This window comes from Tachypleus tridentatus, chromosome 13, assembly GCF_004210375.1.
Source record: "Tachypleus tridentatus isolate NWPU-2018 chromosome 13, ASM421037v1, whole genome shotgun sequence".
Classification (NCBI taxonomy): domain Eukaryota; kingdom Metazoa; phylum Arthropoda; class Merostomata; order Xiphosura; family Limulidae; genus Tachypleus; species Tachypleus tridentatus.
The window spans coordinates 68,512,442-69,023,459 of NC_134837.1; the positions used below are offsets into that span (position 1 = coordinate 68,512,442).

The 511,018-nt window shown below is 33.8% G+C and overlaps 5 protein-coding genes, 1 non-coding gene and 1 pseudogene across 25 annotated transcripts; 2 read left to right on the top strand and 5 right to left on the bottom strand.

Annotated features, from left to right (window-relative positions):
* Positions 1-223: 223 nt before the first annotated feature.
* Positions 224-60,843, bottom strand: Polr3E (RNA polymerase III subunit E). Of its 4 annotated transcripts, none has more exons than XM_076477835.1 (17): positions 60,724-60,843; positions 44,588-44,716; positions 39,440-39,551; positions 39,056-39,138; positions 36,674-36,781; positions 35,639-35,802; positions 34,686-34,810; positions 32,062-32,138; positions 22,852-22,972; positions 20,914-20,995; positions 20,269-20,328; positions 12,625-12,728; positions 10,304-10,398; positions 8,175-8,707; positions 6,838-6,903; positions 6,279-6,404; positions 224-1,674 (listed from the first exon to the last, which is right to left on the bottom strand). In XM_076477835.1, exons 4-17 carry the CDS (start codon positions 39,129-39,131, stop codon positions 1,612-1,614), a joined length of 1,800 nt encoding a protein of 599 aa, XP_076333950.1. In that variant the 5' UTR covers positions 39,132-39,138; positions 39,440-39,551; positions 44,588-44,716; positions 60,724-60,843; the 3' UTR covers positions 224-1,611. The 4 variants fall into 4 exon arrangements, with proteins under 4 accessions (XP_076333950.1, XP_076333948.1, XP_076333947.1 ...); XM_076477833.1 differs by having other exon boundaries at positions 39,440-39,555; XM_076477832.1 differs by lacking the exon at positions 60,724-60,843 and adding an exon at positions 60,461-60,496 and having other exon boundaries at positions 39,440-39,555.
* An 18,675-nt stretch (positions 60,844-79,518) lies between these two features.
* On the top strand, positions 79,519-175,075 carry LOC143240239 (unconventional myosin-XV-like; annotated as a pseudogene). Its single transcript, XR_013021649.1, has 58 exons — positions 79,519-79,540; positions 98,316-98,470; positions 104,316-104,426; positions 104,818-104,906; positions 105,052-105,115; positions 112,437-112,546; positions 117,409-117,483; positions 118,052-118,252; positions 119,065-119,128; positions 119,423-119,536; positions 119,947-120,108; positions 123,017-123,133; positions 124,059-124,117; positions 124,407-124,530; positions 125,226-125,453; positions 126,021-126,224; positions 130,604-130,761; positions 131,885-132,055; positions 132,338-132,455; positions 133,358-133,533; positions 134,408-134,492; positions 135,418-135,583; positions 135,706-135,941; positions 136,198-136,433; positions 136,778-136,947; positions 137,918-137,990; positions 138,146-138,349; positions 139,326-139,744; positions 139,928-141,924; positions 142,661-142,823; positions 144,020-144,097; positions 144,426-144,496; positions 147,618-147,725; positions 148,085-149,792; positions 150,357-150,526; positions 150,654-150,789; positions 151,144-151,265; positions 154,279-154,394; positions 155,017-155,110; positions 156,501-156,551; positions 156,798-156,918; positions 160,933-161,036; positions 161,504-161,620; positions 164,312-164,409; positions 165,072-165,216; positions 166,312-166,384; positions 167,047-167,123; positions 167,435-167,517; positions 167,799-167,929; positions 168,961-169,055; positions 169,474-169,648; positions 170,266-170,494; positions 171,025-171,089; positions 171,474-171,613; positions 171,925-171,974; positions 172,715-172,798; positions 173,281-173,415; positions 174,252-175,075. The product of XR_013021649.1 is annotated as an unconventional myosin-XV-like (transcript).
* Positions 175,076-185,365: 10,290 nt separating this feature from the next.
* TRNAY-GUA (transfer RNA tyrosine (anticodon GUA)) lies at positions 185,366-185,451 on the bottom strand. The gene is given in 2 exon segments: positions 185,366-185,401; positions 185,415-185,451. It is a non-coding gene; the product is annotated as a tRNA-Tyr (tRNA).
* Positions 185,452-192,073: 6,622 nt separating this feature from the next.
* Positions 192,074-215,713, bottom strand: Pdi (protein disulfide isomerase). 2 transcript variants are annotated; one of them, XM_076477837.1, is made up of 10 exons: positions 215,491-215,713; positions 212,667-212,864; positions 207,930-208,201; positions 202,375-202,479; positions 201,622-201,747; positions 200,094-200,294; positions 198,524-198,644; positions 197,430-197,608; positions 195,425-195,514; positions 192,074-192,600 (listed from the first exon to the last, which is right to left on the bottom strand). In XM_076477837.1, the coding sequence occupies exons 1-10, from the start codon at positions 215,639-215,641 to the stop codon at positions 192,541-192,543; spliced, it is 1,503 nt and encodes a 500-aa protein (XP_076333952.1). In that variant the 5' UTR covers positions 215,642-215,713; the 3' UTR covers positions 192,074-192,540. The 2 variants fall into 2 exon arrangements, with proteins under 2 accessions (XP_076333952.1, XP_076333951.1); XM_076477836.1 differs by lacking the exon at positions 195,425-195,514 and adding an exon at positions 195,280-195,369 and having other exon boundaries at positions 215,491-215,708.
* Positions 215,714-232,705: 16,992 nt separating this feature from the next.
* On the bottom strand, positions 232,706-293,141 carry LOC143241043 (UNC93-like protein MFSD11). The gene is given in 14 exon segments (XM_076484504.1): positions 232,706-232,996; positions 236,420-236,491; positions 239,313-239,376; positions 241,000-241,168; positions 247,500-247,625; positions 249,324-249,389; positions 261,468-261,499; positions 262,660-262,745; positions 262,747-262,837; positions 265,213-265,309; positions 275,140-275,219; positions 282,153-282,260; positions 285,557-285,618; positions 292,832-293,141. Coding segments are annotated over 14 exon segments (1,335 nt in total). The 5' UTR covers positions 292,934-293,141; the 3' UTR covers positions 232,706-232,816.
* A 6,412-nt stretch (positions 293,142-299,553) lies between these two features.
* Positions 299,554-367,104, top strand: LOC143239601 (FERRY endosomal RAB5 effector complex subunit 3-like). Of its 6 annotated transcripts, XM_076480840.1 has the most exons (16): positions 299,554-299,601; positions 301,332-301,373; positions 302,571-302,634; positions 304,140-304,186; positions 328,664-328,832; positions 329,552-329,697; positions 332,029-332,210; positions 332,610-332,709; positions 333,319-333,443; positions 339,142-339,245; positions 342,920-343,004; positions 345,637-345,758; positions 348,004-348,182; positions 350,783-351,007; positions 352,763-352,888; positions 354,230-354,744. In XM_076480840.1, exons 4-16 carry the CDS (start codon positions 304,184-304,186, stop codon positions 354,320-354,322), a joined length of 1,659 nt encoding a protein of 552 aa, XP_076336955.1. In that variant the 5' UTR covers positions 299,554-299,601; positions 301,332-301,373; positions 302,571-302,634; positions 304,140-304,183; the 3' UTR covers positions 354,323-354,744. The 6 variants fall into 6 exon arrangements, 4 of the variants coding, with proteins under 4 accessions (XP_076336955.1, XP_076336957.1, XP_076336954.1 ...); XR_013021258.1 differs by lacking the exons at positions 299,554-299,601; positions 301,332-301,373; positions 302,571-302,634; positions 304,140-304,186 and adding exons at positions 325,941-326,459; positions 328,451-328,485; positions 366,785-367,104 and having other exon boundaries at positions 354,230-354,433; XR_013021259.1 differs by lacking the exons at positions 299,554-299,601; positions 301,332-301,373; positions 302,571-302,634; positions 304,140-304,186 and adding exons at positions 325,941-326,459; positions 328,451-328,485; positions 356,226-356,382 and having other exon boundaries at positions 354,230-354,433.
* On the bottom strand, positions 359,738-483,293 carry LOC143239599 (uncharacterized). 10 transcript variants are annotated; one of them, XM_076480829.1, is made up of 11 exons: positions 483,238-483,293; positions 481,798-481,848; positions 447,012-447,174; positions 443,298-443,501; positions 403,972-404,070; positions 373,622-373,674; positions 367,607-370,384; positions 366,783-366,986; positions 364,213-364,306; positions 362,999-363,048; positions 359,738-362,740 (listed from the first exon to the last, which is right to left on the bottom strand). In XM_076480829.1, the coding sequence occupies exons 4-11, from the start codon at positions 443,314-443,316 to the stop codon at positions 362,711-362,713; spliced, it is 3,327 nt and encodes a 1,108-aa protein (XP_076336944.1). In that variant the 5' UTR covers positions 443,317-443,501; positions 447,012-447,174; positions 481,798-481,848; positions 483,238-483,293; the 3' UTR covers positions 359,738-362,710. The 10 variants fall into 10 exon arrangements, with proteins under 10 accessions (XP_076336944.1, XP_076336943.1, XP_076336951.1 ...); XM_076480828.1 differs by lacking the exon at positions 447,012-447,174; XM_076480836.1 differs by lacking the exons at positions 403,972-404,070; positions 447,012-447,174.
* Between the last annotated feature and the right edge of the window lie 27,725 nt (positions 483,294-511,018).

Genomic DNA, 511,018 nt, shown 5'->3' on the forward strand with positions numbered 1-511,018 from the left:
ATTTATTTCACTTTAGTTCAAATTTAAATATTGTGAAATTTATGTTGTTGGACTCCCATTTTTAGAATTAATCATCAGAATGGATGAGGCCTTTTTATGAAACAGTGTCTCCCTCAATAAATTTACTACACTTTGTTAGGTGTGACTGAAGAAAATTTTCAATTAAACACACACCAACAGAACAAATACTTTTATAACCCACAGTGTTACTAGAAATTCTTGATTTATAAACAGAAATATCTTTATTAATTTCAAGATTCACATGATTTTACAAACTTCCTATACATAAAATTTTATTCCATCTGCCAATGGAAATGAGCAATTTTTTAAATATGTATGTGATATTACACAATATTTTGTAATATAATTAATATAACTAATTAGCTCTTAAAAATCAACAAGAACAAATTAAATGGGAATGAAAGATTAAATTTGTCTGAAAAGAAAATCATTTTCCAGCCAGTATATTCAATGTTTGTGACAATCACCAACACTTTGAGAACTTTCCTGCATATTATTACTGATAGTTAAAAAGCATTTTGGTCCTTATTAAAAGAAAGATTCAGTTATATGTGATTACCTAGTTGTATTTCTTGTTGATAATTCTAATATAATTTTAAATTATTTTACACCTGTAAAAAGCATTCCTTTTTATGTGACTAAATTATCATATAAGCATCTCAACTATACTCAAAATCTCAAATTTTTATTTTCAAGCATTTCTGAACTGTTAAACTATAAGTTTAAGTTTGATAGTTTAACCCAAAAATAATAACAAAAAATACATGGTTTTATTTTGTGTTTCATGATATTCCTGATACCAAAGTGGCTTTTTGGTTTTAATAATGATTTATACAAAAGAATTAAGTAAAAAAAGAAAAAAGAAAGAAAATGATTTGTTATTGTTTTTCACTGATTTTTGTACACAGCAGAAAATAATTATTGGTAAGGTTCCAAGTTATTCACAAAGTTGTGATACATGTTCTTTTAATAATAACTGATCCAAGTTTGGGATGTTAAGTTACTCAGCCAAGAAACGGTGTAGATAATCAATGACAATTTTGAAATAAAAGGTTTATAATCAATGAATTCTGTTGGTCTACAGTTTCACTGAATTAACCTTGTATGGACTGCTAGATTATACAACTTCGTATCTCAATATGACACCCAGCAACGTTAAAGCAGTCAGATATACTGTAGCGAAAGGTTGGCAAAGAATGCTAATTTTTCTTTTTCTTGATAATAACAACTGTTTACAACTTCTAATCACACTCGTTACTTTGTTTTTGTCTCACTGGTAATTTTATGAGTAATCATAATTTCCTTGGAAGTAATTTTCAACACTTACACACACAGTTTAAACCATCTTGTCAGAGGATAAATATGCAGAATCTCAACAGCATTTCTTCATAAACCACACCTTGAATGAAGAACATTCCTTTCTGCTGCGACCGTGTAAATAGCTGGATTTCAAACCACATCTGTATGACAGTATACCTATAAATCATTAGGTGTGACATGTTCTAACTGCTTGTTCCCAAAATTCAAATTTATCTACTGCCTCCACCCAAGTAAATACTTCAGTCAGATATACAAAGAATGTGTGCAATGCTAGGAGTCAGGGTTTACTGTACCCTTCAAGTAATAGAATCCAGACTTGAATATACAGTAGTTCTGAAACAAAAGAAAACATTAGTCATTAAAACGTTGGCTCTAAAGCTAAATTACCTTTATTTTTGATGGACTTACACTGGCACAATGAAGTCCACACGTTTTATTTTTCTTAATTAAATACTTCTACCAAAAATAAGCTACCAATAAAAATAGTTGAAAATGTGCTATATATATTAATAAAGTGAATTAATTCTTGATGAGTAGAAGTAAATACTGTCACAAATAACAATAAACTAAAACTTTACAATATTGAACATGCATAATTATAAATCACAATGAACTAAAATTTTATAATGACTGAAAACATATGTTATAAACCACAATAAACTAAAAATTTATAATGACTGGAAATACATAGTTATAAATCACAACAACCTAAAAATTTATAATGACTGAAGATACATAAGGTCATAAATCAATACAAAATCAAATCAAAATCAATTATGACGAGAATGCATTGAATCTTTAAGATGTGTACATTTTATCAATATATTCAACCATTAATACCATTTCCAAAGTAGCATTGTTTCATGCAAGTAAGAAAATATTATTCAATAATAAAAGTGTTTACAAACTCTGATAAACTCATATATACAAGTTACATAATTTACACCAGGACAGCATGGCCTAGAGGTTAAAAGGTTGTTACAAGTTATTGTATTCTTGACAGGACACTTCACACTAGCTGGTTTGGTCTGTGATCAATAACCACAGGTAACTTAAGGTTAACCTGCAATGCAATGACAAACCACATACGAAACTATGCTATCATTCTTACCCACCTGTGACAGAAGAAACCAGAGTTAAGCACCAGCCTTGTGTAAATTTTAAACACAAACTACTGTTTATCCTCAGCTCAGATGACCACAATACTCTTGAACCATGAACTACTATTTATCCTCAGCTCTAAGAATTTAATTATTTTATATTGAACCATGAACTAACTACTGTTCATACTTAACCCACCTTATGCTGTTAAAGTTGTCACTTATTCTTATGATATTTCACTAGTTAGTAAGTGTAGGGAAGCACATCCAGGTCTTATTCTTCTTATAATATTTCACTAGTTAATAATTGTAGGGAAGCATGTCCAGGTCTTATTCTTCTTGTAGTATTTCACTCATTAGTTAGGGTAGGGAAGTACATCCAGGTCTTACTCTTCTTATAATATTTCATTAGTTTGTAAATGTAGGGTACCATGTCTGAGTCTTATTCTTCTTATAATATTTCACTAGTTAGTATGTGTAGGGAAGCATGTCCAGGTCTTATTCTTTTTATAATATTTCACTAGTTAGTAAGTGTAGGGAAGCACGTCTAGGTCTTATTCTTCTTTTAGTATTTTACTAGTTAGTAAGTGTAGGGAAGCACGTCCAGGTCTTATTCTTCTTATAATATTTCACTAGTTAATAATTGTAGGGAAGCATGTCCAGGTCTTATTCTTCTTGTAGTATTTCACTCGTTAGTTAGGGTAGGGAAGTACATCCAGGTCTTACTCTTCTTATAATATTTCATTAGTTTGTAAGTGTAGGGTAGCATGTCCAGGTATTATTCTTCTTATAATATTTCACTAGTTAGTAAGTGTAGGGAAGCACGTCCAGGTCTTACTCTTCTTACAATATTTCATTAGTTTGTAAGTGTAGGGTAGCATGTCCAGGTCTTATTCTTCTTATAATATTTCACTAGTTAGTATGTGTAGGGAAGCATGTCCAGGTCTTATTCTTCTTATAATATTTCACTAGTTAGTAAGTGTAGGGAAACACTTACAGGTCTTATTCTCCTTTTAGTATTTCACTAGTTAGTAAGTGTAGGGAAGCACGTCTAGGTCTTATTCTTCGTCGTATTTCACTAGTTAGTAAGCACGTTTAGGTCTTATTCTTCTTTTAGTATTTTACAAGTTAGTAAGTGTAAGGAAGTATATCGAGATCTTACTGTTCTTACGTCCTTTCAAGAGTGCTGTCTTTGCAAGTAAGTCCTTAAAATGAAATATACTTTTAATACTAAAAACTAGTTTTAGGACACACTGAATATAAATTTTCTAAGTAATTTATTTACCATATTTTTTTAACACAAGATTTATTTTTTAATTTTTAAAATGACAAATAATAATTAATCCAACACATATCAGATAATGCTAATTTTACAAACTGTTTCTTTACATTAAATTTGTTAAAATGTATCTAATTTTAAAAATTTAAATTCCAAATAGAAAATTATAAGTAGTTGTTACTTATATGAAATGTTATTACTAATGTTCAAGCAACAGCTAAATATTATCTTAACTGAGATGGCCAGAAGCAAGTTAAAGTCTTGTATCTACATTAGGGTGCGTCAAAAAACAAAAAGTTGTGACACTCAGTCGCTCGCTTATAATTTGATTCCATTCAATGAAAAAAAAAAGGTTGCATAAAAATCAATCCAATACATTAATATTTAGGGGTTGCACAATGCGCACAAAATAACAACGTGCTTCCAGAACCAAACGAAAAGTTGGCATTAGTGAAAGGCTAGCTTTGGCTTTAGACAGAACCCAGATCAGTGACCGAAAAGCCGTGAAAATTTTGCTTCCTTTTGCAGCTCATATTGGACATAATATCGAAGATCTTGCCATTAGCTCAAGTTCCATAAGGAGGAAACGAATTACTAACCGTACTCTTCTAGCAGCTGAATTGAAGGAAAGTTTTTCTCCAAACGTTCCTTTGACATTACATTGGGATGGTAAGCTGATGCCTGACTTGGTTGGCAGAGAGAAGATCGAAACTTTAACCTTTGGCAATTTTAGTTTCAGGTGAAGGTGTAGAGAAGATTCTTTCAGTGCCCAAGATTGATAGTAGGGATGCAAATTCAGTAGCTTCTGAGATCGGATCAGTTTTAGTAGAATGGAATGTAAAAGACAGAATTAAATTGCTTTGCTTTGACACCATGGCGACCAATACAGGATCCAAATCTGGTGTCTGTCTGAGGATTGAAATGTTACTTGAGCGTGAGCTCTTGCACCTTGCCTGTAGACATCACATTTTGGAGATTCTTCTGAGCTGTATTCTCTACTCGTGATAGAGACATCATAAAGTCCAGATATTACTTTGTTTTTAAACTTTAGAGATTGTTGGCCTAAAATTAATAAAACTAAGTACATAACAGCAGTAGAAGCAATGCCACTCCAAATACAGCCTTGGAAGGATGATATTATTCAATTTTGTCAGAATCTCCTTCAATCTCATCAACCACGGGACGATTATAAAGAGCTCTTGGAATTAGCTGTCATTTTCTTGGATCTCTTCCACACGGACGTTCTTCAGTTTCTTTCCGTACTTCTGGTGCTGTACATCGTACATGATGGAAGGCTCGAGCAGTATATTCTCTAAAAATTTGGATGTTCCAAGAGGAGTTTGGTAGACTGCAACCACGGCCTGCTTCATCTCGTGTTTCATTTGACGCACATTTCTGCAGCAAACTTGGCGATTTGTGTGTCTTTATAACTAAACATTACTTGCTCTCATGGTTTAGAGCTAAGGATGCTTCTGTGGCAGCTCGAAGGGACCTTACATTACTCAAGGAACTTGCACTGCATGAAAATCATATGATTAAGGAAGATGGTACAAAGGCAATGAATCGGCATTTATGGTATTTATCTGAGGTTGCAGTTGGGCTTGCGCTCTTTGATGACGGTGTAACGAATAGTGACAAACTCAAGATGGTCTCAAATATGAATACCATGAAAGGATTTCCTAGGCCAACTCCCCATTTAACAGTTGATGCTGCAAGCAATGCTGTTTCTAGAAAACGTCCAGATTTGTTTACCTCAGCAACAAAGAAAATTTTCTACCATCTGGATATTAGTAGCACATTTTTTATCATTACCACCGAAAGAGTGGAGCGCCTCCGAAGAGTACAAACAAGGAAAGGACAGAGTAAAGAAACTTTTTGTGACAAATGACGCAGCTGAAAGAGGAGTAGCTTTAATTCAACAGTTTACATCAAAGGGCCGCACCAAGAATGAAGATCAATTTCAGTATATGATTCAGGTGGCAGAAGAACATCGGCGAACATAATGCGAAGGGGGCAGGCAAGATAAAACTTCAATGAAATAAATTTTTCTTTCAAGTTCTTATGTTTTTGCTAATTGTATAATCAATAAATATTAAATAATTTCTTTAAATAATTTAATTACCATTAACAATGTAATGTAGGGTAAATTTAAGGAAAATAGTGAACTTTGCGAGGGATGCGCGACCCCTAAATACTTCGCGATTGAAATGAAACTTTGTCTATGCTCTCTTCTCATGCAGTGGCACAACTGAGCAAAAAAATTGGGACATTTTAATTTTTATCCTTTATCTGCTGACGCACCCTAAACTACATGTCTGATGTTGGCAGTAAATGTACAAAATTTAACCCTTAAACTGTACACTAGTTATTAAACAACATATTAGTGGACTTAAAATAGTTTTGTATGGAAGCTTTATTAGACTAAAAACAAGAAAATGGAAGTAAGATAACGGGTTTGATTTAGTTGTGTATATAAAACAGATTTTTAGAAAAATTCCAATTCAGTTATTATAGTCTAGTCATAAAGTATCAGATACATCTTAGAAACAGTTGAATACCTTGAGTAAGGTTTTACATTCTCCTTCAGACAACGACTCTCCAAGCTGATCTTCTATCTCCTTCTGTAACATACCTGGTCGGAGTCGAGCAGTTGTGGCAAATGCCTCTACTAAAACTTCTCGAATCTGCACAAGATTTTATAAATTTAAAGAGTATCATTTATTGCACTGCACAACATTAATCAATATGCAACAGATGTCATTAACCTGTGTTTCTCATTAATGCAAGCAATCTAATAAGCAGTTTTATATGTTTCAGAACAGTCTATAGTGAATATTCATGACCTTTAAAATCATTTTTCTATTTTTCTTTGCCAGGCTCACGAAAATATCCTTTGTCCCTATTTAACACAGTGACTCATGTAATGCTCAATATAATCTATGGCAAGTGCTGATAAAAAACTGTAGCTCAACATTGTTGTATTTTCATCTTAAAGACTAGAAGTAACAACAATAAAACAAGTAACTTTAACACTTTTTTATTTACAATGCACATGCTCATACCAAACAGTAAATATGTTAAAAAGCATCTACAAAAACATATAAAGTATCACCTTACCCGGTCTAAGTGGTCTCCAAAATGGGTAAATACAAATAAAGGCTCAGGAGTCATGTTCTGTGGCCACTTGCAAATACAAGATTACATCTCATCATTAAGGAAGAAAGCATATATATCTTGAGTCATAAAATAACTCCAGGTAAAAAAATACAACTAACTAGAGATATACACAAACATAAATGTTCCATACTAGCACAGATAAACTTAGATGTTCAGATACAAACATAGAATATATAATGTGTTCTTCTATTAGTTTAGTCACTCATAATAATGTGACAGTCTTAAACATACCAGTGCCAGAAAATAATTACTAATAATAATGTAGGAAATATAAAAATTCAAGTGCAAGAAAACAATCACCTACATGAAAATCCAATTCATATATTAGTTTAAATTTGTCTTCATAGTAAAAGACGAGTCTAAGTGACCTTGTACTGGTGTATAACAACTCATACTGACCTGAATACAAGTACTAGTGGATAACAACCCATACTGACCTGAATACCTGTATTTGTGTGATAACAACCCATATTGACCTGAATGCCTGTATTTGTGTGTAACTCATATTGACCTGAATACTTATACTAGTGTAATAACAACCAATACTGACCTGAATACTTATACTGGTGTAATAACAACCAATACTGACCTGAATACTTATACTAGTGTAATAACAACCCATACTGACTTGAATACTTGTACTAGTGTATAACAACCCATGTTGATCTGAATACTTGTACTAGTGTATAACAACCCATACTGATCTGAATACTTGTACTAGTGTATAACAACCCATACTGATCTGAATACTTGTACTAGTGTATTACAACCCATATTGATTTGAATACTTGTACTAGTGTATAACAACCCATATTGATTTGAATACTTGTACTAGTGTATAACAACCCATATTGATTTGAATATTTGTACAAGTGTATAACAACCCATATTGATCTGAATACTTTTGTACCTATTTATAATCACATATATCAAATTTTCTCTTTTGTTTATAAATAACAATACATTTTCTGTAACTCTATATACACATGACTCATTGCTATTAACCCCTTTGTGATGGGTTCTTGGTCAAAGGCTATGTCATCATGTCTGTTCACTTGCATTCAAAATTTTATTGAACTACTATCTGATAAAGTACTAGTGTACAAAACTTACATAATGTCTGCTTACTTTCTCATCTTTAACAATTTCTATCACTTCAACTTGTTAATACGCACAGACATGTGTTACGTACTTAAACCAGACATTTTACACAACATATCTTTCAAACAAAGCATTCAGATATTTATTTTATATTTAACTGATAAATTTTTACCTACTTTATTCTGTAACCTACGGCCACCAACAGCTACGACAGCTTCCTCAAGAAGCTCAAGTGAAACACTGCTACTGGAAACGTGGCTCCCTGAGGTCTTCAGGTCTAAAAATTGATGAAGGTCACTTAGAGACACACAAAGTTGATCCTGAAGTTTTTCTCTGGTCAACCTGAAAAGTTCTTCCTTCAGTTCTGGAGACAGCATGAAACTGGATGTGGTAGGAGATATTTCAAAAGTAGCCATGCGAGGATGTGGTGGGCCATTAATAATTTTACTTGTTGTTGCTCTATTCACATTTAAATTGACAGGAGATTGTATGGGCCCATTGGTGACTTTCTGTGGTGACCAGGGGGGTTTCTTTGGTTTAGGTGACCCCATGATTCCTAAACCCTTTATGGGGGACTTTGGTTCTTTTTTGGTCTCCATAGGTCCATCAGGCCCACTTCCTTCGTTGTCATCACTAGTTGATGATCGATGGGATTTTGTACGTCTCCGTTGTTTTGGTCGAGGTAACTTGGGCGAAGCTGGCACCTCTTCTAAAGGACAATGAAGATGATAAAAATGCCAAATTAGTTTTAATTTCTCCAACTTATTTCATCAGATATTTTACTCTAGTGTTATACAATTATTTTAAATTCTCATTTTTCCTTTCATTACCGAGGAAAATGAAATAAAACATTTTCAAACTTACATTCCAGCATTTACTCTGTTGTTTCACTTTTTCTCAACACAGTTTTTGTAATTAAATAAGTAAATGAAATTTTGCACAACATGAACAGACATTCACACAAGCAAACTTTGTACAAAAACAAAGCAGTAATCCCAAGATTTTTGAGCTTCAGTAAACAAATCTCATTGTTTTAACATTAAGCTGAGTAAGAATTAACTATGTTAATAACAAAAATTAGAGGGTTCAACATGGCCAGGTGGGTTATAGTGTTCGACTCGTAATCTGAGGGTCGCAGGTTCAAATCCCCGTCGCACCAAACATGCTTGCCCCTTCAGCTGTGGGGGCATTATAACGTGATAGTCAATTCCACTATTTGTTGGTAAAAGAATAGCCCAAGAGTTGGCAGTTAGTGGTGATGACTAGCTGCATTCCCTCTAGTTTTACATTGTTAAATTAGGGATGGCTAGTGCAGATAGCCCTTGTGTAGTTTTGTGTGAAATTAAAAAAACAAACAAAAATTAGAAAACATTTCAAACACCATTTTGAAAATTAAATTCCACCACTTTTTCATGAGAGTGGCTGTAAGTTTAATGACATATTTTGGTCATTGGAATACAATTATACATCTTCAGATAGATGAAGAAAATGGCAGATTACAGTTTAACAAAATTTATTTCAAACTTTTAATCATTTTAAATTGAATCAAATGACATACAATAAACTATATCGTTTCCTCAGTCACATATGAATTGTTAACCAATACATATATACCAATATCAAACATTACTACCAATGTTTTAAAATTCTGCTTGCTTACTGTTAATAGCAGTACTATATGGCACCTTTTACTGGCTACACAAAAATTCCATGACGTTTATGACCAAAACTCAATTTTAAACGATTTCCAGGTCTGGAAAAAGTATTTTAAGTTTCTGTGACTTTTCCAAGATTTTGAATGATCTTACAAACCTTATTATGAAAACCAAGCATTGAAAAAACAAAAAAGGAATGTGTAACGTCAAGTGCTTGTGAAGAAGACACAGAATTTGAAAATAACAAGATTTAAGCTCAAATATGAAGTTCACATTATACAAGGGAACATTATTATTCCAGTATATTTAAGGTTAAATTTTCAGTTCAATAGTTGCCTCACACAAGCTGTGTTATTCTGATGTAATTTGTTTGACATTTTTCTTTAAGACACACTTGTATACAGTGTTCATTTTGTTAATAAAACATAATTGAACAAAACTTTTTTTGGATCATTTTGTACCGAGTTGTAAGAAGATTTTGTTATTCTACGGTACAATATATTTTATAGTAACACTCAATCGTGGTCACTATCCTGTGGCTTATGTATGGTGTATCATTTAAAACCAAATATACTGCTGAAAAATCAAAATGTGAAATGTACTACTTTAATTACAAGGGTATAGGCAATACTAGAATCTTTTATCATTACCTTTACTTTCCTGACAAGTCAAACTGAGAACTCGAGACAACTGAAGCCAGCGAGCTTCCCAGAGCATCTGTTGTCTTTGGAATACATCAGGAAAACTGAAAATTAAGTCAACAATGAAAACAAGCTTTATGTCTGTAAAATACACATTACGTGTTGGTTTACCTTTCAGATGAGAGCAGGCTTTATATATAATATACACATTATATTAAATGATATTTTACCTTTCTGATGAAAACATGCTTTATCTATAATATACACATTACACAAAGTGGTATTTTACCTTTCTGATGAAAACACGCTTTATCCATAATATACACATTACACTAAATGGTGGTTTACCTTTCTGATGAAAACATGCTTTATCTATAATATACACATTACACTAAATGGTGGTTTACCTTTCTGATGAAAAAAGGCTTTATCTATCATATACACATTACACTATATGGTGGTTTACCTTTCTGATGAAAACAAGCTTTATATATAATATACACATTACACTAAAGTTGGTTTACCGTGCTATCAGTTAACATGTAAATTTTATGTAAACAAAAATTCTATGCTTTTTGTGTGCATAATAAAACATATTACTGTTTATTTTACTAACATAAATCAATTATAATTTGTTTCAATATTTTACAATAAATCAGTTCTGCAAATAAAATAAACATACTGTGGGCTGATACAGATTACCTGTAAACTAGTAATTACTATGATGTCATAATTAAATTATACAAATTAGTGCTAAAGAGGTTCAAACCTTTGTTTGGTAACATGTTCCAAACCTCTGGGGTTCAAAACTACTCTTCATATAACTTCTGTTTACTTTGCTACCAAAAGTATCCATGCACTGCTTAAGCCCACCAAACAAGTACAAAAATACATAGTGCAAAGATATGCTAGACAAACATTATTAACAGTGAAATTAAATATTATCAAGTGATGAAAGTGTAGAAAATAAGTATATATAAAACAGCACTGTTTGGTTTCACATCGCTGAATGCGTAAAATATCATACATAATTGCACCAGGAACTTGGGAGCACAGTATTTAAATATCTTGTGGTTTCTTTAACATGCCACTGATGTGTAACAAATCTTCATCTATTATGATTACAAAAAGACTCTGATATGCATTTTTAACAAATATCTGGTGATATTCCTACATCTGTCATCCAATGCGGTTAGAAGTGACTGAACATTACCTGTGAGGTATGTGTCCTATGTTTTACCAGTCTTGAAGTGATAATTTAATACAGAACTGAAAGCATACAGGTGGAAAGTTCAGGTATAGCTGGTAGTGCCACATGTATTCTGTATCTTGAGTATTAGGATAACCACCCTAAGTTTTACCTTGCCTAATGGACTCAGTTTTGAAGGATTGTGGTAATTATTTTAGCTGTAACTGTACTTCAAATGTTTCCAAATCTAATGCTCCAGGGTACTAAGAAGGCATAAAATATATTTCAAGGACCATGATAAAATAGGTTGGTGAGTCAGTGAGTTGTTCCAGCAACACAGACCTCTGTCATATAGTGCACAATCATTAATTGGTTTCAAAACAAAGATAGGAACATTCTAAATGTTCCCCTCCTATAATTGTGACCTATAAAATTTCCCTTGGATTATTGATAAGTTTAAGTTTGAAACATTGCAGCACAAATATATTGTCATCATTAAATAACCAAACTTTTCAAACAACATCAGAGACAAAGTGTAAAAGATACTGAATAGAACGTAATCAAGAGCAGAAACAAAAGCAGTTATTGAGACTAACTATAGAGCTGTATATAATGATATATACATAATAATTAACATTATATAATTATTAATTACATAATGATAAAACAAGACCTTCTAAAACTGTAAAAAAAATTTTTGGTGAGGCAGTGTACGTGTCTGTACAACAACTAATAGCTGTAATCAGTATTGTATGTATCCAATTACGATGAAATGATAACTCTAAATATTAATATTTTATTGTGTTAAAAATTGTACCTGCATTCTAACACAATACTGTTTCAATTAATAGCCCATTAATAGCTGTAGGAACATGAAACAAGTTTTACAAAAATTCAGAGATTTTAACAACTCTAGCAGCTATATGTAGATAAAAAAAAGTTTCAAAATAAAAAATTGTCAACCAGAACAAAACAAACAATGAGTTAGCTAATAGTTGGAAAATACAATAACAGACACAATATACCAAAAGTTATACGAAAATATTAAGAATTAAATATAAGAAATCATTTTTAAGGTATCTGTTCAATAAGAGTGTACAATAAACAATACTTCAGATGTGTTACATCAGATTTCACTTACTTTTCGATGAAATGTTGGTCAAAAGGAAGTAGGAACTTCCAGCCTCGAGTACAGGTGCGTTTACCCAGCTGCTCCATGATGTGCAACAAGTCATCATCGGGTAGCTATCACAGGCAATAAAAAGATAAATAAGAAATACAAGTCATCAATACATATGTAAAAACGTTTTTACATATATATTTCTCTACAAGTCCGTTTTCTCGACATCACTGAAGTCATCAATACAGATTAGCAACTTGTTTGTATACTGTTCAAAACCAGTGAAGTCCACGTATTGCTGAATTCTATGTACTATTATGTTTCTTGCTAGTTACAACAATTAGTGTAAAAAACTGACCAAATAGGAATGATGGAATTCCTTATTTTCTAAGTAAAATAGAAAATATACTTCAGCAGTGTTTAATGGGACTAACTGGATTACTGATGGATCATACTCCAGCAGTGATTAATAGGATTAACCTGACAACTGATGAATCATAGTTCAACAGTGATTAATGGGATTAGCTAGATTACTGATGGATCATACTCCAACAGTGATTAATGGGATTAACTGGAATACCAATGGGTCATACCCCAGAAGTGATTAATGGGATTAACTGGATTACCAATGGATCATACTCCAGAAGTGACTGATGGGATTAACCAAATCATTGATAGTATTTTTGTATGTTATTAGGTAGTCTGCAATAAATAGTCTTTGATCTATGACAAGCTGGATTCACAAGTAGTTCAGGAAAATGAATTTCTATAGTAAACAGTAATTTTAGGGACAGAGAGGTTAAAAGCTTGCCTGAAGCAAATGAACTTGCTTACGGTCATCACAAATAGTCCACCAGTTATTACCCTTGTCTGAGTGTTCCATGACATAACAATGTTAGCAGACAGAAGCCATGCATTTTGTAGTGAAAGTCACGTACAATTGTCCTGACTCACCTGACACCACTAATATTCCCTCACCAGTCACAACCAAGTCCATCATTATGATTTACATGTACCAGGTCATTTAATGTGTTGCAAATAACAATTATCTACCAACCTGTCAAACTGGCCCTTCTCTATAAAACACCATACAAAAATGTACTCAACTGTCCTCCAAGTTAAACCCTGAACTAATTTATTTAAAGCTTGTAAATTTTGCTATAAATTACAAAATTTGCATCTGTCATGCTTTTTAGAGGAAATTTCAACTTTGATTATGAAGCTTTTATTTCTGAATGAACAAACACTGTTTTCTATGTATCATACAATTCTAATTTATAACTACCTTAATATCTACACATTCAATCAGTCCCTTTAATCCTATCGCTACTTTTCCTATAGTAAGGGGTCAAATGACGTCATCACATTTGTAGACTTACATTAAAACTTGTATTCAACTATTATTTTATGCATATGTCAATACATTTGGTATCAAATTGTAGATTATAAATCAGATTTTAGTATTATACATTAGATAAATTCTTAATATAAAATATTAAAACCAAATACTTAAATATCAATTTTTGTGTGTCATGTGGTATGTTGAAAGCAGCATTAGTTCAGATTAAATGTTTGTGATGTCCAATTACAAAGTCTATAGTTTCTCATGAATTAGACACTCAAATTACTGGTATATACAACCCAGAATATAAAATACCCTCCTACCTTTTCTATTTCCTGAGATTCTATTATATTTAGTTAATCAACCAGGGTGATCCTGCCCATCTTTTCCATTTTTGAAAATACTTGCTTCACTCCATAGTGTGTTTATAACCAATCAAAAACTCAGAATGTCTCATAAATGATTTTTTCAGCCTTTGTGAAATCTTAACAAGGGAAAACCTTCTTTTTCATGGTAGAATTGAAGCAAAGAAGAAATAATGGAGCTTGAATTATATTTTTTTAGACCCAAACAGAGATTAGTTCCTTAGCTTGATCAATTACAGTGGAATTTTATTGTATTGATAACACAATTTATTGTTCTTTATTTTAAATTCATACACAAAAGACTAAAAAAAAATAATATTCTTTTACATCCACCAGGGGTAAAATTTCACAAGACTTAAGAAATTATGCCAATCAACTACAAAGTTGGAAAACAGTAGAGATCCTTATTTTCTATTTCTTTATTTACTGTTCTATATTCTAAGAAATATAACTGAGAGTTATAATTTTCTTACACTGAAAATGTATTTCCAATAGGTACTTACCTCCTCAAACATAAATAGCTATTCCCATTCAGTGCTGCTCTCTATATACAAAAAGCATTTTATCCATGCAAAAAGCCTTTTATCTCATCTCCACTGGAACTGACTGATTTCAATTCATCTCTTGTTCCAATTATTGTGTGTCAACCTTCCATCAATAAAAGTATGACATTCTCATGACACATGTTACTCCACCTATTCAATTCTAAGGCATTATCACTTTGAGTTTTGACATAGGATAGAAATACTGATTTTCTGTGGGGATTAAAGGTGGAAGGAAATAAGTACTTAATGGAAATACATTTTCAACATAAGAAAATTATAACTTCCAATATGATACATTACCTCTAGCCACATAATTAGCTAGAATCCCACATTGAACAGGTTGTGGGGCTAGAGCAAAGCATCTTTCAAAACTCTCTGAAGAACACTCCCTGAGATGAAACAGTCAGATTCTTAGATCTGATGTGGAGAACTGTACCACTTTAAAAGATGTTGCACATATGGGTAAAAACACAGAAGCACATCCAACTGGAAGAGAAATATGGCCAAAAAGTGATCTAAAACAACTATTTATGAAATGCAATCCCAGAAATGATAAATGTGGGCAAAATGAAAAAAGATGTGTCTCTAGGTATAGAGTGGCTAGGGTGTGATGGATCATACACAGCAAGGGAACTATACCCAAAACCCATGCTGCTGGGAACCAACATCTAAACAGGCATAGGATGAGGTTACCATACGATTCATAAATCAACTACAATCCAAAATACAGTCGCCAAGTACTGACATCCATGTGGGGGTAAGATAAGGGATCCCAATCAACGGGTGAACTGCAATTTTGATGTCTCACTCACATCTGTTTTTATGTTCCATGTTGTAGGATGTTAGCTATATCAGCAAAACACCACCACCCTATTTTCAACTAAATACTATTATAATCACTTGTGATTATTTGTATTTCATTAACCCATTCAGGAAGATGCCTTCATGAAGCACCATCTAAGTAGTTTTTAATTGAAAAGTGATAAGAACTTTCAAACACCACAGCATCTCCTCTTTTCTTCTAGCGATAAAACCAGATTTTCAAAAGCAGACCATGATGATTCATTCAGTATAATGCATGGCAGGAATGGGCAATTATCTCTTTCTACTTTACCCATGTAGTCCATGGGTGGGCCCAGTCCAGAAGCAGCTCTATCATGAGGAGAAAACTACAAGTTATCTTGTGGAACACCCCATCTCTGCAGTGTGTGTTACATGACAATGGAATAATAACATGCAAGTCCAAATGGCTAGACAGTGTGGATTTGAACAGTTAAAGAAAACATGGTCAGGCACCACTTTCCACAGTGCAAATACCAAACAATAAGTGTTAATAAAGGGGAAAGGAAACCCTGAAGAGGAAGGAAAAAACAAAAACAGTTACCCAGTCAAAGACTCACTGTTGTAGAATGGCTAAAAGTGGAAAAAGATAACCTAAAGAGAAAAAAAACAAAAAAACATGATATGAAGCAAATAGTGAAAGATAAACATATTATGGGTAATCCATGTGCTGACTGATAAAGTATCCTCAAAGGATGATGAAGATTGAACACTAATGAAAAATTAAGGTGTTGAATTGAGCAAGAAGACACTTGGAACAGATATGAGAGGTAGACGATAAAAAGGAAGATGTGAACAAAGGATGTTGCCATGGAAAAATGAAGTGGGAAGCCATGCAAGCAATATAACAAAGAAAAACATGTATAGGACACAGAAGTCTATCCAGATTAGGATGAGGATAATTGTGTAAAATGGAAGGAAGAGAATATAGCTGAATGGAGGAGTTATCCTCACAAGCCACAGAAGACTAAAAACTGGACAAACCTAGTACAGACCACAGGTCTCCAACTTGGCACAAGGACAACAAACAACCTGGAGAAAAGTGATAAATAGGTGCAATGGGCCTGTAGAGACAAAAAATCTTGAGCCACCTCAGATGGATTCAAGCTGATTGCAGAATCCCAAGTCACTGAGAAGGAAAAGGGTACCAGGGACAAAGAACCCATGGAACTGTAGTGAAAGATCATCAAAGAGTAACAATATGAAATAAACAAGCACCCACTGGAAATGAACTCTCTGGCAAGTCTCCCATACTGTTGGTAACATATCCATTCATATGGAATAAAACAAGATGAGAAACCCCTAGAAGGGGGACAAGTAGATAAGAGCAAGGACAGAAAAGGAATAGAGGCATGTAGTGTTTTCAACTGTGACAAACATCCAACCAAAGAGGAAAGGGTCAAGTGTTGATGCACAGACAAAACATGAGATTCCAAAGTCTCAGATACATAGATACATGATTAAAAACAGGTAGCAAATGTACACAGCACAAAGTTGCATTGTGACCCAGTAAATCTTAACTACAGTGAAACTACATGTGTAAAGGAAGAAACAAAGACTACAAATGGGCCAGCATGTAGGTAATAAAATGAAAAATTGGATAAAACATAAGATACCTGAGGAAACATGTCAAAAAATGCAGTATGTAGCCCAGCTGATTCAGTGAGAGAGGTAGGGAAAACCCAGCAAAATACAGTGGTGAAAAAAATGTATCACATTTTTATTAGCGTGAACAGGTTTGGCTTGTTGAGGAGGATTAGTTGGGTAAATTCAAGAGAAACGTTTGATCCATATAATGATCAATCTCGTGACAGATAATAGCAGAGAAATTCATTGCCAGGTTTCTCCCACCTGCAGCCTGTGATAACAGTGCCAGAAGTATAACAACTGAGATGGGAACATGAACCTTAGAACTTATTAACAGCCCTAAGGAACTCAAAGTTCTTGTGGAAAAGATCAGGAACTAGCATGGACTTGGAATCACCTGTCCAATAAAAAATTCAGAATAAAAATATGTAAATGGCCATGCAGCACATGAGTGGAGGTCTCACAAAATACCATACCTACATGCAGGACATAAGTTTTCTCAAGGTCAAAGAATATGGAAATAAGATATTCTCTCTTAAGAATGACTTCCATGATTAAAGTTTCAAGTCGAATCAGGTGGTCCACGATGGAGTACTGTAAATGGAATCCACACTGGGTAGGTGAGAGGAGGTTGTTTGATTCAAGAAACCAAACAAAATTAGCATTAACCATCCTCTCTAGGACCTTGCAGAGAAAGCTAGTCAAAGCTGTTGGACAACAGTTAGAAGGAAATTCGGGATCCTTTCCAGGCTTAGAGAAAAGGAGGACAATAGCCTGCCACTAAGCATCAGGAAAAACATTCTCCTGTCAGATCCAGTTAAAAACAACCAGAAGAAAAGCAAGAAAGGCAAAAGAGAGGGAATGCAGCATATCATAGTGAACATCATCAGGTCTGACTGATATACTGCCAGACCGATAAAGAGCAAGTTTGAAACCCATCAGTGTAAATGGATGTTTACAGTTGTAGAGGTGATTGGCCTAAAATAGATTTGCTGGATACAGGGAAAAAGCTCTCACTGACAGTATTGGCAATACTCTGTACATCAAGGTTGGGAATACATAGCTGTACCTTACAGTTCAGATAACCAGCCTATGTAGACTTGGCAATGAAACATCAAAATAAAAACATTGGTAGACAGCATAATTCCTTCAATATGAGTGGTTGAAACAACTTGTGAGAATCTCTGACTTGGGGATGTTCTTCAAGTCTCTCTCAACCATAACTCGTTGTGAGGAATTCAAAGTAGCAGAGGGAGTAACTTCAATGGGTATATCTTCCAATGGTCTTTCAATTGAAGAGGAGTTCACTGTGTCTTGGGGACATATATATTTCCACCAAAGTGTTCCCAAAACATACTTTCTTAACTGACTTTGAAGAGCCAGAAAGCCTCTCTATTCCCTTCTGAATAAAAAAGGGAAACATTTGCTCTAAAGGTTTGTCTGACAAAGAATGTAGTATGATGAAATAAGGTACAAATGCAGAATTGGATGAAGATTGCTGTTCAGTCTTCAAGATGTGTTTGTTTACTAATTAGCTGTTTTTCTGGAGGATTTGGGGATTCATAAAAAAGAAGAAATATTCAGTGCTCATTGACCCTACCTACTATGGAGTTCTACAATGGGACACACTATAATGACAAACAAGTACACTAAACAACACCAAGATTTTATGAGCACTATACCAAGACATCAGCATCAAACACAATGTCCACAACACCGAGAATGCCCAACACTAGTACTTAGTTGACCCTAGCCCAACAGGACCAGCTGGTTGATCCTGAGGAGGAGCATCTGAATGCCACCTGTCTACAAGAATTGAAAGCTAATGTGGTATGTTGGGGTTAGACCCCTCAATAACCAGAATACACTCCTCCATTTCATGGGTCTCCAAGTTCAGCAAACTCATGGGTGGCCATTCAGATCCCATAAAAAGTAAACTGAAAAGACAGAACCTTCTCTGGGAGGTTTCCTCATCTTGTACAGGCATCCATACCAAAGGGAAAATTAAAACACTTTTATTCTTAGTTTCAAAATTACTTTTTAGTCAGACTCAGAGAAGTCTTTGTAAATTTGGAAAGAAATCTCTTCAGTTTAAATACTTTATTGAAAAATCCTAATTTTTTCATCAGGAAATGTTTAATATTTACTGAGTGCTTGTAAAATATCATAAAAACATACTATATTCACTTCCAGCACATAAAGTTTCATAGTTACATGACAGATACAAGGTTGGTCAAATCAACCGAGCTTCCAGGCATATATTTTTACAAAAAGAATGGATCAAACCACAATAAGGAGGATGGTTATATGTTTGTCAATGTTTATTTTTCTCATCAAAATGTATAATTTTAGTGCAGAAAAGTAAATACTCAAGAAAAATATACACACCTAACCTATACTTTGATTCACTACTCACCCTACAGTGGAGTTTCTCACTATACTGCAGCTCCTTGGCACCATTAAAGTATATTAGGTTATCAGTGCAGAGTAAAGCATTTTGCATCAAATCTTATAAAGCATGCAATAACTGTACATCATAAAAAAATTAAAACTCGTGTAAAATTAATACTGTACATAAATCACTTTTAATGTGTGCAAGAAATATAAGAAAGTAGTTTTGAAATGAGTTTTTTTTTTTCATTTTAAAAAATTAAAGAAAAAATCAATATTCAAACTGTTTTATGAAAGAAAAAACTTCCAGGAGTTAAAGCATTTCAGACAGTATGTTTTCATACTTCTCCACTTTCAAACATTTAGTTACCTATTATGTTCTGTTGTGTCACAAACAGGTGTATGAGGCTAAAATGAATCATACAGGTCAGCTGTCATTCAAATATTACAAAAAAAATTGCTTATAAATAAATAATTATTTAATTTCATATATTAAATACTGAAAAACATGTACAATAACAGATTTATGTAATTTCTTTAACGTAATTATAAAACTTTATAAACTACTTAAGATGCAATGAAAGGGCATACAAACCTTTATAACAGACAAAATCTCCTTTCTTACTACGTATCTTTTCTGTGTGTATTTCCACATCTGTAACAGAAAATAGAAACACTACTTAGCTTACAAGTGATGATATTCTGCCACATTTGTCATGTTTGGTTAGCTAATAAATAAGTGTTTTGTGATGTTACTTAGCACGAGTAGGTTTATTTTTGTAATGGAGATGACCTCTGCCTCTCTTCTCAACAACAAATTATTTCAAATTAGTTTTCAGATTGCTTTTTGTTTCTTATATCACTGTACATGCTTACAGTACTTCCAGATTTTCTAGCTGGATTTTGGCAAGAAATGAAAAACAATGTATTTTTTATCTCCAGTTACTTTTTTTTGGATAAAAAATAACATTAAGCACTATAAAACAAAAGTTCAATAAGTCATTATTCAAAAATACTACTTTCGTGACATTTGATGTAAACAAAATAACCCAAGTAGTAGAAGTATTCCTGGTCAACAGTATCAATTTTCAGTAGTATTAAAGTTAACTGTGTATTTTGAAACAAATAACCTTATGAAACTGAAATTCTGACAAATAAATCACACAGATAACCTGAAAACCTCAATTATAATGTAGTCAAGAACCCAAGTCGATATTCTGAAACCTGAAGAATTACTTACAATGTAGTCACGAGCACGACTCAAGATTTCAGCACTAACTCCTGTGAGTGGGCTGCAGGTGTCTTTAGGGTATAGAAGATCACTAGGAAGACAGAAGTATCTACATTAGAAGTAAATGTTTCTCCAAAATAATCTTGAGGATTACTAAAATCACTATAATTCCTTTCTGTATCTGCTAAAACATGCCTTGTAAAAGATCTACTTACTACAGATTTTTTAGTTCAAACCTAACATAATTTTATTAACATGTGATTTTCTTTTTTACATTTCAAGAAAAATTGGTCTTCAATAACTAAAAGTTAGAAATTTATGAATATTGCAAATGATTGTTCTAAAAGGGGAATAAAGTTTGTTTGTTTTCAACACAATTTATTAATAACATCCGTGTAAATACCACACGATTCGTTAATAACATTTGTGTATACACAACACAATTTGTTAATAACATATACGTGTACACAACACAATTTGTTAATAACATCTGTGCATACACTACACAAAACATTCACAATTTTGTCTACTATTCTGAACTAAAATCATCAGTAACTTTCCTAATTACGAACTTGAAAATTTAAGCCTCCACAAAAAGAAGTTTTGATTCATCTTTTAAAAATGATTCTACTTTGTACAAGAGAAATCTTAGTACAATACACCCAAATGGGCAGAAAACATGAGGAAGAGTTCACTTTTGTGATTGATTAATAATGCTGTTTTAGTCACTAAACTTTCTCTCATAGAAAAGTTGCATGTGGTAACATAGTACAGCATATACAGCTAAGTCAGTTACACTACATTTTTTTAAATATAAGTTAAGGCTTTAAGAGTAAAAAAGATTTATTTTGAAAATAGTCACATCATTTTTGATGACTGCTGGGATCACTTTCAAGTACACAAGTTTTAACAGTAGAAAACATTGACTATTTAAATCAATATTCAACCAATGTAATAGAAAAACAGGAAATGTTAAAACACGCTTGTGCACACCTAATACCACATATCTAATCAGTAAATAAACTAAAAAAAAACTACTGCCACAAATTGTACTGCACAATGTATGTATTATATATTGTCAGGTGGAAATTTGCAAAGAAAATAAAGGCCAATGATGCATATATTTAGTGAGATTAATTTCTAGTACAGAACTCTAACAATGAATTTACAAAATCAAACTTTGAATTTTCATTGCTAATTATTTCAGTTGAAACACTGATCTGCTACTTTCAGTTACACACACATAGGTCTAAAACTTACATTGGACATACATGACCAATCGAGTCTATGAAATATGGAAGGCCTAGCTACCATGAAAAGCTGGAAAATCCACAAATTAAACAAAACATAATAACGATGATTTCAAACAAAATTTTATGGAGGGTTTCAAAGTACAAAACAGAATAGAAAAAAAAAGAGACTAGCTCTGCCTCTCTCCATGTCAGTATAAACTATGAGTATGAAAGACAATAAATATTAGTGCACACCTACACACCATTATGGATGTATTATGGTACATCAGTATGCATGAGAGTTACGATGCAAAACTAATTTTACTTTATGGGCAGATCAAGCTAGTTAGAATGGAAACATTGATCATGACTAGCCAAGATTATGATATTAGATGGGTTGAGCTTATTTCATCTAAAGTAATGGAACTTTCCAAGAAATAAGACATAAAAAATTAGGTGAATGAAGATACAAATCTGCAAACTAAGCACTAATTCTATATCTTGAAAATAAATAAGATATAAAAAAATCAAAATTACTTTAAGTGGATCGTTTTTGGGAGGTTTCTGTATATCAATATTGTCATAATTGGATCATTTTAACAGTCTATGTATTACCTTTTGAACAACCAATACAGCCTCCTGGACAACCTGGAAATTTCTTTAGAATTGAGCCCTAACATTAATATAAAACCTCTGTACGAAAACATATCTTTACCTTTTAACCACCCAGCATCCCTGAACTAGTACTGCCACCTGTTGAAGAGACCTGAGTACTACAAGAGGATCCACATTGAGGGGAAGAAGTTCAAGTAGGCTAGAAAACTGGATAACTTTAGCTAAAAAGAAAAAAAAACAAAGTTTTGTGAGTTGGTCATATGGAGTTGAGTTGTTTGTTACTATCATGAAGTCAGTTGTCAGTTGTAATGAGACATGAAAGGAGTTGAATTGTTTGTTACTTCCACGAAGCCAGTTGTATGAGGTAAAAGAAGGAATCAAAAATCTCTTTTCATACTTTATTTTTTAAAAACTATATAAACATTAAAATTTGTTTGTCAAATGTTAATAACTTGTTTATAGTTACAGTTTGAATTTCATCCTCATATTGTCTTCAGTTACATCTATATTCACACATAACTCAAGTATGTCTAACCTTACTGAAGCTTTATAAAAATACTACAAGATAATAAACTAACACAATAGTAATAAAAAATTATAACTGGTGTCAAAACAAATAAAGAATATTGTGTTGTTAATCCTAAACTATAAACTTGATTTATAAATGATGTAAACAACATTGATAATAATTAACAATTCACTTAAACTAGTTCGCACCCAAACAGTTTTTCATTAAAACAATGGTATAAACAGCACCTTGACCACTACTACATCTATTGTATCCTGAATGGCCTGTGGAGACCTAGTATGAAGAAAAAAGTCTTCTTGAGTTGACATATGCAGAGTAGCTGACATTTCTTCTTTAGTTTCACTTCTAAGTTCTTAAAATTGTTTTCTGATAAGCACATTTTCAAGTCTGCATGTCCTAACTCCATATAACATATTCCTGCAAGGTTGTCTCTACAATTATTGTCATGAATCAAGCAGTGGTTGTCTATGCTTCATTCACTATGAAAATATTATCTAACCTGTGTAAAAGCAGTCATGTTATTTTACCAGAAGGACGATTGAAACAGTTTTATATGTGAAAACATAAAATATTTCATTGATTGATTGATTGACTTAGTGTTTTATGGCACAAAGCAGCTAGGCTATCTGCGCCAAACGTCCAGTAAAAAGGTAAAAATAAAGTAAATGTAGTAAAATACATAAAAGTAAATGAAGGTAAAACAAAACATCATTGAAAAACAGAAAAAGTATAAAACCAATGTTGAAACCTAGTCTACTATGTTAAGAGAGAAAGCAGAGTAAGAGAAGTTGTAAAGTACTTACTCTAGCAAAATGGTCATGATCATAACCCGCCAGGAAGACTAACAGGTAAGTTCAAGAACCACCGTCAGTCACCTGAAGTTGGCCTTTCCAGTCCTGGTTCTGGGTTATGTGTCACAGCACCCATTAATAAAATGTAAAATAATAGAAGTTTTAAAAGACACATAGCAAAATCGTAATAATGAGTAGCCAAATGTCCAGTAAAAAGGTAAAAGTCAAGTAAATGGAGTAAAATTTGTAAAAGTAAATGAAGGTAAAAACAAAACAGCAATTAAAACAGAAAATGGACTAACAGGTAAGTACAAGAACCACCGTCAGTAAAACCAATGTTGACATCCAGTCTACAAAGTTATAAAGGACTTCCTGTAGCAGAATGGTAATGATCATAACCTGCCAGGAAGACTAACATGTAAGTATAAGAATCACCGTCAGTCACCTGAAGTTGGTCTTTCCAGTCCTTGTTCCGGGTTATGAGTCAATATGGCCAGTACTAAAAGGTAAAGTAGTAAAAGTGTTAAATGACATGCAGCAAAAGTGTAATAACAACTCGCCAGGACGACTAACAAATAGTTCAAACAGCAGCGTTAGTCACCTGAAGTTGGCCTTTCCAGTCCTGGTGTCGAGTTATTTTATGTTCTGGCCATTTTCCAATGTCAAATTGAACTATAGAGAATGAAACTGTGAATAGGGAACCACAATAAAAAAGGTGTAATGAATAAATATGCAACACTTAAATGAGATTAAAAAGATTAATGGCCATCAAAAAACTAAAAACTTTATCAAGGTGGACAGTGTCACTATCACCAATAACACTGTACAATGTTACAGATAAACCTTGGGGAAAAACATGTTTAAAACAGTGCCGCCATTGAGAGTTGTAACGATGGCAAGAAAGTAAAATGTGGCTGATAGTGATTTGAGTGTTACACAAACGACACATTGGTGCATCAGTTCCAGATAAAAGAAAACGATGAGTTAAAAACTTGTACCCAATGCGTAGTATAGTTAAAACAACTTCCTCCTTCCGAACTTTATGGAAGCTAAAGCCCAATATAGGGTTTTATTTGAAAAAGCTTGTTGTCGCGTTGCTCACTCCAAGTGGACTGCCAGCTGGCACGGAGCCGAGCCTTGAATACAAGACCATAGTCCATGTACAGAATAGGCACAGTGGTGATAGTGCCAGAGCAGATAGATTTAGCTGCCGTGTCTGCAAGCTCGTTCCTGCGAATACCAAAATGGCCTGGTATCCAGAAAAACTGGATAGAAGTAGCAGTTAATGAGAAATGGGCCAGTCAGTTTTGAATATCAGTGAGAACAGGGTGTGAGCCAACGTGTGTGTAGCGATTCCAGGGCCAGTATAGAACTAAGCAAGTCAGTATAAATAGTGCAGTTGGAGCACTGCTCAGCTGCAATATGATCCAGGGCAAGAGATATGGCATACAGTTCAGCAGTGAACACAGCAGCTGTAGAGGGGATTCTGCACGCAACTACCAAACAGCAGCAAACCATAGCAGAGCCCACTGAATAACCTGATTTGGAACCATCTGTATAAATGGGAACGGAATGATTGTTTGAAAGATGTTTATTAAATAAAAGATGGTACTTCCAATCTGGAGTATCTGCCTTTTTCAGATGACTGAAAGAAAGGTCACACTTGGGGGCAGTAATAAGCCATGGTGGGATGGGCTGACCTGTGGAATCTGCAATGTTATCCAAGGACAGACCCAATTCATCCAATTGTGCCCGGATGCGAAGGCCAAACAGAGCAATGGCAGATCATCTGTTCTGAAAAAGTACGGCCCACCGAGGAAGGAAAACACATCCCCAGGTGGGATGCTTTGTTAAGGAACAAAGTTTCAAAGAATATTGTAAAGATAGTTGCAAACGGCGAAGGTGCAGAGAAGGTTCATGAGATTCAACGTATAAGCTTTGAACTGGAGAGGTACAGAAAGCCCCAGTGCAGAGTCGAAGTCCTTGGTAATGAATGGGGTCCAGCATCTTTAAGGCCAAGGGTCTGGCAGAGCCATAGACCATTGATCCACAGTCAAGTTTTGATTGAATAAGAGCACAATATACCTTTAACATGGAACATCGATCTGCTACCCAACTGGTAGAAGAGAGGACATGGAGGATGTTCAGTGCTCTTGTGCATTTGACCCGAAGCTGCTTTAAGTGTGGTATAAAGGTCAGCTTATGGTCAAAGATAAGCCCAAAGAACTTGGTCTCAGGGACCACTGGCAGCGAAACTTCACCGATATGAAGTTCAGGATCAGGGTGAATACCCCGTTGGTGACAAAAGTGCATGCATACGGTTTTAGAGAGAGAGAAATTAAAGCCGTTCGTCATAGTCTACTTCAGTACACGATTGAGGGCAGTTTGTAGTTGCCGCTCAAAATATCTCATGTTTGACGACTGACATGAGATGTGAAAGCCGTCGACATACAGCCCATTCGCAATAGTGAGAGGGAGTTGTTCAGTGATGGTATTTATCTTCATATTGAAGAGTGTGACACTCAAAACACAGCCTTGAGGGACTCCAAGTTCCTGTACAAAAGAACGGGAAAGTGTCGAACCCACACAAACTTGGAATCTCCTGTCCATCAAAAAATTTTTAATAAACATAGGTAAATGGCCACGTAACCCATATGTATGGAGGTCTTGCAAAACACCATACTTCCATGTTGTGTCATAAGCCTTCTCAATGTCAAAGAATATTGATACAAGATGTTGGCATTTGAGAAAGGCTTCTCTGATTGATGTTTCAAAACAAATTAGGTGGTCTGTAGTGGAGTGCTGTTGTCAGAACCCAGACTGGGTGGGCGAGAGGAGGTTGTTTGATTCGAGGAACCAAAGAAGACGAGCATTAACCATCCTTTCTAAGGTCTTACAGAGACAATTGGACGGTAGTTTGAAGGAATCTTGGGATCTTTCCCTAGCTTAGAGAAAGGTAAAATAATAGCCTGGCACCAGGCATCAGGAAAAACATTCTCCTGCCAGATCCAGTTATAGACAATCAGAAGGACATCAAGAGAAGCAGGAGATAGATGGTGCAGCATGTCATAATGAACATCATCAGGTCCAACAGATGTACTGGCAGACCGATGAAGGGCCATTTTCAGTTCCACCAGTGTAAAGGGACAATTATAGTCAAAGAAACAGTCAGTTCGAAAGGAAAGAGGTGAACGCTCTGCCCGAGTCTTGATGGCCAAGAAGGTGGAGGAACAAGCAGAAGTGCTAGATACCCGCCAAAAGCTTTCACCTAGAGTATCAGCAATGCTCCGAACATCAGCCACCTCCTGACCATCAGAGAGTAAGATCAAGAGGGGGACAGAATTGTAGTACCCATTAACCTTTCGAATCCTGTCCCATATGATCTTGGAACTGGTGGTAGAAGATATGCTAGTTGTGAACTTAATCCAACATTCCTTCTGGCTTTGATGTCTTACCCACCTAGCATGTGCACGGGCCCGTTGGAAAGCGACGCAGTTTGAAAGTGTGGGATATCTACAAAAAGTATCCCAGGCCCAATTTTGAGCCTTCTGTGCTAAGTGGCAAGCAGAATTCCACCATGGATGAGGATATCGTGGAAAACGTGTCGAGGTTTTAGGAATACACTGAGCAGCTGCTTGTATAATACAGCCAGTTACCGCTGCCACGCAGTCGTCTATTGATGGCTGATTTATGATGGCAGGATCAAGTTCTGCGAGAGCAGTGAAAGTAGACCAGTCTGCCTGATCCAGCTTCCACTGGGGCACGCGGGTAGGGTGGCATCGACCACGGCCAGTCTCTCTTAAAAGGATAGGAAAATAGTCACTGCCTAGTGGATTACTGTCAACCCTCCATGAAAAATGGGAGAATAATGAAGGGGAGCAAACCGAGAGATCAATAGCGGTAAAGGACTGACTAGGTGCATGAAAATAAGTGGAAGAACCAGTACTGAAAAGAGAAAGATTGTGATCAGAGAGCATACACTCTACGGAGCGACCCCTCCCATCAATAACAGCACTTCCCCAGAGGGGATGATGTCCATTAAAGTCCCCCAGGATTAGAAAAGGAGATGGCAACTGTTCAACGAGAGCATCAAGGTCTGATTGATCATATGTCTCTCCAGGGGACAGCTAGAGAGAACAAACAGTGATGGTATGACCCAAGGAAACACGGATGGCTACTGCCTCCAAGGGTGTGTTGAGTGACAAAAACAGGGTGGGCACATGTTGATCAACCAATAGTGCCACCCCTCCATGTACTCGTCCATCACACAGCCTGTGATTTCTGTACAGAGAAAACTGCCGAATGGTGACTGTATCAGCAGGTTTGAGAAATGTTTATTGTAAGGAAAGACAAACAGGATGGTAGGAAGCAATCAGTGTTTTGATATCATCCAGATTAGAACATAAACCTCGACAGTTCCATTGTATCAAGGTGGCCATTTTTAATGACGGGTAGGTGAAGTGGCTGGAGAACCCTTCTGTTTACAACCACGTCTTTTTTCCTTACTGTCCTTAGTCGGAAGAGGTCTATCAACCTCCATGGATCCTGCCCTGAGTCGAGTGGGCAGGTCTTTGTTATTGGAAGGGGATTCCAGTGACTGAGAACGTGAATGTATGATTGTTTTGCCTCTTGGGGTGGGAGAAAAAGATGTATGAGAAGAAATGCCTGTATTTGAAACTGAAGGGCGTGGATCTTGAGGTTTGTTGGAAGGTATGGGAGGAACAGAGATGGGTGTGGAAGTCGATTCATCAACCTTTTTAACCATGGAGGTCAAAAGGCTTTTCATTTGTTTTGAAAATGATTCTCTTGGAGGCACAGAGAGATCTGTCTGCACTCCCACTGTAGTTGTGGAATGAAGTGCAGCAGCATATGTCCGAGATGGAGTGGTGGGCAGCAATTTCAGAGCCTCAGGATAACTAATGTTATGTATCGTTTTCAAATGTTGCACCTCTTTTTCCTCCAACCATTTTGGGCAAGAATGAAAGTAGGAGGGTAAAACCATTGCAGTTGATGCAATGTGGGTCCATGTCACATTCATAAGCAACGTGGTCCTTGCACCACAACGAGCACATGTCAGAAAACCACAACATGATGTCTTTGAGTGGCCGAATCTCTGACATTGGAAACCTCAGAGAGGGTTTGGGATGTATGGCTGTACCCTGCAAATGAGATAACCTGCCTTGATGGTGGCAGGTGCACGTGATGAAGTAAATGTCAAAACGAGGGTATTTGTTGGCAGTGTAACTCCATTTTACGGAGTGGAGATGCGTCTCACTGCAGAAACTCCTTGAGTGGAGAGACCAGCGAGAATCTCTGACTCATTATGAATTCAAAGTAGCATGAGGTGTAACCTCAATAGGTATATCCCCGATTGCCTTTGAATTCAAGAGAAGTTCACTGTGTTGGGATGTGGATGTTTCAACCAATATGTCTCCAGATCAAAGGTTCTTTACTGACTTTGGAGAACCAGCAAGTCCCTCTAGTCCCTTCTGAATAAAAAAGGGGGACAATTGCCCTAAAGGTTTTTCTGAAAGAGAATGTAATATAAGAAAATGAGGTATGTGTGTTACAGATGTTGAAGATTGCTGTTCAGAGTCTTCAAGATGTGGTCGCTTACCCATTGACTGTTTTTTCATTAATTTATTTAAATTTTCTGAAGGAGGATCCATAGGAAAAAAGAAAAATTTTGGTACCCACTGACCCCACCCACCATGAAGCCCTACGAGGGGACGCACTACAAAGTCATGCAAGGACAATGCAGCAACGCCAGGGTTTCGTGAGCACTATACCCAAACACCAGCATCAAGCACAATGTCCACAACACCCATTGAGAACTTCCAACACTGGTACTTGGTTGACTCTAGCCCAAGTGGACCAGCCGATTGACCCAAGGGGGGCCACTCAAAAGGCCACCCATCTACAGGAATTCAAGGCCAAAGTGGTGTGTTAGGGTTGGACCCCTCAACCACCAGGATCCTCTCCTCCCCTTCACGGGTCGCCACGCACGGCAAACACTTGGGTGGATGTTTAGATCCCAGAGAAGGTAACCAGACAGAACAGAACCTTCCCTGGGAGGTCCCCTCACCACGTACAGGAATCCACACAGAGGGGTAAAATATTTCACATTAAGATTTTATACCTAAATATAAATTATAATCATTGTCAGTGAATTATAATCCCAGAAAAGGTTAGCAAACTAAATAAATATTCATATATCAAATAGCTTGGTTTGGACCAGCATGTATCCAGAAATTACTGTCAAATAACAATTTAAAGATTTTGGACAAATGTACTTTAAAATCAGTATAAAAGGGTTGTTTATGATAATATACTAGAGTACATTACAAAATGTAAAATGGTCAGTAATTCAGACTGAGGTAATAAAAGAATGGCCATGTCAACAGAGAATGCATTAGTGAAGTAAGTCTATGATGAGAAATAACTTAAGATAGTAATTACTGAGATTAGGAATGGTCAATCAGTTAAATGCACTATGATGGTAGATAATATAAACAATATATTATATACATTATGATGGTAGATAACTAAAACAATATATAATATACACTATGTTGTGGGACATGAATTTGAAACCACCATACAATCATAATGGTATACATACTATGACTTTAAAAGTGTTTAATTCATTTTTATGAAATTTATTACGTTTTTTTTTAGTAAACATGAAAACTCTTTTGTAGAAATTTTTATTTAAGTATTTTTAATAAAGAGGGAATAATGTGTGTCGCGTGAGTTTGTCATGTTTCTATTGGTGGTGAAGTGATACATAATGGTTTACATGAGACATATATTCGAATTTTTCTATTCAAATGGGGGTTAAGGTGGAAAGAAAAAGCATTTTGGATGCATACTGAAAAGTTTGTATATAGAGAACAGCACCAGACAAGAATAGTTAATATAGTAAGCAGGTGGAAGTACTGTATTGGAAACAGACAATTCTCTGTATGGACAACAATATACTATAATACACCATGTGACAGGTTAAAATTTTGGCTTTCTATTGATTATAAATAGTATAGTATTAAAATGTCAGAAAGAACTACTGGCAATTTGTGAATGTGAGGATGTGACAGGTAGTTGTGGGAAGAGGGGTCACATTTTCTAGTTTTTAGCTGAGTAACCAAATAAAATTGAAAGCTGTAAAAATTATGCTTTGCCTGAATAATAACTATATCATAAAGCATAATTTACATTAAATTCCATACTTCTTGCAGGAGTGGTAAAGGAAGTAGAGAAGGGAGGAGTCCTAGAGGGCAAATGTCATGATTCTCATAGTAGGGTGAGGTTAAGGATTTTTAAAAATAATTCATTATAAAATTACTGAAAACATATCAAAAGTTGATAAAGTATTTACTTAGTAATGTGAAGTATATTTGTGTACACTAGTAATAAAGCAGCTTAATTAAATTGTGAATGTAACTCTATAAAACGATTGTGGCATGCATACTCAGACCTATCCATAGCAAGAGGGTTAAATATAGCATGATGGAAGAAATCTTGTATAACATATTACAAATACTATAACCAAAGGATGGCTAATACATCAATCTGTTAAATATACTATGACTGTCAGTATCTTGGTTTGTTTTGAATTTCGCAGAAAGCTACACAAGGGCTCTCTGCACTAGCCGTCCCTAATTTAGCAGTGTAATACCAGAGGGAAGGCAACTAGTCATCAACACCCACCTCTAATTCTTGGGCTACTTTTTTACCAACGAATAGTGGGATTGACTGTAACATTATAATGCTCCCATGGCTGAAAAAGCAAGCATGTTTGGTGTGATGGAGATTCGAACCCGTGATCCTCAAATTATGAGTCAAATGCCTTAACCACCGGGCCAAGCCAGGCCTTTGTCACTATCTAATACAATTTATTACAAGTAACAATAATGATAAATCACACGAATGATTATTCACAATTTAACAGAATTTCAAAATTCTTCCTTAATTTTCAATAATATTGCCTCACCGGATACTGCAAGGTGTTTAACCTGGTCAGGAAGTGGCGACTTCCTCAACATGGCACGAGAGCCCTGAGATATGGTGCTGTTGAAAGGAAATGTTTACAAAAATTAACAAATCTCAGAACTGATTTTTAATCTGCTTTACAACCAAAATGATTTAATTACACTATATAAAATATATGAAACTGATCACTGTTTACTACCTTAGGCCTTCCGTTCCAGTAGTCTCAATAAATGATTTACTATTTTAGTTACTTAAGGGTTCTCAATTCAGAAATGTCTAATAAACTGTATCATTCAGACAACCTGTAACCTTCTATTGCAAATTGCAAGTTATTTTTATTTAAAATCTAGACTTTTTTATAAACATTATTGAGAAAACAAAATACTAAAACAAATTTCTGTCAACAAAATTCAAAGTAAAATATACCTATTATGTTTCATTTTTGAGTACATGTTACCAGATGTACTTCCCAACATAGGATGATGATGATCCAATTTTATCCCTGACCAAGTTAAATGCAGTCATAAAATGATTATGTTAGTAAAGATGTGATAAAAATACAACATAAAGATCAATGTATTATACAGCACAGCAGTCTGGTTGGCAAAGAAATACTAAATACACAAACACCAACATTAACTTATAAAGTTTTGATTTAAGTAAAGCTAGAATTATCTAGAACAGTATTAAAATGGAATATATCAATTTTTATAGTTTTATATTTTCTCAATTGATCAAAGCAAATAAAGACAAGACTTACTCCTGAACAACAAAGAATATATTATTAAAACTGACACTGAGTCAGAATCCATGAACAACTTTACATGAGAAAAGGAAAGAAACATCTCTGTGTTTGTTGTAATAACACAACCATGCTTAAGAACAATATCAAGCTTTAAATTATATTAATTACTCAAACTCTTTCACAGCCATAGCTCTGAAACGTATGCTATTTAGAAGACGTAAGGAGGCATAGATATACAACATTAATTATTTTACTTAATATGTGAGAAAGTAATCACACAGTTACTTATAAAATAATGTCATGTTGATATTATAAATAACCATCTTAGGTAACTAGTTACACAACACAAATTTATTTCAACATGCATATAGAAATAAACCTAGGACTAAAAATTGTTGTTTGTCAATAAATCTAGTAGTGAAATAATTAATTAATTAGGCTTCTGTGTGTACAGAAAATATTAAAACCAGAATATTGAAATCTTTGCAAAAGCTTGATAAGACTGTTTGGTTGTGTTTCCATCTACAATTTATTATTACTTATGTAGTCTACACCTTTTCCTAAGGGTATTCAAGTTGCCTTGTTTTGAATACATCTTTAAAGTAAACAACTGCAAGTATCTCAGGCTATCAATAACTTTGGTTGGGGAGCTGGAATTTTTGAAACACATATTAATATAAAAATTAATTTCATATTTTAAACTTCTCATTCTTCTGCACTTTAATTCTTCTCTCTCTGTTTCCTTTATGACAAGTTTTCAATTTTCTCCCAACTATTTCTTTAGGATTTCAACAGTTTTTAATTCTACCTTTACTATTTCTTATAATTCACCACTTTCAGTTTACTGTTAAGTACAAAGCCATACCATAGAGTAACTGTTCTATGATCCCCTCCCTCAGGTATCGAAACTCCATGTTTTGGTGTTGTAGTTCTTGGGATTGTTACTCACAAGTTTTTAATTGTCCCCCTAACATTTGTTCAACTCAAAGAAGTACCTCCTACTTTATCACATCTTAACCTTTTGTATTTATAATGTAATATATTTTTAAGTATTGCACTATCAAGCTAGTTCAATTTTGAAAAGTGACTTATTCATATCTCTTCCACTTTCTACCCTCAGTAATGATCATGCTATGTGTATAATAGATCACTGGTTCTTTAAGCTTATTTCTAAACAAATAATGAAGGCAACAGTTATATTACTTCAGTGCTTTAGTCTGTCACTTTACAATTCACTCATGACAAACACTTAAATGTAGAGCTTTTATAAAAGGGTTTAGTAACACCATAAACTGAAATATGATTTTAATAAGTCAATTATCTGCATAATGTTTATATTCCTGTAGCATTGTCTTCAGGCTGCTTCAACGTACCAAAACTATATATGTAAAAGTAAAACACAGTGACAGGAATTTAACTAAAATCTTTCAACTTGTCCCATTTCTCAAACCTAGACTCATTAAGACATTTGTGAGGTTGGTTTGACCTGAGGAGAATATGAGATGCAAAAATGGCTAGGGCTCACAGAAAATGAATTGTTGTTCTAATACATAGTTAAGTTGTATGCACACAAAAACTTAAGAATACTAGAATGTCTGAAACATCTTAAACATTATAATAGATTTGAAAATAGAAAATTTTCTGAACATCAAAAGCATCCAGGTTGTTAAAATCTATCATCATATTACATCACAGCTTGTAATATATTATTTGCAGGAGTTATATTTCTCATTCAATCTCACAATACAACACTTAAACCTAAAACAGTATGTGGAAATAACGTCAACTCAATAATCACAGTAAAAATTAATAATTTTTCCTAAGGGATTATAAAAGAAGTTGGAATGTTAGTGATTAAAACCATTTTGTTTAGCACTAACCTTTTCTCCTTCGCAAAAGGAAGGAGAATCTTAAGATATTCATCAGGAGTTCCTGGCAGACTTGATATGTCTTGGTCCATCTGAGGACACTGCAGCATCATGGCTTCAATATCTGACAGGTTACTCTGTAAAGTGTATACACTATCAGTGAAAAGGCTGGTTTATAGAAACAATACACTTTACTTTCAATGTTGTACAATGTTATTTAAACTTAACACACTGTAATGTTGACCACCTTCTTAATCAAAAACAAGACATAAAGAAGACCCTTCAGGAAAAGTAAGCCAACTCTATACAATATCATAATTAAATTAAATCCCATTTAATACTCAAACTAAAATAGCATACCAAAATAAAGTAAAAAATAAATAATGAAACTGATGAATATAAAACACATTAAAAGTAGTTACATAAAACATAACTCTTTAGAACAACAAAAAACTGTTCATACGCACACATTCCTGCATTATTTCATGTTACTGGAATAAAATCAAGTTTTATTTTTAAAAAGGATTGTACAACTTTGTTTTCAAATTTTAGGCCAATAACATAAAATGAAAAATCTGAGATAAAAGGAGATTATTTTATTGTTATTTTTTATATAAAAATTGTTTCACAATGAACTTTGATATGACTTTCAAGCTAAAGTCATACAAATACTAAATAAAGCATTTTAATCCATAAATATAGTTTCATGCAACATGGATCTTAGAATGACTTGGTAACCTAATAGACTGGGGTCTCTTGAATCAATGGACTCAACCCTCAGATGCTAAAATTTCAGGCTAAAACTTACTTAAAACCAGAGCATCAGAACAATTAAACCCTTACCTAATAATGACTCTGCTTCATTGTCAGTCATTCAAAGCAAATTTGTTTTTTACTTGTAATATTTAAGTGTGAATTAAATCATAGAATCTTTATTTCAATTCCAATTTTAAAATATTACCTACCCCCAAGTTATGGAAATTAACATTGGTCCAGGGTTCACTGGCCATCTGTTGTTGATGATAACTGTATGATCTTTCTCTTGCTTGTTTGATCTTCTCTGTTTCAATCCCAGCGAACCGAACTGTTACTGCTTTTGCTTCTTCTTCTTCATCTTGAGACCCTTCATCTGAAGTGATCAATAAAACATTTTACAGAAAACAATACATCTTCCTTGTGACTTTAGAAGGGTTTCAATTAAACCACTTCTTGAAGAAAAGGGCCATGCAAGATAAAACCTCATTACCTAACAGAGACAACACAATCACATTACAATGGGTCTGATAACTCAACTTTTGACATACTTATTACTTTCATAGTAACTGCTTTTTGTTCTTTATTTACAATTTATTCAAGCAGTAAGTTGTAATCAGGAACTGAAGGTACTAGTTTTCTAGCACTGCCAAACTCTCATTCAATAGTACTGGTTATTTCCCAATCTCATCAAATTTCAAGCTTGTTTTCTGACATTGTTAGCTCTCATTATATGCTATTGGCCTTTTTCAAATCTCATGATTACTTCCTTTTGAACATACTGTAGGGGAACAAGATCTACCAAACTAGACAATACGAGTGGAAGATAACTAAAACTTCAACACATCTGCTTATAGATTCAAGTTAAAAACTGTTGAATATGCACTCTTTAAACATACTGATGTAATATTATGAATAGAATTTTGTTATATGTTAAAATATCATATTTCATTATTTGAAACAGAATTTCTTGATACATTAAAGTACTGAATTTTCTGAATTTAAAACAACTTTTCATATGTTAAAGTTCACTTTCACACTATATAAAACAGAACTCAATATATATATGCCAAATTCTTACTATTTTGAACAGAACTTTTAATACATTAAAGTATCACATTGCCACCATGTGTCTATGTAGGTAACAATATAACTGGACAATCATTTAACACAAACAGCAGCTACAATCAACTTTAATGTTTCAGAGAAAATAACATGTAACAAACAACCATACTTGTCCTTCTTACCTCCTGGATGATTGCTATCAACTCTGGCTTTAGCATCAGAATGGTCAAGGTAGGGAAATGCAGGTCGTAGCTGGACTATAGCATGCAGGGGAGTTAAGTGCAGTTCTCCTACATGTATGTACATATATACATCTGTTATTATAAAATAACTAAATAAAAAAATAAAGGATAACTACATGAAAAAATTAAATTGAATGTTTATTTGTATGATTATTAATTGTACCCCAGAAATTTACTTCAAATAGAACAACTGTTTTAACAAAGGTGGGGGAATAAGCTGCTTAGGAAAATAACGTACATGAATTCCAAGTTAGAAAAATAAAACTTGAACCATTCCTGAGAAAATCCTCTTGTTTGCCAATCCACTTTGATTTTGTAAAACATAAAGATATTTCCAAACAAACAAAAGGAAACAGATCTTAATTTTAAAACATGAAGACTGAACTAGCCTTCTTCATTAAAAGAACGTATATCAGTCAGCCCATGAGTGCTAGCTCACATGAAAACTCAATGCTTCATACAAGTGCTAAACTACAACACTTACAATATCTTCCCTGTGATGAAATTTTTTTATGATTGTTAAGTAACTTTAAAAATCCAGGATACTGATTAAAGGTTCCTTAAGAATATTTGTAATGAGATAATATACAGAATAATAAGCTTAAATGTTTGGAAAAATTTATGTAATTTGCACATTTTTCCACAGTCCTCCAAATATGTCTATCTTGGACTCAAAATTGGAAATGTGCAAAAACAGCAATTCAGGTCTATCTTTTGTCTTGAATAAGCCACTGTCCAAGAGTCCTTTAACTTAATACCAGAACTCATCAGTTGGACTGGATGGTGAAACAGAAAGGATTTTCTCAAACACTGTTTATAAATTCAGTATAATACATTACAAAAGTCACAATTTTAATTCCATAAGCTAGTTGAATATTAAAAATAAATAGGCCTAAAAATCATGTACATTATTTTTTCCACATTGCTTCCAATTTGTACATTTTGAAGTCAGAAACCACAGGTATGTAAAATATAGTACTTCTGATCTATTTTTCATCTCACACAAGTTAAATAAAAAAAAAAGTAATGGAGTGAACAAACAGGAGAAATGGGCATCAATGCCTTGTTTAGTGTAATATTTGGTAGCTACAATGTGAATGAAAAACGTGTCAAAAGACAAGCAAAATTCATGACAGAATTTAGGTTTAACATCTTTTAGACCTTAACAGGACTTTTAGGGCCTGAAACACAACCCAGGATGTTCAGAAACTTTTGTTTCTCTTAACTCCATATGAGGGAAATTGTGAAGGCCATACAAATTTGAATGAGAAATAGTTTCTCAGCTTAATAAGTTGAGTAAAACATATTGTTTGAGTTGTGTGAAGAGGTAGCAGATGCTGTCTTAAGCTCAGAAGCTGTGCTAGGAATAAGCTGTACATGTCTCTTGCAGTGTTGTCCTTTTGCATCTGAGTTACTATTGTAGACTGGTCTTTCAAGACACCTCACACCGTTCTAGGCAGCCCAGTTCATTTCTATTTATTATGAAGACTCCCCCTACATTATCTATATAAGTGATAAATAGATAACTTTGCCAGGGAATGTCAATACTACACTGTGGTGGAGTCTGAACCATATGAATTTCACAAGTTTTTAGGGTGTAATTATAGATACACTGATTGCAAGTCAAAACATGTAACTACTTTTCTACACAGTTAGGCTTCACTTGGAACACTGCATACAGTTTTGGTCTCCTTATCTAAGAAAGAATACTGACTTGTTGGAAAGGATTCAGAGAAGGACGACTAAAATGAACCCAGGAATAGGAGAAAAAAAATCTAACTTAATTTTTTCTGAAGAAAAGAAGGGTAAGAACTGTACTTATTGAAGTTTATATAAAGATTTGGATGGGATCAATACAATCACTGATTTCTTTGTGCTATATTATGAAAATAATAGGACAAAAGCTGAGGATTTGGAAAACATAAACAAGGTCCCAGTTAAGGCAATTTCATTTTCCTAAAAGGTGACTGACTTAGAGAATGAGATACTATTGGAAATTATGGGCAAATAATAACATGGAGGGATTTTTAATCCAGTTTTCAACTGCTGAGAGGATCAAAACACTAAGACAGGTAATTGTGCCCATATTAAAGGGTGGTTAAGTATTATAAAAGTAACCTTGACATATCAAATGGTCCTTTGTTGTCTTTACATTATGTAATTTTTTGACTTCATAAATTAGAAAAGTTGCCAAAAACACAAGCATTTGAATAGGTTGCTTAAATTCTTTCAGTAGCTATAAGCATTGAGTAAGAATTATATGAATTATTTGCTAGAACTTAGTGTGTAAGAATGAAAAACAGGAATTCAACATTTTCTAACCTTGTCGAAGCAGGCCTACAGCATATGGTGATGTTGAGGTTACAACTTTGCTGGAACTCAGGATCTGTTTGTCCATGAGAGAACTATTGCATAAAAAATTATTTAATATCATTGTGTAATCAACTGCTGAATGCCTACTATTTTTACACAATCATGTCTGTGGTAGAACTGTTACCGAAACATTACCTAGTATCTCATTACACAGTCCATTACTGATTGAAAGAATGCCTAATATTTTTAAACAATCACAGGTATAGTAGAACTGTTATAAAGACATTAACTAATATCAACCATTACACAGTCAATTTTTCATACAAGTGTTACTATATGTGAAAGAAACTTGATACAATCAATTCTGATCAAGGTAAAAAATGTGAATGTTACCTTTGAAAAAATGCACTTTCTCCTGGTATTTTTCCATCCACATTCAAGGCTATTTGTTCTCCTTTACTGAAATCATAGTTAGGACTGTGTGTGTTTACCTTTAACTCAAGTTCTACCTAAAGAATATGTAATATGTATCACACAGAGAATATATATAATATATTACACAGAGAGAAATTCAAAACTATCACAATTCTCTACATTAACAGAAATGCTAATCTTGTGCAAAAGTAACATATAATTTAAGAGAAACTGGGGTTATGAAGATGCCCTAGAGTCTCACTTGGGTCTAGGTGTCTGGAGTTCCATACTAAAATTTGTATTTAGTATTTAAAGTTTATAACCGAATCTCCCAACTTCTGTTTTACGTTTCTTCTGTGTACATTTTGGCATTATTACAATTTAAATGACATTTACTTACAAACATATTAAATAAACTCTGGTGGAGTACTTTTTTGCTCACCATTTTTGATTAAAGCCTGAACACACTATGCTGGAGTATGAACTTAAGTATTCAATGAACATCTGCATTCACCACTTGTGGTTAAGAAAGATTAAGATACTGGTAGAGTATGAACATAAGAATTTAACAAAAATATATGTTACTCCATTTTTTGTCAAAAATTAAAAACATTTTGGTACAATATGAACTACGAGTACTTAACAAATGTATACATTTGCCATTTTTGGTGTAGTATGAAATATAAATACTTAATAAATACATATAATCACCATTTTTTTTCACCATTTTACCATAGTCCACACTTCCATCCCTACTGCCAAGCATCTGTCTATGTGATATGTGTATGATAAAGTTTGAAAATACTGTATGTTCCATTTGTCAGGAATTTAGTACATCAAACTGAATATTACAGCCCTTTCACTGTGTTATTAGACATCCTGAAAACAACATACATGGAACAATTCACATCTTATGCAAACCAAAAACAGGAACGTGATTTAGAATTGGGTTGTTTACATTTACAAATTGTGATGTGAACCCTAAAAGTAACCTAGTTTTCAATAATATTCCATTATTTCAAACTCTTATTCTGCATGCTTTTGCTTCTCCAAAGTATAACATGTACAATCAGACACAGGTAATATACACAGGTCATTATTTTACAACAGGTGAATATGTTGAATGTTGGTTGGTTAGTATGCTCATAAAGTTTTGATATTTAAATTATCTCACTGCACATGGACAGTTTTAATGTTGATGTATTGTTGATAAACCCTTTATAATATTTCAAGATGTCATTATTTCTTCTAAAATATGTAATACTTGTTTTTTTTTGTTAAAAACTAATTTTGTCAAGTAAGTCATTCTAATTCCTCTGTGGGGTCGCTATCACCATCATCCTGTGAGACTTTTATCCACTCATCCACAATGATAACAACAAAACCAATTTTTTGACATATATTTTCATCAAAATTAGTCCTAGATTAAACTTAAGATTAAAACATTAAACAACAAAACACTAAAATTCTAAAAGCAGATAAAAGAAACGCTATAGTCATAATGAACACGAATGAATACATCCCAAAAATGACAACTATTCTATCAGACACAAACAAATTTAAACCAATACACACAAATCCAACAAAGACACACAAAATGCAACTAAACAAAATACTACTAAAAATGAAAAAAAGCCAACACAATTTCAAAAACACTTTATTTCTACCTATGCATGACCGACTCACGCACACAACAAATATAAGGCATCCCCAAACCTCATAAACCAGATTGTCCTCATATGAATCATTTAATTACAATCTTGGTAAATACATAACAAACATGGGAATTCTCCAAATATGTAACATCAGCCAGCTCATTCATCAAAGACTCCTTCAATTTCAAATCTAACCTTAATCAACTTAATCATAAAGCTTTAATGGCCAGTTTCGATGCCATATCCCTCTTTACAGAAGTTTCAACCACTGAAGCCTGCAAGAAAGCCTTAGAACTCTGTATCTGAGACCCTAACCCATCAATAGACATTCCCAGCAACCAATTGGCAATCCTCATAGAATTCACCACGATGAAGACAAACTTCATGTTCAACAACCACAACTATATACAAACAAATGGCCTAAGCATGAGCAATCAAGTATCACCAGTTCCAGCCAATATTTTTATGACACAAATTGAAACACAAGCAATTAACACAGCATTACATCCACCACTATATTGGTACAGATACGTAGATGACACGATTGCAGGATTCACGTTTACAGAACACACATTTAATTTTATCTATCATATTAACTCTATACATCCCAACATTAACTTCAAATGTGAACAGGAAGAAAGCAATCAAATATAATTTCTTAACCTCAAAATTACAAGAACCGATACACAATTTAAAACAGGAATCCACCAAAAAATCACCCATACTGGACTATACATTTCCTGGGACTCAGCACATGAAACAAAACAAAAACTCAACATACTAAGAAATCAAATAAACACAGCCACAAAACTATGCTCATCAGATAAAATTAATGATGAATCAGACAAAATAAAACAATACTTTATCAACATCAATAAGTTTGCTCCACAAACCGTAGAAAACATTATATGCAAATACCTAGACACAAAGCAAAATCAACCAACAAAAGTAAATATACCCCACAATTTAAAAAAATCATGAAACCATATACTGCTGCATACCATATATTGCTGACATCAGCAGAAAAATAACCAACATTTAGCAAAAACTAGCAACAAAACATGACATTCCAGTTAATACCAAATTTATTTAAAAACCAGGTACACAACTAAAGTCCATACTATGTAAAAACTACACTGACAAACACCACACTAACATTATTTATAAAATACAATGTGATAACTGCCACGACTTCTATATTGGAGAAACAGACAGAAAAATGGAAACCAGATTCAAAGAACTGAAAAAGTCACCTTCACATGTTTTCAAACACTGCAAATAAAATAAACACAACATAACCATAAAAACACCCAAATACTAAATAAAGAAGCCTTACTTATACAACAACTCAAGCCCAAAATAAACCAATACAAAGGAACATCTTTATACCTATATTAATAAATATATCCAACATCTAAACATGCCCTATATATTCCTACACTCAATTACATAACTGCCTTCAAACATGTTGTCAGCTACCGATCAGTAACTCTTTCTTTCTTTGTGAACGTGACGATAACTGAAGGAGGTTGAAACATTGTTCACTCCTCTATTAGTGCCTTCTCTACCCACACCAGCCGTTTTTAAATATATAATGTTCTGATCTACGACAAGTCCTCCTTAATACTGTTCTATTTAATATTAAGTTCTATTGGTATTGATGCTTCTTCATAGTTGTTCTATTATATGTTCTGCTCTATGACAAGTCCTCTTTGATACTGTTTTATTTAATGTTCAGTCTATTGGTACTGATGCTTTTTCATAGTTGTTCTATGATATATGCTGATCTATGACAAGTCCTCTTTGGTGCCATTTTGCAACAATTCTGCTTGTTCCTGTTTAATAACAAGTCATTCTTGGTAGTGGTCTAGTAAAGTAATAAGTATTATGTATTTCAAAATGAAAGTATAGAAGCTAAGACTACTTTCCATTGAAGCATTCCAAGTAACTTGTGATGACAAATGCAGGCATTTCTTATATATCAACACCACCACCAGTAAACAGATGTATATACAAAAACACCAGGGTACTGATATATCTACAACACCACCAGCACATAGATATATCTGTTTTCAGAAATTATGGTCTTTATCATGTTGCTAGATTACTTCCGAGGGCATATTAGTTCTTTAATTCCGCTGCAACTCACCCAGAAAAAAATAACTTTTCCTATTTCATGTCACAGATTTTCTTAAAGAAAAATCAACCAAAGCTTCATTTTGATTTATCAGCCATGCACAATCCTAAAGCTGTACTACATGGCTGAATAAATCAAAATGAAGTTTTTGCTTACATTTTTTCGAGGAAATCTAAGACATGACCAGTGAGGCCCATGTTAATGATAATGCTGGGTCTTACGTGTTGTCTCTCTAAGTAGACAGTTACCCAAATGCTCTATAACAAAGCAAGAAAAATGTAGAGCCATAATTTATTTATTTGAAAAATGAGTACTTAGCCCAGTTAAAAGTTTAGTACTTTTGGTATTCTTCAAGTCGGCTAAATTTAGAGTCAAACATTATTACATCAATTTACTTTGAAGAGCAAAGCTTTTGATAATTATAATACTATCTAACAAAGTCTGAAATATAATAAGGATAAAACTGACAAATAAGGATAAAACTACACAACATATTTACTTAATATATTATTATTGTGTTAGCAACACTGATTTACTTGTGCATGCTAGCTGAAATAGTTTATTTATTACAGTCATGGTACAATACACATCAGCTTTATAAAAGCCTGCATAAGGATGTAACCAAATTTTTAGTATCTTTTACACAAATGAAGTAATACTTCCATTATACTAATAGAGTATCTTAGATAAATCAATGTCAACCACATGTTCCTCAAACAACCTAGACAAGGAAGTTAAAATAATGATAATAAATTCTGATATGTTCTACTTATTATTATCCCATTTAATAAAATTTGAAGTCCAATAGAGAATAATCAACAAGATGGCCAAGAGTCTTATCAGATAATATTACTTTTACTGTGGTGACAGCTTTAAATTGGAAGTGGGGAGACAAATGAAAAGATAACTTGCTCCCTGTTATTGAAATCATATGGCCTTTTGATATATATACATCTGGACATTTTTTCTGATCTGTTTTTCAAAAAATATTTGGAGGAGTGGAACATTCAGGATGTTATATTAAAAAAAAACACCTTGTAATTTGAACCAGTGGGTGATGATACACCTGTATTTTAAACTTTTCACACCACATTAAATAAAAAAAACATTTTTTAATTTGAACCAGTGGGTGATGTTACATGCATGTTTTAAAATTTTCTCATCACATTATATAAAAAAACACTTTGTAATTTGCACTTGTGGGTAATATTACATCTGTAATTTACAAATGTAATGCTGTTGTTGTTCTTGCATTTTATTAAAATTTCTTGTTTATGCAATACAGAATTCTGCATTAATATATATATATATTACAAAAAAAATTAAACTACACACCTTTTGTTGCTTTGGCTTGATCCTAGCTTTTAGATGGTCAATGTTGTCATAGGTCGTGGTTGAAGGTCTGACGGGGTATTGAAACAAGTAAAGATTTTCTGATAAGGCTTTGGAAAGGTAGACATCAACCTATATAGTACATATCACTGAAAATTATTTGTAGTAGTTTGTATACTCATGCCTTAACTACCTTAGTTTGTGAAGTAAGTAATGTATATTTCACAAATTACCATACAGTAAATTATTAAAAAATATATGTATTGTCTATGAAGTATATACAAATTAAAACTTTTGTTACAGTACTTCCCTCTTCTCACAAGAGTAGCTAGAATCCCATACTGATTAGGAGCAGGGACCAGTGCAAGGGAAGAACAGGTGTACCTTCTGAGGGTGTTCGAAGGATACTTCCATACACGAGAGAATCACATCTCAATAGGAGAGAATGTTGTAGGAAAGTAATTTTAGCCAGAAAAAGATATAGTAACTACATCCCACTATCAGAAAAGTTGGTCAATGAGTATGCTTCCTGCAATATTGAATGGCTAGAGCATGGCAGTCTGTACTCAGTAATTCAACTATATAAAAAAACCTCCTTGTGGGGTACAGATATCTGTGTGAAGGTAGACAGAGGATCATATCATCTTCATCTCAAATCCAAAAACTGGGGAATTGAAAATTACACCAATTCATGGGTATGGCACAGGATTAGTTCTGAGCTATCAATCAGGGAATATAACATCCAGCAGGTGTCTATCACATGCAATCATTCCTCCAAAGCATGAAAGAGGCTGGAACCTTCCAAATGGCAATAACATCCCCACAAGAGAGAACAAGGGATAACTAAGGAGAGAGCTGGAACAATCCTACAAACCACAGCTTTGACCTTCAACACAGACAGAGGAAATTGAGGGAGGAATATAGACAACTTTTGTGGTAATCTATGTTGATCAATTCATTCTATATGCAAAATCAGGTCATGGGGTACTGAAATTCCAAGTGGTGATAGAATAAGAACTCCAAATCAAAGGAATGAACTGCATTTTCAATGGATAAACTCTAGTAGGTGTGTAAGTGGTATCAAAAGGCCATGTCATCCAGCAAAATGACAGTTAAACTCCCCTGTAGACCACATTTCATCCACATCAGAACACCACTGCCCTTCTGTCAACTGAATGGTTGTAACCATCTTTTTGTGGAGCCCATTCAGGAGGGTTCCACCATAGTGGCTTAGAACTAGTTAATGGTAAGGACTCCCATATTCCACTTGAAGGGAAGGAACATAATCACCTGAGACAGTGCAATGGGTGATCAGGAAACCCTATTTTTAAAAGCAGACCATATCAATTTATTCAATCAAGGTATAGCAGGAATGGGTAGCTATCCTCTTCTGCTTTCCACATGAAGTCTATAGGTTTATGTTCTGGAACAGGCATACTTAGTCATCTGCAAACAATTTTGTGAAACACTCTGTCTGAAAGGTAAGAATGAAAAGCCATGGAAAGGGAAGTGTTAATCAACATGACACACAGTGCAGATTTAGTGTTAAAGAATACCTGGTCAAGTACCACTTGCCATATAGTTGGATCCATGTAATGATACTATGAAGCAAAGGCCCCAGAAAAAAAACAAAAAAACTTACCCAGTGTCAGAGATGCATTAAAGTCTAAAGTACAATGCAGATGGAAGGCAAAAACCTGACAAAGCTGAAACTGAGATATGATGTAAGTAACAAAAGATGATATGTGTAAGAACTGGTCCACATGCCTGATTGCAAAATTTCCTCAAAAAGATTGATAAAGACCATACACTATGAAAAAAGTTAGGTGCGAGATAACACAGAACCAAGTATGGTTGGAAGGGGACAAAAAGGAATAAGACAACTGAAAAAAATGATGAACCCAAGTGGTGATTGTGAAAAGGAAGAGATCTCTGGATGAAAAGGGTTGTCATGGGATACAGATGTGGTGGCAAAAACCAAGGAAGAAATTCATGGGAGCCATTTAAAAACAAAGGGCACATACAAGATATAGAATTGTATCATGATCTAGATGGGAGTAGAGACAAGACACAGAAGGAAGGAAAATAGGTAAAAAGGAGATTTCTCCACAAACAGCCAAAGTTTTGGAAAGAAAGGAAATATATAGATAAAGGAGAACATGGGTATGGTGGCAAAGTGTGTATGTAACATCAATAGTGAAAAAATCAGATCACCAACATCCACAGGTCAAAAAGGAGAAGGGACAAGTGAAAGAAAGAACATGAAGAAATAGATTTGAGCAGACATAAAGTAAGGTAATGAAAGACTACATAAATATCCCAATTTGGAAGATCTGGTCATTGAAAAAATCAATGAATTCAAGAAGGAAAGGATAAATATTGTAAGGACAGATAAGAGTGAAACCTTGTGGTTATGAGAAACATGAAAGGTATGGGATGAAGCTGCTAATAATCTAAAATTGAGGAGACCAAAAAGCCACATGAAAAACTAGAAGACACCAATAATGATAGAATGAGCAGCAGAAACACCCTGAGCCAGGATCCATATGTAAAAGGCTTTCTATTTTTACTGATATACTTCTATGAAGAAAGGGTGGATGAATTGAGATGAATGAAAACTACAAAATAAAAGAAAACAAAGGTCCTTGACAAGGACCAGACAAATGCTTGGCATTCAGTACTAAGTACAGAGCTAATGATTAGAGTTGAGAAAGGAGGTCAGGTAACAAGGGAAGTGATACAGTAAAAATTACTGCAGTTGGAGTAAACAAGGAAACCATGACTGAACTGGCCAGTAGGGAGTGATCAAAATTATTCTGCATGGATAAGGGAAACTACCTGATGAAGCAATCAAATAGAAGGATATATGTATAGGATATTTGTGAGACCAATCCTGGCTGAAGGCATCTACAGCTAAAGACTGAGGATGAGATGCCAGGGATCAGTAGGGGAATATCTGGTGATTATGAACAGTTGAGAATGTATCTATGTGAGAAAACCCCCACAGATTGCAAAGCCATCTGAAAACAAGAAAAAGAAGAGACTACTCTATCAGGTAAAGCTTGTCAGGGCAAAACAGATGGTCTGTCACAAGGTTGAAAATACCCAGGATGTGACACACAATTAAATGAATGCATTGTGCATAGGCCCAAGATAGGATATCCAATGAATGAAAAGAGTGCTGCCTTGGTGATCTATATTAGCCACCACTGCCAAATTGTTGAAATGGATATTCCCAAAACAATGTTTAGCAATGGGAAGAAAGTGATCCAAAGCTTGATAACCAGCCAGGAGCTCTAGGACATTGATATGTAAAGATCATTCATCAACAGACCAATGGCCTGAAACTTTCTGGTAGTTGGCCCATGCATCCCAGCCCTGAAGAGAGGAATCTGTTAACAGATACAAGTCTAGACAAGATGGAGCAAGTAGGACACCTGCTGATGTGCGAGTCTTGTCCAACAGCCAAAAGAAATCATCTACAAAGGAAGGAGGAATAGGAATAGAAGCTTCTAAGGAATCCCAAGCAAGATTTCATTAATCATGCAGTATAATGAAGGGAATGAATGTGTGTATGGCAGAAAGGGATGAGTTGTACCATTCAAGCCCACATCTCCAATAGTGACAGAACCTTGCATACAGAAAGTGAGGGAGCAGACAAGGTGTGACAAACTAACAATTCCACAGAATGAAGTTGGAGAGGAAAGGACTGGGCCTGACTAAGGCAAGTGTTGAAAAAGACACCCAAGTAATGAGTAGCTTTGAAAAGAAACTGATGAGTAGGACTGGCTGACTCTTGTTTGGAATGTGCCAAAAGTAGCAGTCATCCATTTAAAAATGGAGATGCAGCCTTGGAGCATGAAGATGAAGAGTAAAAGCTCTCACCACTCACCAAAAACATAGAGTATATGGCAACCCAAACAGCAGAGTGCAAAATTGGTACACCTATTCTTGATGGACAAAATAGTACTATAAACATTGGAAACATCCATCCCAGAGAAAATGCCCACAAAGCAACGAGATAGGATTCCATAAGGAAACATGGGAGATGAACAAAACAATTGAGGCAGGACAGATTGATGGTGTCCCTTTAGTCTCCAGACTTTTGGGGAACCCCAAACAGATGAGAGTTGAAACCCCAGAAAGGATATGGAACAAGTTTGATAGTCTGTTCAATGAGAAAGTATTGTACCACCTCTGACAAATGTTGGCAAATTATGGGATCCCAAAGAGAAAGTAAAAAAGCAGGTACATGGAGCAATTAAAGTGAGGAAAAAAATGGAATTTTGAATCCATTTGATATAACTTGAAGAACCTAAACATTGGGGATGAAAGAATGCCACCTATGAATGAAGGATGCAAACTGAACTCCCACCGGGCCCAAATCAGCCAGGCAGTCACCAGAACTGTTGGCAGCGTATCATGTAAGAGAAATGACAAACTATGGCACCAAGATAAAAAGAGACATGTAAGGGCTGGGAAGGGGAAGAACAAGAAACTGAAATTTGCATCACATTTAGCTGTGAGTGAGATAAATATGCAACCAGATGTGAAAGGGTAGATTGTTGCTTGACCATTGCCACCTGAGACTCCAAAGACTTTGGACCATATCAAAGACAAAACATCCTAAAAGCTAAGTCAGATACAAATTCCAGAGATAAGGATCAAGTAAACGGGTTTGAGATAAGATAGTATTACAACATGAAAGGCCCCAACAACAGGTAAGCATTTGCAAAACCAGAGCCAAAAACAACAAATAAGCTTACATGGAAGTAAGAAGGAAGAGGATGTTCCTAAGAAATTCCTCAGGATTTCTGGGAAGAGTCTTAGACAGGAGATGGATAGTGATGAGGCACCACAAAGAGAGTTATGAGGGTAAGATAGAGATGGAACATTTGGCATAGATGATACTAACAGGCAATTTCATACTCACCCCCTTATATGGGTAATATTGAGCTCAACAGTTATTGATCAAGATATGGACAATTGCCTCTATGATATGAGAGGGCACAATAAACTAAAGCCCATGAAGGAAGAGGCATACTAATACTATCACCACATTGAGAGACAATTGGTTAGCATAAACCCAAATGTCAATGGACAGGGAAAAAAGAAACAGCATCCTGCAATAGTTAAGGATGCAGGTCATAAGATATATAGACAAAACATCACATAACTGATAAATAAAATCCCCAAAAAACATGGATGACTGAACAGAATCTTCAAGAAGGTTATGGGAAGGTACGACAAATTCAGGAGGTGGAAACAGGTGATCACACTCCTTGTCAACCAACCCAGGTTCCACATATTCAGGAGATAAAAGTTGACCCACAAAACATTCAATCTCCCTGCTAACAAATCTTCTGATGGGTCATCAACACCTGAAGCCTGTGATAAAGCACCTGTTGAAACTGAGACACCTGAAGCAAAGACATTAACTTTGGAATTGGTAGCAGCTACAAAAATCATATGAACTGAAATAAATGGAATCAGAATAAGGATAAGTGCAACTTACAGCCTTCAAAGTTTCTGAATATTTTAAACTGAAACCACTTTGAGAACTAATTCAATCTAAAGAACTAATCAAGACAAAAAAGAAAGACATCAGGTTGCAGCACTGCTAAACAAGAAGTGATAGTTTGGTATAGGTACAGAGAGGGAGTCACCTGTGTCATGAGTGTACTATGTTTTTATCAGCAGAGAAGAGATGCCTAATGATTTATGAGACACACAATAAATTCATTTTATTCCAATGGGAGAGAGGAAGGTTTGTGGTATGCATAATAAAAAAACGTTTGCATATAGAAGGCAGCAACAAATGGGAATAGCTAATCTGTGAACATCGGGGAAGTACTGTATTAGATGTACAATTATCAAACTCAGCTTATGAAGATTCTAATGTAATGTTTTGATCATGTGGTTCTGCTTTTAACACTTACACATCTACCTGAAACCTTATGGTCCAGAAAATTTCTTAAAACAAACCACTAAACACTTTTACTGATTGACACCACCAGTCTGATATACACAATAAATCAGTGCATGTGAGATATTTGAATAAAACACAAGAAATTTCAAATAATATTGCCAAAGTAAATAGTTCAAACCAAAGTGTGATATCTTGGCTGTGTAAGGAGTGAAAATGAACATTTTTTAATTAAGGATCTAAATGATATTAAAATATGCATTTTATGTTATAATACACAATTGATATAAGGGATGTCATACATCATTTTACTGAAGAGTGCCATCTTTAATAGTATGCTTCGTGAAGTTACTACATCAGAGGTCTGTGAAAATACCTAAATATATTAGGTATGACATTGTGGTCTATTTGTTAAAAATAGAATTATTGTATTTGAGGTTTGATTCAAGTGTACTACAACTTTTTATGTTTTATCTCTAATCTCTACTAAAATCCAGGAGATTGTTAAATGTTTGTTATTTCTTTGTGCTATAATCTTAACATAGCATGGTAAGAGAAAGCAGGTTTAAGATTTCGAAAAGACAGGTTAGGTTTGAGTTAAGAGTTTTGTTATTTTAATGGAGTGATCGACTTATGAAATAGGTTGCCATCAGCAGTAGTGGTAACAACACTTTAAAGAAGTTTGAAAGAACTGACAATTTCCAAAATAGAAAAAAGGCATGATGTTTTTGTGTGATTAAGCAGTTGGCCTAGAATATAACTAGACCTAAGTTGATAGGCTAGATTAAAGACAGCTATATCTTGAGACCTAAGTTGATAGGCTAGAGTAAAGCTAGCTATATCTTGTGACTTAAACTGATAGGGTAGGTATTGATATCTTGTGATTCTTCATTCTCAAAGGCTTCAGGTTTTGTTCACAAAAAGAGTTCAATTATCACCAACAAGGTAAGTAAGAGTATTCTAAGCTTTTAGAATATACCGTATCAACAGTTTGTGCTTCATGAACAGAATTAGCAAATCTTTATCCTGTGAAAGATCCATAATTACTTGTGACCAATGTAAACTACACTTATCAGCTGTAAATAATTCAATAACTACTACATAAACATCAATAACTGGAGGGTACAAAATTCATACAAGTACAAAATCTTGGACATGTTAGAATCACTTGGCATGAAACAGATCATAAACCACAGTTTAGCCAAGTACACAAGACATGTTCTGCTACTACTGCTGGGCATACTATGCGAGTACTGGTATGATCTAAATGTGTGTGTGTGCATCCAAGTGAATGTGCAAGTTGTTGAGTTTATGTGGTTTCTTGTTGTCTGTTTTGTTGTCCAACTGCTAATTTTGTCTGTGTTAGTTCGCCACTTTTGCCATTCAAAAGACATCTAATATTGTTCATTAATATGTAGATAAGTCTTACAAATATGTGGATATTATTTTGCTATTATTTCCAATGAAACATATCTGGAGGTTTGGTTATTTTTACCTTAGTTTCTAATCACAATTATAGTTGGCTAGGTAGAAAAATATTTAATCCCAAACCCATCTGACCATTAACCTGCCTCTAGCCACTTCTATTTTAGTAGTAGAAAAATTTCTAGACAGTGACGTAACAATAGCTTTACAAAATTATTTAGTAAAATGTATTAAAAAGAAAGTCAATACATTTTTACCAATAGGAAATCATGTCTTTCTAATTTGTTTATTTTTTTCACTGATGTTAGATGGATGATGGAAAAAGTGTAGAAATGGTGTACTTTGCTTTTCCAAAAAAACTTTTCATAAAGCTTTTACAAAGAAGATAAGCTAAAATCATATTATTAAGGGTTAAGAAACAAAAAAAAATTAAACTGTAGGATGGTTGAGTGAGAGAAAACACAAGATTGCTATCAATAGAGTTCAGTCATATTAATTAGTTTGTTATGAACAAATAGGCATGTTTGAAGAATAAGTAAGGATTCTGGGTTAAATACTGTCTGCTGTATAATACTGACTAATGAATCTGATGAAATGATGTAACATTATTCACATACATAAATCAACTTAGATTATTATATATGGTGAAACAAAACAGACTTAAATCTCCATAGATAAAAGATTTATGTGAATAACATTGTTGTAACAGTCACCTGTTATATCAATACTGTTTAAACTTTTCAAGACATTTTGGCATTGCTTTGCATTTATAAGAAACTATCTAAGAATCTTGCAACCTCATGTACATCTTTAACTACACACTTACACATGTTTTGTAATCCACCATAGGAAATTAATAACTAACTTGTCTTCTTACACATACGAGTGTTCAGCAAAAGTATAAACACATTACTTTTGGATATTCTTCAGTTAGCCTTAATTTAAGGGAAAACAATATAAAAATTAGAATATCCACAAATTTTTTAAAATAAAACTTTTGATAATTACAACATTATCTTACAAAGTTTGAAACCATTAAGAAACGAATAAGAATAAAACTAAAAAGTCCATTCAGATAATACTGTATTGTATTAATGTTTTAATTTCACAGTACTAGATGCAGTAATGTTTCATTGTTAGAATGATGGTATTATACTAGTTAACTTTTAAAATGTTAGCTGAGTAACTGTAACCAAATTCTGAGTATTATTCAGACGAAAGTAGAAACTTCCATTATAACAACCAAGTATCTAAAATTAACTAATGTTGAATATATATATACAGTCCTAAAGTAACCTAAAAGAAATCTATTGAAGTATTAATATATTCTGTAAATTATTAGCCCAGATTATAAACCAACAGTTTTAAAGCTTACAACTTTAATTCTAGTAATTTGATTCACATGAAAATAAAAACAGTTAAAGCAAACATTTCAAATAATTTAATTATAAATTGTTATAACTATTTATAATCACAAAAACATACAAATGGAAGACTATTTTCAAAAAAATTTTCATTATTTACAGTGGGACCTCATGCAATACAAGGGATATGTTCCTTGAGCAAACCGTGTTGGGTAAATCCATGTTGGAGAACTGAATACCTTATACGAATAATATGGATATGGAAACACAGCAGTGTTAAACATTTGATAAATGCTTTTATATGTTAAAGACTATTCAAAACAAATACTCAACATATTTATGGATACATTTTTTTAGTTTTTCAAAAATACTTCATTAAAAATACTTTTTGTGTGTGAAAGACTTGTAATATTAACTGAAATATTGCAAATTTTGTGAAGATATACACACTATATTGAGAATCAGAAGTATAAAATTGATTAAATGTCTGAGAGAACCACAAGAGGGACATTATAAGCTATCAATTGATTATTCACATTTAATACATTGAAGTGTATATAAGGGACTGCTTCCAAAAATGGAAAGAGGTGAATGGTGTCACTTTGTTTGATTCATACATTTTAATGTGTGAAACCTTTTGAACCAAGATTCTTAGAAGGTAGATTGTGTCTTTAGTCTGGTTGAAGTTTCATATTTTTTAAACCTAAACACATCTTAGTTACAAACTTTAATAAATTAGTATAATTATATGGTATCAGTGTAATTATTTATAATTTTTTGGTTATTCAACCGTATATATATAAAACCTAGAAAATAATTTATTTTCCATGTGTGAAATTTTAAAAGGCTTAACAACCAAGTTCAAAGGTTGTAGCAAGAAGAGGAAATTGCTTGCTTTACTTCTTTATTTATTGTTCTATATTTTCATAAAAATAAGTTTAATGATTTATTTCTAAATAGTAATAATCTATATACAAATATATATAATGTATAATAATTGAAATGTGACTGTATATTACAAAATACTAGTCCACTAAAATACAGTCAAGTCAGGGAAGACCACAGGTCAGTTTTATATTAGGTTGTCCAGAAATAAATGTTGTTTTTGAACTGTAAAATATCGAAAAGTATATACCAGCGTTGTAAAACATACTATGGTCAAAGTAAGCAGTATTTGCTCTAACACACTTTTGCAAACATGTAATGATGGTGTTTATGCCCCTGCTGTAGAAATCAGTTTCTATGGTCAATGAACTCCCTGAAAGCTTCTTCTGCAACTGCCTGGCTATAAAAGTATTTATTGTTCAAAATGTTGTCAAAGTGCTTGAAAAAATGAAAATCTGTTGGGGAAAGGTCTGTGGAATAAGGTGGATAAAGAAGAACCTTGATTCCAAATTCATTCCATTTTTGGAGTGTCATCCTTGACAGGTCTCATAACATCAATTTTGTTGATCTTCAGTCAGCTCATGTGGAACCACTAATACAACATTTTTCTCTTGCCAATTGCACTCAGGAGGCTGGCAATGCTTGATTTGCTTGTGCCTAGCTGTTCTGCAAGCTCACATAATGTTGTACAAGGGTCTGTTTCAACTGCTTCCCTTAATGTGTTTTCATCTAAGGATGGCTTCCTTCCATGACTTTTGTGGTCTTCCAGATTTTCATCTCCATGTCAAAACCCTTGAAACCAATGCTGAACTGTACGTTCAATAACAGATCCATGGCCTAATGCCATGCTGATGTTCTGTGTAGCTTTGGTAACTTTTTGTTCAAGCTTGAAGTCATAGAAGGGAATCAGATAAAAGTCCTTCTTTCCATGCTGCCTTGGGGGTTGCAAAACTTACTTTGAGTAGAGTTGAAACACCAAACAATTAAGACACCTTGTAAGTGACAAACATTGAATTAAACCAACCAACCAAATATAAGTTACTCAAAATTCAGCTTCTAAATGTCATTGTGAGAATTCCAACATTTATTTCTGGATAACCTAGTATTATATGATATGTAACATAAGTGCATGTGCACCACATCAGTGCAACTTATGTAATGTTAGATAGGTATGACTAGAAGGTCAATACAAAGAATAATAAAAATATATGTTCATATATCGTATTATGAGACTTAAGCTACTTAGACTAATCATGCATTTTCATGTTATAACATATAGTCATTATGGCATAAAAGAAAGCTCAACTCAATGTTTCCAAATCACTTTGCATTCATACTAGTAATGAAACAGATTCAATATTTTATCAAACAAATCTTTGAAAATATTTCATTAAAATATCTGAATTTTTGTATACAAAATACTTGTAAACTTTACTAAAAGTCTACCAAATTTTGTGAAGAAATATGTGCTGTATTAAAAATTAAAGCACAAATACTTAGCATGTGCAAAAGTGTATGTGAACTCCTGTATATTATACTGAGCCAGTTGTGAAAGTGTTAAAGTACAAAAATCTGATGAGGTTAGTTGATCAGTGGGCCCTGTGTTGAGAGACTTATAATGACCTGGAGCATTCCTATGTTTGCATGTTGAAAAACTGCACATAATTAAAGTTTCTATGTTTGCAAGATAATTGATCACTTATTTTTGAGTGTATAAGTGAACCCATGTTGTAGGAGGGTTTACTGTATAATGTTACAAAACTTGTATTTTGTATATTTTGGATGTCAACTATATGTTGAAATAATATCTATTTCTCACAAGAATTCTAACTTCTATAAAATGAAAACAATTTTGTAAATGTTATAAGTTATAAGAACTACAGGTGTTCTAAACAATACTAATTTTGGTGAAAACAAACAAAACAAACCTCAACTAGAAACATTTCTATGGAGTTTGCAGAAAGCCAACAAATGAAAATTCACAAAGGCAACATTTAATTTGATTTCATATTGCTGAATTAGCTAAGAAATAATCAGTTACTGGCTGATTAGTAAGTGGAATGCTGTAGATGGAGGAGACTGGTTTGGGCCTCCATAGAGCTATTCTTGATTATGAAACATTATTCCAATTATTAACTCCTGAAATAGTGGATGGGATCCATAACCCTCACACATCCACTCCTCTAGAACTGCACTTGTTTATACAATAGTTAAATAATAAAATTATTAAGTTTGGATAAGGAAGTACAAATGCTTATACAGTAATAAAGAATATACATAGCTACACAATCATAACTCAAGACACACAGTAGTATGTTGTACATCCAAAACAACCTGCTTTAGGTCACAGTGTGTGTTATTAACAGGAGAGATACCTCAGCAATTTTCTGCCTTTTATATTTTGAACTGTTGTAATCAAAACTATTACATATTTTCAATGTATCTGTTCTGCTCAACTTGTACTTCATATATCAAATTTCAAGGCAGTCCATTAAGAAATACCTCAGATATAAAATCTTCAATTTTGATTTTTTTCTCTGCACCAAAAGCTTGGAAATTTTATTTGATAAAAAACAGTCAACTTTTGTGCCTTTTTTAAACTTTTAAATGCAGATAGATCTTTTCAACCTACAATTAGGAGTTTGTCATTTCACATAAATATATGAACTACATGTGCAAAATTGTTCAACAAAGCCACTCAAATTTGACAAAAAGCTTTACACAGCTCTAAGCGAAAAGTCACGTGAGCTATCAGTTGGTCTAACATTTTTACTACAGCTTCATCTAAAAGTAAAATTGAAGCATATTTAGCTTTTTATCATTTAAATTAAAGATATCTGATTTAGAATAAAAGAATGTGCAGAGACACAAGTATTGGTTATGCTAAGAAAACTAGATTAGCAGTTTCTAGCCCATTTTCAAAAGAATCGTATGGGTAGACAGCTATTAATTCAATGCTAATTTTTAAGTATAAATTTGCTCATTCGTACAAAATTATTCTAATTAAATAGAATTTAGTATCACATGATGTTACCTTATACAACTAGCTTAAAGAATGATACTTGATATGGCTGACCAATTATGTGGGAGCAATTACAAAAAACTGTTGATCTAAATTCCATGGTGTTACTACAAAGGTAGCTATTGACAATGTTTTATATAGAAAAACTACCACCATATATTTTAAATAATTTTGATTGATTCTATAAGGTAATGGTCTGTTCCAAGTAATTTGGTTGTTTGTGTTTTCTTATAGCAAAGTCACATTGGACTATCTGCAGAGTCCACTGAGGGGAATTGAACCCCTAATTTTAGTGTTGTAAATCCATAGACTACTGCTGTTCCAGCAGGAGACTAATATGGTTATTATTCTTAATCGTAACAGAGTTACCATTTAGTGATTTGTTGCTATGGCTTTTGATCCATGACCCATTATAAAACAGTTAAATTAATCTAGCAGTGGATAAGTTACTTAAGCCATCAAAGCAGTGCTCTGTTTCTAGCAATAAAGCTAGTAGGATTTTCAGATGTAAATTTATGTATACATACACACACAAATGCATAGAAAGTGGCTGCAAGTCAAAAGATGTAATTATCTCTTTCTCTCTCTATTTATACATATCACTAGCTAGACCTCACTTAGAATACTGAGCATAAATGGGTTCTCCTCATCCAAAAAATGATACTGATGGGTAAGGATAGTCTTCAAGGACCTATTGGTCTCATACATTATGTTCAACTATAATGTCATAGAAAGATGAAACAAAAACTGATATTTTTTGCACACATATTAACATAAAACAAAAAATAATAAATAAAATAAATATGGTACAATGTTACTATCTGAGCTAAGACTGATAACATAATTTTTGGGACAATGAGACCTACTGATCCGTCTCAGCTGTCCCATCTTCTCAACTATATTAAAATACTTTTTAAATAAATCTTAGTCAGCCCTTATCATTCATATATTTATCAAGCTTTCTCTTAAACTCACATTACTTGCTTCTATACCACCCAAGAGTAAGCCATTCCAAAGACAACCACACTGTTAATAAAATAAAACTGTCTTAGCCAAAGATGTCTCCTACTCTGCCAATATTTTTATATATGTCCCCTACAACTACTATTCTCACTATTAAGTATTAAAAAAGTTGATACATCAACACTATCACTTATCTTACACACCTCAATCTCATCCCCACTAACTCTTCTTTTCAAGAGAAAATAACTTGAGAGATTCCATCCTCTCTTTGTATGACAATCTCCACATCCAAGGTACTATTCAAGTTGCTCTTCTTTAAACCCTTTCCAATAAATTCAATCTATTTCCTAATGTAAGAAGCCTAAGATGGAACACAATATTCTAAATGTGGCCTACCCAGTGACCTATACAGTAAAACTATAGCTTCTTCAGATGTATATTCAATATTTCTGCATGTACAACCTTAAACACTATTTGCCTTACCATTAGCAACAGCACACTACTTGGATGGCTTCAGTTACTGATCAATTATAACACCAAGATATCTTTCTTTTATAACAGTTATTATTATTCCCATTCAACTTATAATTCAAACCCATCTATCATTTATTTGATCAACTCACTAAATGATCCTCTTCACAATTAGCAACACCCAAGACATTAATATTGTCTGAAAATGTAAGTAATTTATTGACTGTTCCTTCATCTATGTCACTGATGTAAATCAGAAAAAACAAAGGTCCTAAGACTGAGCCCCAAGGTTCTCCTCTTGTGACATTAATCCAATTTAACTGAACTCCATTTATACCAACCATCTGCCTTCTTCCATCCATCCACTCTTTTATCCAATTAGCTAACCTGTCTCCCCACACAAATATAAAGATAAGTTTCTTCACAAACCTTTTGGTGTGGCACTTTGTCAAATGCTTTCTGAAAATTCAGATACACCAAATTTACACTTTTACTCTCATATAAATAAGCTGTAACATTTTCAAAGCATGTCAGATGATTTGTAATGCAATACTTTTCTTTAGTGAAAGCATGATGACTATCTAATAAATTTCTAAACTTTGTTAAATGAATTTGCAGAGTATCTTTAAACATACTTTCCAAAACTTTTAAACTGTAAAGAATGTTCATTTTAATTCATTAAGACTTGTGCACTCTTAGTACATGAGCAAAATCTTAGAAAATGTTTTCAGATATTGAAAAGTGCAGAAAAGAAATAATTACTTGTGGCACATTAAGTGAAAAAAGTAAGTACTTATAGCAAATGAAAAAAAAATGTATATTTGAAAAATGCTGGCATTTGAAGGTATAAAATCCAGACACGACTAGTATTGATATAAGACATAAACCTTTTATCTTTTTAGTTGATTGAAACGTAGCCAACATGGAACATGTTTACCAAAATTTTGAATTTTAAAAATTGTTTTATATTAGACTTTATCAAACCTTTCTTTCAGAACAGTTTTAGTCTACTCATTATGTTAAGGATATAACATGTTGGAAATGATGCACAAAGATACTATTAGAATATTAATCAGTTAAAAAAAAACAACAACAGTGCTATAAAGAAAAAAAAGGCAAGCACTTGAGTGTTAAACTTTTTACAGCTTACACAAAATACTCATGAGAAATATGTGAGGAATGACACAGATTAGCAGTTGTAATAAGAAAATGAAAACAAAATAGATACAAGTTCAGAATTGAAGAAATCAAAGCTAACTGTAAATCTAACAAAACATTTAAGATTACTATGGTTTTGCTATTAAGGGTATCAATACCCTTGCTGATGAAATCATATCAGCAATAAATATTTATGAAATATATGGTTGCCTTTGTTTTTCATAAGTAGAGGGAAACAAAGCCAACCATATTTTATTAAATAGGCCTACGTGTGTCAAAGGTGTGAAGACTACATTTATCTTACTAAGCGTATCAAGAGAGAAGGGGCCAACTTAAGACAAAGACTATTATAATTCTGCAATTACAATGATGTCTTGAAATATCCAAATAGCATAAGACACTTTTCTACCATGTTACCAAAACTTCTAACAAATATTGGGACAACCTAAACATATTTTTCAAATTGTTCTTATATATTACTGTTATTAATTCATACTACTCATTATTCTTTTTTGTGCACATATTAATTTTTTATGTAACTATCTAAGTTTGTTTATCTGTTTTTGTGTTGCAAGTTTTTATAAGTACGAAACTTATTATTATAAATGCTACAGCAGCCACACTGAACAATATTTGAGATATGTAAAATAAGTTTGAAGTACCACGTGCTGTATGACCCACATGATTATAGCACGAATATCCGTACTCATCAAACACAATAAACGTACGTCACCACGTTGAGCCGGGCAAGGTAACACTAAGTGTATAACTCATACTAACATAGCATACCATGTACGACAAATTCTATACTGACAGTAATTCTGCAACAGAAATGCAATATAGATATAACGTTCAGAATCAACACATAAACAATATCTAAGAAGTTTTCTCTTCAAAAAAAACAGAAACAACACAAAATTATAACCTCCTCGACAACTTCATCCTCTTCTTCTGTGTCCATTTTCATATTTACAATTAAAAGGTGGCGCTTCAAAAAATTGCATCACCACCAAATCATTGCGATAAATAAATAAGTGAAGCAAACCTACAGTAATACATTTAATATCATGGATTTTCTTCACATTTGACACTTTTTAATATTCTTAACATTTTTAATACGTAAAATATTACAATCTTAAAATGTAATGCAAAAATACTCCTTTGACTTTTACTAATACAAATATGGTTTCCGAAATGTCTTATTTGTTTATTTTGTTCAGAATTTTGCCAAAATCTGTACAAAGGCTATTCGCACATAACCTCTCCTATTTTTAAATTGATAAACTCGAGATAAAGCAGCTAGTCAAATTGTTAAATTATTAAAATAAGAAAAATTGGACGACTTCTGCACCAAACTTAACGAAAAACAGACCCAAAACAATTTTAAACACATCTAAAAAAACTAACAAATGCAGATACAACCAGAAAATACCTGCCTTTAGAGCACAATAATACCACAGCATATACATATAAAGGAAAAGCCGAAACTTTCAAACAACAACTTGAAAATATGTTCAAAACAAATAACGACCCAGACATGAACACATACTACTATAAAAAAGTAAATAACTTTATAATGAACAACAGTGAATTATTCAAACCACTCTTCCCGGTAGACTTAAATAATTATCAAACCAACAACGCAAACGACTACACAAACACAATGCTTACAAACACAATTACAGCACAAGAACTGATAGAAGTAATAACAAACACCAAAAATAAATCACCAGGAGAAGATGGTATACAAGCTATTCTTCTTAAGAAAGGCACTCCGAAATTATTTGAACATCTTACAGCAATTTTTAATCTATCAATATATTCTGGTTATATCCCGGTTTCTTGGAAGCATGCAAATGTATTAATGTTCCATAAAGAAGGAAAGCCAGCCAATAATCCAAATAGCTACCGACCAATCAGCCTGACCAGCTGTGTAGGAAAAATTATAGAGAGAATAATCAGTAACAGACTCTCCACATTCCTGGAGACAACACAAAATTACCAGAAGAACAAAATTGTTTCAAGAAATACAGACAAACGACAGACCACTTAGTAAGATTAACAGAAACAATTGTAAATAGTTTTAATAAAAGAATATACTGTCGCTTGCTTTCTCGACATTGAGAAAGCATTCGACACTGTATGGCACAACGGTCTCCGGTTCGAAATGCAAGAAATGGGACTACCGCGGGGAACTTATTCGCTGGCTGTCAAATTTTCTGGAAAACAGAACTTGCAGAATAAATGTTGAAGGGACATTCTCTGAGAGTTTCACTCCAGAAGCTGGTGTCCCTCAAGGAGGGGTAGTTAGCCTTATCCTATTCATCATGTACGTGAATAATATGCCTCTGAAAGATCCAAATAATGGATGCTCATCACAGTTCGCAGACGATATAGCAATCTGGAAAAATGCACCAACACCAGCAATAGCAGCCACAAACATACAACTACAGTTAAACAGAATAAGTGAATATTGCCAAAAATACATAATCAAAATAAACACAACTAGTATTACTCACAAAATTAACTAAACATAAAAAAAGCACAATCACAGATCTACATGAATGGTGAACAACTCCAGATTGCTACATCAGCAAAATTCTTAGGACTTACGTTTGATTCAAAACTTACGTGGGTAAACCACATAAATAATATTAGAACAAAAATTTGGGGAAAAACAAATTATGCAAGGAGTCTAACTGTCAAAAACAGTGGAGCTAGGGCATACAACATTATGAAAATATATAAAACATTCATTAGACCCGTCATTGACTATGCAGCTCCTGCATGGATAAATATAGGCAAAAAACTACTTCAAACAAAACTACAAACAATACAAAATATACTACTCACAACAGCTTATAAAGTACCTAAAGCAACATCTTCCGAATTTATGCATAAATACGCCACTATCAAAACAATAGCAGATATACTCCTACATAGTACAATAAATTATTTTAATAAAAATTGGAGACAAAATAAACTAGTGAGTGAACTTGACAGGTATTGTTTACATGATGATGATAGACCTAAGCACCTCTTCCCAGTGAATATATATTTTCTAAACAAAAATAAATAAATAATAATAAAAGGCCACCTATTAACTAGACTCCACATTAGTTTAGGGATTAATAACAAGACATTGAAAGGGTTTTTATGTAAACGTTTTCTAGTTAATATCTAACTGATAAAAGTGCAAATAATCCATGGAACTATTAGAGAAATGTTTTCTTTGCACCAAGTGTATGTATAGATCGTGCATAGACATTGCCCTGAAAGGGGACTGAGTAAGTGCGGGTTACTCTGGCCCTCGTATACCATATATAAATACGCTTGACAGTTGAAAAAACCAAAATCTGAAGGAAGGAGGAAGAGCTTAAATAACCCTGACACTCCTGTGTAGACAAACATCAATACCAAAACAGAGAGAGAGAGCAGCTAGTCAATAGCACCCACCGCCAGCCCGTAGGCTACTCTAATCGAATAGTTGAATTTCAGTGTCATTTTTACAGTGTATCTGCATCCCGAAAGTAGTTTGTTTTTGTTGTAATAGTTCGAAAACTGAATCATTGGATTCAGTCTGTGTACACTAAGGATCAGTTCACTAACTATATACTTAAAGAGTTTCTCTAGGAATAACGGTCACTAGTCAAACAAAGTGACAAAAACGCACCACTACTTTCAACCAAACTAACTATTTCTAGAAAAGCATTTTTCATTATTTAAAAGTCAAATCAAATTTATGTCTTACTCAAAGTTCACAAAGAGTATTAGCCGTTACGATCTATTGCGTTAATTGTAATTGATAACATTTTTTTACCTTTAATAATTCATAAAATTCTGTTGGATGTGTTGGTCGTCCTAAAATAATTTTTTAAAACACAAAATTACTAGTTATGATGAAGCATTAGTATACACTAAGATAACAGCTATAGGAACTATTGACATATTTGTAAGTAATGCCCAACTGACAATTTTCAGAGGTACGACTTTTTATTTTTACTATTTATTGGAAGTTCCAATTCAAGGGATTAATCTTTTGTAAAAAACGTGAGTTATGTATAGATAATTCTGTATTTGCTGTTTTATGAGTATGATTAGTTGCTATCACTATTACTTTCCCCATCCCTAGTTATTGGTTAAGATACTTCGATGACTTTTTAACGATTATTCTTCATAAACAATTGCTAACTCTTTTTTCTAGCATATTAATAATATCGTTCTAAGTTATATTTTCAGTGTTTTATATTAGATATTAGTTAGAGGTTGCACCATATTAAGATCAAATAATTCCTGTAATATTCGGGAATATTAGTGATTGAGAGACTTTTGTGATGTGTTTAGAAACAAGGTTCTCTATATAAATATAAATACACAATTATCACAAGTTTTTTTTTTATTTGTAGTGCATATTGAAGTGATTTAGACATTTTGGCAATAAATGTAGTAAAAATTACCCATGTATACTTTTCATTTTAGTCAATGATTTGATTCGCCATTGCAACTTCATCCATTGGCTCCATAAAATGAAGATGAACCTCGGCACTAAAGACAACACTGGAATCTCTGAAGTATTACTAAAAGAATTCGCTACTAGTTCCTTCTTTCTTTGGAAATTCAAGTAGACATCTTTAATAAAGGCTGTTAAAAAACGTCATTGGCTAATTCAAGAAAATGAAAAAAAGCTAGATGGGATAAGGTTTTATCTTAAATAGGTAAAGGCACTCTTGAAAGTATGAGGTTAAACAAAGTGCGATTTGACAAAAACTTGATCGAGAGTGTGAGTTAAAACATACTTTATCCTGGAAATATTCATCAGGATAAAGATAGAAAGATAAACCTGTGATCATGTTCTGTTTCTGCAGACTATGTGTGCTTATATGAATCCAGCCCATAGAACACAATCCCTACTACATGGGACTGTGGTCAATGCAAAAATTATTGGATCATGAGCTCGAACAAAAAATTAGCCATTTTCTCTGTAGTCATCATGGTCGTGACGATGGCTTACAGCTACCCTGTACCCCTGCATTCCTTCCATCACTATTTGGTTGTTTACTAACAGAACTGGTAAAAGAGAAAATGAAGTAAGTGAAACTATCTATACTAGTGACAGATGAAATTTAACAATATGTAAGTGTCAACCTGAGTTTTTGAACCATGAGAATTTATTATTATCTATTCCTCTTCTCTCTGACTTTGGTTAGCAACAAACTAAACACAAAAAACAATTACACTTTTCATGGAGATGCTATATTTTAACTCCAACATCATAGCTCACATTCTGATGCAGAACTGGGCATATACTGATTCATGTTTAAAACATGGTAAAAACTAGGTCCTTAAAATATTTCAATCTGAATGATAAAAATATATGTGCATAACAAATAAAACATTGGGCTATACATAGTTTACATTTGTCATTCTAGATACTATTGGTCATGAATCACACTTTTTACAGATAATTTCACACTACTAGCTTCCTTTTCCGACATGGCCTGGCGGGCTAAGGCGTTCGACTCGTAATCTGAGGATAGTGGGTTCGAATCCCTGCCGCACCAAACATGCTCGCCCATTCAGCCGTAGGGGCGTTATATTGTGACGATCAATCCCACTATTCGTTGGTAAAAGAGTAGACCAAGAGCTGGCGGTGTGTGGCGATGACTAGCTGCTTTCCCTCTCGTCTTACACTGATAAATTAGAAACAGCTACCGCAGATAGCCCTTGTGTAGCTTTGTACGAAATTCAAACAAACAAATAAACCTTTTCCAACTGAAATACTACCACCAGAATTAAGAAACACAGTGCAAGACATTTTCTTATGAAAGATTGGTTTTATTACTTTCATCTTGTTCAGTAAAATTCACTGTGTAAGGAACATGTCATTGTGAAAACTAAAACATCTTCATTCCAAGGTTAGTAAAAACTGATGGTCTTACTACTTTTTTCGATTAATGACTATTATGTCATTATTCTCAGTTAGTTTTATTATTCTTTATCTTGACACCCTAATTAAACTTACATTTTCTGACAAAAGTTGCCTTCTAGTAATGTTTTAGTATTTTGATTTGTTTTTTGTTGGATGTCAGATAAAATGGCTATGAGTAAAGTTTCGTACGTTTGCTACACCCTACACGCATATGGTGACAAAAGTATAGTATTATACATGCAAGCATCTAGTTTAGTTACATAACTATATCTACTAGTAGTTTTGGACAAATCACCTTAGGCACGTGAGCTATTACCATAGTAGCCAACTCGGACTACTTCGGTAAATTGTTTGTTGACAGTGATATTTGGAAACGTGCTGCCATCTATTAATGGTGATATTCAGCAGGCTTTTCTGTCTTTACAGCAATGACAAAACAATTCCTAATGGAATTTACTTAAAGTACCATTCAACTGAATTTCTGTATTTTAAAATCAAAACTCTGCTCTTCTGCTACCTTTTATATCATCAATATACTTTCAATATGACTCAATATTAAACTGAATTGTTAAAAGTTTATGTTTGGATAAGCTGCCAACATATGGTACACTTTATCTGGTCCAGTTGGTCCAGTCATACTGGTTGGTATCAGAGCAAAGCAGACAGAGATAATTTCATCAATACAAAATCTATTCCATTAAAATTTTGCCAACTGTACCGTCTAAACTTATAAAAACAGTCTCTTTGCCTTACATAAAAACGTAATACACAGCAAAGATTTTGTTCTCTGAAGAAAACAACGTTATATTCAGATTAACTGCTTCTACTCTTACAAAGGTGGAGATCATAGCTTGGAAAGTCACTTGAGTGTTGGAAAGAGATGGAATAGCACAGCATCCCTTTTAGTCATTGGTATTACAACTGAAAACTGTTCTATAAGTACCGAGTGTACAGTATAGTACATACATTCCATCTTACGTTACCACTTTAGAACTTAAAAAGAAAGGAATATAGCATAGCATTCTTTAAGAGATTAACTGTTCGACTAAATATCGTTCTATTATATAGGTGAAAATTACTGAAGGTAAATACCATCTGATAACTTGAAAACAAAGGATCACAACATCCTTTCAGTCTCGATTGTGCCATTCAGCAACTATCTTATCTTTTACATGAGTGTTGGTTACACAATGAAATGAAATATGTGGTTTTGTACATAACTAGTTGGAGCTCAGAAGAAAAGAATTGCTACGTTTACGCATTTTGTCTCATGTCGCCATTTGGAGACTTGGAAAGCCGAGGATTGTTTGTTTGTTTTTGAATTTCTCACAAAGCTACTCGAGGGCTGTCTGTGCTAGCCGTCCCTAATTTAGCAGTGTAAGACTAGAGGGAAGGCAGCTAGTCATCACCACCCACCGCCAACTCTTGGGCTACTCTTTTACCAACTAATAGTGTGATTGACCGTCACATTATATCGCCCCCACGGCTGAAAGGGCCAGTATGTTTGGCGCGACGGGGATGTGAACCCGCGACCCTCAGATTACGAGTCGCACACCTTAACACGTTTGGCCATGCCGGGCCGAAAGCCGAGGATACAATTACTATTCTGTAGGTAATATTTCAACCACATGGCCATCCTAGCTGATTGTTGATTTTATTTCTAGTCATAATAGCGAGAAAGTTGTCTTTGACTTCATCAACTACTGAAGTTCTTTAATATATCTTCAAGTACTTTCTCATCTAACTCAACAAAGTAGATCATGTTTCCACCTCATCATCAGTTTAAGTGACATGTTCAGTGTCAATTCCTTTTTCTGAGACTCATTAGATTTGACTTCTAACACCTTGGCTGGCCAGGAAAATGGATGTTTATCTGTAATGTATGGTTGTAGCTTATCTACGTGCTGAATTTGCATGTACACATCAAGTGAATATTGGATCTCATAAGAGAGAGGGTTTGGCTCTGGCTGACATGATCACTATCTTGTACTTAGATCAGTTCAGTCAAACAGGTTACATGCTACGGAGAGCATTGTTTCGTGTCCAATTATGAAGAGGTAAGCGAATAATACATCAATCTCAATTCAGTAGCATAATATACCATCACAACATATGACAGATGCTCATCCCAATTTACTGTGTGGAGGTTTACCCACTTGCAATCATCCAGATTATCGCCTGTATCACACATCTAGCTAAATCATCAAATTAAAGGAAGTATGGTGAAGTACATATCTTCATCGTGATAATCATTCTACACGACTCAGCAAACAACAATCTGTTGAAATTTATTTCATGGTCTATACGATTCTCTCTTAGTGCTGTAAAATGTGTTATCCAGTGTTCCACTACCCCAGCAGGAAAGAATTGTAACGTGTCGACCAGTGAATAATTGAAACAACAAGGTTATAAAATTCCTCTCTCAGTTCCTGGAAGGAGACTACTAATTTCCTGGATAATTCTCTTAAAAGAAAACCAATAATTCGTTGGTGGGATATGTTCTGGTAAAACTGGGCTTTCCTTTGTTTTGCACATGTGGTTCATTGCACAGGTTGACTCTCATGTCTTGGTGAGCAACTGTAGCAGTACAACCTACCTTTATTGACCTGTATCTACTCGTGCATTTGTTACAGAACGTGTAGTTCTACTCAGTTACTTAGCATGCATTGAGTGTATATTTCCCTTGTTACCTGGCAAAAGGAGCCCATGCTTGCTGGTTATCTTTTATTAACTGTTTTTAAAGCTTACTAGATGTGAGTGTTGACAAACAGTTACCTGTGAAATCATTGGTCAGATAAGTGGCTTTACATTGAGCTTCAGTGCGATGCTGTATAACAATATTATTATGATCCAGAGTAATCCAATCATTTCTTCTAGAGTTGTAAGGTTTATAAGCCATTTCAGTGACACATGAACCGTTCAGAGAATAAATTTACTTCCATATACGTATTGATGGTAGTGCTTCATAAACACTACAAATGCAAACAGTTCTTTCTTCATGGTAAAACATCAGCATTCGGAAACAGTATGCATACCTTTTACATTCTATATCTCCTGCACTTGCAGAGGTATTGTTGTAATCCCACTATCACTGACTTTAGTATCAAACACGAATTAATAATTCTGTTTTTGATATACCAGGATGAGAAATGCATACGTTCAATTTTCAACCCATTGAAATTAGCATTACCTTTAATGAAACTATACGGGAGAAATTGGTCATGAAACATCGATAGTATAATGTAAACTCAATAAGAGTTTGATCTTTTATATTATTTTGATAGGAACTTTTGAGATGTCCTATTTACCCACGATATGGTTAATAAATGCTTTGGATGAATGCATAAGGATATACTTCTTGGTTTTTAGCTTTAATTTTGCCATCTAATCTGCTGCAAGACCAGGGGCAGGTTTATAACAGCAGACACAAACACTTGGCCAAACTCCAAGATATCATCCACTTATAACACACATACTGCCCATTGCAGACCTTTATGCACGAGTTCCATCTATTTTTCTAATGTATCCAGAACATTACACATTCAGAAGCTTGGAATTAAACAACCCATTTAGAGTTCTGAAAGTAGTTTTAGCTCCGCTTTCATCATCCAGCTCGACTTGATAGTTTCCAGACGTCAGATTTAAATTGCTAAAACACTATGCACGTTCCAGTGTATCCAAGCATTCATCTGCCCATGAAAGTGAGAATCCATCAATGCACATCATGGTGTTCACTCAGCAAAAATCAACACATAAACCTGTGACTGCCATTTTTATTCGAGACAATTACCATTGTAGATTACTAACCACTTTTAGAAGGTTGTATGATTCTGTACTAAAACATCCATGTGATCTTATTGCTTGCTAATTCCTTACTGTTACAGTGAAACTTATGTGACCCCTATATGGTTGCTCTATTTTATTGGTCATCAGACCTAACAAATACGGCAACCAAGACTTTAGTACTGAGTTGAATCCAGGTTGCTTCTGCAATAATCATCTAATGAGTTAGGGAAGGCTGAAAGCAAACTATTGGCTTTCAAACACAGGGCAAAGGAGGTACCATAAAACCACAACTAGTTTCAAATACCTAGACTTCACTTACCATGCCAGTTACCATTATATAGGAATGATAGATTTCTAATAGACTTCAGTTGTAATGCAACATAAGGATATCATTCCATTGTGTCGTGTTACCATCTGTATGCAAGACAGAAGACAACGAGTATTGTACATTAGTTTGACAGCCACTGGTATCAATATACTCAATTAGGTCTGTATTAAACATTAATTCACCATCTGTGTCCAGAAATTCTAAGATTCTCTTCGATAGTTACATATAAGTGATCCACTGTCTATCGTTAAATTCATATAGACATAAGACAAACTTCACGCCAGAATTAAGTTCACCTGTTTCATGGGCATAATGATTAGCGAGCTGCTTCAGTATATAAAATTTCTTATTTGTCAATATCAGATTTTGAGTCTGCAATCATAATATTTGTCACATGCTCACAAATTCATAATGCAGTTAGATATGTGCCTCTCTTTCTATGCGTAGTTTGTCACTGTTTGCCAGAATGAAGTTTGCACCTTATGACAGGATGTTAACTTTCTAGAAGCATCTAATACATGACTATTTTCATCAGAGTTTTTTAATCTTCTTTGTCCACCTGAAACTTCATTGCCCGACTGTATATACTTGCAGACGTGTGATGAGCACAACCAAGACCGTACAGATTTAAAATGACCATCATTTGGCTCAGCACAAATGACTGTTGTGTTTTCCTGAGTGAATGGCCAGTTGTGACTCAAGTTCTGTGTTTTCTGGAGTTTCATTTATGACAGTAACAATTTTCTAGCCAGTTCTCCATCATTTACTGTGTAGTTGATTTTGATGGACAGTCAACTAAGATATGAACAAATTTTATGGATATGCCCCTGCAGATGACTGGGTCTCAATTGGGTGAGGCACTGGCTGCCATTGCTGTAGTGATGATGCAAACGTTATGAATGGGAATCCCAAGCGTTTTGCATTATGACACTTTACCTTTGTAGTTCCATTCTCTATAGACCTTGATGTCAATTATGAGTACCACTTTGAGCTGGGTCAGTCAACAGGGATGTTTTCACAATATACAACCACAATTGTATGGTACACCTACCTATCCATGCAGCCCAAATCATCATCCAAAGCATTCAATTTCTCTGTAAGACCTCAAGTGCAAGCCATAAATTTGGTTTTATAGATGGCTTAGTTTACACTTGGTTAAGTTCTATTTAGGTAGATGTTCCTCCAGTATATATGCAACTGTATCAAGGATTTGATCATCCAGACATAGAAACAGACAATGCACCATATGCTCTTGTGACCAGCAATTCCCTTGCAGGTGGGAAGAGGAATCTGCTTGTCAACTTTGTGATCATGTAGTCTTGATGTGGATCTTTCTCAGGTTGTTCCAGGAGATGCCGTCTCAAGTTTGGAGTCTTGGAGCCTTAAACTCAGATGAGGATCAATTTGGTATTTTAAAGTCATCAAGTGATGATACAAGTACTACACAATGTCAGTAAGTTTTGTTGAGTCCCTAAATGCACTACCACTATCAATTCCCTTGGAAACTTCCTCTCTGTTTTCACTCTTCATCCTCATAGAGAGGAAGCACTCACTGCATTGCCAAACAGTGTCAAAAATTACTGATCTAGACTTAGTCCATCTGTAATATCTCTTCATTTTAGTGTGCAGTGATCAAAAGTCTTCACCCATTTCATAATGAGGGAACACTTTTATGTTACTGGATGATAATGAGCATTACTGAAGTGACTTTATTCACCCATAGTATCTCTATTATTATTCCCAAAGCAACTGACTACCTCTCCTCCTGTAGTAGTTCTTAATTGATTAATTGGAGTTTTTTTGGCTTGTGTGCTTATTTATTTTCTAGAATGTTTTGTGGCTTTTGCCAAGCTACAATTTCCCCCTACAATTTGGGGTTTGGTGGCCTCAAAGAGGATCTATGCCTTTTTCTCAGTTGTACTTGACTTCACCAAGGTCGCACCATCTCACTAACTGATGAGACCACTTGTGCTGGTGATAATTACCTACTAACAATACTTTGTGGCAGGGCTGGATTATAAAAGAAACTCCCGTGTGTTCTACTAATTGTCAATTTCTTCTACAAGAGTGCATAGTTACACCGATTGGTAAAACAATTTCTAATGGTGAATATTATTCACCATATGTATCCTGTGACTCACCTATGGCTTAGCTAGTGATCTTTCCTCTTGAAGTGACATTCTAGCCCACGAGTACCAATGTTATTGTTGATGAGCACTTGCTCTCAACTGTCAATAAAAACTTCTAATAGTAGAACTCGTCCACCACTAATGTATTTCATCTCTCTCCTAAAGGGAGCTCGTCCACCATTAATGTATTTCATCTCTCTCCTAAGGGAGAAACGGCCAAGTGTGAGACTCAGATTTCTATGGATGGCATTTGAAAAAAAGTTCTATAGAGATTATCTCTCTCTTTCTTAGATTACTTGGCTTATCCGTTGATTTCCCCAAACCATCTATTATACATTCTCTATTTACGAAGCTTAGCTTAAGGGGAAGACCTTCATAAAGACTTCTAATTGCTCCAGATAGTTTTTGTTTGTAAATGCCACAAGCTCTTTGTTGAAAGGAGAGGACACCGAAAAACCGGTGAAGCATCAGCAAAAGATTCAGATCCACCCACACTACCTGAGGATAAAGTTGACTTAACTAGCAGCTCATCATCCTTCAAATAATGCAACCCCTGTGATGCTATTTCTATAGTAAGCTTGTGTTTGTCTGTGTTTTTTAATCCTCCTGAGGGTACTGTACACCCTAGAAACCCGAATTTTGGGTCACCTAACTAAGAATAGGAGGTTCTTGTATCTTGAATCTTGGGATATATTTTCTTTCGATGTGCAAGAAAAAGGGCCCGGCATGGCCAGGTAAGTTAAGGCGTGCGACTCGTAATCTGAGAGTCGCGGGTTCGAATCCCCGTCGCACTAAACATGCTCGCTCTTTCAGCCGTGGGGCGTTATAATGTTATGGTCAATCCCACTATTAAAAAAGTAGCTCAAGAGTTGGCGATGAGTGGAGATGACTAGCTGCCTTCCCTCTAGTCTTACACTGCTAAATTAGGGACAGCTAGCGCAGATAGCCCTTGAGTAGCTTTGCGTGAAATTAAAAAATCAACAACAAAACAAAACAAGAAAAAGAAAAAAGAAGAGGCCACGAAGAAAGAGATAAGGCACATATTTATGCAAGTAATGAATGTTTAAAGATGATATCGCGATTTACAAAATAATAAACAATACAATGCAATACCAGACAAACAATACAACACAGAAAACTGTGTGATTTTGACTGCTTTAAAAGAAAGGTATGGGACTAGTAAGAGCCACAATATAGATGATAATCAAATAATCTACTCTTGCTAGTTTGTGTTGGCCCTCTGTAAATTTAACCGGAACAAGATGAAAACTGACGAAAATGACATCAAAGTAAGCATAAAACATAAAGTATTTATTATTGCCCGTGGTGGTAAATACTGAATGATTTTTATTCTCACAATTAAAACAAAATAAATGTTTTATGAACATTATTCCTGAGGACTAATTATATCATAATAACAATATATGTTTGGAGAATGTTTGTATTTTTCTACGCTTTCTCTAACAAAAAAAATGTATATTTGACCGTCTCCTGTGAGTTGCTTTTGAGTAGAATTTTGATTTATGTATATTTATATGCAATGTTAAAACGTTCTTCCTGATAAAGTCTCGTAGGCCTAACCATACAAAGAAAGGTTTTCGAAGAAATATCCCAACATCCTGTAATTTATTAGCTGTGATGACAAAGTCAATGACAAATGCTCGAATGTATAACTTTTCTTTTTAAAAAAAAAGTTTATGATTTTTAAATAAATGTTAAAAAAATCTCTAAACTAAGGTGAAAAATATAAATAACTATGTACTGTAATGTTATCTGGCGCTTATTATGTATTATAATATTATTCCATACTTAATTTATAATTATATTCCTATTTTTCTAATATTCGAATTGCATGTTGTAAATATATTAATAACACAAAACCGCTATTGGACTGTGATTTGAACTGAAAATTCCACATTATTGTCGAGCACTATAACATCCCTGTGTGTAATTTAACGTTAAGAAATAATTCCAATTCCTAATTTAAACTATATATATCACATTATTGTGATATCGTTTTCTAAACACGGTGAATCAATATTAAAAAATTATTTAAAAAGTTACTTGACTTGGATTTGAACTCGAGGCTTCTATTTGACACCAAACCACTGATCCAGTTCAAACGTTACGAATATAGATTATATACAAAAAATGACTTTTATTACATAGTTGAGAGAATGCCTGAAATATTTTTATTAAAATATAAGATCCTACTTTAATTTCATAATAAACATTCACTTCCTTAAATGCTCTCTACTCACACACTTTCAGAAATTAGAGCATCAAATTAACTCTGTTTTTGACTAACCAGATTAGGTGGGTTAAGGCTTTCGACTCGTAATCTTAGGGTCGCGGGTTCGAATCTCCGTTGCACCAAACATGTTCGCCCTTTCAGCCGTGAGGGCGTTATAATGTCACGGTCAATCTCACTAGTCGTTGGTAAAGGAGTAGCCCAAGAGTTGGCGGTGGGTAGTGATGACTAGCTGCCTTCCGTCTAGTCTTACACTACTAAATTAGGGACGGCTAGCACAGATAGCCCTCGAGTAGATTTGCGCGAAATTCAAATACAAACAAACCAGATAAACAAAAACTTAGTCTTGGTTTAACAAAAGAAAAATGTTAAGGTTAGCCACTGTATTCACGGAAGGCGAATGTCTAACAATGCATGGAAACTTTAATAGTTGTAATATGGGGATGTACTATATGTTCACATCTTTACTGAAAAAATACAATTGTTAAAATTATGTTTGATTTCACGATCCCAAATTCAGATACAGTGAGTCACTAAAGTGAATTACTAACTTTAGCTTTCTCAAAGTTACCAACAGAGCTCGGAGTGTCAATTGTAACTTATTTGCTTCTTTTACAGCAAAAGTTATTTTAATTAATGAGCTGGTCATATGATAGCCCTTAGCCTGCATTGGCCACTAGACAGTTGAGCTATCAAGAGCCAGTTGTGGTATTTTGTATTCTGTATTCTAATCAGTCGAGACTAAATTCCATGTTTAAATTCATGTTTGTGGCTTGAGAGTTAAATTTTCGTGTGTTTTAGAGAATTTGATTAAGTTAACTTTAGTGTTTACTTCTTCTATGATTTTGTGAAAGTTTTGCTTTCAAGACCGAGATGAAATATTTTGTATTCCTTTCTCAGTGAGAGTTACAAAATCTCTCTGATAGTTTTATTTCCTCCTTGATTTTGAGCAAAACCGTAAAGATCTCAGTGGTACTTAAATGTAAATAAATGACTAGGATTTGCTTCACGTTAAGTGTAAAGTATTGATATCAATGTTTTGAAGATGGTAATTGGTGAATGTAACTTCTATTTCACAGAGCTGCAGGAAAGGTTTAGTTCATTTTTTAAATGTGACATGGTGACATTTTTATTTAATATTTTGCCTTTTTATTCCAGATTAATTTACAGAAGAACATGTACTAGAAGAAGTAGATTCTTTTATTAAAGTATTAATTGCTGGTCTTGCTAGTCCTTCACTTTTTATTTTTAACCACAGAAGATCATTTGTCAATTGTATTGTATTATGATGTATTGCTTCTTAATTGTAAACATATTGTTATTCGTGTGAAACTTGTGTTTTCTCTCTTTTTTTTTTTATAACCTATCTGTTTCAGTTCGTAAGTTTGGTTTGGCGTGACGGGGATTCGAACCTACGACCCTCAGATTTCGAGCCGAGTGCCTTAACCACTCAGCTTGTAAGGAAGTACATTTTAAAGTCGTAGATACAACAGCTTCGTGTTAATAACGGACATGACTTTATATTCTACTGGCTAATCCAAGAAGCCGTATGGAATGCTCACGGAAATGTAAACATAAAATACAAGAGTTGGTTTGTTTGGAATTAAATACAAAGCTATACAATGTGTTATCTGCGCTCTTCCCACAACGGGCATGGAAACCCGGTTTTAACGGTGTGGCCGTAAATATACCGCTGTGCCTGTAAAAAAAAAATAAATAAATTGGCAAAACCAACAGGTCTTTGCTAAAAATTCATGAAGTGAAAAACACAAAGGATCAGTATATGAGTGTGAAATAGGTCTAAAACACACACAGATAAAATTTCTCCAGCAGAAGCGTGAGCTTAAATATACAAATTAGGCCAAGTCTTTTAGCATATAAATTGTTACATCTTATGCTAGTTTACCTCAAACGGCTAACGGAAGGTGTCACACCAAGGGTATGACAACACCCAGGTATTACCTGATCAAGCCTCCAATTGTTATTTAAATATTTTTATTAATCTTGTAAGAAAACCAGACAAAGAGATCTTAACATTCACCCATACTCTTCTTGACACTTAGAGGAAGTTTATCTAACACCTCACTGCATATGAAAAGGAAAGCATAAAAAAACAGTAAAATTTTAAAATATTTTCCTTTTAAATTGAGGGGTTATATATATAATTAGTAAACTGATAGTAAAATGATTTAATTAGTAAACTGCATTATTTTTTATATCTGTACAAGGAAATCCTATTTATACTATATACTTTAATTATTACAAATATATATTTTTTTTTACACTAGAAATAAAGGTATATTATATCTGGTAGCAGGGGTTAAATATATTTTCGAAAGTATTGCCCTCTAGTGGGAAACTGTGGAAGCGGTGTTATTATAAACTAAGATAATTTACTTCGTAATTATGATCTGTAGACCGCAATAAGATAAATTTATATTTAGCTGTTTCTTTATGATTAAATTAGGTTATAACAATATTTTTTGTGTATTAATGGGTATTTTGAGGTCTTCTGTTTAAAAAATAAAGGAAAGGTGCGACATACTGGTTGCCTTGGTTGTTATAGAAAAATCCTTGGTTTACTTGAGTGACCTCGAGAGTGAAGGAATGTCAGACTTTATTCGTGATGTTGACCTCGGATTTTTAAAACAGAATAACTCTGTTTGTAGTTTATTTGTGTAATAAGTATAATAAGGGTTTGAATGTCAGCTACCGTTGATATTACACAGAACCTATAATTGTCTGCTTAAAACAAATATTTTCGCATTTTTTCATTCCGTTGTAAATTAATAAAATATTTACTCTTCCAAAAAGAAAAATTCTGAATCGATCTTTTAATAATACTACTTATAAAATTAGTTACAATCATACCAAATATGAAAATTAGGTATTCGTTGTACGCATGGTAAAGACTTAGGATCTGACTCATTTATCACTCCTCGTGAGCGCTAAGGGCAGATGTTATATTTGGTAACAATTGGTTCAGAGATTCACCAGTTATAAAAGAACACACACAGATTTAGATTAGGTAATGGTTTACATGGCAATGCTTTACAATGTAGATGTTCTTTGTAATAACGTTAGTTTTCACTTTCGAAAAATATACGACATTTTTGTGTAATGTGCAGAAAGTACACTACATGTTCAAGTTTCGTTTCTCTGTAACTGGAGTTAATAGGTTGGTTCTGTTCGTTCGGTGTAGGTTCATTGTAGTGAATGTTTTTGGTAAAAAACGTCGAATCCTGATGCTTGCCCTAAACAATAAAATTAATATATGAATAAGCAGAACATGTGATATAGCATCAGATTAAGGGGATTGAACATGTGATATAGCACCGGCTCAGGATGATTGAAGCTTTCACTACAACAGATGAAGACTTTACTTGCATATTTGTTTTAAAGCAGAGCTACACTAGGCTACATGTTGCGTCCATCGCGCGTAATCGAATACCAGATTTCAGAGTTGTAAGTACGTAAATCTACTGCCGTCGCTTCAGAGCATATATATGATGAAATAAAAAGGGGACATTTTTATGTATCAGATAATTTGTTTTTTAATCTAATTTTGAAATACCTAAACATAGGTGTAATTATTGTTGCATTACGTATTCAGAAACCCTAGAATAATTATGTGGGAAATAAATCTATACACAAAAACTTAGTATCTTTGTTGGATTTATTTTGGAACAAGGGTGTAACCGGGTTGTGTCGGATAAAAATATCGAGCACTGGATGGTAGCCTCGAGGCTTCCAGCTGAGCCCTCAGATGATAACCAAAGAATTAGATGTGCTGAATTTCGTCCCATATTGCATCCCATATGGCCTTTTAAAAACAAAACAAACTCATATGGGTGAACAAACCAAAGAAATACCATTAAACCTCTTATAATAGTGAAGTGTATATGGTACGTATGGGCTCCTATGTAACAGATTCTCTTTTCAATTTCACCTTTGGTAGAAAAAAAAAGAAGTCTTCAATATATTTATACAATCATTAAATGATTGATCTGCTTTATAACATCGATAATGAACTGGGCAAAATTTTATATCATTATTCATATACCTAAATTAATTTAGGCTACTGTACGGTGAATAAACAGGCCTAAAAAACTATTTTACTTTGAAATAAAACAAAATCATGACTGGTGAGTTGTTAATATCTTCAGGTGGCTTAGTCTGAAAACCATATAGCTTTGTTTGCTTTTTATTGGAGATAAATAGTAAAGAAACAGTAAAAACCCATATCTAGTATGTTGGATCCTACTTACCCTCACCTCTGAGTCTGAATTAAAATACTGATTTATTATACCACGTTTATTAAAGCAGTATAAATAAGAACAGGTCGAAAGTCATGTAAGAGACGTGAACGCAAGCAGTAAACTGAATTACTCGTATTAAAATGCGACTTCATGGTTGTATATAAACAACAAAGACTGACTTCAACTGGACGATTAGTAACCACATTTCCCACTAGGACACATAATTTTATACACAAGTTTTGAATGTGAGATGTAGCGATAACTATTAATCTTTGTGAAATAAATGAAATATTTCCGTGTAGGGGACCCAGTTTTTTTAAACCACATGGAAGGTCTACGTAAAAGGGGACACAGCCCCAACATGTAGCTGCTCAAGGTTAGCGGTAAAAATTAAGAGGTGAAAATATGCATTAAAGAAAGTTTAATGTTTTTGGACTCTGACGTTCAAATGCTAATTCCGTCTTCTCTGGCTAAATGATAGCATATGGATATATATAATATACATGTATTGCCTTTCTAGATTGACGCCAGATTTCTCCCTTGTTCTCCATGTCATCGGCCTAGCCCGTGTCTATGGGCCTGCATACCAGTGAGCTTACGTAGCTACCAATCAACTCTTGTCTTAGTACACCTGTCGGACAACTCAGGCAACCAATCAAAGTTTGTGTTTCACCTGGTTCGTCTGTGCCGTTTTAGTTTCTCTAGTAGTCGTCAAACTGTTGTCGTGGTAGGAAACCTTGTGTCTTGATTTTGTGACGTCTACAGTTTGCCGTCGAGAAACGAAGGATTATAAAGTTCCAAGAGAAAGGTAAATGGAAGTATTTATAACGTCTTATATGGTAAATTTAATGGATATGACTTGACGGGATTGCAACAACTTCGGCTACAAAACGGGTTAAATCGCAAGTTCCACATTCTTCTCGAAGGTTTCACCTGAAACTAGAATACATTGTTATGTTAACGAGTTAACGAAAAGTTTAAGCTTTGGAACAAGCATGGATTTGAGAACGTGGCTTGTTATTTTAAGGTCGGACTGTGGAAGTCATATCGTCAACCACAGGTAGGAAGGCTTCGCAGTACTCGCTTGTTTCAAGGTCGGTCTGGAATGCGATCATCCTTGGGTGTATATTGCACAAACTATTCGAGAACTTTAGCACACAACTATATATATATATATAAATGGAAAGTGGTTTAGTTGTATTGCCGATACAAGTTACTAGTAACTTGATGTTTAAGTTTTTCTTCCCAAAACTTAAGTTCTACAAACAAATTTTAAGTTCGTGTTCATTGTCGTCTGCCGTTAATAAGCGTCTCTAGTAATAGGTGGACGCATACTTATACGTTGCCTCCAGCTAAGTATTTGAAATATCCTTCAGCTTCCTCGTGCTGCCTTCATGTGCTTCCTGCACGTAGTTCTTTATTGACAACAGTTTAAGGTACAGAAGTATCATGTGGGATTTGAGCGAAAAGCTAATAGTTTCACGTATCCTTCAAAGGGGTAATTGGTTTTGATATTAATAACAACAAAAACGTCACATCCAAACTTACTACTAGATAACGAATGTATTTTTATTTTTAATTTATTCATTTTTAATTTAAAGTTCTGGAAAGTGAATATTGAAGAATAGCATTTGGTTCTTGGAATAGGTTCCCAAATAGTCTTGCTGGAGCTAAAAAAAATTTTGTCTGTGTTCAATGCGAAACAAAATTCCCTTGAATATAAATACGTAAGCCCTAATGCTTCAGTGTGGGCGCCATCTTGATGTGCAAGAATTTCATCTTGAATGACGTTTGAACTATTGAACTAAATTGCTAAAAGTTTTTACTTTCAATCAGGATAGTCGTTCATCTTTAGCAGTGATGGAACTATTAGTTATAGGGAAATTGCCACGCAAAGCTGAAAACTTGTAAAAGTCGGGTGGAGGTGAGTTGTCAGTGATAACTGATTCTGACTTACGTAAAACTTAGCGTGAACTTTAGCTATACGTAAACTGTGAACTGTCCGAATTACTAATTTCTCAGGGTACTTTTGACAGTATTGATTTATTGAAAATGAATCAAAAGTCAAACTTTGTTAGAGGCAGTTAATTACAAAAACTTCTTCTGATTAAATCTTTATAGAAGTGCAGTAATAATAATTAGTCTACAGAAAATTTTCTCGCAAAGACTTTAAACACGTGTTGTACTTTGTGAACGAAGACTTTGAGTATTTTTAATTCAGATAAATTTCGTGCAGATAGAGTTCAAGTGTTATTTTTTCGGTTTTGTTTTGATTTCGCACAAAGCTACACTACGGCTGTCTGCGCTAGTCGTCCTTAATTCAGCAGTGTAAGATTAGAGGGAAGGCAGCTAGTCATCACCGCCAACTAATGGGCTACTCTTTTACCAACGAATAGTGGGATTGACCACGCATTATAACGCCCCCACAGCTGAAAGAGCGAGCATGTTTGGTGTGACGGGGATTCGAACCCACGACTCTCGGATTACGAGTTAAGTGTCTTAACCACCTGGCCATGTCGGTTAAGTTTTAAAGAAAAAAGTGTTTAGAATTAATGTTTTACAGTCAGATAAATTTTCTACGAGTATTTTTACACTCAGATTTATGGTTCTGTTTGTTTCTTTCATCATGTTTTAGAAAATGTGTACCGTATAACTATTTTTTTATAATAATGCGTATATGAAGTTCACACAAAAACACATACAAAATGCAAACTACCTTTGTGTTTACTAACCAAAAATAATTTACGCTAAAGGTATTTATACAGAAATGTAAGTTGTGTCTATTTAAAGCATAAAATACATCTTCGTGGAAAGATTCGTAGTTCTGTATAAAATACACAAATACGTGTTCTTGGTCACTCATCCGAATAATCTAACTACTGTTCCAAAATTGCACTTTCCGCCTTTTGGTTTTAAGACGTGAAAATTTATTTAACTGCTTCAGTTAATAGCTAAGCGGAATAAGTTCTATCCATCTACGTGACTATGGCAACGACCTTCATGGGTTCGATTTTAAGAGCTTACAGTAACTATGGTTAAAATGCTACTTTATTTCAAATTTAAAGTCGAGATTGAAGAGGTAGATAGAGTGCGTTCCAAGAAAATGCATAGTGTTGTTGGAATTTTCCTTTTTAGAATCAACATTCTTAAAATAGAATTCTAAGGTATAAGAAAGAAGCCACACAATATCTAATGAAAACGTAACTGTCAGTGTAATCAATATCTGAAATAATATTTCGCTAGTTAAAGCAGGAAGTAAAGCTAGCAGTTTTTTACTGGTGGACTATTTGTGGTACTAAAACTGCGGATAGTAACTCCTGAGGTGTTTGGTAATACAAGTCATTCTTGCGCCACTGTCAATTGGACATGTTGGATTCGAAGAGTAGGTTTATCTAGTAAAAGTGCAGACAAATGTAAGTGAAATAAATGCATTGAGAGGCTTGCGAAGTCATAAATATAATTTATAGCTAATTTTTAACAGATCGGGCGAGTCTATTTTGTGTTTTTTACCACTTACACAATTGTGATTTAGATAATGTACGGGATTTTAATATTATGTAGTGAAAGGTTTTTTATAATATTATTCTTACTGTTTAACCTCGATATTCCTTTATTCCAGGTTAATGTTCGTTTCATAATACGAGCCTTAAGTTATTTTAGGAAAGCTCCTGAAGCGCATACTTTTTCTGGCGCGATACGTACAGCGCCATCTATCGATATTTATCCATTATTACTAAAATCCTTCTTAGCCATGCTTCATCACATCCGAGGATTAATTAAGTTACGAGGCTGTAACCTTCATGTCAGAAATATGCACTGTAAACAGGCGAAACCTGCAGTAAGAACTGCTCCAGAGTAGCTGTAAGACAGGTACATTTTAAGACTTGTGGCATATGATGTAAAGGTACGAATATAGTGTTTGGACTTTTTTTAAGTAAAGAAAAAGTTATGAAAGTCTAATCCATCCTTTGAAATATGATTCGGGTAACGTCTTTTAACATTTTATTTGCTTATTAAGTTCACAATTTAGTTTTAATCAATAAACTGCTGCTAATCGTTAGTCTCAATTCCCAAATTGTTTAGAAAAGGTTTTTCTGTCATATGCGCTACAACATATTAACGATGCTTTGTTCAGTTTTCGACTTGGTGTTTGCCTTACGTTGTAATATTTTACTTAAACACAGTTCATTTGAAAATCGACTCCTTACAGCTGCTTGAACATTACTTTGTGAAAGGGTGGAATGGTGAAGACCTTGAAGAAACCAGAAAATGGGATGTTTATAACAGGTGAAATATGGCTTTGAATGTTCTTTATCTATGCATTAATCCCCATAAATTATCTTTGCTCAATATATCCAGCAAAACACTTTATTGTGTTAATGATGGCTTAGGTTAAAGTATTATTCAATGAACTTGTACTTCGGAGTTACAGGGACGTTGTTAGGAATTTATAATTTAACTCAAATTTTGGAGAAAAAAGAAAAGTAGTGAAGCCTTACTAGATAGGTAGGGGATATGACTCTCGCGGAAAACGTAGTTTTCGTGGAAAATGGCGGATTTTCGTGGTTTCTGAAGGCGTTTTAACACTTGAATTTATTTTGTACATGTATGAGTGCAATTAATGACATGGAAACCAAAGTTTGTGGAAATAAAATAATTGTGCACGTGATTGTAATAAGAGCAGTTTACAACAAGTACTTATGTTTACAATAAGTACTTATCTTTTTTAATAAACGTCATATGTAAACATTTATTAACTACAATCAAAATGTAATGGCTTATTCAAATATTTATGAAATAGATACATTGAGGTTGTTTTATAATCTGAGCAACTCACCTTTTCATAAGGACCAGCTGGTACTTTCTTACACGAATGTGATACGAATATGGGATTAGAAGAAGTGTCGATAATATACACCTTAAACAAATATAACTATAACACGATAAAGCTGGCCATAAAACACAAGTGACTAAATAAAATTGGTTCCGTTTGGATAATCGATCAACCGACAAATAACGAATGTTTCACGTAAACAGTTTGACTGGTTGAAGCTGACTTGAGTGAGAATATTCGTATGACACATCGATTATTTTGCTTAATATTGAAAATATTTGTCGTTTAACGGTTTATACTGTTTTTTAATTATTATTTATTACAAAATAAAACCACGTTTATTCGACTAAACGATAGCAAAATGTTTTATTTCAGTTAGCGCAATTAATACACACTAATATCGTGACAGGTGTAAGATCACTATAGCTGTTAACACCAGTTTATCAAACTTTTTTTTTTCGTTGTACGAAACGTAACGTATTTACTGCTACTACATCAAAACAAACTGATATCCAAAACTATACTAACAGGCTAACAAACGCGATATTTCGCTAAACATTTGGTTCTATTTACTTGAGAAAAAGAAATCATTTGTTAATTTAGCCAAATTTGATCTTGATACCTGGCTCAAATTATTCTAAAACTTTAGAAGTGTCAGAATGTAAAGCCACACGGGTTTCAGGTGACATTAATCTTTTATTATCAAACAACATGAAGATCTTTGTTGGCTCAATTTTCCGTTGTTATAGGTTCCACTAATTAGTGAACTTGTAAGATATTGATAGCTCCTGATATAGTCACTCAGGATTTTATTTACGCCCACTGAAATGTTTAATAACAAACTTCTTAGGTATATCAAAAGGCGAATTGTATTAAGTTTATAAATTTTCCTCTGAAACATCTCGTCTTTAGAAATTCATAAGTTTGAATTTCCGAAGATTGTTAGCTTTATAAACATTTCATATGGTTGTAAAGAAGAAAAAAGGCCTTAAGCAGTTTTAGTTAATCTCTGTTCGGCAATTATAACTCTTTAGTAAATAGAATCTCATTTCACTCAGCACCCTGATAGCTCAGATTCAAGTCCAAGGGTTAATAACAAAATCATAACGAAACCAGCCATCCCATGAATACCAAACCTGAGTCCGGTTACTGAATTAATTTTGTGATATATCAGCATAGTTTAATACGTCACAAGAGTTGCTACCAAAAAAAAAAGCATATTTAGCTGACAAACTGAAATGTTTAAGCGATGTTTTGGTACGTTATCTAATTATTACGAAGTGGTTCCTCTGTATAATTTTTCATATATAAACCATAAGTGGTGTATATTTGTCTTAAGATGGTCAGTTCCATTGTAAATTTTCAAAACACAACATTTTCTGCTAATGACGTGTATATTGATATCTGTACCTCCAGCGGTTTTTAATTTCTGATTTTCTAAGGCCTTCATAAAATGTTTAAAAAACATAAATACCTCTGCTTATTTTGAGATGTCGACCTAATGAGAATGTGATTTGAACTTGCCGAAAATAACTGTTTCAAGGGTGTGGAATGAGAAAGATATCAATTAGGTAAGATTAATGTATTTAATTATGAAATAACGGGAAAAAAACCCGCCAAGTGTAGGGTTAATACACTGCTAAGATCTACATATTCTGACGTGGCATCACCATGTTACGATATTCGTCTCTCGGAAGGAAATAATTTTAATTGTTATATTAAAGTTGTTGTAAAAGCTTTAATACACCACATGAAGAAGGTGGTGTTCAATCCAAATGTGGTTTAATACAAATTCTTTAGGACAAGTATAATGAGAATTAGTCTTAGCCGTTTTGTAAAATTATACACACCTTGATACAATTATATCACTTGTCTTACATGTACATTGTTCGACCACTATCGCGATTGTTATATTGCAGCTGGATTGAAGAGCTCAGGGTTCCCGGTGGGACAGTGATAAACCTTCTGATTTACAATGTTAAAATCAGGCGGTCGATTCCCCTCGGTGGACACAGTAGACAGTTCGATGTAGATTTAACACACACATACTGCTGTTCTCAAGGCCAATGAACATAAAGAAAAATATACATTTTGCGTTGTTAGACTTAACCACTTATTTGAGTAAAGCTTCGAAAGATGAAAATAAAAATAAACGTTTTTAGCATTTAATAGGGAAAATAAGAACACTATGAAATCAGCCTAAATACTAGCTGGTAAAAAGTTTAAGACCATACTGAAACGAAGCGTTAATCGGTAAACACGTAACGAAATTAAGTCATTTGTGTTAAAGCATTAGCGTTGTCAACATCTACTGTGTTACATTGAGTAAAACATGGCAAAGGCTAAAACGTTTACAGTTTGAACGAGGCAGAATTGTCGAGCTGCAAATGCAAGGTCTCTCTCAACATGCCATCGATGGTGAGATTGGGCGTAGTTAAAACTGCTGTTGCAAATTTCTTAAAAGACCCTGAGGGATACGGAACGAGAATTTCGAATGGTCGGCCCAAGAAAATTTCGCCGGCATTGAGCAGGAGGATTCGACGGGTTGTCCGGCAAGACACCAGCCGATCGTCGAACCAGATTTAGGCCCTTACGGACGCAGAATGCAGCTCAAGAACAATAAGACGGCATCTACAAGAGAGAGGTTTTAAAAACCGTAAGCGTCTTTAAAGGCCACGCCTCCTTCCACATCCCAAAACAGCTCGGTTAAACTTTGCTGAGAAGCACCAAACATGGAAGAAGGTTTTGTTCTCTGAGTAAAAAGTTAAACTGGATGGTCCAGATGGCTTCCAACGTTACTAGTACGATAAGGATATCCCACCGGAGACCATTTTCTACACGACACAGTGGAGGAGTTTCCATCATGACCTGAGGTGCTTTCTCCTTCCATGGAACAATGGAGCTTCAGATTATACAGGGGCGTCAAACAGCAGCTGGCCACATTGGCATGTTGGAGAGAGCATCCTTATTGACTGAAGGCCCTCGCTTGTGTGGAAATAATTGGATCTTTCAGCGGGACGACGCTGCAATCCACAACGCTCGCAGAACAAAGGACTTTTTCATGGCGAATAACGTGATTCTTTTGCACCATCCAGCGTGTTCGCCCAAACTGAACCCCATTGAAAATGTTTGGGTGTGGATGGCAAGGGAAGTATATAGAAATGGACGTCAATTCCAAATAGTGCATGATCTTCGTGAAGCCATCTTCACCAGCCAGCCTTCTGTAAACGCTTATATCGACCATGCCCAAGCGAATTTTTGAAGTTATTCACAATGACGGCCATGCAACTCATTACTGAGACCTCTTGTTAGGCATTTCCTTCCCTGTTTAGGATTTCTTTTTGGTATGGTGTTCACATTTTCCCTATTAAATGCTAAAAAGGTTTTTATTTTTCCTTTTATTATTTTCATCTTTCGAAGCTCTACTCAAATAAGTGGTTGAGTCTAACAACGCAAAATGCATATTTTTTCTTTATGTTCATTGGTCTTACGATTTTGGCCAACGGTGTACTTGAAGAGCATTGGCCTTAACGAAACTCGTCTACCGCAGTTGATATGACGCATATTATGTGGTTGGAATATTATGATATATCTCTTCTTAAATCCTTAAGCTACGAGATAAAGAAGTTGGTATTTTAAAAATGTAATAGGTCTAATAATAATGTCTCTTGACAAGTATAACTTTTGTCATTCTTTGCCGGTTGGTAAAAAGCTTACACACCGCAACAGTTAAATACAATTCTACAAAATACGCTGCTAATGTTGTCCACAGTTAGAATCGATCCTAGATTTTTGGGGTTATAAAATCTCCAGCTGAGCCACATACAACGTATGCTTTAATAATCTTGTTTGTTATTAAGTATTTTATTTAAATAATTTTGTTGCTGTTATACGAGTTTCAATCTCAATGTTGAAATGAACGTTTGCCCTAATTTTCCGTAACGTGTTTGGAAATCTCTTCAGTGTACTTAAACTGTAAAAATTTGTATACACTTCTAACGGAAAAACCTATGATGTTAGAAATGGAACAATAGGACAAGAATGGTGTTTATAAAACTAAATGCTCATTTGTTTTTATGTTTTGATAATGTTAATTATGATAGTTTAAACAAGGACTGTACAAACTTTTCCAATAGCTATTTCCCGTGGTTCATTTCTATTTATACTCCTAACCAAGATCACTTTATTCAGGACTTTCCTAATCGTTTAACTCCACCTTTCTATAAAAACTTAAAATCGTGTATTCTACCTTTATTACAAAAGCATACGTTGTATATTAATTACTTAATTAATTAATTAAATAAATGATTAAGATTTATCAATTGTTTACTGTTTGAAAAGCCATTAACGAACTTTAATAATCGCACCAGTGTCGTGGTGTCTCAACTGGTTGCTCAGGGTGGATCTACTTGTTCTACACTAACGCCCTCTTCAGGCGTAACCGCAGCGCTAGAAAAAGGACAAAGTAAAAGGAAACACCTACATTATATAGGTTACTGTACTTACAATACGTCAGTTCACACAGTGGATTTCTTGTGAGAGTAGTTAAATATTCTAACTCCATGATGTTTAGGCTTCTGTTATCTTTTTATTTTAGAACAACTTCGGCCTTGGTCTGTTTATTCTATCAACATTTCATCTCTATTCATATTAATAACTTTAATCTTTAACCGTTACCGGAAAGCTCTTTTTTTAGAAAAGGTTTCTTTAAATCCCAAAATATTTTATTGACATTGGAAAGACACTACGAAAGATAATTAATTAAACTTTGACAATTACATGTTAGTAAATGATAGTATATCTTTGTCAGTCGTAGAATTATGACGTACTGACAGCTTGCTTCCAGTTATAAATTGTATTGTGCATTAAGACCTTTCTTGTTCACAGATATTCAGATATTTTACTATTATAAATAGTTGACACAAAATTGTATGGATGATTATGTATCGCTTTCGTAGGCTGTAGCATAAAAAAACATTACATGTTTTGTTGACTTAACGTTTCGCACAGCTCTTCTATCCGACATGTAAAAAAGTCATATAAAATGCATCACGAAAAATTATGATGCTTACAAGTTACTGGTGACTAGTCAATCATGTAGCTTGTTTTATTTACATTTCTCACTCTTCAGATTCAGATGGTGGTTGCAGATTTTATCCTCGATTTCTAATTCTTGATAGTTCTCAGAGTTCATCTTTAACTGTTGGTGTTTTCGAACTCTTAGCTCTTCAGTTGTTTGGTCCCACCTGTTATCACCTACTCCTAAGTTGTTGGTTGTTTCCAATGATCTTATCCCTCCTATGTTAATTTTGTACCAACCTCAACGGTAACCTAGTTGTAAGGTTTAACAGCATTATACTAGTCTTGATTGTTAAGGTTTCAAACTGTAGAATTATATAATATCATTATGGCATGAGATTAATTACGTGCTAGCACAACCATACAAGTAACGTAGTATATAAAATGTCGTATGGGTTTTATAACACTCAGTTTTCTATTCTTAATTCAAACTTGTTTTCATCATCATTAGGATTTCTGTTTCCATACCTAGCATGACCAGGTGGTTAAGGCACTCGACTTGTAATCTGAGGGTCGCGGTTCGAATCCCCGTCACACAAAACATGTTCGCCCTTTCAGACGTGGGGCGTTATAAAGTCACGGTCAAACCCACTATTCTTTGGTAAAAGAATACCCCAAAGTTGGCGGTGGATGGTGATGACTAGCTGCCTTCCCTCTAGTCTTGCCCTGCTAAATTAGGAACGACTAGCGCAGATAGCCCTCGTGTAGCTTTGCGCGAAATTCAAAACAAACAAAACCGTTTATATACCCCCACATCAACGTATAGGTGTAAAAGTCAATGTAACGTCATACCTCGTGCAGTATTAGTAAAGCGTGACCGTTGGATTGTTTATCCTGGTGGCGAATCCGTGACAGCTGTAACATTGATTAGCTTTATGGTATTCGTTTGTCAAAAGTTTTACTGTAATATACATGGCTTTGCAACGTATCTTTTATAAATTAGGACGCATGGTAAAAAATTATTTAAAACCTATAGAACGAAGATAGGTTTGCAAATAACTGTATTTAATTCCGACCCATAAGAAATATAACACAGAAACAGAGGGAAAAGTTGGCCCTTCAAAGCTGTCCTTTCCCACCACATTAAGAGTATTTAAACTTACTTATTGATTTCTACAGCAAACTCGTGATTTCCGCTGCTGCAGACAGCAACTCATTCCGTAATTCAATCACTTACTTACTGTTAGAAACAGAACTGTCAGTTGGAACCTAGTCTGTCTTACAAATCTCAATGTTGTGTCCTCTTGTCCTGTGATATTTGGAACACGGTTTAACAAAATCGGAGGCTTTTATCGTTTAGATCTGGATAATTCTGTGAAAATAAACATCGTCTCCTCCTATTTTCATTAAGAAAATTAGTTAATGAAGCTTAACCTTTCCTAATGATCATCTTAGTAACTGTCCTGTGAATCCTTTCCAATAAATCAATATTATCTTTTAAATGAAGAAACCAGAACTGTACATTATTTCAAGTTAAGACTAATCACTGCTTTATATGGAGATAATTACCACTTTTAATTTCTAATCAAAATCCTGTTTGCTTTATTAGTAGCATCAGAGCATTACCTCAAAAGCTTGAGTGGATTATTGATCACTCTGGCAAGATCCTTTTATTTTCTTTCAGTTAGTGTTAAGTGTGGTCCATTTGTATTAAGTGTGATCCAATTTATGATAATCCAGGTTCTTTTATCTCAAACTTAATATAGTTAAAAGTTACTTGTCAAATATTTAACCAACTTACATTTCATCAAAGTAATTTTAAAATGCTCCAATATCTTTAGTACAATTAAGCAGCTAATACAAACTATGGTTCTACCAATATCATGAAAAAACGGGAAAGACCCAAGAGGCCTTTTACTGGTAGTAAGAATTCAGTTTGACAGGACTTGTTTATAAGCAACTTTTTCTTCCATCATACATTTCATTTAACTTGTCTTTTCACAATGAGATTTTTATTAGCTAATGCTTTGTGCAGCAGTTCATTTAAAGCTTTTTGAAAACTGTTCAGATAAAAACTAACATTCTACAAAAACCTTTCGTAAATCCATTTTGTCTTTTAGAAGACATTTCACTAAATGAACTTGTTAGACTTCTATAAGACTAGAATTTTTCCTGTTACAGAAGTAAGCCTAACTGGTGTGTAATTTTCATAGTAACTTTTGTCGCTTCTTTTATAAACAGGACAAACATTAGTAACTATCCAGTCCTTAGGCACATGCTAAATAGTGTCTATTGATTTGTTAAAATTAGAGACCAAACACTTGGATTGTAGATTTTTACTTTAAAATTCTGGGAAGAGTAGTTTGGTCCTGGTAGTTTATCTAATTTGAATCTCAATATTTCTGTTTACAACCACGAGATTCAAAACTACATGAATGTGGTCATTTTTACAAGTCATAAAGGTCAGGAATATTGCTAATATCTTGTAAAAGTAGAAAATAAAATAAATATAAAGAAAACTAAAAACAAACAGGTCATCATTAATAAATTGAGATAATGTGTAAAAACTGGCATGAGAACAGATTTGGAAAAGATTTATTTAAAGATAAATATTGTTTTAGTTTCAAGATTGGCTTTCTGAAAATTAGGAACCAAAATTTTATTTTTACCTCATCATGTGGCAAAACATCATAATTACACACCACCAGTCTTCCCTCACGTCAATTCTTGCAATAACATACTTATTAGTATTTAACAATGAATTTAAAATTAGCATCTCTAACAGGCCGTCCTCTTACCATTTAATGTAGAAAACCAAATTCGAAACACTTCAATAAATCTATTTCCGTCGTCACTTGATTCCATACAATCTGATTTACTGGACCTAAAACTTAAATTTCTAGTTATTATATTAATATCTCTGTTAACAATAATCCTGATATTATTAACATCAGGCAGTCTATAACTACCACTGAAATATCTGATTGTAATCCATTGTACCCGAACTTCTTCACTATTGTTTCATCTTCCATCCCAACAAGCTACAGTTCACCTGTTTTTACTAAAAACCACCCACTTTTTTTTATATATATATTCCGTCATTACTGAATAACTTGTAACTAGAATTTCAAAATAATCCCTGTAATCAGCGTTCTTCATATTTGTGTTCACTAATACTCGTTATGTCGGTTTTTCTTTCAACTATAGCCCCTGAACTAATTTAATTTGTTTATAACAGTCATCTGCCCTTATTCTGAATCTACTGTGTTCATCTTTAAATGTTACTTATCTTTGAGCCTGTTACTAAACTGGTAGCACTCAAGGTAGCACGCCTGTTTCTATCCCTACCTAACGCAATGTTGCGCATCCGTTTCTATCCCACAATGAAGCCGATTTATCACTTACGTTCAAATTAGCTTTGAATGGACATATAGAGCGGACAACGCCCACATCCTTGAATAATGTTTAAACTTTAACGTTACTGGATTAGATCAAGCAGATATCTGCTAAAGCGCTGTAAGATTCAGTTCAAGAACTGGATTGATAGCCAATGGTGTTAATCACAGCTGTTTTCCGTCGGTACTGGGAGTGGATATAAACTATGTTAATATCGGGGGTGAGTAACGGTCACAACACTTCAGTTTCGAAGTAGTGAATTATGAGTGATATCTGTAGGTAAATAAAGTCACGTTTGACTGTTATGTCAAAACATCTTGTGATCTCTGACTGGTTTTGATCCTCGTGTATCATTGAAATCGTTTCTTGTGACGGAAATACAAACTAATGTAAATCTGAAAAATAAGTAAAATATTACAGCTGTTTCTAAGGGATGATTATTTCTCATTGTTTGTTTGTACTTACTAACGTTAACACTATAATATTCATAACACTTGAGTTAAACTGGACAAACCGACTTTCAATAGAAACGTTATGACGGTGAATGTAACGAATTGACCACCAGCTATCAGCTGGAACATTTTGACTAAGTTAAAGCTGGTATCCAACTTTTATAAGGTTCAGGCTAAAGCAGGTCAGAGGTCATTTTTCGTTTTATTTGTTTAAAAACTTGACAAGTAACTGGAGCATTGTTACTCTGGTATTGTTGGCGAAATAAAAAATGGACTCTGTATCTGTGGGTGTTGGTTTGTGGCTGTGTCGTCACTACCACATCTTGACATAGATTATATCATTCGCTGTCATATCTGTGAACTTCCTGCTAAGAGAGAAATTAATGTGAACATTAAATCTGTTCTAGGACTCGAGGAAAGTATTAACCACTCAAACTGTTTGACGTAGTTAATGATTCAGTTTTTGAGGCATATTTTAATGCACCGATTCTGAAGCAAAATTACTTAAACTTTCTTTAATTTTAGTGAAAGGGCCAGAATTTTATCTGCAACAGAGCTCTGGATTTTTGAGCTGGCGATGCCATAAAATATTTTTTCCACTTTCAGCTGCGGATGCGTTATAAGAGTAACAGTTAATCCTTTAGCTGATGTTAAGTGATAGGACATTGTAGACTGATCGCCACTGGTCAGTAACTCATAATTTGGAGGTGGAAGCAGATAGTTTCAGTATTTTCACCATAAACAGAAACCAAATACATATTGACGTTTCTGGAGGTTCTGTGCTTGATTTCCATTTGTATAGTTGTATTTGGTTTAATAACTCTTCTTTCCTACCTTTCTTTGAATGGTGACAATGTGGCTGTGGGAGCTTCCATACTGTTAGCTTCTTGAAGCAGTCTGTCACATTCCGGGAAGGTGATCAACGCAGAGCGTGTCGGGAAAGTGAAACTCTGTTCTTGACCTATTTCCATGTCACGTGATATTTAAAAAAAAGGAAACTTGGTGTAAAGGAAAGTAATTAATATCTATTAACTCGTACGTAATTTGTTCACGATTCAAGGACTTTCTCTGCAGAATGTTTGATTTGTTTATTGAGAGACATCCAACTATTTTTGTATGTTTAGATTAAAGTGAAAAAGTGGCTGTACTTTCCCTCGTTTTTTTTCTGAGAATTCAGTGAAGTTCGAATGTTAGAAACTCTCGAGCACATTTGTCAAATGTTTGATTTTTTTAATCAGTTTCTTAAACAAGTTCTTTTTATTTATGAAAACTAGTACAGAGACTACTAAATTATTTTTGTTCGAAAGGTGAATAAATAAATTAATATATATATTTTGTATTTTGCTGCCTCGGCACAGCGGCTCATGCAATGGATATGTTTTGTTTTTTTATCCTCAGGGTAAAAACGTTTAGCTTACAGCTCTGTCATATCTTGAGCGATTTGAGATATAATTACAATTTCGTACTCGGGAGGTAACTCTTTATATTGATGTATTTGGCCACACCAGTTGTCTCTGGTTAATTTACTCTAATCTTGCTTAAAATAATTTCACTTTTAGGGTGGGCTGATAGAGGCACTGATGAGTAATAAAATCTAATCGAGTAAACGCCTTTCCCCCACGCTTAATATTGCTGGCACACAAAAATATCAAATACGTAAAGCTAGTTTGTGTCTGTTTCCACCTCTCAGCCCCTATAATAGCAGCCATATAAAATATCGAATAAAAGTACTCAGTTTAATGTCTGCAACGTCACCTTTTTTACTGTCAATGAAAAATTTAATTTTTTTCTACAGAAAGTGGAGTGGACCACACCTGTGGAGTGTTCTCTCGCACTTTACAGCATAAGTTTACACAGGAAGGTTTGGTTTGTTTTGAATTTCGCGCAAAGCTACACAAGGGCTATCTGCGCTAGCCATCCCAAATTTAGCAGTGTAAGACTAAAGGGAAAGCAGCTAATCACCACCCACCGCCAACTCTTGGTCTACTCTTTTACCAACGAATAGTGGGATTGACCGTCACATTATAACGCTCCCCCGGCTGAAACGGTGGGCATGTTTGGTGCGACGGGGATTTGAACCTGCGACCCTCAGGTTACTAGTTTTTTGCCTTAACCCACCTGGCCATGCCGGACCTCGCAGAAGGCCTTGATAGGGGGAGAAAAATAAAAGGTCTCGCAGATTAATCTTGCTTAACAGAATTTCAAGTTCCGTGGCTATTGAGGATTCCCCTCCTGTTTTAGTATAATAATAAAGCACATTCTTTGGTATGTGACTTTTTACTGATTACTGAACAAATGACATACGTAGTTCTACTTAAGCGATAACCTTTGTTATATAGACTAAAGTAACTTCTAATTAGGATATACTTGATTGTTTTATTATCTTGGAGGTTCGTTTACCATGGTCTAGTGCTTAGGTCACTTGAGTTGCAATCTTATGGTCGAGGGTTCAAATCCCGTTTCCGAACAAGCTCGCCCTTCAGCCGTGGAAACATTATAATGTGACGAACATTACCACAGTTCGTTGAGAAAAAGTAGCCCTAAAGCTGACTAACTGCATTTTCTCTACTGTGTCACTTCAAAATTTGGGACGGTTATAGCAGGCATTCCTCGAGTAGTTATGTATAAAATAGAAAACAAACTGTTCGTTATTAATAAACCAAGTGTTTTTAAGTGGAGGAAGAGGATATTATTGAATCTTAACATGATTTGAATGGATCAGTGTTTATCAGTGCATCTGTACTCGTTGTAAGCAACGCTGTGTTGGTTCTACTTCAAGAAGAAACAGGTAAAGTTAAGGTGTGTATTCGTTTACTCAAGTTTCATTTAAAATCTTAACAAGTAACAACGAAGAACAAGACATCCTTACTCCTGTAGGAGATAACTTGATAGCACATCAACTGAGGTTAAAGCGCACCAACTGAGCTCTGGTTACTAGTAACTTTTAGCTGTAGCATTAGAACACTGTCCCTTCGTGTTTACATTACACATGAATTAATACTTTCATTAAATACTTTGTTCACATTGGTTTTACTGATAGTTAACTTTCCAAGTCCATCATGAATTTCTTTCCAAGTTTCTTCTACGAATCTCTGTTCCTTCCCAAGTCTGTTATAGAATGTGAATTGCCAGCCCCTCACTTCTCCTAAGTCTGTGAAATAAGTGATTCTATATTAACAAGTCAATGGAAGTGTGCGATTTCACATATCATTCATCACACAGCGTGTTTAGAACATAATTCCAAACTCAGGTTTCCTCTCTCTTTGTGTAGTTACATATGATCGTCAATTACTTCATAGAAGAAAATCGAAGAAATCGAAACCACCAAGTTCAGAAGTGTGTTGGTGAACGTAATGCAGCGTAACTTCGACTTCCGTCTGTTGCCAGTGTTTTTGATTGAATAATAACCATAATTTCCCGATAGCTATAAGACCTAAATAAAAACTAGACATTCAGCTTTCTTAATAATTTATTTCTAAAATTTTTCTTGGATTATTTACTGTGTTCGGTGTTTGTAAGATTTGACGAGACAGTGTTTAGTCATTTGACTTTGTTCTTTAGAGAGAATCCACTGCACCGCCCTCTGCAGATCTTGATCTTGGAGCTGACAAGCCGGATACTGATGTAGGCTACACCACTAAAAATTTCACGCAATTTAAACTGTAGAATTGGCAGTCGATTCTGTAGTGTGGGTTGTAAATGGGAGGGTGCTGTTGCTTAGCTGTCTTCAATATAGCCAGTAGACTAAAATACGACAAACATAATCGTGTTAGTTTTGTCATAAATACGATAACCTCAGCCATCTTACATGTCTACAGTAACGACAAAAGAAGATAAAACATTTCAAACAGTAGCGTATCTACAACAAAACATCTCAATCACCTTATGTCTTATAAACACGGACACTTGGTTCACCACGCCCACAAGAAATATATATTCACACAGGATTTGTTCTGAAATAATGTCCCTTAACAATGGTAAACCAGTGGGAAGCTTGAGGGTTTATAACGGTATCATTTGAGGTTCTAACCCTGTGGTGAGTGTGGCACAGATAGTCCATGTGCCACTTTGTATTTCAGGAAGCAAACTGTCCTATTTAGTATTGTGAGTAACAAGAACACCAAAAAAGACTTCCTTCCCCAACTCGCACACACAATATTTTGGATGAAATAAAATACTTTATGCATTTCTTGGTGACGAGAAACCCAATTAAAATAAACATGTAACTCAGAACTGCTGGTATAGATATTATCACTTTTATTTAAAGCAGAGAACAATGTTTTGACCATCCTAGGCTATCTTCAGGTTAAAAAAGAGTTTACAACTTACCGTTGTCGGGCATGTGTCCTAGGAACGAGAATATAAATGGGTATAGGATTGTAGGGGGCGTTGCGGTTAGATGTTAGGAAAAAACTAACCAAATGGCATTTTTAACCTCAAAATTGCAAGAACCGATACACAATTAAAAACGGAAATCCACAGAAAAATCACCCATACTCGATTATACATTCCCTGGGACTCAGCACATAAAACAAAACAAAAAGTCAACATATTAAGAAACCAAATAAATACAGCCACAAAACTATGTTCACCCGATAAAACTAACAATTAAATCAACAAAATAAAACATTTCATCAACAACTTTCCTCCAAAAACCGTGTAAAAATTTATACGCGCAAACCTAGACCAAGAACAAACAAACTACAAAATTTTACTCTGCTACATACCATATTTTCCCGACATCAGCGAAAAAAATAACCAACATTTAGAAAACTTGTAACAAAACGCAACATCTTAATAAACACCAAATTTATTCAAAAACCAGGAACAAAACTAAAGTCCATACTATGTAAAAACTACAATGACAAACACAACACCAATTGTATTTTACAAATAAGCAGAAAAATGGAAACTGGATTCGAAGAACAAAAAAAAAAAAACTTTACACGTTTTTGAATATTGCAAGTGAAATAAACAACATAACCATAGAAAACATCCAGATACTAAGTAGGGAAACAAATGTAAACATATGCAACATCAGTGATGTCGAAAAAACCCACTTGTAGAGAAAAATATATGTAAAGACAGCTCGTTTGGGTTGAGAAAATTTTTGCGTAGAAGAGCGAACAACGTTTCGACCTTCTTCCTGGCGATGACCGAAGAAGGTCGAAACGTTGTTCGCTCCTCTACGCAAATATTTTCTCAACCCAAACGAGCTGTTTTTACATATATAACAGCAACATCAAAGAAGCCTTACTTATACAACTAGAACCAAAATTAAACCAATTCAAAGGAACACCTTTATGCATCTACTAATTAATAACTTAACATCTAACTGTAACGCCCCCTACAATCCCGTATCAGTTTATACTCTCGTTCCTAGGACGTGCCGGGTAACAGTCAGTTGCGAATTCCCTCTTTTTTAACCTTAAGATGACCTTTATTAACAAGTGTTAATATTCATACCAGCCATTCTGAGATACATTTTTATCATATGCATTCGTTATACCATTTCTGTCCGCTATGTATCACTATTGTAACTCATTGCTCAGTGTAAACGTTACTTCTGTAAAGTTTATCTAATTTCAGTAACGGAATATTTTCGACTCTGTTGCAGTACCAAATAGTATCAAATATTTTCATTGGTAACACAACTAAGTTTTAAGACATACTGTTGTCGTAAAAAATAACGTATGAAACACGAAAACTAGAATTCGGTGAAATGGAGTCAAACCTGTTTCTAAACTTTATGTATTTCTTTAACTAAGCCACTTGTGGAACCGGCAAGATATCAACTACGGAGTTCGCTTAGTTTCCACCTGAATATGTTTGTCTTTACTGGAGTTTCCCTCTGTTTAGTGTTCATGTCAAGTAATTATGTTGTGAAATATTGCAACTCGTTCTGTTGTGAATGTTCGAGTCAGGACGAAGATAAAAAACGAAAAGTGTACGATCGACATAGTTTTTCGCGAGAAAGTAAAAAAACACACACTGGCTCATGGTCAAATGCTCTTTCATATTACAGAACTTAGTTTATTGTTATATATTCGCCCTTGACTTAAAAAGATAGAATTAAGAAAAGTTCGTGAATAATTATTTGACTGCGTGTAATTTCTACTGACTTTGTTTTTCAGATATCGGTTATGAGGACAGTTAAGTAAGTGACAGCCGTTATGTAGAAGTAATAGTTTTTCGTCACCTGTGATTTCACGTGTTTCACTTATCGACTGTGTACTTCTCGATTAGAAGAACCTGTGGGACATCCAGGAATATGGAGGGGTTTATGGAGGTAAGTTACTTTGATGTTAAGTAACTAAATTTTTTTTAGGGTTAAGCGCCATCCTCTTAGCACAACAGATAAAGTATATTTGATAATAGTTCGAGCAGGACATTGGCAACCTACCTGTTTAACTACTGAGTAGATGGCCCTTCTTTCTACACGAAGCTTCTTCCAGTAACAATTACCATGCGGTAGTTTAACGGTGAACTTGAGGGCTTATACCGCTAAACTGAGGTGTTTGATGCCTGCGATGGGAAGAGCGCACTTGTTTTAAATAATACAATCAGTATGTATAACAAGCTGAGACATTGCAACAACCATATAGAAGACAAGTACACTGTGATACTTATAAAGAGCCTTAACTGAGTCTATTAATATTTTAATCGACAATCTAGAAACGAATGTCTGCCACGTACGAATTCTGTTTAACTTAACAGTTTATTATTAAGATATTTTCAGTGTTCGTCTAGATATGAAAAGAAAATCTAAATCCTTATATTTAACCGTATAATTTTATAATGAAATGATATTATACCAAGTTCACTTCTAAAATTTCGTTTAGCTGAGATCGATAATGCTTGATGGAAGTGCTGCTCACGGGTGTATCCAGCATGGGGTGTGCTGAGAACGTGTTCGTGAAAATAAAGAAAAAATTGCAGAATAATGGATCAACCACTACATATTATTTATCTAGTATCGCTCAATACCATCGTTCTACAGGCCAGTAGGAATAAACCGGATATATAGGTTGAGATGCTATTTGTATTAGCAAAGTGCTTAATGACATTCGTGACGGTCAGCTACCGGTGCTGCACACTCACACTGCTTTTTTTTCCGTAAATATACCCTAAATATAAACATTCTAGGTTTTTTGTTTTGATTTTTTACTAGATTGTTCTGATAAACTTGTCAACTTGTTTCTGTGTTGTGATAAAATCTCTTGTTGCTATCCTACAAATTAGTGTCACCCGTAGTTTCCTGTGCGAATTAGACTAGTCAATCTACATGAGTACAATATATTCAGCGGGTTTTATTATCACCATTTTTAGTAACTTCCTCTCGTGTTTATTTACACACACGTTGTTTTGAACAGTAGAGGCGTGCTCACGTATAGTTGCTTGGAATGTGACCTTTCCCGGAATGTACGTTTCGAATGTGTTCGTTCAAGAGATTGTTTTGTTATCCATGTCTCTAAACAGTGAGGGCACAACCAACTTTGGCATATAATAGCCGATACACACACACACACACACACACACACACACACATAATTGACTTTGAATAGGATAATTCTAATTGTCATCTAAAGGTTACGTTTGATCGTTTGGTGGGTCTGAATTATTCAACCTGTCAATCGAAGCTTCCAAAACACTTCGAGTAGATGGGGCAGGATTAGTTCATTTTGTGACACTGAGCCGAAGGTGCAGTCAAAAGTAAACTTCTCGCGGCCTGGTAGACATAGCACTAGACTGCCAATATACGTGCCGCGGGATCGAAATCCATTACCAAACATGATCGCGTTTTCAGCTGTAGGTACGTTATGGTGTGAGAGTTAATCACACTGTTCGTTAGTAAACAGTAGCTTAAATAATACGCGGTAGAAGGTATTGACTAGCTATCTTTTCTTCTAGTCTATCACTTAAATTAAGGACAGCTAATACTGATAGCCTTCGAATAACTGCGCAAAATGTAATGAACAAACAATCTTCAGTGTTTATGGCGCAGCTGAACAGTCTGGACTGTGATGTTACTTCTGTATTACATTACAGCATCACAGAGATACTTAGTGACTTGGAAATAATATTTCGTATAGCTAGCAACAGTGGAACTTATTACAGATAATTTTAGACTAACTTCAAACCCATTGTTTGTACATATTTTGTAATTAGTGTTGGTAAGTGTAAAGCCAATGAAAAATTTGTAATTTGTTTTGGTATCTTGTTTAAAGTTAAGGAGCAGGAGAATTCCATATTACTTTACGGTAGCTACAGTAAAGTTGAAAAAACAACACACAAAACCTTACAGTCGGTGCTGAGAAAAAAGCGATCTCATTCGTTTTGAGGAACAAAAAGATAATACAACTATTAGCGAACGGGTGTCTTGTAAATTGTATCAGATGAAGTGCAGGCTCTGCTTTGTGATAGCTGTGTTGTGGGTCTTGCTTAGCCGAAATTCAATATTGCGTGCTAACGTTTGGCTGTCTAGCCCCAAGACCAACAACAGTGACTTGGTTTTCTTTTACATGTGTTCGAGTACATTGCGTTCCTCTATCAAGTTTTAAGGGCGTTTTAAACTCGTGATGCATACCTAAACAGGCTACTCGCAAAATCAGAACTTTACAAGAGTTCCTGAAAGTTTATTACGATTTTCTAAACTACGGTCATCCGTGAGGAATAGCTGAAAGTTCGTTTGGATTGTGTAAGCCTACCTTTGTCCTTGTGGAGTAGACGAAAGTTCATTTGGATTGTACGAAACTAGGTGTCGTTCTTGTGCTAATAGCAAAATTTCTACCAGAAACAGATTCAACCTATTTAATTCATGTTATGTATGTGTTTTATTATATTAGAAACGCCTGTGAGTTAATTTATATTTTTTTTCACCATACAAATCACAATATACGAAGTCGAAACTAATTTATTGTGTACGTTTTGTAAGGTGCTACTGGAAGATGACCGTGCAACAATCTGGTCAATGAAAAACATTTATACTAATAGCGTAAGGTCAAGTGAAATATTTAGTAAACGGAATATTCTCTGTAGTTGTTGAACGAGCACGAAAATTACGTGTAACAAAATAAAAAAATTAGTACAATCCCCATCTTTAGTAATAGATTGTAACAGTTTGCCGTTTCAGATGACTGACTCAGTAGGTCTCTATTGAAATGTTACCTGATTTGCCGCGAGAAAATAAAAACAAACTCGTATTATTGGCCTGCGGAAACTCTGAAATACTTTTTTAAAGAAATACTCAGTTTGACAACAAGTGTTAGTTAAATGTGAGTGCTTGGTGTATTGTTCCGAACTTTCATGGTAGGATGCTCACTGTTTTGAAAAACAAAAGGTACCTTATTACGAAATCATTTTCAGACCTCATAATGACGTCATCCTCTACTTTCTTCAGAGCACATGTTTATGATGATCACACATCATGGATAATTATCATGCTTTAATTGTTGTAAACATTACATTGATAAATTATAGATATCTATTATGGTGTGAGTTAAATGTTGTTTCAGAACAATTTTCAATTTGGCTGATAAATAACATTACAAGCAGCAAAAAAACAACAAAAATCATAGGGACCATGGGTTTCAGTCCAGATTTAGGAGACTGTATCAAGAGAAATGCTCTTGTTATCGAGAGCCTGATGTTTTGACTAAATTTAGAAGATGATAAAAATTGACCAAGCTGGATTCACAAGAGTTTCAGTTTTGAGAAGAAAATGAGAAACCATTGAGTAAGAAGCGGCATTATACTAATATCCGACGGCAATCGTGTCTCCTGACCTTTGACCCCGTGCAGCTAGACCAACATTTTCTCTTACTGTAGGGCTCTCTAACCATTAAATGGCGATCACCATCACTTGATGCTTCTACCTACAACAATTCCGCTGTTTAAGGGTTAAACTTTAATTTCCACTTAAAGTTGTTTCTAGGTAATTCGTTACATTTATAGTGGGGCGTATAAATCGGTATAACAATGCATAATAAATTACACATGTAACCTAAAGTGTTGGCCAGGAGTTGGCAGAGATGAAGAGTGGATGACCCTCTGTCTCGTCATTAAAAGTAAGATGAAGAAAATGCATAGGCAAGCCTTTCGCCGCTTGTGGAAAGTGAAGAGGAAAGGTGAAAGGAAAGTGACGAAGGAAGTGTGTATGGAAGACGTCAAAGGAGTCGCTCTGGGTTTAGCAAAAATTTATAGAGTGAAACACAAGTGCTTGAGAACTGAGACATTGAAAACATGTCTGCCGAATGCATGACGAATGCTCGAAAGAACGGGCATCTTATCAGCTGGAAGTAGTGGTGACCTGATGGTCGCTACCTGGCTCATCTTTAACCTGGACGGTCGTCTTAAGGATAACATTTAAATGAGGGTACCTAGATCGTGAATCCGTTACTGGTTATCTGTGCGAACTTCATCAGATGCCCTACAACTATTAGCATATTGAACATTTTTATTCAGTTTTAAAACCCCACAGAAACACATACCAATATTTTCAGTGTAGTGTTTTTCTTACTTCCTGATGGTCAGGAAGTATTGTATCGCTGATTATCGGTTTGGAAGTTAACATTATGATAAGCAAAACATCATGTTATATTTGCATCTTTATTACGTACATTTATTGCATTTCTCAAAATCAATATTCATTTTCGCAGAAAGAAGAATTTTAATATGATAAACGCCTCCCGCTAATACAGCGGTATGTCTATGGATTTACAACGCTAAAATCAGGGGCTCGATTCCCCTCGTTGGCCTCAACTGATAGCCCAATGTGGCTTTGCTATAAGAAAACATATAACATTATGATAAACTGGGTACGAAACGTGAAGTAAGAGAAACAAAATTCAGTACAGTGTTTTGAAAAAGTTAAAAAATATGGAAAATAGACAACTACTCTACTTAGATTTAGTTTTTTTAAAAAAATATAAACATAATCAATGCCTAAAGTAAATGAAGCGGTGATAATACTATAGGCTGAAGAAATTTGAATTATCACGTTGTTCTGTAGGTTTGTTTTTCATCGTCTTTCTTTGTATTTTTAATATGCGATAGCTTTAATCTGTTATAATATCCAGTTCTATTTATCCGTGTGCTTCAAAGGCAGATGTAAAGCAGTATGCATTTTGCTCAATAACATATGAAAGCTCATTAAAGTTTTATAAAAAGCTTAATTCTAGATAGTAGAATAACACTAACTTTATTTGCTGAGAGCATTAACTACGGCCAAGTTTAACCCTAACTAATCTAAAGCAGAAAACTTACACAAGTTAGTGTTCATTTAACTCTATTGAATGTAAACCGTGCTCAATAAACGCTTAACTAATGTTAGGCCTAAGTCAGATGGACTTGCAGACTTCGGCGTTTGCAATTAGAATTATTTTGTGTTATTCTATAAATCCTCTATTTAAAGAAATACTATTGCAATAAAGATATTAATTTGCAGGTCTTTGTTAGTAACATAAGAATGCCCAGTTTTGTAGCGCGTGCACTGCAGATAACTATTAGGTTAGCAGGTGGACAGCCAAACTGCGTAATGATAATGAATGAACAGAAACCGTGATCTGTGTTTATAATCTGCAGTGATAAACTTTAAAGATTGCAGTTAAGATTCGCAAGCTACCTTGATGATTCTGGCATGTGAAAACTTTAATCCAATTTTAGTTTGCGATTTTAATGTTTCATTGATTGTGGTTAGCAGTTGGACTGCGAATCCAGCTGTTTCCTTCTTTGCATCCCTTAATAACAAAAATGCGTCCCGCACTTTGGGGTTTTGGGCATTCCTTAAAAGGAATTGTCAAATCTCACTATTTGGTCAGATAAGAATATTTCAAGAGTGGGGGTGGGTTCTGATGGATAGCTGCCCTCCTTTCGTCTTGATAGACCTTGCACTGCTAAAATTCTAATCAAACAAAAGTAGTTTAAGCCCAAACATTTAATTTCTTATACGCATTTCAGATGGACTTTTCATATCCATGGTGGTATGGTATCAGTTGAAAACCTTGTGGCAGAGAATACATAAACTAACATGTAAGTTTTGTAAATATTTAGTTAAAAATCTGTACCAGTGACTGATTGATGTGAAAGAAAGCGTGTTTGACCACAGTCAGTATTTGTAAACTTTTTTTCTTCAGGGTGATTTGGTGTGGTTTGACCCCGGCGTTGGCTACCTGATCCCTGGTGAAGTTCTAGAGTACTCTCGCCCTGCCCAGGTAGTTACTGTCCAGGCGGTCATCAGTGGACAGGTATTCCATTCTCTAGTTTTATAATTACCGCTGTACTTGTTTAACTTTAGAGAAATTAAACCTTAATCTAAACATGAGAATGTAGTGCACTTTAGCTTTATTTGATTTAATTTTTCTTTGTCTGTGAAATGATAAACATGGTGCATATTTTAACCTTTAAACATTTTAGTAGTCGTGAACTTTCACCTAAAGGCTATCTTAGGATACCACTATGAAAGTAAGCTTGCTTATGAATAGTTAATAAACCATTACTATTGTACCAAAGACAGCTAAATACGAACTTCGAAAAACTGAAAGAAACAACAATATTGATTTGTTTAATGTTTCTAACATCAGAATTTAAACCAAATATCCACACGTATAATTATCATTGATATACAATATGTTTCAGCCCCAAAGTTTTACACTGACCAATCTGACGTCAGTAAAGAAAAGACAGGATCTTGGACAGAATGGTATTGAAGACATGGTCAATATTGTGTAAGTATGCGTGTGTGTTTGTGTCTGGACTAAGTGTAGAATTTCAGTGTATTTTCAAGAATACGATATGATGGTGATATTTCGAATATAATCGTCAAAGAATTCATTATATCATTATCACATAAATTCAAACCTTCCCTTGTAGCGATCTGAACGAAACTTCGCTGTTATGGAATTTGAAGATCCGATACGAGAAGGAGTTTATTTATGTGAGTATTATAAAGTTTAATTGTTTAGAAGTGTTGGCTTGTTTAGTTGACATCACGTTTTTTGTCAGAATTTAGATCTAATATTTACTTTACGTGCAATTTTTACACATTTCTATACATTGATAAGTTTCCGTTGGTTTTTGGACATCAGTATCGATATTCGTGTCTTGCTGCGGTAACGCTTGTGTGGAAGGAACCTTCTTACTCAACCGTGTTTTAAGCTTCTAAGCCTAACGTAGACCTTGCATGCTTGCAATTCTTGTTTTCTCTTAATTCGTAAGATATTTTTTTTCTGTTTATTTTGATAACGATTCACAAGACAGCAAAGAAAATTCTTTCACCAACAGTATCTAGGACTTGGATCTCAACGCTTTGCAACTTTAACTTGCTGCCAGTAACTATCGGTATCTCAACTTTTAACTATTCTAAGGTTTCTGTTGATACTATTCTGAATTATCACTAACGATTAAAGAATGCGCGTACATTTTAAAAAGTTTGTGTAATAGTTTGAAGAACCAGTTCCTTTTGTTAGTTTGTATTTTGTCTCTCAAGTGGCACATTGTTTATAATGTTCTCTTCGTCACGCTGTCTTCATAACTTGAACACTAAACCTTGTCGTAACAAAATACTACGCTTCAAATACGCCATACATGATGTATACATTATGATATACTTGTTTATCGAGCCGATGAAGTGTGAGGCTTATCGTGGCATGATGCCAGTTTCTTTATAGATGTATCTCGTATCCAAGTGGGACAGTGTCTGAAAGTGTTTGGGATTTCAATGGAACTATGCACAGTAATAAAAACAACTCGTACGGCAATTCAACCGAATAGTGAACCAAAGCTGACTGAACTACATTCTCTCTTTCCCACGTTCGAATAAGGACAACATATAAAGACTGGTTCCTTGCATGAGGACCAACTTTGGTCGTCACTTGAGGGATAGACACGTGCATCTGTCCTTGTGAATATACCAATGTTTATATAATTATTTTCCGCTGTGACTAGTTAACTACTCGTTAAAGATTGGAATGTGTGTAGTATTTACAACAAAATCATACCGTTCGTTAGAAAAACGTTTCTTTGTATATAACTTTCAATTTTCCAGGTAAGCTCTTGCAGTGTTACGAGTACTTTCTTTGTTAACGCCATCTCTGATACAAAATACAGAATACTTCATTGTAAAACGATGATCTCGACTGTTTTATGATTAAACATCATTACAAACAGTGAAAGTCAAGTATATTATAGTAGAACAAAGATTTTTCAAATTAAGGTAGAACAGTGTGTTCGGATCGTGTCGTTCCAGGAAAGACTGCTCGGCGAGTTAAAATGGAACTTTTTTTTTTTGTCTTATTAACTTATAAATGCACATGTTTTTTGTTTGTTTTTTTTCGAATCATATAGTGAACCACAATTAAACTTTGGAAATCTCTTCATATTTTTATTACAAGCCAATAAAAGTCTGTTAGACTAGTTTATTTAAATCTTCTCTATACCAGTGCACTGTAATATTTAATAGAACATTATCTATTGACTTTTTTTTTTTTTTTTGAAATTCCATTCAGATATCGTATAAACTTTAAAAATGCTGTCCTTCACTCACCCAGTATAGTATGCTACCAATTATCAACATTTCGTTACGACTGGCCATTGTAAAAATGCAAGATAATTTTTAAGTAACGTGATCAGTAGTTGGCTCACGATGAACCTAAAATTAGCATGAAATCAATTAGCTCGCGTGCGAATATAAAGTCGTGACAGAATGAAACGCATCAGAACTTACGTTTTAACATTGACAATAAGTAAGTTGTGTAATGTCATCGAAAACTGATTACTTTTAGGGAATGTTAATAACAACCTTTTCGAACTCGAACTAATCATGCACTCATTATAAACCTGTGTTCAGATTGGAAATTTAGAAATTCCAAGACTGGTATATCCCTTGTACTTTAATGATATCAGAAAACAAAGGAATGCGATATCTACAAAAAACCGTATCTTGGCTGTGGTAAACAAAGTGTAACTCGAACACAAGTTAGTAACAAAAGCCATCTACATATCCTAGACAACATAATTGTGAAGGATCTTTGTTTGGAAACGAGGCCAACAGGGTATGAATTTGCCAATATAAGGCTTCCAGTCATAACACCAGTTCAACTGTCGCATACTTTAAGCAGTTTAAGAAAGGAATGGGTGTCCATGCTATTACACATGAAGATATAATTGTCAAGTCTCTGAATGCTACATCTGTAGTTTTCTGTCAGATTCAACTCTTGAAAACTAGCGTTGGGAAAACTATCCACTATCGTACTAGATGGATTAGGGAAATTAGTATAATTAAGTGGTGTGCTTTGAACATGACAGCCATAAGAAGGAGCCTTCTGCAATGGATGCTACATTACAGAACTATTCTCAAGATGCACAGTCGTCAGGCAAATCATGAATGGACGTGTAAACATGAACTATCACAGTGTGAAGTGGCTCCAAAAAATATTTGGATATAATGCACACAAGTTTTGTTCATAAGGAAGATGCTTATATCAATTCTTACAAATAGAACTTTGTACTTAGATCCGCCTTACTTAACTGCTTCTGGTATTTCACACTATTACACAATTTTAGCATATTCATAAGAAATTATCTGGAATAGTGTTGCTCAACTGACATTAGTTTATTGGTGGACTAGCTGTTGCAGTATCTCAACTGACACTAGTTTATTGGTGGACTAGCTGTTGCAGTATCTCAACTGACACTAGTTTATTGGTGGACTAGCTGTTGCAGTATCTCAACTGACACTAGTTTATTGGTGGACTAGCTGTTGCAGTATCTCAACTGGCATTAGTTTATTGGTGGACTAGCTGTTGCAGTATCTCAACTGGCATTAGTTTATTGGTGGACTAGCTGTTGCAGTATCTCAACTGGCATTAGTTTATTGGTGGGACTAGCTGTTCCAGTACTTCGAGTGACATTAGTTTATTGGTGGGACTAGCTGTTCCAGTACTTCGAGTGACATTCGTTAATCTGATTAGATACAAACAGTATTGTTATTGTCGCTGTTGTTTCAAGATTCGTTATTGTCTAAAGTTCACACTTAACATATTCACTGCTTCTTTTGTGTCTAAGGAAGCAATACTTAATTTATTCTTGTAAGGAATAACAACTTCACGGTAATTTTGGTTATTAAACCTTTAAAAGATAAACCAGTTAAGGCAGACAAAATATACTTTTAAGTCTCGTTTGATGCCACTGGAACGAATTTTCCATTGTCGTGAACTTGTGTATATATATTTTTTATCGCTACGTATTTTTCATCGTTTTTTGACCTTTCCAGAAACGCAGCTTTTGCACAGTTTCTATCTGTTAGACAACACGTTCCATTAAAAGTAACTACATGCTGAATCCGTTTCACTGATAGCCGAACAATACTGTAGTTTATTTCTGTTTATATCATATGTGCAAGTTTTTTGTTTTCCAAGTCGATTGGCTGAGCATTGTATGTTTAATTTTTAAAGCTTCTCCAGTAAGCCCTAAATCACCATGTAAGACCTCAGTATTTAATAATTAACTGAATAGTCTTTACATACTCCTTGGCTGAGAAAATTCCTTAGCATTGAAAGAACGTGGTATTTATTTCCAGTCATGTATGCTAAATGAAGAAAGTTGTTATTTTCGGTCTTCTACGTTAAGTGCCTCTGTTCCTGTAATTGTATTCACTGTAAAATGGTAGATTAAAAGTGAACCAAAGTTCTTAGAATGAGGTCGTCACACATTGAATTTATTTTAGAATAAAACCATATCATAGAAGTTCTCCACCAAACAAGGGTGTTCGACGTTTGACGCCTGTATTTTTAGAAATATTAGAAAAATAAAATAACATTGTAGATAAAATCAAAGTGATTGAGGAGATGACGAGTAACTATAATTTTTAAAGTAACCACGAACTCGATTCATCACAGCTATTCCTATGATATGCTAGACAGAACCAGGAAATAGCTCCACTTCGGAAAGTTTAGCCCTTTTTAGAGAACTAACACATAACGCCCTCTAGTAGTATTTGTAATCCAAGTATCACAATCTACATTAACACAGTGATCTCTCCAATATTCGCTCCAACTAGTCACTCTAGGAATGTTGACATACTGTTAAACTGTCAATATCACCAGTAAACTTCATTAGAAAGTTTCAATGTTACAGCTACCACTAAAGGGAAAATGTGTAATTGTGGGATAACTTTTCTAAAATTTAATTTTTCAGTAAACAAGATTTAATTAAGGTCATTCTTGTTAGTAAATAATCGTTAAGCTTAATGTAATACGAAAGCGGTGTGTCGTCATGACAGCCAGTGGAGCTTCCAAGGAAATTTGATTTCTGAGTTAAACGGAATAATTGTATGATGATTGGATTATATAAATCATTGATTTTAGTACTATAAATCACATTAATTATAAATTAGCAATCAAATAATCACTATATAACAATAACAACATTAATGCAAGTTAAAGCTAAAACATTCACAATGACACTTGAAAAAATCAACCTAAATTTGTCAATTACCAGCCGTTGTTACCATTAAATAATAAAGGAAAATGTCTGTGGCCATATCTCCCAAAGCATTGGGGATATATATTCCTTCTGTCAAACATGCTCGAAACACACTGTCGGACTGGTTTTCGGGTCCTTTCTTTATGTCTAAAGATCGGGGGTGACTCCCCACAACTGGATGCAGACAGCAAAAGGCATTGGGAGTTGAAGTGTTGGGTTTAAGCACTTAATCCGTAACCCTTAGGCCAGGCATGGCCAGGTGGTTAAGGCACTTGACTCGTAATCTGAGGGTCGCGGGTTCGAATCTGTCACACCAAACATGTTCGCTCTTTCAGTCGTGGGGGCGTTATAACGGTACGGTCAATCCCACTACTTGTTGGTAAAAGAGTGGCTCAATAGTTGGCGGTGGGTGGTGATAACTAACTACCTTCTCTCTAGTCTTACACTGCTAAATTAGGGACGGCTAGCGCAGATAACCCTGGTGTAACTTTACGCGAAATTCGAAACAAATCAAATCTTAACCCTTAACTGATTTTTTCCATGGCTATTAGTTAGCTCGACATCAGCGTTTTTATCATGTCTGATAAATGTAATGTCTACAACATGTCGGGAGCTATGACCACAGGCATTTCCCATTATGATTTAATGGTAATGATAACAAGGATGGGTAACTGACACTTAATTATTATTGTGAACGTTTTGACAGTGATTTGTATATCTATCTAAATTAATTCTCTGGTGAAGCTTGAGTTTACGTTTATATAACAGTTGCAGTAAACATGGAGTTTGTGGCTCCCCTGAGGACAAAGGTTGTACGTGTCTCGTTCTCCCACATTCCGATTTACAGCTACGTATTGGCCGATTGACCCAGGCTGTAGTAACCTTACTTCCGCTAAAAAAAGAGTATTTGATCACGCTCAAGCACTAGAAGCACGGTATTTATTTTGCTCGTGAAGCACCTGTTATCGTGCCGTGCCAAGAGATTTCATTAGATATTAAAATATATGGTTCTTAAATACGGATTTCAAGTGTACAACAGGTTTTTGAGACAAGGTACTATCCACTGAGAACAAGTCGAATAAAACCATGATCGCCTTTCCTGAACACTAAACAAAATAAGCTACTTAATATATACAGAAACCGATGTAGATTACCTGAATATTAGTATGTACATGGATAAATTAATATTTTATTTTCTGTGAAACGGCACGTAGTTGTACGTAGCGTTTGTCGTTGTCCGTTGAACTACTATAGCAACTATTTTACGCCATCTTGTGGCAAAAAAAACATTTTGTCAATCACAAGTTTGTGACTCCCATGAGGACCAAGGTTGTACGTGGTACTAGGTGGTTTACTTTTGTCGTATATTTTGCAATGAATCCTGAGAAGTCCTGTATTTCATCTCTGTTTTAAGGAGATGTAGAATAAATCAGTATATTTATCTATATCACTGTTAATATTATGACGTATTACAGTTTAACAATGTGTAGTTATTTCTACTTTACAGAAGTAAATCTTATCGAATAAAAAAAACCTTTGTTCTTGAAATAATTCTTGGTGTTTGAAATAACCGCAGGAGGAAAACTGTTTCCCCGTAGCTATAAAGCCTTCTTGGTGAGTTTCTACAGAAGTTATAATTTGGAATACAGGCCTAAATGTAATTGTTTTAACGATACAGGTTGAAAAAGGTCAAATTATGTTACTGGATGTTTATCTCTGAATCCTAAGTAATAGTAGTGTGATGTATCTTGTCTGCCTCTGTGTTAGATGTTATCAGCATAATGTATCTAGCCTGTGTCAAGTAATAGCGCTGTGATATATATCTGTTCAGTGTTAATGTTATAATGTGCCCAGTATGTTTCTCTTTCTCTGGTTTAAGTATGAGCGATGTGATGTACTTTTGTTATTTCTTTGTTCAGTGATATTGGTATATATCTTACTACTAGCATGAAGTGTCCTATAATACTGTGAAGTGTTAGTGGTATGTGTCCTATAAGCCTGTCTGTCACTCTTGTGAAGTGTTAGTGGTATTGTGTGCCCTATAAGCCTGTCTGTCACTCTTGTGAAGTGTTAGTGGTATTGTGTGCCCTATAAGCCTGTCTGTCACTCTTGTGAAGTGTTAGTGGTATTATGTATGTTTGCCAATTATCAATAAATTCATGACTTCGAATTAGATGGATACACCATTTTTTTTTGTGAAGTCTTCACTTACAGGTTGTGTATAATCCATAAGGAGAGATACGATATTTTTCAGGAAATGACGTCAGCTATAATTTGAGTCCGTCGAACTTAAGAACGCTGTGTCACGTTTTTCCTTTAGGCCTGGCTTGTTCTTCATGTCGTGATTAATGCTGTTACCTTGGACCGCGTAGATTTAATGAAACATGGTTTATGGAATTTTAGGACAGATATAGATATCCAAGAACTGTCTGAAACGCGAACATTCAACCCGAGCGTCATCAATTCTATACCGTATGAGTAAGTGGACTGACGCAAAGTATTCAGATAATGTAAATGAATATTTAAGTAAAAGCAATTTAGAACACACTCGCTCATCATCATTTCACACAATGTAGTCAAACATTCAAACAAAAACAAAGTGGAACATAGCTATTCTATTAAACCATAATAATAATACTTTGTACATTGAGGAAGTGTTGATAGTGTAATAATACTGATTGTAAATCATACATTAGGGTAACGATAACTGGTGCTAACGATTGCGAATCATACGTTAGGGTAATGGTAATTATAAGTGGTTGTTGCTTTATTAGACTTACACGGGCAGTATCCTGGTAGCCGTGAATCCTTACAAAATGTTTGACATTTACGGTTTGGAAATGGTGAAGAAATACGAAGGTCAGATTCTGGGAACATTGCCACCGTAAGTACTTTTGTAATATTGTGTGAGAATAAATAGATAATTGATAGTATTTGTCTTCTGAGATTCGAAACATACATTTTTTTGTTAAGTAACTGGCGTTTAGTTCATATTTATACCACCAGAAAATAAACATTCCTATAGTTTGTGAAATAATTTGAATGTCTATAATTACTCTTTTGGATAGTTTAAATTTTCTTTTAAATAATACAAATATTTGTAAATTCTTTAGTCTTTGTATTATAAAGAAAGCACAAAACTATTAATTAATGTTACGATAAAGGTGATTCATTCTGTGTCTAACATCTTTCTTCCAGAGTTGGTTGGCTAGATTACCGTAATTATTGGTTTAATAATTAGAAATTGTACGGTGTTGTCGTGGAATATTTTGTTTAAGGATTTCTACCTACAAATAGCACACATTTCAGAATTTTTTATATTTTTATTTAAACTTCAAGATGACAAGTTTTCAATCAGTGAATGTTTCACTATCCATAAAACAGGGCATTACAATTAGCATCTAACGAGGGTCGTTATAAATAAGTAAAGTGAAGAACATTGTACGTTATAGAATTTCTATTTCCATAAAACACATCCTGGTTAATAACTACGAACAAAACATAAACTTTAAGTGTAATATTTCCTTTACAGTATTTGGTACCCTTACTAACCTATTGCCACAGTGTTTTGGCTCGTTTTAGTGTTAACACTGAACGAATGTGTTCTTTTACACTCCCATGCGAAAATATGATTTATCTGAAAGTTTAAAGTTCAACCATCACATACCGTTAGGCCGAAAGTAGACCTCAGTACTGAAATAGTGTGGTCATCATATAAATTTGTTGAAGGAATATTATACCACATTGTGTTGTAGAGCTGTGCAAAGTATTGCTACTTTTACATTGTTATAAACAATTGTTATTGGGATAAGTTAGTTACCTTGATGTTAGTTATACAAATAATTTAATAAATGTTAATGTGCTGGGTGTTAGAGAATAACAGTACTGTTTTAAAACCCGTAATATTTGTTAGTCTGTATTCTAACCTGTTGTATGAAGTACAATTTTTTTTGTGAACTACAAAAAAGACTGAAAGACATTGGATAACATTATTTAATTTTCAACTTGCTAACTTGTTTTTACCACTTACTACTTGTGGTTTCATACACATTGTATTACACTGAGAAATTGTGTTTTTGCCTGTTACAATGATTTGTGAAACAAGAAACGATTTGAAGGTTTGATAAAATTATACATCTTCAGTACACGACAGTTAGAATCTCCTACCGTAACTATACATCTTCAGTACACGACAGTTAGAATCTCCTACCGTAATTATACATCTTCAGTACACGACAGTTAGAATCTCCTACCGTAATTATACATCTTCAGTATACGACAGTTAGAATCTCCTACCGTAATTATACATCTTCAGTACACGACAGTTAGAATCTCCTACCGTAATTATACATCTTCAGTACACGACAGTTAGAATCTCCTACCGTAATTATACATCTTCAGTACACGACAGTTAGAATCTCCTACCGTAATTATACATCTTTAGTACACGACAGTAAGAATCTCCTACCGTAATTATACATCTTCAGTGCACGACAGTAAGAATCTCCTACCGTAATTATACATCTTCAGTGCACAACAGTAAGAATCTCCTACCGTAATTATACATCTTCAGTGCACGACAGTAAGAATCTCCTACCGTAATTAGAGGAATTAGTTCCGATACTGATATATGTATGTAAGTATCATTAATGACTAACAACGTAACTGACACAAGTAATTAGAATACATAGTTTACAAAAAGTCTTTCAAAATCCCATGGATAATTCTAGGTTTGATAATGTGAAGAGAAGTTACGCTTGTAATACCGCTGACTTTGATGCTTCATCAGTAAAACTATAAACTTGCGTAACCTAGAGGAAAGTTGTTGGCCTCTTGAGTGAATCCACAAAAGTGTGAGAAACAAATAAACAAGTTATATTTTGCTCAATGGCGTTGATTTTGAGATGGAACTCAAGGGAAAACCAACTCACCCTTTCATTTTGTGGGGGAGATGTAAAACATCTGAGTTAAAGGGCTACGTTTATAAGAAAGTAATAAAATTGATATATATAAAGTGTAAAATAGAAATTTCCGCATTTATTTTGTTTCTTCTAAATTTCTGGATCTTACGTAGTTACCAGAGTTCTTGTATGAATCGTGGAAAGTGCCACGTCACCAGCTGTTTTTTTTTTTTTTTTGTAGAAACTACGGTTATACTTGTCTCCCCAGGCCCGACATGGCCAGGTGGGTTAAGGCGTTCGACTTGTAATCTGAGGGTCGCGTGTTCGAATCCCCGTCGCGCCGAACATGTTCGCCTTTTCAGCCGCGATGACGTTATAATGTGACGGTCAATCCCACTATTCGTTGGTAAAAAGTATCCCAAGAGTTGGCGGTAGGTGGTGCTGACTTGCTGCCTTCCCTGTAGTCTTGCACTGCTAACTTACGGACGGCTAGCGCAGATAGCCACCTTATAGCTTTACGCGAAATTAAAAAAGAAACAGTTACCAGTGTTGTTTTTTCTTTGATTTTTGGGTGGTTAACAGATACCAGTAGTTTTGTGTACACACACACACACACACACACACACACACACACACACACAAATTGGGTTTAGGTTCTTGGGCCACTTGTTCTTGCGACTACTGACTACAGAACATAACTAAGAACTCAACGTTAGTAGATCTAATATGTTGTTGTGCATGCAGTAATCAAGTATGAAATTGTTAAGCAGAGCGAATCCGGAGAGGATAATACAATTTAAATTACATTCCAGTGAAAGTGTTAGTTAGAAACAAATCACCGAGTTGGTAGAACGACAATCCAAATCCGTTTTTTCGTGTATCTGGGTCAGTTCAACCTCGTCATGTATACCAACCACTAGAACTCCGCAGGGACAATGAACTTTGATAAACATTCGTTCGAATTTGATGATATTATAGTCCTAAGAGAATTAAAACATATGTTAACACAACTCATAATAATCAACAGCTAACTACAACACAATCTTAATGAGTCAATGCGTTACAAACGAATCTAACATTAGATGGAAGCTTCTTCCTGGGTCAACGCTAAGTGTGAGGACTTGTAACGGTAAAAATTGGATTTAAATATCTGCGGTGGCCAGAGAATGATTCCTCATTGAATAGCTCTTTACTTAACGAAGTTCGATAAAGCAAAATTGTCTGGGATTTGAAAAGGTGAATGGAACTTCACTTGATAAGAATATCTTTAAGAATTATCAGTTGTTTCATTATGTGCATTTGTGTTTTAAAACATCTTCAACGAAAGTCTGGACGTATCTAGAATTAAATTAATTTGAAGTACAGTATGTGATTGATTGTTGGGTATCGCCTGGTGTACTTCTTGTACTTTAACCGAAACGTATTACAATAAAACCCGTTTTTAGCACTGTTACATACGTATAGAATCTTCATTGATGAAATCGAAAACTGTATTTAGATTCTGCTGCATCCAGGCAGCATTTGAGAAAGATTGGGTACTCATCGTTGTATAAAGTTTCTCAAAATTCGATACTTTATAAGGTCTTTATCGTTGTATAAAGCTCCTCAAAATTCGATACTTTATAAGGTCTTTATCGTTGTATAAAGCTCCTCAAAATTCGATACTTTATAAGGTCTTTATCGTTGTATAAAGCTCCTCAAAATTCGATACTTTATAAGGTCTTTATCGTTGTATAAAGCTCCTCAAAATTCGATAAAAGGTCTTTATCGTTGTATAAATCAAAATTCGATACTTTATAAGGTCTTTATCGTTGTATAAAGCTCCTCAAAATTCGATACTTTATAAGGTCTTTATCGTTGTATAAAGCTCCTCAAAATTCGATACTTTATAAGGTCTTTATCGTTGTATAAAGCTCCTCAAAATTCGATACTTTATAAGGTCTTTATCGTTGTATAAAGCTCCTCAAAATTCGATACTTTATAAGGTCTTTATCGTTGTATAAAGCTCCTCAAAATTCGATACTTTATAAGGTCTTTATCGTTGTATAAAGCTCCTCAAAATTCGATACTTTATAAGGTCTTTATCGAAACAATTGACAAAGAACGATATTTATTATTCAGTAATGTTTAAATTATGAAGGAGAATGACACATAAGAATGATTAAATAATTTAAATAATGTAATTGAGTTTTACCGCTTACTAGCAGAACATGGTTATCATAAGGAGTACTATGACATGTCTCAAGCAGAAATGTCTGGTATTAGCTTTGATCGTTTTTATAAACCGAACCTGGAAAAAGTTAGTGGAAGATTTTACCGCAAGAAGTGTTTATATTTGGCTATCAGTTATAAATACAACTTTGATCTAACAATAAATATAAACCAACATCTTTTATCGAAACATTTTCAATGTATTATAATAGTTTATTTTAACATTAGGGTTACGGCGAATACTTTATTTTTCACTCTACTATATTATACCTTTTATACTCGAACGTAACTTTCACCCATAATTTCCTATATAAATACGTTTATCGTGTATGCTTTTTTTACGGTTATACTCGTTATTTTTATTCTAACTCTCCAGTTAAGTAGTTGCCTCTCGTGCAACTAGGACATTATAACAACTCCAAGATAATTTTGAATTTGATTTAAAAGAAAAGAAAACACAGGTTCAATTAGTCAGTGGTTGTGACTTCACAGACAGAGTAGTGTCTACATAAATACAGCTTTAATAGTGTTACCCCCTTCAGATTAATAAGGGATATGTTTTTATGTAGTAGATTTGTTTCTGCCAGTAATCTCTCGTGTGACTGGATTGAGGTAATGTTTGTATCTTTTACAGACATCTGTTTGCTATCGGAAGTTCGGCCTACAGCAAGATGAGCAAAGATAATGAATGCCAAGTTGTTGTTATAAGGTAAGAACAGTCGTGTTGTTCAGTGACGTCAACTTGCTACTGGGTAAGAACAGTCGTGTTGTTCAGTGACGTCAACTTGCTACTGGGTAAGAACAGTCGTGTTGTTCAGTGACGTCAACTTGCTACTGGGTAAGAACAGTCGTGTTGTTCAGTGACGTCAACTTGCTACTGGGTAAGAACAGTCGTGTTGTTCAGTGACGCCAACTTGTTACTGGGTAAGAACAGTCTTGTTATTACAAGGTACAGAGGAGGCTTAGTTGAATGCAAGAGTGAGGTAACACAGACTAATATGTAACATTGATATTTTAAATAACACGTTGTATAGTAGACTTGTTGAAACGTATCAAACGTTTAATGATATCGGTTTTAGATGTTGATCTATCAGGTGAATAAGGAAGGTGTGACGGTTAAAATGAATATTTTATCTCTAATTTTGTTTGCCTATGTATTTCTTTATTTATGGTATTAAATTAAAAGTAAGTGACAGGATAGTAAAAAAATTAAAATGAATTCGTGTTTTATGATGCAAAATTCATATTTGTAACACTTTTGTATTCCTGCCCTCTAGTGGAGAGAGTGGAGCAGGTAAAACAGAAAGCACAAAACTGATAATGCAGTATCTAGCCGCTGTTAACAAATCACCTAGCAATCTCATAACAGAACAAATCCTGGAGGCCAGCCCTCTACTGGAGTCTTTTGGTAATGCAAAAACAGTTCGAAACAACAACTCCAGCAGGTTTGGGAAATATTTGGAGATTCATTTCAAAGAGTAAGTTTTATCTGAAATAAAATTTTCAAACATGTTATGTTATAGTGTTCTCATGTTCTCTTGGAGCTTTTCCTTCTGTCTGTGCTATTAATTTGTTTCTTTAGGATGGTGAAGGTGACCCCTTTCAGGGTGAATGTACCCGTTCTTTGCTTAATAACAGTTGTCATAGGAATAAAACTCTAAGTGTTGAATTATCAACCATTAAACTAGTGTAGGTTTTATAGTCTAGTAATAAGTGGCCTTAGGACATTCTTATTCTTTAAATAGTTATTAACTGGAGAGAAGTATTTAAAATGGGTCTTTCATGTATGTAGTAACGATCAAGCAATACATATAGATCCTTGGTTTTAAAAGTTTTCGCCCGATGGTTTAGATAGCAGTATTACCCACCGACCATGTATTGCGTCAACTATATGCACTACCTGTGCATCAGGTTTCTTCAGTTTGTCAGAAAGTCCTGTACAACATCTCGCTTCCGAAGCAGAGAAACATCCAGATTATTTCACGGATTTATTAGCCATCTTTGGCTCAGTGAACAGAAAAAGAACATTGAGACCATATTTGTACCAGCAGCAGTGGATGAGTTGATAGGTTTAAAACTGTATTAAATGTTAGCTCACACAGAGAAGGTTCAGAACGTAGAACTATGAAACAACAACGTGGGAAGTTTTATAACGATGTTTTTTACTTGAGCTACAGTTTATTCTTGGAAGTGGGAAATCGATATTTGTGTATTTGTCTGTATTTATTTTAAATCAATACGATAAATAAAAAAATGTATACAAAATAAGTTGTTGTTTTTTATTTTTCAGTGGTGTCATCACTGGAGCTAAAACCACAGATTATCTTCTGGAGAAATCTAGGATTGTGACCCAGGTAAATTTGTGGAATGTATACAAGTTTAGGTAAGGTTTAAGTTTAACCAGGCTTAACGTCCAATATCATTATACTATGGTGTTAGCTCTGTTTTTAGTACTAATTTTGCATAAAACCACCAGATAATAAAAAAGAAGATTCTTGTTGGAGACTTTCAGTACGTAGACAATATCTGTGACGTGCTCGGATGGGCGTGTGGACTTCTGCTTGCTATCCATATTGAAGTAATGTTAGTCTGTGCTTCTGCTTGCTATCCATATTGAAGTAATGATAGTCCGTGTAATTCTTCTTCAGGCTAGTGACGAGAGGAACTACCACGTGTTCTACGAACTGTTGGTTGGCCTTTCAGAAACGGAGAAAGAGAAATATGGGTTGCAGTCCGCAGATAAATACTTTTATCTAAATCAGGTATTTTATTGTTGGGAAATTTGTCTGTCATTATAACTAGATATCTTAATGTGGTAAATTTCGTTTGTTTCTACTGTTTCATGCAACATAAACCATAGTTATCTAGAGATGCTACCAGAGGGCGTTAGATTGCTTTCTTGTAGAGCCATCAAGAATAGGGTAGCTGTATTATAAAAGAACTAATAATATATAGAAATATCGCATCTATCAAAAAATTTGGACCAAGAAGAACAAAGAAATCAAGTTATATTGAAGATATTTCAGAAGTAATGAAATATGGCGATAGGTTTTGAATATTTTTTAACTTAGTGAGAAAGTATTAACAAAATGGAGTCACTCTTGTGGTTTATAAAAAGTTACCTTTGTGGACGTGTTGCTACTTCATTATGGAAAGTGTTTTTCACCTGTAGGGAGGCTCGTATTTAATTGAAGCCAAAGATGACTCGGAAGATTTCCGGTCGCTTTTGTCAGCTATGCAAGTTCTTGGCTTCACTTCTGAAGAGCAGGATACAATTTTCCGGATATTGGCAGCAGTATTACATATTGGAAATGTGTACTTCCACAGAAAGCAGGTAGATTGTCTTCAATGATGTATTTCCTTTGTATATTTATAAGCTAAATGCCTGTCATATTACAGGAAATAACGAGTAAATATTTCAAAATTATATTTAAATATTTTATGAACATGTCCACTAATACTTAATTATAATATAGTAACAATGTATGTACACAGAATGACTGTCATATTTCTACTATTTAATAATATATACTCTTCAAAAAAAGAAACGCAAAAGGGATATTTTTGTTATTTTAAAGAGAAATATATGTAATAACGTTACAAGCTCAGAGTATGTGATGTAACACGTGTTAAGGCACTGATTGCCAGACCAAAATGACAATAAAAGTTGTGCACTTTGAAAACGGAGGAAAACATCGGATTTTTCGCCAAAACGCATTCGTGTCCAATAAATTTGTTTGAGAGATCTGCAAGTGCAACATGTGCAAAATCCCTATAAAAGTGACGGGTTCTCGGTTTCCATAGCTCAGTGTTAAGCAACCGACACGCAATACAGTTACGCCAAGACTGACTGAAGCACAACGCCATTGGTCGCTTGGAAGCAGGCGAATCTCGATCAGATGTTGCCAGAGCTGTGAATGTCCACCCAAGCACCATCACAAGGCTATGGAATCGTCACCAACAACATGGATCAACTCGTGACCGTCCACGATCTGGCAGACCTTGTGTGACCACGCCCGCACAAGATCGCTACATCCGGTTACGTCACTTTCGGGATAGGACCACCACTGCGACGGCTACTGCCTCAACCATACCAGGGCTGCGTAGGATTTCCGATCAGACCGTACGCAACCGTCGACGAGATTCTTAGGCCCCATGTACAACCCATCATGTTGAAGGTCAATGACGTTTTTCAACATGACAACGCCCGTCCTCACACAGCCCGACTCACCACTGTCTTCTTGAGACACCACAACATCAACGTTCTTCCCTGGACCTCCAGATCACCAGATTTAAACCCCATCGAACATCTTTGAGACGAGTTGGACCGACGTCTGCGACGGCGACAACCTCAACCGCAGACTCTACCTCAACTTGCAGCAGCTTTGCAGGCTGAGTGGACAGCCATTCCACAGGATGTGATTCGTCATCTCATCGCTTCCATGGGCAGGAGATGCCAAGCAGTTATTGATGCTCACGGGGGGCATACTCGTTATTGACGTTGAGTGACGTTAAACTTGAACTAGTGAGCGTGGACTTCGCCTTTGCAGACTTTGGATGTTCAGCAGTGAATGTGTAAAGTTTCACACACGTCATACAGAACTACCCGGAATAAACTTGTTAACAATTTGCCTTTTGCGTTTCCTTTTTTGAAGAGTATATATATATATATATATATTACCATCTGCTTTAAGTATTGTGTAATTAACATTTTGTCTTTCGTATATTTGTAACTTGTGTTCAAATGTTCTTCTTGATAAGTCTTTATACATTGAACCATGCAAAAAATCGATTCTTTGACATGTTCATACTTGATCAACTGTATGATTCTCCAAATTAGTAACTGTGATCGTAAAGGTAGTGAATTTTGGGGTCTTTGCTTTTTTTTTTTCGTTATTGTTCCTTTTGGCTTTCTTAGTCTGAGTTGAACTGTTCTTTAATTTGGCATTTTCAAAATTGTAATTTGCTGTGGGTAAAACATGCAAGTTATCATAGATTGTAATCGAGGGTTTCGATTGGAAAAATTTGATGTTGCACCATTGTGTCCCTTTGTGAATCAAGCAATGTAATGGGGAATTTTGACAAATGGTGTTGAATTTTGTACGTCAGTAATATATTCCTGATTTGATTTCTATGGTTAGTCTGTTTTGAAATTTGCGCAAAGCTACACAAGGGCTAACTGCACTAGCCATCCCTAATTTTGCAGTGTAAGACTAAAGGGAAGGCAGCTAGTCATCACAACCCACCGCCAACTATTGGGCTACTCTTTCACCAACGAATAGTGGGATTGACCACCACATTATAACGACCTCACGGCTGAAAGAGTGAGCATGTTTGGTGTGACGGGGATTCGAACCCGTGACCCTCAGGTTATGAGTCGAGTGCCTTATCCACCTGGCCACACCGGGCCCCAATTTCTGTGGAATAATTTTAAAAGAAGACAAATTTGCTTGTTGCAGCAGAAAGCTGTTATTTTGTGCAGGTTGAGCTCAGCATGGCAAGGTGGTTAGAGTGTGTGACTCGTAATCTGAGGGTCACGGAGTTGTATTCCTGTCTCACCAAACATGCTTGCTCTTTCAGCCATGTTTTGGCATCATAACGTGATGGTCAATCCAATTATTAGTTGGTAAAAAAGTAGCCCAAGAGTTGGTGTTGGGCAGTGATGCCTAAGTGCCTTGCCTCTTGTCTTTACTGATAAATTAGGAACAGCTAGGGCAGACAGCCCTCGGGTAGTTTCACACAAAATTCAGAAGAAATATGCGAACGAGTTGTGCAGGTTGTGTGTCGATTGACGAGATATTGGTGTTACAGATGGGAGGCTTTTGTATATAGTAATTATGCTTTTAAATTTTTAAATAAGTAATCTGTTGCAATTTTTTGTTTTCTGTTAGTCGTATTTTATTTGAAGTGAAACTTAATATTTCAATTGTTTTCTTTACGTCGGCTACCTTTATATATAGCTACCTTAAGTAAAGTTGAAAAATACCATTACAGTTACACGTGGGCACACTCTTCCCATCTCTTCACACAATTACACGTGGGCACACTCTTCCCATCTCTTCACACAATTACACGTGGGCACACTCTTTCCCATCTCTTCACACAATTACACGTGGGCACACTCTTTCCCATCTCTTCTCTTGGCTGTTTCTTCTTTTCTTTCTACTTTCTGAGTACTGTGTTATTGCTCATTCCAATAGTATTGTTGTGTATTGTAAAGAGTCAACTGTGTTATTTTACAGATGAAACATGGTCAAGAAGGAGTAGAGATTGGTAGTGATGCAGAGATCCGGTGGGCTTCTCACCTGCTGCAGTTGTCTGTGGAAGGAATTCTTCGAGCTCTGACAACAAAAACCACAGTATGATCAAATTACCTTTTTATTTTACTTAGTGTAGCTTCTAACAAACCTTCTATGTTGAGAGTTAACTAGAACTATGAAATATTGTTTTTAATGGTCATTAATGTAAGCTGAGTTAATTTTAACTTCTTTTCATTGAAAAAACAAACTGATGCTCCAAGATTTATCATTCAACCAAAAATATGATTGCAACAGAAGGCCACAAGTCTATGTATTCACACTCCCAAACACTTGTTAAGTGTTCCTGTTTCCACAGTTTAAACTCTATTGTGACTATGTACACTTTTCTGGACTATATAGTGAAACATGTGATATTTATGAGTGTAAGATAACTGTATAGAACATTAGTGTTGTTGAAGTTTGTATTGTTATCACTAGTGTCATGTTTAGGACTGTGTGATAGCTGTATTGAAGGTGTTAAAGGTATACATTATTGTGATATAAAATATATGTAATCTTGAGGTAATTGAGTGATTTATATTGTAATTGAAGTTTGTTTTTTACTTCAGTACTTGTTACATTAATATTTTATTTGTTAATATATTGGAATATAAATATTTATGTTGAGTTACTTTTATAAATTAATACAAATAGTTACTAGATGCAATTGTTTTTGTTAATCTGATGGTGTATTAACTGCAGAAAGACTGGATGAATTGCTATGTAATTTTAAAAGTATGGTCAAGCAAAGACAGTCATCTCATAAGTTGGTAGTTTTGATGTCCAAAATGTGAACAATGTAATTTATATAATTTACGTGGTAATATGATCATTCTTCTGTTAAGTTGGTAACCACATACTTTTATAAAGAGAGTACTATTACAAACATATTTACCATGGTACTTGTATTTTTTTATGTGCAAAATATTTACTCTCAGTAATATTGGTTTATAGTTATCATTCTCATTGTAATATATTTTTACAGGATACTACCAAGGATAGTGTCATCACACCACTGAATATTGACCAAGCCCTAGATGCCAGGTAATTTAGATTTAATGTGGTATTTGTGATAGATTTACTGCCAAGTAAGTTAGCATTAGTTTATTATAGATGATCATTTTATAGTCAAGTGAGCTAGGATTAACATAGTATTGGAGATGGAGCTACTGCCAGAAAAGTTGGTTAATTTTGTTGATAGATCTTTTAACTGATTAAAATTTAATGTGTTCTATTTGGGATATTTTGATGTTGCTATTTATCTTATTTAGCACATAGAAATGAAGGCATTGTAGGAGTAATTCAGTCTTCATATTCTTGAACTTATTTCCAGGGATGCTGTGGCTAAAGCTTTGTACTCAACCTTGTTTTCATGGCTTGTACAGAGGGTCAACCAGATTGTCTACAAAGAGAAGAAACAAACGTCTATTGCCATACTGGATATTTTTGGGTTTGAAGTAAGTGTAGTTGTTGGAATTATTTTTGCTTCTGCTAGCTTAGAAACTACACTAGGTATTGCTGTTATGGTCTGTTTTCAGCTTGTAAATTAAATTATATTTGATCATACAAATTAAAAAAAAATATTGTTGAATTTAGCAGTGGATTGGTTTTTTTCAGCATTAAGCATGGTTTTAGAATGTGATATATAAATTAGTTAAATGTACATAATAAATAATCTATAAAAGGAAACATTCAGGACAAAACAATATTCTTCATTTTTACAGATTACTAAAAAGGAATACTTGAAAAAGGTGCAAAGTATTTAAAAGTAGCATTGCTTGGTAGTGCCATTTAGAAAAATGTTGAAGTTTTGATCTGTTAAAATACTAAGTATGATATACAATATTATTAGGCTTCAGTGGACTAGTATGCAGTATCATTAGGCTTAAGTAAGATATAGTGTATGGTATCATTAGGCTTAATAGACTATAGTGTACAGTGTCATAAGGCCTAAGTAGCTTTACCTTTGAAACTGTAACATTTTTATTTGATGAATTAAACAGGAAACTAGTGTTTTTAAAAGCAAAATAAGCACGGAGGCAGTAGAACCAAGCAGGTAATTAGATTTGGAGGATGATATTTGATTTGTGAAAGTGTTGATGTGGCATGTGTTAATAGTGATAATTCTCTATAATTGCTAATTCTTTTCTAGAACTTTCGAGAGAACAGCTTCGAGCAACTATGCATCAACTATGCCAATGAGACATTTCAGATGTTCTTCAACAAGCATGTTTTCAAACTTGAACAACAAGAATATGCCAAGGAGAAGATAGAGTGGCAAGCCATCAGCTACCCTGACAATCAGCCGGTCATCAACCTTATTTCCAAAAAGCCAGTGGGAATCTTCCCTCTCCTGGATGATGAAAGTAACTTTCCAAAGGTAACTGAACAGGACTGAATCATAACTCCATAACATGTGCACACACGCACACACATTTTAATCATTCAAATTTGAAGAACTCATGGTATGAAATGCTATTTTCAGAACTAAACAAATGATAGGATATGAAGCTATTTAACACTGTGTCTGAATAATGACTTGGAAAGAAATAAAAGCTCCTTCTAACTCATTATTTACACTGAACATCAATGTTGTCATGAGAAACAAGTTCATGAACATGTTTTGAGAGAGACAAGTGCAACAACAGTTGTTACTCTACTCTTAATTATAATTAAAGCAATCCATACTTACAAACTAAGTAGTAATGAGATGGTAACTAAATATAGGAGTAAATTTGATAATAAATATATCGAATATTAATCCTTCTACATAATAATAGATTTGTTTAACATTCATCTTCTCCCTTGTATAAATAAGAGTATTTGCAAGTTGTAAATGTATTTTGTGTTTTAAAACTTCTATTAAATAATCTTAATTGTTTTTTGAAGTGTTCATATTAACTGTACTGTTTATTATAAAATGCAAGGGATCCCAACAATTTTACAGGCCACTGATGTCTCATTCCTGGAGAAATGTCACTATAATCATGCCCTCAGTGAACTGTATAGCAGACCCAGGATGTCATCGATGGAGTTTGGTGTCCAGCACTATGCTGGTCAAGTCTGGTATTCTGTGGATGGCTTTCTTGACAAAAACCGGGACACTTTCCGTACAGATGTCATGAACCTGTTAATCAGCAGTAAAATTTCGGTAGGTTGGGCTGCTTCTGTCATAGATGGTGAGTTTTAAGTACTCTTGTAGTAAATAAGTTGTCCCTATAGTGTACTACAAGAGCATCTGAAAATCTGCTGGATAGTGGATAATGTTTATTGTCATAATCTAGGCAAAATAAGTCAATTCAAAGAGACAAACGTGAAATATATTAAAGAGTTTTATTCCAAGAACTGCAAAAATATTGAAATAGTGTCATTCTGACACACACTGGTCTTCCATATTTTTTTACTGTGTTGATGAATTCCATATTTTTTTGTAGTTTGTCAAACTTGAGGTTTACTGAGCAGAAGTTTCAAACTTTCACCAGTTGCCCGTTTTTTTCTTTTATTTCTCTAAAATCGTTTATATGCACTTTTGCTACTAATGGGGTTTACATCCTGATTCTGAGCTATATCTTGGTGTTGGTGTCCCTTGGTCCCTGAGACAAAGCTTTTGAGTCTTATCTTTTGACCATAAGCTTATTTTAATTTCTCACATGTCAAGTGTACAGAGGCACTGAATATCCTGTGACCTCTCTTCTACCTCTTGAGGAGTAGATCGATGTTCTATTCAAGATCTATTTTGCCCTCATTTGATCCAAATAGGATTATTGGGCTGTAGTCTATGGTTCTGCCAGGATTTCTACTTATTTGTTGGACCTTCTTCATCTGGGGACATTGGGTTTGCATGGAGGCTTTTTGCACTTTTCTAGTCCAGAGTTTGTACACAGAATCTCACCTGGGGTAGTGTTTTTCCACTGCAGTGGGTTATGCTCTGTTATTCTTCCTTTTGTCCATTTTATCCAAATACAAGTGATTGAATTGTCTGCCATTGGATGATATTGCTGTCTTCAACGTCCACCATGGCTTATTACTATTACCATTCCCACCTGTGGCCTTTCTTTGAACCATTTGAGGAAGGCAGCTACTACAGATTGTAAGTACTGTCTTCATTTGTAGAATATTTTTTAAACCATTCTTCTGTTTTCATTTTTGTGGATGGTTTGAAGTCAGATTATCTTTGGGCTCTGATATGGTTTGTTATGGTTGGTAGTTGCTCATAGAATCCTCTATACAGTTTTCGTGTTCACTGTCGAGTTTTATGTGATTTCTCTTGATCTGGATAATGTAGAAGTTATGCAGTATGCTGACTGTACAATTTATGTTGACACTCTTAGCTCTCTACTAGTTCTGGAATCACTTCATGTTCATTTTCACTCTTCTTAATATTCAGAAACAGCTGGCCCATTTCTATTTATCTTCTGTTTTCATCCAATTTTTCTGGATACCTCTCTAGGTTGGTATTCATTGAATGAGCTCATTGATATCACACTGTCTGCTATGGTGCTATTGACTGTGCTATCCCACATATGGACTGGACTTGTATTCAAGGCTCAGCTTTGCACATGGTGGAATTTGACTCAGAGTAATCAATGTCATATCAAGCTTTTCTAAATCAAACCTTCTGTTCTTTGGCAATCTTACTTCCAGAAGGATCAGAAGGATGAAGCTGTTTTTTCTAGGCTGCATATTGGTCAAAGTTTAACTCATCTTATTTTACCTAGGACTAATCTACTATTGTAGCCTTTGTGAGACTTAAGTCATGATAACCCATATTTTACTGTTGTGTCTTTGTTAGGTCTGTGAGCAGCAGCACCATCTTGGACATGTATTTTTGTGGGGGTTTATCTTTGAGGTAGGACAGTGTCTTTGGTAGTGATGAAACTGTCAAACTTCATTGTTTTTAAATTTTTATCAGACATTGACTTTTTAATTATTTGAATCTTTTAACTACATTTTGGATACTGTATAATGTAAACAATTTATTTTTATACTTTTTACTGGTTGTTTGGTGAGGTAGCCTAGTTGCTTTGTGCCAAACAACCAAACCAGTATTGTAGTTGTAATACTTGCCTACAATGCCAAGTTATATTCAGTAGTTAACACTGAAATGATAAATTTCCTTCAATGCGAAGACATTAAAGGTAGAATGTAACTCATAACATCATTACAATATTACTATTATGTTAAATTCTACAGAAAAACGTCTGCTGGTCTTTAATACTTAGTGAATTACAGCTTTTCTTTTTCTATTTTCAGTAAGTTAGAGAGACAAACCTTAAAAGTCCACAATATGAAGAATAAAATGTTTAATTTTGTTTTTTGTGAACACAACAATAACGTGTTATAATTTGTAGTTTTTATAGAAACTTATTTGGTGTTTGAAAATAAATATTGTAATATTCAACGACTCTAAGTAGTAAATTTTCAGGATATTAAGTAATATTTATTTGGACAATCAGAAGGTTACTTTTTAATTCATTAGCTTTCAGTTTAATTACCTAAGTCTTCTCTACAGTGCAAAACATTTAGAAAACAACAGAACAATTCAAATTGCCAGTTGCCAAGCACCAACAAAAAACATGAAGGTACCCTTTGTTTCTTTACAACAATAAACCTATAGCTTAAGCTAAAATAAAATGATAATACACAGTCAAGAAGCATAGCAATTCATGTTAGTATTATTAACATAATGTTTGAAAGATAGTCAATGCTAGAAATAAAGTAAGATAAAGAAAAGAAAAATTAGGTTAGTTTCATAACAGTATTTCAGTCAATGCATAGTTTGATTTCTTTAATGAAAGCTAACCAGCAAGTATGAAGAAAGAATCCATGATTTTAGTTTGTCTGTTGGAAGACCACAATCATAGGCTGCTAATACAATAACTTCTTTAATTTTTCTCTTGGTGTTACAATCCTTGGCAATAATTTTTATATTTAAGTCAACGTTGTGGTTTGTCTCTAGTGTGTAATGCAGCCAGTGGCTGAAGTGTATTCAAAATCATGTGCTATGTTTCTATTATGTTGTTTCATCCTAATATTAACATCAACCTGGATATTTTGTCTCCAATATATTCTTTTTTACATTCAAATGATACATTGTAGACAACGTTTTTGGTTTTGCAACTTAACCTCAGTTAAGATTTGTATTTTAGTTGAGCTCTTGCATACAGTTGAAATGTTAAAGGTACTCATTACTATTCTATTTATTTTTCTCCAAGACATGGAAAGTAATGTATTCCTATCTTATGTGTATTTTTCCGATTGCTTTTTTTCTTCATTGAAGAGTTGTTTTTATGGTGCTTTTTATCAATTTTGGGATAGTTATTGTTAATAAGTCTGTTGTAAAAGCTCAGTTTATATGTATTCATTGCTGCATATTCTACTTATTCTTCATGTTAAGATTTTAATGATACTGTTTTTAATAACAGGGTGGTGGGATTCAAAGTGAAGATATTTGTTTATATGGATTTCTTTTCAATAAACAGTAGTTTCAGTCTATTCTTTATAAAAGGTAAAGGCATTACTTGTCTACTTCTAAAGTTTATAAAACCATATTGATTATTTAGATTAATAAAAACTCATCCAAACTTAGTGTGTCACGTTCCCATAGTGCAAATACCATTGTGTCAAAGTTGAAGTTGAGGAAAGTGTAGTGAAGATGAAATGGCTGAATTTCAAAATTGAAATAAAAACAGGGAAAGTACAATTGGAGCACCATCCTTTATATTAAGTATTGATAGATTTTAAGCATAATTACAGAAGTTTGATATTATTAACTGAGATTAGTGTTCTATCAGGAAGTGAAATATGCAAAAACAAAACTGTCTACAATGAATGTAAGAAAAACAAACAAACCTGAGACCAAAAACATGTTGATATTAAGATGAGAAAACACCAAAAAGACATTGCAAAATTCTTCTGTAGATACTTCAGCCATTACATTATACTCTAGAGAGAAACTTCAACATTTTACTTCAATAATATAAAAGGACTAACACTGAAAAGATAAAAATTAAAAAAGAAAATCGCTGAAATAGTAGCCCAAGATTATGGTTTTCTCAAAGGCATTATCCAAAATCATGGATTTTTTCTTCATACATGCTGGTTCATCAAATAAACCAAACCTACACATTGACTCAAATGCTGTTATGAAACTAACGTAAATGTTTTTTTATTTTACGTTGTTTAATTTTAACATTGATTTTATCTTTATAACATTATGCTAACAAAGCACAATACTAAAATGAATTGCTATGTTTCTTGACCTTCTGTTATCATTTTATTTTAGCTTGTTAGGCTTCAGGATTATTGTTGTAAAGAAACAAAGGATACCTTGTTTTTTGTTTCTGCTTAGTTACTTGTAATTCAAATTGTTCCATTAGAGTTCATTATTTACTAAACATATTGCACCTAAAGAGAAGGCTTAAGTAACTGAGCTAAAATTTTGTGCAGTAAAAAAGAACACACTAAAATAAAATAACAGTGATAGTTCAAATAAATTACTTAATGGTAATTATACAATTCTGTTTTCAGATGATAGCATCAATGTTTTTAGACTTGCGCAAGACCAAGGAAGCCGCTAAAACCATCAATAAAAGTAATGGTAGGTTTGTCACTATGAAGCCAAGAACACCCACAGTGGCTGCCCGGTTCCATGACTCTCTCCATTCTCTGCTGGAGACAATGATGAAGTAAGCATTTTCTGTAACTTATTCAGCACAACGGAATGATGCCTTTATGTGAACTACAATAATTGGTATATTGACGATGTGTTTGAAAGTAATTATTTCACAAGATGTTAAAAATATAATTAAACTTGTGTGATGCTACTTGAGGTAATGTCCATTTTTAAAATTTTTTGTATCTTTTCAGATTCTTTTTAAGAAGTTAGTTTGTGACTAGTAAGTCATCAAACAATTTCTACCTTATTTTACACTAAATCACTGGTGAACAGAAGGCTTTGTCTACTTAAGATGGTACAGGACAAGAAGAAAAACTGACCTGAATGCAAATTGTATAAATTTTTTTGGAGCATAATTGTTTCATTGAAGAATTTAACAAATTTTTGAGAGTAGACAAAAGGATTCAAGCAAGAGGCTGATCTGCTAGAATGAAGTGAATAACAGGGGAATTCAAATGAGAGACTGATCTATGAGACTGAATTAAAGTGAGAAACAAGGGGATTAAAATGAGAGACTGATCTATGAGACTGAATTAAAGTGAGAAACAAGGGGATTAAAATGGGAGACTGATCTACCAGTTTGATATGAAGAATAGGAGGATTAAAATGGGAATGGCAGAATGAATTGAGAAATAATGGGATTCAGATGAGACTGATGTACCAGAATGAACTGAAAGACAATGAGATTAAAATAGGAGACTCTATCAGATTGGCACGATGATTTTGAGGGACTTTAAGAGATGATTTACCATATTGAATTCATGAATATGGGGATTCAAGTGAGTGACTGATGTACTAGAATAAATTGAGATATAAGGGTATTCTCTAACAGATAAAATTGAGAAATAAGGGGATTCAAATAAGACTGATCTACTAGAAGAATTGAGGAACAAGGGGATTTAGTGAATTATGTCCAACAACATTCACTTAGATTGCTGACATGTGAGAGAATTCTGTGAAGATGAATGATTAACTAAGTTGACTATGAGTGTTAATTACAGCAGTTGTTCTTTATCTAATGGAATGTGATAAAGCTATCCCTGGTTGATTGAAACTTGTTGCCACCATAGATTAAACTAGATTTATACAGTTTCTGAGCATTAGGTAACCATTTAAAATGTTTTATTTTTCAGGTGTAATCCATGGTTTGTAAGATGTATTAAGCCTAACAATGAGAAAGCAGCCATGAAGCTGGATATGCCAACAGTCTTAGAACAACTCAGGTACACAGGAATGTTAGAAACAATAAAAATCCGAAAATTGGGATTCCCTATCCGGATGAAGTTTTCACAGTTTGCTGACAGGTAGATCATAATAGCCTGCATGCCAAATAACTTCATATTTTGTTTTATTGTTGATAAATTTTACATGAAAATGTTTCTAATGAAGGAAACGTTGATGTAAACTTTAAACTAATATGAAATAAAATATTTTTAAATAAGTAAATATTTATTAATTACAGTAGTTTATCACCAACTGCTGTTTAATTATTGTTTTTAAAAATGGGAAATATCTTAAAATACGTTGTAACGATTGCAATAAATTTGTACTTTAATTAAAACACTTTACAATTTTGTTCTCTTTAGATATCGTTGTTTAGTCCCAGGTAGAATTCCTAAAGGGGCTCCAGCTCGTGAAATTTGTCGCGTCATCCTGAACAGAGTCCCCAGTTGGCACGAGCAATATCAACTTGGAACCACCAAGGTAAGCACGTGGTGCATTGCCATTAAACAAATTAGCTGGGAAGCAAAACAATGTAAAACTTAGACCTTAAAACTGGATTGAAGATAGAAAACTTGTATGTTACACTACTAAACTTTAAATTATTAGTAATGAAACTGCCCTATGATAAATATTAGAGCTTGGTCAGGTGATGAAACTCCTCTATAAATGTTTGATGGGACCTATTAAAGTGCTAGAACATTCCTATGGTAATTGAAGTTATATAACTAAGTGATTGACAGAATAATGTTGATAGATGTACTAATGTAGCATTAGCAAAAGTGATCTGTTTCAAGAGTAAATAAAATAAAAATTAATAATAATTCAAAACTAAAAAATAAGATTTTGTTTCATGTGTTGTGTTGTACAATTCTTGTAATTTGTGACATGCACATGTTTTACAAGTGTAATTGCAATTCTAAGTCATATAAAGTCATTTTTAGTGTGTATTGACTGACTGACAGTCATACAATGGTATGAGCTGTTAAAACAAGAGACTCCTCTGGCCCCTTTTCAGGAAAAACCCTTCCATGGAATTCTTATTTGTTATCATTCCATTGAAGTAATGAAATACAAACACTGCTACCAAGTAAAAGTTGTTAGGCCCGCTTAAGCAATGATATATAACTTTTCATGGTAACAGTGTTTAGATCTACTGACAAAATAAAACAGTTTCTTTATGATGTGTGTCAGGATTCACAAACACAAAAGTAATAAATGCAACTGAAATAATGAGTAGCCTGAACTTCAGTCACATAAGAGTTTGGTGAAAGATAATTAAATTTACCTCAGAGAAATCAAGTATTATTTTTAAAGTTTACTGACTTTAACCAAGAAAGGAAACGAGTTTGAAAATATCAACATTATCACTCATATCTGTTCAGGTATTTCTGAGAGAAGCTCTAGAACAAAAACTGGAAAAGGAGCGAGTAAATACATTGAAAGGGTCTGTAGTACTTATTCAACGGCATGTCAGAAGGTACTTAGCTCGGAAGAAGTACCAAGCATTAAAGATTGCAGCAGTGAGAATCCAGACTAGCTTCAGAGGATACAGGTGCAGGTATGTATTAAGCTCACATTCCTGCAGTTTTTAGTACACAGTTTAAAACCGTCCAAACCATGGTTTGTTGTAATCACTTTTTCCGTTAGCCTACGAATATTTGCAGCTTGTGATTTTTTTATTCTTCAAGTCTTTGGTTAAGTTTGAAGACGACTTTGAATGGATAGTGAAGAAAACTATTACAAACTACCTGGAGAACATATCTGCTGGAGAGAAGTTATGTAAATTCATGATTAATGAAAGTTTATCTTAGGTTATGAAAGTTGCTCCCTTTAGAAGTAACTAAAAATTGTACAAAACATCCAATAAAACTGCAAAAAGCCAAACTGTAAATTTGTATTTCACCCCTCCTACCAGATGGACCTAAGGAACCTCCATACCAGTTTTGGTGAAGATTTGTCCATACCTTAAGTAGTTATATGGACATACAACAGATGGTGCTATTGTATTTATATAGATTTCACATTGTGACAAATGTAACTTTTTGAGAAAGTATTTCAATCATTAGGTTCCCATCCAAGTCGCATTCAAACCTTATTTTCTTGAAGTGTTTTTTTTTATCATCAAATCTTTGGTTGATTAGAGTTGGGGTGGGGGTAGTGTCAGCTGGTGTTTTATCAATACCTACTGGAGGCTAACAAGCAAAAAAATAATTTTGTTTGGTAAACGGGCAAAACTAAATGAACATGAAACATGAGGTTGGAAAACATTAAATTTGGAATTAGAAAGTTAAAATTATTTCTTGTTATATGGTTCTTGTCTGGGAAGTTTGAATTAACTCTTACTATGATAATAAAATGCACTAGCAACAAACAAGTTTCTGAAGGTGTTTATGTATTAGCTGACTGATTTAACTAAAATTCTGTTTGTCCAGACGGCAATACCAGAAGGTAAGACGTGGAGTTATCCGTGCTCAGGCCAACTGGAGAATGCTTAGACAAAAACGGGAATATGACAAGGTGAGATATTACGAGTATTTATTGAAATAGAGAATAATAAACCAATTCAACTTTATATTTTCAAGTCAAGTGAGAATACAAAAATGTTTTTCAAATACAAATACGTTTTTGTTCCTATTTATATGGTGTCTTGTGTGTTTATCATCTTTTTGTTTGTATTATTATTTTGGCAAAAATGGAATTTACGTTACGAGCATGGCTAAGTGGATACTTTACCAAATGAATTCCATACATCCCATTTATACTAAATCTAGCACTGTACTTTGTGTCATAAGAGTAACCATGAAGTCCCACTATTCGATTAAAGTAGCCCAAAAATTGGCTGTAGTTGCTTTTGACCAGTTGCCTTTCCTCTGGTCATCAATGTAAAATTAAAGTTGACAAGTGCAGATAGCCCTTACGAAGCTGTGCATTTGTATCCGAAACAAATTTCAGTAGTATCAAACCAGTTTTATTTGTATAAAAATTTGTAATTTCTAGGAAGGTTCTAAAGATTATAATTTCTGTGTGAATCCCTTTTTTTCATGTATGATATATCCATAATTGTTTATTAGTATTGTGGTGTGATGTTTCAACACTGGTAAAGTGAGGGTATGTATTTCAGCTTTTGGTTGTAAATCATGTAGTAAATATCTTGTTGTATACTAACCCTAATCTTAGGTAGTAGTATTGCTATGTAAAGACGTGTAATAACCTATAGATTCTTGCGGTTCCCACCTTCATTTTATTTATATGTATTTTTTTATGATTAAGAGCTATTTTTACATTTCAGGCGAGTAATAAAATACTAATTTGGCAGGAACATTCTTTTTGTCAGAGTTTAGATTAACTAAGTAAGAAAAACATAATCTGTCAGTAGTGGCTTTCAATGAGCTGATACACTGAAACTATTTTCTGAGTAACTTTTGTTTTAATATTTTTGTAGATTAAAGCAATCTTGGAGAGGAAGAAGGAAGCAGACCGGCTTGCAATGGAGAGGGCTAAAGAGCGTGCTGCCCGTGAGGAGAAGGAACGTGCATCTCGTGCTGTAGCTGGTGTCAACCATCTTGAAATACCTGCTGAATTAGCTTTCATATTCAGTAAACTTGATGGTAGGTTTGAGCGTCATACGGTTTGTGCAACCATCCTATGTGTATTTGTTTACATGATTATCAGGAATTAATCAACAATGTGTAATGTGATGTATTCATTCTTTTAAATTTCTTCTTATTAGAGTGGCACTGTACTCACAGTGATCGTAACGTCATCAAGGCTGTTGGTCAGATTCCACTACTTACGATGCCACAGTTGCAACTGCCCCGTGATATTGACCAATATGCCTTCACTAAATTCACCAATATCTACTTCAAGGCTCACATCTGGGGGATGAAGAGAGAACCAATCAAAACATCGTTCCTGGCGAAAACGAAAGACAGTGATTACCAGGACTCTCTTGCCATCTTCAAACTGGTAGGATAACTTCAATAAGAATTGGATCATGTAAAGCTGTTAAACAGTAAACAAAGATTAGATGGAACTAGCTAATATAAAGCTGTGATGTGGCTTACCAAGACGACACTTTAGAAAACATACGTGCAATCTGTTAATATTTGAGTATCACTTAGTGTAATCGTAATTAAATCTGTTATATAGGAGCTTCCTAGGTTTGTACAATATTGCTATTAAAATTTTCTTGTTTATAACAAGTGTAACACTTTATTTCCAGATTCTGAGATTCATGAACGACAACAACTTGAGTGGAAAGAAAGAACGAGTTCTTGCAGACTACGTAGTTCAGAAGGGATTGTTAAATGAGAGTATGCGAGACGAGATTCTGTGTCAATTGTGTAATCAAACCTGGAAGAATGAAAATGAGGCAAACAACGAGCGTGGCTGGCTTCTCATGTCCAACTGCTTGAGCTGTTTCCCGCCAAGTAAAACTTTGTACAAGTACCTACTGAAGTAAGTAAGATTTCGGCGTCAGCACGATTAGTTTGTGATTCTCAAATGTATCTATTAATCTGCCATTCTCTACTGACCTCTGCTTTAATATTTGTACTTTTAAAATTCGTCTTAATGAAATGTTTTTTTCTGGTAATCTAACGTGTACAGCTCGTTAGTGGTGGGTTTTGCTTGTTGAATAAAAATTACAAGTTGGTCAATTGGTGTTTTAGAATTGTCAATTAAATTTTGAGTATTAAATTTAACTTGAATTTGAAAATATAAGGAATGTATTTAGTATAAAAATTCATATTTTTAAACCAGAAGAGAATCAATACAAAACTTTTAATTTCCTTGTTCCTCAGGTATGTGTCTGATCATGCTTATGATGGCTACAAATGCCATTGTCAACAGAAACTGTTACAAAGCCAAGACGTAGAACCCCAGAATGCCCGCACTTACCCACCAACATTGTTGGAATGGAAAGCGAACACTAGGAAAGCCAACATGGCTCTTGAGGCGAAGTTTGCAGATGGTAATTGAATAGTGTAAAATGTAATACCAAATTCAGCAGTTCTTAGAGGATGAAACTGCAACAAGGAGTTGTACTCATGTGGCACGCCAAGCCTTGTTGCATATTGTCTGTAGTGTATTTGAAAAACAAATTGTTAGATAAGTTATAGGATTGCAGTATAACAAGTTTTAAGTAACTTCGATTGTGTAATTAACACCACGTAATTCTATCTCGTATCCCTGTGGTGAATAAAAGACGGTGTGTAAGATTTACAGGAAACGAAATTTCAGATATAAAGTAATTTTTGTGGAAAGTCTATGGATGAGCCAATAACACAAGTTCTACAGACGACATTGATGAAATATATGTATGTTGTAAACAGTCACTACAATAGTTAGTTATGTTATCAAATTTGAAGTGGTGTCGTTCTTATTCAGACATCCAAATTTTATCAAAATAAGTATTACATAAATCAACAAACACATTTGCTTCTATATCTGTTTGGGCACTGTGGAATTGATTAAAGGACCAAATTTTAAAAACTACAGTGTGTAAACATACAGTTCACAAACAGATTTATTTCAACACTAGTTCTTGAGATCTCAGTTTTTGTAAGAAAAAGTTAACCAACAAGTCTTTGAATGTCCAACATTATATGTTTGTTTGTCTGGAAGAGTTTTATTTTCAGGCTAGACTCTTAACTATAAATTTTGCTTTTGGTTAAACAGTAATTGCTTTGATGAGGTATTACAGTTGTCCAACTAGTGTGTGATCTGATTCTTCATCAACAGCTCAGCTAAATCTTTTTCCTGCTTAAAAAACCAAGAAAAAGCCTAAGTGCTACACTGATTAAGTTGCCCTCATAGATAACCTTTTAGATGATTTAGTCGATCAGGGTGTTACTGTTAGTTTTCATACTGTCGAATTTATTGTTAGAATTCCATCTTATTGATTACTGTTACCTTATTTCATGTGATTATTTATTCGTCAGGTGGCATTGCGTATGGTCCCGTGGAATCTTGGACAGTTGGCGAAGATTTTGCTTCATCTCTTCTGAAAGCTAGGTAAGTAAATTGAGAGAATAATAAATTATCGTTGTTTAAATAAGTATAGGAAAAGAAGCACTTGACACAATGATAACAAAATAACCAAACCTCAAAGAACTCTCAATATCAGGTAACTTTATTTCGTGATACAAGATATATTTGTTTTCTTGCAGGGGCATCGACGAAGGATTTGGTTGGTCTGTAGAGTTGCTGGATGACGGAGATGTGTATGATTTGAATGGTAATGATTACGTACTTGATTTAATATCGGAGATGGAGATACCACCAGCCTTCCCAGTGTGCAAGTCCTACTTCATGGTGTCTCCGGATCGACAGAAATCTGAGGTAGTGCAGCGTAAACCAGCTTGGGCAAATTCGTAAGTAAACATCTGAAAATATGTAACTTAACTTTGTTTATAGTTGGAAAATTGTTTGAATGTGTGAAAATACGTTGCAGTTAAATATAGCTGTCCACATAATATAGACCCATTACCACTAGTCTGATGAAACTGTAGTGACAAATTGTTGGATGAATTTTTTTCTTTTAAGTGTTATGACAAAATTTCAATTCTTCCAGTACTGACTAGCAACTTTCTAGGAAGATGTTTGTTTTTAAAAGTCATCTTTGTGATAGAGATTTGTTATGAGGGGATTCACATACTTGGAAATTATATAAATGTTACTGAAAATTATTTTCTGACTATTATAATTTTACCTTGTTCCTTTCATGATAGAGCAAGGCAGTTGAGACTCTTCAATATGCACACATAACCCATGTTGTTTTTTAGGCTCATAACGTATTTATTGTTAATTATAAAAAGATATTACACATTCTCTGTGTAAATTGTTTTTTATTGCAAGCTTTCGACTTCTGAACCAAAGTCATCTGTGCCTGAGGGAAGATTTTAGTTAACTAGCCACAAGCTTGCAACAAACATTTACATCATGAAAGTGTAACATCTTTTATTTATTAAACTCGTATTTTCAACTTTCTACATTAATGACTACCTACTGATGTCCAGGTAAGCCTTTTTCAAAAACGATTTTCAAGTTTTATCAACAATTTTAAACCAAGATAAATATAAAAGGGACACATTACAGAAACCATATAATAATGATAATAACAAGTGAAGCCAGTATAAGTACGTTAAAGAGTATGATAAACAAGTTTAGGTTTTGCCTTTATTGTATTTTTGATTTTGAGGTCTACACTAATTGGTTTTCTTCATTTGGAATTTTAACAGTTTGCACGATTATAATAAATGTGTTCCAAAGGAGCTATCGTGTTGAATGTTAAATATTTGTGTTTCAAGGAGGGTATTATGTTGAATGTTAAATTATATTTTTCTATAGACCTCATAATCCGGAAAAAATAAACACTTTTGAGATAGACATCCAAGAGGCGCCACCAGCACCAGTCCGTCACCATCCGACTAAAACACGACATCTGGTGAACAATGGGGTGGTAAGATCAGAGCATGTGGAACGTGCTCGTCAGGAACTAGAAAAGCAAGCGAGGAAACACGAGAGACATTTCCATCCAGATAGACACCAAGAAAACGTAGAACCTAAGATTGTTCGTCAAAGATCAGAAGAACAATATAGAAAAGCTGTTTATCAGCAGAGAGACCTACAGTCAGAACACGACAGTTTTGACTCGTCTGTTCAACACCAACAGCGTGTATCCAGGAAAGATAAATTGGCTCTTTTGGATAAAGCTCATCAGGTGGAACAAGAATCTCCTGTACAAGTAGTAGCTGGACGGGGCTCAGGTCTGTTACATGATTTTATTATGCAGCAATATGAAGAATTAACTTTGACTTCTTTTACCTTGCATTAGACAATATCGCATTCGTAATTATGATGTACTTTTCTTCTGAGTGTATTACAAGAACATTAATGTATAAAGACGTTATTGTTTATAGTTGCATACTGAACATAGATATCCATTTCAGGATCCCGGGAAACAAGAGAGAACACCCAGTCCCAGATGGAACGAATAGAAGTCATGGATACACCTCGTTCACGGTCTTTGTCTCTTGAGAAATTAATAGAAGACAGAGGAGAAGGAACCGCTGATGGAGGAAAAGGAACAGATTTTTCCAAAACAAGCATTTTGAATGAAATATATTATTCTTCACGCAAAGAAGAAGAAATTAAAAGTGCTTCTCATGTTATGCGTCAAGAAATTAAAGCATCTTTATCTCCTCAAGATCTTGGCTTGTCCAAAACTAGTAAACTCAACCAGCGGTATGAGAAACAAGTTGAGACTGAAGACCCTAGAGAGGGTTTCTCCAAAACTAGCAAGCTAAATCAGCGATACGAACAAAGAGAACCCGAAAACCCTAGAGATGGACTTTCTAAAACAAGCAAACTAAATCAGAGATATGATCAAAGGGAACCTGAAGACCCTAGAGATGGACTATCAAAAACTAGCAAACTAAATCAGAGGTACGAACAAAAAGAACCTGAAGACCCTAGAGAGGGTCTTTCAAAAACTAGCAAATTAAATCAGAGATACGAACAAAGGGATCTTGAAGATCCTAGAGATGGACTTTCAAAAACTAGCAAATTAAATCAGCGATATGAAGTACAAGCAGAGGTAGAAGAACGTAGAGATGCCCCATTAAAATCTAGGAATCTAAACCAGTCCTACGATAAACAAACCACAGTTGAAGAAACTAGAGAGATTTTGTCTAAAACGAGCAAACTAAACCAGAGGTATGAAAAACAAGGAGAAGCTGAAGATTCCAGAGATGGCCTTTCTAAAACAAGCAAACTAAATGCTCGTTACGATAATCAGGTGGACCCACTATCAGAAACCAGTAAATTAAACAAACGGTATTTGCAGACGAAAATGGGTACTGGACGTGGAAGTTTGGAAAGACCAAGAGCTCCACCTCCTCCACCTCCAGAACCTCGTGAATCAACACCTCCTCCAAGTTCAAGTAATGAACCATGGGTTGGTCAGCTTGGTCTGGCCTCTTCAGCTCTGAACGATCGTTATTTTAGCCAATTAGACTTGACACGGTCTCAACCACCAAGAGAGGGAAGTGAAATTAGTAGCAGAAAGCTGGGTCCTGATAGTAAGAGGAGCTCTAGCCTTCATGACATTAGTTTGTTAAGTGGACAAGGACGAAAATCAAACAGCTCCAGCTATCCTCCATCAGGAGTCCTATCAGGTCGAGAAAGAGCTTCCAGTCCCCAACCTTCCTCCAATGGTGGAGTTGACTTCCCAGAGCTGGATTTCACACAGATGAGTACAAGGGATTCAGACCAAGAAGGAGACCACGACACTTCACCCTACAGCAGGACAACAGAATCCACTCGCTATGTGAAATACAACTCGAAGAAACCTCAACCCAGCCAATATTCTCACTCCACTAAGGCTCATATAGGTCGAACCAAGGAAGCAGAATACAGTGGGGTGCGGAGTTCGGCCCTGTCAGATACTTCAGAGGCCCCTTCCCTTGCTTCTCACGTCAGAAATGTTCATGTGCCCTCACACGCTTCTGATCTTGACCAGTATCTCGATGAACTTTTCAATCCCGTTTTAGACGGGAACTTGGATGAGATGAGTGACGCAAGATCTTTAGCTGCATCCATCAAAGGACGAACTTCAACCCTTCGAAACTACTCTGGGAAACCAAATACAGAGACCTCTGATCATATATTAACAGGAAGACCTATTGAAGACATTTCTGAAGAGATTCTGGATGAAGATTTAGCAGGATTAACAAATCCTTATATTTTAGCTAAGGCATTAAAGGGAGGTGGAGACCGTAAGGCGCCATCTAGCAGCATCAGTCAGGCTTCTGATGATGTGGATGAGTACTTGGATGATCTGTTCAGACCAGTTTTAAACTCGGAATGTGAAGATTTGACAGATGCAACAGCTGTAGCCCTGTCACTTAAAGGTGGTGGTCAGACTGGTGGGGGTGTAGAGACGCAGGTAAAAAATATTCATTGTATTTAATATTTGAGTACACAGAGGACAATTAAATATCTTGTTTCTGTGTTTAATACAAAAACCATCATCAGCAGAGAGGGGCAGCTTTTGAAAGCTTCCTTTTACAAGTTGTGACTGCTAAACAGATAAGAATAAAATACCTTAAGTTTATGAAACACGGGTAACTATTAAGAAACTAACAGTCGGTACGCGATGTATCCCAGGACGGCTGGTATGGGTATTAACACTTTTACCAAAATAAAGCAGAGAGCAGCGTTTCGACCTTCTTAGGTCATCTTCAGGTTAAGAAAGAGTTTGCAGCTGACTGTTGCCAGGCGCGTCTTAGGAACATCTAAGACATTCCTGGCAGTTAGTCAGTTGCAAATTCTTTGTTAATCTGGATATGACCTAAAAAGGTCGAAACGCTGCTATCTGCTTTATTTTGGTAAAAGTGTTAATACCCATACCAGCCGTCCTGAGACCCATTTTTACTTAAATGGGTTTCTCATAATCATGAGTCTGTACACAAATAAACTAGTAAGTTTGTTTCAATGAAAAGTAATGATATAAGGTTGCAGTCACAAGTAACGAATTTGATTTTTGTGTTCTGTCCAAATTTGACATAAGTATATGTACAGACTTTCTAAAACCAGTATTAATTCTTTTTTTAATTTATACTTAAAACTTTTGCCATTCTAACTAAACTGAAAAATCTAAAAACTCTACACGTCTCTTGTAGGTCACACCAATTCCTCACTTAGGTCGAAACTACAGTGCCCCAATGGGACCAAATGCAATGTTAGGTATGCAGTCTCCAATATTTAACAGTTCTTTTGCTGGTCTGGGTGTAACAGTGGGTGCCCCAACAGTGAATACAAGTATGCAAACTTTCAATATGGCCGGTAGGTGGAGTCATTTTACTATAGGAGTTGAAACAAAAGCATAATTGGAGGAAATGATCCGAACTATAAGCAGTGATAACATTATTTTATTTAATTTTTAAGTATAGTTAATTGAGCGACTTAAAAGTTGTAAGGCGATTTGTTACACGATCGGGCATGTAACGTCGTCCGTATTCTTTGTGTGAAACTGAAAGAATATTTTATTTGCTCACGTGCAGTGTGAAAGTGTTAAGCTCATGTATCTTAATACGTTGACTTACTATTTTTGAGTGTTATTCGACAGTTCTGATTAACTTCGGATCAGAGCAACCTGTGTACTTAAAGCAAAATTTAAATCCAGCTAGTAATAAATATTCTAATATATATATATACACACACACACACACACACACACACACACACACACACACACACTCTCACTAAGATAAAAAATGTATCGTACGTTATCAGTTGAGCACTCTAGTTGATAAGTGTGCGTTTTAATGAAATAAGTTGCTTTGTAGTGTAGCATGTTAAAGATTTTGCCACATCACAACAGAATACAGAAAAAATAACTTAAAAATGTGACAAAGTTATTGTAGTTGAATGGATGAAATACCAGGTCGTCTACGGTATTTTGCTACCTTTATCAATCCTTCTGTATATATCTTAACAGCATTGTGTTATTGTAGAACCAGACATGGCCAACAGTTAGCATGATCGACTGTAAATCCCAAGGTTTATAGTGTTAACAATCGACCGTGGTGTACTTGCTACTGGTACCTAGTGTTAGCATACTAAAACCATGAAAATGAATATCGCAGAATAACATTTGTAAATAACAATTTAAAAGAGAAGTTTGTGTTTGTTGTCGTATTACAACACTTGATTTAAGTCCATAACAATCGTAATGTGTACTTATACAAAGTTTGTGTATTATCGTGTTTTACCTCCAGTTTCAGTTAAAAGTGTTTAGATTGACAGGAGTGACACAGCCAAATAAAACATCCTCTCATCACTAACATTAGGCATATATTAAATTCTGTATCTGGTATACTTTCCTAATGTGATCTGTTACACTAACTTAAATTTATGTAGAACTTCAGTTTGCATGATAGTAATTGTCTTTTATTGCACATGGTAAATATCCTTCAGTTTTTTAAATAACATATCTGCATGCTTATTTTTTTATTCTGTCTATTGGCACATGTCTTTAGGGAGCCCTCTGCCACCACATGCTGTCTCACCATTACCTGCTCTTCAGCTGTCAGTACCCCAAGTCTACAACATGTCGGGTAGGTTTAACACTGTAGCTTATCAAGAAAACTTAGAAAGGAACATAGAAGCCTTTATTTATAAACGTCCCATGTATTTTAGAAATAATTAATATACATCTTATCTAGGTATGACACTCCAATAACTTTTTTCTTTTTGTCCATTACACTAGTTGTTTTCCTTCTGTCCTTTACTTTGTTTTGATATGACAGTCCAATAGTTGTTTTCCTTCTGTCCTTTACTTTGTTTTGATATGACAGACCAATAGTTTTCCTTTTGTCCAGTACTTTTTGTCTAGGTACGACGGTCCAATAATTGCCTTCCTTTTGCCCATTTCATTTTGTCTAGGTATGACGGTCCCAATGATGGACACATCACAGCTTATCCAGAAGCAAATTGTTCAGCAGCAAATGATGCAGGTATGGAAACAGTCAGTAATTAACTATTCACTGAATACTCCGTGTAAACAGAACGTTACAATTATTGCTCAGTGTTGATTAATAGGGTTACCCGGCGTTAACCTGGTTTTCAAAAACGAACACAATAAACTTTCTCTGTTTCATATTTCGATATGTTAAAAAATAGCTTGTGAAGCAAAAACAGAAAGCCTTAAGTTTAAATTTTGAAAATAATCTAATTACTGATTTCAATCGAGACTTTCTTATGAACGATCCTTGTTTTTCTTCCATTGACAAGAGTAAATTGGCCCTTAAGAATATTTGGAATATTTTATACATGTATGAATACGCGTTCTCGAGAATTGGCTAGACCAAGCTCTTCTCCTATCCCCTGCCATACCTCCTCAGATACTAAAATTTTAAACTTAAGTATGTATGTAATATGTTTAATTTCATTTAATGTAAATTTCATATATATTTTATGAATGTGGTACCATATTCACAGTATGCTATTGATGAATGAATTATACAAAATGCGATATTGTACTTTATAATGTATAAAAAGAAAAAAGTATTTCCAGGCATTGAATCACCCAGCGTAAAAAGTACAATAAAATACACTCGATGTCTTGGCTTTAATCTTATTTTACAAAATAAGTATTATAATGTAAGCCTTTTTTCTTTTTATTTAATTTATTTTATGGCAGGTGGCATTATTTTTTATATGCTAGGCTTACTGTTTTCCTTTTCAAACATAACATTCGAATTCTGCGTACATTTATTTTGTGCGTGATATTAAATGTGTGATATATTATTAGATGTATAGTTAATGAGCTGTAACTAAGTGCTATATTCTAAATTAAATGTTCACTGAAACTTACGAAAACTGTAAAGTCTGCGTAGAATTATAACCATGTAAAAATGTTGACTATAAAGTTACTAGTTCGACTAGCAGAAATAGACCAGTGGTTCTTAACCTGAGGGTCATGACCACCTTGGGGGGTCGTTTGAAGTTTCTCGGGGTCACGGAAGGTTTGAGAATTATTGGGGAAATCACAGAGCAGTTTGTAGTTTTTGTAGCAAGTGCCTGTAACTGCCCACCAATGAAGTGCGGCAGTTGAACCGCGTCGAGATGTTTGTTGCTCAACCACCTGTCTAAGTAAAAATTCGAGTAAACATTTTCATATATTACAACGTTTTGAATTGCCTAAATTTTTAACGATGAAATATTAATACATCGAACTTAAAATTTAAATATCAAAGTTTCCATCGTATACAGTATATTTTCTCATATCAACCCTCACACTGAGTGAATAAGCAGGTTTTGTATGATGTTCAGTAATTCCATGGATTTTACATTTGTTTAGCACTTGTAGCATTTCTCAAGGTCATTTATTTGTAACATTTTCAATAAATTTGGATATTTATATAGTTTTGTTTTATTCTACCTTTACGCAAAGGTCACCATTACAAAAATTATTATAGGGGGTCACCGTAATACCCTGGAGAGTTTCAGGGGGTGAGACGATGAAAAAGGTTAAGAACCACTGCAATAGACTCGTATATAAGATAAACGAAAAACTGTCTTGTGCAGCTTCACCTGCGGATTTAACGCGGCGGACAAACAAGCAAACAGATTTTGAGTTTTAGGTACAGATGTGTTGCACAATACACGAAGTTGAAGATTAGTCGAAGATGCTGTAGTACAAAACAATTTCATATATTAAAGTTTGTAATTATTATTCTTTAACATTAACTTTAAGATCTTAAATATTTTCCAAAGTTCACCTCAAGACAATGGTTCTTACCACATTAGTTTTATGGTTCGTGACCGATGTCCGACGATAAGATATTTGTTCTTGCTTACTACCCACATTAAGATTTTTTAAATGACACTTCATTCTTTGACACATACGAGGGCTGTTCAAAAAATACGCGGACTGTTTGAATTGCGCGGTTCCAGTTGGTTCCAGGGGAATCCGCTTGGTGTCGCTAGGTTCGCACAGATCAGCTGATTACGACGCCATTTCCCGATTGCAGATATCTTCATTTGTGTATTAGCTACGCGGTTTTAAGTGAAGTGCGATTTTTTCGTTTGGCGGATTTCAGAATGAATGACCTTAAGGAGCAACGACTTGCTATGAAATTTTGTGTTAAACTTGGAAAATCTTCGACTGAAACTTTTGCTATGCTTAACACGGCTTACGGTGATGTTGCTATGAAGCGTACGGCATGTTTCAAGTAACATGAACGTTTTAAGGATGGTCGACAGTCCATTGAAGATGATGAGCGTCCTGGACGTCCTTCCACGTCAACTGACGACCCACACGTCGACAAAATCAACACCCTGGTGCGGGCAAATCGACGTCTGACTGTTAGGGAGCTTGCTGAAGAGTGTGGGATATCAGTTGGATCTTGTTACGAGATTTTGACCGAAAAATTGAAGATGCACCGCGTTGCTCCGAAATTCAGCCCTCAGAACTCGTGAGTTTTTGGCCAAACACTCGATCACTGTTCTTCCCCCCCCCTACTCACCTGACCTTGCTCCTTACGATTTTTTCTTGTTCCCCAAACTCAAAAGACCCTTGAAAGGAAGAATATTTGAGATGATTCCCTAAATTAAGGCAAATGCGACGAAGGAGCTGGAGGACATTACAAAAGAAGCGTACCAGGACTGTTTCAACAAGTGGAAACACCGTTGGGATAAGTGTGTGCGTTGGGGAGGAGAGTACTTTGAAGGGGTCCCAGACCTGTAACTTCTAAATAAAGTACATTTTGTTTTATGACGTCAGTCCGCGTATTTTTTGAACAGCCCTCGTAACTATATTCTCAAGACGGCTCTGATGAGCATTAAAACTTCATTTTAATTTAAGTACAGAACAACGTTTCGGCCTTAAGTTATCCTTAATTTAGCAATAACAACACTAACCAAACGTTTGAATAATGCAATGAACACTGTTATATCTAAGCTTATAAAGATATTTGTTTATTTATGAAGGCTTTCCTATAACTATACAAATTTGTTGAGAAATTAGTGTTTTGTATCACGATCGTGTGTGGAAGAGGTGTAACAGATTATTTATCGGTAAGAAACTACGATATTAAATATTTTAGTGTTTAATATCCATAAATTATCTTACAGCTCCAGCAGAGGGCGTTTTTGGCATCAGCCGTTCAGCAAAATCTTCAGATCCAACAACAACTGATGCACCAAAACCAAGCTCTTCAGCAGATGTTACACACGAACGTGGTATGGTTTTGTTTATTATAGACCTTAATATAAACTTTCAGATGGAATCTTTAATGTTACAAAAGTATCGATAAAATAAAGCTAAACGTTTTGTAGAAAAAAAAATTTAGTTTTATTAAAAACGCATCAATTTGAACATGATTAATATTATACGTGTTATAAATTATAAGTTAAGTAAGAAAGAAAACGTATGAATTGTTTCATGGTTGTGCAATAAACTCCTTTTAAACACTGAGACAATGCAAAACATATTTAACTGGTTAGCTTAAAAACATATTTCGTCTATACAAACCACAGGTATTATTAAATGTTAATCAGTGTTGAATAATACTTGATGAATTAATACTTCATGTTTTCAGGTTTCGCCGACTTCCCCCCCTCAGATAAGCAGCCCACTTCCTAATCAAACCTCTTTGCCTACAGATAATTTTGCTACGAACTCTATCAATCAAATGCCCTTGTTCTTACCAACAGCTACTGGCTTTCCATCCGCGCTTTCTCCACAACAGACTCTGGGCACAGACGTGATGACCTCTGTTCTTCAGACTGCACCTGTAGCTCCACCTCCACTTCCACCTAAATCAACTCGCATGCCCGTGCCACCCGCACCTCCCTTGCCAGAGAAGACACTAGGGAAACGACCAAATACTCCTCGAGATGTTTTCAGTGATGTGTTGTCAGAACTCAAAAGCCGGGCTGGAGGGGATGAGCCTCCCCCAGTTTTGCGGCCTCCTCCTTCAAGAATGCCTGGGGTCCCACCTCCACCCCCGCCTCCTCCTCCACCACCTCCACCACCACCGCCTCTGCCTCAAGATGGACAAGAAAAGTACACAGATATTTATAGCAGGGCTAAGACAGTTCGGATAGGACGTTGGCGCTGGCCACCACCTCGAGGAGAAAATGATGGAGAGACCAGCTATTTCCAGTTTAAAATGAAGAAACAGCAAGAAAAAATGGACCGGCAAGACCAAGACGAACAAACTCGTGACGAAGCAGAGGAGTTTGTGGAGTTTCCGGAAATTCCAGACATGACCCAGGTTGAACCAGTAAACCAGATTCATAAGGCAGAATCTGTAGAAAGCTTTGACGAGAAGATTATTGAGACAAAAAAACCGACCCCTAAGAGACAAAACAAGTCTTCAGGAGATAAAAGTGACAAGATCTTTGAAAGTGATGAAAAGTCTATGCCAGGTAGCATAGGAAAACTCCGTATTAGTTCCGAAATGAAAGCCAAATTAGAACAGTTAACAATGGACCAGAGCGTGCGGTCATCACATAAGGATTCCAGAAGTAGGGCATCATCTGTGTCCAGAAGTAGAGAGAACTTAGCCGACACAGGAATCAAGAAGTTGACAGAGAGTAGGAGAACTCTTCTGGAGCGGCAGTTGATTGGTGATTTTGGACGAGATGAAACTGACACTGCCCCCAGAAGTCGTTCGGATCGCAGAGTTGGATCAGAAGACGGTTTTATTTCTGTGGAGACTGCAGTCACAGAAGGATTTGATGACTTTGAGGATGATATGACAGAGACTCACGAAAGTAGCCAGTTCTTGGTAGAAACTCTAGTAAAAGATCGAGTGGAGAGGATGGAGAAAAGTAGACGAGATATTCGTGAACAGCAAGAAGAACTTGGCTATCCAATGGCCCACCCCATGCTTGGATATCCTCCTGGAGACTATCGACAACGTGAGAGCCAGGTATACCCACCAAGTTCGATGACAGAGAAAGCCTTTGATCAGTCCAGTCAGGCTTCTCGCAGTTACATTTATGAGGAGAGTCTGGCTTCATCTAGAAGCATGCAAAACAATCACACTGTCCCACAAACTGTGTACCAACATGGAGTAGAAACAAGAACACTCTTTCCTTCTATTCCCAAAGATCAGCAACGTTTACCACCACCAATTGTGCCCACACCAGGACCTGTTCCGCCCACTCCGCCCTCTATCGATGCTTCCAGCAGCTACTATACACCAAGCACACCTGTAGTCCCGAGGCATCGAGTTCCTCCTGCGCCGATATCGCCACCAGTCTTTTTACAGGACAAGGCTTCATCTGAGAGGATAGAGTGTAAGTTACATACTAAAAGTAGAATTACATGAAGGTTTTTTATAACAGCAAATTGAATATATTTAATTCTAAACTATTTGAAAAGTATGTACAACTTTTATGAAGGTGTATACTTTTTAATAATGATTTTAATACTTCATTGGTAAATGTTAGGTAAACTTTCAAGTACACGCACCAAAAAACAGAAAAAGAACCATAGAGGCTAATGTTTTGGTTTTTCATTTGAAAATATTTTCGTATTTAATTTGGATGTATTTTTGAACAAATGAACTTCTTTGTTATTGTAAATTTGTTCCTTTATGCAATGGGGGAAGATTCTCTGTGGTCTACTCTATTTTCTTACTGTTCTTGTTGGATTCAATATGGCCTACTCTATTTTATTACTACTCTTGTTGATTCACTATGGACTACTTTATTACTACTGTTGTTGTTGGATTTACTATGGCCTACTCAGTTTAATGGAACTGAGAGTAATGACATCTAATTGGTTTACCTATTAACTTTTAGTTTTACGTTCATTGAATGTTAAACTTCCAAGATACATACTGAAATCTTTCTTGACAGTTGAAGAAAGTTCGGAATTTCTGAAGCCGATAGACGTCGCACCACCTCCCACAATGGATACACCAGAACAAAGAACGTTAGAAAGTATCAAAACCAAACTGCATCCCAAAACTAATGCACCTTATTTTTGTTACACCAAAACACCATGGCAGCTTCGAGTGAGAAAGGAGGTAATGTAGAAGATGCGTTATTCACAAACTTCGTCTTGTGTTTATATTGGATTTTATATTTTAGTTCTTAAAACTATTACACAGTTAATTATGTATGCAGTCATTTATTATTTTATTTTTATCATAGATATTCACTCCTTCTGAAAAGATGGACAATCCTCTTGTGCTACACCTAATTTTCTGCCAAGTTGTCTATGATGCACTTAGCACCTACTGCGTTAGGCTTAACCGAGAAGAACGATCAAAGCTACAGCAAATTATCGGTACGTAGCTTAAAATCAACCAGCTTTTTACCTTTATTTACCCTTAATTACCCTTTTTTTACCTTTTTTTATTTAAGCTTCAAAACAGCTAATTATAATTAGTGACTCACCAGCTTCATATCCTCATACATTTATGTGTGTGTAAAACAAAACAAAAACAACACTTGGTTGAAAATGATTTTTTTTTTTTTATCAGTAGTACTCGGTTGAATCCATTAGTGGTAACTGAGTAATGGTAGAACTAGCTTTTAATGTTTAACAGCAACTTTCTTGGTTAGTGCCTTGGTGGGAAGTTTCTACAGCACGAATCAAAGATCTGTTATAACATGTAATAAATTCACTTTGTCTCCTTAGAAAGCTATGGAATCACTCCTTCTAATCTGCAATCAGCCAGCTTAAAGTTGAGTATGAAGAAAAACTTGGTCACCATGGCCCGTGACTTTCCCCTGTACTTCTCCAGGATATATCCAGTTTCGGTATAGTATCCCAACTTGTCATTGAAACCTAAAAACAGCTGTGTGTAAAATGTATATAGTCTTGATTAAAGAAGATTTGTAAAAATTACTATAGGGAAGTAATAATAATAATAATGTTTCATTTAGTATTTCGTCAAGTTCATCTATATTACGTGTGAATAGAATCGTCTGGCATGTTGTAAATTTAGTTATGATAAATTGTTTTGTAAGGCTCATCAGTTACGTCCTTAAACGTCTGTTAATATTGTACAGTAATAGTGAACTGTTTATAAGGCCTTCTAGTTATATATGATATGTAAACAGTGTTATGTTTGAAATAATTTGTTATCAGTATGTTTGTAAACTGTAAAATTAAAGGACAATAACTGTTTTCTAGAGATTACATATACAGTTGTACACGCTAGTTTCTTACCAGCGTTCATTTCTCTGTATTCATTCCACTTTCCGTAAACAGTCTTCATTTCTCTGTATTCATTCCACTTTCCGTAAACAGTCTTCATTTCTCTGTATTCATTCCACTTTCCGTAAACAGTCTTTATTAACAAGAATTACGTGCACCACTGGACTAACCATTGTTTAGTATACAGTTGCCTATGGGACTAACACGGCTGGCTTACAAGTCAGCATATATTTAATAATGGATTTTTTTATAATCGTAGTTACATTGTAACCATGGACTTCCCTTTGAATCGCTAGTGGTTTCGCCGTCATTTTATAAATTTTACTGTATGCAGCTGGTGTTAGTCATTGTATAGTATTATAAATACGCTAAAATTACCATATGTTATCTCTACAAAAATTATTCGAGTTTTTAATCATGATTTTCAATCTTATTACTCATTGTTTTATAATGATGTACTTAAAGACAGAGAATCCTCAGTAGCCGCGGCACTTGAAACTCTTTGAAGCAGGATCGAAATAAACTGATCCACGAGAATTTTTTTTCTGTTTATTAACTATATTTCTGTACGCCAGGAATACCAAGTATGGGTCACGTGTATACTGAGTTCGATTTTTCTCTGCCAGTCTATCCTCAAATTGAAATTATTTTACTCAGGATTAGCGTAAATTAATCAATAAAACTTTGGGTGTGATCAAATACCTGAGTCTAAAACTGTAATTAGACATCAAATCGGTCACGAGATGATGAAGCTATAAACTAAAAGTTTGTACTTGAAAAACAAACTGGGAGCCACCCATTCTATGAACCACTTAAAACCACGAAATTGTAAGACTGTTTACCCATTTCTGGTGAGTTTGTATGCAACCAGAAGTGTAGATAAGGTCAATGGAACATCGTTAGGAAGTGTTACCAAATAACACCTTGATAATTGAATTTGTTGTTACCAGATAGCGTTTAGATGTTGAATTTGTACCACAGTCACTAAAAAGTGTGATTACAGGTGAGGTCTATTTCATAGTATAGAAGAAGGTAATTACCCATTTTTTATATTAAAAGTTGAGGTAGGTGAAATTGGTTAGAGTAGAAAAACGCGTACGATTTGTCTTCCATTTCACATGTTTGTAGAATTTCTTGAAATCAAACAAGTCGACACATTTCAGTTTTCTTATGGTAAATATGAAAGATTTGTTATTTTATCCATATGCTATGTGTTGTTGCACACAATCAAGAAGTACCTTTATTTTTGTCTGGAAGCACTGTTGGAGGATCGAATAAACCAGGATGAATCCGAAATACGATGTACAGGTAACTTAAGCTATGCTTTCTGTACAGTTATGTTGTGTATTCACCTGTAGAGATAGTCTAGGAGAGATGCCCTCTGTACAGTTACGTTGTGTATCCACCTGTAGAGATAGTCTAGGAGAGATGCCCTCTGTACAGTTACGTTGTGTATCCACCTGTAGAGATAGTCTAGGAGAGATGCCCTCTGTACAGTTATGTTGTGTATCCACCTGTAGAGATAGTCTAGGAGAGATGCCCTCTGTACAGTTATGTTGTGTATCCACCTGTAGAGATAGTCTAGGAGAGATGCCCTCTGTACAGTTACGTTGTGTATCCACCTGTAGAGATAGTCTAGGAGAGATGCCCTCTGTATAGTTACGTTGTGTATCCACCTGTAGAGATAGTCTAGGAGAGATGCCCTCTGTACAGTTACGTTGTGTATCCACCTGTAGAGATAGTCTAGGAGAGATGCCCTCTGTACAGTTACGTTGTGTATCCACCTGTAGAGATAGTCTAGGAGAGACGTTGTGTATCCACCTGTAGAGATAGTCTAGGAGAGATGCCCTCTGTACAGTTACGTTGTGTATCCACCTGTAGAGATAGTCTAGGAGAGATGCCCTCTGTACAGTTATGTTGTGTATCCACCTGTAGAGATAGTCTAGGAGAGATGCCCTCTGTACAGTTATGTTGTGTATCCACCTGTAGAGATAGTCTAGGAGAGATGCCCTCTGTACAGTTATGTTGTGTATCCACCTGTAGAGATAGTCTAGGAGAGATGCCCTCTGTACAGTTACGTTGTGTATCCACCTGTAGAGATAGTTTAGGAGAGATGCCCTCTGTACAGTTACGTTGTGTATCCACCTGTAGAGATAGTTTAGGAGAGATGCCCTATGTACAGTTACGTTGTGTATCCACCTGTAGAGATAGTCTAGGAGAGATGCCCTCTGTATAGTTACGTTGTGTATCCACCTGTAGATATAGTATAGGAGAGATGCCCTCTGTACAGTTACGTTGTGTATCCGTCTGTACAAGTAACAAAAGTTCAGCAAGATAACCATGCAGAAGGTATTGCCTAGGTTAAACAGAAACAGATGTCATTTCGCATCACATTTAACACCTAACGTCTAAAGTATCGATTAGTGATTCAGACACTACCAAAATGGACGTTGGTTCGTAAAATGGTTTATTTGGAAGACTCCAGGTGCAACAGGTAAAAAATGTTGTTAAACACGACGAAAAAGACAGAATTAAAAATATATGTATATTTCTGAACTATACTCAGTTTTATCATTAAGGAAAGTTTAATATTAGCTTTTTTTTTTTTTGTAGGGAGGTCAGAATTTACCCAATGTCCAGTTGTTAGCTGTTTCACACTCAGGTGTTAGGCTTGCACGACGAGAGCGAGATGCCAGATGTGATTACCTGCACATGCTGGACACCATAGGGTGAGTAAACAAAACAACTCAAGTTTCTAGTGCAATAAATTAAAGTTCGAAGGAGACAGCGATAAATATTTCTATAACAGACATGTCTCCATTATCATAATATATTTATAAGTAAGGTTAGACTTATTAGTGTTGACTGTGTCATATATGTTGGTCTATAAACAATGATTTGTCCTTACTTGATGTTTTGTCTTCACTCACTTTGTTCATGGATATGACCATGTTTTTCATTTATTTGGTAGTCTTGGGTCTTGTTGGATTTAACCCTTTTCATTCGTTTATTCTGTATTTACTTTTCTGAGACTTTTCTTTACCGGAACTTTTAGTTTTTGATACGAAATCAACAGTCAAGAACCAGAGATCTGTTGAATGACATCTTTTCTAAGCTGTCGTTTTCACCTTCGTTTGGAGACTAACCAATTTTGCATTAGATTTAAATCTGGCTGACCTTTCCAAATGTTGTCCAGTTTCCAATGTGATGTTTCAAAAACGTAGGTTTTACGTTCTTTGCTGTTGATTTATAATGAATTACAATAGTAGTATAAATAAATCAAGTATGTGTGTTCAGCAACATCTACTGAATAATATTAAATGCAATTTGTTTTCTCTCTTGTTTTTATAGTTTCGAAGACATTGCTGAGATTGCTGTTCCAAGGACAAGTACGTTACAGATATTACTGAAGAATGGAGGATGGATGACACTCTATTCCCATAAGGTGTGTCATCTAGACATTTGATGCTATGGTTATCTTCTGATTTCTTTCACAGCCTTGCATACTTTTAATCTAGTTGATTTGCTCTACGATCAAGCCTACGCAACGATAGTGTTCAAGTTTATATCACTGTCATGTTTATCAGGTCCGAGAATAATTAGGGAAGACAATAACTTGTGTGAATCTGATAGATAATACTGACAATTTAAATATAAAAACCCATTTAGCTTAAAATCCGCAATCAACAGTAAGGTGTTTAAATCACCGTTCTTTTAAAACACGTTACTAAAATAACACAGATCATAACAAGAGATTGAAAAAAATAACCATACGTGATTTACTTATATTGCAGAGATACCAACCATTACGATTTGAGCGTAAATTATTACGATTTTGGTGTATACATTACGACCATACGCTCACACAGACAAATATTACGGCTTGTTGCAACTCCCAAATTATTATATATTATATAGGCCTATACAATAAAGTGATAAATTATTCCCCCAGGGCTTGAAATGGGTGAAAAGAAAATTTCTAGTGAGATACAAATAAATTTTGATAATAAATAAGACATAGTTCTAATGGCTACTTGCGATAATCATGCTTGTGCTTGAAATAATAAAATATATTTGTATCTCCGACGTCTACCAATAGTTTGATGCGGTGCTTCTCCATACTGGGTACATGGGGGAATCCATAGTTCTGTCATCAGTGCTTGTCAGCCAATCAGCGCTCGCGTAGATGGGTATTTCTCGTTTTCTAAGCGGCATAGAAAAACCAATGCGATCGTTCACAAGATGGAAAAAAAGAGGCCTTGTTCACCAGATTGTCTTGTTTCTGGCAAATCTAAAAGGACTAAAACTGTGAAAGGGCTTTGTGTACAATCATTACGCTCAGTCATTTGAAATAGTTGGCATCTTTGATATTGTCATCTAGAAGAAAAGCCGATTCGTTAAAAATGAGTTAATGATTTTATGTTAAGAAAAGTCGAGTCGATAGTATTACCTAACCATATGTTGAATATAGTGTCTGATGTTTACATTATGGGAAAAATCGAGTCGGTGGCGGTACCTAACCATTTATGTTGAAGTTAGTGTATAATATTTACTAACGCTTAGCTTTAATTATAAGATCACATACAACATAAGGTTAGGAGATTTGAAACTTGTAATGAAGTAACACAATTTTCTGTTTTTCCAACAGCGTTTTCGGTCATAATCCTTATGAAAAAAAAGGGATTTGGACAGTTTTGGAAACATGGGTTCTGCTGGGTCCACACATTAAGCTTCCAGCAGCAATTACTACTTTAGAGAACTTTTTCCGATTTTTCCTAAAAGTTTAATTTTAGAGTTGGTGTTTCATAATAATTTTGAATATTTCTTGTTTGTAGGCCAAACACATTCGAGACTTGATTGATCGATTTTGTACAGAAAGTTCTCAGGTAGGTTTCACAGTTGGAAAAAGTATTTTCTTATGTACATAATGTGCAAATATTGTAAACTGATTGGAAGTCATGTTAAAATTATTCTTTCGAACATTTAATAGTTTTCTTTAAAAAACTAACTAACAGAAGAAACGTTACCTTGTTTAATGACGATTTAACTTGTACCTCGTAAAATGTTAACTTGGCAAACAAAAAGTTTGTGTAATTGTGAAACAGTTGAATGTGTTATACTTTCTTCCGTAGGGAGCGTATGAATACGTTCAAGCGGTAGCTGACTACATCACTCAGGAATCGACGCTACTTAGTTTCCAGAAAGGTGACATTATCAGGATAGTGAAACACAAGAATGTGAACCTAGATAAAGGTGATTCACTTTAGGAAAATGTCATTCACTGTATCTGTTCAATTAGAATTACTTCTTTTTCGTGATAGTTCTCGCTAAGATTAAAAAACTGATAAATTATCTTACAGAAAATGTTTCTAAGTACTGCCTGTTTAATCTGTCAGATATTTGGCTCTAAGTATAAACGAACTTCATCTGTTACGTAAGATCAGAAATTGTATAATTACTGAATGTTTTTTAATAGCGTTGTTCTACTAACAGATGTTTATAACGTACGACGTAACGTTGGAGTAAATAGTGAGATCGATAGGTAAATTGTAATTTTGGAAAAACATTTAGTGTATTTTGGTTCACCCTGTCCTAGTTTTTATATATGGTTACTGTGTAGGTAATGTTTCCGGTTGAACTTGTAACTTCCCGAAACGCCCAAACCTTGTTTAAAAGGCGACCAACCATCAGATGCTTTTTGTTATCCAAGTGTTGTACATTGTTACTATTACAATACACGTACAGTATTAGTGTTACACTTGTTATACACATCCTAATACTGGAATGTTACGCTTGTTACACGGCTGAAAATTGTTTACAGCGAGAGTTCCCAACTGATGAAACAATGCATTATAACTGTTATGAGTTAGTACTTTTCGTTAGCTATATTTATTATTGTACTAGGCTTTAGTTTTGTTTTCATTAGACAGCTTGCTGTGTTTACAGTTAGTATTAATGTATTTCCTAGTATTACAATATAGCCGTAATGGACGTGTATTAAGTACGTAGTATTTCTATGAATAAGTGGAATGTAGACAGACGGAAATTTTAACACATTAGCGTTAGAACAAGAGTTGTTTGTAAATAGTGTTTCTATTTGTTTCGTACATTCTTTGTATAGACAGTGAATTAAGTCGTTTCTTCACAGTGTTCATGTCTCCTCCTCTCCCACTTGTACAACAAGCGAACGTTATAAAGTGTATGTGATTTGTATCCTAATATCTTGGACACAGATATGTTTCCTTCGGGCTAGTTAATGAAAACAATTAAACTACAATGATTTGCTATTTTTAGATGTTTTCAAGTCTGATAGCAGTTTAACTTGGACTTGCTAGTTAGACCAAACGGGGAAGCATCTAAAGAAGTTAAAAATAAAAGTAGATCCATTTAAAAAAAAAAAAAAAAAAGTCAAAACATGTAGTAACGAAAAACACACATACCAAACACAAATACCAAAAGGGTCCATAAAATGAATTCTTGCTCTAACTCCCATTTACCAAAGTTCGGCTCTGCTTTCAGTAGAGGAGATACTATGAATGTGGGAACGTGAGTTGCTACGAACGTGGCATATCGTGTGTATGTTTGCATTCTCTTATTTTTCTACTTTTGAGGGGCATAAACTGAGGGAAATGTTTAGCCGTGAAGTTAGTGTGCTAAAGTACAGGAGGACTGAAAGCATTCATTATGAGTCATGAAATGGAAGACTTCACTGGTCCTGTGTTAAGTTCAGCTGACCCTGGAACCTTTTGTCACATGTAATGTAGAAACTCATTTATGGCAACCTTGGCATAACTCATCATTTGGAACCTCCAAGCTGTATGTCTTAGTTATCAGACCTCTAACCATATTTTGATATAACCGTGTTCTTTGTTGAAATAGTGGAGTTAACAATTATAATGTTATTTAACAATACCAGTTTGTATTGCGTACAGTGGATATTTAATTTAGGTGTCGTATGGTATTAGGTTGAGGAATAATTCGTGAGCGTTTTTAAATAATTTCATTCAAGCATTACATGCAAGACTATACAATACTTCAATGCGTGAACACATTACACCCAAAACATTTATTATGATACTTTATTTCATGTAATACCTAGGTATATAGTATGCATTTTTTAAACGAAATTGCAAGAAATTAAATGCGAAAAGCAGATGGTATCGAAAATGCTCGATTTTGATTTAATGAGCTGAAAATGAAAGCAAAAATTAAAGACATATGAAAATCAAACACACCATCTATTAGAGCAAAAAATTATCTACCAAATGACATGAAATATTTTGCGAAAGCGTTTCATTTATGAATATATTTTTTTAACTTGAAAAAACGCTCACAAATTATTCCTCTGTATTTAGCAAGTATAATTGGGCTTAGTTGAGTTGGCCATTGAATAATGAAATATAGTGGTCCAGTACTGTGTATATAATGAGCTTTAATAGAGTCGGTTCTCTAATGTGATAATAGCTGCTATTGTACTATAGGTGGTAATGAAAAGTGTCCGATAATAAATTCTGGAAGTACAGTTGTGTTGTATCTGAAATGTGACGTAAATTTTGAGGCACGAACACACGCGCGCGCTCAAATACACACACACACACACACACACACCTTTTTCATTTTTGTCTTCTCTTTATTCTATGTGGGAGTGTAGGAAACACCCATACTCCGTCACCCATGACAACTTCTAAAACTGCAGTCACACCCGTTCTGTACACATGCAACTGATGTAGTGCTCGGGTCAAACGTTTCTAGTTTTCCAGTTTCACATATTCGTGTGTGGTACAGTTTAAAGACGTGTACGATAGCAGTGTGAGTTAATTGTTATTTCACCAGATTAGCTATCAGTCACTGTCCTCAAATATCTGTGTATCTTTGATAGGGTGTGAACTGAGTGCCCGTTACGTTGTTGTTTTCAATATTTTAATGATGAAGTAAATATTTGTTCTGACGTTGTGGATTGGCTGATTTCTGTAAGATCCGTTTTGCAGGCTATTCTTTCTAGCCGCTAGTTGTTTTTGTAATTTGAGAGTTTTGATTATATGGTATATAAAATCCGTAACTTCTTTCATTTCTGTAACAAGGAAGTATAAACTTAAGTTTCAGCTAACGACATTTTGCCTTTATCTCTCCCCTTGTGCCTAAGAACGAGAGTAATTAACCAAAACAGATAAGTTCTACATTACCAATAGGTGGAGTTGTACGGATAATAACAAAATCTTGGAGACTTTACGTTACAAACAGTCATTTGAAGTACTGAAATCTTTTTTATCCCCCTGAACATTTCGGTGCTGATTAAAAAAAACAACAGCAAAACTGAAAACAAAATATCTGAAATTGAGTTATATAAAGATTTATCTGAGTGTGGACGTAGTAGCTGTTTTGTGTTTGACATTTTATACCAATTTGACATTAGTTCAAACGATATTACTACCTTAGCACTGAAGCTACTGGCGCTAAAGGGTTAGATCAAGCGATGTTAGTGTCTCACTGACTGTCGGGAACTCTTCTCTGACCAGCTGAACTTGTTGTTTGTCACGCTAATATAAATTCATTGAAACAAGTTAGTTTCCTGTGAATAGTTACTGAAATCACGTGCCCACCTGTATCCGCTGGCACGTGATGAAGCACTACTGATATGAAAATTCATAACCAGGACAGTAGTGGCAAATGGAAACCGCGTGATGTGAGCACACTAAAGCGTACTTTGTTGTAGTAATTATTGATATAAGTTCAACTTGGGTATTTTATTATCAGATTGCATAAAAAAAAATGTGAAACTTTTGTATATAGTTTCTATTCGGCAAACGAAAGTTAACTAGTAAACTAAATTGTCATAAAGATTTGGTGAAACCGCCATTTTTGTTGTATTAAAAAAACGTTTATTACATAACGCGAAAAACCGATTCTTGCATCTTCTTTATGCTATCTGAAACCAGTATTAAGTTCATTTTCATTGTTAGGCTACGAGAAACTTGTTTTAATTTTAGGTGAGTTTATTTTCTTTATAATTAGGTATGTTTAGGTACAATATTATCTGGTATATTTCAACTGCTTACTAAGTCTAGAGCCCATATATGTTTTCTCTGGAAGGATTCGTCATTTTTTTTATTTTGCTGAAAGCGTTCGAAGTAGTAGCCCAATCAAAACAAGTCGCTATCGATTCACCAACATGACGACAAAACAATTAATGCTTTTTGTTTATTTTTTATAAATTAGATAACAGTGTAATTGATATTAATTTTAAGTTCAATTTTTCTGACTCATTAGGTTGGTTGTTTGGTGTACTTGACACTGGCGAGACGGGTATATTTCCGTGTGAATATGTCGTACCACTTGGTCAGCAGGAGATGAGACACCTGACGAACAGAATGGTGAGTTAACCATTTCGTACCCGGCTGTTTTCGAGTGTCTGTTAAATGTTTTATTACCTTAACACACCTAATCACGTGTAATACCTATGAATAATAATCTCTTCACTTCAATACTAAATCGTGTAATCTTATCGTGTTCCTCGCGCTGTCATTTAGGTAGTTATGCCTAACGGTGACTTAACTATGTACTAAACAAGTTGAACTCTAAACTTTCTAGTTAAAATATTCTGGGTGTTAATTGAGTAATTATACATGCTTTTCATGTCTGTATTATCGTGTCTTTTATCTTTGTCCCTACATCAGTATATGTTGCTATGCATTTATGTTATACTGTTTCCCAGTGTATTTGTGTTCACGTTGTACCGCACACACCGGTGTGTCTGTTGTGCATTCACGTTGTACCCCAATGTTCTTGCTATCCTAGACTGGGTGTTAGTAACCTTGACAGTGACCTGATTCTTTTCAAGGGTGACCAAGCTCGAAGTGTTGCTGAAGAGACTGCACTCTCTGTAACGACCCAGAGAAACGACGGTCGATTTGAGCGTAAGGAGGACCCGACTGTGTCTCAGTGGGTGGAAACAAAGGTAGGTGATGATTAGTTGTACGGTTTTGATTTGATAAATAACCAACGGTATCGAGATGTGTATATACCACAGGGCGTCCCTCAACAACAGGAAAATAAAAATGTTTAATATTTTTTCACAGCATGTAATCGTATCTGTTTTCAGTAGAAAACATGGTGACGCGGATTATTTTAATAAAATAAATAGTGCATAGGTTACTTTGTGGCATTTTAGTTAAATCAAATAGTGTTACCACGATTCTCGAACTTAATCCGTTCCAGAAGGCTGTTCGAAAACCCAATCAATTTTTCCCATAAGAAATATTGTAAATTAAATTAATCCGTTACAGACCTCCAAAAATTACGCATTATGAAGCATTTTAAGTAAAAATATTGCGTATTTATACCTGTATAATAATACTTGTATGCATAAAATCAACCACAAAAACTATAAACACAATAACAAAAACAATAAATGAAAAGTTAACTGCACTTTACCTGTGCTGAGGAGAGCTGATGGCGTAAGTGAAAGATGGTGAGGAACGTGGAGAGTAGGAGGATTATTATTGTTTGGAAGGGGCGTCACCTTTCATAAAAACGTCAGATAACTCTCTTTCTGGGGTTCTTTCTCTTTTCTGTCTCTTTGAACCGTTACAACCTGCTCACTGAAAACTTGTCTAATGAGGTTTGTTTCTGCCTGCATTTTAAAATGTTTCTGAAGTAAGACATGACATTGTCATTGAAAAGTTTTATGCTGCAGTTTGCTACAGCTTTGTCAGGGTGAAATATTTTCACAAAACTTTAACTCTCCCATTTTCCACACATTTCCTTGATTAGTGAATTAGGAACATCCTCCCTTCCCTCCTCCTCATCTGAAGAAACTTCCTCAGTTGCCTTCTGTTGCTGCTCCTTCTGAAGGTCTTGGAGTTTTCCGTGGTGAGCTCAGTGTTGTGGTCTTCCACCAACTCCTCCACTTCATCACCACTCACATTCAAGCCCATACACTTGCCTAGTGAGACAATATCCTTGACACAGGCTTAGCCTCAAAGCCTTCAAAGTCTATCTGTTACTCAGTCTGGCCACAATTTCTTCCAGACTGAGTTCATGGTCCTCAAAGACACTTCCTTCCAGGCTTTGTCTATGATCCTCAAGCAATGGAGGATATTAAAGTGATTTTTCCAGAACTCTCTGAGGGTTAACTCTGTGTCAGAGGCCACTTCAAAGCATCTTTCAAACAGTGCTTTGGTGTAGAGTTTCTTGAAGTTCGATATGACCTGCTGGTCCATGGGCTGAATGAGAGGAGTCGTGTTAGGGGGCAAGAGCTTCACCGTAATGAAACTGTACTCCTCCACCAACCCATCTTCCAAGCCTGGTGGGTGAGCAGGTGCATTGTCCATCATAAGAAGGGCCTTTAGTGGCAACTGTTTTTCCGTGAAGTAATTCTTTACACTTCAGACAAACACTTAATGGACCCACTCCATAAAAAATTGCCTGGTTACTCATGCTTTACTATTAGCCTTCCACATGACATTTAGTTTACTTTTCAGGACATTATTTTTCTTAAAAACCCTTGGTTTCTCAGAATGGTCCACAAGCAAAGGCTTAAGTTTTAAGTCCCCACTTGCATTACTACATAACAATAGAGTAAACCTGTCCTTCATTGGCTCGTGTCCTAGCAGTGAATTCTTCTCCTTGGTGATGTAGGTCCTCTTTGGCATTTTCTTCTAAAAGAGGCCTGTCTCATCACAGTTGAACACTTGGGGAATAAAACCCTCAGCTTCTACATAGTCCTTAAATTCCCTAACAAATTTATCAGCAGCATCTTTGTTAGAACTGGCACCCTCCCCATGTCTCACCACACTATGTATGCCACTTCTCTTCCTAAATATTTCAAACCACCCCTACTAGCCTTAAAGGCATCATTTGTATCAGTACTCATTCCAGGGGTGTTTTCAGGAGGTCAGCATGAAACTGCTTTGCTTTCTCACAAATGATGGTCTCAAAAATGCTATCACCAGCTAACTGTTTTCGTTTACCCAAATCAACAACAGTTTTTCTACCTCTTCCGTTGTTTGTGATATTTAATTCATAAGCACTGCCACTCCTTTTGAAACATCAGCTCCTTTGATGACCTTTTTATTTTTCAATATGATGCAGACTGTAGACTTCGCCACACCAAGCTGTGTAACAAGGTCGGACACGCGAACACCACTCTCATACTTTGCTATGAGATCTTTTTTCACATCTATTGTGGCTCTAACAACTTTTCTGTTTGGTTTGCTGCTGTCATTATCCTTCTTTTATCACATGGTGGCTTATTTAATTAGAATATTTAGAAAAACAACAACAAATAAAAACGAGAACGTTCACAGCAGATTTTAGCGGGGTGCGGACTGAGCGGCAGGTGCGGGTAAAATGTTTTGGGCAAGCTTGGCGTGGGTCGAAAATGGTCGAAGGGTCGTTCGGGTCATCAGTCGGGATATTTTGGGGTTCCAGCCACAACAGCTTGGTTCGGGAATCGAATTTATGTTCGACAACCGAGACTTTTTTTCTCAAACAATATGTTCGAAAACCGAATTGTTCGAGAAGGAAGTTGTTCGAGAACCGAGGTACCACTGTATATAACAGTGGAACAGCTCGGAACTCTCTCTCATATATGTGTGTATATATATATATATATATATACGTATGTTCGTTTATTACAATTTTCCAGGAAGTTACGGAAAATGGTACAGAAACGATCCAGTTGAATGACGGGAAATACTCTGTTCTTCAGTTTGCCCTGTTCAATTTTCGGGAAAGCTTGGATAAGTGAGTATACAAGGTTCCAATTTACCAAAACAACGAGGTCAGGATATTTAATTTTTGTTAGTTTCTAAACCGATTACATCTTGTAATAAAAGTTAAGATGACTGTGATTTAGTGTTTACGTTGACTGAAATCTTGCTGTAAATCCGTAGTTTACTTTCTGGGTAAATATAGCTGTGAAATATTAACACTATGATGTACCTATAATAGTATTAAACCAATAAATAGCAAAATATTAGTAATGTGTTAAAATTTATGGCTTTTTATAAATTGTATTTAGGGTACATTATGTACACTTTGGTATTTCATGAATACGAGAGAACTGTTAAGGATTATGATGTGAATCCCAGGTTGGTGTAGAAGACACGTTAAGGACTGGTACCTGGACGTGTGAAGGTGTGAGCGTGGGAGGTGTGTGTTTGACTGGCGCCTGAGCGTGTGAGGATGTTGTGAGCGTGGAAGGTGTGTGTTTGACTGGCGCCTGAGCGTGTGAGGATGTTGTGAGCGTGGAAGGCGTGTACTTTGACTGGCACCTGAGCGTGGGAGGTGTGTAAAGGACTGATGCCTGGGCGTGTCTAGGCACCTTGAAGTGTTTTAAACATTAATACATTGTGTACTTATACTGATGTGGCAGACATGTTAAAATTAATACTTGGTGTTTATAGATATGAAATGCTGAAAACAAAAGATGGTTCTGTTCGTGGTTCAGTGAAACTCATTGAAAATATAAAGAGCAAGAAAAAGGTAAAGAAACAGAAGGACAGTGATTGGACTTGGAGAGAAATTGTAGATCTGGTGAAGTTTTCTAAGGTAAGAGGCTTTTGTAGATGAAAATTAAACAACTGAAATAGATAAAAGTAAGTTCTTATGTTGGCTATAAAGTGTCGTATATTTGAATAATAGTACGTATATATTTTACATTTTTTTTGTACAGTTATCAGTTTCATTCACCTATGTTTATTTGGTTTTAAATATCAAATAATTTAAGAATTTTTTATCATACATGTACACTTATCATTGGTGTCCAGATTTAGGAGTGTTTTATAATCTGACAGTATTTTTAAATTGTTACCTGAAACAATTTGTTTTATTTAAAATCTAAAAGGTTGGTTCCACCTTACTGTTGGAGTCTTCCATTTGTTTCTTTCTTTTCCTGCTTACATTTAGTGAATTATTTTTCCTTCTTCTGATCTCTTCTCTTTCACATGAACTTTATTATCTAACTGTTTAGTTATGCCATTGTCATGTGATAATGTTTTTGATTGACCTTTGACACTAGACACTGTAATCACATTCTCTCTCATCTGATGTTGAATGTATGTAGTCATTACATTTTGCTTAACTCATTTGGTCTAAAATTTATTTCTGTAGCTTTGAAAATGTTTCACAACTGCTGTTAAAATTTACTAATCCAACATCACTTTAATGTTTTCTTATTTCACAAATTTATTCTTCTTGCTTTTTACAATTTGTTTCTCATCTTCAGGTGATATTTCTTTTCAACTTCATAAAGCATCAATATTTTTGTTAATGCACTAGATGTTTGTAAAAAGTGTATGCAAAAAAGGTAGGAGAATGTTTAGCCTAAACATATTTGATAGTGTAGTTTATTTAATAGTTTGTCTTCCTTTCTTATTCTTAAGATGGTATTGTTGAAATTTAAAACTATAAATAAATTAGTTATTCCACATTCCTTACAATGTGTAAATGATAGAGAATTCCAAACTCAGTTTTAATCTCATAAGTGCAAGTAAGTTGAGTTTTAGTGTTATGTAGTATAAGGAAAATCATATTTTATGTCAATTATCAATCAACTATAAAGCTAAACATAGAGTTGTTTTCCAACAAGGTTACTGATTACTATAATAATCAAAATCTATCAAAATATTTTTCTTTGTCTTTCAGTCACCTATTCAGGCATCTTTGTTAAAACTTGAAACCAGCGAGTTGAATAAACTAGCCCTTGAGTGTTTTGTAGGTAAGAGATGTATGTAGTAGAACAGTTGATTGTACTAGGCTTAGTAGATTTAAATGTGTATGTAAACTGACTGAAGGATTTGCTGTGTGACAGTGGAAGTAAAGGTGCACGTAAACTGACTTAGAGACTTGCTGTGTGACAGTGGAACTAAAGGTGCACGTAAACTGACTTAGAGACTTGCTGTGTGACAGTGGAACTAAAAGTGCACGTAAACTGACTTAGAGACTTGCTGTGTGACAGTGGAACTAAAAGTGCACCTAAACTGACTTAGAGACTTGCTGTGTGATAGTGGAACTAAAAGTGCACGTAAACTGACTGAAGGACTTGCTGCTGTGTGACAGTGGAACTAAAGGTGCACATAAACTGACTGAAGGACTTGCTGCTGTGTGACAGTGGAACTAAAGGTGCACGTAAACTGACTGAAGGACTTGCTGCTGCGTGACAGTGGAACTAAAGGTGCACGTAAACTGACTGAAGGACCTGCTGCTGCGTGACAGTGGAACTAAAGGTGCACGTAAACTGACTGAAGGACCTCTTAACAAAAGACTTGTCTTTATAAAAAAAATTTTTTAAAGTTTGATACCAGTAATATATGTACATTTTCTGCTATTTGTAAAGATAAAACCACAGCCATAGTTATGAATGTGTCCACATTTTTTCAGCCGTTATGAGGTACATGGGAGACTACCCTCTAATGAAGAATCAAACTGAAGTTGATTGTGTTTATAGCATCCTTCAGGTAAGTTGGGCCACTAATACTGATCATTTGCTGAATTGCTTAGGGTTAACATAAGTTTTATTGTTCAAGTTGTGTTGTACTTGCATACTGAAGTACTTAAAATTAACATGTTTTGAAGTTTAATTTTAAGAGCTGTTAATGTATTTGTTTTAGACAATTTAAATATAAAGTGTTAAAATGATCAAAGTCAAAAGCTCAGATAATGTAAGGTTTCTATAAACTTCTATCCAAATTTCAGTTTTCATTGTGTCCATTTTTGTGGAAATTTTTTTGTTTTCTCCCTCTCTCCATTCTCGTATTTCTTTCACCAGAATTGCCATAAGCACCCTCCTCTGCGGGATGAGGTGTACTGTCAAATAATGAAACAAACAACAAATAACAAGAGTTCTAAACCGTAAGTTAGACTTCATGTCATAATGTGCGTGTTAAACACAGAAAAGTTATGTAGTGTAATGTGAAGTTATACACTGATCAGTGCAATTACGTTTACATAATGTGTGGTAATATGGTGTTTGTATTGATTGTCACTATTAACTTTGCAGAACTTATAGTAATACAGCTTGGTTTCTATAGTTTGTTACTGTATTTGTAAATATGAATAGTTAGTAATACACAAATGTTTCATAAGTAACTCTACAAACTCTGACACGATTGATTTTTGTGTGGACTAATCAGAGATAGCTGTCAGCGAGGCTGGAGACTATTCTCTATTAACGCTGCATATTTTGAATGTTCTGAGAACCTGAAGCCATATCTGTTCAAGTACTTGGAGACGGCGGCATATGACAAACGTAGAGCTTATCATGGTAATTATGGATATTTTATGAATATGTATTTTGGTAATTTATTTGGCACTGTGTGGAAATCCTGGATAACAAATAACTTGTGTTGAGTGTGAATAATGTGCAAAACATGTTAACTCTAAAAGGTAAGACCAAAGTGATGTACTAATTAGTAAAAATGATTTTCTTTTTTCCAAATGGGAAAAATGAATGGACGATTTGTGTAAGAAAACGTTTAACAGTTGAAATTTGAATGTGGAAAAATCAGTCCATTTTTCTTATCATCATACACAATATATATGTATCAGTTTAGTGAAGAAAGACAGTAATTTTGATTGTTCTTCTTGGGTAATTAGTGATGTTATAGAGAATGTTAAGATTTTATTATCAGTATCAGATCTGCATACCACCTCGTGTGTCTCTCCCTTTCTTATAATATTTCTTATGTTTTCAATGAACTGATAATTTAAACCATTATTTAACAAATGTGTGGGTAGATTGATGCACGAGTTTAAAATTGACAGACCGCTGAAACAGTTGTCACCAAATTTGGTATGTCTCTTAGAGATCCCTTGGGGATGTGTCAAGGGGTGTCAGCATTCTAATCTAACTCCTCTCCAATTCATATTCTTGGGGTCCTGTATCATTCATGTGCATTGAATGGATATGTGACCAAGCAAGTTGGAGATAACTTGTAACACAAATTATTCTATTTTGCTGTAGTTCTGTAGGGTTGAAAACAAGCTACCTGTATAGATTAGAATTAAAATTAAAACAGGTAATGAATATAACAAAATTAATGTTCAGAACATGTTTGTTTTGGGAACCCATATTTTCAACTGTAATTCCACTTATCTCTTAATTCACAACCAGCTAAAGATACTTATGTTAATTCTACATTCATTTGTTTCAATTGCTTCCCAACTATTCATAAATGCTCTCACATGTCAAATATCATGATGAAGATATTACTGTCTTATTATACTGAAAGTTAGAATATGGATACTATGTCTTCCTTTTTGAGTATTTTAGCTGTTATATTTATTCTATACTAGGAACAGCTTTAGTGTGTTTGCAGAACCTAAGAAAAACTTTGAAGTTTGGAGGACGGAAGAACGTTCCAAGTATTGAGGAGATAGCTGCCATTTCTGTATGTTTTACTGTTCAAATGGCTTTTTCTCAGTCTTTGTCTACTTAACTAAGTCTTAAATGTGTGATAGGTGTCATGTCTTTGCTGTTTGTCAGTTAGTCTTAGCTGTATGTAAACATGATAGTGGTTATCTCTGTGTGGTTTTTACTTGTAAGTAGCCATAGCTATGTGTAAATTTACTGTTATTATTATTCATTGTTTGCCATAATAAATGTGGGAGTAAAATTATGTGAATAGTTTAATATAAATAACACTAGCTATAATATGTAATTTCTAAATGCAAGCAAACCATCCTTTTTGCCATAAAATAGATATTTTGTCAAAAGTAGTTACTACAATATAGTTCCAAGACTAACCCTCATTCTCAAGATGGATATTCTATGCTTTAATCAGACAAATATGATTACATGTTCTTCAGGTGGGCAGGAACTCTAAACGTCAGATCTACAGACTTCCTGGAGGAACTGAGAGAGTTATTAACACCAAGTCCACCACAGTAGTGCAGGACATTATCCAAGAAATCTGTGAGGTTCTTGGAGTTTACAGCAAACTTGAGATGGAGGAGTTCTCTTTATATTGTATTGTTGAAGGAGGTAAATTTATTGTTTCTCTAGGTCTGTACCATTGTTTCTATTGCATGCTTTGTTAGTTCTCTTTATATTGTATTGTTGAAGGAAGTAAGTTTGTGTCCTGCTGTAGGTCTGTACCATTGTTTCTGTTGTATGTTTTGTTGGTAACGTTTATTTCTGTTAATTGCAATGATAAGATATAGATGAATTAGGTACGTCAGTGTTGATAAGTAAATGCTGAGATTTTAGGATGGTGGTTTGTAATATATGCTATGGCTACATACAAATTTGCTTTTCTTACATATACTCAGAAATAATGAAAGTCAATGATTCTTAATATACCTATATTGGTAATAAGTGTTAACTCACAACTACAGTTATGTAAGTGAGAGACCTTTCTTAGTTAATTTTGGAGATAAACCCATAAATATTTGAGTGTCTCTGAAATGTATTGTATGAATGCTGAAAACACTTTTCTGAATCACTGTAGGATTTATTAACTTGATGCCTGCTTCAAACATGAACAGTTGCTTTAATATACACAAATGATCCTTGTGTACTATTGGTGAAAACCAAGTGACACATAGTCGTAAGATTTGTTTCAACTTTATTTACTACCAACTAATTGCTTATTTCAATAGATCCTTATACAATGCCTTTGAACCGAGAGGAGTACATCTTGGATGTGACAACAGAACTACTGAAGAGTGGTCAAATATTCTACCTAATTTTCTGTCGTTCTGTTTGGTACTATCCTTTACGACTGGATAGTCAGCTATACATCGAGGTCATATTCAACCAAGTTGCTCCTGACTATCTGGAGGGACTTTTACTCATTATGCCAGGAGAAAACTGAAAGATGATGTAGTGGTAGGTTGCTCATTTACTATTATATAACAATGTGGCTAGCTGTAGAGAAATGGAGATGATGGTATGGATAGTTGGTTATTATAATTTGGTTAGGTGAAATGAAGTGACAGGTGGTGTAGGGACAAATGTTTGTTATGATACGACTAGGTGGAGTGTAGTGAGAGGTGATTTGTATTCTCAAATTGTTTTAAAGTGACTTAATTGTCAGATCATACCTTTTTTTTAAAAAAAAATCAAGACATGTTTTAAATGTTTTCTCACTTCAACATTATATAAATGATGAATACTTTTATGCTGTTTTGCCTTGTGTACATACGTTATTGTTGTATTCTTAAGAAGAGAACACTTAGTCCAGACCTTCCCTCTATTAAACTTGCAATAATAGGAGCCATAACTATTACAAGATAGCTTAATATAAAGTATTTGATCAAGGTTTTCAGGTGAAGCAATGTAGGTTTAATTACAAAGTAAGTAAACCTAAAAATATTCGTGTTCAAAATTGAACTTAAGTCTTGTCTTTTCTTTTGTAGACTGATATAGGAAGGGTAGCAGCTCTTCTACATCGAGCAGCAGACATGGACCACATGCCCACAAAGTATGTTCACCCAACTGTAGTAAATCAGAACCAGAACTGTTCTTGCCAATGAGTAAACCACGAATCATGCTTCAGACCATTGTTTTTTTTTCAAAGTTTACTGATATTTATTGTGTGTCTATCATCTTTGATTTTTTGTAACTTTTAACAAAAATAAACAGATTTTATACTCAAAATCTGGGATATTTAGCTTGAAGGATGGAAATTTATTTTACTGTATATTGCTTTTGTTTTGTTTTAAATTGACTTATCTTACAAAAGTAAATGTGATGACATGTTTTTTCTTTATTATGGTTATTAAAAACAGTAACAATGTATAGACATTCAATTTTTGTTTTGGAAGTTCTGATTAAAAGAACCTTGATGGTGTGTTTTAATTTTTAGGGAAGAAGTGAAATATCTCCTTCCAAAGCCAGTCCTTGGGATTAGGGACATGCGGCCCACCCAGTGGGTTGACTTAGTACAGAAAAATTGGCCAGACATGACAGCACTTACAACAACTGAAGCAAAAGCTCAGTGTTTAGGTAAGGTTTAAGGGATTAGTTTTTCATTAAGAACATTTTGTAAGATAGTAAAATAACTAATGTTAGAGTGCCAACATTTATTAATAAAACACATCTTACTGTATCCTCAGTTTAAGTATTTTGTATTGATATGTGGATAGTTATTGACTGATTGGTAGAGAAATGTACATTGTATAGAAACTGACATTTATTGCTTTGTTTCTTTTTTGTTTTATGAATAAAGAAAATATATGATAGTAATATGGATTGTGTAAAGTTTTGGTAGGAGAATGAAACTGGAAGTTTTTTGTTCCTTTTGCTTTGCTTTATAGATGTGCTACAGCACTGGCCACTGTTTGGATCCTGTTTCTTTGCTGTGAAAGTATGTATTTGTTAGGCTATATCAAATTAATGAATATGTAATAAATTTACACCACAGTTGGTGACTTTCAATTTATTAGAAAGTGTTCTGTAATAGTACTAATGGCTGACAGTGTTTTGTTATTAAATTAATTTTGTGTACAAGTGTAAAAGTTCTGTATAGTTTCAAATTGCATGAAAACAGCTTTTGTGAAAGTATAAATATTCAAATGTTTTTCAGTTTATTTTTCTATCTTCTCTCTGTTTTTTTATGTTGCATTAATGAAAGAAATGCACAACTTACTTGTATACATTCCATCCTAGGATGTTAATTAAAACCTCAAACAAACAGTTCTATTTAATCTTGCTAGTGTAATCATGTATTTAAAGTAACTGTATTTGATGTAGATGCTGTGTGTTACTGACCTCTGGCATGTAAACTGTCATTAACATCCTTTTTATTCAACTCTACTCTCAACTCTGTTTAAAAGTCTATTAACAGGTTTATATGTATCTGTGTATTTAATATTGTTATCAGAATCACTTAGTTGTACATTTTAACAGTAATGTAAGTATATTTAGTTAATACTGGTTGTGTTAACATAATTGTAACTGTTAATGTGGTGTTTCTGTAAGTTCAGGTTTGTGTTAGTGTAATAATGTATAACAAAAATCTGATACCAACATTGCTGCAACAATGTTAACTTCAGTATTACCTTTGGCAAGTAAATGATAAAATAAGGTTTGTGTCTGTGTATATAGTGGATTCGAGGAGATACAGAGAACACAGACTACATTCTTGCTCTGAACAAGGAGGGTGTTCATTTCTTGGATGTCATAACTCACGTAAGTTGATTTCACAGTTTCAGTTTACCTAAACAACAAAAATATTTGATTAATTTTCAGGAGAGGAACTTTCTTAGGGAAGGGTTTAAGATTTTAAGATTGAAAAGACAGTTGTGAAGTACAACATTTGTAACCAAATAAAAATGCTTTCTGTTCCCGTGATAAATGAACTTGCTTTTGATATTTTAGCCTTAGGCCTCCTTCAGGCATTGATCAAATTACAACAGTTTTGAGTGGATTTTCAGTTGGATATTTTCTGAAACAGACAGAGCAAGAAAATAAATTATAATAAAAACTTGTGATAAAGAATGCAAAAGAAAATGTTAGCGTGTAAAACAAAAACTAAGAAAACTCTAAATGTCCCATTATACAAATAGAAATTTGTTTTTAAGAGAACACACGTCTTGTAATACCAGACAATAATGATTCAACAGATATAGACCTGCACATAGAAATACTTATTTCTTGTGTGTGTGTTGTAGGACACAGTCTGGAAATATCCATTCTCTGAAGTCATTTCCACTAGGAAAGTACGAGCTGAGGATGGAGCATTGTTTTTAGACATGAAATGCGGTAATCTGATGGTCCAGAAAATCAACCGCATCCAGACAGATCAGGTATGTAAAAGTTTTCCGTTTCAGAGTATTTAGTCTCTTACCAGATTTTATTCTTGATTCTACCTTAGTGTTGATTTATTTAATCTTATGGTGTTTAACCCTATATGTAAAACAATCTCTTCTTTGTTCTACTGTAGGTTTTGTCTCGTTTCTAGTTAAATTGTGATTTTTTAAAAAAGATCATACATTGCTTAAAGACCCATGTCTTGCATACTTTTAGAAACTTTACACTAATGTCTGTCTACGAGTACCGTTGGAAGCTTCAGAGAAATAATTTATTGCATTTTAAACTTGTTCTTTGACGTTTTATGGCACAAACAGAACTAGACTCTCTGCCTCCAGTTGAAACTTACTGTGTGTGATGTGAAGTATTATAACTTTAAAACCTTTTTAGTGTATCCCAAGTGTTTGAAGAGGAAAACTGCTTTTATAGTACAGGATGTTCGGAAAGTCACTGTGCAGATTGTCCGCGCACGCTGGATGACTTGAAAGCAGCGATAACAGCATTCATTCAGTCTATTTCAAGCCAGCAACTAATAGCGGTGTTTAGAAACAAAATAAGAAGGATCCAAGCCTGTATTGATGCCAACGGGGGTCACTTTCAACGTTGTTTATAATTATCATTCATATTTACGTCCTGTATTCTATATTGAAACATGTCTGTTAATAAATATATAAGTGCACAGTGACTTTTCGAACACCCTGTATTTTTGCTTGCTTTACAATTAGTGGTTCACATGAAATAATTTTAGCTAATGTACAGTTTTACTAAAGCAATTGTTGAAGAAACTAAGTAGTTTATGTACCTTAGTTTTAAATTTGGCTTTTCCGTACAGGCCCACGAGATATCTCGCTTGGTTCGCCAATACATAAATATTGAACAGTCTCAGAAATTAATTGCTAGAGGAGATGCTCCCCATGACGTCACCATGACTCGTCACCTTGATAAGTGATGCTCAGGTCCTCTACATGTGGACAAAGATGCCCATGAACTTTTGACCTGAATATCTGAAAAATACCTACAGTATATTAAATCATATAAAAGCTATTCCATGAACAGTTTGAACTAAATGTGTTTCTAAAAGTGTGTTTAATCCAGAGGACCCTTTAAATGACCCACCTCCATATTTTTTTCAGTCTTTGGCCCACGTGCCAAATATATTGACTGCTCCCGTGTGTCAAGGCTGTTGTATTTATTTAAGTCTAGGAACTTGTATTCATTTTTTTTCCTTTACTGATGAGAAGTGATCAAAATCTGTGTAATCAGAATGTTATCTTAACAGTATTTTTAACAAATCATAACCACAAACAAATTTTTATATTCCAAAATATATATACATTGATTTTTTTTAATGAGAAGACCTTTTTTTACACACTTTATATCCCTGAGAGTTTACGAATTATGTCGTCAAGTACTGACTATATATGTAACAAACCTCGTTGTTGAATATTGTAAGTTCTAGTGAATTGTGTAACCAACTTATCATGACTGTGAACCATGTAACTAATTTGAGATAAAATGTCTTACTAAGAGCCCATGTATGGAATGTATTAAACGTGTCTTTCATGTTTCAATGTTATATTTTTCTGTTTTGATTAAAACCTCTTAAAAAACAAACAAACTGTATTTTAATACTTAATTAAACAGTTTTATACTAAAGCCTCAGATACTGGCTCATTTCAATAGACTTCACTATTATGTAATAAATAATGCAGTGTTTTCTAAGGACAGAACAAAGAGAGGATGTGACGATGATCAAAGAAAACTAACTTTATTTCCAAAGCTTCCGTTTACTTCATGATTTACCCTACCTGCAAACATTTTCTAATTGAAAATGAATGAAAACAAGTAAATAAAATATTGGTTTTATTATTATTTGCCACAATTTAAAGTTCGGAAAACTGCCCTAGTGGGCTAAATGGTAAGTTTTCAAGTGTAAATTAACTTCAGTTTCCATGAGTTAAACGAGAAAGTGGTGATAGTCGTTTTGATACAAATAATTTCACAGGAAATCTGAATCATGCTTGTAATTCTACATTTTGAACTAGCCAGAATCGTGTGTTAACTCCTGGAATTACAAGTGATAGGCCGTCACATTTTTCAAAATATTGATCCTTTGATATTCTTACAACTTTATATACATAAATGTTCCCCCAATAAATTGTCACACGAGGAAAAGCTGAAGTGGCGTAAATATTATTAATTGCCCTAAAGTCACTGTTCTTATGCATTTCATGTTTAAAATGAGAGATTTCATTAAGTTTTTTTTTTTTAGGGTTAGTTTTGTTAGACACTGAGTACTGTACATATATAATGTAATACATGGACCCCTACCGGTAGTAAAGGGCATAGAAACAAACCGATAATTTGAGGTTTAAGTGTATGTAGTTTTCTCGACAGTTGTTCAGTGACTTTGTTTTTCTCGAAAAATAAGGAATATATTTTGATTATTTGAAACTTTCGTATTAGTTTCTCTCCACTGGACATTTAGTTATATCCTCTAGATTTTTCCTGGTCAGATATTTTCTCAGACAATACGATATTTTTACAGAAATATTAGTTAAATTTTATTCAGTGATAACAATATACTCAAGGTCACCCGGCTGGTGTTTAATGAATTCACAACGCTAAAGTTCACGATTCGATTCCCCGTGGTGGATGTAGTGCAAGTAATCCATTGTGCGGCTTTGCGCTAAAACAAAAATGTACGAAAGTAGCGTGAATGTAATTGTATAAAAACATTTCTTAATTTTTTTTCTAATAAACTGAAATTTCTATTTCAAACAAACGAAAACTAAAATATTGAAACTTGATAATATAATAGGCATATAAAAGATCTCTGGTCTGAAATTGGTTTATCTTTCCGTAATCTTGTTTGGAGGAACAGCACTACCGTTATCGTTTACCGATTCAGTGTCGCCAACTAATGGAGATCACTAGAATGACTAAAAATTACGAAAGAAAAAGTAATGCCATTAAACGCAGTGCTTTGTTTGAAGGGGGATGGTTTGTTTTGAATTTCGTGCAAAGCTACACGAGGGCTATCTGCTCTAGCCGTTCCTAATTTAGCAGTGTAAGACTAGAGGGAAGAGAGCTAGGCATCACCACCCACTGCCAACTCTTAGGCTACTCTTCTATCAACGAATAGTGGGATTGTAAAGCCCTCACGGTTATTAAAACCAGTTATTATAAATAATGATTTATATACAACAGTTTTACAAACTTGCGAACAGTACTGAGTCTTTATCTTGTTTGGAATTGAACCTTTTAGCGACGGTTCACGAAGATCGAACTGATTCTTTGTTGATTACACTCGTATACTTCGTTTGACGGCTGGTTTAAGCTTGAAGTACCCCTTAAGTTTCTGCTGGCGACAGTATCTAATGTCGTCGTAGAAATACTAACTTTCGAAGTTAATTCATTAAGGTTAAACTATTTGTAATGCTTGAAATCTATAAACGTTCCCGGTCCAAAACTGTAATTTTCCGATTAATAGGTGTTAATCATAATTATAGTTACCAAGGCCTATAGCACAGTGACTGTAGTTGACCGAATAATATTCTTCTTCTGCTGTGTCGGTTTCATATAGCAATCACGTGAGGTTCTTGATGTTTTCACAATGATCGATCACACCGTGTTCGTAAAACAAGTATTGTTGATTCTTACTCTTGAGAATATTCTACATATTTTAATTGAAGAACAGGCTGGACTTTCACAATACACAGTGAACAATGTATATCACATGCAAAAAACAAAACAAACGTAGGCACTAAAATAAAAGTACAACAGTAAATCTGGTACATCGGATATACAGTGTATGTTATTCATAGTTACAGCATTAACGTGGTAAAACGTTGTAACCATAAGTATTACACTTTCTCTGTTCTGGCCCGGCATGGTCAGTTGGTTAGGACACTCGACTAGTAATATGAAGGTCACGGGTTTAAATACCTGTCGCACCAAAATTACTCGCCCTTTCAACCGTATGGGCGTTATAAAGTTAGTCAATCCCACCGTTCGTTAGTAAACGAATAGCCCAATAGTTGACGATGACTAGCTGTCTTCGCTATAGTCTTACACTGCTGCTAAATTAGGGATGACTGGTACAGATAGCTGTTGTGGAACTTTGGGCGAAATACAAAACAAACAGGTAAACTCTCTATACTCAATAATACGTTTTTCAAATTCAGTACAGTTCACTTAATGATACGAAACTAGTTATTTCCCAATTTAAACGTTTCTACATCTTAAACCACTTTCAAACTTAAATTTATGAGGCTTACGTTTATAAATGACACTATACACTTAATAACACTTTACTAGATCTCAAGAATAAGTCATTCAAAGCGTCGCGATTCCTTTAATCTCTAACTTTCCATTCCAGGAACCCGACGTTTCACGAAACATCGTTTTATAATTTATTCGCGTCTTTGATACCACTAGGACTATCTTAATATTTTAAATTGGCACATTGCATCATCAAAAACTTGCAGCGCTCTCTAGGTAACAAAGAAATTATAACATTATAAATATTGAGCCTGTAACAATACAGGTAATAAAATGCAAGTAACATTAGTGTCTTGCTTTGAATATAAATCTCATTTGGTCAGTTATCAATAATTTGAGACTGGGGAAATTTCGTTTTGTATCTCCAACCCTTAAATCTTATGGTTTGGTCAGGGGTACTTATGGCACTAATGTCATATTTAAATATTTAGATTGCTTTACTTAAAATGTTGAGCAGGGGTTTCCAACTTAAGAGTGCCCTAGAGCCACAACTATATTCACCATTCTGGTGGCGGGCGGCATTATACTTTTGTCAAATGAGGGCTTGTTAGTGTATTACGTAATGCAAAATAAAGGGTAAATAGATGCATGGTAGGATTAATTTATGTCCTTCCAACATGGTAAAATAAGTTACAATTGGGGAAGGAGTTAATCTGAATGTGACTTACTTTACGTTGCATGATACTTGGACGGGCATATTTGTGATAAAAGATGTATTTCATTGTGAAAATAAAAGGAAAATGTAATTTAAACATGTTCAATTATGTAATAAATAAATTTGATGAAAAATGCTGTATATATATATATATATATATATATATAAAAGAAACTAGAATAGCAAACAATCTATGATATTTAACATAGTAAGGATATAAAACTTTCAATATGAACTTTGAGGTCGCTCAACAACACTGACCAAAGCGTGTATGTCGACATGGAGTTCTGTTGTTGCTTGTCTCAGGTGAGGCAGAGAAGAATCCGTGAGGCGACTTCTGTTATGGTTCTTAATGAATTTCATCGTGGAGAACACACTTTCACATACACTGCTGGCCAAAATCTTAAGGCCAATGAACATAAAGAAAAAATGTGCATTTTGCGTTATTAGACTCAACCACTTGTTTGAGTAGAACTTCGAAAGAAGAAAATAAGAAAAGGGAAAATTAAAATATAAACATTTTTAGCATTTAACAGGGAAAATGCGAACACTGTGAAATTAGCCTAAATTCTAGCTCGTCAAAAGTTTAAGACCATACCAAAATTAAGTCCTAAACAGGGTGGAAAATGTTCAACAAGAGGTCTCAGTAGTGAGTTCCACGATCGTCATTGTGAATAACTTAAAATTCGCTTTAGCATTGTCGATATAAGCGTTTGCAGAAGACTAGCTGGAATGTTATTCCAAGTGGTGAAGATGGCTTCACGAAGATCATGCACTGTTTGGAACTGACGTCCATTTCTATAGACTTCTCTTGCCATCCACCCCCAAACATTTTCAGTGGGGTTCAGTTCGGGCAAACACGCTGGATGGTCCAAAAGAATCACGTTATTCGCCATGAAAAAGTCCTTTGTCCTGCGGGCATTGTGGATTGCAGCGTTGTCTTGCTGAAAGATCCAGTTATTTCCACACAAGCGAGGCCCTTCAGTCAATAAGGATGCTCTCTCCAACACGCCAATGTAGCCAGCCACTGTTTGACGCCCCTCAAAAACCTGAAGCTCCATTGTTCCATGGAAGGAGAAAGCACCCAAGATCATGATGGAACCTCCTCCACTGTGTCGTGTAGAAAATGTCTCCGGTGGGGTATCCTTATCGCGCTAGTAACGTTGGAAGCCATCTGAACCATCCAGGTTAAATTGTTTCTCATCAGAGAACAAAACCTTCGTCCACTTTTCTACGCCTTGTGTTTGCTGCTTCTCAGCAAAGTTTAACCGAGCTGTTTCGGGGAGTGGAAGGAGGCGTGGCCTTTGAAGACGCTTACGGTTTTTAAAACCTTTCTCTTGTAGATGCCAGCTTATTGTTCTTGAGCTGCATTTTGCGTCCGTAAGGGCCTTAATCTGGTTCGACTATCGGCTGGTGTCTTGCCGGACAACCCTTCGAGTCCTCCTGCTCAATGAAAGCGAAATTTTCTTGGGTCGACCACTTGAAAATCTCGTTCCGTATCCCTCAGGGTCTTTTAATAAATTTGCAACAGCAGTTTTACTGTGCCCAATCTCATCAGCGATGGCACGTTGAGAGAGACCTTGCTTTTGCAGCTTAACAATTCTGCCACGTTCAAACTCTGTCAACTTTTTAGCCTTTGCCCTGTGTTTACTCATTGTAACACAGGAGATGTCAGTGAGAGATGTTGACAACGCTAATGCTTGAACACAAATGACTTAATTTCGTTACGTGTTTACCGATTAACGCTTCGTTTCAGTATGGTCTTAAACTTTTGACCAGCTAGTATTTAGGCTGATTTCATAGTGTTCACATTTTCCCGATTAAATGTTAAAAAGTTTTTTTATTATTTTCCCTTTTCTTATTTTCTTCTTTCGAAGCTCTACTCAAATAAGTGGTTGAGTCTAACAACGCAAAATGCATATTTTTTCTTTATATTCATTGGCCTTAAGATTTTGGCCAGCAGTGTATGTATGTGTTACCAAACATTGTCATTTACTGTCTAAAAGTATGCAGATTTGGAAATAGATTTTTGAAAGTAGTTTAAAGTAATATGACCCTTTTTCTTGTCTGGCTTGCAGAAATGGATCAGCGTGCAAATCATAATTCAAGTTGAACGTCAGCTTGTTGATTTTCTATGTCAACACGAAGAGGATTATTAAACAGCTCTATCCTCCTTTTACATTTCATATTCTTCAAATCTTGCATTAAATTTATTTATAATATCTTCAGTATTTACACAAAATTGTGAAACATCAAGTAGCTCGTTATCTTTGAACTGTTCTGTTAATTGCTGACAACTTGGAAAGTGGGCCAAGTCGTTGTTTTCAAACAAACTTGAAATTCTTAACTTATTTCGAAACCCATTTATGTTTCCCATTAAATCTGACGCCAGCTGGTTCCGCTCCTGGAGCTTCAGGTTGAGATAGGTAAATGGTGATGTATGTGAGAAAAGCCAGTTGTTTCAGAAAATCCTTACTTTTGAGTTCTTCTTTCAATTGTGTTGTATCCAATGAAACAAACTGATCGAGGAATGCAGAGATTTCTTTCCTTATTCCAAAGAATCGTTCAAGACACTTTCTGGCACTGAGCCACCTTACTTGGTTGTAAAGAGCCACATCCCCATATTCTGCCTCCATATCCTCCAAACATTTCTTCAGTTGCCTATATAAAAGAGCTTTGTTTCCTCCTCTTATCATGTTAATAACTTTAACAACAAGTTTAAAAAACTTCGTTTTGTTTCACTGATTTCCTAAACAAAGCTCCTTGATAAATAACACAAACAAAGCCTAATTTTTCCAATCATCGCAGATGCTCCATCTGTCACTATTGCTGAACACTTATTGTAACCCCCAATTTTATCAACTTTATTTTTCACTGTCTCGAAGATACCCTTTCCTTTTGTGGTCCCACGAAGAGCACATACATTCAACAATTACTCTTTCGTTGAAAAATATTCATGAATAATGCATACACATATTAACAGCTGACTTACATTTGCTTTATCAGTACTTTCGTCAAGACAAAGCGAGAAATACGTACTTTTTTCAACCAATCCAACAAGTGAGTTTTATAATTGTTCTCCCATATCAGTGATCCTTCTTTGTATGGTTTGGTTGGAAAGTGGCACTGATTCAAATTTATCAGCAATTTTGGCATCATCCCTAAACGCCTTTATCATTTGAACAACACATTTATTTACTAAACTACCATCAATAATAGGTTTATTTGCTCTTGCAAGTTCAAGAGAAACGATGGACGAAGCATTCAAAGCAGATGTTTGGCTTTCTTACAACTTGCTAAACATTCTCGTTTGTTGTTTTAATTTCTTGCTGAACTTTTCGAGTTTCTCCTTCATATTTATTATTCTTTTCTCCATGCATCGTTGAATAATGCCTGTTTACATTAAATTCTTTTGGCACTGATATAATTTGCATACAAATCAAACGCTGCAACTTGCCGTTATTGTTTGTAATTAAATAATCAAGTTCCCAACATTCCTGGTACATTCTGTTTTCACTGTCAATCCTACGTTTCTTAAAAACTTTGCTCATGTTTATATTTGTCACGAAACTGAACAGTGATAATTTACACGTGAACCTCCATAACAGCAAACGGACAGACTGGCAACAGCCACCAGCCAGGCGAGTCCACTTTGTCTAGCAGAAGGGAGGGAGTATATAACTGAGCGAGTCCACTTTGTCTAGCAGGGGAATGATGGTATAATTCGCCAAAGTGTATGTCATAATTTAAAATCTATTACTATGAAGTTATTACTGTAAAATTATAGAGGTATAAATAATAAACATATAGGTGCACACAAAACAAATTTTAAAATTTCATTCTTGAATGTCAGTTGGAACTTTCATGCAGTTTTACCTCGCATGTCATAATTTTTCATTTCTTCAGTACAAATATATATATATATACAAAAGTATATATATTGTTAACTCTTGGGCTGCTCTTTTATTAACGAATAGTGGGATTATTGGACATTATAACACCTCTACGGCTGAAAGAGCGAGAATGTTGGTGACGGGGAAAAAATAGCAGAAAATAAGACTCGTTAAAAATATCCTGGTTATTAATAGTCTACTGTTTTGTTTTATTAACAACTGGAAATTATAAAATAGCTACGTGTCTTTACTGTGTGATTAAGTAATTGTCAGAAAGACAAACAACAGTTATACAACAAGTAGGGTGGGGGATACGCTGAACCAGTAAAATAATAGTATTTCCATGTACCAATAATCTGATTCTAAGTAGTTGTTAGTGGTATAATACAACAAATACGTCGTAGACATGTGGAAAATCTTTATCTTCGGAGTAAATAATTTAAACAAGTTCCTAAATTCCAAGCTTAAGTCTTTATTCTACAGAGCTTCACACTACATCACTACACGTGTTATTACTGCTAAAGTAAGTCGAGACATGTTCAAACGTTTTTTTGCAAGTAAAACTCGCATTTCCACCAGTTCTGGTTTATATTAACTGTCTGGGACCCTTTCTTAAGCTCTTTAAACGTTAATTTAAAGCTTTCCATTTTTGATGTAGTGTAATGTAAAACTTTTGGGCTGGAATTATTTCACAGGGCCTGTCTGTAACATGCTGGCAATGAATTTCAACAATAAACAGCCAGTACACAGTACATTTGTTTTAAAATAATATATTCTAAAGTCAAACGTATGAATAAAACTTCGTTCCAATAATATTTATTACTTGTATCTAAAGCTTTAAATAATTCTCCTTTTCTTGTCAAAAGCCCCAACAGTTTAGTTCAATTACTCTCGAACACAAATAGCAAGATGAATTCTTCCATCTCTCTCTCTCTCTTTCTCACTATACAATCTGCCCGAACTTCACTTAAACTATCCCGTGAGTTGCCATAGTTGTATCCAGAACTTTAAACAATTGCCACCTTTTCTTCAATTTCCACACAGGTTGGTTCAATTATTTTAATACGCCTTTTCACAAATTATTTCTCCTTATCTCAGTTAAACTATGAAACTAACTTTAAAATATCGCCTATTATGACTAAACTAACGATCACGCAGTCCAACTCAATTTTCAGTAACATAACTTTTCTAAATTAGCTTGAATTCACTTAGTCATCTATATACATATATTGCCCAACTGAAACCTAGAACATTCCACAAATTATGAGACGATACGATATAACAATAATCACTTGAGGCAACGAGAAAAATGCAGATGGTGCAGGTAATATGACGAGAAGTCACAACAGTTCAAGTATACATACAACATACGAATTTTACCGAAGTATGTAACAAATTTGTCAACACAATCACCTTTAAAGTAATTAACTTAAACATTTTTGTTATAAAAATAAATAATTATTTAATATTAGATCACTAATGGAAATAAATAAATAACTTTCGCACTCAACAGTTTCACTACTTAACATAATTTCCTTAAATACATTATCGGAAAAAGTCCATCTTCAATTTCAATGTCAGAAGAATCGACATAAAAGATAAAAAGATTGTTAAAGTGTGCTAAGTTTTGACTAATTGCCCACAATGTTCTTTAACTAATGGAATGCTACCTGATGTGGTTGTCGAATGTCTATATTGTATTGTTGGATAGGCTTTTGTATAACAGTTCAGTTAATGGTGCAACAACATCACTTCAGTATTCCGCTAAAATAAAAAAGGAAGTGAATTGCAGCTTGTAATGGGAAAGAGAGCATCTTGTTCAAGGCTACTACAAGTATGTGACCTTTCACCTCAGTTCAACAAACCGAAATGAATACATCATCTCAAAAAAAATTTGGAAGTTTAACAAATAACGATATTCATAAAAACAGGCTGAACAAAGAAGGATGGTTAATTAGACTGAACAAGTTAGTAGGTTCATGTCACTTCAAGTTTCCAATATTTTACCAACAACAAAAAACATTTCCTATCACACAAAGAAAAATCAAGATGCTCATGCCAGTCAACAAATAAAGATGTTCTGATATAAGAACGTAAACACAAGCTACAAAAACAAGCATGTTCATGCAGAATACTCAGAGGAACTAAACAATTTAAACAGTACCGCGTGTTGAATTCTGTAAAAAGGATTTAATTAATTTATGTCACATAAAAAATTAGGAAGATTTGGAAGGCCATATTACATAACTAAATCGCCCATCACATACAAAGAAACTACAACTCTCAAATAAGCTACGCAAATCAACTTGTTCATTTCAAATGAAAAAATGAGGATATTATTTTCATAAGAGGAAATCAAAATGTTAAATATACATTCTTCATATTCCATCCAAATACAATAAGGCTAAAACACTCAATATTAAAAATGCTTTCAACGATCAAATCGGTGAGACACCTAATGACAAAATTTTTAAAAGTTAGATTAAATCACATACACTTTTGCATGGAATACAAAGGAGGGTTGCGGTTAAAAAATTATCATGCCGTATTAAGGAAACAGAATATTCGCGATACTTAAACTATTCAGGTTGTTTGTGTCATCTTCAGAAACCAGCGTATTTATGTCAGCTGAATAAGGCAAGAAGATCAGGCCAGGTACACAACTCTTAAAGGCCATGTAAACTATATAACGAAATCACGATTCTCACGTGTGCTAATGAAATCGAGATGCTCATATCAATTGAAAAAATGAGAATCTTCTTTCCAGATGAGGAAATCAGGTTGTTCATTGTACTTTAACAAACCAGGATGTTTATATCAGTTAAAAAATAAACATCAACGCTCACTTCAGCTACACGAAATAGAAATTTCACATCAGCTAAGGAAAACAGAATGTTCAGCTGAACTAAATAAAGCATGGTCTTCACATGAGAAAGAAATTGGGAATGTTCACGTCTGGTAAAAGATTTAAGATGTTTATTCCACTTATACACACTGAACGATATTCGATAACGAGTAAGAATGACTGTGACGAAATTGTCAACAACACTTCACACGGTTCTGAGGGTTGCTCTGAGAAGTAACGTTTACGACTAGAAACAATTTAAAATAATTTCCGACGAGGCGGATTTGAACCACCGACCTATGGATAACTATAACTCTACTACAGTCCACCGCTCTACCAACTGAGCTATCGTCGGATGTGTGAAAAGTCTTAAATCAAGTTTTATAACTCCTTTCTAGTTTCATGGTCAGTGACTTCGTTATGTACAGTATACTCTCACCTGTTCGCGGTTCCCCATTCGCGGATTAGGCTCTTAACCCTATCGCATCGTATGCCGGTATACCAGGCTAGCGTCATAACGTCATAAAAACGAATGCTCGGTAAACCGGGTTTTTGTAGGTTATAGAGACTAAAAGCGCTTTTCGAGGGTATGTCTGTATTTACTCTCTCAAGCAGTTTTATCAATTGACGTCTTTATCGAACAATTATTACTGAATTGTACTGTACTGTATTATTATTACCTGAACTGTGCGTACTGTATTTAACTGTCTAAGTTTGCCTTTAAATTTGTTCCACTTTCTGTCAATTCTAATACATGTGTTGTACGCATAGAAAATGACTTTACGGAACAGTAATACAGTATGGGTAACTATACTATGTACGTTTCTTTTTTATTAAAATATTGTTGCAGTACAAAATTAAAATGTGTTTACATTATCATTACTACATTAGTGAAATACATGACTGCATGCAATATTACTACATTATTACTGTATTAATGAGTAAGAGTGTCTTTAGAAAGTGTCTGGGAAGCATTTAGTACCGTATATAATCTCATACATAGAAGTTTTAAAACTGCATCCAATATTCGCTTTTCGCGGGGGGTAAAGAACTAATAGTTTTTAATATTTCATCAATATAATGCCAAATGGAATAAACAAACTCCTTTTCAATTATTCACTTTATCTATCCAATTCAACTTAATCCATAACAATTTCAAACATTACTTTTAGGTGTTAACATTACCTCAAAACGTTTTATTTGTATGTTGATTGTAATATAATTAGTGAGGTATTTTCATTTCAATCATTTATAAACTTAGGCCTACCCCTTAAAACAGTATCTAAACTTCAAACATACTGTCGGTGTAAACGTACTTAATATTCACTATGAGTAAAACTTTTATTATAGATAAGAGAAGTGAAGACAGTGTCTTTTTCTATGTGTAAAAACGGCTCGTTTGGGTTGAACAATTTTTTTACGTAGAGGAGCGAACAACGTCGGAAGAAGGTCGAAACGTTGTTCGCTCCTCTACGTAAAAAAATTTTTCAACCCAAACGAGCCGTTTTTACATATATATTTTTATCTTCAAGTGGGTTTTATCGACATCACTGATTAGTGTCTTTGTCCACTATTCAATTCTTCGCATTATACAATAGCAGATATAATAAATAAACTTAGTACTTCGAAAAGTGTCTAACTTGGAGTCTGAGTTGAGGGAGGTCCAGTGTGTAAAATCATAGGAACTTGAGAAAAAAATAAACTAATTTATTATGTTACACTTTAACTGGACTTATAATTATTTTCAACAAATAATTTAAAAGAACCTGCCCAGCGGAAGAATAACATTAGATCATGTAGTTGGGAGATCTAGATATTTATCTATACATACGTATGTTTATGTAAATTGTAATAAAAATCTAATGTAGTATGCAAACAAATTGAAGTTTCTATTCCTTCAGTTAATGTGTACAATCTTGAACATTTTTTGTCTTACAGAGTATGTTAGCTCCCAATTATAAAACTTGTTAAACTAGCCGCTGAATTCTCTTCACTCTATTTAAACAAAGAATTGGGTTACTCGTCTAGAATGTCACACAAACTCTCTAGCAGGAATGGAAGCTACAAGGTAGATTACACTTCAAAAGGATATTGGACTTTATTCTGAAATGGCAATGATTTTCAGTCACGTGGGTGGGTGGCACCTGTGACCTGAGAAAATTAACGTTATGTTTTTCCCTATACAATACAATACTTTCTCAGTCTAGAAGAATTTCCAATAATACAAACGTCAGTCTATAATATAGTACAACCTGCCTTTACCAAAGGTGCATATGTACACTTTTGTAAAACTTTGAAAATGATTATTATAATAATACATACTTTTATTTAAAACTTCTCCATTTCAATTGAGTATACAAGTGGAAATAGTAGTAAACTCCTGCGTGCTTCACCTTTCATTATACAGAATTTGTGATTTTATCTAAAATGATTATTTAAGTATGTGCATTTTCAAGAGTAAAACCACACCGAATTATCTACTGTGTATAGCAAGGATAATCGAACCTCTGATTTTAGTAATGTAAATTCATAGACTTACTGTTGTTCCCCTATGGGACATTTGTTAAGACGCTCTTATATGGAAAACAATATCTTCTGTCAGTCTTTCTTGAATGTATTTGATGGCATCTTTAAGCAGAAGCTTAATGAAACCTTAATTAGATCCAAATTAACAAAATGATTAGAACTATGTGTGGTATATTCTAATTGTTGGTTTTTCAAGGCAAGTGACGTGAAGTTAGAAAAGTAAGATGAAATTCAGTCGAAAAAAAAACGTTATGTTAGATGGCGTGGGCGTGATTAACCTTCCTTAATGAGCGACATCTTAAAGTGAGCTTCACAGTCTAATGGCGGTAACAACAGTTATTTATTTTGTCAAAGTTTTTCTAAAGTAATTTAACCCGCTTGTATGAATTTTGACGAAAGGAAACAATTATTTCAAGTTTGAGATACAATTATAAAACTATTGTAGATTGTATAGTAAGAAACAAAATACAGAAAAATAATCCATCTTGTAAGTTGGATTCTAAACTGTGGACTTTTGATATGTTTGTTTTTGAATTTCGCACAAAGCTACTCGAGGGCTATCTGTGCTAGCCGTCCCTAATTTAGCAGTGTAAGACTAGAGGGAAGGCAGCTAGTCATCACCACCCACCGCCAACTCTTGGGCTACTCTTTTACCAACGAATAGTGGGATTGATTGTAACATTATAACGCTCCTACGGCTAAAAGGGTGAGCATGTTTGGCGCGACGGGAATCTGGACGTTTGATAAGAAAAGAGAATTATTTGCAGTTTTAAACAGAACTGTAATATCATGTAGGGTAAGGGATTTTCATATGTACATTTGACTAGTTTTGAATATTATTTTAAAACAAGTGGGTTGTTTCCTGTCCGCTTATTGTTTTAATTTATTGCCAGCAGTGTAAAAGGATCTCAGCCTACTAATATATATAAAACTGGCATTTAGCAACCCGGCCAAGATTACACAGTGGTAAACGGCAGTAGCAAAAGATGTGAGCGACAGCAGAAATAAATCAACCTATGTACGCACAATGGTAGTGGGGGCTAAATTAGTGTAGTGATTACAATCATGCTGTACAACCATGACGACAGACTCTTATAACTGGATTGAAAGATGTGAGCGTCTTAGGTTAAAAGGCAGTGAAAAAGAACAATTAGAGAGAGAAGAGTATAAGAAGAGAAGAGAGGAAGAAAACTGAAAGAATAAAAGGAAAGAGATGAAAATGGAAGAAAAACTGGAAATGGAAAGAGAGAATAAGAGCATAAAAAGATAAAAAAAAGAATGAGAGGAAGGAGAGACTGGAAAGAGAGAGAAAATAAGAGCACAAATTAATATCACCAAGCTAACCCAACAAAAAGAGGTAAGACCCAAAGATGACAATGAGATTTGGGCCAGTGAACCAAAGCTGTACAAATTTGATAAACAGAAAGATAATATAGATGCTTTCCTGAAGATATATGAAAGACTTGCTCAATATTATAACTGGGACAAAGACAACTGGGCATTCTGTTTCATTTCACTTCTCCCAAGTATATCCAAGCATAGTGTCAGAAGATTCCATGAACTATGGCAAGTTAAAAGTGGTCTTATTGAAACGCTGTGAACTCACTGAAGAAGATTTTCTTCAGAAGTTTAGAGAAGTCAAACCTTACACTGGAGAAACTGCATTTCAGTTTGTAAAACGTCTACAGTAGTAGTTCACAAGATAGACTGACATGACCAAGTATGACAATAATTTTGAGAGACTGGCAGATCTACAAATACGTGAAAAGTTTATGATCACATGCTTAACTGACATGCCATTGTCTTAAAGGAGAGAGCACCAAAAGACGTGAAGGAGGTGATCAAGCTGGCACAACAATATATGGAAGCTTATTGAGGAAGTACATTGAGTAAGTCCAAGAATATCCAGTTGAAGTTGAAACCATTTCTGGTTGGCAAGAAGTAGAACCTCCAGAGTCTACCAAAGTTGATTAACAGAAAAATGGGGAGAAAATGCTATATTTGTTATAAAATTGGGCACATTGAAAAAGAGTAGAAGTTAATTATCAACAAATGGCAGCATAAATCTCAACATAAAGAAACTGGAACTAATTAAATGCTGGTAAGAAACATAAAAATAGTAACTGTTACAATAAGTGCTGCTGCCAGAATAAACTGTATCAAGAAAACACTTCAAAGACAAGAAAGTGCTATTTTTATGATTGGTCAAAGCAGGACTAATGGCTAGCTTAAATTAGCAAATGGGTCAAAGTGCCAGTAGTGATCACAGCATGTTACAAATAAAAGGTGGCAACAAACCGCATGTCAGTAAGTGAAGACTACATTGAAGACAAGAAAGTGAATGTACTACGAGACATTAGATGCAGTAATGAAGCATCGTGAACCTGACGATGACCGAAGAAGGTCGAAACGTTGTTCGCTCTTCTATGTAAAATATTTTCTCAACCCAAACGAGCCGTTTTTGCATATAAATTTCTCAACAAGCGAGTTTCTCGACATCACTGATTATTAAATGCTGCAAGTATAATGAGATGCTTAAGTTTATTTGTTGAAATACAGATTTTAATACATGGATGTATTGAAATATTTTAAAATCAAGCTTCTGCAGACTAGTCGTAGTTTATATAACCAGTATTAGCTCTTTTGTCTATTTCTCCCTCATCATAAGAGGACTGGTGATTCACCTCAAGTGCATGACCATTGGATAGTGTAATTTTATTTGGTTCTGTAATAATTTTGATGTAAAAGCTATTATTCTGATTCGTATATCATGATATGAAAGCACGTAATGAGTTTTCCATTCTCCAGGTGTTTTTTTTTAATACAGGGTGTTCAGAAAGTCACTGCACCTGTATATATATATATATATATATATATATATATATTAACAGACATGTTTCAATATAGAATACAGGAGATAAATATGAATGACAATTATAAACAACGTTGAAAGTGACCCCCGTTGGCATCAATACAGGCTTGGATCCTTCTTATTTTCTTTCTAAACATCGCTATCAGTTGCAGGCTTGAAATAGATTGAATGAATGCTGATTACAAAACTGCACAGTGACTTTCCAAATACCCTGTACAAACTAAATACTTAGATTTAATACATAAAGCTGGTCAAGGGAATATTAGTTTCTTTCCACCATAGTTTCTTACTGAAATGAATCAGTCAACTAGGAAATCACATGCATTCTCTCGCGAGATTGATTGCAGATATAAACAAACATACTACACAGAATAGAAGTCTAGTGTATCTATTCATTTCACCAGCTAACTCGCATTTAGGATGCCCCAGTTTGATGGTAGCTGAGAGTAAGTGTATGGAAAGCAGGGCTTGGACCATTTTATACGATAATTTAGTTGAGTTACTGTCGTGACTGAGGATCAGGTGATGGAACACTGCATCATTATTTTGGATACAGTCCAGTTTACTATCAAAAGCACGAAAGAGGTACAGCTTCAAGATTAAAATCTATTTGAATATGAATTGCACCAACATATCAACCTAGTAGAAAACAAAGCTGTCTATGAAAACCAAGTCCAAAGAGACTCATAAATTAATGAGCTGCATCCGTTTCATAGGAAAGTGTCTTCTGAAATGGTTTATGCAGATAGTGAAGTCAACAATTAATTAAAGAGCTACCTAGTAAGACAATTACCTATTCCTTAGATGTGAAAGATATTATCACCACAATACATGCAGTTTCATGACTTTGAACAGGTTGTAAGAGAAGGAAAGCTGCAAAATGAATATGGGAGTTGGCTTGACAAATGCAGGTGTAAATTGTGTATTGGAATTTACCCGAGAAACAGCACACCAGCTGTCATATGCATATGGGAATCAGCTTGAAAAAAGTTACTTCATTGTATATACCACTCACTGAGTTACATTCGGGCAGACTCAGAACCAAAAAATCATTGTTACTGGTAAATTAAACTTTTACTACCATTTCTCTCTCAGATCACAAAGATACAATAATAGAATGGTTGCCAGATCTGTATGCACGTGTTAACAGTTACAAAAGTGATTTAGAAATAAATATATTTTTATTAAATAAAATGGAGAACTAAAAGTGAAGATAGTTTGGGTACCTAAATGAAAATTATTTATTTGGGCTACATTTTATCAGGCTTAAGAAAACATACAAGATTTAAACTAAACAAAATTAACTGAAAAATAATATGCAATGAAAAGGGGGTTTAATCTGGCATGAGACAACAGTTACATATGCTGATGACCTTCATTATTCAATTTGTTTTTGTGTTACTCATATAGACTGTGGACAAACAGTTATAAAATGAGAAACTGCTGACTTACCCCATTTTGTTGGTGTGAATTCCCAATTACTTTAAATACAAAATTAGCATTTTACACTGCTCTCAATGTATACAAGTTAAAACCATTTGTAATTTCATCCCATTGTATAAAATCACAATAACCAAAGTTGTTCAATATGTTGTTTATTGAACAACATCGAGAGACAGAAGTACATAATTTTCATCTAACATGGAACTTGTTTTTAAACCACTAAGTCTTGGAGAAACACGTGAACGTTAGTTCCTTAAAATAAAAGGAAAAAATATACCTCCCTAAAACATTTAGGGTTTTTGTTTTGTTTTATATATATAGAGTTCTTTACAATATGCTTAACAAAACTATAAAATATCAAATTTCGTGAAATTACTGGCAAGTTAATACAGAAGTAAAAAACAGTACTGACCACATGGGCCAACAATGAGTGTCAGGTCTTTGTATTTTCATTTATTAGCAACTGAAGAAATAAAACATAATCACTAAAAAAATGTATATGTCAACCATTGATTTCACAATGTAAAGCAGACTTTAATACAAAAACGACAATATTTTCAACTCTCCTAACCCTGATAACAGATGTTAAGGAATGTAACACATTTAAAGCTCGTCTCTCTTCTTCTGGTCTTCCTCTTCACCTTCTTCCTCCTCTTCCTCCTCCTGATAAAAAAGAAATCTCAATTATTAATACCTGAATAAACATCAATGGTAAATAAACACTGAAAGCACATGGATGGAAAATGATCTTGGTGGAGCTTGAATCCACTTATAAACCTATTTATTTACTTACCCTTCACAACTAATAGTAATTTACTGCATCATACTAAACAATTATTTTTGAATGTTGTAACACCATCGTAAAGATCCGACCAAACAAACTTAGTGAAATCACAGTAACGTTTAGCATGTATTAGTTGGATTTATGGCATTTGTTTATATTCATGTTACTAAATGTTTTGTTTGAGTCACACAGAGACTACTATACAGCTACACCTAGTGCAAGGGTGTCAGATTCCACCGAGAACTCATAACAGAGTTGCAATATCTTTCAGATTTGTGATGGTGATTTTCTGTAACTTATGGTTATTTACAACAGTATTTATTTAGTCATAACACTATCTATAACAAAGTTGTTAATACAGCTTGTTGTGAATGCAAAAATTCTATTTTTGTACCAAAACGTTTTTTCTTCTGATAGTGAAAGATCTTAATGATGTGAAATCTTAAATACAACAATGATTATTACCTTATTTACTAATGTAATAAATGTAACAAAGACAGAGAGCTTTTTGGAGCAAATTAAGGTATTTCTTTGAAATTTAGCATATAGGGTGACCTCTACTGTGAAGCAAGTCTAGAATGTTACTTTTGTAAAGAAAATCTTAGAAGTTATTTTTAAACTGTGCTAAACATGCATTCTGGGGTAATCAACAGAACAATGAGTGTTTTTACATTCTTCAAATGTTACAGACAGCTCAATTTGACTTTACTTACATCAAAAACATGTAATAAACAAACTGTCTTAAATTTAATCAGTTGAACTATTTTTCATTACAAAAAAAACTACTAAACCTTAAGAAGGTTTCAAATCTGTTGCACTTAAGACCATCCAACAATCAAAACTTACAGTTGATACATTTCTTTAGAATATTAAAAGATTTTGTTAATCATCTTATAACTAATTTCAAGTGAAATTCAGCATTATATCACAGGTAGAAGGAGTCCAAGTTTCAGCATTCTTTACTTCAGATTCGTTGTTGTAGGTTTTACTTACAATTAAGCATAAAATTTTTCAAAATTTACAGAAAATGGTATGCAATTATACACCAATGTATAAGCAGAGATAAATTACACACAAAATTAACGTAATAGTTAGTTTTAAATGAATATTCCTGATAAGTTCATGTATTTGCATTCCTCATTATTGGAATGGCAGAGATTTCACAAAAATATTGTTCTGAACTATACTTTTAAAATTTAAATTCTTGGGTACAGACAACTCTATAATCAGTACAATGTAATAAGCAGGTAGTCTCGAACATCTGGGAAAGGCATAGACAGTGCTGGAAAGTTAAGTTGTTGCAATTTAGTTTCTAGTAAAATTAATTTACATTATAATTTAAACTTAATTCTGATGAAAAAAGGGTTTACAGACTATACACAAGATGTTGTCCCCTTTCTCAAAAATGTTTCAATATCACCATTACAGTCTTCAAGATCTTTGTAACCTAGCTCGCCAATACATAAATAGTTGCCAAGACCAAATATTATCCAGTAGCTGAAAGATACAGATTTCAGTTACGAAAGATTTTTAATCTGCTTTTTATCTACACAAGTTGTAATTTTTAAGAGTCAAAATCTGTAACTGGAGTAACTAAACAAATGGAAGTTTAACAGTCAAGAGTTAATGTTAATAAGTATGTGAGTGAAACAGTAGTTTGAAAGCTTGACAAGTATAATTTTCAAAATTTCTATTGCAGCTAAAATACTAATTATTCAATTTAACATTTATAATTTACCAAAAAGCTTAAAAGATTATAATCATTACTGCTATCATTTTATTTTTTAATATCAAATATTTCAAGATGAATATAGAATGTATAGAGGAGATTCCTCAGAAAGAAACCTGGGTTATAACAGCACTAAGGCATCTAAATTGCACATGACGAATTCAGCTTTAGTAGCACGTGAAGACCCTGGAACAGACATTTAGTTCTACGTTTTGCAGTGTAATATTATAGCTTGATCAAGTGGGCACAGAATGCATGTCTTGCAGGTGGATCTCCCTCCGTACTCCCACTTAAACTTACACTACTATGGTAAGTTACTACTAGTTAAGGCTCTTTTACCACATTATTCTACTCCACTGAAAAATTACTTAGTATTTTACTTTATATACAAGGATTTTGTGTAACTTACCACTTTACATCACAACCCTGTTATTATGGTTTTACAGAAATTACCATATTCTGAAAATAATTTTTTTCTACAATTTGTAAGCCTCACAATGTATTTAGTTAAAAATTTGTCTAGTAAAAAAATTAAGGAAAATTCAACTGGGTGATCCTATGTAGTAGATGTCAGTCCAAGTTTCTACACAGGCCAGGAGAAAAGTTACAATCAATCCATCACCACACCAATAATAATCTAGTATTAATGAAGTAAATTATAAAAAATCTAAAATTTACAAAGCTTCCCCATAATCAGCAACTACTGAATTTATAATTATTTAAAACTTCCTGACATTAGTGTTAAGATGTTACACTTCTGTTAAACTTTAATTTCCCAACACCAAAAGATTAGAGAACATGCTATTAGTGAAGAAAGTTAGTACCCAACCTGTTCTTTAGGTGAAGCCCCATCTACTCCACCAGACTGTATAAAATTCTTGAGGCCATCTAGTGTACGCTCTCCACTGAAATCTATAACCTACAAAAAAATAAAAGATCAGCTGTAAATATCCTACTTAACAAACAAGGGTTACCTCATCAGGTGCAGCTCTTCCATATTCTCCGTCTGTCTCCAGGAACTTGCCAATTCCTACTAAAGTTCGTTCTCCATTATATTCAACTACCTACAAGAATACCAGCAACAGCTTAACTGATAAGTGTAACAAATATGAAAGACAATACTTTTACTGAAATTTAACCCTGTACAAACTTAGTTCAACCAAGAATAAAACACACCACGGGGTTTTGTGTCCTAAGGCCTCTGATGACCATTAAAGTATCTTGGACAGTGATATAAAATTGGTGATTGTTGGATAGAAATACCTGGTGACACTCCCCATTTCCAAGTACCTGTACCTAATTTAACAGCGAGATTAGAGGTAAGACAGACAACACCACTTACTGCAAACTCTTGGGCTACCCTTAACAATTAACAGTGGGATTGGATGCTACGTTATGTCTTCACCACTGAATGTTCAATGACTGGGACTCAAACCCATAACTAAAAACTCCCCTGTCGAGCCACAGTATGGTTGTACCAATTAATTTGGTTTTGTAAATTTTTTGTACCTGTGTAACCTATACCATAGAGTTTTCTCATTACAGACTTTGGTGGAAATCTCATGTAGATAATGAGATAAGAAAATGTTAATTCTTTCATTAGAGACTTAGAGATACTTCTCATAATTTAGAAGGTATGTTTATTACACTTTACAAGGTTAAGGATAAGAATAACTACCTTTGTTAACCATCACAACTATTGCAATGCTTTTTTCTTTTTTTTTGCTTCAGCTACCAGTCAAATAAAATTGTTAAAATAACATTAACCAATACAAACATAAAAAAAATGTTAAACACAACTAGCAGATTTACAGGAATCTAGTACACTTTTAATTACTTTAACTACAGTGTTCCAACAATATTTTTAAGTTACTAGGAAAACTGTGAAGATACTTTTATCCTAACTAAACTTTTAGAGGATAAATATTTTAAAAACTAGTGCACTGTGTCAAAAGCTTAAAATCACTCAACTAGTAGCTGAATTACTTCCAAACTCTGCTGAACACTTCACTTAACTACAACAACTATGTAATATTAGAAGAAAAAGCATATTAACAGTTGTGTAAATATTTTATAATAATTTAATAATCCAGTATATAACTCAAACTGAAGAGTAGGTAGCAAGAACACAGTCAACTCCACAAACAAAATGAGACAAGTGACTAAAGTTAATCCAGCATGTCACCACTGCAGTAGTTTGTTTTATTCTTTTCAAACACTGGCTCATTAAATATAACAGAATAATAACTATTCTGAGTTTACTAATCATTAATAAAATTACACACAAGTTACAGCTTATAGTATTAGGTTTGTTTACATAAGCATCATACCTGTTTTAAACACAAATTTTAGTGTAAAGTTGTAAATAAGTCATTTGAAATGTTATGAAGCTCAGTAATGAATTGGTGATTTATATCTAATAATTCAATAAATCACTGACAAGTTTATTCTATACACTGAATTAGGTATTTTTGTATAGTTTACGAGTGTAAAACCCTTACTGCTTTTGTCGGTCCGAGCATAATTAACTCACGTTCCTACAATCTCTACAAGACAGAAAACATTTACAGATTACAACTACCCAAACTTTTAAGCAGGTATCTGACATAATAAAGATTAAAAGTGATTAAAAACAAATTGCCTTTAAAGCTAGAACTAGTTATATTTAGTACTGATTGGAATATTATTTTAATAGTGTTTAACAGCCAGTGAACACTTTTCTTTCGAGTGCACTTTGTCGTAAAACTTGGAAATTCAAATCTAATAAGAATAACTCTAGATACAACTTTAATGTTTATCAGTGTCTGACAAGAACAGGCCTTGAAACAATGCATATAATTACTAGTAACTGACAAGTAGGCCTAAAATTAATGCTTGAGATTAGTAATTGACTATCATAAAACAATAATTAAAAATCATCAAAGAACAACTGAAATAAAAGAACTTTCTACATACCCACATTACAATGTAGATACTCACCTCATTTGTATCTCTCTTATAAAGCTTAATAGTTGGAAAGCTGTTGATTTTTGTGTGATCAAGTTCATTCACAGTAGCATCCATCTTAGCAATAACTACTTTATCATTATCTTTGTACTTCTCACCTAGTTCATCATATATAGGAGCAAGTTGTTTACAATGTCCACACCAAGGAGCATCTGTAGAAGAAAATAACATTTAATCTTTATTGTAAGCTTTACTACAGTAAGTTAAATACTCATATTTATACCTGTACTTAAAAGTAAAACCATTTACCTAACAAAAGCAAACTAAACCAAATGTGAAACGAGTGCTCAGCAAAATCAACATCCTAGAAAATACCCTAATTGTCTTTTACATAAAAGTTGCTTAGAAATAAACTACAAGTAGAATTTGTTCACCATATATTTTGTTTATAAAAGTTTGCAAGGTCAGTTTCATTTCTCTACAAACTAAATTTAAAACTTATAGGAAAAGTAGATAAAATCTACACTAATTTACTTTAACAGAGATCATATGAAAAAGGGTTTAGGTGTAAGACATTGCATCAACTTAGTCTTCCACCTCAAAAATTCCAAATTACAGTTTGACCAACATAAATAGATGACATAAAACACAGAATTTGAAATTCCTAAATTATAATATATTACCATTGTGTGGACAGGATTTCTACCCAACATTATTCTTACGAGGTAAGCCAGTGAAAAAATGAAGTAGTTACAAAAACACTAATCCATATGCAAAATATTAATTTGAATACAAAATTCCTCAGGTTAAAGAGATGCACAAAAATGAACTCCTTACATTTTATTGTACCCAAAATACAAATCCTAAACGTAACACAATCTCCATTATTGAGATTAATAACTGATCTACAAGTGATCGAGTCTATTATTCTGAACATCTGTAGTAATCTATAATACTTTACTTGGTAACTCACCAAAATTCCATTTTTTTTTTCACTGTAGAAAACCACATTAAAAGTACACATTCACTAGAGACACAGTACTCCAAAAGTGTATCTAAAAAATGTATTTAACAAATGATTTGAAATAACAGCAACTCTTACTTTAACACAAACACCTTGTACTTACAAAATTCAACTAAAACATCCTTAGACTTGTCAAACACCACTTCATCAAAATTCTTAGCAACAAGAACCTTCACTGGATTTTTATCCCAGTCTTCTGGTATATCTTGGGACAACAGATGTTGCTATGGTGATAAGACAAATATTATATTTTGTTTCTTTTAAAAAAGTTCAAATGTTCACACTTTCCTTTAAATGCTAGTGTATCTAAAGTCATAAATCAAAACAGTTAATTTATTATTACTGCCTGTGGTAACAATCAGTTTTTATAAATGAAAGAATATTACCAACATAAATTAGTAGGCAAATACAGATTTAGCTCTTTTTTTTTTTTTTTACTACAGTTAGATCAGATTTAACATAAGAGTTAAATAACAATATTAATATCATTATAGTTTTACAAGTAATTTTCTTCACTCTAGGACAACTTGCTCAAAGTAAGAATAAGTGCCCTCAAAAGATAAGATTTTTACCAACATTAAAAGACAAAACTGTGTTTGCTTGTACCCAACTCCAAGATAACCATGCTAATTTCATCCAAAATCTGTACATAAGCACTATGGGAACATCCTATTTCTATTTTGCAAAGCATATTGCTTAATTACTCCCATTCCATTGACTCTTTAGACAGTGTTTAATATTAAAGGGATTCAAGGTTAAAGTATGAAAGTTACTAGACTGTTCCTCAAACAATCATGCTATTCTCATGGTCAATGAGATTTAAGGTGTTAAAGCATGGGATCACTTCTAAATCTTTATTTGTTGGTAGATAGAAAGCAAACTGAAAATACTTACGAAGAATTTTTGTCATAACTTTAAGTTGAAGCTAAGTTTGTTAGTTATTACTTTGAAATATATGATTGCTGTTAAACTTGCATTGTGTTTTATTTAACAATTTCTGTTATCCAATGGGTATTTCTGCTTGTTTTTTTTATAAAAAAGTTTTATTATAAATGATCCATTAAAAGAAGTAAAGAAGATTTTAGTATATTCAGGTCTTATGCATTCAGGCTTACTATTATAATTTTCTTGTTTGTTAAGATGTTAAAACAAAGTTGAAGAAAGCTACCTGTACTATTTACACCACAGGTATCAAATCCTGTTTTAGAGTTACAACTATTTATAAATTACTACTGATTAAATGGGGAGGGTGAGTTCATGTTCTTTTCATTCACTCTGTCCTTTTTGCCCAGTTACTAAACAAAGAGTAATGTAGTTCCAAATTAAATTATTTTTTACAGATGAAATTAGGTATGTGTGCATGTGTGTGTTAATATTCAAATGAAACTTTGCCGTCATTAAACTTGGAAAGCTTAATAAGATTAAAAACAAAAAACTTTCTTTAAAACAATGTTTTCCTACACATTATTCTTTCAGTCATAAAAAAAAACCAAAAAACTTTTACATCAAATATTTCCCAACTAATGTCATGTTACTCACCATTATATTTAGAATATAATCAATGGTTACGAGTCCAGGTTTCGAAATTGGCAGTGAAAACTGTTAATCCCCAAAACTATTACCCTTTTAAATAGCTAGATAATACATTACAGCAAGCAATATACTTTACACACCTTAATTTTTCCATCCAAAACCCCCTGCACAAAGTTACGAATATTTTCCACAGTAATTTTAGTTGTTTCTGGCTTGAATTTATTCATCTCATCCTCTAAGACAATAAGCCTCATATCTGGAGTATCTTCCTTCTTCAAGCCAAAGAACTCCATGATTCGTTCATGGTCTTCTTCGTCAGTGTCAATTGTAACAAACAGGACCTGCAAGAAATTATTCATGATCTTGAAGGTACATATACAACCTCTTAGTTAACCTTATCTAGCATTAACAGAAACCAAACTACAGATCCATTACTGGTTAATTCCAAACTAGACTTACTTTGCTATTAAAACAAAAGTTATCTAGTGCAGACACCAAGCCTAAACTAAATACAAATGATACACTAAATATTTTTGTGATGCATAACATTTTAAAACATCAAAAATACCTTTCAGAGGTATCAGGAATTACACAAAAAGTAAGAAAGACGTTCTTACATATACTAAAGAATTGGGTACTTTTTTTTTCTCTTTTTTAATGACAAAACTAAAGTGAATGTTTATTACAGCAGCTTACAGTAAAAAAACAAAAGAAATCCAAACTTTTATAAATTTATAACTTCAACCATTATCAAGTTAATGCTCCGGCTTATCATTACTACAATAAAAAATAATGTGTTTTGAGTTATAAACAACATGAAACTGAAAACATTTACAGATCACCCATTGGTATTTGAACAATGTACTAATTTTCAGGGTTTCTTTTAAACATGGAACATAGAAGGCCATTATGCTGTTTTGAAAAGTACACTTAAATATAAAACTCTTTAAAATTTTCATTGCAGGAAAGTAAGTACTTTTTTAAATGAAAAGATTCTTGAAAAAAGTGTTAACATTCAATGGCTTGAAGCTTTCAACTTCTGCCTTCATTAATTTCTAGCACATTTATTTCTTTGTTAGAGATATCAAGAGAAATTCATAATTCCACCTAAACAACAATGTTCAAAAGGTATTTTTGCAGGGTGTTTTTTTTCTCCACCATTGCAAAAATGCTAAATGTTTGTGACTTTAAAACTGTAAGAATGTTTCTTCAGTTCAAACACTCCAGCTGTAGGACACAGTCATGAGTATGGCAGTATACAAGAACTCCACCATGTGACACCAATTACAACTATAATAATATTCAAACTTTTCATAATTAATTTTATGGATAAGATGAATGTCACTTGTCAACTAAAATTTATTAGGCAAAAATTCAAAGGGCCCCCATCTTCCAAGCAACTAGTCACTTTGTTCCTAAACATTTGGAAATATATAACCATTAAAAATAAACATGCTGCAAATATATATATATATATAAAATGGATTCCATAATTCACATGAATATGGAACAACTATTCCTATCATGTCCAACACCAGCTGAAAAACTAAGTTACACCAGCTTATACAACTGAGGATCTGTAGTTTCTTGCATTTTTTTTTCATTATTATTTATTAATAATTGTCTATCCTGAGAATTAAAAACTTCTCACAGCCAATGTAGACATACCTTGTTTTTGAATTCTTTAGCAATGTTTCGAAAGTCTTCTAATATTTTTTCATATTCAGATGCAGTCTTACTAATGAAAAGCAAGTTGTGAGATTTGATTTCACCTCCAAAGATCTTCTGAGCACTCTAGATTAAAAAGTAATAACTATAATAAGACCAATTCTAAAGACAGAAGAGACAAAGTTATCTTGTGGTCATTTAAAACCAAGTTACCACTTGTAAAAACATTTAAAAATGACAACAGTTCACGTCTCTTAAACATTTATAAAACAGTTCAAGTTTAATTTAGTTATCTATAATCAACATAGCTTATAACATGTTAATGATGTTACTTTGTTTTCTAAGAAAAATATTTGAAGAACAGAGGCCCAAGTAACAATCAGTACAATCAAATCATCCAATCTAATATATACATTTAAAATGTAAATTAGCTGTAATAAAGTTTTAAACTGCTCATATTTGAAAAGAAAGGTCATTCACTAGAAAATATTAATTTAATTCATGTCCTGTGCGGAGGATGTTTTAAACCTAAAGCTATCCATTTACAATTTTCTTACATTATTTAGTTTTGAAATTTGTTTCATCAATTTATGCATTCAGTATCTCAAGATTCATTCACAGATTTCGAAACATTGTATTTTGTATGATTGAGCTCACAAGATACAGTTAAAATATTTTATCAACAGGGAGAAAACTAGCAGATCAGTTTATACACTAACTTACTGGGTACACAAGACTGTATTAAAAACAAACCTCATGGTTAAATTCTACAACAAGTGGAAGACTATTGGCCTTTACGAACTTCTTTATGTTATCGACTGTCAGGTCACCTTCAAAGACATTCTTACCCTCATCAAACTGAAAGAAATTGAAGAGAGCTAATATATCACTCACTATGAAAAAATTGTGAGAATACAAAATAGTTCTATTGAATCTTTAAAGAAAAGAAATGTAATGATAATATTCACACATTTATTTGTGTTAACAACCTATCTTATTGAGCCTATTCAGGAAAAGGTTTCCAAAAACAGATTTATTAATTATTTACCAATTTATACAGTTATATTTAATGACATCAACTTCATTACTAAAATCATTTTTAAGTCAAATATAATTAGGACTTTATTTTTTAAATGAATACACATTTAAAATCAGTATAAGCCATGATTTCATAGATCTATCAATGGATTTCTCATTTATTTTTTACCTTGCTACTCAATGACCTACCAAAAATAACCACTTTCTTTCTCAAATCAAATATCCTTCTAACTTTGACTTGCTAAATGAACAAACATGAAGCTTTAAAATTATGTAGATCTTTATAAAAATAGTGTCCTAAAGTAGGAACGATGAGATTATTGTATTAATAAAACTTACAAGACTTAATATTTATTTGTATTATTCTCAGATGAAAAGTGAAACCATTTCCTTGTGACTGCATTTGTTTTTTCACATCATACACCTTCAATCACTTACATTCAACTATGAAAATTTTACCCAATGTCATAAAAAGATTGAATCACCAACCTATGCAAATTGTTTGCAGCAAATACAAGTTTTGGTAAGTCTAGAACTTACATATACAATAGGTTCCTAATTATTAAATGGAACAATCCTGTCATGAGCCAGACTAGTGTCAACTTTTTCTAAAGGTTATTCATAAAAGCCACAAGAAAAGTTCTGCAGATACATTAAACAGAAGGTAACTGACATGCATGTCTCACCAACAGTACATAAAATAATAATTCACAAATATCTTGTCCTAGGAAACCTGTTCCAACAACATGAAGTACAGTGTTTGCTGCAAGGTTCACATGGATGGAAAATTTAAGGTTTGCAAAGCTCCTAGTAAAGTAAATGTGATCTCTCTTTTTAATGCCATGACAACTGACACCAGTTAAGTCAAACGAGCCTCTATACATGTACAACAAAATTATTATAACTGTATGGCAGCACCAAAAAATCTGCACAACCATTTCTATAAACCATACAATAAGAAGCCAGTGTTCATGGTACCTAAAACCAGAGCTGTATAATTAGTGACATTTGTCATTTGTTAATTCATTAACTGACTAGCCCATTAACCCTGGTTATCATTTTCTGTGGAAGAAACATAATTTTAGTGTATTAATTTTATTAAACTCCTTTGTGCTTAAGTTACACAAGTTAGTAAAGCACAAAATAACTAATATACAACTAAAATATAGATTACAAGTTCTTACTTCTATAATGAAATATTTCTTAAAATCTTGAATTTCTCCCAGTGAGACACTTTCTCTAGATATCCTGTCTTTATATTTTGTGTACCACCCCTCCAGTAACTACAAAACTATATGTAAATTACTCACTATAAAATCATCATTGCCCAGACAAACAATGTCTTTTTTGTTTGTTTGTTTTTTTAAATTGACTTCAAACTTTGGTTACAAATCTACCAAACAGAAAAGCAGACATCCTGCCACACCCACTTGTCACATCCTCTCTTTCAGAAACTGTTAATAATTCTCTTATATCTTTGATATACATTACCTATACCCAATAGAAAGTCAAGGTTTATCTATTGAATGATGTATTGTATAACATTATGTTCTAAAATGTTAAACGTCAATTTTAATCAGAGCACAAGCTTTGTTCTCATGGGAAAGCTAGCAACTAAATGAATTTGTAAAGGCTTTTGTCGCATAGTTAGAAGCCAGAAAAAGTTTGAAACTTAAGAGAAATTGTGTACTAATAGTATAAAAAAAGTAGGGTTGTCATCAACAGTAAGAAAACAGAAGACTGGGTATTTTATTTCTTATTTTCCCTGTTTATTATTTATTTTTTGTTATAAAGTTAACTAAAATGTAAAATAAGGATTATTTTTAGGTTAGTTAAGATTACATTAGGTAAAATGATTATCACAACAAGCATGCAAACACCTCGTGAGTAATGTAATTCAATTGAGTAACATGAGCTGCACATTCCCAAAGTGACTTACAACTTTTAATAGTGTAGATAATAGTTAGACATGGTTTAATAAACCAATAAAACTAGATTATAAACTAGATATTTACCGTTATGAGCTAAAACCTACTTACAATAAATTCATGAAAAAAAAAGGTTTTATTTTAGTTTATTAAAAAATGTTTCACAAAAAAATTTATGTAAAAGAGCTAACATTAACTGAAAGACTGCCAAATTTTGTGACTATATACACACTATATTTAAATATTTAATCTATAAAGACTAAATAAATACAAAGATCACATGGTCAGTAAAATTGACTTGAGTTTGTGTTGAGAAAGTTAATCCTACAATGACAGTACTGGTTTTTTTTTGTTTTTTTTTTAAATATATATCACCAACCTGTTTCTGTGAAACTATTTGTAACGATATTTACTATAATTATGAATTTGCTAAATCTTCATGAGATTTAACCTTTCATTCTGTTACAAATTTGTATACAAAAATACTTCATCTTACAACCTTCATATTTAATATCCATAACCTTTAGAATCTACTACATGAATATTAAAAGTTTGACCTCAAATCGACATACAGTGTGCAAATTTAAAAATTAAAAATAAAATGAACACAGCTTTCTCTTTTGAGAAATAATTCACTGCTGCAATTTGATTCAACACTATTCAACTGTTTGTAATTTCCTGACTTGTATTATAATACATTCACTCATGTCTAAAATGAACATATGCACAATGAGAAGACATTACTAGGTTCCCATAAGTTTGCACATGTATCTGACAAGTGTATGCAGTCACTGCCCAGTGAGCTAAGCCTTATTACAATTCTAAGTAACTTAAAGTTATACTAAAATTTTTTAAAATGTTCATTATTATGATGATGTTATGTTCAAGCATTATTAACAGGGTAATCAAATGAAGTGAATATTGTTTACTTCAAGTAAACAAATTTGATTGTCAAATGCTTATGTGCCTTTAACAAACTCTGATTTTCAGCAGACGTACAACTTATTAACAAGTTTCTCAAAACAAAAACAAAAAACAAATATTGTGCACATAATGTAACAGGTCACATAATTGAAGTTTCTGCCACTTTAAAGAGTAGAACTTCCAAACAATGATAATCTAAAAACACAGCAACACTATGAAATTTGTGAAACAAATGTCAAAAGTATTGTGCATCAGATCTCGATACAAGTTAACTTTGACTGACCACATGATCAATTTGTTTAAAGTTTTTATATCTTCTTGATAGTCTTCAGTGTGTGTGTGTGTGTGTGTGTGTGTGTGTGTGTGTGTGTGTGTGTGTGTGTGTGTGTGTGTGTACATTTTACATACAAATAAAAACTCATTTGAGAGAATTATCTTTAATAAACTAAAATAAAGATTTGTCCATTAATTTATTGAGTATTTGTTTTTTAGTCAGTGCACAAAGTAATTTTCATATTAAGGTTAAAAATACTTGTCATCTCAAAATTCCTTTGTGTAAACCTCCTAAATACTTTTGTTTTCTTCATTAAGACTATATTTTAACAGATTTTATTTATCCTAACTTAACACAAGATCAGTCAATTTGACAAAGAATTAATTTAAATCACATTTTTTTTCTAGAATAACTTCAAGTTGTAACTTAAAACCACATTCAGTTATCATAAGTAGCTTTATGATTGTAAAACTATACATCTATTTATAATTTTCTTTTTTTTTTAATTTCCCTTTGAACTGTGTTTAACAACTATTCATACCATAAGTTGTAAGTTGCTTGGGGCACACACAGCTTACATTATGCTATCAAATTACACTACCCATGTGTTTGCCTCATAATATTCTTATTATATTACAATTTATTTTACCTAATCTAACCTTAACTAACCTAAAGAAATCCCTAGTTAAGTTTCTTAGTTTTATAATAACAAATAAATAATAAACACAAGTTCCTACCCAGGCTTTTTTTTCTGTAGATGGATAATGATATTTAGCCTACTTTTTTTATACTAATGATTGTAATGCACCAAATAACTACCTACCTAATTAAATGACATACTAGAGAAAGTAGGCTAATAAGCAAAAAGTAGAAAATTTCTCTTAACTCTCAAACTTAATTCTGGTTATCCAAGTATGCAACAAGAGCTATTACAAAATCATCTAAAATAGTCTTAACTTTCCCATGGGAATGAAGATTGTATTCAGAATGAACTTAATTAGCTTTTCAGAATACAACATTATACACTACGTCATTTGATTGATGAAAAACCTCGACTTTTTATTAACTATAAGTAATATATATATTTAAATGCAAGAGGGAATTGTTAACGTATTCTGAAAGTGAGTGGGGGTGACGGGAAGGGCCCGATTTTCTATTGATAGCTCTGTAACCAAACAAAACTGAATAAGAAAGTCTTGTGTATTACACTCAAAGTTTAGGATTTTTTAAAATATTTCCTTGTAGATTTAGCAACTTATATATACTATTAAAAATATATATTGTTAGTGAAGACTATGATCTACTAACTGGTATAACATACAAATGGTAGTTTAATAACATCCACATTAAAGGAAAGCCAGGGCAAAAGAGTTAAAGATTATTGTTGTAACTCTAATTTTAAGCCTACTTTTCCAATCATGCACCAACACACTTTATAAAGTTTGTGCATTTCCAAGGTGTTTGGATATCAACAGTTTTAAAACTATCTTGCAACTGAACCAGCCAATTCAAAGTAACCTCTAATATCAGTTTTGGTTTAGCATAAATATTAAAGCATACCAAACAATCTTGTATTAAGTGTACAAATAACTTGTATCTGAACCCAGTACTTCCTTCTCTCCCTCAAAAGATTTCTCAGTAGACTTGAAAGAATTGACAACCTGACAATAGAAATGACCAACTCCTACCTGATGAATGAAGAAAGACAATTATCCAAGAGCAATGAGAATATGGCACCTTGTAGAACTTGAGTTTAGAACAGAAAGTACATCAAAACATTTTTATAGTAAAGAAACAAGTAAACTAAGTTATTTAGGTTTGACAATTCACAAGAAAAAATTTTCTCACTGCAGCAGGGATTTTCTTTCACAGTTTTTCATTTGAGAAAACACTTATTTAGTGACTGATATGATACAGGGCATTCAACTGTCAAAGACACAAAATCTATAAATATGGTCTGGGTGTATTTCTCCAAGTTTCCCTCTACCTATTACAAGTATATTTAAGATAGTACAGTGGGTTAAAGCTTTTTCAGTCAAAAAGCTATCATCCTAAAATTAAGATATTCAGAAGGGGGTAAGCATTAAGTTTAGTTGTTTTAATAATACTATATCCAATGTTTTATATGAAGGATATACACCAACCTTCTTGTATAGAATGATGCCATCTTTCTGGACATCTAATTCTTTATAAACTTCATCCTGTGAGGTGATGGCAAATGGATAATCATCAGTTACTACAGCAGCATCCAGAAAGACTTTAGCTTCTTTACTTTCCAGATCTTTAAAGAAACCTACAATAACAACCTCTGATCCTTCCTTGAACTGTGTAGTTTCTTCAACTGTCTTAAGTGTAAGTGCAGGTGGTCCAGTTTTCTTTTTCAACCAAAGAATAATTTCATCAGCTTGACGGCCACCTGTTAATACAAAGATTACAGTTTCAATGACCAAATTTCTTTGTCATGCAAGAATCAGAATGCATTACAAGCTTATTAGAACAAGACATTTCAAATGACAACAAAATGAAAAAGAATGTTCTGGTTGTTAACCACTACACTTTGCCTTACCATTTCAATTTCATAAATAATTTGACTGTACCAATTGCACAAAAACAAATATTTTGAAATTCCACTGAAATAAGTTAAGAATTAAAAATATATAAAAGCATAAGAAAAACAATGTTAACCACAATCAATGACAGATTTTTATAAAACAACAGCACACCTAAAATGAAAATGTTTTAAAGTATTATTTGTATTTAAATAAACTAACAAGAAAATAGAAATCCACACAGGTTTCTAAAACAACATGACAAGCCACTTTTATTTACAAACATGCTTAAAAATACAAAAAAAGCAAACCTTTAAACATTGGTTCAAATTCTAATTTCAGATGTATACCTAACTAATATAATTAAGTTTACTTCATAACCATTATTTGTCTGTTGACTTTACAGGAGTGAAAGCCATGAAAATGCAATTTTTTTTTTATGTCTAAGATTAAGTGATAAGAACTTGGCAATCAATAGAAAATGATAATCAATTAATAATCAAATATATCAAGTATGTCTCATTTTCAAGAGATATGGGTAGTAGAAATAACATTAATTTTCATTAGTTAATGCTTTCAAATGTTGCAACATTAGGTTCAAAACTTAATTAAATAAAAAATAAATGACAGAAATCACCATATTCCAACTGTGAGATAGTTCAAAAACAATAACCTGAAATATTTAGATTAATAAAATTAATACAACTAATTAAATTTATTATTTTGAATAACATCAAATTGCAAGGTAATTATTGTAGGCAATTGACTAATCAAGTTAAATTGGTCAAGCTCTAATTATGATATTGTTTTCTCTCATTCAAGATTAACCCTTTCAGCATGGGTTCTTACCTTGGGACTGACCTCAACCATTTTGTGCTTGTTATAGTTTTAATTTATATTACTTTTAAATTAGTAAGCATATAGTCACACAATTTGACAAATTATTAACAAATTTTACAATGCTTTCATGCAAAATCTTTTTTAAAAAGCATGCAGCCATGTATTTCTCATGCATTTATTTTCACACATTTTCTATCCAACTTAAAGTAATTTTTCAGATTTTACAAACAGAATCTTAATAATGTCCAGATAGTTTTATTAAGTTTAAAAAAAACATTGTTATTTTCACTAACAAATCTCCAAGAGTTGGCTTGACTGATTTTGCAACCACCATAAAAAATTAAGAAATAAATACAAATTATGCCTTTGTTTTCATAAAATAACTAGAAATAACTCAAAAATACAAATGTTTAGTCCAAATAGCTTAAATGTCATAACATTAAATATTTATTTTATTGACCTGATAGCCATTGGTAGTTAATGCCACAGAAGTTACAATGACATGGTGTATGTGCACTTGTTACTAGGTCCAAGAATATAAAAGTGACCTGTATTGGCTGTGTTCTAAGTAGACTAGTATTTTGTAAAGGGCAGTCACATTTCAGTTATAATACATTACATATGTACAACCATTATCATCATTTACAAATAATTTATTTACCTTATATTTCTTTAAAAATACAGAACAGTTAACATAGAAGTAAAGCAAACAATTATCCCTTCTAGCTACAACCTTTGTACTCTGCTGCTGCTTGTCACAGATTGCTAAGCCTTAAGAAGCTTCGCTCCTGGAGGACATGAAATAAATTTTTAGGTTTTACACATGCAATTGAATAACCAAAAAATAAGTTATTATATTGATACCATAGAATTTCATAACAATTTATCAAGTTTAGTAACTAAGCTATATTAGGGGATAAGAAAATTATGCAATTTCAAACAGGCTAAAGACTCAACCTACCAGCATGAAGTGTATATAAGGAATGATTTTCAATAATGGAAAGAGGTGAGTGGTGCCATTGTGTCCCTTTCACTAAATTTAGTGACAGCTCAGTAAATAAAAGTTGAACAAGTGCTGCATTCAACATATCACACAACACAAAAAAAATCAATGTTTGTGTGTTTATTTCTAACACCTACATTTAAATTACAATATTAAATAATGGATAATATGGAAGTTTAAATTATAATCTGCAGTTTCATACCAAAATTAATTAATAACAAATTCATAAAATAATAATTCAATAAAATTTTGAATGCAATGACCCGCCTGGAAAGGGTTAAAAAAAATAGAAAGTCACATTTGTATTTATTTAATTTTTGTAGTAATTCATAGCCTTAACAAACTCACCTCTTCCATTCACTCATTACATACATTTCCCTTTAACAGTTGAAGGCATCAACATTTCCTACTAAAAAGAAATTTCAAAAGAAATTTAAAACAATTTCAGTAACTGACACCAATAATGGTCACAATTTGACCTGAACAATAACTGATTAATTGTCAGGCTAATTAATCAGTTATTCTCATATGGTACTTGAATACTATGAATAACCATAAATAGTAGTACCTGACATATTAATTTGGATTAGTTGGTTATTTTTGTGAAAGTGGGTAAATCAATCAAGTTTGTCATTTAATCACTATATTACAAAAAACTAAACCAGGAGACAGTTGGTATTGAATAGTTTTGTTCATACACTTACAAAAAAAAATTAAAAATTGGCCCATAAAACTTTTCCAAGTTTATTATACAAGAAATTATGGTTTCTTAAAGAATGATCAGTATTAACTGGAACTGTTCTGATATATAACCAAAAAAATCAACAGTTGCTACAATTCCTTTACAAACAAGAGTTTCAGTTTTGTATGTTAAATAACATAGCATTCTTCAATAACTTCTATAATAAACTTTAAAAACATTAAAAATAACATTTTTCATTAATGTAGATCAAAATTCATACAACTACAACAATGTCTATGTAATCTTGGTAGTTTTATACACTCAAAAAAACAACAATTCAAAAAATTCATTCAATGTAAATATTGAATCCTTTAACATCATAGTTCTCACTAATATGTTTTGCTAGAAAGAACAAATTAGCTGATCTTTATCATTATCATCAGTATGAAGTTTACTTCATGAAGATGTCCCTACTTGTGTATGCTCACAAAAACATTTATAAAATCGTACATATGTGCAAGAGTCAAACATTTTTTGTTTATTAGTAAATAAATTAGATTTTTAATGATACAAATCTTTCGATTTGTCAATGGTTAACACCAGTGACCTGAAGGTTAATACCACAGGAGCCTGCTGTTTTAAAAACTACGCACACAGACAAAGCTCAACATTCACTTTTGAAATAACAGAACAATGGATATGAATAATGTTAGGTTTTATTTCACAGATAAGATATTCTACACCAAATTGTTAGTAATCAACCATTCTATCATTCACATTTTAAAATGTGAATTAACTTAAGGGATAACAAACTAGACTTACATGTTATTGTTGAGCTGTTCTTAGCATGACTGAAATATTCAACAATTATATTTTGTTGAGGGTGATACAAGTAACTTTGGGTGTTGTCTCTGAGTGAACCCAAGAGTGAAACACGGTTAACTGTTTTAAAGTCTAAGTTAATCTATTAACTCAATTTATTTCATAAATTAGTGAGAATGGATAATTTAGCTTGTCATAACATATATCAATACATGAAACAAACACAAGTCCAAGCTAGTTCACAGACTTAAAGTTATTAGACACAGTACAGCAGATCAAGAATGTCTTATAGTTTTGGTTTTTCTTTAAAGTATATACTTTTAGCTCATAGCTCCATTGTATCTTGACCAATTTAAAATCTAATAACAGTTTTGGACTTCAGAAGTCAGTCAAACCCTTTTGATTAATGTATTTGACCATACCCGAGTTCTTACAGATTTACTCTACTTATGCTTAAAAGAATTTCAAGCTTAGGGTAGGCTGGCAAAAATCTTGACGAGTGATAAAATCAAACAGAGTATACATGCACCCCACACATGGTATTGCTGGTGCACAAAAATAAACCCCACCCATAACCTTAATCAAGACTCCTGAAGGCCCTCCCCAATTGTTTCAACATGTCTGACTGGTCAACAGCGTTAAAACATAAATAGCTCCTCTTTATCTAGGATAAAATTTTCTTACCAATATTTCCTTTATTCCATTACTAAAAAAACTTACTCAAATCGTCAAAATTATTTCTGCACATTTTGAATATTTATTAAGAACATGTAACTATTTCAGAATTCAAAAATATGACAACTTAAATGAATGATGTCATATTAGAGGAAGAAGGAGATCAGTATGTAACTATGAAACACAGAAAGAGAAATAAACAAGTACACTTTTCAACCTTATACTTAATGTTAACAAGCTACACCTGTATACAATTATACAAACATCTACATGGTATCTATCAAAACTTCAAGTTAACAATGCAATCTACCTGAGTAATCCAGTGGTTCAGAATCTCTAAAGAACTTCAAGGTTGGATATCCTCGAACACCATGTTTCTCGGCTAACTCCGTCTCTTCCGTAGCATCGACTTTGGCTAATTTAATATCAGATTTTTCATCAGCCAACTGAGTTGCTGCTTTTGCATATTCAGGAGCCAGTGCTTTGCAATGTCCACACCATGGGGCATCTTACAAAAAAATAAAAAAAAATATTGGTTTTGGAACAATCAAAAATTTAATTTTATCAGTGCTCAGACTAAAAACTCAAAAAAAAGAAGTCATTTTCACTCAAAAACAAAATTATTCTAAAATTCTATCAATGAAATGATTCTAAACTAATTCTATTTCTCTTAATTTGTAACATCACTTTAACTACTGTCAACAACAATGTAGTTTAAAAGAGATTATCGATACTGCGTACATCAGTTCTCCACTTCTAAGTACTGGCTGTGTTTGAAGTAACTATCAGAAACCAAACCTAATCCAGCTTTATCACAATTAACCATGACAATAACTTATTGATAGCAGATAATTATTCATGCCTTCCTAAGTTATAATTCTGTAGCACAGCTATAGTTAATAAGGTTATTGTTTTTGTTGGTTGTTAAATACTACAAACTAATACCTAACCTTAAGAGTGGACATCTGGGGGCATAGCAGTAGTACATATTGCACAGTTTTGATTGTTCTTTAAAATTACTTACATAAACAAACAATCAATTTACTTGTTTGTTCTGGCTCCCAAAATGAAGTTTGCTTTTCTTTCAATGGCTTTTTCATAAAAATATTATTCTTCATATTATACTAATTTAGTTAATAAAACTGAAATGTTCTAATTATATCCAATTTTAAATGTAAGAAAGATACATTTTTACTTTCACTGATAAGATTGGTTTTAGTGGTATATTTCACACTTTGTTTTACCTTAATTAATAACCATTTGTTTTAATTCATCATACAATACCCTTTTATTGTGCTACCAAATTATCAACCTATAATCTATTTCACAACCAGCATGGTTGAAGTTATGTTCAGAAAATGTATGCCTTCATCTATCAGAACAAGCAATTATAAAAAGACAAATTGATGGCATTGTCACTGTAGCCCAGAAAAATTAGTTGTGCATATAGTTAAGACAAATGTTTTAAAACCAAAGTGGTTACCCTCATTGTTATTTCTTGGACCATGCCCCAATTAGTTCTACCTCTAAAATATATAGATGTATTATCTTTCACCCCCCCTCTTCACCTCATCTAGAAGTTTGTAAATATTTCGTTACTAAAAGAAACCAGAATTTGGTTGTTCTTATTTAATGAATGCCAAACTACTCATACAATATTAAATAATTTAACATTTTTATAATAAATAAACAATACAAAAACATACATAGTAGTGTTGCCTAACATAACTTTATAAATAGAGTAGTTAACAGTTTGTTCAAAGTCCACTCTTAGAAAGTACTTGAGGTATTTTTCTGGAGATAATTAGGTAGTTTGCTTTGATCAAAGCACTCAATTAATAAGGTAAAGAATTATAAATTGTACAAACAAATAATAAAAGCTAAACACGAAGATAAAAACATCTGTGTACAGATAACATCACTTTGTTTTTGTACTATCGTTGGTATATATTCTGTACATAGTTGTAGTTGGTTTTATTACAGAATCAAAGGTTTAAACACTATGGATAACACCACTGCATGCATATACAGTGGCTGAATAGTGTATACAAATGTAATACTATAGAAGTGCTGGTCTTCTCTATAATAGTACCATCATAATATGTTGTTGGAGTAGAAAAATACATCAATACAACCACATAATAGCCTAAAACTATCTTTATTCAGATTTTCAAGAACTCCATGCATTTGCTTCATTATATTAAAAAGATCTGTAATACACCCAAGAAGTGACTATAAAAAAAATGAAATTAATTATTTGTTATATATTTACAACCTTTTAAAAGGCATGGAGATTAGGAATGCTACACAAACTTCTTGATGACGAGAAACCCACTTGAAATAAAAATGTATCTCAGAACGGCTAGTATGAGTATTAACACTTTTATGGATAAGCAGAACAAAGTTGTTCTCTGCTTATCAATAAAAGTAATACTCATACCAGCCGTTTCGAGACACAAAGAAACTTATAAGTATACTTGGTAGCCAGTAGAGCCTCTTTACTTCAATGTTTTCGTTTTTATAACATATGGGCAGCTTTGAAAGCACGAATGATCTATTACTCATATGTACATGTTAAAATAGACAAAAAATAAAAATCTTGCGACACCTCAGTATTTTGCAAGCATTTAACAAAATCTGCTGACTTAACAGTAAGTCATATGAAACACCATCAATTCAATTCGGCATTGAAAATTAAATACAGCTTACACGGTTCTTCCTGAAAAACACAATTCTAAAATTATATTCCTATTTACCCGAGTTAATATTCAACAGGATAAGAAAGATATACTGAAACAGCTCGAATGAGCTAGACCCGACAAGGACTACTACTTTTGCTTAGACGTTCGAAAAAACTAAATTAAATCTTAACTTCATATTTTAGCGAGAATAACATAAGGAAAAACTATTAGATCTATATAAAACTTAACAAAAGTACTAATAAACTTTTGTTTTAAAGCCTGAAGTGATTTACATATCTGACACCACTATCACATTGAAAAATTAATAAATTGCAAGACGAAGTGTAGCATCAGACATCTTATTCCTACTCCTCGCTAACTTACAGTTTAGCGACGCTATACATTATTTCAGTGCGGCGTTATGGAATTTGAAATATATATACATATACTTACAGAATTCGACGAGTATGTATTTATTATCTTTCAGAACTTTATCGAAATTGTCCTTATTTAACACTAATACATTTTCTTCTTTTTTAATTTCATCTTCACCAACGGCAATTACAACACAAAGAAACAACAAGCCAAAAGTACGAAACCACATCTTCTCATACACACAACCTAACGTTCACTACGAAATTATAAAAGGAAGATGACACACGTGGCACCAGAATAAATGTATTTTGGCGCATGCGTTAAAAAGAAAGTAACATCGTGTTGAAAATGGATTGGTCAAGCATAGGTCACGTGAAGAGGAAGTTCAATGTTGAGGTTGACGTGGTGCACTGATCTATACACACAGAGCACTGACGTGGAACTATATTAAAGTGTGTATAACATTAAGACCGGCTACATGTAATATTAAATTTTGTAACTTTTGTTTTATGTTTTTACCTTTCACACTTGCAAATGTGTAAATTAACTCAATATACAACTGTAGAGGCTAATTCTGAGTCTTCAAATAGTGTATTAATCATATCACACAAAGCTCATAAATAAGTGAATGTTTTTGGTCGAATAAGTCTCACGTTGAAATTGTTTTAACGTTCTTTTCTTGTGCTTTTGCTGTTTGTTCGTTAGTTTTTGAAATAAAGTCCTGGAAAACTTTAAATCCAAAAGTTTAAAGCTAAAAACATATGCAATATATATTTAAAAGTAGGGAAAATATTATTTCAATCACAAACAAGAACGTCTACCTGCACGTTGTAAGTGCATATGTACACTTGAAAAATGCGAAGCTTAATCTTAAACGTATAAATACATGTATACATACAATATTATTATAAACATGTTGTGTCCATAGCACAGGTAACCTATTGTGTAGCTTTGTGCTTAACAACAAATAAATGAAATACAAATATTCCTTTCACTTATAGTATATATACAGTTAAGGCCAGGGTCTTAATTTATTCGTATTAATATTATTTTCAGAACATAGGGAAATGTTCAATGTTTAGTAAAGTGGAAAGTTTCAATTTATCCCACTCTTGTCTACGACAAATCCTTCTTTCTATTCATCCGCACACATTAGTGAAATACCAACATTTTAAATCTCATAAAAAATATCAGAAACCAAACGTCTCAAAACAAATTTAAATTTATTCAGTAAATAAGTTTTATTTAATTAATTTTAATTAGAGTTAAGATGTAACATGAAGCCCCTGTCTACAAAATTCGAGCGATAGATTAAAACCAACTAAGCGCACGAATTCTGGCTACAGCCAGCGATGTTCATTTTATTTGTTGTATAGGGTAAATTGAAAGTTGTTTCTGAATAGTTATTTTTTACAGATGCTGCTAGTGAAAGTTAATAAACTTATTATTTTCCTAGTCATTACTTGTTTAATAGGTAATTCACAAACTTGACCAAAATCAAACAAAATGGGTAATGAAAACGTTCAGGTCTCTTTTCAACATATGTTTCTTTCATAGACTTCTTCATATTCAAATCCATCAGCGAAAGTAATGGTTTAAAGCTTGAACTGACATAATATATATATATATATATGATTTACATTCACTGTCTTCTTGCTAAAGAATATTTTTATTGAATACAAAACTGTATTGCACTTTCTTTCTGTTCACTTTATATAATTAAAATTTCCTGCTAAAAGCAATTAAACCTGAAAACTATAACATAATTACTTATTAACGTGTGAGACTAGCTTTTGTTTGTTTGTATGCAGTTGAGCATAAAGCTACACAATAGGCTATCTATGCTATACCCACCAAGGATATCGAAATTCGGTTTTTAACTTTATAAGCATTTAGACTTGCCACTAAGAGACGTGGATGTCTGGAAGCACGGTTATACTTTAATTTAGTACACTATGCGTATCTGAAAAAAAGATCCAGCAATTGACTTCAAAAGTTTTACAGCATACCCAATTAAGTGAGTAGATTCTTGTTTTTATATAAAAATCTTGGTACAATCAAATGATCAACAATACAAGAAGCATGACATCAAAAATAATGAACTTCGATACACTATTTTTACTGAGATTAAACAAAGACTGGAGAGGTTTTCAAAGGTTTTGATGAAACGGCATTTAAATATTTTTACTTGCCAGTTTATACTGATAGATTATAAGTACTTCATTTGTCTTTTTAACGTTTCCTGCATTGGTAAATAGTAGGATCTAATATGAGCAATAATATAATACGTATTAGAAAAGTAGGAAATACAGTAATCTATGTATACATTAATTTTTTTTCTCGTATGAAATAAGACAAAATAAAATTATTACTATTCTTGATATTTTTATTTTAAAAAACAACTCAGTTTTGTTATCGAACTTTACAGAAAGTTCACGACGGTTTCAGAGCCAGTTCCTACTCTAATAGTTTTAGAAAAGAAAAAATGTGTAACGTTCTTTTTTATTTTCTGTTTTTTTATTTGGTGGGGGTGTCTAAGTTATATGGTAAAAATGATGCAAAGTCCACTTCATGTAAGAATACTGAATCAGTTTATTTCTCCTATAGTGTTTCTACAGCAGGATATGTTTACATTAATGGAGCTGTAGGCCTAAGGACGCAAATAATGTTTCAACACTGACTCTACAATTAAATATAGACCTAATCTCAAATAAAACTTTTCATATAAATTGCATTGTTTATTTGTTTTGAATTTCGCGCGAAGCTATACCAGGGTTATCTGCGTTAATCGTCTGTAATTTAGCAGTGTAAGACTAGAGGGAAGGCAGCTAATAATTACCACCCACCGCTAACTCTTGGGCTACTCTTTTACTGACGAATAGTGAGATTGACCGTCACATTATAATGCCCCCACGGCTGAAAGGGCGAGCATGTTTGGTGCATTGTGGATTCGAACCCGTGACCCTCAGATTACCAGTCGAACTCCTTAACTCACTTGGCCATGCCGGGCCCAACAATACTGCTACAACTGGTAACAAACGAAGACAATGTATTAATAAATGTAATTGCAAAATTATCTTTAAAACTTGCAAACAACTTGAATAAATATTTTAGCACTTAGTAAACCAATTAGTAAAATTGTGCCTGATCAGGATTATATATACAAACAATAATAAACAGTACAGCCTGAATCTCATTGTGGTTAATCTCGATAAATATCAAATAAATCAGGAAAAAGAACCAGAAGAAATCTAAGTTGCAAAAAAAAATAGCACAATGTTTCACAATTAAAGTTTTAAAACCATTTATCAATATCGAGCATTAATTTTTTCTACTTAAATGTTGAAAATTTACTCGTTTTCAAGATCAAGAAAGACTTTTTTATTTAATGGTTAGATCTTGTTTGTTTTGGAATTTCGCACAAAGCTACTCGAGAGCTATCTGTGCTAGCCGTCCCTAATTTAGCAGTGTAAGACCAGAGGGAAGGCAGCTAGTCATCACTACTCACGCACCGCCAACTCTTGGGCTACTCTTTTACCAACGAATAGTGGGATTGACCGTCACATTATAACGCCCCCACGGCTGGGAGGGCGAGCATGTTTGGCGCGACTCGGGCGCGAACCCGCGACCCTCAGATTACGAAGTGCACGCCTTAACACGCTAGGCCATGCCAGGCCATAATGGTTAAATCACTAGGTTACATTTCATATGATTCGTAGCTGTAAATCACTGATAGTAGTAGTTTCTGTAAATTTCATATGTTCCTGTTCAAAATCAGTGTGCTCTAACTAGAAGATGAATTAATATAACTAAAAATGTGTTGTTGAACTAAACAATAGGAAAAATAATAAATGAACAATAAACAAAACCATAATTTAATAAAAGTGTAATTTTGCTGTCTACAGCTTACTTTCACATAATTTGAATTAACTGGTTGCTTTACTCATACTTATAAATTATGTACTCATCTTAATATTACTTAAATTTACTAGATAGTGGCATCATGTACCCTATAGCTAACATATAGATAAAACATTAAAAAACTTATTGAAAGCTCCATCTTTTATGTGAGTGAAGTTCTATGATCATTGGATATCTTGAAAACCTGTTGACAAGATTTCTTGTTATAGTTTCTTCTTCCTGGTTGGAAACAGCATATGCTACTGAATATTTAGTAACATAATCCATTACAGCAATAATTTATATATTCTTACAATATCTCTTTGACAAAGGATCAAGCACATCGACAACAACTGTCTCAAGTGGTGCTCCAACACAATACTGTTCTATGTTTTCATGAACCTCCTCATTCACGGTATGATTCAATTTTACACAATTTCCCTATAACAACCGAGCACACAACTCTGGAGTGTTTTCTTACTCACTCCGATATTTTCTTGACATCTAAGTGTCTTAAAAGAATGTAAAAGTACAAACTGAAGTTGTTTTTCTGTCTACTGATATCTTCTTGTTTTCAATATAACAAACATAATTGTAAGCATAATAAATTACTCTGTGCCTAATACATTTTTGTCTTTGAGCGTCTATTTGCCATAATTGGTTTCAAACTCGTAGTTTTTGCGAGGGCTTCTTTAAGTTGCATGTTAAACCAAATTAGTTCGTCATCATCAATTGTGAATGGCACATTTTGGACAACACTCTGTGGCAATTTAGAGTAATAACCTTTATATCTTTTTTCTACTATTTTTAACAGTATCTACATTTTCATTAAGTACATAGTCTTTGAAATAATGTATCGACACTTCCATAATTTCCTTCAGAGTAATGCACAATGTTAAAGCTCTACTGTTAAAGTTTTTGAGTCATCTTGTTACCTGGCCTTCTAGATTGCAAAAATCCATCAGCAACTTTGGTGCTGCATTATCGGTTTGGAATGTTCAGTTTTGCATCTTATAAGCTCTTTCTGAGTTGTACAATATCCCATTTCTGCAACATTCATTACCTTGCAACACCAGACAATCACACATTGTTTCCATGTTATCTTTGTAAGCAAAATTGCTTGTATTAATATTTAATTAAAATAAGTGAATCTTTAAGAGTTGGGTATACTAGTACACGATTTGTGGTAAATTATTTCTTCAATGTTTGTTCCCAAAAAGTGTTTAAGCAAAGTTTATTTTGTTTTTCGAGTAGTATATGTAGAGGACGAGCTATGTAAGAGTATGAAACAAGAAATTATCTTGCTTTATGCAAGTATTTTGATATTGGCCAATTTTGGAAATAGTCGATCTTAGATGGGTCTGTAAAGATTTTATTTCTGTTATGCATTCCAATAGCTCATCTGCTGATAGAAAAATCCACACTTATTGGCATTTAGCGTTTCTATTTTCTCAACTAATCTAGAACTTTCTTTAATCTGTCACAAAGATTATCAGAGGTCTTCATATGTTCTATTATGCCATCCAAATAGCTGAGTACACTTCTTTAATCATTGAAATGTAGTAAGTGCACCACATTATCCATAACACAACAAAGTCCATAATATATTTTCTACAGTAAAGCTTGTCTTCTCTCTGCTTGCTTCATAGAGTTGCATTAGTCAATATCCACTTGCAAGGTCCAATACTGAAAACCATTTTGATCCAACCAGAACATTCAAAGTAGAGTAAAGTAGTTTGACAATAATAGATATATTTCTTTATCATTTAATTTAACTTCTGGTATACCATACAGAGCTTTGTACATCCATTCTTATCTGTCTTTTTATAAGTACATAAGTACTAGTACTCGGTTCTGTTATTCCTTGTTTTCTTTATGGTTTATATCTCATTGAAAGCCTTAGCCAGGTTTGTAAGAGTAAGTTATTTGGCTAGTTGCAGTATTGGGGCTGCACCTTCAGTATCAATCTTATAGGGTGTTTTAGCCTAAGTTATGATGTCCAATGGATAAAATCTTCATATTCCATGAGCAAGTCATTTAATTTCTGGCACTGATCAGCTCCAAGGCGTTGACAATTCCGATCATACAGCTTATGCGTGAGGTGGCAAACTCTTCTTATGTGAGGATTTAATAATATCAGACAACCTACAGCTCGCCTAAAAGGGGGACTACATCTGGTGCTCTATGATGCGAGATTACTACTTGTTCAGCTTCGCACCTTGAAATTTCGCTTTCAGAGTTGACTTACATGTTATGGTATGCTTTATTCGTGGCCTTAATTATGATATATTTGTTCTTCATATCCATTAGAGTTCTTCCAAAAATTAATTAACCGGGAAACCTTGTAGTGTTTGTTCTCCTATGACCTAAACACTAAATATAAATTTACTTTTCATAAGTAACGGTATTAGTATTTCACTTTTTAGTAGTAAAATAACTGTCTTTCTTTTTTGCCGTTGGTTCAAGCTCTGGTGTAATAATTACCATGTAATGCGCAAGAACTTCCTGGCCATAGAGTGTGAAGCTATTTGAAGCTAGCCTAATTTTACGTTCATGTCTCCACATAAAGTCAGTTCACAATATACCTTCTTTCTCGGTGTTAATTATCCATACATAGTGAGTTATAGACAATTTCCCTACAGTAAGGATAACTTCCAATTTTATTCTTGCTGGAACTCAATATCAACACGTTGTTCTCGTGCTTCAATCTTCTTTCATAATTTTGGGAAGCAGTTTCCCACATTTCATTACCAAATTAAGTTTAACTGTTAAAATTCTATTATCAGTGAGACGTAAAAAATTGTTCTCTGTGTTTGACTTGTATCCGAAGAAAACAAAGACAGAAACTAGACATTGACGCATCAAGTTTTAATGAATGAGAAATCAACATTTTATGCCAATATATGTCACTTTTTTTTATAATTAGATTGGAGACTCGCCCTCCAATTTTTCCTGTAAGAATTAAACTACATTGTTTTAACAACCAGGAAACGGTAGTGAAGAGAATATAGTGTGAGCCATGTGTTAATCAAGTTGTTCACAAATAATAGTAATAGTGATCTATAGGCAGGTTAAGTATGAACAAAGGTAAGCCTTTAGACATAACTTCACAAAGGCTTACTTCTGTTTTATTTAATTTGGTCCTAATGGAACGTTTCAGAACAAAGAGTTTTTTAATGTATATAAAAACGGCTGGTTTGGGTTGCGAAATATTTTTATGAAGAGGAGCGAACAACGTTTGGACCTTCTTCGGTCATCGTAAGGTTCACAAAGAAAGAAAGAGGTAACTGACCGATAGCTGACCACATGTTTGAAGGGAGTTGTGTACCTGAGTGTAGGAATATAGAGGGCGATGACCGAAGAAGGTCGAAACGTTGTTCGCTCCTCTACATAAAAAATTTTCTCAACTCAAACCAACCGTTTTTACATATATATTTTTCTCTACAAGTGGGTTTTCTCGTCATCACTGATTAAAGAGTTTTTTTTTTTTTAATTTTGACCACTAAAACTTGTTGACCAAGTTTCTGTGGCCAATTGAAAATATTTTCAACCCGGTATTTCATTTTGATTTTGGTGATGCTGTAGATTTACTATCACTGCAGTCCATGTCTAGGTCTGAGTTAACATTATGTATTCTTTAAGCTAATGGACAAGGATGCTTTGTGTAACAATTCATCTGGTACAAGAACTCTGAAAGTGAAAAGAGTAGGTTTAGCCCTCTAGAGCATCGTACATTAACAACAGTCAGCTTATCATTGGACATAATAATCACAAAGACAAGACAAATGCACTAAATCTAATCCACAATGCTTAATGTCCAAGTCATCTTTGTGGAAGTCCAAACACTGGACCCCTTGAAGACAAGGATTTGTTTAAGGGTTGGAAAACCAGAAAGTCTAAGATCAAGTCTAGCATGAAATATAAGTCTGCTGAAAAGAAGGAAACTCAGGACAAAAGTATTTTGTTTTACCCCATTGGATGGTAGTTTACCAACAGGAACCATAAAGTGTGCTATTTGTGAACACCCTCAGTGGATCATCTCATGCTATGGTAGAAAAGGGTTCCACAATCAAAAGCTGACCTCTCTCCAGAAACTTCATTAACAAATGGGGCAGTTGTTCAAGTGGCAGCTGCAACTATGACCTCTTCGATTTGAGATTCGGTTGGAACCACAGTCATAACCACCACAATGAAAACTACAACTATGTGCACTACAATATCAGCAACTCCACAACAATTGTAGAGGTAATAGCTTAGAATATGAAGATCCTCACACAGCCTCCAACCGATATTAAAAGGCAACTTATTGTGAATCACATAGCAATTTAAAATGCCATTGTTAATATCAAAAAGTCAGATGGGTGGAGCCTGGTCGCTTTATAATCACGAGAAATACTATTTGTAAGAACACAGAGACTGCCAGCACAACATGATGAAGAGGTGTGTCGATCCTAGGAATATATGGTACATACTTAGAAAGTATCGTGAGAGCTATGAAACATTTAGAGGTTTTTATGATGCACAGGAAAACTTCAGTTGTATTGGAGAATTTGCTGTTTGAAGTGATACCAACTTCTGGTCTTAGTTACATAAGCTATCAATAAATTGTATCTATTCAGTTTTGAGAAAATAAATTTATGCCGTCATCAGGTAGACACAAGCTTGTCAAAAGAGTATAAATGTGTAATAAAATTCATCAACTACCCACTCAAGCCGTCTTCAAACTTTATAAACTGAATATATATGTATCTGTTTCCTCAATGCTGCCATTTTTATCCACTTTCTACAATGTATCTATATTTAATATTAAATTTTACATGTGTATAGTGTACAGGGTGTTCTACAAATTTGAGTTGAACCTGTTTGTTTGTAATTAAGCATAAAGCTAAACAATGTGCTATCTGCACACCATGAAAATCGAAATCCAGTTTTAGCGTTGCAAGTTCGCAAACATACAGCTTTGCTACTGAGATGCATCCCAGAAGTCTGAACCCATAGAAAAATAGACATTGTTTTTTAAAGTTCCAGAAAGACATTTCTAATGTCAGTTATACATATTTCAGTCGGACCGATATGGCCAGGTGATTATAGCGCTCGACTCGTAAGTAATGGTTGCAGATTCGAATCCCCATCACACCAAAAGTGGAGGCGTTATAACGTGCCGTCAATTCCACTATTCATTCGTAAAAGAGTAGCCCAACAGTTGGCGGTGGGTGGTGATGACTAGCTGCCTTCCCTCTAGTCTTACATTGCTAAATTAGGGACGGTTAGCGCAGATTCCCTCATGTAGCTTTGCGCTAAATTAAAAAACAAACAAACATTTAATTAGGGTATAATATTTCTAATGCAGGAGAAATGCTTTACTAAACACTTTAAAAATTTACAAAATATGTATATTAAAAACATATTATTTGACTATGTGACACTATTTAACTACATAAATGTTATTATTACAACCACTGTATCTCTCCCAATTGTTCTATATTAAAATACGTGAACGAAACTTTTCAATTTCTTTTTCTTTCAATTCAATTAGTAAACTAGCAGTGTTTAATAGTTTGGAATTTTAGAAGTGAATCAGTCAGTTTTCTTTCAGTGGTAACACCAGTGAAGCACGTGTATCAGTGTGAGTTATCATATATATTTAATTATTTAATCAATTAACTGTAAGATTGTATCAGTAAGTAATAGTTTTAACACAACTGGCGAGATATTTCTCTTTGGCCATCATTTGTAAACTTAGACTTATAAATTACAATAGTGTACAAGTGAAGTCAAGGAAGAGGTAAGCTAATTTGTTATAATTATATACACCGGGCCTCCAGTTATTTTAAATTGTTAATTTAAAATAATAACTCCAAAACACGTATGTTGAAAGTAGGGCTTTTTTGGTAAAAATATAAAATAATACTTTAAATATATTTAAGGTTGAACTTCAGCTGTTGGTCCAACATGGTCACGTGGTTTAGGGTGCTTGAGTCGTAATCTGAGGGTCGCGGGTTCGAATCCCCGTCGCACCAAAGATGCTCGCCCTTTCAGCTGTGGGAGCGTTATAATATGATGGTCAATCCCACTATTCGTTGGTAAAATAGTAGCCCAAGAGTTGGCAGTGGATAGTGATGTCTTACAATGATAAATTAGAGACGGCTAGCGCAGATAGCCCTCGTGTAGCTTTGTGCAAAATTAAAAAAGCAAACAAACAATTGCAAAACTTAAACCAACCATATCTTTTTCTTCACCACTTGAACAGTTCCAACCTAAAACACCATATACTACTAAATAAAAGAGTTTTGTTTGTTGTATATCTGTCACTACTGTTACTGAAGAACCTTCTTGAACTACTACAGTCATCACACTATCAAACGAAGTTCCATAAATTAATTGTCCATATCAACATCGACCGATCGAGAAACTAGTGAATTATACTGGGAAAGTACCTTAGGAATCATATCAGGTTTATAGTAAAAAATAATGATTAGGTGGAATAGTAAATATCAGGCTAATCATCTTGTTGTTAAAAGTGCCAACTTTAAAAACATTAAGAAACCTTGTAGCTGCAGCCACAATAACTATCATTCATTGGTACAAAGGAAAGAAAATACTTAACCAATTTTATAGAAGCTTTCGAAAGGCTTGCCAAGTTATTTTACTTAGACTCTCTTCGTCAAATGAGGAATTCTTTGGCTTTTGACCAATTTACAAATGTCATAACAAATGAGGATATGAAAATTAGATCAAAATAGATATGCATCTTTAAACGAAACTCCAGTTTGTGATGAAACTTGAATCCATTACGTTTGCGTGTAACCAAGTAAAAAACTATCTATAAATTATGGGAATATCAGGTCTATGGTATTGAAAAACCAACTTTCAATAATGATAATTTGGAAGAACTGAATGAATTAGCCAGACAGTTAGTTACACAAAATGGAAAATACAAACCACAAGAGCCATTATGGAATAATAACCTCTTCCAGAGGATGCTAGAAAGTGTGTTTTGTGTTTTTTTTTGTACAGCAAAGCCACAAAGGGATATCTGCTCAGCCCACCGAGGGGAATCGAACCCCTGATTTTAGCAATGTAAATCCGGAGACATACCGCTGTACTAGCGGCGGGCCCTAGATAGTGCGAATTGTTATAATTGTGAGCAACACGGTTATTAGAACCAAGATCATAAGGAATCAACAGCTGTCATTAGGCCAAAGAGAAAATTCCCCAAGAACATATCTCAGGGCCAAATTACATAGAAAAAACACCAAAAAGATAACTATAAATAAAAAAAGACAGGAAGTAGCTGGATTTCTGCGGCGAATTTCAACTGAAAATACTATATCCACCACGATTGAGGTTGCATATTCATTGTTAAAGGAAAAATTTGCAATTAGACTAAGTTTATTGATGAAAAACGTTATAGGATACCAATTAACAGTGGTTCTACAGATATAAATGTTCGACCTAATTTGTTAATTGAATATGAGAAACTGCCTCCATAACTGAAGAAAGATTGATGCAAAGAGCAAGGGAATATAAAGTTCTAGCAATAAGGAAAGTTGAAATATCTTTAACGTGGAAAGCTTCTCTACACCTCATAGTGTATGGATACTTGACATCGAGGAAGAGTGGATAATGAGAAATAATTTCACAAGGAGACATGGATACAAAGTTAGGTTAGTTTTGCAGTCTATGACCAGGAAATACTGGTGTACTACACTAGAGGTTGAACTTTCAATGTAAATACAACATGGCCATCATACTAAAGAAAGTTTGCTTTGTTTTGAATTTCGCACAAAGCTCTACAATAAAGTTATATGTGTTAGCCATCCCTAATTTAGCATTAAAAGACTAGAAGGAAGGCAGTTAGTCAGCATCATCCACCACTAACTCTTGGACTACTCTTTTATCAACGAATAGTGGATTTGACCATCACAATATAACGCCCCACGACTGAAAAGGCGAGCATGTTTGGTGTGATGAGGATTTTAACCCACAACCCTCATAACGCCAGTCTGGCGCCTGAACACCAAGCCATACCAGGCTCTAAAAGAAGTGAAATTTGTACCAGGAGTTATCAGCAACAAATATACTTGGGCACAATGGAACCACAAACTCCAAACATTTTTGAGTAATTGGTGGAAACTTTTAATTAATTAAAGATGCAGATAAACAGTTAAACTAACTGACTAGAAATGATTAATTTATCAGATAAAATAGTTCAGAAACATCAACTCTCTCTGAACAAGCCTGAAAGAGTTCAACCAATTCATTAAATGACTACTAACTAAGAACCGAAGATGAAAATCTCAACAAAGATGTTTCAACTGTAACTGTGGCCCAGCATAGCCAGGGAGTTAGGGCGCTCGACTCGTAATCCGAGGGTCGCGGGTTCGAATCCTTCACACCAAATATGCCGGCCTTTCAGCTGTGGGGGCATTATAATGTGACGGCCAACCCCACTATTCGTTGATAAAAGAGTAGCCCAAGAGTTGGCGGTGGGTGGTGATGACGAGCTGCCTTCCCTCTAGTCTTAAATTGATAAATTAAGGACATCTAGCGCAGATAGTCCTCATGTAGCCTTTTGCGAAATTGTAAAACAAGACAAATTAACTGCAACTAAAATGACATACAGCCAGGAAATGCAGGCAAAATACTTTTCAATTGGAGAGCTGTTTTCTAAAGGAAGAATAAACTACAGGATAGAAGGTGTTTAAACTGTAGCTTTAAAAGAGATATTGCTAAAAACTGTTCGCGAAGGATGACAGGAAAAATAAACTGCTATAAATGTGGCAAATACAGACATTACATCCATGTCTTGCAGTATACTGATTGATACTGGTTCTACACTTGCAATTGTTTAATCCAATCTAGTGATGAAAGATAAAACTTGCCTCCAGCGATGAAGCAAGCATATGAATGATGCAAACATCAATTAATCATAAGTTTCAGCAAGAGAAACATCATCTTATGAAACTTCACAACGTAATGTATGTTTAACTAATAATGAGGAAGAGTACACACTGTAAACTGACTTCATTCAGAAATGTGGATGTGAGATTCGAATAACTTCAAAATACTTTACAGTTCGAGACCATGGATCCCCATATACTGCATAATACCCAAACGTTCTGCTTCAAGTACTAATAAAGACGGGCACAGGGTAATGGAAACAGCTGGCCAGTAATTCACAGAGCTAAATCGTAAAGAATGGTTGATCTAAGCCAAAAGTTAACTGTTACAAAAGTCTCTGGACAAATGTCAACAGAACGACCAACTGCTTAGCCATATCAACGATTTCACTAGAGATAAATGAACCTGCTGTAGAGTCCGAGGTTCAAGATGATATCACTTCTAAAATATAAAAAGGGATACAGTTACCAGTTAATTTTTCTGAGAATCTGCTCAGAGGAAACTCTCCTGGCGACAATAAGGAACATTTCCATACCATTAGCTACAGAAAACAAAACTGTTTGATGACAAGAGAGTTTAGACACCATAAATCAATATAAAAAATTAGTTGAGGCTAATACTGAGCTGGGTTTCGTATATTTCAGTACTGATTCAATAATTGTAATGTACATTTATGAATATTCATTTAATTAATTGTAAATATTGATTCTATAGTCAATTATAGAATTTTTAAATTAGTTGACTAGGACTGTTCAAGGGATTTTAGACACCAGAGGTAGTAATGTAGGGATTTGTTTCATATTTATCATTTTAAGTTTTATATTGTTTGCTAGAGAGAGTACAGATGTGACATAACAACGTGTCAGTTTTAGAAATTTTTTATATTAACGTCTCGAAGTTTTGTGAGATTTGGAGGTGAGAGAATTGTATAAAGACACCATAGATCCCTATTTACACTTTTTAAACGAAAATATTTTAATAATATTGCTTATTTAGATTTTTTGTGTCCACTATAAACAAACATTTGCATAATAGCAATATTTTCCTATTTTAAATAATTTAGTTTAATGAAATACGTAATTGGTGTATGATGTTCTCTTTGGAAACAATGACAGCAGTCATGGTTTGTAACGTTGTTCTTCCATTAAGCGGGTTCTTTTAAATCATTTGGTGAAAATAATTCGAAAACCGGTACACTTTGTGGTGATAGATTATTTTATTTACTCCTTAACATTTCTAAAAACTTGTTGGCCTAAAATGTGTAAATGTCTAATGTAAAAATAAACTTACTTGCACAAATGTATGGCTAATCGATCAAATAACTAAATACACGTGATAACTAACACTGAAACAAATATTTCTCTCAATGAAAAGCACGTCAACTGAAAATTAAACACTATACCCATTTTCGCTTTTCAAGTGACTGGTCGGTCCACTAGTACTTAAATCTGATATATTTTTTCTAGTTGTTTAACGAAACTACTACCTGTTCGAGACATCATTTTAGGCCTATTTATCGTCACAAATATTTATTTGTGAATTTGAGGTATATTACAAAGGATTGAGTTTAGAGCAAAGCCGCATTGGGCCAACTACTGTGGGAATCGAACCCTGAATTTTAATGCTGTAAATCCGTAAACTTTCCGCTGACCTTACACGGTTTACTGTGACGGTTAGTCAGTACCAAATTAATTTATACTTTACGAATATCTTAAGTAAAAGTTTCCCCAGGTTGTAATAATTTCTATGCTACAGTTTAGTTTAATACCTTATCGAAACGTATATGTACAGTCGTGGAAAATTAACTCTGAGAAATAAAGTAGAAAGTGTAATATAAAACGTCACCACTTTTACTATGATAACGTGGCATCATCGGGTGATAAAATACGTCTATTTGTGGATGTGCGATTAAAATTACTTAGAGAAACACAAATTATCTCCTGCCATTTTATTTGTTACCTGTTTTAATTTTTAAATTATGTTTGTTTGTTTTGAATTTCGCGCAAAGCTACACGAGAAATATCTGTGACAACCATCCTTGATTTAGCAGGGTAAGACTAGAGGGAAACCAGCTAGTCATCACCACCCACCCGCCAATTCTTTTAGCAATGAATACTGGGATTGATCGCTCATAATAACGCCCCACGACTGAATGGGTGACCATATTTGGTGTGGCGGGGATTTGAAACCGTGATCTTCAAATTACGAGTCAATCGCCCTAACCACTTGAGCGTGGGAGTATAAAATGAAAGTATCAGGTGTGTCGGTCGACAAGCTGAAGTGGTTTACCAATAGACAATAACAGGCCTGACACCTGTTACATTGACTATCACTTTATCATCTAGCGAGAATCTAACGTTAGGGTTTTAGTAATTCTCCATCAGTATTCTGCTTGTTTATTTTTTATTTGAAGAATGGACACCTGTAAGTTCGTAAGATAAACATTGTTGTGGCCAAACGTACACAAAAAATGTACTGTTATTTCGCCGTTATCGTTCACTTTTGAGTTAACATTAATGCCGAATTATCCGTTGAGTCTACCAGTTTTCACTTTATACTACTTCTAGTATCAACTTTTAACATTCTAACAGTCTCTGCGAGTGTGATTATTATTGTTGTAAATTTCAATACAATTACCAATAAATACACACATTTGTTGCCATGTTTGAGAGTAATGCTACTGTAGCAGTGTTACTGGTAAGAACAGAAAAATCAGTCTTCAAAAAGACTAACTGTAATCTTATAATGATAATAAGGCACAACAGCATCTGAGAATGTACAAGTTAAAAAAAATTATCCATGTCAAAACGTGTTTGTATTAAGGTAAGTATACTGCAACATTTAGTAACTGGATTTAAACTTACAAGACCTCAACATAAAAAATAATGTAACATAAACAAAAAAATATGTTAATTAAAAGTGATATAAAAATGTACAGAAGTGTAGAGCTGCCAGCAACTAGCAAAATATAAAATACAGAAGAGGAGAAAAGCTATTACTGGTACAATATGGAACTATAGAATAGTAGAAAAACCAGCAGTGGCACAATAATGAACTATAGAATAGTAGAGAAACCAGAAGTGGTACAGTAAAAAAGTGGAAATATAATAATGTTAAAACATGGAAACATAGAAAAATATACAAACTATAGAAGGGTAGAAAAACCAGCAGTGGTACAATAAGGAACTACAGAGGAGTAGAGAAACCAGCAGTGGTACAATAAGGAACTATAGAATAGTAGAGAAACCAGTAGTGGTACAATAAGGAACTACAGAAAAGTAGAGAAACCAGTAGTGGTACAATAAGGAACTACAGAAAAGTAGAGAAACCAGTAGTGGTACAATAAGGAACTACAGAAAAGTAGAGAAACCAGTAGTGGTACAATAAGGAACTACAGAAAAGTAGAGAAACCAGTAGTGGTACAATAAGGAACTACAGAATAGTAGGAAAACCAGTAGTGATACAATAAAGAAATAGAGAAGCGAATTGTGACGAGAAGTGATACAAGAAAAACAGATTAGGGAAGCCAGTTTTAATACAAGAAATAATGAGGTAAGAACTAATTACTGAAGATTGGAGAAAACACTAGTTGTACTGGAAATATACTAGGTAAACTATATGTGGTATAAAAAACAAACTGTACAAGTCAAATCAAACTAGTGGTGTTAGTAACAGTTCATGAAGTGAAAGATTGGAGAAAAATAAGTCAGTGTAGGAGAAGAAAGAAAGTAAACAAATTAGAGTAAGTTAATAATAGAAAAGAAGCATACCAAAATGGTTAGAAAAAATCTGCCACTGTACAAAAATTACCAGTATAGATTAACTGATAATAAAAGAAACAAAATATTAGTATAAAAGTCAAGATAAGCTAATGGCAGTACAAAAAGTATGGAAATTATAGTAAGCTAGAAACAGTTTCTTGTAAGGTGTTTTGCTACGCAGTGGGTTATTTGAACTATGGGAACAGAATCACAAATTTTAGTGTTATAAGTCCTCAAACTTAATGATGAACTACTGGAGAGGACAGATGAACTTTAAATAAAGAATATGAAAACATTAACTGAAATTTTGTAAGTAGAATATTTGTGGTCCGATGATTTATTCAAATTTACATCCAAAGTAAACGTTTTGTCCAAATTCATACAAACATTAACAAGAAGTGGAAAAAGATTTCAAATGTTAAGTATGATGTAAGGATGGCAGTGTCAAAAAATTACAGAAACAAAATAGGGATGAATGGACAAAACCATACAAAGTCCTTACATAAATAGTCAGTAAATAGTGATTCAATCTTATGACACTATAAGTCTGTATACAACTATTCAGTTTAAATGCTTTTATTAAAACCTGAATCAATGCAAGTGAAAGGAATTCAGTATTTAGTTGTAGATAAAAGTAATTCTTAAAAATATTTTAGCATCTATTAGTGTAGCGAGTTTTATAAACCTAAATTTTAGCAACTATTACTGTACAATAAACACATACAGTACAATACTTTACTTAGTTTATTATCTGTTTACATAAAAAACAAGTTTTTCAATACAAATATTTGCAGAAGAAAAAATTTAAAAAGTTTCTCTTTATTTTAGCATAACTTTCACTAGTTCTTTTCTTCTCCATCATCTGTAGTTTCTACATTATAATGAGAAACACTAAAAGTATCCCACTCTACTCTGCAGAAAGCCAGGGTACCAATTGTTCCAAATACAACAAGGATTAGCAGCTGATATTGAAGCTTTATCACGTTGGAATAAAAGAATGTCGCTGCTGCAGCTATTGACTGAAAATATAAATATTTTTTATTCAATAATCTATAAATATTTTGTTATAATTTTTATGTGTATACAGGGATTTATGAGACATTAATTATACTTATTTTACTCGAATTACATAAATAAATACACATTTCACATATAATTAAAGCTGAAAATACAAAAAAAATAATATTAGTTAAACATCAAAAAATAAAATTTAGAATAATAATATACAGTAGAACCTCGAAATCAAAGGGCAACCTATCAACTTTGCATAATCCATTTTTTGTATTAAGGATGTCTTACTATAGAGAGCATTTTGGCAAAGCTGGATTCTGTATTGACCATACTAAATTTCTGAAATTTGAGGCCTCCATTTTATTTGGTGTATGCATTTAAAGAAATTTTTGTTACACACATGTAAACATTGTTTCTATGTACACTGTAGAAACATTAAATAAATGCAACAGAGAAATATGCATGTTTTATTTATTTCCCATAAGTATGAAAATAAAACGACACATAAAAAGGTATTATGCATTTATACATCACACACATTAACACAAATAATGTATACCAAACTTATACTCTTATTCTTTATGTCATTGGTTATGTGTTCACTTTGAAATAGTCTTAAATAAGTGATTCTTTGCCACATTTACTCTGGTGATGTTGCAACTGAACTTTAAGAGTAATGGCGTGTCTAAAATGTTTGTCAAACCTCACTCAAGTGCAAGTTGTTTCAGGTCAACAGCCCATTATTGTGCAAACATGGATGACTTAATGGTGCTTCTAGTTCTGGCAAAGGGGTTGGTTTCTTATCACCCAAAGTTGTATCATCACATTGAGAAGAATTTCATACAATTTCTTTAGCAATTCATTGCTTCCAACCCTTTTCAAATTCTTCTGTGGCTTGAGCATCTCTGTCCTAGCCTGTGCAGTAGTAACAACTTCTTATTTCTGGTTTTCTTTGAAGGATGCACCATCAGCTCAATAAGTGAAATGTTGTTTTCCTTGTCACCTCAAGGAACTGTTGAAATTTCTTCATTCACTTTGATTCCAAAGAAGCAGAAATATTTATAAAATCCTATTTCTCTTTCAGCAAATGTATTCGCCAACCAATATTATTTATTCACAAATGCTTATGTTTTGGTTTTGTTTGTTTGTTTTTGAATTTTGCTCAAAGCTACATGAGGGCTATCTGCTCTAGCCGTCCCTAATTTAGCAGTGTAACACTAGAGGGAAGGCAGCTAGTCATTGCCACCCACTGCTAACTCTTGTGCTACTCTTACCAACAAAAAGTGAGATTGACCATCACACTGTAACAACCCACAGCTGAAAGGGTGAGCATGTTTGGTGTGACAGGGATTTGAACCTGCACCCCTCAGGTTACAAGTTGAGTGCCTAAACCATCTGGCCATGCCAGGCCAAATTTTAGTTATTCTTTATGAAAATATAGAAGAATAAATGAAAAATATTTAAAAATAAAATATTTTTAGTGTTATGAGTAATAGTATATTTAACAAAATAATTCTCTAAGAGCTCATGACATGCACACTTTAACCTGCCCTCAGCAAAAGGGATAACTAGCTGCTTTATAGAATTTTTGCATAGAGAAGCTAATTGTGAACATCGAGGTGCCCATTATTGTAAGATTTACTTTGATTACAAATAGTAGAAAAAAGAAACACTTAAAAGGTCTGTCCTTAATGATACATTACCTATTATCCAAGGTTCTACTGTACCATTTTATCTGAAAAAAAGTTATCTCCTACAAACTTGTCAGACAGGAATCAAAGTTTAATAGCAATCAAAAACACTACAGCAACAAACATGTCTCATAGAGTACATCAATGACTCTTACTCTAATGAACATGTTGAATTTTATTTAATATTATATATAACATATTATAATAAATCCACCCGTGAAATTAAAAGAAGAAATTAAAATTATGCTTCCTAGAAGTTTGATTCAACAGACTAAAGAAGCAAGTTACAACATCTGTCTATCAAAAGAATGCATTTACAAAAACTTATATTCTTGCAATTTCAAAACCTGGTAAACATAACCTTGAGCTAAACTTTCTCAACATTTCTTCTGACTAACTCTCTATCCTTTCAGAGATATCCTCTTTATAAATTATCCCAAGAAAGAATGGTCACATGTTTTCTTTAAACCATAATATGTGATCATAAGTAGAACAGATCTTATCATAAAATCACATGCTACTTCTAAATATCTGCTAATACTGGTCATTTCTTTCTTATGGAAGCATAAAACTGTTTTATTAGGTCCTAAAATCAAAGAAAAAAAATTCAAACACACTATCCACAGATTAAACTACAGTATGTTTAGAACTGAAAATTTCATGTGTACTCCTGCATTATCATGTGTTGTTTTCAAATACACTGTGAAATCACCCACAATGGCAAAATGATTACATGAGCCTTTGAACATACAGGAGTATTCACAAGAAATAGTAAAATGTTCTTAACCCTTCCAAACTCCGATACACATGTACAACCAAAACAATAACGACTAAATTTCAATAAACTGTTCCAAAAAGAAATCTTACCTCAGAAGTGTCTAAAAATGAACTTCTAATTCAATAAATTTGTGTTTCAATTGTAAGTGAACTTCATATCCTAAACGGTAACCTACACTCCTTACCAGCTATCTTTATGTTAATTCACAGCTTTCTGTTCTGCCTAATTATAAATGCAAGTAATTAACTGTACATCATAATACTGCAAATTATTTAATATATTATTTATTTAATGTAAAGTACTATCTCTCTCTCTCTCTCTCTCTCTCTGTCTGTGTGTGAGCGTGCATTTAATTTTGTTTCCATTGTAGCTGATTAATGATAGAATTTGTAATCTCTGAATTGTCCAATTAAAAGAAATATTTGTTGCTATAATTATAGTATTCTTGTCTATTAATTAAACTTTTGTTTTATTCTTATTGAATGAACAAGCTTTTAAATAAAACTTTCTTTATATTTATTTAATATTTTAGAATAGTAAATAACAATTTTTAAATAAAAAAGTAAAGTATCAAAGGCATATCAAGCAGCTTAGATACAGTAGAGGTTTGTATTTAATGAGTTTCTCCTGCCTACTATTATACTCAGGCCTAAAAGATGCCCTTAGTATAGAGGTCAAAACACTGTCCCACTGAGGCCTGAATGAAGGCTTCAGTATACAGGTCAAAACATCATCCCATTCTAGAAACAGGCAGAAGCATGCCATTACAACCAAAAATTCTACTAAATGTACTACTAATCTCTTACTATATTAAAAACACCAACTGTAAGCTCACCAGGGTCACAATACTTCATTCATGATTTTTATATCTTCATTAGTTTAAAAATCTTCAGAATAACTATGAAAATTTCCAAGATTTAAAATTATAATAATCTTCAAATCCTCAAGATTATTGTAATTACCTGTACAAACTTGAAGAGAGCAAAAGCTGGAGCACTATCATCAGAATACTTAGAACCAAGTATAGAATACATCTGAAAAACAGAGTAACTATCAGAAAAAAAAAACATATCATGGTTAAAAACATCTGAACAACAAAGAATTACCATCAAGAATAATATTGAATTACCATTAAAATACATTGAAACTATGCAACAGAATACATCTAGAATAATACTGAATTACCATTTGAAAACAGGAAGAAAAATACATCTGTAAAATATAAAATATCACTAGGAAACAAATAATCAGAAATATCTCAAAAAGAAAAAAGAAGTTACTATTAGAACACATGAATTCATACAGTTATATAATTCATACAGTTATCGAGCTCTAAGTTTGTAAGAGTGTAAATCTATTTATAATTAAATTTTGTTTTACTGTCGTTTGAACCATGTCTAACTACTGGTCAAACCACAATAAGTTGTAAATCATGTGGGGCACATACAGCTCAAGTTAAACTATCAAATTACATTACCTATGCACTGCTCATGTGCATGCCTTGTAAAAATTTAAAATTATTATTATTCATCTCATTTCAAGTAACCTTAAAAATTTCAATTTTTTACAGTTTAGTTATTTTTATAATAATAAAGAATGAACATGAAAATCAAGAAATAAATTATTTACCCAATCTCTATTTTTGTTTTGTTTTTTGTGTGTGCATTTTGTTTTTTTTACTGTTTATTGTTGAAAACATTTAAGCCCACATATTCTATGCTAATGGCAGTATGTAATAAAAGATTTTTACTTAATTAAATAATGCACCAAAAAACAGATTAATAACACACAAAAAGTAGGTTTTTCCCAAACTCTCATAATTTTTCTGGCTTTCTAACTATGACAAGAGCTGTTAAAAATTGATCCAAGCTAGCCATTGTAATTCCCACAGAAACCAAAGTTGTATTATAAGTGAAACTGAAACTTTTCTATTCAGAAAGTGTTATACAATACGTCATTTGGTAGATGAAAACCTTGATTTTCTAGTGGTTATAGGTACTATATAGTTAAACTCAAAAGAGAACTATTTAAACAGCCCGAAGAGGACGTAATAGGTAGGTGTGGCAATAGGGGTGCGAGTTTTTATTTATAGCTCTGTAAAGAAACAAAACTGAAGGCTATAGAAATTATGGTTTGTATGAGAAATGATGACTCGATGGAGAGAAATTCGCATTTAATTTCTTACATTTTGAAAGGGTGGTGGATCAAATAGAGAAGAAAAGATAAATAGAGAAGAATGTCTTTACTGTGTAGCACTAAGAGAAGTTCAAGATTTTTCAAAAAATATTTTCTAATACAATTTAAAACTTAAAACTCATACTATTAAAATATGGATTATTAGCTCAGTGTTTATGCCATATAATTGGTATAACATAAAGTAGTTGGATAAATTTTGGATATAAGTCACTGAAACTATTATACACAGTGAAGGATACTTGGGTCAAAAGAGTTAAGCATAACAAAATGTGACCAAATTTCAATGAAAATGAGTCACTTTTATAAAAGTACATATGATGTTTTGTGGAAAAGTTGCACACCATGGTGAAAAATATATATTATTATTAGATTCATTGTATAAGAAAGACTGTAGAACATGTAAAAATTTAAGACAATAGAACCATTGGAAGCTTGTGTAATGAGATATAAATGTATTAGGTGTGGTCCGTGTATAAGCCTGTAACATTTCTTCTAGTAGATAATGCAATCAAGCTGCCATGGTCATTGAAATATAGTGCATTTGACGAGATGAAACTTGAAGTCTCCGTTCCTCCAACAAATGCTCAGAGTAAGAAATATGTTACCTGAACATGAATCAAACACATTCAAACATCAACATCCACTTGCCATTAATAGAAGAAAATAAATCTTAATAAAAAGATGATATAAGGAATATGACACTACAGGTTTAAAGAGTGAATGAGACAAGACATGGAGAATCACAAAGATATCAAAATTAGGAACATGGAAATTGCAATGAGGACAGATAATCCCAAAATATTTTAAAAGCAATAACAAAACCAGGTAATAAAAACTTTACCTCTTTCAGAAAAACAAAAAAGTAGCAGATAAAGCTGTCTTGTACAGGGAGAAGGACAAAGATGCTAAATCTTTGTTGAATGACCATTTCAGAAATAGAGAAACATGCAGCACAGTGATATGAGAAACAACTTATGACAAGTAGACTATTTCTCTTGATAAACATCCAATGAAAAATGCTAAATGGCCTGTGTTAAGAAAAGATGTCATGTGAGAGGTCAATTCTTAATGTCATGCAATGGACCACATAGAAGCCAGAGAACAGTGGTCACTGGATGAAGAATACCTAATTGAGGCTGCTGAAAAATGGATGGCCAGAGAGGAAGCATAAGAGGTTGGCATTCCTGAAGATAATGAAGGTGAGAAAACCAAGGCTTATCTGGTTAATATGGCACTGCCAGAAGAGCAAGAAGCAAATTAACACATGAACCTAAGATAACAGACGAATTGGAGAGAATGCTTGTCATATTTTTGTTACATTCACACCTTGTTCATATAGGTACTTTTTTAAAAAAAAAATCTAAAATGTTTTTATCTTTTGTGTTATGAAGTATTGTTTTAATTTTATTAAATGTTTAAAAATAGGAATAAAATAAATGTTTCTGAACACACTGGCAGATTAGCCAGTGACAACTATTATTATGATAATACTACTGTACTGTTAATTTTATTATTGTATACACTGTTCAATCTAGTCACTGTTGGATTAGAATTATTTAGTTATTTTTTTTATATTACCCTTTGGATAAGAGGTAATGTAAGAAGTTTTTTAATTGAATTTCTAGAAATACATGAAAATCTAAAAAAATTCATACATACCTGGGTATTATAACAGCTGTCTCCAAAGCCTATTAAAAAACTGCACAATAAGGCAATATACACACTAAAAAAGAGAAGGAAAAAATTTTAAGATAAAAATCTAGATTTTTCTTCAGTGTCATTCTAGTGTATCTTAAGATGAACTGTTAACACTGAGCTAAATGTTAGTCACATTATAAAAATAAACACATGCATTAATGAATTAAAAAAAAATCTTAACACTTATGAAATTTCATGTTAATAAACAGAAGTAAAAATCATTTACATTAATATATTCTTTCTTGGATGAAATAATTGTTATTGTGACATCAGTGGAATTTTATTATGTTTGTAACATACACAAATCTTTGTTAAATTTAAAAATAACAATTAAAAACTCAGCAGCAAACTTGTTTAAAGTACTTATGTGATAACCTTACTCGTTACATCTCTAGTTATCTAACTGTTTTCTTTCTCAACTAGGACTAACATCTGGAACCTTCTAGATGCTGCAGGATTGCTCTACCAACTGAAATAAAGACTTAAACCACTAGCAATTGCTAGAAACGTCCTATTCAGCAACTCAAATCATAACATTTTTCCAACTCTCACAAACAAAGACCTTACATCAGGGTTGTGGGACTGCTACAGGTTTGGTGCTAGATTTCTCGATAGTAATGTAATTTATTTAGATTTCCTTGGAGCAGCTTTGAACCAAATATCTCTTAGGTACCAAATGATTGATCTTCCAACTAAGATAAAAGGTTACTGCATTAAAAAATGCTAATACAGCACTTTTTAACAACTCAAGTGACCCCAAAGCATTAAGGAAAACCATCATTTTGTTAATGTTTAGTAGACTTTTACACGAAAAAAAGTGATTCAACAAACATGGACAATTCACATATTAATACCCTTATCAACAACATTTCATAATGTCCCCGCTGGGATGCAGTATATACATCAGTCTGACTAAATCAATGTCTCTACGGATGACAACTAACAAATTCAGACTACGTTCAGTTGCACACTAACATTACTGGACAGAAATACATCATACTTTCCTAGAGTATTCAATTGAATAATTTTCAAATTATGGAGATTAAAATTCCTGTATTGTACTTCATCACAAACAAGAAATTTATTTAATAAGTTCAGTGATGTCCTAAATTAAGATAAGCTTAAATTTCAAACTGAAAAACTTCTAGACAAACTAGTTTTATTATTTTCAAAACATACAAACTCACGACTGACATAATAAAAACAGCAATAAACATATACAAGGTGTATGACATAAGGACAACAATAATTTCACAAATATAACATTTGGAAGAGTGAGTTAGTAAGAAGGAACTACTTCTAAAGAGTACAAGTTTCACAGTGAGGTCATACAGAAAACAGTGTGTACTTGACAGAATGAGGTCATGCACATTAGGAGTTTCACGAGCAGTAAAGTAGTGGTTACTAGAAAAACTGAAACTACAGTAATAGTCAACACTGTATATGTTTAACAAGACGCATATGTAGAAAGTAGTAGTAACAATAGGTGGATCATTTGTTTGTCTAATTGTCAAAAAGTTAAGGCTCTTGATATGAAAAGAGATCCTGTGAAGAGTTAAAAGTCTCACAAAGAAATGGTTACCAAAAATAAAGGAAAGTATATGAAGTTACTTGAGATGTAAAAAACAGTAAACTGGACTTCACTGACTTGCTGCTGATGTACGATGGAGCATATGTTTGTTCAAATGGAGAATCTTCTGGTAAGTTGATGAAGATAAGATAAAATGAGATCATGTGTACTATGTAACCAAGTATCACAATAGGATCTCTTCCATACTGGTTTGTTTTTTTCCCAAGAATTCCAAAAGAGGCACCACCTTAATTGATAAAGATTAAAAAAATAATTTCACATTCAGGAAACATAACACAATACAAAACTATAATTACTGGAACTGAATGTTAAAATTGGCAACATTGATATTTGGATTCATATAGTATATCAAATAATTTAATATTTTACAGAATTGTAACTATATACTTTACTTTGAGGCTCATTTATAAAGTAGAACCACATCACAACCTGTATTATTTCTTAATTCTCTGCTAGATCCAATTTCCTTCCAGGAACTTTTGCAAAAAACATTGATCATTTTTGGTAGTTGCATGTTACGTATTCCGTCCACCACAGTTAACTCTCTCGCTACAGATAGGTCAAAGTTCACAAGTCACAACTCTCAAGTTAATTTAATCAAACTATTTATTATCAATGTACAGCCAGTTTTTGGTACTTATCATACCATTGTTTGTTGTTTCTCTAACTCATCATTTCAAAATAAACTAATTTTACTGCTACATGGATTTTGATCCAACTGAGCTCATAACCACACTGTTCTCACAAGTTTCCATAATCATAACTTTTGATATAATATACACATCTTCACAAAATTTGTCAAACCTTTAGTAGACATTAAATGGTTTTCATGTTTAAAATATATATCAAATGTTTAATGGGGTATTTTCTACTAAAGATCTTTGTGAACAGAAGTATCTTTACTTAACTACCTCTGATTGTAAATTAATCTTCATGTTGAGATTAAAAACTCTTTACTTTCTCTCAGAAATCTCAGGTTTCATTTGCATAATCTCTAATACCTCCTCTAATTTCAAACATGTATTTGGTAAAAGTTTATATTTTATCGGTTATTTCCTCTAACTCTGTTATAGTCTTTATAACATTTAGCACTTTGACTGACCTTGTCAATTTCTTTCCCAATGAGAAATCAGCTTGGACAAAAACTGAAACTCACAATTATCTGTAGAGAAAGCAACATAATGTAATATATCACTTAACAGATTAAAACCTTTTTTCTATTGGTTATAAATGATATAATATTAAAAGTATTAAAGGCAGTTTCTGAGAAAGAGGATGCAAAAGGTGGGCATGGCAGGAGAGGTTTGATTTTCTATTTTATTATTCTGTAACTAAACAAAATTGAAGGACAGAAAAATTATGCTTTGTCTGAACAAGAATGATATTATTGCAATTAATTTAGGCTAAAGTTCGTACATTTGGAGGGGTTATAAAGAAATTAGAGAACAGGGATAACTGGAATGTTTGTTCAATTGTACAATAATTAATAAGAGCACATTTACAGTTTGTTGAACTGTAAGATAACTTTGTATTTGAAAGGAAAATGAAATGTCATCCAGTTTCTCCCAGTTCAATTGTGCTCTTCATTGATTTCAATTTTCAAGTGCCCACCCTGTCTTAATTAAGATATCTAAGTGTACAGCAAGAGGTAGTGTTACACCACAAACCAAAATGGATAAAAAGCTGAAAGTATAGTTTTGAGGCTGGTGAACATGCAGTGGATATTTCATGCAATTTATTGATTACACCAACCATGGTGAGATCTGTAGTGAGAAAAGCAGATTTATTCAAAGGTGCAGATGAAACTTTGGTTCCACAAGTGTAATTAGAATTACAAGAACAAGAAATAACATGATAGATAGAGAGAGTGGGAAACTGCTAGCTGTATGGATTGAGGATCACAATCAGTTACATATGTCCCTCAGTAGGAGAATCATAAAGGAAAAAGCACTGAGTTTACATGGAGAGTGAAAGTTTTAACTGAAGAAACTTTTAATGGTTTGTTTGACCTCTTTAAATGTCTCAGAACTTTCAGAGAGTTAAATTTCAGCAGAGGCAATAAGTGCAGACCAACACAAGAATACAAATACTCTGGCATTCTAAAAGCCATAACAGAAAGTGTTGAATACCCTCCAGAACTGGTATTTAAAGACAATGAGAGTAATCTTTTCTGGAAGCAAAAGCCATCTTGTAAATTAATTGCCTGTGAGGAGAATACTACTCTAGCTAAAGACCATCTAAATCTCTTGCTTGAGGGAAACTCTTGTTTGTTTATCATTATGAAAATCTTCAAGCACTGAAGGGCTACAGGAAGGCAAGTCTACCTGTAATATGGTGTTTAAATTGAAAAGCATGGGTTGTTCAGGATATGTTTCAAGAGCAAGATTTTTATCAAGCTGTTAAACAGTATTGTGAGACCCGTGACCTTCCCAAGAAAACACTATTACTCCTCAACAATGCTCCTAGTCACCTAAACAACTTTAGTGCTTTAGCAACAGAAATTAAAGTTGAAGTATGGCTTCTTCCACCCAACACAACATCTGTGTTGCAGTCCATAAATCAGGGGGTGATTACTGTCTTCAAAGCATTTCACCTGCAACATACATTTTCACAGTTCATAATGGTAAAAATGGCATATCCATCAGGATGTTTTGGAGCAAATGTAACATCATGAAGACAGTGATAAACATTAGAGTCATAGAAGCAAGTGACTGTTAAGTGCATGAATAGCGTGTGGAAAAAGCTGTGGCCTGACTGTACAAATAACTTTTTTAAATTTTGAACCTCAAATTCACAACACAGTACATCTTGCTGGTGTTAATGAGGATACGTGGATGGAGTAACTAAACTAAATCACATTTGACAGACAAAGTCCTCATAGAGCTGGACCAACAAGCAAAAGACATGACTGCAATTTATGATGCTGAAGGGGTTCCAAAAAGAGTTATTAAATCCTTAATAAGTTCAGACATCTTTAATGAGATCAATTAGGTAATGGAACTCATCTCTGAAAATGACCCTGACATGGAGTACAGCAATGCAGTGGCAAGGAAGATACAGGTCTTGTTTACCAAGAAATTTATAAAGACAAAAGAAAGAAACCAAGACAACTTACCATCATTTCTTTTGCTACGAAATAGGCAGCTATACCTGGACGAGTGGAGGAGGTGAATGATCCAGCATCTCTCCCAGAAATTCCCACCCCTTCCACACAGACAGCTTTGAGACCATCACTGATGTTATATATAGATTAACTTATCTTTACAATGCATTTTTATTAATTAGATTTATTACTAATGTATTTTTTTCAGGTGATACTGTAGATTGATGAATTTTTTTTAAGATACTGTGTTAAAAACAATGAGTAACGTTATGCCATTTACTTTACTATAGAATCGTCTTCATCATCAGAATATATATTCCATGTATTACAACCAAGTCAAAGGGTCAATTAGCCCTTTTTTTTTTGTCATGACTTTCAGGAATGCATACAAGACAAGTAATGAGGACTGGTTGTATGTAGATGAATAAACTCGGAAGCAACATGTTAATAAATAATAAATATATAATAAATAAATACATTTAAAACATTATATAAGTGTCAATTTATTATCAATTTATGCAAATAAACTTAACATCTAAATGTGGGTAATAGATTTTAATACCATGCAAGTTTTAAATTCTTAATTTTATAAGGAGATGTTTAAAAAGATCCTTATTGTCCCTTAATGTGAGAACTGGTTTGTTCTCTAGTTCTTCCCTCTTCTCTAATTTATTTAACACTTCTCTGATGTTATGGAAATCAACATAAATTGCTCATTATAATATATATATATATTACTCAGGCAAACCATAATTTTTATAGCCTTTATTCTTGTATGTTTAAAGGGACATAAACCAGAAAATAGAACCCACTTACTAAGCCTACTTGTCACATCCTCTACTTCACAAATTACTAATACTTCTCTCTGGGTATTTATGCTATATTATTAACCAATAGAAAGCCAAGGTTTTAACCTGTCAAATAATGTATTATATTACATTATTGAGTATAGATTATCTATTTCATCCTCACTTTGGAAGATTCTTTTGCAGTGGTCATAAGAAGCTTAAAGTAAGATTTTAAAGCTGTTATGCTATAAGTAGAAAGCTAGATAAATTATGGCAATCTTAGAACATTGTTTGCTTGTGTATGTTATCACTATGTGTTCTTAGATGAATTGTTTAAAAAAATTATTTTTCTACTGGTATCATTAGTACAAAAAAAAGTTGAAACACCATTGGAAACCAACAGTGTTGTTATTTTCTCTACCCTAACAATGTATAGAGGCTCAGTCCCCTTGAACAACCTTGTAACCACCATGAAAATTCAAAACATATTTAAATTACTTTTTTGATCATATTGTTCCAGACAACTATACACTATTTATTCTTACAATTAAATCTAATTCAAATTTCCCAGACATTTAGACACAGTTTTACAGCTACTGAGATTAGCACCAACACAGATTATCTCAGTAGGGAAGCTTTTTATAAATAAAATATATAGTTAACAGCATGCATGGTCAACTTACACACTACTCTAATTAGATGTAATTGTGTTATTGATAGTTTTTAATTTAGTTATTTTTTTCAATCAAACCTAATAAGTTTCTCATTTTTACATTTTAGTTATAATTATACTAACAAATAAAGAATACATATAACAAAACAAGAAATTTACTAGTTAAACATGGGTCTTGTATTTTTTGTTTTTAATCCTCAAATATCTCCACTAAAGTTGCTCTTACAATTTGTAGAATTTTGTTATTAGTTTACGTAATTTTTTATTTATATTAAATATACCTGTTTAAAACACAAAATATTAATACACAACAAAAAAGACAATGTCCAACTATTTTTCTTACCTTGTCTATGAAATATCAGCAATACCAAACTGATCCAGTAGAACTCAGAACTGTTTCTGAGAGTAAACTAATCTCATGAGGAATGCAGTAAATTAAAACCTGTTTCCACTGGTTATAAATAATCAAATAGAAAATGTACGAGAAAATTACCAATATTTTTAAAGACAGCATGTGCTAGGAAACATATAACAGGTGAAGTTTAGTTTATGGCATATAACTAGTTAAAGTAAGAACAGATGCCACTTTTAATCTTAAATTTTACCCCTGAGCTTGAGGAACATCTTTAATATATCTGTAAGTCAAACACTTAAGAGAACAAGACTGGGATGGACAAAAATTCTAAAATAGACAAATTAAAGCAAAGCAATACATGATATGCGAGCGCATAGTGAAAATTTAACTAAATAACTTCAAAAATAAACCACATTTTGATGTCAAGTTTACTGACAAATTGATACCGTGTTTACTCGCTTATAAGACGGGGATTTTTCCTCGAGATTTCGGGCTCAAATTGGGGGGCCCGTCTTATAGGCGAGGTCTACAGACATAGAAAATAAATTTAGTTCACTCAGTTTATCAGATCGTTCCTCAAATGCAGAATTTCGAATTCCATTGACGGCAGTGAGGATGATGAACTTTTCAGTGAGTTTATCGGCGGCAGAAATGACGTAGAGCAGGAGGAGAACACGGAGGAATGTGACCTCTATGATGATGGATTGTCCGAGGAGCAGTTTTATGAACTGTTTGGAGATAGCGACAACGAATAATTTGAAGGCTTTTGAATTTCATAACTTGCATACTGATTTGCTGTGTTCTATTAAAGTGCAGTTTGCGTAAACTCTTTTAATACTTTGAAGAAATGTGGTTTAAAAGTTAGCATAAACGTACTTTGATACTGAAATATGTTGTGATAACTTTTGTGCATTAGATTGTTCTTTGTTATGTGTTTTAAATATGAATATTTATCATACAGTAAATAAAATAGTTGATGAAATTCCATTAAATGCTTGAACACCGAGTTTGGATTTATTCATTTATTTTCACTTTTCTATCTCTTCTATTTTACTCCTTCTAATCTGAAATCGAAATATCGTATACGAAACCCAAAATTAGGTTTCTATTAATTTCCATTTTTTTCACTTTTCTCTCGTTACCTGCTTTCCTTCCTTCGTCTTATAAATGAGTCTAAACAGAATATCGACAATCTCTCAGGTGAAGTTGGGACCCGTCTTATAAGCGAATCGTCTTATAAACGAATAAAAACAGTAATAAAGTAGTTTAGTTAGATTTTAACTGTAACTATAAAAAGATCATGACAAATGAACTTTAACATACATGTTTCAGGAGGGTTAAAATCTAAGTGTATATAAAAGTGTCAAAAATGTCTTAACCCTATGTGTCTTGTCCATCATATTTAAATACCAATCACTGCGTATGAGAGTTAATATTCACTGATACCTATCATGTTCATTACATTTAAACATTTGTGAATTTTTATATTATGTCCTGTAGATGAATACTTAAACATATAATGGTGTTGATTCCTTTAAATATCTCATTACCTACCATGTTTCTTGTTTTCAGATTGTAATGAAACACCAAATGAGTTTTCTTCAATTTAAACATAATTATTCAAGAAGATAAACTTACCAATAATTTCACCAATTCCAATAAGCATTCCTGAGATCCCTACATATTTCTGGGAATCTGACCCAAGTCTCTTTGTGAATCCTATACACGATCCATACACTCCACTAAAGAAGGACAATTCAATCCCTAGTGGATAGAGTAGTTTGTGGTTAGTCATATGAACTTTCATTTTATGTATATATATATAAAACTAAAACTTTAATCTTAGAAAGAAATATATTTTTAAAATTCACACGTTTTTTATCTGCTGTACATAATAAAACTTCTGTTTATTTTATTCACAATGTTTCAGATTTACCTGGCATACAAGAACTGCAGCTAATGTAATTTAGTTTAAAAAAAAGAATGACTAAGAAACCTATATGGTACTAATATACAAGCATGTGATTAACCAGTTGCAAAAATAAAATAATTTAACAAACTGTCATATTTAGGTACAATAAATAAAACTTCCAGGCCTGAGTCTAAGTACTGAAATATGTTCTACATACAAAAAGGAATGGAATTGAAATAATGTATAAATGAACATCTTAGAAAGAAAGTTATATTGTTTTCATTAATAGTGGCATCCAAAAAGAATATTGATAATGATACTTCATAAAATGTGTATACAATTAATTAAAAAATCTGTTACATTTGCAAGACAAAGAGACAACTTTCTACTCATTTATGGGATCACTTAAATTCTTCACCTCAAGTTTTTGAGCATATGTATAAGAACAATCATTCTTTTGATTCTTCCCAGGTAAAATCCTCAGCAGAAAAGACAACATTAAAAGAAGAAAACAGAAAATAAGCCTTATTAATTAAAAAACATAACTCTGTTCCTAACAAAGATGTTCATTTATATACATTTTATTTCCTTTCTGTTTTGTACGTAGAACATATTTCAGTAGTTAGGCCTAAAAGTTTTATTTATTATACTTAAATTCGACAGTTCATTGTTAGGTTATTTTATTATTTACAGTTGATTAGTCACATGCTTGTATATTAGTACTGTTATAGATTATCATGCAATCCTTTTTTTTATATTAAATTATATTAACCACAGTTTTTGTATGCCACGTGATGATACAAGATAAATCTGGTGAAACTTTGTGAATAAAATAAACAAACATTTACTAAGCACAACAAGTAAAACCTTATGTGAAACTTTAATTCTGTTAAATTCTCTCCATTGGTGGTTTGATACTAGCTGATTTTTTTAATTAGTGCAAGTATTACATACATATGGAACTACATCAATGTGTAAAAAATCTTTTATTTATATGTTTCTATCTCAATAGAAAAGGTAATGTCTGAAAAGTTAGGACTTAACAACCACAGATTCTATATTACTTAATGTATCAATAATCTATACAATAATTTATTATATGGACTAACTGTATAACATTCTTACACAGAAGGAGCACAACCTTACAACTGTGTAAATGAGAGGCATTTTGATTTGACACTATGTACCATCAGTTAAACAATTCTTCCAACATGTACTATATAGTATTGAATAGCATTTTGAAATGACATCTGGCAGTTTGAAAAAGTTGCATTAAATAATAAGTAAAGACAAGTGATCTTTGTTATATATGACTGGACAGAAAAAAATACTCCACCTGTAATTGTTTTATAACATTTCTAAAGAGATACTTGTATTTTAGGAATAACTCCACATTTGTGGGGACTATTGGAAATAAATACCTTACATAAACATTAGTGAAAATAAAATATTTGCAATTATTTAAGGCATGGTTTGAAAACTATAGAACCTTGCATTGTCACAAAACTATAGAAATAAATCATTCTTTAACAGCAACAAGCTTGTCCTACCTGTGTAGAATGTAGCAACACTTAAGAGGATCATATCGGGTGTTTTCAAGAGGTGAAAAGATCGAACTGAAATATGAAGATTTTTTTGTTTTCACACTTTGAAAATTCAGACTGATAGAACATTTTAATTTAAATAACTTGTCATTTGTTTTCATAAAATGTTAATAAAGTTATCTAGAAACTAACATTTTAAACACAGTAGTCCCACCGAGAATGGCTTGTGTTACTTACACATTAAATACTGATATCTGCACAGTTATCTTTCAACTTTTACATTTTTAGAATTAAGTGAGTTTAATACTGAAAGCTTGTCCTTGTTGAGTATGAACTCGTGCTCTTAACAAAACATGTTACTTGATTTCTAAATGTTCTTTACACATTGATGAGCATGTGTGACTTACCCATGTATCTTCACTCTCCCATCTTCCATGTGACTTATGACACAAGATCAGGAATCTTCAATAAGCTTTCATTTCTCATCAAAAATTAATTTCATCAAAAGTTGCAGTCATTTTGAAAATGTTAATGTAAGTAAGATGGGGGGGGGGAGGTAATACAGAAGTACCTATTTTAAATTTATTTTAATACTATAAATATAAAATTAAAATCAAGTAGAGTTATCTCTTGAAAACTGAAAGTCAGAATACCAATGCTGTAACATAGAAATATAAAACTAGAAGCTACAGAGAATATAATAACAGGCTACAAGATATATGTAGAGTCAGTGTAGAATCCAGAACCTGAAAATAGTTCATAGAAATGAACTCCAGAAAGAATGACTGGAGCAGATCAGCTTTATAAAAAGACTGGACTTGAAGAAACTCAGAAAAAAAACATTCTTTTCAGAGGTTACTTTTGTCAGTTTTCCTGGTGTATTAAACCTATGGAAACAAAAATGAGACACAAGTGATGGCATAAACAGGTGGGAAAAAATACTTTGTTCTACTTTTGCAATGGAAAGGTTATTAGGGGAGCAGCCTAGATTTATCTTACTCCATTCATCCATATCAACAATAGCCACAAAGGCACACAACCAATTAAATGCGTGGATGCTCATAAAGAATAACAGTCTTCAAGGATGGGGTCAACAACACAGGGACAACATGGTTGAAGCAGAGACATCTTGTAATATCTTCAATACGTGCCATGCACCTAGAGGTGGGAAAAGAACTGCCGAGGTATAATCAGCCACCAGATATCACCCTCCATCCATTTCCAGTGTATAGGGTAGAACTGTACAGAGGAAAATCAAGGATGCTAAAAAATAAATAATATGGGAGTCCTGATTAAACAAATTCTTAATAATGCAGATAGAGAGACATTCTTAGTAGAAGAAGAAAAGACAGAACTGAATGAACTGTTTTTGTTATTATTCTAATTTTTGTATATTTATTTACCAAGAATCAATTCCTGCATAAACCTATACACCTTGAAAATAATGAACAATACTGTTGAACAGAACAGAATAAAAACAAAACTCATCTGATATGGACTTCACTGAATCTTGAAAATAACCACAGGTATCAAACAGGATCCCAAAGCTGAAGAGATAGCAATGTTATCAAGGTGAAATTGCTAAAAAGTATTTGGATTCATCTAAGATGTCTTACAAAATGTATTGAGACTGGAAACTCAAAGACATAGATAAATAATAAATTTGGTAAATTGTTGCCCAGGATTCATGCTGAAGGTGTTAGGGCACATTTTGATAAATAAAATGGATCAGATACACAGGTTAATTCATTAATAAGGAAAAACCAAGATTTGTCATAAGGTGTAAAACATGAATGTATTTTAAAATGTATCATTAATTGTTACAATTGTAATGATAGGAGTATTAGAAATAAAACTAATGAGTGCAAAGCAGTTGTGGAAACTGAGGATTTTGATATTATTGTTGTCACTGACAGTTGGTTGGATTTGAACAACTTTGATGAGAGAATTGTTTTGAAATCCTAAACTACAGATTATTTACTAGAAACAGTATTAACAAAACTGGGGAAGTAGCTTTATATGTGACATGTGAAATTCATCTTGTTAAGTTAGAGTACATTAACCCCTTCAATAACTTCTGAAAAAAAAAAAATCCTCAAAAGTAATTATACTATGATTTTTGATAATGTATGCACGTGTTTAAAGAATTCTGTAGATTGTTGATAACCATTATAAGCCTTTCTTACACAAAATATAATTTATATTCATAATTTTTATGGTAGTTAGGAGATTTTACATATCTACTGAACATGTACAGATATTTCAATTTGATTATGAAAATAACAGATAAAATTTAAAGTTTTTTCGTAAAAAAACATTTAGTAATTATCTGTAAGTTTTAAAAATTTCACATGTAAAATATGAAAATTTTCTGAATTAACTATTAAAATATTTTAAATATTTTCTCATGAAATGTTTTCTTTCAGAATATTCACTCACCAACATGCAGAGTAATTTTCATTTTAAGATTAAAAATATTCTCACGTATCAGAAAATTTTCATATTTTACATGTGAAATTTTTAAAACTTACAGATAATTACTAAATGTTTTTTTACGAAAAAACTTTAAATTTTATCTGTTATTTTCATAATCAAATTGAAATATCTGTACATGTTCAGTAGATATGTAAAATCTCCTAACTACCATAAAAATTATGAATATAAATTATGATTTTCTTCTTTCTAGGATGACAACATATTATAACTCAAGAACACAAATGTTTAGATTAAATGACTTAAAATGTTATAATAATATATATTTAATAATTTTATTATACTGACTTTCTCCTGTGCCTGGCTAACATCACAGGAGTTACAAAGACGTAACTCATTTTACTGTATCAAAGAATATAAAAACAACATTTGCAAAGTGATCTATCAATTATTATATATATTACACATGTATATAGATTATCACTATTTACAAATAAGTTCTTAAACTTATTTCTTCTAAAACACAGAAAAGTAAATTAAGCGAAGCAGACAATGATTGCTTCTACTTATAACCTTTGCATTTTGTTTGCTGCTTATCATAGCTTGCTAAGCCTTCAGAAATTTTACATTTGAAGGATGTGAAACAAAATTTAATGTTTTATATATATATTTTTGAATACCATATCAATACCACAGAGTTCCATTATAACTTATCAAGTTTAGTAACAAGTTGTACTTAACTCTTAACAAAAAAAACAAAATAAGTCTGAACAGGTTTAAGACTCAACTTATCAGCACAAAGGTTTGTCTCAAAAGATATAGTTACCACTGTTATATCTAATAATGGCCAAGAAAACTGTTTGGAAGAATTCTGCCTTTCTGACTGGTTATTCACGTCTCATAAAAGTAAGTGTATGTAAGTGACTGTTTTCAAAACTGGAAAGAGATGAGTGGGGCCACTATGCTTGATTCAGTATACAAGCAATATCTCAGCAAACAGAAAAGATAAAAGGTTCTTATTTTATATTCTAGCTTTCCAATGTCAGTAATTTGAACTCCCAATTCATACAAAACTACAGACTTTGTATTTTGGCACAACAAACATCTAATTTGAACCAGTGCTGCAATCAACATACCACTTGACATGCAAAAATCAATGTTAAAGCCTTTTTTATTATTATTTACTTTAAAATTAAGAAATTAAATAATGTATAGTACAAAAATATGAATTATAATCTAAAGCTTCATACCAAACTAAGTGATATAAATTTGTAAAATAGTACTTCAATAAAAGTTTAAACTAGAGTCAATAAAACAAATGATATGGCCTTTGATCTGTGACTAGTATGGAAGGGGTAAAAGAAAACAATACTGAGATTGAGTCTGTTTATGTTAGTGGACATAGAGGGAGAAGTCTTGTAACTGGGATTTGTTATAGCCTACTAGTTATAGAATTTAATCAACTGAATGGTGAAATAAGAATGGTAGCTATAAAAAGATGCTGTTATTATGCAAGATTTTAATTTCAGGAGTACTGATTAGGAAAATTTCAAGACCTACAGTGTGGCATGTAGGTTTTTGGAAATTGTTCAGGATACCTTTATATACCAACTGGTGATGGAATCCACAAGAGAGGAAGCTATATTAGATTTAATATTAGTATCCAATGTAAATATGATAGAGTTCAAGTTTGTTAGCACTTATGTAGAAACATCTATTAGGTGCAAGATGTTACTACATACAAATTGTAGAAGAATTGTACCCTAATTCCAACTTTCAGTGAAGCCATTTTAACGAAATAAGACACAATCTGTCTTCTGTAGATTATACTAAAGAGCTGGGAGGGCACCTTGAACAGATGTGAGAAGCATTTAGGGAAAAATTAATATACATACAGGACATACATATTCCCCATAAAGAAAAATGGACTAAAAGTGGAATATGCCATTACAGTTTAATAAATTTTGAAAGATCATATTACGGATAAACATAATAAATTAAAGAAATTAAGCTTGTGTTACTCTCTATTTTATTTTAATATCCATACCAGCTGTCTTTAGAATACAAATTTAAACTTAATGGAAATACTAAGGGCTTGAAGAACTACAGGAAATCAAGAGAGCTGGTTAAAAAGGAAGTTAATGAAGCAAAAACACTGTATATTAAAAATGGTTGGCTAGGAGAGTTGAGTCAAATAATAAGGAATTCTTTTAGTATATGCTGGGTAAGCCAAATCTTAGGATGGCGACAGAGCCTTGCAAGATTACAAGATGTTAATCTTATGTTTTCTGCAGTGTTTAAAAAGGAAAATACAAGCATTTTGCCTCAACCATGGCACTTAATGTTTGGCAAAACTAGCAGTGTAAAATGCATCAAATTAAATTCTGAAATTGTAAGAAGAAATGTTGGGAAACCTAAAAATTGATAAATCCCCTGGACCAGACAACTTTTATTCTAGAGTTTTAAAAGAACTTAAAGATTATATTTCTGAACTGCTTGTTAATATGTTTTATAGGTCACTGAATAATGGAAGAGTATTAGAAGATTGAAAGGTGACTAATGTTAGTCCAGTACTTAAAGAAGGTGAGGTGATAAACATTGTCCAAACAATTATAGGCTAGTTAGACTTACATCAATAGTTTGAAAGTTTTGAAGAGTGTGATTAATGATGCATTGCTGAGTGACTTGAAGCAGTTTGATATAGTCTGAAAGAGCCAGCATGGTTTCTCTAAGGGAATGTGTTGTTTAACTAATCCTCTGCCATTTGTTAAGGATGTTACTACAAGAGTTGATGAAGGAAATACTGTGCATTTGGTTTACCTTGGTGTTCAGAAAGTGTTTGATAAGATGCCTCACAAAACAGACTCATCATTTTCCCCCATACCCACATATTTAATTTTTATGATATTAACCATATCGCAACAGGTAATGTATCACATTTGCTAACTTGCATTCAAAGTCTTACTGAACTACTATTTTATGAATTTATTCCCTAAATTTGGTATTAAATCATAGATAATTCAAATTTTAGTATTATACATCAGTTAATTTCTTAATTTAAAAGTAAATATTAAAAGAGCACACTTAAATATCAATTTTTGTGATACATGTTTTGTTGAATGAAACATTGGTTAAAATTATATATCTGAAATGTCCAAATACAAAGTCTGTAGTTTCATATAAATTAGGAACTCAAATTACACATACTGGTAAAACAGAATATAAAATATGTATCTGAAATACTTTCTATTTGTTGAGATATGGATTACATACTGAATCAAACACAGTGGCCCTGCTCACCTCTTTCCATTTTTGAAAATCATGTCTTATATACACTTACTTCAACATATGACATGTGAATAACCAATCAAAAGCTCATAATGTCCTCATTTGCTTTTTGAGCCATTTTAAAAGTACAAGAAAGCCACCTCATTCTTTCAAATCAAGGTTTCAAGGAGGTAAGTTGTGTCTTTAGCCTCCTTGAAAATTACATATTTTTTTTTAGACAAAATACAGCTTAGTTACTAAGCTTGATAAATTATAGTGGAATTCTATGGTATCAATAAAATTATTTATGATTTTTTGGTTATTTAAAATGCATATATAAAACTTTAAAAAATTAGTTTGTTTCACATCCTTCACGTGCAAAATTTGAAACATTTTAGAAACCTATGGCAAGCAGCAAATGAGCCCTCGTGGTTGTAGGGTTTAATCCCAACACAGCAGTTTGGCCTTGAATTCCTCGAGATGGGTAGGCCTTGGGCTGGTCCTCCCAGGGCTTGGGTCAACTGAGTACCAGTACTGGACATTCTCAGCAGGTGTTGTAGACCTTGTGTCTAATGCTGGTGTTTGGGTATAGTACCCAAAATACCTCAGCATTTCTGCTGAGCCTTTGTAGTGCATTCCTTCATAGGCCTTCATGCTAGGTGGGGTCAATGGACACTGAACCATTCCCTTGCTCATGGCTTCTAACACCTTTCATTCACTCACAGTTAAGCTTAACAATCCTTGATTGATAAGCGACCATGCTTTTAAGGCTATAATACTCAGTCCCAATCTACAGTTGATAATGTAACTCAATTCCTGAAAAGTCCCTTATGCAAATGTCGCCATTTTTCATTCAGAAGGGGTGGGATTGGAAGGGATTGCTGACTCTCTCAAATCTGTCCTAAAATTAAGATTTGGAGACATTGTGGTTGAAACATCAAAACCAAACACAAACTCCTCTTGAAGTCCAAGACTTTGGGAGATTTGTCTGTTCAAGCTATTCCCATGCTATCCTGAATACATATAGAGGAGTTATTGCTGAAAGGGGATCTTCTTAAAGTCAGAGATTTTTGCTCATCTCTCCAGTCAAGGAGTTTTGGCAAATGTGGGATATTTCGGCCTACCCGTTTTCTCATTTTGACATTCACTACTCCATGTCACCCTATATTTATGAAGGCAGGTTACTTGCATTGTAAAGTTCGCTCTATGTCCCTAACCCTCTCTGTCTGGTGTTTTTGGGTAAGCAGTTTGGTCACACTAAGATCTCTTGCCATGACTTTTTGGGCTACACCTGTTGTGGTGGCAAAGACGACGAGGGAGATCTATGTGATCAGGAACCTCCCTGGATCAACTTTGATGGCTGCTACTTTTTTATTCTCAATTTTGCTCCAAGTGGATCAAGGAAAAAGAAGTACAGCACTTGAGGTCAGTTAAGAACAGGTCCTATCCTGAGGCACAGAAACTTTTGTCTTCCATTCTAACAAAAGTTGTACACTGCTGCTCTCCATTCTACCATCTCAGTGGGTGTGCATGCTGGCCTTTCCATGCCTCTTATCTTCAGAGGATTTTGTCTTTTGTGATAAAGGGAGTTGACAGGTCCACGTCAACTTCTGTCTCTGTCTGTTTCCATCAGACTCGAGGTGCAAGACCATAATATGGTTGCCACCCTCATTCCCTCCTAAGTAACATTAACCACACCAATATAGTGGAACTGTTAAGACTTACATTCCAACTTGGACAACAGCAAGGACCTGATTGATTCATACCATCAAATCTGTCTCTCCTTACAGGAGACTTTCCTCCATTTCCATCAGTCAGACATAGGTAGTTGTTTTTTGTTTTTTTTTAGTATCAGTTATCTCCTATTCCTTTCTTAGGTGATTTTAAGGGAAATGACCCCCTCTTGGGAGGTGCTGACATTGATTAAAGGGGTTATTCTGTGGAACATATGCTCTCAGATCATAATCTCTCTCTATTCAGTGATGGAGGTTTTACTCACTTTCATGCACCTAGTCAGTTTTTTACTGCTATAGATTTATCTACTCATCCTCATTCTATTCTCATTTTTCTTAGAGTGTGGAGAGTAACCTATGTGACAGTGATTATTTTCCTGTCATTCTGCAGGAAACAGCTGTAGTCAGTGCCACCTGATCCACATGCCCTCTTTTTCCACTCTATCAGAACTTGATCTTGCCATCATCTGACTTCCAGCTATTGATGACTGTGTAAGAGAAGTGACTAACTGTTTCATCCAGGTAACTGATTATTCTGTTCCTAAGACCTTGACACGTTTTTCACAGTATCCTCATCCATGGTGTAGTACTGCCTGCCAGGAGGTACAGAAGGCTCAAAAATGGGCCTGGAATACTTTTTGATGGTAGCACTCTCTTTCTAAGTGCATCCTTCTTTAGTGGGCTTGTACAAAGCCTAAAGGAATCCTGGATTAAATTCACCTCCAATATCTTTAGTTCGCCACCTCCAAAGTTGTATGGGACAAGATTCAAAAATGGTTGGTGGGTTGAACACATCCCAACCCCTTTCATTTTTGCACCCTGATGGCCAGGAAGTTGACAGTGTCCTCGACATTTATAATACCCTTGGGAAGAGTTTTTCTTACCTTTCTAGCTCTTCTGTCTCCTCCCCAGCCTTCTCAACCATCAAGACTCTGGCCAAGAGATCACCACTTTCCTTTCAGGAGGTAGGTCTATCTCTGACTACACTTGCCTATTCACCATAGTTGGAACTACAGATTGCTCTTTATTGACCTGGCAGTACATTAGTTGGACCTGAAAATATTCATAATGAGTTGCTGTGCTTCTCTTTTATCCTTCTGATTGTTTTTAACCAGATTTGGCAGGAGAATGACTTTCCTGTTGCTTGACACCAAGCTATTATACTACCATTTTCTAAGCCTGGGAAGAATCCTACGATTTCAAGAAGCCATTGACCTGCTGCTTTGATGAGCTACCTGTGTAAAAGCTTGAAGAGGATGGTCAACGCTTGCCTCATTTGACTCTTACAATCAAACAACCTCCTCTCACCCACCCAGTATGGGTTCAAACAGCAGTGCTCTACCATGGGCTACCTTATTCAACTTGAAATGGTTTCTTTTTTCAGTATAAGTTTTGTTCCCATGTAAAAAAACATTGACTAGCTTGGATAAATTTGTAATAACTCTTGTTGCATAGTTAAAATGCCAAAAAATTGTGACAGTTATGAGACACCCTCTGCCTTTTGCACATTATTACTCTATTTTCTTTGTTGCATTATTTAATTGAATAAAAATTATTTAGTACACTACAACCATTAGCATAGGAAAAGTAAGATTAACTCTTTCATTATGAGCTCATTCTCTGAGATCAACCTTATAACCATTTTGTGCTTGTTATAGTTTTCATGCTATTGCTTTTGTGTTGGTAAGCACACGTTCTTGAAATTTGGCAAATTATCAATAAACAATATAATACTTTCATATGCCAAATATTTGTTTTTTTTTTTTTTTTTATTAAGTCTTAAGGTTTGTTAAGTGATGTTTTTCTCGTGCCTTTTTCCTTTTCTCATGTTGCTGATTCATCAAGCAAAGTAATTTTTCATTTTAAGATTAAAAATACTTTTATGTATCAGAAAAGAATTTCATTTGTGAGATTTGAAAATTATAATATCCAGATATTTTTTATCAAATGCTTCTTATTTTATCTGTTATTTTCACAAACAAATTTCTGTACTGGTTCAGTCGATTTAACTGAACATGTAACAACCATAAATAAAAAAATATAAATTAGGCTCTTTTTGTTCTAGAATAACTATAGATTTTAACACAAAAACACAAATATTAAGACTAAATAACTCAAATCTCTAAACATTGTACATTTATATAATTAATATTTTTATCATATTGACCATTTAGACATGTTAACTAACAATACATAAATTACAATGACATGGCACACATTCACTTATGTTACTGTATGCAATACAAAACTGACCTTTCATCATCCTGTTTTGGTTGTGTTTTAGTAGACTAGTATTTTGTAAAACAGTCACATTTCAATTAGTGAACATTATGCACATATACAAATTATTACTATTAAGAAACAAGTTCTTAAACTGATTTTTCTTAAAACGTAGAACAGTAAATAAAGTAAAAACAAATAATTATCTGTTCTTGTTACAACCTTTGTACTCAAATGCTACTTGTCATAGCTTGCTAAGCCTTAAAAAAATTTTGTATCTGGAAATGTAAAATGAAATAATTTTTTTAGTTTATATTATACACACACACACACACATTGATAACCAGAAAGAATCATACATTTCTCCATTGATACCATAGATTTCTATTAAAATTTATCAAGTTTAGTAACTAAGCTGTATTTGAATCTTAAAAAAAAAAAAAAAATTAAAACATGCTAAAGTCTCAACTTACCAGCATTAAAGTTTGTTTTGAACAAAAGAAAGAATGCAGTTATATTTGAAAATGGCTGAGAAAATCATTTGGAGGACATTTTGAGCTTTCAATTAATTATTGAAATGTCATATATGGAAGTGATTATAAAGGACTGTTTCCAAAAATGGAAAGAGGTAAGCAAGATCACTGATTGATTTACTACATATAGTGACAGCTTAACAAACAGAATATCAGTAGTTTTGAGTTCCTAATTCACATAAAACTATAGACATCAAACATCTAACATGAACAAGTGATGCATTTAATGTTTAGATTTTTTTTTAATATTTACTTACCAATTAAGAAATTAAAACAACTTATAACATAGAAATTTGAATTATAATCTTCAGTTTGATACCAAACTTATTGACATACATTTCATAAAATATTGGTTCAATAAAATTTTGAATTCAAGTCAACGAACACAATAAAATGGCCTTTCACTTACAACCCATCTAGAAATGGTAAATTGTCATCAACAGCCAACAGCAAAATAAAAAGAAAGCTTAAGTAAGTATTTTATTTCTTGTTTTTCATGTGTATTATTCCTTATTATAAAAATATCTAAAAGATAAAAATAGTAAACTCTTTAGGTTAGTTAGGGTTAGATTAGGAGAAAAAATGAATAGTAACATAAGATTATTTCATGAGGCACACACAAGAACAGCTTCTAATATCTCATGGGTAATGTAATTCCATAGTGTAACATGAGCTGCACATTTTCCAGGTGATTTAAAACTTATAAGGGCTTGAACAGGATAGTACTAGTACTTAGACACAGGTTAAAAGACAATAAAATCTAATACAAATTAACAATTTGAAGCCATTCTAGACAATGATAAAATATAAAGTCTTATGGGAAAAAATTTTTGAAATGTATTTAGATTTTTGAGATTAAACAAATGACATTTGAGATTTTGAGATAAAAAAAAAGTATTTTTAGTCTATATGAAAATCATTTTGCACTAGGACTAGTAAAAAAAATTCAATATATTCATGAACAAATCTTTAATTAAAATAATTCATTAAAAAGTGATTTTGTGTATAAACAACTTGCAATGTTTACTAAACAACTGTCAACTAAAGTGAAGATACATATACTATATAAAGTTAAAGTACAAAAACTAAATACAAGTACAAATGGTCATAAGATCATATTAAGACAGTCTGTAACCAGCTCAATGGTACACATGTGCACTGTCTATACTGTATGTACATACTCTAGTCTAGAAGGCTAGGCTGAAGTCACATTCCAAATGTTATGAACAAACTACTGACAAACTCTTATACATTTCTTATAGCTATTGAACTTTTCTTCAGTTATTATTTATTAAACACATTAGCCTTATCTCCTTTGCTTTGTGCTAACTTTTCAAGCATTTCCATAAAGTTGCACAATGTGATCAGAACAACCACGAACAATGAAAAACTAAATTATGGCAGGAAAACTGAACTTATGTAAGGTACATTTGTTGTTTACTTAATAATTACCATGGAAGAGTAAAGAATTATGGGTAAGTGGTGCATGTTCTATAGTGCATAAAAGGGCATTTAATAATTTTGAGTCAAGTTTTGTCTACAATCAGGTTCAACTAAACAGGGTAAAGTTTTCACTATTTCAGAAATGTGTCTGTATGATTTGAATAACATTTTAGATATAATAATACCATCAAGAAAAAGACCTACTTATGCTCTCTATATAGAAACTGAAAACTTTGCTGAAATGAGAACCAAGTAACTTCAAGCTGACTAGAGCATCTTCTTAGAAAGCAGTCACATTAATGTTCAAGTCCTGTTCCATGTCTCAGTTTTCCAAATAATTCTAATACAGTCAGTTATCCTTTTAAATTTCTGTAGTGAAAAAAATGTCATAATTGCAACCCTTTTCTCATGAAGAGTGTTTCAAAATGTAAACTGTTATATAAACACAAACTTCTACAATAGTCTATTTATATAGACCAGCAGGAACATTAGACCTGTTAAGTATAATATCTAATTCCTACCTAAAGCTTCCTTGGGGCTCATGGGGCTAGAACTATAAAAAAAAGAAAGAGAGAAGAACTATGTTTAAAATGCACTGGAAATATATCTCAGTGTTCATAAATTTGTGTTCAGAGCAAATTGAACATCTAAATAGAAACTGGCATGATAAATATATGGCACTGAAACCTTCATGTTTCACATCCAAAAGGTTACACACAACAAATGTTACTGAGTAACCCTACAACAATACATTATAATACATATCCTACTTTATGTTATAAACCATATCTTACTTCATATTATACATACTAACTTCTTGTGTTCTAAGTCATAAACTACCTCGTTATGTTGTTGTACACCATAACCTACCTCCTTGTGTTCTTGCAAACTATAATCTAACTTATTGTGTTATAAACTATATTTCACTTTGTTGTTATAAATCTTGTCTTACATTACACTGCACAACAATTTTTTTTGAAAAGTTTTGCTTCCTGAAAAGTTTTTGCTGATTGTGACAGGTACCTGGTGGGTATGCACAAATATAGTTTTGGCTTCATCACATAGGAACTCTGAGAAATAGACAATTAACTGTTTACCAGCAATAACATATTTAATTGCATTTATGTTTCTAATACACTATTAAGTTCAACATAAAAGCGTTTTGCTCCTGATTTTCGTTTGTATTCAATGTCGGGTGAATCATGTTGCAGTGTCCAACAGTAGTCAGCAAACATTGACGGATTCCAGTTGCCCTGATATCGTTTTTCCATTGTAGCAATGTCCTGGTGAAACTAAAGATTTCAATGAAATGGTACGTGATGGGCAAATTTGGATGCGATTTTCGTGATCAGCAGCCAAAAATCTATAAGGAACACCCAACAGTGTTCAAGAAACAAAAACTTTGTTGTGCAGCATTATGTTACAAACCTTATATCATCACTTTTTTATCTTACGTATTTATCAAAACTATGAAACAAAACTTCAGTTTCTCTTGGATAGCTGAAAAGGAATCCTATACCAAGATGTTTCACTTCACAGGTAAAACTTAACAACTGAGGAAGCTTCACTGAAGAAATGAAAATTCTTAATATAGGATTTATTTTATGTTGCTTTTATGTTTTTTCACATATCCTATTGTTTTGTGTTATAAAACATCACAACTTGTGTATAAGCTATATATTACAACACTGTTGTGTTACAGCGTTATCCTACCTTGTTGCTTCTAGTGATGTCACACTTTGTCTACCACCACCTTTCATAATGAGGATGAAAATCAGACCAAGGCAACAAATTCCAAAAAAGGACTCCAAACAATAGCATCCTAGAATGATATGAAATATGTTCCTGCCCTTGGAACTGGAAGTAGACAAACAGGTTCCCAAACAGAAGGCTGAAAAATACATTTCATTAACAGCAATAATTGGAAAAGGTAAAGAAAAATAATTTCAGAATTCTTTACAAATTGAGTAATCACTTTTATCCTTACTGCCTATAACAAGAACTTAAACACAGTCACTTTAAACCACTAAGTTAACAAGGTACATGTCAGTATAAGTTCTAGCACAGTTTAGGTGGTCATGCCTACTGTGGTGCTAAGTATGAAACACGAACAGTTATAATACATATGATAATTGTTTTTTTCCCATAAATATATGTTAGGAATACGATCTTGTTCATTAATAAGACATTCATGTTTTTGTATGCAAGATCATCATCAAACACCAACTGGGCTTAATACAAGGTAAATAATGAAATTGGACAAAAAAACTAACACTAAACCGATTCCAAATAAGTAAAGTTAGCATCATTTACACCAATACTGTTTATCTTTCTTTACTGTGGAGGTTATCTTTAACTGCTAAGCAGATAAAAATTACTCTAGCTGTCAGATTAAATTAAAATGCACATAAAGAGAAATGTGAGCCAATGCATGGAGTACTGAATTGCAGTTAGGATTGTAATTCAAAGGATATTTAACTAGATAAATTATCTTTGAATGACTAAACATGAACTATGATACTTTCTGTAAATATACAGTGAATGTAAAACAAACTCTTCAAAAACAGAAATTAATAGTTATTGTCATAGTAATAATTAGACATATCAGCATGACTGTTTTCTCTGATAACTGTTTACATAGAGTACTTATGATGAGAACACCAGAATGAAAGGCAAATGCTTGTTGTAAAAAACAACATCACAAGTACAGAGTATGGCATTTTGAAAGTATTCCATTTGAAGATGGTAGAGTTTCTAAATGTTGTCCTCTACACTTATGATTTCTCTACAACAGGTAGTTGGTGCCCATTCCACCATACTCAGCTTGATTATACTTTTAATGAATTCCAAAAATCATTAGAATTCTTGCTGTGTAAACAAAGTAAACCAAATGTTTTATAAACACATCGACTTGCACACATTTCATTTAATATTCCAATAAATAACTGATAATGTTAAAACTGCTGAGAAAACTGTTAAATTGTTCTTAATATATTTTATATTGTAAAGAAGTGTGTGATTCACACATAACTAGAACAAGTCTTACTAAGCCTAGATTTTTTTCATAATTTGATAAGAAAGTTGTGTCTAGATTTCTAAAACTTTGAGTATTAATATTCATACCTAAAAACCTTTATTTCAAGCCAACTTCACAAAATTCCACATTAAGTTCAAGATCAAATGTTTATTCAACAAAATTTCACATCATATTTCTTGTACGAGTTATATTAATTACTGACAGGCTTTGGTATAAAGAAAAGAAATACAACTTATCTATTGTGATTAAAATATAATGGATAATGCTAAAAGGGTTTTCCAAATCTAATTACTTGTGTAGAATATATTCAAATCATAGGAATAGCATATTAACAGAAATGTTGATGATAACCAGCACTGCAATAATGAAATATAATAAAACATTTTTTTCACAAAATTGGTACAATTTCAGTCCTCTCAAAGGAAATTATACAAGTACTTATAAATTACCAAGAAAAATATTTCTCAACTGTCAGTTCAATGGAATTTCACAGAAAACACTGATAGTATATTCATATATCAATTCTATTGTTTTTTTTTCATTTTAATTGTATTTTATTCATCTGTTAAAGTTCAGGGAGGCAAAGAGCTAGTCCCTAGTATCTACAGTGTTGAGAAATGCTGACCTAAAATATATCAAAAGGGACTGGAATGCCATGTTCAAAATATATTTATGACATATATTGGTCTCAGTCTTGTATAAACAGGTACTGGGACGAACAAAACAAAATCTCGTAAATAAGTGGGTTAGGGTGTGGTCAGCTGGAATCATTGATCCCAACTATAGAGGAATGCTGTATAATTACAAATCCTGGTGCTGTTTTTTTTGTCATATCTTCTAATTTTTTTCCTTTAATAGTTACATTATAATTATTATAATGTTAAAACTGTAGTACAGTCTAATACATTTTACTAAACAATATTAACTTAATCATACAAAAGAAACAGTGAAACATAAAATTTGTAATCTACATATACCAACTAACTATTGTAAAATATACGTGTCACTTTAATCAATCTACAGAAGCTCCAAGACTAGACATAATAACATGAACAAGCTGATCTTTAATATCTTTCACATTGTTTTCTACAAATTATTTCAAAACCTTAATTATGCTGCAAATGCAACTATAAATTTTTATATTTTTTCTTAAAAAAAACAACTAATATTTTCTGTAATATAGTATCAAAGTTCAACTATACAATTTCCAAAACAGTAAGCGAACTTACCTACACTGCAGCATGGCCCAGAAAATACCACTATTCCTAGACATGGTTTCTGAATCAGAGTTCATTGTTAAGAAGTTTCCTTGTCCGGTCCAGATCACTAACAAACAGTTTTAATAAAGTTAACTGTATCACAAACATCTTAAAATTCCCACACATGCACAGCAGCAAAATGTTGATCATTTATCTAATAAAATATTTATCACAACTAAACATGTTTCATAAAATTTACAACAATTTCTATTTTTAGAAAGAATATTTAAACTACATCAATGACATGACAACTATTCTGACATAGCGACAGCTAAGACTAAATGTAAGTAAAACTAACAACAGTCTCTAATTTAATGGGAAAACAGCCTCAGCCAGTTACAATACTTTGTCTGCAGGTAGAAAGCCTTGTGTTTTCACTTTGGTTGTTACAACCATTTTGGAGAGAAAAACATAAAGTAAGCTTCTAGCTGTAAACTTTTATACCCTAAACATACTAACAATTTTCTATTATTAAACCCCTGAAATAAAAAAGCAACTATTGCTTGTGGCAGTCTTATTCCATCAGTTTCAGTTAAAGTGACCACATGGTTAGAAACCCCAAATAGGCAATTAACCAACTACTTGATTTGAAAATTAAGTTTGTTTCAGTTAAACCAACTTAAACCTCAAATGACCTGTTATATCTAGGAATAAAAAACTTCTCACATCATAATATCATCCTTAATTACATTTCTAAAATTACACAGGTAGGCTAAAACTTTACACAGTCTCCATTTACATCAATTCACAAAGTTAACATTTTCCTACAATGCAGCAAATGTATTTCTGAGAGACATATCTGTCACATAATAACATTTCTTGACTGTGCTGTGGCCAAAATTGCAGTTTTCACTTGCTGCTAGCTTTGATGCTCCTTTCTACCCTTATGCAATTTCTTGTGGTTGTAGGATGCAGGTAAGCATAGATAACAATCCACCAATAGAAACATGCCACACCCTCCTAATGTAGCTGACTACATCTATATATACTGTAAAGCACTCTCATGACTTTGAGATTGGGCACAAAAGACACATTGGAAGTGGGAAGGATGGGTGAGAGGTATCTAGTAGAACTACATTTTCATTGTAGGAAAATGTTCATTTCCAATACAATACATCACCTTAGCTTACATAATAGTTAGAATTCCACATTAAAATGATGGATGGACCTTCATTAAGGTTATCAAGATGAAAACCTTTCAGAAGGCATTCAAAGAGAACTCATAGAGTGTAATACCCTAACTTATAAGGTCACATCCATGGGAAACTGCACGTCATCTATATCAAATAATTTTTTGCCAACTGTAAAGACACATGTTGCTAAAATGGGCAAAAAAGGATGAATATCCAGTCTGTAAATGGGCATGCCAAATGGTGTAGAGTGACTAGGGCACATCAATTGATCAATTCCCAACCAAAACAAGTACCATCAGGTATTAGTCTTCCAGACTGTGTTAGGATGGCATTCCACGTTATCTTAACCTCAATACCACGAAGCAGAAAGGAAGAGCAATTTCCATTTCAACAACTCGGGTAGGACACATGCATATGCAGTATAAAACAAAGGAACCAAACATCCAGGCAATGGTAGAAAGGAAGCATGTGAAAGTGGTAAGTCAAATCCAGTCCAAAACTAGCCATCACTGAGAACTTGTTGATCAGCCAGCAGTAGAAAGAGGATCCCTACCAGCCATGTGTGAGGGTTTATGTTGGCTGGTTCTGCACACATCTAACAGACTCTCTAGGAACTGACATACAGGAAGTGGTGGAATAGGGTAGGGCCAGACAGATAGGTGGCTTGCAAGTGATGGATTTGTCCAGACCAAAACCAGGTAACACAAGGAATTTTTCTTCTGATCCACAGTAAGAAGAAAGTACTTGTGATATACACCAACAGATCACTACCACCCTACACTTTATTGAATGGAACTGGTCATACTTGGAGAATTCCTCTATGGTTCACCACCTCAGTAGATAATAAATGGTTAATAACAAGGACTCCCATACTCCACTGAAAGAAGAGTTGAACATTGTCGTGGGGAGTCCAGAGGAATGCAACACCATAAGAAAGTGCAACTTGAACCCAAATGGAATCCACTGAAGAAAGCAAAGCATGCACTGTACAAAAGAGATAACTGGAATCAGAATGGAAATAAAAATGAGACATGAAGAGGAAGAAAATATGATGGGCAATTTTATGATTCCCCACAAAAACTTGGGAAAATGGCCCTAAGTAGAAAGGATGTAGGGAAAGCAACATTTGGAAACAGAGGTTGGTAAACTTTTAGAAATTCAAAAAGAAGAATGTTGTAAAAAAAAAAAAAGGGGGGGGGGCAGATAGAGATCTCACACACAGAAAGCAGGTAGGTGTATGTGAGACAAGATGTCCCTGCTAAGAAAATTCCAACAACAAAGGAGTCATAAATGAAGGAATAAGATTGAGGAAATTAAGGGTTCCAATATAGAAAAAAAGAAGCAAGCATGCATCCTCTAAAATCTCCTTAGGGTAACAATGGAAAGCCTTGGAAAGAAGGGGGATAAAAGATAACATACAACATATCTGGTAAATCATGTCCAAGAGACAATAAAGAAAATGCAGATGGGTGGCATAGGATAGTGTAGCAAAGGTGGCTAAGTTCTAAAGACATAGCAGGCCAAAGCATAGTTTAGAGCTCACAATGCACCATGAAACCTCCTTTAAGACATGTGGAGCCTGAAGCTACAGAAGTAGCTAGTGGTGATGGATCAGTAATGGCCAAATCCATAACAAAATGTATTGTTGTGGCATTAACATGCAAATGGAAGAAAACAATATTTGGATAGGGATCTGAACTACCTAATATTAGAATCTCAATCCCTTTGAAGACTGTAATACAGGTGAGAGTAAAAATATGTCACAAAATGTAGAGTGGTTAGGGCATGATTGACCATACACAGTAAGTCAGCTATATCCAGAACCCAGTCACAGAAAGCTGACATTAATGTGTGGATAAGAATGAGATGATTCATACCAGTAGCAAGTTAACTACATCCAAAACCCAGCCATCTGGTAAGGGTAGAAAAGAGAATCATACCATTTTCATCTCAAGTTCAGCAGGCAAGAGGAAGATATAATACCCAATCTGTGTACAGGATATAAAATAGAAAAGTTATAAAATGTCTTACAATCCCAGAATCCAACAACCAGACAACTGGAATAATAAAGATGTCCCTTTTTGGGTGAAATATCTCACTCAAAGCCAATCCGACAGAAACAACCACCCACAACAGTAATACCCTTGGCACATAAAATTCTTCAAGAGATAGCACAAGACAAATTACCATAGTAATCTGCATGTTCAACCACCATGACACACAACAGCAGTGGACACAAGTCCAACAAAAAACACCTATTAGACATGTATTAGGACTTACTTTGTTCAGTCCAGCTCCAAATCCAAAGCCAAGCCACTGAGAATCAACATCCATGTAGGTATAGGATTAAGGATCACAATCAAATGGATGAACTGCAACTTTGACAGCTAATCCCAAAACTACAACATTACCTTATATAAAGCCACTCAGAATTAAAAGCATTAGATCTGAGAATATCTCATCATTTACACCAGCAGAACACCCCCACCCTACTCTCAGTTGAATGAATTCAGTATTGTTTGTGTTGTAAGTATTGATCATGTCCAGGAGGAAGCCTTCATAATTTACTGCTCTAGCAGCTTGAAACTGGAAAGTAGTAAAGACTTATATATTCTATTATAAGAAAACTAAGTGGAGTCTAGAAAAGCATCGACACTAGAGTAAGTGCAATAGGTGAACACAAAAGCCCTATTTTGAAAAGCAAACCACTTGACTTATTCAAATGAAGGAAAGGCAGGAATGAGCAGCTATCCTCTTCTGCTTTACCCATGAAGTCCACGGGCAAGTATCTATCCAAAACGAACTATTAATGAAGGATATATACTGTGAAAAAAAACCTACAAGTGATCTTGTAGCACACTTCATCTCAATAGTGAGCATGGTAAAGTGGCCGTAGAAATGATTATTATGTCGTTCTGGACTTGCAGAATGGAGTTGACTAGATCATGTATAACCAAAAAGCACTACTTACCCTGGAGCTAGATGCAAAAAAAAAAAAAAAACGTCCATGAGGAATGAGCAGTATACATACAAAAAGATAATGTACCCATTCACAGTCTCACAGAAGTCCAAAAAATGGCAACAAGTGGAAGACAACCTGACAAGAAAGAAATGGTTATTCAATGTAGATAGTATGAGTTAAAAGGGGTATGTGGACAACACTACATACAATTGAAAAATTTCTTCCAATGGATATAAACAAGATGTCAGGAAAAATGTAAGGCACCTAATCTGGGGTGAAGACATGTGGAACAAAGTTTGGGAAGAAGGAGACAAAGGAGAATAAGCCAACTGAATTAAAAACCAAACTAACTAGTAAGGATGGAAGGAGAAAGGTCACAAAAGTGAGAGAGGGCACTATGATAACATAACAAAGAAGAGAAGCATGTACAGGACATTGCAGTCTATCATAATCATACCAAGAATACATATAGAAAATAGAAAGAAGGGAAATCAGTTAGAAGGAATTACCCATATGAGCTACCAAAATTTGGGGATAAGATAGATCAATCCAGAGAAAAGAGAATATGTGTGGAATGATACAGGGTATATGAAACATTGAAAACAAATAAATCTGACAGACATTCACAGGCCAAAGAGGAAAATGAAATAATTAAGGGATAAGTGAAAATTCAAACACTAGGATGGATTTTAAATGATGGTAAAGTAAGGCAGTGAAGAACCACACTGACATCCCTATCCAAAAGAACCTCACTCCAAGGAGATCAACTAATTTGGAAAGAACACAACAGTAGTGAGAGGCTAGGATACATAAAAACTTTATAATGCCAGGAAAAACAAAAAGTGAGGAATAAAGCAGCCCAATAACCTGTGATTGAGGAGACAAAAGTTCCCTGGTCAACAATCCAAATGAGAAAATCCACAAGAAAAGGAACAATGGATCAAACAGGTAAAAACCTTCAACCCAAAGACCAATGGCAGAAAATGCTCCACTTAAGTTGATAAACATCCATAGAGGAAGGGCAAATGGAACATGCTAAAAATGAAGTGACTTGCCATGACAATCCATATCTTTTAAGAAGGACCAGATAAAAACTAGCTGTGGAGATGGAAGGTAGGAAGGGCTGGATGAAATGCCAGTGACAGAGGTTGATGCAGAAAGAATGGAATAAGAGGTAAGAGTGGGACAGATTTGAGATGGAACAGCTGCAAAAACTACAGTTGAGCTGGCCACTAAGGCATAATCAGAAGGATTTGACATAAAGTGATGTAGATGATTGAAATCACTCTCAGAAGGAGATGGATGGGAGGATACACACAAAGATATCTGTTGACTTGTTCCTGGCTGAGCTCATTAACAGCCAATGAAAGTAGATGATGAATAGGAGTCCAATACAGAGGAATCTTGGTATTCAGGATATGATAAACAACATCAGGGTAAGGAGTACCCCACCAAAGCCATAGCCACTGGAAAATGTGAAAATTTAGGGATCACACAATTGGATGACTTTTGTCCTGTCAGGAAAGATTATATGCAACAAGGTTGAGTGCCCCCCAGAACATGACATACAAGGAGACTAATATCAAGTTTGCAGGCTAAATAAAAAAAATGTTCAACCACAAAGGGAATGCAAAAAGAGTGCCACATTGGTGACTGATATAAGCGACACTACTGTATTATTACCAGAATAGATCACAACAAAATGATTCCTAGCAAGGTAAAGAAAATACTCCAAAGCACAACATACAGCCAGAAGCACTAGGATGTTAATAAGCCCTTTCACCCAGAGACCACTGAACCAAAGATTCCCGCTTATTGCCACAGGTTCTCTTGCCACGAAAACAAGCATCCATAAAGACGTGCAAAGATGGAGTAGGGGTAGAACATGAAACAAGTGCCAATGTGTGAGCTTTGTTCAACTAACAATGAAGATTGTTAACAAGGGAAGAAGTAAGGGAAATAAGAGCATCCAATGGATCCCACAAGGTTCCATTGGTCCTGTAAAGTCCAGTGAAACATCCATCTCGTGCATTTGACCAAAGATATGGGTATTCAATAAAGACCACATACACAAAAATAATTGGACCTCATAAACACAAACAGAGGGAACAGTAAGGGCATGGAGAATTGAAAGCTCCATCAAATGGAGTCAAAGAACAGAAGGCTGGATTAGACTGAGATGATCATTGAAAAAAGACAATTAATTGGATGGGATATTAGGTATGAATAAAGACTGATTTCTCAAAATTGTTTAACCAACCCACATGAACTGCCTCCAAAAGAAGCAGATGAGTGTGATGGATGGAGTCTTGTTTGGAATGAACTAACAGAAGTCAACCACCTTTGTAATGGTGTAAAAGCACAACCTTTGAGCATGTGTATGTTGGGCAAAAGCCTTGGCCACTCAACAACAACAAAAAAAAAAAGAGCCAAAGAAAGTCTGAAAGATAAAGTATGGAACTGATACACTATCTTATAGTGAACAAAATAAAGACAGCACCTTAACCAATAAGATATAGGAATATGTAGATAAGTATTCAAGACATCTATCTTGGTCATCCATAGACCTATAGAAAAAAGCCCACCTAAGGGCAAGAAAAGACTCCATGATAAAGTGAGCCAGAACCCAAAACTGATTTATGTAAGACAGGTTGATCACAGGCAGTCAGTCCCTGGTTTTTCTTGGCTACTGCAAACAGCTTGTAATAAAAGCCTGGAGAAGGATGAGGTACAAGCTTGATGGCTTTCTTGAAAAGACAATTCTACAAATGCATTGGCCATCTGTAGGATCCTGAGGCAATAGAAAGGATATCAGTATCCAAGAAAGGAAGTGGATGGCAAGTCCTCAGATCTGTGGCAAAACTGCACCATAGAAAAAACAACTGGTCAAGTGAGCCCTCACTAGACCAGAACTTAAAGGATAGTTACTAGTAATGTTGCAAATGTCTCCATATTCACTGAATAATATGGCAAGTGGAAGAACCCCTGGAGGTATCCACTGGTAAAGGGCTGGGAAAAAATAGGATAGAAAACAGTAACAGGGAATTGTCTAGGCTCAGAATTAACCCAAGATGAAAGTGTTGACTGCTGTCTTCAAAATTCCACAAAGGATTATAAAGTCTAAGAAACACTCCTAAAAATAGTAACTGGGGAGAAAAGGAGCTATACGTATACCCTGAAGATATAAAGATAATAAATGAAGTCTGAACAATACAGCATCTCTCCACAGAAGACCCAACAACAGAGAAACTACGTGTACAAAACGGGCTGAAGAAAACAAACGAGCCAATGTGAAGGTAATGATGGAGAGGATTTCCCTTCAGAATCTTGGCAGATCACTTCAGACAGGATGTGGACAAGTGTAAGAGAGCTGATAAGATAAGACAAAGGTGGAAAAATGGGCATGGGATAAACAAATAGAATGTTGAAGCTCCATTCACCACACACTAAAGCAAAACTGATCTAAAGCCCATGGAGGGTAAGGCACAATATAATCTACATGAATTTAAATAAGAAGGGAAAGGAGAAACACAAAATACTGAGAAGAGGGGTTCTTATGTAACAAGGAAGAAAAATAATTAATGAGAAATCAAGGAAAGATAAAACAACCTGATAAATTGTGTCCAAAAAAAGCCATATTAGGCTTAGCTGATTCCACAGTAGCATCATAAAGGACATAGTAAAGTAAATGGAGGTAAAAGACTGTCAAATTCATCATTATCTTAAAAATGTTTAACATGATTAGAAGGAAAATTTGCAATTTCAAGAGAAGGTTGACTCATACAATGATTAACTTCTCACTGAATGAGAACCAATAACTCTATAACAAAGTCCTCAGATCAGCAGCTTGTGTAACTGTGCTGATAGATGGTATTCCAGTTGAAGTGGTAATTCACACTTTGGAATTCATAATTAAAAGATGAATAAGCAAATATGACAGTACTGGGATAAATAAATAAAAAAGTTGAAAATCTTTATGTTTGCAAACATTTGTAATAATAATAATAATAATCATGATAATAATACATTACAAAACAGTTCAAAGAATGTAAAAACATGTTTTGAAAAATTCAATATGAATTTAGTTATAGTTATAGTTGTTATAGTGAGTACATACATAACAACAGTAGTGACTTTAGTAATGGCTATCATCTGATAAAGGTGTTAACCCTATCATCATTAGTATCCTTTACTGCACATGAAAGGATTAGTGTCTTACATTCACAATTCTATTACTTTTTATTATACCATATAGAATAGCATAAAATCCTAGCTAACAATATATATTTTAATAGTATAAAAGTTAAGTTCTTAATTACACAAAACAATATTTTTGAAAAATCCTAAATATCCCCCCCCATGTTACACATGATATTTTCTTTTAGCATGTCATCATCCCTATTTTATTCAGTACCACTCAAGAAATTACAAAATTAAACATAAATTACTCTTTATAAAATCATCATCATTTCTCAGACATCCCATATTTTTTATAGGTCTTCAACTTTGTTTGCTTACAGAGCTATCAAATAGAAAATCAGACCTCTCCTCCTTTCTTACATAATTCACTAATAGTTCTCTCTTACATTTAATTATATATTACCTATAACCAACAGAAACTTAAGATTTTCATATGTCAAATAACTATGTTTTGAATAGTTAAATGTAAATTTCACTTAGAGTACTAACATTATTCTTGTGAGAAACTTAAGTAGCTTGGATGAATTTTTAACAACTCTTGTTGCACAGTTAGAAAGCTAGAAATAATTTGAGAGGCAAGAGAATTTGTCTACTTTTTTGTATGTTATTAGTCTGTATTCTTTGAAGCATTATATAATTAAATAAAAATTAATTGCAATACTACATGTAATATAAAAAAATTAGGATTAACTTTCTTCAACAACTAAGAGCAAGAAAAAATAAAAGTATTTTATTTCTTGTCTTTCATGTTTATTCTTTATGTATAATTATAAAAGTAATAGGGATATTTCAAGTTAGTTAAGATTAAGTAAAATAAATAATATTACAATAAAAATGTTACATGAGGCATGCATATGATTTCCTTGTACTGGTTGTAGTAAATTGTTGGTAACATAATTCAATAATGTAAAGTGAGCTGCCCATGTCACAAGCAATTTACAATTTATGATGGCATGGACAGCAGTTTGTCACAGTTTTCAAAGGGCAATAAAAAACAGTAAAATTTAATTATAAATAAATGTATGCTGTTACAAACTTAGAGCTACTTCGGATAAACAAATATAGTTTCATCTTACAATATGAAGTCATTCTAGAAAGAAAAAATGGTAATTTAGATTTTTTGGTGGTTATGACGTCATTCTAACTGAACGATCCCATTTTCAGTTAGGGTAGAGAATATAAGGAATAAACTATCAGGTTTTACTCAAATAAAAATGTTTGAAACGTAGGAGGTCTTAGGGATTATAAAAAGAAATTTTCAGATTTTCTGATAAGGTAAAGTATTTTTAATTCTAACATAAAAATTACTTTACACACAGATTATCCAAAACAAACACTAAGTTAATAGACAAATAATTATTTTATTAAAAATAGTTCACTAAAAAAATATATAGATTTCTGTATGCTTAAGACTTATAATATTAACTGAAATACTTACAAATTTTTGAAGGTGTACATATTATATGTAAAAGTTAGAAATACTAAATCTAAAAAGACTTTAAACGAGTACAGGGAAATCATGTGATCATTCATATAGACTAAACCTGTGCTGAGTTAAATAAAAACTTACAAAAGATAAACTTATAAAAAGCAATTACTTACAAGCAGCACCAACTCCAATTAATACAGATGCCAAGTAAAGACCCCATGTCAGAGGGTAGAGAAAGTTTGATATGAACAAGCTGAAGAAAGATTGAAAAATATCAGTTTCAGTCACATCTCAGATTACATTAACAATAGAGTATACTACAATTATAAAACTATAAAGATTCTAATGGCTCCTGTGTGAGGCTTCTTACAGAAGAACTGAAATAACAAAATAGGAACACAATCACATATTATAACTTCCAAGTGCAAAAGTACTTTTATTAGAAACTACAACATATCTGTACTTATTCAAAGTACAATAACTTTAACAGTGAAATACAGTTTCATTGTCTTACTAAAACAAGTCTACAGAGAATTCGACCTTAGCTTACAGTGATGACAGAACAATATTAAACAAAGGTGAAGGCTGGCCTACTAAATTTAATAATTTCCAATTCTAAGGTGGACCTTCAAGATACAATGGGAACCAAGAAAAATGAGAAAAAAGTGAAGTGGAACAGGCAGATAGATCAACAGCAGTAAAAAGACAGTATGTACATGAAAATAGGTAAAAAAACCATTACTGAAGAGAGAGAGGTTGTGATCTGAGAGCATATGCTCTAATGAACGACCTCTTCCATGAATATCAGCACCATCCAAGAAGGGATTGTGTCCATTAATGTCTCCCATGATTAAAAAGTGAGATGGCAGCTGTTCAATGAGAACATCAAAGTCTGACTGATCACAAATCTCTCCAGGAGACAGTTAAAGAAAACAAAGTGATGTTACAACCCAAGAACATTTGGATGGCTATGGCTTCCAAGAATGTATCAAGTTGTGCAGATAAGGTACGTAAATGCTGGTCATCCAGCATTGCCACCCTTCAGAAGCTCATCTATCACACAGCCTGTCAGTCCAGTAAAGAGAAATCTGCTGAAAGGTGACAGTATTAGCAGTCTTAAGGAATGCTTCTTGTAAGGAGAGACAGACAGGATAGGAATCAAGACCTTAATGTGATCCAAATTACAATGAAAAACTCGACAGTTCCACTATATCAAATTGACAATTCTTATTTAGGTGGAGGAGAACTGGGTGAAAAACTATCCTGCTTTCAACCATGCTATTTTCATTTATTGAAAAAAGGTTAGCCCCAGGTTGATTGGGCAGATCTCTCACAGTAGAAAGAAATTCCAGAAACTGAGAGCATGAAGGAATAATTCTTCTATATGTGTGGGCAGAAAATGATGGAACTGAGCTTTCATTGGAAACCAGAACCAAAGGAGATGGGCCCAAAGAGACAATTGATGCAACAGTGTGGACAGAGACAAGAATAGATGTTGACTTGCATACTTTTTCTTTCATCCACAGGGGGCAAAAGACTCTTCTCATGGTATGAGAAAGACTGTTGTAAGAACTCTTACTGTAGAAGTGGAATGTAGTGCAGCAGCATACATACAAGATGAAGTGGAGGACAACTTCTGAGCTTCTGAATAAGAAATACTTTTTACAGTACATAAACATTGTACACCAGCAATTTCCTGACCATAAGTGAGCAAGATAGAAAGTGGATGGGAAGTATACCTATCATTGACCATGGGAACTGGTGGTAGAAAAGATGTTGGTTGTGAACTTTATCCAAGATTCCTTTTGATTTGACATCAAGACCTGTAAGGAAGCATGGGCAAGAGCTCATTGGAAAGCAATGTGATTGGAAAGAGGGAAATATCTCAGATACTATTTCCAAGCCTGCAGGACATCACCATGGATGAAGATACAATGGGAACCAAGAAAAATGAGAAAAAAGTGAAGTGGAACAGACAGATAGATCAACAGCAGTAAAAAGACAGTATGTGCATGAAAAGATGACATACTGAGCAATATGTATAAAAAGAATAACAAATTATTCTTAGATTAAGAATTTTTAAGGCAAGAAATGTAAAACGAGATACAGGAATCAACATGGGAGGTAACTGTGTAACAGAGTCTTCTATTAGTTGTTGCTTACCAATTAATTTTTTGTTGCTTTTTTTTTTCTTTCATTTGGAGATGGGGGATCCATTACAAAAAACTTCAGCACCCACTGACCCCACTTATTACAAAGTCACATGAGGGGGACTTATAACAATGCTAAACAAAGCAATGTAGCTATGACAGGGCTTTGTAAGCACTATGATGAAACACCAGCATCACTCAATATATATAACACCTATTGAGAATGCCCAATTTATCCTAACTCAACAAGACCAGTTGATTGATCCTGAGGGCTATTCCAATGCCCATCATCTACATGAATTCAAGAGTACAAAGTGATGTGTTGCAGTGCCCCCGACAGCACTCAACCACCAGGATCCTCTCTCTCTTCCCCACTTCAAGTTCAACACTCATGGCAAGCACATGATGGATGTTAGATTCCAGAGGTGGTAAAGTGAAAATACAAAATCTTCCCTCTGAGGTCCCCTCACCATGTACAGTTACGACAGAAAGTGTTCGTACCCCTGCGTTTCAAGTGGATTTTTGCTCATAACTTAAAAAGTATCACGAGTAGGCTAATAGAAGTAAAATATATTATAAATATTATAATAACACACATCTACATAAATTTTTTATGTGAATTAAATGACAAATAAACTGTTTATAAACAAATAACCAAAAATAGGAGGAGCAGAAAGTGTTCATACAGTTCAGAATGTGTGAAAAAACTGATATTCCTGTAAAAAGTTTGTTTAGTTTGGCGAATAAACTACATTATACCATTCCAGAACTAGACACTGGGTTCAAAGTTATTGGAATTCAGCCAACAAGAAATGTACTTCCAGCAATTTAGCATCGTCTCCATCATTATCTACTTGGTCATCATGGCGAACAGGAAACAACTGTCAGTGATTTAAAAAAACAAATTATTGTAAAATACAAGTCTCGTGTGTCTCTTTCCAGTATTGATACACAATGTAATGTGCCGAAATCTACTGTTCAAAGCATAATTGCCAAGTTTAAGCTTACAGGATCAACTGCTAACCTTCATTCCGGATGCCCCACCAAAATTCCAGAGAGAACCAAGAGAAAGGTTCTCAGAGAAGTTAGTAGGAACCCTCGTTTAGCATGTAATGACATACAGAAACTGGTAAGGGAAACTGGGGTTGAAGTAAGCACCTCTACAGTTACGAACATGTTATGCTCTTCTGGGTTCAAATCATGCCATCCTCATAGAACTCCATATTTAAAGCCTGTTCATTTAGAAGCACGATTGAGGTATGCAATTAAGCATGTAGATAAACCCCTTACCTATTGGAAGAGTATTCTTTGGTCAGACGAGACTAAAAATTGAGCTTTTCTGCCACAGTGATGTTTGCTATATTTTCCGTAAGAAGGGGGAATAAAATCTTCCAAAGACACCTTCCCTACAGTTAAACATGGAGGTGGCTCGATCATGCTATGGGGTTCCTTCAGCTTTTCTGGTGTAGGCAGACTTCACCGCATCAAGGGAATCAGGAAAAAAGAAGAGTACGTTGATATATTAGGCACATATATCAAGAATGATGCTCACAACTTGTGGGTTGGGTGTCGTTGGATCTTCCAGCACGACAATGACCCTAAGCACACATCAAAATGTGTGTAATCCTGGTTGCAGAGGAACCATATAAGCGTTCTGGAGTGGCCATCGCAGTCACCCAATCTCAACCCAATTGAAAACGTTTGGTACAAGTTGAAGATCAAGGTTCATTAGCATCATCCATAAAACTTACAAGAGTTGGAGGCCTTCTGTAAAGAAGAAAGGAAGAAAATACCAGTCAAGTACTGTCAAATGATCATGGAGGGCTATGAGGAGAGATTATGCCAAGTAATTCACCTGAAAGGCTACACAACTGACTACTAAAGTAGATGCACAAACACTTTCTGCCCCTCTATGTTTGGTTATTTGTTTATAAACAGTTTATTTGTCGTTCAATTTACATAAAAATTTATGTAGTTGTGTGTTATTATAATATTTATAATAGATTATACTTCTATTAGTCTACTCATGATACTTTTTAAGTTATGAGCAAAAAACCACTCAGGACACAGGGGTACAAACACTTTCTGTCCTAACTGTACAGAAGTATACATTGAGGAGTTCTGAAACAAATCTGCCACAATTTTAAACCTACAGGTGATCTTGTGTAACACTCATCTCTGCAGCATACATTGCATGGCCATGGAATTATAATAGTTAAGTCATCATGACCTTACAGTGTGGCTTTCACTACTTTATGTATTAGTGAATAAGTATCACTCACCACAGAGCACAATCCATAAAGGAAAAAATATATAGGGAGAATCCCCTAAAAATAAGATATATATACCAGTTACAGTCTCATGAAAGAGAGAAGGATGGCACCAGGTGGATGACTGTACCTCATCAAGAAAGAAACAGATACACAAAATAAAGAATGAGAAATGAACACATATGGTGTAGTCACAGTGTTCAACAGATGAAGTACCTCCAACAAACAACAGTTTGGATGTGCAAAGAAAAGGGAATGTGCACCATCCTAGTGAAAACATGAAGAACCAATGATCAGAAGAAGAATTCAAGGAATAAAAGGCTAATCAAATCAGAATCCAAACCCAGTGGGTGAAAGAGAAAGGAAAAAAGTTACAGAAAAAGTAGTGGAGTAAGGAAAGGAAATCATGTGAAATGGATTCAAGAGAAAAACCTTGAAAACAATGAAACAACCAAAAGCATGTATTCAACCAATAAAGTCATCTGGAACCAACCAAGAAGAAATGTAGAAGATAGTAAAACACTAAAAAGTCAAAAGGAATATACCACATAAGTCACAAAATAAAGGTAAATGAGAATGATCCAGAACAAAGAATAAAACTAAGTTATCAAAAAAACTAAGAGCACAACCATCCAAGAGATAAACATGAAGTGCATGGGTTCAAAAAGGAAGACACACTCTACCACAAAAGAAACAAGAAAGAACATCCCCTTGGTGAGTGAAAGAAGTCACCATCATCAAATAGTTGAAATGAAACAAGATTAATCAAATCTGGACAAAATGAAAAGAGTGAATGAAAACACACTGGAATGGAAAAAGCATCAAGGTGTGAAGGGAATAAAGACCATTCATCTGGATACCATAGTCCTGAGGCCTCCTTAAGATTGAACAACATCCCCAACCAACAGAGACAAGCAATGGAGAAGGAAAAAAATTCCTCAAGAGGGGAATGAATCAGGAAACTGGACATCATAGGGGATATGAACATCTGTGAATTCACACAGAAGAAGAGGGAAGGAAGAAAATGAGGAGGAGAATCAATGAATGATCCTAATAGAAGGGTGTATAAAAATATCAACCAAAGAGACTAAAATGTGAAGTATGGAACAGGAAAAACAATCTCCACTTGGTTAATCCAACAACCAGAGCTGTTTGTGGAAAGAGTACATGAACATAAGAAGATTACCCCCATTTAGAAGTAGCTAACCAAAGCTATATACCCAAGAAATAGTGTAGGTAATATCACCACTTAAAAAGTAGAAGTTGGGTAAAATGCTATCCATACCACAAAAGACATGGCACCAAACGTGTCCAAAACGCAAGGCATGAAACTGACACTGAATCATGTATTGAAATAACCTAAAATAGCATCCCAAAAAAGGCAAAAAAGACTGTACATTGTGGGCATACCTTGACATGCAGAAATGGCAAAATCAGAAGTGATCAAGGACTACACATGAAAATGGAAAAGACCCAAGAAGTTCTTGAGCTGGGACAAAATCAGTCCAGAACCACATAGAATGTCATGCATACAAGAAAAATAAAAAAAACTCACAAGTGCGACAGGTAAAGGACAGGAAAATGAGGACATGTAAAAGAATAAAGATGATAATATCTCAGAATGAAACAAAGAATTCAAAGTAGCATGGCAGATACACCACGAGATGCTAAATGTACAGGAGAAGCACAAAAAAAATGGACTGATGGAGAAAAAACCTGACTGTAAGTCCACATTAACAGTGGAAAGCAAACAAATAACAGTGTCCCACCCAAGAAGTTCTCAAACAGAAGGAAAGAAGCTATGCGAGGAGGAAAAGAATAGAAGATGGCAAGCTCCCCACTACAAAAAAAGGAAGAAGGAGAGGGTATCCCTTGAAAAACCTTAAATGTAGGTGGAACACCTAAGAAAGGAAGTTGAAGGTAAGCATTATACATAAGAAAGTAAACAGGGCAAAACGAAACTGAAAAACTTTATAGAGAAGAACATGGAAAGAATTACTGGAGAATCAGAACTACATAAAACCAAGATAAAATATGCCTGATGGTAAGCTAAAGAAAAAATAATTAAACCCCATACATGATGAGGCTTGCAAGTACCCACTTTCAAAAGAAACAAAAAAAAGTATAAAGAAACTATGTTAGGAATAGGGAGTATAGTGTGAAGCATGTTCAAAAATGCTTGGAATGCAATTCATGATAAGGTGGAAGAATTGGGGTCATCTAAGAATGGGTTTGGCCATTGTAGGAGGAAGGTGAGTAATATTGGGAACAGGTAAGGTAGATCACAACCCAGAGAATCCCAAACAAACAAAATTAATAGCAAGCAGTATAAGCTATAAAATAAAATAGTCAATATAGTGGAAATGTTAAGAAATTGTTTGGGAAAATAAACACATGTATGTTAGCTCATTATTGAGTAACCCAAAAGTAGAACTACAGGTAAACCAAGTTGTTAAGCCTACTCAAATAGTAAAGAACAATGAATATCATTAAACACTAAAATAAAATCTTAACCTCAAAATAAGTATGTACAATATCAAAAGTTTGTGTGACCCCTCACACAAAGGGTCCACACAAACAAAGTTAATATGAAAAAGTATACAGGATATATAATGAATTTTTTTCATTTTATTCCATTATTTTCATTGAAACAATTTACACAATAGTACCAATAATTCAACAAATATTATATATTCAAAATGTTCAAATAACACTTTCAAATTATTTGTAACAACAACATATTATTCTATCACACTGGTTACTCACGCATAAGTAATTCCTCCAACAAACATTGAGTACTTTGGTCCTATGAATGAGATGACTGGTGGTGCAATCCAGTTAGAAATAGCAAACACAGCATAGATAATGGCCAGACTTGAAAATATAAGTACATATAATGTTATTATATTATCTAACAAAGTCTTTTGATATAATTTCTGGTTAATGAATGTAGCCTTACAAATTACAATGAAGTAATTTATCATTATATACAGTAGTAGTTAATAGTAAGGATCATGAAATAATAAAAAGGCGGCCATAAAAATTTTGCATTTAAAATCACCTTCAAACTCTCTGAATATTAACAATGACTATTTTACAGTATTGGCTAAGCAAAACTACAGCTTATTGTACTAAATCACAATAAACAGTACTGTATAAATGTGTTAGGACAAGAGAATATTTTATCATTCTTTCCATTTTATGGGCTAATTCTTCCATGTCATTACAGAATGTAAATTTCAATACTATGGTAATGCTTCACTGATCTATGCTGACAACTGAATGAGCCAGGGTAAGAATACTTATCATTCTCTGGAATTCTCATATACTCAATGAAGGGCATGGTATAAGGGTTCTGCTTGAATGAACATACTGATCAAATTAAGTCTGAAATAACTGTCATGGTACCCCATACAGTGTCTTAACTATATAGAAAGAAGCTAACAAGGAGTTATCATATGGTACCAGTGTATGCTAGAAAAAAATCAATTTAATAGAATTCCACATACAAACCTTGATAACAACAGTAGTTAACACTATGTATTAAGGCCTGGTATGGCAAGGTGGTTAGGGCACTTGACTTGTAATCTGAGAATTCCTGGTTCGAATCCTGGTGATCCTTTCAACCATGGAGGCATTATAATGTGACAGTCAATCCCACTATTCATTGGTAGCCCAAGAGTTGGCAGTGGGTGGTGATGACTAGCTGCCTTCCCTCTGGTGTTACGCTACTAAATTAGGGACGACTAGCACAGATAGCCCTTGTGTAGCTTTGAGCAAAATTCAAAACAAGCCAAACCAAACTATATATTAAAGCTATGTTGTCACGCCTCAGCCCAAAAACCCGTAGAGAATCATCATACAACAGACAGTTTGCATAAAAATTTTGCGATACTGGCTGAATTCTCCGACAAATTGCTGCTGACTTGGGAAATGTTCCCTAAACACCATCAAGTACACCCTAGATTGTGAGACTGAGACAAGTAAGTATGAAAATAAGCAAGGAAGAGACAGAACATCTAACCTTAATGATACTGATGATAAGTGTCTTTGTTTATGTTGCCTTCAGAATAGAAGGAAGACTGTCACTGATCTTAAACATGAGGTAAACAACCATGTACCAGATGACAGAAAAGTGTCCAGATCTACAGCATTAAGAAGACTCAACAAGAATGGAATATTTGGTCATGTAGCAGTTAAAAACATTTATTTTGATCTTCAAATATTGTTAAGAGAATGAAATTTGCTAAAAAGTACAAAACTGAACTGTTGACGACTGGAAAAGGGTGTTGTGTATAGATGAGCCATGTTTGAAATGTGCAATTCTCTGACCTCCCTTAAAAAGTTAACCAACTAGTGTGTCATCTTAAATCACACTCACACCTGCTACACTTATAATGCCTCAAACAATTTGCTAATTTTAACTATCAGGTTAATTTTTTTCATATTTAACAGTGGAAATAGTAGTACTAGAGGGCATATGTAGAGTTGGGCATGGCAACTAAGTTAGTTTTCTAACAGGGCCATTGGTCTTTAGAATGGGTTGTTTTAGGATATTGGAGGCAAAAACTAATAAATTTAAGAGAGAGCTTGATAAGTGTACGAATTATAAGGACTGGCTTTAATATTTGCTCTTTACATCTAATTATCAATACTTCCAGTTTAGAGAATAGGACATCCAAGATGGACCAATAGGTCCTATACCCTTGTGCAAATTAATTTAAATAAATGGTCATTTTACAAAATTTCCAGCATGATGGCTGGTGTTCCTTTAATAGTAATTTTTTTTTCACCCAGACAGCATCATTAGCTGTGTTTTGCAGTATGGTCGATCTATTTTTGGGATATATGACAAATTTTTGAGGAATATTATGTCATTCAAAATTTTGTTAGAAGAGCAAGGAGACCAGTCAAAAAAACAACTTCTTACCAACTCAATGAAGAAAAAACGGTATCAATGGGGTATGAAATACAAGAACTGAATGCAAGAACAATGGAGGAAGGTATTATTGTGACGAGACTCATTTCTTAGTACAGGGTCAAAGAAGTCTACATGTTTGCAGATCTCCAGGTGAGAAACTTTGAGAATCTCACATCAATCAGTTTGTAAAACATCCCTTAAAGAAGATGTTTTGGGGCTTTATCAGTTACTATGGCATCAAAGGCTTACTTATCGTAAAAGGTATGATGCGAGGACCACAGTACATCGAAGTTTCGCAGAGAAGAGTCGTTCCAGAATTGAAAAAGATTTCCAGATGGATCTGGGATTTTTCAACAAGATCTAGCTCCGTGCCACACATCGAAACTTGTGAAGAATTTTATGACTACAACACAAATAAAGGTGCTGGACTGGCCTGGAAACTCTGGACTTAAATCCTATTGAAAATCTTTGGGCAATTTGTAAAGAAAGACTTGAGGAAAAGACTGTACTATGAAAGATAAGCTAATTGAGGCCATAATTGAGGTGTGGTACCACGATGCAAAATGAGTAAAGATTGCAATCAACTCGTGGACTTGATGCCAAAGCGGATTAATAATCTTCTGAAAAATAAAGGCAGTCATATCATGTATTAATTTATGAGTAATTTTTGGATTCTCAGAAATAAAATGCAAAAAGTTTTAAAAAATCGTAATTTTCCGTCTTGTTTCAATTAATTTACAGAAGGGTGTACATTGTCCCATGTTATATGTTGTGTTTTAGATTGGTTTACACCTCTAGGTTCTTAGAATAATTCAAATTTCTGTAGATTTTCAGAAAAAACAACAACACATAAAATGCTAGAAATGGTTCCTACAGAGTGTCTGGTACTGTAAATTATTATTATAATAATGATAACACCAAAACCTGTTGTTATGGTTAAAAGAATGAATAAATTACAGGGATCAATCTTCTGATAAACTATTTAAACATTAAGACAGTGAAATGTTTGTTCACTAGATATGTTTACTTGTAGTATCAACCTTCTCATAACAAATTATCTAAATACTAACATATCATATTGTATGTTCACTAGTAAATACTTTTACCTGGTATATCCATCTTCTTTATAATAAACTATTTAACCCTTAAACAGTGGGAATGTTGTAGGTAGCAGCATCAATTGATGATGGCTGCCATTTAAGGGTTAAACACTAATACATCAGTTTGTTTGTTCACTAAGTACTCTTACCTAATGTATCCATCTCCTTCATAACTTGTATCTTCATCATGTATGCTTTGAAGTACAACTTTCTGGAATAAATAATAGATTTTTAGTCCTTCTTAACTCATCTAATTTATTGTTCCCTCTAATACAATGAACCAGAATTTTAATAGTTATAAAATGGAAAATAAACTCTTTGACATGAAGACCTAATGTTTTTTTTTTTTTTTTGCCTTGCCTCCAATGTGGAATAAATAAACCACATTGTGCTGATGAGATGCGAGTAGATGAAACTGTAGACCATAGAAGAGGTTTGCAATAAATCAAAAAATACAACAGATGTCAACCTCAAAGATCCTATTTTAACTTTCAATTTTGGTGAAAAGAAATTGTAAAATAATAATTTTACTTTATTACATTAAAATACTGATTAACACCATATTGTATTTATGGTCATAGTGAACCAGTATGTCATAACAAGTACATTATCTTAGTAAGGTGTGAAATTACTGAAGCAATGAGTGAGAATACCCAAGCTAACAACTACTTGTTGTCACAGGTGTAGCTAAACTAGTTACGTTAATACAGCTGATGTTGAATTTACATACACTATGAGTACCTTCTGAATTTACAAATCACTCAACAGTAAACTGAATTAATTGGTTACACTCATACATAATTGACAAATAAAAACAAATACTAAGTTTTTGTGAATATAACTTGAAGCTTAAAACAACCATTAAGAATAGGCTTGTAAAAAAAAAAAAGTCTAACTAATACAAAATAAGCAAGAGAAAGAAGAAAGACAAAACTTGGGAAATAAACAAAATTACTAAACTTATGGCTGTCACCATTCCTCAATGAAAACTGGAAAAAAAGTATCAAACATTTCTTATAATTATTTTATACTTGTCAAAAACTTGTGTGGTTTTACTTCATAAGAAATAATGGAATTTTTGCACATACTTTGCTGGATACTCTTTAGCTGTACAAGTATAACAACAACTACACTAAAATCACATTACAAACATACATCATTCAAGCTTCTTAGTGTTTAACCATGTATTTAATGTTAAGTAATAGTAATACCAAGCATGAAAAACAAATAAATCTAATGATAACTTTAAATTCTGAATTTTAGGGAAAGGGAGCACTTTAACAAGCCAAAAGTACAATATTTAACAAGTTTTATTTGAATTGCATTGATATACACATTATATATATATATAACTATCAGAAGGAAAGTTCAACATTAACTGATGTAGCCATGATTAAATTTTTATTTCTCACATACATATAAACGTAAAGATTGTGTAATAGGACAAAAATTATCAGTTTTACCTCACATGAAACACATTATTTAATGTCTCATCTAATACATCTTTTAATTCTTACTGTTATGAGTACTAAATCGTTTTAATTATATTATTGTGAGAAGTAAACCAGTTTATGTTGCTATACATAGTAGATAATTGTAATTCATACTGCTACAAGTTATAAGTCAGTCATTTTAAGTTTATGATTTTATGATCTTAATTCATGTTGTTTGAAGCTGTAAATCATATCCTAAAATTATTTTCATAACACTTTAAGAAACAGATTTTTCATTTGTATAATAACTTTACTGTTTCATGTGGGTTTAACACATTAAGTGTAATAACTGCAACTAAAATCTAGTGTCAAAACATGTTTTCAGGTAGTATAGGACATGTTTATATGAAATTCTCATGACGATACACAACTTTCTTAAAAAAAAAAAAACTTTCAACACTGTGTACTATACCCTTCTACTCCCCCTCACTTAATATAATCTTAGGAGCCTGAAACACTTTAACATACTAAAATAACATCACTGATTAGAGTTTATTTCAACTAAACTATAGGAGCTTAACACAGATAATTTCAGCATTTTAGATTCATTAATTATTCCATTAGATTTAAGTTTTATTTTTTCTTATATTAATGACTTTATGGTTTTATTCAAAAGGTATACTTTTTTTCTCTCTCTCTTTTTTTTTTAATATGGTAATGGCATTATCAACCATGTTTTCATTAATCATGTTTAAAATAGTTATAACATAAATTTTGGTCAGAAATAAATAACCAAGTTTTAATTTGACTACTGTGAGGTAGTTTTTCATGCAATTTCTAAATTCTTATGGTTAACGAAAAATGAGAAGAACAAATTATTACTAGTTAACTGTAGAAAATCTGTTAACTGTATAAATAATGGTCTACAGGTTACCAAGTAACAAAATCTGCACATGATATTTTCATCATAACTTACACACGTATATTCACACCATGTTACTATCTAATAATGTCACAATAAATCATTCAGAAACTGAAAATACCTCAAATGCAAATAACTACACCCTATTACACAACACTATTCATACTATACACTATACAAAAAATCTTGTTATACAGTATTCAATGTATCAAACAGGAATTACTCTGTGGTACCAATATGTAGCTTTAAGCTGTGAACATGCACAATAACAGCTACATTAATCTCCACTAAAACAGAAATTATTTTTTTGCAGTATGTTAGATAAACAGAAGAAAAAAAAACTTGTCTGTAGAAGTGACTAGGAAGTCAACAACAGTACAAACAAGACTTCAGATGGTATCTAGAAATATGATCCTTTTTTTTTTTCTCTCAAATCAGCATCCAATCAGTGAATCTACTCAAACACAAAAAAAAACATACAAGTATCCAGGTCATTTGCTGTACTAGTGGGATGGTCTACAGCTTGCAATAGCAAACTACAACAGGTTCAGTAAAACCTACTGAGGTCATTGACCTCCACTAAAACTTGCTTTGTAAAAGAAAAAGAAAAGAAAAAAAGAGTCATAACAGGCAATGACCAGCTCCTGTACAAAAATTAACAAGTCTTCAACATAAGATACAGTACAAAACTAATTTATTTCATGTTATTAACTATTTAACTAATTTTCACAAATTTTAAGCTAATATTTCATTACAACATTATTAGATTGGAAGATATATGTCCAATCCTCTAGTGTGTTAACCAGCAACTTCCCAAAACTATAAAGTCCTTTAGGAGAAACAAAGATATTTCTTCCAGTTAGGTAACTTTTAAAAAGCAATTCTTCACACATAACCTTTATAAGAACAACAAATATATATGATTTAAATAATAGAGTGTATTAAAACTAATGTTGGAGAACTTGTTGTATATAAATTCTATATACATACATCTTTAGTGAAACAGCACAGATCAGATTAGCTCATTGCATGCTGTAAGGACTAGTACTGGTAGTTCCTCCTACTGACTGAAATGCACATGTTAAACCTGCATGTTTTCATACGTTTCTAATACTTACAAGATACACAAACCTTTCAGTAGAATGTACACTACACATTACATGAAACTTGGCCAATACTATATTAAAAAAAATCATGTGACATTTAACTACTAGTGTCAATGATTAGCTATCGGTTAATCCATCCTCAAAGTAAACATCAGCTGTGTTAAGTGTTATTCCTATCGCCAAACTTAGTTTTATGTTATTATTAGAAAAGAGTTCATTAATCTCTGCCTGTGGTTCCATTGAACACAAATATCTACAGTACTTAACACAAAAACATAAAACAGTATTTACAGAACATTTTACTTTTATGAATTAATTTCAAAAGTATATGAAACAAAAAGTAGAAAACATCTTGCAAGTCATATCTGCACACACTGAAAATATTTGTGTTTATTCACCTATTCTTTATACACTGCTTACATAAAAGTTGAACAGTAGGCCAACTGTAGGCATTGTGTTAGACATTTTGGGACCTTTAAACATACAAAGCTCAAATATATTACATAAGTTAAACAGTATGCACTTGTTTTGGTTGTTCAAACTTATTTCATTCTGATTATATTTGCTCCCATAACTTTGTGTAATGGCATTTTCTACTCTTAGTTTTAGAGCTTTGTTTATAATAACTGGTGCTAACTACAATTAAATTACAGTCAGAACAGTTATGATGACAATATATGCATAGACTGCACACTACAGTGTGAATATCTTTGAACAGCATGCCATAGTAGCACTAGCCACTGTATAAAGAGGAATGGCAAATTATCAACTACTGTTTATATGTAGAGATTTTTTATAAAGCCGCATTATATCAGCATTTCTCTAGTTTTGTTTTGTTGTTGTTATTATTATTATTATTATTATTATTATTATTATTATTATTATTATATAGCCTCAACATAGTCCTTCATATTCAGATATGTAACTGACAAAAGGTTTGATTGAAAGATAAGATACACATACCATAAAAGCATTTTGGTGTAATATACATAGTTCATGAATCACTTCTCTACATCTAGATATACTAGCACATGTATTTAAGACTTTAATTCAAAAGGAAAAAAATCAGGACATGAGTATTAAGCATTAGTAAGATCTGTGTAAAATGCTTTACTTGAGAGTATGAATAATGTACTGGTATAACCTATGTAAATACACAAAGAGAGTACAAATGATGTAATGGTATAATCTATGTAAATGCACAAACAAAATACAAATAGCATACTGGTATAACTTGTGTAATATTATTTATTGCAGTGCATGATAAATAATTATCAGCTATATCAAGCTGAAACATAAATCAACTTACTGTACATTAAAAGATTGCAACAATGTCATCTTATACATTATAAAGCAAACAATGCGATTGTAACCACCTTATCTTTAAACCAAAGTATCTTCTTTAACCACTAATATGTTTAAAACAGTAAATTATTGTATTAAAAGGTCATGTTAATCTTTATTGATTATAAAACAAATCTCAACATAATTACACATATAAAAAGTAGCTACTATCAGTATAACGTGGCTTGGGGTTATTACAGACCCTATTATAGTAACAAAGTACAAGTATAAATAGAAGTTATTGTAACTCTAATAATTATAGAAAGCAACTGTAGACACCTGTCAGTAATAAATGAAATAGAAAAAAGTACAATCATACAGATATTGTGTGTGTGTATATATATTGTATATACATATATTGTATTTTAAAATTTGATTAAATGACAGAAATTAATTTTGTGAAACTTCAAAAAGATAAATTTTTGACTGTTTGAGTGAACATACATGTTAAGCAATTAATATCTTTGGTCTATAGATCAAAGTATACATATTTAAAACTGTATTAACATCAAATGTAAATTCACTTATCTTATAAAAAGCAAACATATACTAATTATATTTTATTAAAAGTTCTTCACAGACTTGATAATGGTCATTTAAGTATCCATCCAACTTTAAACTACATGCAATATTTTCTCTCAATCATGAACCAATTTCTCATGAACTTTGGAATTCTGAATCACCCAATACTCTAAACAGTTGATGTAGAAGTAATGCATTGATCTCAAGTCATGCTTTACTCTAATAAAAATAAAAATTCCCACAGCACATGTAATACAAGAATGTATTCAGACTAATTAAGTATGGTAGAAGCTTGATCTAAGGTCTCATAAGTTCAGACTACAACTGGATTACATACAGTAACGGAAGCTAATACTGTATGCTGTTCTTTTAATAGTTTCTGAGAAAATTACTCAAGTATGTATGTACTTATATACTATTCACAAGGAAGTTGAATCGCATGAAGACTAGAATGAGAATATACTCAATTTAATTAAACAAAATTTGAACAGGAATTCTATACAATCTAATCATTAACATAAAATTAGTTATAACAAGAACCCTGTTGGTCTTCTAGACTTTATCATCAACTAAACTAAAAAGAAAAACACTTAAAGCCTGCCTTTATCATCATTGAATATTTACCAAACATTCCCTTAAACTTCCAAGATTTACTGCATCTTAAAATAATCCACTCTAAAAATCAATTACTCTTTCACAGAAATAAACTCGTCTTAGTTGATAATGACTCCTAGCTGCCAAAATTAATATTTATGTCCCCTTGTCTTGTCATTCTAAATCAGTATGAAAAAACACAATGTATTAACACTATCAAATCCTTTAACAATCTTAAACACTTCTTTTTCATGAAAAAACAATTTTCAAGATCCTAACTTAGCCTCATATAACCTTCCCATCCTCAACACAGTCTAAAACCCTTTCAAACAATTTAATGTTATTCCTAAGGTAAGGAGCCCAAGACTGAACATAATACACCAAAAGTGGCTTAACCAATAATCTATACAATGAAATTATAACATATTTAGACTTACATTTCAATAGATACAAAATACTATCAAATCCACCCTATTGTTATAGCAACAGCACACTGTGTAAATGCTTTAACTTTAAAGAGACTCAAACACGTGATATATGGGATTCTATTCATTATATATGCATTACTAAACCTGTTCTGGATCACTAAAGCACAAGAAACATTTGAATCAGACCCTCCTACTATCAACAAATACCTTTAATTACTTTAAACAGATCCACATTCTACAAAAGACAATCAAATATTTTCCCATTACAACTTTCTTTGATTTTAAATTGTATGTATATATAAACCTTTAAAAACCATAATCCTTCAAGGGTTAAACATTTTTAAGTTTACTGAAACTGTTGTGATCTATTTTTGTGGGAAATGGTAAAAAATCTGAAAAACAAAAAGAAACATTATTATTTTATTTTCATAACCTTTACTCAAGTTTATTGTAACAGAATACGTGTTTACCCAATTTTGTCATAACTTTCCATTTTAAATGTTAGAAATAAAATTCATACACAGTTTACGAATCCAACCAAGTTACAAAATTTAGTGGGCAGCAAACTCTTAAAACCTGAGTTCTAGTTCTTTTTTAAGATTTTAGACTATTCTCCTGACAAACAAGTTACTAGAAAACTTTTATCTTGATTTACATGCCCTGTTAGCTTTATAACTGCTGAAAAATAGTTGGGGTACAATTGTAGTAATAATATTAAAACTTACATTTCTAAATGAAATATGTTTGCAAGTACATATGTGTGTGTGTGCGTGTGTGTTCATATCTATAGACAACATAGAACCTTCATGTTATATACTGAATAATGTATATAAATTATTATATATATATATATACATATGTGGAATCTGTATATTACTCATTTTATGATACAGTACCACGTTGCTGGGTCGTTTCTACTTTATATCTTCGTTAGATATTATTATAACGAATTTTCTGGATTGACAATAATTTTCATGAGTTATTAATAATAAAAACAGTTGTGCAAACAGTAATATTTAATTAACGGTAACATTATGAAACAAGTTATATTTAACTATACTAGTCTGTAGATTACCTGTATCATCCCTCCAGTCTGAAATGCAGTGAATACAAACATGAAGGTAAACCCCAAAATTACGACATTATAAAGTTTCGGGTCAAAAATCATCTTCACCATAAAATGGAACACAGTATCTTGTGTTTTTATTTAACAAAAAAAAAAAAAAACTTTACACTTTACTCTATTGCTACAGTAACACTACTTTTCAATATCATCTGCACTCTCGTCTCCAAATTCGTTTTTCTTTAACTGTGAATAACACCAATACGGAATCCAAACACAAGGAGCAAGCAAACGTCTTGCGTACCCACCACGCTATGCAACTAGTGAACGAAAAAAGAAGTTAACACGTTATCAAATCAAAAAATAGTCTCCAGAGCACAGTACAACGTATACACTCACTTGTATAAACTGACCTCTTTCTACATCACCGCCTTCTCTGATACATTCTCTGATATGTGGTTTTTGGTAACAGCATGTAAATTTGTAAATAACAATAAGTTTGGCCCGAATACAATTTCAAAAACAAAACAAAAACTAATTACGTAATTATACACAAATTTCAAAACCTGACTTAAAATTTGAAGTTAAAACATTAATTGAATAATAGCAGTGGACACGCCCGACAAGAAGGGGGGTTAGGGGGGAAAGTGCTCCGGGGCCCGGGTGTCTAGGGGTCTCGGGAGGAGAGCCTATATATACTCTTCAAAAAAAGAAACACAAAAGGGATATTTTTTTATTTTAAAGAGAAATATATGTAATAACGTTACAAGCTCAGAGTATGTGATGTTACACGTGTTAAGACACTGATTGTCAGACCAAAATGACAATAACAGTTGTGCACTTTGAAAACGGAGGAAAACATCGGATTTTTCGACAAAACGCATTCGTGTCCAATAAATTTGTTTGAGAGATCTGCATGTTCTGCAAGTGCAACATGTGCAAAATCCCTATAAAATTGACGGGTTCTCGGTTTCCATAGCTCAGTGTTAAGCCACCGACACGCAATACAGTTACGCCAAGACTGACTGAAGCACAACGCAACAACGCCATTGGTCGATTGGAAGCAAGCAAATCTCGATCAGATGTTGCCAGAGCTGTGAATGTCCACCCAAGCACCATCACAAGGCTATGGAATCGTCACCAACAACATGGATCAACTCGTGACCGTCCACGATCTGGCAGACCTCGTGTGACCATGCCCGCACAAGATCGCTACATCCGGTTACGTCACCTTCGGGATAGGACCACCACTGCGACGTCTACTGCCTCAACCATACCAGGGCTGTATAGGATTTCCGATCAGACCGTACGCAACCGTCGACGAGATTCTTAGGTCCCATGTGCAACCCATCATGGTGAACGTCAACGACGTTTTTCAACATGACAACGCCCGTTCTCACACAGCCCGACTCACCACTGTCTTCTTGAGACACCATAACATCAACGTTCTTCCCTGGCCCTCCAAATCATCAGATTTAAACCCCATCGAACATCTTTGGGAAGAGTTGGACCGACGTCTGCGACGGCGACAACCTCAACCGCAGACTCTACCTCAGCTTGCAGCAGCTTTGCAGGCTGAGTGGACAGCCATTCCACAGGATGTGATTCGTCATCTCATCGCTTCCATGGGCAGGAGATGCCAAGCAGTTATTGATGCTCACGGGGGGCATACTCGTTATTGACGTTGAGTGACGTTAAATTTCAACTAGTGAGCGTGCATCAAGCACTTAACACTCCTACGAAAAGTGGGGCCTAATAGGCTTCAAAATGATTAAAATACCAATAAATTATCCTAAAATATATTTACATGGAACAATAATAAATATCATCACAAAGATAAAATTTCTTGATATAACTTAGGTGGCTGTTTTGAATTAAGCACAAAGCTACACAAGAGGCTATTTGTGCTCTCCTCATCACGAGTATCGAAACCCGCTTTTTAGTGTTGTGAGTCCACAGACATACCGCTGAGCCACTAGGGGCGATATAAGTTAAGATTCAAAATTAACGTAAAATAATTATATCATTCAAATCAGAAATAAAACTTTCCAACGGCCAAACTATGTTAAGAGATTATCACAAAAGTCACATAAAAAAATACATTGACCTTGTAATGGAATATGCCTGTCCTGCTTGGACAATGTACCATCAACACACACACAAATAATTACAGACAGTACAGTTGTTGTTGTTGTTTTGAAGTAAGCACAAAGCTACCTAATAGGCTATCTGTGCTCTACCCACCACGGGTATCGAAACCTGGATTTTAGCGTTGTAAGCCCACAGACAGATGTTAATGAGTTAAAAAATTAACAGATATTAATTTCCTACATAAATACGCAAACATTAAACCAAGAAAGACAGACTTATATGTCCCCGTCTGGTAAAGCGGTAAGTCTACGGATTTACAACGCTAAAATCAGTGGTTCGATTCCCCTCGGTGGGCTCAGCAGACAGCCCGATGCTCTTGAAGTTCACAAACACACAGGGTGCAGTGTGTGACGTCATTTCCGGTTCCTTGATAGTGCATTTTGAGATTCGAAAAAATAGTTGAATTTTACTGAATACGATTTTTCTTAAAGCACTCAACCCGAGATATTTATTCACATTTATTTAGTTTGTAGATGTAGTTGGTAGTTTCGTCTTATATTGTGTAGTTTGCTTTTATTTGTGTCATATTGTTATATTTCAAATACGCGTCGTTTCAAGAATTCGAAGTGTGTTCAAACTTTAGAATGCCAGAAAGTGAAGGTAAACGAAAATCTATAACAAGTAGATCACTGTGTAAACTGTCATTATCGCGATGAAAGGGAAAGCAGTAAACGACGGTTGAAGTTCAACGAATGTGTAAACGTGGGCACGAACGACGCATGCTCGAAACTGAAGAAAGAATAGTAGCTATATATCAGCAAAAGGCGCGTGACAACAAAAGATGTGGTGAGGTAAATAAAGCACATTATTTGCTTGGTATCAAATGCTTTTTCGATAATTTTAATGAAACTTGTATTTAAACTCACAATTGTGATATGTTATGGGATCTAGACCCCTGTTTACATTGCAAAGCGTATCTATTTCCAGGGGAAAGAAAAACAGTGTTTCAAAGGTGGGCGTGTTTTATTAGAGTCTGAAGAAAATCTCCCAGAAGTTTTACATAAATGATTTAACATCAGTAATGCTGAATTTGGGTGTAAAAACAGGTGTACACATTTCTTGACAAATATCAGGTAATACAGTAGTGACCTTGCCATGATAAGTATTCCTATTGAAACAGAAGTGAATATGCCAGATTTCATTCCGACTTTTAAGATATAGGAGCAAATGTTCAATTTGTGTCTCCGTTATTACTAAATGAAAGTGAACGTCCAGATTTTCACAAATATAATTCTATGACACTGACCGTGAGTTACAAAATCGTACGAAAAGTATAATTTTGTGTGTGTGTGAATTTCGCACAAAGCTACTCGAGGGCTATCTGCGCTAACCGTCCCTAATTTAGCAGTGTAAGACTAGAGGGAAGGCAGCTAGTCATCACCACCCATCGCCAACTGTTGGGCTACTCTTTTATCAACGAATAGTGGGGTTGACTCTAACATTATAATGCCCCCACAGCTGAAAGAGCGAGCATGTTTGGTGCGACGGGGATTCGAACCCCCGACCCTCAGATTATGAGTCGAACGCCTTAACCCACATGTTGTTCAACAACAGCTGTGTAAATGCCTTTTATCTTTGGACACGAAAAGGAAAAAAAAATCAGCAGAGATTACCATACAAGGCTGCAAATCGCTCATAACCATCGTACACCGTCACCCCTACCATTTGTTGGCACCCAAGATGGGCACTGGCGACCGGCTAATTTATGTAAGTCTTTCTCTTGAGACTAGACAGCAGACGAAATATGAGTTAGTCCTTCGACACATCTTACAGAACAGAATGAAGTGCATGTTTGATACTGATTTTAGCGATATATCAGTGTTTTTTGCCAGCAAACAAACAATCAAGATATAGTGCTACGAAGATTTATTGTTTTAATTGCTAAAATAGCTTCCGAAATGCAATTAGAATAATTACTTGTGTTGTGCTATGCATATGCCTGATGTATTTAAACTGAAAAATGTGTGTTTAATCCATGAATATTTATACATTATAATTCGTCTATATATAAATGAAACAAGACTTCTGGATAATATCACCTTTAAAAACTATGGCAGGAATTTTTGTAGCAATATTTCGAGTAGACGTTCTTTTTCAAGCCAAAAACTACCCGAGAAAATGAATTACTGCCAAGGGTTAAATATGCATATGCAGCCATGATATTGTCCCTGTGTTGTTGATGCCATCCTTGAGGACTGCTTGTGTCCTTCTATTGTTCTCCATAAACATCCACTTATTTGACTGATTGTGTGACTCCTTGGCTGTTGCTATATATGAATGGAGTGAGATTATAGTACAGCTCTAGACTGCTCTCCTAAGAACCCTTCTGTTGCAAGAGCAAGACATAGTATTCTCCCTACTTATGTATGTCATTCTTGTTTCCATAGGTTTAATACACCAGGAAAACTGACAAAAGTAACCTCTGAAAAGAATGTTTTCTTTCTGAGTTTCTTTAAATCCAGTCTTTTTATAAAGCTGATCTGCACCAGTCATTCTTCCTGGACTACATTTCTCTGATTTATTTTCAGGTTCTGGATTCTACACTAACTCTACATATTTCTTGTAGCCTATTATTATATTCTCTGTAGCTTCTAGTTTTATATTTCTATGCTACAGCATTGGTATTCTGACTTTCAGTTTTCAAGAGATAACTCTACTTGATTTTAATTTTATATTTATAGTATTAAAATAAATTTAAAATTGGTACTTCTGTATTACCTTCCCCCCATCTTACTTAGATTAACATTTTCAAAATGACTGCAACTTTTGATGAAATTAATTTTTGATGAGAAATGAAAGCTTATTGAAGATTCCTGATCTTGTGCCATAAGTTACATGGAAGATGGGAGAGTGAAGGTGTATGGGTAAGTTATAGATGCTCAGCAATGTGTAAAGAACATTTAGAAATCAAGTAACATGTTTTGTTGAGAACATGAGTTTATACTTAACAAGGACAGGATTTTAGTATGAAACTCAATTCTAAAAATGTAAAAGTTGAAAGGTAACTGTGTAGATATCAGTATTTAATGGGTAGGTAACATAAGTCATTGTACATGGGACTACTGTGTTTAAAATGTTTCTAGGTAACTTTATTAACATTTTATGAAAACATTTTTACAAGAGGAAATGCCTCCAGTGGCTCAGCAGTATGTCTGGGAACTTAGAATTCTAAAAACCGGGTTTCGATACCCGTGGTGGGCAGAGCACAGATAGCCCATTGTGTAGCTTTGTGCTTAATTCAAAACAACAACATGAGGAAATGACAAGTTATTTAAATTAAAATGTTCTATCAGTCTAAATTTTCAAAGTGTGAAAACAAAAAAATCTTCATATTTCAGTTCGATCTTTTCACCTCTTGAAAACACCCGATATGATCCTCTTAAGTGTTGCTACATTCTACACAGGTAGGACAAGCTTGTTGCTGTTAAAGAATGATTTATTTCTATAGTTTTGTGACAATGCAAGGTTCTATAGTTTTCAAACCATGCCTTAAATAATTGCAAATATTTTATTTTCACTAATTCACTAATGTTTATGTAAGGTTTTTATTTCCAATAGTCCCCACAAATGTGGAGTTATTCCTAAAATACAAGTATCTCTTTAGAAATGTTATAAAACAATTACAGGTGGAGTATTTTTTTTCTGTCCAGTCATATATAACAAACATCACTTGTCTTTACTTATTATTTAATGCAACTTTTTCAAACTGCCAGATGTCATTTCAAAATGCTATTCAATACTATATATATATGTACACATTGTAAGAATAGATTAACTGATGTTACACATTTTCAAATCAAAATGCCTCTCATTTACACTGTGTAAGGTTGTGCTCCTTCTGTGTAAGAATGTTATAAAGTAGTGCATGTAATAAATTATTGTTTAGATCATTGATACGTTAAGTAATACAGAACAGTTGTAAAGCCCTATCTTTTAAGACATTACCTTTCCTATTGAGATAGAAACAAGTAAATAAAAGATTTATACACATAGGTGTAATTTCACATGTATGTAAGACTTGCACTAATTAATAAAATCAGCTAGTATCAAACTACCAATGGAGATAATTTAACAGAATAAAGTTTCACACACTTAGTTGTACTTAGTAAAACTTTTGTTTATTTTATCCACAATGTTTCACCAGGTTTGTTTAATCAGTTATATGCCATACCTCTCTTAACACATGTTGTCTTTAAAAATACAGGTAATTTTCTTGTACATTTTCTGTTTGATTATTTATAACCAGTGGAAACTGATTTTAAGTTACTGCATTTTTCAAGAGATTAGCTTACCATCAAAAACAGTTTTGAGTTCTACTGGTTCAATTTAGTATGGCTAATACTTCATCGATTGGTTTGTTTTGAAATTTATGCAAAACTATACGAGAGTTATCTGTGCTAGCTGTCCCTAATTTAGCAGTGTAAGACTAGAGGGAAGGCAGCTAGTCATCACCATCCACTGCCAACTCTTGGACTTCTCATTTACCAATGAATATTGGGATTGACTGTCACATTATAATGCCCCATGGCTGAAATGGCGAGCATGTTTGGTGTCACAGGGATTCAACCTGCAACACTTGGATTACGAAGTCGAGTGCTTTAACCACCTGACCATGCAAGGGCATTGAGAAGGTAAGAAAAATAGTTGGACATTGTCTTTTTTGTTGTGTATTAATATTTTGTGTTTTAAACAGGTATATTTAATATCAATAAAAAATTACGTAAACTAATAACAACATTCTACAAATTGTAAGAGTAACTTTAGTGGAGATTTTGAGGATTAAAAACAAAAAATACAAGACCCATGTTTAACTAGTAAATTTCTTGTTTTGTTATATGTATTCTTTATTTGTTAGTATAATTATAACTAAAATGTAAAAATGAGAAACTTATTAGGTTTGATTAAAAAATAACTAAATTAAAAACTATCAATAACACAATTACATCTAATGAGAGCAGTGTGTAAGTTGACCATGCATGCTGTTAACTATATATTTTATTTATAAAAAGCTTCCCTACTGAGATAATCTGTGTTGGTGCTAATCTCAGTAGCTGTAAAGCTGTATGTCTAAATGTCTGGGAAATTTGAATTAGATGTAACTGTAAGAATAAATAGTGTATAGTTGTCTGGAACAATATGATCAAAAAAGTAATTTAAATATGTTTTGAATTTTCATGGTGGTTACAAGGTTGATCAAGGGGAGGTCTGAGCCTGTATACATTGTTAGGGTAGAGAAAATAACAACTAAAATATAAAACTTTATTGATGTAAACATTGTTTATATTTATCAAGGACATTCTAGATGATATGTATATGATTTTTGAAAACTGTGAAATGACAAAATTATTTTTAATTTTAACATGAGAATCTTATTGTACTCAGAGTAGACAGGCTCTGACCTCATAAATTCAGGGTAAAATCAACAACATACTAAAAGCCTTGAGAAATTTAACAAATATATATATGCATATAATTACTAAATTAAAGGTTATAGTATGTGTACTTTCATTGTTACATCATAGTGAAAATGTTGCTCAAAATAATTAAGCCCATGTTACATAAAAACTTTAAAACATTCTTGCCACTTTTATAAGTGATATGAATGTCTTCACCCTTTCTACACTGGATCTGTGGATTACATTAACCTTGTAATTCTGAACTAGCCAACAGTATTTGCTTACTATTACTTTTAATACAGTAAGCATATCTTCACCAAATTTTGAAAGCAATGAGTAGACATTATAAGTCTTTTGTAAATATGGTTTCATGCTAAGATTTAAAATACTTCATCTGAAAATTGTCCAATTTCACTTCTTTAAAACTTCCAAAATAAATGTCAAATATTTTCTCTTGCTGAAACTTTGCCTACATTATTTTTTTCTTCCCAAGTTCTGTATGCTTTCAGTTGGTTTGACAAATCTTGTAACCATCTTGAAAAATACAAAATAAATCTCAATAAACAATCCTTTTGGAATGACCATGGGTTATAATTGGATATTATAATTGATTATTCCAAGTAACTTAAATGTTTTTAATAGTATATGTCTATTTATACTATGTCTATTTATTTAATTTTATTGTTTTATTGCCCTTTGACCTGTGTCTAACTATTAATCCCACCACAAAAGTTTTAAAATACTCAGCAAAAGTGTAGTGCACATGACAATGTTGAGTGATATAACTCACAACCTGCTAACTAGCACATCTTGTTATAACCTTTTAATATTTTTTTCCTTACCTAAATTAATAAATTTCTAATTTTTACACTGTAGTTACACATTTATTCACTACTTATTGTTATAAAAGTAAAAGGAAATGTCATAGTAAAGTGATATGTTTTGTTTGATGTTCTTATTTGCAGATAAAAATGAAGCCTACATTTTGTACAAATGGCACCAGTACAGTAAGTAATTCACCTAAGAACATGTAGTGATAACATACACAAAGCAAACAATGTCCTAAGATTGCCATAATTTATCCAGCTTTCTATTTATGGCATAAGATCCTTAAAATCTTACTTTAAGCTTGTTCTTGTGACCACTGCAAGAGAAATTTTCGAACTGAAGACAAAATAGATAATACTTTGTACTCAAAATAATGTAATATAATACATCATTTGACAGGTTAAAACCTTGGCTTTCTATTGGTTAACAATAATATAGCATAAAACCCCAGCGAGAACTTTTAGTAGTTTGTGAAGTGGAGGATATGTTGAGTAGACTTTGCAAGTGGGTTTTATTTTCTGGGTTATGACCCTTTAAACATACAAGACTGAAGACAATAAAAATTATGGTTTGCCTGAGTAATATATGTATTATAATAAGCAGTTTATAGTGAATTCAGTGATTCTCAGAGAGGTCTCAAACAGTGATGGTTTTCCTAAATGCTTTGGGGTCACTTGAGTTGTTAAAAAGTGCTGTATTAGCATTTTTTAATGCAGTAACCTTTTATCTTAGTTGGAAGATCAATCATTTGGTACCTAAGAGATATTTGGTTCAAAGCTGATTCAAGGAAATTTAAATAAATTATATTACCATTGAGAAATCTAGCACCAAATCTGTAGCAGTCCCACAACCCTTATGTAAGGTCTTTGTTATAATTCGAGTTGCTGAATAGGCCATTTCTAGCAATTGCTAGTGGTTTAAGTCTTTATTTCAGTTGGTATAGCAATCCTGTAGCATCTAGAAGGTTCCAGATGTTAATCCTAGTTGAGAAAGAAAACAGTTAGATAACTAGAGATGTAACGACTAAAGTTATCACATAAGTACTTTAAACAAGTTTGCTGCTGAGTTTTTAATTGTTATTTTTAAATTTAACAAAGATTTGTGTATGTTACAAACATAATAAAATTCCACTGACCTCACAATAACAATTATTTCATCCAAGAAAGAATATATTAATGTAATTGATTTTTACTTCTGTTTGTTAACATGAAATTTTATAAGTGTTAAGATTTTTTTTAATTCATTAATGCATGTGTTTATTTTTATGATGTGGTTAACATTTAGCTCAGTGTTAACAGTTCATCTTAAGATACACTAGAATGGCACTTAAGAAAAATCTAGATTTTTATCTTAATTTTTTTTCCTTCTTTTTTTAGTGTGTATATTGCCTTACTGTGCAGTTTATTAATACGCTTTTGAGACAGCTGTTATAATAACCAGGTATGTATGAATTTTTTTTAGATTTTCATGTATTTCTAGAAATCCAATTAAAAAACTTCTTACATTACCTCTTATCCAAAGGGTAATATAAACATATAATTAAATACTTTACTGTAACTATGCTTCTGGTTTTATTTAAATATGATTTTAACTTGCTAAATCCAAGATGAGAAGTCACAAGTCATAACGGGCCAGGCATGGCCAAGCGTGTTGAGGCGTCGACTCGGAATCTGAGGGTCGCGGGTTCGCATCCCTGTCACACCAATCATGCTCACCCTTTCAGCCATGGGGGCATTATAATGTTACGGTCAATCCCACTATTCGTTGGTAAAAGAGTAGCCCAAGAGTTGGCGGTGGGTGGTGATGACTAGCTGCCTTCCCTCTTGTCTTTCATTGCTAAATTAGGGACAGCTAGCACAGATAGCCCTCGAGTAGGTTTGTGCGAAATTCAAAACAAACAAACATAAGTCATAAACACTAACTTAAGGTTTTATTATTCTCAGTAAATATCCAAAGCCAAACAATAACATTTTAGAGATAGAAAGAAATTGGAAGGAAAAATATTTTCGTACTATCTTAGGATGGAAGCTGTGAAAGAATTAAAATTTGAACGATGGATGTTGTTATAACAGTTATTTTATAAACAGTGAAAGTATGGGAATAAGTGAATAATTATAATTCAACAATTCAGATAAAAAATTACATTAATTTTGTGGGTTTTTTTCATTTGCATTTTATTTTTCTGAGTTAGTTAAAAATTTTCCGTTGCAGAATCTTGTCTCTTTAACTGGTAAGGGTTTCCTTACTGACACTTCCTCAGAGGTGACATGTATGCAGAATTTTTGTGATTGTACTTGTTTGAACTTGTCTTTCTATGACTTGTTAAAACTGTTAACAATGTTGTTTTTCAGACTCATGATTTCATGATTGTAACCCATTCATCCATGTTATGTGATCAAACAGTACATAATGACCAGTTCATGAAATGTAACAAATTTAACAGTAATTTCATAGATAGTAGCATAATTAGTATCTTAAATACACCACCTGTCCTAAGGGTTTACCTTTAACATGTTGAAGAAAGCAAGATAAATATTATGACCATATTTAGTACAATAGTTACAACAGAAAAGTATGACCACATTTAATACGATAGTTACAACAGAAAAGTATGACCAGATTTACTGTGTTAAGAACTTAGCAAGTATTGCATGATATATTTCATGCAAACATTAATAAAGATGTTATAATATGGAACCAGTAGGCGACTTTTTATTTGTATCAAGTTTTCAGTGCAATGACATATTTTATACAAATGCTAATTCTGTTATTATTAATGATACTTCTGGCAAGAATGAGAACCAATTTACAATTTATGTGAATCTAATAACTGAAATATTAATGGTATTAAATCACAGTGAGAATAGAAGGACTAGGGGACACATGTATAGATTTTGGGAAGGTAGAAGTAACCTTCAGCTAAGAAAGTTTTATTTTTCCAACAGTGTGATCGGCCTCTGGGAATGGGCTGCCTTCACATGTTGTAGACATGGTAAGTTTGAGTGAGTTCAAGAGAAAGCTTGATAACTATATAAATGATAAGGGCTGGATTTAAGATTATTTTTTAAAATATATAATAGTTTGAGCTCAGTTTAGAGAATGGGACAAATGAGATGGACCAGTAGGTCCCATGTTGTCCTAAATATTGTTATGGTAATAAAATTCAGTGATACATTTTTCCCAGGTTGTAAACTTTTTAAAATTATTTTACTAGTTATATGATTTCTGTTGACCCCATGTTTTGTATAATAACATTTTTAATTTTTAGCATTACCAATATGCTTACTAATAGTTACTGACTTTGGCTTATTCTGTTCCTTGTTACATGTGTTATGGTATTAATTTACTTTTTTTTCAGGTGTATCCTTTTTCTTGTTTTCTGATAGTGATACTGTGTCATTCTCATGGTAATTATGTACTATTCTATACATATTATGTCCCTTGATTTCATGTTCCCTGATGTTAACTCTGTATTATCTAGATGTATTCTGTGTATTCTATTTTTATGTTTTCTGATGGTATTTCTCTATTACCAACAAATTAATTTGACATGAATTGAAGTTTAATGATGAAAAAACTGAACGGTGCCAGCAACAATAAACATTTGATGTGTGTGTGTGTTGTAGCGATCAAGTTTCTTTCTCACATATTTTAACTCCCAAAGAAATCATTCACATTGAGACTGATAGTTCTTTTCTTAGGTATGCTAAGTTTCACAATGAGGTCACAAATTTTAAGAATAATTAAAACCTTTTATCCCTAAGTTGCTCAACTTCAAATGATATTTAATTAACCTTTCAAAATACAAAATCTATTCAAATTTAAGGACCTATTACTTAACTCTGTTCATTCCAGTATTGTATTTAAATACACATGAAGTGGCTGTAATACCACTTACAGTTGTAAAACCAAATAATAATTTCACCTGACAGTCTGTGATCACATGCAAGTATCAAGCAGAATTGGTAAAAATATTGTCAAATCCACCAAACTCCGTGATCCACATGCATAGTGAAAACATCAACGACCCATCTTGATCACATATTTCACAGTCACCTCTTCTGGATCATCCAATATTGAACTTTTAATTCAAGAAAGTTTATCTATTATAAATTAACTCCCAACTCTATACAATAACATAACTTCACTATAATTAAGTCTGTTCTGAATACTTGTATAATACTGTTTCATTGTGCTATTATTTAGTTATTTGGTTGTCCTTTAATTTATTTAATCCTTTTATTCTGTATTTAATAATTTTTATATAAAATGTTTACATTTATATATTTTTGTACCAAATAATGTATTATGTTCAATATAGTTTGCTGAAGAAATGTATATGTATATTCTGAAACATTTAAGAATTGTTTGTTACTGTATGCATACACACACATCTCAAATGTTTGTCATGCTGCTGTCATTTTGTGGTTCATCATTAAAATTATGTAATATTTTAAATGTATTCTGTTCCCTGGTTTCATGTTATTTGATGGTATTTCTTTATTATTCTAGGTGTACTATGTTCTATGGTTTTATGTTTTCTTATGTTAGTTCTGAATTATTTCAGATATATCCTGTTCCATGATTTCGTGTTTTCTAATGGTAATTCTGCATTATAATGAACCATGATAGTGCTTTGTAATAGGCTTCACTTAGGAATTTTGCAAAAATTCCAATAAAACCTATAAGAAAAACCATTCAGAAAAGCAGACTTCTTTATGAAACAACACTCAAGACTTCTTATCTCGATGGTTAAGGCTGCTGAAATATTGATAATAGCAAAAAATTATTTTCTTATTGTTAAACAACATTCAAAATTCATCTATTTGTCCTTCATATTGTTATTATTGTTTCAGAACTCTACAGAAAAAAAAATGGCTATAAATATTTTATTCAAACCTGAGCAAACCTACTAGAAACTTTGCTATGCTGGTCATAAGGCCATTTTGAAAGAGAAGGAGATAACTTCTTAGTTTTTCATTGCTACTAGCCAGATTTCTTTTCAATGCCATTCATGCACTAAAACTTACAGTAAATAGTCAGATGTACTGTGCCAAAATTTTCGTACAGCTTCTAAACTATCACAAAGGTTGTATGGCTATTTTAAGTTGATTCTTGAAAATCTAATTTTCTACCATCTAAAATTTTCTAAGTTTTTCTTTGCTACCAACATAAGTTCTTCAAAGCCATTCAAGTATTGTAGAAATGTAGAAGCCATTATACTAGTCAGAAGTGCTCCATTTTATTAGAGTGAACAATGTTTATAGTTAACAGTGTCTCCAGCCATATTGTTATCGATTATAGTTTTACATGCTGCTACAAGAAAAAAAAAGTATATAAATATTTTACTGAAACCTGGACAGTAGTAATGAATGCAGTATTGAGTATTTCATAAAGTAGTTCTAAAATTAATTCCAGCATCATTGTTTTTTTCATTCTGTAGAATTTCTCTAAGGTCTTCACTTTTTGCCATTGAAAAAACCTGGTGTTTTACTAATGTGCATCAATTGGAAAATAATTTGTTCAACTTATAGCACATTAATTGAAAACTGTCACATTGAAGATTCATTATTTCTTGAGTTCTCTGTTGCATTTTGTTTATATGTTGTTTTCTGTGACAGTTGCAGTAAGATTTCTGACAGTAGTCTGTTACCATATTAAATTTCTTCACTCTTGTAATTCGTAATTTATTCTACTGTTTTTCACATTTACTGAAATTGTGAGTGCATATTTTGGTATTATTATTCATATTTTTTGTTTCACAAGCCTACAGCAAAATTAGCTGAGTATTTTGCACCAAAATCTAGACAAATATACTATATGAAATTCTTAAAATGTCCATACCTGTTTAAAAAGTTGATTTACATGACTATAAATACATATTTGATGTTGTTGTGAATGGCTTCCTTTATAATCGATGCTTGTTAAACATGTTTTCATGAAATCTCGGGAACAAAACCACCTAACTCAGAGAATAGTGGTTGGGTGGTAGAAGAGAGAGAGAAAATGTTGAGGGTATTTTGGTTTAAGATTTAACAGGCCCCAGGCTGGAGTTCTGGGTCAGAATCAAAATCAACCTGGGACACTCAGAAATTTACTTTCTTTTCACCCTATTTGTGATTGAATATTAGGTTAAGTCACATTAAAAACAACAACCAATGGGCATTTCAGCTAAGGTTGAGAATTGTTTTGCTAGCGTGTTTCTTGTGCTGACAGTTTAATAATATCTTTTGGCTAAATTCTGGATTCTTTCACTAAGTTTAGGTAATGCCTATAGTGAATCTAAATAGCTTTGCTGTATGAATTACTCAATATTATAGTTTTTAATTTTTGCATGAGGTCATTGGACATATTGCACGTGTCCATGCATCCATATTCAGTGAGTGGTCTAATATAAGCTTTGTAAATAGCTGTAATGGTTCTGGCCTACCATCCTCTGTGGGTGCCTCCAATATGTCTAAGGAAGGTAACATGTGTGGGGAATAATTACAATCCCCTATCCCTATCATGAAAGTATAGTCAAACACGCTGACTGAATATACGCCGCTCGTGCAGAGCATGCACCGGATCCAGTCATTGGCATATCTTGTCACTCTGACCTCTTTCACCATTGATATTTTTAATTACCCAATTTAACATCAGAGTCGACAATACCAGCAGATGCCAGATGTTGTGTGCATGAATGTATGATGTTAAATGATGAGGAGAAATCTAAAGTATTATGTCGGACTCTGTGGACAAATCTTACCAAACAAGATGTTCTTTATTAGCCTTACACAGAAGGTCTAGTGTGCAGAGGATGGTGCATCTACACAGGAACTGTTCAAAATATTTGGACCTTATGTTCAGGTCTGCCAGAACTTCTGTGTTTTTAGGCAACCAAGTGCCATGGGCACCTATTGGAAAGCCGTGCAATACTATGAAAGATGTGCCTGTAAGTTCTTTAATCGGTGGTGCTAGACTCTTATTTTGATATTTTTGAGGAATAAGCCTCTTTCAATAAGTTGCACATGAGCTCATAGTGAATCTTCACATCAACAACCACCGCTTTGTTATCACGGTAGAAATTCAGATCAGGAAGCTGACATTCACCAGTATCTGTCATAAAGGTGGTTTGCTGAAGAACCTTTTACCCTTTAGATGAAGCCTCTTTGATCAAATGGTCATAGATCTTATTGTGAGAACATATTCTTATTGACTTATGTTTTCACCATTAACTGCTAAGATAGCATACTGTCTTTGTCATGGCTGTACAGCCCTGACACTTGACAGATGCTTTGTTCTCAGAGAGGTTACCTCTACTAGGAGCATTCTATCTAGGGTATACGTTAGCTCTTAGAGCCAGACGCTTCATTCGGTGCTTGGCTTTCATACCAACTGGTCTAGGCAACCAGTGGTTGGCAGATGCAGAGCTTGTGAAAAGTTCCACACCTTGCACTTGCAGGGCTAGCCTTTCCCAGTTCTTCCTTTCTATATCTCTCCAATTAGAAAGATATGTTTTGGATCTTTGGTCAGGCCTAGGGGTTGGAAGTTCAGCCTTCAGGTTAATACCCTTGATGGCATCCAACGAACCATCATTTCCACCAAATAAGATGTTACTTTGTCAGAAGAGTAAATGAGTCTCGAATACGTCTTGATCTTTAAAGTTGGAACAAGAGACTTCAGTTTTATAATTGCTAGACCCTCATAGCAATGATGTGAGTAAAGCAAACAAGCCATTAAATGACACCAATTTTTGACTGTCTTTTTAATAAGGCTGTCCAATTCTTTAAGCTGATGTGGTTTCAGGGGAGTGTTAGTGATCTTTCTTATCCATCTTTCCATAATGGGTTTTACAGGCTCACATATGGACAAATGTTAGCTCCAAGATATCTGTATGTCTGCTTGGGTCCAATTATTGGGAGTGTTTCACCATTGACTGACCATGCTTGGTGAAGGTCTTATCTGACCCCCCCCCCCCCAATCAACAATCTGGCACTCTTAGACATGTTCATGCTGAGGCCTTTCCCTGAGCAGTATTCATCAACTATGTCCAATAATGCCTGGAGGCTGGCATAATCTTTGGCCAGCACTGCAATGTCACTGACATATGCCAGAATAGAGACTGGATCCAATTCCTCAACCAGCAATATACCTCTGCCTTGCTCTTCTATCTTGCACAGAAGAGGGTCTAAAATTATATTAAAGAGTATAGGAGACATTGGGTCACCTTTGAGTAGGTTGATTGGGTTGGTATTCTGCATTACCACTCAAAAGGTTGTTGTACTTCCTTGATGCATATCCTCCACAATCTGAATGAAAAGTGGATGGATAGCATGCCTTTCAAGGCTGGTAAAGAGATGTTTGTGACCAACTGTATCAAAAGCTTTGGACAGATCTAGGAAAGCCAGAGCCAGTGCCCCATATTGCTTGGCCTTCCTCGTGATAAGACAAAGAAGAAATACATTATGCCTACATTCAACCTGAGGAATGAAGCTACATTGTCTGGGATTTATTTGCACTGCCTGTTCCAGAGTGTGTGCCATAATCCTGGAATATAGTTGTAACATAATTGACAAAACTGTAATAGGCCTCCAGTTTTTGATATTGTGCAAATTACTCTTTCCTTTTGGAATGAGCACCAATCTGTTGACTTTGTGCATTCAGGAATTCGACATGAATATTGCCACAAATTGAACACATTTGTCAAGGAAACATCTACCCCATGTTTAAGATGTTTGAGTAGGAATGGAAGGGACCAGCTGTTCCTTGTTTCATATCCTGAAGAGCTGCCCTCACGTCATCAGATGTTAAGGGCTTCAGAAGTTCAGTGTTGTTTACTCTTTGTGGCAATGGGCATCCATCAAAATTGACATGATCATTAGCAACACTGTAGACTTGGTTGTAATGTCATTTTATCTGATTTTTACTGTGATAACACCTAAGAGCATCCTGGCTGTCAAGTATCTCCTTAGCTAGGCATTTATGTTTGAAATCGAACATTTACTGAAACTGTTTAAAATGTTCCACTAGATGGAGACGTTTCTTGTATGATTTCCTAACAGGTTGTGGGTTATTTATCACCTGTTTGGATGTTCGTTCATGATTTCAAGACACTTGTGAATGGGCAAGCTTGTCAACCCATTGTTTAGTCACAAAAATTTCAACCTCCTGCCACATTGATTCGTTGAGTCCCTTCTGATCTCTCAGTTGACTTAAATATGAACAGGATTTGGAGCCTGGGTCAGGGAGAAAGATCCCTTCCCTGTTTAGCTCCTCAAACTGAATGACATCGTCAGGATCTTCACAACTCAAGATGTTAGGTAAACCCATCTGGACAGAAGACTGTACCTTATGGAGATCACGATGCTTGTCTGAGACCTGTTTAGGAGTCTTGAGTGGTAAGTGTCCCACGTAGGGGACATTAATATTCTTATGGCCCAAATACATTACTTCCACAGCCTGGAGGGTTTGTGTTTCTTCCCCACACCATATTGCCTGGTGAGGACACTCGGATGTCATCCTGACTCCTTGGGATATTATTCGTTTGGCATTTATAGTGGTTGGATGCTGGTGTCTTTTATGTTGAAAGAGTCCTGCTTTTATTTTGAATTTCATATTGCAAATATCACAGTCAAAGCTCTCAGTATCTGCTGCAAACATAAGAGTTTGCTGATAGGGATATTTTGGTACATGACAGGCAATAGCATGATGGTTGCTATACTTTTTTTCACAGTATTTACAGCATGCCTGTGCCAATGATCTCTGTATGTTTGCCTGATGGGCTGCAAGCATGTGAAAGCCATAAACTCATGTGCACATAGATCACATGCCATTTTTCTTCAGGGAAGGGCAACAAACACAGTTGTGCTAACCGTTATATACAATTACATGTTCTCTCTTTTGATTGTATACCCACATTTGAGACAATATGAATTCCCTCTCTTATGTTTTCAGACATTATTTCGGTATATGATGTTGTGTTCATATACAACATGTTATAGGACACAGATCGGTAATTACCATCCACTGTAGTGGTATGGTTGACACTGGCCTTGGAAGGGGAGGTGATGTAACTTATGCCATCCACTTCAATAGTTCTGTGCCTACCTCCAGTGGTAGCATGTTTAATTTCACCAGTTTCACTTCAGGTATGTGAGCCCACATCAGAACAGGAATTACTCATTGTGTCTACTCCTGATCTTAGGCAATCCTGTCCATCACTGCTGGGGGTCACTCAGAAGCTACCATCCCTGGTTGGTGCAAAGTAGCTTGGGTTTAGTTGCCACCCTAGCACCCCAGGAATGCCAAACCATAGCTTTTACTCATTAATTGACTTTCCATTTATAAAAATGGCCTGCTTTGATATAGGGTCAGCCAAGTCCCTAGAAAATGCAAATACAGAGTAGAGATGCAATCCCCTACCATGTACCCAAATAACTGATGAGTTCGGTAAGTTCACATCATTGTTTGAAGGATCACCATCCTTGGGATGACTTCCCCTGCCCTTGGACATGTGGTGGGTGGCGAGGCCAGAATGTGGGTTTTTAATGTTCTCTTTCTTTGTGTGCAGAGGTTTAATTATAAGTTCTTCTGTATCAAGTGATACCAAAGGGAGGTACCTCCATAGGACAGTGCTTAGCAAATGTTCTATGATCTTAAGATTCTATGATCTTAATAGAGTCATAGTTACTCCTACCATTTACCCACGCTTGGATGAATTTCTTCACTTTGACATTCAGAGCACTGGGCAGAAATTACATTGTGCCAACACCATCTAACAGCCATTGCAGTGCTTCAACTTTCACTAAGACATGTTGAAAACCCCCATCCCAGGTGATGTTGAATCCACCATGACAGATAGAATGACACTGTCTCCAGGAAAATACTGAACAATGGCCCAAGAATATCCCTTCTTCTTTCTCTCGCCTTTGGAAGTTGAGGCAGACACTTGAAAGATACATTGCAGATGCTAGACGATGTGATAAGCCAAAAGTTATCCAGAGTCACCATCATTTGTGGGTGGTAAAAGCCAACATAGCAATATTAATGGTAGCTGCCAAACCATTATAGAACTGAGTTTAGGATCCAGGACAATGTCTTAACCTCCATAATCACTGACAATGCATGTTTATATCATTTTTGGCATATATTACAGGTAATACAGTTAAAATGGCCATTAATCAGCCATGTTAAATGTTATTCCTTTCACCAAACTTAGTTTTATATTATTATTAGGAGAGATTTCATTATTCTCTGCCTGTAGTTCCATTGAACACAAAAGATTACAGTACTTAACACAAGAACATAAAACAGTATTTACAGAACATTTTACTTTTATGAATTAATTTCAGAAGTATATGAAACAAAAAGTAGAAAACATCTTACAAGTCATATATACACACACTGAAAATATTTGTGTTTATTCACCTATTCTTCATACACTGCTTACATAATATACAAGTTAAACAGTAGGCAAACTATAAGCATTGTGTTACACACATTTTGAGATCTTCATACATGCAAATCCAAAATATACTATAAATGAGCAATATGTCAAATGTAAGTATTGCATTTGAACATACACAAGTCCCAAATATACCATAATGTAACGTGTTACAGATTTCTTGAATATCATATATACCTTAATGTATTAATTGAGTTACAGATCTCTTGAGAGCCTGTAAACACACACATTCAAATTTATGCATATAAATACCAAGTGGGCAGGACTATTTGTGAAACTAATAGTATAGAAAGACAGTGATAAAACATATACCAGTATATAGAGGAATCACAAATAATCAACTGCAGTATATGAGTATATTTAGAGTACTTTGTAAATAGACACATTTCAGTTACATTATTACTATTTATAAATCAGTTTTTAAACTTATTTTTCTTAAAATATAGAACAGTAAATAAAGAAATGAAACAAACAATTCTTTCTTTTATTAGTTCTAGTTACGACCTTTTTCTCGGTTGCTGCTTGTTGTAGATTACTAGTGCTAAGCCAAAAAAAATTTCATACATGGAGGATGTGAAATGAAATACTTTTTTAGGTTATATATATACACTTAACTAACCAAAAAAAATCATAATGACTTCATTGAGACCATAGAATTCCATTATAATTTATCACTTTTAGTAACTGAGTTGTATTTGGGTCTACATAAATATGAGATTTCAAACAGTATAAAGTCTCAACTTACCAGCACAAAGGTTTGTCTTGAAAGAAAGAGATGACACTTTTATATTTGAAAATAGCTGAGAAAACTGCTTGGGGGATATTCTGAGTTTTTGATTGGTTATTCACATGTCATATGTATTTTTAAGTGTATATAAGGAATCATTTCCAAAAAATCAAAGAACATGAATGGGGCAACTTTGTTTGATTTGGTGCATTAGTGATATTTTAGGATATAGAAAAGATAGGAGGTTTTTATTTTATATTCTAGCTATAGAGTTTGTATTTTCACGTTACAAACATCTAATTTGAACCAGTACTGCATTCAAAATTCCATGTGATACAGAAAAATCAAAGTTTAGACGAGTCTTTAAAATATTTCCATTTAAATTAAAGAATTAAGTAACATATAACATGAACATTTGAGTCATAATCTAGAGTTTGATATCAAACATAATGCCATAAATTCATAAAGTAATTGTTCAATAAAAGTTTGAATGCAAGTCAACAAATGCAATGGCATGCCATTTGACCCATGGTGAAAGGGTTAAATGCCTTTATCAACCATTTGTACTTATTAATTAGCTCCTCTGACCTACCTTTCCTTACATCATTAGCCACTACATGTGCTACAAAAACTGCATTTCTCCTAGCTCTCTTTATTATATTTCTGCTCTATCAGTAATATCTTCCATTTGCCACCTGGGTAGCATGATATGATTTTTTCTCCCTGTTTACCCCATAAACTGTTTTATCTACATGCCTTTTTAATGAATTACATATAACTATAACCTCTGTATCATCACCATCCTTCTCTGACGCTTTTGTTTTATTTCCAATACTTTGCCATCTACAAAAGTCAAAGGCTGACATTTGTTGCTCAGTAGAACATGCCCATTATAACTAAATCCACTACTTTTAACCCTAATAGTACCCTTTCTAACTTCCTGAAAGTCATTGTTAGGAGATGTATTCCTTGCACATAAAAGCATAAGCTCCTCCTGAAATCCTACTGGCATTTCTCACAGGCAACACTTCTCTTTATTTATTGCCTCTTTGATTAGGATAACCTCTTAACTTTTCCTCTGACTCACAAACTCTACATAAAAATTGCACATCTTCATCACTACCTTTAAAAGTACATGTCAGTCCTGAGTTGTGAAATAAAACCAACTCATTGCACCCATTACAACTAACAAAGTGTTAACACTTAACTTCTTCACTAGTCTTAATCATTGTATTTATGCTTATAGTCTGAAAATACATATTTAATGTTAAATACCAGTAGTTTATTGTTAACACTGTTACAGTTAAATCTAATGTTTAAGAACCAATAGTACTTTTTTATTGCTCTTTGTCATCATGCTAAAATAATAACGTTTTCTTTAATTATATAGAACTTAGATCCTAATGATTTGGAACCTAAAGAAGTAACATTAAAAATAAAATGTATTCAGCCTGATTTATAAGATATCTATAACAGTATAAGCTGAATTTGATCTAATGGACCTTAGTTTAAGTAAACAAATGAATTCTTCAAACACCATAAAACAGTAAACTAGTTTTTATATTTTATTCATTCAACACAGCAATGTATCTATTATATTTTATGATTTACAAGTTGAAATATACCTAAGCCTAAAGTATATTATACATACTAAGCCTACTTTAACATTGTAGTAAAATTTACACCTTTAAACTCCAAGTTAAAATCTTTACCATCTTACTTTTATTTACCAAAATTTCTATGGCTAGTTATTATTGTGTTATATAATCCAGATTTCTACAGTATATAACTTATGCCATTGTTCTTGTATGTCTTGTTCCCACATAGTGATCTTAGGCCTAGTTAATCTTCATCTTTAAGAAAGTTACTGTCTTCATATTCTGATTCTGTGACAGCCACATCTACTATGTTCATCTCTACCTAATAGCTTCATTCATCATCCTTATTCTCTCTCCAAATACCTCTTCAACAAATTCTCATGGTTGCCCTTGGTCATTCCATCTACTTTAACCTCATAGTGCTATCCGTTGACCATTTCCTGTACAGCAAAATTTCCTTTCCATTGCCAAATAAGGCTATTGCCATTGTTTTTGGCTGCAAATAGCAGAACTAAGACTTCTATTCAACATCAAAATGTTCTTGTTATATAAGTACTTCTTACTGCCTTCAGTGTGTTTAGTTTCACCAGTAGAACTGTGTTGATAGGTCCAGTACACTACTACTTCATGGTCTTCTGTTTCGTAAGTCTCATTCTGTTTTGTATTGTGTTTGAGTCTTTCTTGAGTAATGCCTACCTTTGGATGTCGCTCTTTTATACTTGCAAGGACTTAATGTCTTGCTTTATTTTCTTCTCTTGAGCTCTAGCAGTGACTGCAGATGCCTCATAAATCTTCTTTCTGCCTAGTTACTCCAAATTTCTAGTACCTGGTATGTTTCTAATCACCAAATTGTATGTTTGTGCCTACATACACATGGCCTCAAGGTCTCCTACATGGTATGGAGTATCCATTTTTGTCTTTGCTATGGAAAGCATTCTCACTGTTCCTATCAGTCAGCATACACAGATAAACCTTGCCTGTCATCTGGTTATGAGATACTAGATTGGTTCTCACTACTACACCAAATGTCTCATTGAACTTTCACTTTTTTTGTCTTTAAGATATTAGCATGTTGTGACTTTTTGACACCTCTCAGTGTTTGTAACATGCTGTAATCACTACTAGCACTGTTGATCCATTTGCTGATGCCAACTGATCATTAATTGTGCACTGATCAATCATGGAAATGACACTTCCTTCTTGTGGTGAATCTGATGTGTTTCTTATCAGCACTGTTTTTATAAGTAGCTCCAGCTGGTTTATGTTTATATTTTTGCTGTTGCTTGTTGGTAATGGATTTGCACTCACTCATAGTGTGCCCTATTTTATAACAAATATAGTATCTTTTCTCCCATTTGTCTGTTGGTCTCCTTTGATGGACTCTTGAAGTCCTATTTCTGTCAGCCACCTCTGGTTTTTATTTTAAGTGCTTATTCTTGGACATGAGAGTTATGCTCCCTCCATGGGCTTCCATATACTATTCTACCAGCTTGATCATCTCATATACATCTTTTGGCGTACTCTGCTTTCGGAACAGTGACATGTCAATTCAGCACGTGCTCATGAACTATTCACATATTAATAGATCTGTCAGTCCCTCAGAATTATTTAAACACTTGGCCATGTCAGTCTTATCTTGTAAAGTATTACTGTATACATTCCACAAATAAAGTACAGTTTCTCCAGTGTAAGGTTTGACATCTCTGAACCTTCTTCACATTATTTCAACAAGACCACTTTTAATTTGTCATAGTCCATGGAACCTTCTGATGTCATGTCTCTTTATACTTATAAACCTTTTCCTAACTTTGCTAACCCCATTGTCATTTTGGGTCCTTTTTCTTTCTGTTGGGTCATCTTGTCAGTATCGGTTTGTATTCTTGTTCTCGATTTTCAATCTCTCCTCTCTCTCTTGGCCTAACCTGGTCTGGCTAAGTGGTCGGGGAATTGACTTGCAATCTAAGGGTCATGAGTTTGACTCCCCATCACACCAAACATGCTCACCTTTTCAGTCTTGGGGATGTTATAATGTTATGGTCAATCTCACTATTTGTTGGTAAAAGAGTAGCCCAAGAGTTGGCAGTGGGTAGTGAGTGGTGATGACTAGCTGCCTTCCTGCTAGTCTTACACTTCTAAATTATGGACAGCTAGCACAGATAGCCCCTCATGTAGCTTTGCACAAAATTCAAAAACAAACAATTTGTGCAAAACTGAAAAACTAACAAACATTTTTTCTAAATGCTTTGACCAGAATGTGTATATCTTTCCAGTAAGCACACAGGATTTTGAAAGACAACAAACTGCATTGGTACAAAACCATATTACTTTTACTATCAGTATTACAAATAGGAAAGTAAGCTAAATATTTAAAGATCATTAAAATTCTGAAAGACAAAACTTTACAGTAAATAAGTTCAAAGGTTGAGAGGTTAATAATATACAAGTAAAATATTTTGGAAGGTTTCTTATCATCAAAAGATATTTTTAGTCAGTATTTTATATATGTTTCCTTGTATTACTAAACACTGTAGTGCTTAGTATGTAGGGGCAGGATGAGAAAAAATGGCTGCCACATTCACACTTTTATTTTGTGATGCTTACAAATAACTGCCACAGTTGAGTTACTATTTTAAATGTTTGATATCTTGTGAGACTTCCAATGGCATCAAAAAGTGTTGCTGAATTGGATAACTGGGAACTAACTTATAGAAGTATGCCATTCCTTTGAAAGGCTTAAGTACATAATGTAACAGGAACTACTAGCCAATAATAGATGAACATGAGATGACTTTAACATGTATAATACACAATGCTTTCTGTAATATACATTCAATGTCATTAGGGAGCTAACCCATCTGTTATGGAGTGAGTGGAGAGAAACATATAACATTCAGTTTTATTTTGCACACACAGAAGTTCTGTATTCTTCAATCAGAGGGGAAGAAGTCACAAAACAGGTAATAAGAAACATTTTGTAAGGGTAAAATTATATAGGAATAGCAGTACCAAAAAGAATGCAAACATGAATATCTGATGATACAGCTATACATTTTTATATGTTCCCTCCTTACTGTAGGATCCTTAACATTAAGTTCCAAGAAGTCAAAATTATGACCAGTGATGATTTATAATATATTGTAACCAGCTGTATATTGTAATAACAATACCTTAGAGTATTGTACAAGTGAAGAAAGAAATGACAAAACTGATATGATAATAACAATATATATTACCACTGAATTATAAAAATAAAATAACTGTTAACTTCTTAACATACTTCAATGTAACTGTTTTAAAAACAGGTGAAACCAATAACAAGAAATTACAAAATTAAGTATGACAACAACATCAAAAAGAACAGAAATAAAGCAGGGATGGATATACAAAACTGTACAAACACCAATACATTAGGAGAAAAATATCTTCAAGAATAACTTTTTATCTACAACTAAATACTGAATTCCTTTCACTTGCATTAATTCAGGTTTTAATAAAAGCATTTAAACTGAATAGTTGTATACAGACTTATAGTGTCATAAGATTGAATCACTATTTACTGACTATTTATGTAAGGACTTTGTATGGTTTTGTCCATTCATCCCTACTTTGTTTCTGTAATTTTGACATCGCCATCCTTACATCATACTTAACTTTGGAAATCTTTTTTACTTGTTATTAATAAACTCTGTTGCTTGTATCACATAACAAAGCCCATACAAGATTCTGAGAAAAACTTTTCAAAGTGGCTGACCACATAAACTGATTTTCGCTCTAATAAATGAACCCAAACACATCTTTTACTGCTATGTTTTTGTGGATAATTTAGAGCCATAATAATGTTATACAATAACACTGAAGTACAAAATACACGTGAATGTTAGTCACCAAATCTTTTACATCTTAATACACGTGGTGTGATAACTAACGCGATTGACTCTCAATTTATGTATCGTTAATAAAGGGCAGTAGGACAGTAGCAGCGATTGGTTTGCTTAGTTGCTTTCCCTCTAATATTTCAAAGTTAGGGATATTTAATTCAGATAGCTCTTGAGTATCTTTGTACGAATTTTAACAAACCACACGTTATTGCGCATAAAATTAGATACATATCGCCAGCTTTCACTCACTTTGAAAGGTTTCTACTATATTCATAATAAACAATAACTCTTTAAAAACATAATCCAAATCAATAGACATTAAATTCTAGAATACCTTGTAATTATTAATATAACCCACACCATTCCAGTGTATTTGTATGCTCATATTCTTAAATAATTTTTATTTTTGCTAATTTGTCTTTAAAAAATGGAACTCCTGTAATGCACATGCAATGAACCAAAGAAATTCAAATATAACATCGGAATGGAAACTTCTATAAATACAACATTTATTCATTAACTATGTACAGAACAAACTAAGATACAATGTGATTCATGGTATTATTATAAACACACATTCTATCGGTGTATCTATTTTAAAATACTTATGGCAAATTGATTATTCATTACGTGCCATAAGTAAGAACAGTAAACAATCTAAAGAAAAAATAATAGATTCTGTGTGAAAGTTTTTGTTACCGGGTAGTATTATGAACATTAGAACTAAAGTAAGGAGTAAAAGGAATATTGCGATGGCTGAAGTGTACAAATTATTTGTTTGTAACTTTAATCCCTTAATCGTCTAGCTTATTTTAGACTTTTATATGCTAATTTTATACCAAATTAATATTACGGAGCATAAATGTTATTTGTATATATTTGAAATATGTAAATATTGAACGAGTTATTGAGTAATTAAAGGGTAAAGAACATTCAGGACGAATAAAGGTGAAATATTCTGTTAAATCATAAAAAAAAATGTTCTCAGTTGTCTAAAAGGTATCAATACTTAAAAGAAACCATAAATAAACTTTACTGTAATTTAGTATAACTATTGTTACACCGGTCCAGTTAAAACAACCACAAGTAAACCGTGTAGTGTTTTGAATAACTGGTTTATTATTCAATTTCACAGACCTGCAATGGTTTTATTGTTTCGAAATTTCTACAGTAATTCCTGTACGCTGAATCAGAAAATGATATCCATTTTTCCTCCATTTTGTACAGATTGTTTTAAAAAATGTAATTTATACTTTTACACATATAGTGAATCATTTTAATTAAAATCAAGTAACATGTTGTTAGGCTTAAAATACTGACAGCCACTGGCTATAGATTTTTCTAGACCAATCGCAACGTGAGAGCCTTATCATTCCTTCTAGAACCCAAGGATAATAAACATAATAATAAAAAAAATGTTCATTGTGGTAAACGAATGATAATTTGACCTAAGTAAGAGTTTTTCTTCCCAGTTTGTAAAAACCTTTATATAATATAAAACAATTAATAATATTTTCAAAATCTGCATACTTGAATTACAGAAAATCAGTTATTAAAACTAAAACGACTTTTAAAATGATGTTAAATTTGCGGTCCTGTGTTATCTAAAGTAATTTGTTTTCTCTAAAAAAACATCGTATTCAGATCTTACTACACAGATTTTAGGCTCCATAAAGTCGTTTCTATTATACAGTATTTTTCACTGTGACATAGAAGATATTGTAAGACTCCCCAAAATTTCACTTACTGTGTTATATATCGAATTCTTAAGCAAAACTCAAATCTGGAAAAACTGATTACAAAAGGACATCATCAAACGATGCTAACGTATACGGTTTATATCACAAATCATTTTACCAAAGGACCTGAACCTATACAAAGTTCTCTCTAAAAACAAAACAAAAAAAACACTCCCCTATTGGAATCAAGTGTTTTAATTAATGTATAGTGTTTTCCATTTTCTCAAATTCGAATTTTAATTTATTTCACCTAGCAATTCCCTTAATGATGGAAAGATTTGGATTCAATACTGAAGAGAGAGAAATGCAATCTAAAGTTTTCCACAACACTGCCCTTGCCTGAATTTCAATCCAAGTAATGAAATTACAAATAAATAAATGAATAACAAAATAATTCACATTATTTATAATATTTATTCATTCACTTTCAACCCAATGGTATGGTTCTCTTTCTTTCCAAGTAAAATTGGACTTCAGATTTTTTTTTTCGCTCAATAATTCAAGACAACCCACCTAAGATAGAACAAAATTACGTAACTGACGACAAATGAAGGATTATTTTGGCGAAAGTAAAACAGAGCTTGGATTGGACTTCGAGTATGATTCAAGATTACTACAAAGGCACAGAGTAGGATAAAAACCTGCTAGAGACGATAAAACAATGGAAAAAATATAAACAAAAAAGTAGCAGAGCAAAGAAAGTCAAGAAGAAAGAAAGAATATCTTAAAGAGAAAAGAGATCACAAAATTCAAAGAAAAATATCAATCCCATTCGTTGGTAAAAGAGTATCTCAAAAGTTGGCGGTACGTGTTGATGACTAGCTGGTTTCCATCTAGTCTCTACTAAATTAGGGACGGCAAACACAAAGAGCTTTGCATGAAATTAAAAAACAAAACAAAGTATTTTGACATAATGATGTTTGTGCAGTTTCCTTTACGCATTGATGTACTGTCTACGAGGTCTGTTAAAAAAAATACGCGGACTGTTTGAATTGCGCGGCTCCAGTTGGTTCCAGTGGAATCCGCTTAGTGTCGCTAGGTTCGCACAGATCAGCTGATTACGACGCTATTACCCGATTGCGGATATCTTCATTTGTATATTAGCTACGCGGTTTTAAGTGAAGTGTGATTTTTTCGTTTGGCGGATTTCAGAATGAATGACCTGAAGGAGCAACGACTTGCTGTGAAATCTTGTGTTAAACTTGGAAAATCTGCGACTGAAACTTTTGCTATGCTTAACACGGCTTACAGTGATGTTGCTATGAAGCGTACGGCATGTTTCAAGTGGCATGAACGTTTTAAGGATGGTCGACAGTCCATTGAAGATGATGAGCGTCATGGACGTCCTTCCACGTCAACTGACGACCCACACGTCGACAAAATCAACACCCTGGTGCGGGCAAATCGACGTCTGACTGTTAGGGAGCTTGCTGAAGAGTTTGGGATATCAGTTGGATCTTGTTACGAGATTTTGACCGAAAAACTGAAGATGCATCGCGTTGCTGCGAAATTTGTGCCTCAGAACTCGTGCGTTTTTGGCCAAACACTCGATCACTGTTCTTCCCCTACTCACCTGACCTTGCTCCTTGCGATGTTTTCTTGTTCCCCAAACTCAAAAGACCCTTGAAAGGAAGAAGATTTGAGACGATTCCCGAGATTAAGGCAAATGCGACGAAGGAGCTGGAGGACATTACAAAAGAAGCGTACCGGGACTGTTTCAACAAGTGGAAACACCATTGGGATAAGTGTGTGCGTTGGGGAGGAGAGTACCTTGAAGGGGTCCCAGACCTGTAACTTCTAAATAAAGTACATTTTGTTTTATGACGTCAGTCCGCGTATTTTTGAACAGCCCTCGTATATTCAGGCCAGGTGGTTAAGACGCTCGATTCGTTGCTCGAGGGTCGCGGGTTTGATACTGGTCACACCAAACATGTTCGCACTTTCAGCCGTGGGGGCGTTATAAAGTGACGGTCAATTCCACTATTCGTTAGTAAAAGAGTAGCCCAAGAGTTGGCGGTGGGGGATTATGACTAGCTGCCTTTCATCTAGTCTTACACTATTAAATTATGGACGGCTATCGCAGATAGCTCTCGTGTAGTTTTGGGCAAAAATTAAAACAAAATAAACCATTTATGTTCAATGACAAATATTAGGATAATTATAACATTTTCAGTCCGTTCTGTATATCCGTTTCCTTAAACATTAGTTTACTATACTTTTGATAATACACATAATCACTTAAGCCAAGCGCTTGTAATGCTTAATTTGAATGTTTCTATAACGACATTAAATCGTTTTGTATTTATCTAGTGGGCTGAACCTATGATATAGCAAATCAAAATATTTCAAAAGTACTTTTTAATTTGAGGAATTGTGACAGATAATGAATTTTCCAAGTTAGAATTTCAAAGCTATAGTTTAGAAGTTATGAAGTCATAATCCTTTACTCAGTTCATTTTAGCCATGTCCTTAGTCTCGAAAAGGAGATGGAATTTTAAATCACATTTATATGTGGAAATGTATCAATCAGAACAGTATCCTTTCATCTATCTTCTGGTGGCATGGTGGATAGATGCTATAAAGCACTGTTAAGTAAATTAGCTGTGCATGTGGGTCAAAATCAGAAAACATCAAAGTAAGTTCTTCTTCTGTTACTTGTGGGTTATTGTACAACAATGCATGAAGCTACCGACAACACACCGTCATCAATACTATTTGGGAGAAAAAGTTTAAAGTACCCCATTGAAACTTTTGTACTACTGTCTAGAGAATGGTAATTCATAAGAGTCTTATGCATAATATGTGGAAAGATTAAGAAAAATCATCGAGGTCATACATAAATTTAATTGACAAAACCTCGAATCAGCTGATAATAAAACGAAAGGTTGCTAAGAAGTTGTTGCGACAAAACTGGATCTACCGAGGAGACATAGTATACCTGTACAATCATTACTTCAAGAAAAACAAACTCCAAAGTATAAAAGGTACTGGAATATGCTACAAGTGTTAAAATATTGAGTGATGTGGTTTACAAAACACAGAAGAATAGGCACTTAAACCAAATGTCATCCACTATGATCATCTTTGAAAGTACGTTGGTGAGAGAAAGCTGGGTTAAGTCAACTATTTGAGAAGCTAGAATTCCTGTCGAGACTTCTTCTAGAGGATTATTGGGGATAAATTCACCTGTGGGATCGTTCGACCACTTATCCAGAAAGAACTTCCCCAATGATAGGACAGCCAGTGATAACAAAAGATAAGACATTGTCCAATTCGTGTACGATGAGCCTCGGAAGATAAAACTTCCAAAAAACAAAACTCAATGAATGGATGAGTCATTAGCTATAATTTAATGTGGTATTTAAATATTATCTTGAGGCACAAGATGTGAGACCAAGTAGATTTGTTGTAGTAGGCTCGAAGATCTAGTAAAATATCGAAAAATAAGAGTAGATTATAAATATGTTTATCAGTTAAGTGTAGTGTGTGTTTTGCTTTAATTTAATAAACAAACGGTGAACAGCGAATGAGTATCGAGTTAATCAATTTTTCAGTCATTCAGTCAGTGAAGGTTTAATAAAGTATTTTGATCCGTGTCAGTATCGTGTTTATTCAGTTATTTGATCCACCATCTTTGTAGTTTCACGAGCAAGATTAAATGGTACCATTTGTAAACTTAAACTTACAATTTTAATGTGTTTAAGCTCGTTAAAACCTCAAGGAAGGAATAAACTAATTTGTTTATGTAAATGGATTGGAATTTGAATTATTTACATCAAATAAAAGAACCTCTTCAACGAAAGTAATACGTTATAACATTATGTTTTACGTATTTCTTTTTTTTTTTTAGTTAGAATACTGTGCTTTTTTTATTAGTTGATGATTTGAATATTACTGTTCCTTTGGATTTTCTTTTATTTTACATTAGTTACATACCTTTGCCCCCCGCTAGTACAGCAGTATGTCTACGGATTTGCAACACTAAAATCAGGGGTTCGATTCCTCTCGGTGGGCTCAGCAGATAGCCCGATGTGGCTTTGTTATAAGAAAAACACATACATACGTTTACACAAGGAGTGACAATTGTTCTTGTGCAATGTTGTAGGAAGTAAGTTTCCCTTTTAAAGAAATATTAAAATATAAATATTTACTATAGTGATTATTTGTATTTAATTTCACTTTTGCATTTTGTTTGTTTCCCAAGTGAGTAAACACTAAGTCTACAGTCTTACAACGCAAAACCTTCGGCAGTGGACAAAGTGTGGATTGTTATGTAACTTTGCAATATGAAAACGACCATAACAAACTTTTTAATTATACAGTTATTCTGGAGGTGATTTCTACAAGCAGTATCAATTTTCAATGAGCATTAACATTTTACATTCATTGCATGGGAAATATGAAGTAAAAAAAGCCACACAAAGTTCTACGTCAAGTGTGGCGGTCTGTAGGTCTCAGATTTAGTAGTTCACATCCCCTCTCCCCCTTAAAATTATATTAAACACTGCTCGATATGAAAAGACTGGCCCAAGAGTTGGTGGTGGCTGTTCTTAGCTGCCTACCTAGTCTATTACTATAAAATTAGGGACAGCTAACGCAAATGGCCTTCGCTTGCTTTGTATAAAATTCAATAAACAACCCGCACTACGCAGGCTTTGACAATTTTCATAATGTTATATTTCACACTTCTTACACTTATGCTATTATTACTTTAAAGTTTATTACTTACATTTTTACATGTATGCATTTTAAGTGTTCTAGTTTTGTTGTCAGCTTGGGGCGTTATATCTGCGGATTTACCACACTAAAAATTGGGTTTCGATACGCATGGTGGATAGAGTATGTGTAGCTTTGTGCTTAAATTTAAATAAACAATATTTGACTTTGGGGCTGAATTGTATATGGTAATAGAGTTAAGTAGCATTTCACAAAAACAACTCATATAAACGAAAAATTTTCTCTCTTCATTTTAAGGGGAAAAGGTATTTTATTTGTTGCGTTCATAAGATTTCCATGAACAGTAAAACAATAACAAATAACCCTCCATATCATACATGGATTCTTATTTTTGATAGGAGCATACTGGTTTGTTTTGAATCTCGCGCAAAGCTATACGAGGGCTATCTGCACAAGCTATCCGTAATTTAGAAGTGTAAGACTGGAGGGAAGGCAGCTAGTTATCACCACCCACCGCAAACTCTTGGGTTACTCTTTTAACAACAAAGAGTGGGATTGATCGTGACATTCTAACACACCCACGGCTGAAAGGGCGAGCATTTTTGGTGCGACGAGGATTCGAATCCGCGACCCTCGATTACGAGTCGAGTGCTTTAACCACCTGGCAATGCCTGCCCTTCGAGTGAAGGCAAACTTCGAAAGGCGCTAAAAGTAATGTTGTCATTTCCAAGGATTATCAGTAGTTTCGTAAAATATCTACCCACAATATCTTAAATAGCTAATAAAATGTAAAATTTGGAATCATATGATTTTAAAACAATCGTATGATATATTTATTATTATATAGCTTGGAGCTTATTTTAGTTCTTTGTCAATCATATATTAATCATTGTATAAATTCGTTTAACTGGAGGGTAATGGTTACGTAATACTCTTGTAAATTCTGCAATATTCATTTCATTGTAAATAAGTGTTGTTTACATATGCCTAGTTTATTGAACTAGCATGTAAATCAATGTGCTTGTTGCATTTCGTGCAAAACTACTTCAGCGTTGTCAGCGCTAGCTGTCTCTAATCTCAAAATGATGGCCTAAAGTTAATCAACACCACCCACTGTATATTTGAGCTATTCTTTAAATTAACGCTGAATAGAAGAGTAAGACTGACAATCTCAGTATAACGCCCACCGTTGTTGAAAGGGTAAGCATTTTCACTTGTTTATATTAATATCCTTTGTTATTAATAATTGAGACACAGACTTAGGTAAGTGTATTTTTAATTTATAAAGGGAATAATTGGAAATGTGTATATTTCATTTTTAACCGTAGTACGCTTGGATTTAAAGTTATGTTAAATTAGAAGTTGTAGTCTATATTAGTTATTAGTACTATAAACTGTTAATTACAAATACATTATGTAACATTATTTTTCCATTCACCAAAACAAATGTAATTTAAATTAACATATACTACCTACTATTACATCACTAAATATTTAAAAAATAATAATATAACAACAGTACAGATGTTGCAAGTTACGACAAGGAACAAAATATTTTTAACGTTGTGATAAGGAGAAATAATTTTCCCGAACAAAACTGTGAAAATATATTATAGGCTTGCAGTGGTTCAGTTGATTACCATAATTATTTTCAAGTTAGAAGCTTAAACTTTCATATCGTTTCACAACTGACTTAATGCCCTATGGAATGTTATCTATTAAAAATTCCAAGTGCTCAATCAAATCATTTTCCCCTGTTTAATTTATGGGACAGAGATATATCTTTGTTTACCAATAAATGTTTTTGAACTATGTGTTATATTAAGAGCTCCCTAGAATTCTCATTATGTTCACATTTTTCATGAAGTGATGCAAGAAATCATTACTGTATGTGATAGTCCAAATGAGACCCTTCTGTACCATAACCTTGGACAAGGTTATAATAACTCCACACTTAAAAGTAAATTTGAACTTTATAAAAGTAGGTTTTAGGACTATTTGCTGGACATTCTACACAAGTATGTTTTAAGATTGTTTGCTGGATATTCTATACAAGATTTGAATAATCAAACCTAAATTTGTTGTTTTTTTCTAAACAGTTTCAATGTACATCTGTTTTCAAATTTATATGACCCAGTAATGACACTTCTCATTCTGGACAACTGGATGAAAGATATCTTAGTACCATTCATTAAACTTAAATATTCTCCACAGAATTAGCCATTACTAACATATTGGCACTGTCATTAGATTTAGAAATGTACAACTGCACAAGTATTTATACAGAATTGTAAGTATAAGCTAAGCTTATGATTGGAGATATTTTATAGATTAAAAAGTTTGAAAGATGGGTGTATGTTAAGATAGCCAAAAAACATTAAAAACTGGTTGTTGAGAGAGAGATAAGGTTTTTAGAGAAATGTTAGTGAGATCTTGTACTTAAGTGTAAATTGGTTTCACTTGTTTATTCTCAGTATTTTATACAAGATCCAGGATTTATAAACCTAAAATATATGTTTGATTTTACTGCGACAGACATTTAGAGATTTCACACTAATGTTCTGATCCACATCCAGCCCTAGGCAAGATTGTGGCCTGTGCAAACTTTGTACTTGGGTGCCCTGTAAAATGCATAAAATTTGCTTTTTGCAGTGTTGATTTTGGTGCTCCTTGGGGTTGATGTCCCTTATAAGGAGCACATTTCACTCATCCTAAGGCTGGCATCATTGTAATAAAAGAAATAACTTGTGTTGTCCAAGCTACTGTTTCATAATACACACCATTATTAAGATTTATTTTGCAATTCTTAGACAAGCTGCCAAGTGTGTCTAGTATTTCTTTGGGTGAAATATATTTCATTTTACCTGTGCTTACCTACTACATAGAAGAGTTCTATGTAATTTTTGATTATAGACTTATCAAAAGATTTCTGATGGTTTAATTCTCAGATGTGTAATTCTTTCTTATTTTCTTTGTTCTTTACATTTTCATTACCTATTTGTTAAACCTAACTGGAATTGTTTACAGTCTAAAGTATACACTAAAGATATTATCAAGTTTTGATGTGTTTTAAATATAAACTGGAAGCTCAAAATGAAACTTATGTTTAACTGAACGAAAGGATACAAAAAATCTTTAGTTTTATAGACTTTGTTGTGATAAATATTTAGAAATTTTTATTTGTTTGTTAGGTTGAGTTTGTTAGGCTTGGAAGATACTGAACATGGTATGTATACTTCTTTTTAAGTATTGAGAAAATGAAATTCTGGGTGGATTAAATGTTCTACTATAAACAAAACTGCTAGGTACAATTTATCTCAGGATGAACTGTTTATGAACAAAGTATACTGGTATTTCTTGAGTTATACACAAGCTACTTAAACATGCAATCTTTTTTTCCCCAGTTATCAGCCATGTGTACATCTTTAGAGTGTGAGTTCACGTTCACCTTTCCTGATGCCCAGAAGGATATTTCAGCAAGTTATATGGTCACTATTCCATTGCTGATGCCAGTTAAGGAATTGTCTTATCAGATCTTGGATGCATGCAAGCTTCCTTGTTATGTGGAAGAAGGTAAGTGATAAAAGAAATTTACAGATGTTTCTAAAAGATTTAACCAGTTCAAAGAACTACTTAATGTTTGTGTTAGTTATTACATGACTAGGTAATTAGTTTTATGAGCAACTGTTTTAACATTAAGCCCATATTTGTTCTGTGATTATGTTTTTCCAAACAATACAGTTGTATTTACTACTGTTATTTACCCTGTTTCGTTAATTGGTTACTTTATCTGACCAGACAGATGTCTTTTTACTTGTAGTTCTTACATGGTCATTTTATTTAAAGGGAGAGAAAGGTACAGTTAATCATAAAGCTTGAATACTTACCACACACACACAAAAGAAGCAGGCAAAAAATAAAGGTTAGAAATTACTGTAACTCTTTATTATAAAATAATGGATTATCAGAACTGACCTGTTAAAATTGAGAAGCTGATAAAACAGTACAGTTTGAAAGTTCTAAAGGTAAGAATTATTAAATGTTTTTAGACTTAATAAGATAGCCTATGGTAAAATATACTATTGCAAAACCACATGGAATACAGTTAGACAAATCCAATAGGCCAAGATCCCACCAAAGGTAATTGTTTATTCCTTGTGGAGATAGTGGGAAAGAGACTCCAAATTTAGGTAAAAGTTACTTTTGATTATCTGCTTAATTGTCTTGTATGTACTTTTAAATAAATAAACCTAATTATTTTTATTTTCTAAATATATTTTCGTGTCTTACAGATTTACTTAATTCACTGGAGGGTTTTGTGTCAGAACAAACAAAGAAGTTTCTTGATGAAAGATCAGAACAAAATATTAGACCCTACCAGACAGGAGATGCTGATATTGAGTCCTTAGTGGAAAGATGGAGTCAGGCATTCCGAGAGGTGATAGCTTAGTGCGATTTACCTTAGTACATGAAAATTATATATGGACTTAGTACGTGAGCTCCTGTAACTTTGTTGGTAGAGTGTTAGCTTCAGAACCCTGGTGGGAGCCAATAATCACCAATCCAAGTCATGGTAGATTTCTAGACTTGTTAATTATTAGAATTTGTTTCACTGCTGAGGGCCACTTGGATTGGGTAGATAATGATTCACACCATCTGTGTTTATTTGTCATGGTGTTCCTGGTGCCTTTTGTGTTTTAGGTTTAATTCTTTGAACACCTGAAAAAGAAGTGCATTACTTAAATAAAATATATTTTTTCTCATAAATTTAGTTCTTAAATTTAAAATAAATATATGTTAATAAAAGACTGCTCATGAGCCTGGAGTTAACAACAAATACAGATATGACTTCAGGTGTGTAGGTTTGTACTTTCAACATTTTAGCTTTTTTATTTAGCTCTCATGCTTAGTGTAACAGGTTGAAAAGGGTTTTTAATTACTTGTACTAATTTTCATGCACACGTGTATGCAACACTTTGTAATGTAATACACACCATGCTTGAAGAGTCTATGTAATGCCTTGTAGTGTAACACACTGTAGAAACTTCAAGGTAACTTTATCTGAACTGTTCTGTTTCTTTATTTACATTTTCTTCTGCTTGTTAGAACACTACCAACATTCAAAGTGTTACTCTAAGTTTCTTAACAATATTGGAATCTTTAATACAACTTAAAATGTGTCTTACCAAGGACACTAATTCAAAGATTGTTCTACAAAACCAGGATGATCATGTTTTGGGCACCCACTGATTGTTTCCTATGTTTTAACTGTGGCTGTGTGTTTGTTTGCAATGATCCTTATATATCATTCTAAAATCTGGTTACTCAGGAGTGAGTAATAGCTAGCTACAGGTAGGATGACAAGTGAATAATAATAGTTACTCAGGAGTGAGTAATAGCTAGCTACAGGTAGGATGACAAGTGAATAATAATAGTTACTCGGGAGTGAGTAATAGCTAACTACAGGTAGGATGACAAGTGAATAATAATAGTTACTCGGGAGTGAGTAATAGCTAGCTACAGGTAGGATGACAAGTGAATAATAATAGTTACTCGGGAATGAGTAATAGCTAGCTACAGGTAGGATGACAAGTGAATAATAATAGTTACCGGGGAATGTGTAATAGCTAGCTACAGGTAGGATGACAAGTGAATAATAATAGTTTCGGAATGAGTAATAGCTAGCTACAGGTAGGATGACAAGTGAATAATAATAGTTACTCGGGAATGAGTAATAGCTAGCTACAGGTAGGATGACAAGTGAATAATAATAGTTACTCGAGAATGAGTAATAGTTAGCTACAGGTATAATGACAAGTGAATAGTAAAAGTTACTCAGGAGTGAGTAATAGCTAGCTACAGGTATAATGACAAGTGAATAATAATAGTTACTCAGGAGTGAGTAATAGCTAGCTACAGGTAGGATGACAAGTGAATAATAATAGTTACTCGGGAATGAGTAATAGCTAGCTACAGGTAGGATGACAAGTGAATAATAATAGTTACTCGGGAATGAGTAATAGCTAGCTACAGGTAGGATGACAAGTGAATAATAATAGTTACTCGGGAATGAGTAATAGCTAGCTACAGGTAGGATGACAAGTGAATAATAATAGTTACTCGGGAATGAGTAATAGCTAGCTACAGGTAGGATGACAAGTGAATAATAATAGTTACTCGGGAATGAGTAATAGCTAGCTACAGGTAGGATGACAAGTGAATAATAATAGTTACTCGGGAATGAGTAATAGCTAGCTACAGGTAGGATGACAAGTGAATAATAATAGTTACTCGGGAATGAGTAATAGCTAGCTACAGGTAGGATGACAAGTGAATAATAATAGTTACTCGGGAATGAGTAATAGCTAGCTACAGGTAGGATGACAAGTGAATAATAATAGTTACTCGGGAATGAGTAATAGCTAGCTACAGGTAGGATGACAAGTGAATAATAATAGTTACTCGGGAATGAGTAATAGCTAGCTACAGGTATAATGACAAGTGAATAATAATAGTTACTCAGGAGTAGTAATAGCTAGCTACAGGTATAATGACAAGTGAATAATAATAATAAGCAGTTCCAAGAATATTAATGAACATGTAATATAATGTGTACTAGAACCTTGGTGGATGAATGTTAATACTGAGTTAAATACAACAATGATATAAAGTTAAATTAGGGTTAATAGAACACCTTGCTACAGGCTTCATCTTTTGTAAAACACAAAACCACGTAAAACAGTCTTAATTATGAATGTTATTTGGACAGGAGCATACAATGTATGCCAAACCTGATGAAGAGTCTAGTGAAACGTCCTTTTCCGAGGTGTATCACAGTCTGATCCATTCTCCTGCATTGGACACTATGCTACATTTAGAACACACATATGCTATGGCAGTAGAAGAAATGGTGAGGGAAAAGGAAGAAACCCTTGAATTACTGTTGAGAAGGTAGAATCACCTTTAGTAATACATGTATAAGTCTTTACTAAATTACTTAAATGGAATGGCTTTCTTAATAATATATTTGATAAGTGCATGAAAATGATGGAAAATGTTGTGTCTAGAGAGTGTAACTTTTGGAAATTCTTTGAAATGTGAAAACTGTACTGGTGAGATATCCCATATCCATATCTGATTACTAGATAATTCACACTTCTGTACTGTTTGAATCTTAAAAACATTCATGTTTATTTTAATGCATAATTAAGTCACAATGAAGCAACTAGGCTCAGTCTGTTGGTAGTTTAGGTTAGTAATATGGATTTGCATTGTCTGATAAGCATTAAAATGTGATATTGATTTTAACATTAAGTTGTACTTAAGAAATTTGATGTTTATAATTGGAAGACAGTCTAAAGAAATGGAGATGGCCGTAGAGAAAGTAGGTGTTGTCTACAGTGATCAAGATATAAACAGCATGGCAGCTCGACACTTTGAGGAAACTGAGGTAAGGCTATGACACATTAAGACACTAAAATAAGGCCATGACACTGAGGAAACTAGAGTGAGGTTGTGAAACACTGAGTAAACTGAGGTAAAAAGGGATTATAGTTGTATTTATAAACAATATTTTCAATTGTGTGGTAATTGTCCAGTGTGTTTACAACTGTGTTTATGGACAGGATCCTTTTTGTGTGGTAATTGTTCAGTGTGTTTACAACTGTGTTTATGGACAGGATCCTTTTTGTGTGGTAATTGTTCAGTGTGTTTACAATTGTGTTTATGGACAGGATCCTTTTTGTGTGGTAATTGTTCAGTGTGTTTACAACTGTGTTTATGGACAGGATCCTTTTTGTGTGGTAATTGTTCAGTGTGTTTACAGCTGTGTTTATGGACAGGATCCTTTTTGTGTGGTAATTGTTCAGTGTGTTTACAGCTGTGTTTATGGACAGGCTTCTTTTTGTGTGGTAATTGTTCAGTGTGTTTACAGCTGTGTTTATGGACAAGTTTGTTTCTTCTTATGAAATTAAAGAGAGGGTTAATTGTTCATCATGGGTCTTGTTAAATGTAGTACATTTATACTTTGAATGCAGTAATTTTATATATCTATTGGTAGAGAGTAACAGAAGATTGGAACGAGCGGATTTCTAGAACAAAAGAAATCCAGCGACGAGAATTTCGAGAATGGGTTACCAAAGTTCATGAAGATTATGATTGTGGAGGTGGTTCTAGAGAAAACACGTAAGTTGAAAACTGTTTATATAAATATGGAAGTATTCAAACACAAAATGAGCAAAATATTAGTTATTTAAGACCATTGTTATTTGTGTACACGATATCTATTTTGATTTGTATCCCCATGGTTCATTCAGCACAGTTGACTACTATAAAACTATCATCCATTACCTTCTTTCCTTTATCAACAATACTTAAGTTTTATTTAATCCATTCACATCAGGTAGATCAAAGTGTACATGTTACAGCCTTCTACAGAGTTGTATTTAAAATTCAGTTAAACTACTTACAAATAAACCTGGTGTCAAAACATGGCTAATAAACAGAGTTTTAATACTATGTAATTTTATGTTCCTAATTTTATAAGAAAATATAGAATCAATCTCCAATCTTCCATAGTATGAAAATTGTGACATTTGTTCTCTTGGTATCTCCTCTTTTCATTATTGTTGTAAACGTGACTAAAATTGGAAACTTTTTAAAGTTAGATAAGGTTAGAAGAACAAAGAAAAAAAGTAATAAGTTTTCATGAGGTATTCTCACAAGCAGCCTATGTTTTACGTAATTCAGTAGTGTAACATTATCTACACATTTGCTGAGTCATGTACAATCTATGTGGTATTATTACTAGATAGACAGTGTTTAAATCATAATAAAACAATACAATTAAGTATGAACACACACATACTGTTACAAGCTTTATATGATATAGGATGAACAACTGTGGTTTCCTGTTACAATTTGCAGGTCTCTCCAGAAAGAAAGAAGTGTAATTTATAATTATTTTCTAACTTTATTTTGGTAGTTATGAGGTCAGTACAGAAAATAAGTAAAATATAATTTTTTTTCAAAGAAAATACTTTATTTACTTAGGAGGTTTTCAAAATAAGAAATTTAGTTTAAAATCTTAACATGGAATTCACTATTCACTCGAAGAAGTTGACACTTTGACACCATATAATTATGGAGAAAGTTTTAGAAAAATCCTTAATTAAAAAGTCTAATTTTTATCATGCAAAATAACTGTATTGTTCACTAAAAGCTTGCCAACTTTCATGAATATGTATCAGGCATTTTTGAAGTCGTAATATGTATACCACTATGCTTAAAAGGTTGTATAAAATGTACAGGCCTGTTGCAGTACTTTGATGTGTATTTAACTTTCAGTTGATGAATGTAATGCCATATTTGTTTTTTTCAACTACCTTTACTTGACCAGTGTTTTGCCTCAGGATTATATTTTTATATGCACACACACACACACACACACACACACAGAGAGAGACAGACAGACAGACAGATATAAAGTCCTCCTAATATTTTGTGAGGATGTGCATTTCATGTTCCTCACTAACATGCATAAATCATGTTGCAGTTAAAAATTTTCCCTGTTTAATATGTCTGTATTCTCACTTGTATTTGTCTGTAAGGTCTTGCTTGAAGTTTACCCTTCCTTATACACATGCACACCTGCTAGTTTTAATTTCAGGATTTGTATATTCTACTTCTAATATTTACCAGTGATCTGAAAATGTAACGTAACTCTCTCTCTCTTTTCTTTTTTTGTTTATTTGTATACTTGGAGAAGTGCATGCTTTGAGAAGTTGTATAATTTTATTTACTGATGTATACTTAGAAAGATTAGATTGTTGAATTTGGGAAAATACTTTTTAAAAACAGAAGTGACACTCTCCTAATACTGCCCAAATCAAACTTATTTAGGATTCACATTGGCCTTAGAAGTAATATTTTACACCTCAGTGTTCTTGAAGCAAATGAAAAATGTTAGTTTTGTTTTTATTAAAGTTATTCCTGAAATTTTAAAATCTAACAAAACCTCAGTTGTTTGTTAAATTATAGTTGAGAGGGTTAATAAACAAACTGAATTTTCCTCATTTTTTTTTTTTTCTGTGACAGAAATGATTCCGTTCTTGATGTAGCATAGTTGCATTCACTGATGTTATTTGTGCACTCAGATTTATCAAATTGATTAATTAAAAATGTTTTAGGCAGATAATTCATGTTTAATTAAAAATGCTTTAGGCAGAGAATTGAAGTTGCTGGAATCATAAGAGGCCTGTCAGGAAGTCTGTTTTTAAAGTTTGAACAGACATAGAACAAGCATTAAGACAGTATTTGGTTTTATCTAACATCAGTGAATTAGTGCTGAGGAGAAAAATATAAAGATTCGAATATATCTCGGAATATAATTATAAAGGTGTTTTACTCAGCATTATATCCATTCATTTGACCGACCAAACAACCTCTTTGTCCTCATTTAAAGTCTTTATAGTTTATATACTATTATCTTTTAATATAGTGTGTATATTTTTACAACATTTAACATGCTTTCAGTAAACTTAAGTCTTTCACATACAAGAAAATATGTTTTTAGTGAAGTTTTTTTAATAAATCAAAAAACAATTTGCACATGGATGTATTGAGCATCTTTTATACTCTTGTGTGTAAAGTGGCTTTCGTGTTAAGATTAAAAATACTTTTTCAACTCAAAAAAAAAAATCTCAAATTTCATTTGTGTAATCTCTAAAACTTTCTAGATGCATTTTCAGATATTTGTTTTCAATAAAACTTTATATTTTATGTGATTTTCTCTGTTCAAACTATACAATGCTGGTCAATTTAATCCATCTCATAACCACAAAGAAAAATTAGAAATAAATTTATATTACCTTTTAATTTTTTCTAGAATTACTTCAAATTGTAACATGAAACTACATTGATTTATCTCAAGTAACTTTAAATTTGTAACAATATACATTTATTTATACTTATGTTTTATTGTTCTTTGAATGATGATGTCTAACGTTTGCTGTTTCTGCCATTACACGTTGTAAATCATTTGAGGAAAATGGTACTGATGCTATGTTGTTGAATTACATTACTCACAAGTTTTTTGGGTGTATGTCTCATATAATAATATTTATTTTACCTAATCTAACCTTAGCTAACCTAAAGAGATTCCTATTTTTATGTTTCACTTACTTTTATAATAAATAATGAATAAACATGGAAAACAAGAAATAAAGTACTTACCCAAGCTTTCTTTTTTTTTCTTCTGTTAACTGTGAGTGACACTTAGCCCTACTTTTTTATACTGATGATTAGTAAGGCAGTAAATAATTCTTATTTAACTAAACAATGCACCGAAGAACATAGATTAATAACATGCAAAAAGTAGACAACTTTCCCTAACTCAAAATTTTTCTGACTTTTTAAGTAATGTACAAAAACCTTTACAATTCATCCAAGCTACTCATTAAGTTTCTCACAGGAATGTTGCTTATACTCTGAGTGAAATTTACTATTATCTTTTCAGAACACAATGTTATTTAACATGTCATTTGATAGAAGGAAACCTTGACTTTCTGTTTGTTATAAGTAATATATAATTAAACATGAGAGAGAACTATTAACAAATCCTGAAAGCTAGGATGTGACAGGTGGATGCAGCAGGGGGGATCTGATTTTCTATTTGATAGCTCTGTAACCAAACAAAATTGAAGCCCATAAAAATTATGGTTTGTCTGAGCAATGAAGAGTAAAGTGAGTAATTTAGGTTAAATTTCATACTTATTGTCAGGTTAATAAATAAAATAGAGAAGAAGGAATACCTAGAGAAATTGTCACACCTTTTACACTGTGAAAAATATGGTCTTTATAAAATTAAGAACCTAAATCTTGTGTAATATTAAAATATGGATTATTAGCTATGAGTTTTATGTTATACTAGTTGCTATAACATAAAAAGTAGTTTAATTCAAATTTGAATGCAAGTTTCTTACCCCTTGTGGCATGCAGTAAAGGATGGCAGGGTTAAAAATGACAAAAGTTATGAAGGTATAGCTGCTGTAATCTTGACAAGACCTTTTTATGATTACCTTCCTACAAATTCAAATATTTTACCAACAATTTCCAGGGAGATTTTCTGTGCATCTATTGGAAGTGTAAAGGAGATTAACAGCTGAAGCTCTCTGGCCATTTGAGATTGTAAAATCTAATAACTCCTATAAATCATATACTTAAATATTAGACCTATTTCAAAATGTGGTTTTATTATGCTATAGCATAGCAACTTTCAAGTAGTGAATGAAATATTCCTGGGTGTATGTGTTATAAAAGTAACAACCATTCCTACTATTAGGTTTGTCCTATAATGTTAGTGTTAAATTTTCAGTCATTGACACTAGATAGTGTGGGATTGTAGTGGCTCCACACTGTCATTTTAGGGCTAAGAGAGTTCATTTCAGGTAATATATGCTGCTTATATGTTGTCTTTTCTATGGTTTTCGACTTTTATGTTACTACATCTGAACTCCAGAGGTCACTACCTGGTTATTAATCGCATTGGGTATGTAAAGCATTATTCTTGTAAACAAACAAAGAATTGCCATGTTTAAATGCTGAAGGAATTCCATCATTTTTCTAATCACCTGTTTGGTTTTTTTTACTCTCGCTTCATTTAAAAATGTATGAATATCTGTGGGACATGAGATCATTGTTCAGGTTTAGAAAAGTCAACATAGAGAGAGGATCTGTGGGAGTTATTTAAGAATAAATATAAAGTAATGTTGTTTGATTCTATAATTTTTTTTGAGTAATTTTTGTGTTTTGTTACAATGGATTTTTTTTTTTTTTTGCCAGCCAGTCATTTCCACTATTTCAGAAACACTAGTTGTACCTTTTATTCTTGAGAGTGTTTGTGTTTTAAGGTATATTTAGCATAATACATGTGGCTTTTTTAGTCACAACTGACATGCTGGGTAAGGCACTACTTTAGTCAGGGAACCATCACAAGTGTTAGGTTGTCTATTATTGTTTCGATGTGTGTGAATCAAACTTCTCAAGATTTTGTTTTCTTAATTGTCAGGTATATGGGATGATGTTAGCAGATATTATATCTAATATCTTGTCATTATAACTTGGATAATGTAATAAAAATTTGAGGTTTAAGAATAATTTGGAAAAGTGTGTGGAATCAATAATCATATTTTTCAGTTGGCACTAAGATCTTTTATTGGTTAGAAAGAATGTTTTTGGAATATGAAAGTTGGAAAGGATTTTAGAATGTTAAAATTGGAAGGGGATCAACATTTTAGAACTGGAAGTAACTTCAAAATATTAGAATGAGAAAGGGGTTGAGAATATTGATAACTGACAGGTATTCACAAGTTAGAATAAAAAAGGGATTTGGATTTTTTTTTTACCTGACAGGGATTCAGAAATTAGGATTAAGAATGATTTAGATTGTTGGTGCCTGACAGGAATAAAAGGTTAGTGTAAATAAGGGATTAAGAAGTTAGAATCAAAAGGGATTCAGATTGTTGGTACCTGACAGGGATAAAGAGGTTAGAATAGAAAAGGGATTCAGATTGTTGGTGCCTAACAGGGATAGAGAGGTTGAAATAAAAAAGGGATTTAGATTGTTAAACTTAAAAAGTGTTTTGTATTTAACTTCTTTCATCAGGACATACATGATAAACATTCAGCTCATCACAATCCCATTAAAGAGTCAAGGTGTAAGGTGTATATTTACTAAATAAAGTTGGTTTAAAAAAAGTTGTGTTCAAGAAGCATTCTTGAAAGTGTATGTTAATTTCACACTTCTGCTTTATATATGCTATAATCTCTGCAACAGTGATAGTTAGACATTCATGAATAATGAGTTAACTTTTCCTTTGAACAGCCAAAGTAGACTTCGAGCAGTTTCAGAAGCCTTGCCTCTAGGACGAGAAGATCTGTGGACAACTCATCAGATGGCTATGGAAGAAAGCTTTACTATTCATCTAGGTACTTAAGACTCTTATCTGTTTATTGGATTTTATATTTGAAATGGTTTATCTAGAAAATTCACACCTCTTTGTTTTATTTAACTCTTTTTCCAGCCCAATGGCATTATTTTGGCCAATTCTACCATGTATTTGTAATAATTAATAATTCGAAAATGAAACTGTCAGAAGCATAGCCTTTGAACATTTTTGAAAATCATTTAGATTTATGTGGTAAATTCGCAGTTTAACCCTTTAAATTAAAAACAGATTACTCACTTTAAAATTGTCATTGCTCAGAAAAACCATAATTTTTATAGCTTTCAATTTTGTTCGGTTATAGAGCTATCAAATAGAAAATCAGATCCCCCTCTCACGTTCTGTCTTTAAAGATTTGGTAATAGTTTTCTCTTACGTTAAATTATATATTACTTATAACTAATAGAAAGTCAAGGTTTTCATCTATCAAATGTGTGTGACATGACATTGTCCTAAAGAGATAATAGTCGGAGAGCAACATTCTTGTGAGAAACTTAATGACTAGCTTGGATGAATCTTAAAGATTTTTGTTACGTACTTAGAAAGTCAGAAACAGATTTTGAGTTATAGGAAATTATTTACTTTTTGCATGTTATTAATCTGTGTTCTTTCTTGCAGTGTTTAATTAAATAAGAATTATTTAGTGTATTACTATAATTCATATTAAAAAAAAGTATGTTTAAATGCCCTTGATAATCAGCAACAAAAAGAGAGAAGATTGGGAGGAGTTAGTGTTGGTTTCACTTTCCAATCCCCAATATTCCTGTCTTTCCCTGGTCTTTTTTTACTTTATCTTTTTCTCTTTCTTCCCAACACCTCAGGTCTGTGCCTCAAAGCATTTTGTGGGTAATTATTAATTCCTTCACTTTCCCACTGTGAGAATTTCCTCTCCTTTTCTTACTCACTTAGCTCCTTGCCAATGGTTATTGTCAGGTAGGGGTACTCTTCTATCCAAACTTTGACTTCTTTCTTCTGTTTTTCAAATTTTTTGCCTAGCCCCATCCTTTGCCCTGTTGTTTGAAGTTATTCCTGATTTGATTGACATACAAGGTGAGGCTACCCAGTTAATCCTTGCTTTCATAAGTTGTTTCAATATTGCTCACAACTCTACCCTCCACCATTGTACCTCTTCTTTATCCTTATTAGACCCTTGTCTCTTTCATTCATTACTTCCTCTTCTACCCTATGTCAGTGCTACTGAGGTTGTTGGTGATCTTTCTGTTGTGTAAGATTCTGTAAGTGCCCAGCTGTCACAGTATGAGTTCCTCTTGCTTGCCTCTTCTTCTCTTCCAATCTGGAAGAAATGAGATGCAGTATTCCGTGAGTGTGCCCCTTTTGAGCCTATACCAATGGGTGTCATGCTCCATGGTGTTTTCTGAAGAGGTGTCATTTAGGTAAATTTTGCACTAGTCCCTCCATCCTACTAATGTGAGACTCTTAACTGTATGTATGAAGATATGTGTATTGCATTGTAAGTTAACTTTTTCTTTACCTGAAAATGTATTTCTGATAGGTAATCACTTCTTCCCACCCTTCATATTCCTTTTCTCATCATAGGATAAAGATCATGGACAGAAAACACAAAAAGAGGTAGTGGGTTAGGAGGCTACATTGCCCTTCTATTAACCCTTTCATGATGAGCTTGGTATAATATGTATGAGTTTGTATACGCACACATTAAATATTTATACTGTAACTTTTGTGTAGTATGTGTAACTTCACAAAATTTAGAAGACTTTTAGTAAAGATTGCAAGTTTCTCTTTGTACAGAAAATATCAGATTTGTTAATGAAATAGTTTTACTAAAGTTTGTTTGTGAAAATATTGAGTGTTTCATTTTTAGTCTGAGTGCAAATATTATTTGTGAAATCTATAAAACCTCCTAACTACATTTCAAATGTTTGTTTTCAGTAAGACTTTATATTTTATCTGTTATTTTCTCTACCCTAACTATATGAGGTCTGTCAATTTCACCAATTTTGTAACCACCATAAAAATTAGGAAATAAATAAAATTATGCTTTTTATCTTTCTAGAATGACTGCAGATTATAAAAATAAAATACAAATGATTAGTCTAAATAGCTTAAGTCTCATAAGGTTATATGTTTATTATATTTAGTATGTTGACTTTCCAGTTGTGTCTGGCTAACATTACATAACTTGCAATTACACAGTGCATGTGCACTCGTGTTACTATATCCAATAATGTAAAACTGGCCTTTAGTCTGTATAAAGTGACCCTGTCTTTGGCTGTGTTTCAGTAGACTAGTTTTTTGTAATATACAATCACATTTCAGTTATTATACATTATATATTTGTATATAGATTATTACTATTTAGAAATAAGTTATGAAACTTATTTTTCTTAAAACATAGAACAGTAAATAAAGAAGGAAAGCAAACAATTATTTCTTCTAGCTATGACCTTTGAACTCGGTTGCTGCTGAATGTAACTTGCTAAGCCTTTTAAAATTTTGATTGTGGAGGATATGAAATGAAATACTTTTTAGGTTATATACTGTTGAATAATCAAGAAATTATAAAGTATTATATAAATGCCAAAGAATACCATTATAATCTATCAAATGTATTTACTATGCTGAATTTAAGTCCACAAAAATGTGAAATTTTGAGCAGAATAAAGACACAACCTGCCTTCTTGAACTCTTGGTTCAAGAGAATGAGGTAACTTTTCATTGATGAAAGTGGCTGAGAAATCCATCAGTGTAACATTACAAGTTATCTATTGGCTATTAACATGTCATATGTTGAAATAAGTGTATCTGAAGGACCATTTCCTAAAATAGATAGAGGTGAATAAGGTCTCTGTGTTTGATTCAGTACATATGCCATATCTCAGCAAAATAAAAAGATATGATATTTTATATTCTATCTTGTTAATGTCATTTATTTGAGCTTCTAATTTGTATGAAACTATAGACTTAGTATTTTGACATCACAAACATCTAATTTGAACTAACGCTGCATTCAGCATACAGCATGACACAAAAATTGATATTTAGGTGTGTTCTTTTAATATATACTTTTAAATTAAGAAATTAACTATTGTATAATACTAAAATATAAATTGCAATCTAGAATTTAATACCAAATATAGGGAATAAATTCATAAAATAGTAGTTCAATAAAATTTTGAATGCAAGTCGACAAACATGATGACATGACTTTTAATCCATGACTCATACTAATGAGGTTAATGGAGGAGCTTTGCTGCATGAGATTGCCACTATGATTTTCTTAAGGTAGCCAAATGCCTCGTCATCTAATTACTGATATGCATGAATTGATAAACGAGATTCCCACTGTCCCTATCTACTATCTAGCGAAACCACAGCAAAGGGAATAGGCTTGGAGAAATCAGGACAAGAAATGTGAGTTTATGTGGTTGTTGCTTAAAGGTTAATGGCATTCAAATCCCTAAGTCAAATACACAAAGAAAATAGCTTTCTGTGTGAGAGGTGAGTATCTGTTGCAAATACTGTTTTAAACAAGGAAAATATTAATGTTCAGGAGAGAGCTATGATGTATAGCAAAGAAGAGTTCAGCTAGGTGTTGGTTTTCATCTTATCTCTAAGTTCAGACTATAAGACTAACTGTATGCTAAGTTTCTGTTTTATTTTTAATCTTGTATCCAGGTTCACAGCTCAAGACTATGCACAATCTCAGACTTTTAGCTGCTGATGTACTTCAGCTCTGTCAGCACAAGCCCAACAGAGTTGGGTAAGAGTTTATACGTTCTAAATTAATGTTTTTTTGTGCAAATATTTCACAAGCTGAGATGTTCAGAATTGGAAAAACTGCTAATGGGACACTTACAGGATGTGATAAATGTGCCTGAAACAGAAGAACAAATAAAGTTACTTGTTATTATGTTTTAATATGGGAAAATATTCCAGCAAAGAGAATGTTTGGGGAATGAAATATATACTTTTAGGAGTTACTGAAAAAGAGACTCTGTGTGTGAATGAAATTTGTCTATTACAGATCACAAGTATATATTAGGAAATAAAGGTGATTATATGTATTGGAACTTCACATTTTTTTCATATGAAACATTTTTATTAACGTTTTTATTGTTTACACTTGTATAATACTGTTGTAAATAATAATGCATTCATCAAAGAACCATAATATTGTTGTAAATAATAATGTGTTCATCAGAGAATCATAATATTCTTGTTAATAATAATAATAATAATGTGTTCATCAGAGAATCATAATATTCTTGTTAATAATAATAATAATGTGTTCATCAGAGAATCATAATATTCTTGTTCATAATAACGAGTGTGTTCGTCAGAGAATCATAATATTCTTGTTCATAATAACGAGTGTGTTCGTCAGAGAATCACAATATTCTTGTTAATAATAACGAGTGTGTTCGTCAGAGAATCACAATATTCTTGTTAATAATAACGAGTGTTCATCAGAGAATCACAATATTCTTGTTAATAATAACGAGTGTTCATCAGAGAATCATAATATTCTTGTTAATAATAACGAGTGTTCGTCAGAGAATCATAATATTCTTGTTAATAATAACGAGTGTTCGTCAGAGAATCATAATATTCTTGTTCATAATAACGAGTGTGTTCGTCAGAGAATCATAATATTCTTGTTAATAATAACGAGTGTTCGTCAGAGAATCATAATATTCTTGTTCATAATAACGAGTGTGTTCGTCAGAGAATCACAATATTCTTGTTAATAATAACGAGTGTGTTCGTCAGAGAATCATAATATTCTTGTTAATAATAACGAGTGTTTTCGCCAGAGAATCACAATATTCTTGTTAATAATAACGAGTGTTGGTCAGAGAATCATAATATTCTTGTTCATAATAACGAGTGTGTTCGTCAGAGAATCACAATATTCTTGTTAATAATAACGAGTGTTCGTCAGAGAATCATAATATTCTTGTTAATAATAACGAGTGTTCGTCAGAGAATCACAATATTCTTGTTAATAATAACGAGTGTTCGTCAGAGAATCACAATATTCTTGTTCATAATAACGAGTGTGTTCGTCAGAGAATCATAATATTCTTGTTCATAATAACGAGTGTGTTTGTCAGAGAATCATAATATTCTTGTTAATAATAACGAGTGTGTTTGTCAGACAATCGTCATGTTGTTGTTAATAACAATGAAGTGTGCTCCACAGAGAATGGTAAAATTATTATTAATAATAAGGAAGTGTGCTCAACAGAGAATGGTAAAATTATTATTAATAATAAGGAAGTGTACAACAGGGAAATGTAATATAGTATAAGGCAACAAAACTTTATTCGAACACACATGCATGTGTACAATGGATGATGCACTACTCTGGACACACAATCAGATTTAAGGGTGGGTTGTTGGACATTGTGATCAGTAATAAAATAGCATAAGGTATATGTATGCCACATGCTTAGTTTTGTTTGTGCAGAAATGTCATAATCATCAGCTGAAATTCGTTATTATGATTGATTGGTTGTTAAGGAGACATTAACATTGTCAAATTTTTTTCAATCTGAACCTTCAGCTATAGCTCTTTAATAGCCACAAGGTTTACATGCAGCACATTTCAATTGTTAAAATGTACAAATTAAAGGGTGCTTCTTCAGCTCAGCAGGTTAACAAAACCAAAACTAGTAAGACAGTCCAAAGAGAAGATCCCAAAATTCATCGTACAGTTCACTGCCTTTACAATCACAGTTAATAATTTGGAGGGTCAAACAGTTGATCAAGTAGAAATATATCTTTGAGAATCAGCTTTTTTTGCATGTTTCTGTCTATAAGGATTTATCAAGAACATTTGACCACAAGTTAAAAATATACAGAAAGCAAACTTCTAATTAAACAATACTTACAGCAGATGGTAATATACATATGTTTTCATGAAATACTTGAAATAGGGTAGTCATTTTCTCTACATACATCGTTACTAGATTATGATAAAGTTTTAGTGGACATATTTATAAAATATTTACTTAGATATAACAATTATAATTTTGAGAAAAAAATCTTTACTTCCCATCATATAACTTACATTCAGCTTGTTATTAATTTAACAATTATTTTTAACAGACAATGTGCAGAAATTTATTACAGCACATGTCTGGTATGGATGCTTTTATGGGCTGAGGTTGTACTTAGTCCAAACATTATTACTACAGATGGGTACATATGGTGTAGTTTTGACAGGGTTGAGTTGTTTTGGGTTGTAAGGTATGTATGGTGTAAATTTTAAAGGATTGTATTGTTTGGAGTAGTTTTCATGTAATATATATTATAGTTTTTAGAGGATTGAATTATCTGTGCTGTTGTCATGATAATACAGATCTTGGCTGAATTATCTATATTTACAGAGGAGTTTTAGTTCCACAACCACAGCGACTTCAGACAGCCATGTCTCTTTATTCTAGTAATTTATGTGGCCTTGTTCTACTCGTTGACAACAGGATTAATTCCTACACAGGAATTAAGAGAGGTTAGTGGTTTTTTTTGTATTCTGTGTCTTAACAGGATTAAGAGAGATTAGTTTGTTTTTTCCATCTTCTATTTCATGACAGTTAGATTAGCACCAGCATTGGAATGAAGCCTGGTTAGAATGTTCTAATTCTAGGTTCTATTTCTGACATCTGGTTAGAGTGTTCCACTTCTTGTTCCATTTCTGACCCCTGGTTAATTGTTTTCTCTTTTTGTTCTGTTTTATTGGTACTGTTGGTGGAGCTGAGTGATTAATGTTACAGTGGAACCCCTCTAAGCAGCCACCCCTCGGATTCGGTCACCCTTTGAAAGCGGTCATTCAATCACAGTCCCTTTTTCTGTTTATATAATCCCTAATTATGTACAGTGGAACCCCTCTAATCAGGCCAGTTTGTCTCAGTCCTGGAGGTGGCTGCTTTATTAAAGTGTTTTGTCAAAAAGCCAATTATTTGATTAACCAATTAGTTCATTGTTTCTCAAACCATAATACAGAAAGAAAAAAAATTGGTTTGCAGGGATTTCCAACCAGTTGTCTTCCCTTTTACATAGCCTCAATAGCTTTCTCATAACAAAGAAAAGGTGAATAAGTTTGATGGCAGTGGAAATCAAGCCTTAGATTCTCAAATCATGACATCCTCTCCCCTGTTAGTGGAAATCAAACCTTAGATTCTCAAAATCATGACATCCTCTCCCCTGTTAGTGGAAATCAAGCCTTAGATTCTCAAATGGTGACATCCATTACCCTGTCAATAGAAATCAAGCCTTAGATTCTCAAATCGTGACATTCATTCCCCTCACAAATCACAAGCTGAAAAAAACCTGACGTAAGAAGAAAATATAATTTCTAAGGCTAAATTTTATAGACTATAGATAGCCCCTTATATAGTTTTATCCTTAAAAACAACATAATTGGTTAGATGAAGTGATTTTTTTTATGACAATCAAATCAATGATAATTTTGATTAACTGGTTGGCTTACATGACACTAATTGATGTACTCATTGCTTACAGGAAATTATTATATCAACTGATTGACTAAATCATTGAGCTTTAAATGTGGGTACTGTTTATAGGAAAGAATGATTTGATTTATTTGTTGCTGTTATCAGTGAACTGTGTAAAGCAGTGCACTGTGTAAGATAAACCTTTGTTTGGTGGTGGTAGCCATGGTTAATGCTTAATTATTATCTAAAGTAGTTGAATGTTTTAATATCCAGGTTTTTCTGACTTCTGTATTAGATTGATGAGAGTGTTATCAGTTGTGTGGTGGTAGAACAGTTCTTTTATATTTCATTGGCATGTTTGTGATTCTTGTGCCATTTTCTCTGCATTATTCCAAATTATAATGTTGGTCATTTTCTCTGTTGGACTGTTACATATGGTTTGATATTATAAAGTTTTGTATGTTTATAAAGTTCCTGGTGCCTTCATTGGTCAGTTTGTTTCTTCAGAATATTAGAATCCGCATTCATAGAGAATCAGGGAGTTAAGTATGTACTAACAGTTACCATATTGGGTTGTAGCTTGTTAAATACCCATTCCTTAACATTTATGGGTAAAAATTTTGAATTTAAATCAAACAGTATAAGGATATATGCAACATGAACCATTTAATTTCAAGAATAAAAACAAGAGTTGTAACACTGAAGAAGGTAAAAACATGTCACAACAATATTTCTTAATCCTAAACATGTCACAACAATACTTCTTAATCCTAAACACGTCACTACAATACTTTTTAACCCTAAACACGTCACTACAATATTTTTTTAATCCAAAACACGTCGCTACAATACTTTTTTAATCCAAAACACGTCGCTACAATACCTTTTTAATCCAAAACACGTCGCTACAATACCTTTTTAATCCAAAACACGTCGCTACAATACCTTTTTAATCCAAAACACGTCGCTACGATACTTCTTAACCCCAAAACACGTCGCTACGATACTTCTTAACCCCAAAACACGTCCCTAATTTACATTTTAACCACGAACCTGTTTCTATAATACTTTTAAATCCCGAACACGTCATTAAAAATGAGCCAAAATGAATGGCAAAAGCCAGTAAGTATTTAGTATATAGTAACTATAAAATATATATTCATAACTAATTATTTATTTTACTTAAGTGATCATGTTGTCTACCAACAGCAACATTAACTCTAAGCCATTGTTTTTAAAAAATAAAATATATTTGCACTCAGTTTAACATGTTCCATTGGTCTTTAACAAAATTTGTATTAGATTTTGCTAGGGTGTGTGGACAGTCTACAGAGTTCCACTTCCCAGATTTAGAGGAGCAGCTGGAAGGGATACGTGAGCAAGCAAAATTGGCATCCAACTGGCGAACAGCTAACCTTCCTCAAGCTGAGAACACTAGCCAAGGAAGTAGTGGACGCTCAAGTGTTACACCAGAACATCAGGTTTCTTACAGTATTAAGAGTTTTCAAATCCTGAGTTGAAAGTTCCAATCAAGCTGATAAACCAGTTTTTGATTGTGACCCTAAGTTGGAACTTCCAGCTAAACTGATAAACTGGTTTATAATTGTGATCCTGAGTTCACACTTCCAGTGGTTTATTATTCTGTCAAAGCTGGTGAAATTAAATCCACTTGAGGGTAACAGATGTGAAGAAATGTCAGAATAAGATCATATATTTGTAAAATTACACTAAAAATAATGTACATAGGATTTCTCTGGTGTTTGTAATTAAAATGTTAAAAACATTAAATATTAGAAAGTTAGATACTTCACCTGAGCCATAACATTGTTTTGTAAAATCAGTGTACACTTTATAATTACCCAGTACAAGCTTCACTGTGTTCATATATCAATACACTTTATATAACCATCTTTCACAAGCTTCACTGTGTTTATACACCAGTACATTTTATGTAACCATCCCATACATGGTTTCCTGTGTTCATACATCAGTACACTTTATGTAACCATCCTATACATGGTTTCCTGTGTTTATTTATCAGTAAATTATACATAACCATCCTGTACAAGCTTCACTGTGTTTATACATGAAGACACTTTATATAACCATCCTGTACAAACTTCACTGTGTTTATACATCATTACACTTTATATAACCATCCTTTACAAGGTTCACTCTGTTTATATACATCAATGCACTTTATATAAACATTCTGTGCAACTTCACTGTGTTTTTACATCAAGTCATTTTATATTACCATCCTTTATAAGGTTCACTGTGTTTATACATCAGTATAATTTATATAACCATCCTGTTCAAGGTTCACTGTGTTTATACATCAATATGATTTATATAACCATCCTGTTCAAGGTTCACTGTGTTTATACATCAATATAATTTATATAACCATCCTGTTCAAGGTTCACTCTGTTTATACATCAATATAATTTACATAACCATCCTGTACAAGCTTTACTGTGTTTACACATCAATACGCTTTACATAACCATCCTGTACAAGCTTCACTGTGTTTATACATCAATACGCTTTACATAACCATCCTGTACAAGCTTCACTGTGTTTATACATCAATACGCTTTACATAACCATCCTGTACAAGCTTCACTGTGTTTATACATCAATACGCTTTACATAACCATCCTGTACAAGCTTCACTGTGTTTATACATCAATACACTTTATATAACCATCCTGTACAAGCTTCACTGTGTTTTTACATCAATAAACTTTATATAACCATTCTTTACAAGGTTCTCTGTGTTTATACTTCAATACACTTTGTATAACCATCTTGTACAAGCTTCACTGTGTTTATACACGAAGACACTTTATATGACCATCCTGTACAAACTTCACTGTGTTTATACATCAATACACTTTATATAACCATCCTTTACAAGGTTCACTCTGTTTATATACATCAATACACTTTATATAAACATTCTGTACAGCTTCACTGTGTTTATACATCAGTACACAATATATAACCATCCTGTACAAGGTTCACTGTGTTTATACATCAGTATAATTTATATAACCATTTTGTACAAGCACCTCACTGTGTTTATACATTAGTACACTTTATATAACCATCCCATACATGGTTTCCTGTGTTTATACATTAGTACACTTTACATAACCATCCTGTACAAGCTTCACTGTGTTTATACACGAAGACACTTTATATAACCATCCTGTACAAGCTTCACTGTGTTTTTACATCAATAAACTTTATATAACCATCCTTTACAAGGTTCACTGTGTTTATACATCAATATAATTTATATAACCATCCTATACAAGGTTCTCTGTGTTTATACATCAATACACTTTGTATAACCATCCTGTACAAGCTTCACTGTGTTTATACATCAATACAGTTTGTATAACCATTCTTTACAAGCTTCATTGTGTTTTATACATCAATACACTTTGTATAACCATCCTTTACAAGGTTCTCTGTGTTTATACATCAATACACTTTGTATAACCATCCTTTACAAGGTTCTCTGTGTTTATACATCAATACACTTTGTATAACCATCCTGTATAAGATTCACTGTGTTTATACATCAGTACATTTTATATAACCATCCTGTACAAGGTTCCCTGTGTTTATACACCAAGACATTTTATATAACCATCCTGTGCAAGCTTCACTGTTTATACACCAAGACATTTTATATAACCATCCTGTGCAAGCTTCACTGTGTTTATACACCAAGACATTTTATATAACCATCCTGTGCAAGCTTCACTGTGTTTATACACCAAGACATTTTATATAACCATCCTGTGCAAGCTTCACTGTGTTTATACGCCAAGACATTTTATATAACCATCCTGTGCAAGCTCCACTGTGTTTATACGCCAAGACATTTTATATAACCATCCTGTGCAAGCTCCACTGTGTTTATACGCCAAGACATTTTATATAACCATCCTGTGCAAGCTTCACTGTGTTCATATGCCAATTCACTTTATATAACCATCCTGTACATGTCTATTTATAAAGATTTTCCTTCTATGAATCTGTTATTAACTGTATCTTTTGTCACTAGGTATATGCATCCTTGAAACCTGGTGATTTCTACATTACAAAACATTCCAATCTTTCTGACATCCACGTTGTGTTTCACATGGTCACTAATGACTCTCTGCGATCAGCAGACATCAATTCTCGTCATCCAGTGATCCTTGGTCTTAGAAACGTACTGAGGGTAGCACACGAGAAGGATGTGGTTAACATTATATTGCCCTTACTGCTTGTTCATGAGATGTCTGAGGTAAGATTTTTTTATGACCAATCTCCATCTTCACCGAGTTCCTGAGTTATTATTTAAAGATATGCTGATGTGTAAAATGGAAAGTGAATGATAAAGGCTAAAATCAGTAAACAAGAAAACATCAAATATAGATAAGAATGATAAACAGTAGCAGGGCTTTATCATTCATTTCTTATTTGTAGGTGTATCCAAAGTAAATATTTGTTTATATTTAATTTGGAACTTGTACCTAAATTGTATTTGGTCCCTGATTGGTATATTATTTTTATATGTCAACTGTCGTTCAACCAGTCAGTATCTCACTAGGCTCATTACTTTTCCTGCCTGCCAGTAGGATCCCACTATGGTGTTTATTTCTAATAAGATGTAAGCAACTTGTAGAGCTTTCCTTTGTTGATTTTCCACATTTTCCTGACAATTTTTGTTTTCTTCCATGTGGACAGGGGTTCCTGTTTCCTCTGCATGTGTTACTATTGCATTGTTTGTATTATGTCTTCTTAATGCTTAATGGTCATTTACTCTGATTGTTGGGTCTCACCTATATAAACTAAGAAAGCTAGAACAGCACTTAATTGTGAGCCTGCAGCTAGCCCATGATGTTGGTAGTATCTCTGTCTGATTAACTGAAATATAAACATCACAGCAGGAGACTACTGATGGCCAGAAACAGCAGCGAGTCTAGTGAGACAAGGGCTGGATTCTGATTGGTTGAAGATAATGACCCAATCAGGGAGAGGCATGGCACAGCAACCTAATCTGGGAAAACTTGTGTATATATATTCTTGAGAAGCATTAAGTGCCACACACTCCTGAAAAAGATTTGTAGTTTAAACATTGAGAGAATAAAGATCCTGTTATAGTATTGCAAGTCTCGTTGCTATCTTAGTATGTACATTATTCTGGTTTTAATATTAACTTTGAAGAAAAAAGGCAACTTTCAGTACCGAGTAAAGCATTTGACTCACATTTACTAACATTCTTGTGTAAAATCATTGTATTGTTGGCAAATCAGCAGATTTGAAGCTGATTTAGAACAATTTACTATTTAAGCTTTGGCTAGTTGATGTAAGTATTGAAGTGATCAGGAACAGGTGAGTAGACTTTGACTTTTTGCTGTAAGTTTTGATGTGATCAGGGAAAAGTGAGTCAAATTCTTTTCAACAATTTCTTTGTGTATTCAGATTTTGCTAATCCTATGGCTACATTTCTTAGAGTAACAAAATAATTACAAACTTCCTAACTTTGATAGTCAAACAGTGAAAGTTCAATAACAGTTCTATATTCTTGTGTTGGGTCTATAGTCTAGTTGGTTTAATTTGATGGTCAGCAAATCCATGTCAGTGAGTCAGAAAGCATGTGGAAAAGTGTGAACATTTCATGAGAACAGTTACAGTAGTTCAGTAATTACAATCTTTAAAATTAAACTTTGATTGAAAAGAAAGATCATTTTATTTTATGGGTTTGTAGATGACTGATAAGGCTAAACTTAGGTCTATGTATGTTGTTGTAGTGGGGACAAATATAATGGGAGGACTAAGGTGGTTGAGTCAGATTACCATTTGCTCTTTTCCTTCAAATAAAACATTATATAACAAATAAATAAGTACCCAATTATAAAACTTGAGTATATTTAGAGGAACTCCTTTAATTAGTTTTGGGTTTTCAACATAAACCACTCATATTTTTCATCAATAAACATTAAAGGAAACTGAGAATCCTGGTGGTAAAATTTTATATCAGTTGTATGGATTTTAGGAGATGACCATTCCCTGGTGCCTGAGGAGAGCTGAACTGGTATTTAAGTGTATAAAGGGGTTCATGATTGAGATGGCTTCCCTGGGTGGTGATGAAACAAGAACTGTACAGTTTTTAGTGCCAAGGGTAGGTGGTTATAATATTTTAAACAGACCAAGTGAATCTTGGTGATCATTTTACTTTTCTTATTTTATTTTTATTTTTCATGGTAGTTTTTTTTTTCTAATGAAATAAAAAATGTATCTTATACTGCTTTTTTGTCACATAATCAACCAAATTGCCTTATGCCTTGTACTCAATTTAGGTTAGTTTTGAAAGCTATGATCGGTTATAAATAGTGGTCTTGCTTTTTACCTCACAAGGTGATACATTTAATAGAACTTTGGTTTTTTAATTTGGCTTGTTTATTTTGAAAGAAGTTTGCTTACGAAAACAAGTAAACTAGGATTCTTGTCTTTATTTCATTTCAATTTGTTTTATTTCAGTAATTTTCTTAACTTTACACAGTTGTTCATATCTTCTAGTACATTCTTTTAGGAGTTAATTTCAGACTTAGGCAATTGCCATTTCTAGGGGTAGTTTGGGGGGGAATGCCTCCCAAAAGTATTTTGAAAACTTAATGCTGTGTGATTGAATTTTGATCCATTTTAACAACAAATACTGCATACACAGAATATAGTGTATTGAGTTAAAATAAGCAAGTGTTAATACATAAATTGTAGCTATACATCTCAAGAAAATATAGTCAGGCCACAGACTTGCCACTTCTTATGATACTGTGGTAGATCCAGTCCAGCTTGGTTACACCATCTTCTTTTCGTTAGAGATGTAATGTAGTAACAAGTAACTGGATTCAGGATGAGGATTAAATTGTTTTTGTTATTCCAACATTTTGAATATGTATATTCATAGCTAAACATTTGTAATTGTTTTTGTTATTCCAATGTTTTGAATGTGTATTCATAGCTAAACATTTGTAATTGTTTTTGTTATTCCAATGTTTTGAATGTGTATTTATAGCTAAACATTTGTAATTGTTTTTGTTATTCCAATGTTTTGAATGTGTATTTATAGCTAAACATTTGTAATTGTTTTTGTTATTCCAATGTTTTGAATGTGTATTTATAGCTAAACATTTGTAATTGTTTTTGTTATTCCAATGTTTTGAATGTGTATTTATAGCTAAACATTTGTAATTGTTTTTGTTATTCCAATGTTTTAAATGTGTATTTATAGCTAAACATTTGTAATTGTTTTTGTTATTACAATGTTTTGAATGTGTATTTATAGCTAAACATTTGTAATTGTTTTTGTTATTACAACGTATTGAATATGTGTATTTATTGCTAAACATTTGTAATTGTTTTTGTTATTCCAACGTATTGAATATGTGTATTCATAGCTACACATTTGTATGTGTATTAGTCTTAAGCATTATTTTTAATCCAGGATATTTGAATTTCTTAGGGAATATCTGAGGAGTTGTTTTCAAGCCTGGCCAGTATGTTACCAAGTATCTTTCGCTTGTCCAACCCCCTAATCCTCACATCTAAGACCTGAAGATACATCATGTTGGAGTGGCAAACAAAATTTAGGGTATATTTCATGAATATTGAGTGGGAAGACCAAACTATTTCTGATTATCAGAAAGGAGATTCATAATAACTCCCAGTAAGTTTTTGGTAAAATAAAATAGTAAAATTTTTCAGATGTTGTTTTAGGACATTGCTTTTCTAGTAGGTGAGAGAGATCATAACCAGATAAGACTACATTTGATGAAAATTCTTTAAATGATAGGCAAGTTAGTGAGTCGTTTGTGTTTGACGTATTTCCTTGTTTCAGAATATTAAAATAAAATCATTTTTTTATGATTTCAAGTATGGATGTTGTAATACTGAAGTATTCTTTCATTATTGTATACAATTTTTATTTATTAAGGTATTTGTGTGTGTGTGTATCAATAAAGTTTTTGACAGATTAGACCAAGCAGACTGAATAGTGCAGTGAAAAAGCAGCATTCTGTGTTTTTAAAGGTTTTGAAATCCAAATCCTACATTGTCACAATAAGTTACTTACACATTTATAATAATTTAGCTATTAGTTAGTTTAGAGCCTACAAGTTGGCTTATAATCTACTGTTTCATCTGAGAAGGTTCAGAGGTGTGTTATTTCTGTGGTGGTGGCAGCCGGTTTGTGATCCTGGAATACTGTATGCAGTATGGCCATATTATTGATGTTTTGTCAATATATCTGCATATACACAAGCTAGATTTTCGGTCCAGGAGTAACTGGTTTGAGGGTGTTTTCTTTCAAATGTTCCATGTCATAGTTAATAAACATTGTTGGTTGAAATGAGCACATGATAAGTATTCTTTTTGTTGGTAGTGTGTGTTTGTCTTCAGGATGTTATAAATGTTATCACTGACACTGTCAGGTGCATACAGTTAGGGTCTTCACAATGTCGAAAGAGTATCCATGCTTCTTGTGTTGGTATTTTAGTGAATAGGTTAGATTACATCAGAAATAGTCTGTCTTTTTTTTTTTTTTTGGTATATTGAACTAAAGATATCCTATCTACCAAATAACTATCTAAGAGAAGACCGTAGATCTCTAGAGGTAACTATGGTTACCCTGTTTGTGACTTTTATGTGGTTCATAGATGTGTACTATAAGTTGTTTGACTGTTTCTGTTTCCTGTAATTTTCATGTTTTTATCTTTCTGTTGGTTGTTGAGTCAGACTGGATCTTCAGTTCAAGTTCTGTTATTATAGTGTTATTATTAACTTCATGTTTTCTTTTAGTGTTTTAGTATGTTTTTACTTGTCATAACTTTTGGACAGCTGGCTTTTTTGTTTTCCCATCTGGTAGGCTCCAATTTGTCTACTGTGGTTGTAGCTATATATAGGTAGGAACAAAGTTTAATCCTTTATGTAGAATATGTTTTTATGGTTATGTTAATGGATTTTATGCAAATGTATTACTGCATATGTCTCTAAATTTCTAGTTCAGAGAACTGATGAGTGAATTTAGTTTCTTTATATGAACTTTTGTGATATACAAGTTGGTGTGAAGTTTGACCAATTGTATACATTTTCTTAGATTCTTACTTGATTGATATATTATTTGATATGGACTGTTAATGTTATTTAGTGTCTATATGATGGAGTATAGTTTTAAGTTTCTGACTTAAGTCTTTAACATTGTGGGTTGTTGATAGATGACTTAACTTTAAGACATTGAGGAATTATGAAATTGACTTCAACTGTTTTATGGTTAAGTCTCTCTAAATCCCTTAACTTATAAATGTGCTTACAGCAAAGTTATGTATTACAAAGTACTGTTTAGTAGACTCTACAGAGACCTAAGTCTAATTATTAATTGATAGTAAATTATGGTTATGTGTGATATGTGTTTTCTTCGCTTTTCTTATTTTTTTGATAACCATCATTTCTGAAAATGTAAGATGCACCACCTGAACTTACAACATCCAGTGATACAGTTTACAATACAAATAGAAGAAAACAAACTCCCAATCATTGACATGATGGTTACCAAGGTGCATAACTTGTATAACAGGGCACTCACAGTTACAGGTGTCTGTGAACTACCACAGTATCCAGAACAGACAAGGTATTTAATACTGAAGGTGCTTATGAAGTTGTGCCTTAACAACATGTATATATGAAAGGTCTCTCTGAAAATGTACAGAAGATATGTGAACAATATAACTTCAGAAGCTATAACAGTTAGTATACAAGAAACCATCTCGAGACCCGTCCAAGACAAAAGCACCATTTATATTTCATTGTGAATGTAGTCTTCATTACATTGTAGAAATACAATTCAGCAACAGTGTAATACCAATCTGTTTACAATAGCCCATTGTAATGGAGAAGACCATACAATAAAAATAATAAGAACTCTAACCTAATTAGATATGACCTGCACATAAGAAAGAAAGATCAAAGAAACTCAATCCAACCACCTAACTGGTAATACACATACTGTCAACCTAACACAGAAATCACTAAGTCCTGGATGCCTGCCTTTGAAGCAATTAGAATAACTGATTCCACTCCTAACCTGGAAACCCTGAACAAGTGACTACCAGCTTTATTTAAAGATGAGCCAAGATTAGCTTCCAATCATTACTTTTTTGAAACTTACACTGAAATGTAGTAAAATAACTAATTAGTATCAAGTAATAAGAAAGTATTCAATCAGACCTAGTAACTGTATAAGATACTCCCAATATATCATTAATTAAATAAATTAAATAAAAAAATGAGTTAGAAATAAATAGATAATACTGTTATTAATCCTTACCATAAACTTCTCATCTGTAATTGATGAAAATGGCATTCATTACTATTCTCTTACGTTACATAAATAGTGCCTACACCACTGCTGTATATCACTCTATGAAGGCACAGTTGATGCTGGATATGGTTGATACATTATTTAATTTCATTCATAGATGCTTTTAAACTACCATGTAACATCTGATAACTATACATTCTAGACTAAAGGTATATCTACTCCACTCCTGTAATTGTCAGAAATACAAACATAGTGGTTAATTTGTTATTCTATAATTGTTTCACAACACCAATGTAACAGTTGCCAGTAAATACAAACATTACAAAATTACATCACTAAGTACAAACATTACTGTCAAAGGATCATTAGTAAAATCTGTAGAGATCACCAAACTTATCACAGAACACGGATAAAAAATGTTATTTTGACTTGTTTATGTCATCCTTGGAACACGAAGAAGGAAACGCAGTACACAGATGGATTAAGGGAAAGGTTCATATGTTGTGTACAAAATTTATTTTTAGATTTTAAATGGAAATAAATAATGTAAATATTAAGTAATTTTAATATCTTTGCTCCTTCTAAAAAGATTTAAGAAATTTTAAAACCATTTTCCATCATTACAAGATCAACTTTCAATGTTTGATAAATGCTATGTTACCCTACAGGGGATGACTGTGTTAAGAAATTATTGGACTTTAGCCCTTCCAATAAACATGTTTTTTTTTCTAGGGAATAAAAAAAATCAGTGCTTTGAAAATTAATCACATTATTAAAAATTTAATTTTTTATATGTAACTGAATTTATTTGGTAATGCATTTCCCTGGCATTTAATCTCTCTAGTGATCAGTGGTAAATTTAGACTTACAATGCTAAAAAGTTGACATTCAAAGTTTAAAGTTTAGACAGACTAGTATAATATAATTTAGGGTTAAACCTATTTTTTCTCTGTCATTCTGCTGTTTGATAACATGATGTGCAGAGAATTAATCAGTTTCTATATTCTTGTGTTGTCCACCATGTAATATAGCTGTTTATTAATGAAATGGCATATCAATGTCATGTTTTTGAACAGCAGGTTACCAAACACGTTTTACGTTGAGAAATGTTTGAAACTATTACAGATTTTGTTTTTTTAAACTTGTTCCTCTTTCTGCATTCTTGTATTTATCAAGTTAAATGCACACTATCTTTATACCCTGGGGCAGAAAACGTTTAAAGTAACTAAATATTAAAAAGGTTTTTTTAACCTCTATTCTTCAGCATATTGTCTAAATTATTATTAGCAACTAAACAAACAAGTACATGAAGCTGCAAAAAACATTTCCCATCATGCCACGGTTTGGTAACTTCCCTTTAGGTTCATCCCCTACTGATACAGTGGTAAGTTTACAGATTTACAATGCTAAAATCAGGGGTTCGATTCTCTCAGTGAACTCAGCAGATAGCCCGATGTGGCTTTGCTGTAGGAAAACACACCCCTTCAAGTTCAAGTTTTAAATGTCTATGTAATATAAATATTAACTTTGATTGAAAAAAAAATTGATTTTTGTTAGCAATTAAACAGACTGAGTCAGCTGAATTGGTTCAGTTTGTTTTGTTTTGAATTTTGCACAAAGCTATACAAGGGCTATCTGTGCTAACCAACCCTAATTTAACAGTGTAAGACTAGAGGAAAGGCAGCTAGTCGTCACCACCCACTGCCAACTCTTAGGCTGTTTTTTTAACAATGAATAGTGGGATTGACTGTCACATTTTAATGCTCTTATGGCTGAAAGGGCAAGCATGTTTGGTGTGAAAGCTTATTTTGTATTCAGTGTTGCACAGGTCCTACACAAGAAAACTCCATTAAATTTATTCAACTCTTGTATTCTATAATACAAGATTAAGTTACATTTTTTGTTTATTAAGTGTGCCTACCAGCATAAATTACAACAGTTTAGGGTCTTGTGAGGAATGAGATCTAATGGCCATTTTCAGTGATAAACTTTTGATTTTTTATTAATCTAATGGTTTACAATTAGCTGCTTTTCCAAAATTTCCAGTGGTAAAACCTTCAGATCTTATTTTAAATGCATTTTCAAGGACACTGATATTGGTAACTCCATCTTCCTTAACATGGTTTCATTATTAATCATAATAACTGACAGTCTATTAATTGAATAATGCTTTTAAATTTAGCTGCAGTTTTAAACTCTTTATGGCATGTGAAACAAGGATTAGAAAGTTAAACTATAGCTGTTTTGATGTTCTTATTTGGTGAAATCTAAACTAAGGTCATACATGGTATTACATTATATTTTTCCCTAAGGATATACAGGAATTTTGATTTTGAGGGAGGATAAAGAAAACAGGACTTTCTGTAACAATAGTCAAAAGAGAAACAATCCACTGTGTGTAACAAAACCTTCCAAAACTCGAGGACCACATACAATATAGTATTTCTTTTATGTGGTGCCATTAACTGTTCTGGTTTACTGGTAAAACTTGTTATTTTTGAATTAACAATTTTAAACGTTTTTATAAACCAGTTGCACACATACTACATAAAAAAAAAAAGAAGACTGGATAACTTCCATATTTCTTACAAAGGTTTTTAACCTTGTGGAAGGAAGATAATGACAACAGGTTCAAGAAAAAGACAGAAAACAAGGTTGTAAAGAAAAAAAAAACAGATGTTTATTAGACTCCTGAGTGTCACAACATACAAGATGAGAAGACAGAGAGCTTTATATATATATTTATATATATATATGTACACAACACACTAGTCTACACCCATTTATACAACAATTATTTACTTTCAACATAGACCAAAAAACAAAATACGGATAAGGTCACGTTCTACTCTTTTTAGTTGAGTTAAGCATTCTTTATGTACATACAACGATTGACTGCAGGCTGGAAGAAACAGTAGAAGGTTAGACTAGCATAAACCTCTACTTCCTGTCAAGGTGACTCTGGTTCACTATACTATTGTTATAACCAAGAAACACACATACTAACAGGTTCCACTAAAGCCAGGGAAACCAGTTTTATGGATTTAGATATGAATTTCTATTTCTAGCTAACAATAAACCCACCCCGTTTAGTCTACTGTTTTTTGCATGTTTATGAACAAGCTCTAGATACTAATAAATGAAAGTTTATTTTTGTAATATAATTTTATTCTGTATTTCTCTTACCTTTAGTCTTGCCAGTTTATTTCATTTGATATTAATTACTTGACTTATGAAATATGTTAATTAAGACTAAATTTCTCCACAACAGACCAGCCACCTTCTTGTGTTATCATTAAAATTCTTTCTGTATACCTATGCTCTTTCTTCAGTTTACCATTCTGGGAATAAGACATTGTCTGATCAACCTTGTCAAGTTGGTTTCTTCTCTACATCATGTCTCTTCATCATTAATGTCTTCAACTGTTTCTAAAATCTATCATGTTCTTTCTCCTCAGTCTTTTCTAAAATATATCTAGTTATCATGAGTTTTCTCACCCTTTTAAAAACACATCTTATCTAATGATTATCTTCTCAATGTTTAATAATTATTTATCCTCTGTTTTAAACACTATTTTCAGTGATTATTTATCTTCTATCCAATCATTTCTACCATTATGTAACTAATAAGTCTTTTCATTCTGTCGTTTTCTCTTAATCGACCATTTGGACATTTGTTATCCTTCACAGTAATTTCACATCAGATCTGTCCATCAAGTATGTGCCTCCACCATACATGATTAACATTTCCTTTCATACTTTTGTTTCATTCTGTCACTTAACCACTCTATTGTGTATATGTTGAAAATCCTTTATCCCAAATTCTGTTTTTTTGGGAAGTATGTATAATTTTTTAGGGGAACACAAAAATTTCAAATGTTCATAAAGCTTACTTGTTTTTTGCATCAGAACAGATCATAACACATTGTATGTTGCATCCTTGAGATTCACCACCAAGAAAATGTTTTTCTTCCTTTATGTTAACAGTGTAAAGAAAGCATCCACATATACTATAACAAGGTATCCAATGATATTCTACGAAGATCCTTTGACTTCCAAAATGCTATTAATGTTATTATCACCTTAAAAACTCCAAACAGGTGTATTTCACAATAAATTAAAAATTTTCTCCATGTTTAAGCTTTCTTCATTTCAAAAGACAGACTGGAAAGTCATTGCTAATAATGTTATTCATTGGAACAAATAAATATAATTTCTGTAATGGATGTAATACTTTATTTAAAAGTGAATAACTTATGCTAATAAAACTTGTATGTTGTGTATACTTTATTTATGCTATAATAAGCGAGGTCCAATCCTGCGAATTCTTACAACTATATGCTATAATAAGCGAGGTCCAATCCTGTGAATTCTTACAACTATATGCTACTCATCATCACACTCATCAAAAGCTTTTATAATAAAGCAATAACTACTGTGTTGGTTTCCCATAAGATTGCACTGACTGACTTCATGCTGGTTCTTGTGAGTCTCAGTGTAACATTAATTAAACACAAAAGACGTTTAAAACATGTGGTTCCAAGGAATCCCTTAGCATAAGAATGTTAACCTCTTAAAAATGTCTGTCTGGAATGAAATTGCATCAATCCATAACAGATGTACTCATAACTACACATAATGCCCCACAGAAACCACAACATCCCCAGTATAGTTGTTAGTAAAATACAAACACTAGAACCAGTAAGTCACAGTAAGTTTGTATCATTGTTCCACCCTAATATTTGTCAATAAATACAAACATTATGGTCAGTATCATGGTAAAAATTTACCACTGTCCCACCCTAATAGTTGTCAATAAATACAAACATTATGGTCAGTGTCATGGTAAAAATTTACCACTGTCCCACCCTAATAGTTGTCAATAAATATAAACATTATGGTCAGTGTTATGGTAAAAATTTACCACTGTTCCACCCTAATAGAAGTCAGTAAATACAAAAATTGCAGTCATTTTGTAACTATAAAAGTGTACCACTACTACAACCCAGTAGTTGTCAGGAGATACAAACATTATGGTCAGTGTGTTATGGTCAAAGTGTATTCTTATTTTACTCTCAGCAATTGTCAAAGGGAGAAAATGTATCCCTGTACTTTATCATCAGTGGTTGTTAGTAAATGGACAAAATATAGGATCCAAATGTCCTGTTAAAACTGTAGCAAAAACATGTCTTCTGTAGTGCAGCTTACATGTTCATTAGCAGCAGATACATATGAATTCTATTCATGAAACTCCACAACTGTTGACAAAACTGCAGAATAGAATTTCAAGATGTCTGCTCACATTTAAATGATGATATTTAACTGAATGTAATAAAACTTTCTATTCCCAGTTTCTGGAAGTCAGAGCATATGATATGACTTCTTCTAGTTCCACAGGTTCAACTGGTCAGACACTGTCTTGGAGGTACAGTTTCTGGCCTGCACAAAAAAAAAAACACAAACACAAATTGACCACCAGCCATATCAAGTTAATATTGACCACTTGCCATGCCTGTTTGTCCATAAGACTGGCAAACACATAAACACAACACTGATCCTGTAACACACTGTTACATAACACAGAGATTTGCCTGTTGGTTGTAGCACCCAGGCATAGTCTTGTAACGTTTAACTTTCTCCTGGCATTTCAGTTTTGTTCTGGAAAAAAAAAACCTTTGTTTAAAATTCTGGCCATATAAAATTAGCATTTATAAAACTTACTAAATTAAAGACAGTGTTGAATGAACAGTTATTCTTTCTAAAACCAAATCACAAACACATCAGATATTAAGAAGATTATTCATTCAGTGTTTATGATCTCATTACTTGAGAAGGTATTATTCCTATACTCTAAAGATACATTATGATTTCCTCATTAAATTAAGTTAAAAGTTACAGTTCCATGTTGGTTTTTACCTTGTGTTTAGGACAGAATAAAGAATAGTTGCCTTCATCCAACTCACAACCTAGAAGATAAGAAATATTTTTTTCAATGATGCAACTCGTAGTCGATTAGAAACAAGATTTCAGGCTTTGTTAAAAATTGGTAAATCTACTGCAAAGAAATCTTCCTGGTTATGGAAGAAAAACTGCACACTATTTGTTGTTTTAAGAACCCCTATCACATATTACCATTAACAGGTTAACTCTTGTTTTGTCAAATATAATAATAATTATTGATCATTTTAAATATAATTCTGGGCTTATATTATACTTTACTGTACAAAAAACATCAAATGTTCTATAAAATTATATAATTGTAACAAATTACTAAAGCAATTGTAGTACAGAATTAGTAAGAAATATTTTTGAATTAATAAACCACTATATCATAAGAAAAATAACAAAGATTATAAACCCATCTCTCAGTACAAGATAACAAAAAAATACAACAAAACTCCTTTGAGAGATGGAAAAGATTACAGAAACAGTAGTAACCACTTTTTTAATACTTCAATACTTGTGAGAAACTGGTTGACTACTGTCAATTTTACAACTGTTATACACACACACATACAAGAACTACAGCTTTATATTTACCAATTTTTTTTCACACTTTTATACATACATTTCTTTAACAGTGTTTTATATTTCGCTAAGTTATTAAGTTATCCATACAAAGTTTTATCTTCAACACTAGATCATAGATTAGGAGTTGTGATCTAAGTTTTGATGGTAGATATGTATATATATACGTCTGATATTATTTTTATAGTACTAAAAGAAATATTAATATAAACCCAAAAATTTTAAAAATTAAAATACATGTTAAATACAATTAAAATCAAAAGTCATTATGGCCAATCTAAAATTAGACATCCCACTTCAACCCATCATGATTTGAACAAATATCAATGGATCTGTGAGATATGATTAATTTACAAGTTGAAATTAAGTTTTAACCATATTAAGTTATGGTATGACATAAATGTTGATGTTGATAAACCAGCATATATTATAAATACAATAAACTTAGACTGGGTATCATATGTTTACATTTAGTATCGGACTAGGAACGTTAAAAAGCAATATTAGTAAACAGTATTTATACGTTAACTTAGGTTAGTAAAGTCAGTGCTTCACAATGAAATGGTTCACTCAAGGTACTTGAGCAGCTATACTGTTAATACCTGTTTCAGTGGCACAAATGTAATGGTACTGTTCTGGACATCCTTTGTTTAAACATCCTATTGTTGCTCCAACCATCTGACAGAGCGAACAAACCTGGAAATACATAGTACAGAAGCCAAAATGTAGCACCACAACAAAGAAAAAGGAAAAGCAGTGATTAGAGACAAATTAGAATTACATATGAGCAGTAACTGCATCAATTAGTGTAACATAAGGTAACTGGTTTACCAAAATTATTATTTATCAAAATTATGATTAAATCAACTGTTAAGAAAATAGACAACTAACTTAAATTAGGGTTTCCAATTATTACCACTTTCATTTATTCAAACTATTCAAGTACTTCAAATATTATTTCTATGTTTGTTTGTTGTTAAGCATAAAGCTACACATAGCCTTGAAAGTAGCTCTATCTCCATTCAAAAGTTTTGTTCTTATGACTTGAGGGATTCAGGTTTGATGTCTATAGCAATAAAAGACTGGATCAGTGTTTGTATATGTAAAAATGGCTGGTATGAGTTGAGAAAATTCTTTATGTAGAGGAGCGAACAACTTTTCGACCTTCTATGGTCATCGAAGCCATACCAGCTGTTTTTACATATATATTTTTCTCTACAAGTGGGTTTTCTTGTCATCACAAATTATTGGATCAGTGTTTCTTTGATATAAAAAATTTACTAAATCTTTCCAACACTACCACCAATTTTGACCTGATGTTTAGAGGGAAGGCAACAGGTTGGCAATAGCTATGGACAAGTTTTTGGACTGATGTTTAGAGGGAAGGCAACAGGTTGGCAATAGCTATGGACAAGTTTTTGGACTGATGTTTAGAGGGAAGACAACAGGTTGGCAATAGCTACGGACAAGTTTTTGGACTGATGTTTAGAGGGAAGACAACAGGTTGGCAATAGCTACGGACAAGTTTTTGGACTGATGTTTAGAGGGAAGACAACAGGTTGGCAATAGCTACGGACAAGTTTTTGGACTGATGTTTAGAGGGAAGACAACAGGTTGGCAATAGCTACGGACAAGTTTTTGGACTGATGTTTAGAGGGAAGACAACAGGTTGGCAATAGCTGGACTGATGTTTAGAGGGAAGACAAGTTTTGGACTGATGTTTAGAGGGAAGACAACAGGTTGGCAATAGCTACGGACAAGTTTTGGACTGATGTTTAGAGGGAAGACAACAGGTTGGCAATAGCAATAGCTTACGGACAAGTTTTGGACTGATGTTTTGGACTGATGAGAGGGAAGACAACAGGTTGGCAATAGCTACGGACAAGTTTTGGACTGATGTTTAGAGGGAAGGCAACAGGTTGGCAATAGCAATAGTTATGGACAAGTTTTTGGACTGATGTTTAGAGGGAAGACAACAGGTTGGCAATAGCTACGGACAAGTTTTTGGACTGATGTTTAGAGGGAAGACAACAGGTTGGCAATAGCTACGGACAAGTTTTTGGACTGATGTTTAAAGTGTTTGGCAGCACCCGTTGCAAATGTTTTTCTTACCTTCTTAACATACTGACTAGAGAGAAGGCAAATGGCTGCTAGGAATTATCATCAACATTTTATTTCCCCCCTTGTGAACTGTTGACTAGATGAAAGACAACTTTCTGGCAGTAACTGTTACCAACTTTTTTCCCTTTCCTTCCTGACCTGCTGCCTAAAGAGTACGTAACTGGATATCAGGTCTTGCTATCAACTTTTTCTGCAGCACCCACTGCTAATTTTTTAAACTTATTTTGTTTGTACATATTCTAATCTGAGGAGCACTGTAGCAATTGATTAATCAAATATAATCCCCAAAGGAGTTCATTGATTAGTCAATGAGCACATACCACTGATCTCCCAGCATTACCACTAGACGGTTATAAACTTGTATACAATAACATGCAAACAAGAAATTAATGTTACATTCACCAACATCAAGAACCACAAATAAAATAAGTATAATATCCCTGTAAGTAAAAAAAAACTTAAAAGTTACAAAAAAGAGAACAATAAAAATGAACTACAGGGAACTGATCTGACTTCAATTGAGGTTCAATGACTAAAACAGTGCAAATTAACTTTGTAACTTGTTTTATATTGCTGTAATTCATACACTTGAATAGGGACAATACTTGTCCACCAGAAGCATTTAAAATCATGCACAGACTGTGGAAATTTGAATATTGGGCATATGATATGAAATAGGAAGTGTTAGATATTATTCCAGTTGATGTTTATTATTTAAATTATTATGATTTGTCAGGACAGATTTTAAATATAATTTATGTGATGTTTATCATAGAAAAACTTTTTTACAATCACCTAACAAATTAAAACATCTCAGTTCAAACAAACATGCTTTGTACAAATAAATAAATAAGTAGTCCTTAGTTAACATACTTTTGGCAAGTATTTATGTCAATACACAGGTAACAAACTATGAAATGTAGGTTATTCTGTTTGTGAAGTTATCAAAATGGTATTCTCTTAACTGTCTAATTAAGGTGTCAAATTCTTCAAGATCAGAACTGAATATTTTGACTTGTCTATAGTTACAATGTTGACCATTACTACTTACAGTTTCAGATGCTTCTTCAATAGCTCCAGCAAGCCCATGAATTTTTTGCCCCATCAAATAAACACCATGTGACCAGACAGCACAGTCTTCATGCACCCAAAACTCCTTTCGTTCCACCTCTTCCTCAGAAGGAGTATGAACAGGGTCTGGTTGGGAAAGTTCTGAATCTTCTCTTGTCTCAGAAACATTGCAGGGTTTTTTGCACTAAAATGATTAACAGCAAGACAGTGAACCCTGGAAAGTAGCTTATAACACAGTTATTTTAGTGTGGTAGTTATAGTTCTTTAATGATGATAAAAAATAACTCTAAAAAGTTTCAAAAGGTTTGGATGTCTCCAGTGTTTGTAAAGGTGTAAAAAAACTAAAAGACATCCTGATGAATATAGTCAAATAATTTTAATGCACTTTTACAACATGTGTAAACCTCATCTAAGTTTAGGCTCATTTATTAATTCAGTGATTGTGCAGCTTGAAATAATGGTAATCAATAGCACATGCTTTTTTTCTTTGTAATACCTTTAAATTTTCTATGATATATCGTTTATGCAGAGTATTTCATGATGAAACTTTGAAGAATGGATGGCAACTGCCTGTTATGGAGACAGAAGTGTAGAGGACAACGTTTTGAAAGATTTCTGCCTTTCATCTTTCGAGACATCAAAAACAAAAGTTGCCGTCCATTCTACAAAGTTTCATCAGTTTTAAATCTTGTTTTGATAGCAATTTTTAATAATTAAGAATAGAAAAGATAATTTAACTGAAATGAGAAACAAAAACTTTAGAGCTTGTTAGTAAATATAGAGTTTTAAGACCTTGGTACGAACCTGTTTTATTTTTTTACTGATGTTTGCTCTAAGGAACTCTTCTTTCTCTTCTTCTGGCTTTGGTTTTCCTTCAATTCTGCCAGTAAGTGCTAGCTCAAGCTCTTCTTCATGGTCTGTTTCACAAGCTTCCGCTATTACACTGAAAGGTTTAACTGAGGGAACTTCTTCACTGGATGGTCTTTGATCTTCATTTATGTAGTACGGTCCAAATAGATCTCCCAACCCTCGAGAGTGGCTCCCTCGCTGGCATAGGGCGCAAACCCAGGTCTTGTCCTTCGTGGTAGCATCATACATTGGTGACAGAGCACTTATGTGCACTAGTAGTTTCTTGCGAATATTGCTATCCAGGACTTGTCTCCGTTGTTTTACATTCTTTACTTCTTTTATATCCTCTTTTGGTGGGATGTTAACAATGGAAATGGATAAAGGCATTTCCTTTGTTCCATCAATGTGAATGTAAGGACCGTTAAAATATCTTCTTTTATATCCTCTGGAAACCTGCTCAGCTTCACTCTGAAGAACTTCTGTTTTCTTCTTTCTTCCTGGCTTTCGTTTGGTTTCCATACCTGGAGGCTTGGGTTTGTTTTTGCTACCAAATGGCCGGCCTCTCTTCTTCTTTGGAGGAAACTGAAGAGAGTTTCCTAGAGGAAGCAGAGCACCAGGAGTAACTGAAAGGTGAGGAGAAGGTGTATTGTTGGAAAAGATCTGAGCTGTTGAATTTTGCACTCCACGAGAATCAGAAGGAGCTGGGCTGGTACCAGGGAAGAATCCTGCTTTTATAGGCTGGTGAACAGATATAGGACCATTCTGTTCACTAATGGCATGCCATGGTTCTAGATGTCTATTATCATCATGTATAAAAGAATTTTGATAATACCCATACTGGTTATCATTTGTGAAGTTATCAATAGTGCCTCCACCACTGCATTTCCTGCGACGGCCACGACCACGACCCCTTCCAGGTGACCTTCTAGGGGAATTTTGAATTGCATCACTTTCATAATGTGAAATAACATTAACCAAAGAGCCTGATGCACTCCTTCTTCTTCTAGGACTTCGTTTTAGTTGAAGACCAATTCCAACACCACTTCCATGAAAGTGGCCTCTTCCTCTTGGGAGACAGTTATAAGTATCAACAGTTTTATTCCACCTTGGGCAGGTAGCAAGAAAAGATGACTGTTTTAAGTTATCCACACTAACTTCAAGCTCTCCGTTAGCAAATTCAGACTCTCTGAATGTCATATTTTTTCTTCCATGCGATAGTTCTAGTGGTTTCTCATTCACATCATCCTGAGGTCCCAGAGTTACTGAGTCTGAATCTATGCCTTTACTACATTCTCTATTTTCAAAATGTTGATCCTCTGTAGTAAAAGTTGCCTCTGTAGCACTAAATCCATTTTCTTTACGATTCAAGCTCGAGTCCCCTTTGTGTTCTAAAAGGTCTGTGGTCTCACAATCAACAAATCCCTGATGCTGAGGATCATACTGCTGGCTTCCATTTAAACTGCCACAAGACAGACGTCCAGGTGGGTGACTCCCATCAGAGCTTGTTGACTGAGAATCACCATTAATGTGGGCACCTGAAGAGGAATCATCTTGATTGAGATTTCCAATAGGTGGTCTCCGTGCTCCAGGAGAGGTTGCTTCTGAACCTTGTCGATAGGGAGAAGTGGTAGCTGTAGATCCCACTAAATGAGGAGGAGTGGATAGCCTGTTTTGATCTAGGTTGTAGTACGTGGGAAAAGGAGACCCTGGTTCACATCCTGCCAACTGCTCCACTGAAGAAAAGTAGGAACCAGACCTGCTGGTCACAGGGGTAGTGGGCTGACTGTTGGCCATATCATAGCTGGCTCTACTGATGGGAGACCCAACAGAGTCATTGTCTAACATCACCATCTTCTGAAGGGACTGTAAAGGGTCAGAACTCACCCCCTGACTGTTTGGGCTATTACACAAGGGTTGCTGATTTGGAGTGGAACACACCACTATTGGAGGGGAAGGAGTTGACTTTTGAGGTTGTGGATGTGTAGCTGCATGATGAGGAGAAGGAGCAGCAGGAGGTGGAGAGAAGGGTTGACCATGTCCAGGAGAACGTGAATGAGCTGGTAGAGGTGAGGGAGTGGTTCTAGGGGATGGAAGCACCCCAGGACTGGGTATCTGTGACTGGTGCCAAGGGTGTGAGGAAGGGCTAGAAGACCCTACATGTATCTGTCTAAAGTGAGGAGGAGGAAGAGGCGGTCCAGTGCTATTAATAGTTGCATGTGGGGAAGACCTCATTGGAGGTGGTGGCATATGTGGAGGAGTGGTCATGACAGGAGGTTGAGAGGCTGGTCGACTGTATGGCTGCATTATGTCAGGCCCAGTACTTGCATCTCCCCAAGCCGACTTTGTTGGTCGACTGTATGACTGCATTATCTCTGGACCAGTACTCGAGTCTCCCCAGGCTGACTTTGTCGGTCGACCATACGACTGCATTATATCAGAGCCAGTACCAGAATCTCCCCAAGCCGACTTTGCCTGCTGCATGCTTCGAGTACTACTGCTGCTGTAAAGAGAATGACGACTTGAATACATGTCTTGACCCATGTGTCCATAAGGGCTCTGAGCTACTCCATATAGTGACATCTGTGGTGTAGCACCATAAGGAACCCCAGAGTGCATCTGATGAGCAGCAGGACTATTGTACTGATGAGCATGTGCAGGTGGAGAGACAGGATGAGGTCGATATGGTGATGAAGACTGGTACGTGGGGTAACCAGCAGTCTGACAATGAGAGGCCTGCAGAACAAAAAACGTGATATGGACAGAAGCATATAAACAAAAATCGCTAATGCAACATACTTTATATATTACCTTGATATTTACCTTATGTGCATTAATACTACCAACCACCTTGCAGCAAATAACTTTAAACAAATATGGCCCAACAAACTAAAACAAAATAACATTACTCATTCTTAGTTTCAAGAAACACACTGGGAAGTGCTACATTCACACTGAAGCTACCATTAATATTTCAAGATTTCCTTTGTTTTATCATTATCCTTACAGACATACTTCATGTACTACATAAGCTTCAAAAAAATAAAACTTCAAGAACTGTAAAAATATACAAGACACTACTAGAGTATATTGATATTATTATGTCAACATTACAGAAAAATAATAATGAAAGTTTAGAAATACTGAACCAATGCATATAAACAACATACAATAACAATCTCTATACAAAATAGGATTCTCTTTTGAAAAAAAAATCATATATGCTTAAATACAATATAACAGGATAAGCTGATCTTGATAGGTTCCAAGACCTTAAGGTCTTCGGAAGATGTTACCAGCTGTGGCCAGTTTCTAACTCACTGGATGTACAAATTACAGATTCCCAAGCATAACTTATAAATGTCTTCATAGCTTCTGAAAATATAATGGCATAACACCTAAAAGATGTAATCACACAAAACCCTGAAGTTGCATAAAAATTTATAAAGAGGAATAAATTCCCATATTATAGTGATATAAAACTTAACAAATATGGTAAATTCCCACACCAAATTGTAAGAAACCTACTAAACATGGAAATTTCCCATACCAAGTTCTTTAAAACCTAACAAATATGGTAATTTCCCATACCAAATTGTAAGAAACCTACTAAACATGGAAATTTCCCATACCATGTTCTACAAAACCTAACAGAGATGGTAATTTCCCATACCAAATTGTAAGAAACCTACTAAACATGGAAATTTCCCATACCATGTTCAACAAAACCTAACAGAGATGGTAATTTCCCATACCAAGTTCCATAAAACCTAACAGAGATGGTAATTTCCCATACCAAGTTCTTTAAAACCTAACAAATATGGTAATTTCCCATACCAAGTTCTTTAAAACCTAACAAATATGGTAATTTCCCATACCAAATTCTTTAAAACCTGACAGAGATGATAATTTCCCATACCAAATATGGTAAATTCCCACACCAAATTGTAAAGGAACCTACAAGCTATAGGTTCTACAAAACCTACCAAAGATGGTAATTATTCAAGTTATTTGCAATCAGGAAACATTTAAAGTTACCAATTGATTCTCATTTTATAAACATTTATTACTTTTACTTAATATGAAAATAAACCCAAAGTTATTGTTGTAGTAGTTTGTGAGCTTTACTAGTTTTGTTTCACTATTGCCTGTGCTACATAAAAAACTAGGGCAAGGGTTCTGAAACTTGATTTTGGTCTAGTTCCCCTCCGCCTTTGTGTGACAGGTCATTTAAGAGCTCCTACTTGTTGTGTAACTAAAGACTAATGTATAATAGTTACTTTTATTTTAAAAAAAGTCTGGTACAATAATCTTGCTTATTCATTTATTGAATTTCATGCAAAGCTACTCAAGAGCTACTTGCAGTAACTGTCCCTAATGTTGAGATAATTAACTATGGAATATATCTAGTAATGAACACCACCAACAGCCATCTCTTTACAAATGAGTAGTGGAAGGTAACAGAATTTGAGCCCACAGTTTTTTTTTAAATTATTCCAGAACTTTAAAACACTTAGCTACAAAAGTGGTAGAATAAAAAAATAAGAAGGTTCAGGCACAGGTTAGTGGTTACCAAACCTGGACTGTGAATCAAAGGATTTATGGTTTATTTTCTGTTACCAAACAAAAGTATCCTTCTACTTTGGAGAACTGATACATGAAAAGAGCAATTATCAAACCCCACATTCAGTCAAACAATAATAGTTCAAGAGCTGGCTGTTAGTGATGTTGATTGTTTTCTTTCCCACTAATCTATCAGTTCAAAATCAAAGACAGCTATACAGATAGCCTTTGTATAACTCTGAAACAAATTAAAAAGAACAAATGGAAAAATGTTGTCCATATTACACTACCATGCAATAAGGAGATAGATCTTTCAACATGTTAGTTTTTATAAAAAAGATAAAAAAGAGAGAATTGTTTCATCTTTCTAACTCCTTCAGGACTCACAATGTGATAACTCCTGAAATAGGGTAACCAAGGATTAGCTTAGATGTCAGATGAATATTTCATAAAGGTAACCAAGGATTAGCTTAGGTGTCAGATGAATATTTCACAAAGGTAACCAAGGATTAGCTTAGGTGTCAGATGAATATTTCACAAAGGTAACCAAGGATTAGCTTAGGTGTCAGATGAATATTTCACAAGGGTAACCAAGGATGAGCTTAGGTGTCAGATGAATATTTCACAAGGGTAACCAAGGATTAGCTTAGGTGTCAGATGAATATTTCATGATGGTAACCAAGGATTAGCTTAGGTGTCAGATGAATATTTCACAAGGGTAACCAAGGATTAGCTCAGGTGTCAGATGAATATTTCACAAGGGTAACCAAGGATTAGATTAGGTGTCAGATGAATATTTCACAAGGGTAACCAAGGATTAGCTTAGGTGTCAGATGAATATTTCACAAGGGTAACCAAGGATTAGCTTAGGTGTCAGATGAATATTTCACAAAGGTAACCAAGGATTAGCTTAGATGTCAGATGAATATTTCACGATGGTAACCAGGAATCAGCTTATGTGTCAGATGAATATTTCACAAGGGTAACCGAGGATTAGCTTAGGTGTCAGATGAATATTTCTAAAGGGTAACCGAGGATTAGCTTAGGTGTCAGATGAATATTTCACAAGGGTAACCGAGGATTAGCTTAGGTGTCAGATGAATATTTCTAAAGGGTAACCGAGGATTAGCTTAGGTGTCAGATGAATATTTGACAAGGGTAACCAAAAATTAGCTTAGTTTATAGTGTTGAAAATTACATTAACTTCAGTTAGATGTTATTACAAGCTGATAAACACAGAGCTGGATCTTTCCCACTATTTACTCATGTGCACTTTGGCAAGTGCTTGTGTGTATCTATATATCAGATATTTTTCTGAGAAAGAAATGAAAACTACTCATATTCTTTAACAACCAAGAACATGTAACAAACAAAAATAATTTCATGTTGAACTTCAGTTTTGTAACTTACCATTTGATTTTCATAAGGATGTTCTGGATAATTCATTGCTGGTCCCATCGTACCTGGATAAAACAAAATTCGAAACTAAAATTTGACCTCACAGTGCCTAACTGTGTTCATGAGAAATTCAACAGTTTATTTTTCTATGTGTTGTTAATATTTATTATTAAAACATTAACAAAATACTTCTACATACATTTGTTTATGTTGTGTGGTTTAGATCCTGAGTATCATTAATATATATTCAATATCAATACAATATCACAGACCGTTGTTTCACAGTTATTCAATACAATATCACAGACCGTTGTTTTACAGTTATTTTAGTATCTTGCAAGAAAATGTAAGTTTATTTTGTTAAAGATTAAATAACAAACTATTCTTATTTTAACTGTTTTTTGTAACAGTTAAAATAGGAATATGCAGTTTTTTAACTACCACTTTTTTGATATTGTTACGGGGTATTCAAAGTCTGGAACCATAGTCACTTCAACTAATATTAAATAATGTATTCTGCATGTTGTCCATGTAATTCAAAACAAATTTGGATTAGCAATGCCATAATGATTCATGTACTTAAAATCATGAAAAGATGTAAATCACCGATAATAAGGCAATTATCACGTTGTACTTCTCATACTACAATAAACCTCTTTTTTAGACAATCCTTACATTATTTCAGTAGTGTTAGCTTTAGTAGTAATATTGGGCCAGGTGGATGAGGGCACTCGACTCTCAATCTGAGGAACATAGATTCACATCCCCATCTTTGTGAAACATGCTCACTCTTTCACCTGTGGGGTTATTATAATTATATGGTCAATCACACTATTTGTAGTAAAAGATTAGCCAAGTGGTTAAGGCGCTTGACTCGTAATTTAAGGGTTGCGGGTCCGAATCCATAGCACCAAACATGCTCGTCCTTTCACTCGTGGGGGCATTATAATGTGACTATTAATCCCACTATTCATTGGTAAAAGAGTATCTCAAAAGTTGGCAGTGAGTGGTGATGACTAACTGCCTTCCCTCTAGTCTTACACTGCTAAATTAGGGATGGCTAGTGCAGACAGCCCTTGTGTAGCTTTGTGCAAAATTAAAAAACAAACAGTAAAAGAGTAGCCCAAGAGTTGGTGGTTGGTAGTGATGACTAACTGCCTCTCTCATCTTTCACTGCTAAATTAAGGATGGTTGGCAAAAATAACTATTGTGTAGTTTTGTGCACATTTTAAAACAAACCACTAATATCAGCTTCCAATATTAAAACTTTACGTGCATTTTCCTCCATTCCAAAAATCTTAAATCATGCATACTCGAGTGTAAGCATTACATGTAACATAAACTTTTATCAACTCTATCTTCTCTTTTTACCGTCGTGACGTTTAAAAAGGAGGATATAACTATCAGAGAAAGTGTGTTTCACACATATACATATGCACATCTATCAGAAACATCAGATCTGACGGTGCTGCAACTCTCCCTTCACTTGTACATATTTCACTGACACAGAAGCTGTAAAAGATTTTATTATATTATTTTGGGGTGGGGGGATACCTTTGACAGCAGGGTGTAAGTTATTAAATGTGATGACAGATCTCCCCTACTTGTGTGGTATCACAGACAAGGTCCACCTAAACTGTTTCAGTTCTTTATTGTAATTAATGTTTTAATTCACAGTTACCTCTACTAGTAAACTGGTAGACAATGGTTTATAGTATAATGCAATGGTTTATTGTTGAGGTACATAGTATATGTTTGAATATATCAATGATCTGTTTCCTCCCCCAAAATAAAATCACTTCATTATGCTTATAAATCATTGTCTATCAACTTAATATATATAACAGCCATGCTTTATTTCTCCTTAAAAGTTTGTCGTAAAAAATAAATTTACACGTCAAAATGTTTATTTTCAAGAATAAATTACAGTAAAATTACTATTGTTATTTTTTGGCAATTTTTCAAATTTCGTATCAACATTCATATGTCAGTCTCTGTACGTGCTGAACAGTAAATCTGAGAACAACTTATTAAGAACAAAAAAAAAAATTTTGGAAGGAAATTTCGCGAAAAAAAGAGACTTCTACTGTCGAAAAAATCATGAACAGAACGTGTTAGCATATATGTTTATTATTGTTCGGTTTATGTGTAATCTTTTTATTTATATTTTTAATGTCAGCATTTTACTATAACATATTGAATAAATTGGTTTGAATTAGGGGTATCTCCCCTTTTGATACCTCTTATCTGTATAAATAATACGCTTGAATTTGTTAATTTGTCTGTCCGGAACTTTTCTCGCAGATTTCTTGATCAAAGGCAACAAATCTCACATCACACGAGTTACGTCCAGATTACATATTGGCTATTCTAATCAGAATCACCTTACCCGTTTCTTTGCGAAGTCAAACTTTTTAATGCAAAGAGTATGATACAAGATCGGACAGTGTTGTTGTCATCACGTAACGACTGGCTTCGATTTCAGTTTTTTGTTTTTTTTTATACGTAAAGTATTTCACACAAACGACACTTAATCCATGGGTAATTTCCTAAAACAAATGAACATTGCACAAAATATAATTTATGTGTGTTTTCTCGACTTATTTAGATCTAAAATGTGCATGCGCAGTTCGTTCAAAACCATATGATTATCATCAGTTTGTTTTTTGAATTTCGCGCAAAGCTATTCGAGCGCTATCTAGCGCTATCCGTCCCTATTTTAGCAGTGTAAGACTAAAGGGAAGGCAGCTAGTCATCACCACCTACCGCCAACTCTTGGGCTATTCTTTTACCAACGAATAGTGGGATTAACCGTCACATTATAACGCCCCACAGCTGAAAAGGCAAGCACGTTTGGTGCGACGGGGATGCGAACCCGCGACCCTCAGATTACGAGTCGCACGCCTTAACCTACCTGGCCATGCCGGGCCTCATCACTTTGTAAACATGCATTAAGACGTTTCAGCATATTCACCTACGTTTGTTTTCATTACAACTTTATAGTTGCTTTACTTTGGGATACTCTAACTTTTGACTCTTTTCACAGATTGCTATAAACACTTTAGCTACTTTTTCTTCAGTATGGGTTTTATTCTTCGTTTTTGCTTCCTTGTGTCATCTTGTAAAACCATGTCATACACTGAATGCCCCTTACTGTTTCAAATTCTTTATACTATTACAAATACAATTATTTTATTGTTTAATTTACATGTACTTTTATTAAACACAGTTATTTACGTGAAGGGCCCGGCATGGCCAGGTGGTTAAGGCACTCGACTCGTAATCCGAGGGTCGCAGGTTCGAATCCCCGTCACATGGAACATGCTCGCCTTTTCAACCCTGGCTGTGTTATAATGTGACGGTCAATCCCACTATTAATTAGTTGGTAAAAGAGTAGCCCAAGAGTTGGTGGAGGGTGGTGATGACCAACTGCCTTCCCTCTAGTGTTAAACAGCTTATATAGTTTTAATTAATAATGTTGTCTATGCGAGTTAGTTTGTCTGATCACGTAAATACTTTCCAAATAAACCAGAATTAAACGATAAAACAATTCCTGTAAGAAAGTGTAGCTTCAATGGTATGTGTGAAAAGGATAGAAGTTCACGAAAACCACTACAAATGTTTTGTAGTTCTCGGCTAGTAGAAATTACAACTGTTAAAAAGTGCCCACTTCAGTAACAATATTTTCTTGCAGGCAGTGAAATAAAAAGAATAGCGACAGCAAATATAAAAAGTCCCTGTACCTACTTAGTAGAACCTAAGCGCTCTCTTGTACTGGATGCATTGAAACCCTAAGATTTTTGCTAATAATGCACTGCAGTCAGCTCCTTTGCTTAAAATCAAACGAAATACAATTTGAATATTTGAAGAGGCCCGATAAAGACGAATATAAATGGCCCAACTTAAATAACACACACTATGAAGTCAAACTTGAAGTCTGATTTTAGGTTCAGAAAATGAGAAAGGATTTCAAACGTTTTTAATGTTATTTAATCAATAATGTATGTTCCATTATTATCAATTACTTCCTGTCAATGATTCACAAGCTTCTGAATGCCACTTCTATACAATTCTTCGTGTTTGGAGGAAAAGAATGTATAGAGGGTAGTTTTGACATCCTCTTGTGTTCCAAGATCTTTTTCCATCAAGATATTTCTGCAAACTTCGGAATAGATGATAATCAGATGGGGCAAGATCTGGAGAATAAGAAAGTTTTTCCCAATATATCTCTTCAATCTTTGCAGATGTGATCATTGCTGTACGGGGCCAAGCATTATTCTGGTGTAACACAACACCTTTACGACTGATCAAAACAGGCCTCTTTTCTTTCAGTGCAACATTCAAGCGTTCTAACTGTTGACAACAGAAGTCTGATGTAATCGTTACATTGAGTGGCAGCAACTCAAAACGGATCACACCAACAATATCTCACCAAACGCTTAACAATACTTTCCTAAGGTGGAGGTCCATTTTGGGTTATGCTTTAGCCAGTTTACCTGCACTGAGCCATTGTCTGCGGCGCTTAACATTTTTATAATATATCCATTTTTCTTTTCTTGTCACTAACCTGTCCAAAAAGGTGAGTTACGTTCACGAGAGTGCAGAGAAGTGCAAATGTCCACTCTTGCTCTCAGGTTGGCTTCTGTCAAATCATAGGGGACACATTTTCCAAGATTTGACACCTTTCCAAGCTGTTGCAAATGACGGTGGACTCTTGAATGGGTTGAATTAAGCTTCTGTGCTAGTTCTTCAACTGTTATAGCACAATTTTCAACAAATTAAATTCAACAGGACAACCTGAATGTGGCGCATCACTTAAGCTGTAGACACCTGATCTGAACTTCTGAAACCATCTTTGAAATTTACTTTCATTGAGAGATTCTGCACCATAAACACCTTGAATGTTTCGTGTAGTTTTTGCTCCACTATTGCCTTTTTTAAACTCATAAAGTATTATATGCCTAATGTGCTCCTCAGACACGTCCATCTTCATAAGGGGTCATTTGATTAATGATCTGAAAAAGTTTAGTTGGGTTAGTTTTATTTGTCTCAACATTTTTATACACGTTCTACTACATATTTTAGTCATTAAAGCCTTCTACAAAGAGAGAAATGAGGATGCACTTCTGTATTAACGTTTTGGACATTACTTATAGGATGACCTGATGCTTTTGGATATACGGTTTCAGGTAGTATCCAGTTCTTATAGGTATAGCTAGTTACATTATAAAGAATGTCAGGCCTAGCTGCGCTGGTGATGGCCGATATTTAAATATTGGTAAGAGGGAGCTGCAAATGATGATGAATTAATGACCGAGACTATATGTGGAATATCGAGAAACAGGAACACAGTTATAAATATGAGTAAGCAGTTAGTTCACTGTCATTCAATGTGAAGTATTCATTATAGTACATAGTTTTGTTATTTAATTAGTTGGTGAGTTACGCAACTGATTATTTAACAAAGTTGGTTATTAATTTACATTAGGCGTTCGTCTCGCAGTTTATATTAAAATACTACATTTGAAGCTAGACGTATATTTAGATGTTGAGTTTAGGACACTTTGTGTCACAAGTGAGCTTATTCTGATGAAATTAAAACACTATCATAAATTTTCATAATGAAAACCTGATCATGAAGGCGATGTTAACATATTGCTTCAAATAACTAAAAAATAACGCAAAAAATTTAAAAAAGTAATAAAAAGAACATGCTACACAACATCTCTTGTATTTACACATCAGTTCAAACATGAAACACCATGTACAACAACATACGGAACAGAATGACTTATTTCAAGAAGAACACACTACATAGTACCTCTTTTGTATCTACATTGGAGTTCGAACATGAAACACCATATACAACAACAAACATGTGGAACAGAAGAACTTGTTTCAAGAATAACATACTGCACAACATCTCTCTTGTATCCACTTATCAGTTCCAACGTGAAACACCATGTACAACAACAAACATATGGAACAAAATGGCTTATTTCAAGAACACACTACATACACACTATGATGGAAAGACAGTATAGATGGATCAAGAACCAACACGCAATGATTGTGAGACACTCTAGGAAATGGATCAGGAACCAACACGCTATGATTGGGAGACACTCTAGGAAATGGATCAGGAACCAACACACTATGCTTGGGAGACACTCTAGGAGATGGATCAGGAACCAACACGCTATGGTTGAGAGACACGATGGGAACAAAGTGAACAATAAACTGTTCATCTTGCTACACATTTAAAATAACAAACTTGGGCTACTTTTTTTAGCAACGAATAATGGGATTGACACTCACATTATAATTCCCCACGGCTGAAAGGAACGGGGATTCGAACTCATGACCCTCATATTGCAAGTCAAGAGCCTTTAACCACCTGGTCATGCCAGGCCACCCGAGTGTATTTCAGTACAAAGAGTGAAAATATTCATAAGAAGGCGTGTTACAGAGCATGTAGAATGAAAATATTAAATATTCCGTCCTGTAACACCTATAATACAAATAAATAAGACGTACTTTTCTTCATGATTGGATTAATTTATCTTAGTATCCATACTGACCTGAGTGCCAAACGTCTACCAGAAACACAACAAAAAACTCCAGATCTAAACTGGGGAATCAAGTTTTGGTCAATATCCTCCTACCAGATCTAACTCTCAAGTTTCATTTACAGTAGAATTGTATCTTCAGAGCTAAAGTTACATACATTTTGATAAAAGTTTAAAAAAAAACGACCTGAAGAAACCGCAAAGGCGAAACACTAGTTTATGTAAAAAATATATTCCTTTATATTTATTTGGAGTGCAAAGGTAGTTTTTTCTTAACTTTTGTCGAAGTGCGTAAATCCCTCCAATTTGCACTACAAATTTTAAAAGACAACAAACAAGATTTCCTACAACAACACCTAAAAAAACAAAATAAAAACACGCCAATAACAGTTTCTGAAGAAAATGGGAACCAAGCTTCAAACAACGTTTTCAAATAAATAAGCAGATAAAATGTACGATAAATACGGATTTACTTCAAAAACTCTTTCACACAATGCTTGTCTAACCAGACTGGCTGATGAAAACATGGAAGATGCAATTTACTATGGCCATATATTTTAAACATACTAATTTTTAAGTTAATAATAATAAAAACCTTATAAAAGATATTTTGAAATATCAATCATTTGACCTCTTACTTACATTTTCAGTAATTCCACGTTAACCTCTCAAGTAACACTTTTATAAAACGATAAATAAAACTGCATCAAAATTACGTTACAGTCCAAAGACCACAGTTATACTTCCTATTACACCACCTCAGAAACTTGTTCTACAGCAACTAAAAATGTGCATATGATTTGGCTGATCCAGTTAGATGGTCCAAAACCAATTCGAAGAGATGACAACTGTCAGACAGAAATTGCTACAACTGCAGAAACTGACACCACAATGACCAGTCGAACAGAAGAACAAAGTTCAGCAGTTGATCTCGATACATGATGACATGTCGAACAGAAGGACAAAATTCAGCAGTTTGTCTCGATACATGATGACCTGTCAAACAGAGGTACAAAGTTGAGCAGTTCGTCTCGGCTTATTCAACATTCTGTTTTTGCTGAAAGATTTTGAGCAGAGCTAATGATTCATTGTAGTGCAATTTAGGGCTGAAATAATTTTTTCAGCATTTTTAAGTCAACATGATAAGTCAGTAGATCACTTGCAGGCATTTTATCAACTGAAAATAAATGGAATCTCGACTGGAAATGAATCAAACAATCGATAGAGAAAGTCTATACCTGATGAAGCACTGATATAACACTACAATTCGGGTTTTGATACAGACAAGATATCTGTTTCACGACGAGTTGTTGATACTTAGCAGGTAACCATTGTTGTTTTCAACATACTAAGTTAACTGCTTCAGTTACTGGCGTACAATGAAGCTCTTCTATGTTAATATGGTACCACATCCAAACAGGGCGTTCCTGACCATGGTCATCCACAAGTCTCTCCCTCTCTATGAATCACATCCAAACAGGACATTAGTGACCATGGTCTAACACAGATCTTTTCTCCTCAAGGCAAAAAGAACTTCCAACGTGGATACATTCATCCATTTAGACAGACTCTTGACATACGTCAACTGTCTTCCACGATATCTCCTTCTCTCAGTCTTTTCAGTTACGACTAAACATTCGCCTTCTTATAGAAACTCCACTTGTATAATTTTTATAGTTGAACAGAAAATGCTAGTAATATATAAGCTACAAGTTTTACAGGTGGTCAGAGAGAGATAATTGTAAGCTATATTCTCAATGTTTTAATTCAGATGTTAGCAAGATGGCGCATGACGTTAAGATTAAGTTTGTGGGAGTAGAAACGAAAGTTTTAAATCTAACGTTACGAAAATCTAGTGAATTAGAGAAGTATCAAGAAGCGACGTTGCATCATAAATACGCGAATCAGTACATGTTGCTCTTGTACTTAAACACGAACACCCTTTAACAATAGTTTATAAGAAAGAAAATAACTGATCAGACAGCTGCACAAACTGGAAGAAACGCACCATATTTAGAAGGACCTGTTGAAGGAAACTTTAGTTAATAACTGTATGGGATATGAACTCCTTCTAAAGGATACTAGAAAGAGATAATTGAACTGTTATAATCCTGAGAAATATGACCATTACAGCCACAAATAAGTAATTAACAGCTGTTGTTAAACCAATATGTTGGTAAAAATGAGTCTTCAAACCCAACCAGATCGAGAAAACAACAAAGGGCGAAACAGACAACAGAATTACAGGAATTTAGCTGGACGTACAGGGAAAAATTCAACTAAGAATAATTCCATCTACACCAAATTAGGAAAGAGTTCATTATTTGAGGAAAATCGTTCACGAGTCCGTGAGCTCACTGACGAAAAAGCTCATGGAATACTGGTTAACAACTGGTTCTAAAAATACAACACTATGCAACAAAATTTTTACTTTTTCTTGTTCCTGGGCAGTAAGTGTTATTTTCCAATTGCTTATGCCAAAAGTAAATGGAAAAGACTTATTTTTCTCTTCAAACTTTGCTTTTGCAACCTGGGTATTTAAATTTTCAAATTTATCCATTTTCCAGAACATTCCAGGTAGATTGAATGCTGAGTAGCTGATAAAGAATTTTCTCGAACTTGCAAGAATTTTCAAGAACTTTCCATAGTAATATATATACAGGGGCTCACCACATGAGTTTAATTCTAGCTGCCGAGGTGAACATATAGATCTATCTGATTTTATCAGAGATGGCATCAAGAAGCTGGAAGCATTCTCCAGACACATTCTGCAATGTACGAGGTCTGTTCAAAAAATTACGCGAACTGACGTCATAAAACAAAATGTACTTTATTTAGAAGTTACAAGTCTGGGACCCCTTCAAAGTACTCTCCTTCCCAACGCACACACTTATCCCAACGGTGTTTCCACTTGTTGAAACAGTCCTGGTAGGCTTCTTTTGTAATGTCCTCCAGCTCCTTCGTCGCATTTGTTTTAATCTCGGGAATCGTCTCAAATCTTCTTCCTTTCAAGGTTCTTTTGAGTTTGGGGAACAAGAAAAGTCGCAAGGAGCAGGTCAGGTGAGTAGGAGGGTGGGAAAGAACAGTGGTCGAGTGTTTGGCCAAAAACTCACGAGTTCTGAGGGCTGAATTTCGCAGCAACGCGGTGCATCTTCAATTTTTTCGGTCAAAATCTCGTAACAAGATCCAACTGATATCCCACACTCTTCAGCAAGCTTCCTGACAGTCAGACGTCGATTTGTCCGCACCAGGGTGTTGATTTTGTCGACGTGTGGGTCGTCAGTTGACGTGGAAGGACGTCCAGAACGCTCATCATCTTCAATGGACTGTCGACCATCCTTAAAACGTTCATGCCACTTGAAACATGCCGTACGATTCATAGCAACATCACCGTAAGCCGTGTTAAGCATAGCAAAAGTTTCAGTCGCAGATTTTCCAAGTTTAACACAAAATTTCACAGCAAGTCGTTGCTCCTTCAGGTCATTCATTCTGAAATCCGCCAAACGAAAAAATCTCGCACTTCACTTAAAACCGCGTAGCTAATACACAAATGAAGATATCTGCAATCGGGAAATGGCGTCGTAATCAGCTGATCTGTGCAAACCTAGCGACACCAAGCGGATTCCCCTGGAACCAACTGGAGCCGCGCAATTCAAAGAGTCCGCGTATTTTTTGAACAGCTCTCGTATGTGGCCAATTTATCAAGACAAGAGAGAAAAAGCATTCTGTGACAGCCTCTGCTAAAATGTGTGAAGCGTACCAGGCATATTTCGGTATGCCTGTCGGGGATCAAGACAAACCATGGGAACCTCATTTTACCTGCGAGCACTGAAAAAAAAAACTCTAGAAAGTAAGACAGGCAGTTTTTGCTTACTTGAATAGTAGGATTTTATATTATACAAATTTTAGACCTTTTAAAATGTAAATATCTTTTAATTTATTGTTTTTAATTTCCAATAGTATAGAAAAATATTACATATAAAATATTTTGCATGACCCTCTTTCACATCAGTTGTGGACGAAATAAATTTATTCTTCACAATAATTTTATTTTGCTCTTTTGCAGGATGGTACAGAGGGGAAAAGAAGTTCACTATTCCAAGAATTTGGCGTGAGCTCACCGACCGCTCAAGCAATTGCTGCTTCTGCATGGTGGAACTTTCCAAACGTCGAGATGGCAAGAATGCATCTGCTATCATGTATCCGAACCTTCCATCATCCATCAATCCCAGTGCCACACTGCCCTGAGCTCCCTGTCGCCACTCTGTCAGAGAGAAAGCAGCCATCCTCAAAAGAGAGCAACATATCAGAAGAGGAGGTGGACGTTGAAGATCCAGATTACAATTTCTGAGGTGCACCTGGTGAGAGAAACTCATACTACCCCAACCAAAGAGATCTCAATGACTTGATCAGAGATCTTGGTCTAACAAATTCGAATTCCGAGTTTTTAACATCTAGGCTCAAGGAAGGGGATTTGTTAAATGAAAGTGTGCAAGTCGCAAGTCAGAGGAAGCATCACAGACATTTTTCAAGCTTATTCACTCGTCAAGATGGGCTCTGTTTCTGCCACAATGAATCTGGTCTGTGCAAGGCAATTGGAATTGCCTGTAACCCGAACAAGTGGCACCTTTTCATTAATAGCACAACCAGAAGTCTCAAAGCTGTGCTGCTCCATAACGGGAATAAGTATCTGTCTTTTCCCCTGGCTCATTTGGTGTCCCTCAAAGAGGAATACAACAGCGTCAACACCTTGCTAGAAACCTTGAGGTATGATGAGTATGGCTGGAAGGTTATCGAAAACTTCAAAATGGCGGCATTCCTGATGGGTCTCCAAGAAGGCTTTACCAAGTTTCCCTGTTATCTTTGCCTTTGGGACAGCAAAGACACCGCAGCGCACTACAACAGGAAGCACTGGCCACTGGACCGAGTTCTCTGTGGGGAGGCATAATGTCAAGTGTGAGGCACTTGTGGACCTCCAGGTGTTGGTCCCACCATTGCACATAAAATTGGGTCTTATGAAACAATTTGTCACAGCTCTTGATAAGGAGTCTGCAGCCTTGAAGTACCTACAATACTTCTTCGCTAAGCTGTCCGAGGAAAATGTCAAAGCAGGTGTCTTCGTTGGACCACAAATAAAGAAGATCTTGGAGTGCACAGAATTCCACAAGGTCAGTAGGATGGAAAAACGCTTGGGGCAGTTTTGTTGCAGTGGTTCGAGGCTTCTTGAGCAATCACAAGGCCGAAGATTATGTGAAACTGGTTGAGGCTCTGGTGAAGAACTACAGCAAAATGGGTTGCAGGATGTCCCTGAAAGTCCATATCCTTGACGATCATCTTGATAAATTCAAGAACATGAGAGCATACTCAGAGGAGCAAGGCGAGCGTTTCCATCAAGATATACTGGACTTTGAACGCCGCTATCAAGGAGCGTATAACAAAAACATGATGGGAGACTATATTTGGGGGCTGATACGTGAAAGTGATTTACATTACAGTCACAAATCTCGAAAAACTACTCACCTCAAAATATTTTTGTTCATTTTTGTATAACTTTAGTATAAATGCATGTAAATCTTGATTCATATGTTGTTGTATTCAGACCTTATGTAAATAAAAATATGCAAATTTGCCCATTTTTACATAGAAAATAGGTTAATTTCAAAATTTATTATCCAGGTCACAAAAGCAAAGTTTGAAGGGAATTATGGCCAGTTTCTGTAATTTTACAACAGAAGCAATTACAAAATAATATACTATCCAGGAACAAAATTTGTGTTACATAGTGCAATTGTTCAGCAGTTTGTTAATGAAAGGAGAGAATAAGAAAAAGACTAGGAAACTGAAGATGGTTGATATAAACAGTTGGTGGACATAAAGAACCAGCAAAAGAAAAGTTAGAAGTTACCATTACTGTTGAACAATTCTGTCGATATCATCATATGTGGATAACTGGCAAAGCAAAACTGTATGCTGGGAACCGATTTCATCTGAAAACATGGAAGTGAGGTTATGCTAGTTTCAAATAGCTTCGCAGTTTATGTGTACAAATAGGCAGTCACTATACTAGAAATTTAACTTTCAGTAAGAACAGGGATAATGGGTATCTGTATCATTCTAGAAGTTACTGGGAATACGTTTTCGTCTAGTTGTACCAAATACTCAGGCATGTCCTGAGGAACTGATGGATGATAGAGTCTTGAAAACAAACTTTCTATTGCTTTCTTCTTTTATCACATGACACTTCTTGATAAACATGTCATGTTACTTATACACGTGGACCTTATAATAAGCATACGATATATTAAAACGTATACCTTGTGACAAGAATATAATAGTATTTAAACGCGTGTACCTCGCGACAAGTATATGATGCTATTTAAGAGTTAGTTATTTCTAACGAGTATAACACACTATTTATAAACGAGTATTTCGTGACGACTGTAATTCTATTTAAACATATATACCTCGTGACGACTACATATCATTATTTACATCTATAGGTCGTGACATAGGCCCAGCAAAACCAGGCGGTTAGAGCTCTCGATTCGCAATCTGAGGGTCTTGGGTTCGAATCCTCTACACACGCCCTTTCAGCCGTAGGGGGATTATAAAGTGACGGTCACTCCCAATTTTCGTTGGTAGAAAAGTAGTCCAAAAGTTGGCGGTGGGTGATAATAACTAGCTTGCTTTCCCTCTAGTCTTACACTGCTAAATTAGGCACGACTAGCGCAGATAGCCCTCGTGTTGCTTTGCACAAAACTCAAAAACAAACCTCGTGACGAGTACGACAATGTTCTAAGTGTTTTTTTTCTAAATGATTCGCTAAATAACAACACAAAGTTTACTCAAGTTCAAGACAATGAAAGAGTTTTATTTCTTTCACTACAACTTCTAAGCTCCTACATGGTTTCATGAACTAACGCAGCTTTAGTACTTCGTTGAAACATATTTAATGTAAGTAAAATTAACAATCTAATCGGCTAGAAAATTCACTAACTTAGTAATCAATCAGCTACTGTAACAGAGTCATTAATCAATCAACAATGTACTCTAGCTTTGTCTCACGTAGTTTATAGTTCAAATGGTTTCAAGAAAGTCCTACTCATTAATCCGCATGTTCAGAACATACCGTCAAAACTCCCTATAACAAACATTAATACAAACGTCTAGATAAGAAACACAAAAAACCCAGGCGTTGAATACATGAACATCTATATCAAGTGAAAAATACACTATTAGATATGTACCTTATTATGAAAATATGAAACAAGTTAAATGTGCACTTTATTATGAGAATATGACACTATTATTTAAACGCGTACTTTACAGTGAGTATATGACATAAAAATATTGAGAGGTTTAGTGAATGGCTGATGACTCATTAAGTGTACCAATACAACCGTGCCAGTCAAAGTCAAACATTATGCATTCATCCACCTAATTTTAGTGAGATATAATGTAATGTTAACTCTACAGTTTCCTAATAGATGGAGCCACTACCTATGCTTATTTTTGTCTCATTCAAGTTTCTAGTGAAAAGTTCATTCTGAAAGTATTTCTAACTAACGTTAAACAAAGAATCATCGCATAAATATCTATACATTATGTTTAAAATTTTCATATTGTCCATAACAGTTTTGTAGATAAAAAAACAAGAGCGTTACAATAGTTCACGAGTAACAAATATTGTGTTTCGAACACTCAACCATCAACTGGAGACCTTGTGTATTCCTAACGATCGATCGATCCGATTCACAATGCCTACTCAAGTCACCTGCCCCTATCCCCAAGGCCGTGTTTTCATATATATAGTTTAGTCTCTATAGGGTTTTTCTACTATATATGAAGCTAGACTCAATAATTAAGCATTTCTTCTATACTGGTTTATTTCTTTATTTATATCCAGTTTTAAACGTTGCTTATTGATTGCGTTTTTGAAACTTTTGGTCAAATCGATAGCTCGAACATTAATTTCAGAAGTTACGTTATATTATCCCTCCCAAAGCCAACTTTGATTTTTTTTAAATCTTTCAATTGATGCACATAACATTAAGCTTCTATCGTACCGCGTGGTAAAATGTAGAAGTTTGTAAAAACTGTGGTGAAAAGTCTGATAAGAATAAAAAACAAATCTCATGTCAGCTCTAAAAGGCTTCACAGACTCCCTGCAACTAAGCACGCTTACATCACCACTGCTATGCACGTGAGGCCTTTCGCTGATCCCGACTAAGTAGTCAGTGTTGCTATGGCAACGGCGCAGCAGAGGGCCCTTTTCTAAGACACCCTCGAATGAACACATGTCACGTGCTGCGCGGCTGATTAAAGATCCACGCCGCCAGCACTGAACGCCAGTTTCAACACAAGCAGCGAATCCAGGTCTGTTGATTAACGTTGTGCTGCTGTTCCCGTTCTCGGAAAATTAACAATTTCTCCAGAGAAAAATTCGTGCTTTCCTTTACAAGCCCATGGAACATCATTAGCGATCTAAAAACCACGCACGTTGTCGAAAAAATGTTCTCTTGGTAATGGATGGTTTTATTCCAAGTGACGTATTGAAACAAACAACTGTTAACAACGAAGAAACAGTCCCGAGCCCTTCTTTGTCAAGTTAATTAATATTAACTTTTGATCAAATCAAATAACAGTGGGCGTGGCGTGGCACGGCAAACATATTCACGTAACAAAATTTTGTTTTAACGAGAAAAAAAAAAAGTTTTAACAAAAAAGGCGCTTGTTGTCCAACTGCAAGACAGAGCTTATAAATACATCAAATAGCCGAGTTTACATACTTAACAGCAAACAAACAAAAACCAAAATTGTAACAAATTTTGAAATAGCAAAAAGAAATTTTTTCACGTTTTTAAATAAAAGTTAAAAATTCTATCAGATATAGAAGTTACAAAAAGAATAATTTTCGCGTTTTGAAATAAAATAACTATATGAAGTGTAGAAACTATAAAAAAACAAATAGCTTGTTCTTACGTATTAACGGGGGACACTAATTTCTTAATTATGTTAGTGTTTTCTTAAGTTTTTGTTGTTGTTGTGAAAAGAAGAAACAAAAAATTAATCTTAGTACACCGTATACATTTAATATTGTATTAATATGTTTTAAATTTCTCATACATTCAAGTGATTTTAATGCCCCCCCTCCCCGATAATACGTAAGTACTAAATAATTTTCGGGCTTTTATTATAAAAATAAAATTGTTAAATGTAGGATATACTAAAGTTTAATTCATGCTTATCAGATGAAATCTGTTATATGAAGATTCTTTGCACCATTTTCTAATGTTGATTACTGGCACCTTTTTAAAGTTATTGTAGGTTCTCGTGAATTTTCCTGTCTGTAGTTTGTATTACAATATTTATATCTCATGTGACGATATTTTATTTATTTTCTAACAAATACGTCTTACAAACAATAAAATCGTGTAAAAAATAAAACAGCTTATCACTGTTTCAATGCAAAACCGGTTGTGGTTCAGAATTTCAAGTCGGTCACTTGTGATATGAACAAGCAGCCTAAAAACAAGGGTTCACTGGCGCCTTCATTGCTGACTTTGGACGAGATTGTTAGTGTGGCTAGAATGCTTTCGACGATTCCTGTGACTATAAGATGATTATTAATATAAAAACAGCAACGTAAATCCTGTTGTTGATTAAGAAGATGCGGATGATAGTACTCTGACCTTTGTGAATTTCGAATCAGAGGATATGAACACGAGGCTTAAACGAATCTCCCCCTAACAACAATTTTTGGTATCCACTCGTCTCTAAGTAGCCATTTTCCCACCACTGACGTATCACGTGATCATTATTATACTCTCTATGATATAGATATAGGAAATACTGACGTATCACGTGATCATTATTATACTCCCTATGATATAACAAATATTTCCATTCTGTCAGTTTGATTCAAGTTTAACGTGATTAGCTACATCGCGTTGTCCATTTTCCTCCAAGAGAACTAAATCAGATTCTGGAGGGAAGGGATTACAAAACCGTGTAAAGTGTTCTACTTTAGTGTTAATGCTGCGTGAACTGCTACTGTAACAAGATGATCTCAAAGCTAAAAAATATCGCGTAAACAAACCAAAGTTGCTAGTTCTAAGTCCAATACCCGATAATTCCGCTAACGAACTTTAAACAGTAGACTTACGAACGGAATATCACAAGCTAATCATACGTGAAAATATTAGCTGATGAAAAAAAATACGAACAGAGAGTTTAATCCTTAACCAATGGCTGTTTAAACAATCACGATCAGTTCTCATCGCCAGATCACAATTATTATTGCCAGATAAAGCTTTCAAATAGTGATCTTAACGCTTAAAAAAATGTACATGTCCGCCCGCATACACAAACACTGCGGCAACTGATTACACGCGAATTGTGTGTTTTACAGCTACTGGCAACAACCATGTGTGTTGTGCGTCAAGGATATACGAAAGGAATAAAATAACGATGAAAATGACACACACACATATATATTTGTAGGGACTAACTTAATTATCGAAATTCTTATAAAGAAGTTTCACTTATTTCTTCATAATGACCAATCAATATTTTAAAATTTACTATAAAGTTATTGGAATCCCAAATAAGTATTATCTAAGATCTATAATAATAATAGAAAACTTTCAGCCGTGGGGACGTTATAGTGTCTGTTCAATCCCAATATTCGTTAGTAAAAGAGTAACCCTAAAGTAGGCAGTGTTGACTAGCTTGCTTTCCCTCCAGTATATCACATCTAAATTAAGGACAGCTAAAGCAGATAGTCGTGGTGTAGCTTTACACAAGCTTCAACAAAGAAAATATAACTTTTGTTTAATAGCTGTTTGGTAAACGTCGTAAAATATTTAAGATTAGAAAATACAATCAAACTTGAAAAGAAATGAGTAAAAAAAATAGTCTGCACATTCGCATATAGTCTAAATAAAACGTAACTGGTGACAGCAACCCGAAACTTCTAAACGTAACTTACAGACAATGACAAAGTACAACGACGAGACATTTTACCAAACGCATCACGCTAATCTGTACATTTCCTGTTACCTCGTGTGCCACGTCATTAAATGTTGTAACTCTAATAAATCGTTTATGAACTATTTAAATTATTAATTTTTTTATTTCTCATTTCTGTCTTTAAAGAATAAATAATTAAAACACTGATATGTTTCAAAATGTTACATCTGTAATATTGTAATTTATATGCTAACTAGAGGGCGCATGATATTAACAACAAGGAAGTCCTAAAATATCCAAAGTAATCAGGAACATTAGTGATGGAGACAACTTGGAAAGTGTCAATGACTAAAACTGTTATTCACGAATGAAAAATACTAAAGAATATGAAGTTACTAAATTTAAATCAGTGCTAGTTAATATGGTGTAGATTAAGTTATTTTAATCGATCAGTCGTGAAACTGTATAAATAACTTTATTTTTACGTTAGTCCTAGTACCATTTGGAAGATATTTTCGTTTGAGCATCATTTGTGAAGTTAGGCTTAAAAGTTCCAACAAGTGCAATTAACCTGTATTCTCACGACGGCTGGTATGGATATTAGCACCAATTAATTTACAGAACAACGTTTCGACCCTCTTAAGGGGGCGAATAATTTCGGTCATCTTAAGGTTAACAAAAAACATAACCTTATAGTTAAGTTAGGGAAGAAATAAACTAATATTTTATCGTTACATGAACTCGACTTTGAATTATTTTCATTAAATAATTTACAGAAACCTAGACCCTCCCAAATAATAAAAAAGTTACAACAAAACGCTGTTAAAAACAGTTTTTTAACTTATACGCAACAGCGCCAATTCTTCATGGAACATTCACTGTTGTCGACAAGCATCTTACCTAAGAAGTTCTCTATCCTAAAATTTGTACAAATTCCCATGGTTGAAAGATGTTTGTATATACTCCCAGCAAATACATTTCTCCCTACTCACACGTAAGGTCACTGACCGCACAAGAATGTTACAATCAACACGATAACAAAAAATACGAAATTCCACATTCTCTGAACTGTTGATTTGTAAAATCTGCAGATAAAATATTGATGTACGATTGTCTTCCCAGTGAAAGTTATGGCTAGCTGTTTTCCGTTGTGGTAATTTATAGCAACGACGAATTAGATAGAAAGGTTTATGTAAAACAAGCAAGTTACTACCATTTTAACATAAACTATTGACGTAACACAGAAATTTGAATAACGTCATCGCTAGTGGTTGAAAGCACGCTACTCATACACTACGTTCGCCCCCAATACACTGTGATCGACAGTTCATTCACGTGGGCGTATCATATTTATTTCTCCACCTTCAGTCAGCCATTCCGAAGCTTCCCCACGTGCAAAACAGAGCTAATACGTGGAATACTGCGAGTCAGTAAATTGAAAAACAACGGAAAACTTTAGTTTTTCTCGTTTGCTTCCCAGAATTTAAATAAAAATATATTCACCTTCTTATTACAAAAACTTCGAACTTATACAAGTAAACTATTTATTATTCGTACCAATACCAATGTTGTAAGCTTTATTTTCAATATTTTAATTTCGATAGTAGCTAGAGAGCGCAAGACGATAATTATCCCTAGAATATTGGTAATATAGAGATTGAGAGATTTTGCGAAGCGTTTAAAAACAAGTCTACGTTATAAATGCAAAATGATCGTCAAGCAGTGAATCAGTGTAAACCATTCAGTTTAGTTAATTAAAATTTAGTCAAGCTTATATTGAGTTATTAAACTGATAAGCCGTGTAACTGTACAAATAAATTTAGAACTGGTAACATTAGCGAGTTATTTTCGTTTGAACGTTATTTGCAATATTACTGAGTCCTACAAGTTACAATAGTGTAGAAACGTTAAGGATGAAATATATTAGTTTGTTACCATTACATAAACTGAACATTTAAAAGAACCACGTTATAATAAAAGTTGGTTTAAACTCTTGTTTAACTAGAATGATAGAGCATATCTTAAAAGAAGCAGTTCACGAGTAGCGACTCTAATATACACACGATTACTGTCAACACTTAAATTGACTGCATTAACGTTATTAAACCCTATTAGACTTAACAATTATACTCCGTTATCTGTGTATCTATGCTATAAAATTGATAAGCTATCGTACCTTTAATACAAAACCTAGTACCTAGTTTACATTTACTGAAGAAAAAACATAAACTGTCTTTTTTCACGAAAAAAAATCTAATACTTGTGACGATGGTGGTTTTATATCAATTTCCTAACTCATTTGATTGTATTAAGTACCACACTTCTTTAAAATGGGGTTACATTTTTTATTAAGATGCGTTTTTCGTTCAACACCTAATTATGATTAATTAAATATTCATGAGATGTAGATTTATCACTTGAAACAATTAAAAGAGGTATAAAAAATATGTTTGATATTTCCGCGAAAAAAAAGGTTAATAATAAAGTACTACACTTTGATGATAATTTGATTATTGCGTAAGAGATTGAATAAAATCAACAACAATATGCTTCAAAACACATCTACTCTTCATGTTCTACACTCTAAAAATATTTGTTTCATGGAGCCACTAACTCTACTTGTCATAATTTCAAGATACTACCGTGTTTCTCCGATAATAAGACCTACCCATAAAATAAGACATAGTGTGATTTTTGGGGATAGTTTTAATATAAGCCCTACCCTTAAAATAAGCCCTAGTTAAGAGTGGCAGGAAGAGGAAAGAAATAAAAAAAAATAATTTATTAATTAGTTTAATAGTTAGTTAATTAGTTTGTTTAAATATTAATCAGTTAGTTTAATAGTTTAATAATAGTTTATTTTAAATGGTTAGTTTAATAGTTTTATTTCGTAACTTCATTTTTTTAATATATCAAAATAAGACCCCCCGAAAATAAGCCCTAGTGTCATATTTTGGAGTGAATATTAATATAAGCCCTGTCTTATTTTCGGAGAAACACGGTATAAATGACCGAAAATGTAACTCAGCACTTGCGAAAAAAGAACTCCATCACTGCATTTTTGGTGTTATGCTTTTCAAGGTTTAATTTCTACAATTCGATGCTTTAAATTACGGAATTAAAAAAAAAAAAAGACGTTTAGTAAGAAATATTGTATATTTACTATACAATAAAGTTAATAATTCAATAGGTAACGAAAAGAACTGTAATTTCTAGAAGTTTATTGTTCGATTTAACTGGTAATCGTATTTCTTCAGAACCTCCCTCTTGCAGCATGAAATAAACGGTGATAAATATTATTTATTATATTCACCGCTAGGACATCGTACGTCTCAGTTTCCGATAAGATTTGGCCAGTAACCTCGAAAACCTGCACTTCAGTCTGCCGAAATAAGTAAAGATTTTTAAACACATATTATATTACCAAACAACTTATAAGTTTCATTCTTTTGTGAATACTTTGAAAGTTTTGCGACTAAAAATCAGCAAATAATTTATTTGTTTTTACATGTACGCACCCTTAAATATTTTGTGATTATGACAAACAGACCTAACTTAATATGCACGTAGATCCTGAACCTTCTGTGGTCTTTGCCGCAAGAAAATCAGGTATAAACGCAACGACAGTTCTGTAAAAATATTTAGTCAAGATTAAGTGTCTAGATCTTCCCCTTCTCTCTGGAATGTTTAGGTTATAGACAGCAGATGCTATGGGTCTACACCGTCACTGAGGGTTAAGCACTGGAACAGCAAAACATAAATAAAGCTACACACTAAAACATTAAAATTTATAAAGAGCAAATCGACCTCGATGGATTTGGTTTCACTTAACAAAGTGCACTGTTGATTTAAAAAATGGTAGCAGTGTCACATCGAGAGTCATTTTCTGGACAGCAAGTGGTAACCACCGGCATTACTAATTAGCTCGCGCAGGTTATCAGCAAAGACTACTGAACACACAAACATTATACGAGTACTTTCTAGTAACTAGTTATATTAACTGTTAAACTTCAAAACGAACTATTTGCATCTATGTTGAGCCCACCACGGGTATCGAAACTAGAATCTTGACGTTGTGAACCTTCGGACTTCCCGCTGAGCCATTAGAGAGAAGGAATTAGTTCTAAAGCCTTTGATAAGGCACGTTTGTGTAAAAGTTTGATCTTCAAAGCGTCATCTCTTTTCTCTTTACAGACATAAACATTTAAATTATAGCTCGAAACTCAAACAACTGGACGCAAACAGAAAAGCGCGTTCTTTCACTTTCTGAAATTAAAAGTTTGCATCGTAGACACAGAAATACGCACGCGCAATATATTTCCAATAAAAAAACTTTAAAAATCCACATTTTCCACGAAGGTGCTACGAGTACCAGTCTGTATAGTTCGCAAGCTAGTTTTAAAACGAGACCAAAACACAGATCTAGACGGAAGAGAAAACGGCAGGTGATTTTTGCTGTATACCACATGTCTATGTCTACTTACCTACACAGGTAGAGAGGCTGTAAATATGGTTTATCCTCTACTGCACGAAACACTTGGAAAGTGGAAAATGATTCTATGTTTATATTAATAAAAAAACAACAGTAAACAAATACATTGTGTTAGTCATAGAAAGAAAAAGTCGAAACATGGAGATTAGTAGAGAAAAAAAGAAAAGAAAATAAACACAGTAAAAGTCAAACAATCACACCAACAGCCAGGTGTTAGCTTTCTAAGAGAATGTGTTTCACCACACATACATAGGCGCAGCTGCATTAACACACTGATAGTTACAATCGGGACCACCAGGTGTTTATAGTAAATTATTGTCAGTCCTACCAAGGCGAATGCTAGTGTTATCTTCATAAGCCAGACCAGCAAAATCTTGTGAACAAATTAAATGTTACAGAAGTCCAAATATTAATTCTTAAAATAATGCAAATTCAACGACTTTGAATGGAAGATTCCTTCACTCAATGTGTGAATAACGAGAGGCAATAATAGCGAAAATAAATGTCAGGTTTTGGAGTTTTCGCTTCTCCTCTCTCCTTTTTTCCTTCCTTACGTTAATAGATAAATTTACATATTCAGGTTATCCTTCGAATTCGCTGATGACGAGGATATCAATGTGAAACTGATATCTAAATATAACACACTGAGCCCTACATACTCTGGAAAAATGTTAGCTACTTGATGTTCAATCGGCCAACTGATTTTAAAAGTACATGCACGTTTGAAAAGTGACCGAGAATTCTTTTAAGGTAATGAAACAGAAATTTGTTCGTGTAGAAAGTTACTACTCGCTCCATACTACAAAGTTCACCTCCTTACTTGGTCGTTTTTACCATTCACTCACACGACTCTCAGTTTCCCTCCAACGCTTCAGAGTTGATGTACAAGAACTACCAGTTTGACTAATTTTTACCAGCTTCCCATAAATGGCTAAACAAGACTCGTCATTTTTACCCTAAGTTTACACGATGCAAGATGCACCATTTTTTCCCAATGTACGACACAAGTTCACATGAATCGGGCTATATAAGACACGTCATTTTTACCCTAAGTTTCACACAAGTTCATAGGAATGGATGTAGAAGACTCGTCACTTTTCCTTATGTTTTGCAGACGTTCAAACAAATCTCTATATATCACTCGTCAATTTTACATACGTTCCACATAAGTTCACATGAATGGTTATCCAAGACTCTTCATTCTACACTGGAAAGTGCATTAAAGTAAACAGTTTGTTTCTTTTTTTAATTTCGCGCAAAACTACACAAGGGCTATCTGCTCTACCCGTCCCTAATTTAGCAGTGTAAGACAAGAGGGAATTTAGCTAGACATCACCACCCACCGCCAACTCTTGGGCTACTCTTTTAACAACGAATAATGGGACTGACAGTCACATTATAATGCCTCCACGGCTGAAAGGGCGAGAATGTTTGGTGCGACGTGGATTCGAACCCGCGACCCTCAGATTACGAGTCGAACGCCTTAACCCACCTGGTCATGCCGGGCCAAATTAAACAGTAAATAATGTTTAGAATGTGGAATGGCCTTTGGTTTCCCTCCTCAGTACGTTGATAATCAAGACAAACCACCCTGAAGTTATAATCGTTAGAATTCTCCCCTTTGTTGATGTAATAATCATGAAAAGTTTCTCTAAACAATTATAAGAAATCCCTTCATTGAAGTAATAATCATGAGAAAACCCCTTGTTGAAATACTAATCGTGAGAAATATCTTACCTACCTACTGACGTAACAAAAATAAGAAATCTTCCCCCTTGATGTAATTATCACTAGAAATTCTCCCTTGAAAACACAACTTTGCATACAAATATCTGATCCGTTTTTTCTTTCACTCGAAGTCAGTTGTGTACCTGGGCCTAATATCTGCTTAAAGCCTAGTCAGCTGTGTACCTAGACCTAACACCTGCTTATAACCTAGTCAGTTGTGTACCTACAACTAACATCTGCTTATAACCTAGTCAGTTGTGTACCTACAACTAACATCTGCTTATAACCTGGTCAGTTCTGTACCTAGGCCTAACACTTTGTCATAACTTAGTCAGCTGTGTACCTGGGCCTAACATCTGCTTATAACTTAATAAGTTGTGTATCTAGGTCTAAGATCTGCTTATGACCTAGTCAGTTGTGTAACTAGACTTAATACCTGCTTACAACCTAGTAGTTGTGTACCAAGGACAAATATCTGCTTATAACCTAGTCAGTAATGTACCTAGGCCTAACACCTGCTTATAACCAAGTCAGTAATGTACCTAGGCCTAACACCTGCTTATAACCAAGTCAGTTGTGTACCTGGACTGCAAATCTACTTATAATCAAGTCTGTTGTGCACACTGACCTTACCCATAAAAGTCATCAAAACTCAAGTCTGAGATTGGTGAAACAAAACAATTCAGCAGAAGGGCTTGTGGTGCTGATAAAGTTCATTGCCAAACACCATCACCACCAGAAAAATACACAATTATGGTTTATCATCAAATCCTTACATGACACCAAGTTTATATTTCATATTAGTAATACCATGATATCATCGCTTATCAAAATAATACCAGTGATTATTACAAAGTTAAAGTTTCATTGATTTAAAGTACAGAAAATTTTAACATATAACCTAAAATGAAATTTGAGTTTTAAAGTGTGTATGGTAATTCCAGAATAAGAGAGAGTGTGTATTATTGCCTAATAAATGTTGGTTCTGAGCGTGTATTATTGCCTTACAATAATGAAGACAGATGTTGGTTTTGAGTGCGTATTGTATTCCTAAATTGCTGTTCACACAAATGTAGGCCTACCAGCAATAGTTTTATAAAGAATCTCTCACCTTTTAATTATTTATCTACAAGAAAGTTATTCAGATTTTTTCTAAAGCTCCCGTGACTAGGATTACCAGATTTCAAAGAGTGAAAAACTGAACTGTGTTTTTCCAGAGTACGAATTTCAAATTACATTAATACTTCTTTTAACGTTGGTTAAATAGTCTTGTTTATTGCACTGCATTTTGAAACCATACATACACAAATTTTGTTTGAGGCTTATTAATTAAAAAGTAAACAACACAAAATCGCGTCTAAGTTTTCTCGAACATTCTCAACACAAAAATGTTCTCTCTTTTACTTTTTAGGCCCGCCATAGCAAGGTGGTTAGTGCGCTCGATTTGCAATCTGAGTTTCGCTGGTTCGAATCCCCGTTATACCAAACACGCCCGCTCTTTCAGCCGTGGGGGCCAATATTATGTGATGGTCAATACCACAAATCGTTGATAAAAGAATATCTCAAGAGTTGGCGGTGGATGGTAATGACCATCTGCCTTCCCTCTAATCTTTTATTGGTACATTAGGGACGGGCAGCGCAGATAGACCACGTGTAGTTTTGCGCGAAATTACAAACAAACAAATCTATTTATTTAATAGCTGCACATATATTCAAGTGTGAATATCTCCCACATCACAGTGAAATATTAGGTTAAGTAAACGTAGAAGAGAGAGAGGAAAGAAGCCCTTAACAACTGGGACGATTCCAATTTCACTGGGATGTCTGCTAATCCTATTCATGAGAGAATTTCCTCCACTTGTCACGTGACAGATCCTCTACACTCAAGTTTCTGTGTAAATCAGTATATATTTAGTTCTGTGAAAGTTTGGGTTTTTCGGTAACATCGATATCTTTCTCAGCTTTGATCAACATTCATTCGGTTTTATAAATTATACACGAAAACTGACAGACTACAGTACCTTAAACTTGGAAATTGACAGATCACAGTACCTTAAACTAGGAAACTGACAGACAACAGTACCTTAAACTAGGAAACTTACAAACTACAGTACCTAAACAAGATAAACGAAATCTAATGGAATATAGCATCACTTGTGGTTTGGTTTGTTTGTTTGTTTGTTTTTGATTTCGCGCAAAGCTACACGAGGACTATCTGTGCTAGCCGTTCATAATTTAGCAGTGTAAGACTAGAGGGAAGACACCTAGTCATCATCAATCACCGCCTGTTCTTTGGACATTTTTTTTACCAACAAATAGTGGGATTAACCCTAACATTATAACGCCCCCACGGCTTAAAGGGCGAGTATGTTTGATGTGACGGGGGTTCGAACCCCCGTCCCTCGGATTACGAGTACAATGGTCATGCCGGGCCGTGCATCACTAGTGAAACGCAAACAGTTGGAGGAAATGGGAAGATAACAGTATCTTAAATTAGTCACACAAAAAAATCTTTGTAACAAACTGTTTATTAGAACTTGTAACTATATCCTTGTTTCTCAATATTCTGTAAAGTATCTCAATCGTTATTAGAATCTCCTTGTAACAAACTTCTGTATAAAATTATTACAAATTCAGTTCACAACAATATTTGTAAATTGGTCGTGCAAGAAAAAAACCCTTTGGACTAAGCTTGGAGAATAAAACAGTTTTTACTGTAACCTCAAAACTCCACTGAACCGCTGGAAAAATAAAACCCCTCGATGGTATTTCAATTGTCGCGTAGATAACTCACACTTCAGTGTCTACTGGAAAAGCATGTGATAATTACTATGATATATAGAGTAGATTCTGGCTTCTGAAAAATATCACAAAACAACACAGTTTTTTCCCTAGGGTTTAATTATGCCATCGTAATGTGACGCTTCATTAAAAATTGTTGTCCTGAGTCATGACGTCATTTCAATCGACCAACAATTTCTTGTCAAATTGTCATGCGCAGAATTGATGTTAATTGAAAGGCAAATTTTCGGTTCATTGAAGACATCTGTTGGCAATCAGGAAAATACTGTTTTTTTGTCCTTTGTATTATGTTTTAGTTAAATGCATATTTAACTGCCTTACCAACTTCCAGCCGTATTCAGTGCATTACACAAATAAACATACTGTGTTTGGAAGTATAAAATAGTGTTCCCGTTTAACCCTAGTTTTGTTACTTTTGTAATTTCGTGAACATTTTATTGCAAGCGAATGCACAATATGATATAATAAATAGAAAAGTGAAAAAAAGATTGAAAAGCTAAGGTTTCCCTTTTTTAATTTTGTTTTCTCTATTTTAACAAATATACACAGGAATTTATTCGTCTGCACTATATTACTGAATGATATTTAATCGTCCTTGAAACAGTCGCCGACAAATCATCTCACTCAAATAATAATTTAGTTAACCTTATAAATGTATTACCATTTTTGGTGCGTACAATTGTAAGAACAATAAACACAAAAATGGATGGTAACCTTCACATAATTGGTGATGACGACACATCTGTTAGATATTCAACTGCTCTCACATCCTGCCAATCGAAAGTTCTGATTTTCGTCTCTGCCAATAACAAACACCTTTGAATTAACTTGTTTCCCACCGATCATGCGTTTAGTTTGATATACATCCTGTCAATAAGATATTTGGATTACCTTATTTCATTCCAATAACGCACTTATGTTAACATGCTTCCTGTTAACATAGGTTAACTTCAGTAAGTAGTATGTTTAGGTTACCTTGCATTTGTCAATAACATATTTAGATTTAGGCGTTTACTGCCGATAAGGCATTTAGCCTTACCTGTTTACTTCCAATAACGCATTTAGGTTCACCCGTTCACTGCCTATAACACGTTTAGCCTCACATGGTTACTGCTAATAACACATTTAGGTGTACCCTCTGACTGTCAACAACGTGTTTACCCTCACCTGTTTACCACCAATAATGTGTTTAAGGTCCCTTGTTTACTGTCAATATCTAGGCATGTTTAAACCTCGTTTATGTACAGTTGGGTGGGGGTACACATCAATCAAGTTTTAATTTACTTTAAAAGAAAGAATTGGATTTAATCACTAATTTTCTACACACGATCACACATGAAAGATGAAATGAATTCCGAAAACACACATACAAAACTCGAGTGCTTTTGGAATACTAAACTATTCGTCATAGGGGTTTTCCTAGAGTGCATTTGATCACAAAGTGAGCAACTGTAAAAATATTCATGTGTTAGAAATTTACCTCTATAAGTAACTTAATGTGAATAAGTATTAAAACAGCGTATTTAAGATTAGGAAATTCCATTCCAGAGATAATAAAAATGTGTATGTACAAGAATATTCTTCCTTTTTGGTATGATTTATTAGTTACTAGGCCTGTATATATATAAAATAAAATAAAGTTAAAAATTGTGTAGTTGTATCTCAGAATGGCTGACATGGGTACTGATAAGCAGTTAACCTTATTTATAATGGATTTCTCGTCATCAAGTATTAGGTAGTTGAAGAAAAATCCCCAGGAAAAACCCTGCTTATACAGAAGAATAAACGGAAATTTGAAATTCGTTGGAATTAATTCTAATATCAACGTTATTTTTGTGATAATATTAATGGACCCCACTGAACTTAAAAACGGCACAGCGAGATACAGCAATCAGACAAAAGTGTATATTATTATTTCAGATGAACCTGATGAAAACATCTCTGACTGAAGGCGAACTTTTACAGTATCACTCACAATACATGTCATGGCGAAACATGTCGAAAGACGAAAGAACAAGTAGTTACTATACTACAAAACCACATTTCATACAGAAAGCGCATATAACCTAGTTGATTTGCGCCATAAAACACCAAACCAAACCAATTCACACAGACACATATTCAACAGACATGACCCTGTTCAAATTTTCTTTGTAAAATTCTCATGAAGTAGGCACCAATGCTTCCAAACGTAAGTCTTACGTTTTTTTATCAATTTATATTTGAATGATATTTTAATTTATGTGGCATCTTTCACGCTACACCACATAATCGGTTAATGTTAGGCCTCTATCTCGCATAATTTCTTGACTCACCATTTGCACGTCTTTATAAACAATACTAATACATAAACATGTTATTCATACTAAACATGAATTTGTTTATAACACTGCATATAATAGTTGTACTGGCCCGGCATGGCCAGATGGTCAAGCCACTCGACTCGTAATCCCAGGGTCGCGGGTTCGAATCCCCACCACACCAAACACGCTCGCCCTTTCAGCCGTGGGGGTGTTATAAAGTTACGATCAATTCCATTATTTGCTAGTAAGAGTAGGCAAGAGATGGCGGTGGATGGTGATGACTAACTGCCTTCCCTCTAGTCTTACACTGCTAAATTATGGGCAGCTAGTGCAGATAGCCCTCGAGTAGCTTTGCGCGAAATTCCAAACAAACAAACAGTTGTACTAAAATAAGTGTGTTACACAACACTGTTCCTGAAGCGGTGTGTCGCGGTTCAAAGCAGTTTGAGGAAAGTTACAAAAAGTCTTAGTATTAGATAACATGCTGCAATACATGTTAACCAATATACTAGTAACTATGAAAAAAAAAAACTGCCTCATACCTCTATAATGTTCTGCGATAGTTTACGGGAAACTTCTTAAGTTTAACTGAGTCACATTGTTAAAAAAGTTGATAAACGCGGCTGTATAGAACCTTAAGCACTCAACAGAAAGAGCGGTCATGCTGACTGAAAGGAGCATGACCGCTCCTGATATACGTCAGCACAACTACCCTCGTTGGCAGTAAGGCGATCCACCCTTGCTATGTGGATGAATCAGAATATTTACAAAAATAGAAGCTCGACTACTGCTTGAAATTATCACCGTGGATTCAACAGCATCCGACCAACAATGAGCGATATGAACCTCAGAATATATTAACCACGAAATAATCAAGACGTAAAGAGAGTCAAGAAAAACAGGAAGAAAACGAAAATTTCAAAATGACAGAAATAAAAGTAGTTTGGAAACTATTTTTTCTTAAGTGGCAGAATAGGTTTGGTTTATTTCGAATTTCGAGCAAAGCTACACGAGGGCTATATGCGCTAGCTGTCCCTAATACAGCAGTGTAAGATTAGAGGGAAAGCAGCTAGTCATCACCACCCACCGCTAACTCTTGGGCTACTCTTTTACGGATTGACCGTAACATTATAACGTCCCCACGGCTGAAAGGACGAGCATGTTTGGTGCGACGGAGATTAGAACCCGTTACCCTCAGATTAGGAGTCGAGTGCCTTAACCTCTTGGCGATTTCGGGCCGGCAGAATTGGATATTCCCGCTGAAACCAATCACGCGGATCGAACTACGAAATGTATCATTATACATCTTCATATTTACTAACCATTCAGTTCTGAGAGATGGAAAATGGTAATTGTAAATATGAGCATCAAAGTCTACGTCAAATAAAGATTAGTGACTTCCTACTACTGAGCGTTTGACATATTGTAAAATCCAATCAGTACTTGTCACCATATAAGATAGAACTAAGGAGCATGTATACTATAGCCATCACTTACTTTGGTAAGAAGGCCCAGGACTTTGCATACTGGGCCGAAACGGCGAAGACGGTGGTGGGTAACCGAAGTCAGTGTTGCCACTATGGTCTGGGTTGGAGGCTAGAATTAATAAAACATAATTTAAAATTACGTTTACTTTATGTTAAACACAGAATACATAAGTATAAAATTATTGGCCTATGAAATAAGTTATCTGGTGAATAATATACCTTAAAATAATAATAAAACTATCTTTAACTTTACTGTTTTATTCAAGTGTTTTATCCTTTCTTTTCTTTACCTAATCCATACATTTTTATGATTGAGATGATTAAAATAATGCTACACATAAATTCCACTCTGATTTGACCTTGAAGTGGTGGCTCATTAATACGGGGCTTTCCTGAAAGAAAATCAATCATTTGTAAATATTTCTTTTATGCCACACGATGACGTAGACGTTGAAAGACACTCCACGAGCATCCTTCTAATCCAGTGAGTTTCAACACAGTTGTAAACATTTATAAATATCACTCGCCTTGCCTGAATATTAAAAAAAATCATAATTTTCCTTCCTTTGTTTTGTAAGTTCATAATACTACACTTAGGGCTAGTCAATCTCTTTACTATACGTAAAACAAGCTATTTTTAGCTTCTTCACATTGCTGTCGCCACATCTACACGATTGTTTTTCTTTTCACTACAGTACCTATATTAAACACATCCAATGTTAAATATTTACATCAAAACGCCTCACACCATGGTGAAATAGTTAGGTAAAAGGATTACAAAAAATTCAAGTAGGTTTTAAAAAAAAGATTCAGAAGTTCGAGCCCTTTGGGATAATTGACTATTCTTCTTTTTACGTATATGTATGTTTGTTTGTGACACGTCGAAGAATACCTAAACTATGCGCTAGTTAGTAAGGTAAAAATAACCCATAAATATAGCTAATCTGTTTCAAATCCACAGACCGGTGTGGTTCTCAAATTGTGCAATACCTACACTAGGAATAATACAACCACAATATTTAATTTATTGAGCGAATCAGTTAGCTACTAACAATATCATACCATTAAACAAATATACTGAGTAGATAAGATACCAGTTAACCAATATAATAAGTAGACAATATAACAACTAACCAATATACCAAGTAAATAAGGTACAAGTTAACAAATATTCTGAGTAGATAACATACCAGTTAATCAGTATACTGAGTAGATAACATACCAGGTAATCAGTATACTGAGTAGATAACATACCAGTTAATCAGTATACCGAGTAGATAACATACTGGATAACCACAATATATGGATGACAGTATCATATGACTTAACCATTACGAGTTGATAACATACCAGTGAAACGTTATACTGGGAAGGTAATATACCAGTGAAATGTTATACTGGGTAAGTAATATACCAGTTAAGAACATTAGTCGTAAAACTCTTCAGGTTGTAACTCACACATTACCTTATCCTTATTCTTATTCTGTTGTATGAATCCTCTTGCGTTGTATGGAGTTTATATCGTACAAGACAATCCTACTATGACATAAATTTTTAATGAGATAATTCTTTGTGGGCGTTCCACGAGAAACACCAGTCAGTATAATTAAAAATATTTTCTCTCCAGGGAGAAGGAGGGAAGCTTAATATATTTCAAAGGTAAAATTAGTGTAGAGTGTGAAGAGAGTCTATTGTCTAACTGTGCACTATAGTAACAATAATCTGTTGTTGGAGAGAGAGTGGAGAGAGTCTACTGTCTAACTGTGCACTATAGTAACAACAATCTGTTGTTGGAGAGAGAGTGGAGAGAGTCTACTGTCTAACTGTGCACTATAGTAACAACAATCTGTTGTTGGAGAGAGAGTGGAGAGAGTCCACTGTCTAACTGTGCACTATAGTAACAACAATCTGTTGTTGGAGAGAGTGGAGATAGTCTAATGTTTAACTGTGCACTATAGTAACAACAATCTGTTGTTGGAGAGAGTCTACTGTCTAACTGTGCACTATAGTAACAACAATCTATCGTTGGAGAGAGTGGAGAGAGTCTATTGTTTAACTGTGCACTATAATAAGAACAATCTATCATTTCCTACAAAAAATGTGTAAATGAATGACATTACAGAATGAACTTTTACAAAAAAAAATGTGTTAATGAAGGCATTAAACTATGAACCTCTACAAAACATTGTGTGAGTTAATGATATTAATCTAATAACTGCAACGCGTAACTTGAAGTGTTAATTTAGTCACTCGAATACCAATAAACCACACCAACTACGTTCTACTGTAATACAAGTCCCTTCTACAGGCTCCATCTCACTTGTATAAAAAGTAATGTTTGTTTGTTTTCGCGCAAAGCCGAGTTGGTCTAAATGCTGTTACCACAGTGAGGAATGGAACTCCGAATTCTGCAGTTGTAAGCCACTCAACCTGTCGCTGGCTTATGGGGGAAGTATTAAATATGTAAATCAGTGCATAATATTTACCCACCGACAAACGGAATAGTGTTTTCAGTAAAACATATATACACAAGTATACCTGAGTAAATTTGGTAGGAAAACTAAGAACACCAGATGTTTATTTATTCTCATACTTTACTCCGACTTTTCGAGTAAAGAAAATAAAATTCCTTTCCGCGACGTGTTTCAAACATCTGTCTCTTTGGAGCCGTCTAGTCAGCTCTTATTATTATTATTATATTTTAATACATCAATTTGAACAACTGGCCACATACGTCGCTCTAGCTGGACTATTCCTCCAACTGGCAGTTTTGAAGCAGTCAGAAACGAATGAAATTAAGCACAAAATCAAAACTGAAATCCCTTTCGAAATACTAGACACAAAAAACTACTTAAAAACACGACTTCAAAATTTCACCCCTCTTATCAAAGGGACCATACCTCAATGACGTGCCAAAGAGCCTACCCGCCCACCATGCGCGTGCAGACAAGGAGTTGCGTCGCGTGACCCTCCAACCTGACTTATCGCAGCGCCCTCATTTATCATGGTCTAGAATTGTGTCACGTCAGCTGAAGTTGACATGCCTTTCTTGGGCCTAATTTACATACCACATCACGCTATGGTCGCTAAGTTTGTTCTTGTTCCGGTGTGTTTTTAAACACACACTACTCTTGTCAAGAAATCGTTTTGACCTACGTGTACAGAGCAGTTTATGGTTTATCTATAGCCAGTCTCATTTACTACGCTTCTAAAGGATGAAGAAAAGGGCAACACACAATATGATATTATATTATTCACAAGTTATGTTTGACCACTCCTGAAGAGGGCGCATGAAAATTAAAAAATCTTCGATATATAAACATAAAGTGAATTCACTTAACATTCTTATTTTTATCAAGTCAAGAAATGTCCTCTGGGAGTATGCTCAGACATATTCTCCTGTTTACTTACCACTGTGTTCCATTTTGCTCAGCGTATAGAAAAATATTCTGTCTTACACGAACTAGGTTTACTTATTTCTTGTCGAATATTCTGTTCATCTGTTATGAACTAGGTTTACGTTTGTTTTTTCTATCAGTGGTCTTCCTTGAGTCTACAAATTGAAACCTAGTAAATGACCGAAAAAAAAGTTACTTTTTAATTTTTACTTTCACCCAGTAAACAGCATCTTACTGGAGTACAATTATTTGTCTATCAACGAGTATGTAAAAGTTTGAAGAGACCAAAGTGGTATTTTTATTGTTAAAACTTCATTTTACTCTGTCAAGGGGTTGTCCTTCTGCAAACAAAATCGCCTAAAAATAAATCAGAATCTTCTAAAAATACATCTTGTTTGTGTTTTATCAATATCTACTTCAATTCTGTCGGCGATTTTTTCCTTGTTCGAATAACACTGTTTGGTGTAGGGTAAGCCAGATTTATTCAAGTGTTAAGATTTTTTGTCTCTCTTTCTATTTAACTTTCCCTACCTGTGAAGTAAGTGCAGCGATCCCAAATATAAAACAGCCCAAACAGCTTTGGAACAACAGAATTGTCACCCCTAGTCTGGCTTCTCAGTCCCTGTTTTGCTTTTAGCGTTTTCAACGTTTTGAGACCAATCATTTCACTCTACAACACAAATGAATAAAGAGGAAATAAATAAAATGTGTCTGAAGGGAATCATTAATAATTTGTCCAAACTTGAAGCTAAACCTCGGCATTATTCCAACTGAGTTTTTAAGGTCAAAGTCATTAACTGATTCTCAATGTAAAAGCTTCTACACTAATATTGTATAAACTTCACCTTTTCGCAAGTGTTCTCACCCCCACCCTACCTCCTTTTCGAATAATAAGTGACAGAAGCAACGTTAGTTGTTTAAAATATTCGGGGCTAAGACACACAGGCGCGGGAATTTTCGGCGTTTCCGTATGGCATCGATCATGGTTTTCTATTCTGATTTTCAAGACACCAACTGGGGATTCGGGGTACTGTCAAATAGAATCGAGACAGGGGTTCCATCGGCCAGCGCCTAGCAACGCCTCTAACGAATTATGTTCTTTCAGAGTAGCAATTTCTGTTTTAAGGATAATGGTGTTTTAAAGTTTGTTCTCAAGATTCTTTTCTAAACAATTACACACAAATCCATTCTCTGCACGACGATGAATTCGGTTGCTAAGGATACTGAGTTGTTTTAAGCCTCAAACGTAGTGTTATAAACATCATTCTCGCTACAGCCTCTAACAGTCATCAGACTGACTACATACAAACATCTTTTGCTCTTCTGACCTTTATTGTTCTAATGTCAGTCTAGAAAATTCCGTTCATAAAACTCTTATCGTCTGTTCCAAAGCAGTTACTGTTCCGTTTCTTACCGATATTTTTTCCTTAACTAAAATAAAGTCCTTTGCTAAAAAAAAAACAAGCCATGACTCTGTTAGAATCTTTGAGCATCCTTGGATAAGGAGGTAAGGCGTGGCTCAAGACACGAACTTTCTAGTACACCGAATCCTGGTAATATAACGTCATCATAATGCTTCACAATCTAGTGAGATTTAGTTTGTAAAGGATATATAAAACATGACTTTAGTGAGACTGTTAAGAACTGAAAGAATCTCTTAGTAGCAGGCTCAAGGTTGTCATGTTTCAATAAAAGGACTTTCATTATGATATAGTCATTGATGTTTTCAAAAACGATTCTGGCCTTTTTCTTCCTTGTTTTTAAACACTTATAATTTATCAGCTAAAGGAAAGGAAAATTTCAAATGAAACAAACAAATTTTCATGAACTTTGTTCAAAGTGTCTACTTACGATGGCTTGTACAGAAAGATATTGTTCGTCCAATTAGAAATGCTCAATGGTCGACTGGTCTAGCAACTTACTCCAGCTGGCAGATACAGGTTTGCTACATCAAACTCCAGTTCAAATTAGACTCTTTCTATTAGTTACTGGATAAGCGAAAGAATGGACCACCCTCCGTTGCCAAGGAAACCCCAAACTAAGATCAATAGATGCGCGCAAGAGATTCAGGGTACAATGTTGATTTAAGTTGCTATGGCAACGTAGTTTCTTGTTTCATGTCACAGCCTTACACAGACCACGTCAAGGCTGTAGGAAAAACTCGTGAAAAGAAATGAACAAAAGAGTGATGACCACTGTCCACCTAAGACGACGTGGACAAAATGGTGAACTAGAGAGGAAAATAGACTGATAAAGTTTAAATACGAACATGAACTAGGGAGAAAGTTGGTTAGGTATTAAAAACCTAACAATAAGATAATACGTCATATTCTAATTAAACTCCACCAGATGATCAATCTTACGCTTATTGGCTAAATTCAAATTGTGTGAAAACTATGTCGTCAAAAAAGTATAGCGAAAGGAAATGTACATTGTTTGATCCAAACTCCTGTTCTTAAAACACTAAGGAATAACATTAGTCAATTAACATCAGGTTAGTTTACCAGCTATTAGAGGAAATTAAAAATATAAATGTGTTATGAACATCACGTTAGTTTACCAGATATTACAGGAAATTAAAAATATAAATGTGTTATGAACATAACGTTAGTTTACCAGGTATTACAGGAAATTAAAAATATACAATCGTAATAAACATCACGTTAGTTTACCATATATTATAGGAAATTAAAACTATAAATATGTAGTAAACATCACGTTAGTTTACCATATATTATAGGAAATTAAAACTATAAATATGTAGTAAACATCACGTTAGTTTACCATATATTATAGGAAATTAAAACTATAAATATGTAGTAAACATCACTGTTAGTTTACCAGATATTACAGGAAATTAGAAATATATATGTGTAATTAACATTATGTTAGTTTATCAGCTATTAAAGGAAATTAAAAATATACATACATATTGAACATCATGTTAGTTTAACAGTTACTTCTGGCAGAAGAAATTAAAAATATAAATATGTAATAAACATCAGATTAGTTTAACGACAATTAAAGATACAGGAAATAAAAAATATGAATATGTAATGAACATCAGATTAGTTTAACAACAATTAAAGATACAGGAAATAAAAAATATGAATATGTAATGAACATCAGATTAGTTTAACAGGTACTCCTGGTAGAGGAAATAAAAATATAAACATCTAATAATATTTTTGGAGAACATGGGACCTACTGGTCCATCTCAACTGTTTCACCCTACAAACTACATTTAAATAATTAAAAAAACAAATCTTAAAGCCAGCTCTTATCATTCACATACTTATCAAGCTTTTTTATAAATTTACTTAAAGTTACTGCCTCTACAACATCTGAAGGCAACCTATTCCAAAGGCCAACCACCCTGTTAGAAAAATGAAACTGTCTTAGTTGAAGATGGTTCTTACCCTGCCAACATTTATAATTCTGTTCTTTAATCATACTATTCTCACTTTAAAACATGAAAACAAAATCAAGAATCAACACTATTGATTCCCTTTACGATTTAAGTACTTGAATCAGATCTCCTTTAAGTCTTCTTTTTTCAAGAGAAAACAATTTTAAGAATCTCAATCTCCCCTTATATGACAACCCCTCCATCTTAGGTACCATTCTAGTAATCCTACTCTGTACTCTTTCCAACAATTAAATGTATTTCCTGAAGTGAGGAGCACAAGACAGAACACAATATTTCAAAAGCAGCAGCCTGGATAATGAAATTATAACTTTTTAAACTTATATTCAATATTTCATGAGATACAACCTAAAATACTATTTGCCCTACCACTAGCAACAACACACCGCTTGGATGGCTTTAGGGACTGATTGACTGTTACACCAAGAACCCTTTCTTTTATTACATTGTTTAGGTTATTCCCATCCAAATTACACTTATAAATCAAATTACGATGACCATATGCATTAGTTAGAACTTATTATAATTAAAACCCAATTGTCATTTATTCACCCAAATCACTAAATGATCTAAATCCTTTTGTAAATCAGCAGCATCCTCTTCATAGATAGCAACACCAATGGCCATAATATCATCTACAAATATAAATAATTTATTAATCTTTCTTTCACCTATGTCATTTACATAAATCAAAAAGAGCAAAAGTCCTAAGAATGAGCTTTGAGGTACCCTACTTGTGACATTAATCCAGTTTGATTAAACTCCATTTGGAACAACCTTCTGCTTTCTTCCATATGGACACTCTTCTATCCAGTTTACTAACTTATTCCCTACACCTATAAAGATAATTTTTTATACAAGCTTTTTTATGTAGCACTTTGACAAATGCTTTCTGAAAATCCAGATACACTAATTTTACATGCTTGCCTTCATATACATAAGCAGTAATGTTTTCAAAGAATAACAAGAGATTTCTAAGGCAAGGTTTTCCCTCAGTGAAATCATGTTGACTATACAATAAAATTTTAAACATTGTTAAATGACTTTGCAAAACATCTTTTATCAGACTTTCTAAAACATTTCCCACAACTGATGTAAGACTAATGGGTCCATAGTTACTGGAACAATTTTTATCATCTCCCTTGAAAAGAGGAGTTACCTTAGCTAACTTCCAATCATCTGGTACCTGTCCTCTATTCAAAGACTGACAAAAAAATAGTAGCAAGTGGTACACATGTCCAATCTTTACCTTCCTTCAAAACTTTTGGGGAAGTATTATCTTACTCAATGACCTTATTATTCTTTAAACTTTTCAATTTTTTGTTAATCACTTCAGAATTCATGTAGTAGTCTTGGTTCCATCTATTAACCCTTCAAGATCTATAATACTGTTTAAATTTTCATTAGTAAAAAACTGAAAAAAAATCATAACTAAACAAACGAGCCATCTTATATTTATCAGACACAAACCTTCCTTTATCATCCATCATACATCTTTTTTTATGTCCTAATTTCACAAACTTTCTTCATCTTGTAACTCTGTCAATATAACAGTCAATTTAACTTTCTCAATTTTTTTATGTTTTTCTTTAATTTTACCTCTTAAACTATTTGTGATCCAACGTGTTTTGTTTTCAGGAATATATTTACTTTGAATATTTAAAAAAATGCATCTTTAAAAATTTTCCATCTAATCAGTGTCCACAAATAATTTGGCTGCCCAAATAAGAAATAATTTTTGTCACATCCCTTTAAAATCTACTTCTTTGATATTTGTAACTAAAATGTCATTATTCCTTATCTATATATAGAAAAAAATTGAACCTAATAGAGCAAAAATTATTTGTATCAAGATATTCCCTGATTTTCAACCTCTCAAAGATTTCTGTATTTGAAGTTAAATTATAAATATAAAATAACATGGATTCTAGTAGGTTCCTTGACCAATTGGTTAAGAAATTAATTTTGAACAGTTTTTAGAAACTTTGTAGAATGGACAGCAACTGCCTGTTGTGGAGACACAAGTGTAGAGGACAACATTTCAAAAGTCTTCTACCTTTCGTCTTCAGTTCACTGTACATGTAGGTGTTCTCAGTCTTTTATAGTGGATTGTGGAGAGCGTGTTATAATTGGTTGGTCTACCAGGACACTATAGAAGACCGACAACAACTACACATACAGTGACCTGAAGATGAAAGGTAGAAGACTTTTGAAACATCGTCCTCTATACTTGTGTCTCCACAACAGGCAGTTGCTGTTTATTCTACAAAGTTTCATCAGTTTTCAGAAGCCTTTCTCCCTCATGGTTTGTCTCTAGCATTTTCCAATCTATATGTCTTAAACTAAAATCACCCATAATTATGACCTTGTTTACAGCTGAAATCTTAATCTCACTGTAAAGTTTCTCACTAATTTCACCAGTTTAATCTGGTGGTCTGTAACAAATTCTTACTAAGAGTTTTCTCCCTTGATATCCACTAACATAAACCCATACTCATTCATTATCCTTATTATTATCCTTAATATTCTCAACTTCAACAGGATATACCTCAAACTTTAAATATAAAGTAACTTCTCCCCTCCCCTTTTCAATACTCTGTCCATATTAAATAGCCTGTAACTCTGGCACAGAATATTAAAAATATAAACACATAATTCATTAGGTTAGCTTAACAGGTACTCCTGGTGTAGAAAGTTATAAATATAAATACATAATGTTCATCAGGTTAGTTTAACAGGTACACCTGGTGGAAAAAGTTATAAACACAAATATTTACTTCTTTTTCTCACATTATAAAATTAATATCTTGGATACTTTTTCATAAATAATTAAATAATTGTAGATTATTGCTTTATTATTTACTATACCTGAACCCACAGTCAACTTAATATAAGATCCTGATGTTCAGAAATGTTTAACAGATTATATTTATGGTTGTATATTTCATACTTAACTCTGCTAGTTTATCAGTATATTACATACACAAATCTTTATTAGTTGCACCAGTTCATCTATATTTTAAACTTGTGAACCTTAATTAACTAAACCAGTTCATCTCTAAACTAGGTCTATTCATTTACACTAATCATTCTATTTAAGCAGTGCTTTACAACTATATAAACAAACAATTTATTATGAATTGTCTTTAAATATATTTATCTGTTTCATTTGAAAATTAATTACTTTGGTTGATATTCAACCAAAATGACTTTGCATTACTTGAAATCATTAGTTATAACTTTGGCTTGTGTTTAAATAAGTGCATTTTTCAGTCTCTTATTTTAATATTCACACCCATATTTGTATTAGTTTTAGACTAATTATGTTTTGTTGTTCTTTTTAACAACAGTTATAAAACTGTCTCGGTATATATATTCTTGCTTCTTGCATTTTTAATCAATTAACAGAAATATTTGTGTCTCTTTTTCTAATTATAAACCTGGATACAGTTCCATTAAGAATTTTTGTTACTTATACATTAAGAATATTAGGTATTGCTACAATAAAATATGTTTATCCACTTCTACAGTACCTAAACCTCACCTTTACATTTACTATATATGAAAACCTCTACAGTAACAATAGCTGTTTGTCCATTTCTACTGTAACTAAACAACATTATATTTACATTAATTACATGTGAAAGACTACACTAACAATAGTTGTTTGTCCATTTCTACTGTAACTAAACAACAGTATATTCACATTAACTATATGTGAAAGTCCACACTAACAATAGCTGTTTGACCATTTCTACTGTAACAAAACAACAGTATCTTCACATTAACTATATGTGAAAGTCTAGAGTAACAATAGCTGTTTGTCCATTTCTACTGTAACTAAACAACATTATATTTACATTAATTACATGTGAAAGACTACACTAACAATAGTTGTTTGTCCATTTCTACTGTAACTAAACAACAGTATCTTCACATTAACTATATGTGAAAGTCCACACTAACAACAGTCATTTGTTCATTTCTTCTTTAACTAAACAACAGTATTTTTACATTAACTATACGTGAAAGTCCACACTAGCAATAGCTGTTTGTACATTTCTACTGTAACTAAACAACAGTATATTTATATTAATTACATGTGAAAGTCTACAGTAACAATAGTAGTCTGTTCATTTCAACCGTAACTAAACAGTATATTTACATTAACTATATATGAAAGTCCACACTAACAATAGCTGTTTGACCATTTCTACTGTAACAAAACAACAGTATATTCACATTAACTACATGTGAAAGTCTAGAGTAACAATAGCTGTTTGTCCATTTCTACTGTAACTAAACAACATTATATTTACATTAATTACATGTGAAAGACTACACTAACAATAGTTGTTTGTCCATTTCTACTGTAACTAAACAACAGTATCTTCACATTAACTATATGTGAAAGTCCACACTAACAACAGTCATTTGTTCATTTCTTCTTTAACTAAACAACAGTATTTTTACATTAACTATACGTGAAAGTCCACACTAACAATAGCTGTTTGTACATTTCTACTGTAACTAAACAACAGTATATTTACATTAATTACATGTGAAAGTCTACAGTAACAATAGTAGTCTGTTCATTTCAACCGTAACTAAACAGTATATTTACATTAATTACATATGAAAGTCCACACTAACAATAACTGTTTGTCCATTTCTATTGTAACTAAACAACAGTATCTTCACATTAACTATATGTGAAAGTCTAGAGTAACAACAGTTGTTTGTCCATTTCTACTTTAACTAAACAACAGTATTTTTACATTAATTACATGTGAAAGACTACATTAGCAATAGTTGTCTGTCCATTTCTACTGTAACTAAATAATAGTATATTTATATTAATTACATGTGAGAGACTACACTAACAATAGTTGTTTGTCCATTTCTACTGTAACTAAACAACAGTATTTTTACATTAACTATATGTGAAAGACCACACTAACAATAGCTGTTTGTCCATTTCTACTGTAACTAAACAACAGTATATTCACATTAACTACATGTGAAAGTCTAGAGTAACAATAGCTGTTTGTCCATTTCTACTGTAACTAAACAACATTATATTTACATTAATTACATGTGAAAGACTACACTAACAATAGTTGTTTGTCCATTTCTACTGTAACTAAACAACAGTATCTTCACATTAACTATATGTGAAAGTCCACACTAACAACAGTCATTTGTTCATTTCTTCTTTAACTAAACAACAGTATCTTCACATTAACTATATGTGAAAGACTACACTAACAATAGTTGTTTGTCCATTTCTACTGTAACTAAACAACAGTATCTTCACATTAACTATATGTGAAAGACCACACTAACAATAGCTGTTTGTCCATTTCTACTGTAACTAAACAACAGTATATTTACATTAACTACATATGAAAGTCTATACTAGCAATAGTTGTTTGTCCATTTCTACTGTAACTAAACAACAGTATATTTACATTAACTATATGTGAAAGTTTACAGTAACAATAGTTGTTAGTACATTTCTACTGTAACTAAACAACAGTATATTTACATTAACTAAATGTGAAAGTCTACACTAACAATAACTGTTTGTCCATTTCTACTGTATCTCCACTACATGTACCACTGTATATCTTAGGAGATGAAAATATCGCTCTATTCTTCTGTCCATGCATCACTAAAATGGGAACAGAGTAGTGAGGTAAAAGGCTGTTTAACTATTGCCTCCTCCAAACAAATCATAAACAACTAATAAAAGTTCCTAAGTGTAAACAATTGTCCTTCGTGAAAAGTTTCTGTCGTTATTATGTTTATTTTGATTTGTTTGTCAGGTAACCAATTCTGTAAACCTTCACAAAATACAACTCCTACCTTTACCAAGATGATACATGTCTCATATTGTATTAATATTTAACAACTGGTTAGATGTACGTCTTATTCAAAGAGTTAGGTTCAAGCAAACGACGGAATCTCTCGGTACACGTATATGTCATTATACGAACTAAATGTGCTTCTCTCTTGCCTAGAGTTCTTTTGGACATTACAGACATTGAATAGCTGTAGTATAGGAAAACAGTTTCGTACCATACCAAGCCAACATGACCGAACAGTCCTTCCAATTAACGGTCAAACGAGAAAGCACTACACACTGTAGTATATAGCAGCAACTTCGGCCAAGCCCTAGCTAGCCCTTCAGATGAGGGCGAACGTCGTCAAGTCTGCGCCGCCAGCTGCGATAGTTTCCCGCCAAATTCGGGTTCCAACCTTGAGACGGCTACTTGTGTAAGTTCAGATCGAAACGTCACAGATTCTCTCTTGTGCTTTCACTCTGATTAGAGGAGTTTATTGTGAACACCTAGCCACAAGGAAACCTTGCCTTCTCCTTGTTCAACAAGAACATCTCCCGGCAAGCACAGCGCGCAGGTCGCTCGGATCTTGCAGAAGCAACGGAATGCGAAGCGAGGCGGCGGGAGTACTATCGACTGCTAGGGGCGAAGAGGGGGACAGCCGCGTGTAGGGGAAGGGGTCATAACGTGCATGTCATCTTCCTGAAGTCCTCCCTAGACAAGCCCCACTTCGGTGGGTTAATCAACACGATGCTGTTTCAAAGTTGAATCTTTTTTAATGTAAGCAAACTACGAAGCTACAAAGTCCGCTGTTGGCAAAGACGAAACGACAATTTCAAAAGAATTGAGCTGGTAACATAAAAATAACTAAAGTGAGAGCACTTTGAACACCAGCAGGTACAGATGGCAGCAAAAACCAAACACACATGAAATAAACACGCCGCCTGTCACTGCGCCAACAAAGCCAAAGGAACGCAGCCTAAGAGCCAAGGACCTGTCTGACAACACTTGCCTGGTTGAATTCTGTCACAGAGCGCGTGCACCTACCTTATCCTGGCATATACTGCCTCCACTTACAAGGTAGGACAAACAGACAAACACCCATATTACTAAGCTATCTGGCAACTCTCAATCGTTGTTCACTGTTGGATAGCCCAATATTTCAACAGAAAACATTTTCTTTGAGCAACGTAAATAGTTTAAGCCTGTTAGTTCTTATAACCTGACACACCTACACACACAAAAAGTAAAAACCACGTGAATCTCTGTCATTTTCTTTTATTTCCCACTGTAAATATATTAATATGAACAATCAATAAGACCAGCCTATTGCTCATAATAACTTCAACAGACAATAAATCACGGTTCAAAACACTTTGAGAACACTTAACGCCAGAAAAAATTAACTCAGTTTGGTAACAGAAAAAAATACCGCTTAACAACAGTTACGCAAAAACGAATAACTGTCAGCAGAGTGTTCATTATTTGTTAAAAAACACAAATTATTATCCGTTAAGTAACAAACAGTTACTGAAAGCAAACTGTTCACTGTTTGCTAACAAAAATAAAATATTATAATTAACAACCAACTATTATTAGTAAAGTGTTCAAATATTGTCTGTGAAACATCCAGTGTTCATTAACCAAGTAACAATCAAAACTGTCGGTAAATATTCACTGTTTATTAATTAAATAAGGAACAAATATTGTCAGTAGAATATTCAGTATCACTTAAATAAATAATAACCAAAACATTTCAGTACAACATTCACTGTTTGTTAACTAGATAACAACCAAATACTGTCTGTATAACATTCAGTGTTTATTAACTAAGTAAAAACAAACAAAAACTGTTGGTGCAACACATTCTGTTTACTAAGTATAAACAAAAACAAAACAAAACTTAATGAATATTTAATGTTTATCAACTAAAAAACAAACAAAAACTGTCGGTGCAATACATACTGTTTAATAACTAAATAACAAACAAATATTGCCGTTACAATATTCGACGTTTATTACCTAAAAACAAAACATTATTTAGTCGGTAGAATATCTAACTTTTATTAACAAAATAACAAACAAAAACTGTCGTTAAAATATTCATTGTTTATTAATTAAATAGCATTCAAAAACTATCGGTAGAATATATACTGTTAATTAACTCTAAATAACAACCAAATACTGTTCGCAGAATATTTAATGTTTATTAACTAAATAACAAAAAAAAAACTGCTGGTACAATATTCAGTGTTTATTAACTAAATTGCAAACAAAAACTGCTGGTACAATATTCAGTGTTTATTAACTAAATAGCAAACAAAAACTGCTGGTACAATATTCAGTGTTTATTAACTAAATAGCAAACAAAAACTGCTGGTACAATATTCAGTGTTTATTAACTAAATAGCAAACAAAAACTGCTGGTACAATATTCAGAGTTTATTAACTAAATTGCAAACAAAAACTGCTGGTACAATATTTAGTGTTTATTAACTAAATAGCAAACAAAAACTGTGGTTAAAATATTCATTGTTTATTAATTAAATAGCAAACAAATACTGTTAGTAGAATATTCCCTGTTTATAAACTAATTAACAACAAAAACTTTTGGTTGGATATATACTGTTTATTAATTAAATAAAAATCAAATATTGTCGGTAGAATATTCAATATTTATTAACTAAATCACAAACAAATACTGTCGGTTTGGTTTTAATTTCGCGCAAAGCTACAGGAGGGATATCTGCACTAGCCGTTTCTAATTGAGCAGTGTAAGACCAGAGGAAATGCAGCTAGTCAACACGACCCACCGCCAACTCTTGGGCTACTCTTTTACCAACGAATAGTGGATTAATCTTCACTTATTACGTCCCCACGGCTGAAAGGGTGGGCATGATTGGTGTGACAGGGATTCAAACCCGCAACCTTCGGATTACCAGTCGAGTGCTTTAACCGCCTCGCCATGCCGCGCCAACACCACTGATAGAATATTAAATGTTTATTAACCAAATAACAACCAAATAGAGTCGATAGAATATTTAATGTTTATTAACTAAATAAAAACCAAATACAATCGATAGAATATTTATTGTTTCTTAACGAAATAACATCCAAATACTGTTGATGGAATATTTAATGTTTATTAATTAAATAACAACCAAATACTGACGATAGAAAATCTAATGTTTATTAACTAAATAACAACAATATATTAAACGTTTATTAACTAAATAACACACAAAATCTGTCGATAAAATATTCAGTCTTTCTTAACTGAATAACAATCAAATACTGTCAATAGAATATTAAATGTTTACTAATTAAATAACAATCAAATACTCTGGTAGAATATTAAATATTTATTAACTAAATAACAAACAATCTAGTTCAATATTTAATGTGTATTAACTAAATAACAACCGAATACTATCAGCAGAACTTTCTCTATTTATTAACTAAATAACAACCAAATACTGTCGATACAATATTCAGTGTTTCTTAACTAAACAACAACCAAATACGGCCGATAAAACATTCACTGTTTATTAATTTATTAACTAAGTAAAAAACAAACACTGTTGGTAGAATATTCACTGTTTATCACTTTATTAAGTATTTAACAAAAAATACTATCGGTAGAATATTTAATGTTTATTAATCAAATAACAACCAAATCCTGTCGGTAAAATATCAAATGTTTATTAACTAAATAATAACCAAATACTCTCGATAGAATATCTAATGTTTATTAAATAAATAACAACAAAAACTGTCGGTAGAGTATATACCGTTTATTAACTAAATAACACACAGAAACTGTCAATACAACATTCAGAGACTCTTAACTTAATAACAACCAAACACTAAATATTAAATGTTTATTAACTAAATAACAACCAAATACTGTCGGCAGAATATTAAATATTTATTAATTAAATAACACACAGAAACTGTTATACAATTTTCAGTGTTTCTTAACTAAATAAATCAAATGCTGTCGGAGAATATTAAATGTTTATTGACTAAATAACAACCAAGTACTGTGGATAGAATATTTAATGTTTATTAACTAAATAACAACAAAAACTGTCGGTAGAGTATATACCGTTTATTAACTAAATAACAAGCAAATACCGCCGGTACAATATTCACTATTTGTTAACTAAATAGCAACCAAATATTGTCGGTAGAACACTCACTGTTCATTAATTAAATAACAAACAAAGACTGTCGGTAGAATATTTATTGTTTATTAACTAAATAATAAGCCAATACTGTTGGTAGAATATTTAATGTTTATTAATTAAATAACAAATAAAAACTGTTGGTACAATATTCATTGTTTCTTAACTAAATAACAACCAAATACTGTCGGTAGAATATCCAATGTTTATTAACTAAATAAACAAAAATTGTCGCTACAATATTCAATGTTTATTATCTAAATAACAACCAAATACTGTCGGTAGAACACTCACTGTTCATTAATTAAATAACAAACAAAGACTGTCGGTAGAATATTTATTGTTTATTAACTAAATAATAAGCCAATACTGTTGGTAGAATATTCACTGTTTATTGACTAAAAAACAACAATCAAATTTTCACGGTACAATATTCAGTGTTTCTTAACTAAATAACAACCAAATGCTGTCGGCAAAACATTCATTGTTTTTAATTTATTAACTAAATAACAAACAAATACTATCGGTAGAATATTTAATGTTTATTAATTAAATAACAAATAAAAACTGTTGGTACAATATTCATTGTTTCTTAACTAAATAACAACCAAATACTGTCGGTAGAATATCCAATGTTTATTAACTAAATAAACAAAAATTGTCGCTACAATATTCAATGTTTATTATCTAAATAACAACCAAATACTGTCGGTAGAATATTCAATGTTTATTAATTAAATAAACAAAAACTCTCGCTACAATATTCAATGTTTCTTAACTAAATAACAACCAAATACTGTCGGTAGAATATTTAATGTTTATTAATTAAATAACAAATAAAAACTGTTGGTACAATATTCATTGTTTCTTAACTAAATAACAACCAAATACTGTCGGTAGAATATCCAATGTTTATTAACTAAATAAACAAAATTGTCGCTACAATATTCAATGTTTATTATCTAAATAACAACCAAATACTGTCGGTAGAATATTCAATGTTTATTAATTAAATAAACAAAAACTCTCGCTACAATATTCAATGTTTATTATCTAAATAACAACCAAATACCGTTTGTAGAATACTGAGTGTTTATTATCTAAATAATAACAATATATTGGCGGTACTATGTTCTTTTTTTATTAAGTGAATTACAATTAAGTGTTGGAGGTAAAGTATTCATTATTTTTTATCTAAATTACAACCAAACACTGTCGGTACAGTATTCATTTTTTTGAAAGTGAATCGCAACTGAGCGGTCCGACATGGCGATGTACTTAGGGCGTTTGATTTACAATCTGAAGGTCACGAGTTCTAATCATCCTCCCACCTAATATGCTCGACCTTTCAGCTTTGCGAGCGTCACAATAGGACAGTCCATTATCGTTTTTAAAAGAGTAGCCCAAGAGTTGGCGGTGGGTGGTGAAGACTATTTTCTTCTAGTTTTTTACTCCTAAATTAGGAACGGCTAGCGCAATACCCCTTGTGTAGCTTTGCGCAAAATTGAAAAAAAAAAATATATATATAGATGCAGTATTCATTGTTTTTAACTGAACTACAAAAAAATATTGTCATGGAGGTGTTTATTGTTAGCTAAACAACAATTAAGAAATGTGTTCAGTAATTATAGTGTAATTAGAAGTTCTCCTACATTACAACAGTAGAATATGTATTATTCAGTAGCTCAACTTTATTATCAAACGTTGAAAAACTCCCACACATTATGAACATAAATTTACTATCAAATGTTAATTCAGTATTCATTGTTTATTAGCTAACGTGACGACAACCACAACTGTAAGTAAAGTATCCACTGTTTATTAGTTAACTTGATAACATTCTCAGCTGTTAGTAAAGTATCCACTGTTTATTAGTTAACTTGATAACATTCTCAGCTGTTAGTATTCACTCTTTATCACTTAACTTGATAACAACCTCAACTGTTAAAGTATTGATTGTTAACTAATTAAGTTTATAACAACTTCAACTCTCACGAAAGTATTCCTTGTTTGTTAGTTAACTTAAAAACAATATCATCTACTATTATAATATTCACTGTTTTTTAGTTAACACGATAACATATAACTAAAGTATTTACTGTTTATTAGTTAATTTGATAATTATGCCAACTGTTTGTAAAGTATTCATTTCCTGTTAGTTAACTTGATAAAAACCTCAACTGTTACAAGGATATTCGTTGTTATTTAGTTACATTAATAACAACATAAATTGCTACCACTACTATTAGTAAAGTATTAAGTGTTTGTTAAATAAAGAGGAACTATGAAGAGAGATTTTAATGTTCACTAAATAATAAATAAACAATTATTATTGTACTATATTCATAGTTATATTATTAGTAGAAATAATTACTGTGAGATTGTATTCAGTGTTTGCTATTTAAACAATAAAGTAATTACTGTGATATTACATTTAGCGTTTGATATTTAAATAATAAAATAATTGCTGTGGTATTGTATTTAGTGTTGGCTATTTAAACAATTGCTGTGGTATTGTATTTAGCGTTTTCTATCTAAATAATAGGGAATTAAGTTATTGTGTTGTCGTTATGAGTGTTTGTTTTTAAGCAGTAAAGAACTAAGGTACTGTACTATGGTAGTAAGTATTCGTTATCCAAATAAGAAAAACTAATTATTGTTTTAATATACTCAGCAATTGTTTTCTTAGTCATAAAGCATTAAGTTATTGTGGTATCATAATGGAGTTTTTTTTTTATCTGAAATAGAAATAATTAAATTTGTGTTGTATCAAATCAAGCTTTGTTTGTTTGTAGTTAAACACAAACTACGCAGAGGTTATTTGGGCTTTGCCCACAACGGGTAACGACACCTGGTTTCTAGCGTTGTAAGTCCTCAGATATCCTGCTGTGCCACTGGGCGGTAAAATAAAGTAATTGTTTGTCGTATAGAGAATGAAGAATTATGTTTTGTCGTATCGTTACGACTGTGTTGTTTCTATACAATAAAGAACTGAGCAATAAAAACAATTATTGTGATATTCTATTCAGCATTTATTATCCAAACAATAAATAATTAAGTTACTTTTGTATCGTAACCAGCCTTTGTCATCTAAATACTGAAAAATGCAATTTTATTCATTGTGTGTAAAGAAGATAGTTATTGTTGTAATAATGTATTCAACATTTGTTGTATAGAAAATAAAGATTTAATTAATTGTGATATCGTAATGAGCGTTTGCTGTTTGCACAATAAATATTTAAATTATTTTAGTATAGTAATAAAGATACCTTACCGAAATAACAAAGAACAAAGTTATTGTAGTATCGTAAAAGCGTTTGATACCCAAACAAAATAATTACTATTGTCATATCATTATATTCAGTGCTTGTTACTTAGACAATAAATAATTAAGTTATTGTATCGTAGTGGATTTTCTAAACAATAAATGAGGCCCGGCATGGCCAGGTGGGTTAAGGCGTTCGATTCGTAATCTGAAGGCCGCGGATTCGAAACCCCATCGCATCAAACATGCTCGCCCTTTCAGCCATGATGGTGTTATAATGTTACGATCAATCCCACTATTCTTTGGTAAAAGAGTAGTCCAAAAGTTGGCGGTGGGTGGTGATGACTAGCTGCCTTCCTTCTAGTCTTACATTGCAAAATTAGGGACGGCTAGCGCAGATAGCCCTCGTGTAGCAATGCGCGAAATCAAAAAAGAAACAAACTAAACAATAAAGAACTAAGTTACTGTTTGTTGTGTAAATAATATTTAACTAAGTTACTGTAGTATCGAAATGGGAGTGAGATAATAATTAGTATGAATACAATACAAGCATATTGCTTATAAGTATTTCAAACGCAACCGTACAATTTAAAATTATCTTAATCATCACAAACACAAAAATGTATGACAGTAATTATTATGAACAAATCTTAACAAATAAAACAGTGTAAGGTTGCGCAATGATATCAATAGAGTTACAGATTTAGTCACACACCGATAAGTTACCGTATTTCCCGGCATTTAAGATGCTATTTATTCCCCAAAATAAGACTCAAAAATTTACCCTGCGTCTTCCAGGCCGAAGGTTAAGATGCTCATAGGCCTAAACCTAAGCCTAGAAGAAGCGTTTCGATACTAGACAGTAATCCAAGACCCTCTACATGATCCAGAATGAAATGTATAATTTACTTAGTATTAAATAATAAATAGATAAACAAGATTACCGTACATATGGTGCTGTAATATCAGCACTCTATTTAATTCCTCAGGTTTAGAATAACGTTATTTCTGGTAATAATACATATATTCCAGTGGTAATATATGATACACACTTTCATTTGTTTGTTTTGAATTTCGCGCAAAGCTAAACGAGTGATATCTGCGCTAGCCGTCCATAATTTAGCAGTGTAAGACTAGAAGGAAGGCAGCTGATCATCATACCCACCGCCAACTCTTGGACTACTCCTTTACCAACGAATTAGGCTTGACCGTCACATTATAACGTCTCCACGGCTGAAAGGGCGAGCATGTTTGGCGCGATATCGATGCGAACCCGCGACCCTCAGATTACGAGTCGAGTGCCTGAACCACCTGGCCATGCCGGACCTGTATACACTTTCAAAGGTAGATATGATAAGCATATAACTAACAAAAAACGAGGAGTGGGCAAGAGGATTTACATACCGTAAGTCACTAAACAATCCATGAAACATCTTGGTAAGACTGGTGGAAGTGCTGGGACATTATTCTTATGTTTATCTTTTTTTTCAAAATTTAGCTAATCAAAATGAGGGGGGGGGGAGTGTCTTCGACGCCGGAAAATACGATGCTTAAAATACAGTTGTACAGTGTGGAATAAAAGAATCTGTTCGTCTTTAACAATCTTGTTCATTCTAAGTCAGATACAACTGTCAGAATAGAGTATGTATTCTGTAACAATTAAATATCGTGGTATATTTGTGTTGTTAGGGCCTATTCAGTCCGAATCAAATAAGTCACGATTGAATATATTACTTATGATAAAATATGTTAATAATCATACTATGTCTAAAAACCCATTACTGAAAACAAAGGTGAAAGTAATATGCCAACCACACAACATCTGCCGTATCAGGTACCAATGAGGTTTTTCGCATGACACCAGGGATCATCAGATAAGGTGGATTAGAAGAAACATGTCTGTGGTACATTTGCTATATAATTAAGAGGTTTTTATGGGCAAAGATGATTAAGGTGTGAACCAGGTAAAGAAAGTAAACTGCAATTATTATCAGTTTTACACATCAGATACTTAAAGTAAGAGGTAATAACACAATGTTATATATTATAGCTAATTATATATTTATTAATTTCGTTTCTATATTATTAATCGTAATTATTTTTACAATTAGTCACCAAAAAAAAAAAAGGTAAACAGGAGAAAATTACATTATTGTTTCTAAGAGCCCACGAGTTACATCGGGCTATCTGCTGAGTCCACCGAGGGGAATCGAACCCCTGTTTTTAGCAATAAAATTCCTTAGAGTTACCGCTGTACCTTCGGGGGACGATGTTCAGTGGTCTCCAAACTACGACCCACCAACAGTTTATTAAAGTAATAATATAATTTCTATTATCATAAAACAAAAAAATAAAAAGGTAATCGAGTGAAAGCCAATCTAGTTGCGATACGACCCGCCAACAGTTCATTAAAGTAATAAAATTATTTCACTATCATTTTAATTTTTAATAATATAAAAATAAAAAATAAAACAAAATTGAACAAAAGCTAATCTAGGTGCGATACACTTTTCTATTTGCTGGAAAACGTTCTATTACTTAGTATTACGTCATTTCACTTATTGATCCCAGTGCTCTGAAGCAGCGTGTTTCTTCCCACGCATGCCCTTTGTATCTCAGCGTGTGTCAGTGAATGCTGCTGTTTACTTTATGTTCCATTGTTTTATTTTGAAGTTCGCGCAAAGCTACACGAGGGCTATCTGCGCTAGCCGTCCCTAATTTAGCAGTGTAAGACTAGAGGGAAGGCAGATAGTCATCATCACTCTTGGGCTACTCTTTTACTAACGAATAGTGGGACTGTCCATCACATTATAACACCCCTACGGTTGAAAGGGGAGAATGTTTGGTGCGACCGGGATTCGAACCCGCGACCCTCGGATTATTTTATATTTCAGTTCATATCTATTCCTAGGTATTATGTTATGACAAGGGAAGAAGAGAAAAGTTGATTCTGAATGTCGTATTCTTAAAGAACAGTGTAATGTGAACTACTTCGTTATTGAATCGCATAATAAAACGTTGTGATTAATAAGTAACGAGACTACCGCAGTGATAAAAGAATAGAACATTCGTAGAAATTACCAAATCAAGCACTCATGAAACTATTCTCAGTTCACGGGAAAGCTACGTTCACACAAATTCAAAGCCTTGAAACGTTACTTATCGTCACAACTGTTTGTATTTAATGGGAAGAAAGCCTAGAATGATGCTGCAGAAAGAGCAAATTTCTGAGTGGTACACCTATTGGTGAAGCGAGGAAAACCATTTACCGATGTTCTTTTGTTTTGTTTTCTGAATTTCGCGCAAAGCTATACGAGGGCTATCTGTGTTAGCCGTCCCTAACTAGAGACTAGAGAGAAAGTTTGTCATCAGCATCCACTGCCAACTGTTGCGTTACTCTTTTACCAACGAATAGTGGGATTGGCCATGACATTATAACGCCCCCATGGCTGAAAGGGTATGCTAGGTGCGAAGGGATTCGAACCCGCAATCCTCGGATTACGAATCGAGTACCTTAACCAACTGACCATGCCGGGCCTTTACCGATGGTGAGCTAATTAAATTATGTATGATTGAAGCAGGGAAGAAAAGTTGAGTACATTGGAAGCAATGTTGTGTCTCAGCTGAAAGACAAGGCCAAAGAGTTTAAGTGCTTTTCCAACGCGCTTGATGAGTCAACAGATGTGTCCGACACTTCACAGTTGCTGTTGTTTATTCGTGGAGTCAATATTAATTTTGAAGTGCACAGTATGCATGAAACAACCACAAGTGAGGACATTTTCAAGGAGGTCGAAAAATCACTAACTCAGTACAACCTGGAACGGCTGATGTGCGTTACAATAGATGGTGGAAAAATATGTATGGTACAGGAAAAGGTTTGGTTGGGCAAATTTACAAAGCTGTTGAAAGTGCGCGTTGTTCCAAGCCTACGCGTCAATGTTAAAATGTCAGTCATAAAACTCTAAACTTCTTGTTTCTTTCTTGTTACAAACATAAAGCTACATGATAGACCACTTGTAATCAGTTCAAAGCAAGTATCAAAACCCGAATTTTATGGGTATAAGCCTAAGCACCCCCCGCTGAGCCACCGGGGGTGATGAGGGGTAGACCAGGTCTCGTGGTATTACCTTTTGTATTTCGAACAAAGTTGATGAGGACAATATGTTTGGTGTCCTTTTTATACTGGTTATATCATGATAACTAGTTACCCGTCTGTGTAGTTAAAACTATGGAAGGAAATGAATCTTAACAAGATGAAGACAGTAGGATCAGGATGTATTGGTTAAATATGTAGTAGAAATAATGCTACATCGGCATATGTTATTTGAAAATGTCGTAGAAAGTGATATTACATCAGTTTATGTTAGCTGAATATGCAGTAAAAAGTGACGTCACGTTAAGCTACATTAGTTGAATATGTAGCATAAAGTTACGTCACATCAGTATATTAATTGAAAATGTAGTAGCAAATGACGTCACATCAGTTCATGTTAGTTGAATAGTAGTGAAAATCACGTCGCATCAGTATATGTCGCATGGTATTACAGAACACACTCAGTGGAAACTGTGAAAATAATGAAATCAGGAAGTGTTTCAAGTATAAATGGTAAATAACCAACGCTCCTGACAATACTAGTATTTCTTTATATACTACTATGTATCAGTCTATATACAAGTAAAATATTCTCCATCCTATATTCAAGCACTTCTGCAGATTACCAATCTTTCTTCCTTTTTTTTTTTTTGTGAAATTAATGAAAGAATTTCTAGAATACCTTAAGCCTGAGACAACCAGTTTCCCTATGAATGAGAGGTTCTAGAGATTAAGATACAGTTGTTTGATATAAAACATGTTTAAGTATTCGGGCTATGTGTAGAGGTAGTTCATGAAAACGAGTTCAACTACTCAGCATAGGGGTGGCCATAGTGGCGTGTTTCATTCAGTGCAGCACTTGCTTTTTTGTTGTTTTTTTTCTTCAGCCTCTCAGAGTCCCTGTTTTACCAACTGGTTGTTGGGTCTAAACAACATGCAGGCATTAAGAATGGATATTCAAAAATTACTTTGATGATAAATTACCCTAACCCATGACCCCATTTTTTAAATTTTCTGTTGTATGCTTCTTTGGTTATCCGTATCATATCTGGTGATATATGGAACATTACCAACGTTTTTTGTCTTGCTGTTTGTTGTTTTGGAAGCACACACAGTTATGACGTGAGCGTCTGTGCAGACAACCACTCAAATTCGATTTGTTTTTATTTTGTGGCCCGAATATAACTGTCTTGTCAGTTTGTTACATTAAACACAAAGACGTGAACACCGGTGAGAAAGTGGCCTTTGTATCCAAGATAAAGTAAAGGTTTCGATTCTCTTCAATGGACACAGTAGATAGTCCGATGTGGCTTTCATATAACACAACACCCCAAATATCTTAAATTTAATTTCTCACCGGTTTTTAAGTTATTTAGAGTTGTGTTTTATTTCACACTGCTATTCGAAGATACGAACTTTAGTTTATTTATACAAACTGTAAATTGTAACGTGTAAAAGTCTCCTTTCTTCATCTTCACGTAAAACTGTGATAGATTGTTTGCTTGCTGTTAAGAGCAAAGGTACACTATGGGCTAACTGTACTGTGACCATAATGACTATCGAAACATGAATGTAAGTTTTTTTAATTACAACTAAGTTCAAAGGGTCAACAGTGATGGACATATATTATTCCCTAAAATAACAGTTATGAAAACTAAACCGTGCAAAAAATGATTACTATAAATAAAAAAAGGATTCCTTAAATTAGAAAATAACATAGAAAATTTTATAAGTTGGAATTTGTTGAATTTGGTGGTAGATGAAAAGGAGATTCCATACTGGGAAATAATGAAGGCAGTATGATCATGAAATTCTGTAGGCATGACAATAATGCGCACAGTGTACACACTTCGTTTAAAATTTCCACAATAAATAAGAAACAGGTTAATATTAAACGTCATAGCAGAGAGACTTTGGCCACTCTGAATTCTACTTAATTAGATGAATGTATACTACATTCCTAGACAAGAATGGCTGGTTCTTTTATAGTAGTCTTCCTACAATCTTAGATGAGAATGTTTGGTTCTTTTATAGTAGTCTTCCTACAATCTTAGATGAGAATGTTTGGTTCTTTTACAACTTTTTTCTACATTCTTAGATGAGAGTGTTTGGTTCTTTTATTGCAGTCTTCTTACATTCTTAGATGAGAATGTTTGTTCTTTTATAGTAATCTTCCTACATTCTTATATGAGAATGTTGGGTCCTTTTATAGTAATCTTCCTACATTGTTACATGAGAATGTTGGGTCCTTTCATAGTAATCTTCCTACATTCATAGGTGAGAATGTTTGGTTCTTTTATAGTTGTCTCCTACTCTTTTGATCCTCATTACTTAGACTAATTTATATTGATCTCCTTACACTCCTAGATCTGAATGTTTGATCCCTCTATAATAGTCTACTGTACTTTTGATCTTCATTATTTAGTTTAACATATACTGGTCTCCCTATACACTAAGGTCTAAATGTGTGGTTAGTTTATAATAGTCTTCAGCTCTTGAAATCCTCAATATCTAGGTTAACTTACAATGAGCGTCCTACATTCTAGATGTGAATGACTGGTACATTTATAGTAGTATGCTACTCTTTTGATCCTCATTGTTTAATTTATCTGAACTGTAATGTATAGACACATATTCCCAACCCTCTCAGATATTTCCAGTGCCAACGGTTCGGTCATTTGAAAGCATCACGTCTTCGTTCTTGAGCATGTGCTCGATGCGGTGTCAAAAACCTTGACGACTATGAATGTAAACTGGATCCTCACTATGTTAATTGTAGTGGCTCCCACCCTCTCTTACTTTTGTTTATACCACAGGTGCGTGGAGGAGAAAGAGAGACGGTGTTTGAAAACGACTAACAACATTTCTTACTCTCAGGCTCAGAAGTCATTGACCCCAAGTCCATCTCGGACTTTAAGCTGTTGCACTACATTTCACTGCTACTGTGAAAGTGTAGACAGATATTTCAGTTCCTCCAATAGAGTTGTTTTCAAACCATGCGAGAAGTCACTTTTACCCTCCATGGATAAGCGAGCTTAGAAGTCAACATCTGCTCCTGTTTCTGACCACACCATTCCTTCCAGTAACTGCCCGAGTCTGCTTCCTTTGGCCACAGCTGCTGGTGTCTTCTCCGGTGCACTTTCTTTGGCCCCGAGATCATCTGTAGACAGCGAGCGACCCATCCACTCGATCCAGGACAGTATCAATGGAGGTCGATAAATAAAAACGGTGAGATCGTAAACTGAAGGGTGCTCCACCCAGTTCCCCTTTACCGAACTGAAAATGGCTTCTTTGATACTGTGGAACTGTCCAGGTGTCCATTCTAATCTGAATATAATTAAAGCCTTGATTGATTCCTATCATCCTATGTGTCTTTCGTTACAGTCATCTTTCAACAGTTTTCTTTATACCGAAATGACAAGTTGTGCATGGAGGGGTGGCAATGCTGATCGAATGGAAGGAGTAGTTAAATTAAGTGTTTAGGCTCTCAGATCACAACCTTTCTCTTTCAACACTAGTTCTTTTACTTACTCTCATGCATCTAGTCAGACTTTTATTGCTATTGATCCTTCTATCTGCTTCCCTTCACTTTTCTCTTGCTTTTGTTGAAATGTTGACGAAGACCCACGCAGCACTGATCCTCTTCCTATCATTTTGATGGATATTGGCATGGTCGATGCCATTCAACCCACAAGACTCAGAGAACACAGGACCAAGCCAACTGATTCTCTTTCATTGCTCCCTCGAAACTTTATTTTGCCATCGATAGACGACTGTATGGCAGCAGTGACTGACTGTATTGTCCAGATAGCTGCTCCATCTATTCCTAAAACCTCAACACGATATTCTCATCCACGATAGAGTTCTGCCTCTCAGAATGCACAGAAGGCTCAAAAGCAGACCTGAAATACCTTTTGCACTCATCCCAGTCTTCTGAACCACATTGCTTTCCAGTGGACTCGTGTCTGTACATGGCAGTTAGACATCAAAGTCAAAAGGAATCTTGGATTAAGTTCACAATTAGCATATTTTTACCACCAGTACCAAAATCACATGAACAATATGCGGAAGGTCAGTAGAAAGTATATTTCTCATTCCCTTTCCATCTTGCTCTCTAATGGCCAAGAAGTTTCTGATGTTCAAAGAATATCGCTGAAGCTCTCAGTGAAAGCTCTTCTCGTGCATCTAGCACTTGTTTATTTTTCTGTCTTCTTGGGTAAATAAGTTCCATCTGTCCTTTCAGGACGATCGTCGCTATGACTATAATAATCCCTTTACACTAATGGAACTCGAGTTTGCTGTTTATTGGTCTGGCAGTACATATGTGATGCTGAGCCATCTCTCTCTCTCTTGCTATTATTTTGGTAGATTTTACCTCAATCAAGCAGAAGAACATTTCTCCTGATACATGACACTGGACTATTGCTCTCCATTTCTATATACCCCTGAAGGATCCCAATATTCCTTCTAAGTATCATCCACCTGTTTTGACTAGCTGTCTCTGTAATGTCTTAGAGATAATGGTTAATGTTCGTTTCGTTTGGTTCCTCGAATCAAACAATCTCCTCTCGCCCACCTAGTGTGGGTTCTGTTGACAGTGCTTCACCGTGGACCACCTGATTTGACTTATATCATCGATCAGGGTAGCCTTTCTCAATGGGGTACAACTTGATTCCATGTTTTTTCACGATTAGAAGGTTTACGTCATTATGAAGAGGTACGACATTTTACTCATATGCATTATATAACCATTTATCCATTTCCATCTGGAACGTTTTACTGGATAGGAAATTCCAAGCCCATTTGGATTTGACACTCTTCCAATCTTTTCCATAGGAACTTGGAGTCCCTTAGGGCTGTGTCTTAATGCTATCACTACACATCTTCCTTCTACTATTGCGAATAGCCTCTACATCAACGACTTTAACATCTTTACTCAGTGGAAGCTTCAGTCTTTCCTCAATCACTTGTTAAAGTGGACCAATGCAAAGATTTTCGCCTTTTCTTTCTCTAAAACTGTTTGCATGCACGTTTGCTGCCAATGGGTTATAAACCCTGATCTTGAGCTCCGTCTCAGTGTTTTGTTCTTCTGGTGGTCCTTGAAGCTAAGTTCTTGGGGCTTATCTTTGATCATAAGCTGAAATTTATTCCTCATATCCTCTATGTGTCCTCTCTTCCACCTCCTAGAGAGCAAATAGATATTATATGCTTTATTGTGACCTCATTTGTTCCAAACTAGATCATGGATCTATGGTATATGGTTATGCCAGGACTTTGGCCTTGAGGATGCTGGACTCCATCTGGGGTTTCTGCTCTGCAAACAAGCTTTCTGCTCTTCTCTAGACCAGAGTTTGTATATCGAGTCCCACGAACCTCGTTTTCACTTCTAACATTTGCACCTTTCTTTGCAGTATGCCATTAAACTTCGATCCTTACCATAACATCTTACGTGGGGTTGTGTCTTCCTTCCTCAGTGGGCTATTTTTCAGAATAGATGGTCTGCCATTTTTCCTTTTGACCTTGTATCAAAGAACAGCTGGCTGAGTGGGGTGTGTAAATGGATGATATAGTTGTCTCCACTGATCAACCCATCCTGCTATGGTTTATTACCATGACCATCAATGACTTTGAACCATCTCAGGAAAGAGATACTCCCAATTGGAGGTACCGTCTTTTCTTTGCCCAACATCTTTCGAACCATTCTTCCATTTCCATTTATGTTAGCTCTGTGGGATCTACCATAACTTAAAGTGGCTCGATGGTTCCCCTCTACAGTTTCTGCGTCTACTCTCGAGATGTATACCATTTCTCTTATTTTGGATCATGTGGAAGCAATGCAGTACACCAACTGTATTATTTACAGACTCTCTTTGCACTATACTGGCCATGGATTCGCTTAGCGTTAGATCTCGCCCAGTACTTCTCGATATTGTAAAACGACTGGCCCATTTTTCTTTATCTTCTGTTTCTATCTAGTTTTTATGGATACCTTGCCATGTTGGTATCCGCGGGAACGAGTTCCCGAACACTGCGACTAAGTCTGCCTGCTCTGGTGCCACCACAGACTTTCCTATCCTATATACAAGCTACAGTCTTTTATAGAAGGCTCGGTCTAGCGCCAGTTGGCAGTCGACGGGGAGTGAGCAACATCATAACAAACTTTTCCAGATCAAACCTTCTGCAGTTATTTCGCCATCTTGTTTCCACAAGATTCGGAAGATGTCCTAACTAATCTATGCACTGGTCAGAATTTTTTAACTAATCGTTTTTTAATCTGAGACTGATATACCAATGTGTGGCATTAGTGACATATAAGTCACAATAAACCAAGTTTTACTGTCGTGCCGTTGTTAAGACCGTGAGCGACAGCATCATTTTTGCCACGTCTTTTCTAAGGATTTACCTTTGACGTTCGACAGCGGCATTGGCGAAACTTTCAAACATCTTGTGTTTTTAACTTGTTATAGGCCATAAATCTTTTTAATTCTATTCAGATCTTTCATCTGAACTTTAGACATTGGTTTTTATTTATTTATTTTATCCAACTTTTATAATACTTTTCCTTTTACCTTTTTACTAGTTGTTTGGCGCAGATGGTCAAGTTCCTTTGCGCCAATAAGCGCCAAATAACAAAGTATTAATCTAAAGAGATCTCTCTACATTTCTAGATCCGTCTGACTGAATTGTTTATAGTATCCTGAATATTAGGTTAATCTATAGTTCTAACCATATACTGCTAGATCTGAATGATTGATTCTTTAATAGTAGTCCTATACTCTTTTGATCCTCAATAATTAGATGAACTTATATTGATTTTGCTATTCTCCTGTATCTTAAAATTTGGCTCTTTTATAGTAGCCTCCTGTACTTTTCATTCTTATTATTTTATTTATTTATTTATAGTGGTCTCCCTACACTCCCAGATCCGAATTCTTAAATCCCATTTATAGTAGCCTGCTGTTCTTTTTATCCTACTTATTTAGATTAATTTATAGGGATTTCCCTTCAATACAATATCTGAATTTTTTACTTGTTTATTGGAGCATTTTCATCTTGGGATCCTCATTACTTATTTTAACTTATAGTGGTGTATCTACACTTCTAGATCCGACTGGCTGGTTATTTTATAGTATTTTCCTCCTCTTTTGATTTTCATGATTTAGTTTAAATTGGTCTCCCTACATAACTGCATTTGATTAATTGGTTCTTGTACAGTAGTCTCCTGTCCTTTAGATCCTCAATACTTAGGTTAATTTACACTTCTAGATCTGGCTGTTTTATAGTAGTCTTCTATTATTTTTATCAAGAATATTTAGGTTAATTTTTAGTGTTCTCCTTACACTCCTAGATCTTAATGATTGGGCCTTTTATAGTATTCTTCTACTCATTTTATCCTCATTATTTAGTTTAATTTACATTCGTATCTGAACTACTGTATCTGAAGGCTCGGTTCTTTCATAGTATTCTACTGCTACTTTGATCCATATTATTTAATTTATTGTGGTCTCCCCATACTCCAAGATCTGAATGCCAGCTCCATTACAGTGGTCTCCAGCACTTTTGATCCTCAGTACTTAGTCTAATTTATAGTTCTATTCCTACACTCCTTGGTAAAAATGACTGGATCCTTTATATTAGTCCAATGCGTTTTCCATCCTCAAAATTTATTTTAATTCATAGTGGTATCTTTACTCTTAAAGGTCTAAATGGTCGATTCCTTTATAACAATTTTCTACTCTCTTTATTCTCAATATTTTGTTCAATTTATCACGGTCTTCCTATATTCCTAGATCTAAATGAGGGGTATTTTTATAGTAGTATCCTAATCTTTTGATCCTTAATGTTTATTTTATTTTATAGTGAGCTTCCTAAACTCTTAGGTCTCAATCATTGTTTCTTTGAAAACAGTCTCCTACTCTTTTCATTCCTCTTTATTCAGTTTAATATACTTTCTCCCTAGATCTGAATGCTTGGTTCTTTTGTACTAGTCTACTTATTGCACTATTCATCCTTAATATTTAAACTAATTTGTAGTGCTTCTCCTATTCTCCTAGATCTGAATACTTTATTCTTTAATAGCAGTTTCCTCCTCTTTTGACCCTTAATATTTAATTTATAGCGGTCTTTCTACACTCCTAGATCTGAATTTTTAGTCCCTCTATAATAGTCTACTGTACCTTTGATCTTCATTATTTAATTTAACAAGTACTGGTCTCCCTATACACTAAGGTCTAAATGTTTGGTTAGTTTATAATAGCCTACAGCTCTTGAAATCCCCAATATTTAGGTTAACTTACAATGATTGTCCTACATTCTACATGTGAATAATTGGTACATTTATAGTAGTATCCTACTCTTTTCATCCTCATTGTTTAGTTTATCTGAACTGTAAGGTATGGACATATATTTCCAACCCTCTCAGATTTTTCCTATATCAGTGGTTTTGTTACTCAAAGGTATCATGACGTGGTTCTTTGACATGCTCGATGCTGTGTCATAGACCATGACGATTATGAGTGCAAACTGGAACCTCAATGTGTTAATTGTAGTGGCTCTCACTCCCTCTTAGTTTCGTTTATGCCACAGATGTATGGAGGAGAGAGAGAAACAGTGTAAAAAATAATTAACAGCATTTCTTATTCTAAGGCTCAAAAGTCAATGTCCCCAACTCCATCTCGGACTTATGCTGTTGCACTATGTTTCACTGCTACTTTGAGAGTTCAGACAAATCTTTCAATTCCTAAAATAGAGGCATTCTCAAACCACGTGAGGAGCCTTTTGCCCTCCGAGGATAAGCGTGTTTAGAAGTCAGTGCCTACTCCACTTTCTGTTCCATTATTCCTTCCAATGACTGCCCAGGCCCACTTCCTTTGGCCCCAGCTTTTGGCGTCATCTTGACTCCACCTTCTTCAGCCCCAAGATGTAGAGAAGTTATTCGTTGGTGCCTTCAATCACTGGAATCTACATCTACTGATAGTTCCTACCCACTTGTCCAAGAGTAGAATCCATGGAGGTCGATAGGCCTCATTCTAATCCCCACTGGGGTGGTGCTGATGTACATGAAAATGGTAATTCCACAAAGAATATGGTCTCAGATCAAAACCTTTCTCTTTCAATACTAGTTCTTCTACTTATTTTCATGCATATAGCCAGTATTTTATTGCTATTGGTCCTAATATCTGCTTCCCTTCACTTTTATCTTGTTTTTCCTGGAATGCTGACGGAGACCCACGTGGCACTGATCCTTTTCCTATCATTTTGATGGATATTGGCATGGTCGGTGCCACTCAACACGCGACCTTCCGAGGACATTGGACCAAGCCAATTGGCCCTCTTTCACTGCTCTCTCGGAATTTATCCTGCCATCGACAGATGACTGCATAGCAGCAGTGACTGACTGTATTTTGTAAGACAACTGTTCTATCGATTCCTAAAACATCGACACGCTATTTACGGTACCCTTCTCCATGGTAGAGGTTTGCCTATCAAGATGTACAGAAGGCTCAAAAACAGGCTTGGGATATCTTTTGCACTTTTCCCACCACTCTTCTGAACCATACTGCTTTCCAGTGGGTACATGTCTGTGCAGGGTAGTTAGACGACAATGTCAAAAGAAATCTTGGATTAAGTTCACAATTGGCATTTTTCTACAACCAATACCAAAATCATGTGAGAAAATATTTGGAAGGTCTGTAGGAAGTAGACTTCTCGTCTCCTTTCCATCTTGCTTTTGAATAGCCAGGAAGTTGCTGATGTCCATAGCATCGCCCAAACTCTCGACAAGAGCTCTTGTCGAGCATCTAGCACTTCTGTTTTTTTTCTTGCTTTCTTAGTCATCGAAACTTGAGAAGAGTGATTGCAACTTTCCTTTTGAGCTGATTGCCTCTAAAACTATAATCGCCCATTTACACTGATGGAATTTAAGTTTGCTGTTCATTGGTCTGGCAGTACATTGGTTGGACCTGATGAAATTCACTATCTGATGATGTGCCATCTCTCTCTACTTTTTGGTAGTTTTTAAGGGATCAGTCGAATTGCTTTGGCTAGGTGTCACTGTAAGGTCTTAAAGTGACCTCCAACTCTTTTGATTCTCATTATTTAGATAATTGATAGTGGTCTCTTTATATTGCAAAATCTCAACGATTTTTTAGAGTAGCCTCCTAATATTTTTACCGTCATTTTTTACTTTAAAGTATTTTCCCTATACTCCTAAATCTGAATACTTGATTCTTTCATAGTAAGCTTCTACTCTTTTGATCCTCATTATTTATTTTACTTTCTACGCTGCTAGATGTAAATACTTGGTTCTTTCATAGTAATCTCCTAGTCATTTGATCCTCATTAATTATTTTACTTTATAGAGGTCTCCCTACACTCCTAGATCTGAATACTCGGTTCTTTCGTAGTAATCTCATACTCTTTTGATCCTCATTATTTATTTTACTTTATAGAGGTCTTCCTACACTGCTGGATCTGAATACTTGGTTCTTTCGTAGTAATCTCATACTCTTTTGATCCTCATTATTATTTTACTTTATAGAGGTCTCCCTACACTCCTAGATCTGAATACTCGGTTTTGATCCTTATTATTTAGTTTCATTTATAACAGTCTCCAGTTCTTTCATCCTTACTATTTAGCTTGATTTATAGTGGTCTTTCTCCACTTCTAGATTTGGATGTTTGGTTCTTCTATAGTGATCTCCCTACGCTTCTAGATCTGACTGTTCCCGATCTTCAAAGTTTGATTTCGTTTACGCTAAAATCTTCTAATTCTTCTACTTCTAAAAAGTTTGTTTTCATTTGCGGTTTAGTCTCCCAGCCTTCCAGGATCTGAAGAGCTGTTTTTATTTATTTTCTATAAGCGTTGTTAAACCCTTCTTTGGTATTATATGATATTTTGATAAACAAACAGTGTGTAATTTAAGGATATTAGATTATACGATCTAATTTTAAGACTTACATATACTTTCATTTTCGACACAATATTGAATCATGTTGTTAAATTGTTCAAGATATGAGCAGAGTACATTATACTTATGTCAGTTACGAAACGTGGCCAGTGTATGCAACGATCCTAACCATGCGTTTCTGTTTGTTTGATAGGTTGGTTTGAATTTCGTGCAAACCTAACGAGGGCTACCTGCGCTAGCTATTTCTAATTTAGCAGTGTAGAGCTAGAGAAAAGGCAGCTAGCTATACACCACCACCAACTCTTGAACTACTCTTTTACTAACGAATAATGGGATTGACCGAAACATTATAACACCTCCACGGCTGAAAGGGCGGGCATGTTTGGTGTGACGGATTTCGAACCCGCGACAGTCAGATTGCGAATCTAATGCCTTAACCACCTGGCCACGCAGGGGCCCATGGATTTCTGAAGTTCCCTTGCACATTGTAGGCTCATGCTACAAAGAAAAGAAAAAAAAAAGCATTTTACCACTACTACGTGAGGCATACAAGGGTGTTATACATCAGACATAAATATGTTAACAAACAAACGAAAGAAAATCAATTAGATGTAACTCTTTAAAAATTATCTCATGCATCAAAAATAAAAAGATGGGCGCGCGAGGCTTCACTGTTAATGCTACCGTCTCTGCAAACTTTTGGAGCGGAAAGAAACCTTTTATTGCATCGCATACACGTTCCATCTAACAGTGGTCACCAAGGAATCATTTCCTAGTTTGGTTTTTACATTTCAAGTCCGTAGTATTCTCGAACAAATACTAATCGTATCAAACACGTGACGTAAAATATATATATATACTCGAACTGAACCCATCCCTCTCTGTGTGTTAGTAGAAAATTACCGAGACCTAAATCTATAATGATGAAGACTTATAACGTTAAAAACCAAGTTTTGATATCCAAGGTGGCACAACGCAGGTAACACATTGTGTAGTTTGTACTTCACAAAAACAACCGAGCTGTTTAATGCTTTGTTAAATTTTCTGCAATGCTACGCAAGCGCTACCTACGCTGGCTGTGTCTAATTTAGAAGTGACAAACTACAAGGAGGGCAGCTAATCAATACCACCAACTCTATGGCTACCTTTTTACCAACGAAAATTGAGATTAACTGAAGGGCGAGCAAATTCGATGATGGGATTCAAACTTGAGACCTACAGATTGCGAGTCGAACTAGTAGCAGGCTGTTCAACAAAGGGTGCAAATATTTTACTTTTATGTAAATATTAATTTTTAGCAATAATTGTTATGATGGGATAAAATCAGGAGTGAAAACACAAAAGAAAACTATCATAACAACACTCAGTTTTTGTCTGTCCTCAAAATGCGCGCGCACTTATTTCAACGCATGTAAACAAACGGTGGGTGTCAGAGACATTTTGTACAACATATTAAAAGCTTATCTAATTTATAAAAAGGTCTAATGTTAGGTCGTAAAATAACATTATACATTTATTTGTTAATAGTAGTAAATATAGTAGAGATTAGCCCTAACTAAACTAACACAAAAAAGTGTAGACATGTTAATGTATTCCTTTATCGAATATAGGCTATATTTAATAAAGGCTTAACTAACGTCAGGCCTGAAACAAGTGGACTTACTGATTTCGGCGTTTGCGATTTGAATTATTTTGTATTATTTTAGATAGAAATTCTCTATTTAAATAAATACTATTATAATAAAGATGGTGATTTGATCCCAAACATTTTGTGGATCTTTGTTATTAATAAACTATTTTGCCCTCATTCCGAACTTCAGTAGCCCAATATTTTTATACAAGTCATTCAAATAGTATAAAATTAGTTAACTACAAAATAAAATGGTTCAAACAACTTTGACGTATATGGATAAACCTAAAATCATTCTGCTGAAAGAATATACAGTTGCATATGATTAAATATATACATGAAACATATTCAAAAACAGATTATAAAACAAGAGTGTATTCTCGCAGAGGCTCCACGAAGAAACTTTCATATTGTTCCTATCGTAATTTAGCAGAGTGCTTTAATGTTAACGTTGTGTCTGTTTTAGGGTTAAATTGGTATCCTCATAATATTGTCTCTATTATCGTATCAGCGTAAAACTAGCACCCTGACGATATAACGTTGTATCTGTGTCAGGGCTGTACTGGTACCTTCATAACGTTGTGTCTGTGTCAGGCCTAAACTGGTACCTTCATAACGTTGTGTCTGTGTCAGGGTTAAACTGGTACCTTCATTACATTGTGTCTCTGTAGATGTTTTACTTTCGAATAATTTCCTAATAGTTTCAGAAAATTTTCTACATTAAGCCACGCGCTCATCACCTGACAGCAGCACCTAAATAATACAATCTTCAATATTAAGAACAAAAACAACAACAACATAGCCTTCAACAACACAATAATTAAAGATAAGGTAACTTTAATGTTCATAATCGGGTACTCGAATCAGTAAATCCTTAACAGTAAAAGAGTTATTTTGATAAACAAATAATTTAATTAATTTGTATTTACCTAGGTTTTAATTGGTTTTCTTTTCTTATAGTACAAAAATAGCATTAAGTCATATTAATTATCATCACTAACTGGTGGGTGGGTCTTTCTTCAGGTGAATCACTGAAAGAATAAAACTAGTGCTCCACCCACTGTGATGATATTGAAAGATGTCATTACTTGCTTCCACATTATTTCACCTGACGATCTTTAAATTTCCGTGTGGTATTTATTGCTTATCTGCAAATCTAACTGGTTCATCACCGGGAAAGTTTCTTTTAAAACACAATTTCTTTAAACTAACTATCAATTTAATGGCAAGTCTTTCTAAATCTTCTGTAACTTTGTCTAAGGTCCCGTCATATCTTCTTACTCTGTACCTAAATTTTGCTTTAAAAGTTTTTTTTTTTTTACTTTGGCACCCCAAAATTTCTTTCATAAGCCAGTCAATAAGGTTGGTAGTTTTTACTTCTCTCTTCTGGAAAGTGTCCTACATGTGTTAATACTGGTTCAATCTAACCTGCACTAAAACGGGAAACTTCATCATTCCATTCAAGTATATCGAAAGTTATTTCAAATTGTCTCTGGCATGCTTCCCATGTTAACTTTCTATCATTTGTTCTTGTTGGACTGGTCTACTAAGTTCCATACCTTGATGAAATAATGATGTATCTTAAGTAGTCCATGAGATTCATAGATGTGGTGGTAACAGGAGTAGATAAGATGGATCATCTCACTCCATATGGCAGTGTTAATATTGCTTCAATTTAGCATTCTTGAACAAATGTAGAAATGTGGTCGATTTGATCCTTGTAATTATCAACACAGTTTCCACATGTTTTGTTCTGGCATTAATCTCTATTTTTACTTTTCAAATTTCGTTTATATCTTTAGTATTTCATTTTCTAAACTTTGTTGAACTTGTTATAGCCCTTCCATACTTCAGTGATGTAATTATTTGAATATTGTTATTGGTTTCTGTACATTTTCTATGAATGTTTCAACATTTTCTCAGTTCTTCTATAAATTTTGTCATTTCTGTAATTATTATTTTAACCTTCTGTCTATTTTTTCTTGATTGTTAAATTTTGTCTTTCTCTTCTTCATCTAATTTTAATTTTCAGTCTTTTTTCTCTTCTTCATAGTCTTTCCACTGCTTCATTAATTTATTTCTCACAAGTTTTCAAACTTGTTTCAAGCAGGTGTTACTATTCTGGTCTTCAGTCTTAATTTCAGTTTAATTAAAGCAATCCCACTTTTCTAATCAATGTTGGAACAGTTTTAATTATTGGATCAATTCCACTTTTGTAGTCAATATTGGAACTGTTTTAATTATTGGGTCAATTCCACTTTTGTAATCAATATTGGAACTGTTTTAATTATTGTGACAATCCCACTTTTCTAATCAGTGTTGGAACAGTTCTAATTATTGGTTCAATCCCACTTTTGTAATCAGTGTTGGAACAGTTCTAATTATTGGTTCAATCCCACTTTTGTAATCAGTGTTGGAACTGTTTTACTTAATGGGCAGGTTCTATTCCTTACTGGTTAAAAAAGAATGAAAAGGACTACTTAACAATATCAAAAGTGTTTTACTCCTTACACTTTAAGTTTTACAAATTTATATAAAAAACACAAGATGTAACTTCACAAATAACACTAAACAGTCACTTACTTGCCAACTTCTCTTGCATGTCTGATGCCTCTGGTATCTTCAGTTTACTGCAGAAATGAACTAATCTAACTCCATAATCAACTTATAATCTCCATGAAAATTGCAGATATTAAAGAGTTACTCCACCAAAGCATGCTAACTCTGTTGACATCACTTTGGTCTGGTCCCCTTCTGTGGATGTATGCATGCAGAACCTGCTGGAATCTGTGGTCAAAGAAAAGTAAAATTATCAGAATACATGAAGAAAAGCATGTCAAACACACTACAACTGTACACATCCAGTAGTGAAGAGGCCTTTCAACAAAATACAGAGCTCATCAGGCAAGTTGAAATACAACAGACATAATAGATGTCATGAGCAACTAACTGTTAGGGTGTGAGTAAAAAAGAGACAATCATAGTAATTACCAATTTTCTCCATGTCATTTAGAAACTATATATTTAATTAAGACTTAATAGCACATGACTATTTATTTTAACACTGTTTATTTTGTTTTTGGCATTACACCATATATAACTGCATCAAAACAACACTACTTTTAACGTACAGCAAGGTTACCACTCTCTGTGCAGATAGAAATGTTTACTTAATATTGTAAACTTATTTAGATATATTGAGAATCGTGGTGTCTGTCGGAGAATTAATCTGTTTTCCATTTGCACACTCAAGCAAAGCTCAATATTCACTTTTGAAATGACAATAGAACATGTATGAATACTGATGTCAAATTTTATCTCACAAGCAGGACATTCTATACTAAATTGTTAGAAATCAATCACACTATCATTTACACAAAATGTGACGTGACTTAAAACAATAAAAATGTAGATTTACTGTTATGTTATTGTTGAGCGGCTCTTAACGTGACTGAAATATTCGACAGTTACTTTTCGCAGTGTTACTCAGAGCTTTAGCTATGAATGAAACCAAAAGTGCAACACAATTGACCTTTTTAATGCCCATGAAATAATTTAAACTGGTAGATTAACTTAAACTTTTCCCTTCACTGGGGACGAGTACTTTTACTCAGAAAGTACGATTCTAACAGCTCGTTCACTATTTGTTCGACCTCTTCACATTTTGCACCACCCCTAATGTGCAACAACCTTTTTTGTTGTTGTTTCAGTTCCAGAGTTTGTTATTGCTGACTTAACACTTGCAGGGCACATGTTTGGATGGGCCTAACTCGTGACACTGAATTTAGACAACACATGCTCATCACGTGAATTCAACATTCCTTTCGGCGAAACAACAATATAAACGTTTAAATTTTAAAAAGTCGCCTACAACAGTGCCTCATACATTATCACCCACACCTTGTCAACACTTTGTAAATTATCTCCCGTCCTTGTTAATACTTTACATATTATCTAACCTCAGTGTTATTACTTTACGCCAACTGCAACGTAGGCCTACGACAATTTAAAGCAGTGTACAACGGCTAAGGCTTATATCATAGAAAAGTTAAAAGAAGAGATAACCTAACTTGTGATTGTTGCGTAGTCTGGATGTCAAATTACTTCAACCAGATAATTTACAGGAACACGCCAACGAAAGAGCAACAACTTTGTATTAATTATCACACTGATTCAAACACTTTAGTGTTCATTTGATCTCCGTGTAATGTTTGAATATTTTTCCCATACCAAGTCAATATTTTGTGAATTATCCCAACTTCATACGAATACTTTATATATTATCTAATCCTAATAATTGGTTTCAATTATATTCGTCATATTTTCTTTAATACGAACTGTACTGTGGCGTTTGGCCTTCCCTGTAAAATTCTAAATACATTTTCTTCTGTTTTTAAACACAGACTTTAAATTCTAAACCTGAAACTTGTTTTTTTTCTATTTAAATGAATCTCACAGTGATGCATGTTTTGGTTATACGTACACTACTTCGGATCCTTTGTGACACAACAATCCTTTAAAAAAAATACAATTCCTCTATCTAAATACACCTAAGCCAAGTTACCAAGACATTCTAACAGCTGAAGTGCACGTGCTATTTTAAATACACAATGCTGACACAGAAGCATAAAAAAATCGTAGAAGTTTTCAAGATAATTTCAAACTACGAAACTTAGTTTTAATACTGCGTCTTATGTAAACTTTATTAAATAGATAGAATGACTGTCTGACAGTAGAGAAACACCTACATATCTTATATATTGTTTAATGAATACTGAAAGAAAAAAATAATAGCAATGATAAATAATTTCAATACTTGGTGATCGACAGGAACGACAATAAGAAGACTAGCAGGTTCTTCAATTTGAATGAACTTTAGGAAAATCCTTGCTAACGAGAATTATTTGTGTTCTATCATGATGAGATGGTAATCAGATGGTTTCATACCAGCAATTTTCCGTTGCTCCCCATTCTCTAGATATCAGGTTTTCTTAGTACCCACCCTTCAGCCTTATCGAAGTGCACCAGCTGATACGGAGAGTTAAAGCTTGTCTTGGTCTATGATGCAGGCACAGAGTCTCCCGAGAACGAGAGTATTGATTTCTGACCAGCTTTGTCTTCTACTACCGAACTACACATTGCTAGTCCTAAGGACCTCAAGCTCAACTATACTATTACTATATCCAAGTGATTAAAGTCGCTCAGCTTTTCCTTCTAGCATTTATCGACATTGTGATGGCGTATTTTGAATAAAGTTACCTAAACTATGGAATTTTTCTTTTAGAAAGTTACTAATTCTCCAGTCTTTTCAACCCAAGTAAAACAAATATCCACGAACAAACAGCATGCTGCTACAGTTTACAATTTTAAAGAAAAATATTCTAAGTTTCTGCAATATTACCAGGCCAACCATTTCTTTCATTGCATTTGGAAATTCAGCTATAGAGGTTAATGTGATTGTCAAGAAACGTGTTCTACTTATTGATCCACAACGGTACAATGTTGCCTAAAGAAAAGTAGAGGAGGTGTAGATTCTTAAAAAAAATCATAAAAAACACGTCTGAAGGCAGCTGCTTGGTGTAGGGATTTCGAGAAATTTTTTGTTATATGTAAATACTAAAAGCTGCCGTGGCCGTTCTGTGCTGCTTTCATGGCTATATCAGTTCGAAATTCTTAGCCTAAAATACTAGAAGATATATCGTTGTATATGCTAACTAGAACTAATTATAGACATATATTGCACACTTCGAATAATGTGTGTTATATAGGAATTAGGATAAATTCTGATCCAACGCTAACTGTTGTAACGTAAGTCTAATCGACGTGTTGTGATTATAATTTCGAATTAGTAACAATCGACTGAAGTCCTACAATTTCTTATCAATCATTCGCACAAGTCCCAAACAAAACAAATAGATCTGACAACAAGTAAATACGAGAGAAAAACGCAACATTAAAAAGAAGCGCATAAAACTAAATTTTATTCAAAATATTACAATCAAATTAATTTTACAATAACAAAACAAATTTCAGTTCATTTATCGCGAAAATTAAAAGTATTCTTTTACCAAGCAACTTAAATTTATAACACTATCAGCTAACTGGTGTTTTAAACATCACAAAATCTACACGACTAAATCAGCATGACAAATCAAGACCGCGAACAAATTCATTTAGCAAACAAAAATATAAAAACAGTAAACAGATTCATTTACTAACCAAAAATATATAAACCGCGAATAGTAAACTTTGTTATACAATTTCATTTTTAATCAACTGACTCCTCAAACAACGTACCTAATAAGGCTTACTGTAACCATCCAATGTTAAGTCTTTACCTAATGTCAGAGAAGGCGAGTCCAAGCTCAGACAATACTAACGTTGGTTGATCCTCCATGGTGGTCAGAAATTTAATGAACAGAAGGCAAAAACGACAGCGATGCTGATTATCTGACTGGTACTGTGACAAGAAACAAACGCTCTGATGTTAAAAGAACTTTAGCTATCTTGTCAAGAACAGAACAGTTAAATTACTGTGATGAGATATAAAATCCTAAGAGTCGAGACAATCTGGCACCTGCCACGAAAAGCTGACCTGCAGAATATACAAGAATATATCCAAAGTAAACAGTATCCAGTCCCGTGTTCTGACCTGACATTCTAATACACAGAAGCTCTATATAATATAAAGTGACAACACTAGGTGGATTCGGTGCTTGACAAAAATACAATCCAAATCACAAAATCTCTACTTCGTCAATCTCCAAATACCAGTACAGATGCTTACAGAGAAAACAACCATATGTTACACCCATCTTAACAAAGCCTTGGAAAACTAGAGTTTATGGAAAGCTACTTAGAGATCATCTTGTCAGCGTTTAGACCAGCTTAAAAATGACAAATATTAATGACAGCCTGTAGGAGAACTATAAAACCTGATACAATATAGCATAACAACCAACAAGAGCTAATGACAGCCTGTAGGACTACTATAACACCTGATAAGTAGAACACAACAATCAACAAGAGCTAATGACAGCCCGTAAGAATATTACATCTGATACGGTACAGCACAACAACCAACAAGAGTTAATGACAGCCACTACGCGTACTATAACACCTCATACGGTACAGCACAACAGCCAATAAGAGCTAATGACAGCCTATAAAAGTTGTATAACACCTCATACGATATAGCACAACACCCAAAACAAAAATCAATGAGCAATCAGACATAAGACTGGATATCACTCTTAAGTCTAAAAACCAATATGATCCGATAAACAAGTGACTGATATAATTTGAAAATATGAATATCAGTACCAAAAGCCATAAACGATGAACAAAATACGACTATCAGTGCCCAAAAGCAATAAACAATAAATAAAATACAAGTATCTGAGCACCAAAACCATAAACAACAAACAAAACATGACCATCAGTAACCAAAAGCAATAATTATTGAAAAAAGCCATCAGAACCCTAAAGCCATAAACAATGAATAAAATACGACCATCAGTGCCAAAAAGCCACAAAAAACGAACAAAATACGACCATCCATACTCAAAAGCTATAAACAATGAATAAAATACAACTATCAGTGTCCAAAAGCCATAAATGATGAACAAAATATGAGTATCAGTACCCCAAAATAAAAAAACGAACAAAATACGACCATCAAAATCCAAAAGACATACAAAATTAACAAAATATATCTATCAGTGACCAAAAGCCACAAACAATGAAGAAAATACGATTACCAGTGCTCAAAAGCCATAAACAACGAACAAAATACAACCATCAGCGCTTTAAAGCCATAAACAATAAACAAAATACAACCATCAGTGCTTTAAAGCCATAAACAATAAACAAAATATAACTATCAGTGCCAGAAAGCTATAAATAATGAACAAAATATGACTATCAGTACCAAAAAGCCAAAAACAATGAACAAAATACGATTATCAGTACCAAAAAGCCAGAAAAAAGAACAAAATACGATTATCAGTTCCAAAAAGCCAAAAACAATGAACAAAACACGACTATCAGTACCAAAAAGCCATAAACAATGAACAAAATAAGACTATTAGTACCCCAAAACCATAAACAACGAACAAATTATGACAATCAGTACCCAAAAGCCATAAACAACGAACAAAATATCACTATCAGTGCCTAAAAGCCATAAACAAAGAATAAAATACGATTATCAGTGGCCAAAAAACCATAAAAATGAACTAATTTGATCATCAGAACCCAAATGCCATGAAAACGAGCAAAATACGATCATCAGTACCCTACAGCCATAAACAATGAACAAAATATCACTATCAGTGCCCAAAAACCATAAACAATGAACAAAATAAAACTTTCAGTGCCCAAGAGCCTTAATTCTTGAACAAAATACGACCATCAGTGCCCAAAAGCAATAAACGAAATACAAGTATAAGTACCCAAAACCATAAAAAACGAACAAATAGAGCTATCAGTGCACAAAAACCATAAACAATGAACAAAATACGACTATCAGTACCATAAATCCATAAACAAAGAACAAAATATCACTATCAGTTCTCAAAAGCCATAAATAATAAAAAATACGACCATCAGTGCCCAAAAGCAATAAACAAAATACAAGTACCAGTACCACAATACTATGAAAAATGAACAAATAGAATTATCAGTGCACAAAAACCATAAACAATGAACAAAATACGACTATCAGAACCCAAAAGCCATAAACAATGAACAAAATATGACTATCAGTACCCCAAATCCATAAACAAAGAACAAAATATTACAATCAGTTCTCAAAAGTCATAAATAACGACAAAATACGACTATCAATGCTCATAAGCAAAAAGAAACAATGAACAAAATAAAACTATCAGTGCCCAAGAGCCATAAAATTTGAACAAAATACAAATATCAGTACCCCAAAACCATAAACAACGAATATAGCTATCAGTGCACAAGCCATAAACAATGAATAAAATACGACCATCAGTGCCTAAAAGCCATAGACAATGAACAAAATACGATCATAAGTACTCTGAACCCATAAATGATTAACAAAATATGGGTATCAGTACCCCAAAATCATAAACAATGAACAAAATACGACCATCAGAACCCAAAAGACATATACAATGAACAAAATATATCTGTCAGTGACCAAAAGCCACAAACAATGAACAAAATACAAGCATCAGTGCTTTAAAGCCATAAACAATCGACAAAATACGACTATCAGTGCCAGAAAGCTATAAATAATGAATACAATATGACTATCAGTGCCTAAACGCTATAAACAATAAACAAAATACGATTATCAGTATCAAAATGCCATAAACAATGAACAAAATACGACCATCATTACCCGAAAGCCATAAATAATGAAGGAAATACCACTATAAGTGCCCCAAAGTAATAAACAATGAACGTAGTAGGACTATCAGTAAACAAAAACAATAAACAACAATCAAAATATCACTATCAGTAACCAAAACCCATAAAAAAGAATAAATTACGACCATCAATACTCAAAAGTCATAAACAATGAACAAAATACAAGTATCAGTACTCCAAATCCATAAACAACAATCAAAATATCACTATAAGTACCCAAAAGCCATAAACAATGAGCAAAATATGACTATCAGTACCCAAAAGCCATAATAAACGAACAAAATATATCTATCAGTGAACAAAAGCCATAATAAACGAACAAAATATATCTATCAGTGAACAAAAGCCACAAACAATGAAGAAAATTCGATTACCAGTGCTCAAAAGCCATAAACAACGAACAAAATACAACCATCAGTGCTTTAAAGCCATAAGCAATCGATAAAATACGACTATCAGTACCCAAAAGCTATAAACAATAAACAAAATATGACTATCAGTGCCAAAAAGCTATAAATAATGAACAAAATACGACCATCAGTACCCCAAAACCCATAAACAATGAACAAAATATGACTATTAGTACCCCTAAGTCATAAGAAATGAACAAATATGATCATCAGTACCCAAAAGCCTTAAACAAAGAACGAAATACGAGTATCAGTGCCCGAAAACCATAAACAATGAACACAATATGACTATCAGTACCTAAAAGCCATACACAATAAACCAAATATGACTTAGTACCCCAAAACCATAAACAATGAACAAAATATGACGATCAATACCCAAAAGGCTTTAAAAAGAATAAATTACAACCATTAGTACCCAAAAGCCATAAATAATGAACAAAATACGAGTTTCAGTGCCCGCAATCCATAAACAATGAATAAAATATCACTATCAATGCCTAAAAGCCATAAACAAAGAACAAAATACGATTTTCATTGTTTATGGTTTTCGAACACTGATAACTGGACAAAACATGTGACTATCAGTGTCAAAAAGCCATAAACAATAAACAAATTATGACTATCAGTGCCAAAAAGCCACAATAAATGAACAAAATACGACTTTCAGTGTCCAAGAGCCATAAACCTTGAACAAAATACGACCATCAGTGCCCAAAAGCAATAAATAATAAACAAAATACAAATATCACTACCCCAAAACCATAAAAAACGAATAAATAGAGGTATCAGTGCACAGAAAGCATAAACAATTAACAAAATACGACTATCAGAACACAAAAACCATAGACAATGAACAAAATATGACTACCAATACCCCAAATCCATAAACAAAGAACAAAATATCACTATCAGTTCTCAAAAGCCATAAATAATGAAAAAATACGACTGTCAGTGCCCAAAAACAAAAAAATGAACAAAATACGACAATCAGTGTCCAAGTGCCATAAAACTTGAACAAAATACAAGTATCAGTACCCCAAAACCATAAACAATGAATAAATATAACTATCAGAGAACAAATGTCATAAAAAATGGAAAAAATACGATCATCAGTACCCTAAACCCATAAATAATGAACAAAATATGAGTATCAGTACCCCAAAATCATAAACAACGAACAAAATACGACAATCAGGACTCAAAAGCCATATACAATGAACAAAATATCTATCAGTGCCCAAAAGCCATAAATAATGAACAAAATATGACTATCAGTACCAAACAGCCATAAAAAAGAACAAAATACGATTATCAGTACCAAAACGCCATAAACAATGAACAAAATACGATTATCAGTACCAAAATGCCATAAACAATGAACAAAATACGACTATCAGTACCAAAAAGCCATAAACAATGAACAAAATATGACTATTAATACCCAAAAGCCATAAAAAAGAATTACGACAATTAGTACCCAAAAGCCATAAACAACGTATAAAAATAACACTATCAGTGCTCCCAAGCCTTAAAAAATGAACAAAATATTACTATCAGTACCCCAAATCCACAAACAATGAACAAAATATCACTATCAGTACCCCAAAGCCACAAACAATGAACAAAATATCACTATCAGTGCCCAAGAGCCATAATCTTGAACAAAATACCACCATCAGTGCCCAAAAGCAATAAATAATAAACAAAATATGACTATCAGTACCCCAAATCCATAAACAAAGAACAAAATATCACTATCAGTTCTCAAAAGCCATAAATAATGAAAAAAATACGACTATCAGTGCCCAAAAGAAAAAAAAAAAAACAATGAACAAAATACAACTATCAGTGCCCAAGAGCCATAAAACTTGAACAAAATACAAATATTAGTACCTGAAAACCATAAACAATGAATAAATATAGCTATCAGTGCTCACAAGCCAAAAATGAACAAAATATTACTATCGGTGCCCAAAAGCCATAAATAATGAACAAAATATGACTATCAGTGCCCAAAAGCTATAAACAATGAACAAAATACATCTATCAGTGCACAAAAGCCATAAACAACGAACAAAATACAATCATCAGTATCCTAAGGCCTTAAACAATGATCAAAATATCAGTACCCCAAAAACGTAAACGAACAAAATACGACCATCAATACCCAAAAGCCATAAATAATGAACAAAATACCACTATCAGTGCCCTAAAGCAATAAAGAATGAACAAATTACGATTATCAGTGGCCAAAAAACCATAAAAATGAACAAAATATGATCATCAGAACCCAAATGCCATGAAAACGAGCAAAATACGACCATCAGTACCCTACAGACATAAACAATGAACAAAATATGACTATCAGTACCCCAAATCCACAAACAATGAACAAAATATCACTATCAGTACCCCAAATCCACAAACAATGAACAAAATATCACTATCAGTGCCCAAGAGCCATAAATCTTGAACAAAATACCACCATCAGTGCCCAAAAGCAATAAATAATAAACAAAATATGACTATCAGTACCCCAAATCCATAAACAAAGAACAAAATATCACTATCAGTTCTCAAAAGCCATAAATAATGAAAAAAAGACGACTATCAGTGCCCAAAAGCAAAAAAAAAACAATGAACAAAATACAACTATCAGTGCCCAAGAGCCATAAAACTTGAACAAAATACAAATATTAGTACCTGAAAACCATAAACAATGAATAAATATAGCTATCAGTGCTCACAAGCCAAAAATGAACAAAATATTACTATCGGTGCCCAAAAGCCATAAATAATGAACAAAATATGACTATCAGTGCCCAAAAGCCATAAATAATGAACAAAATATGACTATCAGTGCCCAAAAGCTATAAACAATGAACAAAATACATCTATCAGTGCACAAAAGCCATAAACAACGAACAAAATACAATCATCAGTATCCTAAGGCCTTAAACAATGATCAAAATATCAGTACCCCAGAAACGTAAACAACGAACAAAATACGACCATCAATACCCAAAAGCCATAAATAATGAACAAAATACCACTATAAGTGCCCTAAAGCAATAAAGAATGAACAAATTACGATTATCAGTGGCCAAAAAACCATAAAAATGAACAAAATACGATCATCAGAACCCAAATGCCATGAATATGAGCAAAATACGACCATCAGTACCCAAAAGCTATAAACAATGAACAAAATATGACTATAAAACCTAAAAGCCATAAACAATGAACAAAATATGACTTTCAGTGCCCAAAAGCCATAAACCTTGAACAAAATATGGCTATCAGTATAGCCATACTGAGCTATCAGTGCACAGAAACCATAAACAATGAACAAAATACGACTATCAGAACCCAAAAGCCATAAACAATGAAAACAATACGACTATCAGTGCCCAAAAGCAAAAAAAAAGAATGAACAAAATACAAATATCAGTGCACAAGTGCCATAAAACTTGAACAAAATACAAGTATCAGTACCCCAAAACCATAAACAACGAATAAATATAGCTATCAGTGCCCAAAAGCCAAAAACAATGAAAAAAATACGATCATAAAAATACAACACTGATATTAACTGAACAGTAAGTACTACTATAGGTTATAACATTGTTATTAACTAAACAACAAGTACTTGTGTAGATTATTACTAATTAAACAATATGTATTTGTGTAGATTACAATATTATTACTAACTGAACAATCAAAACTTGTGTGGGCTACAATATTGTTATTAACCCAACAATCAGTACTTGAGTAGATTACAATATAGTTATTAACTGAACAATTAGAACTTGTGTAGGTTACAATATAGTTATTAACCTAACAATAGATTTTTTTTGTGTAGATTAGAATATTGGTATTAATTGAAAAGTAAGAACTGCTATAGTTTACATTACTGTTATTAAATGAACAGTAAATACTGCTACAGTTCACAATGTTGTTATTAACTGAACAGTAAGTACTACTATTGTTTACAATATTATTAATAATTCAAAAATCAGTACTTGTGTAGGTTACAATACAGTTATTAATTCAAAAATCAGTACTTGTGTATATAACAGTACTGTTATTAATTGAACAATCAATGTGTAGAATACAATACTGTTATAAATACAAAAATCAGTACTTCTGTAGATTACAAAATTGTTAGTAACTCAACAGTCAGTACTTGTGTATGTTACAATATTGATTTAACTCAACAATGAATACTTGTGTAGATAACACTATTGTATTAACTGAAAAATCAGTACTTCAACATTAAAATATTGTTATAAAGTCAACAATCAGTACTTGTGTAAGATACAATATTGGTATTAACTGTAGAGTCAGTACTACTATAGTTTACAATATTGTTAGTAACTCAACAATCACCTTTTGTGTATATTACAATATCGGTATTAACTGAAAAATTAGAAGTGCAATATATTAAAATATTGTTATTAAGTGAACAGTAAGTACTTGTGTAGGTTACAATATCGTTACTAATTGAACAGTAAATACTGCTCTAATTTACGATATTTTTATTAATTCAATAATCAGTACTTGTGTAGATTACAATACTGGTATTATGTTCACAATCAGTACTTGTGTAGGTTACAATATTGTTATTAATTCAACAATCAGTACTTGCATAGGTTACAAAACTGTTATTAATTAAACAAGTACTTATGTATATTACAATATTGTTATTAAGTCAACAATCAGTACTTGTGTACATTACAATATTGGTATTAACTCTACAGTAAGTACTACTATAGTTTAAAATATTGTCAGGAACTCAACAATCAGTACCAGTGGAGGTTACAATATTGGTATTCATTGAATAATCGGTACTTGTGTGAGTTACAATATTCTTATTAACTGAACAGTAATTACTGCTAAAGTTTACAACATTGTTAATAATTTAACAATCAGTACTTTTCTGGATTAAAATATTGTTATATACTCAATAATTAGTACTTGTATAGATTACAATATTGTTATTAATTCAATAATTGGTACTTGTGTAGATTGCAATATTGTTATTAATTCAATAATTGGTACTTGTGTAGATTGCAATATTGTTATTAATTCAATAATTGGTACTTGTGTAGATTGCAATATTGTTATTAATTCAATAATTGGTACTTGTGTAGATTGCAATATTGTTAACTCAACAATCAGTACTTGTGCAGGTTACAATATTGTCACTAAATCAAAAATCAGTGTGTAGGTCACAATATTGTCATGAACTCATAAATCCATATATGTGAAGGTTACAATATTGTTATTAACTCAAGAATCAGTACTTGTGTTAATTACAATATTGTTTTAAACTGATGAATCAGTACTTGGGTAGATTTCAATATTGTTAGAAACTCAACAATCAGTACTTGTGCAGGTTACAATACTGTTATCAACTTAATAATCATTACATATGCAAATTATATTATTGGTATTAACTGAAAAGTAAAAACTGCAACAGTACACAATATTGTTATTAATTCAACAATCAGCACTAGTGTAAATTACAATTTTGTTATTATTTCAACAGTCACTACTTGTGCAGATTACAATATTGTTGTTAACTCAACAATAAGTATTTGGCAGGTAACAGTATTGGTATTAACTCAATAATCAGTAATTGTGTAGGTTACAATATTGGTATTAACTCAAAAATCAGTACTTCTGTAGGTTACAATATTTTTATTAACTGAACAGTAAGAACTTCACAATATTCATACTAAATGACAAGAACTGCTTGTTTACATTGTTGTTGTTAAGTGAACAGTAACTACTGCTATAGTTTACAGTATGTTATTAATTTAACAATCAGAACTTGTGTAGACTATAATATTGTTATTAAATCAACAATAAGTAGTAGTGTATAATACAGTATTATTAATAACTCAACAATAAGTACCTGTGTAGGTAACAATATTGTTATTAATTCAACAATCAGTATTTGTGTTGGTTACAATACTGTTATTACCTGAACAGCAAGTACTGCTATAGATTACAGTATTTTTATTAACTGAACAATCAGTACTTGTGTGGGTTACAATATTGTTATTAACTCAATAGTCAGTACTTGTGTAAGTTAAAGTATTGGTATTAACTGAAAAGTAAAAACTGCAATAGTTTACAGTGCTGTTATTAAATGAACAATCAGTTCTAGCGTAGATTACAATATTGTTATTAACTCAACAAGCAGTACTTGTGTACAATACAATATTGATATTAAGTCAACAAACAGAACTACTGTAGATTGTGATATTGTTTTGAACTCAGTTATTAGTACCTGTGCTGGTTACAATATTGTTATTAACTGAACAATGAGTACATATATATGCTAAAATATTTTTATTAACTGAACAGTAAGAACAGCATAGTTTACAATACTATGAACCCAACAATCTGTTTCTGTGTAGATTAGAATATTTGTATTAACTGAAAAGCAAAAACTGCTATAGTTTACATTACTGTTATTAAGTGAACAGTAAGTACTGCTATAGTTTACAATATTGTTAATAATTCAAATTTCAGTATATATGCAGATTACAATATTGCTATTAACTCAACAATATGTACTTGTGTAGGTTACAATACAGTTATTAATTCAACAATCAGTACTTGAGTAGGTAACAATATTGTTATTAACTTAACAATCAGTACTTGTGAAGGTTACAAAACTATTATTAAGTCAACAATCAGCACTTGTGTGTTACAATATTGGCATTAACTCTACAGTAAGTACTACTATAGTTTAAAATATTGTTAGGAACTCAAAAATCAGTACCAGTGGAGGTTACAATATTGTTGTTAAGTAATGAATCAGTACTTGTGTATACTACAATATTGTAATTAACTGAACAATCACTACTTGTGTAGGGTTGAATATTGTTATTAACCCAACAAAAAGTACTTGTGTAGATTTCAATATTGTTAGTAACTCAACAATCAGTACTTGTGCAGGTTACAATACTGTTATCAATTTAATAATCATTACATGTGTAAATTGTATTATTAGTATTAACTGAAAAGTAAAAACTGCAATAGTATACAATATTGCTATTAATTCAACCATAGGTACTTGTATATATAACAATATTGTTATTAACTCAACAATCGGTACTTGTGTACAATACAATATTGTTCTTAACTCAGCAATCAGTACCTGTGTAAGATATAATTCCATTATAATTCAACAATCAGTATTTATGTAGATTACAATATTGTTATAAACTCAAGAATCAGTACTTGTGTTAATTACAATATTGTTTTAAACTGATGAATCAGTACTTGGGTAGATTTCAATATTGTTAGAAACTCAACAATCAGTACTTGTGCAGGTTACAATACTGTTATCAACTTAATAATCATTACATATGCAAATTATATTATTGGTATTAACTGAAAAGTAAAAACTGCAACAGTACACAATATTGTTATTAATTCAACAATCAGTACTAGTGTAAATTACAATTTTGTTATTATTTCAACAGGCACTACTTATGCAGATTACAATACTGTTATCAACTCAACAATAAGTATTTGGCAGGTAACAATGTTGGTATTAACTCAACAATCAGTAATTGTGTAGGTTACAATATTAGTATTAACTCAAAAATCAGTATTTCTGTAGGTTACAATATTTTTATTAACTGAACAGTAAGAACTTCACAATATTCATACTAAATGAGAAGTAAGAACTGCTAGTTTACATTATTGTTGTTAAGTGAACAGTAACTACTGCTATAGTTTAAAGTATGTTATTAATTCAACCATCAGAACTTGTGCAGAACACAATAGTTATCAACTGAACAGTAAGTACTGCTATTATTTACAATATTGTTAATAATTCAACAATCAGTACTTGTGTGGACTATAATATTAACTCACAATCAGTACTTGTATAGTTTACAATATTGTTAGTAACTCAACAATCAGTACCAGTAGATGTTATAATATTGGTAGTAACTGAAAAATCACTACTTGTGTAAATTACAATATTATTATTAATTCAACAATTAATACTTATGTATATAACGATATTGTCATTAACTGAACAATCAATACTTGTGTTGATTACAATATTATTATAAATTTGAGAATCAGTACTTTTTATAGTTTGTATAGTTCACAACATGTGTATTTTTGAAATATAATACTTGGTGGTTTTGTTTTACTTTGAAAATAATGAAAACACAACTACTGCTGGAGAGTTTTGACAAGAAAGACGTTTGTGTTAAGAAACTAAACAGAGTTAATAAACAAACAACATGAACACTATTTTCTATCATAATAATTAGGCATTCTCACATAAATCAATCCTGCAACTTTAAAGGTAGTTTTGTTTCTTTACATTCTTATGCATGTATGCTATTTAATTTGTATTTGTGTGTGTGTAAATACAGATAGACAGAGAGAGAGAGATTGGTCATAGAACCAATTAATACAGGTAACAAAACCTATTATCGTGTTTTTTCATACTCTTATCTAAAGTTTCGTTTTGGTGTATTCCTGGATTGTATTCAACCTACGGTGGTTTTGGTTAGCTAATAGAAGATATTAGTCGTGTTTTTTCATTTGTGTTTTTTGTTAATGTTGTATTATTTCTCTTAATCTATTTATCTGTCTATTCAGCTTGCTGCCTGCTTGTACCAGCTTTCAACTTCAACTACGCTACCGACGAACATCACGTCCACACACACACATACACACAAAGCAATATTTTGTGCTCTTACTCTGGCTAGGCTTTTGGCCTTACTATTAATGAAAAAGGGTTCACTCTCTGGTCAGCGTGCTATATTACAAGTGCCAGAAGTTGGGCGCGCGAGACTTCTCATTTCCTGCGGCAGTCGGCTAGTCGATAATTCCACACAACGGATTTCCCTTGCTAGCCGTCATCTGGTATGGGTATGGCCTAACGTGTATAAATAACCTCCCGACTTAAGCACTATTGCTCTTGCCTTCACAAATTGTTCCATGTTGTTGCTCTGGTGACAGTGAATTTATGAGAGTTGAAGCAACCAAAATCACTGTGTGTGTGTGTGTGTGAAAATGTTCAGCTCCTATAGATTAATACAAATACTACATGGGACCTAAAACCATGTTTTCTTTAGTTTGTCGTTGAACATACTAAACATACTATAATATTTCTATATTAGAGCTTCAATTTTGACAGTAGTTATGTTTCGTATATTTACATAACTTGTTTTAAAAGTCTGGATATGAGAGTTAATAAATCTACACACGTAAACACACATCGTATTTTCTTTTACAACCAGTTTAACTTCAGCTGATGTAACTAAATATGAGCCTGGCTGCTAATTTTGAGGTGCACAAGTCGGATTTATTTAACATGTAAAAGACTATCCACGAGCTCTATACAGAGCACGTGATTTTAAGTTCATATAGAACACGAAGCCTTCTTTGCAGGTGGTATTACTGTTGTAGATGGCGGCAGTAATATAACCTGACCCGTTCTAAAATCTTTGTTCAGCTAGCAGTCAAGGAGGAAAGGCTGGCTAGTGTAGGATTTCTACGTCGTCAGACTGATCAATTTTGTAAGGCTTTACTTTGGCGGGTTCTCATGGGCGCAACGGTCACCCTTATGAACATGACAGCAAGCGGGCTTGGCACGAGCCACGTTTCCTCGATCGATAGTAAACAGCACGTTCACGTACACACACATACATACAAAACCAAGGAGATGGGTAGGTGTGTAGTGTACCATTTTGGTATTTCAGCAAGCACCCCTGTTTAATTTTCCTGTCTGCCATTGGAAGGCCCTAAGCAGATTACTTTAGGGAACGACTTTGCTCTTCGAGATGTAAACACGTTCCACATGTACACTGGTATGGCTCTTGAAAAGACAGTAGTTCCATTACAAGTCAACAGGTGGCGCATGAAAATATTTATAAGTTAAATCTGCATGAGAATAACTATATATATATATATATATACACACACACACACACATATAAAATGTATTTCGGAATTTATCAGGATATTCTGCCACAACAGAACATAAGCAATACTAAACATACAACTCTATATATAGTTGGTTTCTATTTAGTAGTAACCTCGTAAACAATCTATATATCTAGTTGACTTGTGTTTAGTTATAGCTTCCTTGTACAGTCTCTACAGAGGTAGTTGGCTTGTATTTAGTAGAAACTTCGTTATTCACTCTATATGTAGTTGACTAGTATTTCGTAATAACTTCATTGTACAGTCTACATAAGGTTGGCTTGTATTTAGTAATAACTCAAATCTACAGTCAATATAAAGTTAGTTTGTATTTAATAGTAACTTCATTGTACAGTCTATAAATAGATGGTTTGTATTTAGTAAACACTTAATTGTACAGACTCTATATTATTGGCTTGTATTTAGTAATAAATTCATTATCAAGCATGCATGTAGTTGACTTGTATTTAGTAATAACTTCATTGTACATTCCATATATAGTAGGCTTGTATTTATTAATAATTTCACTGTACAGTCTATACAGAGTTGGCTTGTATTTAGTAATAACTTCATTCTACAGACTATACAACGTTGGTTTCTATTTAGTAGTACCTTCATTGTACAGTCTATATATAATTGGTTTGTATTTAGTAACAACTGTATTGCACAGTCCATATATAGTTGGCTTGTATTTAGTAGTAACTTCATTGTACAGACTACATATAGTTGGTCAGTATTTAGAGATAACTTCATTGTACAAACAATATATATAGCTGGCTTCCATTCAGCAATAACTTCACTGTATCAATCTCTTTTGGGTTGGCTTCCATGTAGTAATAGCTTCATTGTACCAATCTCTTTTGAGTTGGCTTGTATTTACTAACAATTTCATTGTAAATTCTATATACAGTTGGCTTGTATTTAGTAACAGCTTCATTGTACCGATCTCTTTTGAGTTGGCTTGTATTTATTAACAACTTCATTGTAAATTCTATATACAATTGGTTTGTATTTAGTAACAACTTCGTTCTACAGAATATATAACGTTGGTTTCTATTTAGTAATAACTTAATTTTACAGTCTCTACAGCGTTGCCTTGTATTTAGTAATAACTTTATTGTGCAATGTACATATAGTTGGCTAGTATTTAGTAATAACTTCATTGTACACACTACATATAGTTGGCTTCCCTTTATTAATAACATCATTGTGCAGCCTCTATACAGTTTGTTATATTCAGTAATAACTTCCTTGTACAGTTTATATATAGTTAGCTTCGATTTAGTAATAGCCTTATTGTACAGTCTACATGTGTTTGCCTTGCATTTATTGATACATTCTTTGTACAGTCTATACATAATGGGCTTGTATTTTGTAATTTCATTGTACACTCAACATACAGTTGGCTGGTGTATAGTAATAAATTCATTGTTAAGTGTATATATAATTGGCGTGTATTTAGAAATAACGTCACACTACAGTCTATATAACATTGGTTTCTATCTGGTACTAACTTCTTTCTACAGTATCTACAATATTGGCTTGTATTTAATAATAACTTCATTGCACAGCCTCTATACAGTTGGCTTGTACTTAGTGATAACTTCATTCTCCAGTCTATATAGAATTGGCTTGTATTTAGTAATAATTTCACTCTAAAGAATATATAATGTTGGTTTCTATTTACTAGAATCTTCATAGTACAGTCTAGATATATATATATATATATTGTATTTAATAATAACTTCATTGCAAAATCTATACACAGTTGTATTGTATTTAGTAATAACTTCATCATACAGATTCTGTACAGTTTTCTGGTATTTAGTAATATACTAATTGTGCAGTCTACATATATTTGGATCGTCTTTAGTATTAACTCAACTCTACAGTCTCTATAGAGTCGGCTTGTATTTAGTAGTAACTTCACAGTACAGTCTACAAAGTTCGTTTCTATTTAGTAATAACTTCTTTGTAAAGTCTACATATAGTTGTCTATTGAGTTGTCTTGCATTTACTAATAATTTCATTGTAGAGTCTACATACAATTGAATGATGTTTGGTAATGTTCGTTTCTATTTAGTAGTAAATTCATTGTACAGTCTATATATAGTTACAGTGTATTTAGTAATAACTCAATTGCACAGTCTATATATAGTTGTCTTGTATTTAGTAATACCTTCTTTGTACATTGTATATATATATAGTTGGCTTATATTTAGTAACAACTTCATTGTGCATTCGATATACAGTTGGCTTGAACCTAGCAATAACTTCATTGTAAGTGTATATAGAGTTGGTTTGTATTTAGTAATAACCTATTGTACAGTCCATATATAGTTGGGTAGTATTTAGAAATAGCTCCTTTATAAACACTATACAGTTGGCTGTATTCAGTAATAATTTCCTTGTACAGTCGATATAGAATTGGCCTGTACTTAGTAGTAACTTCATTGTACAGTCTATATATAGTTCGTTTCTATTTAGTAATAACTTCATTGCACAATATATATATATAGTTGGCTTGTATTTAGAAATAACTTCATTTTACAGTCTCTATAGAGATGGCTTGTCTTTAGTATTAACTTCATTGTGCAGTCTACATATATTTGACTTGGCTTTAGTAATAACTTCATTGTACAGACTCTATACAGTTGGATTGTTTTTCTAGTAACTTCACTATACAGTATACAGAGTTCGCTTGTCTTTAGCAATAATTTTGCACTACGGTCTACATACAGTTGGCATGTATTTAACAATAACTTTACTGTACAGTCCACACATAGTTGGCTTGTGTTGTTGGTTTCCATTAAGTTGTAATTTCATTATACTGTCTATATACACTGCTGGTCAAAATCTTAAGGCCAATGAACATAAAGAAAAAATATGCATTTTGCGTTGTTAAACTCAACCACTTATTTGAGTAGAGCTTTGAAAGATGAAAATAAGAAAAGGGAAAATAAAAATAAAAAACGTTTTTAGCATCTAACAAGGAAAATGTGAACACTATGAAATTAGCCTAAATACTAGCTGGTCAAAAGTTTAGGACCATACTGAAACGAAGCATTAATCGGTAAACACGTAACAAAATTTAGTCATTTGTGTTCAAGCATTAGTGTTGTCAGCATCTCCCACTGACATCTCCTGTGTTACATTGGGTAAAAACATGGCTAAAGAGTTGACAGAGTTTGAACGTGGCAAAATTGTCGAGCTGCAAAAGCAAGGTCTCTCTCGACGTGCCATCGCTGGTGAGATTGGGTGTAGTAAAACTGATGTTGCAAATTTCTTAAAAGACCTTGAGGGACACGGAACGAGAATATCAAGTGATCGGTCCAAGAAAATTTCGCCGGCGTTAAGCATGAGGATTCGATGGGTTGTCCGGCAAGACACCAGCCGATTGTCGAACCAGATTAAGGCCCTCACGGACGCAGAATGCAGCTCAAGAACAATAAGACGGCATCTACAAGAGAAAGGCTTTAAAAACCGAAAATGTCTTTAAAGGCCACGCCTTCTTCCACAACACGAAACAGCTCGGTTAAACTTTGCTGACAAACACCAAACATGGAAGAAGTTTTTGTTCTCTGAGTAAAAAGTTAACCTGGATGGTCCAGATGGCTTCCAACGTTACTTGCACGATAAGGATATCCCACCAGAGATATTTTCTACACGACACAGTGGAGGAGGTTCCATCATGATCTAGGGTGCTTTCTCCTTCCATGGAACAATGGAGCTTCAGGTTATGTAGGGGCGTCAAACAGCAGCTGACTATATTGGCATGTTGGAGAGAGCATCCTTATTGACTGAAGAATCTCGTTTATATGGAAATAACCGGATCTTTCAGCAGGACAATGCTGCAATCCACAATGCCCGCAGGACAAAGGACTTTTTCATTGTGAATAACGTTATTCTTTTGGACCATCCAGCGTGTTTGCCCGAACTGAACCCCATTGAAAATGTTTGGGGGTAGATGGCAAAGGAAGTCTATAGAAATGGACGTCAATTCCAAACAGTGCATGATCTTCGTTCGTGAAGCCATCTTCACCACTTGGAATAACATTCCAGCCAGCCTTCTGCAAATGCTTACATCGACCATGTCAAAGCGAATGTTTGCAGTTATTCGCAATGACGGTCGTGCAACTCCCTACTAAGACCTCTTGTTGGGCATTTCCTACCCTGTTTAGGGCTTCTTTTTGGTATGGTCTTAAACTTTTGGCCAGCTAGTATTTAGGCTAATTTCAGTGTTCACATTTTCCCTATTATATGCTAAAAACGTTTTCCCCTTTTCTTATTGTCATCTTTCAAAGCTCTACTCAAATAAGTGGTTGAGTTTAACAATGCAAAATGCATATTTTTTCTTTATGTTCATTGGCCTTAAGATTTTGACCCGCAGTGTATATAGACAGTATAGTGAAATTACTACTTAATGGAAACCAACAACACAAGCCAACTATGTGTAGACTGTGTGTGAAGTTATTGTTAAATACATGCCAACTGTATGTAGACCGTAGTGCAAAGTTAGTGCAGCGTTATTATTTTTAATTTATTTTTGTTTGTTTTTATGTTATAACAAACTAATATAATTAATTAGTCAGAGGTGTGGATTTGCTGTTTTTAACGCAGTACTTCCTTTTAATTTTTACTTAACTTTATCAATATTAATTTTCTCTATATATATATATATATATATGTGTGTGTGTGTGTGTGTGTGTATTAAATATTTCTAATATTTTTTTTTTGTAATTATTATTCCACTAAATACTAGCTAGTCAAAAGTTTAAGACCATACCAAAAAGAAGTCCAAAACAGGGTAGGAAATGTCCAACAAGAGGTCTCAGTAGTGAGTTGCACGACCGTCATTGTGAATAACTGCAAACATTCGCTTTGGCATGGTCGATATAAGCGTTTGCAAGAAGGCTGGCTGGAATGTTATGTCAAGTGGTGAAGATGGCTTCACAAAAATTATGCACTGTTTGGAATTGATGTCCATTTCTACAGACTTACCTTGCCATCCACCTCCAAACATTTTTAATGGGATTCAGTTCGGGCAAACACGTTGGATGGTCCAAAAGAATCACGTTATTCACAATGAGAAAGTCCTTTGTCCTGCGGGCATTGTGGATTGCAGCGTTGTCCTGCTGAAAGATCCGGTTATTTCCATATAAACGAGATCCTTCAGTCAATAAGGATGCTCTCTCCAATATGCCAATGTAGCCAGCTGCTGTTTGACGCCCCTACATAACCTGAAGCTCCATTGTTCCATGGAAGGAGAAAGCACCCTAGATCATGATGGAACCTCCTCCACTGTGTTGTGTAGAAAGTGTCTCCAGTGGGATATCCTTATTGTGCCAGTAACGTTGGAAGCCAGCTGGACCATCCAGGTTAAATTGTTTCTCATCAGGGAACAAAACCTTCTTCCACTTTTCTATGTTCCATATTTGGTGCTTCTCAGCAACGTTTAACCGAGCTGTTTCGTGTTGTGGAAGAAGGCGTGGCCTTTAAAGACATTTTCGGTTTTTAAAGCCTTTCTCTTGTAGATGCCGTCTTATTGTTCTTGAGCTGCATTCCGCGTCCGTAATCTGGTTCGACGATCGGCTGGTGTCTTGCCGGACAACCCGTCGAATTCTCCTCCTCAACGCCGGCGAAATTTTCTTGGGCCCACCATTTGAAATTCTCGTTGCATATCCCTCAGGGTCTTTTAAGAAATTTGCCACAGCAATTTTACTACGCCCAATCTCAACAGCGATGGCACTTTGAGAGAAACTTTGCTTTTGCAGCTCGACAATTCTGTCACGTTCAAATTCTGTCAACTTTTTAGCTTTGTCATGTTTTTACCCAATGTAACACAGGAGATGTCATGGGGAAATGTTGACAACGCTAATGTTTGAACATAAATGACCAAATTCCGTTACGTGTTTACCGATTAACGCTTCGTTTCAGTATGGTCTTAAACTTTTGACCAACTAGTATTTATGCTAATTTCATAGTGTTCACATTTTACCTATTAAATGCTAAAAAAAGGTTTTTATTTTTATTTTCCCTTTTCTTATTTTCATCTTTCGAAACTCTACTCAAATAAGTGGTTGAGTCTAACAACGCAAAATACATATTTTTTCTATATGTTCATTGGCCTTAAGATTTTGGCCAACAGTGTATATATTCGGCTTCTATTTGGTAATAAAATCATTGTACAGTCTACATATATTTGGCTTGTATTTAGTACTAACTTCACTGTACAGCCTATATATAATTAGAATGTATTAACTAATAATTATATTCTACAGTCCATACAAAGTTGGCTTGTATTTAACAACACATTCATTACACAGTCTATATAAATTAGGTTTATATTTAGTTGTAACTTCATTTTACAGTCTATATATACTTTGTTTCTATTTAGCAATAGCTTCATTTTATGGTCTCTAGAGAGTTGGCTTGTAATTAGTAATAACTTCATTCTTCAGAATACACCAGGTGAGTTTCTATTAAGTAGTAACTTCATTCTAGTCCACATATAGTTTGTTTGTATTTAGTAATAACTTCATTGTACAGTCTATACAACTGGCTTGTATTTAGTGATAACTTTACTGTACAGTGTATATAAAGTTGGCTTGAATTTAGTAATATCATTCTATAGTCTAGATATAATTGGCTTGTATTTAGTAGTAACTTCATACTAAAGAATATATCATGTAGGTTTATATTTAGTAGTGATTTCTTTGAGCAATCCATAGAAAATTGGTTTACATTTGGCAGTAACTTTAATGTACAGTCTCTGATCAGTTGGCTTATAATTACTAATAATTTCATTGTACAATCTAGAAGGAATGGTTTCTACTTAGTAATAACTTTATTCTACCCAATATATAATGTTGGTTTCCATTTAGTATTAACTTCATTCTACAGTTGAAATATAATTTATATGCATTTGGATTGTATTCAATAATAACTTCATTCCACAATCTGTAGACAGATAACTTGTATTCTGTAATAACTTCATTCTACAGCCAATATATATTTGGCTTTCATTTAGTAACAACTTCATTCTACAGTCTATACATAGTTGGCTTGTAATTAGTAATAATGTCATTTTATACTCTATATAGAGTTGCCTTGTATTTAGTAATAACTTCACACTTTATTTTCTTAAAACAGTTCACTTGTAGTTAGAAATAACCTCATTCTACACTATATATATTTGGCTTGTATTTACTAATAACTTCATTCTACAATCTCTATATCATTTGCTTGTACTTAGTACTAATTTTATTCTATAGTCTACATGCAGTTGACTTGAATTTACTAATACGATGATCCTACAGTTTATATACTGTTGGCTTTTATAGAGTAATAACATCATTCTAAAGTATATATAGTTGGCTGGTATTTCGTAATAACTTCATTCTACATTCTATACGTAGTTGACTTGTATTTACTAATAACATCATTCTACAGTCTATATATAGTTCATTTTTATTTAGTAATATGTTTTGTTTGTTTTTGTTTTGTTTTGGAATTTCGCACAAAGCTACTCGAGGGCTATCTGTGCTAGCCCTCCCTAATTTAGCAGTGTAAGACTAGAGGGAAGGCAGCTAGTCATCACCACCCACCCCCAACTCTTGGGCTACTCTTTTACCAACGAATAGAGGGATTGACTGTAACATTATACACCCCTACAGCTGGGAGGGTGAGCGTGTTTAGAGCGACGCGGGCGCGAACCTGCGACCCTCGGATTACGAGTCGCACGCCTTACGCGCTTGGCCATGCCAGGCCATTTAGTAATAACATCAATCTACAGTCTATATATACTTCATTGTTATTTAGTAATAACATCATTCTACAGTCTATATAGTTCATTTTTATTTAGTAATAACATCAATCTACAGTCTATATAGTTCATTTTTATTTAGTAATAACATCAATCTACAGTCTATATAGTTCATTTGTATTTAGTAATAACATCATTCTACAGTCTATATAGTTCATTTTTATTTAGTAATAACATCAATCTACAGTCTATATATACTTCATTGTTATTTAGTAATAACATCATTCTACAGTCTATATAATTCATTTTTATTTAGTAATAACATCAATCTACAGTCTATATAGTTCATTTTTATTTAGTAATAACATCAATCTACAGTCTATATATACTTCATTGTTATTTAGTAATAACATCATTCTACAGTCTATATAGTTCATTTTTATTTAGTAATAATATCAATCTACAGTCTATATATACTTCATTGTTATTTAGTAATAACATCATTCTACAGTCTATATAGTTCATTTTTATTTAGTAATAACATCAATCTACAGTCTATATATACTTCATTGTTATTTAGTAATAACATCATTCTACAGTCTATATATAGTTCATTTGTATTTAGTAATAACATCATTCTACAGTCTATATGTAATTCATTTGTATTTAGTAATAACATCATTCAACAGTTTATATGTAATTGGCTTGTTTTTCATAACAACATTGTACAGTGTCTTCTATATACTAATAATATCATTCTTAAGTCTATATATATAATTGGATTGTATTTAGTAATACCTTCATTGTACAGCATATATATATATATATATATTTGGCTTTTATATAGTAATACCTTCATTGTACAGTCTGTATACAGATGGCTTGTATTTTGTAACATCATTGTACAGTCAATATATAGCTTACTTGTATTTTGTAATAACATCATTCAACAGTTTATATATAATTGGCTTGTATTTAGTGACAACTTTATTGTACAGTTTCTTCTATATACTAATAATATCATTCTTAAGTCTATATATATAATTGGATTGTATTTAGTAATACCTTCATTGTACAGTCTCTATACAGTTGGGTTGTATTTAGTAATAACTTCATTGTACAATCTATACGTATTTCCCTTGTGTTTAATTATATCTTTATTTTACAATCTGTATAGGGTTGGCTTGTATTTAGTAAAATATTCATTCTATAATCTATATATAGTTAGATTGTACTTACAAATAACTAAAGGTAGTCTCTATAGAATTGGCTTGTATTTAGTAGTAACTTCATTCTAAAGAATATATAATGTAGGTCTATATTTACTAGTGATTTCATTGTGCAGTCTATATAAAGTTGGCTTCTATTTGTTAGTAACTTCAATATGCAGTTTCTAATCAGTTGGCTTGTATTTACTAAAAATGTCATTGTACAGTCTACAGATAAATGGCTTCTACTTAGTAATAACTTCATTCTACACAATATATAATGTTGATTTGTATTCAGTATTAACTTCATTGTATAGTCAATATACAGTTGGCTTGTATTTTGTAATGACTTCATTCTAGTCTGTATATTGTTTCCTCGTATTTAATAATAACTTCATTGCAAAGTCTATATAAAGTTGGCTTGTATTTAGTAATCACTTCATTCTGATGTACATATAGTTGGCTGGTATTTAGTAATAACTTCATTCAACAGTCTCCATATAGTTGGGTTATATATAGTCGTAACTTCATTCTACATTCTATACGTAGTTGACTTGTATTTACTAATAACATCATTCTACAGTCTCTTGTATTTAGTAATAATATCATTCTACAGTGTATATATAATTGGCTTGTATTTAATCATAACTTCATTGTACAATCTATACATATTTCCCTTGTGTTTAATATCTTTTTTGTACAGTCTGTACAGGTTTATCTTGCATTTAGCAAAAAATTTATTCTGTAGTCTATATATAGTTAAATTGTACTTACAAATAACTACAAGGTAGTGTCTCTATAGAATTGGTTTGTATTTAGAAGTAATTTCATTCTAAAGAATATACAGGGTGTTTGGAAAGTTACTGTGCACTTATATATTTATTAACAGACAAAACTGCACAGCGACTTTCCAAACACCCTGTATATTCTTTAGAATGAAGTTTGTATTTAGTTGTGATTTCATTGCGCAGTCTATATAGACTTGGCTTGTATTTACTAAAAATTTCAGTGTACAGTCTACAGATAATTGGCTTGTAATTAGTAATAACTTCATTCTACACAATATATAATGTTGGTTTGTATTTAGTATTAACTTCATTATATAGCAAATACACAGTTGGCTTGTATTTATTAGTAGATTTATTCTCTGGTGTATATAGAATTGAATTGTATTTATAACTATATTCATTGTACAGTATCTATATTTGGCTTGTAATTAGAAATAACTTCATTCTACAGTCTATATATAGTTCACTTGTATTTAGTAATAACATCATTCTGCAGTTTATATATAGTTGGCTTGTATTTAGTAATAATATCATTCTACAGTATATATATATAAAATTGGCTTGCATATAGTAATACCTTCACTGTACGGACTGCATACAGATGGCTTGTATTTTGTAATAACTTCATTCTAAAGAATATATAATGTAGGTCTATATTTAGTAGTGATTTCATTGTGCAGTCCATATAAAGTTGGCTTCTATTTGGTAGTAACTTCAATATACAGTTTCTAATCAGTTGGCTTGTATTTACCAAAAATTTCATTGTACACTCTATAGATAAATGCCTTCTACTTGGTAATAACTTCATTCTACACAATATATAATGTTGATTTGTATTTAGTTTCAACTTCATTGTATAGTCGATACACAGTTTGCTTGTATTTATTAATAACATTATTCTGTGGTGTATATAGAATTGAATTTATAAGTATATTCATTCTACAGTACATATAGTTGGAATAAATTTAATAATAACATCATTCTACACTTTATATATAGTTGGCAGGTATTTAGTAATAACTTCAATCTACAGCCCATATTTAGTTGGGATATATCTAGGAAAATCATTCTACAGTCTGTATATAGTTGCTTTGTATTTAGTAGTTTCATTAGATATTAAATACAGATAGCTTGTATTTAGTAGTAACTTCATTGTACAGTCTATATATAGTTTGCTTGTATTAGTAATAACTTCATTGTACAGTCTATATATAATTTGCTTGTACTTAGTACTAATTTTATTCTGTAGTCTACATGCAGTTGACTTGAATTTACTGATAAGATGATCCTATGTACTGTTCGCCTGTATTTAGTAATAACATCATTCTAAAGTATATATAGTTAACTGTTATTTGGTAATAACTTCATTCTACAGTCTCCAAATGGTTGGGTTATATTTAGTAATAACTTCATTCTACAGTATACATATAGTTTGGCTGTACTTAGTAGTAACTTCATTCTACATATAGTTCACTTGTATTTAGTAATAATATCATTCTACAGTCTATATATACATAACCAGATTGTATTTAGTAATACCTTCATTATACAGTCTCTATAGAGTTGGCTTGTATTTAGTAATAACTTCATTGTACAATCTATACATATTTCCCTTGTGTATAATGATATTGTTATTGCACAATCTGTATAAGGTTGGCTTGTATTTAGTAAAAAATTCATTCTATAGTCCATATATATAGTTATATTGTACTTACAACTAACTGAAGGTAGTGTCTCTGTAGAATTGGCTTGTATTTAGCAGTGATTTCATTGTGCAGTCTATATATAGTTGACTTGCATTCAGTAATAGCTTCAATGTACAATTCTCTATACTTGGCTTGTAGTTAACAATAGCTTCACTCTACAGTCTCTATATAGCTGGCTTGTATTTAGTAATAAACCTCACTCGAGAGTTAATATATGGTTCTCTTATATTTATTAAAAATTTCCTTGTATAGTCTATATAGCATTGGCTTGTATTTAGTAATAACTTCATTCTGAAGTCTTTATAGAGGAGGCTTGTATTTAGTAATAAGTTTATGCTACAGTCTCTAAATAGTTGGGTTGTGTTTAGTAATAGCTTCATTCTACAGTCTTTCAATAGTAGTCTTGTATTTAGTAATAACTTCATTGTACAGTCTACATAAAGTTTGCTTGTATTTAGTAATAACTTCATTGTACAGTCTACATAAACTTTGCTTGTAATTAGTAATAACTTCATTCTACCGTCTATATATATTTTCCTTGTATTTAGTATTAACTTCATTGTACAGACTACATACAGTTGGCTTGTAATTAGTAATAACTTCATTCTATAGTCTATATATAGTTTCCTTGTATTTACTAATAACATCATTCTACAGTCTATATATCGTTGGCTTGTATTTAGTATCAACTTCGTTGAACAATCTCTTGTATTTAGTTGCAATATCATTCTATAGTCTATATACAATTGGCTTCTATTTAGTAATAACTTCATTGTACAATCTATACATATTTGCCATGTGTTTTATATCTTTATTGTACAGTGTGTATAGGGATGGTTTATATTTAGTAAAAATTCATTCTATAGTCTATATATAGTTAGATTGTACTTACTAATAACTAGAGATAGTGTCTCTATAGAAATGGCTTGTATTTAGTAGTAACTTCATTCCGAAAAATATATAATGTAGGTTTATCTTGTCTAGTGATTTTATTCAGCAATTTATACAAAGTTGGCATGTATTTGGCAGTAACTTCAATGTACAGTCTGTAATTAGTATTACTTTCACTCTACAGTCGATATACAATTTATATATATTTGGCTTGTATTTAGTAATACCTTTATTCTGTAGTGTACATGGATTTGAATTGTATTTAGAAGTATATTCATTGTACAGTATCTATTCTTGGCTTGTATTCTGTAATAACTTCATTCCACAGTACATATAGTTAGCATGTATTTAGTCATAACATCATTCTACACTTTATATATATTTGCCTTGTATTTAGTAATAACTTCATTCTACTCTCTCTCTATAGTTTCTTTGTACTTAGTACTAATTTTATTCTATAGTCTACATACACTTGACTTGAATTTATTAGTAAGATGATCCTGCAGTCTTTGTACCGTTGTCTTGTATTTAGTAATAACACCATTCTACACGTTACATATAGCAGGCTTGTATTTAGTAATATCTTCATTCTACAGTCCTTATATAGTTGGCTGGTATTTAAAAATAACTTCATGCTACAGTCTAAATATAGTTGGCTTGTATTTAGTAATATCTTCATTCTACAGTACATATAGTTGGCATGTATTTAGTAATAACTTCATTCTATGGTATATATACTTAGTTTGCATTTAGTAATAACTCCAAAATAGAGTCTCTCTATATAGTTTGCTTGTATTTAGCAATAACATCATTCTTCAGTCTCTATAGAGTTGGCTTGTATTTAATAACAACTTCATTCTACAGTCTATATGTAGTTTGCTTGTACTTAGCATTAGTTTTATTCTATAATGTACATGCAGCTGACTTGAATTTACTAATAATATGATCCTACAGTCTACATACCATTGGCTTGTATTTAGTAATAACTTCATCCTACAGTCTCTATACAGTTGGCTGGTATTTAGAAATAACTTCATTCTACAGTCTCTATATAGTTGGCTGGTATTTAGAAGTAATTTCATTCTACAGTCTATATATAGTTGGCTTGTATTCAGTAATAACTTCATACTAGTCTCTATATAGTTGGTTTGTATTTACTAATAATTTCATTCTAAAGTCAATATATAGTTCTGTTACATTTACTAATAACTTAATTCTATAGTCTATATAGTTACCTTGAATGTAGTAATAATTTCAATCTATAGTGTATATGTAATTTGCTTGTATTTACTACTAATTTCATTCTACAGTCTCTGTAGAATTGGCTTGTATTTAGCAAAACTTGATTGTACAGTCTACAGGGTGGCCCGTAAGTCCCTACTCATCCATATATTTTATGTATCCAGTGTATCTGTATGCTGTGCATCATCTCGCTGCATAATATTATGCGATGCCATGTTCTGCGAAACATTTTCCTTAATATAGCAGGGGTTATTGTTCCAAATGCCATGGTAACAGCTGCCCTCAACTCATTATTAGTATTATAACGTTGTTTAGACACAATATATGGATGGGTATGGACTTACGGGCCACCCTGTATATATAGTTGTCTTATGTTTAGTGATAACTTTACTATACATTCTATATAAAGTTGGCTTGTATCTAGTAATAACCTTAGTGTAGTACCTCTATAGAACTGGCTTGTATCTAGTAATAACCTTAGTGTAGTACCTCTATAGAACTGGCTTGTACCTAGTAATAACCTTAGTGTAGTATCTCTATAGAATTTGCTTGTACCTAGTAATAACCTTAGTGTAGTATCTCTATAGAATTTGCTTGTACCTAGTAATAACCTTAGTGTAGTATCTCTATAGAATTTGCTTGTACCTAGTAATAACCTTAGTGTAGTATCTCTATAGAATTTGCTTGTACCTAGTAATAACCTTAGTGTAGTATCTCTATAGAATTTGCTTGTATTTAGTAATAACCTTAGTGTAGTATCTCTATAGAATTTGCTTGTATTTAGTAATAACCTTAGTGTAGTATCTCTATAGAATTTGCTTGTATTTAGTAATAACTTGACTGTACAGTGTATATATAATGGACTTGTATTTACTAATAATTTTAATGTATAATCTACATATCATTGGCTTGTATTTACTAACATTTTTGTTCTACAGTCTGTATGTACTTGGGTTATATTTAGGAATAAGTTCATTCTTCAGTCTATATATAAAGTTGCCTTGTGTTTAGTAACAACTTCAGTGTACAGTCTCTATAGCTTAACAATGGTCTATCTGGGGCGTACCCACCATGGTTATCACCACCAGGTTTTAACCTTAAAAGTTTTCAGGATTATCGATGGGGACAGTGTGTGAAGAATGCCAGGATGATTACCAAACGTCCTATATACTAATTGATCTAAACAAAGCCCTGAAAAAGGCATAAGTGGACTACAGTAACTTATACGATATAAAAGTACTGTATATTTATAAACTTAATGATTGGTTTATTGGTATCATTTTGCCAAGATTAGTTTTTCACTCTGTTTCTCAAATTCTTTCGACCAAAGCATCCCTTCATAAAAACAACTAAAATACGTTGTGTGTTTCTACTAAATAAATGACTCGTGCAGTTCTATGAAAACTGAGTCTGATGTTGAAATACCTTCCAGTTAGAGAATATTTCAATTTACTTCCTGAAGTATGAATTTTTTAAGCATAACCTTCAGTAGTCATGACTTATCGTGCTTTTAACAGGACACACAAAAATTATTGCTAGTAAAAGTTAAATATTTTAACATGGTTGTACTAAATACATTACGTTTGCAAGTCTGTGGTATATGTCTAGTAAGTTTAGTTTGCTTCAACGTAGTGCCACCTAGTAGTAGCAACATAAAACTCGTTTTTATTGTTGTTTTAATGAATATACAAATACGAAAATTATTATGACGTAAAAAACCTCTACATTGTTTACTGAGCTGCTTAAATGTTGATTTAAGTATATTCTGAATTCGTCAATCACTGTTTTTATTCCAGTTTGGGGAGGGTTATATGATACATCTATCGAGTTCATAGTTCTTTCACAACGAAAGTTATGAAGTTAGGTATTCCCTACTCTTCACCACGCTTAATTAAAACAATCAATTATTTTACGAAGAATTATGAAAACACATAGGTTAATAACAAGTAAACAAACGTAATATTTTGGCACATCAACGTACCTTAACTAGTATTACAATGAAAACTGTTAGACCTATAATAATCAGTTTTTCCTTTTCTATGTTTATCTAAATTGCTCATTACAAATTATAGGCAATGTAAACAGATTATTAAATTGTTGTATTTCCTGAATACCTTCTTTATATTTACTGCAACTAAAAAAATATCAAAGTACATTTACCATTTACAGTTAGTTTTTTTTTAAATTTAATACAAGATACGGAATTTCCACAACAGTAGTCTGTTAAAAAGACACAATTCAACAACTCTGACGTCACGTGATACGACCTTTCGTTTGACGATAAATGAGAATCTCAACTGACACTCTTAGCAACGCTGATGTCACTAACGAATTTGAATTAGACATGGTAAACAGTTTCAACTTTTACATTTCTCTAAAATACGACAGAAAACAGGACATTAGCTTTCTATGGCGTTACTTTTATAAAATCAAAATAAGTTTTCACTAAATATTTTAAGCATAACCGAGTACAAATATAACGCCATCTACTGCATTTAAGCATAATACTTTAATAACTAAAGACGCAGTAAAATTACAATTTCACAAAAGCTTATTTTAAGCTAAGAAATTATGATGATGAAAACCGATTTGTACTACCGACATTTCTAAATAATTTGTATCTTTTAAAATATTTAAGTAATATTTTTATACTTTTTTCATTGTAGACCACGTATCACATTAAGTGTTATAAAATTTAAGAATATTACATAATTTCAAAGCTAAAACATTACCATTTTTATTGGGAGCTTTACACAACATACAAAATATACAAAAATGTTGTAAAAATTATTTCTCAAATCGAAAGTTGGTATGTCCACATTCATGTCAATACAATACAGAATAATAGCTGTTGTATCGCCATCTATCGGTGCTTTTAAATTATAATAGAAGGAAGAATATCATATATAATATATTGAGAAGTACAAAAAATAAAATAAAAAAAACGTCCGCAGACGTTATAAGCGCGTTGGTTGCTACCTTATAATATATTAATCCATATTTTGGTGCCAATTGTAACATAAACCTTTACGCTTTACTCAGGTTTATAATATGATCACAGTTGACAATCCTATGTTCAATTATCTACTTTTTGAAGTGGTTCTTAGTATGTGTTCATCAGTGGGTCAACATGAGACCACAACAATTTTATGGATCTTCCAAAGGAAATGAAAATTATTGGAAACATCATCACATTATCAACTCTGACCCATATTGAGATGAATCTGGGTCAGAGTTTAACAATAGTAATTCCACTATATTAGATAATGAAGAAAAGGAATTGACCAGTAGCATAATAATAACTTTTGACAGAGAAAGTGAAGATATGCTCGTGCCAGCAAGCATGTAATATACAGTAAACAGAACACATCTTAAAGTACTCTCATTCACTGACACACTAAGCCTACCTGGATTTAGTAACCTGCAGCAAAATCCAACAAAACCAATAGATATCTTCAATCTGATGGTGACTGACAAAACATGTAATATTTTGGTAAACAGACAAATTTCAATGATCACCAGGTACATCACAAACCCTGAAAAAAACACTGAAGAGATATCAATGTCATGGAAATGAGCCAATTTCTAGCAATAGTCATGAACACAAGAGTTATAAGGTACCTTAAAACTGAGTTATATTCAAGTAGAAACGAGTTTTACAAGTATAAGATTGTTCCAAGGATAATGTCATGAAACCAGTTTCAGTTATTACTATGCTTCATACATTTCATGATGCTCAGATTATTGGAACTGGCTGACTGTGAGAAATTAGAAATTTCCTTGGAATCCCAGAAAACAATTTACTGAAGCTAAGATACCTGGTGATGTGTTAACAGATGATAAAACTCTGGTGCCATGGTGTGGTTGTTTCTTGTTTCAACAGTATAATCCAGGAAAAGCCCACAAATACAGCTTGAAGATATACAAGTCATGTGACCCCAGTGATCACACTTACACCAGTAATATGTATCCTGGGACAGAGAATTCTGGACATGGAGGAAGACCTACATAAGATACTATGCAGAGTATTCAAAGTGTATTAAATCTGGCAACCACAGGTGTCAAAACTGATGCGAATCCACAGACATACAACTGTGCCACTGAGGGGCCATCTTCCATGAGCAAACACAGTTTATAATCGTATGAAATCAGGGATGTGTCAAAATGAAAAACAAAAAAAACAATGCTCAGGATGCTACACTCAATAGCGGAGATGTCAGGACTGTATAGAAGCCATCAAAAGGACCAAGAAAGATTTTACATACTGTGGTAAATGTGAAGCAAATCCAGCATACTGCTTGAAATGTTTCAGTAAAAACCACTAAAAATATTTACTATTTTGGCAGTAAAATAAACTTTCTATAGGTGACTTTTTTTTCCATAAAGATATATTTTTTTCTTTTGGGTGTGAAAACAGTTTACAAAATATTTATTCTTTATTTTTTGTCAATTTCAAAGTATAATATAACTTTAATATAATACAATTTTCTCTTCAAAAAATGCATTATTTTCTAATACACTGGATATGGAATAAAAGGTAATGGTATTTTGCTTTCATTTCCAAATATTTTAGGCTTCACAAAGGGCAGCAAAATTATGTTATTAAATAAATAAGAATCATTCCTGAAGTTCCAAGAAGCAATGTCCTAAAGTCAGAGGCCACAAAGAAACTTTATATTAAATAAACGGTCTATGAACCACTGAGGGGACACAGGGCACATTACCAACAGTGGCTCATATTCACATGGCAGCCAATGTGTTGAACAAAGTAAATTTGTTCTATAATAAAATATTATCTATTAAATCATTCAATAAACACTTCCTTAATTTTAAGTATTATACTGAATTATAAAAATAGCATTTATGATATTTTAAAATTGTGTCATGAAGTATGAAATACATAAGTAGACACTATCATGTTAACCTGTATCATGTAGTATAAATATACTTCCACTATGACATTAACTATCACATTAAACGATACTACATTATGTACACAGAATCCCATTATGACATTAAGTACATTCCATCATTTTAAACCACATGTAGTATATCCATGACCCCATATTGACATTTAAAATGCTAAATATATGTCAATTGAACTTCTATTATAACAAGAAGCACAGTAAATATACCCTCACACTATATTCTATAAACAAAGCCACAATGGCCAATCATATATGTATTATATATACTTTCACGTAAACATAGTTTGTGTATTAAATTGTATCACTACTGTTGTGTGGCTTCCATTTTCATCCTCTTAGCTCTTATGAAATGTGAGGCACTCTTTTTGTAAGATACATGATGTCTCTTACATCAACATTTCCCAAAGTGTGGGGCATGCCTCTCCAGAGAGCATGTAAATGAATGGGGCTCAAGGGATTAAGGTAAAGTCTATACTGCAATAATACAGAATTAGGCATTTTAATACTTTTTATTACTGAAAATACTAAATAATCACTACAACATATACAGTATTTTAATGTGTATTATATCTTATTACTTAACCTCACTCATTTAAAAAGAAAGAAAGAATGTGCAAGAAACTGTTTCTTGAAGGAGAAACAGATAGAAAAGTATGAAAAACAGTCTTACAAGAACATACATTTAACACAGTAATAAGTATCACAATTCTCACATTGTTAAATAATGCAGGAAACAAAAAACAACTGAAAAGTTTTGTGAAAAAATATTGGCTGAAAAGGTAAAAAATTAATTGTATAATTTCTTTAAGTACATTAACATTTGAAGATTGATAAGGGAAAGCTGATATCTCTCAGTTATGAATTACTCAATTTTCTTTAACAAAGATTTGAGAAATATTTTTCATCCTGAGCATTTAGTAGACTGAAAGAAGTTTGAAGAAATGATCATACGAATTCTGAGATGATTAAGATGTTTAAAGAATGATAAAATCTTCTGCAGATAATATTTACCAAATAATTTTGAAAGAGGTTAAGAACTGGATATATAGTTTACTTGCTATATTCTATAAACTGAATAGTAGCCAGGTAGATCCCACGTATTAAAAGATAGCTAGTATTACTCTCCTTCCAGGAGAGTTGATAAAATTATCATTGTAATTATAGGGCTGTTAGTTTTTCATTCACTGTAGGAAATATTTTGATAAAATATTCTTTGTGAAGCCATTTAACAAATTTTAAATTTTTTTTGGATAGCCAGTATGATTTCACCAGGAACAAACCTCAGACCTTTTAACATTCTGGAAAAAGTTACTCCTTATATAAATGAAGGTGCCCCATGAAAAGCTTGTTAAAATAATTCTCTTTTTAGGTGTGGGAGAATAGTTTGGGTCATTGGATAGAAGATTGACTTAGTAGAAGAAGGATAATAGTTGTTATAAATAAAAGTTTAGTCAAATTGGACTAATATCGCAAGTGGGGTACATCAGGGATAACTGATAGAATGATCAATAAGTACTTGAAACTGCTGATAATATTAAGGTTTGGGGTATTTCTAGCTCTAGAAAAGATGAATCAGGTGAATAAATAGAAGACAGGTTTTAATTATAATAAATGCAAGGTAATGCATATGGAAATATCATTTTGATGGGAATATCTCTAACAGTGTTATATAAATAAAAGTTCTTGGTGTAATGGTTAAACATTTTCTTAAGCCATCCAAGCATTGTGTTGTTGTCAATGTTGGAGCAAATATAACTTTAAGTTCTATCTACAGAAATACTGAATACAAGCCTAAAGAAGTTATAGTTTCATTGTATACGTTACTAGTTAGGCCATATTTGGAATATCATGTTCAGTCGTGGGCTTCTTACCTTAGGAATGACACTGATTTATTGGAAAAAGTTCATGTAAATGCTATTAGAATAACTAGGATGAAAAGATTGTCATATGAAGACAGTGAAGATATCTGAAATTGTTTTCTCTTGGAAAGAGAGAGGTGATCTGATTGAGCTGTTTAAGATTGTTAAGGTAACTGATTGTGTTGATGGATAATCTTTACAATATTTAACAGTGAAAACACTAGGACTAGGGTTAATATAAATTACTGTTAATATAAAAACAGTTACGTACATTAATGCTAAAGAATTCATACAGGCTTTTATATTTACATGGAGTGTAAAGGTTGTCTTTTCTCAACTTTTATCAAAATGTGTAAATCCCTCTAGTATGCACTACAAATTTGTAAAGTAGGCCTAAGGAATATAAGCACACATTTTGGTAGGGTAGGAGTTGTTTTCAGCTATAATAATTTATTATTTCTAACAGAGTGGTTGAGCTTCAGCTGTGATGGATGAGGTAAATTTAAAGAAGTTTGAGAGTTTTGATGAGCATTTGAATAATAATGTCTGACTTTGACAATTAAATTTAGTAAATGAGATAAGTGGACCAACACCAACCAATTCTTTTGCTGCCCTTAAACTCCAAGCAATCACATACTTCAGTATACTGTGGGGATAACCAATTCTTGTTGTGGCTCCAGTCTGACTTGTAGTTTGTTTTGTTTTTCATATATCTCTATATTACTCAGTCTTGTATCTTAAGTATTCTAAGTAATGATTTGAAATACAAAAAGAGGGAAAGATCAACTACACAAATGACCCAGCTACTGTTTTTATTCATTTCTAAAAAATTTTCCATGGAAAATGTGTCTTGTAATAAAAAAATTCCATTTTATAAAACACAAAGAGTAAATTATTACTCACAATTTTTCTCAGTTAGTCAATCAACACCATCAGTCTTCATTCTTTGATCTCCTGCATAATACAAGTTTTATTGAAATGTAATCACTCTCAAAATTTTAAATTATTACATAAATGCACAGCAATCGTTCACATTCTTGAAATGTTAATTCAACACAAGTAACTACAAAATAATACCTTCATTTATCAGAAAGATACTTGTCATCTATGAAAAAAACAACAACAAATATAAAAATTTTAAAATAATTTACGAAATTTCAAATTATTCAATGTTATTTTTTCCCGAAATGAAAATCAGTTTCCAATACAGTCATAAAAGGTGGCTAACTGGTAACTTATAGTAAAGTTTTTATTTAGTAGTTAGACATACTGAAAATATATTTATCTTAATTATTTACCACTTTAAACATTTTTATGTTGGGATATAAATTGTATTTTGTAAACTATTCTTACTTTTATTAGTCTAAGTAGTTTACATTGTTGACACAGCACGTTTACGATTTATTATGGCGATATAATTAATACAGAACACCAGTTATAACTAGTTAATACTGTATTAGATTTTAAAATTTGTATTAGAACGCTAAAATTATAATAACGTTAAACAGGAAACAACTGACAGTTTTTGACATTTGTCACCACACCAATACCGTGTAGATTACTTGTACCACTCACTATCTACAACAAATCCCGTGTATTAGTTTTATAGTCTTCTAAACGCACCTGCAAATCATCTAATATTCGAGTGTACTTTATTAAGACAAACCTGCAGGATTTAATTGCAACCAAACGAAATAAAGTAGAGAAGAATTTTTCTTTCGCACTTTTATGGATGTATTGTACAAAATACACTAGGTTTTGTCATTCACTGTTTCATACCCTAACACAAGTGCAAAATTACTACTTAACACAATCGCTATCACAAATGGTACTCGAGCGCACACAAAAATTCTTCAAGTGTATAACTTTTATTGTCGTAACGTGCACATGGAAGAAAAAGTCTACAAATCAGTACACATACTTTTTTCAGTTTACAATTTTTAAAATAAATTGTCATCGAAAGAAGTTACTCATAAAGTTACGAATACCATGATACATTATTACTATGCATACATCTTATACACTGACAATTAAATCTTGTTTTAGTTTATCTTTTGGTACTTATATTAACTTCATTAATTATTATTTCATTCTATCAAATTAAATTAGAGGAAATTCAATTTTTGTAAAATTAATTCTGAATTTTTTTAACACCGAGTGAAAGATATTTTGACGATGGACTGAACATGTTTTATATTTCTATAACATTTAATATGAAAACTGGAAACAATAAATATTATCCCTTGAATGGTCTAGATTTCTAAACATTTTGTAACAATTTCATTTGCTCAAAACAGGTGAAAAAAAAAGAGTAGTTGTAAATTATCATATAAATTTACATACCATCCCTTGATATCCCACAATGGCGTTTGATTTTAGTGACCTCTCATGTCAACAATAGTAACTAATAAATATTTTATTTATACAGTTAGACAAATAAGAAATTCAAAAATCATTTAAAAGTAAAGAAACCTCACGGATGTAAATATATCATTCTCATACCGCTCAGCGGCTTCGGTTAAATACATGTCTTTACGTAAAGTTAATCAGGTACTAAAATTACTTAATAGAAATTCCATAGCATAATTTCACGACACACATTATGCTGAAATAAATACTTTTAAAATCTTGACTACGTTAAAAGATCGTATATAAAGCATATTTGTTCTTAAGGTAAGAAGAGTAAACACTTAACAAAACTGAATACGTTAAACTAATTTCAAAAATAATACAAAATATATATATGAAAATTGTTCTTAGCTTGCTGTTCTCATAACGAATAATTTGTTTTCTGATGAAAGTTGAATGTGTTTGTGTTTTTTTTATAGCAAAGCTCATCGGGCTGTCTCCTGAGCCCACCGAGTGGAATCGTACCCCTGATTTTAGCGTTGTAAATCCGTAGACTTAGCGCTGTACTAGCCGGGGGCAATAAAAGTTGAGAATGTTATTTTCTTCTCCCACAGCTTTGCCTCCTCCCGTCTTTCCTGTGAGTTAGCAGCAAGTCTAAAGCGAAAAACAGAGTTTCAATATCAGTGGTGAATATAGCGCAGACAGTTCACTGTGTAGCCTTGTACCTAATTATAACCAAACAATAAACATATTTATAGTCTCAGTACGCTGAATGGGATATTATAAAGCAAATATGTCACGTAAGAGAGAGAACAAAGAAGCCGAAACAATTAGAACTATCAAAAAGAAGGGGTTTAAATTCAATGTTGAACGCTTTTCAACGCATTTTTTTCTTTTTTGTCTGTTTGTTTCTATAATAAAAGTAGTATCGATATGCAAAGGTCAAGGCTTTCCAAAATCGAGCCTTGCAGAAAATAAAACCAAATAAAATAGGTCCACCAGTGGGAAAACGGTAAGTTTAAGCACTTACAATTCTAAAATTAGGGTTTTAGTGGACAAAGTAGATAGCCCAATGTGATCTTAGTCTAAAGTAAACACTTTTTTTTTTTTTTTGGAATTTCGCACAAAGCTACTCGAGAGCTATCTGTCCCTAATTTATCAGTGTAAGACAGCTAGTGTAAGACGGCAGCTAGTCATCACCACCCACCGCCAACTCTGGGGCTACTATTTTACAACGAAAAGTGGGATTGACCGTCACATTACAACGCCCCCACGGCTGGGAGGGCGAGCATGTTTGGCGCGCCTTGGGCGCGAACCCGCGACCCTCAGATTACGAAGCGCACGCCTTAACGCGCTAGGCCATGCCAGACCTAAAGTAAACACATAAAACAAAAATATAAAATACAAATCTTGCTCTTAAAAAAAAGAAACAGATAAATGATAAATATTTGCTTCAAATTGCAACCAAAATTTAAAAATATATATACAGTGGAGCGCCGTTAAGCCGCGGTATTTGGGGGGTCAACCTGCTTAACGCGGCTTAAACCTTTGTGACTGAAAAGCCGAAGTCGCCAACAGCTCCGCCGAGGAGCCTCATCCGGGCCATTGCGTGATCAATATATCGGATTATCGAATTAAAAATTGATACTTTAATTATTGATCACTTTTTTCACGGATTTACCGCGGATTAACTTTAATGTATGGAGAGGTGTGATTCTATAACAATGGCGGCCTCCATAAAACTGACATAGAGAGCGGATAAGGTAGATTAACGGTCGATTTCTATTGTAATATAATTTATTTATTTCTCAAATTAAAGCAAATCCTTTTTAAATATCCCCTTGAAGTTATAAAGCCAGGATTAAATTCGTAAGCCGCGTTTTTACACTTTCTTAAATTAGCGGTGAGCCGCGATAATCCTCGCTCACATCGCTGACAAGACTTGCTTCAGCGGCTTAAGCGATTTCGCGGTTTACTGGTCCGCGGCTTAATGGCGCTCCACTGTACCTTTTCTTATTTTATATAGATAACGCCACTCCGAGACCGCATGTCAATTTTGGTTCCTGCTAGCTCTAAAACTGTGAGAGACGTTCGAGGTCAAACAAATAAATTCGCACAAAGTTGAATTAATATAGGATTAATTATATTTAGTGATACTATTTGAAGGAGAACATAGTTACAGTGATAACTCAAAAATTGTTGTTCACCTTAATACTTTAAGGTTACTCTCAATAACATAAAATTATATTTGTTTGAATACTATATTTAGATCAGTATTTTTATAATATTAAAAAAAGATCTCACAGGTAACAACCAGTTTATTAGACACAATATTCTTAAAAACGTCTATTTAGACAATTTCATTGGATAGGGTTATTAAACACACAGCGTATTGTATGTAATTTGTATAGATGTATTAAGCTTAGTAATTTCCATCACTTCTCCAATTATAAGCATTTAAAACTGACGCCTTAAGAATCGTTCACTTCTTAAACAAAATATGTCTCGGTAAACTTTCATCTGCAGTCATTACGTCTACCTTGTGTCTGGTTATAGTAATACAGTAAAAATACCGCCAGTAAAAATGATAAGTAATAAAAGTGTTTTAATATTCAAAAGTAATAAGCATACAGTTTAGCGTTTATTTCTCAGAGTGTGTGAGAAGTAGTACTATTCTTGGTTTTCAATCTTCTCCCACTCTGTGATATTACCGGTACCAGTTTAATTTGTGCCTTTATTACTCTTACTAGTGACGACCTCTGGTAATGGATAACCTTTCGGGACACATTAGGCTGTGATTCAATGTAAATAAAAAGTGTGTTTGAGTCTTCTACTTTGAATTGTGTAATGTAATTAAAATTAAATGGTAAATTCCCCCCAGTAGCACAGTGGTATGTCTGCAGACTTACAACGCTAGGATCTCGGTATAATTGATTCAATGTCGCTCAGACATTAGTGTCAATAACAAGGGGCCTGGCATGGCCAAGCGCGTAAGGCGTGCGACTCGTAATCCGAGGGTCGCGGGTTCGAGCCCGCGTCGCGCTAAACATGCTCGCCCTCCCAGCCGTGGGGGTGTATAATGTGACGGTCAATCCCACTATTCGTTGGTAAAAGAGTAGCCCAAGAGTTGGCGGTGGGTGGTGATGACTAGCTGCCTTCCCTCTAGTCTTACACTGCAAAATTAGGGACGGCTAGCACAGATAGCCCTCGAGTAGCTTTGTGCGAAATTCCCAAACAAACAAAAAAGTCAATAACAAATTGTACTTAGCCTCAAACATACTGTGAAAAAGTTAATACTCATTTCGCACGTAATCCCAAAAATATGGAGCGAAAGCAAACAAGGAAAGAAAATGTAATAATATGTATATGTATTTTATATATAATACACACACATCATTAATTCTCAGGAACAACGACTGTTATGGAGTTACCTATAGATTATGTAAAGAGACAGTAGTTTTTGTCAACTTCATTAGAGTCATTAATAAGTGAGAATTAGGATAACTATTAATAACATAACATTATTTATTACTTTATTTTTCAAACTCTATTTATTATTAATACTTTAATTTAATTAGCTTTACTGTCAATTGTTCTAACGTGAACGACTTTTCTAAGCTGGCGATTATTATTAATTAGACTTGTTATAAAACATTAGTGTTAGGTCTATTATATTCCTAAAAATAAAATTTTTCTTGAAACTGCATAGGCGATAAAGATATCGAAATAAAATACTAAGTTGAACAATCGTTAAGTTTTTTATATGTTTATTGTAAGTTGTACGACCTGACAAAAAGCGCTAGCACGGAATACCATTCTTCTTTAAATACAAATTTATAAAAAAACTTGGCTATTGTTCAACCTATAATTTAATTTCTATTATATTTTTGATACTAAATTATTTATTCGATTCTTATTCACACTGCCTAATACCGATGATGTGTTTCGCTAAAGAGTTCATGAGTCTGGCTGGGAAAAAACAAACACATTCGTGCCCGGAACATTATTTATATAACCCGTTTGTTAAAATTGATTTTCACAAACACTCTAATTTTAACATACTAAAGTCTGTTTACGTTAGCTGGCACCAGATGGTCAACGAATAATAGTTCAAATAAAAACAAACATAAGAAACCCTGTAATTGGGTGCTGTCGAAAGATAGTTCTTCCCTCACCAGGTTTGTCCTGATAATTATAATTGTTGCGTGTTTCCGAAACGTTCTCGTCAAGCAGAAGCCTTTTTTGTCTCGTTTTCTTACTGAAACGATATAGAATTTATGATAAATAAAGAAAATGGGCAAAATGAATCAACTGTATTCAACTCATTTCTTTATTCGGTAGCCATCTTTATTTCTTTGTATGATCGGAAAACGATAATTCGAAAAGGTAAAAAAAATCGTTAAAAAGTAGACATGAAGGTGTTTGCAAAAAATGAAAGGATAGGCGACGGTAAAAGTGTATAAAAATATTAATGAAAATAAGTAATTAACATACGTCACATATATCTCTCCAGATCTTATAGAAGATTTGTTTTGACTTTCTCTGAAATAACTGTATTAATAAATGATTAATATCACCTCTTTTACTCGTTAAGTCTAGCGTGGCCTAGTGGTCAAAGTGCTTATTTCAAAGTCTATGAGCTATGGGTTTGAATCCTATTACTGAACATTTTTGTTTTTCCAAATGTGGGATGAGCACTATAATGTTATGGCTATTCTTACTTTTTGTTGGTAAAGATTAGTTCAAGAGTTGGTGGTAAATATATAGGGTTGAAGTGTTGTCTTCTTTCTAGTCTTTCATGTCTAAATTAGAGGCAGTATTTGAGAATCAAACTATTCCTTGTTTTATATTTGTTATTAATTAAAATCATTCAAATTAATCCAAGTGTAGTTGACACTCATCCTGTGTAGTCTGGTGCGTGGAATTCAAGCATAATAAACGAAAAGGTTCTCCTCTTAAACAGGAGGTATGACAAATGCTGTGTTGCAAAGTATGGGTTAGTATCTCTCTGAAACATAACCAAATTCTTCTTAAAGAAGGAATACATACACAAAATACACAAAACTATGGTATTTTTCAAAGCATGAACATGGGCCAATGCAATATAAAAGTAAAACAAATACATGTGTTGGTGATGGGTACATTGAACTGATAAAAAAGGGGCCTCTTAGAGGTATATTCCTATACATGGTGAGGAAACCAACCAGAGAAGATTCTGCACTTTAAATTTCGCTCCTCTGGGATTTGAACTTTCACCCATGTGTTTCTCGTTCGTAGCAACCCTTGAAGGGGAGGAGAGGATCCTAGTGGTTAAAAGATCTAACCCCAACATGCCACTTTGGCCCTACATTTTTGTAGACGGGCGGCCTTGATTTGCCACCCATTCAGGGTCAATAATCTGGTCCTCTTGGGCCAGGATCAAGTGAGCACCAGTGTTGGATTTCTCAACGGGTGTTGTGGACATTGTGTCTGATGCTGGTGTTTGGGTATAGTGCTCACGAAAACTTAGCATTGTTGCAATGTTCTTGCTTGGCATTGTGATGTGTCCTATCGTATGGCTCCATTAGTGGTAGGGTCAGTGGGCACTGAATCTTTATTTATTATGGATTTTTCAATCCTTAAAAAAATAATAAAACTGTAAAAAACAGCTGCTCTGAAAATGACCATGTGTGGACAACTCTGTTACACATTCACCATTACAGTCCGATTCTGTACCTTGATTTCTCCTCCTTTGTTTGTTATCTGAGGAATCCTTAGAGCAGATGCCACCTTTTTTATTAAAAATGGATTAGAGAGGTTTGCTGGCTGATCCAAGTCAGTCAGGAAGTGGTGCTCTGGTAACATTTTGGTGGAAACATCAACACAACAAACTCCTCCTGAACTTAAAGGCCGTTAGGGTATTATATACCAATCGAGTTTCTTCCCATAGTACCTTGAATTCCTCAAGAGGAGTTATTGTTGAGAGAAATTTAAAGAACATTACCAAGTTAGAGATCCTCGCCGATTTCTCTAACCAGGGCGTTTCTGTGGTGCGTTGCATTTCCACTCGCAAGGATGGAATTATGCTACTTAAAAGTATTCTTATTTTGACGTTTACATCGCCACGTCCACCTATCACTATCAAGACAGGTTACTTGAATTGTAAGGTAGAGCCATACATTCCCAACCGTATCAGATGTTTCTAGTGTCAGCGGTTTAGTGACTCAAAGTCATCATGTCATGGTTAACATGTGCTTGTTGTGGTAGCAAAGATTACGACGCATACAAGTGCAAACTTCAGTGGTTCCCACCCCTCTTACTTTCGTTCTTACCCTAAGCAGGTGGAGAAAAAGATGTACAACATACAAAAAACTGTTAGCACTATCTCCTACTCCCAAACTTGAAAATTATTTTCTTCCACTCCATCTCGGACATATGTTGCTGCACTACATTCAACTGCTACAGTAGGAGTGCAGACAGATCTTTCTGTGCTTCCAACAGATATTTTATCAAATCATATAGTGTAATTTGCTCTACATGGTCAAAAGAATTAACGAGTCACTGTATGCTCCTATTTTTTCCCCACTATTCCTTCCAGTAACTCTTCAGATCCACTTCTTTCGGTTCTGACTTCTGCTTGGACCCATCTTCTTTAGCCCTGAGATGCAAAATGATTACTCGTTAATACCCCCAGTCACTAAAAACTACGTCCACCGATAGAGACTAGTCCACTCGACCTAGGGCAGTATCCTTGGAGGTCGACAGATCTTCTATTAAAGAAAACTGCGTTGTCAAAAACAGAAGGACTCCGGCTAGTTTTCCTTTACCTAAGTAAAAATGTCCACTTTGATACAGTGGAACTGTTGAGGTTTCTGTTTTAATGTGGATGACATTAAGACTTCAATTCATTCTTATCATCCTGTGTGTCCTTTTTCAGAGGAAACATTCCTGAAATCTGCCAGTACAGTCACCTTTAAGCAGTTTTCTTAATACCGGAATGACAAACTGTGTAATGAACGAGTGCATGGAGGGGTTGGCTAGCATATGACTACTTTGTCTTTGCCACTCGATACACCCTTGGAGGCCGTAGCCATAACTATTCTTGTTTCCTTGTGCAGTACCATCACTGTTTGTTCTCTCTACCTGTCTCCTGAAGAGACTACGATAAATCAAACCTTGATGTCCTCATTAGAGAATAGTCATCTCCCTTTTTAATCCTGGGGGCTTTAATGGACATAACCCTCTCTAGGGTGGCGCTGATACCGATGGGAGGGTCCGTTCTGTAGACCTTTTACTCTCGGATCACAACCTTTCTCTCTTCAATATTGGATCTTATACTTATTTTCATGCATCTGGTCCGTTTTTTACTGCTGTTGATTAATCTATATGCTCTCCTTCACATTTCTTGGAGAGTTGACAGCGACCCATTTGACAGTGATAATTTTCCTGTCATTTTGAGGGAGATTGGCTTTGACTGATACCACCCGAACCACCTGTCTCGGTGGAAGTTGGACCAGGCCAACTGGCCCTCTTTTACTGCTCTCTTGAAACTTGATCCTGCCGTCGTCTGTATGCCATCTATAGATGACTGCATAGTAGCATTGACTAACTATTGTCCAGACAGCTGTTAGATCTATTCCTGAAACCTCTAGACGTTTTCTATGATATCCTCGTCCGTGATGGAGTTCTGCCTGCCAAAAAAAACAAACAAACCACAGAAGATTAACAAACAGGCCTGGGATACTTATGAAAAACCTGTCTTGGCAAGTAAGACATTAAAGCTAGAAGGAATCTTGGATTACGTTCACAACTAACATCTCTTCTACCACCGGTTCCAAAATATGGGACAAAATTCGGAAGGTCAGTGGGCAGTATACTTCCCATCTCCTTTCAATCTTACTGTCTGATGGCCAGATAGTAGTTACTGATGCCCGAAGCATCGCCGATACTCTCAGTAAGAATTATTCTCGTGGATCTAGCAGTTTTTTCCTTCCCCGTCTTATAGGCCATCGTGTTTTGGGCAGAGTAATCGCCTCTTTCTTTTCAGGCTGATCGTCTCTACGACTATAATCGCCCGTTTACACTGGTAGAACTGAAACCTGCTCTTCATCGGTCTGCCAGTACATCAGTCAGACCTAATGATGTTCACTGTGAGATGTTGTGCCATCTCTCTCCACCCTCTTTTGCAATTTGTCTGGTTGTTGTTATCTAGATTTGGCAGAGGAATGCTCTTTCTAATTCTGGGTACCAGAATATTGCCCTCTCTTACTCTAAGAATTATAATGATCACAAGATTCCTTCTAATTATGCTCCAATTGCTTTGACTAGCTGTCTCTGCAAAATCTTAGAGAGAATGCTTAATACACGTCTTGTTTGGTTCCTCAAATCAATCAACCTCCTCTCGTCCGCACAATGTGGGTTTCGACGACAGTGCTCAACTGTGGACCACCTGATTCGACTTGAAACGTCGATCAGAAAAGCGATAATATATTGTTATATATTCTTTGACCTTGAGAAAGCTTATGACACTACTTGGAGGTACAGCCTTTTTGCAAAACCTCTATTCATTTTATTCAGAAGTTTTTGATGGACCTGCGATTCTAAGTCCATGTGGGCTCGACGCTTTGCCATTTCTTTCTACGGGAAGTTGGAGTCCCTCAGAGCTGTGTCTTGAGTGTCACACTTTTCAATATAAATATTAATGCTTTCACTGTACGACTTACTTTTGCTGTTGCATCTCATATCAGTCATCCAGCATAAGGTTTATTGAGTGGCAACTTCAGACTGCCCTCAACCGTTTATTTAAGTGAACCACAGCAAACGGTTTTTACCTTTTCTTTCTCCAAAACCGTAAGGTGAATTCTATCAGAGCATTATTATACTCACAGTGAAGCGATGGTTTGGAAATCTTTTCTCATATCTTTTCAACTACACCTTGAGACTGATTTAGTTTTTATTGTCTCTAAATATTTCATCATTGAACTACGTAACTGTTCTTTGTGTTCTTTTAAAGATGCCTGTTTTCGTCTTTTTACATAACCTGAATCAAATTTCCTATCCTTGCTACGTTGTGTGCTGCACTTAGACATTTTTGCGATGGCTATAATATAATTACTTTATTATTAACCATTAACCACAAATAATTTATTATACAACAAGAACCGTTACAAATTTATCTAGCTTGTGGTTCTTTTCTCGTGGGAAACAAATTTCCCATCATATTGAGATTAATGATTATGTATTCAATGGACAAAACAATATAAAACGTCATTTGATGGATGAAAAACTCTGCTTCCTATTGGTTATAGGTACTTTATAACTAAACGTAAGAAAGAACTATTAACAAATCTTAAAGAGAAAGATGAGACCAATGAGTGTGGTAGGAAGGGATTTGATTTTATATTTGATAGCTCTGTGACCTATAAAAACTGACAGTGATAAAAATTATGGTTTGTCTGAGTAAATTAGATTTTATAGAGACCAATTTCCGTTAAGTTTTGAAAATATTTAAGTGGAAATAATAAAAGAAAAGAGAACAAACCTTGAGAAAATGTGTCACGCCCATAACACTATTGGAAATTCAGGGCTTTTAAAAACGTTTCCTTACAGTTTGGTTTGCTTTGCATTTCGCGCAAAGCTACACGAGGGCTATCTGCGCTACCAATCTCTAATTTAGTGGCGCAAGATTAGATGGAAGGAAGCTAGTCATCATCACCCCCCGCCAACTCTTGGGGTAAAATTACTTCTTCACAATCAGTATTTTCCATCCAGTTAATTTTACAAAAACAAAACAAAAAGTAAATTACGTCTGTACCATCAGAATGGTGGCTGTACCCTCTTCAGTATTTCTCATTCGTTGACAGTATTCAGAAATAAGTTTTCATCTGTCACGCTGTGACACCACGAGAAGTATTTCAAATAAATAAGGTGTTTTTTTTTTTTTTATCATGTATTGATTGTATCTAGTACTTTGAACTTCTAGTAATTTTGCTTGTAAACTGAGAATTGCGGAAGTGGGTAGAACTGACACCATTATTAAAGTAAGTTCATGAGCTGTTTGCAGAACATGATATGAATAATTTTGAATTCATTTATAATATATGTGAACAATTTCGTCCAAAAAAGCCATGACATCAATGGTACAGTGCGCTGTTCTCTAACAAGAAACATTGAAGACATTTTGCAAAATAATGTTACACATGAAATTGAACATCCACAAGAGACGTGGAAAGAAAAAGTTCTGCCTTTCTTTTCCACCCAAGAAGAGAATAATGACAAGGTTTCACTGCGTAATTCTTCATGTCCCGGCAACATCAAGGAAAATATGTGTATGATGCAGCTCAAAGAATTATGTGGCTATGTATGTATAGTTTTATTCTTCACATGTGTTTCCGTCGGGTAATTTTATTCTTTTCAATAAAATAATTTATTTTGGAATATATTAATTTTTCCTCACATAATCTAACAGACGTTAGAATAGTGTCAGTCCCAAAGAACTTTATAAATTCGCGGTATCAGAGACCTCACCTCACGGTTAGTATGACAAAAAAAACCATCATGCAGATTAAGGGCCTTATTTTTTACAAAATGCATGATATTTTAAATGAGAAAATTAAAACAGTATTTACCAAAAGGACGAATTACACTTCCTTACATAAAAATCACCACTGACTTTCATGTCGGACTGATTTGGTTTGTTTCGAATTTCACATAAAGCTAGACGAGGGCTATCTGCACTAGCCATCCCTAATATACCAACGAATAGTGGACTTGACCATCATATTATAACGCCCCCACGGCCGAAAGGGCAAGCTGTTTGGTGCAACCGGGATTCAAACTCGCAACACTCAGATTACGAGTCGAGCACCTTAACCACATGGCCATGCCGGGCCTCTATTTGGGGGGAACAAAGCATTTAAAATGAATTAATAGCATTGATGGCCAAACGTGTTAAACTTGCAATTATTCAAAATATACATCAAGTGAAACACTGAGTAATAATTCTGGACTGTACTACAGACGTAAATCACACCGAAGGAATGATGGTGATGTTACGTCACTTTGCTGTAAAGTTGAAGACACTGAGGAACATTTTGCCAGATTTATAGCGGTAGAAAAAAAAAACTACAGTCGAAGAACCAACAGTTAGTGTATTTTTGTACACCAACGGCGTAGAACTAGACATCAAAAACTACTAGTGAACGATAGTGAAGCTAACATTCGGGGGAAAAAGTGGTGCCAAAAACAAGAATACTAATTATTAATCCTTTTAGCCTTCCTTACACCTTGCACCTTGCAAATGTCACAGATGGAATTTAGTGGCTGGTGATGGAACAGCATCTTGTACAAAAGCTACCTTATTTTTGGTGTTTTACAAAGGCTGTATACGTTATTTTCTGGTTCATCCAAAGGGTGGATTGTGTTAAAAGAAAGAGTAAACATTACTGTCAAGCCTTTAGCAGAAACCAGATGAGAATGTAGAGTGGAAAGTATGAAGGCTGCCCGATACCAATTAAAAGATATTGATGATAACTTAGAAAAACTGTCCGAAATAAGCAGAGATCTAACATTTATAGTGAATGCAGTTAAATACAAAAAAAAAAAAAAAGTTGTCGTACGAGTTTTTACTTTCTTTAGTTGTGTGATACGATATTCTAGTGAGAATTAACCTAATTAATAAAATATGGAAACATTGTGACATACAGTTGGGCACGGCATTGAAGCATTTTAAGAAATTTATGCGCTGGCTAGATTGTTATATAATAAATGGGTTTGGCTCTGCTTTAGTGAAATAGCTAATTAAATGGACATCACGAGGAATTTTAAAGGAATAAGGTTACGTAAGAAGAAAATAAATTTTGATTACGAGTGTCCAGACGAAACTAGTGCTAACTCTGAAGACATTTTCAGAACTGAATATTTTAACGTCATCGTCGAGATGATTCGTACTGAACCTTAATCTGAGGGATTAAAATCTACAACACAAATTTTGTTTTTTTCTGGAATATTCATTTTTTATGAAGCAGGTCCGATGAAGAACTATTACAATGTTGTAAAGAACTACAAGTGCTATTTCCGCTGTCCGAGTCGTCCATCTTCGATATAAACGGCAAAGAATTATTTGAGGAACTAAACACGTGTACCAGGAATGTACTTCCAAATACAGATATTCATGAGTCAATACAGTTTATTACAGACAATAATTTAATTGATTTATTGATTGATTAATCGTTTTGGAAATAAGCACAATGTTGCACAATGGATATTTGTGCTCTTTCCACCACGAATATTTAAACCTGGTTTCTAGAGGAGATATAAACACAAATACATCATATTCTCAGAACAGAAGCTGTTAACAACATTATATAACAATGAAATACACAACTAATTACAGGATTCAAATTATGATACACTGTCCGGAAGAAAAATGTCAAATGACAAGTCAGGAAACACTCATAAAAAAATATTATTGTAACTTCTCACACAGTACATATCCCTGTAAACCCTAACTCACCAAATGACCATGATCCCTATAGATATTATAGAAGTCAAATAGATTGTTTTTAAACTTAAATCGTAGGAAAGCAAAATAGATTTTATTTTTAAGTCGGGCTGTAAAGAATTTTACAAAATATGCACGAATAGATCAAGTCAAAATCTTATTACGTACGAAACATACCACAAATTTTGCCAAACACGTACAAAAGTGTAACAGCTTGCTAAGATGTGAATTCAGACCAGGTAAATATCAAACTAAACCCACGAACTGTTTCTATCGGTTAAAAAAAAAAACGACCCATAACTATCTCCAACAAACTAAACACCAAAGTCCACAAATCCTGTACACTGGGACGTTGAAAAAACAAATGAACCATAGTTTTTCGAGTACAACTACAAAAGGCCCCGTAATGGCGTTCGACTCGTAATCCGAGGGTCGCGGGTTCGAATCCCAAACATGCTCGCCCTTTCAGCCGTGGGGGCGTTGTATAGTGACGGTCAATCCTACTATTCGTTGGTAAAAGAGTAGCCCTAGAGTTGGCGGTGGGTGGTGATGACTAACTGCCTTCCCTTTAGTCTTACACTGCTAAATGAAGAACGGCTAGCGCAGATAGCCCTCGAGTAACTTTGCGCGAAATTCAAAACAAACAAACGACTACAAAATGAACATAACCCTGTTGGAGGTTCAAATATGTGAACTAATTAAACATTTGTAGTCAACACATGATGTTAAAGAAGATAGTTTAAGTCACAGTATCGATAACCGACAAATAAAATCCAAACAGCCCTTCCAAAGAGACGGTCAATCAGTATCAGATACAATCTTTCTCCAATACTAATGTGGTACGCGAGGATGAAAATTATTCTGCAATCTACGCAATATTCTTCTCACAGAAAAATCCTGAAATAAAGTAAAATTCAAAATACGCGAAGATTTACACACACCTGAAAGTAATCCCGACGTAAGATATCCAACCTAAGAGTAATATGGTTGACGCCGAATGTGGTTGACGGAAACGTTTAGTTACAAACTCCGTAGTGGTCCGGCATGGCCAGGTGGTTAAGGCGCCCGACTCGTAATATGACGCTCGTGGATTCGATTCCACGCCACGCCAAACATGCTCACCCTATTATTCGTTGGTAAAATGAGTCGCTCAAGAGTTGGCGATGGGTGGCGATGACTAGATGCCTTCTCTATCGCCTTAAACTGCTAAATTAGGGACGGCTAGCACAGATCGCCTTCGTGTAACTTTGCGTGAAATTCAAAACAAACAAACAAACTCCGTAAGCAGCACACTATAGTTAGAGGAAACCTACTCAATAACAGCAGATTCCCGGAGATACGAGGTATAACTTTGTAATGTAAATGTCGGACTCGGTGATTCTCACAGCAAAGAATTTAGAAAAATAAAAAGTCTATTCACAAGATTAGGATTAAGAAAGAAAGATTGTTCCAAAACATCGAAAACATTATCAGTTGGTAGATGATGAAACCCACGCGAGAAAAGTTCCCATTCTTTAAAGATCTCAGCAACATATGGAGGCAAAAGTCTCAAAAAACGTGGGGCTGCTTGACCAGATAAAACACCAACATCAAGCTGTATATCACGATATAGTCCAAAATAGAAGTCCAATCCCGACTGTAGTACCTCATGACACTGTCCAGAAAAACAGTTTTGAAGCTGTTTCAGTCTATAAGAATATATACAAAGCCTATTACCTACAAAATCGATCCCACCCTCGCGAATTTGTTTAACTAACACCTCATAACGAACACTGTGAAAACCACCATCACATAAAAACTTTTAAAACATCTCTGTAATAAAGCAAAAGTAGACCCTTACAGATATAGAACCTAAGGAGGATACCATAATATACAGGCCACTAAAGAATTAACCATCAGCACCCTACTCTTCAAAGATAAATCTGTGACGTCAGGATGTTAAAATGCGTGTGGTGCACCGACAAATATCATAGCAGTTTACACGATACATAATAACACTAATAGGATGAAACTGAATACCAAGGGCCTTTACTGGTTGTGAGGATTCTGTAATCCCTTCTAAAACCTCCAGTTCTCGAGAGACCCAATTACCCAGCTACAGACTCTTACTCTTATCGTAATTAACCAGATACCCCAACGCTCTTCCATCAAGTTGACAGATTTGTGTAACTGAAACTATAGAAGTGATATGACTGAGTGTCAATGTCGTATCGTCAGCATGGTGATACACCAGATTAATACCGGATTAAAATGGAAAACGAGAAATATCATTATGCTTAATAATCATATCATGGAAAGGTTCCACACTAATAATGTACAACAAAGCGACAGAGGATACCCTGGCGGACACCTCGCGTAATACTAACAGATTTAGCAAAATATCCATTATATTTAACAATACTAGAAACTCCAGAAAAATAGATAGGATCCACCTAAGGAAGTTATCTTCGAGCCCACATCAGTTAATCAACAAGAATAAAGTAGCCATGTTCAACATTATGAGATGAAGGCTTTTGATAATGTTGAACAGAATTCCTCCCTGTTGTGTTCTGTCGAAATAGTCCAACAACAACTTCAAAATGAAGGGCATCTCAACTACATCCTTACCAGAAATAATGAGACAATCTAGTGACTAATATTTTAGTGAAAATCTTATTCTCAGCATTCAGAAGCGTTAACAGACGATAGTTCTCAGGTTATCATCTATTAATAGCAACAACTCTACCCAATTGATCCCCATAATAGAAACTTAGAAACTGAGTGATGAACAAACATTGCCACCCCCTGTCAATCATCTGGAAGCAAAATAAGTATACCACACTTCATACTATCAAATAAGAAAACCCCCTGCAAAACCCGCACAAAATCCTCAATGAAGGAAGGCAAAAAACACCTGTAAAGCTTTATAGTGAATCCGTCTTCCATTGAAGATGTGTTTTCTTTAAGATGCTACAAAACTTTCCTTACTTCATTAACTTGGTGGACACACAACACAATACCTCTATCAAATTCGAATCTTCCACATTCTTCGTCCTATGAATGTTGAACAGAACAGCTGCAATATATTTCGAATTAGAAACTAACACACCCTCTGAAGTGAAAACATGTCGTACTTCCAATTGCTAGGTCTGAACCATTTCAATACGTAGAAAATATTTATTGTAACATTCACCTTCTTCAAACTACCTCACGTGAGACCTTAGTACCATACCCTCCATCCTTTGCATATCTAATTCCTCCATGTCAGTCTCTATACCAGAGTTTTGATGGGATCGAGAAGATCAGGATAATCAAAGTATGCCCACGCTCTTCAGCCTTCTTCAAATATACCACACTTTCGTTATTAGCACGAATTCGGCGAGCACCATAAACTAAAATCGTTCAATATTATCCTTCAAAATTCCATACCACTGACAAATATCCTGAAGATAAACTGATCAATCTCGACTGCGTTGTATTAAAAGAAAAAAACGTTTTAACATAATATTTCATGAAAAGTACCAGAAGCCACTAGACCACGACGAAAACAATTAAACTGAAAATCAGCCGCCAAGAGAGCATGGTCAGTCTGGGGGACCAAGACCCATCAACATTACCCAAAAAAGGCAACACCATAGAAATAACCAGAATTTTATCAATCCAAGATTGAACCAACAACTTCATTCAAGTAAAACTATGTGCATCACCATAAATAAAGCGAAACACATCTGACAAAAAGAAAGTACTTAACAATTTATTAAAACTGTGACGGCTAGCATCGCGATAATACTTTCCCCTATATTTATCTAACAGAATATCTGTAACACAATTAAAATCCCCTATTACTATTAAGTTTTCATCTGCTAGAAAAAGTGTAATTATACCATCAGGAAATCCAACCCACTCAGAAATATTCGAAGAAGCATACACTTTAACCAATACAAATTAAAAGTCGTTATATGTACAATTAATAGCAACAACTCTACCCAATTGATCCCCATAATAGAAACTGAGAAATTGAGTAATGAACAAACAAACACTCCCTGTCTATCGTCTACTGCAATTGATAACTAATTGAATATGATCATTTGTAAAAAAAAAAAAAGTCTCTTGGAAACAAACTATAAAATAGGTGAATTACAATATGTTAAATATCTTGTACCGAACATCCTCAACTTGTTAGTCTTCACCGTCCCTATTTTAAATATAAAAGTCATAAATTAAACAGAAGTATGTCTTAACGTTACAGTCTATCAGTAGTTTGTTTCACACAAGATGAACGAGTCCTATACCGTGAAGTACTGGGAAGCTCCAAACATCGTTTCTGTCCGCTATGTGAAGATTCCTCCTCCATAATAACTGTCTCAGCGTATTTCGAACTCTGTGGGGCAGATACGTTATGTTTAACATTGTCCAGCAATGAAGAAGTTGAATGACCTTCTGTTTTCTCCCCTAACGGTGAGCCCGACATGGCCAAGCATGTTAAGGCATGCGACTCGTAATCTGAGGATCGCGAGTTCGCATCCCTGTCGCGTCAAACATGCTTGCCCTTTCATCCGTGGGGGCGTTATAATGTTACGGTCAATCCCACTATTCGTTGGTAAAAGAGTAGCCCAAGAGTTAGCGGTGGGTGGTGATGACTAGCTGCCTTCCCTCTAGTCTTACACTGCTAAATTAGGGATGGCTAGCACAGATAGCCTTCGAGTAGCTTTGTGGGAAATTAAAAACAAACAATCTCCCCTAACGGTAGGAATGTAAGATTACAATCAACATATGAGTTTTCAGATTGTTTCTGAACCACCGTAGGACATTCTTCGTAACGTTCATAGACGAAGACCATGGCTAGATTAACCCAGAGTCTGTGGCAGTAGGTCCATTTTCGTATGGTCCACCCCTACAACCTCAGAACCTAATGTTGGCTTGGCTAAAGGATCTTCCTGAACTCTCCGATAACTTGACCTTGTCAATGACAAAATATACTCTTTAAAAAAAGAAACGCAAAAGGGATATTTTTGTTATTTTAAAGAGAAATATATGTAATAACGTTACAAGCTCAGAGTATGTGATGTTACACGTGTTAAGGCACTCATTGTCAGACCAAAATGACAATAAAAGTTGTGCACTTTAAAAACGGAGAAAAACATTGGATTTTTCGCCAAAACGCATTCGTGTCCAATAAATTTGTTTGAGAGATCTGCATGTTCTGCAAGTGCAACATGTGCAAAATCCCTATAAAAGTGACTGGTTCTCGGTTTCCATAGCTCAGTGTTAAGCCACCGACACACAATACAGTTACGCCAAGACTAACTGAAGCACAACGCAACAACGCCATTGGTCGCTTTGAAGCAAGCGAATCTCGATCAGATGTTGCCAGAGCTGTGAATGTCCACCCAAGCACCATCACAAGGCTATGGAATCGTCACCAACAACATGGATCAACTCGTGACCGTCCACGATCTGGCAGACCTCGTGTGGCCACGCCCGCACAAGATCGCAACATCCGGTTACGTCACCTTCGGGATAGGACCACCACTGCGACGACTACTGCCTCAACCATACCAGGGCTGCGTAGGATTTCCGATCAGACCGTACGCAACCGTCGACGAGATTCTTAGGCCCCATGTACAACCCATCATGGTGAACGTCAATGACGTTTTTAAACATGACAACGCCCGTCCTCACACAGCTCGACTCACCACTGTCTTCTTGAAACACCACAACATCAACGTTCTTCCCTGGCCCTCCAGATCACCAGATTTAAACCCCATCGAACATCTTTGGGACGAGTTGGACCGACGTTTGCGACGGCGACAACCTCAACCGCAGATTCTACCTCAGCTTGCAGCAGCTTTGCAGGCTGAGTGGACAACCATTCCACAGGATGTGATTCGTCATCTCATCGCTTCCATGGGCAGGAGATGCCAAGCAGTTATTGATGCTCACGGGGGACATACTCGTTATTGACGTTGAGTGACGTTAAACTTTACCTAGTAAGCGTGGACTTCGCCTTTGCAGACTTTGGATGTTCAGCAGTGAATGTGCAAAGTTTCACACATGTCATACAGAACTACCCGGAATAAACTTGTTAACAATGTGTCTCATATTTTGCCTTTTGCGTTTCTTTTTTTGAAGAGTATAGCTGGGGACAGACAGTCCTTGTACAGATAATCCTCAGCGTAACACACACATCATTGATGGTCATGTTTTGTTTTAATAAAGACGTTTATCCAAAGGATTTAACACTTGATCACATTAGGCAAAGATATACGGGATCAACAAACGGACACACACACAAACCTAACACCATTATAAATTTCCTGGCCCTTTTTCCACACGATAGCACTCCTAACTTCATACTCAAAGTCGTTTAACTTAGAAATACAACTGTCATCAGTAACGTACTTAAGTACACGAAATATGAAACACTCAACTCCTTGCGTTTTCACTATGAATACTCAGTCCAGAATCTACCACAAATTCAACGTCTTCGGATAAAATAAATGCAACCTCATAACCCTCGGGATGTGATACAGTGGAAGAAATGAGATCAGTACCAAACTCAGTAATAACAGTTTGTATAACCTCACCTTGATTAACGTGAAGCGCCCCCACAAACATAGTTCTCTTAATTACATCTAAATAACCGAACTGTCCAGCTCGAGGTTTGGGACATAACTAACTAGATCCAGGATTTTTTTTTCAGTTTAAAAAAAAACTGAACAAAAGAACAGTTCGCAAGACGCAAGAAAATACACATAAAGTACAATCACAAACCCAAACAGGAGCTGAAGTAAATCACGTCTGCTCAATCGGATATACCGATGTGCCACTAGGGGGCAGTTTAATTAAAATTTATCCTAATGTTTATATATCATTAAGTGTTATATTAACTGTTCCAATTACAATTGTTCCAGCAGAAAGATCTTTTTCAAAAGTGAATTTGATAAAAACTTACCTAACATCTGTTGTCTGTTAAGAAAGGTTATCATCATTGGCTCTGTCTGTTACTTTGTATTGAATTTGACGCAAAGCTACTCAAGAGTTATCTACGCTAGCCGTCCCTAATTTCCAGTGTAAGAATAGAGGGAAGGCGGCTAGTCATCACCACCCACCGCCAACTCTTGGACTACTGTTTTACTAACGAATAATGGGATTAACCATGAGTTTATAACGTCCCCATGGCTGAAGGGGCAAGCATGTTTGGTGTGACAGATTACGAGTCGAGCACCCTCACCACCTGGCCATGCTGAACTGGTTATTCTGTCTATTGAACTAATTTGGGTTCAAAATTAAATTATTCCTCTATTATAGATGAATTTAGCCAAATACAGAAAATTGAAATACAATTGTAATTTTAAGTATTTAATAAATCGTTGTGATCTTTATTCTGATATCTTATTTTACTTAATATTTTTTCTCACGTCAAGGGGCCTCGTGTATGACTTTCGCCTGGGATGTTGTTATCTCCTAATAACAAGTAAAACAAAGAGTCCACCAACTTCAACAAGTTATCTGCCATACATAAATGATTTCATGACAGGTCCGATATAGTTTTGTATTTAAAGTAATTATAGAACGTATAAAAAGCAAATTTACAGAACTGATATTTATATTTATTCAGCTCGGAAGAATAATCGTTTACGAAACATGCTTTGTTAGCTTTGAGTTTATTGTTAAGGACAACGTTACATAATTTGTGGTGTTCACATATGGAATTAAAACCAGATTTACCACTGATCTACTGGAAAGTGCTTTATTGCCATTTTTAGTTTGGTTGTTAATAAGCACGAAATTACACAATTGACTATTTGTGCTTCAGGCACCACAAGTATCGAAACCAGAATTTAAGCTTCGTAAGTCTGCAGACCTTCCGATAAGCCAATGAGAGACTCTATTACCATATTTAATGTTATGTGCTTCATAGTAATATAAACAAATGCTGAAAAACTAAGGGCTTTAGTTGTTTGCTTAACGTTTGAATATGCACGCGATCCTTGTTGTCAATAGATAGTTCTAAATAGTTAAAGAAAAAAAACAGCTAATACGTGAAAATAGAGTATAATATGTATGGTTACTAGCTCATCGAGCGTTTCTTAATCTATATCAGAACACTGTCATTTGTTCCAACTAAATTTCTCAAAAGTGTGAACTAACTATACATTTGTATAAACCCTTTAAACATAAAGGACTTAACAGTTTCGCTATAAAGTAACAAATCTTCTGCCTTAAAGTTGTAGCTTTTTGAACTTCTATTCCAAATTTCTTATGTTGTTTTGCTAAACATAGTCTCTTCTATTTTTTAAGATAACTTTATAACATAATTCAATCATAATAGCTTATGCTACTTTATAATATACTTCAAATTGTATTTAATCAATGATATAGATTATTTTAACGATTATACACCTCAAACTTCGAGTTACTGATGTTTTCGACTAATGTTGTTGTTTAATTGGGCTCAGGCATTTGTACCAACTACACTCACATTCCTCGATTTTTGACTAAACATCTTTTTGAAGGAAACTGTAAACAATATTGTTGTCAAGGGCTGACGATACGCTGCGAAAGCGGATTGAAATATCAGGCATATTTAAAGTTTGATTCTATGCCTGCAGATTTGCCATAGAAATGATTCAATTTACATTTATTTTTAGGGTTCATAAACACCACATGTGAAAGGTTTGTTTGTTTCTGTTTGTTTTTTTTAGTTTCGCACAAAGCTACTCGAGGGCTATTTGTGCTCGCCATCCCTAATTTAGCAGTGTAAGACTGGAGGGAAGCGAGCTAGTCATCACCACCCACCGCCAACTCTTGCGCTATTCTTACACCAACGAATAGTGGAATTGACCGTAACATTATAACGCCCCCACGGCTGAAAGGGCGAGCATGTTTGACGCGATGGGGATGCGAACCCGCGACCCTCAGATTGCGAGTCGAGCGCCGGGCCCATGTGAAAGGAACAAATGATAAACGATCCTATTATGTTGTGTTAACTGAAATTTAACTTCCGTGAACCAAACGACAAATCTTTACAGTGTATAGTTCCCTTTATTTATTATTATTTCTTTAATATTCTGTTACACATGAAGCACGTTAGGTTTTATTATTTAAGAAAGTAAAGAATAGAACAGCCGCCAAGTTTTATATTTTTATTTTAAAAGGATGATCTTTCGAGCTAACACTCATTGTCAGGTCATAGAGCTTACAATTTCGAGCTCTCCCTCGCTAGTACATCGGTAAATCTACGGATTTACAACGCTAAAATAAGAGGTTCGATTCCTCTCGGTGGGCACAGCAGATAGCCCGATGTGGCTTTCTTACAAGCAAAGGCCCGGCATGGCCAAGCGTGTTAAGGCATGCGACTCGTAATCTGAGGGTCGCGGGTTTGCATCCTCATCGCGCCAAACATGCTCGCCCTTTCAGCCGTGGAGGCGTTATAGTGTTACGGTCAATCCCACTATTCGTTGGTAAAAGAGTAGCCCAAGAGTTGGCGGTGGGTGGTGATGACTAGCTGCCTTCCCTCTAGTCTTACACTGCTAAATTTGGGACGGCTAGCGCAGATAGCCCTCGAGTAGCTTTGTGCGAAATTAAAAAAACAAACAAACACACCTACAAGTAAGTACACGCACATACAATTTCGATACATTTGTCGCCGAAGTGGCTAACTATGTATCTCTTTGTTTCTTATTTTCGCCTTTATAGCTCACAATGTGATCGGCTGATAAGTTTTGCTATAATAACATTGAATAACATATTGAAAAAACTGTTTTCAGAGTAGAAACCATAGTTGTTTAACGTCAAAAGTTTTAAAATATATTTTAGTTTTATTTTGTATTTAATTAACATGCTATTTTATTTTTTAGAAGTGAGTTAGTTTGTTCTGGCACATTTTTTAATGTGTGTATGGGGATGTATTTGGACACTGAAATGTTACAATTACTTCAGATATTTAAATCCCCTTTAAACACTTATTAATTCGTGATCGATGGGGTATAACCATGTTATTCCACACTTTTATTTCAAGAAGTTATATATATCATGGAATGGAACCAGTGTTCCCCCAGTTATACAGTGGTATGTTTGCTGACTTCTAACACTAGAAAATAGGTTTCACTACGCGTGGTGGGCAGAGCACAGATAGCTCTTTGTATACCTTTGTGCTTAATATCAAACAAAACCAGAACTATAAAAAGTAATTTTTTGCGCTCTGTGTAAGTTTCCAAGTTGTATAGTTCTGAATAAATTATTGAATAACAGACTTAGCGCTCGGACTGTGCTCCCCTTCTGGCTGCGCCCTAGGCAACTACCCCTATTGCCCTACTCTGTTTACGACTGAGGATAAAAATTTCAAATGTCTTCATAGGTGTGTACTTTGATTTGTGAGGTAAAGATTCTTCTACGCCTAAAGTTGATGCTAAAGACTGGCTAACAAGGTTTACACGGTATTCATTGTCGACTGTTTGGGTACAATTTGATTTTAGACATTCTCAATTTAAATTATAGTGATGTAAACCCCTTTTTTAAGCTGTCGAAGCATAATTAAAATTTATTTATTTATCATTAGACATAAGTTTGGCCTATTTATATTTATTAACGTTGTATTCTTGTCGCTTAGAGACTTTCAAAAACCAGAAGAATGTGTAATAAAAATATTGCAGACGACGCGTTTCTCCGAGGCCAGAGCTCACCAGGTCGCTAGGACATAACAAACACATTAGCGGTTGGAGTGTGTGTGTGTGTGTGTGTTTTCTTATAACAAAGCCACATCGGGCTATCTGCTGAATCCACTGAGGAGAATCGAACCCCTGATTTTAGCGTTGTAAATCCGAAGACATACCGCTGTACTAGCGGGGAGCAACGGTTGGAACACTACTTATATAGCCAATTTCTACAACAGCATTTATTTTGTTGTGAATGTCTTTTTCAAGCTGGTGGAGCATGATTATAATTAATTTGCTTACGTAGTGTGATTGAAATAGTATTGTTATATACACTTCCATTTCTAAAACTCCCTAAGGCAATGATTCTCAACGTTGGCCATATGAGAGGCCACGCCATATTTCTAAGGAGCCACATGTGAATGACGGAAAATTAGAAGGTCAGAGTAAATTATGATGGGCCATCAAACCTTCACTGCCCGAATAAAATATTTAGAATTGAATCAAAGGTTCCTTTCTCCCCTTCTCCCCCACAGCTCAGAAGTCAAGTTACTAGACGAGACTAGTGCTAGAGTAACAATCAAAATGTTTGTCTGGTATCTGTGAACGTTTTCGACTGATCCTCAACAATACCAAGACTATCGTTGTGCGGCGCGCCACTCCATCAACCAAGGACAAATGCTACCACACCATTTAATGATCTCTACAGTTGATTCTCACTTCACATAGGGTTAGAAAAGAAACTGTAACTCACTCTGTACTCTCCCTTTCAAACCCGAATTATTTTTGACAGCATTTTTTTTGTAATAACTGAGTGTGAAAATAGCTCTTCCTTGCATCGTTGAGCAATATATGTCTATAACAATCGATCAAAGAACATAAAAAAAAAACGAGAACAGTAATCCTCAAGACATTCTCTAGTACATGACAGGAAAAAAAGTGATGGAACATTAATGTACAGTGGACATTCATTGGGTGTACATTATACACAATTTAGCCTGTGGGTCCGAAAGGGAAACGGAGTCTGATTAAGCGCAAAAAAAAACACAATAATCTTGAAATAAAAATAAAAAGTTTTAAAAATTGTTCTAGTTACTGTTTGTTTATCATTGTTATTGTGTAAACCTAAACGTCGAAGATGTTATTGTTGAGCTCATCCTTTCAACAATATTAAAACATTCATATGCATCAGAGCCTGATTGTTGTGTCGGGTTATTGTTTCTTCTATAAGCTTAAGTAGGGTTTAAATATAAATGTTAGTGTGTGGCCCTGGCCGGCTTGGCCAGGAGGTTAAGGCGCTCGACTCGTAATCTGAGGGTCGCGAGCTAAAATTCACGTCACACCAAACATGCTCCCCCTTTCATCCTTGGGAGCGTAATAATGTGACGGTCAATCCCACTATTTGTTGGTAAAAGAGTAACCCCAGAGTTGGCGTTGGGTGGTAATGACAAGATGCCTTCTCTTTAGTCTCTCACTGCTAAATTAAGGATGGCTAGCGCAAATTGCCCTCGTGTAGCTTTGCGCGAAATTCAAAACAAATCAAATCAGTACAATCTGAAAGTCAGTGGTGATTTTTATGTAAGGAAGTGTAATTCGTCCTTTTAATAAATACTGTTTTAATTTTCTCATTTGAAATATCATGGTTTTTGTAAAAAATAAGGCCCTTAATCTGCGTGATGACTTTTTGTCATACGAACCGTGAGGTGAGGTCTCTGATACCGCTAATTTTCATTTTTTCCTCAAAACATGTTAACTCTGGATTCATAAAGTTCTTTGAGACTGACACTATTCTAAAACACACGTCTGTTAGATTATGTGAGGAAAAATTAATATATTTCAAAATAAATTATTTTATTGAAAAGAATAAAATTATCCGACGGAAACACATGTGAAGAATAAAACTATACATACATAAACACATAATTCTTTGAGCTGCATCATACACATACTTTCCTTGATGTTGCCGGGACATGAAGAATTACGCAGTGAAACCTTGTCATTATTCTCTTCTTGGGTGGAAAAAAAAGGCAGAACTTTTTCTTTTCACGTCTCTTGTGGATGTTCAATTTCATGTGTAACATTATTTTGCAAAATGTCTTCAATGTTTCTTGTTAGAGAACAGCGCACTGTACCATTGATGTCACGGCTTTTTTGGACGAAATTGTTCACATATATTATAAATGAATTCAAAATTATTCATATCATGTTCTGCAAACAGCTCATGAACTTACTTTAATAATGGTCTCGGTTCTACCCACGCAATTCTCAGTTAAGAAAAATTACTAGAAGTTCAAAGTACTAAATACAATAAATACATGGTAAAAAAACAACACATTATTTATTTAAAAAACTCCTCGTGGTATCACAGCGTGACAGATGAATTTTTTTTCCTCTGAATACTGTTAACATTCACCAATGGTTCCGAATGAGAAATACTAGAGAGGGTACAGCCACCATTCTGATGACACAGGCGTAATTTGTCTTTTGTAAACTTAACTGGATAGAAAATACAGATTATAAAGAAAAAGTAAGTTTACCATATATCTTTCTTATTATTGGATTGCAGCGTATGTTTGAGCGGAGAGGGAGTTTTCAATAATCATGTCAACTATTATCTGTGGGGCTTACATTCAAGCGCAGTTTATATTTAGTACAATACAGTAAATAGGAATTCGGCTTCAAGAACTTATCTCTAAAGTCATACAATTGTGCTGATGTATATTCCTTAATTCATCTATAAATCTATTATTATTATCATTATTATTAACGTGATTTATTTTTTTAGATATCAGATTATCCACGGATAGTACGGCGGAGAAGAAATGTTGGCAATATCCCATTGAGTATCTTGTCCACGGTTTTATTTCATCACCGCAGGACAGTGGGATATTACTGTTGAATACGTATGACCACACTTTCAAATGAAAGTATGTGGCCATGTAAATTGTGGACAGCACACAAGGACAAGTTTTACAAACCATTAGATTACTTCAAAAACTGCGTGATAATTTCCAAACGAGGACAACGGTAAAATGAGTATTGAGTGAAAGAGCAGCTACAGTAGACAAATGTTTACTTGCATTCTATGAGATTTCAAATAAATAGCGACAGCTGGCAAGCCACATAACCATATAATATAAGTGAAACTTTGATTTTGCCAGCAGTAACTGTTGTAACTTCAACTGTCATGAGCCAAAGTGCACGTGGAATTATTCAGGTCATCCCTTTGAGCAACTCGTCAGTATTGATGAAATGGGAGATGATATTTGTTTGTGTTTTTAATTTCGCGCAAAGCTATTCGAGTGCTACCTGCGCTAGCCGTCCCTAATTTAGCAGTGTAAGACTAGAGGGAAGGCAGCTAGTCATCACCACCCACCGCAAACTCTTGGGCTACTCTTTTACCAATGAATAGTGGGATTGACCGTCACATTATAATGCCCCCACGGCTGAAAGGGCGAGCATGTTTGGTGCGACGGGGATTCGAACCCGCGACCGTCAGATTACGAGTCGATCGCCTTAACCCACTTAGCCATGCCGAGCCAGGGAGATGATGTTGAAAAACAATTAGTCACACAATTACAAGTTAAAAAGTTTGCTCTGTAAATTGATGAATCCTGTTTATAGGGTAATGAAGACAAATTGATGACATATGCTTTTGGATGATAATCAACTCAAAGAAGAAATTGTTTTTGCTCAAAATCGTTCAACAGACACCAAACGTGAAACAAATTTTGAAGAAGTGACGAGTTTTCTCAAATAAAACAATATATTTCTTGAAAATATAATGGCTTGTGCAAATGATGGTGCTGCTTCAATGGTAGGTACATACAGAAAATTTATTGTTCATTTAAAAATGCTATGCTTGAAGTTTTTTTGCATACACTGCGTAGTTTACTGACAACATTGTGTTTCAAGGAACTTGGGAGGACGTTTGTATGACTCTCTTGCCATTGTAATAAAGGCTGTCAACTTTACCAAATCTCATGCATTTCAAGATCGTCTTTTCTGACAACTTTGTAAGGAAAATAAAGGCAATTTGGGATACCTAGTAATGCATACAGAGGTATGTTGGTTATCAAAGGGAATTTTAGTTGTTTTGTTGCACTTTGGGACAGTATTGTGTCATTTTAAAGTGATAAGCAGCTTGGAGAAAAAACGTTTCTATTAAGTGTGACATATTTTATATATCAAATATTTTTGAAAAGATGAATTTGTTGAACAAACAATTACATGGAAAAACTGTAATCTTATATCTTGCAAAGAGGTCATTACTGCTTTCCTTGGAAAACTAAAGCTGTATTGGAGTAATAGTGAACATCACGAGTTCACGCAATTTCATTCTTTGGCCGCTGTTGACATTGAACTGCAAGATGATGACCTTTTGTGTATGTAGAACAATAAAGCATTCGTATGGTGATATGCAAGTTTGATTCAGTGACCTACTTGATGTGAATATTCCGGATTGCGTGATGGATCCATTTGGAGTGAATGTGGTTGATGCTGACATAATATTACAAGAGTGTTCCATTGAACTGCAGAGTGATATAACAGCCCAAGTTAGATTCAAACGTAACAAACATTATTTCTGGATAAGTAGTGAAATAGCTAATAAGTTTCCACAGCTCTGGGAGGAGGGAAAATTGTATTTTATCGCTTT

Excerpts from the sequence above, each read along its gene's own strand:
- Polr3E (XM_076477833.1), bottom strand. The coding sequence starts at position 60,765 with ATGAAAATGGACACAGAAGAAGAGGATGAAGTTGTCGAGGAG. Across the intron at positions 20,329-20,913 it reads GTCGTGCTCGTGACTACATT|ATGTGGAAATACACACAGAA; the intron begins GTAAGTAATTCT and ends TTTCTGTTACAG. Across the intron at positions 1,675-6,278 it reads AATGTAAAACCTTACTCAAG|AACTACTGTATATTCAAGTC; the intron begins GTATTCAACTGT and ends CTTTTGTTTCAG.
- LOC143239599 (XM_076480828.1), bottom strand. Across the intron at positions 364,307-366,782 it reads TTGAAGAAGCATCTGAAACT|GTTTGTTCGCTCTGTCAGAT; the intron begins GTAAGTAGTAAT and ends ATGTATTTCCAG. Across the intron at positions 363,049-364,212 it reads CATTTGTGCCACTGAAACAG|GTTGTGAGTTGGATGAAGGC; the intron begins GTATTAACAGTA and ends CTTATCTTCTAG.
- LOC143239601 (XM_076480840.1), top strand. Across the intron at positions 332,710-333,318 it reads GACACTTTGAGGAAACTGAG|AGAGTAACAGAAGATTGGAA; the intron begins GTAAGGCTATGA and ends ATCTATTGGTAG. Across the intron at positions 339,246-342,919 it reads AAGCTTTACTATTCATCTAG|GTTCACAGCTCAAGACTATG; the intron begins GTACTTAAGACT and ends TCTTGTATCCAG.
- Pdi (XM_076477837.1), bottom strand. The coding sequence starts at position 215,641 with ATGTGGTTTCGTACTTTTGGCTTGTTGTTTCTTTGTGTTGTAATTGCC. Across the intron at positions 197,609-198,523 it reads GGATGTTTTAGTTGAATTTT|ATGCTCCTTGGTGTGGACAT; the intron begins GTAAGTACAAGG and ends TTTCTTCTACAG. Across the intron at positions 192,601-195,424 it reads GAAGAGCTGCACCTGATGAG|GAGGAGGAAGAGGAGGAAGA; the intron begins GTAACCCTTGTT and ends CTTTTTTATCAG.